At 40.1% G+C, this 576,716-nt stretch overlaps 1 protein-coding gene across 4 annotated transcripts; it reads left to right on the top strand.

Annotated features, from left to right (window-relative positions):
* Window positions 1–259,430: 259,430 nt before the first annotated feature.
* Window positions 259,431–542,243, top strand: LOC136866911 (zinc finger protein 431). 4 transcript variants are annotated; one of them, XM_068226903.1, is made up of 8 exons: window positions 261,481–261,611; window positions 271,379–271,463; window positions 298,365–298,455; window positions 328,775–328,857; window positions 473,784–473,868; window positions 504,696–504,791; window positions 523,372–523,454; window positions 540,564–542,243. In XM_068226903.1, exons 1-8 carry the CDS (start codon window positions 261,605–261,607, stop codon window positions 541,141–541,143), a joined length of 1,110 nt encoding a protein of 369 aa, XP_068083004.1. In that variant the 5' UTR covers window positions 261,481–261,604; the 3' UTR covers window positions 541,144–542,243. The 4 variants fall into 4 exon arrangements, with proteins under 4 accessions (XP_068083002.1, XP_068083003.1, XP_068083004.1 ...); XM_068226901.1 differs by lacking the exons at window positions 261,481–261,611; window positions 473,784–473,868; window positions 504,696–504,791; window positions 523,372–523,454; window positions 540,564–542,243 and adding exons at window positions 259,431–259,561; window positions 334,053–336,416 and having other exon boundaries at window positions 298,360–298,455; XM_068226902.1 differs by lacking the exons at window positions 261,481–261,611; window positions 473,784–473,868; window positions 504,696–504,791; window positions 523,372–523,454; window positions 540,564–542,243 and adding exons at window positions 260,109–260,248; window positions 334,053–336,416 and having other exon boundaries at window positions 298,360–298,455.
* Window positions 542,244–576,716: the final 34,473 nt, after the last annotated feature.

The following is a 576,716-nucleotide window of genomic DNA, read 5'->3' as shown; positions in this document are numbered from 1 at the left end:
CTAGTGAAACCTTCTCTTACTCAGGCACTCAGTTGTCATCTGCTGATAGGGAACTCCACGTTTGCTGTGGTGAACACTTTGAAGTCTGATGAAAAGTGTGAATTCCGTAATCCCGTTACAAGATATTTCTCTTCATAATGTAACTATGTGATGCACAAATTTCCATTCAAAGATGAAAATTATGCAAGTATTTCTGCTCTAAGTAAGGTTTTTAATAAACAAGTCTCCGATCTTCTTGACTAGTGAAATGAGAGCAGATATATACTCTAAACTCTCAGTTTTTTTAACTTTCAGCTGGAAGAAACATACCTTGTAAAAGAGAGATTTGATGTTCAGTGGGTAGGCCGGATGAAGTCACCTGATGGTGTACTTAAATACAACAGACACTCTAAGGTGATGCTTGCTGTTTCATCAATTCCAAATAGCAATGCAGTGTGTGTGTGACGATCAATCAATACTGATCTGCATTTAGGGCAGTCGCCCAGGTGGCAGATTCCCTATCTGTTGCTTTCCTAGCCTTTTCCGAAATGATTTCAAAGAAATTGGAAATTTATTGAACATCTCCCTTGGTAAGTTATTCCAATCCCTAACTCCCCTTCCTATAAATGAATATTTGCCCCAGTGTGTCCTCTTGAATTCCAACTTTATCTTCATATTGTGATCTTTCCTACTTTTATAGACGCCATTCAAACCTATTCGTCTACTAATGTCATTCCACGCCATCTCTCCGCTGACAGCTCGGAACATACCACTTAGTCGAGCAGCTCTTCTTCTTTCTCTCAATTCTTCCCAACCCAAACATTGCAACATTTTTTTAACGCTACTCTTTTGTCGGAAATCACCCAGAACAAATCGAGCTGCTTTTCTTTGGATTTTTTCCAGTTCTTGAATCAGGTAATCCTGGTGAGGGTCCCATACACTGGAACCATACTCTAGTTGGGGTCTTACCAGAGACTTATATGCACTCTCCTTTACATCCTTACTACAACCCCTAAACACCCTCATAACCATGTGCAGAGATCGGTACCCTTTATTTACAATCCCATTTATGTGATTACCCCAGTGAAGATCTTTCCTTATATTAACACCTAGATACTTACAATGATCCCCAAAAGGAACTTTCACCCCATCAACGCAGTAATTAAAACTGAGAGGACTTTTCCTATTTGTAAAACTCACAACCTGACTTTTAGCCCCGTTTATCTACATACCATTGCCTGCTGTCCATCTCACAATATTTTCGAGGTCACGTTGCAGTTGCTCTCAATCTTGTAACTTATTTATCACTCTATAGAGAATAACATCATCCGCAAAAAGTCTTACATTCGATTCCACTCCTTTACTCATATCATTTATATATATAAGAAAACATAAAGGTCCGATAACACTGCCCTGAGGAACTCCCCTCTCAACTATTACAGGGTCAGACAAAGCTTCACCTACTCTTAACTCTCTGAGATCTGTTTTCTAGAAATATAGCAACCCATTCAGTCACTCTTTTGTCTAGTCCAATTGCACTCATTTTTGCCAGTAGTCTCCCATGATCCACCCTATCAAATGCTTTAGACATGTCAATCGCGATACAGTCCATTTGACCTCCAGAATCCAAGATATCTGCTATACCTTGCTGGAATCCTACAAGTTGAGCTTCAGTGGAATAACCTTTCCTAAAACCGAATTGCCTTCTATCGAACCAGTTATTAATTTCACAAACATGTCTAATATAATCAGAAAGAATGCCTTCCCAAAGCTTACATACAATGCATGTCAAACTTACTGGCCTGTAATTTTCAGCTTTATGTCTATCACCCTTTCCTTTATACACAGGGGCTACTATAGCAACTCTCCATTCATCTGGTATAGCTCCTTCGGCCAAACAATAATCAAATAAATACTTCAGATATGGTACTATATCCCAACCCATTGTCTTTAGTATATCCCCAGAAATCTGATCAATTCCAGCCGCTTTTCTAGTTTTCAACTTTTGTATCTTATTGTAAATGTCATTGTTATCATACGTAAATTTTATTACTTCTTTGGCCTTAGTCTCTTCCTCTATCTCGACATTATCCTTGTAACCAACAATCTTTACATACTGCTGACCGAATACTTCTGCCTTTTGAAGATCCTCACATACACACTCCCCTTGTTCATTAATTATTCCTGGAATGTCCTTCTTGGAACCTGTTTCTGCCTTAAAATACCTGTACATACCCTTCCATTTTTCACTAAAATTTGTATGACTGCCAATTATGCTTGCCATCATGTTATCCTTAGCTGCCTTCTTTGCTAGATTCAATTTTCTAGTAAGTTCCTTCAATTTCTCCTTACTTCCACAGCCATTTCTAACTCTATTTCTTTCCAGTCTGCACCTCCTTCTTAGTCTCTTTATTTCTCTATTATAATAAGGTGGGTCTTTACCATTCCTTACCACCCTTAAGGGTACAAACCTGTTATCGCATTCCTCAACAATTTCTTTAAACCCATCCCAGAGTCTGTTTACATTTTTATTTACCGTTTTCCACCGATCATAGTTACTTTTTAGAAACTGCCTCATACCTGCTTTATCAGCCATATGGTACTGCCTAACAGTCCTACTTTTAAGACCTTCCTTTCTATCACATTTATTTTTAACTACCACAAAAACAGCTTCATGATCACTAATACCATCTATTACTTCAGTTTCCCTATAGAGCTCATCTGGTTTTATCAGCACCACATCCAAAATATTTTTCCCTCTGGTTGGTTCCATCACTTTCTGAATCAGCTGCCCTTCCCATATTAACTTATTTGCCATTTGTTGGTCATGCTTCCTGTCGTTCGCATTTCCTTCCCAATTGACATCTGGCAAATTCAGATCTCCCGCTACAATCACATTTCTTTCCATGTCGTTTCCCACATAGCTGACTATCCTATCAAATAATTCCGAATCCGCATCAGTGCTACCCTTTCCCGATCTGTACACTCCAAATATATCAAGTTGCCTATTATCTTTAGAAATGAGCCTTACACCTAGAATTTCATGTGTCTCATCTTTAACTTTTTCGTAGCTTACAAATTCTTCTTTCACCAGAATGAAAACTCCCCCTCCCACCTTTCCTGTCCTATCTCTACGATACACACTCCAGTGCCGTGAGAAAATTTCTGCATCCATTATATCATTTCTCAGCCATGATTCAACTCCTATTACAATATCTGGTAAATATATATCTATTAAATTACTTAATTCTATTCCTTTCTTTACAATACTTCTACAGTTCAACACTAACAATTTTATGTCATCCCTACTTGATTTCCAGTTCCCTGTTCCCTTATCACCGCTCCCTAGGCCATCCCGTTTCCCTGAATGTACCTCCCTATTACCCTTCCAAACAAATTTCCTAACTTATACGTATCACTGCGGTTTAAATGAAGGCCATCCGAGCGCAGATCCCTTTCTCCTACCCACCCATTAGGATCTAGAAATTTCACTCCCAGTTTCCCACATACCCACTCCATAGTCTCATTTAAATCCCCAATCACCCTCCAGTCAGTATATTTATCACTCACAAAGAAATCAGTTAAGGCCCTTGCTTCCTCAATAAACTTTGGGTAAATCTAGGCCATTGCTTTGAGCAAAGATTGAGTCCAGACTTTCTGAAGAGGTCTAAGTCAGCTTGTTATTAAATTTCGCATCTTGACCACCTTATTTCTCAAAATATTCTGAAATCGTTAGAATTTTGTGAGGATGTAGCGATTAATACACAACTGTCACAGTAAGATGACAAGAAATGCAGAGCTAACCTCTCGGAGAACGCACACAGCAGAAGGAAAATTGCAGACATTTATTGAGAGACAGCTTTCAAGACAAAGAGTGGAGAGTTACCACAAGACGATTTTAAATGTCCCGTTTTACTAGCAGGCAGCGGTGCGATAACAGACTAGTTATCATCTCCATCGTACCAGTCTACAAACTCTGATGTCGTAGTTAAGAAAATATGCTGGTTTTCAGGAACCAAGAGATATACTTTGACAATGTAACACATGTAGAAGTTTTAAAGCGAATGCAGTGGAAGAACCCTTTGCCCCGTTACCTAGAAACCAGGTGATTTTACTCTTACTGACACTGACTTATCTGCTCCACTGTATCAGAATACTGGCGAGAAGTGTGCGGTATATAGGGCAACTCGTGTACTAATTCCTTAATTATGGCTCCCATGAGATTTATGGCCCGAAGAGGAAGAGAATATAATCACTTTCATTGACAGTAATAACACTCTGCACACAGTAAGTCTCTGTAGAGAGCAGCTAACTCTCTTCCTGAAGAGGCGGACAGGTACGCGAGTCCACGAGCCTTCCCGAGGTCTAGATGAACCGCGTTGTGTTGAGGCATGAAGCTGGAGGAATGGGGGCTTGGTAGGTTGGCCAGTTCCTGATGATCAGACGCAGCGATAGCCATCTTTCTGCCGGTCTGACTTTCTTTAAAATCAGTTGTTGGAATTAAGATGCAAATTTTAAATAAATTAAGTACTGGATTATTATGTATTATGGTGCCTTCTTGACAACTGGTGTCCGTGGCTTCATGGAGCCTTCACCATACCCGAATCCTACCACCAGATCGGAACAATTGGAACAGTGACTCACCAGAGCAAACCCCATGTCGCCAGTCCTCCAGGGTCACCGCCTTGGCCAATGGTGTACTGTGCAGCTGAGTAGGCCTACTGTGCCGGAATTTGGTTAAAGAGCTCTCACTGCAACCTAATTGATATGCAACTTCGCCAGGCAATGCGTATTGTATCCGGCACGCCGTACTAAACTCGAGTGCAATGGTTGCCTCTCTTATAAGGAGACAACAAGCACTTACCAGCTCCTGGTATGAGGGCCCTTCCTATACATCAAGATATAAAGCGGCACAATACAACTAGGCTGAAATAAGAAACAGCGTGGATCTGTCATAACCTCGGCTCAATTCTAGGAATGTCTGTAGAGAAGAGTGGAGGATGTCGTCTCTCCGTGGTCTCCGACCCAAGCATAAAACTGGCTGGTTTCAGTTTTCTCCGTGGTGTCTGGTCAACCCTGAATAGGATTCGATGTTTTGTTGGTAGGACTGGCGCAGCCTTACATCTAAGGGGATGGATAGATTCTCCCTGCTATGAATGTGGTGCTCAAGTGCAGTCGATCAAGCTCATAATTCGAGAATGCTCCCTACGTGAATTTCCTTGTTCCGTGGAGGAATTCTATGAAGTAACACCGGAATTGATAACGTGGATAAAAAATTTGGACATTTAAATATAATAATGCTACACGCCCAGGTGAGACACTGTGCCTGGTGTTGCGGTGTTAACAAGGGCGCTTTGGTAGTTCTTCTGCTCCCTCATTCCACTGACGTTAAAGAACGCTGCACTGACCTGCTGGATGCACGTCTGATATCTCCTGCGATTTGAACCAGTTAAATGTAGCCAGACGCGACGCGCGACATCGTCGGTCGAGGCAGTGGCATGTTCCACGAGACGTCAGATCACATGACTTTAGCTATGTCAGTGTATATTGACAAGATTTTATGTCTGTTTTGAAGAACCGACATGAGATTTCTGGTCCAAAATTAAGAAAATCATCTCTGGACGGGAGACTACATTTACCCTTGATAAGAGAAATATCATGAAAAACCGTGTGAGAAGATGCTGAAGAGTGTTCATTCTTGTTGTTGAGGACAACACATTACCGCTACCAGTTTCATGGACTTTATGATGACATTATTTTAAACATAAGGCGTTGTGTAGTCATTTGAAGTTTACCTCTGCATTCAGAGAAAAACTGTAATTCGAAGATTAAAAGACTACGGCAATTGACAATACTACAGAATATTAAATCAAGCGGAACGTACCTCTGCTTGTACCATTCGTTGACATGTTATTGTTAAGGACGTACGAAGAACTGATCAAGTAACTCTCGTCCTGCGGGTGCTCTGGAACGCGCGCTGTATTTCTTTAGACTTATAAAGAAAATGCGTATGGCTTTGAATTTTCTTGTAGGAATCTGACTTGTAAGTCAATATGCTGGGCTTCACTTGCTGACAGGACTAACCATTCACGCATTACCTTGGTTCTTAGCGCCAGTTCAGTAAACATCTACGCCTTTTAGAAAGGTTAATCATCATTTTGTATTTGAACTGAATATTGGGGTATAATTGGACCGGTAATTTAGGCGCGATTGAGTGGCAAATCAAGATACACCAACTAATCTTACGATTTTACGTGGCATCTAAAATAATTTTACAAATGCTATATTTTGAGGTCAATATCTTCAAACAGAACATAGCAGAATATACAGCCTTTCAGTTCTATATCATTTACTGTATATTATATTTATTAAAAACTGGATTTAACCGTTGCTGCCTCTTTCTCCCTTTTCTTGTCCCTCCCTCCAACTAAATAAATCCTCCTCCATTCGCCACACATTACTCAACCGTCGATACAGTTTCATACATCGAGTTTATACCTAACTTATCTTCATTTCGGGCATTGTCTTCCCACCTGCTTTACCGAGCAAACACTTTCGTGTCTGTTACTTACTCCCGTGTCTGACAGTCACTTGTTTGCTGTACAAAAATACAAAAATGTGTACCTCTCGTGCATTTTCATTAACTTTGAGTGAGAGCGTTATACATAAGAAATGTTACTTATCTTTTTCTTATATTTTCACATAGTCCATTAGTACTACGGTTCGAATGTCAAATTCCTATTGCGATTCCAATTGGCAGACTGAATATATATATCTATATATATATATATATCGGATATATCTATATATATCTATATCTATATATATCTATATATCTATATATCTATATATATATCGGAAGTCGTTAATTGTAGTTTTATTTCTGCAGGACTTCTGAATATTGAATTTGCCCTGTTTGAAATATCAGGTCAATTAGGAAGAATAATTTACTAAGGAGTATTTCCGTTAGAGAAAACCTCTACAGTGGCAAACCACAGCCAATCAATATGTCGCCTATCACCTTCGTATCGTTATGGTGGACAAAGAAGATGGGGCTTCGGAGGATATTAAGTAGCGCATAAGGACGCCCTTGTGCAGCTGTAAGACATGATAGTGGGAGTGTAACAATGGTTTCTTCAAAGTGTACTTCACGTTGAAAGGACCAATACATTTTGAAGCCACACTGCTGTCGTTGTAGTAAGAGCAGTTTAAAATTATAGAAGTATATTTCGAATACGATGTATTGAATTTGTATGAAGGTTGTAAATGAAATAATAAAGAAATAACTTGTTGCTTGCAGTTGGCATACTAGTGGCTTATCTGCATTTTCCGAGTAACGTCTACACATCGTTAAGAAAGAAGTAATGGTATTCAAAGTGTGGTACGCGTCTCACAGGGTACACAAACTTATCGTAGCTTCTACCTGTCTTCGACGCTACTCATTTTCAATAAAATCCTGTTTTGATTTTGTCTACCACTACGTAGAGTCTCGTACTTCCCATTGACTGTACTGCTCTTTAAATCCTCTCATTCACTTCACCTTTCTCAGTGGCAGTGCAAACAACACAGTAGTAACTGTCTTGTCACGACTTGCAGTATTGCCTGAGAAGGGAGGAGAAGACGGAATGCTCGAATAATTTGGCGATAATGAAGATGCCAGCAACATTTTTCAGGCCGTAACTTTGGAAAACTTTAGTCCGAAGGAGTTACTAAGTTTCCTTTCCCCAGCGACATGCAATACGTTATTATTGGGGAACAGGGTGCAGTAGCTGCTTGCCTGTCATCTCGATGACCGTGGTTTGATTCCTGGTGTTGCTCGGGTGGGATTTTCTGTTGAAAATGCGCTGGTCTCAGGAGGAGAATCCCCGGCCTGCCTCACTCTGTGAAGAGACCTGAGCTGTCGATGATTGTAGTTAACATCAATATACTCGTACTTCGGGGGTACAAAGGTAAAAGAAATGAATTTTGGGGTACGCCAACGAATAAGTTTGAATACCATTGGTTTAGAATAATTACTGCGGCTTTAATGAACCTTACTCTCACATTCTTTAATAAATAATCGTGCCGAATTAAACCGATAAAAATTAAATTAATGAAAGAAATGCGACCACAGAACGTTTGGATATCAAATTTCCTCAGCTCGCGAGGGGCAGAGTAATCAAATTGCACCTAGATTTAAATTTATTATTTGCTGTAAACTTAAAAATTATAATTCAGATACTGCCCAATAAATCGTCTCCACAAGGTAAACTTTTCTAAAGATGGACATTATGCGCAGTTTATATGCAGGTGGCGTGTTTGTAATTCGACTCATGCTATATGGTACAATCGTAGGTCGGTTAGCGCTACACGCAAATTTCTTAGATTATCCTTGCCGTATCACCTCTCAGTTATCCGAATGTGACGCTCAGCGACCTTGGAGGTCGTCCAGTCCGAAGACTGCACTCAACACGCGGGGCTTCTCAGCTTTAAACTCACTGATTTCAACAGCCAACCAGAAAAAATAACTACTGTCGCTATCAACTCCTAAAGATGAAACTTCACACGGTGAGATTCTTGTTTATTCCTCTGTGGCTGATAGCAAGTGGCCCAGATCAGTGCTATCAATTCTGTATTACTAGAGGCATGATTTTTTCGCATTAACGATAAACGCGACAAAAATATTTTGCAGTGATTTCGAAAAATCTGATTAAGAAGTTAGTGATTTTGTTTTCGCGAATTAAAGTGACAAGGCCAGTTTAAAGCGAAATTTACTTATTTTGGGAAAAGTGCGAAACTGCAGAGAAATCCGTGGAAAATAACGATCTTGAAGTTGTATTCCAAATTCACGTGTGCGAAGACGGAATAAGGATTTCTCATTTCAACAGCAGAACTACCTCTTCGTATTAATATTTATAAAATCCCCTAACATAGGCCATAAAGGGTGAAAGTGTAATTTATTATGTAACCTTGATTAGGGCTATATTATAGATAACGTAAGTAATAATGAATGATTATCACTATTGTTTCTCTCTTTCACATAAATAATTCACAAATCTTACGAATTAAATATTTTACGAATAACTTTAGGGAAGGGTTAAAGCGATGGGGTCAGCCCTATTTCATGAAATAGCGCGAAAAGTGTTTCCTTTTCGCGAAGTCGAGCATAAATTAATGCCTCTATGCAGAACATTGGTGGCAGGGCGACACTGAACTGGAGAAAAAACTGCCTCTATAAAATAACAGGTACAGCGTGGAATTTGACTAGAATATCTTCTGAGTGGACAAAATTACTGATTGTACCTCCATGAAAAGATACAGATGGAAAATATTGGAATTTTCACGAGGAATAGGAGCATTTAGAAGCTGATTTTGTGTACACATCAAAGCAACCGACAAATATATTCACTTGCAACAAGTAGTTTCCACGTGTCTGAAGTGGCATTCCCTCAATAACAGAAATAACCACGGAGCTTCTGAGAAGACCACGAACCTGCTACGCCAGAGAGGTGATAATCCCGTCTGGCTCGTCCCAGGTGACGGATAAGGGGTTCCTAACCGGATTGCCGGTGGACTTGAGGGAAATAAAATACCTCTCGTGGACCAAACACACAACCTCCTATGGGCGGGGGACACGAACGAAGAATACACCCACAGTATCCCCTGCCTGTTGTAAGAGGCGACTAAAAGGGGCGACCAAGGGATGATCCATTTTGAACCATAAGACTACTTGTGATTAGTACCATCATGCAGGGAACACCGTGGGTCATTTTTACTTGCGCGTAGTACAAAATAGGTTTGTGATTAGTAGAGACAGTCAGGATGCATTTTGTACTAGCTGTAATTCGTACCGCTATATGAGCAGCGCCTGTGCTTACTACCCACTATGTGAGGAACACCACGGGATAGTGTGAGGAACGCCATACGTGAGCGTTGCATGCAAATGGCGCCGCAATGTGCGAAACACCATAGATCTGTGTTACATGTGCGCATTACACTACCTGTACCATACCGCAAGTCTAGGCTACTTTTGATTATTACCGCAATATGGCAAATACCATAGGGACAAGTACCATTATGAGGGGCTGAGCACAAGCATCATCGAATGCTATAGAAGCACTTTCTGGGAATGTGCGCCACTGATTGTTCATTCTTCGTCCTCACGTTTTCGAATTCTGGTCAGTGCAGGCTTATGGATTTTTAATTGTCATTTCATTTCGTCTTATTTCGTACCATTAGGGGCCGATGACCTAGATGTTAGCCCCTTCAAACAACAAGCATCATCATCATCGCTTCTGAGAACAGCAATACAGCCTAGATTCATTACTCTTTGTTTGCAGCCACACACCTCGACTAGGATGTGCGATGATCACTCCAGATCTACAGTATGTGTTTCAGTAGAGGGCATTATGGTTAGAGAGTTTTACGTTTTACGAAAATTAAGCGGGGTCATAGAGCTAATTGACAATGTGAGGGAGACCTTCATTCAGAACGTGGAAATAATGAATATTAATACATGTATGTTCTTGTTATCAGTCCATAGACTGGATTGATGCAGCTCTCCATACCACCCTAACCTGTGCTAACATTTTCATTTCTACGTAATTATTGCATGCTACATGTGCTCTAATCTGCTTGTCATATTCATACCTTGGTGTACCCCTACAGTTCTTACCGCCTACACTGCCTTCAAAAACCAACTGAAAAAGTCCTGGGTCTCTTAAGGTGTGTCCTATCATTCTATCTCTTCTTCTCCTCAAATTTTGCCAAATCGATCGTCTCTCAGCAATTCGATTCAGTATCTCTTCATTCGTGATTCGATCTATCCATCTCACCTTCAGCATTCTTCTGCAACACCACATTCCAAAGATTCTGTTCCGTTTCTTTCTGAGCTAGTTATCGTCCATGTTTCACTTCATAACCATCTTTCTAATTCCGATATCAATGTTTGACGTGAGCAAATTCCTTTCCTTAAGAAAGCTCTTCCTCGCTTGTGCTAGTCTGCATATTATGTCCTCCTTACTTCTGCCATCCTTAGTTATTTTACTGTCCATGTAACAATATTCACCGACTTCCTTTAAGACTTCATTTCCTAATCTAATATTTCCTGCATCACCTGCCTTCGTTCGATTACACTCCATTACTTTTATTTTAGACTTACTTATTTTCATATTCTAGTCCTTACTCAAGACTTCGTCCATACCATTCAGCAACTTCTCGAAATATTCTGCAGACTCAGATAAAATAATATCATCGGCAAATCTCAAGATTTTAATTTTCTCTCCTTGGATTCTGATTCCCTTTCCAAATTCCTCTTTAATTCGTGCAGACTAATTTTTATACAGATTGTAGATAATTTGTTCTCGGTATCTGGTCGCAATCACCTTCAGAATCTCAAATAGCTTTGTCCAATCAACATTATCGAATACTTTTTCTAGGTCTACGAATGCCATGTACGTGGGCTTGTCCTTCTTAATTCTATCCTCTAAAATCACACGTAAAGTTAGGATTGCTTCACGTGTTCCTACATTTGTTCTGAACCCAAATTGATCCTCTCCCAACTCAGCTTCAACTTGTCTTTCCATTCTTCTGTAAATACATACAGTTGAAACAGAGATAGGGCTGTTTGCAGATGATGTTATTTTGTACAGAGTAATAAATAAGTTACAAGACTGTGAGCGGCTGCTGGGTGACCTCGATAGTGTTGTGAGATGGACAGTAGGCAATGGTATGATGATAAACGGGGTTAAAATTCAGGTTGTGAGTTTCACAAATAGGAAAAGTCCCCTGAGTTTCAATTACTGCGTTGATGGGGTGAAAGTTCCTTTTGGGGATCATTGTAAGTACTTAGGTGTTAATATAAGAAAAGACCTTCATTGGGGTAATCACATAAATATGATTGTTAATAAAGGATACAGATCTCTGCACATGATTTTGAGAGTATTTAGGGGTTGTAGTAAGGATGTAAGGAGAGGCCATATAATTCTCTGGTAAGACCCCAACTAGAGTATGGTTCCAGTGTATGGGACCCTCACCAGGATTACTTGATTCAAGAACTGAAAAAAATCCAAAGAAAAGCAGCTCGATTTGTTCCGGGTGATTTCCGACAAAAGAATAGCGTTACAAAAATGTTGCAAAGTTTGGGCTGGGAAGACTTGGGAGAAAGGAGACGAGCTGCTCGATTAAGTGGTATGTTCCGAGCTGTCTGCAAAGAGATGGCGTGGAATGTCATCAGTAGACGAATAAGTTTGAGTGGTGTCTTTAAAAGTAGGAAAGATCAGAATATGAAGACAAAATTGGAATTCAAGAGGACAAATTGGCGCAAATATTCGTTTATAGGAAGAGGAGTTAGGGATTGGAATAACTTACGAAGGGAGATGTTGAATAAATTTCCAATTTATTTGCAATCACTTGAGAAAAGGCTAGGAAAACAATAGATTGGGAATCTGCCACCTAGGCGCCTGCCCTAAATGCAGATCGGGATTGATTGATTGATTGGTTGGTTGGTTGATTGATCGGTCGGTCGGTCGGTCGGTCGGTCGGTCGGTCGGTCGGTCGGTCGGTCGGTCGGTCGGTCGGTCGGTCGGTCGGTCGGTCGGTCGGTCGGTCGGTCGGTCGGTCGGTCGGTCGGTCGGTCGGTCGGTCGGTCGGTCGGTCGGTCGGTCGGTCGGTCGGTCGGTCGGTCGGTCGGTCGGTCGGTCGGTCGGTCGGTCGGTCGGTCGGTCGGTCGGTCGGTCGGTCGGTCGGTCGGTCGGTCGGTCGGTCGGTTGGTTGGTTGGTTGGTTGGTTGGTTGGTTGGTTGGTTGGTTGGTTGGTTGGTTGGTTGGTTGGTTGGTTGGTTGGTTGGTTGGTTGGTTGGTTGGTTGGTTGGTTGGTTGGTTGGTTGGTTGGTTGGTTGGTTGGTTGGTTGGTTGGTTGGTTGGTTGGTTGGTTGGTTGGTTGGTTGGTTGGTTGGTTGGTTGGTTGGTTGGTTGGTTGGTTGGTTGGTTGGTTGGTTGGTTGGTTGGTTGGTTGGTTGGTTGGTTGGTTGGTTGGTTGGTTGGTTGGTTGGTTGGTTGGTTGGTTGGTTGGTTGGTTGGTTGGTTGGTTGGTTGGTTGGTTGGTTGGTTGGTTGGTTGGTTGGTTGGTTGGTTGGTTGGTTGGTTGGTTGGTTGGTTGGTTGGTTGGTTGGTTGGTTGGTTGGTTGGTTGGTTGGTTGGTTGGTTGGTTGGTTGGTTGGTTGGTTGGTTGGTTGGTTGGTTGGTTGGTTGGTTGGTTGGTTGGTTGGTTGGTTGGTTGGTTGGTTGGTTGGTTGGTTGGTTGGTTGGTTGGTTGGTTGGTTGGTTGGTTGGTTGGTTGGTTGGTTGGTTGGTTGGTTGGTTGGTTGGTTGGTTGGTTGGTTGGTTGGTTGGTTGGTTGGTTGGTTGGTTGGTTGGTTGGTTGGTTGGTTGGTTGGTTGGTTGGTTGGTTGGTTGGTTGGTTGGTTGGTTGGTTGGTTGGTTGGTTGGTTGGTTGGTTGGTTGGTTGGTTGGTTGGTTGGTTGGTTGGTTGGTTGGTTGGTTGGTTGGTTGGTTGGTTGGTTGGTTGGTTGGTTGGTTGGTTGGTTGGTTGGTTGGTTGGTTGGTTGGTTGGTTGGTTGGTTGGTTGGTTGGTTGGTTGGTTGGTTGGTTGGTTGGTTGGTTGGTTGGTTGGTTGGTTGGTTGGTTGGTTGGTTGGTTGGTTGGTTGGTTGGTTGGTTGGTTGGTTGGTTGGTTGGTTGGTTGGTTGGTTGGTTGGTTGGTTGGTTGGTTGGTTGGTTGGTTGGTTGGTTGGTTGGTTGGTTGGTTGGTTGGTTGGTTGGTTGGTTGGTTGGTTGGTTGGTTGGTTGGTTGGTTGGTTGGTTGGTTGGTTGGTTGGTTGGTTGGTTGGTTGGTTGGTTGGTTGGTTGGTTGGTTGGTTGGTTGGTTGGTTGGTTGGTTGGTTGGTTGGTTGGTTGGTTGGTTGGTTGGTTGGTTGGTTGGTTGGTTGGTTGGTTGGTTGGTTGGTTGGTTGGTTGGTTGGTTGGTTGGTTGGTTGGTTGGTTGGTTGGTTGGTTGGTTGGTTGGTTGGTTGGTTGGTTGGTTGGTTGGTTGGTTGGTTGGTTGGTTGGTTGGTTGGTTGGTTGGTTGGTTGGTTGGTTGGTTGGTTGGTTGGTTGGTTGGTTGGTTGGTTGGTTGGTTGGTTGGTTGGTTGGTTGGTTGGTTGGTTGGTTGGTTGGTTGGTTGGTTGGTTGGTTGGTTGGTTGGTTGGTTGGTTGGTTGGTTGGTTGGTTGGTTGGTTGGTTGGTTGGTTGGTTGGTTGGTTGGTTGGTTGGTTGGTTGGTTGGTTGGTTGGTTGGTTGGTTGGTTGGTTGGTTGGTTGGTTGGTTGGTTGGTTGGTTGGTTGGTTGGTTGGTTGGTTGGTTGGTTGGTTGGTTGGTTGGTTGGTTGGTTGGTTGGTTGGTTGGTTGGTTGGTTGGTTGGTTGGTTGGTTGGTTGGTTGGTTGGTTGGTTGGTTGGTTGGTTGGTTGGTTGGTTGGTTGGTTGGTTGGTTGGTTGGTTGGTTGGTTGGTTGGTTGGTTGGTTGGTTGGTTGGTTGGTTGGTTGGTTGGTTGGTTGGTTGGTTGGTTGGTTGGTTGGTTGGTTGGTTGGTTGGTTGGTTGGTTGGTTGGTTGGTTGGTTGGTTGGTTGGTTGGTTGGTTGGTTGGTTGGTTGGTTGGTTGGTTGGTTGGTTGGTTGGTTGGTTGGTTGGTTGGTTGGTTGGTTGGTTGGTTGGTTGGTTGGTTGGTTGGTTGGTTGGTTGGTTGGTTGGTTGGTTGGTTGGTTGGTTGGTTGGTTGGTTGGTTGGTTGGTTGGTTAAAATTTTGCAGGCATGAGATACTAAACAAATGATTTAGTAATTTTCATACTTGTCAGCACCGGCCTTCTTGGGAATAGCTATAACAACATCCTGCCGAAAATCGGATGGCACTTCTCCTGTCTCATTCATCTTACACACTAGATGGAATAACATTTTCATGCTGGTTTCTCCTAAGGCAGTCAGTAATTCAGAGGGAATGTCATCAATTCCAGGTGCCTTGTTCTTAATTAGGTCAACCATAGCTCCGTCAAACTCTGACCTCAAAATTGGTTGTCCCACTTCATCAGCATCAACAGCCCGTTCTTGTTCCAAAACCAAATCATTTACGACTTTACCTTGATACAACTGTTCGATATGTTCCTGCCATCTTTCTGCTTTGTCTTCTTTCTATAAATGTAGCTTTCCATCTAGCTCCTTAATGTTCATATGCGTAGATTTCCTTTCTCCAAATGTTGCCTTGATTTTCCTGTATGCAGCATCAACCTTTCCTAGGACCAACAACTTTCAACATCCTTGCACTTCTCCTTCAGGCATTCTTCCTTAGCTATTTTGCACTTTCTATCCACTTTATTTTTAATCGCCTGTTTTCTTCTCTGCCCTCTTCATTTCTTGCATTCTTGTAGTTTCGTCGTTCATCAATAACGTCTAGTATCTCCTGAGTTATCTACTGATCCTTAGCTGATATTTCCTTCCTAATATTAATTCAGCAGCCCTACTGACCTCATTCTTCTTGATTGTCCATTCCTCCTCTATTGTGTTTCCTTCAGCCTTTTCATTTAGTGTTTGTGCAACATTTTGATAAACATTCCCCCACACTCTTTTTTTCAACTTGTCTAGATCCAATCTCCTTGTGTTCCTTCCTTTCTTCAATTTCTTCAACTTCAAATGGCTTTCCATGACCAGCAGCAAATTGTGGTCAGAATCCACGTGTGCTCCTTGGAAAGTTTTGCAATCCAACGTCTAGTTTCTGAATCTCTGCCTAGTCATAATGAAGTCTATTTGATACCTTCCAATGGATTCAGATCTCATCCGCGTATACAGCCATCGTTTGTGGTGTTTGAACCAAATATAAGCGAGGACTAAATTATGATCAGTGCAGAATTAAACCAGTCGACTTCTTCTTTCATTTTTTATCCCAATCCGAATTCTCCTACTGCATTACTTTCTCTTCCTTGGCCTACCACTGCATTCCAATATCCCATCACACTTAGATTCTCGTCACCTTTTACATATTGTATTAAATCTTCTATCTCTTCATATATTATTTCGACTTCCTCATCTTCCGCTGAGCTAGTAGGCATATAGACCCGCACTACTTTGGTGGGCATTGGTTTGGTGTCTATCTTGACAACAATCATTCTTTCACTATGCTGGTCGTAGTAGCTTACCTGCTGCCCTATTTTCTTTTTCATTACTAAACCAACTCCTGCATTTCCGCTATTTGATTTTGTGTATATATTTCTGTAGTCGCCTGACCAAATATCCTGCTCTTCTTGCCAACGTACTTCACTTATACCAACTACATCTAACTTTAGTCCATCCATCTCCCTTTTCAGATTATCTAACCTACCACAACGATTTAAGCTTCTAACATTCCACGCTCCGACTCGCAGAATGTCAGTAGCCATCTTCCTGGTGATCGCCCCTCTTGTACAGTCTCCACCCGGAGATCCGAATTTGGGACTATTTTACCTCCGGAATATTTTACCCGGGAGGAAGCCATCATCATTACATCATTCATACAGAGAGGTACATGTCCTCGGAGGTTAGTTACGGCAGTAGTTTCCCGTTGCTTTCAGCCGTGTAGCAGTATCATCACAGCTAAACCATGTTGAGTATTATTACAAGGCCATATTAGTCAACTCTCTAGACTGCCGCCCTTGCAACTTCCAAAAGGCTGCTACTCTCCTTTCGATGAACCATTCGTTAGTCTGGTCTCTCAACAGATAGCCAGCCGATATGGTGACACATACGACTCGGCTGTCTGCTTCATTGGGACACGCAAGCCTCCCCACCGCGGCAAGGTCACATGGTTCGCATGATGCAAATTTATAATCAGGGACGAAATTCTTTTTATAGAAAATTATCTTTCGTGTTCTTCAATTGTGAATGAGGTGTTCTGTTGTTTTCCTCCTATTTAATACAGGTAGTTTGACTGTACCTAAGAAATTGTAATTTTGTGTGTGCATTTGGAATTTTAGTCTAACGCTTCACTTTGATCACGAGGAAAATAAATAATGAGGAATTGTTGTGCTCGTGTAATGTAACTGGTGTGAATGCAGTAAGAAACTAGGTTACTGCCTGATAGGGGGATTATCCGTGAGTCGAATAAATGCGTTCGTAAGTAATACTTTATACGTTTATTATTAGGGACGAATGTTTACTTGTGGTGGAGCGGGTGAGTCCTGACTGCGACTCGATAATTCGAATATGCTTCCTTCTATTGAACAGAGGTAGTAAGAACGTGTTGGAGATCTGCGACAAGGTGTTTCAGTATTGGGTGTGCGTAATCTCGAAGACGTGGTGATAGAGTGATAATACAAATAGTTTCTAAGATATTGTTTTGGGTGTAGGAAATGCTTTTGTAAATACTTGAGGAGGAAATCGGCCTAGCCCTTTCACTCGCGACACATATACTATGAGAATACGGGTGCGTAATTGCCATTTCCTAAGTGAAGATGGTCTAAATATTACCAAAAAGTACTTTTTCCCATTTACAAGCGCCACTAGGGGTATTTCTTGACCCCTCACAATGAGCATGCTGAGATCGTGCATTTGTCATCCTAAAATGTGTTTCGTGAATGAAAAATCAATTTTTGCCATCATATCCTTAATTGAAGTAATTTTTAATAGTTTTTAACCAGAAATATAACAAATTATAACAACATAAACATTGACTACAGCGGGGTAAGTGTCACTTTAGGATTTGTCTTCATAACGGAATTTCTGCACTGCATTAGTATGTCTACTTCACTGAGTAGAACAAACGGAAACAATTATTGTATTTATATAAAAAGAGGCAAACATTGCACTTCATGCATTGTGTGTGAGATCTCCATTGGCAGCCATGAAGTGTGCAATATAGTGGCGTCTTCAAATTATCTACAACTGGATAATTTTCAAAACCATGAAGTCTTTTGTCTTTTTTCGGGCATACCTGCAGGTATTTCTTGTGGGGGAGAAAGTTTCCCATTCCGCTCATTGAAATCGTCATACCTTTTTCTCTTGGGTCCACCTAGAATGTACTCTCCAACCGGAACATTAGTAGGTCCATCATCTCTTCTGGTATCGTATCTTCCCATTCAAGTAGCAACCTGTAAATTTAACTCACCAAAACTGGATTTCCTCCTTCTATAGAAATAAATTCAGGACCAGGTTTACATTTTAATGTCTTCTTAGACCATTAGACACATGGCGAAGGAACTGGGTTCACTGGCATTTCTATTTCAGATTCTGAACTAGAACCATCTGCACAAGGTTCTGGTTGCCATGCTGACTGGTCATCACTGTCATCAAATTTCTCAATATCTGACATGTCCAATTAATCTTGAATTTCCCCTGGATCATCTAGGAGGTTTTCTAGTGCCCGCAGTTTATCTGAAAAACTACAGAGACCTTGAACTACATTTTTCTTAAAATTAGGGGCAGATAATACAGACTGTAATGTAAATTAAAACAAGTACAACTACGTGAAAATGTACTGCCAGCAAGTAAAAGTATGGTTCGAGTCTGTAATTAGCAATAGGAACAACAGAAGGTAGCTAGAGCTACTTTAATAGCAATAAATGCATGCCTGACCCGAGTGCTACACGTACACTCCCAACACTCACAAACGTGAGTGCATAATTCATAGATGAACTGAATATCCCAAATACTTATAGACTGGAAATAAACGTACATAATTTAATTCTAGAGAGTATTAAGTTAATAATTCATAACGATATAATAATTAAAAGTAAAAATTGACTAAAATAGAAACATAATTACCTCTTTGTGCCATCTTGTCACAAAGCAAGCAATGAGACTCCTTGTTTTCAACTTTGATTCTGAGGTATACCGCCAGACTGCAGTTGTTTCACATAAACCACAACCCTCACTTTCGTGTGAGAGCGGAGTGAACGAAGTCAACAAAAAAATCGTATCTAGGCAATGTTAAATCTACACTCACAGGGAGCGAAAGGGCTAGGAATTATTTCTAGTAAACTCCAGAAGAAAAGTAACTGGATACCGTACGGGAGGACCAAGGGATCTTCTTTACACCTGAAGCTTAACGCTAAGTAAAGTCATGTTTTACTGTGATTTGAAGTACGCTATTGTACTTTGTACTGATATTTTCTGTTTCCTGTACTGGTATTTGCCTTTTAAACTGCTATACACTGTTGATATTTCCTGATAACATTGGTAATGAATCGTTATTTTCATCCCTTGGGGTCTGTTCGGTTATGCGTGTTTAGAGAATATTTCTTTCAGATTTCGCACAGAGTAGATAATACACTGATATCACCTACGTTCCTAATTTTAGAGAATCAATTTTTACATGTATTCCTATACACGATCATTTTGATTGTTTTCTGCGTTAATTACTCAAATATTTTTTTATACGGCAAATATGACTTGCTGAGGTTGGTTATCTGATAGACAAGTTTAGCAGCAGACGGCAATACTACAACACCATTATTCGGTTCTCGTTAGGCCCAGTGCCTGGTTTATCATATAACAGGTTCCATCCTTTCATTAGAACCCAAGGCTATTAGATAGATCTCCACGTTATTATATTGATACTAGTATTGAGTGCTGAAGAAATGTCTTGGGATTAGTGACAAGTTAGTGTTCTTGGTAATAACCTAATATTTTGAACATACTCCTATAATCTGATAAATTATAGCATAATGGTAACTGAGTAATTTAAAACCCCACTAAAAATATGTTGCACTTTTTATCAAGAATTTCGGATTACTACGATGTGAGCAGCAGTGAGAGCGGGAATTAAATAGCTCGACTATTTAACCGTTCAGAACGCCAGGTAAGGTGTTCACAAGTGTTTTAGGGAAGATGTATCGACTATAGAGGTATTTTCTTAATCTATGATCTTCCTATTTATCCTTAACCTGTTTATAATTTTATGAAGGTATTTAACAGTTCAGGATACCAGGAAAGGTGTTCACAAGTGTTTTAAGGAAGATGTATCGACTATGGAGGTATTTTCCTAATCTATGATCTTCCTATTTATCTTATTTAACCTATTTATAATTGTATGAAGGCATTTAACCGTTCAGAATACCAGGAAAGGTGTTCACAAGTGTTTTATGAAAGAGTAAGTGGGGATTCAGAACAAATAAGAGCAGATCTTCAGTATAAATGAAGACACTGAGAAGAAAGTTATACTTTCTTATTCGATATATTGCACCTGTGTATCCCCATATGATCAATAGTTACCTCAAATTAGACAGACCGTCTGTGGATAATCAGTTAATTAGTTTTCAGCCTGAAAGCTGGCCATATCCTCCAACAACCTGACCGAAGATTAATGAAGGAACTACAACGTGGTGTTCCAAGGCTAATGAAAAGTGCACTTCGCCATTGCCCTTTTCCAGGGTCGCTCAGCCGGCTGCGCGAGAGTCCCGCGGGTGGAACGTTCGCAGGGCACTGGTTACAGGATAGCAAAATAACATACACCAACAAACAAGAATGAACATTTGTTAACAACACAGAAAATGCTGGACATCCTTTTCAAACAAAACTTAGAATTCAATTCTCTGAATGTAAAGAAAAAATATTATTTACAACTAGATGCTTCTTGAACTTTCCTCGAATTCTACATTTTAAACATACATTTTATTTATTATCTTTTGTTACTCCACTTCAGGTATCGACGGTGAATCGATATATCTGTAAAAATCAAAATTTCGACATTAGTGAAAGTTCGTAATACTCAATTAACAATATTGCACTGAAATTAAATCCATTAGCTTCCAATGACTAATAGTAGTATAATACAGGGATTCTGGCGCCACCACCCCCACCGGCTCCCAGAGGCCACCTCCACCACCACCACAGCCAGAGGCCTCCCAGATGCCTCCTCCACCACCACCACAGCCAGAGGCCTCCCAGAGGCCTCCTCCACCACCCGCGGGAAATTTGAATTTGTAAACAAAGCCACCTGCTTTTTGACAGCTGTCATCGACAACAACGCATCGCTAACCTCAGTACTGCCATCTTGACGGGCCTAAAACTCAGTAGTGCCAACTTAACCTAACTAGCGCGAGATAAACAAAGCCACGTGTTTTTTGACAGCCACGTGCTTTTTGACAGACAACAACGCATCGCTAACCTCAGTACTGCCATCTTGACGGGCCTAAACCTCAGTAGTACCAACGTAACCTAACTAGCGCGTGGTAAACAAAGCCACGTGCTTTTTGACAGCCGCGTGCTTTTTTGACAGCTGTCATCCACCATCTTTAAACTACAGAGCATTGTGCTGCCCTCTTTATCGTAGTAGATGTAAAATTCGTCACCTGTCATCGGCAGTGCTGCCATCTTGGCGGGCCTAAACCTTAGTGCTACCAACTTAACCTCACTAGCGTGAGATAAACAAATCCACGTGCTTTTTTGACAGCTGTCATCCGCCATCTTTAATCCAGAGAGCACCGTGCTGCCCTCTATAGCTACTTACCTTTGAAATGTGGTACGTCACAGCTGTCATCCGCCATCTTGCATCCGAAACCTCAGTGCTGCACTCTTTAGCTAGATACCTTTGAAATGTAGTGGTGGCAAATTCTTTATTCTCTTGTTTGGAAACAAAGCCACGTGCAGCTGACATCCGCCATCTTTAATCCATAGAGCACCGTGCTGCCCTCTTTAGCTACTTACCTTTGAAATGTGGTACGTCACAGCTGTCATCCGCCATCTTGCATCGCAAACCTCAGTGCTGCACTCTTTAGCTAGATACCTTTGAAATGTAGTGGCGGCAAATTCCACGTGCTCTTGTTTGGAAACAAAGCCACATGCAGCTGTCAACCGCCATCTTTAATCCAGAGAGCACCGTGCTGCCCTCTTTAGCTACTTACCTTTGAAATGTGGTACGTCACAGCTGTCATCCGCCATCTTGCATCGCAAACCTCAGTGCTGCACTCTTTAGCTAGATAGCTTTGAAATGTAGTGGCGGCAATTTGAAAAATTCTTTATGCTCCTGTTTGGAAACAAACCTATGCGCTTTTCTGTCAGCTATCATCCTCCATCTTTAATCTAGAGAGCACCGTGCTGCCCTCTATGTGGTGGTGGTAAATTCTAAACGCTCTTGTTTGGAAACAAACCCATGTGCTTTTCTGACAGCTGTCAACCGCCAGAGAGCACCGTGCTGCCCTCTTTATGCCGGTGGCAAATTCTACGTGCTTTTTGACAGCTGTCATCCGCCATCTTTAATCAAGAGAGCACCGTGCTGCCATCTTTAGCTAGATACCTTTGAAATGTGGTGGCGGCAAATTCCACATGCTCTTGTTTAGTAAACAAAGCCACGTGCTTTCTTGACAGCTATCATCCGCCATCTTTAATCAATAGAGCACTGTGCTGCTATCATGCGGGTAATTTCGTCAGCTGTCATCCACCATCTTTAATCTACAGAGCGCCGTGCTGCTCTCTGTAGTAGCGGGCAATTTGAAAAGTTCTGTTACTTGTCATTCGTCATCTTTAATCAACAAAGCTTCGTACTGCTATCTTTAGCTACATACATTTAACATGTGGTGGCGGATAATTTGAAAATAAAAAACCTTCCATTAGCTATCATCCGCCATCTTTATTCAACAGAGCATCGTGCTGCTATCTCTAGCTACATACATTTAACATGTGGTGACGGCAATTTGAGATTCTATCTAGATGCCATCTTTAATCAACACAGCACCGTGCTGCTATCCCTTTGAATTGTGGTGACGGATAATTTGAAATTCCGTTAGCTATCATCATTAAACATTAGTGCATTCGCTAACCTAACCTCTCATCTACTATCTTGAAGGAGATTATACGGCACCTCCTCTACCTCCTGCTCTTCCTCCTCCTCCTCCTCCCCTACCACCTCCGCCTCCTCCTCCTCCTCCTCTGTCAAGGCATAACTTTATCGAACACGCATCGCGAAGGCAAGAGTGTGCAGCGATATGCATGTTTAGACTTGCGGATTACGAAAGAAACATAACAAGACTTGAATCGAACACTGCACTCGATGTCGTTAACTTCAACATGTGATTAAAACATTGTCTGGTGTGTTCAGAACACTACATAAGTAGAATCGAACGCTGTACAACATGTTAGGGGATACCTTTGTTCTAAGAAGATCAGATTGAAACATAACAAGACTAGAATTGAACACTGCACTCGATGTCGTTAACCTTAACATGTGATCAGAACATTGATTGATGTGTTCAGATCACTAAACAAGTAGAACCGAACACTCTACAACTTGTTAGGGGATACCTTTGTTCTAAGAAGATCAGATTGAAACATAACAAGACTAGAATCGAACACTGCACTCGATGTCGTTAACCTTAACATATGATCCGATACAACATGTTAGGGGATACCTTTGTTCTAAGAAAATTAGATTGAAACCTAGCAAGACTAGAATCGAACACTGTAAGAACATTGTTTGATATGTTCAGAGCAAAAGTACAACTTCAATGATTTACCTAGTGTAAAAATCAAAAACACACACTGTGCACATATCGCATAGCTATCTCGCCTATCACTTGCCTAGTATGAAAATCAAAAACACACTGTGCACAAATCGTATAGCTAACTCGGCAACACTTCAAATGATTTGCTTAGTACGAAAATAAAAAATCTATACCGCGTAGCTAACTGGTTCATCGCACTGCTAAGACGCTTAGTAATTGCAAATACACTGATATATGTCATACGAAAATCAAGAAAGCACACTGCGTAGCCAACTCGCTCGGGTCACTCGCTTAGTAATTGCAACACGACTAGAACACTGATACACGTTAGTCTTTTTTTCTCGAAGCACACACACACACACGGATAAGAATGTTCCGAGATACTACATACTTACATGTTTTTTAAAAAAATAGGGGTATGAAAGATCATAAATTATATGTACACATGTTGTCTCCTCCAAGTTGTAAGACGAAATAGACGCAGTACTGCGAGTTTCCGTTCTAGCTGGCGAACGGAAGTAGCATGATATCTCAGCAAAAAATACGCGTGAGCTTGCATACACGCAAGTCAGACACAATGATGGATACCGCGATTCAAATCCTGGTAACTTATGTCGTCAGGAAGGGCATCCGGCTAGACCATGTTATGACGATCGCGCAGGTCTCTCGCCTAGCATTTGCTATTTTTTTACTGCTTCCGACAGTAAGAGTTCGAACCTGCTATCTCCCGAAGTAGCGGGAGTGATTGCAGGTACAAGAGTGTTGAGGGTGATTCATTTGTCGGATGCAGGCGTTAAGCTGTGTGCAGGCTTCTTCGGTAGGAGTAGGCTATGTGCCGGCACCGGGATATCTAGTTATAAAACCCGCTACAACAAATTTATCGCGTATACTGCGATTTAAAATCCTAGTCAGGAAGGGTAACCGGTCGTAAAACTATGGTGTATGATCTAAGAGGCGGGGTGTGCAAAAAAGCCAGCATTAAGTAAGGGCTGTTGATAGGGGGGCGTTAAACCTTGTGCAGACTCCTTCGAAAATGATTTTGAGTACAAGACGTTGATGGTGATTCATCTGTCGGATGGAGGCAATAAGCCTTGTGCAGGCTTCTTCGGTAGGAGTAGGCTATGTGCCGGTACCGGGATATCTAGTTATAAAACCCGCTATAACAAATTTATCGCGTATACTGCGATTTAAAATCCTAATCAGGAAGGGTAACCGGTCGTAAAACTATGGTGTATGATCTAAGAGGCGGGGTGTGCAAAAAAAGCAAGCATTAAGTAAGGGCTGTTGATGGAGACGTTAAACCTCATGCAGACTCCTTCGAAAATGATTGTGAGTACAAGAGTGTTGAGGGTGATTCATTTGTCGGATGGAGGCGTTAAGCTGTGTGCAGGATTCTTCGGTAGGAGTAGGCTATGTGCCGGCAGCGGGTTTTACCCTCTCCCTACGGTAGTATATTACATTCTTAGGTAGTTTCGAGGGTGTGCAAAAAAGCCAGCATTAAGTAAGGGCTTTTGATGGAGGGGTGTTAAACCTTGTACAGGCTCCTTCAACAGGAGTAGCCTACATGCCGGTGCCGTGCAGGCTCTTTCGATAGGAGTGGGCTATATGCTGGCACTGTGTTTTAACCTCTCCGTACAATCATGATATTTTATGTTAGGAGCTTACACGGGCTGAATGCTACTCAGCTAAGAAGACGTTCCATGAGTTACAAGAAGCTTATCACCACGCAGTGTCTTCGTTCAAGGTTACTACAGCCGGAAGATGTGTGTACAATTTCAGCCAACACATGCATTCCAGACTTCGCTCTGAATGACTGCGCCGATACAACTTCAAAGACTGTGGAACAACAAAAAAATGTAACCTATAGCCTACAGTTTGGTTTAGTGTGCATGCCTCTCACCCGGCAGTCTCGGGTTCGATTCTCTTGGGAATAAAAATATGTTTTACAGATTTTAAATCGCAAGAATTTGTTTTAAAACTAGTTGCCCTTCCTGACGCAAAACTGGCAAAACTCTTACATCATACACTATTGTTTTCGACCGGTTGCCCTTCCTGACGTCAAAGAACTCGGATTAAGAATCTGTTTTACAACTACTTGCACTTTCTAACACGAGAATCGGGGATTCACAGCTAGATGCACTTCCTAGATTTTAAATCGCTGTATCACGAACTATTGTTTTAGAGCCGGATGCCCTTCCTGACGCAAAACTAAGATTTTAAATCGCAAGAATTTGTTTTAAGACTAGTTACCCTTCCTGACACAAAACTAGCAGTATCTAGCCCCTTACATCGTATACTATTGTTTTCGACCGGTTGCCCTTCCTGACGTCAAAGAACTCGGATTAAGAATCTGTTTTACAACTAGATGCTCTTTTTAACACGAGAATCGGGGTTTTACAGCTAGATACACTTCTTAGATTTTAAATCGCCGTATCACGAACTATTGTTTTACAGCCGGATGCCCTTCCTGACTCAAAACTAAGATTTTAAATCGCAAGAATTTGTTTTAAGACTAGTTGCCCTTCCTGACGCAAAACTGGCAGTATCTAGCCTCTTACATCATACACTATTGTTTTCGACCGGTTGCCCTTCCTGACGTCAAAGAACACGGATTAAGAATCTGTTTTACAACTAAATGCTCTTTTAACACGAGAATCGGGGATTTACAGCTAGATGCTCTTCTTAGATTTTAAATCGCTGTATCACGAACTATTGTTTTACAGCCGGATGCCCTTCCTGACGCAAAACTAAGATTTTAAATCGCAAGAATTTGTTTTAAGACTAGTTGCCCTTCCTGACGCAAAACTAGCAGTATCTAGCCTCTTACATCATACACTATTGTTTTCGGCCGGTTGCCCTTCCTGACGTCAAAGAACTCGGATTAAGAATCTGTTTTACAACTAGATGCTCTTTTTAACACGAGAATCGGGGATCTACAGCTAGATGCTAGCCGGATGCCCTTCCTGACGACATAAGTTACCAGGATTTGAATCGCGGTATCCATCATTGTGTCTGACTTGCGTGTATGCAAGCTCACGCGTATTTTTTTTGCTGAGATATCATGCTACTTCCGTTCGCCAGCTAGAGCGGAAACTCGCAGTACTGCGTCTATTTCGTCTTACAACTTGGAGGAGACAACATGTGTACATATAATTTATGATCTTTCATACCCCTATTTTTTAAAAAAACATGTAAGTATGTAGTATATCGGAACATTCTTATCCGCGTGTGTGTGTGTGTGTGTGTTTCGAGAAAAAAGAGTAACGTGTATCAGTGTTCTAGTCGTGTTGCAATTACTAAGCGAGTGACCCGAGCGAGTTGGCTACGCAGTGTGCTTTCTTGATTTTCGTATGACATATATCAGTGTATTTGCAATTACTAAGCGTCTTAGCAGTGCGATGAACCAGTTAGCTACGCGGTATAGATTTTTTATTTTCGTACTAAGCAAATCATTTGAAGTGTTGCCGAGTTAGCTATACGATTTGTGCACAGTGTGTTTTTGATTTTCATACTAGGCAAGTGATAGGCGAGATAGCTATGCGATATGTGCACAGTGTGTGTTTTTGATTTTTACACTAGGTAAATCATTGAAGTTGTACTTTTGCTCTGAACATATCAAACAATGTTCTTACAGTGTTCGATTCTAGTCTTGCTAGGTTTCAATCTAATTTTCTTAGAACAAAGGTATCCCCTAACATGTTGTATCGGATCATATGTTAAGGTTAACGACATCGAGTGCAGTGTTCGATTCTAGTCTTGTTATGTTTCAATCTGATCTTCTTAGAACAAAGGTATCCCCTAACAAGTTGTACAGTGTTCGGTTCTACTTGTTTAGTGATCTGAACACATCAATCAATGTTCTGATCACATGTTAAGGTTAACGACATCGAGTGCAGTGTTCAATTCTAGTCTTGTTATGTTTCAATCTGATCTTCTTAGAACAAAGGTATCCCCTAACATGTTGTACAGCGTTCGATTCTACTTATGTAGTGTTCTGAACACACCAGACAATGTTTTAATCACATGTTGAAGTTAACGACATCGAGTGCAGTGTTCGATTCAAGTCTTGTTATGTTTCTTTCGTAATCCGCAAGTCTAAACATGCATATCGCTGCACACTCTTGCCTTCGCGATGCGTGTTCGATAAAGTTATGCCTTGACAGAGGAGGAGGAGGAGGAGGCGGAGGTGGTAGGGGAGGAGGAGGAGGAGGAAGAGCAGGAGGTAGAGGAGGTGCCGTATAATCTCCTTCAAGATAGTAGATGAGAGGTTAGGTTAGCGAATGCACTAATGTTTAATGATGATAGCTAACGGAATTTCAAATTATCCGTCACCACAATTCAAAGGGATAGCAGCACGGTGCTGTGTTGATTAAAGATGGCATCTAGATAGAATCTCAAATTGCCGTCACCACATGTTAAATGTATGTAGCTAGAGATAGCAGTACGAAGCTTTGTTGATTAAAGATGACGGATGACAAGTAACAGAACTTTTCAAATTGCCCGCTACTACAGAGAGCAGCACGGCGCTCTGTAGATTAAAGATGGTGGATGACAGCTGACGAAATTACCCGCATGATAGCAGCACAGTGCTCTATTGATTAAAGATGGCGGATGATAGCTGTCAAAAAAGCACGTGGCTTTGTTTACTAAACAATAGCACGTGGAATATGCCGCCACCACATTTCAAAGGTATCTAGCTAAAGATGGCAGCACGGTGCTCTCTTGATTAAAGATGGCGGATGACAGCTGTCAAAAAGCACGTAGAATTTGCCACCGGCATAAAGAGGGCAGCATGGTGCTCTCTGGCGGTTGACAGCTGTCAGAAAAGCACATGGGTTTGTTTCCAAACAAGAGCGTGTAGAATTTACCACCACCACATAGAGGGCAGCACGATGTTCTCTAGATTAAAGATGGCGCATGATAGCTGACAAAAAAGCGCATAGGTTTGTTTCCAAACAGGAGCATAAAGAATTTTTCAAATTGCCGCCACTACATTTCAAAGGTATCTAGCTAAAGAGTGCAGCACTGAGGTTTGCGATGCAAGATGGCGGATGACAGCTGTGACGTACCACATTTTAAAGGTAAGTAGCTAAAGAGGGCAGCACGGTGCTCTCTTTATTAAAGATGGCGGTTGACAGCTGCACGTGGCCTTGTTTCCAAACAAGAGCACGTGGAATTTGCCACCACTACATTTCAAAGGTATCTAGCTAAAGAGTGCAGCACTGAGGTTTGCGATGCAAGATGGCGAATGACAGCTGTGACGTACCACATTTCAAAGGTAAGTAGCTAAAGAGGGCAGCACGGTGCTCTCTGGATTAAAGATGGCGGATGACAGCTGTCAAAAAAGCACGTGGATTTGTTTATCTCACGCTAGTGAGGTTAAGTTGGTAGCACTAAAGTTTAGGCCCGCCAAGATGGCAGCACTGCCGATGACAGGTGACGAATTTTACATCTACTACGATAAAGAGGGCAGCGCAGTGCTCTGTAGTTTCAAGATGGCGGATGACAGCTGTCAAAAAAGCACGCGGCTGTCAAAAAGCACGTGGCTTTGTTTACCACGCGCTAGTTAGGTTACGTTGGTACTACTGAGGTTTAGGCCCGTCAAGATGGCAGTACTGAGGTTAGCGATGCGTTGTTGTCTGTCAAAAAGCACGTGGCTGTCAAAAAACACGTGGCTTTGTTTATCTCGCGCTAGTTAGGTTAAGTTGGCACTACTGAGTTTTAGGCCCGTCAAGATGGCAGTACTGAGGTTAGCGATGCGTTGTTGTCGATGACAGCTGTCAAAAAGCAGGTGGCTTTGTTTACAAATTCAAATTTCCCGCGGGTGGTGGAGGAGGCCTCTGGCTGTGGTAGTGGTGGAGGAGGCATCTGGGAGGCCTCTGGCTGTGGTGGTGGTGGCCTCTGGGAGCCGGTGGGTGTGGTGGCGCCAGGATCCCTGTATTATACTACTACTAATTACTCCTGAGAAATTGGTCACTCAACCTTCAGAGTAGTTCATTTAACCATGTAGAGTACAATATCAATCTCCTCAATATTATTCGTATTATTTAATTTATATCCTTTCAGAAATTTGAATATTATTTAATTTATGTCCTAAATCATGCCTATATTATTGTACATTACGCAAAGTCTTGATTTAAAATCTGCAATGATTGAAATGCTTTTGGCTTTATGTAAATCTCTTAATCACGTTTCTGTTAATGCCATAAGTTACCATCTCTAGACCATAACTAACTATGGGTAACGTTTACTCTTATTCTCAATTTATGTCACAATTTAACCCTACTCTTTGTATTATTTAACTTTTATTTCGAGACCTTTATCCTACTCACATTAAGAACTCAACTGGCATTGTGATTATCATATCCCTTTAGCTCAATTTCTTTACAACACTTTGCACTTGAGACATTTATCAATTATGTATCAGATTTCTGAACGGATTCTTTCTGAGATTATTACATTTCAGATTCATACCATTCTCAAATTCTTTATTTTCTGATTTCTACAAATCAATTTCCTTTCAGATTCCTAATTTTTTCTTTCGTTTTCCAGATTCTTTGGCTTATTCCCTTTTTCCTGAGATCTCGCTCTATTGTATTCAATTAATTAATCATCAATAAATTTTTACATTTACAATATTAAAACCCTTACTTGGAAATATAGTACATAACTCTCACAAAACAAAGGTCCTGAGTTCGACAATGGTTAGAATCTCTCGCTACGTGAATACGAACAGAGATCTGAAAATCCACATGAGTAAATACAAAATGAAAGTACACAGACTCAAAAATACATCACAACCACACAATCACCTCAATATTACGGAATTAATTTATTGGGGTATGGGTTTTATTAGTATTATTATTGAATGTTATTTTTCATTATTATATCACGAGCCCTCACATTTTGTACATGACCCTATGATGACGACACACGCAACTCATAGCAATGACATCAGATACAGAATGAGACGACAAATGGTCAACCACAGCCATTCGCCATCAAGGATAAATTCAGAAAACACATGCTCAAACGCATGAAACCAGATCCTAAATCATAGCAAGCACATCCTTGATTTGTTGCTGAGTTTATTTTATCATATTACTACTATCACTAATGACCAACGTGTACCCTAGTGGTCACCGCGTGGTTATAATTCACTCCATTTCAATACAATGAGCCATCATGCACCAAATTCGCCGAATGGATTAAATTCTACATCATCACAGTCTGCATTTCAACAATCACTTCCACATAATTTATATCTCAACAACATTAATTATCTCGCTCTCAACCGTTACTTTTATATCCATGATAATCATTATCGATCTCAGGAAATATTCCTAAGAATCACCTGTCACGTTACTGTTAAGGAATGAAATAAATCTTACGATCAGATTTAATTAATCAGAATACGTGTCAGTTTCTGTAAATACTCTAATTTACCATCACTTTAATGCCGACTGCTGAGAGTATTACTATTATTATTATTATTATTATTATTATTATTATTATTATTATTATTAATTTTATTATTATTAATAGAACACCTCGCCATTATTATAATATAATTTTAAATGCTATTTTTTCGGGGCGACGACATAGGAAGATCTCTCGCCTCTACTTGCAACATATGTGAGGAACCTGCGTGTATTTTGTAAATGGCGGAAGTGTAAAGTGTTGAATGTGGGGAAAGAAACGTTAAGGACAACACAAATACCCAATCTCCAGACTAGGGGTATTAATCATTTACAACTAAAACCCCTGACCCGCCGGATGACGCTTTGCCCCTACACCGCGGGGCCGGACTTGTTATATTATTATCATGGCCTCATTATACCAGCGACAATCTTTGAAGATCCACACATGCTCTACTTAACCAACACCTAAATAAAAAACATTCACATCTAACTAACAGTAGAGAAATCTATCAGTCTAGAATACAATCTTATGAAAATCTATATAAAAGAAAAAATATGGTTTAGTGTTCATGTTTTCGATGCAGACATATTTAGCTAGGATGTGTCTCCTCTCTCGATTACTTTGGGTCGTACGAGTTCATTATGCTGGCTAACGCAATTCACAGCTTAGAAGTACATGATGTCTGCACAGTCAGGCAATATGAAGTTGTGGCGAGAATTCCGTGAAATTCTTGTAGAGATCCTCCCTTGCTTATCCATAACTGATGACCTTACTCTTGTAGTTAGGCTGAAACGGATTCAAATTAGAGGTTTGATCCACTCGCATTACATCACTAAATTGTGCACTATATTACTTAACTTATATAACACTTGTCGCAAAGATGTACAACAGTTCATGCCCCATTTTCTCTAGCACCATAGAATAATGTCCAATACATCTAACTCCTCGTTGATCTCTTGATTAGGTGTCGTACAGTTGCGCACCCCGCCGTAAACTGCTTAAAATTGTCTCTCGACTCACGCCCTGTAGTAGCCTACTGTGCCTTGTACGTTTCCACAAGTTCACTGGTTAAATAATAACCTCTTCTCCGCGACTTGAAATGTTCCAAGTGTACTTCGGAACAACCTCATGAAATGAAATTCGAATTCAAAGTCAAAATACGAACCCATTAGGACATTTTACAGACCAGGTCCATAAAATTAGCCAAACGTACACGAAGTTTCCAGACGAAGTTGTACCATTAAGACTCCTTCAAAGGAAAAGTTCATCCCTTGACATCTTCTCTCTTCTTCAGAAAGTATCAGGAAAAGAATATGAGTGTTCATGACTAAACAAGAAGAAGACTGTAATAGTTCGCTCTCTTTCAGCGTACTCGCACTATTCTCAACGGCACGACCTGGCTATCCGCTGATAACTGGTCCGTGCATATGCATGAAATTTACGCAAATTAAAGCACATCTCCATTTGTTCCCATAAAGTACTATTTGGACTGGTACAATAATTACAGCAAAAAGTGTCATTGCAGCACGACTGTCCCCCTAAGTAGTACTAGTCATGTTCAGAGTGTCAGCTGCTATACTGTTAAATCCATACACAAGTCTGGTCTATACCAAGAGAAAACAGCGACGGGTGTCAAAAAGATACAAGTGATATTCCATTTTTAATAGGAGAGCCTTGGCAACCTCAAGTGAGTGCTGCTATGGCAGTAATTTTATTCTGTCTGCATATTTCGAACTTACGGTTAATCATTTTTCTTCATCACGGGTGACATGGGCAATAATCTATTCCATACGGTATTGAGTATTTCTGTTCATGCTGTCGTTTGTGATTGCATGCCAAATATATTGGCGTAACTTGTCTGTAATTTTCATGGAATTTGGTATTTTAGCACACGGCGTACCGTGCAGTAATCTAAGTTATAAAGTATTTCTACAACACACTATTTCGAAAATAAAACGCATTCTTAATGCTGTAGACCAAACGAGGCTAATGAAGATGTACTCGATGTGAGGGAGGAAAGTGACCCCTAGTGAGCTTCGACAGTGACTGGAAACATCTTTAGCATTTACTACTATTGAACAGAAGTTGCCATCTTCATGTGCTTCAATATTTTCTGATATTTTAGGGCGTAAACCTGTGAACATTTCACGAGTTTGGAGTTTTCATGAAATCTGTGTGAACTTCAAGAAGAGTGTCCGTGATGTTGTGTACTGATAAACAAAATGGTTAATAAAATGTTCGTTTAAGCAGAAGTGCTTCTATGAATAGTTACATAAAAACTGTTGTGAAAAGAACTATTTTAAAGGAATTAGCTAATGAACTCCAGAAGGGAAGTAACTATGACTTTGAAGTCAGGGTTAAGAGCAAGAGAATTTGGAGTGGTTCTCTTCAGAAGATGACGTGTCAGCTGACAGCACATATTTGAAATGTTCTTTGTTGTGATGTTTCCTCGTTCTTTTGTCTCTCGTTTTGTTTTCTTTTTAAATAAATGTTGAAAACCCTAGTCGAGTTTGATTCATGGTAGGAATTTGTCGTGCGTATTTTGTGGTGGTAGCCGTGCACAGCCAGAGATGTCACTGGATCATGAACTCCTATGCTCTGTACATCAAATTTCGGTTGAGTAGGACTCTATCCATATATCCCTTCCTTGTATTGTCCCTTCTACCACTTGCTCTTGGAATGCAAAACGAACTTGACTGTTTAGTTTCCCTTAGCAACGGCTCCCCACCAAGCTCTTGAGTGGGTGAATTTAGATACTCCAAAAACAGACTTTTACTTTTTCTAATGTTCCAAGTTCTCTATGTGACTTTGTCTATTTTTCACTGTAGACCTTTTGCCGACAACGTTGGTAATAAATCATAATTTTCTACATTACTAGTTGCAGGTTCACGTACGTTAGTCGAATATACAGTAGGCTTTTAGTTTTTAAGACGATACTGTAACAGTGGTTCGTTTTTTAAAACTAATGCTGTATACTTAACGTTCCACATGGAAATTACCGATGTCATCAGCTTTAATTGTTTAATACAGAAGCTTCACTAATTTCTCAACAGATAGCGATACCAGTAGATCATGTGTTGCAGTTGACGTTGGCGCTCGCAAGCTGAATAGTGAGGTTGTAAGTTTAAGAACTAGGAGACGTCTTCTCAGTTTTAATTTCTGTGTTGTTGGAGTGGCAGTAACTGTAAACACCTTCCCTTACACACCATTGCAAATGAAGTTTACAGATCTTTTCATATGGTTATGAAGATATTTAGGACTTGTAGTAAGGATGAAAAGCAAAGGGCATGTGAGTCCCAGGTAAGACCTATGACAGCCGGATAATTATTCAAAGAAAAGCAGCACAATTTGTTGTGGATGGTTTTGGACAAGGAAGTAGTGTTGCGAAAACGCTCCGGACTTTCCCTCCGGGCATGGATTGTTTAGTTGCTACCCTTTTAGACAAGTAGTGTAAAATAATCTTTATACGGAGATTTCTGAACACTCTATGTGTATTCTCAGCGCAGTTTTCAAAATCCAGTGCATATTTGCTTGAATATTTATAATGTACATTTTGTACTATTATCCGATACCCAACATTGAATGTAAGGCCCTGTTGTACGTATTCTGATTTGAGGCCAATTAAGGCAGTCTGCGTATCAATTTCAGCGTTCCCTTCCACTTCACTAGATGGATGGAACTGCATCTATATAGGAATTGAATTATTTTTGTCCGGTAACGCTAGATATCTTTTACGTAACAATTCAGCACAACAATATTCGAGTGGAATTCAATGGATGCAAAAGTCCAGAGTAACCTTCTACCCTTGGGCCTTTTAAAATCAATATCATCGAGTTTAGAAAATATAATTTAAGACGTGCACAAGAGGCGATTTGTTCTACTCGAAATTTGGTGACGAACTGAATGTCATTAAAATGGTTAGGAAGAAGAGATGGGCCAGTTGTTTGTGTCCAAGTGAGAAATGGTTTGGCATAAGAGTTCAACAGTGTTCACATTAGTGCTGCTGTGTTCCAGTGAGCGAACATGGAGGATTGTTACAACATACTGTATCTGGAAAAAAGTAAAGGGTCATGGACATTTAACGGAATGTGTGAATGTGGATGTGCTCAAAGGATAAGTGCAAGGGTTTTATGAATATAGCCGAAAACAGCAAGTAATGGATAGTTTTACAGACCGCAGTGAAAGTGAGTTAACTACACAGACGTTGTAGATAAGATGATTTCCTCTTAACTATTATATAACTGAATTAATTAGTACGAGCAGACGATCACGTTCCTCGATGAGGCCTACAACACTGTGTGTTCGAAATGGGAAGGTTAGTACTTCTACCTGAACAGACGGGGCAAAAGTTAAATTTAGAGTGCGGAAAGAATTTGCTGGTAAACATTTATCGGCCTCGAGGGACATATATATTATGTTCTTCTCTGGATAGAATTCACGTGAAGCGTTATACTTATGATCAGTCTCATCAAGCCCCCTTCAGAATAATGAAAGTTGCAAGGGATCAAGAACATCACGATAATTAAAATACACTTCGGACAAAGTTCCTAAAGCTCACGTCAAAATATTTAAGGTATAAGTAGGACCAATTTCTAAAGGCTCCTTCAGAGTACTTGAATTATTCTTAGGAAGAAGTTCGTACAGATCTTCTCAGACTTGGGACAAATTTCATTAAGACCCCGCCAGAATACTTGTAAGACCCTGAGTACAAAGTTCATAAAGCTCTCGTCAGAACACTTAAATTTACTTAGGAGCAAGTTCGAAAGGCCTTCGTAAGGATAATTAGAGATATTAAGAGCAAGTTCATAAGGGTCCCGTCAGAATACTTAATGACACGTATTACCAAGTTCTTAAGGACCTGTTAAGACACTGAGACAATTAGCGAGAATTATCACGCCCAGCCAAGACATGTATACACACTTAAAAGTGAGTTTATAAAGCTCTTATCATAATATTTAAATATTCTTTGGACCAATTTTATTAGGGTCCATTAAGATATCTAACCTATCTAACCTATCTAACACTTCAAATTGCTTTTATTTAATGTGTCATTAAACTTATACCATCCGAAGAGCTAATAAGGTATATACCATTAAGAGAATGGAATAGGATATGGGGTCACAAGTGGACAGTTTCAATAATTAATAAAATTAGCCCTGGTCCAGTGGTTTACTGTTGTCACGTCCTAGCTCCTGAGCCGTGGAGTACGGCTACCAGTCGCTATGGAATAAGTGTGGACATGTCGGACATATTGCGCTTGCTCAAGTGGCTAGGACTATATTGGAGGGGAAATTTTCACCGGGACTATTTCACACTGAGGTAGCATTGTTATTCACAATCATTTTATCGAACACATTCAAAACGTTTGAACCAAGTCCCGGATCTATGGAAGTCCTGGCCAGGAACTCCTAGGAAACAACTTGGCGAAAGAGATTGAGTTTGATGGGTTTCTATGAATATTAACCCAATGGACTCTCATTAAAGTCACACTGACTCAGGTTTAAATCCCAGTGGAGAAGCTGTTTGTGCAGCACAACGAAAAGATAACTATACATGATATTTGTAATCAGGTGAACGAATACCTCACGTTCCCGCGTGATAGACTTCAAAGCACGTTTTAGTTGTGGAGGCCTGGCGCTAAGGTTTTGCTCATCATTTGTCGATGAGTCACTAGTGATATATACATTTCCTGACTCATTAATACTATTTACACTCAACACTTCCTCACACAATTTATCGCCTTCCAATTCCTGAAGATCTTCACTTACACTAATGTTGGAATCACTATCTAAAACACTGTTAATTAACTTCACTAATTCTTCATGTTCCGAAAGGTGCGCGTTGCTAGTTGCCATATTGACTGCTGGCTTAAAAGGAATTTGAAATATTTCCGAGTCACCCTATACACGTGGTGTGAAGGTCAAACAAGGGAAAACTTCAACATGCCCTCGCGTCAGCCTGCAGTATACGAAAGTCTTAACGCAAGAGCCATCTCTTGCGAACTGAGTGGACTATGGAAAGATATCTAAGCACTGACAATGCGCGGGCCCAACTCATCATCTGAGTTCATTGGGTTAACGAGGCTTGCAGAGAAAAGAAAGTAGAAAGGTGGAGTTGGCAAAGAGGATGCGTCCGGATGTATTAGAAGTTAATGTCGCTTGGGTCAGGAGAGATTACCAGCAAGAGAATAAAAGGTATACTTGGCAAGTGTTGAAAGGGAAAGCGGAGATTGTAGGCTGGCATTGTTCTCCTGGGAAACCGTCGAATGCGAACATAGTTTCCGTATGCTTGTAAATCAGCGCATGATGTCGATATATTTAGTGGTGTAAGGAATTAGACGGAGAACTGTTTCAGAGTATTTACCATGTCAGAAAACAGATGAGAATGAATTGGACAAGTTTTATTGAACCTTATCGTTCATGGTGAGAGAAAATTAATGTTTAACGCATCATAAATGTGGTACCAAAGGGCCAAATTCATAAAGGCGCCAAATACATGTGAGTGCGCAAGGGAGGCAGCACGGGCGTGGCACGCTGAGAGACAGAGCAAGGAGATCGCGTGTCCAGGATAGAACGGTTCGAAGACTTAGGGGATTTACAGGTGCCACCATGATAAGAAGAGAGGCGGCAGAAAGCAGGTCTGGCAAGTTATGGAACGATGAGAATATCTTCGCTTAGGGTCGAAATCCAGGGAAACGGAAACTACAGAAAAATTGGTCATAATTTTCTGAATGCCAAGAATCGATTTGTGGTATTAGTAGTCCTTGCCTTCCATTATACAACTTGCGCGGGATAAGCGTGGAACCAAACTCTTCTCTGCACAAGGAAGTGTGTTTACCTGGCGTGCCGTCCCTGTCTGGACCGATAAATAGAGCGTGTTAAGTGGAGAGGGAATTATTCGTTCTTTCAGTCTCGGCCGTTGTGGATGTCAGCCACGTAGGAGGCTGCGTCGTGATTTTCCAAGCTACACAGAGACATAATCATTTGCTTATTTGCTAGTATCCGAACTATGAAGGGAACAGCTCATAGTTCGTGTGTGGTTGAGCACTAAGAATTTGTCATCTCATTTTTAGACTCAGTTAGGCGGCACTTTCAGCCTCAAACAATTAATAGGGATATAGGAGTGATTGGAATGCGCCAGCAGACGTTTAACTGAATGTCTAATTGCAGCCAGTGCGGTGTAGAAACTACGACAAGAGCTTCCAATAGCACGAGACCATCCCGTCAAGCAGACGGTATCACAATGAACCAAACCCAGGAGCCGAACCGAGGACCAGAGTGATGTTGGGCTAAGTCTGGCATAGAAGGGCCGTGAGGTCATCATGACAAGATAAGTTTGAACAGATAGGCACAGTTAGCTTTGCTTATATTTTGTCATTTTATTTTTGCTTGTATAGTAAATGTAGTTGTTTATTTAGGTATGAGGGAGTTAGGTTGGATTTAGGTTTGATTCAGTGTCAGTAATGTTATGTTATTTCTTGGGGTTATGTTGTGTAGTAGTATTGCGGAGCTAGGATCTTTCAAACATAAAGGACATAGATGCCTTGTAACGTCGAGTGGGAGACCCTTGATGGTACACCGGACAATCTAAAAATAGGACTTGCATGCTATAAGTTTGTGCACGAATTTCACAGGTGCATGTATCCTCAACGTTGTATTCAAGAGGGTCATACGTATGTTTCGGGCGAGTTTTCTCTTGACTGTGCACGTAGCTTTAACTGGGGACTGTTTTACAGGAGATGTAATGCACGGATGATACTCTGATTTGAATGGCCTGAAATGAGGTCCGGCATATAAGGCTAATTGAGAGCCTGAGGAAAGTGACTTTCATATATTATATTATCGGAAGGCCGAAAGAGCCTGCAGTATGCCCATGCTTTGAAGGGATGAATGTTTACCCGGCTGACAGCTCAGTGGAATGCGGCGAGAGGCCACCCAGCCACCTGACAGATGTGTGAAAGACTCGACCGTGTAGCGGGACAGTAATATTTTGTTTGTACCCGAGGGACAGGCGACCTTGCCAACCCTCTCTCACCAAGAAAAGTCAACGCTCTCACCCATATCAGACGACGGCGGGAGACCTGTTTTACCAAGTCCGCAAGATGAGTGTATTTCCGTGTAAATTTTGTTTCAGATGCGGTGACAGTTTGATTTTCACCGTGTTATTTTTGTTGTGTCTTGTTTTTTCTTTTGGTGTTTGTCATCTGATTATGATTTGTTAGAAGGGTAGCTAGGAGTCGCTAGTTGAAGACTCGTCTGTGAAGAGGAGCACAGGCTCATCTTAACTTCAGTGCTTTTGGAGGAAACTGATAGTCCTGTATTTGTATTCACGTGTATTTGTGTCCCGAATTTAAGGCAGTAATGTTAAATTTAATTTCTTTATGTGCGAAGAATTTCTGTGCCTAATCTCGTGAATCAGGATGTTTTGTTACGACGATTTCATAAGTGAATCTCTTCGAAATTATCAAGATGTAAATAAGTGTTTATATAATTTTCACGCCGCTTCGGACGAGATTATTTGATCAGGTTGCCACTTCATGGCCACTGACGTGAACTTGTATTTCAGGTTATAAATTAATGTTATTTTAACCGATTCTTATGTTTCCGATCATTAATGTTCAGTTTGTAAATCTTCCTCATTCACTCACACAATCGCGATTCCTGTCCTATTATACCTTTAAGTTTTATTTTAGTTCATTTGATCATATCATCGAACGACCGCGGGCTAGCCGCTGGCTAGCCAGTTAAGAAGAAGACAGGAATAATTTGATAAGATGTGCCTTCTCACTCTGTGACCCACCGTTTCTATTTATCAACGACCCAGTAAGGTACATTTCTGGAAAAGCATCGTATGCCGACATAGATTCTGTGCGCTCCTAAATCACCCTATGATGTCGATATATTCAGTGGTGTAAGGAATTATACGGAGAACTGTCTGAGAGTATTTACCATGTAAGAAAGCAGACGAGAATGAATTAGGCAAGTTTGATGAAGGACTGAATGATAAACTGATTGTAACAACAACGACAGATTGGAGTTAATTTGCTTTTTAATGCAATACTTGGAAACACAACCAAGTGGCATGAGAAGACAGTGGGTGAATGTGCGGAAGATGGTAGAAAATAAGGAATGTGAAGGTTTTGCTGGACGTCTGTGCTAATATTGGAGTAGCTCATTCCTCGAGCATACGGTTATATATGAGAGAATAGGAGTAATAGATCTGTTACAGGCTACATAATACTAGACATTAAATTGAGAAAGCCTGTTAGCAACGTACGGGCATTAAGGGCATTTCGATTATGCAAATCACTGTTTAATGTGCCTAGGAAAAGGAAGGTAGTGTCTGTCTGCAAACTGATAATTGTAGAAAATCTCGAGGGCGAGGAAATTAGACAGAAATACCCCAGTGCATAGTGGCTCCAGCTCGTCGGAAAAGACGACTAAAATGTTACCTCACGGTTCCTCAACTAAGCAGTGAGTGTCCGAGCTGATTCTGCTATTTCTTCCATTTACTTGCGTCAGACTCTTTACTTTTATCTTTCCCCTCCCTTCATCAGTTCTTGTTCTCTTCTGACCCCAAAGGTTTAATGATTGTGAGGCCTAGGAATCCTCCTGTTTCCACGGTCTTCTTGTCCCTTCTGTACCTTTAAACGAAACCTTCAGTATTCGAAGGTTCGAATCTCCTCCATTTGCCTTCTGATGACTGTTAATGGAGGATGGTTGCTCAGCTGTACAATAATCACCGTGATCATAGCAACAGGAGATCCAGACAGCGATCATTGTCACAGGTAGTGCAGTCATATCGTTATTATAGCCAAAGCAAATGCATCTTTGTGTGGAACTCGGAACACTCTAACATGATTTTTCATTTACAGAATTCTATATGCACTGACCAGCATTCGATCAGTGAGATGACACAACTTTTAGTAAAATGTGAATTATATCTCCTGATAATATCGACTGCTCCCCGCCGGTGTTAATACTGATGAAAGCGGAGTCGCTCGTTGACTGTTGAAGGGAGCAGACTCCGTATCAGCCAGAGGCCTCCTCCGCATTGATTGCGCTGGCTGAGACTGCATGCCTAACCTCACATCCGCCATCTTGGAGGGGCCCTAGGGACGCTTGCTCAAGGTGGCGGCTATCTAATTCTACAAGATGGGGCTATACATAGGCTCTTATGACACGCCCTAGGGACGCTCGCTCAAGATGGCGGCTATCTAATTGAAAAAGATGGCTGCTATACATAGGCTCTTATGACACGCCCTAGGGACGCTCGCTCAAGATGGCGGCTATCTAATTGAAAAAGATGGCTGCTATACATAGGCTCTTATGACACACCCTAGGGACGCTCGCCCAAGATGGCGGCTGTATAATTCTACAAGATGGCTGCAATACATAGGGTGTTATGAGACTCCCTAGGGACGCTTGCGTTAGATGGCGGCTACCTAATTGAAAAATATGGCTTCTATACATAGCCTCTTATCTCACGCCCTAGGGGCGCTCACTCAAGATGGCTGCTATATAATTCTACAAGATGGCTGCTATACATAGGCTCTTATGACACGCCCTAGGGAAGCTCGCTCAAGATGGCGGCTATCTAATTCTACAAGATGGCTGCTATACATAGGCTCTTATGACACGCCCTAAGGATGCTCGCTCAAGATGGCGGCTATCTAATTCTACAAGATTGGGTTCTATACACAGCTCTTATGACACGCCCTAGGGACGCTTGCGCTAGATGGCGGCTATCTAATTCTACAAGATGGGGCTATATACCGCTCCATATGAGACGGCTTAAGGGCTCTTGCGCAAGATGCTCACTGCTGCCATCTTCACGGCGTTAAACCTCATATGCACATCGTGGCGCGGAATTTAAAATCCAACAACAGGACATCGCTAACATCACTGCTGCCATCTTGAAAAGTTTAGTGGTACAAACACTAAAAAACTACCAAGCGGATATTGATTTCTGTTAGAAAAACGTAACTCAGTGGACCACTAACAGGTCAGGGATTTTATTCTTTATTAGTTAATTCTAATAAGACGTGACCCGTCGGTTCCATTCCCTGGTATGTGTAGCATTAATTTATTCGGTTCTGAACACAAAGTTTTAACTCGTAATCATTAGCACGGTAACCTTTTACTTTTAGGACGAGACAGTTATAAGTTTTCCGCGTACTTGTAGTAAGAATCATACAATTGTTAAGCAGTTTCGGTTGTAACTAACCATAGTTGAAGGGCTATAACAAAACCATAAGTCTTGTAGTTCATTCAGTGCAGTTTTTTATTGAAGAATAACCACAGATATACACAACACGAATAGATTACATTACTGTAAGATACATTGTCAACAGTCACTGATCATGGACAATAGAAGTTACACATCGTCACGAGTTTGAAGTTAGAAGAGATAAACCTGTTACCAATAGAGATTAATTTGCTACATCTAACAAAGTAGAAGCGTTCTTGCAGATAACAATCGATGAGCGTGTTGCTGCTGTCAAAAATGTACCAAATTTAGCTAACTCCTTCTCGGAGGAGGAGGTCGCGGTAAGGTAGAGGAAGAGGACCCCTTTAGCCCTAGGAGAAGTAGGAGGAGGGTGCGGTAAGAAGAGGAGGAGACCTTCAGCCCATTGGCCCATTAGCCCTTTAGCCCATTAGACCTTAAGACCATTAACGCTTTAACCCATTAGCCCTTTATCCCTACGAGGAAGGCGCGGTAAGGAGGAGGAAGTGTCCTTTCGAACAGCTCATGTTATGTGCATAATAATAGTGATTATTGATAAAGAGGAAGTACACCTCTATTCCTCTCCTTTGTAAACAAAGTTTCAATCCTATGATTTGTATTGTGTTAGAACAGGGTTTGAATTCATAATTTTTCTCCTTAACACAATATGGTGTATGACAAAGGTAACCCATGCTCTAGACGAAGCACAGTAGCGATAAAAGTTTTCTGCATAACAGTCAACAAACGCATGCTCATACGCAACATCTTATTTATCTCACACGAGTACGTAAGCCTATTAAGATGTTCTATAAACATGGAACCTTATCTCAGATGCCGAAACATCTGATTCAGTGTTTACCACCAGGATTTGTATCTACGTACGCTGCTCCTTTCGTAAATAATTTTCGAGACATCCTTCCTCTCCATAGTAAGATGTCAATCGATGTAGCTTTATGCAGAACCTGTCGACGTCATTACAAGCTGGGATGGACCGAATCTGAGGATTGAACACTGCACTCAGTGTATGGATGAACTTTTCCTAGTACATGATGAGGATGATTCAGAAAAGGAACAAATTTCATGAATAACAACAAGGTAAGAACTGCATTATCTTCTTTGTAAAGTATAACATACTTAGTGTAATATATTTCTAAATGTTTTGTTTAATTTCAATGTTGCAGGACGCATTACAATTTCGGAAGCATGCTACCTCTGCGCTGAAAGCTGTTAAGAAGCATACCAACCTTGTCAGCAACAAAACGAAAACTGTTGTAGTACATTGCAAATAAATATTTTATTGCATTCAAAATATTGTACTTATTCCATTCCTTTGTCTCCTTAGACCTACTCATTCTGTCTATTAAGGCCTGAGAAGACGATCAAGTCTAAACATGTACAACTATGATGACGTCATCGCTGCAGGTTAAAAACACGTGCTCACTCTTGCCTTCGCGTCGCTATAGTAACGCATGTTAAAACTTGTTTGATAGAGATGTAAAGCTATGCCTTGACAGAGGAGGAAGGGGAGGAGGAGGAAGACATAACATCCTATGTATAGCCGCCATCTTGTAAAGTAGCCTCTAAGCTGCCTTTCTTCATAAGAGCCTGTGTATAGCCACCATTTGGGCATTAGGCCTCCTCAGCTAGCTTTCTCCATGAGAGCAGTCGCCATCTGGTCTATACGAATAGAGTATAGCTGTTATCTTGCATAGTAACCCTTGCCTCATTTCTCGAGTTTCAGGCTGATCAAACGAATAGGTTATAAGTTACAAGTTGTGAGCACCTGAGGCACCCCTCTAGTTAAGGCCTATACGAATACAGTATAGCAGTCATCTTGCATAGTAGCCCTTGTCACATTTCTCGAATGTTATATTAATTAAACTAATAGGTTATAAGTTACAAGTTGTGAGCACCTGAGGCACCCCTCTAGTTAAGGCCTATACGAATACAGTATAGCAGTCATCTTGCATAGTAGCCCTTGTCACATTTCTCGAATGTTATGTTGATCAAACTAATAGGTCATAAGTTACAAGTTGTGAGCCTCTGAGACACCCCTCTAGTTAAGGCCTATACGAATACAGTATAGCTGTCATCTTGCATAGTAGCCCTTGTCACATTTCTCGAATGTTATATTAATTAAACTAATAGGTTATAAGTTACAAGTTGTGAGCCTCTGAGGCACCCCTCTAGTTAAGGCCTATACGAATACAGTATAGCTGTCATCTTGCATAGTAGCCCTTGTCACATTTCTCGAATGTTATATTAATTAAACTAATAGGTCATAAGTTACAAGTTGTGAGCCTCTGAGACACCCCTCTAGTTAAGGCCTATACGAATACAGTATAGCTGTCATCTTGCATAGTAGCCCTTGTCACATTTCTCGAATGTTATATTAATTAAACTAATAGGTCGTAAGATACAAGTTGTGAGCCTCTGAGACACCCCTCTAGTTAAGGCCTATACGAATACAGTATAGCTGTCATCTTGCATAGTAGCCCTTGTCACATTTCTCGAGATTCAGGCTGATCAAACTAATAGGTCATAAGTTACAAGTTGTGAGCACCTGAGACACCCCTCTAGTTAAGGCCTATACGAATACAGTATAGCTGTCATCTTGCATAGTAGCCCTTGTCACATTTCTCGAATGTTATATTAATTAAACTAATAGGTCATAAGTTACAAGTTGTGAGCCTCTGAGGCACCCCTCTAGTTAAGGCCTATACGAATACAGTATAGCTGTCATCTTGCATAGTAGCCCTTGTCACATTTCTCGAATGTTATATTAATTAAACTAATAGGTCGTAAGATACAAGTTGTGAGCCTCTGAGACACCCCTCTAGTTAAGGCCTATACGAATACAGTATAGCTGTCATCTTGCATAGTAGCCCTTGTCACATTTCTCGAATGTTATGTTGATCAAACTAATAGGTCATAAGTTACAAGTTGTGAGCACCTGAGACACCCCTCTAGTTAAGGCCTATACGAATACAGTATAGCTGTCATCTTGCATAGTAGCCCTTGTCACATTTCTCGAATGTTATATTAATTAAACTAATAGGTCATAAGTTACAAGTTGTGAGCCTCTGAGGCACCCCTCTAGTTAAGGCCTATACGAATACAGTATAGCTGTCATCTTGCATAGTAGCCCTTGTCACATTTCTCGAATGTTATATTAATTAAACTAATAGGTCATAAGTTACAAGTTGTGAGCCTCTGAGACACCCCTCTAGTTAAGGCCTATACGAATACAGTATAGCTGTCATCTTGCATAGTAGCCCTTGTCACATTTCTCGAATGTTATGTTGATCAAACTAATAGGTCATAAGTTACAAGTTGTGAGCCTCTGAGGCACCCCTCTAGTTAAGGCCTATACGAATACAGTATAGCTGTCAGCTTGCATAGTAGCCCTTGTCACATTTCTCGAATGTTATATTAATTAAACTAATAGGTCGTAAGTTACAAGTTGTGAGCCTCTGAGACACCCCTCTAGTTAAGGCCTATACGAATACAGTATAGCTGTCATCTTGCATAGTAGCCCTTGTCACATTTCTCGAATGTTATGTTGATCAAACTAATAGGTCATAAGTTACAAGTTGTGAGCCTCTGAGGCACCCCTCTAGTTAAGGCCTATACGAATACAGTATAGCTGTCAGCTTGCATAGTAGCCCTTGTCACATTTCTCGAATGTTATATTAATTAAACTAATAGGTCATAAGTTACAAGTTGTGAGCCTCTGAGACACCCCTCTAGTTAAGGCCTATACGAATACAGTATAGCTGTCATCTTGCATAGTAGCCCTTGTCACATTTCTCGAATGTTATGTTGATCAAACTAATAGGTCATAAGTTACAAGTTGTGAGCCTCTGAGACACCCCTCTAGTTAAGGCCTATACGAATACAGTATAGCTGTCATCTTGCATAGTAGCCCTTGTCACATTTCTCGAATGTTATGTTGATCAAACTAATAGGTCATAAGTTACAAGTTGTGAGCCCCTGAGGCACCCCTCTAGTTAAGGCCTATACGAATACAGTATAGCTGTCATCTTGCATAGTAGCCCTTGTCACATTTCTCGAATGTTATATTAATTAAACTAATAGGTCGTAAGATACAAGTTGTGAGCCTCTGAGACACCCCTCTAGTTAAGGCCTATACGAATACAGTATAGCTGTCATCTTGCATAGTAGCCCTTGTCACATTTCTCGAATGTTATGTTGATCAAACTAATAGGTCATAAGTTACAAGTTGTGAGCCCCTGAGGCACCCCTCTAGTTAAGGCCTATACGAATACAGTATAGCTGTCATCTTGCATAGTAGCCCTTGTCACATTTCTCGAATGTTATATTAATTAAACTAATAGGTCATAAGTTACAAGTTGTGAGCCTCTGAGGCACCCCTCTAGTTAAGGCCTATACGAATACAGTATAGCTGTCATCTTGCATAGTAGCCCTTGTCACATTTCTCGAATGTTATGTTGATCAAACTAATAGGTCATAAGTTACAAGTTGTGAGCCCCTGAGGCACCCCTCTAGTTAAGGCCTATACGAATACAGTATAGCTGTCAGCTTGCATAGTAGCCCTTGTCACATTTCTCGAATGTTATATTAATTAAACTAATAGGTCATAAGTTACAAGTTGTGAGCCTCTGAGACACCCCTCTAGTTAAGGCCTATACGAATACAGTATAGCTGTCATCTTGCATAGTAGCCCTTGTCACATTTCTCGAATGTTATATTAATTAAACTAATAGGTCATAAGTTACAAGTTGTGAGCCTCTGAGACACCCCTCTAGTTAAGGCCTATACGAATACAGTATAGCTGTCATCTTGCATAGTAGCCCTTGTCACATTTCTCGAATGTTATGTTGATCAAACTAATAGGTCATAAGTTACAAGTTGTGAGCCTCTGAGACACCCCTCTAGTTAAGGCCTATACGAATACAGTATAGCTGTCATCTTGCATAGTAGCCCTTGTCACATTTCTCGAATGTTATATTAATTAAACTAATAGGTCGTAAGATACAAGTTATGAGCCCCTGAGGCAGCCCTCTAGTTAAGGCCTATACGAATACAGTATAGCTGTCATCTTGCATAGTAGCCCTTGTCACATTTCTCGAATGTTATGTTGATCAAACTAATAGGTCATAAGTTACAAGTTGTGAGTCCTTGAGGCACCCCTCTAGTTAAGGCCTATACGAATACAGTATAGCTGTCATCTTGCATAGTAGCCCTTGTCACATTTCTCGAATGTTATGTTGATCAAACTAATAGGTCATAAGTTACAAGTTGTGAGCCTCTGAGACACCCCTCTAGTTAAGGCCTATACGAATACAGTATAGCTGTCATCTTGCATAGTAGCCCTTGTCACATTTCTCGAATGTTATATTAATTAAACTAATAGGTTATAAGTTACAAGTTGTGAGCCTCTGAGACACCCCTCTAGTTAAGGCCTATACGAATACAGTATAGCAGTCATCTTGCATAGTAGCCCTTGTCACATTTCTCGAATGTTATATTAATTAAACTAATAGGTCGTAAGATACAAGTTGTGAGCCTCTGAGACACCCCTCTAGTTAAGGCCTATACGAATACAGTATAGCTGTCAGCTTGCATAGTAGCCCTTGTCACATTTCTCGAATGTTATGTTGATCAAACTAATAGGTCATAAGTTACAAGTTGTGAGCCTCTGAGGCACCCCTCTAGTTAAGGCCTATACGAATACAGTATAGCTGTCATCTTGCATAGTAGCCCTTGTCACATTTCTCGAATGTTATGTTGATTAAACTAATAGGTCATAAGTTACAAGTTGTGAGCCTCTGAGGCACCCCTCTAGTTAAGGCCTATACGAATACAGTATAGCTGTCATCTTGCATAGTAGCCCTTGTCACATTTCTCGAATGTTATGTTGATCAAACTAATAGGTCATAAGTTACAAGTTGTGAGCCTCTGAGGCACCCCTCTAGTTAAGGCCTATACGAATACAGTATAGCTGTCATCTTGCATAGTAGCCCTTGTCACATTTCTCGAATGTTATGTTGATTAAACTAATAGGTCATAAGTTACAAGTTGTGAGCCTCTGAGGCACCCCTCTAGTTAAGGCCTATACGAATACAGTATAGCTGTCATCTTGCATAGTAGCCCTTGTCACATTTCTCGAATGTTATATTAATTAAACGAATAGGTTATAAGTTACAAGTTGTGAGCCTCTGAGACACCCCTCTAGTTAAGGCCTATACGAATACAGTATAGCTGTCATCTTGCATAGTAGCCCTTGTCACATTTCTCGAATGTTATGTTGATCAAACTAATAGGTCATAAGTTACAAGTTGTGAGCCTCTGAGGCACCCCTCTAGTTAAGGCCTATACGAATACAGTATAGCTGTCATCTTGCATAGTAGCCCTTGTCACATTTCTCGAATGTTATATTAATTAAACTAATAGGTCATAAGTTACAAGTTGTGAGCCTCTGAGACACCCCTCTAGTTAAGGCCTATACGAATACAGTATAGCTGTCATCTTGCATAGTAGCCCTTGTCACATTTCTCGAATGTTATATTAATTAAACTAATAGGTCATAAGTTACAAGTTGTGAGCCCCTGAGGCACCCCTCTAGTTAAGGCCTATACGAATACAGTATAGCTGTCATCTTGCATAGTAGCCCTTGTCACATTTCTCGAATGTTATATTAATTAAACTAATAGGTCATAAGTTACAAGTTGTGAGCCCCTGAGGCACCCCTCTAGTTAAGGCCTATACGAATACAGTATAGCTGTCATCTTGCATAGTAGCCCTTGTCACATTTCTCGAATGTTATGTTGATCAAACTAATAGGTTATAAGTTACAAGTTGTGAGCCCCTGAGGCACCCCTCTAGTTAAGGCCTATACGAATACAGTATAGCTGTCATCTTGCATAGTAGCCCTTGTCACATTTCTCGAATGTTATGTTGATCAAACTAATAGGTCATAAGTTACAAGTTGTGAGCCTCTGAGGCACCCCTCTAGTTAAGGCCTATACGAATACAGTATAGCTGTCAGCTTGCATAGTAGCCCTTGTCACATTTCTCGAATGTTATATTAATTAAACTAATAGGTCATAAGTTACAAGTTGTGAGCCTCTGAGGCACCCCTCTAGTTAAGGCCTATACGAATACAGTATAGCTGTCATCTTGCATAGTAGCCCTTGTCACATTTCTCGAATGTTATATTAATTAAACTAATAGGTTATAAGTTACAAGTTGTGAGCCTCTGAGACACCCCTCTAGTTAAGGCCTATACGAATACAGTATAGCTGTCATCTTGCATAGTAGCCCTTGTCACATTTCTCGAATGTTATGTTGATCAAACTAATAGGTTATAAGTTACAAGTTGTGAGCCCCTGAGGCACCCCTCTAGTTAAGGCCTATACGAATACAGTATAGCTGTCATCTTGCATAGTAGCCCTTGTCACATTTCTCGAATGTTATATTAATTAAACTAATAGGTCATAAGATACAAGTTATGAGCCCCTGAGGCACCCCTCTAGTTAAGGCCTATACGAATACAGTATAGCTGTCATCTTGCATAGTAGCCCTTGTCACATTTCTCGAATGTTATGTTGATCAAACTAATAGGTCATAAGTTACAAGTTGTGAGCCTCTGAGACACCCCTCTAGTTAAGGCCTATACGAATACAGTATAGCAGTCATCTTGCATAGTAGCCCTTGTCACATTTCTCGAATGTTATGTTGATCAAACTAATAGGTCATAAGTTACAAGTTGTGAGCCCCTGAGGCACCCCTCTAGTTAAGGCCTATACGAATACAGTATAGCTGTCATCTTGCATAGTAGCCCTTGTCACATTTCTCGAATGTTATATTAATTAAACTAATAGGTCATAAGTTACAAGTTGTGAGCCTCTGAGGCACCCCTCTAGTTAAGGCCTATACGAATACAGTATAGCTGTCATCTTGCATAGTAGCCCTTGTCACATTTCTCGAATGTTATGTTGATCAAACTAATAGGTTATAAGTTACAAGTTGTGAGCCTCTGAGGCACCCCTCTAGTTAAGGCCTATACGAATACAGTATAGCTGTCATCTTGCATAGTAGCCCTTGTCACATTTCTCGAATGTTATATTAATTAAACTAATAGGTCGTAAGATACAAGTTATGAGCCCCTGAGGCAGCCCTCTAGTTAAGGCCTATACGAATACAGTATAGCTGTCATCTTGCATAGTAGCCCTTGTCACATTTCTCGAATGTTATGTTGATCAAACTAATAGATCATAAGTTACAAGTTGTGAGTCCTTGAGGCAGCTCCGTACAGGTAGGCCTATAAGGCCCATGTATCGCTAATAGCTCCTAGTCCAAAGTTAGTCTCATATAACCAATGTACAGCGACGATCTTGCTTCGGGGCCCCTAGCACTAGGAAGTTGTACGTGGCCGCCATCTTGCGCAATCAGCTTTAGGCCGTCACCTTAATTCCTATGTCACACCTGTGCCAGGTTTCTCCGTAAGAGCCTATCTATAACTGCGATCCTCCTCTGATCCAGTTCTAGGTGTTAGCCTTATAAGAGCCTGTGTATAGCCGCCATCTTGCACAGTAGCCTCTAAGCTAGCTTTCTCCATATAAGCCTCTGTATAGCTGCCACCTTACACAAGCATCCATAGCCATCATCTTTCTCCAAAAGAGTCCATGTATAGTCGCCATCTTGTGCAATCGCCTATGGCCGTCTCATAAGAGCCTATCTATAGCCGCCATCTTGCGCAATCGCCCTTAAGCCGTCTCATTTGGGCAGCCGCCATCTTGTGTAGTAGCCTCTAAGCTAGCTTTCTCCATATAAGCTTGTCTCATAAGAGCCTGAGTATAGTCGCCATCTTGCGCAAGCGTCCCTAGAGTGTCTCATAGGAGCCTATGTATAGCAGCGATCTTGCGCAAGCACCCCTAGGCCGTCTCATAAGAAGCTATGTGTAGTTGCCATCTTGTCGAATTAGATAGCCGCCATTTTGCGCAAGCGTTCCTAGGGCGTCTCATAACAGCCTATGTATAGCAGCCATCTTGTGCAATTAGAAAGCCGCCATCTTGCTCAAGCGCCCTTAAGCCGTCTCATATGGAGCTGTGTATAGCCGCCATCTTGTGCAATTGGCGTCGGGAAGGGCATCCGGCCGTAAAACTGAGGTAGGGCCCCTCCATGAGGTTAGGCTTGCTGTCTTGCACGTAAAAAGTAAGGTTAAGCCCCTCTAAGATGGCGAATGCAGTCTTAGCCAGCGCAATCATTGCGGATGACCTGTGGAGGTGTAGGCGGCCTGAGAACCGTCCACTTACACTGCTATTTGAAGATCAAGTTTACATTAGTGAAGACTGGAAATTAAGGGTTACATTATTAAAGACAGGAAACCTTCCTATCGAACTAGCTTACTGCGCTAGAAGAAGGGTGAAACGGCCCTTCCTCCACTATTAGCACACACTCAGTACTCTGGATGATCAAGAAGACTAGGTAGCTTGAAAAATTGCCAGCTTTTATACCCGAGAGAGACATGGACAAGGGGACGACGCACCCCCAGATTTTTAATGGATAAATAAATATGTAGAAGAAAACGCTGATTGGTTGAAAATTAAATAGAGGAGTTTTTCTATTGGTCACTTTTGAAGATGGCGGAAGGAGGTCGAAGTGTTGACAAATTTAACATACCAAAAACAAAAGATAATCAACTCAGTGTAGTAAACCTAGGAATTCAAAATTACTTTATCACGGTAGTGGCGAAATCTGTTGATCAAAGTCCAAACTTCTTGCTATAGTTGTTTCAGGTTTTAAGGGTAAGATGTCATTTCACAAGACGCTTGATTTAAATGAACGGAGGGTGTACTCTCGCGTAACAATAATAATACCAATCCACGGATTCAGCTAAGTACCCCGTACTCGCCAACTGCATGCCCTTAGGGCGCTGTAGCAGGTGCGTTGAGGGCGTCAGTTTTGTGAATCCCGGGTTTGAGCAGCGGTCGCTTGGTAGATCAAGGCCCTTCAGGTAGCCTTCCTTTGTTCTTCACCTCCCAAATGTAATATTATTATTATTATTATTATTATTATTATTATTATTATTATTATTATTATTATTATTATTATTATTATTATTATTACTGTACCGGTTGGTACACCTCTACGCTGCAAATTTGAATTTTCCGCCTTAAAGTACCTCTCTACAGCAGAAACCCTGAACTGTAACAACTGAATCAACTCTACTGTTTATCAGAAGATGTCACTGGGTGTTTTTGATTTGCTTTTATTGATCAAGAAGTGTGGACATTCTCTGACAGATGTCTCTACTAAAAAACTATGATAATGCACTCTGGTGCGAAGGAATGAACTTCTTGGAGAAATTTTGTATTCATAAGTTTTGTCGTTACTAAATTTTGTTCTTTCATTTGGAGGTTGGCAATATTAAGCTTTCTTTCCGCTTGTTTTGAATTTAACCAATCCTAAATTCCTGTAATTAATTTCCCACCAATAAGGTGCTTCTTCATCGATTTGTGTGTAACTTTTGCTGTTAGCCAATAAACGTTTGTGGGCGGGTCTTTATCATTCATGAAAGGTCTCGAATTTTCGGCGAGGGTATTAAAACTGCTGATTTTCTTGTCTCCGCGCCACTTCAATAACATCTAGCTTAGCGTGTGGATATGTAGCAGGGGGCGGGAAGCGCCTCTTTCTTCGGGCAACAGATCTTCAACAAGGTAATGGCCGTTTAACATATTTTCTTGCTAGCTCAGCAGTGTAACTCGCGGGGAAGGTTCGAAAACTTTAATATGTAACCCATCACTTTAAGATGTAAATCCCTTTTCAGACTATGTAAAAACTACAAATTTCTTCAACTGTAAATCGGGGATAGAGAGTGCTTTACCCTCTCGAGCTCCCCTTCATTTTTGAATTTGAGGTGACTATGTTCTCGTAACCGTTTTTCTCTTCCTTCTTAATGTGTTAATTTATTTTGTATACTAGTCACCTCCATAGATTGGGATTAGCCCCTGTGTAATCGGCCTAGTACTCTTAGGTTTTAAAATGTGTATTTAGGAGAGTTAATTCACGTCTCCATTCCTTTTGCATTTAGGGCCATTTAAAGTAACCTATTATTTTTCATTTTAGGCCCAGTAGAGTGGATACAAGTTACCCCTGTTTATTTATAAGTGTGCCTTGAGGGCAGTTTGTAGTAAAGTCCGTTTATGGCCTCTTAATAGGCTTGAAAGATTGAGAGCGGGTCAGCTCTTTCTGGTATTTTGAAAGGTGCCTCCGGGAGGCGTGACATTTTGATTGCTGGGAGCTAGTGCTCCATGTAATTAGGGCGTTCTGCCCTTTGGTATTTTGTGGTTGTGAGCTGAGAGCTCAAGGATTGACGAATTTGGGCTCGTAGCCCAGAATTTTTAAAGACCCCTTAACTTGTGCTTTCTTTTGTAAGGTTGCATTGTACCTGATTTTCTTTGTTATTTCACCTAGTGAAAATTGTTAAATGTTGTTATCTGTTGAAAATATAACCTTTATTTAAATTTTAAATTCATCTTTAAGACTTGTAGTTAGACCCATTCCAGTCCGCACCTTCTTTCACCTCTGCCTTCCACGGATAATACCGTAAAAATTATTATTATTATTATTATTGTTATTATTATTATTATTATTATTATTATTATTGTTGTTGTACCAGGAGGTACACCCCAACGCCGCGCATTCAAACTAGCACCTAAATGAACTCCTCTATCGGTAAAACAGTGAAACTGTAACTACACCAACTTAGAACATTACTCAGAAGATATCACCAGTAAAATATTGAGTAATTTTGTTATTGTGCAGTTTCCTAAACTGAGTGAAATTCTCCTCGTTTTGTTTTGATATTCAGCAAGAAGTTCGGACATTTTTCTACAGATGACACCACTAGAAAACTATGATCACGCACCGTGGTGCAAGATGTAAGAACTTATTATTTAAAGAAGTTTTGTATTTCCGGGTTTTTGTAACTGATTGATGTTCATTTATTTTTGGGTTGGCAATATTTCCTTTTCTTTTCCACCAGTTTTGAATATAGCCAATCAATAACTTCTGCAATTAATTTTCAACCTATCACAGGCTTCTTCTTCGATTCTGAGTGTAACTTTGAAATTGACCAATTAAATTGAGAGGTTGTGGCTGGTTTAGTCTTGAATGATCTCGAACCTTCCCTGAGGGTTATTAACTGCTGCTTTTCACGTTTCTTGGCCAATTGATCGTCATCTCATTGAGTATGTGTGTCAAAGCAGGAGGCGGGCGGCCTCTTCCATAGGTCAACAGTACATCTACAAGGTAATGGGCATGTAACGTCTTTCTTCCTTGCTAACTCCGCAGTTTAACCCGAGGGAAAGATCCGACTCTTTAGTTATGTAACAAACGGTTCTAAAATGTAAATCTTCTTCCGGCTAATGTAAAGACATCATAAAATCTTTAACTGTAAACCGGGGATGGCGAGTGATGTACCCTCTCGAGCTCCCCTTCATCTTGGTTTGAGGTGACTACGTTTTCTAGCTGTTCTTCCTACTGTAATTGGTTAATGTAATTTCTATACGGGTCACCTCAGTAGTTTGGCAATAGCCCCTGTTTCATCGGCCTAGAGCCCTTTAGGTTTTTTGTGTATGGGCCAGTTATCTAACCTGTTCTTTTTCCACGGGCCAGTTATCTAACCCGTTCTTTTTCCACGAATGCCCAGTACGTTGGGTATTTAATACCCCTGTATAAATTATTTTCAAATTGTAAGTTGTGCCTTGAGAGGCCAGTAATTGTAAGTTGATGTTGCCTTAAGTAGGCTTGGAAAACTGAGAACCTCTTAGCAATTTTTCAAGTGTTGTAATAGTAGAGAGTGCCTCTGGAAGGCTAGATATTTAGATTTTGGAGATCAAGTGATCTTGAATTAGGTGATTTCTGCCCCTGAATAATTTGTGCTCTTTTGTAAATTTGAGGTAGGAGCTCAGGAAATGTAAAGCGAGGGCTTGAAGCCCAAGATTTGTTAAGACCACTAATCTGTATTTATTCATAGACATGTTTTATGATTGTTACTGTACCTGATGTTTCAGTGTTAAGTTTGAAGTTTTGAAAATATAACCTTCACTTCAAATTTTAAATTAAGTTTAATATTGTAGTTAGACCCGTTCAAGCCTGCACCTTCTTTCACCATCTCTGCGTTCCACAGATACCCCGGAACAAGTGGTAGCAGAGCGTGGTTGAATGGGTCTCAATTAAGCCCTTTTTGACGGCTAAACATAGAATCCGTATCGAGCTCTAAGAATGTTCTCAGTCACTGGAATTTTTTTCTCTCTCTTCTAAATTTGTTAATTTTCTTTCATCATGTCTGGACGTCGCGAAGTCCTCCATCCGGGCTACTTGCGCAAGGAGGAATTAATTTATGAATTACTGATTAGAAATGTTCAATCTGGAGGCACGGTTGCGGCAGATACAACCAAACTTAAAGAGTCATTAGAATTACCTATTAGTAACCCAACCTTGGGAGAGAAGGAAATTGATGAGGCTCTCTCCACTATCACTGATAAAACCACTGAGCTAGCTTCGGTAGTGAGTTTCTTGAAGTGAGTGATCCATCTCCTAATCAACTTAAAGAGAGTACAAGCTAGATTGTTCCATTTGAGGAATGCGAAAACAGGTTTGTACCATTAAGGCTGGTAAGGAATGGTAAAGACCCACCTTATTATAACAGAGAAATAAAGAGACTAAGAAGGAGGTGCAGACTGGAAAGAAATAGAGTTAGAAATGGCTGTAGAAGTAAGGAGAAATTGAAGGAACTTACTAGAAAATTGAATCTAGCAAAGAAGGCAGCTAAAGATAACATGATGGCAAGCATAATTGGCAGTCATACGAATTTTAGTGAAAAATTGAAGGGTATGTATAGATATTTTAAGGCAGAAACAGGTTCCAAGAAGGACATTCCAGGAATAATTAATGAACAAGGGCAGTGTGTATGTGAGGATCTTCAAAAGGCAGAAGTATTCAGTCAGCAGTATGTAAAGATTGTTGGTTACAAGGATAATGTCGAGATAGGGGAGGAGACTAAGGCCAAAGAAGTAATAAAATTAACATATGATAACAATGACATTTACAATAAGATACAAAAGTTAAAAACTAGAAAAGCGGCTGGAATTGATCAGATTTCTGGGGGTATACTAAAGACAATGGGTTGGGATATAGTACCATATCTGAAGTACTTATTTGATTATCGTTTGGTCGGAGGAGCTATACCAGATGAATGGAGAGTTGCTATGGTAGCCCCTGTGTATAAAGGAAAGGGTGATAGACATAAAGCTGAAAATTACAGGCCAGTAAGTTTGACATGCATTGTATGTAAGCTTTGGGAAGGCATGCTTTCTGATTATATTAGACATGTTTGTGAAATTAATAACTGGTTCGATAGAAGGCAATTCGGTTTTAGGAAAGGTTTCTACTGAAGCTCAACTTGTAGGATTCCAGCAAGATATAGCAGATATCCTGGATTCTGGAGGTCAAATGGACTGTATCGCGATTGACCTGTCTAAAGCATATGATAGGGTGGATCATGGGAGACTACTGGCAAAAATGAGTGCAATTGGACTAGACAAAAGAGTGACTGAATGGGTTGCTATATTTCTAGAAAATAGATCTCAGAGAATTAGAGTAGGTGAAGCTTTATCTGACCCTGTAATAATTAAGAGGGGAATTCCTCAAGGCAGTATTATCGGACCATTATGTTTTCTTATATATATAAATGATATGAGTAAAGGAGTGGAATCGGAGGTAAGGCTTTTTGGGGATGATGTTATTCTCTATAGAGTGATAAATAAGTTACAAGATTGTGAGCAACTGCAACGTGACCTCGATAATGTTGTGAGATGGATAGCAGGCAATGGTATGTTGATAAACGGGGTTAAAAGTCAGGTTGTGAGTTTCACAAATAGGAAAAGTCCTCCCAATTTTAATGACTGGGTTGATGGGGTGAAAGTTCCTTTTGGGGATCATTGTAAGTATCTAGGTGTTAATATAAGGAAAGATCTTCATTGGGGTAATCACATAAATATGATTGTAAATAAAGGGTACAGATCTCTGCACATGGTTATGAGGGTGTTTAGGGGTTGTAGTAAGGATGTAAAGGAGAGTGCATATAAGTGTCTGGTAAGACCCCAACTGGAGTATGGTTCCAGTGTATGGGACCCTCACCAGGATTACCTGATTCAAGAACTGGAAAAAATCCAAAGAAAAGCAGCTCGATTTGTTCTGGGTGATTTCCGACAAAAGAGTAGCGTTACAAAAATGTTGCTAAGTTTGGGTTGGGAAGAATTGAGAGAAAGAAGAAGAGCTGCTCGACTAAGTAGTATGTTCCGAGCTGTCAGCGGAGAGATGGCGTGGAATGACATTAGTAGACGAATAAGTTTGAATGGCGTTTATAAAAGTAGGAAAGATCACAATATGAAGATAAAGTTGGAATTCAAGAGGACAAACCGGGGCAAATATTCATTTATAGGAAGGGGAGTTAGGGATTGGAGTAACTTACCAAGGGAGACGTTCAATAAATTTCCAATTTCTTTGAAATCATTTCGGAAAGGGCTAGGAAAGCAACAGATAGGGAATCTGCCATCTGGGCGACTGCCCTAAATGCAGATGAGCATTGATTGATTGATTGATTGATTGATTGATTGATTGATTGATTGATTGATTGATTTTAATAATAGGGTTAGGGACCTATTGTCTCTTAAGTTAAAAGAGGACCATGCTAAGGAAGCTAGTAATCGTGTTGATCATCTTTCAAAAATGTCTAATAGAGTCGACTTCAATCAGTGAAGAGCAATTCCGTAAGTTACAAGTCAAATTTGTTGTCGGTCTGAGAGAAAGTGAAGGCTTTTTAAGCCCGAGTTGGCTGTTTCGATCCTGGCGCAGTCTGCTGGTGCGGTCCTCGGCGTCTTCAAAGTTACTGAGGCGTAAAACCAATAATAATAATAATAATAATAATAATAATAATAATAATAATAATAATAATAATAATAATAATAATAATAATAATAATAATAATGTAATTTTGCTTCTGTTCTGGACAGCGAAGCTATAAAGGGAAGTTTCCATACACATTGGATGTAATTCTATTTTGCGTGTAAAAATATTGAGACATCGTTTTTAATGTAGGCCTATTTGTTCTATAGTCTTGTCTGAGTGTCTGTGGACTGTGCTCTGATGAAATCTTCTTTTACCGATTTTTTGACACCTGTGGCGTCGCGGGTGCGACTGTGTTTTCCTGTTCCACGGCTGGATGCCCTAACTGACGCCAACCCCATGTGTAGGGCTATAATCACTATCGCATGTTTCTCTCGGGGGTTGGTAGTGTAGTGCGCTCTCATGAAATATTTTATAGATCAATTGGGAATGTAACAACACCATGTGGCTCAATGAGGAAGGCACAGGGAAACTCCCTCTCTCCTCAATTCCCTGGAAAGCCTCTTCAGTGATGCCTGCCAGCATTGGGGCTGAGTTCTCGACATACAAGTTACGAAGAGAGCGACCGAGAAATTTAACATCCCAGTATTTTGTGGAGGATGGAATGGGAATCCATGGAGTCCTTTGGTATTGCATAGTTATGACTCACGCACGCTGAACTGAGCTTTATTTTAAGAAGGTGAAGATAATTTAATAGGTTTTCAGTACACAGAGTTGAACAGGATACGTGGCTCGCGAAGCGGTTAGACTTACTTTCTGACAGCGGAAGTGGCTTCCCTGCTCGTAATGAGGAACCGGAAACAATTTACTGGCTAATTAAGGAGAGCATCTCATCGAACAGAAGTGAGAATGAGGGCCTGGGAGCTGTTACTGAGCGTGCTAATACACATTCATTTCGCTTATGGTAAGTATTATCGTCGTTAAAACTGATTCCGAAGTAGATATGCTTGTATTTGCATTTCATCATATAAGTTGCTTATTACTAACGGAAGGAAGGCCGCTTTTTATTCAGACGTTGTAGGCTTGGCAGCAGGAAACCTACTGACTGTTTGTTTCTAACCAACAAGCGACAGAGTCCTTCACGCTGATACAGAAGAAGGGGTATGGTTTAGAAATCGCTCAGTAGCTATTTTCCATACTACATGTTTCCTCATTTTCTTCTTGCAAATACGCACGGGATACAACTTCTACTTTTGATCTGTATATTTTCTTGAAGCGAGTTTACCAAGTAGTAGATGCGCTGAAATTAATTCTTCCCATGAAAAGCTCTCTTGAAAGTTCCAGGGCTCACCGTCGCAGGTCTTCATCGCAAACATTCCGGGCTTCTGTAAATCGAGAACAAACTTTATATATCAATTTCCTTTACTGACGGAGATTCTATGTACAGTTTTCGTAGTGGCGTCCCCAATAATGGTTAATGAATGCCACTTCCTAACCCCATTATTGACCCATAAATGCACAGATTTCCTGTTGTACCAAAGATCGCCAGAGTATTTCAGATTTATCTGGTGACTGCGGTATTGACGGAAATCACACTCAGGTTTTAGATTCGGATCCGTAACACCTCGTACCTGGCTATGTCGCTGCTCTTCCACTGTCACTGCTGCCATCCATGGGATGTCGACCCATCTCCGAAGAAGGGAAATAACGTAATACATACTCTAGAACAGGGATTATCAAACGTTTTTGGTCGCGACCCCTTCTGGCCCCCACCCATGTCCTTTCCTTCCTCATCACTTGGTGCAAAAGCGGATCACGAGATCTGCTTCTGTCTATGAATCAAAAGAATGCCGGTAAAGCCTAATGTCACTCTGCTTTCTGGTGTAGAGTTAATGTTGCTGGTGGGAGCAGAAGTTGAAGGAAAGCAAAGCAAAGTCATCTCCGCACAGGCCATGAGGGCCCATGGAGGGGTGGAAGGTAAAGGCTTCCACTATCCGTAACCTCGGCACTAGATGGGGTAGAGTGGATAGCTCTGGTGTAGGCTGAGTGAACCTCAGGGCCATATGCATCTGCCGAAGTGGAAATCTCATTTCTTAAATTTTACGTCTTCCTGACGGGGATTCGAACCCACGTCCTCCCGGGCGACCCGAGCACGCCTTTACCGCCTCGGCCAGGCAGCCCCTCGAAGAACAGTGTACTTTGATTAAATACGTATCTTGTTCTTTATTACGACTGAATATTCTCGAACTATGACTGCTAATGCGCCACTTATCCGTGTGTATGGAGATACTTGTACTGCCTCAGTTTATTTTAAATCGGGGTAACAACTCGCACGTGTTCACTCACTATCTTTGAACTGACTGCAAAGGGTGGGCTGACGATGACAGAAATAGAAGGATCTATTCTTGTAAGGAAGTGTCGGTCACAGTGTTTGGTAAGGTGATGCCGCTGTGTGGGAAATGTTGCTCCCATTTTTTCTCAGAATATTGCTGGCAGGATCTACTGGTCAGTTCTTATGAAATAAGACTGCAAAAAGTACGACTTTATTAGTCCTGTATGTCGGTGGAAGAACTTCCTGCCTAGGTTCATGATGTGAGACTCTGAGCATAGTAGTATTTGTTCCAAATATAAATACTTCAATCAGAGCCGGCTTCCCCCTCCCCCACCCAGAGGGGCGCACTGACCACTGCCCTCTCGAAGGAACATGGGTTAACACCACGTACAGTATATGCTAACGCGTGTAGATTTCTGGATCTTACAGTTCGAAGACAGCTACATTTTGTACATTGCTTTCTCCTCATGCTCTGTGCGAAATGTCATTGTCCTTTTCGATATGAACTTATCGATAGACCCCTTGTGAGGTTATTAATGGATACTTGAGAGATGGAGGGATAAAGTCCCGCGGTGCAGGAATGACTGTGTGAGAATGTGATTGGTGCGTGTGAATGAAGGAACGAATATATGGGTACAAAAGCTGATGGAATGACATCCTGATTGAATTAAATGATGTAAGGATAAGTTCTTGGTTTAGTATATAACAGCTCTGGTGTGGAATGCAATGAATGAAGGGATAAGTGAGTGAAAGAATAATGGGCAGAATCTGCCTCTGTGGTGTAGTGGTTAGTGAGATTATAATAAATGTTTTATTGCGCACAAATGTGCATGGACAAAATTCTTATAAGCAGTCGTCTGTTAAGGATTCTATTCTCAGTTTACACTTAAGTACATGATAGCGTTCACAGAGTTCGCCTGCAGTCCGGACTTGGCTCATGGAAACTCGCTTTAATACACAGGCGTTGGTGAAACGTGTCTCAACTCATAGCCTCCCTGAGTCCAGTTGCGCTTGATCATCGCATCACACCATATGCTGTCTCTCTTTTGTTGAAGCTCTTGTAGGAATTCCTTGTACGCTGGGGTGGCCGGGAGCAACTCTTCCACAAAGAATAATTCCCTCGACAGTTGGTATACGAGGCGTGATGGAGTGTACCTTGACAGTCAAAGTACTTTCTTTAAATAGAATGCTTTCCCCTTCTCTGTACTACGTAGCTGCCTCTTTCCAATATATATCCATATATTTTCTAATCCATAGCTGGCTACAGGACTAACCTTAAGATGAAATAACTCGAAGGCACATGAAAGTGAGAGATGGCTCAAAGATCTGATGTCGTTAATGGATCTGATGGCAGCATTTAGTCGGTCTTTTACATGTAAAGAGAACACGTTCCCCGGTGTTTGAAAACTGACTCCTAGGTAGCCTACTTAAAATTTGTGACTGACTTTAGTTGCTGGTCATTGATTAAGAATGTTCCCCGTTTCCCTCCTTTTCTGAAGGTCAGAGAGACAGTCCTATTTTCATTTAACCTCAGCTGGTTCTCTTCTGCCCATTTCGTAACTTTATTAAAAGTATTCTGCAAATCCAACTGAGAAGTTGACGTCAGAACCATGTCATCTGCATACATGAGAATATTGAAATTTTTTGAATCTACTCTTTGTACAATGTCAGCTGTGGCGGCAATGAAAAGCAATGGGCTTAGGGGTCGCATTTATCCTGGTAGGTGGGAATATCATAGTGGCTATTTGTAGGATTTGTAGGAAGACAGCGAAGTCCGTGATAGCTCTTTGACACGGTTACTTTGACAATCGGTAAGGGAGAACAGCTGGTTTCTTTTGAGAGATAGCATCATTTCCCCACGGGTATTCACGTTTGGTGAACATCTGGCACAAAGAGGTAGCAGTTTCCCACGATTTCATCAGTTGACTGGTTGAGAACTGAGCGGTGTGGTCCATTTTGAGTTATGTGCATAATAAAATATGTTATTATGTTAGTTCAGGCATAAGGAAATAATTTGTGTTGCATCAAGACAAGTGCAGAGTGAGTGTTATTGATAAGTGAAGAATGCCTCCTAACATTATGAGACGCTAAGCCGGAGGTTCCTGACTTGCTAAATGAAGCCAAGATGTCACCACATCAGTCAGGACAAGTAGAGGTCTGTCTAATTCCAATGTTATGTCTCTGTACTTAGAAATGTAAATGTTTGTGCTTTTGAATTAGTTAGTACACCATGACACCGCGCGTAGTGTGTTGCGATGATGATTATGATCCAGGAAACACTGTACGTGCCGCGCAAGACGTCTAACTTAAAATGTGAACTTAAATATTTCACTGAAAATCAGTTAAATCTGTCCGTGACGGTAGAACATATAATAATGTTAACAATGATAAGTGTAATAAAGTCATTCAGCGGTTGCGTTAGCGAGGTTTATAGTTTCATGTCAAAATCCAGTGAAGTGAGATAATTTAGTTCTGTGACACCGTGTATTGGAAACATAGAATTACGGCACGCCACTTCGCTCTTGAACTCCGGAAAATTTAAAGAAGCTACTTTGTGAAGGTGTTTGGTTATGGGATAGCTTGTACTTAACATTTGATCAAGAGAGAAGATATATGGATCGCAATGAGGAATGAAATGAGAATAATTAGGAATAAAGTCTGAGGCAGAGTAAGCCCTGTATTTTATGAGTGTGAAGTTCTAATCAGAATGCTCTGAGGAACTTTTGTGACACGGTGTATATGTTGTTGGGTAATATTTCCGTGACAGGCTGTATAAGAGAAGCGACATCCTGTGGCGATCCCGAATTATGTTAAACACGGCGATTGTAAAGTGTAAGGATTGTCAAATCCAACTGAGTGCATTGTAACGCATATTTTAAATACAAGCGATGTTCCGCCATGATTATTGTTTAACGTAATTTAAGTCAGGTTGATACCAGCGAAGTGCAGTTTGTTATAGCCGACCTCGCGAATAAAATACTTGCTTATTCGAGAAACATCGCGACTCGGGTGAGGGAAGGAGCGTTTCAGACTGACACATGTTGACATTGCCGGTTATTTGGAGCCATGCCGCGAATACCGTGGTGGTTGTGATTACTTTCTTCCATTAATATCATGTAATATCATACGAGGTTTAGTTTACTTTTATTTAGCAAACTGTGACAAGAATACTGACGTGATTGTAACGTCCTACGTCGAATTCAGCCTGTGTCTCTAACAACACCACGGGAAAGTGGATGTGTGCATTTAAATTAAACTTGGTATTCTGTTTAGAGTAAGTTTGAGCGTTATTTTAGCTATACATTTTTTAAATTTCAGCATGAGCGTGTGCTTCAGGAAGTGCCCAAAACTATAAACTCTATGTAAGACCTGTGTCGATGTGACGTAAAGAAAACTGTAAAGTAAAGGAGAGAAACATATATATATATAACGTGCTTGCTGTGATTCGAGGGTATCAGCAGGGAGATCGTTGTTCAAGTCCCTTCCCTGGAGAGGTTTATATTTTCCATTAGGGCAATCAACCCGAACGAAGCCAGGTACAGATTAAACAACACTAAAGCCCTTTTAAAGCGATCTGATTGGCTAACTACAACTATCAGTTTGACCGACGCTCTGACGGACCACCCTGTTGATACCCTCAACCTGCTTGTTTCAACTGTTGGAGTAGAATTTACTCCTCCTCATTTTCTTCCTGTAGCGAATACAACAACAAATCGCTTTCACTTATTGTGAAATGTGTCCAAACATAGCACAGTATTGACACTTCACAAGTCAGTAGCTATCTCAGCTGCAAAACAACAAGTGAGGCGAGTTTATTGACATATTTCTACTTGATAAGTAACTTGTTCTTTACCCAGAAATTTAGTTGGTGAAACTTATATGTAGATGCTCTTAAATACGGGTAGGAGCCTGTGGTGAAGTAGGTTCAATTAGAAGGACGTGGGGTCGAGACTTCCACTTCCAGAGAGGCAAGGTTCACTCAGTCTGCTATCTAGTGCCTAGATCACGAATAGTAACGTGTCCTCGCGGGTCTAAATGTGCTATTCTCATATTTCAGGATCATACGTGGACTGCGGGCCGGGTGAGCAGTGCACGAAAGTGCAGGAATGCCAGAAGGAACTCACTAAGGTCAGTCAAAACGATCCTCAAGAAATTGCTAATTTAGTGAAGAAGGAATTATGCAAGTTTACGACAGAAGGTGTACATGTCTGCTGCTCGATATGGCAACCCAATAATGAACAGGATTGTGATAAATACTTGGACAAGAAGTACAGCGGCCAACAAGTGTACCCGTGGCTAGCCAAGCTTCTCTACAAGAGTAAGTTGTTGCTTGAAGGGCAATCTCACTGAATATTTTCAGTATTTGTTTCTATATTGTTATTTGTATTGGTTCTATACAACACTGACTACGTGTATGGTTTCCGGAGGAAACGAGGTGCTGGAATTTTGTCCAATAGGAGTTTCTTTACGAGCCCGTAAATCTACAGACACGATGCTGACGTATTTGAGCACCTTACATTCGACTAATCCGGATCGAACCAACCACCTTGAGTTCGGAAGGCCAGCGCTCCACCCACTGAACTACACTATTTGTTGTGTAAATATTGTCTGACAACTGATGGTTATGCAATCGACTATCGGAAAACGACATGATTCGTGGACTTTTAAATACGAATTCATGGCCTCCTGTGTTTCAGTCTTGGTGTGATGTTTCTGTCTGTTACGCATGTTGTAACACTAAACAGCGTGGACTGTAGTTTGGTTATATACCATACGGCGGAGTCATTCAACAATATTACACGTAATAAAACTTTTATTACAATTATACATGATTAACAAATTGCACAAAAGCTATTTAAACCTTGAAGAATAAAATGAAATGCCTGGATGGCTATGGATTGATTAAGTTTGAGGCCACGTGGCGGTGAATGCATGTCTAGACGACATGTGGTCGCTGATCAAGTCTGTCCTGTAGTTGCCGGAAACCAGATGTAGTCTGGACACTCAAATGAGACGCGGACAAGACAAATCTTCAAAGAGGACGACACATCTCCCGCCTGTTGATTGCAAGACAAATACAGGACTGTACGCAGATTGATGCCTTGTTTCAACCAACCAATCAATCAATCAATCAATCAATCAATCAATGCTGATCTGCATTTAGGGCAGTCGCCCAGATGGCAGATTCTCTATCTGTTGTTTTCCTAGCCTTTTCTTAAATGATTGCAAAGAAATTGGAAATTTATTGAACGTCTCCCTTGGTAAGTTATTCCAATCCCTAACTCCTCTCCCTGTAAACGAATATTTGCCCCAGTTTGTCCTCTTGAATTCCAACTTTATCTTCATATTGTGATCTTTCCTACTTTTAAAGACACCATCCAAATGTATTCGTCTACTGATGTCCTCCCACGCCATCTCTCCTCTGACAGCTCGGAACATACTATTTAATCGAGGAGCTCGTCTCCTTACTCTCAAGTCTTCCCAGCTCAAACTTTGCAACATTTTTGTAACGCTACTCTTTTGTCCGAAATCGCCCAGAACAAATCGAGCTGCTTTTCTGTGGATTACTTCCAGTTCCTGAATCAAGTAATCCTGATGAGGGTCCCATACACTGGAACCATACTCTAGTTTGGGCCTCACCAGAGAAAAATAAGCTCTCTCCTTTACATCCTTACTACAACCACTAAATACGTTCATAACCATGTGCAGAGATATGTACCCTTTAATAACAACCATATTTATGTGATTACCCCAATCAAGATCTTTCCTTATATTAACACCTAGATACTTACAATGATCCCCAAAAGGAACTTTCACCCTATCAACGCAGTAATTAAAACTGAGAGGACTTTTCCTATTTGTGAAACAACCTGACTTTTATCCCCGTTTATCATCATACCATTGCCTACCGTCCATCTCACAACATTATCGAGGTCATTTTGAAGTTGCTCATAATCTTGTAACTTATTTATTACTCTGTACAGAATAACATCATCTGCGAAAAGCCTTATCACAGCTAAACAATGGAAGTTTTTTAATTGTCATGTTGTTAAATGACTGTACAGAATAAATACAAATTTATACACCAATCAACTCACTGACGCTGTAAGGAATCATATTGTCATTATAAAACAACACTACTCTATGGGAAGGGGACACAATTTCACTATTGGTCTCTTGAAATTTCCATAAGCAGTTTTTATGGTGACTGCTCCCACAAGTCCAACGAAACCTGGGTGAAGTTCCTCGACCACACCTAGTTTCCATTGAAGCGGGGAGAAGCCACCCGTGATAAAGCAATGGTAGAATCTGTCCACAAATGAGTTTCATTAATTTCAAGATTAAAAATTGGAACGGATTTTTGAAGTAATTGAGCCAGCAATGCAGCTGCAAGCCGAGGGAGCGCAACCCGTTTGACTGGAGCCACTCTGGATTTTGAGCACAACAACTTGACACTTATTTTCCCTTGCTGATTGACAGAGCGAAGGTAGATGCTAGCTCCGCATTCTGTTTGAGAGGAGTCTGAAAAACCACGCACTTGAATGTTACAACAAGCACCTGCTCCTAAAGCATGTCTATCCACCTGAACGTTTTCAATGTGCGTCAAATGGTTCTGAGGCATCTTCCGTTCTGCAGCTAAGTCTTCAGGTAATGATTGATCCCAATCAAGTTTATGTAACCACAATTTATGGAGAAACATTTTGTAGGTTATTACTAATAGGCTGATGAGTCCTATTGGATCAAAAATTGAAGCTGCTGTTGATGTAGTGGTACATTTAGTAATGTTACTGTTCCCTGGAATGTGTTTGATTCTGTTTGCCACTAAGAATTTGTCTGACGTAGGATGCCATGATAATCCTAAAGCTTGTATGTTGTCATCATTATCAAACTGGAAAAGTAAGTTAGTTTCTATGTCCTCAGGTGGAACAGTAGCATGTATAGCTTGATAATTTGAGCAAAATTTCCTGATGGGAAAACCACCTTTGTTGAGTAAGGCTATAAGTTCACCTTGCAATTCTAATGCTTCGGTGATGTTGGACGCACCACACAGGGCATCATCAATATAAAAATCCCTTTGTAAAACCGTTGATTCCAGTGGAAATGAAGTTGCTTCATCTTCTGCCATTTGCTTGAGGCACTGTGTTGCCAAATATGTAGCTGAAACTGTGCCGCACGTGACAGTCAATATTTTGTAAGTCTTGACAACTGTTTGTGGTGATTTCTTTGCAATCGCATGTCATTTTCATGAACCCGAACTTGTCTGTAAATTTTTGTGATGTCTCCTGTAAATGCAATGCTGTATGTCCTGAATCTCAACACAATGGAACAAAAGTATTGTTGTATAGTAAGCGACACTCCAGTAGTGGTTTTGGCTGATGCGTCAAAACTACTCTGACTGATGTAATTGTGCTTTGTTTAAATACTGCATGGTGTGGCAAGTAATAATGTTCAGAATCATTTGCTTCCAGTAGTTGAAATCGTCGTGTTGCCATATCACGAGGATTGCCCAAGGGTGAGCGAGATGGCCTCATAACAAATCTTCCTTCAGGAGTGCGTGTGGGGTTTTCCTTGGAGTGATGTAAACACTGTTGTCCTTTCTGAGTTTTAGGTTTGGTGTGCAATTCTTCTGTTTCCCAAAATTTACGAAGTTACGTGTCGAATTGATCTTCCTTTTTGACAAAGAGAGAATTGACTGTGTTGCATGCAGGATGGCTGTTTGACTGAGGGCATTTACCAGAAATTATCCAACCCAGATGAGTGTCCTGAAATACCGGGTAATCACCTGCACGTTTTTTCCCATCTGTCTTTAAAATGTTAAAAAACAGCTCTGCACCAATAATTTAATCTACCTTGCCTGGATTGTAGAATTTAGGATCTGCTAGTGAGATGTCACGAGCTGGGTTCCACGATTTGTAATCTAACTGCATTTACGGCATTTCTCCTGTGACTGCAGGAACCACTAAACAATTTATTTCAGTGTTAAATTCTGATGCTGTGGACTGGAGGTGAATATCCACACTGTGTTTCAGAGTCGATGAAGAATTGTTAATGCCTATAATAGAAATGGTGTCTTCTTTAGATTTGAAATTTAGTCTGTTGACAGAGCCTTTACTGATGAGATGAATTAGACTGCCGCTGTCCGAAAGTCCTCGAACCTCACGAAATTTACCACTGTGATCCTTGATTATGACAATAACTGTGGATAACAACACATATGGTTAGTTTCGAGTGCATGGATGTTCATTATTGGTAGTTGTGTGAACGCTAGCAAATACCATCTTGTTGTTGCTTGCTTGTTGTTTTAAAGGGCATAACATTGCAGGTCATCTGCCCCACATTGTTGTTAGAAGTTGTTTTGTTTCTTGTACTAAATCTGTGTTTTTCAAGACGTAGTAGTGTGTTGTTGGCTTGTTACATTTGCGGCAGTGACAGGATGTACACTCTAACGTGTTATGTGATGCTCTAAGAGAATTTAAACAGAGTTTGTTGTCACGAGCATATTGAATGCGATTTGACACTGTTAACTAGAGAAATGCTTCACATACAAAAAGTCCTGGTGTATGACCTGGTTTACAATAAGAGCACTGATTGTTAATGCATGCAGCATTTTTTTCTTGTGTGAGTTATCTTTACTATCGCGCACCTTGACTTGGCTGACAGATGTTTGCATCCTTGGCAGCGATATTCAATATAAGATGTTAATTGTCTGAGGGAGAAAGTTTGGTTAGAGTCTGCTTCCCTCCTCGTTTCGTGACTTCTTCGAGAGGAGTATCTAATTTCAGTGCTTTAAGTGCTTGTAAATTGCCTGAGCCCTTCAGTGCTTGCATTCTCCACTGTTGCAATGATTAAGATTTCTCTAACATGCTTTGCTGCTATAAGTCTCTTGTTTTGAAACCGATCACATGAGAGGTTCCAAGCTACCGTACAGTTTGTTTCAGTAGCTAGAAGGTTCTGAATTAATGCTTTAGGTGAACCCTCAACTGCTCGTAGTAAGTAGTGAAATTTCTGAATGGATGCTTGACTGGAATTTTCATGCACCAATAGTTTGAAATTATCTTCAAACTAGCTGATGTACCCGTGCTTCGCTACGGGATTCTCAGAAAACTCTCTTTGTGGTTTTCCTAAGTGAAGTCAACTTAAGCCATTACAAAAACGTCAGTAGAAATGTAGCGATTTAAAGCAGTCGTCATATAAAATACTCGATCAAATGCAAAACCGCAAATTTTCTCACTTTTAACGAAGAGTAATACGGTGCCTGTCTAAAATTCCGAAGTTCCAGTGCTGGAATGACCAGGCCGCAGACACTCCTCTGCCATTATTTCGTTAAATATGCACACTGCTAATACCAATCAGTGCCTCAGAGTAGGGATTGAATAGCTCGAATGTTATGATGAACCAGTGTGTTACGTACCAGTATATCAGGAAAGTTAAGAACCAGAGGAATGGCACGCTTAAGAATAATATTATCTAACTCCCCAACTACTTCTCTCCAATATTCTCACGGAACTGGAGTGTATATCGTAGACGTAGGAGGGGAATGGTGGGATGGGGAGTATTCATTCTGGTGAAAGAAGAATTTGTAAGCTACGAAAAAGTTAAAGATGACAAACCTGAAATTCTAGGTGTAAGGCTCATCTCTAAAGTTTAAATTTACGATTAGCTCTGTTATTACAGCCTGTAACGAAAAACATATGGAGAGCATGCGTCAAATAACATAAACTTAGAATAGATATTAAATGAGTTATTTTCTAGAAGTCCCTACCGCATATGTTTGGACATATATAGACAAAGATATGAAGCGTTATGTGAAGATAAATGGTAGGTAAAATGAAATATCTTACGCTCAAGAACAGCTTTCGTAGGAAGATCGATTGAGGATACAATTAATTTTAAGTTGTGATCCTCAGAGGATACGATAAGAAGATAACAGGCAACTTGATGCCTTTGGAGTGTGCAGACCGAGAAAGGGTAGCGCTGACACGGACTCACTTATTTGGTGAGATAATCAGCTATGTGGGAAACGATAAGGAAAGGAACGTGTTTGTTGCAGGTGATCTCAATTTACCAAATATCAATTGGGAAGGTAATGCGAATGACATGTGAAATATAGGAAGGTATTAAAATTATAACTATTAGGCATACCATATTGCTGATTAAGCAGCCATGAGGGAGTTCTTAAAAGGTAATTATGATCGGTTTAAAATGGTAAATAAAAATTTGAACAGACTCTGGGATGGGTTTAAAGAAATTGTTGAGAAATATGAAAATAGGTTTTGACCTTTAAAGGTGGTAAGGATTGGTAAAGGTCTACTATAGTATAACAGAGAAGTAAAGAGACTAAGTGGGAGGTGCAGGTTGGAAAGAAATAGAGTTAGAAATGGCTGTTGAAGTAGGGAGAAATTGCAGGAACTTATTGAGAAATTGAATCTAGCAAAGAAGGCAGCTAAGGAAAACATGAGGGCAAGCATAATTGCCGGTTATACAAATTTTAGTGAAAAATGGAAAAGTATATATAGGTATTTTAAGGCAGAAACAGGTTCCAAGAAGGGTATTCCAGGAATCATTAGTGATCAAAGGGAGTGTGTATGCGAGGATCTACAAAAGGCAGAAGAATTCAGTCAGCAGTATCTAAAGATTGTTGGTTACAAGGATAATGGTCTGATAGAGGAGGTGATTAATACTAAAGAAGTATTAAAATTTACCTATGACAACAATGACATTTACAGTAAGATACAAAACTTGAAAACTAGAAAGGCAGCTGTAATTTTGGGGGATATACTAAAGACAATGGGTTGGGATATAATACCATATCTAAAATACTTATTTGATTGTTTTCTGCATGAAGGTACTACACCAAATGAATGGAGAGTTGCTATATTAGCCCCTGTGTATAAAGGAAAGGATGATAAATTGAAAATAAGCTGAAAATTACAGGCCAGTAGGTTTGACATGTATTACATGTAAACTTTTGGAAAGCATTCTTTCTGATTATATTAGACATGTTTGCTGAATTAATAACCGGTTCGGTAGAAGGCAGTTTTGGTTTAGGAAAGGTTATTCCGCTGAACCTCAGCTTGTAGGATTCCAGGAAGGTATAGGAGCTATCCTGGATTGAGGAGGTCAAATGGACTGTATCACAATTGATCTATCTAAGGCATTTGATAGGGTAGATTATGGGAGACTACTGAGGAAAAAGAGTGGCTGAATGGGTGGCTCTGTTTCTAGAAAATAGAACTCAGAGAATTAGAGTAGGTGAATATTTATCTGACCCTGTATTAATTAAGAGGGAAATTCCTCAAGGCAGTATTTTTGGATCTTTATATTTTCTTATATATATCAATGATATGCGTGAAGAAGTGGAATCAGAGATAAGGCCTTTTGCAGACTATTTTATTCTGTACAGAGTAATAAATAAGTTAAAATATTGTGAGCAACTGCAACGTGACCTCGAAAATGTTGTGAGATGGACAGCAGGCAATGGTATGTTGATAAACGGGGTTAAACGTCAGGTTGTGAGTTTCACAAATAGAAAAAAGTCCTCTCAGTTTTAATTACTGCGTTGATGGGGCGAAAGTTCCTTTTCGGTATCATTGTAAGTACCTAGGTCTTAATATAAGGAAAGGTCTTCATTGGGTTAATCACATAAATATGATTGTAAATAAGGGGTTCAGATATCTGCACATGGTTATGTGGGTATTTAGGGGTTGTAGCAAGGATGTAAAGGAGACGGCATATAAGTTTCTTGTAAGACCCCATCTAGAGTATGGTTCCAGTGTATGGGACCCTCACCAGGATTACTTGTGAACTGGACAAAATCCAAGGAAAAGCAGCTCGATTTTTTCTTCGTGATTTCAGACAAAAGAGTAGCGTTACTAAAACTTTGTGAAGTTTCAGCTGGGAATACTTGGGAGAAAGGGGATGAGCTGCTCGACTAAGTGGTATGTTCCGAGCTGTCAGTGGAGAAAAAGCGTGGAATGACATCAGTAGACGAATAAGTTTGAATAGTGTCTTTTAAGGTAGGGAAGACCACAATATGAAGATAAAGGTGGAATTAAGAGCAAAACTTGGGGCAAATATATTTTGTTTTTAGGGAGGGACGTTAGGGATTGGGAAAACATACCAAGGGGATGTTCAATAAATTCCCAATTTTTTTTTGCAATCATTCAAGAAAAGGCTAGGAAAACAACAGATAGGGAATCGGTCACGTGGCGACTGCCCTAAATGCAGATCAATAGTGATTGATTGATTGATTGATTGATTGATTGATTGATTGATTGATTGATTGATTGATTGATTGATTGATTGATTGATTGATTGATTGATTGATTGATTGATTGATTGATTGATTGATTGATTGATTGATTGATTGATTGATTGATTCCACGAACCTACTACGATGGCGTAGCAGGGGGAGAGGTGATACTCCCACGTGGCGCGTCCCGGGTGGCGGATAGGGGGTCCTACCCGGATTGCCGGCGGACTTGAGGGAATAAAATACCTCTCGCGGACCAAACACACTACCCCCTGCGGGTGGGGGACGCGCATGTAGAATTCACCCGCGGTATCCCCTGCCTGTCGTAAGAGGCGACAAAAAGGGGCGACCTTGGCGCGGACATGTATTGTGGTTTGGTATAATGTTTTGGACCTCCTGTGGATGGGAGAGGCTGAATACATCCATAGGTAATCCCTGCCTGTCGTAGAAGGCGACTTAAAGGGTCATGTGGCCATGGTCCCCTCTTTATTTTTTATTATTTTTCCGAGGGTCAGATGTAGACCATACAAAATTTTGATGTGCGTGCTGCTCGGCGATGGAGCTCCTATGTGTGCGACTACGCTCAAAAGCCCGTGCCAGCAACCACCCAGGACGCAGCGGGTGGGAGTGTCATGTACCCGGGCAGTAGTATCCGCCTGACAACGCAGGTCCCCGCACAGCCGTATGCCAGAAGGACATATTATTATTAATTGTTTTTATTTATTTTTCTATATTTAGTGCTCTGTACACGCTATGGGGTACATGCTATTGCGGGTGACTGGAGGAAGGGAGCCTAGTGCTCATTGCCTCAGTCATCCCGTATTAGGCATCGTTCAACATCGGACCCCGGGCAATACCTGCTACGACCAGGTGGGTATTGCCTTGGCTGCTTGGTTCGGCTACAGAGACCCCTGATCGGAGTGGGTGGCATTCGGGGAGGATGATTTCGGGCATGGCGTCGAAACAACTTCCGCCTGTCACCTCGGGTAGTTCGCTACGCAAGTCTTTAACATTTGAATCCCTAAGGGGTGCAACCCCTTGGGAACAAGCGCAGCGAACTGGTCTGGGTTCCAGCTTCCCTAGGTTCCTGGTTGCTACCAGAACCGACGGGCAGGACTTCAAGCTGGTTAAATCGATACTTTTTAGTCGGCATATCGAAGGTGTATACGGTGAACTTGAGGACCTTAAGAAAATGCGCAATGGTGGTTTGCTCCTGACGACGAGCACTGCGCTCCAAGCCGATCAGTTGCTTAAGTGAGACCACTTTGGCGACATCCCTGTCAAAGTGGAAGAGCACAAAAGCTTGAATCTGGTTCGTGGAGTTATTTTCCGCCGTGATCTTATTCTGAACACCGACGATGAATTGATGGAAGACATGAAGCACCGTGGTGTGACACACGTCCGGCGCATTACGCGCAAAGTCATTGGTGAAGACGTTGCCACGGGTGCGTTCATAGTCTCCTTCAAATTGTCGGTGTTGCCGGAGAAGGTCAAGGTAACAACCTATCGTTGCGATGTGAGGCCGTACATCCCGCCTCCTATGCGGTGCTATCAATGCCAGGGATTCGGCCACATGGTATCTCGTTGCTCGAATCAGTCAGTGTGTGGTACATGTGGGAAAGTAGCTCACGGCGCGGAGGAGTGCACACCTCCGTACAAGTGCACGAACTGCTCTGGTCTTCATTCTCCTCAGGTTCGGAACTGTCCGACTTATCTGAGCGAGAAGAAGATCCAGGAGATCAAGACCCTGGATGGTCTTTCCTACCAGGAAGCGCGCCGCAAGTTTAATTCTCTAAATGCACCGGCCAAGACACTTGACTTCAGCTTGATAGCACAGTCCCTGCCAGGTTCCTCATTTTCAACTCGAACACCTATTCAGAAGATCGCTGCGCCCAAGACAACGCGAACAAGCTCGAAGGTTGGTCCATCCCGGCCTTCGACCACCAATATACCTGTGCCGGCTAAGAAAAAGACACCGGCACAGAAGGGGAAGAAGACAGCGTCTCCTTCCCCTACGCGGTCGGCGAATGCCGAGCCTAAGCCGGCGGAGGCGGCATCGTCGACCAGGGCTGGGAAACCACCTCCCAGCCCGTCCAAACAAGAATCGACGGTGGGGAAGAAGAACGCCCTTACCAGGCGTTCTTCCACTTCCCCTACGAATGGGGCCTCACGCCCTCCATCTGGAGGGCCTGACTTTGCGCCAGCGGGTCTTCTTTCTAGAAGACCTGCGCGCTCCCCTCTTAGGAGGAAACCCCACCCCCGGAAAAAGTCGAAGTAACTGAAGGCATGCATCACCTCGTCCAGTGACGGGGAGATGCACGTGGAGCATGAATCTCCATCTTCGGATGGGGATGTGAGTGTAGGTTAGGTTAGGTAGCATTACGCTGCTCCTATCCTAAGCCTCAGAAGTCCTCACTTACAATATGGCACTGTTACAATGGAACTGTAACGGTTATGATAGGCATCTTGCTGAGCTGCGCCAGCTCATTAGCGAGTATTCGGCGAGTATAGTTTGTATTCAGGAAACAAATTTCAGACCAGATCATCATACGGTATTGCGAAATTTTCGACTATACTCGACAGAACGACAATATGCTCACCGGGCTTCCGGTGGCGTTGGCATTTTTGTCCGTACTGATACCTACAGCGAGGAGGTTCCATTAAGAACCCCGCTGGAGGCTGTAGCTGTTCGCGTTCCGCTGCCTGTCATAACAACAGTGTGTAATGTTTATTTTCCGCCAGGGCTACCTCTTAACATTACTGATGTCACTGATCTTCTAGATCAGCTTCCACCTCCCTTCCTCTTGTTGGGCGATTTTAACGCCCATCACCCCATCAGGGGCTCTGAGACGCCTTGCCCCCGGGGAAGAGAGCTGGAAACATTGGTAACAGACCTGGATTTATGTATTTTGAACACAGGGGAACCAACACACTTCAGTGTACGTTACGGCACATATTCTCGCATAGACGTAAGTCTATGCAGCCGAACGTTGGTTCCACTGTTTCGGTGGCATACACACGATGATCTCTGTGACAGTGACCATTTTCCCATCATCCTTACTTTGTTGAAACATAAACATAATGTCGTTTCTATGTTATTCGTCTTGTGACGGTCAATCATAGAAGAATAATAATAAATATTTTTATCAATTTCAGTATGGTTTCCTACCTCACTCGAGTACCAGTAATGCTATTGAGGATATTATTATTAAACTACAACAAGCTTTAGACTCAGATATGTTAGCAGCTGGTTTATTTATAGATCTTAAAAAGGTTTTTGACACAGTTGATCATAAAATTCTATTACATAAATTAGAAGTAGCAGGCATTAGAGGTATTGCATTGGATTGGTTTGTTGATTACCTCTCGAAAAGGGAGCAGTTTGTTACATGTAATAATACTCAGAGTAATGTAAAGGTGATATCAATTGGTGTGCATCAGGGTTCTGTGCTGGGACCTTTATTGTTTCTTATCGTCATTAATGATATTGGTCACCTAAAATTAAATGGAAGCCTATCCATTTTTGCTGATGACACTAATATTTTTATACAGGCTCTAGCAATTATGAACTTGAACAAAATATGCAGCAGGATATTCGATTACTTGAAACATGGCTTAATTCCAACCGATTATCTCTAAATCTAACAAAAACAAACTACATAAATTTTCACAAACCTTTACATGTATTAAATTTGGATAAAATCTGCATTTCTTCAATCACAGAGTTATGAAAGTGCACAGTACTAAATTCTTAGGACTGATTATAGATGAAAATCTGTCATGGAGTAATCACGTGGAGACTATTTGTAATAAAATTATCCCTGTGATTGGTATCCTCAGTAGATTGCGATATAAGTTCTCTCGTGGGTTGCTGAAGGGTATTTACTATGCTCTTATTGAAAGCCACATCTCTTATATGATACATGTCTGGGCATGCTGTAATAGAGAATTATTTGGAAAGGTAGAGGTCCTTAGGAAGAGAGCACTAAAAATAATTTTCCAACTACCCATTCTGACACCGACTAAAGATCTGTAATATATTATCACTTCCAAACCTCCGCGTAAAGGCTTCTATAATTATGATCTATAAAATTCAAAACAAATTAGTCCGCTCAAACACATCAGTAATTACCAATTCACAGATTCATAATTATGAAACAAGAATTATTTATAGTATTCACTACAATCAGATTCGTTCCACTAGTTATGGTCAAAATTCTCTTTGGCATTTTTCTATAACTATGTATAACTCGCTTCCAAAAAATATATAAATGTTACCAACTTTATCTATCTTCAAGAGTAATGTAACTAAATACTTGAAGTAGTATGGTAATTATGGTTAGGAAGCCTTTTCCTATCTTATCTATTACATCATGTTAAATTGTATACTTACTGTATTTTATTTTGTAATTACATTGTGAATATAGCTGCCATTGTAATCTATTTGTATTGCACCAAGAAGAGCCTTGGCTCAGGTGCCTATATTGAAATAATAAAATAAATAAATGTTCAATAAATTTGGTGATGGAGAATTAAAGTCGTGTGTAGTTCATCCATGCAACGCCAAGCGACAACTATATTTGTCTTTCGATTATTGTCATATTATTAAAAACATCAGATCTTAGTTTCTTGAGCATGATATGGTAGATGGAGACGGCATTATCAATTCGTCTTTCTTAAAGAAGCTGTATCGTCTTCAGAAGAATCTCGTAGTGAAACCGGTCCGGAATTTAACGAGGAAGCACGTCGAACCAAGTTCTTTTGAAAACATGAATGTACTCTATGCTGTGCAAGTGTTTTCAGCACCAGTCACAGCAGCTTTGCAGTTCCTAATAGAAAACTCGTCGCGCCTGACGGCAAGAGTCGATTTTTCGGAGGCTGGACCTACCGTACGATTCATGAAATCTGTCTATAAATTCTTCAGTGTCCATGACACCAGCGATAAAACACAGCACTTGAGGCAAAATAATACGGACGTACAATATGAATATGAGCGTCTCCAGTGGCTGAAAGACGAGTTCTGTCAATATCTTGAAGAGATACAAGAAGCGTCCAAAGCTCTCAATACAAAAGGGACTTACCAAAGAAACACATCAAACTATTATTGTTACTACGTTATCTACTTCTTCGTGCATTGTCCATCCTCTACAGAATGGATTTTTAATGTGCTGAACGGGCCCTTTCATGAGATCCAGTTGAAGCCATGTTCAGTGCTATAAGAATGGGAGGAGGGTGCAATGACATGACTGACTCCCGGGCTGCTCAGACTTAATCCTGTAATTTAATGTCCACCGATGGTGCTAACCTTATCAACAAGCAAAATTCAAAATCATCTGCCTCAGTATTTTCTCCCGGACTTGACGAAACAGAACCAGTGTTGCTACCTGAGTATGTACTTGATTTACTGGAAGATGTTCGTGACCTCCTGAGTCAGTGTGTGTCACTTTGGAAACTGCATCCCAGGCAATCGTGTGTGGTTATTTAGTGCGTGTAATCGAATAGAAAACAAAATGCAGCACGCGCTTGAATAACGTTTCCACCTCAGTTAATGCATCCTCATTTATGAACTTGGATTCTTGGATTCTGGAGGTCAAATGGACTGTATCGCGATTCACCTGTCTAAAGCATTTGATAGGGTGGATCATGGGAGACTACTGCCAAAAATGAGTGTAATTGGACTGGACAAAAGAGTGACTGAATGGGTTGCTATATTTCTAGAAAATAGATCTCAGAAAATTAGAGTAGGTGAAGCTTTATCTGACCCTGTAATAATTAAGAGGGGAATTCCTCGAAGCAGTATTATCGGACCTTTATGTTTTCTTATATATATAAATGATATGAGTAAAGGAGTGGAATCGGAGGTAAGGCTTTTTGCGAATGATGTTATTCTGTATAGAGTAATAAATAATTTACAAGATTCTGAGCAACTGCAACGTGACCTCGATAATGTTGTGAGATGGACAGTAGGCAATGGTATGTTGATAAACGGTATTAAAATTCAGGTTGTGAGTTTCACAAATAGGAAAAGTCCTGTCAGTTTTATTACTGCGTAGATGGGGTGAAAGTTCCTGTTGGGGATCATTGTAAGTATCTAGGTGTTAATATAAGGAAAGACCTTCATTGGGGTAATCACATAAATGGGATTGTAAATAAAGGGTACAGATCTCTGCACATGGTTATGAGGGTGTTTAGGGGTTGTAGTAAGGATGTAAAGGAGAGGGCATATAAGTCTCTGGTAAGACCCCCAACTAGAGTATGGTTCGTGTGTATGGGACCCTCACCAGGATTACCTGATTCAAGAACTGAAAAAATTGAAAGAGAAGCAGCTCGATTTGTTCTGGGTGTTTTCCGACAAAAGAGTAGCGTTACAAAAATGTTCCAAAGGTTGGTTTGGAAGAATTGGGAGAAAGAAGAAGAGCTGCTCGACTAAGTGATATGTTCCGAGCTGTCAGCGGAGAGATGGCGTGGGAGGACATGAGTAGACGAATACATTTGGATGGTGTCTTTAAAAGTAGGAAAGATAAAGTTGGAATTCAAGAGGACAAACTTGGGCAAATATTCATTTATAGGAAGGGGAGTTAGGGATTGGAATAACTTACCAAGGGAGACGTTCAATAAATTTCCAATTTCCTTGAAATAATTTAGGAAAAGGCTAGGAAAACAACAGATAGGGAATCTGCCACCTGGGCGACTGCCCTAAGTGCAGATCAGTATTGATTGATTTTGATTTGATTTTAGTCAGACAGTCGGATAGAGGAGGCCTGCGCTATCCGCAGCAACGATTTATTGGCCTAAGTATGGGGCTACAAAAATTTGTCGAGGCGGCTCTACCGTACTGCAAGAAATCTGCACGTCTGCTTCAGACTATAAAAAATATGTTCTATCTTCTTTGTGCAAGTGAAACGTTTCAAAGTGTTTTAGTAACAATAAGCACCAGAAACTGTGTGAGAAACTGTGGTGGCCTAATTCATGAAACCCCTACTTAGTAATGTTGGAAAGTATCATACAGATAGAGTTTTCAGCTTTTATTGTTCGCCGAAACCTCTTTCTCCAAAAGTCCTGCAGCTATAACTCTCCAGGGCACCACTTTATACGTAAAATTCTTCAATTTTCTGTTACGTTCAGATTTTAAATTTTGCTTGTCTTACTGTATTCACACGATAACCGGCGCCGTCTGATGCTGCCATCTAGCGGCAGATTGTTTGGTAGTCGTGTTACACGTTTGAATATGGAATGAGCAGGGAGTATAAGCAGCCATTGCATGCAGATCGAGCAGGCAGTGAAATAGCTTATTGTAATATTTACACTTGCAATATATCCCTACTTTGCCACACGAAATAACAATAACAGTGATAACGTAGAAAGTAACAGTCGTTACTCGTGATTCTTTTATTTCAGTGAAAAATCACAGCTCGTGAAATATCGCCCATCACTAGTCACTGCGACACTTGTTGAGAACATGGAAGGGAAGCCCAATGACCGGGGGGGGGGGGGGGGTGAAGTAAAACTTGAGAGGAAACAATATGGATTACTAAAGAAACGAAGTGTGGTAAATCTTGCAAGTGGTGAACGTGTAGGATGTATGCCACGTAAAAGTTCTTCTTCCTTATTGCCTCACGCATGAAACAACATGTGTGTAAAGTGCGGCCTCACAATATCATTACACAACAGTACGTGAAAATATGTGCAACAGATCTTCGCCCTTTTACTATTGTTTTGGGAACAGGTTTTTCATGTCAAAAACGAGAAAATGTTGGCGCAAAATATGTATGAACAAACAACAATTCATTTATCGAAATATCACCCTTCTGATGACGATCCTCTTGATTAGTGGAGAAATAACAGCACAGAATGTCCAAGACTTGCTCTGCTAGCGAAGATTCCAGCAAGAGGAGCTCATTTAATCCAGATAGAATAAATGATACTCTCTTGATTCACACTCTGTGAAAACAAAGAAAACACTAATGGCGAATGTGATGTGCCGCACGTCGTACCTGATAGAGCTACTCGTCCCCTAGTCTCACGCATACGAATTGAAGATAAAATACGCCAGAGAAAGGGGCAGTTTTACCCGCTTTACTAATACTATTAATTACTTCACGAAGGAGAAAGACAAGGGCCGTATTGAAGAGGCTTTAGATCGCATGTTTACATTAGACGACACAACTCACGGACGATAAACATGAGACGCGATCCAAAGAGCTACTCGTAAAGTTAAACGCTCTTATTTTTGTTTATTTATCAACCTTCAGTTGCTTGGGATATGTCCATACACGGACCAAAGTAAAGATATAAGTAGATTACGATCATATTTAGTTTTTCTGTTAACTAATTTTATAGAAGTCTTCCTGTGTAGCCAAATTCTTTTAGCTGTTACATATATTCACTTGAAACGGACAATTAAGATTTTGTCTTTTCTGTTTTAGGTCTAAAGAATGACAGCGAGTTAGAATTCAGGTGTTCTGGAGCACTCATATCACAGGCTTATGTCCTGACAGCAAAACACTGCCTCAGTGAGAGCGAAGGGATATTGTAAGTTTTATGTATTTACAACACTACTTTAACGTACTATAATGGATTATTGCTGCTCTTTCATTTCAGTATTTCACGAAAATTCCTGATATTTGTGAAAACACAAATCTGCAAATATGAGTTTGAACCAATTAAAAAGAGTGTAGACCAGCTTTTGAAATTCATCTCTTTATAATGCATCTAATGCAGTCCACTTCAGCTTTACATACTTAAGGCAGAATTTTAAACCAATGTCTTGTACTGGTAATTTGTCATCACCTTTAGTAGTCCTGCTCCTTGTGGATCTTGGTTGCTGTCTATATTTGTGCGATTCCCGATAAATATGTAATAGATAATAATTTGACGCATTGACAAACCAACCGTTTTCAATGCTACAATCACCGCACAAGTTTTCAAACCGTAAGAGTCATAGAAGTCACGTAATCACAAAATGAACTGAGTTCAACACATGGAAACTTTGTGCTTGATAGTTGCACAGGGGACGATATCGGAGTCTATTTTCCATGGGCTAGAACATCCGAAATCTTCGAACCAATCAACGAAACATACAGTTTCAGGTTTTTATAATATATATCCACAATATAACTCTTCTCTAATACAAAAAGGCCATGTATCAAAAGAAAGCTAGGACTGATATTTAAAAATGATGTACTACTGTATTTATTTAGATAATTAAACATAATTAGGTCCACAATCATGAACTTCCATTAAATTAAACGATCATTGTATGTTGCGAGTTGGCTGCATGTAGCTGTTAGCTTGTATTCGGTTGATATTGGGTTCAGACCCCACCTTCGGTTGCCCTGAAGATGATTTTCCATGGTTTTTCCATTTTCCTCCAGGTAAATTCTGAGGCCGAAACTTAATTAAGGGTACTTTCCAGCCCTAGCCTTGTCCTATCCCGTCGTTGCCGTAAGATTTGTCCGAGTAGATGTGACTTAAAATAAATAGCATAAAAAGAACGGTTTTATTCAAATTAAAATCAGTATGTAGATGTAAATAGTCCTGCCCCTTGGCTGAATGTTCAGAGTGCCCCAACTTCGATTCCCGGCCACATCGAGGTTTTAACTCTGTTTGGTTATTTCCTCGACCTCGACGGCTGGGTTTTTGAGTTCGTTATAATGTCCATCTTCATTTACATACAACACATTACACCACAGAAAAAACATCCATCCTATAGACCATCTCTCAGGGGCGGTACGGGCATAGCCCCCCCCCCCACATTTCCGAACATAAGTGTTTAGAAATATTGCATTATTTATATTTTAGATCATTAATTTTATGAGACCAAATTAATATCTGAGTATCACTGTCCTGAAGTAATTGAGAGAATGACAGTACGACAGCCTAATTCATTCTCAGTCCTCACAGTGAGTATTTGCTACTGTTTTGAAGGCTAGCGAACTTTTGAGGGAGTGAAACTTTCAATGCATTTGGAAACTCCAAGGTTTGACATGCCCGCAATTAAAGAACAAAATAGACGAAGCTGTAGCGGCGATGTTACTGCAGTAACATGTTCTGGTGACCATTCACAGAGTGAAGCTTTCGACACGTTTAGAATTTTAGTTTACAGTTAACATTTACCAGTTGCGGAGTGGAGTTCTGCATACTTTTGTTTAACAGTGATATAGTGAGTAATACGCAGTGATATTATGAATAGGATAGATACTCTACGCATGCACCTCGACGAGTGCTCACCATCATGTTTCGGCGCCGGGCTTCACTGCTATTCACATGCATCCCTTGTTATCTCCTTCCACTGGAATCATACTCTTTTTGGGGTCTTATTAGAGACTTGTATGCCCTCTCCTTTATATCCTTACTACAACCCCAAAGTACCCTCATAACCATGTACCCTTTATTTACAGTCCCATTTATCTGCTTACCACAATGAAGTTATTTCCTTATATTAACACCTAGGTACTTACAGTGATCCCCAAAAGGAACATTTACCCCATCAACGCAGTAATTAAAACCGAGAGGACTTTTCCTATTTATTAAACTCAGAATCTGACTTTTAACCCACTTTTTCACCATAGCAGCTACTTGCCTGTTGTCCATCTCACAACATTACTGAGGACAGTTTGCATTTGCTTACAGTATTGTAATTTATTTATTACTCTGTACAGCAAATGCCTTGTCTCTGATTCCACTTCTTTACTCATATCATTTATATATTTAAGAAAACATAAGGGTCCAATAATACTGCCTTGAGGAATTCCCCTTGTATTTATTACAGGGTCAGATAAATCTTCGCCTACCCTATTTCTCTGTGACCTATTGTCTAGATATTTAGCAAACTATTCAGTCACTCTTTGTTTACTTACCAAGGTTAGCTCAATCCCCGTCTCCTACTCCTCTTACAGTTCCTCCTCCTTTTAGTTACGAAGGTTAGCTCAATCCCCTCCTCTTCCTCTTACAGTTCTGTATCTGACAGCGTAAGGTTATGGAGGACAGCACAATCCCTTCTCCTCCTCTAAAACGATAACATCAACATAGTTACGCATGTTTGTTAACAAGGTAAACACAAGGAAATGCAATACGTAGAACATGTTATTTACTATTTCTACATGTAATGTCACAATCACACAATAATACACCTACAACGGAATTCATCTTGTATTTCTTGAATCTCTCCTACATACACTGTGTATCCAGCTTCTTGATAAGCTCTTAGGAGTTGTAATCGTTCAACGAGTAAGTTAACGTCTTTACAGTATCTTACATGTGCATAGGGCAACAGAGTTTTTCTAGACAGATGATGCAGAAGAACTTGTGCTTCACGGTTTGATTTAAAAGGATCTTGAGATGTTTGCACTCCTACAGAACATGTTGCCGACTTAGAATTAACAAGCCCCAAAACGTTGAGTTCTTCTTTTTCTTCTTTATGCATCTTCTATTTATCTGGTAATGTGAGGTTAGTAGCAGTGAGCTGAGACGATGTTATATCTCTTGTCAAAGTTTTTAAGCGTTCTACTCGTAAACAAATGTGTTTAGAATTATCACGTCTGTTGAATATAGCAGTACATTGTTTGCATGCGTATATTGTAAAGTTGTGCTTTACTGCTTTATCTCTTTAAAGATTGTCAAGTCTTGAAAAACTCACACTACAAAGATCGCACATAAACATAATAGATTTTTACACTCCAACCGACAAATAACAACTGGCTATTTATCTGTAAATCTGCGTCTGTTAAGGAGGAGGAGGGAAGGGGTATCTCATAAAGAGGACCCGCGTTCCTCCTCCTCCTCATCTGCCCCAGTCCCTTCTCCTCCTCCTCCTTAACTCGCCTAGTTTTACGGACAGATTACCCTTCTCTCCTCCTCTAGCTAGGAAGCCTTTTTCAATTTACGAGCGGATGCCTGTAACCGGGTTCGACCCTAAAACCTATAGCAGTAAAATTATGAGGTAACGTGTGGTCAGCACGACGGATAGAGCAACAGCCTCCTGAAGGGGGCCTACTAAGTGACTGCTGTTTAATCTGCAAGCAGGTTCGAACCTAGCTCAGTCCAAACAGAATTCCGACACCTCAGCATCTACCGAAATACGTTAAAAAGCCAAAATAACTCGGAATATGTTACATAGTCATGTACGAAGTCCCTATCTAAATGCAAAGATAGGAATTGTGCAGTTCTAGCGACGATCGGATAGGAGAAAAAACAGGGGCAATATCCTGGAGCTTCAGACTCTGGGTGAAGAATACAACTAGGAAGAATAACTAGTACATCGCCTAGGCGGCCCTACCTGCTATGCTGAACAGGGGCTTTGTAGAGTATAGAAGAGACGGCTGATGTAGGAATCGAACCTACTTATACTCATTTGACCTCCCGAGGCTGCATAGACCCCGTTCAAATTTCGTAGCAGGGCCGAAAATCGAACCCCTGCCCCCGGGGGTAGCTAGAACTCAGAACATCTCATTTGCATGTTCGATGTACTAGTTATAGGAATCGTTCTAGCTCTGTACTAGCAACGATCGGATAGAAGATAAAAACAAACGACCGTGTTCTTAATTAACGTACAGCCCCAGCATTTGCTTAGAGAAAACTATTCTTTTGGGCTGTCGACTGTAAGTTAGGTAACGTGCAGTAATATTGCTGGCCTTGACATAACAGATCTGATCGTCAGGAGGCAACATCTTAATTAAGGTACAGCCCTCGTATTTGCGTATAGACATTACTAAAATAAGGAGAGTAATAGTTTTTCGTATTGCTTTCCTTATCGAGTTAGAAGTTGCTATTACATACATTAGACTGCTATGATGCAGGAAAGAGTGAGAAGGAAGCGGCTGTGTTTTTAATTAAGGTACAACCCCAGAATTTGTCTAGTGTTAGAACTATCTTCATCGGCTAACGACATTAGTGATTCGAACTTACTGTCTCCTCTGCCGACACGTGGCTAACGCCTAAAGTACTGGTCATTCTCATCCGTTTTGAAACGGTTGCTAGATCTTTGGGATTTAATGTTACACAGAATTTTAGTAACGTCCAAGGAGACGCTTTAGTTTCTTATTTCCCGTTAGGAAGTTCCGGAGGTGCACATAGCCTGGGAGCAAAGGCGGTTAAGTGTCCAGGTTACAGATAGTAGAAGCCTTTATCTTCTACCCCTCCAAGGGCCTCTATGTCCTGTACGGAGATTGTTTTGCTTTGCTTTGCTAAACGTAACTAGTCCTGCAGTTGCGAATAAGTTAATGTGTAGAATATTTCTCTTACAGGTAGGTCGTCCTGAAACACAATAACCCACGAGAGTTGGTGTTCCCACCTCTACCGCGTCAAGAGCACTCTCCTAGCGGAGTATGCAACTGGGGAGAATGACTAGTACATCGCCCTCACATAATATGCTCAACAGGGGCCTTATAGAAGGACAGACAGGAAGCTATAAGTTAGGTACTATCCCGATATCTGCCTTGGAAAGAAGTAAGAAAACTTTTTCGAGGATAGCTCAGGTAGGAATCGAACCTACCTCTACTCAGTTCACCTCCCGAGGCTGTGTAGACCCCGTTTAAATTATGTAGCAGAGCTGGGAATCGAACTTGGGCTCTAGAGGGTAGCAGCTAACTATTACACGACGGAGGCGGACTTTCAGTTTGAAACCCTCGTGAGATCCACAAGAGTTTTTAGGATTTAGTAATGTCCAAGGACATGCTAAAACGTAATCAGACCTGCAGTTGCCAATAAGTTCATCGTTATTGTCCTTTGTTCTTAAGGTGTAGAATATTTTATCTTACAGGTAGGTCGTTCTAAAACATCTACAAAATTTATAAAATAGAACACTCCCAGTCCGCCTCACTCCCAGAGCCACGGGTTCGTAAGAATCCTGTATTCGAGGTGCGCCTGTTCTGTACGTAGCAAGTGCGTGCTCTGTGTCAAGGTCAAAGTAAAAGCCTCGCACACATTCGGTTATGAGCTGCGAGCGGAATCAAACCTGTTCACTTCCAACGCATCAAGCAAAGAGCACGTATCAATCAATGATTTATTTCCCTCCCCTTAAGTCATCATCACCATCATTACATGATGTGGCCTCTTAGGTCTTTAGCAGAACTCTCCAGGTAGCACCAGCTATTTCTTGATGTCTTTGTCCCATCTGTCTGGCGGTCTTCCTCTAGGCCTTCGATGATCTCTTGGACTCCATTCGTCCATCTGTTATCTTCCCTTCGAGCCATATGTCCAGCCCATTGCCATTTTAAGGTGGCTATTCTCTCCAGAATGTCATTAACTTTAGTGACTGATCTGATGTCATCTGCTCTCTTCTTATCTTTCCCTTAATGCGTCGAAAAATGTATGGTCTTATATCACCTTTAATATTCATCAACTGGCCGAGATAGACGAATTCCAGACATCAGTTACTGATCTTGCCATGGAATGTGAGTCAGTCGGCTTCAAGATGAATCTTTCCAAAACAAAAGTCATGTCCAACAAGTGGGTCACAGCAGGAATTACGAACATCAACAACATATCTATCACATGTATCTCAGATAAAATGTAATTGCTACTTCTATGAATTAAGTGTGTGTGTGTGTGTGTGTGCATGTGCAGAAAATTTAAAATTCGTGTGCGCGTAAGTTCACAGCATTTGGAATTTTTGTGCGCGTATGCTGATAATTTTCCGTGGTTTTACATTTGCAAAACAATGTCAGGAATCGAACTCGGGAAGTTCTATGAATAAATACCGGCATGCAAACCGAATTCATGACTGTAGTGGTTTGTACGTCGGGAAGGGCATCTAGCCGTTAAAGTAAGGTTAGGCCATTCAAGATGGTGACTGTTAGTGTCAGGAAGCGCATCTGCCCGTAAAACTGAGGTTGGCTCCTCCAAGACAGCGGCTGTCAAATTTTTGTGCATCTTAAATGATAATGTAAGTAAGTGTCGAGTAAAAGGCAGTCAGGAAGGGAGGGCTCTCTACTTTAGTGCGTCCGGAGGGAGTTAGCGATATTCACATTAACTACTACTGCGCAGCAGTCCTACTATGAGCTAGTTCGTGAGGCTGAGGGTTCGATTCGCGCATACATCTGTCGACTATAAACATTGTTTTTTCTTTAAAGGTAAGTGTATGAATATTGTAGTAATGGTCCTGTGATCGAGCACTGTGTACTGGCAACACAAAGAGAAATAAGTGATGTAGTTTTAGAGTTTAATGTTCGGTAATCTTTTGTTCAAGCTTAGTAATTGTGTAGTCGAAAGAGATAGGTCCCTCCCGAGCATTTTCATGGCCACATCGCTAATCATTTTTTGAATGGGATTATAACTCAAACTGTAGAGTTAGCGACTACAGTGGCCTTAGCTCAGTCCACGATTTGCTACTTAAAACAATAATCATCACCACTACCGAATACCTGGATCCGTAGAGTGTTAGCCTCCAGATTGCAAGATAGACGGTTCAAACTGTAATGTTCACATTACTCAGTCGTGGTGGTGATTATTGTTTTAAGAGGGATGTGTCGTTTACTTTGATTGACCACTGAACATAGAAGAGGCAACGCAGAAGAGGTAATACTAGGGTTGAACACCTATGTCGTTAGCCATAATAATAGATTTTATGTTTGTCGGATGGGGACGTGCTAACCTCACAATACTATTCCAAAGAGTAAGTACGTGTTACTACTCTTTCCCTTTCCCGTAAAGTCTATCTATTTATTCTCTATTTTGTGATAATGCACGCACATTGCATTTTCCGATCGACCGTAACAAACATGATTTATCTTGTTTAGGAGACGTAAAGCTTTCCTTCGATTTATTCTGTATGAGGATTAAACCTAGTCAGCATGTGCTATCTTGTAGGATTCAGATAACGATAGCAGAGGGAGAAAAAAGCAAGAGGGAAAGCGATTCTGCACACCCCTATAACTGCGAGGAGGAGAAAGAGATAGTCCTAACCCCGTAACTCAGAAGAGGGATTCAGCTGTGAAAGGTCCATAGTCACGAAGGGTCAGCTCCCGAGGTCACTGACCCTGGCGAAGGTCTTCGAGAGATGATATATCGTTTGTCAAAGTTTTTAAACGTTCTACTTGTAAAGAAATGTATTTAGAATTTACATGTCGTATGAGCTATGTCCCGCGACATGGCTAAGTCCCGTCAAGATCAATTTAAATTCCGCACCATGAGGTTTCGCCCTGTTAAGATGCTAGCACGGAGTTTAAAATTCCATGCCCACGTGGTTAAAGGTGTTGCTGTCCTCTTGATAGATGCCAAGAAAGCACGTAGATTTCAAATTGCCCGCCACCACGTGCATAAGGTGGAAACCATAAAGTTTATCAAGATGCCAGCTCTGAAGTTAGTTATGCTCTGTTGTTTAAAGATGGCTGCTATCACCTTGACAGCTGTCAAAAAACAACGTGGAATTCAAATTTCGCTCGCCCACGTGCATAAGGTGGCAGCCATGAGGTATTACCCCGTCAAGATGGCAGCACTGATGTTAGCGATGCTCTGTTGTTTAAAGATGGCAGCTGTATGCTTGACAGCTATCAAACAAGAACACGTGGCTTTGTTTACAAACAGTAACACGTGGTCATGACGTCATAGGGTCAATGACCTTCGCCGGAGTCAATGACCTCGGGGGCAGACCCTCCGTGGCTGTGAGACTTTCACAGCTCTACTACTCTTGCTGGAATCCTGTATGTTGACCTTCATTGGAATAATCTTTCCTAAAACCGAACTCCTTCCGTCGAACCAGTTATTAATTTCCCGAACATCACTAAAAAGTCAGGAAAAAAATGCATTCCCAAATCTTACATGCAATTCATATCAAACTGACTGGCCTGACATTTTCATCTTTATGTCTAGCACACGTTTCCTTATACACAGGTGCTGCTATAGCAACTCTCCATTCATTTATGTAGCTAGTTCATGCAAACAATAAACAAATAAATACTTCAGATATGGTACTATTTCCCAACCCTAGAAATATTATCAGTTCCAGCTGCTTTACTAGTTTACAACTATTGGATCATATTGTAAATGTCGTTGTTATCATAGGTAAATTTTAACACTTCTTTAGTATTAGTCATCTCCTCTATCTGGACATTATCCTAGTAACCAAAAATCTTTACGTACTGCTGGCCGAACGCTTCTGCTTTTTGAAGATCTTCGCATTAATGGTTCCTGAAAAATCTTTTTTGGAAAATGTTTCTGCCTTAAAGCACTTATGAATACACATCCACTTTTATGACTGCCAATAATTCTTGCCATCAAGTAATTCTTAGCTAACTTCTCGGCTAGATTCAATTTCCTAGTAAGTTCCTCCAATTTCTTTTTACTTTCACAGCCATTTGTAACTCTATTTCTTTCCAACCTGCACCTCCTTCTCAGTCTCTTTAGTTCTCTGTTATAATTATGTGGACCGTTACCATTCCTTACCACCTTTAAAGATCAAAACCTATTTTTACATTCCTCAACAATTGATTTAAACCCATCCCAGAGTCTGTTTACATTTTTATGTTCCGTTTTCCACCGATCATAATTACTTTTCAAAAACTCCCTCATTCCTGCTTTATCAGCCATATGGTACTGCGTAAAAGTCCTAATTGTAATTCCTTCCTTTCTCTCACATTATTTTTAACTACGACAAAAAAACTTCGTGATCACTAATACCATCTATTACTTCGGTTTCTCTACAGAGCTCATATGGTTTTACTAGCACCACTCCAGAATATTCTTCCTCTAGTTGGTTCCATTACTTTATGAATCACTGTGCTTCCAATACTAACTTATTTGCCATTTGTTGGTCATGCTTCTGTCATTCGCATTACCTTCCCAATTGACATGAGGGAAATTGAGATCAGCGGCTACAGTCCCGTTATTTCCATATCGTTTCCCTCATCAACTAATTCTGAATCAGCATCTGCTCTACCCTTTCCCGGTCTGTACACTCCAAAAGCATCAAGTTGCCTATTATCTTTAGGGATGAGCCTTACGCCTAGAATTTCATATTTGTCATCTTTAACTTTTTCGTAGCTTGCAAATTCTCCTTTCACCAGAAAAATACTCCTCCTTCCATTCGTATCCTATCCCTACGATAAATTTTCCAGCTCCATGAGAAAATTTCTGCATCTATTATATAATTATTCAATTCCTATTACAATATGTGGTAATTACTTAATTCTGTTCTTTCTTTACAATATTTATAGAGATCAACACTAACATCCCTACTTGACTTCCAGACCACCCCGTTTCCCTGAATGTACCTCCCTATAGCCCTCCCTAAATATACGTAGCACAGTGGTTTAAGTGAAGGCCATCTGAGCGCAGATCCCTATCTCCTACCCACCCATTAAGATCTAGATATCTCCCTCCCAGTTTCCCACACACCCACTTCATAGTCTCATTTAAATCCCCAATCACCTTCCAGTCAGTATCCCTCCTACACAGTATTCCACTGATAACTATCTCCGCTTCCTTAAACTTCACCCGTGCTGCATTTACTACATCCCATACATTCCCTACTATGTTGTTACTTATACCTGCTTGCCTAATGTTGTTTTTACGAACGTGAAACCCAGCCACATTTTCCTTTCCCTCTTACTTCTCTTCTACTTTCTTCAACATCCGCGTCATTCTAATTCCTGGATACCCTAGTTCCCTTTCCTGCAAACACTTTCCCCATATATCCCAAGACCAGAGCCTAGAACCTACCCCACCTCATTTCATCTTCTCCCATCTTGGTCAGCCCTATCTTTCCTGACGGCTACAGAAGCTATTTTCTCCTTACTTTTCTCCCTCCCATGACCCTCTTCCACCTATCTTTTCCTATCCTCTACCCCATATATCCCTTTCCTACCTGTACCCTTTCTCCTATTTCCACACTTCCCAGCAACAGTTCCCTGTTCCTCATCTTCCCTCTGTTGTTCTACCTGCAGTAACTCGTACCGATGTCCCACCGATACCTGTCCTGAATTCTGATCTTGAAGAGCCCTTAGCCTGCGATGTCCTACCCCTAACTACATTAGACCACCTGTCTTCTACATTTCCCACCTTTGCAGCTAGTGTATCTTGTACATTGTTTGAGGGAGGCCTACTTTCCTTCCTGTCCTCTGAGAGAATCCTAACATTTTCCAACTCCTCCCTCATACTCCTTAATGCCTGACCACAACTACAACTTGCACTCCTCAGCCATTCTTTACGGAATAATGAACAGGAAAAAGAAGAAAAACTTATTCTGTGCACAAAAATGAAAGGAATGAAATATTATCTAGGTAAGTACACAAAGGTCACATGACAATAAGATAATTAATATACTACTACACCACAATACTACTTAGTCGTACCATATTTTTATCCTACAACACCCTAACAGGATGGAAACTGTCGTTAATTACTGAATACCGAAATTATTACACAAGAATTACACAATTCTATACTGCAGTTAACCCTATCCTAATTACAACAACAGTATTCTAGTACGATAGTTTCTACGAACACTTCTTACACAAATATTTCACAACAGTAGAATAAGCACGTTAATTTCTAATAAGATACTACAGTACACCACATAATAGTTTTTAAATTACGTTCATACATATCCTAATTACCAAAGGTTATTAATAAACACAAACAGAAATGAAAATTAAATTAAAATTTTAAATTCGCAACAACTACTCAAGGATTGGCCACGTGTAGACAGATTGTTATTAACAGAAAGTGTTACCGTACACAAAGATAAGATACTATCAGGACGAATGACTCCCTCTGAATCTCCGCCACCTGCAGCGCTGCCGTCGATAAAAGTCCAAGTACCTACGCGCGCTTTTTGTCGGCTTAATGTGGAAGTGTGTAAAGAGTTTGTGGTCTTTTTATGGTAGTTTTGTACGTTCTTCAGTTTTATACGTGAAAAATATCTGGTGTTAACTTTTCGTGAACTGAAAAGTGAAAAGGATTAATCATTTGAGAAGTAGGACGTATACTTTGGCATATGTATCAATTTACTAACACATGTAATTTGCCTACAACTTGCTATGTCCCGGGTTGCCAGTCGGGTTACGATAAACATTGGAATGAGAAGTGGCATTTCTTTTTTACATCCAAAAGATCCCACTATATTCTCAAAGTGATTGAAGGCTATCCCACGTCAAGATCTGCCTTTAAGTGATAGTACCCTAAACATCATTTTTCAGTCAGATTAGAGCCATGGCAAAAGCTATTGTCAATAAGAATGCCAAAATCATAAGTACCTGTCAGCAAAAAAGTACAGCAAACTTACCTTTGCTCAGCCACTATTATCAAGTTGGGAAGATGAACAAATAGTTCCTTTCACCAGTTCAAAAATGAATGCTATTCATCACTTCTGTGGGGACATTGTTAAACATGCAAGCAGATGGTCAGATTTTACTGCATGTATTGGTTATCTACAAAACAATACAGAGGAGCCAGGCTCCATGGCTAAATTGTTAGCGTGCTGGCCTTTGGTCACAGAGGTCCCGGGTTCGATTCCCAGCAGGGAATTAACCAGAATTGGTTAATTTCGCTGGCATTGGGTTGGGTGTATGCGTCGTCTTTTCATCCTCATCACGACGCGCAGGTCGCCTACGGGAGTCAAATCGAAATACCTGCATCTGCCGAACCAACTTCTCCTCGGACACTCCCGGCACTAAAAGCCATACGCCATTTTATTTAATACAGAGGAGGCAAAAGGATGTCCGTTTTCAGTCCTGGCAAGTCTACCAATATAATATAATATAATGTAATATAATATAATATAATATAATATAATATAATATAATATAATATAATATAATATAATATAATATAATATAATATAATATAATATAATATAATATAATATAATATAATATAATATAATATAATATAATATAATATAATATAATATAATAACTCACCCAATTATCCCATTTACCCATCGAATTAATTATTTATATTTTCTCATGTAGAGGAACTTGTGAGAAATTTTAGTGTACAAGAATCATTATAGGGAGAAATATTTCAAGAATGCCTGGATACTTTACCTCCATTACTGTTTCTCATGGACTTGGGTGCTGTACCAAGGCCGCACTAGATAGACAGGCCACAAGGCTCGGACCGTGACGTCACGCGAGTGGCTGGCGTTCAGCATGGTAGTATACGGCCCGCTCTCACTGTCTCCATGATATTATTAATTTATTGAACCATAACGATATAACTGAACACGCCTTCAATTGTGGTTTTATTTAGGCTTGTGCACTACACGAGTTTTATGCGGGGGAAAACTAGCGGAACAGTTTATGTACATTTATTTACGTAAAATTAAGCTGACATCTGTCATTTGTAACGAAACACGGTTTCATGCAAAAGATTAAAATCCATAATACGTATAAAAATAGTTTTAATGTTACTATGCAAATACATGATAGCAATTCACAACAATAGTCTGGAACCTTTCATAGAAATTAGGCTTCAACTGAAAACTTATCTATCAATTCTTAAGGTTTCAGTTTATCAATTTTCCTTTTCTTTGCCGATTTATGGCTATCCTTACTTGAGGATTTCTTCTTCTTAGCAACGAGTTTGTCTGCGATAACTTTTCTATAGTTATTCAATAATATATTACAAAAGATGTATATACATTTGTCAACGTAATCTCTAAAAATACTTCTACAATCACTGCATGTTTCAAACATGACCTTTTTTATTTTCCAGAACTTTGTTGACAAGCAAAATCAGAATGTTTCTTTGAGAATCACCATGTAAAAACCTCGATTCAAATTTATCTCTTATAAGTACACCAAATAATTTAAACTGTGTGATCAAAATGTTAACAATAAAATCTGATGGATATTTCAAAGCTCCCCTGTCAATTATATTGAAATAAAAATTGTCCTCCGGCTTTAACACATCTGACGTTACATTATAATTATTTAACAATAAAACATCTTGACAATTTATACATCTACAATTTTTCATAATTATTTTACAAATATATCCACCAATATAAACTAGACCTAAGAAAAAAATTTCAGATACAATAACATCATTTAACTCAACTACCACATTTTCAAAATGTGAAATGTCTGTTGGTTTGAAGCTTTTACAATATGAGCTCTTGCAATCCACATACTTACTTAATGAAATATCACTGATAGGGATGGCTGCATGTTTAGCAGAGTATGCATTTATTACCGTCAGGACTTTCAATTTTCGTTCTGACTCAAGGATTTGCTTAACTGAAATATGGTAGCAGGCACCACTTATTTCCCTGTGCTGCCCAAATCTTGCTTCCAGTTCGTCAGTTTGAAATTTCCCTAAAAATACATACTTGAATCCTAAACTTGTTTTCAAGAAATTTATTAACTCTAAAATAGTTTTTGTAGTGTGACCTTTGTGTAATCTCCCTTTGAACAGACAGATTATCCCATCTAATTAACCATGTTAAAAACTTGCACAGAAATAAAACATTGTCGTCATGAATTGAAAATATTGCGTTACAATGAGGGTCGTTAAATCTGTCGCCTTTGAAAGCATGCTTAACATTAACAATCTTCCACCACTGAAGAATTATTTCTAAGAATACAGCTGTGCTTTTAAAACCAACTCCATTTTTTATTTTATCAAAGTGTTTTAAAGCGGCGACATTTTTCTCATCGAAGAGCTTAGAACAAAGGTTTACATTTTGTCGCTCTAATGAAGTTGGGTACAACACTTTTTGGTTCAGGGCAGGAGCAAGCTTAACTACATAATTCTCTTCTCCTCTGTGGAGCTGTTTACGGTGACCTACACTAGCAAAACATTTTTTGTCTAACTCAGGGTTGTCAAAGTCAGGAAACACGAAAGTTTGTAAGTTATCGGCTTGATTAAGCCAGTTATTTCTTAAGCTTTTAAATAAATGAACAGTATCGAACATTACAAAAATCTTTTGTGTTTCTTCAAATGGATTTTGAAAAGTGGTTTGTAAATTGCTTTTGCACAGCTTTTCAAACATTTTTCTATTAACACTGTTATTATCAGAAATTATGCATACTACCTTATGCTTCTACAACCAGGTACACAACACGACGTGGGCATAATTCACAATGTTCACACAAGTTTAAGTCATTCAACACCATTGATAGCCTTACTGCTGCGAGGTTCATATCAGCCTACAAGTCACTGGCGAAAAATGAAGCGGATGGCTATTCGTGTGACGTAGCGCCGGAAGTGGAGGGGGAGCCTTATGGCCTGTATATCTAGTTGGCCTTGGCTGTACTGAACATTGCTCAGGACTTGGTACCAAAATTAATTTTCCATTACAATACGATGCCGATTTTATTTTCGAATAAAAGAAGTAAGGAAAGAAATGCAAGCTCGTACGACCCCAAAACATACCAGGAAAACGTCTGAGGTGTCCAGTTAACTGACTGATGGCAAGATTCATTAAGCTAAGCATGTTTTAAGTACCAGTGTGGGTGCCTGCACAGTTATAATATGTTTATGTTACGTAGCATATACAATAACTTAACAAATGTCATGGGATAGTCACCTAACAGCGTGTGGGGCCTCCTCTGGCCGTGCGAACTGCAGTGAGTCGACAAGTCCCTCGTAGTCCTCTGGACGCAGCTGACACCAAATCGTTTGCAGAGCGGCCGCTAATGCTGGTCCGTTCGAGGGTGCAGGATCCATGACACGGAGCCTGCGTTCCAGGACATCCCAGATATGCTCGATAAGGTTCATATCGGGGCTCCTGGGTGGCCATGGCAGTGGTTGGACCTCCGTTGCATGTTCCTGAAACCATTCCCGGGCGACGTGGGAGCGATGTGGGGGTGCGTTATCATCTTGAAACACCGCAGAACCGTCTGGGCGCTGGAAGGCCAAAAATGGGCGGAGACGGTCTCCGAGCAGCTCAACATACCGCGTACCATTCAAAGCCCCTTCCAGAACAACTAGGGGTCCATTCCATACCACGAAAATGAACCCCAGACCATAACAGAGACACCAGCGCCCTGGACCACACCTTCGAGGCAGGCGGATCCGTCGCTTCATGTGGTCTGCGCCATACACGGAGCCTCCCATCGGCAGGGTGCAGTTGAAATCGTGATTTTTCCGAACATATCACGTTACGCCAGTGACCATCCCTGGTGACTGGCGACAAATGCGCGTCGTTGAGCCCGATGACGTTGGGTTAACAGTGGCACCCGTGTGCGGCGCCGGCTCCCATACCCCATAGAACGCATGTTCCTACGGATTGTCCACTGGGAGACGTGTCTAGCAAGGCTTGTATTGAATTGAGCCATGATTTGTTGCACGGTTGCCCGTCTGTCACTATTGGCAATCCGTCTCAGATGTCGTTGGTCACGGTCATCGAGGGTGGCTGGACGGCCGGTCGTTCGTCTGTTGTGGACGGTGATACCCGCATTCAACCATTCACGATACACCCTGGACACGGTTGACCGTGTGAAGCGGAATTCCTGCACCACTTCCGAAATCGCACTTTCCATCCGTCGGGCACCGACCACCATACCCCGTGCGAACAGTGTTAGCTCACGACGGCGTTCCATGTTACACCTTTCACATGCACAGCCACTGCTCACAAGGTCTCTTATACAACTGCCGCTGGCACAGGGGGCGTGGCATCAGTGCTCCGCTATCCCATGACATTTGCTCAGTCAGTGTACACTAACAATTGAACATCGGTTTTTAAGGTTATAATTGATAACTGCAACTGAGTTTGATTTCAGGGTCAACTAATGAAGGATCACTTAGCTCTATAGACATATATTAGTTTGAGATATTCGTTAAGATACTGACGAAATAATGACATTAAATCATTACTAACTGTAACCTATTGTTTTTCCCAAAGCCTGGTAGAATGGGTATTCAATATCCCGTTAATTTCTATTTCATTCCTTTTTGTAAAGATGTTAGACAGTTGAGCATAATGCAGCCTGAGCCTTTGATATGCCTGGAAATAGATTCCTAAATGTAAATTTTATAGACCGTAGATACTCTTTCTATTCATATAGAGGTATTATTAAGGCAGGTAGAGAGTGAGTGTCTGTCATCAAAATGAAAGCTCCTCAACTTGATTGTGACAGATAGTAGGCAAGAGGCCTGCCATTACAAGGAAAAATCCCTAATCCAATCGTTACACGAGAAAAACGTATGGTTGCTTTCCCGTAACGTTTCTAGGGTAACGTTAAGAGGTATGCAATTTAAAATAATCGTACAACGTGTACACTATGTAATCTAGAATATTGTGGACAGTGAAGCACGGGTACATCAGCTAGTATCTCTTAAACTGAGCAGATATCATACGGATCAATCTTAAAGATCATTGAAGGACGTTTCTACGAGATATGTACTTGTTTGAACAGGCTGTAGAAAATTATCCACATAAACACAATTTTCCTACCGACATTCATTCTCATGACAACTTTAAGTCTCGACATCATGAAGCAATAAACATACATCAAACTGTGTACTAAGTTTGTATACCACGGGTTGAAACGAGAAAGTGACGCATAGGTCAGAACATGGTGTTTTACCGCTATGACCTCATCAAGCTCTGCTCCTCGTCATGATGATCGTTCATGCATTAATTTATGGACGTTGGGGTTTCATTTTCATCCTCATTGTAGTTTCAAACATAGAAACTTCAGGCACATCTTCGGAAACTTGTAGCAGCGAAGATCATATGAGACCTGCTTTCCGTCAACCACAAGCTTTCTTGCAGTTGCAATATGTTATTTTAAGCAGGGATTCAGGAGCCGGATCTCTTTTCATTTTTTCGGCGGAAGGAACCAAATTGCGTGGGTTTACTTACGTCCTAACCACTTCCGTATCGCATGGTAACATGTCGTGCTGCACCCACAGGTGGAGGTAAACAGATGATAGCGCAATTCATTGATGTTCCCCCGAATACTCGTAAAAGCTAAAATCTGTTGCTATGTGTTGCAGGACCGAGGTTTGGCTCGCAGGAGACGTTAAGATGCCTGGAAGTCAGACTCCCATTGAAGGAGTAATCAAGCATGACTTGTACGACATTGGTCTGGTGAAACTACGATTTCCAGTTAACACACGGCGTAAGTACATACTTTACTCTAGTTGGGAACATTTGTAGACTTAATTCTTGATGACTTTCCTCTGCCATTGTTTGGTCTGGGTGCACGTAGCAAGTGTTCTACAAACTGTCGTTTGTTGCTTTCGTTGACGAGGATCAGTTGCCATGAGGAGGGTGATTGGGTGACGAGAAATGGAGATTTATTCGTCGTTGATATCTCGAAATCTATTACAGCATGCGATTGAGTTTGATATATTTGGACAGACGAAGGCTCAAAACATTGAACTGGTCACACCCTCTCCTCCCAACCACTCCGTGGCGAGGAATATCGGGTTGAAATACCGAGCGACTTGGCTACATGGACAATTTCCGAAAGCTCGTCGTCCGAGGTGAATAGTCACTTCCGTGACTCGCAGTGTTCTCCTATCGCATAGACTGGCGGTACTCTTCCGAAGTATCTAGCCGTAACCGTGACTCGCCGACGGAGAGCAGACGAGAAAGTACTCCACACAGCCGCAGAAGCTGTTGGCATGATTCCTCACGCTTCTGCTTCTGCACATTTGTAAGAGAATGGGATACCTCCTCATTGAGCATTACCTTCAAGTCCTGATAGATAATGGTGTGTCAAGGCGCGTACTGTGTGTAGTAATTGAACGCCTACTGCGTTTGCCTTTTGAACTTCTCATCGTAGTCCCTGTTGTGTTCGAAGTATGCTAATCACGGTTTGGTGACTTTGTTACGTTTTATTACTAACCCACACACGACTGCTAACACCGTATGATGTGTAAAGCTGCCACTCCTTCCTTTGGTACTTCCTGAGTATGTTCTTCCATGTGTTATACTTCATATGACAATAATGTTTCAAGTGCTCCATTTATGAGTATATATGATTCATTGTGTTCATGTTTTTTTAATATTCTGTACACAAAGTCAGTACCTCTTTCTTGTACGTATTGTTACTTATGACACGAATAAACAATACTCCTTCCCTCCATAGAATCCACACACTCCACCGTTGCCTGCTTCTGTATTTTAGATTCATAAGATGTAAGTAGAAGCAAATAATGAGTGTTGGGTTATGCGCTCCCTGTATATGCATCCTTCATCTTAGGCTACCCATTTGTCAGGTTTTTCAGCAAACAACGGCAAGAACGTATTTTCTCACAAGAAAGATGCTGATGAATGATGGGGCTCGCTCAGCGTTTGACAATCCAACACTTGAAACATTGCCGGATGCTCTACATTACATTCTTCTGCACGTACGGAGAGAAGCCAGTGCGGAAGTACTTAGACGAGAATTTCCTGGGCCAGGAGACTGGTCGAAACGGTCCGGTTCAGTGGCCAGCCAGAATCCCTGATTTAAATCCCTTGGTTATTTTTTCTGGAGCCATATGAAGGAATCGGTGTACAGGAACGGCTGATGGTGGTCACATTGAACACATTGTGAGGTCGCGGGTGCGAACTGTCTGGATGCCCCTCCCGACGCCAACCCTATGTGGGGGATGTTTTCACTGTTGCTTCTTGCTCTGGTGGTTAGCTCTTTATTGCGTTGTGTGAATACTGAAGAGGACAATGCTGGAAAAAGCGCGAACAACCGAGCTCATGGGGAGGAGGAAAATTATGTTGGTGAAATTACGCCTGATGAACTGGAAAACGTGGTAAAAAAAAAACTTCATTATCATAAAGAAGCAGGAATAGATGAAATTAGACCTGAAAATGTGAAGTATATTAGGAAGCCAGGGATGAAATGGCTTCATAGAATAATAAGATTTGCATACAATGTTGGAAAGGAACCGTCTGATTGGACAAAAGCAGTAACTGTACCTATCTATAAGCAAGGGAACAGGAAGCATTTCAACATCTTTTGAGGTATCTCATTGATTAGTATACCAGCCAAAATCTGTATCGCTGCATGGCTCAATACGCCGCCATATTCTGATTAGGGTTACTGTCTGGAAAGCTTCGCGCAGCCCATTCTGCAGATCATCAATTCCAACATACCGCTGGTACTTCAATTGCCCCTTAATGTAACACCTCAGTGCGTTATCGGGCTCCTTGGTGGCCATGGAAGAGGAGCTGCATCATTCTCCAATCCTGGAACGATCCAGCGAGTTCAGACTTTGCCGAAAAGCCACTGCTAAGTGAGCCGACGACCTATCGTGTAGAAACCAAACAACGTCTGCATTTTTCAGCTGCGAGATGAGCCAGTCATTAATCACCTGCAGGTAACTGTTCTGATATGGGCCAAAGACATGCGTGTGTGTCAGTCCGGTCTAAACCATGACGAGAGATGGGTTTCGCTCGATTTCTTGTATTAAATGCGGATTTTCTTTTCCACAAAAGTACATATTGCGACAACGGAACTGCGATAAATCACACATTCGTCAGCGAACATGACTCCTGCCTTCTGAGCCATTGTTTGGAATTGTTGCGCCATGCCACCACAACCATCAACAGGTCTCTCCAAATCATCACCTGACAATTCATTGACACTCATTGGACGCCAACACCTCATTTTCAGATCCTCATTGATGTGTTTCCTCATGGTTGATTCCGGTAAGGCAAGCTGATATAAGTACCAACATAGTTGGAGATGTGTGGGATCTGGTAAATGCAGCACGGGTGAAGTTTAAGAAAGCGGAGATTGTTATTAGTGGAATACTGTGTAGAAGGGATACTGACTGGAGGGTGATTGGGGATTTAAATCAGACTATGGAGTGGGTATGTGGGAAACTGGGAGTGAGATTTCTAGATCCTAATGGGTGGGTAGGAGATAGGGATCTGCGCTCGGATGGCCTTCATTTAAACCGCAGTGGTACGTATAAGTTAGGAAATTTGTTTGGAAGGGTAATAGGGAGGTACATTCAGGGAAACGGGATGGCCTAGGGAGCGGTGATAAGGGAACAGGGAACTGGAAATCAAGTAGGGATGACATAAAATTGTTAGTGTTGAACTGTAGAAGTATTGTAAAGAAAGGAATAGAATTAAGTAATTTAATAGATATATATTTACCAGATATTGTAATAGGAGTTGAATCATGGCTGAGAAATGATATAATGGATGCAGAAATATTCTCACGGCACTGGAGTGTGTATCGTAGAGATAGGATAGGAAAGGTGGGAGGGGGAGTTTTCATTCTGGTGAAAGAAGAATTTGTAAGCTACGAAAAAGTTAAAGATGAGACACATGAAATTCTAGGTGTAAGGCTGATTTCTAAAGATAATAGGCAACTTGATATATTTGGAGTGTACAGGTCGGGAAAGGGTAGCACTGATGCGGATTCGGAATTATTTGATAGGATAGTCGGCTATGTGGGAAACGACATGGAAAGAAATGTGATTGTAGCGGGAGATCTGAATTTGCCAGATGTAAATTAGGAAGGAAATGCGAACGACAGGAAGCATGACCAACAAATGGCAAATAAGTTAATATGGGAAGGACAGCTGATTCAGAAAGTGATGGAACCAACCAGAGGGAAAAATATCCTGGATGTGGTGCTGACAAAACCAGATGAGCTCTATAGGGAAACTGAAGTAATAGATGGTATTAGTGATCATGAAGCTGTTTTTGTGGTAGTTAAAAATAAATGCGATAGAAAGGAAGGTCTTAAAAGTAGGACTGTTAGGCAGTACCATATGGCTGATAAAGCAGGTATGAGGCAGTTTCTAAAAAGTAACTATGATCGGTGTAAAACGGTAAATAAAAATGTAAACAGACTCTGGGATGGGTTTAAAGAAATTGTTGAGGAATGCGAAAACAGGTTTGTACCTATAAGGGTGGTAAGGAATGGTAAAGACCCACCTTATTATAAAAGAGAAATAAAGAGACTAAGAAGGAGGTGCAGACTGGAAAGAAATAGAGTTAGAAATGGCTGTGGAAGTAAGGAGAAATTGAAGGAACTTACTAGAAAATTGAATCTAGCAAAGAAGGCAGCTAAGGATAACATGATGGCAAGCATAATTGGCAGTCATACGAATTTTAGTGAAAAATGGAAGGGTATGTATAGGTACTTTAAGGCAGAAACAGGTTCCAAGAAGGACATTCCAGGAATAATTAATGAACAAGAGGAGTGTGTATGTGAGGATCTTCAAAAGGCGGAAGTATTCAGTCAGCAGTATCTAAAGATTGTTGGTTACAAGGATAATGTCGAGATAGAGGAAGAGACTAAGGCCAAAGAAGTAATAAAATTTACATATGATAACAATGACATTTACAATAAGATACAAAAGTTGAAAACTAGAAAAGCGGCTGGAATTGATCAGATTTCTGGGGATATACTAAAGACAATGAGTTGGAATATAGTACCATATCTGAAGTACTTATTTGATTATTGTTTGGTCGAAGGAGCTATACCAGATGAATGGAGAGTTGCTATAGTAGCCCCTGTGTATAAAGGAAAGGGTGATAGACATAAAGCTGAAAATTACAGGCCAGTAAGTTTGACATGCATTGTATGTAAGCTTTGGGAAGGCATTCTTTCTGATTATATTAGACATGTTTGTGAAATTAATAACTGGTTCGATAGAAGGCAATTCGGTTTTAGGAAAGGTTATTCCACTGAAGCTCAACTTGTAGGATTCCAGCAAGATATAGCAGATATCTTGGATTCTGGAGGTCAAATGGACTGTATCGCGATTGACATGTCTAAAGCATTTGATAGGGTGGATCATGGGAGACTACTGGCAAAAATGAGTGCAATTGGACTAGACAAAAGAGTGACTGAATGGGTTGCTATATTTCTAGAAAATAGATCTCAGAGAGTTAGAGTAGGTGAAGGTTTGTCTGACCCTGTAATAGTTGAGAGGGGAGTTCCTCAGGGCAGTGTTATCGGACCTTTATGTTTTCTTATATATATAAATGATATGAGTAAAGGAGTGGAATCAGAGGTAAGGCTTTTTGCGGATGATGTTATTCTCTATAGAGTGATAAATAAGTTACAAGATTGTGAGCAACTGCAACGTGACCTCGATAATGTTGTGAGATGGACAGCAGACAATGGTATGTTGATAAACGGGGCTAAAAGTCAGGTTGTGAGTTTCACAAATAGGAAAAGTCCTCTCAGTTTTAATTACTGCATTGATGGGGTGAAAGTTCCTTTTGGGGATCATTGTAAGTATCTAGGTGTTAATATAAGGAAAGATCTTCACTGGGGAAATCACATAAATGGGATTGTAAATAAAGGGTACCGATCTCTGCACATGGTTATGAGGGTGTTCAGGGGTTGTAGTAAGGATGTAAAGGAGAGTGCATATAAGTCTCTGGTAAGACCCCAACTAGAGTATGGTTCCAGTGTATGGGACCCTCACCAGGATTACCTGATTCAAGAAGTGGAAAAAATCCAAAGAAAAGCAGCTCGATTTGTTCTGGGTGATTTCCGACAAAAGAGTAGCGTTACAAAAATGTTGCAATGTTTGGGTTGGGAAGATTTGAGAGAAAGAAGAAGAGCTGCTCGACTAAGTGGTATGTTCCGAGCTGTCAGCGGAGAGATGGCGTGGAATGACATTAGTAGACGAATAGGTTTGAATGGCGTTTATAAAAGTAGGATAGATCACAATATGAAGATAAAATTGGAATTCAAGAGGACAAACTGGGGCAAATATTCATTTATAGGAAGGGGAGTTAGGGATTGGAATAACTTACCAAGGGAGATGTTCAATAAATTTCCAATTTCTTTGAAATCATTTCGGAAAGGGCTAGGAAAGCAACAGATAGGGAATCTGCCACCTGGGCGACTGCCCTAAATGCAGATCAGTATTGATTGATTGGTACCTCCAACTCTGACGATCGTTTCTGTATGGATTTGACCGGAGACTGTTCAATAGATTTTCCACGACAGCACAAAATTCAAGTCTGTTGGGTGGTGTTCCACACCTCGGCATGTCGTAAACATTTCCCGTACAGAAGACTTTCTTTCCCTCTCTAACACCGCCTTCTTTCTGGGTGCTACTTTCACAAACCACACAAAGAAATCGTCTCTCACATTTTCATTGATTTGCCACTGATTTTACACTCATGAATCCACACAGCGGCCAGATAACTTTCCTCAATCCTTTCCTTCTTTCAACATCTCGGCACCAACTACTGTCAACAATCGAAGTCCATAACAATGGGTATCTGACCATAGAAATAAATCAGTAGTGAGCAGGGGTGTACGGACTTTGTGCGCACTCTGTACAATGTAATGAGACACACCTGCTTATGGGCAATGCCCCTGGTACACTTGAGCTTAAGCAAGCAGAGACAGCGGACGTGTCGAGACATGGGCATTTCAGTGGAACAATATCGAGCAGTAATTGGAAGACAGCAGAGGAGTATGAAGAGAAAAGTAATAAGGAGAAAGGATATGGAAAGTATTAGGAAAGTGGCACTGGTGGCAGTTCTATTAATTATTGACGGCGGTGGAAATGAATCCAGGCGGTGCAATAGGTTGAGTTGAAATTGAAGTGATTAAGGAGGTGGTTAAGGAGGCTTGCCAAATGGACCAAGTTAAGGAAATGATAAGGGAACCATCGAAGGAGATCAATTATATGAATTGGTGGATACAAGAGAAAATGGTGAGACAACGTCTAAGGTGGAAGGTAATGTGGAAGATATAGTACTACTCAGGAAGGAGGTTAAAAATTTGGAAGAGGAGTTGACGAAGGTGAAAAGAGTTGAAGCCATTATTAGTCGGGAACGTACGAGGAAATTTACCTTTATTTATGGTGCCCAAGAGGGAGGGGAAGAGAATAAAGTGAATTTAGTGTATAAGGTGGTCGAGGTGATCCAAAATAAAATGAAGATTAACTTCAGTGAAGTGGACATAGACGACGTGGAAAGGGTAGGAAAAGTGAGAGGGCGTAGGCCAGGTTATTGTCCACTTTGATGGCCGATAATGTAGTGAGAAACGCAGGGAATGTAGAAGGCGAGAAAGTGTGGGTGAAAAGAGATATAGGGAGTGACGGAAGAAAGAACATTCGAATTTTAAGGAAACACTAGTGATAGCCAGGAGTCAAGGACTGAGGTCATACATCAACTGGTGCTGGGGAATGGAAGATGAACTAGAACTTGGTGAGTGGACAAATTACAGGAAAAGGACGAAAAGTGTGAACAGGAAGGATGTGTGGTGACGAAATAACGTGAAAGGAAAGTCGCAGAGCAAACGGGTGGGCATGATGAGGCGGGGGAGGACGAAAACCAGGACAGTGCAAGTGCGGATATGAGAGGTCAGCAGTTACTAGTAATGTATCGGTGAGTGTTGTCGGGAGTGTGCAGGTACATGGAAGAGAAGAGGGGGCGCGAGATGAAGGAAAAAGAAGCGAGGCAGAAGTTTGAGTTTAAAAACCCTGTGGGGAAAGAAAAATGAATACCAAGAAGAAAGACGGATGAAGAGTGTCAGAAAATGCCTTAAAAGGTGGGATGAAAGCAGAAAGGGAGAGGGCGATAATAACACGAAGTAAATCAAGCAGTGTGGAAGAGGGAGTAAAAATAAGGGAAGAAGGGGAGAGGCAGGTGAGCGAATCTTATAACTAGATCGGAAGGCAGGTTTTGTAAACAATGAAGGCTTGTTAAGTAAGATGGGGAACGAGGACATGTTAAAATGAATAGAGTTTCGATATCGAGGTCGTGTTAGAAATAGGGAAGGCGTTAGCGTGGAGGGGATTTGTAGTCAAGAATAAAAAAGGAAAGAGGCGATGAACTCGGAGTTGTAGTGGTTTTAATAAAGGACGGAATTTGTGAATTAATCGAGGACATAGAAAATGAGATGGAAGAGGTGGTTTGGATCGGGTTTAACAAATAGAGAAGAATTATACTTGGATTTCCGATATACTAATGGCATTTTTCTTGGGAATATATTATTGGAAATATGTGTCATTGTTGGTAAATATGATGAAAACGGGATGTTGTTGTTAGGTGACTGGAATGCTAGAATAGGCGACCTATGCCCAACATTTACCAAAATCGGTAGGATGATGATGGGGGAAATGAGGCGTAGTGGAGATTAAGAATGGAATAGTCATAGGTTAAAAATGCTAGAATTATTTGCGGCAGGTAATCTGTATATTTTCAACCGCTCGTGGGACGGAGATAGGGAAGGGAAACTGACGTGCATTACATTTCAGGGAGGAAGTTTTATAGATTTGATAGTTCGGAAGACATGTTGGATATAATAAAGAGCATAGAAACAGGGAAAAGATTGAATCTCATCATGCCCAGATTTACGATAAGCTGAGAAGGAAAGGGAGAGAGAAAGAGGAAGGAGATAAAAGGAGGGGCAGAGGGAAGGGTAGAGATATATTAAGTATAAGCGGTCAGAGGAAGTAAAATCGGAATTAGGCACTCTTGTAGAAAATGACTTGCAAATTTTTAAGTTAGGAGGGGAGGTAGCATTAAGTGGGATAATGTTGATATGATGGTGGAGTTATTTGAATATCCAATAAAGAGGGTAGCTGTGATAGCAAGAATTTAAAAAAGAAAGAAGGTAGGGAAACAGGTGGTATAATGAAGAATACAAGGATTTGAGGAAAATAGTCATGACGGCTTTTAAGGATTGCAGGAAGCATGGAGGGAGTGAAAAAAGAGAAGATTTTTGTAGATTAAGGAAATAATCTAAGGATAAAATTTCAGAGAGAAAGATATTATGGCTGGGGGACCAAGCAGAGATGATAAGCAGGAAGTGTAGAATGAAGCAACCTGAAAGGGTGTGGGAGAGAGTGAATAAAATTAGCAGGGGCGAGAAGAGATATGTCAAACTGAAAATTTGCTATGATTCATGAGTGGAGTACTTCCGCAAATTATTAGGAGGGAGAGATAGGTGGAGAGAAACAAGGGGGAGACGGTCATACAGAGGGGAACAGAGGTATGGATTTATGAGTTGGATAAAGATACATCAGAAGAGGATGTACTGGAGGTGATAGGAAAACTGAGGACCAGGCCAACAGGTGGAAGAAATTGAATTAATGATTTACATGGAAAGAAATAGGGAAATAATGGGGAGATGATGGACAGCACAGTAAAGTTGTTTTTTTTTGCTAGGGGCTTGACGTCGCACCGACACAGATAGGTCTTATGGCGACGATGGGATAGGAAAGGCCTAGGAGTTGGAAGGAAGCGCCCGTGGCCTTAATTAAGGTACAGCCCCAGCATTTGCCTGGTGTGAAAATGGGAAACCACGGAAAACCATCTTCAGGGCTGCCGATAGTGGGATTCGAACCTACTATCTCCCGGATCCAAGCTCACAGCTGCGCGCCTCTATGCGCACGGCCAACTCGCCCGGTGTAAAGTTGTTCAACAAGATTTTCGAGAGTGATAGGTTCCCAAAAGAGAGGAAAATTGCGATTATGTATCCACTCTACAGGAAGAAAGAAGTAAGAAATGTCCCGTGTTTTTACAGAGGAATTACTTTACTGGACTCCTTGAGCAAGATTTATACAGGTATATTATTAGCGAACAGGCCGAAGAACTGGGCTGAAGAGAGATTGATACTGTTAATTTTCCAGGGTGGTTAAAAAGGGCAGGAGGACGTCAGTTAATATCATGATATGAAAAATGGTCTTGGAGAAATATCTGAATAAGGAAATATCAATCAATCAATCAATCAATCAATACTGATCTGCATTTAGGGCAGTCGCCCAGGTGGCAGATTCCCTATCTGTTGAATTTCCTAGCCATTTGTTAAATGATTTCAATGGCATTGGAAATTTATTGAACATCTCCTTTGGTAAGTTATTCCAATCCCTAAATCCCCTTCCTATAAATGAATATTTGCCCCAATTTGTCCTCTTGTATTCCAACTTTATCTTCATATTGTGATCTTTCCTACTTTTAAAGACGCCACTCAAACTTATTCGTCTACTAATGTCATTCCACGCCATCTCTCCACTGACAGCTCGGAACATACCACTTAGTCGAGCAGCTCTTCTTCTTTCTCTCAATTCTTCCCAACCCAAACTTTGCAACATTTTTGTAACGCTACTCTTTTGTCGGAAATCGCCCAGAACAAATCGAGCTGCTTTTCTTTGGATTTTTTCCAGTTCTTGAATCCTGGTGAGGGTCCCATACACTGGAACCATACTCTAGTTGGGGTCTTACCAGAGACTTATATGCCCTCTCCTTTACATCCTTACTACAACCCCTAAACACCCTCATAACCATGTTCAGAGATCGGTACCCTTTATTTACAATCCCATTTATGTGATTACCCAATGAAGATCTTTCCTTATATTAACACCTAGGTACTTACAATGATCCCCAAAAGGAACTTTCACCCCATCAACGCAGTAATTAAAATTGAGAGGACTTTTCCTATTTGTGAAACTCACAACGTGACTTTTAACCCCGTTTATCAACATACCGTTGCTTGCTGTCCATCTCACAACATTATCGAGGTCATTTTGCACTTGCTCACAATGTTGTAACTTATTTATTACTCTACAGAGAATAACAACATCCGCAAAAAGCCTTACCTCTGTTTCCACTCCTTTACTCATATCATAAAGGTCCAAGCCTTGATGAGGTAAAGTATATATTGCTGCCACTGATTTCATAAAAGCTTTTGACACAGTGGGAGAAGCGCGTTAGTTGCAAACTTAGGAAGGGTGGGGATTTCAGGAAAGATGATCCGTACGGTGTAGGCCATATGTGAGAAAGTTTACGGTTGCATGAAATTGGAATAATGTGTTGTAAGCGACCTGATTGAATGTAAAATTGGCTTGAAGCAGGGTTGTAAACTATCAACGATTCTATTTTTGTTTCTTATAAATTATATTTTGTAAGGACATGGGGAGGGGAATAAATGGACTTGCCCGGTTTTAGGCGATCAAGTGATCCCAGGATTGATTTTTGCCGACTATGTGTTATTACTGACTCTAACAGGGTGGGGTTTACAAAGAAGTTTAAATGTGTTTTAATTTAATAAACGTCGCCAAGATCCTCTAATTGAAACTGGTGCTGTGGACTCATTTAGTCCTATACCTCTCACCTTCAAATAGTTAGAAACTGAGTCTAACCATCGTTTCCTTGGTCTCCCATTACTTCTCTTACCCTCCATAACAGAGTCAATTTTACTCCTAAATAACATATGTTCATCCATTCACCTCACATAATCCCACCACCGAAGCCGCTTTATGCGTGCAGCTTCACCCATAGATTTCATTCCTATCAGCCTAAATCTATTCATTCCAAGTACACTCCTGCCATTGTTCCCACCTATGTGTACCAACAATCGTTCTCACTTCGTTTATGTCAGTTACATCTAACTCATGGAGAAGATAACCTGAGTCAACCCAGCTTTCGCTCAAGTAAAGCAAAGTTTGTCTGAAAACAGACCAATGTAAAGAGTTTCATCCGGGAGCTGACTTCCTTCTTACAGAATGCTGCTGATCGCGACTGCGAGCGCCCTGCACCTTGATTCAGTCTCACTTTCTATATTACCTTCCTGGGAGAACTCACATCCTAAATACTTGAAATTATGTACCTGTTCCAGCTTTGTACCACCAATCTCACATTCAGTTCTCTTGGGTTTTTTGCCTACTAACATCAATTTAGTCTTCGAAAGGCTAATTTTCATACCATACTCATTGTACCAATTTTCAAGTTCCAAGATGTTAGACTGCAGGCTTCCGGCACAATCTGCCATTAAGACCAAGTCGTCAGCACATTTCCACCTGCCCGAATCCCTCCGTGCCACTTTCAGCAGATGATCCATGTAAACTACGAGGAGCAAAGGTGAAAGACTACAGCCTAACCGTGAACCAAGAACTCATTCTACCATCAGCAGCCCAATTGTCAACATAAATGACTGGTTGATTTTAATAAATTACTCTTAATTCCATAGTCCCACAGTACGCCGAACATCTTTTCCCTCGGTACCCTGTCATATGCTTTCTCTAAATATACGAAACATAAACATAACTGTCTATTCCTCTCGTATCATCTTTCAGTTACCTGGCGCATACTGAAATTCTGAGCCTCAAAGCACCTCTGTGGTCTGAAACCACACTGGTTTTCATCCAACTTAATCTCAACCACTGATCGCACCCTTCCTTCCAAGATGCTAGCGAATATTTTGCCTGGTATACTAATCAATGAGATACATCGATAGTTGTTGAAATCCTTCCTGTTCCCTTGCTTATAGATAGATACCATCGTACAATTACTGCTTTTGTCCAATCAGAAGGTTCCTTTCCAACATTGTATGCTAATCTTATTATTCTATGAAGCCATTTCATCCCTGCCATCCTAATATACTTCATATTTTCAGGTATAATTTCATCTATTCCTGCTGCTTTATGATAATGAAGTTTTTTACCACGTTTTCCAGTTCATCAGGCGTAATTTCACCAACATAATTTTCCTCCTCCCCATGAGCTCGGTTGTTCGGGACATTACCAGGGAGATTTTCTTTTACGTTGAGAAGATGTTCAAAATATTCCCTCCACCCGTCCACTGATTCCCTGCGATCTATTATGAATTCACCTGAATTACCGGAAGCGCTGTTCATTTCCTTTTCGCCTCCCTTCCTAAGATATTTTATTACTGTTCCGAAAGGTTTCCCTGCTGCTTGACGTAGACTTTGCAGGTTATTACCAAAATCTTCCCACGACTTCTTTTTGTATTCAACAACTATTTGTTTTGCTCTGTTTCCTTCATATACTTACAGTTCCTTGCCTGCATCCGTCCTTGTTTGGAGCCGTTTCTAATATACCTTCTTTTTACGTTTACAAGCTGCTCTCACTTCATAATTCCACCAAGATGTTTGCTTTTTCCATCTTTACACATAGTTGTTCCTAGGCATTCCCTTGCTGTTTCTACTACAGCATCCCTGTATGCCACCCATTCTCGTTTTATATCATGCACCTGCTTACTGTGAACCGTTCGGAACTTCTCACTAATCGTATCCATGTACTTCTGTCTAATGCCCTCGTCCTGGATATTTTCTACCCCTATTCGTTTGCAGACAGATTTCACTTTCTCCATCCTAGGCGTAATAATAATAACCGGGCTGTGAACACCGGGCGGTAGAGTAGTATCTTCTGGAGGGTTTGATCCGGGCTCAGTCATGTGGTGAATGAAGGTGCTCACAATACGTCAGCATTTCCATGAATTTTATGGCACGTAAAAGAAATTCTGTGTCAGAAAATGTCGGCACCTCTAGATTTCCTAAAAACACAAAAGTGCAGTATTTAGTGTGCCTTAAATCCAATTATTATTATTATTATTATTATTATTATTATTATTATTATTATTATTATTATTATTATTATTATTATTATTATTATGCTGTCTCCACAAAAGTTTGACCTTGGTTCCCTTTATTTACCACGTCTTCGGTCATTTAATTTCTTAACTACTCTTCTATAGACCAATAATGTCGATTCAGCCATAACTGTGGCTGCATCCTCAGCAGACAGACGTGAAGGACAGGGCACAGGCCTCCAAATACCACATCCACGTGGAGGGGATGAGGAGGAGATCCAGCTTACTGACCTATGTTTTGTGATTTAATATTTCCTTCACTAATTAAGATAGGAGTAGCATTTTTTAATATTTTGCTTAGAATACCATTTTCCAACACCAGTTTAACGGACTTAATATATTTCAATTACTCCCTGTATATGGACATGGTCTCTGGTAGTACATGATCAAGGCATTCAGGTTGTGCAATTTTCGAGAAAATGAAATACGTGCTTGATCTATCAGGATCGCGTCATCGTTCTTGGAGGCACCTTCGAGGAGCACCTCTAGAACTTGAAGGAATCATTCGAAAACGTAGAGCAGCTCAGCTGAAGTTGAGCCCTAAGAAATGTAAGGTTCAGTACCTAATCCGTACTGTATTTAAGTAAGAAGTCCCTACTGATCCGGAGTACTCTATGATGGTGTGTAGCTGGTCAGTATCCAAGGAACTCAGAGTTTCCACGTTTCCTCGGCCTCTGTGCATACTACCATCTATTTGTCAGAAGTTTTGCCTTACCGAGAAAACAACTATTCATCTGCAAGAAGCAATGCCGGCAAGTTTTCGATCTGTCTATACAGCTACAGCACCCGTGTTTGTGCTCGACACGGTTTCGTCGTCCTGTCTCAAGTCGAGGAGTGCGATGAGAGGCTGTTGGAATACTTCAGTAAGAGCCACTTTAGACCAGAAAAACATGACTGCTTCACCGGGAAAGAAATGCCGGTCGTTGTAAAGAGCATCGATCATTTCCATAGGTACCTGTATGGGCAGGGATTCCTCATCAGGGCTGACTATACATCACGCAGGTGGCTTCTAAATTTCAAGAACCGTGACAACTCTGTGATTAAACACCACAACGTATAACACTTCAACTCAGTTCAAAACATTCCTTAACATCAATTGTTATTATTAATTGAATATATTTTTTTAAAATTCAATTTCGTCATCAATTCTCGCTATTAATTATTTATCGTCCGCTCCACTTAAAATCTATATATATAAAAGCAAGTCGGGCTGGAGCGATGTATATATAAATATTTAAAAATGAAAAAAGACGTGAATTAATGAGGCACTTCCATAAATCTCAGAAATTTGAAACTTGGTACGGAAGAAACTGATGACCCCAGGATCCCTAGAAAAATCGGAAATTCTCAAAATTCCCTGAAGGGGGCACGCTGGGGGGCTCAAATTTTGGGCTCAGCATAAGAACACAGTCGTATAGTATATCCAAAACGATAACCTATAGGTTTCGTGGGCTTAAAAATTTTCGAGAATTTCCTCATTTTTATCCCCTATCCCCCCAAATCAAAATGGCGGCACAACCTGCCAGACGAAGTAGACAATTGAAATTTGGTGAAATTATACCTTTTGGTCCCTAACCGACGGGAAAATTCCAAGATGTTCAAATTTTTCACTTTTTACCCCCCAAAGATATCGAAATATGGAGGCAGTTTTAATGACTGTGCAGACATTCCTTTTGAGCTATTTTTTGGCTAAACGGTAAGTCGTATCACAAAACGGATGGCACAATGTCCCTTCAATTCGGAGTGATCTACAACTTTGGTCCTGTGACATTTTGTCGTATCTCTCTCCCTTATACGTTAAATTTGGCCGTATTTCTGGATTGTTCGTAAATTTGGTGATTTTTACAAGTATATTTCATTGTTTGACACACTTATAAGAATGATAGGATCATCACGTTGTGTGCGCACATTGGCACGATTAAGGGACATGTGTGTACCAAATTTCATGATTCTAGCTTATACATATGTAGGCAAAAAGTAATGTAAAATGTTAAAAATGCACCCAAATTTCACCCTATTCAACATTTGATCTCAATTTACCCCTTAATATGGGAGATACGAGGAAATGGTTTCGAAACAAACATGTAGAGCGATAAATGAGGCGTCTGATGGCGCAAACCGTTTCTTAATATCATAAACCGTTTAGGAGATATGAATCTCGAAGTGGAAGTCTGCACTTTTCAACGTGCTCATGCCTATCTGTCATCTATATATATAAAAGCAAGTCGGGCTGGAGCGATGTATATATAAATATTTAAAAATGAAAAAAGACGTGAATTAATGAGGCACTTCCATAAATCTCAGAAATTTGAAACTTGGTACGGAAGAAACTGATGACCCCAGGATCCCTAGAAAAATCGGAAATTCTCAAAATTCCCTGAAGGGGGCACGCTGGGGGGCTCAAATTTTGGGCTCAGCATAAGAACACAGTCGTATAGTATATCCAAAACGATAACCTATAGGTTTCGTGGGCTTAAAAATTTTCGAGAATTTCCTCATTTTTATCCCCTATCCCCCCAAATCAAAATGGCGGCACAACCTGCCAGACGAAGTAGACAATTGAAATTTGGTGAAATTATACCTTTTGGTCCCTAACCGACGGGAAAATTCCAAGATGTTCAAATTTTTCACTTTTTACCCCCCAAAGATATCGAAATATGGAGGCAGTTTTAATGACTGTGCAGACATTCCTTTTGAGCTATTTTTTGGCTAAACGGTAAGTCGTATCACAAAACGGATGGCACAATGTCCCTTCAATTCGGAGTGATCTACAACTTTGGTCCTGTGACATTTTGTCGTATCTCTCTCCCTTATACGTTAAATTTGCCCGTATTTCTGGATTGTTCGTAAATTTGGTGATTTTTACAAGTATATTTCATTGTTTGACACACTTATAAGAATGATAGGATCATCACGTTGTGTGCGCACATTGGCACGATTAAGGGACATGTGTGTACCAAATTTCATGATTCTAGCTTATACGTATGTAGGCAGAAAGTAATGTAAAATGTTAAAAATGCACCCAAATTTCACCCTATTCAACATTTGATCTCAATTTACCCCTTAATATGGGAGATACGAGGAAATGGTTTCGAAACAAACATGTAGAGCGATAAATGAGGCGTCTGATGGCGCAAACCGTTTCTTAATATCATAAACCGTTTAGGAGATATGAATCTCGAAGTGGAAGTCTGCACTTTTCAACGTGCTCATGCCTATCTGTCATCTATATATATAAAAGCAAGTCGGGCTGGAGCGATGTATATATAAATATTTAAAAATGAAAAAAGACGTGAATTAATGAGGCACTTCCATAAATCTCAGAAATTTGAAACTTGGTACGGAGGAAACTGATGACCCCAGGATCCCTAGAAAAATCGGAAATTCTCAAAATTCCCTGAAGGGGGCACGCTGGGGGGGCTCAAATTTTGGGCTCAGCATAAGAACACAGTCGTATAGTATATCCAAAACGATAACCTATAGGTTTCGTGGGCTTAAAAATTTTCGAGAATTTCCTCATTTTTATCCCCTATCCCCCCAAATCAAAATGGCGGCACAACCTGCCAGACGAAGTAGACAATTGAAATTTGGTGAAATTATAGCTTTTGGTCCCTAACCGACGGGAAAATTCCAACATGTTCAAATTTTTCACTTTTTACCCCCCAAAGATATCGAAATATGGAGGCAATTTTAATGACTGTGCAAACATTCCTTTTGAACTATTTTTTGGCTAAACGGTAAGTCGTATCACAAAACGGATGGCACAATCTCCCTTCAATTCGGAGTGATCTACAACTTTGGTCCTGTGACATTTTGTCGTATCTCTCTCCCTTATACGTTAAATTTGGCCGTATTTCTGGATTGTTCGTAAATTTGGTGATTTTTACAAGTATATTTCATTGTTTGACACACTTATAAGAATGATAGGATCATAACGTTGTGTGCGCACATTGGCACGATTAAGGGACATGTGTGTACCAAATTTCATGATTCTAGCTTATACATAAGTAGGCAAAACGTAATGTAAAATGTTAAAAATGCACCCAAATTTCACCCTATTCAACATTTGATCTCAATTTACCCCTTAATATGGGAGATACGAGGAAATGGTTTCGAAACAAACATGTAGAGCGATAAATGAGGCGTCTGATGGCGCAAACCGTTTCTTAATATCATAAACCGTTTAGGAGATATGAATCTCGAAGTGGAAGTCTGCACTTTTCAACGTGCTCATGCCTATCTGTCATCTATATATATAAAAGCAAGTCGGGCTGGAGCGATGTATATATAAATATTTAAAAATGAAAAAAGACGTGAATTAATGAGGCACTTCCATAAATCTCAGAAATTTGAAACTTGGTACGGAAGAAACTGATGACCCCAGGATCCCTAGAAAAATCGGAAATTCTCAAAATTCCCTGAAGGGGGCACGCTGGGGGGCTCAAATTTTGGGCTCAGCATAAGAACACAGTCGTATAGTATATCCAAAACGATAACCTATAGGTTTCGTGGGCTTAAAAATTTTCGAGAATTTCCTCATTTTTATCCCCTATCCCCCCAAATCAAAATGGCGGCACAACCTGCCAGACGAAGTAGACAATTGAAATTTGGTGAAATTATAGCTTTTGGTCCCTAACCGACGGGAAAATTCCAACATGTTCAAATTTTTCACTTTTTACCCCCCAAAGATATCGAAATATGGAGGCAGTTTTAATGACTGTGCAGACATTCCTTTTGAGCTATTTTTTGGCTAAACGGTAAGTCGTATCACAAAACGGATGGCACAATGTCCCTTCAATTCGGAGTGATCTACAACTTTGGTCCTGTGACATTTTGTCGTATCTCTCTCCCTTATACGTTAAATTTGCCCGTATTTCTGGATTGTTCGTAAATTTGGTGATTTTTACAAGTATATTTCATTGTTTGACACACTTATAAGAATGATAGGATCATCACGTTGTGTGCGCACATTGGCACGATTAAGGGACATGTGTGTACCAAATTTCATGATTCTAGCTTATACATATGTAGGCAGAAAGTAATGTAAAATGTTAAAAATGCACCCAAATTTCACCCTATTCAACATTTGATCTCAATTTACCCCTTAATATGGGAGATACGAGGAAATGGTTTCGAAACAAACATGTAGAGCGATAAATGAGGCGTCTGATGGCGCAAACCGTTTCTTAATATCATAAACCGTTTAGGAGATATGAATCTCGAAGTGGAAGTCTGCACTTTTCAACGTGCTCATGCCTATCTGTCATCTATATATATAAAAGCAAGTCGGGCTGGAGCGATGTATATATAAATATTTAAAAATGAAAAAAGACGTGAATTAATGAGGCACTTCCATAAATCTCAGAAATTTGAAACTTGGTACGGAGGAAACTGATGACCCCAGGATCCCTAGAAAAATCGGAAATTCTCAAAATTCCCTGAAGGGGGCACGCTGGGGGGGCTCAAATTTTGGGCTCAGCATAAGAACACAGTCGTATAGTATATCCAAAACGATAACCTATAGGTTTCGTGGGCTTAAAAATTTTCGAGAATTTCCTCATTTTTATCCCCTATCCCCCCAAATCAAAATGGCGGCACAACCTGCCAGACGAAGTAGACAATTGAAATTTGGTGAAATTATAGCTTTTGGTCCCTAACCGACGGGAAAATTCCAACATGTTCAAATTTTTCACTTTTTACCCCCCAAAGATATCGAAATATGGAGGCAATTTTAATGACTGTGCAAACATTCCTTTTGAACTATTTTTTGGCTAAACGGTAAGTCGTATCACAAAACGGATGGCACAATCTCCCTTCAATTCGGAGTGATCTACAACTTTGGTCCTGTGACATTTTGTCGTATCTCTCTCCCTTATACGTTAAATTTGGCCGTATTTCTGGATTGTTCGTAAATTTGGTGATTTTTACAAGTATATTTCATTGTTTGACACACTTATAAGAATGATAGGATCATAACGTTGTGTGCGCACATTGGCACGATTAAGGGACATGTGTGTACCAAATTTCATGATTCTAGCTTATACATAAGTAGGCAAAACGTAATGTAAAATGTTAAAAATGCACCCAAATTTCACCCTATTCAACATTTGATCTCAATTTACCCCTTAATATGGGAGATACGAGGAAATGGTTTCGAAACAAACATGTAGAGCGATAAATGAGGCGTCTGATGGCGCAAACCGTTTCTTAATATCATAAACCGTTTAGGAGATATGAATCTCGAAGTGGAAGTCTGCACTTTTCAACGTGCTCATGCCTATCTGTCATCTATATATATAAAAGCAAGTCGGGCTGGAGCGATGTATATATAAATATTTAAAAATGAAAAAAGACGTGAATTAATGAGGCACTTCCATAAATCTCAGAAATTTGAAACTTGGTACGGAAGAAACTGATGACCCCAGGATCCCTAGAAAAATCGGAAATTCTCAAAATTCCCTGAAGGGGGCACGCTGGGGGGCTCAAATTTTGGGCTCAGCATAAGAACACAGTCGTATAGTATATCCAAAACGATAACCTATAGGTTTCGTGGGCTTAAAAATTTTCGAGAATTTCCTCATTTTTATCCCCTATCCCCCCAAATCAAAATGGCGGCACAACCTGCCAGACGAAGTAGACAATTGAAATTTGGTGAAATTATAGCTTTTGGTCCCTAACCGACGGGAAAATTCCAACATGTTCAAATTTTTCACTTTTTACCCCCCAAAGATATCGAAATATGGAGGCAGTTTTAATGACTGTGCAGACATTCCTTTTGAGCTATTTTTTGGCTAAACGGTAAGTCGTATCACAAAACGGATGGCACAATGTCCCTTCAATTCGGAGTGATCTACAACTTTGGTCCTGTGACATTTTGTCGTATCTCTCTCCCTTATACGTTAAATTTGCCCGTATTTCTGGATTGTTCGTAAATTTGGTGATTTTTACAAGTATATTTCATTGTTTGACACACTTATAAGAATGATAGGATCATCACGTTGTGTGCGCACATTGGCACGATTAAGGGACATGTGTGTACCAAATTTCATGATTCTAGCTTATACATATGTAGGCAGAAAGTAATGTAAAATGTTAAAAATGCACCCAAATTTCACCCTATTCAACATTTGATCTCAATTTACCCCTTAATATGGGAGATACGAGGAAATGGTTTCGAAACAAACATGTAGAGCGATAAATGAGGCGTCTGATGGCGCAAACCGTTTCTTAATATCATAAACCGTTTAGGAGATATGAATCTCGAAGTGGAAGTCTGCACTTTTCAACGTGCTCATGCCTATCTGTCATCTATATATATAAAAGCAAGTCGGGCTGGAGCGATGTATATATAAATATTTAAAAATGAAAAAAGACGTGAATTAATGAGGCACTTCCATAAATCTCAGAAATTTGAAACTTGGTACGGAGGAAACTGATGACCCCAGGATCCCTAGAAAAATCGGAAATTCTCAAAATTCCCTGAAGGGGGCACGCTGGGGGGGCTCAAATTTTGGGCTCAGCATAAGAACACAGTCGTATAGTATATCCAAAACGATAACCTATAGGTTTCGTGGGCTTAAAAATTTTCGAGAATTTCCTCATTTTTATCCCCTATCCCCCCAAATCAAAATGGCGGCACAACCTGCCAGACGAAGTAGACAATTGAAATTTGGTGAAATTATAGCTTTTGGTCCCTAACCGACGGGAAAATTCCAACATGTTCAAATTTTTCACTTTTTACCCCCCAAAGATATCGAAATATGGAGGCAATTTTAATGATGTGCAGACATTCCTTTTGAACTATTTTTTGGCTAAACGGTAAGTCGTATCACAAAACGGATGGCACAATCTCCCTTCAATTCGGAGTGATCTACAACTTTGGTCCTGTGACATTTTGTCGTATCTCTCTCCCTTATACGTTAAATTTGGCCGTATTTCTGGATTGTTCGTAAATTTGGTGATTTTTACAAGTATATTTCATTGTTTGACACACTTATAAGAATGATAGGATCATAACGTTGTGTGCGCACATTGGCACGATTAAGGGACATGTGTGTACCAAATTTCATGATTCTAGCTTATACATAAGTAGGCAAAACGTAATGTAAAATGTTAAAAATGCACCCAAATTTCACCCTATTCAAAATTTGATCTCAAATACCCCCTTAATATGGGAGATACGAGGAAATTGTTTAGAAACAAACATGTAGAGCGATAAATGAGGCGTCTGATGGCGCAAACCGTTTCTTAATATCATAAACCGTTTAGGAGATATGAATCTCGAAGTGGAAGTCTGCACTTTTCAACGTGCTCATGCTTATCCGTCATCTATATAAATAAAATCGTAACGACCGTGTGTCTGTACATTGATTATTTTGGCGAAATTTCCGTACAGTCATCCGTTTCACCTGTAATTATGACCATCTGCATCATTTTTAGCTTTGGTGTCCGTTTGTCTGTTTGTTTGTCTGTTTGTTTGTCTGTCCTTCTATAACTTGAAAACTACTGGATATATTTCCACCAAACTTCATATTTAGAATCCACCTGTCCTTGGGTAGGTTTTAGCGCAAAAAATAAAAGCGTAACGACCGTGTGTCTGTACATTGATTTTGGCGAAATTTCCGTACAGTTATCCGTTTCAGGTGTAATAATGACCATCTGCATCATTTTTATCTTTGGTGTCTGTTTGTCTGTTTGTCTGTCCTTCTATAACTTGAAAACTACTGGATATGTTTCCACCAAACTTGATATTTAGAATCCACCTCTCCTTGGGTAGGTTTTAGCTCAAATATCGTTTCTAAATCCCTGAATTGAGTGGGGATTTTTACGAAACCGAAACCGTGATTTTGCACTCCCTCAAAGTATACACAACCGAACTTAATGGAAATCAACCTGCCTTAATGAAAATGAATTTCTAAACCTTTTTTTCTCATGTGCATCATTTCGATAACAGGATTTAGTAAGGGATATATCATTAACGGACCGTTTTTCGGTACAAATCCCAGCGGGTGCGTGTAAAGCGTACTTCTTACAACTTGAAAACTAACAAGATATTTGAACCAAATTTTATATATAGCATCCATCTGTCCAGGGGTAGGTTTCCTTGGTGTCTGTTAGTTAGTTAGTTTGTTTGTTTCTTTGTTTGTTGGTCTGTTTGTCTTTCTCTAACTTGAAAACTACTGGATATATTTCCACCAAACTTCATATTTAGAATCCACCTGTCCTTTGGGGAGGTTTTAGGGCAAATATTGTTTCTAAATCCCTGAACTAATTGGGGGTTTATACGAAACCGAAACCGTGATTTTGCACTCCCTCTAAATACACACAACCAAACTTTATGGAAATCTACCTGCCTTAATGGAAATTAATTTCTAAACCTTTTCTTCTCATGTGCATAATTTCAATCACTTACAGGAAAGATAGTATGATCAAACTCTACACGAACATTGGCCCACCCAGTACCCATATGTGAGCCAAATGCTATGTCACATAATTATCCGAAAAGTAATGAAAATGTAAGATATTCTTACACAAATTTCAACCTATTCAACGTTTTTGATTCAATCTGACCCATGAATAGATTAGATGCGAGAAAATATCATAGGACCAGCCATTTAGATCGCTAAATACTGCGCCTTACGGTACAATCCTTTGTCGATATGACGTACCGTTTAGCAGCAGTTAATCTGTAAATGAAGGTCTGCAATATTGTAAACATTCATATACTTTCGTATGTCCATCCTGTATATATATTCATTGATGTCGATTTGTAGAGATCGAGAAAGGATGTGTCTGCTATTGTAATCAGTACTCCCTACACCGACTTTGACTGCTGGCAGTAGGAATGGGGTCCTTCTCCAACTCCTGTGTAACTGGCATTAGTAAGGAGGGCCTACCATTTTAATGAATAATTCACTTTTCGATTTGTCTTGCAGAAGGCAAGGGATCATGCAGTTTTGTTCGAAAGTCCCCTACTCTATTGTGTTTGGCTCTAGGCCAGGGTGCCCGCCATTATAAACAAATGTTCCAATCTAAAATTTGACTAGCATTAGGCATAGTGGCCTGCTATTTTCATGGAAACTCACTAATTCTGTGTGACTGGCAGTAAGCTGGCTAGCAGCAGTAAAAAGGGACTGTCATTATAATGATAACTGCACAACTCAATTTTGACTGGTGGTAGGGAAGTTGCCTGGTATTATAATAAAAACTCCTCAACTGTAACCTGTCTGAAAGTAGGAAATGGGTCTGCCATTGTAACTAAAACTCCCCAAATCGATTGTGACCGCGCAGTAGGCATTGGGGCCTGCAATTATAATGTAAACTTGCCAACTCGATTGTGAATGGCAGTAGGCAAGTGAGCCTGGCGTTATCATCACAACTCCGCAACCCTCACTTTACATTGGAAACAACGTATGTGGACCTCCCCATGCTATTTCTCGGATAAGGCTAAGAGACATGCAATTTTAAAACAATCTCATTTGCTGCACGCACAGTATTTACGTCGATATCCGTATACAATGTAGAATACCGTAGCGAAGCACGGGTACATTTGCTAGTGTATTATATAATTTTAGGATTGATCATGCATGTTAGTTATAATTAAGCGTAAAACTTGTATATAGGATGAGATTTGTTTAACAACGTAATCTTTTAACTTTAACTAAGTAATTCAGAGGCTGGCATGTAGTTGTGGAAGGTAGCTAGTAATATAAGCAAGTCTGGACACACGCCGAGGAATATCCGCTTCCTGAGGGCAAGGTTACTCACAACTCAACAGTCATTTTAGCGCGTCACCACATGGAATGTAAATCGGAGATGCTATTATCTGGCTGACCAATGTTCTTCAAGAGGAGGAGAATCCACGTGATGGAGCAAGCGTTGGAAAGTTCACTTATCCTGATATTTTGAGACTCATTGTCATAACTTCTTCAGTTAAATTATAATCTAGTTCAGATTTATTCTAATTGATTCTGTCTGTCGCGATTGTTAAGAAATGACTAGGAGTTTCCCGCTGGCTCCGCCCGCAATGTGCGAAGTATGGTGTTGTTCGTTACCCTCCTCACGGATGTATTTGCAAAGTTCCGACTTAATGAAATACAGCACATGATCTGCTCCGGTAATAGAATGTAATATAATGTCAACAAAACACTTGAAAATACATCACACAAAGAAATTGAATTAAACGTTCGTTGGAACAACACTACGCGCCGAACTGTTGAAAAGTCCTTGAAAGATCTTCGTGATGGAGACAAATGTACTCATAACTGTTCTCAGAATCTACCAATTTAAGTAGTTATTACCTGAAAAGAAAGTGCTTGATCCACTGAGTGTTCTTAGCCCAAAACGAACTGCGTACCTCAATTAGAACCAAAGATATGATTGTTTCAAAGAGACAAAAATTGAAAAAATGAAATAATTTGAGGAAGGCGGAAGTTAAGTGATTTATAGTACCTTATGACCAATCTGTGCACAAATACCTTTCAGATAATAAAAAATGAAGGAAATCGACCGGATAAAATGGCCGGACTGACTGACTTGAGTTTTCATAAAAAAAATAATATATAGACAAGTACGGCTGTATCAAGTTACTAGAGAGATGAAATAATGTGCGTTATGTACACAGCTACTACTAATCAAGTGATTTCATTCCTCCCCTGAATGTTCCGGTATTCGCCTTAGTGCAGGAGAATGGGAAACCACGGAAAACCATTCTCAGGACAGCGGACTGTTGAGAGTATGCGTGGGGTCCAGCCGTGTCCCGTCTCCCGAATGCAGAGGCATAGAGCCATGGTAGAGCCGTAGCCACCCGCCCTCCGTTCGGTTCGCCGGTCGGAGTGCATGTACACAAGTCCAGTCAGGAATATTTACAACGAGCAGTATGCCTAACTGGAACCGGCGCCGTGTCTGGTTAGTAACCTAAGCTAGGAAGTGTGGTGGCACTAGGTCATGAACACGTTATAAGATGGCGGCAAGTGAGACGATACAGTAAAGTTTCTCCTGCTACATCCTGTTTAAATTGCACGTTAGTTAACTGAAAGTGCTAATCCGTGCGAACAAAGCTATATATTTAAGTGCCTTCTTCTTTAAAAAGTAATCACTATGTCTGTGAAGGAAGTACCGAAGAAGATATCGGCTTTCGAAGAGTTTCAAGCTCGCATAGACTCAACAGTCAGTGCCGCCAACCCACCGAACGTGCTCGAGGCGCTTGGCGGCGAGTTCCAGGCATTCAAGAAACAGGTCAGCGAAGACATCTCAAAGCTTATGGGGGAGCTGAAGACTCTGGAAGATCGGCTTCAGAAACAAGACGGTGTGTTGGACACAGTATAATCTCCGGAACTGCCTTTTGTTGTATGGTGTCCCGGAACAGTCGTCTGAGGATGTTTACATTAAAATACTAGACACACTGAAACATAAATTCTCGGTAGAACTTTCAGTTTTGATGTGGATCGCTGCCAGAGCTGAAGTGGTCTCACAGGGAAATCGACCGATCGTTATTAAGTTCCTCGAGTGTAGCGCGCAAAGCGAGCTTTGAAGGGTAACGAACTTATACTAACAGAGTCCCTCAAAAGTGTGAGAAAAAGTATCCTTAATCAGGCTGCTGGACTCAAGATGGACGCATTTGTGTTTTAAGAGAAGATGAAAGTAAAATTCAAATATGAACGATGGTGCAGTTAAAAAGAATTGCAGGCAGTAGGACAAACTCGCGAACTCAGAGAAAAAATTATGTGTGTTAGTTTATATCTTTGTGTGTGTAAGTACGTGCTTGTGAAAGTTAATGGATCTACTCACCAGTTTGCTCGGGTAAGCTCTTTTTACATTTTACTTAATTTGTTCTCCTACTGCATAGTTTAATATGTTTCTTGACCAGTACAACCGTAATACCATTGACCTGCATTCCTCTCCACAGCTCCCAACCTCCCCTTCTCTTTCGTCCCTACCACTTTCAACGGGACTTGTGTTGCAAGAGCAGCTTAGCAGCCATCCGTGGTCGTTACACTCTAAACGGCCAGTCATTATTAGCTCATATGGAAGACTTACGGGCTATTTTTTGAAGTGAATAACGTACATATTATTGGAATCAGTGAAAGCTGGATGCAGCTAACATGGACGCCATGACCGTATTGACAGAATAGGTGGTGGGCTTCTACTTTATTACAGAAATGACCAAAAATGTAAGATAATTTCCAGTTCTGACCCAAGACTTACACAGCGACCGGAATATATGTTTGTAGAATTAGATGCCATAAAAGATATTAATAGGGATTGTATACAAGGCGCCTAAAATAATGATGATTTTGAAGAGGCATTAGCAAATCTTATCTCGGCATATGATGACATAATCATGGGTGACTTTAACACTGACTTTTTAATGCAAACTAGTGACGCCAACAATCTACTGAACTTATTTCTCGCCACAAACATGACGATTTTACCCCTCAACGCTACTAATCACGTTCGTTACTTTAACCGCACAAGTCTTGCCTTATTTGATCTTCTTGTGAAAAATCAACCTCAAAAATGAATTAAACACGGAGAGATCCCTGCTCCTGACATATCTTCGCATGACATGTCATTCTACAGGAATACCCACGTACACGACTTACGACGTATGGACTGGAATAAACTTGCCTTGGGAGAGTATCCGTAATTTTCAGAACTTTAACTCTAAAGTAAATAAATTCAGTTCACTGGTACTGAAATATTTGACAAGCAACATCAAAGAAACAGGTAAGAACCACCTGCCGCATAGCCCAGATGATTTAGAGCAGTACAAAATTCTGAGAAACAGAACCAACAGTTAATTAGGAATTCTAAATATAAATACTTTCAGGAACTGATGAACAATAACAGCTTGCGGCAAAAATGCAGTAAATTGCGTACGTTAGGTATAGGTAAAGTCGTAGAGCAACATTTACTAAGCATATCGCTTGAGGTTTTAAATGATCATTTCGCACGGCCAAGAATAGCCTCTACTTTCTTCCCTAAGAAATCATTACCCTTGTTTCAACAGCAGTCTGTGTATGAGCAATTCTCTTTTAGAAATGTCAGCTCGAATGAAGTTAAAGGTGTGATATACACTATTACATGTAATGCCACAGGTAATGATGATATGCCTATATCTCTGTTCTACCAATACTAACCCATATATTTAACTATTGCCTGAAAAACGGAGATGTTTGAAAAGATGCGCTAATTGGACCCATCCCGAAGAGCTCCAAGTTAGATTCTACTTCAGATTATCGTCCAGTATCCATCCTACCATCGTTATCCAGGGTGCTTGAATGTCTAGTTCATACACAAGTTACTGAATACTTTACCGAGTATTCCTTCCTCAACCCCTTTCAATCCGACTTCAGGAAAGGACATAGCACTGAGACACCTTTACTACGAGTGACACATAATATCAGACCTGCACTGGACCAACGGAACGTTACTGTACAGATATATTTATGTTGTAACCAAGGTTGAAATTTACAAAACACAACTTTTATTGCTTCACTTTATGATATTTACATAAATAATTGAAATTTATTTTGAAGCAAAAAAGGAATATTGAATCTTGAGAAAAGTCTGTCTTTATACAATATGTACAGGTTTACAGTCTTTATATACACTTCTATCTTGAAAAGATAGTCTTTGTGAATTGACACGTTGATAGTCGAGAACTATCTGGCACACTAACATAAATGTCTTTGACAGTCCTTGTTTGTTGAAGTGCCTGAATTCCTAAAAAGCAAGTTCAATTGATTGAAGAAATTCCACCTAGCGAAACTAAGGGAGCTTGCATAACTTAGGGAATGAAAATGGCTTGTAAAAGAATTACGGAACATAGGCAGCGGAAACAGGTAAGGGAGCGGTGACCAGAGGTGAAACCTCGTACTGCCAGAAATTCAGTCCACCTGGTCGAAGCACATTTTCAAGAGGAGTAGCCTCCGTGCTCGACGTAGGGTGTATTCTGGAGCTGGACACCGGGGCAAGTGGGCAAGTGAGCAGGCAGGGAGCTCCTATTTATAGTACACTCGATGGTCAGGCACGCGCACTGGGGGCTGCGCGTCGAAGCTAGCAGAATGATACACAGGCGCGCGTGCAGCTGGCTGGCGGAGCGAGAAGGGAGTGCCGGACATACAACAATTTAGATCTCAGTAGTGCCTTCGACACTGTCCACCCTCAGTTACTACTGCAGAAACTTCGAGAGTTAAATTTGAATAGTGTGTCGCCTCGGTTTTAACCTCTTGCCTTGAAAATCGCTGGCAACGTGTGATAGTTGGAAATGTGAATTCAGGATGCCGAAGTAAGACCCTCGGTGTCCCTCAGGGGTCGGTTATAGGACCACTGATATTTATCATCCAAATTAATGATATATCGAAAGCTCTTAAATTCTGCAAATCGCAAGTGTACGCGGATGATGTACACATTTACTATCATTCAAAAACGAGTGATGTTGATACTGCAATTACTAAAATTAATTCCGACCTTCAACATATCAATGACTATTGAAATAAACGCAGTTTATTAATAAACCCATATAAAACTCAAGTTATTATTATTATCGGTACCTGTAAAAATCTATATTCCCTCAAGCAACAGGATATCTCTCCATTAATTTTAAGCAATAAAATCATACCCTAACCTACTTCAGTACTAGCTTAGGAATTATTATGACTGAGACTCAACAGGTGATAAGCACATGCAATAAAGTACATAAATGCGTACATCCGTTGAAATGTTTCTGTAATGTATTCTCGGTTCGAATTAAAGTACAACTAATTCGCTACATATGTTTGATTGTTGTGATACTGTGTTGACTGAAAAACCTGCGACAGAAACAAGAAAATGGACCGTAACCTGAACGGCTGCGTAATCTGCGACATGATGATCCTTTGTCTTCTTATTTTAAGGACGTGTCGTGGCTTCGCATGCACCAACGCCGTGAACTTCACATGTTATCACTTCTGCTTAATGAAATTTCCACTAATACTCCCAACTATCCGTCTTCATCTTTTTCTTACCTCTCGTCCTATCATGAACACAATACAAGATCTGGCTCGGCTCCTCTCTTGCCACTGCTCTTTACAACCGCTTCTTCATATACTCTGTGTCCAGGTCATTAGAGGCAATCCTGCTCATCGCAAGTTTAAAGTGGCTTGCCGCGAGCATTTGCTGGGTGGATCCCGCTGACTTGCTGGATAATTGTTGAGTGAATGAAGGAATGAATGGATTACTGTAGTTACGTCATTTAAGTGTACTTTATTTTGTGTATTTTAAAATTAAGGATATTATTATTATTGCTATTAATATTATTTGTTTCATTTGTATTTGTAATTATGTAAACGTATACTCATCTAGTGGTTAAGTGTAAGAGAGGGCCTTGAGCCCTAACTTCGTCACCAATAAGGGCATTATCAATCTATCTAAAAATGTCATTCTTTCCCCAAAGCCGGAGGGGGTCCTCTTAGGCGGTAACGCCGTCTCTCAGGCGGGGAGATTTGTTACGGTGAAGGAGATGCTCGGGGAAGGTGAGGGATTTGGCGGCCGTGCCGTCTTAGTGCAGGACAGCTGATGGTTTGGGCCAACCAGAACACGAAATTAGTTCGTCAGGACTGGTCAAGTACACAGGGCGAGTAAATGAACAAGTGTTGGAACTGCCGTAGTTCAGAGAAGTTCAACATCACACGCCACACAGATCGTTTGGTCTGCAGTTGAAAGCACAACGCACTCTTGAGTGTTGCAGTGGCTCACTCCAGTGGTATTTGAAGGTGCTCAAATACTGGCACGTAATATGTCTTCTACGGGACAAAATTCCGGCACCTCGGCCTCTCCTAAATCCGTAAAATAGTATTTAGTGGAATGTAAAGCCAATACCTTTATTAAAGCTACATCATCGTCCTAACCAGTAAACATGTTCTCAACACATGTATGTAACGACACCGAGTATCGTGTTCTTTCCTAGTCTTGTTATACTTTAATCACTTATTTAGTGATCTAAACGCATCAATCAGTGTTCTGAACACATGTTGTAGTTAACGGCATCGAGTACAGTGCTCGATTCTAGTCTTATTTTTTCAAGATGGCGTCAGCGAAGGATGTAAGTGAAGATAGCTCCCGGTTCTCTTGCGAAATAATCGGGAATAAGTGTGGTGTAAACAAGAAGCGAGTGAAGAATGGTATCCAGTGTGAAAAGTGTTTAATTTGGTACCATTTTGAGTGTATATGTAGTGCTGGTTTTGCTAAAAATGAAGATACTTGGACCTGTGTTAGCTGTGGCGAGAGCAATTTGAATAGCGGTAACAAACCTAGGCCTACAATGGTCAACGAATCGCTGGCGTCTCATTCCTTGGAGGATGGAGGTAATGATAATGTACTTGTAATTCTCTCTTTATAGCAACAGGATTTACATGCATTAAAAGTGGAGAACGAGATTTTAAAGGAGAAGGTACTTTTACTGGAATCGAAAGTACCGGTACCAGTAAACACTCAGAACACAGGTGGTTCCGTGAATTCTAGAGTGTGGTGTCAAGTTGCTTCAGATTCTAGGAGGAAAAGTGTACAGTTTAATAAGGACAACTTTGTAATTGACACCAAAAATATATTTTCAGCCCTGAGGGAAGTAAGCGATACGCAAGGTATCCGTATGGGAAGCAGTCAAACGTATAGCGCAAAATCCGTTACGAGAAGCGGCAAAGTTAGGCCTAAAATCCCACACAGTGCACCGGCGAAAGTGTGGTGATAGCTAGGCGAGGGGAATTGCGGAGAAAATGAACAATGAAGATATTGCAGCATCGACCGTCATCTATCCTGGGGCCCCAATGAAGAAGGTATTGGAAAACACGTAGCAGGCGGCAAGAAATCTCGGAAGTAGTGATGCAGTAGTGATCATCGGCGGGACGAACGACGTAGCTCACAACGACGCTAAGAATGTCATTTCTCAACTTAAATGTACACTAGGTAAGCTGACCACACTAACATCTTTGTAGTGAACGTACCGGACAGGCATGATTTGATTAGAGACTCGTGTGTGAACATTGAAGTGGACAAAGTTAATACAGATATGGTTAAGATTTGTAAATATTCTCGTAATACACAAGTGATAGATAGCAGCAGTTTCGAGAGACACTGTTACACAAAGCATGGCCTCCATCTAAACAATTCAGGTAAACGAAAGATAGCAAATATTGTTCTAGATTTTATTAATCTTAAGACGTGTACTGTAAAAAAGGCAACTCCCTTGAGTTATAATACTGACCAGGAAAATTAGTAGAAAGAGCCAGCTGTACTTCAAGCTGGCTCAGCCAACTAGAAAATGAAACTCAGGAAAGTAAGGAATTTCAAGTTAACCAATTGCAACAGTCAAGTTTTAGGGAGGAAGGGGGTCTGAGATTGCTCTTGGTAAACTGTCAGAGTGTAGTAAATAAACAATTAAAATTCGGTACATTGATGGAATCTTATGAGACTGATGTGGTGACAGGAGTGGAATCGTGGTTGAGAGAAGGGGTGGGTAATAGAGAAGTATTTCCAGAAGGGTACACAGTCTATCGTAGAGACCGAGGAGATAAAAAGGTAGGGGGGGTGTTTATTCTGGTGAAGGAAACATATTGTTCACATGAATGGTTTACCGATGAAAGGGATGAAATATTAGGGATAAAATTAATTTGTGATAATATGAAGGAGGTGGGAATTATAGGAACATATAGGCCTGGAAGAGAGGAAAGAGACATGGAAATATTTGAGAAAATAATATATTATACTCATAAAAACAATAATAATGGTATGGTAATAATTGGGGGAGGTCTAACTTGCCTGAAGTTGAATGGAATGGAGCTGAAAGTGAAGCCCATGAACAGAAACTGGCAAATAAGTTAATTTGGGAGGGAGGATTTACACAAGTAGTACAAGAACCGACTCGTCTCAATAACTTACTAGATGTATCTTGGTTAAACCATAGGAAATTGTTGATAAAACTGAGGTAATTGAAGGAATAGGTGACCATAAGGCTGTAATAATGGATGTAGGACTGGTACCAAAAAGGCTTAATACGAGGGTCACACAAGACAAGAAATTGTACAGAAAAACTAAAGTTGGTGAATTAGGGACTTACCTCAAATCACAATTCTGTTGTTGGATAAGTGAAGGGAGTAACGTGGATACACTTTGGGCTAAATTCAAAGGAATCGTTTGGGAAGGAGAGAAGAGATTTGTACCTGTTAAGAAGGGTAAAATGACCTCAGACCCTGTTTATTATACAAGTGAAAGAAGAAAATTAAAAAGAAAATGTAGAATAGTAAACAGGAAAATCAAAGATGGTAGGGAGAGTAGAGAAAGTAGAAAACAGCTAATGAGGGAACTGAATAGAGTGAAAAAGGAAGCAAAAGAGAATTATATGAATGGCATTCTTCAAGAGCATAATGACCACAAAGGGAAATGGAAAAAGCTGTATTCATATATCAGGAATCAAAAAGGAAAAGGAATCCAAATTCCTACAATGGTGGGAGAAAGGCGTGAACACTATTTAACATATACTGAGAAAGCAAACCTCTTTAGTAGGGAATTCAGAGATTCAGTGGAAGATTGTCAGGAGTTGCAAACCGAAACAGAAGATAGAGAGGGAGAGACACAGAGGGAAACAAGAAGCTTCTCATTCACAAATGAAGATATTTTCAGAGAAATCCAACTGCTTCAGCAAGGAAAAGCAGCAGGAAGTGATCAAATTACTGGGGAGGTGTTAAAGACAATGGGGTGGTACATAGTGCCTTATTTAAAATTTATCTTTGACTATGTCATAAATAATAGTGTAATACCAAAGGAATGGAAGGAATCTATAATAATACCAATTTATAAAGGAAAGGGTGACAAAAGAAAACCAGAAAACTACAGACCAATCAGCCTGACTAGTACAGTTTGTAAAATACTGGGGAGTTTAATATTGTAGTTATTGATGATGATTATGTACTTGAATAATAGAACAGGGATGGTGTATTAATGTGTTTAATTAACACTCCAACTATCGTGGGGAACGAAGGTAAAAGCATGAATAATAATCAGAGAGAATAAAGATAATATTAGAAGCACAGAATATCAATATATAAAAGTCTTCGAAACATAAACAAAGTTCAAGGAGTTTATAAAACACACACAGTTTATACACATATATTAATACTAGAGGCCGCCACACACTCCCTCCGCAGTGACAGCGTCCATGTATTTTCGAGGGAAGGTGACCCTTCGACCTGATCTGGTGATCCGTGGTACGGGTGTATTGAATTGAGTGCTGCGTGTCTTCATCTGAAGGTTGACAGTCTTTGGAATGGAACTCGACGGAATGTCCACAGTGGTTTCTCCAGATGTGTCTTCCTTGTTGTTCGATGATTGGTCTGTCAGAAGGAAGGCAGGTTTCAATCTGTCAATGGTAATAGTTTGTTTCCCTGTTGGCATTTCAACCTCGAAGTGTTTATCACTGCGAGACACGACTGGATATGGCCCGTCATATTGTGATTGAAGAGGTGTTCTGACAGCATCATGTCGAACGAAAACGAACTTGCCCGTCATCAGCCGTGGGTGAACAAAGATCATTTTGTGGTCGTGATGTTCTGTTGGGACTGGTCTAAGGTTCCTTAACTGTTCCTTCAATTTGAAAACGAAGGTTGGGATGTCAGTTACTAATTTCTGTTCATTGAGAAATGCTCCTGGTAACCTAGTTGTTGAGCCATAAGTCATTTCCACTGGCGAGGTATTGACTTGCGGAATTATGTAGGAACGAAGTCCTAACAAGACCAGGGGAAGCTTCGAAACCCAGTCATCAGACATCTGTGCCTTCAAAGCAGATTTTAATTGACGGTGCCAGCGTTCAATTTTTCCATTTGCTGCCGGATGATATGCTGTCGTTTTAATGTGGACGATGCCCAGTGTGCTTATAAGGCATTTGAAAAGTTGACAATCAAACTGCCTTCCGCGGTCAGTAGTTATGATATGAGGCACGCCAAAACGAGATATCCATGTTGAGACTATGGCGAATGAAACTGCTTCTGCTGTGATGTCAGCTAATGGAACTGCTTCTGGCCATCGGGAGAAACGATCAATAATTGTTAGTAAATAGCGATATCCTTGTGATGGAGGTAATGGTCCAACTATGTCCACGTTAATGTGACTGAATCTTGCTGTCGTTGGAGGATACTGTCCCACTGCACTGTTGGTGTGTCTCCAGACTTTACTTCGTTGGCAAGGATAACATGCTGATGTCCAGGTCTTTACGTCCTTTCCTAGTGATGGCCAAATGAAGTGCTTTTTTACTAAATTAATGGTTGCTTGAATACCAGGGTGAGCTAGATTGTGTAGCGAGTTGAAAATTGCCTGTCGTAGTTGTTGAGGTACATATGGGCGAATCATATCTTCAGTCATGTCACAAACGAGTTCTTTACCATTGGGCAACATTATTGTTCGAAGTGCAAGTGACGTATTCTTAATGTGTGGAAGTTCTTCGTCACATTGTTGGCTTTCTGCTACTTCTTCCATGGTAACAGTTGGAGGTATAGTGATTGAAGCAATTCGTGAACAAACATCAGCTGCGATGTTCTCCTTCCCAGTAGTGTAACGTATGTCTGTGGTGAACTGTCCGATGAAACTAATGTGTCGTATCTGACGTGGAGAAGCTTTGTCTGAACGTTGCTTAAACATGAAGTTGAGTGGCTTGTGGTCGGTGTAAATCGGAAAATAACGTCCTTCAAGCATGTACTGAAAGTGTTTCACAGCTGAGTAGGCAGCGAGGAGTTCTCTGTCGTAGGTTGAGTAATTCCTCTCTGCATTTGTCAGTTTCTTGGAGAAGAATGCTAATGGTTGCAGATTATTGTCCTTGATTTGTTGCAAGGATGCACCAATAGCATAATCTGAGGCATCTACCATTAAAATTAGTGGTAAATTTGAAGATGGGTGAGCTAGAAGTGCTGAATCGGCCAAGCTATTTTTTAGGTCATTAAAGGCTTGTCGAAGGTTTTCTGTCCAATTAATTTTTCTGTTGTCATTTTTCTCAGTCCCGTGGAGAAGGTGGATGTCCTTCTGTGACAATGGTATGATAAACAGAGGTATCTGGTATGTCAAAATGGACGTTTTCATGGAGCAAGTTGAGAAATTTCTTTAGAATGTCAGCATGTTTTTGATCTGGTGGCATTACATAAACTGTTTCTATGCCAGAGACTTTAATCAATGTGCCAGGTGTCTCTGCTGATGTCAATGGGTCAATGAGTCGCCTGTTCTTTAGATCTACGATAAGGTTGTAATGGTGAATGAAGTCGGCTCCAATAATCGGTGATTGCACATCTGCAATTACGAATTTGTATGTGAAATTGCTCCGTAAACCCAAACTGAGTACTAGTAGACGCTCTCCGTAAATGTTAATACCAGTGCCGTTTGCTGCATAAAGTTTACGATCTGTCTTTTTTGGGCGATCACTATCCGAAGGCGGAATAACAGAAATATCAGCTCCGGTATCGACCAGGAAACGACTTCCGCTACTTCTGTCTGTGAGAAATAGGTGGCGTGAAAAATGACTCCGATCACCTGCCGCCGCCAGTGTGGAGCGTTTTAGTTTGACTGCATGTTAGAATTCTGAGCGGAAGGTGGTTGATATGAGCATGGGCTCTGCCATTTCTTTGCCCTGCTGCGATATTTAAAGTGATACCAACATAGTGCTCCATTAGGATTAAAAGAATGGGCTGATCGGGATCCGTCTCGTGACCTTCTTGGTGAGGAACGAGATGATCGTGAGCTACTTCCTGAAGAACGTGACAACGTTTTCAATTAATTGATTTTCAGTGTTAATTCAGCGATCTGGATTTCTAGTCTTGAGATACGATCGTTACTGACATCATTTATTTTATCGACTGCAATGGTGGATGGTGCCTGCGCGGTTTGAGAACAAACATTTAACCTCGGTTGTGAAATTTCAACAATTTTGTCAGCCATAGTGGCTATGGTGTCCAGATTATCTTTACTCGTAGCTAATATAGAACGTGCGGTAACAGGAAGCCGCTGCATAAATATGGTTTTCAAGAAATCGTCCTTGACTTGCGTACCGGCTTAAGTTCGCATCTCACGCAAGAGTTGAGTTGGCTTCTTATCACTTAATTCTAATTCTGTTAATAATTTCGTCACTTTCCTATTCTCTGACTCTTCAAATTCCTGAATTAGTCGTGCTTTAAGCTCTGTGAACGGAGTGGTAGATAATGGTCGAGATAAAAAGTCGGAAATTAATTCTAAAATATCCGCTTCTAATGACGCAACAACATGATTAAATTTCGTGGTTTCGTTAGTGATACCCAACATAGTAAACTGTGTTTCAACTTGAAGAAACCATACCTTTATGTTTTTCTTCCAGATGGGTGGAATCTTCACTGAAATGCGAGCAATACCCGCTTCGTTCCATACTGTTGTTGGCGGTGGATTTGTTTCGTTGCTGGCATCGGTCATTTTCACACTTGACTAACCACAAAATGTGTTCCGCGCCGTATTTTAATATCACGTCGGGAGTCACCAATGTAGTTATTGATGATGATTATGTACTTGAATAATAGAACAGGGATGGTGTATTAATGCGTTTAATTAACATTCCAACTATCGTGGGGAACGAAGGTAAAAGCATGAATAATAATCAGAGAGAATAAAGATAATATTAGAAGCACAGAATATCAATATATAAAAGTCTTCGAAACATAAACAAAGTTCAAGGAGTTTATAAAACATACACAGTTTATACACATATATTAATACTAGAGGCCACCACAATATCAAAGTATATCAGAGGGATATGTGATGATGAAAATTGGTTTATGAGGAGCCAGTATGGATTTAGAAAGAAATTTTCTTGTGAGGCACAACTGGTGGGATTTCAGCAGGACATATCAGATCAATTGGATTCAGGAGGCCAGTTAGATTGCATAGCCATAGATCTTTCCAAAGCCTTTGATAGAGTGGAACATGGAATATCATTAAAGAAATCAGAGGGAATAGGATTGGACGTAAGGGTTACACGTTGGATAAAAACATTTCTAAATTCAAGGGTTCAGAAAGTCAAAGTAGGAAATAATGTATCGCAGGAAGAGAAAGTTCGGAAAGGAATTGCACAGGGTAGTATAATCGGTCCGTTACTTTTCTTAATATACGTAAATGATTTAGGGAATAATATAACATCAAAAATAAGTTTGTATCCAGATGACATAATTGTTTATAGGGAAATAAATACCATTGAGGATTGTTCAGAATTACAAAGGGACCTTGAGAGTATCCAACAATGGGTTGAAGAAAATAACATGAAGGTTAATGGAGGCAAATCAACTGTTACAACATTTACAAACAGGAGTTTTAAAACTGAATTTGAATATACTTTGAATGAGGTACTTATCCCAAAAGATGGCAAGTGCAAATACTTAGGTGTGAGATTTGAAAGTAATTTGCACTGGAAGGGTAGTGTGGATGACATCGTTGGGAAAGCATACAGATCATTACATGTCATAATGAGGCTACTTAAAGGATGCAACAAAGAATTAAAAGAGAGAAGTTACTTAAGTAAGGTTTGTCCATTACTGGAATATGCAAACAATGCTTGGGATCCTCACCAAGAATACCTAATAAAAGAAATAGATAGTGTGCAGAGGAAAGCAGCAAGATTTGTAACAGGGGATTTCAGGAGAAAGAGTAGTGTATCAGAAATGTTAAAGGAACTTGGGTGGGAAACTTTAAGTAAGAGAAGGGAGAAAACTAGACTTATAGGATTATATAGAGCCTATACAGGAGAAGAAGCATGAGGAGATATCCGTGAGAGGCTTCAGTTGGAAATTAATTATATCGGCAGGACTGACCACAAATATAAAATTAGAAGGAATTTTAGCAGAAGCGATTGGGGCAAATTTTCATTCATTGGGAAGGATGTGAAGGAGTGGAACAGTTTACAAGGGGTAGTGTTTGATCCTTTTCCAAAATCTGTACAGACATTCAAGAAGAGAATAAACAGCAACAGAGAAAGTAAATGAAATGTTAGAGGGCATTCGTCCAGTGCAGGTTAATGTAAATAAAAAAATGTGTGTGAATAAATTAATTCCATACCCGGGTCTAAGGAGTTTGGACAGCCAAAGTAGGGGACTGGCTGTAGAGGTGAAGTACAGTAGGGACTTCAAGGGCCCTAGGACCGCTACGGTAGCTGTGAAGGCCCTTCAGGAACTCTGAAAAGTGGTGGCAAAAGGGGCTCTGGTTAAGACGCAGCAGGTCGTTATGCTACTTAGGTTCCAGAATGGGTAAAAAAAAGTAAATAAATGCAATGTAAATTTTAATCTTATACCAGTTGTATAGTATTATTAGAAGTAATTCCACATACTGTATATCAGTTGACTATATTTGTAAGTAGTACAGAAGATATTATAAGTAGAATTTTGTAAACAATAGAAATTTATTAGCTGTGTGTTTAATAGAAAAAATTGTTAGCGTAAATAGTATAATATTGTATTATAGGAAAATTTTCTTCTCTTGTTAATTTAATATTTAGTGCTTGACAATAATGTATTTTAGTGTACCATTTGCCACCGAGGTAGACACCTCATTTGCAAATAAAGAAATTTTGATTTGATTTTGATTTTTGTGTTGTTATGTTTTAATCACTTATTTAGTGATCTAAACACATCAATCAGTGTTCTGAACACACGTTTTAGTTAACGACATCGAGCACATTGTTCGATTCTAGTCTTGTTATGTTATCTCTTCTTTAGTGATCTGAACACGTATTGTAGGTACTTAACATTGTAGCAATAATCTGTCAAGATAGCTGCACTAAGAATAGCGATGTTTAAAAATCATGTAAACATAAAGTTTTTTTAATTTTCTAACGCTAGAGCTTGTACGCAAGTAATGCATGTTTAAACTTGTTCTACAGAAATATAAAGCTATGCTTTGACAGAGGAGAAGGAGGTCATAACAGCCTATGTATAGCCGCCATCTTGTGCAGTAGCCTCTAAGCTAGCTTTCTTCATAAGAGCCTGTGTGTAGCCGCCATCTTGCTCAATCGCCCCTTTGAGGTCTCATAAGAACCCATGTATAGCCGCCTTCTTGTGCAATCACCCATAGCCGGCATCTCTAACAGCATCTTGGTTTAAAAACTAAGATAATAATATGTTGAGAAGGGCAGCTTTCCTTATAACTATGATCGTAGGAAGGGCAGCTTGCTTGCTTGTCTTGTTCAATTCCGCGCTATAAAATTTACTTCCGTCAAGATAGCAGTAAGCCATGTGCATGTAGTTAAAGATGGTGGCTGACAGCTGTCAAGAAAGCACGTGGAATTTTCAATTACCCCCCACCACATGTCGAAGGTAGTAGCCGTGAGCTTTAATGCCGTAAATATGGTAGCACGGTGCTCTGTTCATTAAAGATGGCCGCTGTCAGCTTGTCAGCTGTCAAAAAGCACGTGGCTTTGTTGACAAACAAGAGCACGTGGACTTTCAAATTGCCCCCCACCATGTGCCAAAGGTAGTAGCCGTGAGGTTTAGTGCCGTAAAGATGGCAGCACTGAGGTTAGTGATCGTCTGTTGTTTAAAGATGGCCACTTGACAGCTGTCAAAGAGCACGTGGCTGTCAAAAAGCACGTGGCTATGTTTACAAGCAAGAGCAGTGGTGATGACGTCACGAGGTCAATGACCTTGGCCGAGGTCAATGACTTCGGGTGCTGACGCAGCGGATTCAGTACGCACATAGCCCGTCTACTACTTTTCAATGTATAATGGATACTTCGTTGTGGCTGGGTCACTTCCAGCTGCTGTGAGGAGCTCTAAGTGAAAAAATATTTTAAAATAGCATGCAGTGATTACCTGTTGAATACCGCTGATTGCTTTGGAGTGTGTGATTGTGGTTATCATTATAGTGTAGATGTGCGTAATATTTAACTTCTTACTCATGTACATAGATCATTTTTATGGTCGTACTTATATTTCCATTTACTTTATTACGTATTGTGTTATTTGTATGCACTGCTTATATTTTTCAGTTTGTATCTTACTCTTTCATTATGACTTTGTCTCTTTCTCTTTAACATTACGCTCCGGATGTGTTTTATTCTGTTTTATTTGTTGAAATCTGCTTTCTTTCTTCGTTATGTGTAAATTACGTGCTGAAGTGTAAGAGAGGGCCACGAGCCATAACTTCGCCACTAATAAATAAATAAATAAATAAATAAATAAATAAATAAATAAATAAATAAATAATAAATACATTGTAAGTCGTACAGCTCACGATCACCAGGGATGGATTGTTGAAGTGCGTCTGGGAATGAAGTGGTGGGATAGCAAATGGTTGTCCCACGAAGTATGGTGGCTTGAAGGAAGTTCATTGTGAATCTTCGGGAGGAAAACTTTGGATCAAAAAACTCTCGAGAAAGTTCGAAAGAATTTCTACTGGGTGAGTGGACGTGAAAGTCTTCTACACGGAATGCAACGGGGCCGATGACCTAGATGGTAGGCCCCTTAAGACAACAAGCGTCGTCAGCGAAATGCAAGAGTGTATAGCGACCAAGAGACCAATCCATAACCTTAAAGGTCGAATGAAGACGTAGAACGTAGGTACCCCTTCTAGACAGTGCCAATTGACGTGACTGACCTTTCCCTATCATTAGCATTCCCTATCACTATCAGTGACTACATCACGAAATGGCCAGAGAAGTATGCGCAGTCACCTACGGTAGCGGGTACCCTCGATAATGAGTTCGCTGGAAGTTACGGTGTACTATTAGGACTAGGACGGAATTTCGCGCCACCGGTCTTTCAAATTGTACGCCGACTGCTGTGTATTCTCTACATCTCCAATCTGATGGCATGGTGCGAACATCACAAGGACTCTTCCCCTGTTCTTCTATCACACTAGCAAGAACGCTGTTTGGAAGAGAACAGCGTTTGGCTGACCTGAGGACCATCCTACCGCCTGGATCTAGCAACGAAACGCCGCTGTCCGGAAGACATTGAAGGTACGATGCGACTAATGATTAGATGCCACCGGATATCATGAAAACATCCCATCGTGGCTGTATAATCCCCTAAAGAAAAGGAACTTGTCCCTCAAACTCCATAAGGCGTGGTAAGGCCTTCACCATGTTTTGAAGAGAATAAATGACGTTGTTTATCGCATACAACGAAGTCCAAAGTGGAAGGTGAATGTGGTACAACTGGACCCATAGGTTCCTTACCGATGAACACCTGAAGATGATGACTGATCGGGATGATAAACTCTCTAATGGGTCCATGCTATGAGGTCATGTGACTGTCGGTCTCCTTGAAGACCTGTTCAGTATTTCATCGAGTGGATGACTGAGTTATGTTGGGGAGCTTCGGTCGGTCTGATGGCATGTGGCCGCACTTATTATAATGTGTTTTCTGCTTGGTGTCTCCGTGCATTTTCGGGAAGGCGGAACTAGTACGCTCGTATTCTGGCCGCATCACGAAGGTACTAGAACGCCATCGTCAAGTACATAAAAGCGGACTCTCGACCAACAGTTCGTAGTTGAGTTGTGTTTCTTTGTTATGGGGTGTTGTGTGTTGAGTAACCAGCTCAGTGTGTGCCAAGTGCAGACAGAAAGGCGAAGAACCAGTAATTAGTGAAGTGTTGTCATAATCGGGTATGTGTTCTAATTTGGCCATCCTAGATTCAACTGTATTATAGACGGGAAATGGGAGACCATCTTTGAGCTATATTCTTTCTGTTCCCTGACTCTCCTTAATGCTGCAATATACTGTACAAGTTTAGTAAGTGCTTACTCTGATGATAGTTACTGCAAACTTGAGTAGGAAGTGCTTGCACATATAGTGACTTAAAAATCTTAGTGCTTTCACAACGTGTATAAACATACTTCTACAAGTATATGATTAGTGTCACGTTTGTTTCCAGTGATTTCTCCTGTTTGCTTGTCAAGATATATAAAGGAAGATCGGATCTCAAAGCAATACAAATTCATCGCGATTGACATCCGTGGCAAAATACATGGTGAGTACTGACTTTGGTCAATTACATTGATGTGCTGTAGATATGTTTCCTTAGGAATTTTCTACCTCATAATTACAGTACAATATTCCTTTATATAAATGCAAGTGCTTTCGAACCGCACTATTGACAACCCTAAGTGTGGTCTTCCGCGGTTCCCATAATCACAGCAGCCAAATGCTGGGGTTGTGCCACTCCTTTCCTCCCCCACCTTCAGATCGGTGCGGCCTAAAAAGGAATGAAGTACGGGCTGGGAAGGTCAGTTTCAACTTGCCCCTGAAGAATTAGGAGAAATGTCGGATACACACCCGGCCGTAATCAAACCGGGGACGTCTTGGGGCATAGGTCTCTGGGAGAATGTAGTTCTAGAGAGGGTCAAAGTGTTGTTTTATTACTCTGAACAAAGCGTGACTTGTGTGAAGGACCCTAGCTACATCAGAAAGTTATCATGGTGGTCAATGAGTGATGGACTTCAAGGCATTGAACATGACGAGGCCTACCACACTCGGGCGTATGCACCGACAGTGATGAGAGGGTGGGAAAGGTCAGTAATCTGGCGATGCGACAGTAGCATAGTCAACTTGGCGGCCTGTCAGCCTGTCAATTTTCGAAGAGGTTTCAAAACATCGAGGGGCTCAGGATTGACTTCGATTTATTTGTCGGAGCTTTCTCGCTTTTGGCTGAAAAAGTTCCTCCTGCTTCAGCTCATCTACACCCAGCTCAAAGACTCATTTCTGCATTCTCGAAATGAGCACACTATTATATTACCCCTATAGGAGCGTTTTCTTTCGCTTATGAAATTGACCTAGTCCAGGCAACGTGCAGTATTAATGGGCACAACTCCACGTGGTTGACTCTTGTTCCAAATATAGAGCGCATTATTCAGACAAAACGTAAATAAACAATCACGTCCCCTCCCAGACCACAGTGTTCTCCGTTTTGGTTTGTATGCAAAGTGCTGTTATAAAATAGACTATAAGATATTAAGTTTGATTACGAATTCCTTACCGTTCTTCTTGGATTATGGGTGAAGTTTTAGCGAGTTCTGTGGCATTCTTCATGAATATAACACTAGTATACACCCTGAAAAGTATTTTCCCTCGTTTATCGTAGATAATTAAACTACATTGAACCTCACATCATTCTCGACCTGGAAGTGTTACTGTAATTCAATGGGTTAGATGTATGTGTTTTTTATATTATCGGCAACGGCACGAAATGTACCTAACACCACGAAACTCTGCTCTTGATAGAGCGGACCACCTCTGTTGTACTCGCGGAAATGGTAGGTGAACTCATGTTGCATCGTCTCTTGCGGTGTTATATAACAGGCGAAGTATCTGGCGACTCGGTATTAGTGCATATCGCTATGCAATATGTGTCAGTGGCTATTCTGTGAATGTTCGTCGTCCGCAGTTACAATATGGTAAGTTCATACAAGCAAGATGAACAAGGAAAATCTGTAAAGCAGGCAGATGTTCCAAAAATTAATTTAATATGTCTTCCGTGGCTAAGTAATGTTTCCCAGGCTCTCTAGTATAGATAATGTTCCCATTTCTTGTGATATGGCCTCAGAGTTTCAGGTAACAACTCCTTCTTTGTATTTTCAGTTGAGAGAAAATGAGTTGGGGAAGTTTGTGAATGGCGTGTATTGTTTTGGAACCTCCAAGAACTGAACAGTTGGCGGGAAAGAATATGAACAAAGAACATGTTCTTAAGGCAAGCGAATTGCGTACGGATTTCAATGTTTGTGGTTGATAACACTGGTTGTCTTCATGCCGTAAACGAGCCTGCAGAGCAAAACAACAGCACTTGAAGAAAGAAGTAATTGAGTCTCATGGAAGATGACAGAGGCCCGATCTTCGACGAGTTATGGAAAGAAGAGAAGGCGATGCCTTGTAGATGTTCATGCTGTGAAGGACAAGAAACATCAGAAGAATGATGATCCTCGAAGACCCAACAGCGTTTAGTTCCGTCTAAAAAATGGGTCAGGGAGAAGGTACGGTAGTATAGAAAAACATTTTTAAAAATGCCCTGCATATTGGCCAGTGGCCAGTGGGTAATTCGGTGAAAGAATACTAAAGTGAAGAAGGTGACATGGGTACGTCCGTGAAGAAAAGGACTAGAAAGTCAGCTGAACAGCAAAAGGGAGAGCGCAGAACACAAAATATTAGCTGCGTTCTTCGACAAGCTTCCGAAGTTGGAATCTCACTACTGCAGAGCAACTGCTTTATCTAGGACTGATATGGACATGAAAAGCCGCCCTGCAGCTAGAGTGTAAAAGGCATTTCATGAGGTTTTTGATCAATGTCTCCCGCAAAAGAGACGGGTGTGATACATGCTATAGCTTGTATATAACACACAGGCTCAGAAAGGAACCAGCGAGAGCGAAATGCCATTGATAAATTTGTTCCGGGGTATCTGTGGAACGCAGAGATGATGAAAGAAGGTGCAGGCTTCAACGGGTCTAACTACAATATCAAACTTAATTTAAAATTGTAAATGAGGGTTATATTTTCAGAACTTCAAACTTAACAATGAAATATCAGGTACAGTGATAATCATAAAACAAGTATAGGAAAAGACAAGATTTGTGGTCTTAACAAATCTTGGGCTTCAAGCCCTCGTTTTACATTTCCTGAACTCCTAGCTCAAATTTAAAAAAAGAGCACAAATTATTCAGGGGCAGAAATCACCTAAATCAAGAGCACTTGCTCTCCAAAATCTAAATATATAGCCTTCCAAAGGCACTCTTTACTATTACAACACTTCAAAAAGTGCTAACAAGTTCTCAGTTTTCCAAGACTACTCAAGGCAACATGAACTTACAATTACTGGCCTCTCAATGCACAACTTACTATTTGAAAATAATTTATACAGGGTTATTATATACCCAACCTACTGGGCATTCGTGGAAAAAGAACAGGTTAGATAATTGGCCCGTACACAAGGTGAGTGGAGGCTCACTGCGCTCCAATATAATGAACACTTAAAATCCTAAAGGGCTCTAGGCCGATGAAACAGGGGCTATTGCCAAACGACTGAGGTGACCCGTATACAAATTACATTAACCAATTACAGTAGGAAGAACAGCTAGAAAACCTAGTCACCTCAAACCAAGATGAAGGGGAGCTCGAGAGGGTACATCACTCGCCATCCCCGGTTTACAGTTAAAGATTTTATGAAGTCTTTACATTAGCCGGAAGAAGATTTACATTTTAGAACCATTTGTTACATAACTAAAGAGTCGGACCTTTCCCTCGGGTTAAACTGCGGAGTTAGCAAGGAAGAAAGATGTTATGTGGCCATTACCTTGTAGGTGTTCTGTTGACGGACGAAAGAGGCCGCCCGCCTTCTGCTTTGACACACATACTCAATGAGATGACGATCAATTGGCCAAGAAACGTGAAAAGCAGCAGTTAATAACCCTCAGGGAAGGTTCGAGATCATTCAAGACTAAACCAGCCACAACCTCTCAATTTAATTGGTCAATTTCAAAGTTACACTCAGAATCGAAGAAGAAGCCTGTGATAGGTTGAAAATTAATTTCAGAAGTTATTGATTGACTACATTCAAAACTGGCGGAAAAGAAAAGGAAATATTGCCAACCCAAAAGTAAATGAATATCAGTCAGTTACAAAAACCTAGAAATACTAAACTTCTTTAAATAATAAGTTCTTATACCTTGCACCAGGGTGCATGATCATAGTTTTTAGTGGTGTCGTCTGTAGAAAATTGTCCGAACTTCTTGCTGAATATCAAAACAAAACGAGGAGAAATTCACTCAGTTTAGGAAACTGCACAATAAGAAAATTACTCAATATTTTAGTGGTGATATCTGAGTAATGTTCTAAGTTGGTGTAGTTTCAGTTTCGCTGTTTTACCAATAGAGGAGTTGAGGTGTATCTCCCGGTACAACATTAATAATAATCAATGAACTGCATTTAGTGTCTATTGAACGTTTTCATAGGACATTGAAAGCTGTCCCTTAGTTCCCGTCCTATAGTCCGCGTGACTTTCCCTACATTTTAAAGCTCTACTCAAGCTTCTTAGTCCACGCCATACCTCCGCTAACAGCTTGTAGCATACCATTTAGCCGGGCAGCTCGTCTCCTTACACACAAGTCTTTGTAACACTACTCTTTCGTCGGTAATCTTTCTGCTTTCTTCCCCAGTTCTCGTGTCCAGTTGTAGTGCATCATTAAGGGCCACACTACACCTCAGAGCTGAGCAGCGGTCGTTAGCTTAACTTATATTATTTATATTTTAGATAATTCATTTAATGAGACGAAATTTATATCTTTCTCTGTCCTGAAATAATTAGTGATTTGAAAAAATGAAAGTACGGTTGCATTACATGTTTCGTACACAGGGCCTAATTCGCTCTCAGTCTTTACAGTGAGTATCGGCAACTGTTTCGAAGGTTACTGAACCTCTGTGGGAGTCAAGAATTCATTGCATTTGAAAATGTCAAGCTTTGAGATGTCCGCAATAAAAAAGAACAATATAGACGAAGCTGTGGCGGCGGGTGTTATGGCGATGTTATTGCAGACTCACTAACATCATGTAACATGTTCTGGTGATCGTTCACAGAGTGAAGCTTTCCACACGCTTCGAATTTTAGTTTAGTTCCCATTTAGCAGTTGTGGAGCGGAGACCAACACTTCTGGATACTTTTGTTTAACAGCCATGAAGGGATTAAATAGTGAATAGTACGTAGTGAAATTATTAATAACTTGCTTTTTATTATGAATAAGGTGGATACTCTTGTGAAATCTACATTCTCCTCATTAAATTCAGGAGAAAAATTACAAGTAAAGAGACTTGGCACACACCAACCCAGAGATGTTAAGCTGTTGCAAGGATCAGAAAATAACATTAGCATAATTCTGCTTAGAAAAGAAGAAGTGGTTGACTATAAGTGAAGAAAAGAAGTCGTTTTTCTGTTTCGTGTGCTTGTTGTTTGGTGGGGAAACTAGTTGGACTGTCACAAGCATAACTGATGTTAAACATGAAACTTCAGAAACACACAGACCTATTGAAAACAATGTAAATATTTTGACTCAATTAAATGAATGCTACCGTGTTTCTAATCAGCGTCACAACGAACTTGCAGATAAGATCAGACACATTTTAAACAGGATAAATAACTGTATTAAGTTTTGCGGAACACAAGAACTGCCTCTTCGAGGTCATAACAAAAGTAAAAATTCACACAATCGCGGGCTATTCTTGAATATGTTGTGAAAACTAGCGACATTAGACAGCATTCTACAGTATCAAAAAGTATCTCGAAAACAATTCAGAATGAATTACTGGACTGTATGTTGGCGGTCTATAGAGTACAGATGTATAGCACAATTAGTTATATTGTTGCTCGTAGTGGCCCAGTTCAGGGATTCATTTCGTTTTTCCGTATTCAAGACCGAACTGTAACGTCGGTTCTGAAGTAGAACCGTACAAGCTAGAACACATGTGCTGGACAAGTTGTTCTTCGTCGCACCGACACACGATGGGATAGGAAAAGGCTAGGAGATGGAAGGAAGAGGCCAGGGTCTAAATTAAGGTACAAAGGTGAAAACGGGAAACCACAGAAATCCATCTACAGGGCTGCCGAGAGTGGGATTCGAACCCGCTATCTCCCGAATACTGGATACTGGCCGCACGTAAGCGACTGCAGCTATCGAGCTCGCTCCCGTGTTTGCTCGGGGGATGGAGTGCAGATAAAGGTAAGATATACATTTCCTCATGAACAATGCATCTGCTGTCACGCCCATCAGCTAAACTTGGTAATAAAGGAAGCGTGCTGGACTGTGAAATCAGTGAAGTGGTTTTTCACCAATATATCGGGCTTTTTTGTCATTTTTCCTGTCTCTTCCAAGCGCACTGATTTAATAATATCTGTCTGTGGCAGAAAACTGTAGAAATGCGCTGGAATTTTTATACCAGAGTTCTTAATACTATCTCCAACAATAGAGATGCTCTTCTTGAGTATTTTTATACCATTCGAAATGGCGATGTTTGGGATGACGTTACAGTTAGAGAGGCAACAGAACTGGCTAATCTCCTGAATGATGAGGAATTTCTACATTTTCTCTCAGTTTTAATTATGTTCTGATACACGTTGACATTCTGTACAACCAACGCCCTAAGTGTTCGTACTGCAACTCAGCAATGAAGGCCATCACAAGGAATTCACCTGAGTTGGAGGGAAATTCTGAACGCCCAAGAAAACGTGCGCGGAATGAAGTGAACATAATAGTGAATGAGATGAAACGCCGTTTCCGAGATGCGCTGCTTTCCTTTAATTGATCCAGAATGTTTTGTGGGAGACAAAGCTATTTCTCGTAAGGTACTCATAACAGTGCAGTGAAATTCTACCCCATGCTTATGGAGGATACGCTAGAAAGTGAAATAACTGTGTTTCATAGAGTGTAAGGAGTGTACTTTCTCTTTAGGTCCCAATGAAGGACAGCCTTATCAGAAGTACGCAAACTGACAGAAATAGTACTTACAACCCCTATTTCAACCGCGGAATCAGAACGTTGTTTCAGTACTCTGAAACGAGTTAAAACTTATCTAAGGAACTCAATGGGACAAGAACATTTAAACGTATTCATGAGGACTTCACTGCAGAGATTTCTGTATTCAACCGAGAACTGATTAGTTTGCATCGTAGAAGAATGGACGAGCGTTGTTACTTTATAAATGAGGTAACTTTTTAAGTATTTTACTATCAGCATGATTTAGAATCAGGCATTCGTAACTGTACTGATACTGAGAATTTAAAAAAATGGCAACGTTTAATATGAGTGTACATACCACAGCAGGAACAATAACCACCTGCCATTTGAGCCACGAGCTACTGCTGAGTGGAACCATACTTTAATTAGGGTCTTACAAGAGACTAATACGTCCTCTCCTGTACATCCTTACTACCACCCCTAAATAGTCTCTAATCATGTGAAGAGGTCTGTAACCTTTCTTAACAACTTCGTTTATATCTTTACCCCAATGTAGATCATTCTTTATATTAACACCTAGGTATTTACTGTGATCTCCATGGGTTTCTATCATCTCATCAACACAGTAATGAGAGCACATTTCCTCTTGATGAAACTTGCAACGTGACTGTTCACCTCACACCTCACACCCCTGCAACTCTACACTGTGTAATGCCCAAAGCGTGCACAATAGGGTATAGGTCAGAGTTTATAGGTACTAAAATAGGTAGGCATTAAAAATAGCTGAAACAGTCACGTAAATAGACACTATGGTGTAAAATAGACACGAGAAACCCTAAAATTTAATACTACACACAATAACTTCTTTTGTTCTTCCACCGCCTGTCCCACAGCTGTGAGTTTGCAAGTGCGAACTGGCACATGTGTGGATTCACCTTGTTTTACTCCTGGATGCTCTTCCTGTGCCAATCTTATCTGGAAGGATGTAATAACTAATGCATGGTGTTGGTATTGTCGTATGTTGTATGAATTTGAAAGGAATGTTGGAAAAGTACAAACAGCCAGTCTCCGAGCTAGAATAATTTATCAGACGCGATTAAAATTCCCGATCCGGCCCGGAATCGAACCCGGGAGGCTCTGAACCGAAGACCTCAACGCTAACCATTCAAAGGAGGAGTCCGACAGTACGCTCAATGGCTACGAAAGGAAGTTACAACAGACAAATATTCAGTGTTTTCAGGTAACAATCGCATTCTATTGACATGAATAATGTTTCTGTATTGTGAGAAGTACCTCTCAACATCACATCACATGAAGTGGGACTTTTACTATCTTTTTCAACCATGGATTTCGTTGCACGACTCCTGAGGGAGGGGAACGCAGATGAAGAAAACATCCAAGGTATTCCATGCCTGTCGTAACAGGTGAAGAAAAAGGGGTGACCTTTGCAACCATGAGACAGTCTCTGATTAGTACCATCATGTGCTGATCACTTGCGATGTGCCTCTTATAGCAGTGATCACTATTACCCGAGGAACTCGTACTCCGGCTGGGTACGGCTCGGATGTTTAGGAAAAGTCATACTTTTCTTTGTCTCTATGTTCTTGCCTGATGGACTTTGGTGCAAATAAGATGATTATCGCCGCAATCAAGTTTTTTGTTTGTCGTATAAATACATCTTTTGGCTTTTTTGTCATAACGTCATATTTTTGTAGAAACGTTCATCTTCAACTTACCGCATGCGAACTAGTTTTCACAAAACTATTCTCGATATCACATCTGCAGTTAATACAAGTGTAATACCCTTTGTATAGAATGAAGGTGATAGACACAACACAATCAATACTGATCTGCATTTAACGCAGTCGCCCAGGTGGCAAATTCCCTATCTGTTGTTTTCCTAGCCTTTTCTTAAACGATTGCAAAAAAATGGAAATTTATTGAACATCTCCCTTGGTAAGTTATTCTAATCCCTAACTCCCCTCTTAAATTCCAACTTTATCTTCATATTGTGATCTTTCTTACTTTTAAAAGACACCACTCAAACTTACTCGTCTATTGATGTCCTCCCACTCCATCTCTCCACTGACTGCTCGGAACATACCACTTAGTCGAGCAGCTCGTCTCCTTTCTCCCAAGTCTTCGCACCACAAACTTTGTAACATTTTTGTAACGCTACTCTTTTGTCGGAAATCGCCCAGAACAAATCGAGCTGCTTTCCTTTGGATTTTTTCCAGTTCCTGAATCTAGTAATCCTGGTGAGGGTCCCATACACTGGAACCATACTCTAGTTGGGGCCTCACCAGAGACAAATATGCTCTCTCCTTTACATCCTTACTATAACCCCTAAATACTCTCATAACCATGTGCGGAGATCTGTACCCTCACTGCATCTTCTACCCCACCCGCTGTACTCAGCGAACCAGTCTCCCAGGTAGAGACAAAAATATACCTGAAAATTCTATCCCACTAGTGAGCCAATTACTTCTGGAAAACGCTCCATTATCTTTATTCATATATTATAACATCAACCTCCTTTCACTTACACAAGCGTCAGCTTACATGAATCTTATCCAGCAACATTGCAGTATGTCTAAGGAAAAGTCTTCTGCTAGTGTTAAGTAATGAAGCTTCGCTAAGGAATTTGTAGAAGAATATTTCTGTCCAGACATTTTAGTTCAGTTTTGCAAGTTGTGTGAAACAAGGCAGAACACAGCAGCAATGTCAAACGACAACACGTCGAAAAGAAGAGGCAGCAATTGATACTCGATATGGCTTTTATATCTTTAGCTGTCCTCCTGCAGTACCGAGGATCAAACCAGGGCCTCCGTTAACTGTTACGCTACGGAGGTGAACAATCCCCATTTCCTGGAGAAATACCCAACGAAATTTGTTCCTACAGAATTAACAATATAAAAAACTATTTATCGCGTAGCTACGAAGATACTCTAAAGTGAATACGACACAGCGTAGCAGACAATACCTATTGATGAGACGAAGGACACTGGAGTCAGTTATATGTGGAATGTAATTACTATAACAATCCGTGCTGGTCACGTGAGGGATCATGTTCAGGATGAAATTAAGCGGGAAAACGTTCTTCTCGTTATTTCTGGTGCTGTTTCGTACATTGTGAAAGCTGCTGAAGGCCTCAAGGTGCTTTTTCCAATAATGAGTCACCTCACTTGCCTTGCGCATGCTGTGCATAGGGTGGCAGGAGGAACTGGTGGAAATTTTTCTGAAGTCAATACATTAATATCCAACAGCAAAAATTTGTTTTTGAAAGCACCACTGCGGACAGCGACTTTCAAGGAGTTAGCTCCCTCCACAACCAGTTCTTACTAGGTGAGGGACGTGTATTATTGAGAAAACTACTTCACTATCAAAAGCATAGTTAACGGATTCAACAAATATATCAAGACTGCGTAAGAATTATTTTTCAAACGTTTGTCAGAAAATCCGGCGTATAACTCGAACTTTGGAATTACTGTATATCGTGTGCAATTACTCGTTTACAACCTGCCAGCCTAGAAATTCATACACGTGTTGACATTGTGAAATGTGTTGAATTTTCAGCACAACAATCACATGGAATAGTTGGCCACAGTGTAAAGCTGAAACTTCACAACCTGGCGATTTCCGCCGAGTGTGTAACATGAATGATGGTCTGGAGGAGAAAGGGCCACTACACTTCAAGATGAGTGCAGACTCGGCAGCAGTAATGTAACATTATTTAAATATGCAAGCGATATCGTCTTGTGACATCTCTTCTTATAAGATGTGTAAAGTGATAATTGGAGGTCTTTCGCGTCTGGTGATTTGAACATTAAACTTGTCACGTACTTCAGTTACATCAACTGAGAGGAATGCAAATGTTACCTCTACTACAGTGGTAACACCAAACAAGGCACAAACAGAGTTAAAAGGGGAAGGAAGAGCAAACTACACAATATTAGAAAACACTACACACTCGGAAAAACAGTAGCTGGCATTACTCGGATCTCCAACAAAACATGTACGAAATATCAGTAGGGCCAACTAGTGAACAACAAACCGGGCAGATGAAAGGGCTGGGAACCTACCAAAGGCATGGACATGGCTTGGATAGCGGATTCTGAAATGAATCACCGTGATTCTTAGTTTTTAAAAATATTATTTACAAGATAATTTTACAAATACATTCCAAGTTATGAGCTATAAGTTCAGTGATATATATAGGTTATTCGTAGCAGTGTAAATTCAAATTTCAAGTCAACTATACATCCAGTTACCAATGCAGTAGTACAATGCAATTTACAGGTTATCCAAAATCTAGCGTACCTCAAGTGATACAGAACAACCAGAGGCGACCCCGAAGGGAAATGATGTTAAACTACAATATACATATTTTAATGAAACAAGAAATGGGAATGCCTCGGAAAAGAACAGGTAAGTCCAGTGAAAAACTAAGGCGTCATAAGTAACTAATTTGGTGAATCTGGGCGAGGTTAGGGCAGACTCCTGTATGAATAGCAAATCGGAACATTACGGACATTTTAGCAGGGTGGAATTCAAGAGTGCTTACCCGAGGAGTGTGCCATCCCGGAAACCGGGGGACGTCAACCAGATAGCCTGCTCGCAGACAGATAGACCGAGGCCGACAGAATTCAGGATACAGAATTCATTCGAACACTGCCTCGCTCACTATATATAGGAATTACTGGCCTTGGAGGCAGCCAATCAGCGTGCACGAGTCCCTATCGCCACCTAGACTCACCAATCACAACCTTACTTTCGATCACGAACTTTGACTAAATTCTAGAATACTCATGATCGCGATAGTCGTATTTTTCCAGAATAGACAGAACACACTTTCTAGAACACATACCAACAAAGTAACACACCCTGTACAAAAGTTATGTAACTTTCTGGATCTTTCCAGGAACTATAGACAGAATTCTACTATTTACAAATGCCTATGTTACAACATTATACAGTACAGGTTAGGTCAATAAAAATAAAACATCATATGGTATTTTTCAAACAAGGTCTTCAAAGAAATACATTCCACTCGCATTACATAGTTCACCTGTAACATCTTCCTCCCCCCGAAAGTCGAGCCCGTTAGCCTGTGATTAGCACCAATATGCGAGCAACACCATTTGTATACATAGCCTGTGATTAGCACCAATATACGAGCAACACCATCAATATGCTTAGGCTGTGATTAGTACCAATATACGAGCAACACCATTAGTATACTTAGCTTGTGATTAGTACAATATACGGGCAACACCATGTCTATACTTAGCTCGTGATTAGTACCACTATACGAGCAACACCATTAGTATACTTAGCTTGTGATTAGTACCACTATGCGAGCAACACCATTAGTATACTTAGCTTGTGATTAGTACCACTATGCGAGCAACACAACGAGCATACTTAGCCTGTGATTAGCACCAATATGCGAGCAACACCATTTGTATACATAGCCTGTGATTAGCAGAATTTACGAGCAACACTATGAGCATACGTATCCTGTAACTACGTACCACTATGCGAGCAACACCATTAGTATACTTAGCCCGTGATGAGTACCACTATAGGAGCAACACCATGAGCATACGTATCCTGTAATTAAGTACCACTATGCGAGCAACACCATTAGTATACTAAGCCTGTGATGAGTACCACTCTACGCGCAACACCATGAGCATACGTATCCTGTAACCACGTACCACTATGCGAGCAACACCATTAGTATACTTAGCCTGTGATGAGTACCACAATACGAGCAACACCATGAGCATACGTATCCTGTAATTAAGTACCACTATGCGAGCAACACCATCAGTATACTTAGCCTGTGATCAGCACCAATATGCAAGCAACACCATTTGTATACATAGCCTGTGATTAGCACAATTTACGAGCAACACTATGAGCATACGTATCCTGTAACTACGTACCACTATGCGAGCAACACCATTAGTATACTTAGCCCGTGATGAGTACCACTATAGGAGCAACACCATGAGCATACGTATCCTGTAATTAAGTACCACTATGCGAGCAACACCATTAGTATACTAAGCCTGTGATGAGTACCACTCTACGCGCAACACCATGAGCATACGTATCCTGTAACCACGTACCACTATGCGAGCAACACCATTAGTATACTTAGCCTGTGATCAGCACCAATATGCGAGCAACACCATTAGTATATTTAGCCTGTGATGAGTACCACTATGCGAGCAACACCATTAGTATACATAGCCTGTGATGAGTACCACTATACGAGCAACACTATGTGTATACTTAGCCTGTGATTAGTACCATCATACGAGCAACACCATGAGCATACCTCGTCTGTGATTAGTACCACTATACGAGCAACACTATGTGTATACTTAGCCTGTGATTAGTACCATCATACGAGCAACACCATTAGTATACTTAGCCTGTGATTAGTACCACTATACGAGCAACACTATGTGTATACTTAGCCTGTGATTAGTACCATCATACGAGCAACACCATTAGTATACTTAGCCTGTGATTAGTACCACTATACGAGCAACACCATTAGTATACTTAGCCTGTGATGAGTACCACTATACGAGCAACACTATGTGTATACTAAGCCTGTGATGAGTACCACTATACGAGCAACACCATGAGTGTACTTCGTCTGTGATTAGTACCACTATACGAGCAACACTATGTGTATACTTAGCCTGTGATTAGTACCATCATACGAGCAACACCATGAGTGTACTTAGCCTGTGATTAGTACCATCATACGAGCAACACCATGAGTGTACTTAGCCTGTGATTAGTACCATCATACGAACAACACCATGAGTGTACTTAGCCTGTGATTAGTACCATCATACGAGTAACACCATGAGCATACGTATCCTGTAATTAAGTACCACTATGCGAGCAACGCCATTAGTATACTTAGCCTGTGATGAGTACCACTATACGAGCAACACCATTAGTATACTTAGCCTGTGATTAGTACCACTATACGAGTAACACCATTAGTATACTTAGCCTGTGATCAGCACCAATATGCGAGCAACACCATTAGTATACTTAGCCTGTGGTGAGTACCACTATACGAGTAACACCATTAGTATACTTAGCCTGTGATGAGTACCACTATACGAGCAACACCATTAGTATACTTAGCCTGTGATTAGTACCACTATACGAGTAACACCATTAGTATACTTAGCCTGTGATCAGCACCAATATGCGAGCAACACCATTAGTATACTTAGCCTGTGATGAGTACCACTATAGGAGCAACACCATGAGCATGCGTATCCTGTAATTAAGTACCACTATGCGAGCAACACCATTAGTATACATAGCCTGTGATCAGCATAATTTACGATCAACACCATGAGCATACGTATCCTGTAATTAAGTACCACTATGCGAGCAACACCATTAGTATACTTAGCCTGTGATTAGTACCACTATGCGAGCAACACCATTAGTATACTTAGCCTGTGATTAGTACCAGTATGCGAGCAACACCATTAGTATACTTAGCCTGTGATTAGTACCACTATGCGAGCAACACCATTAGTATACTTAGCCTGTGATGAGTACCACTATACGAGCAACACCATGAGCATACGTGTCCTGTAATTAAGTACCACTATACGAGCAACACCATTAGTATACTTAGCCTGTGATGAGTACCACTATACGAGCAACACCATGAGCATACGTATCCTGTAATTAAGTACCACTATACGAGCAACACCATTAGTATACTAAGCCTGTGATTAGTACCACTATGCGAGCAACACCATTAGTATACTTAGCCTGTGATTAGTACCACTATACGAGCAACACCATTAGTATACTAAGCCTGTGATTAGTACCACTATGCGAGCAACACCATTAGTATACTTAGCCTGTGATTAGTACCACTATACGAGCAACACCATTAGTATACTAAGCCTGTGATTAGTACCACTATGCGAGCAACACCATTAGTATACTTAGCCTGTGATTAGTACCACTATACGAGCAACACCATTAGTATACTAAGCCTGTGATTAGTACCACTATGCGAGCAACACCATTAGTATACTTAGGCTGTGATTAGTACCACTATACGAGCAACACCATTAGTATACTAAGCCTGTGATTAGTACCACTATGCGAGCAACACCATTAGTATACTAAGCCTGTGATTAGTACCACTATGCGAGCAACACCATTAGTATACTTAGCCTGTGATTAGTACCACTATACGAGCAACACCATTAGTATACTAAGCCTGTGATTAGTACCACTATGCGAGCAACACCATTAGTATACTTAGCCTGTGATTAGTACCACTATACGAGCAACACCATTAGTATACTAAGCCTGTGATTAGTACCACTATACGAGCAACACCATTAGTATACTTAGGCTGTGATTAGTACCACTATACGAGCAACACCATTAGTATACTTAGCCTGTGATTAGTACCACTATACGAGCAACACCATTAGTATACTAAGCCTGTGATTAGTACCACTATGCGAGCAACACCATTAGTATACTTAGCCTGTGATTAGTACCACTATACGAGCAACACCATTAGTATACTAAGCCTGTGATTAGTACCACTATACGAGCAACACCATTAGTATACTAAGCCTGTGATTAGTACCACTATGCGAGCAACACCATTAGTATACTTAGCCTGTGATTAGTACCACTATACGAGCAACACCATTAGTATACTAAGCCTGTGATTAGTACCACTATATGAGGAACATGACGGATCTAGCGGCGCCCGTGTTTAGTACCTCTCTGCGAGAACGCCATGGGTCTTCGTTGCTTGTGAGTAGTAGCCTACTATTATAAGAGGAACATCATGGTTCTATTATGGTACTACTATGAGGGCCCGATGACCCCTATGGACAAAAACATCAACCCAGAAAAGACTTCTTTTTTTTCGTATCCCCTGATTGTTTTGAATCATGACCATTTTTACATCATCTTTCGTGTTACATTCTAATGAGTGGATATTTTTAAGTTGTAATTATCGTTTCAATTCGTTACACCTCTTATCAGTAGGGGCGATGTTCCAGGTGTTATCGTTGCAGGATCGAATCAAACTTTTCCATGATAGCGTCTATCTTCCCACGACTTCCCTTACCTTCTGTCACAATTCTAATGGACTGCTCTGTGATGGCTCCGGGCAGCGTACTGAAGTTCTATACAGGAATCAAAAACGGGTCGAAGTGATAGGCAGGCTTCTCTCATCGTGCATGGCCTAAATTATGTAGCGTTTCAGGAAAACAAGTTGCCACAGTAGGCTCCCAATTGCGATGCACTGTGGAACGCAAAGGTGTAAGGAAGTCTGGGCATGAATGGGTGGATAGAGAAATAACAAATTATAATTTAAAACTCCAACAATCGGAATTGTATTTCTTTCCGTGGGCTTTTGTTGCTTTTCAGTTTTAGAATTTTGAAAGCAATAAAAAATAACGATTGGATACGTAGAGGTTAGCCCTTGATTTCGAGAAGCAATTTTAGAAAAGCCTAGAACAACGACTGAGCTTGACGCTCCCAAGTTACAAGAGCACTACTGCTTGCTCCACTCGATTACTCTCAATCAATCAATCGATCAATCGATCAATCAATCAATCAATCAATCAATCAATCAATCAATCAATCAATCAATCAATCAATCAATCAATCAATCAATCAATCAGTCAATCAATCGATCGATCAATCAATCAATCAATCAATCAATCAGTCAATCAATCAATCAATCAATCAATACTGGTCTGCATTTAGGCAATCGCCTAGGTGGCAGATTCCCTATCTGTTGTTTTCCTAGCCTTTTCTTAAACGATCGCAAAGAAATTGGAAAATTATTGAACGTCTCCCTTGGTAAGTTATTACAATTCCTAACTCCCCTTCCTATAAACGAATATTTGCCCCAACTTGTCCTCTTGAATTCCAACTTTATCTTCATATATTGATCTTTCCTACTTTTAAAGACACCACTCAAACTTATTCGTCTACTGATGTCCTCACACGCCATCCCTCCACTGACAGCTCGGAACATACCACTTAATCGAGCAGCTCGTCTCCTTTCTCCCAAGTCTTCCCAGCCCAAACTTTGCAACATTTTTGTAACGCTACCCTTTTTTCGGAAATCGCCAGAACAAATCGAGCTGCTTTTCTTTGGATTTTTTTCCAGTTCTTGAATCAGGTAATCCTGGTGAAGGTCCCATACACTGGAACCATATTCTAGTTGGGATCTTACCAGAGACTTATATGCCCTCTCCTTTACATACTTACTAAAACCCCTAAATACTCTCATAACCATGTGCAGAGATCTGTACCCATTATTAACGATCACATTTGTGTGATTATCCCAATGAAGATCTTTTCTTATATTAACACCTAGATGCTTACAACAATTCCCAAAAGGAACTTTCACCCCATCAACGCAGTAATTGAAACTGAGAGGACTTTTCCTATTTCTGAAACTTACAACCTGACTTTTAAACCTGTTTATCATCATACCTTTGCCTACTGTCCATCTCACAAGATTATCGAGGTGTGGTGACCCTAAGGATTATCAACAGGCTGAGGACTTGGGTTCGGAGTTCTGGGAGCGTATAGTCAGATCGGCAAAGTTTGAATACTAATTATATTCTAAAACCAAGATTATTCATACACAAATATATACAAGACTAGCAAATGTACCCGTGCTTCGCTACGGTATTCTACATTGTATACGGATATCGACGTAAATACTGTGCGTTCATCAAATGAGATTGTTTTAAAATTGCATGTCTCTTAGCCTTATCCGAGAAATAGCATGGGGAGGTCCACATACGTTGTTTCCAATGTAAAGTGAGGGTTGCGGAGTTGTGATGATAGCGGCAGGCTCACTTGCCTACTGCCATTCACAATCGAGTTGGCAAGTTTACATTATAATTGCAGGCCCCAATGCCTACTGCGCGGTCACAATCGTTTTGGGGAGTTTTAGTTACAATGGCAGACCCATTTCCTACTTTCAGACAGGTTACAGTTGAGGAGTTTTTATTATAATACCAGGCAACTTCCCTACCACCAGTCAAAATTGAGTTGTGCAGTTATCATTATAATGACAGTCCCTTTTTACTGCTGCTAGCCAGCTTACTGCCAGTCACACAGAATTAGTGAGTTTCCATGAAAATAGCAGGCCACTATGCCTAATGCTAGTCAAATTTTAGATTGGAACATTTGTTTATAATGGCGGGCACCCTGGCCTAGAGCCAAACACAATAGAGTAGGGGACTTTCGAACAAAACTGCATGGTCCCTTGCCTTCTGCAAGACAAATCGAAAAGTGAATTATTCATTAAAATGGTAGGCCCTCCTTACTAATGCCAGTTACACAGGAGTTGGAGAAGGACCCCATTCCTACTGCCAGCAGTCAAAGTCGTTGTAGGGAGTACTGATTACAATAGCAGACACATCCTTTCTCGATCGCTACAAATCGACATCAATGAATATATATAGATGTACATCCGAAAGTATATGAATGTTTACAATATTGCGGACCTTCATTTACAGATTAACTGCTGCTAAACGGTACGTCATATCGACAAGGATCGTACCGTAAGGACCAGTATTTAGTGATCTAAATGGCTGGTCCTATGATATTTTCTCGCATCTAATCTATTCATGGGTCAGATTGAATCAGAAACGTTGAATAGGTTGAAATTTGTGTAAGAATATCTTACATTGCATTACTTTTCGGATAATTATGTGACATAGCATTTGGCTCACATATGGGTACTGGGCGGGCCAATGTTCGTGTAGAGTTTGATCATACTATCTTTCCTGTAAGTGATTGAAATGATGCACAAGAGAAGAAAAGGTTTGGAAATTAATTTCCATTAAGGCAGGTAGATTTCCATTAAGTTTTGTTGTGTGTATTTTGAGGGAGTGCAAAATCACGGTTTCGGTTTCGTATAAACCCCCAATTAGTTCAGGGATTTAGAAACAATATTTGCCCTAAAAGCTCCCCAAAGGCCAGGTGGATTCTAAATATGAAGTTTGGTGGAAATATATCCAGTAGTTTTCAAGTTAGAGAAAGACAAACAGACCAACAAACAAACAAACTAACTAACTAACTAACAGACACCAAGGAAACCTACCCTCGGACAGATGGATGCTATATATAAAGTTTGGTTCAAATATCTTGTTAGTTTTCAAGTTGTAAGAAGTACGCTTTACACGCACCCGCTCTTGCGTAAAGTCCGCTGGGATTTGTACCGAAAAACGGTCCGTTAATGATATCTCCCTTACTAAATCCTGTAATCGAAATGATGCACATGAGAAAAAAAGGTTTAGAAATTAATTTTCATTAAGGCAGGTTGATTTCCATTAAGTTCGGTTGTGCATACTTTGAGGGAGTGCAAAATCACGGTTTCGGTTTCGTAAAAATCCCCACTCAGTTCAGGGATTTAGAAACGATATTTGCGCTAAAACCTACCCAAGGACAGGTGGATACTAAATATGAAGTTTGGTGGAAATATATATTTAGTAGTTTTCAAAATATAGAAGGACAGACAAACAGACAAACAGACAAAGAGACAAAAAGACAGACAGACACCAAAGCCAAAAATGATGCAGATGGTCATTATTACACCTGAAACGGATAACTGTACGGAAATTTCGCCAAAATAACCAATGTACAGACACACGGTCGTTACGATTTTATTTTTTGCGCTAAAACCTACTCAAGGACAGGTGGATTCTAAATATGAAGTTTGGTGGAAATATATCCAGTAGTTTTCAAGTTATAGAAGGACAGACAAACAGACAAACAAACAGACAAACAGACACCAAAGCTAAAAATGATGCAGATGGTCATTACTACACCTGAAGCGGATAACTGTACGGAAATTTCGCCAAAATAATCAATGTACAGACACACGGTCGTTACGATTTTATTTATATATATGACGGATAAGCATGGGCACGTTGAAAAGTGCAGACTTCCACTTCGAGATTCATATCCCCTAAACGGTTTATGATATTAAGAAACGGTTTGAGCCATCGGACGCCTCATTCATCGCTCTAAATGTTTGTTTCTAAACCATATCCTCGTATCTCCCATATTAAGGGGGTAAATTGAGTTCAAATGTTGAATAGGGTGAAATTTGGGTGCATTTTTAACATTTTACATTACATTTTGCCTACTTATGTATAAGCTAGAATCATGAAATTTGGAACACATATGTCCCTTAATCGTGCCAATGTGCACACCTAACGCGATCATCCTATCATTCTTATAAGTATGTCAAACATTGAAATTTACTTGTAAAAATCACCAAATTTACGAACAATCCAGAAATACGGCCAAATTTAACGTATAAGGGAGAGAGATACGACAAAATGTCACAGGACCAAAGTTGTAGATCACTCCGAATTGAAGAGACATTGTGCCATCCGTTTTGTGATACGACTTACCGTTTAGCCAAAAAATAGCTCAAAAGGAATGTCTGCACAGTCATTAAAATTGCCTCCATATTTCGATATCTTTGGGGGTAAAAAGTGAAAAATTTGAACATCTTGGAATTTTCCCGTCCGTTAGGGACCAAAAGCTATATATTCACCAAATTTCAATTGTCTACCTCGTCTGGCAGGTTGTGCCGCCATCTTGATTTGGGGGGGATAGGGGATAAAAATGAGGAAATTCCCGAAAATTTTTAAGCCCACGAAACCTATAGGTTATCGTTTTGGATATACTATACGACTGTGTTCTTATGCTGAGCCCAAAATTTGAGCCCCCCCAGCGTGCCCCCTTCAGGGAATTTTGAGAATTTCCGATTTTTCTAGGGATCCTGGGGTCATCAGTTTCCCTCGTACCAAGTTTCAAATTTATGAGATTTCTGGAAGTGCCTCATTAATTCACGTCTTTTTTCATTTTTAAATATTTATATATACATCGCTCCAGCCCGACTTGCTTTTATATATATAGATAGATGACGGATAAGCATGAGCACGTTGAAAAGTGCAGATTTCCACTTCGAGATTCATATCGCCTAAACGGTTTATGATATTAAGAAACGGTTTGCGCCATCAGACGCCTCATTTATCGCTCTAAATGTTTGTTTCTAAACCATATCCTCGTATCTCCCATATTAAGGGGGTAAATTGAGTTCAAATGTTGAATAGGGTGAAATTTGGGTGCATTTTTAACATTTTATATTACATTTTGCCTACTTATGTATAAGCTAGAATCATGAAATTTGGTACACATATGTCCCTTAATCGTGCCAATGTGCACACCTAACGCGATCATCCTATCATTCTTATAAGTGTGTCAAACATTGAAATGTACTTGTAAAAATCACCAAATTTACGAACAATCCAGAAATACGGCCAAATTTAACGTATAAGGGAGAGAGATACGACAAAATGTCACAGGACCAAAGTTGTAGATCACTCCGAATTGAAGAGACATTGTGCCATCCGTTTTGTGATACGACTTACCGTTTAGCCAAAAAATAGCTCAAAAGGAATGTCTGCACAGTCATTAAAATTGCCTCCATATTTCGATATCTTTGGGGGTAAAAAGTGAAAAATTTGAACATCTTGGAATTTTCCCGTCCGTTAGGGACCAAAAGCTATATATTCACCAAATTTCAATTGTCTACCTCGTCTGGCAGGTTGTGCCGCCATCTTGATTTGGGGGGGATAGGGGATAAAAATGAGGAAATTCCCGAAAATTTTTAAGCCCACGAAACCTATAGGTTATCGTTTTGGATATACTATACGACTGTGTTCTTATGCTGAGCCCAAAATTTGAGCCCCCCAGCGTGCCCCCTTCAGGGAATTTTGAGAATTTCCGATTTTTCTAGGGATCCTGGGGTCATCAGTTTCCCTCGTACCAAGTTTCAAATTTATGAGATTTCTGGAAGTGCCTCATTAATTCACGTCTTTTTTCATTTTTAAATATTTATATATACATCGCTCCAGCCCGACTTGCTTTTATATATATAGATAAACGTACAATTTAATCACAATATCTCTGACACCATTTAATACTTAATACCTTCTCAACTTGAGATCTCTGTGAAAGTCTTTTCCGAGTACACACAAGAATACATGTAATGCATATATTCACTGGTTGAGTACTTAACTACGAAGTATAGCTGACGTCTTCACTCTTCCCTTCTTGCTTTCTCCTCTTCTGCGTAGGTATCCCTGGAACTCGTTGCTCTTCACGGCGACGTGAATTCTCCCAATAAAAATTCAGTTGCTGGTCTATAAACTTATATTCCAACACTTACTTTGACAATCGGTGTGGAAACCCTTGTGATTGTTCACCAACAAATCACACTCAGTTTAAGAGCCTGATATCTTTCTACCTTACTATCACTTTACTGCGTACTGCGGTTCAATGCTAAGTCTACCAGCACTCCAACAGTTCTCCCTACTTAATTATTCACTTCCCTGCGCGATAGGGCCTACGGCCGACACGAGCTAACAGTCAGCTGCTGTCTTTGAGGTTTCGGAGTCAAAAGCCCTGTTGTTTACATAGCTTCTTTCTATTCTTTCTCGAATAACCCTACTGATTCATATACTACCACCACAAGTCACTAGTTCACGTCACGACTGCACTGTTCTCTATTGGTTCTTTAGCATGGAAACACCCAGTTACGTTGCATTACACACATTGTTCCAGAAGCTCTGAGAAGGTATTCCTATTTTCCTTACACTTGACTCTGTATACTTCCAACCCAAAAGAAGTGCGTATTTAACTTACACAATATTTCGCAATATTAAGACACAATGCTCTTGGCTTACGAACTCCTACGCAGCATCGAATGTTCTAAATCCTTCTTTGAAATATTCTGTCATTTCCACTATTATTATCATTACTATCATTTATGAATAATGAGTTATGAAGATACACGAACTCTGCTGTAATTTCCCTTCATATGTACATGCATTTATATTCCTGCTACTTTTCAAATCACAGGCTTTTTACCCGGGAGTTAGCGGATTCGAATTCCTTTTGAGTCCGTTCGCTCACTCTCATATGTGCGAAAGGCGCGTCGCAAATCGCCGTTCACGACAGCCACTCACCATCTTGTAACTTATTTATTACTCTGTAAAGAATAACATCATCTGCAAACAGCCTTATCTCAGATTCCACTTCGTCACTCATATCATTTATATATATAAAAACATAAAGGTCTAATAATACTGCCTTGAGGAATTCCCCTCTTAAATATTACAGGGTCAGAGAAATCTTCGCCTCCTCTAGTCTCTAGAAGACTAATCTCCAAACTTATTACAAACAAGCCTCTCCAATGCACAATCTGCACTTAACACAAACAGTTCCCACTGTGTAACCCACTCGACAGTCTAAGTTACATTTAAATAGATAAACTTCTAACAGAGGCAAAAGGTGCCTGTTCTACATGGCCTTTGTGGAAACAGTATTGTCGGCCGTAAATCAAAATGTTAGCAGGCAAACACTTGCACTCCTTCCAAGTTCCCTTGAAAATTCTAAAAACCCTATGTGGCCTTAAGGCGCGAAATTACAGAGGCGGAGCCTATACTACGGAGATGACTGAACGGAGAGAATTACAAGAGAAAAATTTTAAAGTTTACGAAATCATAGTCATCTGAATACTCGTTATTCCCTACGCTAGACTAGGGTCAGTAGACTTGGTAGATGTACATTAGGAAAGTCATCAGAAACCTTCCCCCTCGAATCATCTTTCATAAACAATTATTTGATTAAAGGATGTCTGCCATTACCTTGAGCTGAAGGTAATAGGCAAATTGATATATTTGGAGTGTGCAGATCGGGAAAGGGTATCACTGGCGCGGATTAGGAATTATTTGATAGGATAGTCAGCTATGTGGGAAACGACAGGGAAAGAAATATGATTGTAGCGAGAGATCTGAATTTGCCAGATGTCAAATGGGAAGGAAATGGGAAAGACAGGAAGCATGACCAACAAATGGCAAATAAGTTAATATGTGAAGGACAGCTGATTCAGAAAGTGATGGAACCAACCAGAGGGAAAAATATCTTGGATGTGGTGCTGATAAAACCAGATGAGCTCTATAGGGAAACTTAAGTAATAGATGGTATTAGTAATCGTGAAGCTGTTTTTGTGGTAGTTAAAAATAAATATGATAGAAAGGAAGGTCTTAAAAGTAGGACTGTTAGGCAGTACCATATGGCTGATAAAGCAGGCATGAGGCAGTTTCTAAAAAGTAACTATGATCGGTGGAAAACGGTAAATAAAAATGTAAACAGACTGTGGGATGGGTTTAAAGAAATTGTTGAGGAATGCGAAAACAGGTTTGTACCTTTAAGGGTGGTAAGGAATGGTAAAGACCCACCTTATTATAAGAGAGAAATAAAGAGACTAAGGAGGAGGTGCAGACTGGAAAGAAATAGAGTTAGAAATGGCTGTGGAAGTAAGGAGAAATTGAGGGAACTTACTAGAAAATTAAATCTAGCAAAGAAGGCAGCTAAGGATAACATGATGGCAAGCATAATTGGCAGTCATACAAATTTTAGTGAAAAATGGAAGGGTATGTATAGGTATTTTAAGGCAGAAACAGGTTCCAAGAAGGACATTCCAGGAATAATTACTGAACAAGGGCAGTGTGTATGTGAGGATCTTCAAAAGGCAGAAGTATTCAGTCAGCAGTATATAAAGATTGTTTGTTACAAGGATAATGTCCAGATAGAGGAGGAGACTAAGGCCAAAGAAGTACTAAAATTTACATATGATAAAAATGACATTTACAATAAGATACAAACATTGAAAACTAGAAAAGCGGCTGGAATTGATCAGATTCCTGGAGATATACTAAAGACAATGGGTTGGGATATAGTACCATATATGAAGTACTTCACTGATTATTGTTTGGTCGTAGGAGTTATACCAGATGAACGGAGAGTTGCTATTGTAGCCCCTGTGTATAAAGGAAAGGTTGATAGACATAAAGCTGAAAATTACAGGCCAGTAAGTTTGACATGCATTGTATGTAAGCTTTGGGAAGGCATTCTTTCTGATTATATTAGACATGTTTGTGAAATTAATAACTGGTTCAACAGAAGGCAATTCGGTTTTAGGAAGGGTTATTCCACTGAAGCTCGACTTGTAGGATTCCAGAAAGCTATAGCAGATATCATGGATTCTGGATGTCAAATGGACTGTATCGCGATTGACCTGTCTAAAGCATTTGATAGGGTGGATGGCAAAAATGAGTGCAATTGGACTAGACAAAAGAGTGACTGAATGGGTTGCTATATTTCTAGAAAATAGATCTCAGAGAATTAGAGTAGGTGAAGCGTTATCTGACCCTGTAATAATTAAGAGGGGAATTCTTCAAGGCAGTATTATCGGACCTTTATGTTTTCTTATATATATAAATGATATGAGTAAAGGAGTGGAATCGGAGGTAAGGCTTTTTGCGGATGATGTTGTTCTCTATAGATGATAAATAAGTTACAAGATTGTGAGCAACTGCAACGTGACCTCGATAATGTTGTGAGATGGACAGCAGGCAATGGTATGTTGATAAACGGGGTTAAAAGTCAGGTTGTGAGTTTCACAAATAGGAAAAGTCCTCTCAGTTTTAATTACTGCGTTGACGGGGTGAACGTTCCTTTTGGGGATCATTGTAAGTATCTAGGTGTTAATATAAGGAAAGATCTTCATTGGGGTAATCACATAAATGGAATTGTAAATAAAGGGTACAGATCTCTGCACATGGTTATGAGGGTGTTTAGGGGTTGTAGTAATGATGTAAAGGAGAGGGCATATAAGTCTCTGGTAAGACCCCCAACTAGAGTATGGTTCCAGTGTATGGGACTCTCACCAGGATTACCTGATTCAAGAACTGAAAAAAATCCAAAGAAAAGCAGCTCGATTTGTTCTGAGTGATTTCCGACAAAAGAGTAGCGTTACAAAAATGTTGCAAAGTTTGGGTTGGGAAGAATTGAGAGACAGAAGAAGAGCTGCTCGACTAAGTGGTATGTTCCGAGCTGTGAGCGGAGAGTTGGCGTGGAATGACTTTAGTAGACGAATAAGTTTGAGTGGCGTTTATAAAAGTAGGAAGATCACAATATGAAGATAAAGTTGGAATTCAAGAGGACAAACTGGGGCAAATATTCATTTATAGGAAGGGGAGTTAGGGATTGGAATAACTTACCAAGGGAGACGTTCAATAAATTTCCAATTTCTTTGAAATCATTTAGGAAAAGGCTAGGAAAGCAACAGATAGGGAATCTGCCACCTGGGCTACTGCCCTAAATGCAGATCAATATTGATTGATTGATTGATTGATTGATTGATTGATTGATTGATTGATTGATTGATTGATTGATTGATTGATTGATTGATTGATTGATTGATTGATTGATTGATTGATTGATTGATTGATTGATTGATTGATTGATTGATTGATTGATTGATTGATTGATTGATTGATTGATTGATTGATTGATTGGTGGACCTCTCGGGGATGGGCAAGGCCTCCTTTCTGAAAACACTGGACTCCTTCACTGGATCGATCGAAAGGCAATATGGCCCAAAAGTTCCCAACTTTTATACCCGACAGGAAGGATCCAGAATTCTCTGGGCCGGAACCCTGCACACACCCACAATTTCTATTGGTTGATTCAATAAACCTAAACAGTTCATTATTGGATACAATTCTCTGTAGGCGGGAAGTGATAGAAATGCTAGTATACTTAGAACACCAAGTAAAATCTACAAAAGATTCAGTTTTAAAACCTTGACACAACAAAATTACTTTACGAATGAATTGTTCATCTTCCACCAGATGGAGCACATAAGAGGATAGTAGAGGCATCTGACGATAAACGTTCAAACTCCTTCCACTGTACAATTTGAAGTACGCGATGCAGATGGCCTTCTAATAGGCGCTCACTTTAAAAGCACGAAGCGGGTGTACCTTCGGTAGAGGCCTCCACCCCCAAATTCGTTCCACGGTTGATACAGTCTTGAAATTTAGCAATTTAGGAAATTTTGAATTTGAAAAATCGAAGTCAGAGAATTTCTTCAAGGAGAATTCATTGACTAGGTATTTTTAAGAAAATAATTCTTGATGTGATTTCTAATGTTGTCGAAGTCCAGATAGTTATGCCCAAGGTGGGCGGTAAATGTGCCCTCAGATACGTCTCTTGCTCTACCTTGGGAGGGGTAGCCATGGTGATGTTCGCCACGGACCGAGTCTGGAATTCTGCCCAGCGATGGTTGTGGAAACGCTTCTGAGCCCTTGCTACAAATGCTGGTGCTCAAGTTTGTCGTAGTGAAGGAGAGATGGGCCTCACCCCGCGGCAGCATCTCTCGCCAGTTGCTATGACGCAGCCTCAGGTTTCTTGTAGTTGGTGGTGCAGCTAAGGCCGGCGGCGTCGAGCACGAGTGTGTGGAATCCATGCTCAGGCTTGGAAGCAGGGGCAAGGTAACGGCGGGCAGGGAAGTAAATTACTGACGGGAAGGTTGACGAAGTATACCTTAGATGTTTAACTGGACAGCAGACCATAAACTTGCATACGAAAATTTAAGATTCGAAGCTGTTAAGTAAAGAAATCCAGTATAATAATATTACATTCGCGATGCCATGACTTGGTGTGCTATACTGAAAACAGAGATGTCATACAGGTTTTATTTACTTTGGACAGATAAACGGTGTCTGGATTGCTCACTAAGAGGGTGACCGCCGTTAAGAAATCCAGAATTACGCACGGTCCATGAAATTTTGGGGCAAACTTGCCTGTAGGAACAACATTTTAACCATGACTTTATCTCCAATCTTCAAATTGATGGGTGTCCATCCACGATCATATCTCTCTTTAACTTTCTCATGAGAAGCCTTCAGGTTACTTTTAGCATATCTCCACAGGTACCTGATATTATCGGGATGTATTGTCTCCGGCCAAATCTCATTTTTGGACCATAGATTCGACAACAGCCTGTTGAAGAGAAAGATGCAGGTGAAAACTTGTGTGACACGTGAACAGCCGAGTTGAATGCAAAAGATACTCAATGCAGTGACGTATCCCAACTAGAATCGTCTTCATGGTGAAAAGCAAACAAGGCAGGTCGAATATTACGGTTAACACGCTCAGCTAGAAATGGTTGTAGGTAATAGGCAGATGTTGTTACATGTGAGATGGATAGGTCGAAACAGGATTTTCGGAACAAATTAGAGGTGAATGCCTTTGCATTATCATAGACTATGTATTGACAAGGGCCTTAAGAAGCAAAAATAGTATTAACAGGAGAAATGGTAGACTGAGCGGTGGCCATCTTATCGTAAGTAGCTACGAAAACCTTGTGAAACCTTCTACACACACATGAAGGAATGTGTTCCCGTTCCCCTTCGATTGAGGGAAGGGTCCGACGTAATCTATGTATTAGCGCTCCACAGGGCGAGATGCTTGATGAGATAAGAATAACAAGGTGGGCTAAATAATCAGGCAAGGTTTACAAGCTTTAACCATTTCCCTCATTTCGCCGTCCATACTCTTCCAGATAAACCTTTCTCTAATTTTCTCTCAAGATTTGAAGATGCCTAAGTATCCTTCTAATGCTGTCTCATGGTAGTACTTGAAGATCATCGGCACAAGGACAGCTGGAACTACAACTTTCATCTTCTGATCATGTCTCAAAAGGCAATACAGAACTCCATTTCTCAGAACTTAAGGGACGACATGTTCCCCAGAAGAAATGGTTTCCATGATAGGAGCCAGCATTAGACCTTCCCGTTGATATTTTTCGATGACACGGAATAACATGGTGGGATCAGTCAAAATAGCACTAACACAAGAAGGCATGGTAATAGAAGGAGAAGAGATTTCTTCTGATTTAATGCGATCAACTTCTGCGACCACATTTTCTGATTCCCGAATATGTCGCAGGTCAAATTGAAACGCCTAAATGCGGATAGCCCAACGGGCGATTCGTCCTGTACGACGGTGTCAAGTCAAAGCCTGACTGTCGGTTTCCATGTTCGAGATGCAAGCGGAATTTATCCAAGGCAGACAGGACTGCTAGTCTTTCTAACTCATAAATGGAGTACATGGCATCTTTAGCCGATAAGGTCCTAGACGCATAGGAAATATGCCGTCTTCCGAGTTCGGTTTCTTGAAGGAGGACAGCTGCAACTGCAGAAGATAAGGCGTCTGTCTGAACTATAAACTTTTTATAGAAATCTGGCATAGCGAAGACTGGGACGTTACAGCTCTTCGAACGCAGCTTGTTGCAATGATCCCCATTCGTTCTTGACACCTTTCCCACGGAGTAGGATTAGGGGCGCCACCCTATTAGCAAACCATGCCGGTTAACCTAGCAATTCCTTTAACATCTTTAGGAAGCTTAAAGTCACGAATTGCCTGCGTTCTAGAATGGTCGACTGAAACTCCATCGGGTGATAAAGTATTCCCAAAGAAGAACACAGAAGACTTAGCAAAATCTTCCTTAGATAACTTTACTGTTAACCCGGCCTTAAAAAGGCGATTTAGGACTTCCTTAAGATGATCTAAGTGCTCTTCAAAGGTTTCAGAAAAAATCACGACGTCATCAAGGTAATGGTAATGGTATTCGAACTTGATGTCACAACAGATCCTATCCAGCAGTCTGGTAAGAACAGCCGCGCCCGAGGGGAGCCCGAAAGTCATGCAGTTGTATTCGTATAAGTTCAAATCTGTAGCGAAAGCAATTCGGTGCTTTGATTTTGATCCCAGAGGTATCTGATTATATGCTTGGTTGAGATCTAGGACGGTGAAGAACTTAGCCTTACGAAACGAAGAAAAGCATGAAAGAAAATGAGGAAGGAGCATTGATTGCAATACGACCTTGCCTGTAATATACGACAGGCCTGAAACCGCCGACTCTGAAGGTCGAATAATCCCTCCCTTCAACATTAGTTCAATGATCTTCTTATGAGCCTTCATTTTAGGTGGAGATAGCCTATATGGAGGAAACCTTATAGAGATCTAATCAGTTACCTCAACCTTGTATTCAATTAGGTCAGTAACACCAACGGTTTTCGAAAATACATCGCGAAAGGACTGACACAACTTTCGAATACTATCAGCCTCGTCCTCAGATCTAACGACATCTCACTCTGAGTAGGCGAATTTGACGACGATCGAGCAGAATTGTATTTTAAAGGAGGAAAATGTAAATTACGTTCAAACTTGAATGTGCAGGACTTGCTCTGAATATCGAGCACGAGGCGAGAATGCGACATCAAATCTGCCGCTAATATCACTGGGCTTGACAACTGATTGGCAATATACAACTTAACTTTCCAGGTTAATTTAGAAATGCGAAATTTAGCATGAATAAATCCTAAAATTTCTAAGGGTGAATAATTCGCCGGAACACATTTGACAGAATAAAGATAATAATCAGGAAATTTACAGCAAGCTTCCTATTTAAAATACACTCCTCAGAAATAATAAAGCTAACACTTCCTGAGTCCAACAAGGCCGTAACTGGTTCATTATTTATCTCGATTTTGAGGAAGGGCACAAATCCTAAGGTCTCAGGAACGATTTTAAGACCTTCCCCTGGACCTTCAAAAGACAAATTAGAGAGTCTTTCCATCCCCAATAATTCGCTGCCCGACTTGACCTGGGCTGGGGCCCGTAGAGCTGGATTTTTTGACTCAGCCGGACGCCCTAGTCACTTCCTATCGTCTAAGTTAGTGGAGGCAGCACCAGAAATAGAACAGGAAGGTGTGTTTTTAGGTGACAAGATGTGAGAATGATCCACACCTAAAACATTCCGGTGATGGCCCTGCTCCATTCCTAGTTCCACTGGATTTCACGAAAGGACACTTATTTCGCAGGTGGTCCGCTGATCGACACGCATAAGACTTGCATGGGGAGAAGGTTCGGCGAGGTTGTGGCCCAGAACTACTAGATGGCGGGGGAGACTCGCTAGCTACACTAACTCCCTCCGCTGACACTGCCATAGCCTCAAATTCAGAGAATGTTTGATGTCGAGAGGCGAAACATGAATAAGACCCCAGGGTGGAGAACTCCTTCCGACAATGGTCTGTGCCATGTGACCTTCTGAGTAGTGAAGGGCGAACACCCTTTTATAAAACTTTATATCTTGAATAAGGTCAGCTAAATTGTCGTCCAGCCCTTGGACTTGGGAATAGCACTTTTGTATCAACGAGAACATAGCTCTTGCTGGGATTAAATTGGTTACGAGATGGGCAAGGAGGATTTCCATAGAACTTCTATCAGCTATTGTTTTTACAATTTTGTCAGAGAGGACGCCAACAGAGTATGGGTAAATGATTTGGAGAATTTGAGAATTTGACAGAGAAAACACAAAAGCATGTACATGAAATTGCACCTTAACCCTTTCAGACCTGAAAGAAAACTAGAGGTGTGAATTTTTGTTTGTACGTCAAGAACTGACTAAAATGCTCCTCAATACACATATTAATAGTTTATTTTACAAAATAAAAACTAACATCCGAAAAACAGGACCCACACAATTGTGCGTATCAAAATTCAAAACCTCGTTGTATCACGTACGATGGTGTAGCTTCAAAATTTACGTTCACTAACCAAAGTACACACTTCATTGAATATATTCCGGTATTCAGTAAAGCTTCTAGATTAATATAAACGCAGTAAATAAATGCTTACTTTCGGCACTACTGCTTCCTGCCATCTCGCCGATCAACTGTGCTTTTTAAACTCTTCTTCCTTCGCCCTGGCGGTCAAGCGCATACTAAAATCAATTGAAATACACGCCACGTGTCCTGCACAATCACTGCAGTCCGGTGTAGCGCCGAAAAAACATCAAATACGGTCAGGGATAACTAAAATACGAACCCGCACAATTGTGATCGCATCATCAGTAGAATTTACACAAAATGTTGAGATGCCCTTAAGCAACATGGCTCAGGAGTGAGACAAGCTACTGAAAGGTAGAGAAATAATCGGAGATGGCATAGGCGGTTGAAGGGATTAAATTCTGCATTACTGATGACGAAGGGTGGAAGTTGTTGTGGACGACTAACTGCTTGTTCAGATGGTGCAGAATTTGGTTGTTGTGGGTCAACAGTTTCAGAAGTCTCCTCAGTTTGTACATTTGCTGGAGGAAGATGGTCACCCTCAGCACTAGCGGCTCCAGACAACTTAGAAATGTGTTCCAGTAGGGTATTGTCCTTCAGTTTCAGAGTCAATAGGTCCCTAGCCCTACTGTAGAAATAGAACAATCTTATTTTGAACACGCTTAAGTTGATTTACAGAGGGTTCGCCTACTTCAAACAAGCTTAAAACAGAGGGAAGCTCAGTAGTACTTTATATGATGCTGGACACAGCCTCATCAATTTCCTTGTCCCCATACACCGGAATACTGATGGGAAACTCTAACGTTAGAGTTTAGCTGCGTCAATCGACACCGTAGCACCAGATTCGTAAATACCATGGTGCAAGGACTTCCCTAGGACCAGACGTAGTGAAAAAAAGTGACAAAATTTAGAAACTTCCAGAAACGCAAAAATTACTTAGAGTTCAATTTCAAATCCTATGATCAGCCGACAAGAGTGGCTGTGTCCAGACCCATTCAACCATCCTCTGCTACCAATTGTTCCGGGGATTCTGTGGAACTCAGAGGTGTAAGAAGGTGCTGATCTGAATGAGTGGATAGAGAAAAGACCAAAGTATCATTTAAAGCTCTAAAATTAGAAATGTTTCTTTCCTCTGTTTTTATTTCTTTCCAGATTTTAAACTTTGTTAAGCAATAACAAATAACAATTGGATAGGAAAAGATTAGCTCTTGAGAAACAATCTTAGGAAAGCCTAGAACAGTCAGACAATAACGATTTAACAGAATGAGCTTGAAGCTCCCAAGTTACAATGTTACAAGAGCACCACTGCGTCTTTGCTCCACACGGTTACTGTCTAGGAGACTAATCTCCAAACTTATTACAAACAAGCGTCGCCAATGCACAATCTACACTTAATACAAACAGTTCCTGCTGTGTAACCCGCTCGACAGTCGGCGAACACTTGCACTCGTTTGAACTTCACTTGAAAATACTTAAAAACCTACGTGGGCTTGCAGAGGCTAAGCCTATACTACGGAGGTGACTAAATGGAGATTATATTTTAAATTACAAAGAGAAGGGATAAGTTTACGAAATCCAAGTTGAAGGGGAAGGTTCACACTCTGTGGTCTTTAGACTGGTAGAAACTGAGAAAGTCTTTTGAAACCTTCCCCTGAACGGAAACTATTACTTGATGTCTGCCATTAGCTTGAGCTGGTGGACATCCCCTGTCTCCTCTATGAACACACTCTACTTCTTGACTAGAGCCATGAAAAAGACATCATGACCCAAAAGTTCCCAAGCGATGAAAAAGACATCATCGCCCAAAAGTTCCCAGCTTTTTATATCGGAGAGCAAGTTTCCAGAATTCTCTGGGCCGGAGCCCCACACACACCCACAATTTCTATTGGTTGATTCAATAAATCGATAAAATTCCTAGTTGGCTACAATTACAAGCATGTGGGAAATGATAGAAGTGCTAGTAAACTTAGAACACCAAAAACAGTCTACAAAAAATTCAGTTTTAAAACCATGACATGAAAATTATTTATTCATCTTCCCACAAGATGGGGCACATAAGTAGATATTAGACATCTGACGATAAACGTTCTAACTTCTTCCACTATACACGACACAGGCGTGCACGGAACAGGTGCACCTCCGGCACAATAATCATATGATTCCCGTTCCTTCTAATAACCTGCTGTAGATTCAGATCTGTCCACGAAGTCCATCTCATGCGTTTTCCTCTCTTTTCCTCGATCGTTCATGCCAATAAAAGCTGAAGCAATTCAAGTCTTTCATACTTAAGGACGTGACCAAGGTATGCTGTTTTATCTACTTTAATGCTCTGATTGTACTCTGGGTAGGACTTCTTTGTTGGACGTCTATGCACACAATGTAACGACATGAAAACTATATATTCTGTATTCAGTTTTCATAAGTGTATATATAGGGTGATTCACGTATATATGCTCATCATATGGATTTCATTGTATTGAACATTATGTGCGCTAAAAGACATAAGTGGACTATATATTTCGTAAGGTGGGATCTTGCGACGTGAGGTCTACCCATCTGACTTGCAATCATTTTATTATATCCGTTATCGACCCAGATTTTTCTTTTCTTCTTTTTGCTTAGAAGAGACATTTTAATTCGTCCTTGTAAAACAAAAAGTAGGATCTAAGCCCTGTTGGCCACCGAAGACGGTTCCACCTATAAAAATGATTTTTCGCGAAAACATCAATGTGTATTTAATTCACACTTCGACTTGGAGGATTGTGAGTAAAGAGAGAAAATGTCAAACCCCTGTCCTCTGCGCAAATAATGCTTCCACGTACGTGTTTTTTTAATTATGTCTGTATACTTTCAAACTCACGAACAACAAACTAGTCATTGAAAATAACTGGTACAATTAGAAAAATTTGACTTTATAAAAAAGCTTGCTGTATGTGACATTCCACCCTGATTTCAAATAAATTAAGCTCATTCAATAGAGTCACTGTTCCTTTCTTCCACTTCCTTTTCACGTTCACAGGAACATTCACTTTGTGAAACCGCACTTGCACTTGGTTAACATAAGTTTACTGGCCTATTTTCTGAGGCACTTCCTTTCCTTTGGACAAGTAAGAGCTTTTCAGATCCGAGAAAATACCTTCTTCACTTCCAGGACTTTTAGTGTGTAACATAACACGCTAGTACTGCACTGATGGCCTTAACCAGACATATGCAATGTAGTTGTTTCACAGTAGACCCAGTTCTTCTGCAGGCTAATGTCTTCTGTTACATTCCTCCATGGCGGTAGACTGAAGAACAGAGGCCAGCACAGAACGCTACGTCACAGAACCTAGTACTTTCAAAGGCAGATTCATAATTAACGTGCGCGTAGTTGAATATTGCACCTTCCACCAGCTTGAGATACTTCAAGACTCAGGAATTCTACCCTATTGGAAGGAGGCTTCCTAGAATCTGGACTCCAAAGAAGAAGAAGAGGATAGAGAGAAAAAAAGCGATTGGGCACGTGAATTTTTACCGAGTGGGAGTAACTCCATCTCATATATACGAGGAACTTATCTGTCTAACTACTACACCTCACGATTTATCTTCTACGAACATATTTTCGCTGACCCTTTAATGCTGATTATTATCTCGTGCTGTCTGCACAATTTCCTGTCAGGGACAACATGGTCTTTTGATTACGATAGGCAGATTTTTCAATGGAATTAATTCAGTTCCAGTAAATATGGAAGAATACTAAATAGGTATTCTCTACTAAAAATTTACGATGTTATACGTTGTAATTAGGGCAGATATTCAACCTCTGAGTATCAGCACAACAGATAGGCAAAAACAAATTTCAATGACTGATTTGATGCACACTTGAAGGAAGATGGAGATATCATCAAGGCGAACCCAAATAAGTCAGGTGCTACCAAGAACTGAGAAGACGGTGTATGGTGAGCCAATATTGCAAGTCACCACCAGAGTAAAATTTCAAGTTCATTTTATTATTTAAATTCAGTCTTGTTTTTAGCGTCGTACAGTTTGTTCCTATGACTACATTAATTAAGCTTGTTTCACCCCCTGAGAACAAGTATGTGTGTTTACCTCGTGATTGCTGCCCCCCCATACCACATCTCAAATGTTTTATGCTCCATACCTGTTTTAAGAGTCCACGATTTCATTTCATATAGCAGGATAGACCAAATTTAGCACTTAACAAAATTCATTCGTAGAGTTAAATTAATTTGAGAGTCACGAGAGTAACTGCTTCATTGGTATACCGTAAGCCCGCTTCTCGCTAGTTCACTCTAAGTCTTGATTTCCACACCTGCACTTTTTGTTCTCCTTGTTATCTTCTATGTTATACTTCGTTTACTAATTACCATAATTTTATTCTTACAACAGATTCCAAATTCGTCAAAATCGACGAGGGTTCATTGGTAATGTCTGGAACCAAACTGGAGAAAGGAGACAGTGGAGGAGCTCTTCTTCAAGTACATCAGCCTCAGCCGACAAGTAACCGGACGTTCTACCTCATGGGAGTCTACACTGGACGGCATGGAATAAGTAGAAGCGAGAAGTTTGTGTATATTGGTTCATTGCTCCATTGGCTAAAGATTCGGGTAAACAATCCCGCAACACAAATACTCGCCGTCTAGGATCAGTGTTATTGGTTTAGCCATGCGATTCGAAAAGAAGCAATAGACAGCAAATTTCGTAATTCCATGATGTGTTTGAACTATCTGACAGACAGTAGTGTAGTAGACAACCTAAAGACTAGCTAACACTTTACGAACCACCAGACATGGGTTCCGACTTTTACAACTGGCCAGTGTTGTCATCGTCTGTGTGCTGAACACAACTTCGACTGCGTATATTAGGTAGCATGTAACACTGATGAATCAATAAATATGTATGACTACGTTCTCGCCATGTGTAGAAATACGCCGATGACCTAGATGTTGAACCCTTTAAAATAATGATAATAATAATAATAATAATAATAATAATAATAATAAATACTACGTCGTCATCATAATCAAATCTGTTGAGATGAATGAAAGTTACATGCATTTAAGGTAGAAAATGTCAAGTGTGTGTGCAGCATCAATTTGCACTGAACATTACAGTATATAAGGAATGAGTTGTAATATTGTATCAAGCTCGAATATTTCGTGGAACCACGAGTTAGAATTTCAAGTTGATTATTTTCAGCGGTGGGAAGCACTGATAACAACTTAAATGTGCATAATTAACTCTCAAAATAATATACTGTGAATTCTGCGTATGCCATACTTGTAGAAGCCCGTTGAGTGGTGTGTGGTAACGTTGAATTGAATATCAAGACTTCAAATGTGTGTAGAATTACATACATACACTACCGGTCAAAAGTTTTCGATCACCTATGCACAAATGTACAAACACATCGTAAAAACTAAATAGACCAAAAAAATATATATTTTCTCTCTCTATAATTAAGTAGAATACAATATGGTTTATATTTTAGCCTCTTCAAAGTATCCACCCTTTGCCCTCCGAACAGCTGCACAAACTCTTGGCATTCTGGAAATAATATGTTGTAGTGTTTGTGCAGATATTGCAGTCCAACAGCTCTGTAAATTATTCAATAGCTCTTCAACATTAGCTGACCTCAGTTTTCGGACCCTCCTGTCAAGTTCATCCCATAACAGTTCAATGGGATTTAAGTCTGATGACTGACTTGGCCAAATCATATTTTTCAGTTCCCCACATTTCTATTTTCTATTGACATACGCTCTACACAATTTAGAAGAATGCTTGGAGTCATTGTCCTGCTGCAGAACAAACTCACGACCAATAAGCCTCTTGCCAGAGTTGTTGATCAGTATCCTGTGATATCCTTCCTTCTTTAATGTTCCATTAATTCGCACTAGATGACCGACTTTATCACCCGCAAAACGTCCCAACACCATAACCGACCCTCCACCATGCTTCACCGTAGGTGTCACACACTGACTCTTCACACGTTCTCCACGAAGTCGACGAACAAACATTCGACGATGGCTCCCAAATACTTCAAACTTCGATTCGTCTGTGAATAACACCTTGGACCATTGCTGCACGCTCCAGTTCTTATGTTGCTGTGCCCATTGCATTCGTTTCACCTTATTTTGTGTCCGTAATAAAGGTTTTTTGGCCGCTATGCACCCCTTTAAACCTCGTTCACAAAGGCGGCGTTGCACTGTTGAGACTGAGATTGGAGCAGCTCGCAAATTTCAGGTGCCGTACGAGTCCTCTGACGTTTACTCTTTACACATATGAACTGATCTTCCCTGTATGATGTATCCAATCGCGAAACACTTGCATTGGCACCGCTGCAATGTATACACCACTGAAGACTGGGCTACAGCAACACCCTTCGTGATGCAGAGCTACAATTACAGCACGTTTTTCAGCTCCAATCTCTTGCTTCCGTCCCATTAGGAGGTAATATGGTATGCACCTGATCAGATACACAAACACACTGCTAGCTGCACACAGTGTACTGAAAACTAATGTGAACTGCTTGCTACACAGACAGCTGAAGGAATGAGGCCTATTCGAGTGGACACGTCAGTGTTGTTGTGGTTACTCATCAGCCACCCCCCATGCGGAGAACCGTCAATTACACAGCAGAGTCGTTTCGTCTTTATATGTTGTTTTTTTTTGCTAGTTGCTTTACGTCGCACCGGCACAGATATGTCTTATGGCGACGATGGGATAGGAAAGGCCTAGGAGTTGGAAGGAAGCGGCCGTGGCCTTAATTAAGGTACAGCCCCAGCATTTGCCTGGTGTGAATATGGGAAACCACGGAAAACCATTTTCAGGGCTGCCGATAGTGGGATTCGAACCTACTATCTCCCGGATGCAAGCTCACAGCCGCGTGCCTCTACGCGCACGGCCAACTCGCCCGGTCTTTATATGTTTATGCTTGTTTTATTATCAGAACAGGGCTGTGATAGATTATTTAAAATGACATCTCTGTTTTAACCACAAATCCATAGTTGTGATAGGTGATCGAAAACTTTTGACCGGTAGTGTACATACATACATACATACATACATACATACATACATGCATGCATGCATGCATGCATACAGACATACATACATACATACATACATACATACATACATACATACATACATACATACATACATACAGTTATGCACTTCAGCGTTCGGTCTGTAAGCCTCTGAGAATGAAATATTCGCTTTCTAATACTCTATATGGAACTAGTCCTGTGACATCGTTTACTTCCACACCTCTTATTGTGATAACATTAAAACCTGAGTGTAATTGTCATCTTGTTCTCCCTCTGATTCTCTCATACTCCTTGGTCGAGTTCATCCTTCTCTTAGATAAATTATCCTCTATTCGCGTCATAACATGGAAGCCCTACAGCCATCGCGTTAGTCTTTATCCCTCTATCATCACTCGCACCTCCACGTCGGTTATTCCCAACATAAGATAACCTGACTCTGTCCAGTTTTCACTCCTGCATAGCGAACAATTCCGTCCGGGAAGTTCCTTCTGTCTTACAAAATATCGTTGATCGTAACTGCGTTCTCACCCCTTGGTTCTATTACAAATCGTTCCCACCTTGCATTCAGTCTTTCCATATCCGTCCCCATAATCGTCGGGGGTCTTCGTTTCAGAGGGTCCCACGTTCGAGACAGCGATTTTAAACTCGTATGATAAATTCTTCTGGCTCGGTGACTGAGTGCATGTGTTTGTCACAGTACTTTACCCTTCATACACTTAGGACGCACAACACTACCAATTACCTCAGAAACGCACTGCAGTGAATACATCTCACCACATGAGATTGGCGTCAGGAAGGGTATCCGGCCGCTATGATGAACTAGTTCCTAAAGATATACTTTCAATAAAGTGCCTCAGTCATGTACTAATTTATGAAATACGCGAGTGATCAACCTAAGTGTTTACATTCCAATGAAAGCTATTCAGCACTTGCTTGCATTAACATAATTTTAATTGCAAAATTTGGATGATCGAAAGCAAGAATATCAAGGAATCGAGTTTCTTTAAATTGGAGCAAACATTAGTATTTATTATTATTAGTAGTAGTAGTAGTACTAGTAGTAGTACGGTAGTAGTAGTATTAGTATTAGAATTACTAAGTTCGCTAATGAATTTTCAAATATATGATAAGCCTAATCACTTCCTGATATACGCCTAGCTTATTACATATTGTATTATATTACATTGCTGCGTTAAAGCAGGGTTCCGGACAATGGATTCCCAATCAAAGGTTACCTAAAGATAAGTTCTCTATTCTTTTACTCCAATTTTGTTTCTTACTGTATATCTACGATCTTAAAGAATAGCATGCAGAATGAGTTATTCTATTTGAACATTGAGGAAGGAAGTATTCTATCTCACGAAAAGTGGACTCAAGTATCTTACTAATAACACAGTGCATAGAACATAAAAAGTGACGATTGATATCGGAATTAATTAATTAATTGCACAGTCCAGCTCCTACAAGTTGTATCTGAGAGATGTTCCTTGAAAGTTGAAGGTACTTTGGTGTGCAACAATGTTGAAAAATTTAGCTTTCAATTTAATATTGGGCTCGATATTCAGATGTCCGCTATGTTGGTGAAAGGTAGATAAATAGGTTTGCCCGGGGTTTGGCCGAAGTAATATATAGAGTACGACCAAAATTATCTTCAGTGTTCAGTGTGGTTTCAGCACCTAGAAATTTGGGATCACATTTATCAGACAAACGTTAAAGATATACGAGGAAATCGTGTATGTAGATTATGTATGTTTAGTTTGAATAAAAGGAGGGCAGCCAGAATTGAACGTTGTGGCAGCCTATCACTTGGCTTGTACACTTTGCTTTTGACATTGCGAGTGTAGATCTGGAAAAAGTTGTTACTGAGCTCGGTACCTTAACTACGGTAAATAACGTGGTATAATACCGACTGAACTTGGTCTTTCAAAACTACCGCTAATTTTAAAAATAGAGAACGTAAAGCGTCAGAATCAAAATTATGTAAGATAATATTTCCTTAAGTGTAATGACACTCACAGTCATTAATATCATCGTTTAATAGTTTTTCGTAAATTTCATTTATATCAATCAGTCACTACTGATCTGCATTTAGGACAGTCGCCCAGGTAGCAGACTCCCTATCTGTTGTTCTCCTAGCATTTTCTTAAATGATTTCAAGGAAATTGGAAATTTATTGAACATCTCCCTTGGTAAATTATTCCAAACCCTAACTCTTCTTTCTATAAACGAATACTTGCCCAAATTTGTCCTCCAGCTTCATCTTCATATAGTGGTATATCCTACTTCTAAAGACACCACTCATCTACTGATATCATTCAACGCCATTCCTCCACTGATAGCTTGGAACATATCGCTTAGTCGAGCAGCTCGTCTCGTTTCTCCCGAGTCTTCCCAGCCCAACGTTACTCTTTTACCGGAAATCAAGCAGAGCAGATCGAGCTGCATATTTTTGTTGTTCTTGAATCAGGAAATCCTGTTGTGGGTCCCATACGCTGGAACCATAATCTACTTGGAGTCTTGTAAATGTCATGTGGATTGTTCGTAGCACATTGAGATACTCATTGTAAATGTTAATTTTATGTTTTATCCAAAATGGAAAATATGTGTCAACACATCAAAGCTTTCAGTTTCGTTGCCGAATGGAGTGGTTGGTGGGTGGGGCTACCCATTGCCGTAAGAGGCTTATAGCTTTGTATTTCCATTGGATATCAACAGTACTTAATCAGCTGATAGCGATATGATTATTTTTCCAATAAAGGATAGTTCAATGTTTGACGTTGTAATTTATTTTTCTTATACTGTGTAGGCCTATATAATATATGAGTATTTGCCATATTCAAAGTCTGACCACCTGACAAAAACTTAAACATTTATCTACATTTATACGTTGTATACAGTAAGTTAGTTATTTAAGAGGGTTAAAAATGCTGTGTTAGTCTATAGTAACATTTGTATTATAATACACGTGGCTTAAAAATGTATACTCATTGTTTTGAATAATGCATGCCGTGACTGTGATGTTATCTACCATTTCAACTAACACACTCAGCACTATCATATTCCTGGTTACAGGGTTTTCCATCTCACAATATACAACGGAATATCATCAAACTATAACTGTATATAGAAATTTATTTTTTATATATGACTTTTTTCGTATATAGACCTATATAATCTTAACATACGCAGAAAATATAAAAAATATCATTAGTTAGACAAAATATTACATTACGTAGCTCCATATTTACATTAACATTCTAGTCATGGTGCTAATGTAACTAGTAACCAAAACTTGCTACTCTTTAGTGGTAAAAGCAAACAACTGTCGTGGACCCGGGGTAGTTTTGTTAATGACGGCTACGCTTTGATCCCCGCAATGTGCAATTGAATGATGGTATCACTATGCTGTAGTGGTTGATAAAATATTACTTCCCGTTGGTGAAAACAAGTAGTTTTCCTAGTTCCGGGGTATTTGTATACAAAACTCGGTTACCGACCACCGGCGATTCGATCCCGTTGATGTATGACAAATTATGTGTCCCGGTTCCATGTAGATATCCGTAAACATCCTATTTTATACTCTCTGTTTTGCTATTACATTGCTATTAATGATATTATGGGAATGTATAGGAAAACACAACTTGATGTTAGGTGGCACTTATAACATGGTCCTTTAAGAGACGAATATCCATAAAAGCTTGAATTCGAGAATATATCCATCATGATAGCTCATACCATAAAAATGAATGAGACATAAATGGTCGGAGCAGGCCGTTCCTGTGACTTTTGTTATGTAGTACAGGTTTTGCATAGAATTTATTTTCGGGGGAATTTGGTAATTTGTGAAAAATACAACAATCGTGAAAATAATAGTTACTTTTCCTTGCGCATTAAAATCTCACGAAACATAAAAAAGTTCGGAAATTATATTCTAAACAACTTTCTTTATACAGGCATTTTCGATACGGCTAATATTAACGGAGAATTCTGAAATGTGCTGCATTGGCCACTTTAAAAAGCAGTCTAACGTGTGCTAAATCTAAATCATTCCTTCTCCATGTATCGTATTGTACCATGCCCGTTCGAGTAGGCGTTCGTATAAATTCCCGGTAGCTTCAAGGGGAAGACGTTAACCTCGTCATTAACATAATATAATATCGCAGGTTCCGCTGAAGAGTAAAGGCATGACCACTAAAATATTATTCAACCCCCAAACTCTGCCGGTGGACTTCATCATTCGTCATATATCATGAATAATTCCTGTCATTAATGGTTATATTACCTTACAGCTACATATCTTTACCTATATTTCAAAATAAAAACTCAGAAATAATACTTACACTAATTTATTAGCATGCTAATTTTGGGTAAAAGAATAAAATTGAAATACTTCTTACAAAGAAAAGAAGATGGATATTTGATAATTAATCATCTTATCTACATTGATTCTTGCTGTTAACATAGCTGAAACGGGGTCTTCTCTATTCATACATACAATATTTGCCAATAAACGCTTCATTGAATTAATTAAATCCAGTATTTGCCTTCTTAACTTGTGATGCAGTTCAAGTAACGAAAAGCTAGAGTTTAACCATGACGATAACATGAACAATAACATTCAATGTTCCAAAATGCTTAATAAAATTGATAATTGGTCCTGGGGTTATTTTTTTAAAAGGTCATTTCCGTTATTTTTATTGGGATACGGAGGATTCTTCATATTTGGGGCTTCGTATTGCACCGTTCCCGCGTCCAGGTGAGGATACATGAGATCCAGACTAGCTCTTGATAAATAATTTTATCTGATTAATGTTGCTGGGTTGTGGGTTCCGCTTGAGAAAGTACGCCGATGGCCTATGGTAAATCTCAACCTACGCAGAAGGACGTCTCCAACACGCTATCAGTCGGATACCATACTCGCATGTCGCCAAAATTAATCGCAAATTTCAGGTTACTACGATATTTCAAGTGATTCGTACGTGTTGCTAACGAAATCGCAATCAGAAAATGAGTCATTACAGTCTTACATCCAGTTCTTATACTAAGTAGGCATTAAAAGAATTATATAATTTCACTACTCAGCTTCTATTGACTATTCAGTCTAAATATCAAGTAAATGTCATCTAAGATATCGTTAAAAAATGCCTCGTACAACGTAAACAGTTTCATAATGCTATAAACATCTCCATCAGTTGCAATTACGTGGAAATAAAGAAAAATAGGTTTGGAAAAACCTGTAACAAGTAGTTGAAATCTTGGCCTTAATCATCGATTCATTAACCCTGGCCTGTTGAAATACTAAGTCATAGTTAAGTAATGTTCGCAGAATCAATTGAAAAATTAAAATATATAAATCAAATGAAACATATTAAATAGAGTTGAAAGAATTAGATGCATCCAATTGGTTAAAAATGAAAAGAAAATTATATTCCCTACTATATACATCATTTCAGATTATAGTTTTAAAATAGAATGTAGAACGCAGTGAAAATAGCCAAATAAATAATTCATTAAGATCTGGAATCTCTTCTCACTGAGCTGAATTTCTCCTCAAAGTTACTTAAAATTCTATTATTTAACCTTTAACTCTCATATGACTGGTGAAACGAATGTCACTTTGCTAAACTTAACATCTGTGTCCATACACAGTAGAAAATTGTATGGGAAAGCAATGTCTGTTTTCTGAGGACTTCAGTTAACTCGTATGTTTGGAAGTTCGCTTGTTTTTTCATGTTTCATAAGATCTGATCTCCATATAAGCAAATTCAGGTCCACTCTAAGTCGTAATTGATTTCAAATTAATTCTATCATATGGCTTATGTGGTTAATTCACTTAATTATTATCTTAATCCATGGTTAAAATTCAATTTAAGTGCGTATCTGGTTGAATGTAGCATTGCCAAGAGTATTTAACTAACTTTCTAACAAATTATACCATAAATGGAAAAATTGGCATACTAGAAGACTCTACCTTCATCTAAGAATCCATATACGAATGACTAAGTCACCAGTGATGTGTCAAACTGCTCCCATAAAATCAGGAATTAGGTTACCATGTGTGAGAGTACTTGAAAATGGTCATAAATAACTCAATGAAGGCCTAAATATTAACGTTATTAGCCTCTTGGCTCATCTGATGATCCTACATACTCAAACAACTGTATTGATGGCATTGAGATCGTATCCTAGCCTATTTTGTGTATCTGGGAATACAAACAGCAATTGAAAACAGTACGTTTCAATATATGCCTTAGCATGCGTAATTTACACATACTATCATCTCTCAGAAGACTACTATGACCAACCTCTCAAATAAAAATAAATATCACCATCACAACTTAACATCCGCTTATATTATTACTTCATTCACCATTTATCACTTCAAATATCACGTAATATCCATATCAATGCATCTCAAGCACCCATCTCATTAAATACGCTGCATATGGGCCATAACCTACACATATAAAAAACATTATCTTACCGTCATAGTATCAAAGAAAAGTGTACCACAATACTAAGCTGTACCACTATACTTCGTCGTAAACATTCCCTAAATACGATCTCCAAGCTTGCTATTCCGGTAAAGCCATCACACATGTATATTGACATTCATATTATACTCTAACACTTCACTGATAACGATTAAAAATATCTATTACTTTCTCTCACACCACATTGATAAATTTGCGAACGGCTTTCACTGGTATTTTACGCCTATATATGGGATTAACAGTAACTTCAGATGAATACCTACATCCATGTAACTACACTTCAATATTATATACGCACGCACAATGTCACAAATCATGTCACACATAGCCAAAAAATAAAGGTTTCTACTTACGAAAAACGACTCATAAGGACTTAACTTTGCTTATTGGGCCCTGTTTGCCATCTCGCTGTTGGTCATCGGGAATGGTAGGCCTCGCTCCATGGTTCTGCTTTAGGTAATCGGGTCCATCTCGTCTTCTCAGCTGATTTCCAATCCCCCTGGGTCATCAATCTCGTAAAGCGCCACCATAGTCGGAGTAGTCTCTGCCTTGGTCTTTTAGAACATCATAGTGGTCTCTGGTACGTTAGGAACAGAATAATACAATGTATTAGTTAATGTTGTCATGTTTCAATTTATCTTCGTTTCGTACTGCCTATGATATCAGAATAAATGTGCTCTGGGCCGTCTAGTTTCGCTATAACAGTTCTAACTGTGCTACTATTTGTAAATTCTCTCCCGCTTGCCGAGTGAATGCGATTTTTCCGTGCTTCTTAGAAATGCACTTGACAGCTGGTTGGATTCTGCTCTCTACGATGTGCAGTATCAGACAAATATAAAACTTCCAAGTCCAGCCGTGACGTATTAGTTGTACCAGACTTGATGATTCCTTTTTGCTGGTCTTTAAATTTCGCGCAGTTATTTCAGTCTATGCAGTTGACGTTGAGCGGGCTGCCGCGGATTTTATTCTCCGTCAATAGTTGATCTTAAAATCAGATAAGCTGGCTTATTTCTTTGCTCGACTCCGTCTTACTTGCCGTATTGCTGAATTATGTCGAATGTTCTAATTGAAGTCTCTTTTTTTTCAATAATTAGTTTAAATAATCCGCTTCTGTCATTCTTTTCTCACAGCCTTCTAAGGATGGTTCTTTCGGTGACTACCGGTTGAAAGAATTATTATTTCGGCTCGTACCGATGTTAGTTGCTTTCACATTGACCTTTTAATGGTTTGAACGCCATTTTTGTTCCTACTGATGCAAATATAGAACGGTGAAATGGCCATTTTTGTTCCTACTGATGCAAATATAGAACGGTGAAATGGCACAGTATGTAACTTACGAGATGCGAGGTATTCAACAAGTTTCCTTATTGTGGCGATTAGCTGTTACCACACTCTAAAATATCATTATAATTAGAAATATTAACTAGACATTGCTATATCAACTCGGTCACGACAGTGGAAATCATATATATAGTCAATCAGTGCTTTTCATAAAATAATCTATCAATATAAACTGAGAAATTGTGCCAATCATTTATATATGTCCTACCATAAATGATGAATAATCTCGTTTCATATACCGCTGTGCCAATAATTCAATGAAATTTAATTCCTCAATCTACTGTTTATTTGGGAGACATTTACTCTCTGTAGGACGATAATTCCTAATGTCCCTACATCTGAGTATCTAAAACTCAATAACTATACATAATCTGTTACGTTGTCACAAATCGACATCAAATCAGCTGGACTGTTGCTCTATATTCATCTCAACATGACCTAACCTTATAACCTTCATTTTATTTATCATGCATTACCAATATGTATCATATGAATCCGTAACAACAACTTCCTTCACATAACCTTACGACGAAACAAACATTACATCTCAATACTCTCATTACCACACCGAGCTCGATAGCTGCAGTCGCTTAAGTGCGGCCAGTATCCAGTAATCGGGAGATAGTGGGTTCGAGCCCTACTGTCGGCAGCCCTGAAGATGGTATTGCGTGGCTTCCCATTTTCTCACCAGGAAAATGCAGGGCTGTAACTTAATTAAGGCCACAGCCGCTTCCTTCCCCTTCCGAGGCCTTTCCTATCCCATCGTCGCCATAAGACATATCTGTGTCGGCGCGACGTAAAACAAATAGCAAAAAATCTCGTTACCACATATTTCACATCCATCTCTTCTTATTAATCCTCCTGAATATATATAATCTCATTTCGCTTCCTTTAAATATCATCTTTGTTTCGGTCCGATACTCCCTCGACGATATATTCTTCATAATAAACACACATTCCCAGTATGATCCATTTCTTCGTATTAATAAAGTAATTACGGACATGTCTGTCGATTTGTTTTCCTCAAAAACTAGACTATACTCTGCAATTCATGTATTCTTCTCAATATCTCCCAGTTCTTAGCTAACTAAACTTTCCGTGTAGATTGGTATGTTCACACACATCACAGAACCCTATCATTTCATATTTGAGTTTCGTTTAATATATATGTTACTATTACGTACTTTATGATTCAGTTATCATGAAGATTATAAAGCAGCAAGACACGCTACCTGTTACCGACATTGTACCACATCTCTTACCTAGTTCTAGTACAACTACAAGAAAACGTCATGGAACGTTGTTTCCTTTCACTGTTCGATGTATTATATCAGGTCCGTCGGGATGTGGTAAAACAAATCTTTTACTCACACTTATTACTTCTGTAAATGGTGTACGCTTCGAGAATATTTACGTTTTCGCAAAGTCACTCTATCAGCCGCTATATACTATTCTACAAACTGTAATGCACGATCTAGTTAAAGATGGAATAAGATATTTTAAATTTAATTCACATGAGCAAGTACCATCACCAGACGATGTGCTTCCTAATTCTCTTATGATCTTTGATGATGTCGCAACAGAACAGCAAAACGTTATTCGTGCATTCTTTAGTATGGGTCGACATAAATATGTTGATTGCATCTATTTGTGTCAAACCTATTCTCGTGTGCCTAAACAGTTGATACGCGACAACGCAAATGTTATTGTGCTTTTTCGGCAAGATGAGCGCAACATGCGACATGTGTATAACGATCATGTTAACACTGATATGACATTCGATGACTTTAAACGTATGTGTGCTAAATGTTGGCCATTACACCGTTACAGCTTTTTAGTTATTGATAAAGGAAGTGATGTACAGCATGGACGATATCGCATGGGTTTCGATCATTTTATATGCATTAACACAGAATTACAGTAACTACTTGATTAAAAACCATCATCATGTTAACATCTAGCAAGGAGATCACAAAACATATCATCCAAGCTCGAAACATTATTCGGCGGAAATTTAAAGAGCTTAAACGTATTGAAGCAGACACGGATTTATTTTTAAAAACACAACTAAGTACACCACTCAAAGAAATTTTTAATTCTACTTCATTACCGCAGTCTACTTCAAGTTTTGCTTCTATGCAAACATCATATCATAAAGAGAAGCATGAAGAAGAAAAGCATGAAGAAGATACGGAAGAGAAGAAGCAGGATGTAGATCAAGAAGAGGAAGATAAAGAAGGAGAAGAAGAACTTAATGATACATCACCATCTATTCGTGTTGAGTTTTTAACTACAGATGTTATTGCTGAAACACCTACTACATCGACGCAAAATCTACCATCTTTGTCTGAGGTTATGATTACACCAGAGTATCGCAATCAGTTTAAAACTTTTATTCAAGATACCTATGGATCTCTCTTTGCACCTTATATAGAAAAACTTTTTACAGGACAGACTGACACTACCTACGGTATTCGCTACGAAGATGACTGTTTCCGGATAGGAAATTCAAATGTTAAGATTAATAGCAATAAACTCATTGTAAAAGGTGTTACCTATAAACCTACGAAAGGACTCTTAGAACTTCTTTTCTCACGAATACCTGACAAGGACATAATTTTACGAGATGATCTTAAAAAATATAAAGCAATACTTTTTGCTACTGACGCAACACGACGTAATTACAAGAGAACAGAAGCTGTAAATGCGAATAAGAGTTACAAGTATCGTGAGTTTATTTCTAAGCTGTTTCCGACTGCACGTAGTCTTGATGTTATCTACAAGCCTTTGTTGCCGTATGTGGATGTAAGATACTGGAATGACCCAAACTTACTCGTTGAACGATTACAACTTTTAAGAGCATCGCAAGAGGCTGGTCACACTGGTCACGGATCAGAAATTCTAGAAATAGAAAGAGAAGTACGTTATGCCGGTATTATTTTGTAATTGCTCGTCAAGATAAGATCTCACCTGTAAAGGTAAAGAACTGCAGAAAACAAAATATCCTGATTACTCTTTAGTTGAACGTGTTATTCGACGTCGTGGCAATAAACTGTATGTTAAATGGCTTGGTTTTAATAACAGCTTTAATTCATGGATAAATAAAGAGGATGTACTTTAAATCTTATGTGTATTTTCTTTTAATCCTCTACGTTTCCTTTCTTCTAAGTCACTAGGACATGCTGTAGGATTAAACAACACCTGTAATATGTTTTGACAATTCATATTTATTTTAGAATATATATACATTTTTATCCTTTGTTTATTTTACTGTCTTTGTCACTCAGTTTTCGTTTTATTGCACCAACAACGACAAGCGCTGCTATCTTCTGAGCAGCTAAAGCACTAGGTAATAACACACACACACACACACACACACACACACACACAGCATAACAGTACGAAGCAGATTTTAACAGCTACACGACATACTCTATGCAGGCAGCATGTAACTACGTGTCAGGCGAACGTGTTCTAGGGCCGCAGGGGAGATGAAGCACGAAGAAAAGAAGATCAATCACTCTATTGATGAGTCCACGCCCAACATGCTTCCTCATCTTTCTCCCAGCACGTTTCTTCACCCTTTCCTTGTTTACTCTCTCCACAGCCATGATAAGTGTTTATAAGCGAAGACAACTCGTTAGTTTTAGGTCCGTGATACAGTTTAATTAGTTGACATGTACGGCACTGTCTCACAGAAGGTCGTCTACCTAAACTCACGTGTTCATGATGTAAACTACACGTTTGAAGCTCTGACAAAACAGGATCTTGAGTCCACTCACGAGGCACCTTATCCCAAATTATCTTTACAGCATTCGCAGCTACATTAACCAAAAATGCCTTTGGTAATGCATTTAACTCTTCTTCAGTAAAAGTGTTTAGTTTCTTTTTGCATGCATAAAACTTTACGATCGCCTTTTCAACTGCGTTACACTTAGTATCTGTTAGAAATGACATGATGTCTTTACTCTACAAATGTTTCTTTTACACTAAGGTTATTTCGACACTGCAGTTTACATATGTTGTTCACTTCCCGGCATGCACTGCGACACAACCAATCAAAGAGCATGCATACATGTTGTAAAGACTGTTTACTTGTTTCTCTACTATGCTCTTTCGGAAGAGTTTTAAATGATGGGCACCCCAATTCATGCATGTCGATAATTTCACACGATGATGGTAGAAAATCACGCAACCATTCTTTCTTTTCACAACCCTTTAAAAGAACAAGATCTGCTCTTGATAAATGTGCATTCATCATTAAAGATAGAAAACGATAAGGTATACCTTTTTCTTCCCACTTCAAACCTAAATTGTTTTCAATCCACCGAGTCTGCTTTTTATCTTCATCTGTTTGCAAACAGTAAGGGAACGGTGGGCTAAATACTAAACTAACAAGTTTTGGTGCCCACAACACACTGCAATCTAACACAGCCACCTCTTTAAACACAAATTTGTTTCCGTTTACTTTAAAGCCTTGCACATCAACTATTAATGTTTTCGTCATGTTTGCACTCCACTCTCTATCACTGTTTCTCGAAGACTAAAGCTTTTAGTCAACGAACGGGTTTAAACATGCACAATAACGTCATCACTGCAGCACATGCAAACTCTTGTTTTTATGATGCATACTTATTGCATTCCTTTACACCGACTTACTCTTAAGAAAACGGACAAGTCTAAACATGCATGATGACGTCATCACTGCAGCACGTGCTTACTCTAGCTTTCCCTGATGCGTGATTAAACTTGTTCGAATTAACCGCCACCACATTTCAACTAAAGAGTGCAGCAGCGAGGTAAGCGATGTAAGATGACGGTAGCTAAAGATGGCAGCACGGTGCTCTGTTGATTAAAGATGGCTGCTTGTCAAAAAAATTTTTTCAAATTATCTGCCACCACATTTCAACTAAAGAGTGCAGCACTGAGGTTTGCGATGCAAGATGGCGGGTGACAGCTTGTCAAATAGATTTGTTTTAAAAGGTAAGTAGCTAAAGAGGGCAGCACTAAGGGTAGCAATGCAAGATGGTGGATGACAGCTGTGACGTAAAATTTACGCGCAAGATAGCACCACGATGCTCTTTTCATTAAAGATGGCAGCTTGTTAAATAGAATTTTTCAAATTAACTGCCTCAAAGGTAAGTAGCTAAAGAGGGCAGCACTGTTCTCTCTGGATTAAAGATGGCTGCTTGTCGAAAAGAATTTTTCAAATTATCCGCCACCACAAAGAGGGCAGCACGGTGCTCTCTTGATTAAAGATGGTGGATGACAACTGAAGAGCGCGTAGAATTTGTTTCCAAACAAGAGCACGTGGAATTTGCCGCCACCACATTTCAACTAAAGAGTGCGGCACTGTTCTCTCTGGATTAAAGATGGTGGATGACAGCTGTCAGAAAAGCACATGGGTTTGTTTCCAAACAAGAGCAGGTGGAATTTGCCACCACCACATTTCAACTAAAGAGTTCAGCACTGTTCTCTCTGGATTAAAGATGGTGGATGACTGAAAAGCACATGGGTTTGTTTCCAAACAAGAGCACGTGGAATTTGCCGCCACCACATTTCAACTAAAGAGTGCAGCACTGTTCTCTCTGGATTAAAGATGGTGGATGACAGCTGTCAGAAAAGCACATGGGTTTGTTTCCAAACAAGAGCACGTAGAATTCGCCGCCACCACATTTCAAAGGTAAGTAGCTAAACAGGGCAGCGCGGTGCTCTCCGGATTAAAGATGGCGGATGATAGCTGTCAAAAAAGCGCATAGGTTTGTCTCCAAACAAGAGCATGTAGAATTTGCCGCCACCACATTCCAAAGGTATCTAGCTAAAGAGTGTAGCACTGAGGTTTGTGATGCAAGATGGCGGATGACAGCTGTCAGAAAATAGCACGTGAATTTGTTTCCAAACAAGAGCACGTAGAATTTTCCGCCACCACATTTCAACTAAAGATTGCAGCACTGTTCTCTCTGGATTAAAGATGGCGGATGACAGCTGTGACGTACCACATTTCAAAGGTAAGTAGGTAAAGAGGTCAGCACTGCGCTCTATAGATTAATGATGGCGGATGTCAGCTGCACGTGGATTTGTTTATCTCGCGCTAGTGAGGTTAAGGTGGTAGCACTAAGGTTTAGGCCCGCCAAGATGGCAGCACTGCTGATGACAGGTGACGAATTTACATCTACTACGATAAAGAGGGCAGCACGGTGCTCTCTAGATTAAAGATGGCGGATGACAGCTGTCAAAAAGCACGTGGCTGTCAAAAGCACGTAGCTTTGTTTACCACGCGCTGGTTAGGTTAAGTTGGTATTACTGAGGTTTAGGCCCGTCAAGATGGCAGTACTGAAGTTAGCGATGCGTTGTTGTCTGTCAAAAAGCACGTGGCTGTCAAAAACACGTGGATTTGTTTACCTCGCGCTAGTTAGGTTAAGTTGGTACTGCTGAGGTTTAGGCCCGTCAAGATGGCAGTACTGAGGTTAGCGATGCGTTGTTGTCTGTCAAAAAGCACGTGGCTGTCAAAAAACACGTGGCTTTGTTTACATCGCGCTAGTTAGGTTAAGTTGGTACCACTGAGGTTTAGGCCCGTCAAGTTGGCAGCAGTGAGGTTAGCGATGCGTTGTTGTCGATGACAGCTGTCAAAAAGCACATGGTTTTGTTTACAAATTCAATTCTCGCGCCAAAATTCAAATTTCCCGCCAAAATTCAAATTTCCCGCCAGAATTCAAATTTCCCGCGGGAGGAGGCGGCCGAACTCTCCTATTATACTACTAAACACAGTCCGATGTAAATATATTCGGACAATTGATAAATAAAGCTCTTCTTCAAGCCATCCTATTCTCCCTTCCAAAAGAAAAACACACTCTAAATATGGCCCGAGCCATATTCAAATGAGAATGGTTAAGAAACCTTACAACCCAGCGACTAGCTTACGAGCTAAAATAGACGCACATTTAAACAACGTTGGTTAAGCAAAATAAACAATAAAACACTGGTCACAACACCATCAGAAAAACATATGTACACACACACACACACCTGTAAACAAAAGACACATGGGAAAAAGCATATCATGGGATATCAATCTGAGCTCAGCTCCGATATGTGGGCGTAGACCAATTGCGCCTGGCCCGGCACAATACTTCCGACTTGCTCCTTCACTGAAAGGAATGCACACAGCTGTGACACACAAACCAAAACACGACGGGCTAGCAAGGGGCTGCAGGTTTCTTAGAATTGTTCTAACAGGCTGGACTCAGTGGACTCTGTTAGCTAAGGCCTTCATTCACTCACGGCTGGCGGATCCCAGCCAGCTTGGCTTGCCTGGCTTAGGTCTCCCTACCCGAGACAGGGATCTCTTCTCACAATAACAAGCTCGGCTCTTAATTAGCCCACATTACCAGCCGGCGAATTTACATATGATAATGCCTCGATCCCAGCAAAAACATAGGGCTACTGCCTATCACCTAGTATACACATATCTGGCCTCAATAGCCATTTCGAGCTACACGAGCTCTTTACGCAACGTAACATGGGTTCGACCCCCACTTAATTCAACACAGATGGGCGCTCAGGCCTCTTGGCTTCAATCCCTAGGTAAACTCTCCTAGTTTTGTCCCTTCGTTATGCATATATCAGCATCCTCTAGCCTCACAACTCGCGTCACATAAGTCCGACCCGTATCAATTCCAAAATCTGCTTTCCCTGCATATCTAAAGATCTTACTTGATTCGACGGTGTCCACAGCTCTGTCGCACGTCATAAATGGTACCTGAAATGCATGCTGCGTGCAGAGATGACAATAAGTAAAGGATAAAGAAAAATCCTTCTCTAATCCTGATAACATAACCCTTGCTCCCATGCGACATTTAAGGCTTAAGGCCTAAAAATTATGTGAGGACGCTATCCAATAAGTCTCACATAAAATAGTAGAACACACAGACAGAAACACGTCACCAGGAAATAAAAATCATACAACACTAACTATAACCTAATTATTCCCTTTAAACCCCAACTATCAATATAACACACTCACGTCCCAAGCTAATACATGCTATAGCTTATGAACACACTTACTTTACTGAAGTTAAATCAAGACATACGCCTCACTGGCTGACTTTAAATATGCACAAATATTTACATAGAAATCTAATTTGCCTCTAGTATATCTATCTGATAACTACAACATGCTAATAGACATTAGAAAGCTTAGCTTTGACGACAGGAACCAGCAACGGCGGTCACATGACCGCTGGTGTCATTCAGGCCTTAGCCTCACATCTCAGCGAACTCCAGGAATCGAAGCCTCGTCCTCTAGAGTCCAAGGACGGCCATGATTCTCCAGTAGGCTTCGGTATCCTCCAATATAGCTGTTGTGGAAGTCTTCTTCTTCGCCGTTTCTTTAAGCAACAAGCGCATGGGATCCACCCCTAATGATTAGGTTGTAATTAGGCAACAACCTGTGCAACAGAGTTACAGTTAAATAAATGCACCATTAGATTGCGGGCAGTTTTCTGTCCTTTACAACGGCAATATATAAGACGGTACACACACGGCATACGCGTATTCCGCGCCCGCGTCCCGATCATTCGTTGCTAAAAGGGAACAAAGTACATACGTGAGACGCCTAAAATATAACGAGCACTCACAGTCTGAAATTAGCAACGTATACAGTCATTCACCAGCCCGCACCCTGGCGACTACTCAATTACGAATGCTTTAGACAGAGGTAACTGTCCAGATCATTGTTTATACTATGTAAAACACCATAATAAAAACAAACTAAGCTTCTAACATAGCGCGGCTTCCCCTTTCCAAGTTCTTTTATCAACCTTCCTTCTTCCGTCCTGCCAAAGAGCTTCGCCCCGCTCGCCCTCGGCTTCCGATCCAACAACCAAACAGGTTCAAACTAGGCTATCGGTTTGAACGTACTACACATGAAACAGGCATAATTACACAGTGTTATTATTCACAGGCATAAGACAATTCAAGTCTCGTTTTCTCCATACGAATAAACTGTGGAATATGGCTCCGTGACGGATATCTTCTGACAGATTCCAATGAAATTTTATACCATGTTGGGCCAAGTTGTCTCCATTCCGCTTGCTGTTTGCCAGCTGCGGAAGCTCGGTTCTCCCCACTCCAGCACATGGTTGGTTGACAATTTTAACCAGCGGATAGAATCTCCGCGCCTACACGTCCTACAGTTTCGTTCAAACTAGAAAAATTTCCGTCTAACCATGCTTGGTACCGACTTCACTCTAACTAGGCGCAGCATAGCCATTGTCCTCCTACATGCAATAATCCGTTTTTTTAAATGAACCCCGAGGGTTACTCATAATAATATGGGGCATATGGCGATATGTTACAACACGACACCTCGTAATCTGCAGGGCTTTGGATTGAGCAGCAGTCGCTTGGTAGGCCAAGGCCCTTCGGGGCTGTGGCACCATATCGAGCGGTATCCCCTACCTGTCGTAAGAGGTGACTAAAAGGGGCCCCACGGGGCCCTTAGCTGAGTCCTGGTGTTGCTTCCACTTACTTGTAGCAGGCTCCTCACTTTCATCTATCCTATCCGACCTTCCTCGGTCAACACTTGTTCTTTTCCAACCCCGACGACGGAAAATCCTCTCGACGATAGTTAAGGTGGGAATCGATCCCCCATCTGCTCAGTTGATCTCCCGAGGCTGAGTAGAGCCGGTTCCAGCCCTCGTACCACTTTTCGAATTTCGTGGCAGAGCCGGGAATTGAACCCGAGCCTCCGAGCGTGCCAGATAATCACATTAATCACTACACCATAGAAACGGAAATAATAATAATAATAATAATAATAATAATAATAATAATAATAATAATAATAATAGAAATCGTGTAGTCTCAGCTACCATCTGCAGTTATTTAGATATGACACAATCCAGGTTGCCTGCGTGTCAATTACCACGGTTTGTTTAACTTATCATCCGCTTCTGTGGTGTAATAGTTTGTGTGATTAGCTGCAACCTCCAGAGGCCTGGGTTCGGTTCCCGGCTCTGCCACGAAATTTGAAAAGTGGTACCAGGGCTGGAACGGGTCCATTCGGTCTCAGAAGGTCATCTGAGTAGAGGTCGGTTCGATTCCCACCTCAGCCATCCGGGAAGTGGGCTTCCGTGGTTTCCCACTTCTCCTCCAGGCAAATGGCAGGATTGTACCCAACTTCAGGCCAAGGCCGCTTCCTTCTCTCTTCCTGGTCTATCCTTTCCAATCTTGCCATCCCCCGCAAGGCCCTTGTTCAGCGCAGCAGGTGAGGCCACCTGGGCGAAGTACCGGTCATCCTCCCCAGTTGTATCCCCCGACCCAGAGCCTGAAGCTCCAGGACACTGCCTAGGTGGTAGACGTGGGATCCCTCGCTGAGTGCGAGGATACAACCGAGCCTGGAGGGTAAACAGATAAAGAAGAGGAAGAAGAAGTTTTACTTTATCAGTTGGTAGAGGAACGGATATTTGGTGGGTGATTTGTAACCGAGTTATTTGAACTAATTTGTTGAATCAGCACCAATGTTATCACCAGAGATCTTCCGCATGGTAATATCGTACGACATGGAATGCCGAATGGACTTTCTCCCGCCCTTCGGGATCCGATTTCGACTGCGGGATTTGAACCTACAATCTTGGTAACTGGATGCGGACATCTTACTACTGATCCACAGCTGAACCTTAATAATAATAATATGTCGAGTGAGACATACTGGTGTAAGTTCGAATCTCATCACTGACTGCCTCGTGGATGGCTTCCCATTATTTTTTATTTCCAAATCAGGCAAATGTGAGGCTTGTGTCGTATAATCGCCACCTGCACAGCCTGAACCTGCTGTCGCATACGCACTTTACTCTGCAAATATGATCATGAATTGGAACTAGTTTCAAGACTATCGTCATTCTACAGCAAACTGCACGAATAGCGCGCTCGGAACAACGTTGTGCCGTGCGTGGAACATTACTGTTGTTCAGTCCGGCTCCGTCGCTAAGTGGTTAGCGCGCTGGCGCTTGCTCGATTTCCAGCCGGTTCGGGGATTTTAAACTTAATTTCTTAATTTCAACGGCTCGGGTGCTAGGTGTGTGTGTCTGTGTCTGTGTAGCATATTCAGCTTTAGAAATCATCCTAGGTAAGGCCCTCATGTTCACAGACATGCAGGTCGCAGGCCTCTCATTATATCATACTGTTGTTTAACTTACGCTAATTCAAACGTTAATGTAAAATAAAGGATTTACATATTTAGAGGAATGTACGGCAGTAAATACGAATTACAAGTAAACATAACAATGCATCTCACGGTGAGAAGGGAAACTGATTCTGAACTTCCAGAACTGTGTTCATTGCCTGGTAACAAATTGTTTACCACTTCCTCTTCGTCGTCGTTATCTCGTTACATTCATTAGAGATAGTGGGTTCCAGCCCCACTGTCGGCAGCTTGAAGATGGATTTCCGCGGATTCCCATTTTCACGCCAGGTAAATGCTGCGGCCACAGCCGCTTCCTTCTCACTCCCAGGCCTTTCCTATCCCATCGTCTCCATAAGACCTGTCTGTGTCGGTGCGAGAACCGGATTCTTCTTACTCCTCTAGCACATTCATTCTTCTTACGATATTGTTAAAACACATTCAATTATGATTCAAAACAAGTGCAATAATTGTTATCTGTTCAACACACAAACAGTAGCTGTAGTTGTAAGAATAAGCGGTAGTGCACGTTATCGCGTGCGGAATTCTGCTCCGTGTTTAGGCGTCCTTCAAATAAAGGAACAAATATTCCCATGCCCCTTTAGAAGAGTCGGATATGATGTGACCCCATTGAAGCAGGTGACCTGCAAGTGTTTGCCTCAGACAGGCTCTTCATCGTTTGCGAAATACGTCTAAAGACATGTAGCTTCGTTACTAGAAACGCTAACGTAACCTTACACACGAACTTTATTGATTCCCCTGAAAGGAGTTGAACATGTAAAGGTTTCTTTTAGGTGAGGTTAACTCTCCCTTTCAATAACCGACTCTTCTTAGAAGTGTTAAAATGGTGGGGTTCATGTACATGTTATTTTCTGTTCAGAACACATGCGATTGTATGCTGATTGTTCAAATATTTTCTGTTGTAATGAACATGTCTATTTGAAATTTATGAACAAGATAAGATAACGACAGACAATGTATGTTCTAAACACAAATAGTGGTTTTATGCATTCAAAATTGACAGTTGTGCCGGCATCTTGCTCACTTCCACGCACAATGCATTCCCCCATACCCGACACGCCACTCTTTTCCTGTGAACAAGGTAACATATCTTCAGGGAATGTGTCTGTTTATACACATGGAAATTTGAATACAAAGAAAGTTTCTACTTATCAAGCTTACAAAAATGAATTTTTATACCATACAAACATGTTTCGAAAGATTATGTTCCTGATTTACTGTACTGTATAAGATAAAAATATATTAAATGTATAAATGTAACATAATTCAGACAATACTATTTTATTCTCCTCCTCCGGTCCTCTCCCCTCCCTTCTCCCACACAGCTGAGCCAGAATCGAACCTGCAAAGTTTGCGACAGAAGGCGAGCGTACCAGCCGTTCTAATTACAAGATTGTGTGTGTCAGAAACGCCTTGGTTAAATTCCAATCCCCTCCGCTGTGAGCGCATATAACGCTGTCCGTCGGATGGGGACGTAAAGCCTGGAGCAGGAGAAGGCCATGTGCCACCTCCCTCCCTACTATCATATATCAAGTCACTTATTAACTCCCCTGGTGAGGCTGAGGCATCCGCTTATACAAAAATCCATCACAAACGATTCGTCTCACCACAAACATAACACCGTAGAGAAACGGGACACGTTAGGTTATAATGTCATGCAACCTTAGCCAACAGTCCGCCCATGCTGTGACATCCGCTTTCGGTTATGTAAAGATAAGCATGCATTTTTGTTACGTCGCAGCTCCGTCACTAATCCACGGAGGAGACGACAAGGAGCCTGTGTGACGATAGATTACCGTTCGTGGCCAAGGTTAGGTTAACACACACGTCGCTCCTCCATGGGTGCCCGTCCGATTCGGCTCCTCCACAGTGGTCCATGAGGTTGGAATTGCCTTAGTACGTAAGGGTATGGCGTCATAACCTCACCTAGCGGTCAAAAGCAGTCCTGGTTGGGCAGTGAGGTTAGCATTGCCCTTCTACGTATGCGTATGACGTCATGACCTCACCTAGGGGGTTGAAAAAGCACCCCAGATCATTCCCTGATCAATTAGGCCCCTAAAATTGAGTGTGTGAGGTTAGACTTGCGCTCGTACGCAAGGTTATTACGTTAATCCGCGTTCAATAGTCTAGAACCTACCCAACTATGGGCCAATGTCTTCGCGTCAGAATCGGCATAGCCGTACTTCTCAACTAGGGTCAATGACCTCGTGGAAAAATTCTGACTCAACACCCTTTGTTTTAGAACATACGTAGCTCATCTACTTAAATAAGTAGACAATTTGTTATAAATATTATTACTGTTTTAGCTTGTTATGTTCTAACAGAAATGAAGACTCCCGTCATAATGAAATAACTACACCCTAATTCTGAACTGCAATTATAACAGGTTCAGTGGAACAGTAGAACGGATTTAAAACTAAATACCCTTTTAATAGACGAGTAAGTATTATTTTTCTTCCTACGCGGTAACAGAAATTAAAATTGCCCTTAATTGCTGAAAATTCCAAAATTAATTAATGGAAATACAGTGAAAGACGTCTAAAATAGCGTTCTTGGAACTATGCCTGGGACTTGAATTGCAAACATAGAGTTATAGTAAATAGCTGATTTACTGGACTATATAGAAAAATGTATCCATTACTCCTTCGGAATTGTTTCAAATACCAACTGGAGTAATTACGCAGACCACTTGAAAGAAATAGATCAGTAAGGCGCAGGCAATTACCTGCCGTTCATCGTTCAACTGGAAGAAAGTTCATCAAGTGATCATCTGAAAGTAATAATCTTGGTAGCGACATCGATATGGAAGGAATGGAACCACTGGCGAGCGAGTGAAGATTACATGGTAAGTACATAGAACCACTGAAAGCCTAAAATATTATTATAATATTATTTTATAAATAACTAAATATAATTATATACTGACCCCCGTAATAATAGGGGCCGATGACTTTGATCATCGTAATCGTAATAATATTATTTGTGTTGCGTTCCGCTAAATACTTTTGATGGTTTTCGGAGGCGCTGAGGTGTCCGAATTTGGTCGGCAGGGGTTCTTTTACGTGCCAGTAAATCTACCGACACAAGGCTGGCGTATTTGGCCACCTTCAAATACCACCAGTTTGAACGTGCCAAGCTGAAGCCAACCGTCTGAGCCACCAATCCCGACCGTAAGAGGACGATTGTTGTTTAACATCTGGATCATGTAAGGTTACTAATCTCGAAGTTAGCCCACCCAGGACTGACTCTTACTGCAGATGATTTGTGCGAGGCATAGGCCGCGTACTGCAGGCTGTTCCAGTTTGAGTAGGCCTACGCAGCACTGTTGGACGGCGCTTCCTGATGTTGTGTTGTTTCCCATTCCCATCACTACGTAACACTATGTCAAGCCAGGGAGGTCCGTTGCCTGGGAAGTGTTGACTATTCGCTGTTTTGTTCACCAAAAGGCACTTCGTGCCGCTACAGTAGAACTTGAATTTCTAATGAAATTTGTAGTGACGTGTGTAAATTTTGTCCGGCATCCCGGTATTAATCATCGTCAGTTCAAAGGGGTTTTAAAAGGTCTCGAAGTGATATAACCTAGCACAGGACAGTTCGCTTCCTAAGGGCCGCTTCGAGCATCTGCTGGTAAAGTGGCTCGCAGCTGCGCGGGAAGTAAATTACCAGGAGCTAGACACCGATACACGAGGTTGGCTAGACTGATTTTCAGCGACTTCTCGCTGTCGAGTGTGGTGCTATCCATCATTAGATGTATGAAGGTCATTTCGTTTGTCTTATTTTCCTGTGCTTGCATCTGCTGATTTTCACCAAAAGCCTAATAAGGGGAGTTATGTACAAGGATTTATGTCAACCTTTCGCGATTTTAATCTGTGAGATTCACAATCAATGCCTAATTGGGATTAAAATGTCGAGATTACATTTTGTTATGCCAGTTATAACCCGTCATGTAAGGCAGCGGTTTGGAAAGTATTCTCATAGTAGATTGGTCAAGTCGCTCGGTACGCAGGTTCTCTTCGTCTTTCTAATTTACATTTAAAACGTATTTTCGTTCCCTGCCGTTGTTCTTAACTCTCTTTTACGCGCTTGCCTATACATACACACCTTCCTCACGGACTTATTGCCTTTGAGTATTCTATCTGCAGGCTTCTGTATCTCCACGATCTTCTATTTGCAACTAGCTCTGTGACCTCCAATGAGGATTAAGTTCAAAGATATTGTAAACGTAAAGAAGTAATCGGGGTAAATTTTCCATTCATAGGAAAAAGAATTCGGGAATGAAATATTTTCCAATTTCTTAGAAAACATTTACGAGCATACAACTGATGGGGAATCTGCTGCCTGTTACTACTATAATGATGATCGGAATTAATCATAACATCACCTTCTATAAGTAGCACACATACAAAGCATTTTCCCACTGGACATAATACAGTGGTTAAATATTTCAAGGAAATGTATTATTAACAAAAGAACGTATGAAAAGATGTATGCAGATGAATACAACATTAAAAATGAAAATAAAAAAGTATCCGTCATAATGAACACTCGAACCGGAATACGTCACATTACGAAATGACAGCTTTAGCCACTACGCTATGAAAACGCTTGTAGTAATTGAAATACGTATACAGCTTTACACCTGGTGTCTGGAAACTGAAAAATTAAACTGAGAAAATTAAAGCCCATTTGAGATGATTTGCAAATAGTTTTGGATTTCATATCCTTGTAGAGTTTCTCTGCGACGCTGTCGATGCGAGAGTTAGGTGTGACCATTACAACCCAAGGGAAACACTGGAGTTCATACAATATCGATCACTGTTACAGTATCATGCTTTTATCAATATCATCATCATCATCATCTGTTTACCCTCCAGGTTCGGTTTTTCCCTCGGACTGAGCGAGGGATCCCACCTCTACCGCCTCAAGGGCAGTGTCCTGGAGCTTCATACTCTTGGTCGGGGGATACAACTGGGGAGTATGACCAGTACCTCGCCCAGGCGGTCTCACCTGCTATGCTGAACAGGGGCCTTGTGGAGGGTTGGAAGATTAGAAGGGATAGGCAAGGAAGAGGGAAGGAAGCGGCCGTGGCCTTAAGTTAGGTACCATCCCGGCATTCGCCTGGAGGAGAAGTGGGAAACCACGGAAAACCACTTCCAGGATGGCTGAGGTGGGAATCGAACCCACGTCTACTCAGTTGACCTCCCGAGGCTGAGTGGACCCCGTTCCAGCCCTCGTACCACTTTTCAAATTTCGTGGCAGAGTCGGGAATCGAACCCGGGCCTCCGGGGGTAGCAGCTAATCACGCTAACCACTACACCACATATACTAATCTATTTAAGTTGTATGTCACTAGAAATACGGCAGGTAAAGTCCTACCTGGGAGTTACCAGCAGGTGGTAGAACCGGCCCTAAGTTCTTGACGTGTTTTTTGCCATTCGCCATTGGCCGTGCGGTTAGGGGCGCGCAGCTGTGAGCTCGCATCTGGGAGATAGTGGGTTCGAATCCCACTGCCGGCAGCCCTGAAGGCGGTTTTCCGTGGTTTCCCATTTTCACACCAGACAAATGCTGGGGATATACCTTATTTAAGGCCATGGCCGCTTCCTTCCCATTCTTAGGCCGTTCCTGTCCCATCGTCGCCATTAAACCTATCTGTGTCGGTGCGACGTAAAGCAAATAGCAAGAAATTCGCTCTTTTCCTACAAATGAAAGATCCAACATGGGCGTTTCTATCACATATAACAATACACCTAAATTACCCGAATACGTAATTGCAAGGAAGAGATCTATTCATCGTAGATATATACGGGCGTTCAGAGAAAAGCTCCGTTTATTTGCGCGGCAGACTCGAAACAGAGATTAAACGTTCTTCACTCGTCTTACCTCTTTAAAAATATCTCCTGAGACCTCTTTGGACAAAAATCTAAAGAAGGTAACGAGGCTTCTCCAGTTTTTTGAAATGAGGCTTCAGGAGCTTGGTTTCGAAAACGTAATGCGATTATTGAGCACTCAACTCCTAATGACTACCCGCCGTCAATGCAGTTGGAATCAATTTAAAATCCAAACCCCATGGCGCTACAGCTCCGAAGGCATGCAGATTATGAGGTATCGTGTGGCCAGCACGACGAATCCTCTCGCCCGATATTCTGGACTTTCTGGACCGGTTGGAAATAATAGAATTACAGAATTCTACCCTACTAAAATGCAGATGTTACAACACTCTCGATCTGTCACGATGGAATCGTTCACTGCACCAAGAAAACTTTCTCAGGCTGCACATCTCATGTGTATGTTTGTGTCCACATACTGTTGTGAGCAAACTTTCTCAGGCTGCACATCTCATGTGTATGTTTGTGTCCACATACTGTTGTGAGCAAACTTTCTCAGGCTGCACATCTCATGTGTATGTTTGTGTCACATACTGTTGTGAGCAAACTTTCTCAGGCTGCACATCTCATGTGTATGTTTGTGTCCACATACTGTTGTGAGCAAATTTTCTCGACCATGAACAGAAAAAATACAAAGACAAATCAATGCTCGTAGATCCAACATTGAGGACTGTTCTGCGCATCTTGTCAGCAAACGCACTGACTCCTGATCTATCAGCACTCGTGTCCGCAGTGAACCGTGTACCTTCTGATACTTAATAAATATATTGTATTCTGTATCTTGAATTTGCGTTAAGAATATCCCTACATTCCCACCTCCAGAATGTTGAACCCCATTCAACAGTATTCTACGTCACAGGTGTCCGCCAGTACCCCAGAGCAGAGGAGTATTGCATGTTGCAGACTTACCTCACGGAAGGCGACAAGCAGCTCGGCTGGAAAAGCCTGACGTAGAGGGTCATGCCCTCTTTCTGGCCAAGAGATGTGGGTGGTTTGGGGAGATGTGATGGAAGAAGGCGTTGGGTAAACGATGCGAAGAATGAGGAGATGACTAGGGGAGGGGGGGTTTGGTCTCTTGGCTAACGGCTCTACAACTTTATTTTTATTTTATTTGTGACATGCGAGAAGGAGATATTTTTATGATATGCAGTTTTAACGAATTATAGACTTGCAATTTCTTATTCCATCCTACGCCTGGAAGTGCACGTATGAAAATGGAAAATTGGATTTAAATACATAAAATACATTTGTTTTCCTAGCACACTGACAAACCAACCGGTATCATAATTTCAGTGGTTACAATGATGAGGGTAGAAATGTATGAATGATGGCATTTATTTGCTGGAGTGAAAGAATGGTGAGGGTTTAAAGAGGTGTGAGTTCAAGCCCGAGCGGGTAGTTTGGTTTGCCGCCGCTCGTAGAGGATTGAGTTTAACGATGTGTGGTAGGGATGAATACTCATTCATTAGGAAAATGGTTAAGGAGCGGAGGAGATCTACAACTGCAGGTGGTGTGGGCTTGTCGATGGTTCAAAAAGGGGATATGAGCTCAGGTCGGTTTTGGGGAGATGCAGGACGGCGCCTGCACCGGCGTGAACATGCTGGATGGGGTGTGACACAGGGGAGGTTGTTGGGTGTTGGGACAACTGGATGTAGGATGCAATGACCGCATAATGGATGTTTTGCTGTGCACTGAGTGGTATGGTGCTTGTTACAAGTGAGGCATCGTTCACACTTGACAGATTGTAGTGACGAGGCTGGGGACGACTCAACTTTGCTCTTGTGTCTGTAGATGGAGACTCTGCTGGCCAATTCCAGGTCCACGTCTTCAGGTATCGCCAGTAAAATCCGAACCATGTAGATGGGTCCTGTTCAGTTCCTGATCCTAAATGCCTCTTTTATCAGGGATGTCTCCTGTGTTGAGCTCGGCGAGGGTTTTGTCGCCAGTAATAGAGGGGTCTACATCTCGCATTAAGTAGCTGAGGCGTTGATAGCTTTAACAGGCGTAGGTGGGAGGAGTTGAACCGTGCAGTTGTAAGCAGGTTGTCAGCAGCATCTCCGTTGACCTGATTGATGACCGCGGACGTCTGCGATATCCTGCAGGCACATGTTGAAGCGAAGCAGAGTGTCAAATACGGCGTGGGGTGATTGGAAAGCAGGGGATATAGGAATGTGTATCTGACGGAATTGGTTGAAGAAAACTGGAGTGACTAACAGGATGTCTTGTGAAGAAGTAGTGGTTGAGGTAGCAGGTGTAAGGTCTCTCTGTGTGTTGACTTGCGTGGGTAACGGCTGTGGGTGGTGAGGTACCAGAACGAGGTGCTGTATGGTTTATTCTTGCTCTGGATTAGATCTTGGAGCCAAATTGCAGACTTCAATAATCGAAAGGCGGAGCTGATGTTGCAGAATCAGGAGCAACATAGCTGGAAAAATGAAGTGGCCTATGGATTTTAGTGTCGGGAGTGCCCAAGGACAAAGTTTGGCTCGCCAGATACAGGTCTTTTGATCTGATGCCCGTAGGTGACCTTCACATATTGACTAGGATGAAATAATGCTGAAGACGACAAATACACCCTCGTACCAGAGAAATTAACCAATTATGGTTAAAATACCCTGCCGTGAATCGAACCCGGGACCCCAGTAAGCAGAGGCCAGCACGCTAACCATTTAGCCGTGGAGCTAGACATGACAGCCGAGTGGCTGAAGTCTGAGATTGTGGTAGTCGTAGTCATCATATGGATGGTGATCGGGCTATGAAGTGGGCATGGAAACCTCTTGAAGATTGAGTGTTGGGCTCGTCCAGTCTACCTGATCAGCACACTTTCGTGCTTTGTAGCATACCCGAGAAGGAAGTGTTATGCTCTCAACATCTGTCAATCAGTGAAGCGTTATATCACAACAAATGTCCTTATTGGTTCACTTCGCGTATCTTTAATATTAGCCTATTCCGTCAGACACTATAGAATTCCTCCTTCCGTATCCTGTTTCGTCTAGCTGCTGGACTTGTGTATTGTCTTGTGAAAGCAATATACTCGAACGTATAACGTCAGGGAGAGCTAGCAACAATGTCGACAGAATGCTCCCCAGTCTTTTCTCAGCGCTGCCTGCCTGACACCCTACTGCTGCAGCAAACCTTAAAAAATTAGATAGAATCCAACGTAGCGCTGAATGACTAATTAACAACAACAGCTCCCGTCAATCGCCTCCTTGTGTAAACAGACGCCACCTTCTTGCGCAAGTGGAGTTAAGTTAACTTCTTGCGCAAGTCCCTCACGGGCGCCATTCACCTTCCACCACTCCCTCAACTCTCCTTATCACACATGGCCACGGCTCTACTCGACCTTTATCGTGTTGCATTCTCCTTACTACCTATTGTACTGAAGTAGTATTTCAAAATATACCCTCCATTTTTATCCCATTGCTACATCTGTCACTGCACCCAGTGGTATTTCTTACAATCTATTTTACGTCGCGCTGACACAGGTAGGTCTTTTGGCGGCCGTGGGATGGGAAAAGGCCGGGAGTAGGAACGAAGCGACTGTGGATATAAATTACGTTACAGCCTGGTGTGAAAATGGGAAATCAAGGAAAAATCGTATTCGGGGTTGCCGACAGTGGGGTTCGAACCCACTGTCTCCAGAATGCAAGCTCACAGATATGTGACGCAAGCCTTGTAGCCAACTCACTTACAGCTTTTGATTTAGAGTGAACCTTTGTGACTTATTCTTCAGTCGCTGCTGATGATTCAAGTTAAACATATAATTTGACCATGTTGAGACCACATTGTGAAATAGAACTGCTTCCTGGCAGATGTTTCTCACTATTCTGCGAACAAGGTTTTCCATCAGTACTGCGGGGGACATCCACCTCTCCTTCTTCTTCCTGAAATTATCCCAGTTATCTGGATTTAGCCAAGTTTAACGACCGATTGCATTCACTAACGGATGTACTCACTATTACGTGTAGGTGAAGATGGGTATTAATATGAACACAAACACCCAGTACCCGAGCTAGAAAGGTTAACAGTACTCAGTTACGCCAAACACTTACAATTATATCCGTACTATTGTGCTTCCCCGACCTCGAGTTGGGAATGGCTCCTCGTGAATTTTGTGAGCCTTTTCCCAAAATGTGTTATGGAATGTCTTTGGAGCATTCCTAATAGTTTGGGGAGTGAAGTAGTGAAGGCACTTGACGCCTTGTTTCAGTGCCGCTCAGTCAAGTATGAAAACTTCGGGACACAATTTCCCGTTCTACTTCTCCAGACTGGACTGACAAATGGGAATGCCTCTCATTTGGTGTGCTCTAACACTCGTCGATATTCAAACAAACTGATTGTATTGCGATTATTTATTTGAAACATATTAAAAATGAAGATTGTCTAGAAGTGTCTCTTTTCCTTACAAGTTTCGTTACGTCGCGCCGACACAGAGAGGTCGATGGGAGAGGAAAGACCGTGGCCTTCATTAAGGTTCAGCCTGGTGTGAAAATGGGAAAACACAATGAAGCGTTTTCAGGGCTGTCGACAACCGCACGGCCTACTCGCTCGGTGTTCCTTCTCTTCACTTTAAGCTACGTGTTTGACCGAATATCAATTAATGTTCCAATTTATTAAGACATTCCTCAGAGGCGTTGGTTACCGAGATCGATACCTGCAGCGCCCACTATCTGGTTTTGGGGAGATGGTGGGTTCGAATCCCAGTGTCGGCAGCCCTGAAGATGGTTTTGCGTGGTTTCCCATTTTCACACCAGGCAATTAATTAGGCCACGGCTGCTTCCCTTCCACTCGTAACCCTTTCATATCCCACGGCCACTTAACATACCTGTGTCGGTGTGACGTAAAGCAAATTGCAAAAAAAAAAACAAAGAGAGGCGAGTTTCCCCAAACGAATGTCTCGTCCCTCATGATCTACCAGGCAATACTACCTTTAAAAAATCTCCTAGCTGCAACCCGCGGAGGCCCAGCTTCGATTCCCGGCTCTGCCACAAAATTTGAAAAGTGGTACGAGAGCTGGATTGGAGTCCACTCAGCCTCGGGAGGTCAAATGAGTAGAGGGGGTGGGGGTGCGATTCCCATCTGAACCACCGTTAGAGTAGTTATCCGCGCTTTCCCACTTCTCTTCTAGGCATATGCCGGGATGGTACCTAACCCCAGGCCACGGCCGCTTCTTTCCTGTTTCCTTGTCTCTCCTTCCCAATCCCCCCACAAGCAGGTGAGAGTCTGGTCCTCCTCCCCAGTTGTATCCCCGACACTAAGTGTCACGCTACAAGGCGGTGGAGGTGGGATCCCTCGCTGAGTCCGAGGAGAAAACCAACCCTGGGGGATAAGAAAGCGCTGTTGCACGGTAAGTAGCAAAATGTACGTGACTTAATGTGAGTGCAGGAAGCGATTTAATTAAGAGTTCCTGTTGCTGTGGTTATGTTATTGCAACACGAATCATTACAATCCAGGAAGTTAGAATTATCGTTAGTAGCCAACGTGTTTGTCTTTTCAGAGTACAATTCTGACGAGAAAATCATAAAGCAGTAACGCTGAAAAAGTACTCCTGACATCAGTGTATTAGTAAGCGCATACTGTGTCTGTATAAATAATCACAGCCGGGCTGAGTGGCTCAGACGATAGAGGCGCTGACCTCAATTTGGCGTGTTCGATCCTGGCTCAGACCGGTGGTATTTGAATGAGTCAGCCTCGTGTCGGTAGATTTACTGGTAGATTACCTCGGAGTCCCCCAAGTGGGACGTAAAGCCATTAACATTGTTAGGCTTTGTAAGTAAAAGAACATTGTCATAATTTGCGTCATCAGTTTAATGCAGTTGTCCATGCCATCCTATCCTGTACTACATCTGCCCGTACTCCCATCACTCTATCGTTCTCCTCCCATCGGTTCGAATCAGTATCCCTTCATTTGTGATTCCACTTACCAATTTTACCTCCAGCATTCTTGTCTAACACCACATTTCTTGTCTCTTTCTGAGCTACTCACATGCACACAATGCCACCCTTCTTTTCTTATGGAGGCCCTTGCTACTCTGCATTTTATGTCCTTACTTATAACACACGAAGTAGCAGTATTTATCTACTTCCTTTAAGACTTCATTTTCTAATGCAATATTTTACCAGACGAGTTGGCCGTGCAGTTAGCTGTGAGCTTGCATCCGGGAGATAGTGGGTTCGAGCTCCAGTATCGGCGGTCCTAAAGGTGGTTTCCCATTTTCTCACCAGGCAAATGCTGGGGCTGTAAGGCTACTCCCTATCCCATCGTCGCCAAAAGACCTATGTGTAACGAAAAACAGACTGTTCATCACATGAATTCGTCCGACTGCACTCCTTGTGCAAGGCTGCAGACTCAAGTAATGGACGGGCAGAATAACACTTTCCTGAAAAGTATTTACAATAGGACGCTAATGCTTTACGTCCCTAACTACCTTTTGTCGATTTTCGGAGATGCCGAGCTTGCAGGAGATCGTTTGCGTGCCAGTAAATTTACCGACAGGAGGCTGAGGTATTTGTTTACCTTCAAATAAGTTGAGGTCAGCACATCTGACCCTTGTTAATGAATATGAAGGATATCATCTTAAGAAAAGTCCACAAGTTTTGACTCCACTTCATGAGCAGAACTCAACACGCGACGCTTTAACGCATGCACACATAAACGTCGCCGGACTCGAGCAATGTTCTTTGACATTCAAACTCTTTTCGGATGGCTGGAGCTTTTATTCGCTACAGAGCCCGTCCCAAGCCATTTGTCAGTGAGTCTTGCATTGCAGACTTTGTTTCGTACAAAACTAGCCCGAAATTACTGACGCGGGGTTGACACTTGTTGATGAACAGGAGAACAATCGCGTAATTCCCAGACGTGGGGCGAAGGTACCGAAGGAATGGGAGTATGGGATAATATGCCCAATATACAAAAAGAAAGGAAATAGAAATTTACCTAATAACTACCGAGGTATAACTCTTTTAGTTTCATTGAGCAAAATTTACACAAGGATTCTTAGCTAATAGACTAAGGTACTGGGCTGAAAATAACGGTATAATCTCTAAATACCAGGGAGGATTCAGGAGGGGGAGACGAACAGTAGATAATATCATGATTGTAAAAATGCTAGCCGAGAAATACACGGTGCGGAGAAGTGGCAGCATATTTTGGCAGCGGTCGATTTTGAGAAAGCGTTTGATAGAGTAAGCGGAAGGGCGTTAATAGAAAAAATAGGGAGGCTGGGAGTTTCTAGGAAAATGATACGTGCGATAGAGGAGCTGTATCACAGAGTATATAGTAGCGTCAAACTAGAGGACAATGTAATAAGTAAACCGATAGAATGTAAGCTAGGACTCAAACAAGGATGCAAACTATCGCCCATATTATTTATACTATATATACATGATATACTGGACGAACACGGTGGGGCTAGGTGGGCTGTACCAGCGGTGGGTAATATGGTGATCCCAGGCCTGATTTTCGCTGACAATATTTTGCTAATGACGCTGACTAGGGGTGGATTGAACAAAAGTTTGGATAAATTAGTAGATTATGCAAATAAATGATCTCTGAAAATTAACTATAATAAAACAAAGGAGATGATTGTAAGAGAAGGAGGGTAAATAGTGAAGGAATGGTGGGTACAGGGGGCAGGAATAGAGGAAGTAGATAGATTAGAATATCTAGGGATGATACTGAATAAAAAGGAGGGTGGGAAGACCACATCAAGAGATACAAACTGGGAGGGATTGCAGCCCTCGCAGCAATAAAAATTCTAGTAGCCAAGTACCCAGGAGTAAGCTATAAAATACTCAGGCTATTACTAAAATCTCTGGTCCTGAGCAGAGCTTTATATGGGGTTGAATTGTGGGGATTAGAAAAGAAAAGGGTCACCCTGAATCAAATTATATATAAATTCAGCAAGGCTGTTATGAGGCTACCGCAATGTACAGCCAATGTGGGGGCATTAATCTTATGCGGAGAGTTTATCGAGTTAACCTGTGTTAAAAGGGTATTAAATTATTGGTCCAGACTAAGACGGGGAGGCGGCAGTTTTCTGGTGCAGGAAGTATTTAGATATGAAGTGGAAGGAATGTATGATGAGAGTTGGTTAGCAAAAATCAAAAGTTATGCTGAGGAATTGAGTATGGGATGTATCTGGCGAGGGGGAAGGAGGGAGAAAAACAGCAGAATACAGAGGGCTCTGACAATGGGAATGAAGGACACCCAAATGCAGAATTGTTCTGAAGAATGTAGAGAAAGGCCCTCGCTCAGCTTATTCTATAAGGTCTACCAGATCTCCAACTTAAGTATAAGATTTGGGGATGGAAGAGTACAGGGTGGGTTATTATGGTGGCTGATGGGGATGCATAGATATAAGGGATGGATCAGAAGCAAAGAGAACTCTCAGTGTTTACTAAGCAAGGCTAAGGATTATGATTTACATTTACTTTTTGATTATATAGGAACAGAGAAACTAAGAGCAAAATTTCTAAATACTAGGAAACAAAAAGTGTGTAGACAAAAAGATGGGCAGAAAATTATTACATGGGTAGCGAAGCAGTGGAGAAACGACAGCGGCCTCTTATGTGCAGTGATGTTAGACCTTCGAATGTAAATAGGTCAGTAGGACATTGGCACTCAGCACCTTGTAGTAACAATTGCATTAGACATGCTGACAGGGTAGGATGCAGAAGTAGGTTTACATGGTTGCGACAGCTTGCTCCTTTATCATCGTTTGTCTTATCTTGATTTTTATGTAGCATCAGTAATTTACGAGCATTATAACATTATTATTTGCAGGAAGCTAGCAGCATGATACATTTGGGCATGTGCGTTTTTCTCACTATTCACGCATAGTAGGGGATGGTAAGGAGTGATGGGCAAGGGAGAACAGAACATAACCGCAAGAGAACGGGGTATGTAAAAGAAGGGAGAAATGTGAGAGGCGGGATAAAGGAGGAGAGCGGCTCCAGCTTCACGTGGCCGGCCGCAATGGAATAGCGAGAGAAACGCACTGTCGTCTGGTAAAGCTGTTGGGGTCTTCCTTAGGGCCGGACAGTAGCACTAGATTGTCCTTAATATTAGTTCTTGCTTTCATTTTCTTATCCCTTATTGTTCATTTATTTTGTTTCTTAATATTACGTGTAGACGATGGGCGTGACATGTGGGGACTCAGGATGACTGCTGGGGTGACCCTCCCTTGGGAGTGTCACGTTTCCGGGGTATCCAATGAACCTCATGGCATGCCCAGGAATTTTGTATTTCTGTTTTTCTTATTTTGTTGTCAGTTGTCCTTGTGAACATGCATGGGGGCAAATTCGCTTGCTATGTTCAATAAATACTAATACTAATACTAATACTAATACTAATACTAATACTAATACTAATACTAATACTAATACTAATACTAATACTAATACTAATACTAATACTAATACTAATACTACTTTTTCTCCGGGTCATCTTTCATTCCAGCAACACTCTCCATTCTCATTTCATAGCATCTATCAGTCATTAATAAATCACTTTGGGAGTGGCGACCCCATCGTACTAATAGCCTATATCTGCTTCATTCATTCCAACCTTGACCCGGTCAACGACTGGAAAACAGGATGTAAGTTTTCATTCACTTTCATTCATTCAAACTAAACGAAATGAAACCTCAAAGAGTAGTTTAAAAGAATTCATGTATCAACCATCTTTCACATACTAGTCTCCTTAGTCAATCATCAAACGATGATAATTAAGCCCGTATCATACCAGGGAATACAACCAATTAATCAATTAAGAACCAAATTAAGTTACCAATAATTTTATGACCTCATAAAATTCTTTCATTTGAATATTAAAGCCGAAAACTGTCTCTTTATGTCTCTCTCTAGCGAACTGAATCACGATGTGTCACCACAACAACAAGTATCGGAAAAGCAAAATCAGAAGGTACCGTAATAAAAGAAATCACCAACACCAGAACAAATTACCTTTTAACATCAACATGAACTCATTCAGCATGAACCCGCACCAAACATCAAATTTCACGAAGCATCTCATTATTCACCAAGGTCGAACGTCATTAACAGAGGAGTCACACGTCAAATGTCAAAATGAAACCGCGTTCACACCCACAAACTGCAGCCATGAAAACCAAATCACGTGATGAGAAAAATGGCTGCTCAAATCAAGCCGAGTTAGTCAAAAGAAACAACTTTTCAGCTCCTTCATTTACACACGAGCTCGGTGTTTTGTAGATTAAGCAATAATTAAAGAACAATCGGGTTAAAACACCCTCTTGACTTAATGACAGGATCGATATCCTTTATACTACACGAACGAGTTATACCGATCTTCACGACCCGGTACAATATGTGTTAACACATAATGTTTCACCAATTTCGAAATTATCATAAGATCGAGATTATTTATCAAACAATTACATCAAAACCCAAAATTAACTTGGAACAAATTTATGAGATCACTGTGACCTGAAACACAATTTCATTTTCAGCATCGCCAGAACATAATTTACACGTCCATATTCGGAAAGAACTCGTCCACAGTTGGATTTTAGTATAATTTCATGACATCTTTTCAGCTTGAGTCAAGGAAGAACTGGTTATGTACTTATAATTTAGCTGGATACACATTAAGTAATTTATAGTTCGAAGCATCTGGCATATCGCCGTTTAACCAGGATCAACCTGCATTCCCATTTCTTCTTGCTTCTTATAAATTTCCATTTTTCTGCGTTCACCAATACAGAAAGAGAGGAGCTTCCCTGTTAAACGACCAACAAATAATAACTGCCACTCAAGTAATTGTCGGACTACACCTGAGTTGAGAACTCAGGAATCTCCACCGTACAGGCGGCGTGCAGAGATCAGCGCTGACCGCATTCAACCGTACTATTAGGTAAACACAGGATGACGTTATAATCCGCAGACAGCTCACGGAGACGGAATCATGTTCTAAGTACGCTGGGTTGCCGAACACATCCAAATTTAGTAAAATACGTCATAGTCTCCTCCCCCAAGAGACCAACATAGGGTTCGGCGTTACAACTAACAAGCTACGAAACTATCTTCTTTTCCCAATTCAAACACAATATCGCATTCTTACTTCGCATTGGTAGGAGACCAAAATATTCTTTTGTTTGATGCAGACTTTCCAATAGTTACGGTAGAGGTGAGATTCCGACAGTCACAAATCGATTGGTGTCCCTTTGAGTCCGAGAATAAGAAAATCAGTACAGCTCGACCACATATCTCCTACACTAGTACTACCACTGAATACTGAAACAGTCGATTACCTTGAAGGAGTGATACAGTAACAGTTAGTGTTTTATCCACTAAATATTAGACAAGGTTTAGAGTTGACATAGAACTAACCCCAAAAACAGCTCACGACCCTAATTTTGAAACATACATAAAATTTCAGTTATCAATGTAATTTTGGGCTTCAATAATAGAGAAAGGCAGAATTGTCTTGTTTACGACAAATCTGATTGTGAGATTACACACACACACACACACACACACACACACACACACACACATATCCATCCAAACAAATGTTTAATACGAGGTAAAGTAGAAATCACCGCAAACTAATGAGTCAGTGCAGGAATATTCAGAAACAAATAAATGAAATCATATGTTACATCCTAATCACTTCATTAATAGGTATCAGACCACACCTACATCATTCACACAGAAACAGAATGATCATAAGAACCAAATGCAGATCAAATAGAATCCATCAGTATAATGTCTACCCAGAGCCAGGTACAACTTTGCAAAAGCATGCCGATAAAATCAGATTACACAATCAGAACATAAGAAACCAATATTTTAAGAATCAAAATAAATTTAGAACATCACAGTAGTGAGTTAATTCAGTCTCACCAATTCCCTAAAATACACAAACTAGTCTTGTTCACATCTCATATGCACACAATACACAACCAAGCAGAATAAGAATGAAGGTAGGAATCAATCACACCGGCAGAATGATAACAAGAAGTAGCAAGGATTAAGAAAACGCGCAATATCCATGGGCTTAAAATGATCATATCCCAAGCAAAGAAAGATCAGATGGACACAGTTGGAGCCCTCCAGCTCTATTAGATGGAGGGTACCCGTTAAGTTATCATCGACAAGAGATCCATCAAATAACACCAAGACAGAAGAGGCAATAAACTCATTACAACACAACCACAAACACCATGGGAGGTACGGGAGAGAAATGTTTAGGAATAGAGCGCGAGAGCGTAAGTAGAGGAGCAGTGGGGTTCCCACAGCCAGGGAGCGTCTGCCCTCGCGTCGGAACCTGCATTGCTACACTACTAGAGGTCATTGACCCCTAGTATAGCAGATGTGCAATGTCGATGTGTGGATTTTGCATAAGAGAGAGAGTCCAACATCACAGTCGCTATCTTGAGGGGCCTAACCTTACTTTAACGGATTGCCCTTCCCGACGCCAAAGAGAGCGAGCCTAACCTCAAATCGCTATCCTTAGAGACTATAATTAGTTTTACGGCAAGATGCCCTTCCCGTCGCCAATTGTACAAGATAGCGGCTATACACAGCTTCTTATGTCACGGCTTAGGTGCGCTTACTCAAGATGGCGGCTACACATAGCCTACTATGAGACGGCCTAAGGGCGCTCGCGCAAGATGGCGGCTGCTCTTATGAGACGGCCTAGGGACGCTTGCGCAAGATGTCGGTTATACATAGATGGCTTAGAGGCGCTTGTGCAACATGGCCGCTATACACAAGCTCTAATGGAGAAAGCTAGATGAGGGGCCTACTGCGCAAGATGGCGGCTATGCACATGCTTTTATGATACAGCCTAAGAGCGCTTGCGCAAGATGGGGGCTATACACAGGCTCTTATAGAGAAAGATGACGGATATGGACGATTGCAAAATATACAATTTGAATCTGTTGGCATGGGTTATAAGAAAGTAGCTCATCCGAAAAGTGACATTAAACAGAACGCTTGGGGCCATAAGAAATGCATTGGTTACATTTAAGCCCCTAGCAGTCGAACAAATTATCGGATAAATATGTAACTTAAAATTTCGGTTCGGAAATATACTATTTGTATTTGTTAGGCCAGTCAAAATCGACACAAAAATCACTAAATTCGGAAAACATGATGTATCTCTGATTTCTTATTATGTTGTTTGGACCCATTGGGGCTATGTTTACCTAACTTTGCAACTCTCAGAAAGTTGTGGAAAAATGTTTACACGCGAAATACCGCAAAATTTTAGGACTTGTTTCAGATTCTGCTGTATATATCCTAATCCATGCATTTTTTTGTCCAATGTTAGTCTATAAGTTTTTAAGAGTATTAAATGTGTGACAAATTAAGCCCAACTGGAGCTATTGGTTACCGAATTACGGCACTTTGAATATAGGCCAGTTTTCCGAAAATTGTAAATTTATTTTTAGATCTTCTATACTTACACCTCGGGTCAATAACCTCTAGTAGTGTAGCAATGCAGGTTCCAATGCGAAGGCAGACCATTCGTGGCTGTGGGAACCCCACTGCTCCTATACTAGCGTAAATAATCTGAAGTCACCTGTTTGACCAAATCCATAGGAATACCCAAAATATACATTCCACAATTGGCACCCAATGAAATGAAAAGGTAAAGAACTTTGCCTAAAATGAGCTGACCAACAGTGAAAACAAGGAAGCAGCAGACATCACACAACATGTTATGGCACGTAAAGGTATAGATCGATAATCAACGCTCAATAGGACTATGAAGAATGGGAAAACATAATACTACAAGACCCCATTATCAAATACCAGGTCGATGACTTCAGTACCGACTTAGAACTGCTAAAATAATCCCATAATTATCCAGCAAGGACTCAGCACGGTAAGATGGAAAAACAATTATATCACAGATATCAAAATCCCCTGAGACAATACCATAGGTAGGTAGGTAGGTTAACACCCTGGAGCATTACAGCATAATAAGGTAATTTCATGACGACGTCAGACAAATGGTTTATGCAAGTAAACACAAGGATAGAACGAAGCCTTCACATCAGGAACCAGACGATTGCATTTAATATTAAATATGCTTCTCGATGAGTTGTAGACACCTATAAATAAATGAAAACAGCCGGTACTTCAAAGACACAGAGGTAACGAACAAAGGCATGACCCGCCTCTCCAAAGTGTCTTAACCAATCAATTAACACCAACACAACAACAACATCTCTACATAACGCCACATAAATGGTTACCAGAGTACATGTGCCATCCCACGAATGTTAAAGGAAAACCTAACAATTCTCGACACATGCCATCAAATCTTTATGTAATCATAATCAACTCTACAATCAAATCCACGATGTTGTAACACACATTATTTCTACCAGCGGATAAGAGCCATATCATCAAGATTAAGAGGAGATTACTCCTCAGGTTATGAATCCTTACTCGCAAGACAAAACATATTTCCCAAAACTCATCAGATCAATCAAATACACAAATTGATCTTCAATAATACTCTTCACTCACAAAGGAATTTATACACCAAATACATTTTTAAATAGACAATAAACCCAGTCTACTTAACTCGCTCACTGGAATGTAGACTGTATGTAGATAAGCAACTTCACAATCACATGAATAACACATGATCACACCACCGTAATTCCATCAAGATAAGCTTTCACTGGTTACTCAATCCCAGATTACTCCAGTTCAGATGATCAGTACAGTTCAGCCAAATATACAATACATCCACACCTTCACTACACATGTATCAAATCGAAATTCCCTACCCAGCACCACAGGTTCAGTAATTCCACGAACAATATCGTTAGGGATATTCCAAATAAAAAATAACGATCATGTTTAATCGAACTGGGCAATTACCCTCAACATTCCAAATTTATAATTAAAACCCATACCAAACACAACAAGTATACTGAAATTCAAGCAGGTTCTACTAGAGAGAGATGGACTCCCCTTATCCTTTTGACAATGGGATCACTTACAATCATAGATACTGGACTTAAAAACTGCAAGATGGTACAAGAACCTTGGAACCTAGGAGCGAATTTAGAAGAGAATTTATTAACAGCTTCGCTAATAGGGTAACACTTAACGAAGACTTGATCTTCGACCGTCACCTTAGTGGGTTTTCGTCCCTTGTCATAATTTTTCCGTACCTTCTAACTTTGCCTTGGCTTCATCCCACACCTTACGGACATCACAAGGAGTAGATAGGTCCGGTAATAGTTCCTCAATATGAAGGAGGTTTGGCAGAGGTGAAAATGGAATAAAACAGAACATCAATTCCATAGGAGTCTTACCATGGGATTCGTGGGTTGCTGAATTGAAGGCATACGACAACTAATGCAGAGAGGAATCCCACTTGGAATGATTAGAATGGTGGTACGCTATTAGGGCGGATTTCAAATTTCTATTCATCCCTTCTGAATACGATGGGTTTGGGTAATAGGGAGTGCGAAATGCAAAAGTCAAAGAAATATTTCGTAAACAAGTGGCTTGTATATCCACTAGCATTGTCTGATACCAAGAACTTAGGCGTACCAAATGAAGCAAAACCAGAATTTAAACACTTACCAGTTGTCTGTGATCCAACCCCTCGTCCACGTCGTGGGAGGTGGTCAACGGCATGAAGTAGGGGATTGCCTGTAGGGGTGATGTACAGCGGGGACAGTGTGTGCCCCAGGACCGCTACGGTAGCTGTGAAGGCCCTTCAGGAACTCTGAAAAGTGACGGCTAACGGGGCTCTGGTGAAGTTCTCAATGGCAGATGCGGCGGAGAAGGAGACCTTTGGAACGGCAAATCTGGCAGACGAGGCAACCCTTTTCCCTCGGGGTTGAAGAAATGGGGGAAACCACTGCCTTGTGGTGAAGAGGGATCTTCAAAGGCTAAGGGAGACAACCCCTACAGAAAACGGCAGGCTTGGAGGCTCAGATGCTGTGGGCTGATAACTCGCACATCTCAAATCCACTTATTAAGGAAACTGAAGTGAAACGAAACCGGATGGAGACGAACTTTGGCCCAAAACGGAAAATGAGAATTGGTTCTTGGAATGTTAGAACTTTGACAGAAGAAGGTAAACTAAAGCAGGTTGAGAAAGAGATGCAAAATTATGGCTTGGAAATTCTTGGTTTAAGTGAAGCGAGGTGGTGCGATTTTGGAGAGATCATGACGCAATATGGGAATACATTTATTTATTCTGGACAGTTTGGGGAGAATGCTGAACGGAGAAATGGAGTGGGTATGTTGCTAAATAGGACATCCAAGAAGAGTTTAATTGAATGGAGTCCTATCTCATACAGAATGATGACAGCTAGATTTCACGGTAAAATTCGAAATGTAACGATAGTAGTTTGTTACGCACCAACAGAAGTATCTGATGCCAACATGAAGGATCAGTTTTATCATCAGTTGAATGAAACTATGAAGAATATAAATAAACGAGATATTGCTGTTATTATGGGTGATATTAATGCGAAGATTGGATCAAATAATGAGGGACTAGAGCATGTGATAGGGAAACATGGATTAGATGAAATGAATGATAATGGAGAAAAATTTGTAAATTTGTGTGCCAGCCAGGAAATGGTGATAGGAGGGACAATCGTTCCTCACAAAAGGTGTCATAAGGTTACATTGGTATCGCCAGATCACAAAATGGAAAATCAGATCGACTATGTAGCTATTAGGAACAAAATTTAGAAGGTCATTGACAGATGTGAGGAATAGAAGAGGAGCTGATATTGGTAGTGATCATCATCTAGTAGTAGCTGAGTTCAAATTGAATGGGAAAATGTTAAGAACACTTACATACAAACATGTGAAAAAGTAATTCGGTGTAGGAGCTATCAAAGAAAGACTGGATGTCTGAAGGAACATGGGATTTAATTGAAGAATGAAAAGAGGCAAAAGCTATAGTAAACCAAAGTAGAACAAGAGAGCAGAAGTCAGAAGCCCAAAGGAAATATTTGGAAATTGACAAAATGTTCAAAAGGAGTGTGAGAAGCGATAAAAGAAGATGGATTGACCACCAGGCACAAATTGCAGAGGAAGCTGAGAAGGAGGGTGATATGAAGCAACTGTATACTATTACAAGGAAGTTGTCGAGAGGAGGTTATAGCAAGAGTAAACCAGTGAGGGATAAACAAGGAAATATGCTGTTATCACAAAGAGGAACAATTGAGAAGATGGCAAGGGTATTTTTCAGAAATTTTAAACAAAGATGATGGAAATGAGCAGGGAATTCAAGAAGTAAATGAAGGCTTAGAGAGTGAAGAATCAAGTAAGGTAGATCCCCCAACAAGGCATGAAGTTAGGTTAGCATTGAGACAATTAAATAATGGTAAAGCAGCAGGTATAGATAATATAGATCCGGAAATATTAAAAGTGGATGAAGAGACCACCATTAATTTGCTGCTACCATTACTGGGGAAAACATGGAAAGAAGAGAAAATTCCAGCTGATTGGAAAGAGGGTTGATCGAAGAAAACTCCCCCAAAAAGGTGACACCACAGTATTAAGAATTGGAGAGGAATGACACTACTGAGCATACCAAGTAAAATTCTCTCTCTAGAATAATTCTTAACAGAGTACAGGACTCAATTGAGCAGTGTTTCCGTAGACAACGCAGAGTACCGGATAAGATCTTGAATCTCATGAAAGCAATGTATGAAGGGTATGGATTAAAGTAGTACATGAGGGAAAACTCTCAGATTATGCGAATGTCACAAGTGGAGTTCGCCAAGGATGCGTTCTTTCACCAACAATCTTTTTAGTGGTGCTCGATGATGTTATGAGAAATATGTTGGGTGGAAGGAAAAGAGGAATAGAATGGGGAATGGGGAAGGACTGGAAGATTTAGAATTTGCAGATGATATTTTTCTTTTGTCTTCAAGAATTAGTGATATGAAACACAAGTTAGAAGGATTACGGAAGGAGGCAGAGGCTGCAGCACTCAATATAAATGTTGTTAAGACCAAGGAAATGAGAGTAAATGCTAAAATTGATGAAAGATTGTTTGTGGCAGGAGAAGAGATTGAAGAGGTTAAAACATATAACTACTTGGGAAGTGTAGTGACGAGAGAAGGAGGGACGGAAGAGGATGTGAGAGCCAGAATAAGGAAAGCAAAAGGAAACTTCATGCAGCTGTATACAGTATGGAGGAATAACAACATTTCAAGGAAAACTAAAATAAAAATGTTCAATACAAATGTTAAATCAGTCCTTCTATATGCTTGTGAAACTTGGAAGGTTACACGAACTATCATTAATCTCTTGCAAACATTTATAAACCGTTGCTTACGGCGCATCATAAACATCAGATGGCCTCAAATCATATCCAATGACGAGCTATGAGATCAACAAACCAAGTTCCAGTAGCAGTGGAAATCAAGAGGAGGAAATGGAAATGCATAGGTCATACTTTGAGGAAGGCAGCGGGATCTATAGAACGCAGAGCATTAGAATGGAATCCGCAAGGGGCACGGAGGAGAGGACGTCCTAGGAAGACCTGGAAGAGGACTGTAGAGGAGGAGGCTCTTGAAGTAGGGAGGACTTGGAAGGAAGTTAAAGCATTGGCAAGTCGACGACCACAATGGAGAGGTTTCACGGATGCCCTATGTTCCAGTGGGAACGAGAGGAATTAAGTCAAGTAAGTCAAGTTGTCTCTGAATTAGTAGATATGGTTGGGAGGATCTAACAAAACCGGGTAAATATATCAATGCACACCAATGCATGACAATTTCTACGAGAAGAACGTGGTAGAGGACCAACATGACCGATAAACAACCGCTCCATAGGTCTAGATGTTTGGGACGATGACAAAAATCCCACTCGGTTATTCAGTCTGCCTCGTTTCGAATATACCCAAATGCCCACCAAACGGACTATTATGATAATACTGGAAGATGGTAGGAACTATAATTTTCGGGGCAAAAAATTTAACTTATTATCACGACGGATTGACAACAAAGAACACTTTTCACTCAAGAATATGGTTTTAAGAATTTCATGGGAATTAATTCTCTCAAAAATCACCTTCAGTTCAGGATCATCTTTTTGATACTGACCAATGTCTTGTTAAAACATGGGAAGATTAGATACGATAGGATTTACCTTTACCAAATTACCATGAGGAACAACTTCTTCAGAATTCTCAGGGAGGTCTTTTTCACCATCAAGCATACGACTGAGCCCATCTGCAATTACATTATCAGTACCACGAATGTGGCGAACATTGAAATTGAAAGCAGAAATCCTTAATGCCCATATAGTCAACCTTCCAGTTCGCGTAGATCAAAATATACATGTTCCACATATATACGATTTTTTTCTAAAGCGAATGGTACAGCCAAGCCTTCAAGTTCATAAATGCAATACTTCCTTTCCAGGGAAGAAAGTGCCCTGGATGCATAGGCGATAGGTCATCTTCCTATTTCCGAATTTAGTAACAGGACACTAGCGACGGCCTTGCCAGAGGCATCAGTTTGAACGATAAATCTCTTATTAAAATGAGAAATGGAAAGTACAGGAGCATTCAAGGACTCAAAGGCTATTTGTTGGGGTCGATCCCAAAAAAACTCAACAACCTTGCACTGTAAGGAGTTTAATGGAACAGCGATTTTAGCATAATTCGGCAGAATTTTTCGAAAAAGATTGGTCATGCCGATGAACCAAGCAATGCCCTTCACATGTTTAGGGGGTTTGAACTCATGGATAGCCTGGGTAGTGGCATGATCTACGGAAACACCCTACACCGATAAAATGTGACCAAGAGATGAAACTTGCGGATAGACAAAATTTGTCTTTAAGAGTTTCACAGTCAGTAAAATCTTTCAGTAACCTCTTTGATATGCTTGATATGATTCTCAAACTTAGGTGAATATAGGCCTACCACAAGGTCATCTAAATAGTTGATTACGAATTTAAATTTTACATCAGCAAACACAGAATCAAGCAAGCGAGTGAGCACTGCATCGACAGTCGATAGCACGAAGGGAATTCTTGTGTCTTCATACAGGTTCTAATCGTTAGCAAATGCAGTAAGAGGGATAGAATCTTCATCAAGAAGTACTTGATTGTACGCGTGATTCAAGTAAAAGATCGAACAAATTAGCACCATAGAACCAAGAAAAACAGGTTTGTAAATCTGGTAAGGGAACTGACTGTAGGACAATTTTACGGTTCGGTCCTCTATAATCTACGACAGGCCTGAAACCATCCGAGGGCTTAGGGACTAAGAACACTGGGGCAGAGTATGTCGAAGTAGAAGATCGTATTACTCCATCTTTGAGCAACTGATCAATTATTTATTTCAGTTCCATCATTTTAGGGGGAGCCAGTCTATAAGCGGGAGATCTTGCCGGAATGTTATCATTTATATCGATATGATACTTGAGCACATTAATCAACCCAAGGCAATCGGTAAAAACTTCGGGATATTGAGCACAAAGTTCACGAATTTTGGAAGCTTGCTCGTCTGACAGATGATCAAGGTCCAAATTGCTATTCTCACCCTCCTCACTATTCTCATCCAATACACAAGCCACCTTATCCAGGAACATCCTAAAATCATTGAAATAAAATTGTCTATTAGAACAGAATTTAAAAGAAAATATTCAATCTTGCAAATTCAGGACCGTTCTAAATTTAGCTACAAAATCGGCACCTAATATGACTTGACACGATAGCTTAGAAGTCACAAGACTTCTTAATATCTTCCACGTGAATTTATCAATTCTAATTTTAACCACAGTAGAACCAACAATTTCTAACGTATTCCCATTGGCAGTTACACAATTAAGTTTTGAGGTTCAAATTTCGGGCAATTTACAGCAACATTTCATTTTGCGATACCAGCTATCATTCACAAGAAAGACAATGCTCCCAGAATCAATCAGACCCAATACAGGTTCGTTATTAACCTCAACCATAGAAGTTTATCGAATAACTCTACCTGAAACTCTCAAACTCATCACTTACCTCGTTATCCTTAGGCAAGCTCTCATTAAATTCTTTACATTCATTTACTAGTTACCGTGAATTACTTTTGTCAAAACTAGGGCACTGCCTTTTCACATGTTGTCTAGAGCGACAAATAAAACAACAGATGTTCTGATTTTGAACCATACCACTTCTTTGTCTAGCGGAAAGACAATTGTTTCTGAGATGGTCTCTCAATCAGCACGCATAACATTTCTTACTTTGAGCTTCAGTAGAAGGATGAGTGGAATAATTTATGGAATTACTGGGAGGTTAGGGGAGGTGGATAGTTAACAAGACGCGATTAGTCACCATACTTAACGTCTGCGACGAAGGTAAACGCCTTCTCCAACTCAGCAAATTTAGTAAGAGTTCTAGTTAACGACAAAAAAGTTCTGTACTGTGGAGCAATTCCCTTAAGAATTCTAGCTATCATTTCATGTTCAGGGACAACAATTTTGAAAACTTCACAGTAAAACTTGAGGTCAAGAACCTACGCCAACAAACTCTCATCAAGAAATTGAGTCCTAAAATAATGCTTAGGAATTAAACTCTGTAAGGCAAGAGAAGGAATTAACTTAGATAAAATTAGTTCATGAAATTCAGTTATACTTAGGTTGCTACTAATGGCCTTAGAAATTTCCTTCTTTAACATCCCCTCGAGTAAGGAAATAGAACACTAAAGATACCTAGGGCGTCCATAGAGAATACGTTGGCAGATTCCGTCAATTCCACCAAAAAGCGCATAAATCTATTAGTTTTATCAATAAAATTTGCTGAAAAGATTCTTACATTTTTGAACATGTCATTGATAGAAATAGGAGTAGCATTAGGTTTAGCTAACAAGCTTCTTCAAGACAGAAGCGAGAGCGCAGCAATGAGATGTCTCATTACGTGACGCTTCAGAGGAAACGGTAGCATTATCCAATTCCTGACTGTCACCGTCGCCTTTCGTAGATCCACCACTTAAGGAAAGTTCATTGACATTTCTAACACTCGTGATACATCACGATCAACAGAAAAGTTAATTCCCAATGTTAACAAGGAGGTACACTGTGCAAGCAATTCAGTTTCGAGTGACAATGCGATTAAATCCTGAATCCTGTTAATGTAGTGACTAGTTCTGGACTTAAATCTTTTTATTTGATACGCCGAAGGTTCCATATCTCTTAATTCATTGACAACTATACTAATTTCTTACAATGCATCTTTAACAAACTGCACTGACTCACCCAATCCGCCGGCTCAAATTTCCAGGCTTTTCCGGACAATCAAGCGCATCCAAAAGTAATGCAACATCACCTGAAATAGACACAGACGACGCCACTCCGCGCACTTCCAGTTCATATAGCAGCTCACCTTTCCTTTACATGCGCGGCAGTAAGACAGACCGGGCCGACATTTTGGACATGAAACAGACAAACTTTACACTAGACTTCAAGATAATCTTGACTTTCCCCTTACACTTCAAATAACATTGCTACTAAACCATGGTTCGCAAAATGACAGCACACAGGACGTCATGTAACTGCCACTTTTTCAAAGAATATTTGCTCGTGGCGTCGACCTCGGAAGATCTTTTGCCACTACTTGCACCATATGTTATGAAACTATGTGTAGTTGTAATGGCGGAAGTGTAAAATATTGAATGGGAGGAAAGGAAAGTTAGGACGACACAAACATCCAGTCCCCAGGTCAGGGATATTAATCATTTACAGTTAAAAACCCCTGACCCGGCCGGAAATCGAACCTGGGGCCGCCGGGTGACAGGCAGGGCCGGACATGTAACTACCATATTAAGACTGTTTGAATCACCGGAATATCTATATCATTTAAAGATTAATGATAACAACTTGTGTATCGGTACTTGTGGTAATTATATATGCACTATAAATCATATATTGTTCAATATGATAAACATCATTTCATTTACAACTTAATATCAACAGGCTCTCAACTTCCTCTAAATGTTTCTATCATCTGATAGTTCTTTTATTTACAATATATTTTCGCCACACTGACACAGATAGGTCTTACAGGTCTTATGCCTAGGGGTTGGAAGGAAGCGGCTGTGGCCTTAATTAGGCTACAGCCCCAGCATTTGCCTCGTGTGAAAATGGGAAACTACTGAAAACCATCTTTAGGGCTGCCGACAGTGGGGTTAGAACCCACTACCCCCCGGATGCAAGCTCAAAGCTGCGCGCCCCTAACCGCACGGCCAACTCGCCTGGCCATTCGGTAGTTCAACTAGCGGAGTTACTTAATAATGAAGATCCTGAATCCTTAATTTGTGATCTGGTCATGTTTGTGTGTGGTAGGAAGACGTTGTGATAGATCACACTGGCGTGTGATAAATGGGATCTGACAAGTATACTTGTTGCTAAGAGTATGGTAGAAGAATTTAATATTCCTCAAGAGTATACATACCACATAAACAACTCCTCTCAATAAAATAGTTCGTACTTCCGTTTACAGTACGTTTGATTCGTAATACTTAAATGAAGCTAGTGACTGCACGTTGTGTGAAAAGCCAGCACCTCCTAGAGAACAAGGCCTGGCTACACGAATGAGAGTAGCTGATGACGTATGTGCGCGTGGGCCTATGCCAGTATCTCAGTTAGGTCTATATTACACTACCACATCTCTGTGTCACAGAAGTTTGGTAATGTTTATGTGATAAAATATTTTACAGTGTTTAGCTTGGTACCGCTTGGAGCCCTGTGTTGTAGGTGTGCAAGTTCCATTTCAAAACTCACGAGCTTGAATGGATGACCAGCATGTATGATGAGAGAAATGGGAAATTATTGACTGCACCTTTATCTAAATGGGAAATTATTGACTGCACCTTTATCTAATCCAAGTCTTGTGAAAGGTTTGTAGATACGTCTCTAATATCTTTGCCATTTATGAATGAAACACCGGTAGTAGAAATTTTTTGGGGGTGATTTATATCTTGCTGATTTAAGCACTTGCTGTATTGAATTTACCATTTATTACATTTAGGTTGGGATGTGCTGAGTATTCACATTACTTTATAGGACTACTGTTCTGTGTATAGTGATATTCTGGCAAAAGTTATACATTATGAAGGCATGTAAGGTATTGGCTTTCAAGTATTCTTAATGTGCTGGACCCTTAACTGCAAGTGAGGCAGTTCTGTTTATTATATCACATGAGGGAATATACCTCTTAGTGTGGGTTAAATTTTTAGTTTAGGCTAGACAGCAATGTTAGGGTGTTTATTGCAATTATGTTATGTTCTACATAATTAGGTACTGTAAATAACATTCACCCAATGATGTTCTCCACCACCATGTGCGCTATTCATTTTATATTAAAATCAACCAGATATATCTAAGACATGACATAATTCTGTGAAGTAAGTGGTGCCATGAATTAACAAATGAGTGCATTTATATCTAGGTGAATGCATTCTAATTTGGTCTAAACGTTTTAGGAGCTGTTCCGTCTCAGTTTCCAAACTGCTCAGAGTACTTGTCTATACCACATGTGCCCACTGAGAAGCTCCAGATGATAGGCATTGTCGAGTAGACAATAGACAATGAAAGTTTGGCCAAGACTCTTGCTCGAAGTTTAGATCATGTCAGTACCGTTTCTGTCAAGAACTACCAGGAATTTAAAGAAAAATTAAGTTCAATATCTGTAAAGGAAGACTGGAACTGCATTGAAAAGATCAGTGTGTTTACTTTATTTTAATCGAGGAAGAGCCTACCCCACATCTTCATTGCTGAGGCTTTCTCATTTTGGAGTACATTACTATTATTAATCACTGAGTTGATGAACCTCTATAAATTCCATTGAACGGGAATGTGTAAACTCTGAATTCAGGGTTAATCACTGTAAGTTCCTTCAGTAGTAAGCATTCTTGTTTGAGTAAAGGTGAATTCAATTATGAATTTTCTCTTCCAGCATTATAATCTATTCACAACCTCGTTATGAATTTTCTCTTGGAGAAAGTACTCCTTCCAGCTTTTGCTATTGCATGAAATAAATGAAACGTGTATCTGTGAAAAATTTGGGATTAATTACTTAATTGATCTCATGTGTGTCATGTCTATACAATACAGCCGGTTCATAAAGCATGAAATGGGTAGTTCAATGTGTGTCACTGCTACATTTTTGTTAATGTAATGGCACGGATGCAAGTTCTTAATGTGGTTTCTTAGGATTTTAACAATTACTCTTCATAGAGATTTCCTTTTATATTTTTATATCATGTTCACCTCATGTCCATTTCAATTTTAAGTAACCTGGTGAAGTTAAATTAAAAACAATTTCAGAAAGTGTCTGGGTGAAGGTCAGTCCAAATGTTATCAGAATTGGCATGCTGCTTTTAAAATTTAATTATATATATATATTTTAATAAGTTGCTTTATTTCCAGTTTAATTTCAATTTTCCCTGTTCTGCTTATTTTAATCAGGATCCAAAATAATATGAGTACATTTATATGCACTAGGGAATGCGAGATGACTTGTTGGCATGTACTGTAATCATTCTCTTTGCATAACAGCAAAATATTGTGAGCTCTCCATCCCCTGAGTTTATGTCAGGCTTCTATTGTAAACAAGTTGTTTACCTGTTTTCATTACAGCCTGTATGTTCCTCAACTGCTACTAATATACTGCAAGTAACGTAGTTGAGTAATGACATGAGTAAAAAAGTGGAATCAGGGGTAAGGCTTTTTGCAGATGATGTTATTCTGTATAGAGTAATAAATAAGTTACGAGATTGTGAGCAACTGCATCGTGACCTCGAAAATGTTGTGAGATAGGCAGCAGGCAATGGTACGTTGATAAACAGGGTTGAAAGTCAGGTTGTGAGGTTCACAAATAGGAAAAGTCCTCTCAGTTGTAATTACGGTACCGGTACTGCGTTGACGGGTTGGATGCTCCTTTTGGTGATCACTGTTAGAATATAGGTGTTGATATAAGGAAAGATCTTCATTGGGGTTATCACATAAATGGGATTGTACAGAACTCTCCACATGGTTATGAGGGTGTTTAGGGGTTGTAGTAAGGATGTAAAGGAGAGGACATATAAGTCTCTAGTAAGACCCCAACTAAAGTGTAGTTCCAGTGTATGGGACCCTCACCATGATTACCTTATTCTAGAACTGGAAAAAATCCAAAGAAAAGCAGTTCGATTTGTTCTGGGTGATTTCCGACAAAACAGTAGCGTTATAAAACTGTTCCAAAGTTTGGGCTGGGAAGAATTGGGAGAAGGAAGACGAGCTCCTCGACTACGTGGTATGTTCCGAGCTGTCAGTGGAGAGATGGCGTGGAATTACATTAGTAGACGAATAAGTTTGAGTGGCGTCTTTAAAAGTAGGAAAGATCAAAATATGGAGATAAAGTTGGAATTCAAGAGGACAAATTGGGGCAAATATTCATTTATAGGAAGGGGAGTTAGGGATTGGAATAACTTACCAAGGGAGATGTTCAATAAATTTCCAATTTCTTTGAAATCATTCCGGAAAAGGCTAGGAAAACAACAGATAGGGAATCTGCCACCTGGGTGACTGCCCTAAATGTAGATCAGTATTGATTGATTGATTGATTGATTGATTGATTATATGCTATTATTTTTATTTAATAGCTTTTGCTGCACTTACATGTTGGTTTTGATCTTTTATTTTTCATCAGCAAATGCAGTTTTGTAAAAGGGACTGATGATTATTGACTCTTAAATATAATAAAGTGTCATAAAGGCCTATTATTAAAGTTGTTCAGTATTAAGATTTCAAAAAACTGAATTCTATTCTTTTTTACATTTTTAATTGTTCTTCCTAATTATTACGGTACATTACTAATTTCGCTTTCGATATACGCGCCTAAGACAATGAATATTCGTAGAATGTAGTTTAACCTGTGTATTTTTCAATCATTGTAAGGTATTAGATTCATCTACTATCCACTCGCGCTGGGCCCACGCGCGTGACGTCACGAATCGCATTGCCAGGCCTTAATTCTCTAGGAGGTGCTGGCTAGAGGTGAGCTAAACTGTTATTTTTCAATGAAATCTTTCAGCATTCCAGTTCCTCTGAGATAACATGTTCCAGAAACATGTTATATTGAAACATGTTCCAAAACTTGTAAAACATAATGTTACTTAACGAAGTTGTTATTAGAAGGCACCAGATATTTTGGCGGGCGAGTGATACAGCGCTATCAGTGGAAGGGGCGGTCTCTGACCACACAGCCACGTGTAGCGTACCTAGTATACTACACCGACAGCTGTTTGAACTGGGTGTGAAAATGACCGGAAACGCCTTCACTGATAGCCGCGAAATGACGATTTCGATTAATTACAGCCGATAAAAATATGATACAGAAATAGGAGAAAACTGAATCCAAGAAGCATTTTATATGTAAGCCTACACTGGGCTCGCCCTTTTCAGTAGACCACCGGGCGAGTTGGCCGTGCGGTTAGGCGCACGCGGCTGTGAGTTTGCATCCGGGATATAGTGGGTTCGAGTCCCACTCTCGGCAGCCCTAAATATGGTTTCCGTGGTTTCCCACTTTCACACCACGCAAATGATGAGCTGTACCTTAATTAAGACCACGGCCAGTTCCTTCCCACTCCTAGCCCTTCCCTGTCCCATCGTCGCCATAAGACCTATCTGTGTCGGTGCGACGTAAAGCAACTAGAAAAAAAATCAGATCTCGAAATAGTACACAAGACAAAGTTGAAACAATTAACAGACTTACCGCACAAAATGCGTAATCAAATTCTTCACTTGACAATCGTGCATTATAAGATCACATTCAGTGATCAGTAAATCAAGAAGGATAAGGCAATACAAAATATCACACACTGGAACAAGACCACACATTTTAGGAACAAGTTTATCAGGATGAGTGTTTTAAAAACAACGGATGTCTGTTTCCCTGTGACAGGTTGTTGAGATGACTGGGGGTTTCGCCTGTGGATGCAGTGGGTATAATGCCAATGACTGTTCCAACATTTTCATTAAAAACTGACGGCAAAGCAGGCCCTAATTGATGCAGAGTCATCTTCGTTACATTGTGAGTACCGGTAGAAATTGAAGAGGCCGAGTTTGAATGGGCTCCCAGATTTAAGTTGGAAATTTTGAAATTAGTAACTGTAGACTGAAAACGAATACAATGATGTTATTAGCTTTACGTCCCAATAACTAATTTCACGGTTTTCGGAGACGCCAAGGTGCCGGCATTTAGCCCCGCAGGAGTTCTGTTACTTGCTAGTAAATCTGTCGACACGAGGCTGACGTATTTGAGCACCTTCAAATACCACCGGACTGCCAGGATCGAACCTGCCAAGTTAGGGTCAGAAGGGCAACGTCTCAATTGTCTAAGCCACTCAGCCCAGACTGTTCACGAGTATCATACGAAGTGAATTTGTTGACATTGTCATTCACTGAGCAATATGCCTTTATGTAGGCAAACCTGTGTTCGGCCTTTTATTCATTATAAACCTCTGCGGAGTTCTTTACAGAATAACGATACGCTTCAGAAATTATAACACTGTTGCTGTTACCTGGACGTAATACTCGGTTGTGGTGGAACAGTGTTCCACAGAGCTTAGGCTCTTGCCTCGACAGAATATTCACTGGGATGGAACAGTGTTCCACAGAGCTTAGGCTCTTGCCTCGACAGAATATTCACTGGGATGGAACAGTGTTCCACAGAGCTTAGGCTCTTGCCTCGACAGAATATTCACTGGGATGGAACAGTGTTTCACGGAGCTTAGGCTGTTGCCTCGATAGAATACTCACTGGGATGGAACAGTGTTCCACAGAGCTTAGGCTCTTGCCTCGACAGAATATTCACTGGGATGGAACAGTGTTCCACAGAGCTTAGGCTCTTGCCTCGACAGAATATTCACTGGGATGGAACAGTGTTCCACAGAGCTTAGGCTCTTGCCTCGACAGAATATTCACTGGGATGGAACAGTGTTCCACAGAGCTTAGGCTCTTGCCTCGACAGAATATTCACTGGGATGGAACAGTGTTCCACAGAGCTTAGGCTCTTGCCTCGACAGAATATTCACTGGATGGAACAGTGTTCCACAGAGCTTAGGCTCTTGCCTCGACAGAATATTCACTGGGATGGAACAGTGTTCCACAGAGCTTAGGCTCTTGCCTCGACAGAATATTCACTGGGATGGAACAGTGTTCCACAGAGCTTAGGCTCTTGCCTCGACAGAATATTCACTGGGATGGAACAGTGTTCCACAGAGCTTAGGCTCTTGCCTCGACAGAATATTCACTGGGATGGAACAGTGTTCCACAGAGCTTAGGCTCTTGCCTCGACAGAATATTCACTGGGATGGAACAGTGTTCCACAGAGCTTAGGCTCTTGCCTCGACAGAATATTCACTGGGATGGAACAGTGTTCCACAGAGCTTAGGCTCTTGCCTCGACAGAATATTCACTGGGATGGAACAGTGTTTCACTGAGCTTAGGCTCTTGCCTCGACAGAATATTCACTGGGATGGAACAGTGTTTCACGGAGCTTAGGCTGTTGCCTCGATAGAATACTCACTGGGATGGAACAGTGTTCCACAGAGCTTAGGCTCTTGCCTCGACAGAATATTCACTGGGATGGAACAGTGTTCCACAGAGCTTAGGCTCTTGCCTCGACAGAATATTCACTGGGATGGAACAGTGTTCCACAGAGCTTAGGCTCTTGCCTCGACAGAATATTCACTGGGATGGAACAGTGTTCCACAGAGCTTAGGCTCTTGCCTCGACAGAATATTCACTGGGATGGAACAGTGTTCCACAGAGCTTAGGCTCTTGCCCCGACAGAATATTCACTGGGATGGAACAGTGTTTCACGGAGCTTAGGCTGTTGCCTCGATAGAATACTCACTGGGATGGAACAGTGTTCCACAGAGCTTAGGCTCTTGCCTCGACAGAATATTCACTGGGATGGAACAGTGTTCTACAGAGTTCCTATTCATTTATAGGAAGGGGAGTTAGGGATTGGAATAACTTACCAAGGGAGACGTTCAATAAATTTCCAATTTCTTTGAAATCATTTAGGAAAAGGCTAGGAAAATAACAGATAGAGAATCTGCCACCTGGGCGACTGCCCTAAATGCAGATCAGTATTGATTGATTGAGCTTAAGCTGTTACCTCGAGAGAACATTCATTACAATGGGACAGTGTTACACAGCCCTTGGACTGTCATCTCGACAGAATATTCACTGCGATGGAACAGTGTTCTATAGAGCTCAGACTGTTACCTCCACAGAACTCTCGTTGCGATGGAACAATGTTCAGGTTTCCGTTCGAAATGGTTGGCTTGTCATTTCATGTTTATATTATTCTAATTTGTGTGATGCATGTAGCACAACATGCGCAGTTTTATTTCGTAGATTGTTACCACGCACTGGACCGCCCCAAAAGACCGTGTTCTCTGACAAAACTTTCTAGTGATTAAGTTTATACCCCTGCACATTGTGCGCCTTTCTGTGTAAATAAATGAATAAATGATCCATAGAATAACAACGAAACGTATTAGGACGCGCGCTTCGGTTAGTACCTCAGCAGAAAACTCGTTACTGTGAAACAGTGTGCCAAGTTCACGGGATTCAATCAAGAACCATGCTAAGTTGTAATGAACTAAAATAACTTCAGTAATTAGCTTTGTTCGTGCAGTAAAACTGTGATAGTTTGTGTTTTGTACGAGAGCGCATGCGCGAATTAGGAACAGTTGGAAACAATTCCCGATTCTTTCCTGCGCGAACGTTCACATGGTAATAAATATTACCACTAGATGTCAGCACATTTCCCAATTAATTTCTATTCGAATTTCTATTCGATTTGATTGATTGATTTATAGATTCATTCATTGATTGTGTTTTACTGATAGTTGTTTTGTCGCAAATACATTACTCATTTAGAATAAAAGGAGGGAAATTGAACGCAACATGCAAGGTACGAATAAAACAACTTATTATTAAAGTCTATATTATGTAAATTCTATGGATTTTACAGGATATTGTTATAGTGTCCAATAATAATACAATGAAAACAAAGAACGTATATTAGATTGCGATATAATACAATTTTTTTCTTTTACAGAAGAACTTCAAGAATTTTTGATTCTTCAAGGCACATCAGCAAATAGTGATGTTGAGTATAGGTCATGGTCACATAATAACACGAAACTTTTAACAGACCAATTCAAGAAATACAGGAACAAAGTAGGGTCGATGGAAATTAGAAATATGAAGGGATTATTATTATTATTATTATTATGTGCGTATGGACCCAATGGATCACGCAAAGCTCTAACGATTCTGTTTTCTGAGTTGCCAAACAGCTCTCATCCTTTCTCCGTGGATCCTTTTTCGTTCTTCTGTCCACTTTGCTCCAGTCTTCTTTTTCACTTCGTTCTCTGGTTGCACTTTCCATCCATTAATTTTTTTCCTATAAAGGTTTCTGTCCGCGGTGTCATTTGGGTTTATCTGGGCTTTTTCCAGATCCTTCTTCACTTCTAGTACCCATGGAATATTTTTTAGATGTTCTATGTAGGTGAGAATCTTGTGTGTCAGTCTACTTGCCGGCAATCTGTGGACGTGCCCATAGAATTTCAGACGTCTTTTGCGGATGTCTGCTGCAATGTTGGAATGCTCTTCTGTCTCTCTGCGTAACCTCAGTCTATATCCATCTTCTGTTTTTCGGGGACCGAGAATTTTCCTCAGGATTCTCCTTTCTTCTTTTAAAATATTTTCTAGGTCACCTTTCCCGTTTAGTGTAAGGGTCTCACTGGCATATAATACTTCGGGCTTTATTACTGTATTATAGTGTCTGATCTTTGCAAGGCGGGACAAGCACTTTTTATTGTATATGTTGTGAACCCTACCGCAGGCTTTCCGAAATTTTTGTAGGCGAATTTTCTGGGCAACCTTCTCGCCTCCCGTTGGTTCAAGTATTTCTCCCAAGTACTTGAAGTGTGGTACTCGGTTGATTTGCCCATGTGTCGTGTTCAAAGTTTGGATGTCAAGTTTTGAGCAGAAGAACTTGGTCTTTTCAAAGGAAATTTGTAGGCCAACCTTTCCAGCACATTCGCTAAGGGTTTCAATTTGTTTAACGGCTGTGAATACATCATCTGTAAGTATGGCCAGGTCATCTGCAAAAGCGAGGCATGATATCTCAATACCGTCTTTGGGTCGTCCTAGTCGTATGGGGCGCCAGTATCCCATGTCTTTCAATACCTTTTCCCACTCGCGGATGACTTTGTCTAGGACGAGGTTGAAAAGAAGCGGAGATAAGCCGTCACCTTGTCGGACGCCAGTTTTAATCGGGAATGGTTCAGAGATCTCCCCCATGAATTTAACTTTGGAGATAGTGTCAGTGAGTGTTGCCTTGATGAGGTTGAGGGTCTTGGAATCAAGCCCCAGTTCCTCAAGAATAACGAAGAGAGACTGTCGATCAACCGAGTCATACGCTTTCCTGAAGTCAACAAAAATGCAGATGACCGGTTTGTTCCTCAGTGCTTTGTATTTAAGTGTTGCCTTCAAGTTGAATATTTGTTCTGCACACGAGCGACCAGGGCGGAAGCCTGCTTGATATTCGCCAATACTTTGTTCAAGTTGTTCTTGCGTTCTCTTCAAAAGGCAAGCTGAAAGAATTTTGTAAGTCACTTGGAGAAGAGAAATGCCCCTGTAATTGTTTACGTCGGTCTTATCTCCCTTTTTGTGTAATGGGTGGATGAGGGCGCATTTCCAGTCCTGAGGTAATTCTTCCGATTGCCAGATATCTGTGATGATTTGAGTGAGCTCCTTGAGGGAGTTAGGTCCAAGATTTTTCAGAAGTTCCGCAATGATGCCATCTTCTCCGGAGGTCCTATTGTTTTTAAGTTTGAGGATGTGGCCGCGGATTTCTTCCTCTGTCGGTGGTGGAGATTCTGGGAAAGTGTGACTTGGGGGTTCTTGAGGGAATCTTGTGAGGGGCTCTGGACAGTTGAGGAGATCAGCGAAGTAAAGTGCTAATTCCTGACAATTATCTTGATTACTGAATGCAAGTTTTCCATCTGATCTTTTGAAAGCCAGGTTTTGAGGAGCATACCCACGGACTTGTCCTCCAAATTCCCTGTAGAAATCTCGTACATTGTAGTTACGAAAGTTGTCTTCAATCGAGTCCAGTTGTTGCTTCAAGTGTTTATTATTATTATTATTATTATTATTATTATTATTATTATTATTATTATTATTATTATTATTATTATTATTATTATTTATTTTCCTTAAATTGTACATGTACAGTTTAGGGGTGGTAGATGGAATACACGGAAGTGCCTCCATCTCCACATGTGTACATAAACTCCACTGAATATTTACATATAAACTTATGTAGATAATTTTAAATTTACATATTTACACTCCAAATACTGTACCCTTAGAATAATAATTATCTTGATTTATCCTGGAAATATTAGAGTAAGAACACCCAGCCATTTATACTCTCACTCAGACCCCTGTATACACACTCATTCACAACCACTCCCACACACGCACGCATACACATTCGCCCACATACACCTGTACTTGCACCCGTCCTTCTTGCAGTTCTACTTTATACAAGTTATATACATCGCACATGGGTTTCTATTTACATATACATTTTCTTTACTTCGCGGAGGAAGTGAGGAAGAGGAAGCAGCTTTACCTCAGATGGTAGAAGGTTCCAGGTACGAGCAGCCCTTGCGTAAAACGCATTTAAATATGAGGTTGTTCTAGCGAAGGGAGGGGACAAGAGTAACTCCTTGGCCTCTTTTAACAGAGCGATAATTGAGCTGCAGTTGGTGGAAAGGGGAGAGATGTGTGTTATCTGTCAGGGATTTCCTGAGGAAGGCTACATCTATTTGTGTACATAACGAGTTCACTGGTGGCAATGACCTGGCTGTGTTTAAGGGGATGTGTTTGTTAATTAACCCTGGAATCGGCAAGCGGTTTACCTTCAAACGGCAAGCATTTTGGCGAGTTTTGTAAGCAACTTTTAAAAATTTCATAAAAATGTTGTTTTTCAATTAATTTTTAGGTACAATAGGTCATTTTATTCAGAAAAGAACAAAGAATACTATGGTAGGAAATTAAACTTACCAATTTAGTATCCTGAAGCAGTATGGGCGAAGTATCCAACACACGCAAAGTATTCCAAAATAATCCGAAAGTTCTGGGCAACGTGCACGTAAAAAGCAATATTATATGACGATTTCACTATATACAAAATTTGAACAATTTTATGCTGATTAAAAATATGTAGAAAGGTTTCACTACCTTTAAGTATTGTAAAGTAAAATAGAACTTAAATAACACAAGCACATCGCACCAACACGTGAGTCTACTTAGTCAGATTCATCCTCGCTACCTTCGGGGTGGCTCCTCTTTCTTCCTACTTTCATAGGCCTCCAAAAATGTTCTAATTTATGGTAGCACTGTTGATGGACACCACAATTACATCCCGGGCACCAGAAGTGAGTGCAGTCGAACAGACGGGGCACAACCGCAGTTTCTTTCCTGGGAGGCGTACCAGCTGATGTCCAATTTCTCCCGTAGGTCCAGGTGGAATGTTTTGAAGAGCTTCTTCATCTACAAGACCTTCGACAGTACTAACCATAAATTCCTCACGTTCAAGGGGTTTGTCGGTGTTCAAACTATAGAGTATGTAGGCATCAAAAATTACCATATCCAACAGGTACCTCCTTGTTGCTCTGTCACATGTTACATGATACACTGACTTATCCTTGCAGTCTACTCCCCCCATGCTTAGGTTATACTTATGGATCAGAACTGGTTTTATATTTTCCTTTCCACTTTTGCTTCGAATGGTTTTGTCCTCCGCGTGACAGCCGGTTGTTATCAGATAAACTGGTTTTCTTGTACGTTTCTCTTTGTATCCTACCAAAAGTATATCTTTTTTTCTGAAATATACTGAGGTCTGAGGGGCAAGTTTTGTATTTAGAACTGATTTCGATAGATCTTTAGAATTTTTATTGACTGTGCCAGTAAGAAAGGTGTCATTCGCAAAAAGTCTTTTAGCTAAAGGCATTTTTGTGTAAAAGTTGTCAGTGAAAATATGATACCCCTTGTTCAAAAGATTTGAGACAGTCAACAAATGCACAACAACTTTTTCTGTAAGCGGATCAGTCCAATCTGCCAAGAATCGTTTTCCATTGTACAGTTCCGTGTGGATTATATAATTATACTTGCTGTCTACTACTTCAAATTTTTTTATTCCAAACCGAGCATGTCTCTTATTCGGCATATACATTATATGAACAAATCTATTCTTCATTCCTATCATGGATTCATCAATAGACAAATTTTGATGGGGAATAAAATACTTGTTGAATGAAGTGTTGATAGAGTCCAGGAACGTTCTTACTTTATACCATGCATCATGTCCTGGTTCACCTGGGGGAATAGAGCTAATGTGCAACATGGAAACGTTTTAGTGACATGACTTTAGAAAAATATGGAAATATTTGCGACTTTGAAGTGCACCAGTATTTTTCAATATTGTTCTTAGGGTTCAGGCCCATATTTATAACTAGAGAAATGAACTTTTTCATTTCAGATACTGTAACGTCAACCCATCTTTGAAGACGAGAATACGGACCCATATTTCCGGAATTCGTTTTATTTCGAATAATTTCCTGTGCGTATTTATTAGTTTCAGTCACTAAAAGATTCCAGATAGCACTGGAGAAAAACAAATAGAAATATGTTATAGGAAGACTGTTTCTCGGAGGGCAATTTCGTATACCTACGTTTCGAACCTTGAACATCTCTTCCACTTTTATTTCTGGCTCTGGAGGATAAACTCTTGTCCACTTCGGTTCTGTTTGGTCAACTGCATTATCGTCACTATCATTATTATCATCTGTGGCTGGTTCATGGTGTCTCACATCATCGTCATTATCACTGTCGAAATCGCTTAGCCTAGCGCCATATAACTCGCCACTACCTGACGAATTATTGTCAAAATCATCGTCATTTCCCTCTAAAAATACGTCACTATCACCTTCGCCGTCCAGATCAAATAAACAATTACGAATTTCACTACTTCCTGACAATTCACTCATTTTGCACCACGAAAGCTTATTCACATCGGACAACCACAGCATGCACAACAGAATGACCGTCTGCAAAATGTTCTCGCTTTTCCACGTGTACACTGCACACTATGTCACACTAAACTACTTCAGAATTGTGCTGTATTTATAGAGTAGAGTTTCCTCTTCAACATGATGCAAACTATATCATAAAGATGTTGAGTGTCAAGGCGCTATCTCGAAATTAGTCAGCGCTGGCGTAATGCATCTCGATAGCGACTCTGCCGGTTGAGTAACAAGGAAATGAGTCGCGATCGCGACGATTGCCGGTTCCAGGGTTAAATGTTCTGCTCGTCCCTGGATACCCTCTAGGCCATATAATTGCCTTCCTTCCTGGCATCCCATTGCGGGCGTTAATTGCAATGAAATTTAATGAAGGGTTTAGTGTTAACGTTTCCCCAGCCAACTGTGAAAATAGATGGCGTGTAATAGAGAGAAATTATAAGAAGTACATAGACAATATGAACAAAACAGGGAGGGGTCGGAAGACCTTTGAGTATCCCAACGAGATCGACGAGAGTTTTCAGAAGAAACGGAATATTTCTTCTCTTATCCACCACCACAACTGCCCATCTCCCGGTAACCACACAGTGTGAAACAGCCGAAGGAAGTCTTGCTTCTTGCAGTGAGGCAGCCTCCGTAGCAATTGATGATCCTAACCCGACCGTAGGAAATCAAATTCCTAATAACAAATTACCGCCCGAAAACAGGAGCTCAGTAAGGTCAGTCAGAAAGAAATATAGAGTTGATGTGCTAGGGAATTTTAGGCACGAGTATTTAAAGTATCAGAAGGATAGGTTAGATCTTGAGAAAGCAAAATTACAAAGAAAAATGGAATTGGACGAAAAGAAATTGCAAGAAGCGAAAAGAAGGAATGATCTGATTGAACAGAGGAATAACATCATGAAACAGTTGATAGAGAAGAATATAAATGTAGCTTCTACAAGTGATGTGTAATGTGTGTATGTACAATTTAAGATTTATATTTCTGTTACTGTACCCATTAAATGTAACATCTATTGTGACAACTGTTCAGAGTATGTTAAAGGCAATATAATTTCTCCTGGCTATCCCATCTCTGTCATCACTCTCCTCTACTCCCACGACCTCTATCTCCTCTTGTACAATAGGCACCTCATAACCTGCTTCTTCATTTTCATGATATTCAAAGTTGTCGTCAAGAGCAAGGTTATGTAAAACACAACAAGCACGAATGAAGTGCACAATATCGGGGATCTCTTCAATTTTATGTGCTATAATTGACGACATTTTTGTTTTAATAAGCCGAAACAATGTTCTATCACATATCGGTTTCTGGCTAGTTTCACGCTGTACTCTTTCTCTGCACGCCTCAGTTGACCACGGTCCCTAAAAGGTGTCAAGAAGTTGCGCAGACAAGGGTAGCCGCTATCACCCAGGATATAAAATTCACCGCATTCCTCTGGCAAGCTCTGCTGTAATGGTGATCTGTGAAATACCCTGCTGTTGTGGACTGAACCAAGGAATCATAGAAACACGTCCCTTATTCTCATTGTGTTATCGCATACAACCTATAACTGAGACAAAATTTCGGCTTCGTGATTAGGGTTATCGCATTCCTTTGATAAAGTGAAAGCGTTTTACCGATTTGTAAAGCATAAAATGAAGGGCAAAGTAATCTTTATATCTTACCTGGATGGAATAAAAAGATTTACTGTTAAGGTAGGAATCAGGATCGTTTTTTGGCTTATCAATGCGAATATGTGTACTGTGACCGTATAGTCACATGAATAATTATTTCGAAGTATATATCTAAGAAATTAGTAGGCTTGTAGCTTCCTTTGTGTGGATGCTGGCAGTAGCGTCATATTGCATAACACTTCGCGACAGAGAGGCGCCTAGAGCACCCAGTGGGTGGCTCAGAAAAACTCCCGAACTGCGCGCGTATCATGAAACAAAGGGAAGAAGAATACAATTTTGCTGACTCCATCTTGAAAACAAACGCCAACGCACAGCGATGCCAAAGCGATGGGGTGATTTCAGGGGCGTTTTCAGCTCAATAAGGGCTAAACTAACCAGAAAACATACGTCAGAGTAATAAGAGGAATATTGTATGAATGGCAAAATTGAAAAACAAGGTAGAATAATCTCACCTACGTAAATGCATATTCATAAGATTACGTAACCGCCTCGGCGTACCCACGCCTACAGTGTCGCCAAATGCTCATAGCGAGTACTACCCCCACCCCGATTTTATTGGGATTAATTACTACAAATCCACCGATCATCCTGAGTTCCGCATCACATCTTGTATTTCGGAGTAGTTGGCCACACAAGTTGCCGCATCGCTGAGATTCGTAAGCCTTGTGGATCGGGAAAACTGAAATTTGTTGGAGGGAGATGTCTCCCAAGCATTCCCCACCCTAGGGAGCCCTTATATTTGCCTGCTCATATGAGGGTGGACACCAGTCTTCGAGGAGTCTACGAGGTGACCACACGGCCGATTTTTGGTCTGATTTCCCTCTCTCTGTATGGTAAATTTTCAGTGAGCGGGAGTGTGAAAAGTCGGATTTCAGTGCGAATCTGCAGTAAGAATCTGAACTATGTAAACATGATGTGCGCATTTATAATTTGATCGCGGTGCGACACGAAGGATCGTGAGTGACATAAATTCGCACCGAGAACTGTGAAACAATGAATTGCCGTCTGTCGAACGTGGAACGTTATTTTTCAATCAGTATCCCGTAGTGGAGGCAGAGAGCCTCTTAATTATAATCTATGTTAGAAACTGTGTAAACGGCAGGCGAGTGAATAGTGATAGTACGAAGAATTAGTGGTTATCACATAAACAAAATTGTATCAGTGTTTATCGTGCATCAGAACAGCGTAATCTGAGGAGCGCGCTGAACAAAGCATACAAGACAGGATTGAGAATAAACATAAGTAGCCCACCTTAGAGTAATGCGGGAGGTTAAACTGTTCCGGTAATGAAACTGTGAGCTCGGAATTGCATATGTCAGATTAGGATAGACTAGCTGCGTCCTGTACCAGGGTATCGTATACATTCATAACTTTCATTCTGGTTAGAAGAAAGGAAAATTTGCCTGTAACGTGAGTGGAGGAAGTTTTGTGAAAACAGTGTAAACAGTGTCATTTCAGTGTTCAAACCCCAACGCTATGGATTATTCCAGGAGCATCATGCAACGTCCTGAACCAGCGATCTCCCACTTCAACATGATGGGCTAAGACCTTCAAGGGAGCCCTCCCTCTGGGCTCGAACGGCGTACGATGGACAACGGACCAGCATTGTTGAGTACAAAATTATGATCTTATGATATTGATATTCCCTGTAGATAAATCATATCAGAATATAGGAGTAGCATGGGATGATTTTATATTGAATAATTAAAGTAGTAAGATTAGAGTGGTCGGTATTTTTTTATTTTAACCTTTTAAAGTTGTTTGGGAAGGAAACAAATTAGGAATAGAGTATGAATTTCCCATCTAGTTGTCTTTATTGCATGAGCATGGTTGTATCCTTGTTTTATGAGTACTGTCAGAGGAGACGGGGGGAAAAGGCTAATTAATTTCGTTGAGGTAATAAAGGAGCCTTCGTTCTTGGAGAGATATATGAAAGAAGTCAGGTTAAGATGACGCAAGAATCTTTGCCATATATCCTGTGAACCAGATAAAGTTGGATAGGTGAAGTACTCGATTTAATGTAAAGTAGTTGTATTTTTGCATGATAACTTAATGCGTTGGTGCATCATATGTGTGTGAAGGGTCATAGCGCCGAGTTACAAATGTCCAACCCCACCAACACTAGCTAGGGCCCCTGTTAAAGAATTTTTTGTGATTGCTTAAGTACCTTTTGTTAGTTAATTTTATTTAATTTAAATTAATCAGTTTGGTCGGATAATTTTATGTTGATCTAATGAAGGTAATATAAATTCATGTCAGGTACATAGTACTTATTATTATTATTATTATTATTATTATTATTACTATTATTATTATCATTATTGTGATTATTATGACTATTGTTATTAGTAAATTCTGTGGGATTTTTAAACTCTAGTTTGCTAGCCCGTGGATTGTGATAGTTTTACTATGAGAGGCACGAGGATGGAATTCCGGACTCCTATAAGAGAGAGAGAGAGAGAGTAAAATAATGTAACGGCCCAAAAGTTGAGAGATTGGTCCGATGAAGAATACCTGAGCGGGTTAGAGCATAATTCTATGCACCTGTTTGTATTTGTAATTTTTGTTCGCGTGAATAAATTGGCCCACTGAATAGGCTTTTGTAAACGCACTAATGTTGGGTTTAGAAAAGTATGCGGCCGGTGTGCGGGCGGTTGATAAGGAAATTTATGGCATCCCACCCCGAGAGGGTCGGAGCTCGCTTGTCGCGTCAAACTAGGCCTGCTAAAAGGCAAATATATGGCCGTCTTTCTCAAGGAAGTGTTGTTCCTCGAACCCTCTTTTGCTCTGCTAGTAAATGTTTTATGTTAATCGATTACCACATTCTAATAAGGCTAAGTTGGGTGAATGCAGGAACACTTAATTCATACACATGTAGAATCGATAGATAGGGTTTGATTTTTCAGGTTCCCCGACTCGAGAGACCTGTTGGTCTCCCGTTCGTACCTCGGACATGACAAAAGGGAGTCAGTCACACAAACGACGGCTAATGGTAAACCAGATGCAGCTACCATGTATGGGAAATGTTATAATACACTGACTGACAGAGCAAATGCAACACCAAGAAGGAGTGGTCAGAACTTTATGCCAATTGCAGGGTAGACTGACGTCACTGAGGTATGCTCATGATGTGAATGCGCCGCTGTGCTGCGCACGTAGCGAGCGATAAATGAGACACGGCGTTGGCGAATGGCCCACTTCGTACCGTGATTTCTCAGCCGACAGTCATTGTAGAACGTGCTGTCGTGTGCTACAGGACACGTGTATAGCTAAGAATGCCAGGCCGCCGTCAACGGAGGCATTTCCAGCAGACAGACGACTTTACGAAGGGTATGGTGATCGGGCTGAGAAGGGCAGGTTGGTCGCTTCGTCAAATCGCAGCCGATACCCATAGGGATGTGTTCACGGTGCAGCGCCTGTAGCGAAGATGGTTGGCGCAGGGACATGTGGCACGTGCGAGGGGTCCAGGCGCTGCCCGAGTGACGTCAGCACGCGAGGATTGGCGCATTCGCCGCCAAGCGGTGGTAGCCCCGCACACCACGTCAACCGCCATTCTTCAGCATGTGCAAGACACCCTGGCTGTTCCAATATCGACCAGAACAATTTCCCGTCGATTGGTTGAAGGAGGCCTGCACTCCCGGCGCCCGCTCAGAAGACTACCATTGACTCCACAGCATAGACGTGCACGCCTGGCATAGTGCCGGGCTAGAGCGACTTGGATGAGGGAATGGCGGAACGTCGTGTTCTCCGATGAGTCACGCTTCTGTTCTGTCAGTGATAGTCACCGCAGACGAGTGTGGCGTCGGCGTGGAGAAAGGTCAAATCCGGCAGTAACTGTGGAGCGCCCTACCGCTAGACAACGCGGCATCATGGTTTGGGGCGCTATTGCGTATGATTCCACGGCACCTCTAGTGCGTATTCAAGGCACGTTAAATGCCCACCTTCAGGGGCTGCCCAATGCTCTGTTTCAGCAGGATAATGCCCGCCCACACACTGCTCGCATCTCCCAACAAGCTCTACGAGATGTACAGATGCTTCCGTAGCCAGCGTACTTTCCGGATCTCTCACCAATCGAACACGTGTGGGATCTCATTGGACGCCGTTTGCAAACTCTGCCCCAGCCCCGTACGGACGACCAACTGTGGCAAATGGTTGACAGAGAATGGAGAACCATCCCTCAGGACACCATCCGCACTCTTATTGACTCTGTACCTCGACGTGTTTCTGCGTGCATTGCCGCTCGCGGTGGTCCTACATCCTACTGAGTCGATGCCGTACGCATTGTGTAACCTGCATATCGGTTTGAAATAAACATCAATTATTCGTCCGTGCCGTCTCTGTTTTTTTCCCAACTTTCATCCCTTTCGAACCACTCCTTCTTGGTGTTGCATTTGCTCTGTCAGTCAGTGTATGTGTTTTCTCTTCCAGGTGTGATAATAGTGTAAATAGGATGTTGTTTTGATGCTAATTGATTTGTTTAATTGAGACTTCGTGAAAAATCCTTTGGTAGTTCGTTTGAGTGGAGGGTTCAGGCCCTATGATGTGTATAGTTAGTCCTCAAATGAGGTGATTAGCAGTAACTAGAATTGTGTGCATTTCATGTTTTTGCGAGAGGTTGTAACGCCGTGAAGTTGTTTATCATTTTATGATTTAAAAATTCTTTCAATATAATATTTCTCGTGTTATGTTCGATGTAGGTGGCCACTCTAATCTTAGGGTAAATTAGTGTAACTTGCTGTGTTTTAAATATGTAATTTGGGAATTAATCCCGGGAATATTGATATCCGTAAGGTCATAGTTTTCTTATAACTTTTGTAAAAAGTTAGGTTCATTATAATACTGTTTACCGTACTCAGCAGGTAAAATAATCGTGTCCGTAAATTCGAAACCAAGCTTATCAACCAAGAGTGTAGTAAACGCAACTCAAATTTCTCCGAGTTGTTTGAAGCTATATGTGAACACCCAGGTGCTTAATCCGAATAGGTGATTGTTTTGTGTTATAATATTCAACAGCGTAATGTCAATAGACCACATAAAGACTCTCATAATGATGTGGATCTAATTTTCACTTGGGTGATAGCCCGGACATGGTTGTCCGTTGCTGGTATTAAAATTCAATGGATGTAAGTTAACTTGGATGTTCAAGGTTGTAGATTGTCAATATGTTCAACGGGAGTGAATTAAATATTCAGAAATTTTATTCGTGCCTAATTTTTGCCGATAATTAGCATCCAGAACCTCTTCCGTTCATGTTATGCCTTTAAGTTAGCTGTAAGATATTTTATTTTGATCGCCGCGGACGGTCTGCGACTCTGAGTAGCCGGGGGTTCAGATCTTAGGAACGGGAGAGTTAGCAGCGACCTTGCTGCGCCGTAGGGCGTTGACCCCTCATGTGAGTGGATTACTTATTCAATCCCAATGAGAGGGAATCGTCACAGGCCGAAAAGGTCCCTTGAGCATCGCCTTCCGTGGAGCATGGTGCCATGTGTTCATGACCCGACAGGGTCACCTCTTTGTTGGCACATGGTACCATGAGCTATGGGGGATGGTGGGAAAGGTCACATATGGCGCCCTTCGTGTTGGCATTTTCGGCATTTCCAGTAGGTTTTTTCGGTAGGCATTTGAGGTTTTTATTTTCTGAAAAATGGGCGCACTGCATGGTAATGCCAGAATTAAAATTTGTAGGAATGGCCAATTATGATAAAGAACTGATTTAGTTCATATTACTGGATGCGCATGATTGGACCAATAGGTGAAAATGAATGACGAGTGACAGTAAATTTTAATACGTATGTTTACGGCGAAGATTGTCGTATGTCATGGTTATTATTATTATTATTATTATTATTATTATTATTATTATTATTATTATTATGATTATTATTATTATTACGGCAATAGCCATGACGGTCATTCATGGCAATTGACGTACCCAGAGATTAATAAAGGATTCAACTGAATCCGGGAAACAATGGAATGATTTTCCCGAATCTGAGGAAAAACGAATATTGATACCCTTCAGGTAACCATATTCATGGGTATTAGTCAGGAGGTACTACTTGCAATAGGCCTCATTGCTAATAGTGAGTGTTTATTCATGTGACGAGTTAGATTCTCCGCGGAGTAGCCAAGGTGACCTCGGGCCTTTGAGCTGATTCTGAAGATGCAGTAGATTAGGCTTCAGACGGAAAGTCTTGGGACGGTATTACCCATTGTATCAGGTGTATCTGCCTCAATGCTGGAAGGATGACCTAATTTATTGGCATATACCACCTATGTTGGTATTTTATTTTCGGATCGTTAATTTATTCAAAATTCTATCGTTAAGTGTTATGGCAACATTCTTTAATTTTGATTATGCTCTCGGTGCCACAGGGGTGTAAAAGTTAGGCAACTTCGAGTTAGCGTTTCCTTTTTGTGGCGACGTTTTGGACTTAATTCTATTAAATTGTAGAAATTTTCGAAGTTGAGTGGGGAAACAACCTTGTAGAGAACTTGGTTTCGAGTTAATTGACCCAGGTCCTAAGTTCGAGTCTAAAGGGGGGCTCATTTAATGAAAATTGTGTTCGTAATGGAATTAGAACAGATGAAAGAATGGATGCAGGAGATGATTCGCGTTAATAGCGAAAACATTTTGGCGAAAATTAATCAGAATAGCGAGGACATTCAGAAAGACATGCAGGGTATGAAGGAACTGATGCGTGAAAATAACGAAGACATGCAGGTGAAACTAAATGAGACTAGTGAGGACATTCGAGAAAGTATTACGGAAAAACTGAATCAAAAGAGTGAGGATATTCAAGGAAACATTAAAGAAATGATAGATAAGGTACAGGAGGAATGCAAGGAAGGGAGACATGAGATCAATAAACGGCTAGGTGACTTTGAGGAGCGGTTCGAGCGAATGACTGAACGTCAGAACGGACTAGTCGACCAACTTGAAATCGATCGAGAACGTTGAGAAAGGTTTCGGAGCAATTAGGAGCGCGAGTAGACGGTGTAGAGGAAAAACAGGAAAATTTCGGCAAGATGGTCAACACAGCGGTTGAGCGTGTAGGTTGTATTGAGGCCCAAACTATCAGTATGGTGGAGCAACTCGAGGAATACATTAAAGCGACAGTGGCATATCAGGAAACTACTAGTAGGGAGATGGAAGCGACTAAGGGGGAGATATGTCAGGCTCAGGGTAAACTGGGTGAGGTGCAACATCAAACCGTGGCGTTGCATAAGGAATTTACTGAATCAATAGAGAAGCAGATATCCAAAGTCAAAGAAATAACGTCCGAAGAAATCATTTTGATCCGAGAAGAGGTTCATAAGAGGGACTACAAAATATCGGATAGGATCGAGGATTGGTCCTATAAAATCCAGAAGGCGAAAATTAGGGTAGATACCCATGAAAACCTCATCCAAGAGTTGAGAGAAGAGGTAGGAAAATTGAAAGTACGGGAGGATTTTCACGGAAATGGAAAGGAGTTCAGTCCGATAAAATCGAGCCCCGTTAACCCTTTCGAAATGAAGATGGAACCGGAAGGAACAGGTCTTTTTGCTAGGATTAATACCACTCAGGATCAGTTATCTCGAACGCAAATGCACAATTCGACGTCAATTCCCATTGAAACAATACCCATTTACAATATGATGAAGATGGCGGAAGATAAGCCGAAACGTTTTAAACCTGGGGGGAACATGACTCCAAAGAATTTTTGCTCGAAATGGACGGATATATGGCGGATAATCGGATAACGCCAGAGCGAAAATTGAGGGTTGTGGAAAGGTTTTTGGAAGACCAGGCCCTCGTTTGGTTCCAAGCGTTCCGATACTGCTTTGATGGATATGAGAGCTTTAAAAGGGCATTTCTGGATAAGTATTGGGGAATGCAGACTCAACAGGGGTTGCGATTGGAGTTGTACTCTCGTCGGTACTCTATGACTGGCCCAACGCTCTTCTGTGAGTACTTCACTGGGCAGCTAGTCAAGATGAGAGAAATAGACAATCCCCCGGCAGAAATTGAGCTAATTGCAGCCATTAGTAAGCAATTTCCCGCCGACGTTCAACGCATGTTAATAGCTGCGAACGTAAAGACGGCGGTGGAAATGGAACAGGTGTTGCAGCACCTTGATCAAACGTCCAGCGGGCAGCATATATGAACTAGGCAGTCAGAGATGGTCAACGTTTTGGATTGCCAAGGGAATGCTAATTCAACCAGCCAGAAAGATCAGGGAACAAGTACACGGGAGCTGTACGTTGGGAACCGAAACCCAAGAGATGCGAGGTGGAGGTCTCGACCATAGGAAGAGTCCAGACGTAAATATGATGGACCGGCTTATAAGCAAAATGGTAATAATAGAGAACGTCGACCATATCCAAAATGGCAACCGCGCAATGACGGAAATTCCCAACAGCGTAGGGAATACTACCAGGGCGACCTTCAGGACAGAAAAAAGGAGTCACAACAGTACGTCCGGGAGCTAAATGCATCACAAAATGTTAAGGTCATATGGGAGCAGCCCATTAGGCGATTAACTCAGACGACCGAATGTAAAGGGGCTGAAAGCCTTGCATTGCAACAACACAATGAAAATCAAAGTAGATTAGATCCCCGTGCGCCAGAATATGAGACAACTGAGGCATATCGTCTAAAAAAGCCGAAGTACTAGATGAGGAGATAGCCGAATTTTCGAAGGCTATCGACCCTCAAACATTGTCATGGACAGTGATCACGATCGACACGTGGGTGGTACAATCTGATGAGTTATTGGAAGATAAGTTTCAAACCGACATCAAGGTCGTGAGGGAATTGCCAGTGATTTATATCAGAGTCCATGGGTTCCGAGTTCGTTCTCTTGAGGACACGGGAGCCAGCGTGAGCGTAGTTTCTAGAATACTATTACAAGAACTTCAATCCAAAACTGATATCCCGGTTATCCCAATATCTAATGTCAAAGTTCGTGGGGTAATTCCTGACAGGACCACGTTCTGCAATAGTCAAGCGTATTTGGATCTGGAGATTGGGAAGGATATTATTTCCCACCCGTTCATCGTTTTATCCAAAATTGAATATAATGTTATCATCGGTTCAGATTTCCTAAGGGAATATAAAGCCCATATCAATACGGAAACAAACGAAATTTGTTTAAAGTTGGATTCGGCCCAAACTGAGGTAAAGTTAAATGATTTTGAAGACTTAGAAACCGAGGAAAGGATTTGGATGACGCAGCTCTGTTCAGGAAACACGGAGGGAGAGGAAGACTGGATAGGATTGGACGGAATTTGCCACAAAGTTTTCGAGGAATCTGGAATGACAATCGCCGCATTGGAAACAGAAGAGGAACCATCATTGGATTCAACCATTCAAGGAAAAATTCATGAAGCCAAAATTGGGGAAAATGAGAAGGATCAATTACTCAAACTTTAGAGCAATGCAAAGAAGTTTTCGGTTCACGACCGGGGAAGATCCCAAATTTCCAGTATACCTTGGTAGTAAACAGTTGGGAACCATTTAGGCAACGCCCGTATCCGGTACCAGAAAAGTATCATGACAAAGTCAGTCAATTAATTAGCGAGATGGAGGCTAGTGGTTTGATTATGAATTCCCCAACGCCTTTTCTGAAATCACTCGTAATCGTGGAGAAGGCGAATGGATCTCTTCACGTTTGCCTTGACGCGAGGGCCATTAATCAGCACTTAGTCCCCGAGTATGATCAAGCCCCTTGTATCAAAGACATCCTGAAGAAATTTCGCCACATGAAGTTGTTTACCGGGGTCGATTTAACTTCCTCTTTTCATCACGTGGTGTTGGACCCGAAGACCAAAATTTTGACTGGGTTTATGATTGACCAAACGACGTTCGGCTTCCGTTTGGCATTATGAACGCGGGATCCGCTCTTATCCGAGCTCTCGATAGAAACCTTAGCGACGAGGTAAAGGCATTTACGGTAAGGTACATTGATGACATTTTGGTGGCATCTGAGGCAGTCGAGGACCATCTCGAAAAGATCAAGAAGCTCTTGCTCGATGTGGATCGAAACAACTTTAAAGTCAACCTTCCAAAGTCACAGTTCTGTCAAAGGAGTATTTTATTTTTGGGAACACGTGATTGACTCCGATGGCGTGATTCCAAACCCCGTCAAAATTCAAGCAATTCAAAACTTTCCAAGACCAACTAGGGTCAAGCACGTTCGGCAATTTTTAGGGATCTGTAATTTCTTCTCTGATCATTGTCCTGGGTATACCGAAGTCGTAGCACCCCTCCAAAATTTGCTAAAGAAAAATAACCGTTGGAAGTGGGACGAGGAATGCGAAGCTGCTTTCAATAAGACGAAGGAACTCCTCGCCAACTGCGTCAAATTAGGTTACCCAGATTATTCAAAGAAATTCATCGTGCAAACGGACGAATCGAAAATTGGGGTCGGTGCCGTATTGTACCAAGAAGACCCGGAGGCACGACCAAAAATCACATATCTGGCATTTATGAGCCGAAAATTGAGAACTCACGAGCTCAAATACACAGTGACTGAACTCGAGATGTTGGCCATCGCCACAGCCCTAGGTCATTGGCGGAAGTATATCTACGGCTTCCCCATTGTCCTACGGACGGACCATACCGCGTTAACGTTCATGCTCAAGTCGACAATGACGAGCGAAAGGGTCAATCGCTGGTGTCTTTTCGTCCAGCAGTATGACTTAACAGTAGAGCATTGTGCTGGGAAGAACAACATTATCGCAGATGCATTGAGTCGAAACCCGGACCCCAGCGAAACTTCCATTTTCCACATCCAACTAGAAGATGAAGACCAGGCCACGCTAGAGAAGTTAAGGACTATAGGGGAGGAGCAAGAAAGAGATCCGGAAACACGGAAATTGATCAAGTTCTTCAAGTGGAAAATCCAACCAGGTACCGCCGAGCACTCAGAAATAGAGAAGAAGGCAGAACGATACAATTACTTCAATGGGATTCTACACAAATTTGCCGATGATAAATACACTCGATACAGGATTGTCGTGCCACCCGCCTTACATGAAGACTTAATTTGGTTGGTCCACCGAGCCATTGGTCACGCCGGGATCGACAAGGTTGTATCTACGTTAAAGGAAACCTTTATTTGGCCAAATTTGAGGAAGATTGTCCGCCGTGAATTGATGACGTGCGATATCTGCCAGCGGGTGAAACACAACACCTTTTTGCTTAAACAACTGCCACGACCTTTGTTGCCGAAGGAGCCAAAAGAGCTCTTCGCGCTAGATTTTTACGGTCCTTTGCCCAAGGCACGACGTGGAATGCAGAATATTTTGGTGTGCGTCGATGTTTTTTCAAACTTCATCCAACTTTGCCCTGTACAAAAAGCGAATACCAGAGCTGTCATCAATCACATAAAGAATAAAATCATTCCGAGGATGGGTAAACCGGAATGTATTTTAACAGACCACGGTTCCCAATTTACTTCCGGAACTTTTAAAAGGGATATTGAAGGGCTAGGGGTGAAGCATCATTTGAGTTCGATTCGCCACCCCGAATCCAATCCACCTGAGCGGATCATGCGGGAAATAGGCAAATTCTGCCGAATCTACTGTTCCCGTCAACATTGGCGATGGGTGGACGTCCTTCCTATTATTGAGGAGTGTGTTAACGGGACAGTCCACGAATCAACTGGGATGATCCCAAGCGTCGTTCATTTCGATGAAGTTCCCAAGAGACCCTGGGTGAACGTGATCCAATGTCCCCAAGACCCCCGCTTATCCGCGGAACTCTGCATCCAAACGACGGCGGAATACTTGAAGGAACAGGCGGAAAAGAGATTACGACGTCTGCGTGGGAAAAGGTACCATCGTCCGCTACGATTTGGTGAACTCGTTCTTGTTAAACGACCAGCGATCTCCGATCCCGCAAATGAAATCTATCACAAGTTTGCGGAGCTATACATTGGCCCGTATAGGGTCATCGAAAATCTGGACAATAATTCGTACAAGGTCCAGAGCATGGACGACACAACTGAGACAGTGTACAACGCCGCAAATTTGAAAGTATACCATCCTCCAGGAAGCAGCAGAATCGACGCCAGTCAGGTGGATGAGAACGTCGAAGAAGAGGGAGATGTCCTGGAGAGAGATGAAGATGAGGATCCATTGGACGAGGAAGAGGACGTTCAAGAGGATGCAATGGTCCACGTGATGTCAACGGTCGAGCAGGAGAACCAAGATGGCCAGTGTTGTGAAGAATGCCTAGGATTGTATCAGAAGCGTGAAGCCTTGGGACGGATATGTTTTCTTCTCGAAAGAGAAAATGCCTGGTTGAATTTAGAGTACACACAGAGGAGACGTTCCTTAAAGCAAAATTTTAAACCAAGAAATTCCGTTCCAAATTTTTTGAAACCAATGGAGGGGCAGATGTGACCGTATAGCCACATGAATAATTATTTCGAAGTATATATCTAAGAAATTAGTAGGCTTGTAGCTTCCTTTGTGTGGATGCTGGCAGTAGCGTCATATTGCATAACACTTCGCGACAGAGAGGCGCCTAGAGCACCCAGTGGGTGGCTCAGAAAAACTCCCGAACTGCGCGCGTATCATGAAAATAGGGGAAGGAGAATACAATATTGCTGACTCCATCTTGAAAACAAACGCCAACGCACAGCGATGCCAAAGCGATGGGGTGATTTCAGGGGTGTTTTCAGCTCAATAAAGGCTAAACTAACCAGAAAACATACGTCAGAGTAATAAGAGGAATATTGTATGAATGGCAAAATTGAAAAACAAGGTAGAATAATCTCACCTACGTAAATGCATATTCATAAGATTACGTAACCGCCTCGGCGTACCCACGCCTACAGTGTCGCCAAATGCTCATAGCGAGTACTACCCCCACCCCGATTTTATTGGGATTAATTACTACAAATCCACCGATCATCCTGAGTTCCGCATCACATCTTGTATTTCGGAGTAGTTGGCCACACAAGTTGCCGCATCGCTGAGATTCGTAAGCCTTGTGGATCGGGAAAACTGAAATTTGTTGGAGGGAGATGTCTCCCAAGCATTCCCCACCCTAGGGAGCCCTTATATTTGCCTGCACATATGAAAGTGGACACCAGTCTTCGAGGAGTCTACGAGGTGACCACACGGCCGATTTTTGGTCTGATTTCCCTCTCTCTGTATGGTAAATTTTCAGTGAGCGGGAGTGTGAAAAGTCGGATTTCAGTGCGAATCTGCAGTAAGAATCTGAACTATGTAAACATGATGTGCGCATTTATAATTTGATCGCGGTGCGACACGAAGGATCGTGAGTGACATAAATTCGCACCGAGAACTGTGAAACAATGAATTGCCGTCTGTCGAACGTGGAACGTTATTTTTCAATCAGTATCCCGTAGTGGAGGCAGAGAGCCTCTTAATTATAATCTATGTTAGAAACTGTGTAAACGGCAGGCGAGTGAATAGTGATAGTACGAAGAATTAGTGGTTATCACATAAACAAAATTGTATCAGTGTTTATCGTGCATCAGAACAGCGTAATCTGAGGAGCGCGCTGAACAAAGCATACAAGACAGGATTGAGAATAAACATAAGTAGCCCACCTTAGAGTAATGCGGGAGGTTAAACTGTTCCGGTAATGAAACTGTGAGCTCGGAATTGCATATGTCAGATTAGGATAGACTAGCTGCGTCCTGTACCAGGGTATCGTATACATTCATAACTTTCATTCTGGTTAGAAGAAAGGAAAATTTGCCTGTAACGTGAGTGGAGGAAGTTTTGTGAAAACAGTGTAAACAGTGTCATTTCAGTGTTCAAACCCCAACGCTATGGATTATTCCAGGAGCATCATGCAACGTCCAGAACCAGCGATCTCCCACTTCAACATGATGGGCTAGGACCTTCAAAGGAGCCCTCCCTCTGGGCTCGAACGGCGTACGATGGACAACGGACCAGCATTGTTGAGTACAAAATTATGATCTTATGATATTGATATTCCCTGTAGATAAATCATATCAGAATATAGGAATAGCATGGGATGATTTTATATTGAATAATTAAAGTAGTAAGATTAGAGTGGTCGGTATTTTTTTATTTTAACCTTTTAAAGTTGTTTGGGAAGGAAACAAATTAGGAATAGAGTATGAATTTCCCATCTAGTTGTCTTTATTGCATGAGCATGGTTGTATCCTTGTTTTATGAGTACTGTCAGAGGAGACGGGGGGGAAAAGGCTAATTAATTTCGTTGAGGTAATAAAGGAGCCTTCGTTCTTGGAGAGATATATGAAAGAAGTCAGGTTAAGATGACGCAAGAATCTTTGCCATATATCCTGTGAACCAGATAAAGTTGGATAGGTGAAGTACTCGATTTAATGTAAAGTAGTTGTATTTTTTGCATGATAACTTAAGGCGTTGGTGCATCATATGTGTGTGAAGGGTCATGGCGCCGAGGTACAAATGTCCAATCCCACCAACACTAGCTAGGGCCCCTGTTAAAGAATTTTTTTGTGATTGCTTAAGTACCTTTTGTTAGTTAATTTTATTTAATTTAAATTAATCAGTTTGGTCGGATAATTTTATGTTGATCTAATGAAGGTAATATAAATTCATGTCAGGTACATAGTCCTTATTATTATTATTATTATTATTATTATTATTATTATTACTATTATTATTATTATCATTATTGTGATTATTATGACTATTGTTATTAGTAAATTCTGTGAGATTATTAAACTCTAGTTTGCTAGCCCGTGGATTGTGGTAGTTTTACTATGAGAGGCACGAGGATGGAACTCCGGACTCCTATAAGAGAGAGAGAGAGAGAGAGAGTAAAATAATGTAACGGCCCAAAAGTTGAGAGATTGGTCCGATGAAGAATACCTGAGCGGGTTAGAGCATAATTCTATGCACCTGTTTTTTTTTGTTATTTTTGTTCGCGTGAATAAATTGGCCCACTGAATAGGCTTTTGTAAACGCACTAATTTTGGGTTTTAAAAAAGTATGTGGCCGGTGTGCGGGCGGTTGATAAGGAAATTTATGGCATCCCACCCCGAGAGGGTCGGAGCTCGCTTGTCGCTTCAAACTAGGCCTGCTAAAAGGCAAATATATGGCCGTCTTTCTCAAGGAAGTGTTGTTCCTCGAACCCTCTTTTGCTCTGCTAGTAAATGTTTTATGTTAATCGATTACCACACTCTAATAAGGCTAAGTTGGGTGAATGCAGGAACACTTAATTCATACACATGTAGAATCGATAGATAGGGTCTTGATTTTTCAGGCTTCCCGACTCGAGAGACCTGTTGGTCTCCCGTTCGTACCCCGGACATGACAAAAGGGAGTCAGTCACACAAACGACGGCTAATGGTAAACCAGATGCAGCTACCATGTATGGGAAATGTTATAATATGTGTTTTCTCTTCCAGGTGTGATAATAGTGTAAATAGGATGTTGTTTTGATGCTAATTGATTTGTTTAATTGAGACTTCGTGAAAAATCCTTTTGGTAGTTCGTTTGAGTGGAGGGTTCAGGCCCTATGATGTGTATAGTTAGTCCTCAAATGAGGTGATTAGCAGTAACTAGAATTGTGTGCATTTCATGTTTTTGCGAGAGGTTGTAACGCCGTGAAGTTGTTTATCATTTTAAGATTTTTAAAATCCTTTAAATATTATATTTCTCGTGTTATGTTCGATGTAGGTGGCCACTCTAATCTTAGGGTAAATTAGTGTAACCTGCTGTGTTTTAAATTTGTAATTTGGGAATTAATCCCGGGAATATTGATATCCGTAAGGTCATAGTTTTCTTATAACTTTTTGTAAAATGTTAGGTTCATTATAATACTGTTTACCGTACTCAGCAGGTAAAATAATCGTGTCCGTAAATTCGAAACCAAGCTTATCAACCAAGAGTGTAGTAAACGCAACTCAAATTTCTCCGAGTTGTTTGAAGCTATATGTGAACACCCAGGTGCTTAATCCGAATAGGTGATTGTTTTGCGTTATAATATTCAACAGCGTAATGTCAATAGACCACATAAAGACTCTCATAATGATGTGGATCTAATTTTCACTTGGGTGATAGCCCGGACATGGCTGTCCGTTGCTGGTATTAAAATTCAATGGATGTAAGTTAACTTTGATGTTCAAGGTTGTAGATTGTCAATATGTTCAACGGGAGTGAATTAAATATTCAGAAATTTTATTCGTGCCTAATTTTTGCCGATAATTAGCATCCAGAACCTCTTCCGTTCATGTTATGCCTTTAAGTTAGTTGTAAGATATTTTATTTTGATCGCCGCAGACGGTCTGCGACTCTGAGTAGCCGGGGGTTCAGATCTTAGGAACGGGAGAGTTAGCAGCGACCTTGCTCCGCCGTAGGGCGTTGACCCCTCATGTGAGTGGATTACTTATTCAATCCCAATGAGAGGGAATCGTCACAGGCCGAAAAGGTCCCTTGAGCATCGCCTTCCGTGGAGCATGGTGCCATGTGTTCATGACCCGACAGGGTCACCTCTTTGTTGGCACATGGTACCATGAGCTATGGGGGATGGTGGGATAGGTCCCGGTACCATCTATCTCTCCCATTACTCCGGGAAAATGATTATGCCCTAAGTGTCTTCCAATAGTAGTGATTTCATCTCCTGTGGGCCACTTTATTATTTGATCAGATAAAAGTACACCATACGTTGTATGACTTTGTGCAGTGTACTTAAGGTGATATTGAATCTATCACTTACATCACAATATGAAGCTGTCTGATGACCAGCAAACCACAAAAATATGAGCGTTCATCAGAAGCTCCTTAATTTCCCATTTCCCCGTGCTTGATAATTAAAATACTGGCTGTTGGAAAAACGTTCAGCCAAACTTTCTGCCACGTATCGACTGACTCTAAAATGTTCCATGAACTCTTGATCATCGTATCTTGGCACAATAACCTCAAAATAATTTTCATTCTTCGACCGTGCTCTATTCAGATTACCGGCAATATCATCAAATAAACCCAGATTGTCATCATCAGTTGCAGATTAACTGGAGTCACTCGTAAAACTAATGTCTGAGATCTGAAAATATACAAGATTTTATATCGTCAAAAGTCTGTGATATTCGCGATCAGTCGCTACCTACAAGTAAGCATAGAGTAACAGATTATTAAAATGCACTAGTTTATCCACAGTATAACTAGACTTACTTACAATGACAGTTCACATGTATTTTATCGTGATATTGGTTTTAATTAACGATATCTCCTGGATGAAAAGTAACCGCTAATATACGCCCATTAAACGGAATATGCAACTGCTACATTTAATTAAGAATTTATTTCAAACTACCGCCGTCAAGGAATGTCATTTTCAAGAAAGACACGGATAAAATATATTTATAAGGATATGTGCTTTGTGAACCATGTGTGACAAGGGTTAATGTGCATGCCTCATATAGAAATCCGAAAAAAACCCCGAGCTCGATAGCTGCAGTCGCTTAAGTGCGGCCAGTATCCAGTATTCGGGAGATAGTAGGTTCGAACCCCACTGTCGGCAGCCCTGAAAATGGTTTTCCGTGGTTTCCCATTTTCACACGAGGCAAATGCTGGGGCTGTACCTTAATTAAGGCCACGGCCGCTTCCTTCCCACTCCTAGCCCTTCCCTGTCCCACCGTCGCCATAAGACCTATCTGAGTCGGTGCGACGTAAAGCTACTAGCAAAAAGAAATCCGAAAACAAGCCACAAATTCTGCTAACTGTTCTCAGACTGCACGAAACTGGAATTCACGACTGCACGAACAGCAGACTATAAGTCAGAATACCAAATTCTCGCTGCGCGTGCAAAGGTATTATCAAGTAATGTAGAATGACGGAATGACTAATGAGATAATGAAGGATTGAGAATGAACAGCTATCTCTTACAAATATAACAGGGTTAGTTGAGTGACATGTAACCAGGCTGGAATACTATTATCTTAGCTCTAGTGCTGGCAAAGCCAAGTCCAAATAAAAACGAAGGGGAAGAAGAATGTGTATTAGTACGTGTGTTCAGTAGGCTACTCAGTTGACCGAAGAAATTGTAGCGTATCGTAATTTTGAACATTTGCGCTCAGTTGAATTTTGCGATCCAATTTAATTTTAATCATTCATTAATTTTAAAAACAGTAAATGAATTATTTGTTTTCTGTTATACGGACAATTGAATCGTAAAATGCAGCTGACCTGACCTCACTTTTCTCAGATGACTATTAGGACTTCTCTCTGAAATATATAATTTATCTGGACATAAGTCAATTATCCCGGGTATTCTTACAGACGAGGAACACCGTGCTGGTCAATACATGAGGTTAAGTGCTATTTACTCTTTCAGGCTTCCGTTCGAAGTGGTTGGCTTGTCATTTTATGTTTAATTTGTGTGATGCATGTAGCACAACATGCGCAGTTTTATTTCGTACATTGTTCTATTTCTCTAAGATTTTGTTCTAGCAATTGTCATTCGTTTCATATGACACTGTGTCCACAGCCTTTAACATACTGCTGATAAAGTTGGAGTCTGCTGTTGCCAGTCTTTTAGATCTGAACAAAGAACATAATATCTTACGGTGCCTGATACGAAATCAGGTCAGCGTTATTGCCCAGTGCATATCTTGTTACAAAAAACAACGTTAAATATATCAACCCTAATGAATATACCTAGTAGGCATTTGACAGTGCCTGCAAGTGAACTAGTGATGGCCAGCTATCTAAGGCATTTGATAGGGTAGATCAAGGGAGGCTGTTGGCAAAAATTAGTGTAGTTGGGCTAGACAAAAGGGTGACTGAGTGAGTGACTATGGGCCGATTGGAGGAACGGTGTTTAGACCATGTCTACGGTTAAACGATGCCTAAGTATGCCTGAATCATTGCAGAGACGTTATTTATCACTTAATGTCTCAAATCAATGTTCAACCGGCCAGGTGTAAACACTGCCGAGAACACTGTTTAACCTCAAAGGAGAGGAGTGAATTACAATCAGAGGTTATGTATCATGAAACACGTAATTTGTATTATCATAGTGACACGATTCTGGGAAGAAAGGTCAGTCCGGCGGCCTGTCTGTGGGTCGCCCGCTGCAAAATCACACCAATTCACTTGAAATGTGCGAGAAGTCAGAGCTTAAAATAAGATTTCGCTTTTCAAGAGACTTGTTTCTAGAGACTGACAAAGGGACAGTCCGATAACTGTCAACTTGAACAGAATCCTTTGCAACCAATGTATTTTATTATACATGGGGTAATTTCCATGGAATTATAGGTGACTTTGTGTACATGCATGTCAGAATTACTTGTCCCAATTGTCAGAGGGCTGTCATGTACATCAGCCGGGAGGGATTCACTTATATTTACTACCAAGTAAACTCATTTAATATTGGGAACTAAAAAGTAGGTTGTATATGTTTTTTGTATATATAATCGTCGCGCTAATTCAGGTAAGTTTTCGGCAACTATGAGACAGGAAAAGGCAAGTGGTGGTGATAGTGGTGATTACTGTTTAAAGAGCAGGACTGGGGAAGAAGAGACTTGGCCATATTAACAGCCCTAATATTTCCCTGGTGTAAAAATAAGGGAAACTACAGAAAACAATCTTCAGGGCTGTCAATGATGCGTTACAAACCTACGATCTCCAGAATGCAAGCTACATCTATATGGCCCATACAACACATTCGGTTTCATCGTCCCTTCATGGAAGCTATTTATGAGTAGATTACACTTACCATAACAACTGTATAATCAAATCTACACTTCCCTGAACGGTGGCGTCACTTTAGTGTCGATATTATTATGAGATTTAATTTCCACTGAAAGTGACATTCTTATCTGTGGGCAATTCGTGCTAATGATTAGCCATATTTAAGTAGTGTGTGGGGAGATAAACACCTGACTGGCATTTGGCGCGCGCACCAACAAATTTCATTGGTTGTGACAAGCAAAGAGTTGCATGAAAGGTACTTCTATTTCCATTTTCAAACCAATATTGAAACTTTAAATGATGTATAGTTAAACATCGGCTGAACATTGTCTATGCAATGGAAGATTGTGCTCGATTTAGATGTTGTTTAGGTAACAGTTGTCTATGGCTTAAAACTAGTCATCTTTTCTGCAATCAGCGCGATAATTTTAGAAAATAGAACTTGGAGGATTAGAGTAGGCAAAGCTTTATCTGATCCTGTAATCATTAAGAGGGTAACTCTTCAAGGAAGTATTATTGGACCATTATGTTTTCTTACATATATAAAAATGATATGAGTAAATGACTGGAATGAGAGATAAGGCTTCTTGCAGATGATGCTATCCTGTGCAGGGTAACAGATAGCCTATATTACAACATCAATGGTTGACACCCTGCTACCCAGTACTCACGACATTCAGCTGCATGCCGAATGACTGTCAGTTGTTTATTTTTCATGGTCTTCTCGCTGAGGACGTGAGAACATGCTTGGGTGGTCTAACAATGCTGCCAACCTGTTTGGTTGGGAACTAAGACTAGTGACATTGGACTGTGATTGAGCAAAGAGGGACTGGGGGCGTTAGTCCTCAGGTTAGGGCCATGATGCGACTTTTAGGTCTCTGGCGTTCTGTAGGGCGATAGCTAGCCTTCTGTAGAGAAATAGCTAGCATTCTGTGAAGTAGCTCTTAGGTCTCTGGTGTTCTGTAGGGCGATGGCTAGAATTCTTTGAGGCGTCTTTTAGATCTCTGGCGTTCTGTAGGATGATATTTAGTATTCTTTGAAGCAGCTCTTAGTTCTCTGGCATTCTGTAGAGCAATAGCTAGCGTTCTGTGAAGTGGCTGTTAGGTCTCTGGCATTCTGTAGGGCAATAGCTAACATTCTGTGAAGCAGTTCTTAGGTCTCTGGCATTCTGTAGGGCGATAGCTAGCATTCTGTGATGCAGCTTTTAGGTCTCTGGCGTTCTGTAGGGCGATAGCTAGCATTCTGTGAAGTGGCTGTTAGGTCTCTGGCATTCTGTAGGGCAATAGCTAACTTCTGTGAAGCAGTTCTTAGGTCTCTGGCATTCTGTAGGGCGATAGCTAGCATTCTGTGATGCAGCTTTTAGGTCTCTGGTGTTCTGTAGGGCGATAGCTAGCATTCTGTGAAGCAGTTCTTAGGTGTCTGGCGTTCTGTAGGGCAATAGCTAGCATTCTGTGAAGCAGCTCTTAGGTCTCTGGCGTTCTGTAGGGCGATAGCTAGCATTCTGTGATGCAGCTTTTAGGTCTCTGGTGTTCTGTAGGTCAATAGCTAGGATTCTGTCAAGCAGTTCTTAGGTCTCTGGCGTTCTGTAGGGCGATAGCTAGCTTTCTGTGATGCAGCTTTTAGGACTCTGGCGTTCTGTAGGGCAATAGCTAGCATTCTGTGAAGCAGTTCTTAGGTCTCTGGCGTTCTGTAGGGCGATAGCTAGCATTGTGTGATGCAGCTTTTAGGTCTTTGGCCTTCTGTAAGGTGATAGCTAGCTTTCTGTGATGCAGCTTTTAGGTCTCTGGCATTCTGTAGGGCGATAGCTAGCATTCTGTGATGCAGCTTTTAGGTCTCTGGCATTCTGTAGGGCGATAGCTAGCTTTCTGTGATGCAGCTTTTAGGTCTCTGGCATTCTGTAGGGTGATAGCTAGCATTCTGTGAAGCAGTTCTTAGGTCTGTGGCATTCTGTAGGGCGATAGCTAGCATTCTGTGAAGCGGCTTTTAGATCTTTGGCATTCTGTAGAGCGACAGCTAGCTTTCTATAGAGCAATAGCTAGCATTCTGTGAAGCAGCTCTTAGGTCTCTGGCATTCTGAAGGGCGATAGCTAGCATTCTGTGAAGGGGCTATAAGGTCAGGCATTCTGTAGGGTGACGGCTAGCTTTCTGTGAAGCGGCTTTTAGGTCTCTGGCATTCTGCAGGGCATAGCTAGCTTTCTGTAGATCAATAGCTAGGATTCTGTGATGCGAATTTGAGGTCAGGCGTTCTGTAGGGCGATAGCTAGCTTTCTGTAGATCAATCGCTAGCATTCTGTGATGCGACTTTTAGGTCAGGCGTTCTGTAGGGCGATAGCTAGCTTTCTGTAGATCAATAGCTAGCATTCTATGATGCGGCTTTTAGGTCTCTGGCATTCTGTAGGGCGATAGCTAACATTCTGTGAAGCGGCTCTTAGGTCAGGCATTCTGTACGGTGATAGCTAGCTTTCTGTGAAGCGGCTTTTAGGTCTCCGGCATTCTGTAAGGCGATAGCTAGCTTTCTGTGAAGAGGCTTTTAGGTCTCTGGCATTCTGTAGGGCATAGCTAGCTTTCTGTAGATCAATAGCTAGCATTCTGTGATGCGACTTTTTGGTCAGGCATTCTGTAGGGCGATAGCTAGCTTTCTGTAGATCAATAGCTAGCATTCTATGATGCGGCTTTTAGATCTCTGGCATTCTGTAGGGCGATAGCTAGCATTTTGTGAAGCAGCTCTTAGGTCAGGCATTCTGTAGGGTGATAGCTAACTTTCTGTGAAGCAGCTTTTAGGTCTCTGGCATTCTGTCTCTTGGTCAACTCTTGTTCTTTTCCGACCCCGACGCTATTAGGTTTGCGAGGGCTAGAGAGTCTTTAATTTTCACGCCCTTCATGGTCCTTGTCTTCCTATGGCTGATACCTTCATTTTTCGAAGTGTCGTACCCCTTCCATTTTGTCTTTCTGATTAGTGTTATATAGAGGGTGGTTGCCAAGTTGTACTTCCTCTTAAAAGAATAATCACCACCACCACTATCTGGCATTGTGTAGGGTGGTAGCTAGCTTTCTCTAGAGCAATAGCTAGCATTCTGTGAAGCGGCTCTTAGGTCTCTGGCATTCTGTAGAGCAATAGCTAGCATTCTCTGAAGCGGCCAGATTTGAGAGAGAGTTAACTAATCTTACGGACCTCCCAGCAGTACATAAAGTTACTGGAATTGTAAAATAAGCTTCAGTTTTTTTCTCAAGAATGGAATTGAGAAGCTTAAGAGGGTACTTTTCTGAGTCAAACACTGTACTATGGACGCTTCTCATGTCCATTATTTCTTTGTATAAGCTTTCTGCGTCTGCTAAGTCTTAAGGGGTGTGGAAACAATATAATTGGTTCTTCAAGTTGACCATTATCCATGTACATGTAAGTCAAAACGGATCACATCAGAACCAGCAGGTATAGTCTAAAAACTGCCAGAACAAAATCAGAAACGGGAACAATTACAGAAAACTTGAATTCAATTGTTGCTTGTAGTTTAAGTTCATCTTCAAGTGTGTTTTCTTCCACATTTTCATCCTAGTAACAAAGTGAGAGGACATACCAACTGATTTGACAACTGCTTTTGATTAGTGCAAAATAATTTTGTATGAATCATGTTTGTTCTGCATCTTGAGTTGGGTCTCAATATTGGATGAAATCTCTTTGCTCTGAATGATGATATTCTTCCGGTCAATAGCAGACAGAACATCATGCCAAAATGATGACATTGAAAGAGTCTTGGTAAATATAATGTACTTCATGAGGCCTCAAACTTTGAGAACCGAAGGATAGTGCTTTGCTATAGATGCACAGCTCATAACCTTCCATTGCTATGGATCTCAGAAAGGCTTTGCAGCGGTAATGTGATGAGTTGTTTCAACAATTCCCAGTGACCAGTGCTGCTACAAAACAAAGGCAACAAACTTTCCATGTTTCTAAACAATGTCATTAGTTCATGGATCACTGTAGCAGTGTTGACATCAACTCTTTTCAAGGAGTGTGCACTGCAGGGGGGTGAGGTGGGGGAGGGGGGATATCAGTACTTCATTTTTCACTGTAGCAGCGTTGACATGAACTCTTTTCAAGGATTGTGCTCCACAGGGGGGGGGGCGGATATCGGTACTTCATGGTTCACTGTAGCAGCATTGACACTAACTCTTTTCAAGGATTTTACTCCACAGGGAGAAAAATTGGCAGTTTAGTTTTTCAACTGTTCTTCATTGAACTCCATTAATGTGTGTCTGCATGTTCAAGCCCTTGTCGTAACGCAGTGCATGACAGCCTGCAAGTGGCACTTGAAGAGTTTTCAGGCTGCACAGTATTTCAACAGTTCTTGCCTCCCCTGTTTTCCTACTTAAGTTCTTAAATGCAATATATCTCTCATAATTTCAAGTACATTTGTTTCTTTGTTTTTAAAACCTAACACTGAACAAGTGCATTCTTCTTTTCTTGGTGGCAGATGTCTGGTGTCGCATGAATACCTTATCCACCAGAAAATGTGTCTGCTCTTTGTTTCAGAAAGGTTTTCAAACGTGTTTCACATTATAGGAAAATACATTAATTTTGTGCATACCATAATAAATAGTCTGCTTGCCTCTCATTCTTTTGTCTTTCAGTTGGTTTTCTTCTTCGTCGACCAAATGTTCACCAGTTATGTTATTGTATTTGCGAATCACTTCCATTATACTTAAAAAATTGTCATTGTGAATATCAACAATCTGAGTAGTTTCCCACTGAAAACTGAGAACAACTACAAACTAAAATAGCTTTTAAAAATTCCGAACTGACCAGCAGGCCCCTACATGGTCCAGGCAACTTCCTCCCCCCCGCTTTTAGAGCCCATGTGTATTCCTCAATGAATTACGTTTTGCTTTTAGTTTGGAGTTTACAGAGATAGCTAACGTGCCTTATTACTTCCAATTAAAGAATAACATCTAATAAATACAGTTTCCAAAACAGGATTTGTGTGGCAGGACCACAGGTTGAGAGAAATCAGTCCTTTGCTGTCTGCAAATCGAAATGAAAATTTTTCTTCATATTGCGATGCCAATCATTGATTTATTTACACAGAATACAGTCTAGTGCTAGCTTCTGGAGTGGTTAATAACAATGTTATTGGCCAGTGATGCATCCGAAAACTGAGTACCGGTATACAAACTCTTATTAACTATGACACCGTATTATCCGAGCTAAAACTGTAGATGTAAAACACACTATTACTCTTTTAATGCAGCAATTCTTAGAAGTATTGTCATTATTTTACCTAGCATGTATATTATTTTAGCAAATGAACAGGGTACCACAATAAAACAAACTAACTTTCTTAAGATGATTTTAAAGTGTAAATGCAACAAAGTGATTACTTTTTTTGTTATATTTTATTATACCTTCAATGTAAGTAGGCTACTGGGAACGAAATGATTCATATAGTATTAAAATATAACAATAAAAATACACAGTACAATCTTGTTAATCCGACGTATATTGGACCGGGCAACTGCCGCATTATCGGGAGTAAAAGAAAGCAATTTTACAGATAAGTACAGTACATTCCTATTTCTGGAAAAAATAATACCTACACAGGTTTTGGCTATGAAAAATAATCATTGTATGTTTTTTTGTTTCTTTGATTTATACATTTTATCTAAAACGTACTGTTGTAACCGTTTAAGCACCAGGACAACATCACTTGCGATGCCATTTTCTTCTGCCCATTGAATGCAGACATTGAGAGCATTCAATGCATCGCTTTTAGTCACAGTTCGCTGAGTCGAAACCTCCAAGTCATTAGATTCGTCATCCGGAGATCGAATTTGGCTAAGTATTTCTTCGTCAGACAGGGACCGAAAATTTTCCTGGCTTGTCCCTTGAAGCTAGTCGGTTTGTCTGGGTAACATCCACTTTACATTTGTTAGAAAACTCTTGCAAAAATTGGGAAGTCAATTGTAAAGAAGAGTTATCATCTTCAGAATGGTCAATCTCGTCTTCAGAATTGAAAGCAGGGTATGTTGGCCAATCCTCTTTCCACGAACACTGGATAGTGTCACTTTTAACTTTGTTCCAGCTGTGAGCTAGATTGAAAACGACATCTCTAATGTTTGTACATACGTACATACATACATACACAGATACGTACATACATACATACATTATCATTATAGACTGTTATGCCTTTCAACATTCAGTATGCAAGCCTCTGAGAATTTACTAAACGTTGCCACAATCCTCGATTTGCAACTAGTCCTATGGCCTCATTCAGTTCTATACCTCTTATCTTCAAATCGTTAGAAACCGAGTCTAACCATCGTCGTCTTGGTCTACCTCTATTTCTCTTACCCTTCATAGCAGAGTCCATTTTTCTCCTAGGTAACCTATCATCCTCCATTCGCATCACATGACCCCACCATCGAAGCCAGTTTATGCGTACAGCATCATCCATCGAGTTCATTCCTAAATTAGCCTTTATCTCCTCATTCTGAGTACCCTCCTGCAATTGTTCTCACCTGTTTGTACCAGCAATCATTCTTGCTACTTTCATGTCTGTTACTTCTAACTTATGAATAAGATATCCTGAGTCCACCCAGCTTTCACTCCCGTAAAGCAAAGTTGGTCTGAAAACAGACCGATGTAAAGATAGTTTCGTCTGGGAACTGACTACCTTCTTACAGAATACTGTTGATCGCAACTGCGATCTCACTGCATTAGCTGTACTACACCTCAATTCAATCTCACTTACTATATTACCATCCTGAGAGAACACACAGCCTAAATACTTGAAATTATCGACCTGTTCTAGCTTTGTATCACCAATCTGACATTCAATTCTATTGAATTTCTTACCTACTGACATCAATTTAGTGTTCGAGAGGCTAATTTTCATACCGTACTCATTGCACCTATTTTCATGTTCCAAGATATTAGACTGCAGGCTTTCGGCACAGTCTGCCATAAAGACCAAGTCATCAGCATAGGCCAAACTGCTTACTACATTTCCACCTAAGTGAATTTCTCCCTGCCATGTTATACCTTTCAGCAGATGATCCATGTAAACTGCAAACAGCAAAGGTGAAAGATTACAGCCTTGTTTACCCCCTGTAAGTACCCCAAACCAAGAACTCATTCTACCATCAATTCTGACTGAAACCCAATTGTCAACATAAATGCCTTTGATTGATTTTAATAATCTACCTTTAATTCCATAGTCCTCCAGTATAGTGAACATCTTTTCCCTCGGTACCCTGTCATATGCTTTCTCTAGATCTACGAAACATAAACACAACTACCTGTTCCTCTCGCAGCATTTTTCAATTACCTGGCACATACTGAAAATCTGATCCTGACAGCCTCTCTGTGGTCTGAAACCACACTGGTTTTCATCCAACTTCCTCTCAACGACTGATCGCACCCTTCCTTCCAAGATGCCAATGAATACTTTGCCTGGTTTACTAATCAATGAGATACCTCGATAGTTGTTGCAATCCTTCCTGTTCCCTTGCTTATAGATAGGTGCAGTTACTGCTTTTGTCCAATCTGAAGGTACCTTACCAACACTCCATGCTAATTTTACTCCTCTATGAAGTCATTTCATCCCTGCCTTCCCACTATACTTAACCATTTCAGGTCTAATTTCATCTATTCCTGCTGCCTTATGACAATGGAGTTTTTTATACCATCCTTTCCACTTCCTCAAGCATAATTTCACCAACATCATTTTCCTCATCCCCATGAGCTTGGCTGTTTATAACACCGCCAGGATGATTTCCTTTTACATTGAGAAGATGTACATCAAAGAAAGGACAATAAGTTCCACCTTTTCAATACTATATATTGTGTGAAAGTTTTACATGACTCTATGACTCTTAGAATAGAATTTTATTCAGTCATTAAAAGTATGTTCCATACAATAGACATTCTCAAAAAATAATCGTAATATACAGTACACAGACAAACTAATAACAAATTGTAATTTCAGTATATCAGATTCATTAATTTCTTGGTATTTGTGCCCTGAGTAAAAGGTATGGATGAGTGACCACTTTTTAAGTTTATTTTTGAATATCTTAGATGGTAGTTCTTATAGATCTGAAGGCAGTTTATTAAACATCTTCAAATGAGCAACGAAATGGCTTAATGCCGTCTTTTGTAACCTGTGGCGAGCTAAATCAACTTGTTTATCTGACCTGGTATTATGTTAATGAACATCACTTCTGAGCTTAAGTTTGTCTGTTTCTGCATATACGTTAAGAAGTGCATTATATATGTGTGTGTGTGTGTTCACTCCAGTCATAATGGAAAGCTTAATAAATATAGGTCTACAATGTTTAATCATAGAAGATTTTGTTACAATATGTAATGTCCTTTTCTGGATGACTAAGTCCATTATTCTCTCAGGTAACCTAGCTTCCTGCATTTGTCTGACATATCCTCACTACTGAAGGCAGTTTACGTGAACAGCTTCATTATCAAGTTCATTCCTCATTTAGCCTGTGTTTCTTCATTGCGAGTACCATCATGCCATTGTTCCCACTTGTTTTAACAGCGATCATTGTCACTAATTTAATGTCTCGTACTTCTTACTTATAAATCGTATATCGAGAGTCCAGATAGTTTTGTTGGGATCTGACTTCTTTCTTACGGAATACTGTTGATTGCAACTTTGTGGTCACTGCATTTCTTCTTCTGCACCTTCATTTAATCTCGCTTACTATACTACCATCATGGGAGAATACACATCCTAAATACTTGAAATATTCTACATGTTTCAGCTTTCTTTTCACAACCTGACTTTAAATTCTCTTAGGTTTCTTACATACTGACATCAATTTAGTCTCAGAAAGGCTAATTTTCATAACATACTCATTGTACCTATTTTCAAGTTCCGAGATATTAGACTGTAGGCATTCAGCATAATCTGCCATGAAGACCAAGTCGTCAGCATAGGCCAAACTGCTTACTGCATTTCCATCTAAATGAATCCGTCCCTTCAACTTTATAACTTTCAGTAGATGTTCCATGTAAACTGTGAACAACAAAGGTGAAATATTACAGCCTTGTCTATAAGTACCTTGAACCAATGTCGTCGTACCACAGCCCAATTGCTCATAGTCCCATTGTATGGCTAACATTTTTCCGTGGCACTTAGTCACAACCGTTCTCTAAATCTATGAAGCATGAACGTAACTCTCTATTTCTCTCATAATTTTGTTAATTACCTGACACATATTGAAAATCTGATCATGACAGCCCCTCTGTGGACTGGAACCTCAGTTGTTTTCATCCAGCTTACTCTCTAACAGTGTTCATACTCTCTGTTGCAAAATGCAATATGTCGAGAATAGATTCCATATTAACTGGTATTTTGACTTTTATGACCATTTACTGGGCCACTCAGCCATTGCCCATGGTTCATGAACTAGCACGTGACTACAGTAAACCACGCCACAAACCATAAGAATATTTCTAGGGGCAGGTTAGTGGATCCCTGGCAAGGGAGGATATCTCCTGTCGTTACTTTAGCTATCACTTCACATAATTTTTGTATGATTTTCCCATTCCCACACATGCTCCCATGTTAGTAAATTACTGCCTGTATCTCTACATCTTGAAATGATTGGGGCCGAGTTTGGAGTAAGTGGGTGTACTTCACAGAGAAAGATATATACAGGCCCGCTTTTGTCTTTAGGCACATTAGAAGGTATGGAGTAAGTGGGTGTACTTCACAGAGAAAGATATATACAGGCCCGCTTTTGTCTTCCATATTCCTTCTTTTGTCTTTAGGCACATTAGAAGGTTTGGAACACATTTCATTGATTTCCTGACTTCATGAAATAGTAGAAGGTTGTCCAGGTTTACTGCCCTTTAAATCGATAATTACTACCAGTGATATGATTAAACATTTCTATTGGGCTAATATTTGAATGACCAATATTTAAAACAGTAGTCATAAGATGATTCTTAATTTATGTACCGCATTGTGGACTTGTAAAAGCTCTATTGCTTGTATTTTTCAGGTTTGTCAAAGGAATGGAGGAAGCTGTGTTTGTCAAATGTGAGCCAGCATGGCCTCTGGATACAGAAGAAGAACCCTCTAACTTTGTAAGTGCATTGTCATAAAATATATCCCTCTAATGATTAGAGGGTATGGTGAATTTTATATTACAACATTCTACTTATAAGAAATTGATGGGCTCCCAGCTTTTCAATTTCAGTTTCCTTATATCCATGATTTGTTAGCTGCTTTGTGTTTCCCACCTTTATCAAAGGAAAACGCTGACAAATTTTAACAGTGAACCAAAACTGTTATAGTGAGTGCACAGTGATTTAGTGTTAACTAAAGCCTGATGCTTATTAGTAAATACTATTTAGAATAAGCTTTTATTTGAATTCAGTGTAATAAGATCTACTTTTAACTGAGTAGTAAATACCAGGAAAGTATTTACTTGAATTTGTAACAAAATTTTTAACCTACAAAAAATGTTGGCTACAGGACTCTGCATACTTGGATAAGTCTTACACTCTACAGGAGACTGGATTCTGGTGTAAACATAGCCAATAGCTGCGAGCATGTCTTTGAATGAAGTAGTTCAAAATTATTCTGAATACTATCAAAGCAGTGACAAAAAAGCAACCAGAATCAAAAGTTATTAAGTTGTGTTAGTAGAAAAAAATGCTTTTAACTTCTAGATTTTTCTAGAGTTTTGAGGATAATTCTAGGACCTTATGTCATTGATTCTGGATCACTAGAAGAACTGGGTAGGAGGAAAATCAGAAGATGGAACAATCTCAAAACTTTCTCCAAATGTAAGCACTAAGCAGAAAATCAAATGACTGTTAAGGAAGAAATTCAAACTGGAAAGAGAAGAAGCTAAAAATTTATAAACTCAAGAACTGATGTTTTTTGTTCTCCTGGAATATTACATCTCACTAAATTGCAGGTGAAAAGGGAATAACTTATGGTATGAAGACTTAATACTCCATCACAACCTTCAGATCCATTACCAGTTTATTTTGAGACTTCCCTGCATTCTGACATCCTAAAAGAACAAGAATTCATAACCTGTAACATTTATGTTAACAATAGTAACTGTATGACCATTATCTGTTCTGTAGTGAACTAAGTATCTTTAGGCCTGGCATAGAGAAAGTGAAATCTGTCTGCAAAGAGTAAGAGTAGGAAATCTCCAGGACGAGGAAATTAGGCAGATGTACGTGGATACGATTAGTGAGAATTTCTGAACAGTGCACAGTAAGCAGGTTCAGGATATAGAAAGAGAATGGGATGCTGTAGCAGAAACAGGAAGGGAACAACTGAGTGTAAAGATGGGAAGAAGCGAACATCTTGGTGAATGATGAAGTGAGAGCAGCTTATCAAAAATAGCTCAAAACAGGGGCTGATGCAGAGAGGGAATTGCACGTAGAATAAACAAGCAGAGTGAATCAAATAGTCATTGAATCCAAAAAAAAGTGGAAATATTTTGGTAATGACCTGGAAAGGCTAGGTCAAGCAGCAGTGAAACCTTTGTGGACAGTAACAAATAATCTAACGAAGGGAGGCAAAATAGAAAATGAACAGTGTTTTAGGTCATTAAGGTGAACTAATAATAGATTCCAGTGAATCACTGGACAGGTGGAGGGAATATTTTGAAGTTCTTCTCAATGTAAAAGGAAATATTCCTGGTGTTGTCATAAACAGCCAAGCTCATGGGGAGCAGAAAAATTATGATGGTGAAATCACTCCTTGGGAAGTGGAAAAGGTGGTATAAACTCCATTGTCATAAAGCAGCAGGAATAGATGATATGGGACCTGAAATGGTGAAGTATAGTGGGAAGGCAAGGATGAAATGGCATCGTAGGATAGTAAGATGAGCTGGAGAGTTGGTAAGGTACCTTCAGATTGGACGAAAGCAGTAATTGCACCTATCTATAAGCAAGGGAACAGGAAGGATTGCAACAACTATCAAGGTATCTCATTGATTAGTATACCAGGCAAAGTATTCGCTGGCATCTTGGAAGGGAGGGTGCAATCAGTCGCTGAGAGGAAGTTGGATAAAAACCAGTGTGGTTTCAGGCCACAGAGAGGCTGTCATTATCAGATTTTCAGTATGCACCAGGTAATTGAAAAATGCTACAAAAGGAATAGGCAGTTGTGTTTATGTTTCATAGTCCTGGAGAAAGCATACGACAGGGTACGAATGGGAATTTTTTTTTTGTCATACTGGGGACTATGGGATTAAGGGTAGATTATTAAAATCAATTGAATGCATTTATGTTGACGATTGGGCTGCAGTGAGAATTGATGGTAGAATGAGTTCTTTGTTCAGGGTACTTACAAGAATAAGAGAAGGCTGCAATCTTTCACCGTTGCTGTTCATAGTTTACGTGGATCATCTGCTGAAAGGTATAAAATGGCAGGGAGGGATTCAGTTAGGTGAAAATGTAGTAAGCAGTCCAGCCTATGCTGACAACTTGGTTTTAATGGCAGATTGTGCCAAAAGCCTGGAGTCTATTATCTTTGAACTTGAAAATAGGTGCAATGTGTATGGTATGAAAATTAGCCTTTCGAAGACTAAGTTGATGTCAGTGGATAAGAAATTCGAGAGAAATAAATGCCAAATTGGTGATGCAAAGCTGGAACAGGTCGATAATTTCAAGTATTTAGGATGTGTGTTCTTCCAGGATGATAATATAGTAAGTGAGATTGAATCAGGGTGCTGTAAAGCTAATACGGTGAGCTCCCAATTGCCATCAACTTTGTTCTGTAAGAAGGAAGTCAGCTCTCAGATGAAACTATCTTTACATCGGTCTGTGTTCAGACCAACTCTGCAATATGGGATCGAAAGCAAAAGCTGGGTAGACTCAGGATATCTTTATCGTAAGCTAGAAATAACAGGCATGAAAGTAGCGAGATTGATTGCTCGTACAAACAGGTGGGAACAATAGCAGGAGGTTACTCGGAATGAGGAGACAAAGGCTAAGTTAGGAATAAACTTTATGGATGAAGCTGTATGCATGAACTAGCTCTGATGGTGGCGTCATGTGAGATGAATGGAGGAGGATATGTTACCCAGGAGAATAATGGACTCTTTTATGGAGCGTAAGAGGAATAGAGAGAGATCAAGTTGACGATGGTTTGACACAGTTTCTAAGGATATAAACATGAGAGGTATAGAACAAGAATGAGGACACAGCACAGGTTGCAAATAGAGGATTGTGTCAACCTTTAGTAAATTCACAGTCTTGTAGACTGAGTGCTGAAAGGCATAAGGGTCTAAAATTTTGTTTGTATGAGGGCAAGCTAATAGGTATCTCCGATAAATTTTTATAATTTATTACAAGGAGTGTACACACATTTTATTGATGTCATTTCTCAACATTGCCCCTGCTTTTCAACACACATGGTCCACCATTTCACAATCTTTCTGCTACCGTCTGATAAAGTGTTTTGATTGTGCAGCAAGCCACATATGCACCGCTTCCTTCACCTGTTGATTGGAGCTGAGTACGGCTTCATAGAGCATTTGTAAGTGGATCAAACAGATGGTAACCCAATGGAGCGAGATTGGGACTGTACACAGGATGCTCCAATACCTTGAAATGCAACATTCGAAGAGTTTGAGCGGTGTGGGTGGTGGTATGTGGACGCCCATTGTCATGCAACAATAGATCTCCTTCTAACTATCGACCTCTGTGTTTGTTACAAATTACAGGTTTCAGATTGTTTACCAGCATATCACTGTTCACTGTTTACAGTTTCTCCCTTTTCTTGGTAATTTTCCTGGATTGGCCCTTGAGAGTCCCAAAACAATGTGAGCATTTCCTGCAGAAGGTTGACTCTTGTATTTCTTTCTTGATGTAGGATCCTGGATGCTTCGATTCCATGCTCTGACACTTGCTCTCTGGATGAAGTGGTGAACCCATATTTCATCTCCAGTGATGCTGTGTTTCATTAGCATGATGGTCCAGTACGTGCTGACAGATTCTCACATGAATGCTCTTCATTCAATTCTTTTGGAACCCATCTCAAGCAAACTTTGTGAAATTTTAGCCTGTTATGCATGATTTCATACGCAGAACCATGGCTATGGTACATATGGTTTGCCACGTCTTCAACAGTAACTCTTCTGTTATTCAGGCTCATATCACGCACTTGTTCAATATCTGCATCAGTTAGGGCTGCACGTAAATGCCCGGATCTTTCCCCATCCTTCACGCTTGTGCGGCCCCTTTGGAACTGTTCAGTCTGCTAGTGAACACTTCGCTGTGGCACAACATTGTCCCTGTAAGTCTTCTATTAATTTCCACTTTTGGAACACCCTCAGACCACCAAAAACGGATTATGCAATGATGTTCTTCCTTGGTGCAAACATAGAGTGTTGCGGCCATTTTACGTCACAACAGCACAGGCTGTACTGATCTGATAACACTGAAACCTGCCACACATATAGACAACAGCGGCTGGTGAGCACACATTGCCATAGGGCCAACCTAAAAACAATTGGAGCAAAATTGCAAATACTTATTGACTTGCCTACACATGTATGTATGTAGTAAATGTATCTTTTGTTTAAACTAATCTACTCTTACCGATTGGTTTATTTGATTTAATGTTATGTGATTCTTTGTTTGGTAATTTAGTAGAAATTTCCTAATGTAAGTACAATTAAGCATTTTCCTTCATATATCATACAAAATAATGTACCAGCGCTGTGTATGTAAATAAAAAAGTGTTTGGTACCTTAACAGAAAATACAATAATGAACAAATACAATTAAAAATTAGGAAAACAAGCATATACGGTCATGTGTGTGTGAGGGAGGAATTTTGTGTGTAGGGTTCCAGCCTAATATTTCACACACATACATACTTGCACTCACGTACTTAGGTAACATAACTAATTTTTAATTTTATTTTTGTTTTATACCTTTTATTTTTGTGCATGTACTTTGTTAAGTTCTACATCTTACAGAGTATTTTTGAGGTGCAGAGTACTTTGTTTTATTAGATGCCGACAGTTTAGCATTGCTTTAATTTATAGCACACAACCTACAGTCATTATGAAGGCATTGCATTAATGTATAACTTAAATTATGTGCGTGCGGTATAATTTCAAGTTCATTACACTGACATTCTGTATTTTAAGTGTGGTGAGAACAAAGCATTTCCATTATTTGATTATTGCTCCAGATTCCTCTTTAGCAGACGTCACCAGTTTTCATTTTACCTGGATATTCTTTGGAGCTTTGCTCTGTAAGCTCAGGTCCATCTCATAAAGATTTACTGATGTCGAGTAAAATGGTTATATTTGGGACCTTCTCTAAATGTACTTGCACTTTGCTGCCCTAACTGTGTAACCTGTGTTTGAGTTCAAAGTTTCTTTCAATTTTATGTCTCTCCCATGAGTGCTTTATGTTGAGTAATTCTACCTTTCTGTCCTAGGGGATTTTTAAATGGGGTAAATAACCATGGAGTGATTTCATACCCACTATCTTCAAGTAAGCAGTAATTGTCCTAAAATCTAGCAGGTGTCTGACTTACTGAACACTGTTCCCAGATACTCGATCATGTGCACTTCCATGCCACTGGGATTCTATGCTTATGATCAGTGTACTTGAGTCACAAGTAACTTGCTTATGTATGCTTGGGAATCCTTTCTGTTTTACATAACCATCCCCAACACTGTGTGTTTTATAATATGTAGTTAGTGCAGTCTAACACACTGATTGCTGAAGGTAATTGAAGTTTGATTGTTAATTTAGATTACTGCGGATTTAAATATAATCAACATGATATTGAGGTCGCACCCTAGTCATTAAAAAAAAAAGGGAGGAAAAGCTGAAGGCATGAAGTCGTCTGATCTTTACATTAGTCATGGTGACACTCAGGGGTCAGTATTATGTCTGTTTCTGTTTTTGGTGTTAATTATCTAGTTTACAGTGTGAACTCTACAGCCAGTACAACTTGCATACGAAATGCTAATACCATAAAGGCAGTTAGGCAGATAACAACGTATAACCTATATTTAGAGTCCTGCATGGATGCGGATATCCACAAAGTTAGTGTCTTGGCGGATACAAACTGTTTGGCAGTGCAGAAAATTTTGCTGATAATTTCTAAATAATGATGTTTATCTATTTCCACTCAGGTATACTCTTATTTTTGCTTGTGGTAATGCAACCCTTGACATTGGTATGGGAGGATGGTGATATATGGAGAGCCTTGAAACCATAAAGCCGTAAATCTGACCTAAGTCTAACTGGGTTCTGCCCGCAATTAATGGAAGAAAGGAACAAAGGTTAATGCCTTGGTAGTTGTCGCAAGAGAAAATCGCTCATAAACCTGTGACTGTAGGGGTTCTGGTGCCAGGTGTCAGGCCTGTTGTACTATATAAACACATCTATCCGTTTCAATACCTTGTGTATTATATACTTAGTTAAATATTTAAATTATCTGCAGATAACCATTTTGCGGATGCGGATAACCACTCAAGGATGTGGGTGTGGATGAAGGAAGTGTGGATGCAGAGCGGAAGCGGATATTATATTGTATGAAGTGTCAAGCTGTTAGGATTGTATTTGGATGCTAAATTGACAGAGGAGTCATCCTATTCAATTATGAAGCTTCAGTGGAAATCCGGGTACCCTAATCTAATATTGTTAACCAACATCAGATTAGTTTTTGTAAAAGCTCCATCACATGGTTCAGTTAGGCAGTACTATATGGCTGATAAAACAGGCATGAGGGAGTTTTTAACAAATGACTATGATCGGTGAAAAACGGTAAATAAAAATGTAAACAGACTCTGGGATGGGTTTGAAGCAATTGATGAGGAATGTGAAAACAGGTTTGTACCATTAAAGGTGGTAAGGAATGGTAAAGACCCACTTATTATAACAGAGAAATAAGGAGCCTAAGAAGGAGGTGCGGAGTGGAAAGAAATAGAGATAGAGTTGCCTGTGGAAATAAGGAGAAATTGAGGGAACCTACCAGGAAATTGAATCGAGCAAAGAAGTCAGCTAAGGATGACATGATGGCAAGCATAATTGGCAGTCATACAAATTTTAGTAAAAAATGGAAGGGTATGTATTGGTACTTTAAGGCAGAAGCAGGTTCAAAGAAGGACATTCCAGGAATCATTAACATGCGAGAGGTCGCACCCGTGTCAATTTGCCGCACTTTTAAATATTTGTTAATAATTTCGTTGCTAGCCGCTGTAGGGCTTAGGGCTCTCATTTCATCCCTCCTCTCCCTCTCTCTCACCTGACGTTGATTATCAGCAGTGAATTGCCTGCTGCATTCCGGAGTAGTTTAAGTTTTCTTTCACTCTCGCATCTGCCGCCTTCATGCGACCCCTTGAGTAGTGCATTCTTATATGACTGCATTTCCAAGAAAGTTCTTAAGTAAAGTTCATGAGGTTTATGGTGGCTTTCAGTGAAGTATGGTGCTGTAGTTTTATCTTGAATTGTGACCAAATCATTCATTGAAATGTACAAATGGAAACGTTGTGGCAATTTGCTCTCGTGCTCTTTAAAAACTCTCATAACTTTACCAGATTTTGTAACAAAATTCATTAATTTTTTACATTGGGAAAATATTTTTACTGGGTAATTATGTTAGTACTAGTCGAAAGGCAGTTACACAGGGTACATATTAATATTTTTATCAGAGCATTCACCACCAAAGGAAAATAGCAGCTCATTAAAATATGAAGCATGAGCAATTTGCCTTCGCATGATCTTGCATTCTAATAACGTGTGCGACCTCTCATGTGTTAGTGAACAAGAGGAGTGTGCAGATGAGGATCTTTAAAAGGGAGAAGTATTCAGTCAGCAGTATGTAAAGATTGTTGGTTACAGGGATAATAGCCAGTTGGAGGAGGTCACGAATACTTACGGAGTATTAAAATTGACTTATGATAACAATGGCACGTACAATAAGATACAGAATTTGAAATATAGTAAAGACCATGGGTTGGGACATAGTATCATATGTGAAGTACTTATTTGATTATTGTTTGTTTGAAGGAGTTATACCAAATGAATGGAGAGTTGCTGTAGTAGCCTCTGTGTATAAAGGAAAGGGTGATAGACAAAGCTGATAGTTACAGGCCAGTCAGTTTGACATGCATTGCATGTAAACATTGGGAAAGCATTCTTTCTGATTATATTAGACATTTTAAAAAAAATGAATAACTGGGTTCGAATGAAGGCAGTTTAGTTTAAGGAAAGGTTATTCTACCGAAGCTCAACTTTTAGGATTCCAGCAAGATATAGCAGATATCTTGGATTCAGGAGGTCAAATGGATTGTTTCAAAATTGACCTTCTAAGGCATTTGATAGGGTGGATCATGGAAAACTACTGGTAAAAATGAGTGCAGTAGGACTTGACAAAAGAGTGACTAAATGGGTGGTCATATTTCCAGAAAATAGATTTCAGTGAATAAGAGTAGGTGAAGCTTCATCTGACCCTGTAATAATTAAGAGGGAATTCCTCAAGGCATTGATATTGCACCTTTATATTTTCTTATGTATATAAATGATATGAGTAAAGAAGTGGAACCAGAAATAAGGATTTTTGCAGATGATGTTATTCTCTATAGAGTAATAAATAAATAATGAGATTGTGAGCAACTGCAAAATGACCTTGATAATGTTGTGAGATGGACAGTAGGCAATGGTATATTGATAAACAGGGTGAAAAGTCAGGTTATGAGTTTGACAAGTAGGAAAAGTCCTCTCAATTTTAATTACTGTGTTGATGGGGTGAAAGTTTCTTACGGAAATAATTGTAAGTACCTACGTGTTAATATAAGGAAAGATCTTCATTGGAGTAATCACATAAATATCATAGTAAATAAATGGAACAGATCTCTGCGCATGGTTATGAGGGTGATTTGTAGTAAGGATGTAAAGGAGAGGGCATATAAGTCTCTGGTGAGACCCCAACTAGAGTATGGTTCCAGTGTTTGGGACCCTTCCAGGATTACTTGATTCGAGAACTGGAAAAAAATCCAAAGAAAAGCAGTTTGATTTGTTCTGGGTGATTTCCAACAAAAGAGTAGCATTAAGAAATGTCGCACCGGGCGAGTTGGCCGTGCGCGTAGAGGCGCGCGGCTGTGAGCTTGCATCCTGGAGATAGTAGGTTCGAATCCCACTATCGACAGCCCTGAAGATGGTTTTCCGTGGTTTTCCATTTTCACACTAGGCAAATGCTGGGGCTGTACCTGAATTAAGGCCACGGCCACTTCCTTCCAACTCCTAGGCCTTTCCTATCCCATCGTCGCCATAAGACCTATCTGTGTCGGTGCGACGTAAAGCCCCTAGCAAAAAAAAAGTTGCAAAGTTTGGGCTGGGAAGACTTGGGAGAAAGAATACGAGCTGCTTGACTAAGTGGTATGTTCTGAGCTGATTTAGATGTTGATTCTCATAGGGAACTTAAAATATTTGTCCTGATATGTTCCCAGCTATCGGTGGGGAGATGGGGTGGAATGACATTAGTAGGCAAAGAAGTTTGAGTAGTGTCTTTAAAAGGAGGAAAGATCACAATATGAAGATAAAGTTGGAATTTAGGAGGACAAATGTGGGAAAATATTTGTTTATAGGAAGGGGAGTTAGGGACTGGAATAACGTACCAAAGGAAATGTTCAGTAAATTTACAATTTCTCTGCAATCATTGAAGGAAAGGCTAGGAAAACAACAGATAGGGAATCTGCCACCTGGGTGACTGTCTTAAATGCAGATCATTAGTGATTGATTGAGTGATTGATTGATTGATTGATTGATTGATTGATTGATTGATTGATTGATTGATTGATTGATTGATCGATTGATCTCCAATAATTCTTTTCTCTCACCAAACCTTGCAATGGGGCAACGGAGAAAAACTGTCATTCACAAATTTTGGATGAGTAGGTTTCGGAACGTTTTGAATTGTTTTAATCTTAATAGGATTTGGTCATGTTCTGGTATCACTTTTTCATTAATTTCATGTGCATCTAAGCAGAACCTCTATGAAACATTTGGGCTTATTGACCATACCAAAGGCTTTACATATGGTGTGAAAATTTTAGAGATTACTTCATTTAATTCAATTTCCTCAATCTTTTGAATCTGTGGATAATGCCATTCAGGTATCGGATATTGCATCTTTCAGTATGGTGAGCAATTATTAACTAACATTGTGTAGGCAATGTTCAGGAATTTTCCTGTTTGGAATCGAACATGTCTAAATTATGCTACAGGAGACTTAGTATTTTCCTCTCAACTTTCAAGCTGGATATGTTTGCAATTTGCTCTTAAATAAAAGATCAGTATGGATTGTAATCATCTTCCACATGGCTCATGATAGTTTCAATTAAGAAAAACATTTCTTCTGTATGCTCCATGGTTGCCTGTATTCTCTCATCCCTCGATGATTCGTGAGAAGGCAGTTCGGATTTAGGAAAGATTATTCCACTGAAGCTCAACTTGTAGGATTCCAGCAAGATATAGCAGATATCTTGGATTCTGGAGGTCAAATGAACTGTATCATGATTGACCTGTCTATGTTATTCTCTATAGAGTGATAAATAAGTTACAAGATTGTGAGCAACTGCAGCGTGACCTTGAAAATGTTGTGAGATGGACAGTAGGCAATGGTATGATGATAAACAGGGCTAAAAGTCAGGTTATGAGTTTGACAAGTAGGAAAAGTCCTCTCAGTTTTAATTACTGTGTTGATGGGGTGAAAGTTCCTTTTGGGGATCATTGTAAGTATCTAGGTGTTAATATAAGGAAAGATCTTCATTGGGGTAATCACATAAATGGGATTGTAAATAAAGGGTACAGATGTCTGCACATGGTTTTGAGGGTGTTTATGGGTTGTAGTAAGGATGTAAAGGAGAGGGCATATAAGTCTCTGGTAAGACCCCAACTAGAGTATGGTTCCAGTGTATGGGACCCTCACCAGGATTACTTGATTCGAGAACTGGAAAAAATCCAAAGAAAAGCAGCTCGATTTGTTCTGGGTGATTTCCAACAAAAGAGTAGCATTACAAAAATGTTGCAAAGTTTGGGTTGGGAAGAACTGAGAGAAAGAACAAGGGCTGCTCGACTAAGTGGTATGTCCAATAACGGACCATTTATATTGGTATTATAAGTGGTATGTTCCGAGCTGTCAGCGGAGAGATGGCATGGAATGACATTAGTAGACGAATAATTTTGAGTGGCATTTATAAAAGTATTAAAGATCACAATGTAAACATAAAGTTAGAATTCAAGAGGACAAACTGGGACAAGTATTAATTTATAGGAAGTGGAGTTAGGGATTGGAATAACTTGCCAAGGGAGACGTTCAATAAATTTCCAATTTCTCTGAAATCATTTAGGAAAAGGCTAGGAAAGCAACAGATTAGGAATCTGCCACCTGGGTGACTGCCCTAAATGTAGATCAGTATTGATTGATTGATTGATTGATTGATTGATTGATTGATTGATTGATTGATTGAGTTTCGTAAGTGTCGTCATCTGCTTCATGGCATTTGCATATTCCCTTATTTTGCAGAGCTTTCTCTGTCCATTCTGTAACATTATTTATCCGGAAATGGACTTGACTGTTATGAATATTGATAACTGTGTAATGTTTGATCCTATAGTCTTATTGAAATTTATCCTGGGCATTACCAGGAATAGGTAAGAAAATACAGTAAGTCCCATCTGAAGATCTAGAACATACTGTAGCTCTATTCTAAATTATAAGCTTAACTTTAGTGTTCAAAACGAATAGTGGGAACATAAATCTCTGCTTTATGTTGTCAAAAATATTTTAATTTCTTTATAAATAAGATTGATAGAGATTGTGTGTGTGTTAGCTAAATTATGAGGTACATCTGCAGAGATGTATTGTAAGTGTGGATAAGGTAAGAGAGGGCCACTTCACCACTTGAAAGAAGACAAATGATAAATAAACAAATAAAGTGAGTGTACGTGGGCAGGAAGAGCAGGGTTTTTGATCAGGTGACTACAGAATTATCAACAAAAAATTAAAGAGAGGAATTGAGGAGTTGGTTTAATAATGAATAAGAAAATAGGGCAGCAGGTAAGTGAAGAGATTACTTTTGTCAAGATAGACAGCAAACCAATCCTCTCCACATTAGTGCAGGTCTGTGTGTCTACTAGTTTAGCAGATGATGAGGAAGAGAAGGTAATGTAGTAGGAGAATATTGATTGGGATAAAGGAAGTTGGCTGGTTGATCTTTGCACCATGAGCAGATGTGGACTCTGACCATAACTTGTTTTTCATGAAATGCCATCTGAAGTTCAAGAAACCAAAGAAAGGACACAGGAGATATTAGAATTGATTGATGAACAGCAAAAGTACAGGAATTAAAAAATGGGGATTGCGGAAAAGAATGCAGGTGATTAAAGAATGAAGTAGAAAGTGCAGGTCAGCTAAGGAAGAATGGCTGGAAGAGAAGTGCAAGGATGTTGAAAGGTATATGTTTGTAGGAAAGGTTGGTACTGCATTAAGGAAAATAAGGAAACCCATTGGATAAGGGGAATCTGTGTGTATGAATATGAAGAGTTCAGAGGGAAAACCACTTCTAGAGAAAGGGGACAAGGCAGAAAGATGGCAGGAACATATCCACTAGTTGTCTCAAAATACAGACATAGATGGTATGGTTCTGGAGCAAGAAGAGGCTGTTGATGCTGAAGAAATGCGAGACTCAGTTTTGAGGTCGAATTTGGCAGAGCATTGAGAGACCTAAATAGCAACAAAACACCTGTAATTGATGGCATTCCCTCTAATTTATGCACTTAAATAGGTGAAACCAGCATGGGGACGTTATCCCATTTAGTGTTTAAGATGTAAGATACAAGAGAAGAGTCATCAGATTTTCTAGAATGTTGTTATACATATTCCCAAGAAAACAGTGTTGACAAATATGAAAACTACTGCACCATTAGTTTAGTCTCTAATGCTTGCAAAATATTGACAAGTATTACTTACAGAAGAATAGAGGGACAAGTTGAAACTGAGTTGGAAGATCAGTTTGGCTTCAGAAGAAAAGGAGGAACTTGTGAAGTAATCCTAACTTCACAGGTAGTAAAGGAAATCAAAGAAGAATTTGGGAAGGGATTCACAATCCAATGAGAGGCAACCAAAACTCCAAGATTTGCCAGTGATATTGATATTTTATCTGAGACTGCAGAAGATCTGGAGAAACTGCTGAATGGTATAGAGTGAGTCTTTGGTAATGAGTACAAGAAGAAAATAAGTAGATTGAAAACAAGAGTAGTGGAGTGCAATTGAACGAAGACAGGTGATGCAGATAATATTAGATTATGAAATGAAGTCTAAAAGGCAGTAGATGAATACAGTTACTTGGGTAGTAAAATAAATAATGGTGGCAAAAGTAAGGAGGACATCAAATGCAGACTAGCACAAGCAGGGAATAATCTTCTTAAGAAAAGACTTTGATCATTGATATAAGAGTTGGGAAGCTGTTTCTGAGGACTTTCATCTGGAGCATAGCATTGTATGGAAGTGAAACGTGGACAGTAACTAGCTCAGAAAGAAAGAGAATAGAAGCTTGTGAACTGTGGTGTAATAGTAGAATGCTGAAGGTGAGATGAATAGATCGACCACAAATGAAGTGTTACTGAATTGAATTGGTGAGAGGAGATTGATTTGGCTACATTTGATGAGAAGAAGAGATAGAATGATAGGACAAATCTTAAAGACACCCAAGATTTGCTCAGTTGCTTTTGACAGAAGTGTAAGTGGCAAGAAATTTAGGGGAGACCAAGGTATGACAAGCAGATTATAGCAGATGTAGGATGAATTAGTTACATAGAAATGAAAAGCTTAGCACAGGATAGGGTGGCATGGAGAGCTGCATAAGACTAGTCGATGGACTGATGACTCGCAAACAACAACAGGATGGGGTTAGTTGATAGCATGGTTCACATCCTATAATAGTATTCTTGAACATTTTTAGTGAATTAAATATATCGTGTAATTAAGAAATAAGTGAAAAAATAAATCAAATGAGTAAAAGTAAGGTAAATAACGAATAAATAAATGATTGAAAGGATTAAACATGACAGCAAGAAAATTTATATTATCGATCCCAGGGTCAGAATGGAGCATCATGTTGGTCAGCCTTAGGAGGTTGATGCTGAAAAGAGGAACATTTACATGCTTACAGTGGAAAGTACCATTTAGATGAAGTGGAATTATTGGATTTAATGATAGGGGCACTTGGCACTCTAAGTGGGTTTTTATGAATTTCTGGAACAGGTTCGGCGTACTTTAAGAGGAACTTTGGCAATTTTAAAATCACTTCTGTATTCACGGTAGTTCCCTAATAACCATTGCATTGTTCTTTGCATTTCCTCATGTTTAAGGCTACAGATTGTGTTGTTAATTATTCAAATTTAATTTGTTATTTTTTGATGTAGTTGAACTTTGTCCTTGTGGCACTCCAGAATGACTGGAAAGTTGTTGACTTTCTCAATAATTATATAAATTATTTTTGAAAACCTGTCTAAAGACTCATCTAACAATTTGCCTATCTGGGAAATTTCAGATCTCTGCATGCTGTAGATTTGGCTGACATCAGACACACACACATTGACGAGAACTTTCTTGTATTATGGACTAAATATGGCACTTTGTATCTGGGACTGAAAATGGCTTCCTACACCATGACATAAAATGGCTCTTTCAATTATATTACTTATGCTTTGTACGTTGCCTAGCGACAGTGAATCTACACATTTAATCCTGGTGACAGCACATTGGATTTTAATATACGAGCACACTTTTTCCGACTTTTTCTTTCCTAACTCATCAACAAAAGTAAAAATTAAAAACACTATTTTGAGGTGCATTTGGACCTCTTCCAAACTGCCTGTTAAAAATTTCAAATTATTGTGCGCTGTAGATTTGGCTGGGCATCATGCACAGACATACAGGAACTTTGTTTTATTATTTCTTTGAAAGGAATAATATGTTATGTGCCCCACATGGATTACCATTGTCATTGTATCCACTCATTACTGTCCATCACCTCATCAAGTCAAGCAGATCAGCTGCCAAAACCTAACACACTCTTACCAATAGTATGTTTCTGTCAAATTTTGGGAATGGTAAGACCAATCGCATGCCAGTTATATGTGCCCATCGATTTCAGGACCACCCAGAGCTCTTTCATCCACAAGCGGTAGACCATATGAGAGATTGTGTGTGGATATACAAGGACTGACGACTTCTCTCAGTGCACAAGTTTATTTCGCTCAACATAACTATCTACAATATTGGAAAATGATCTCAGTATGCTCTTGATAAATGGGTGATGATTACTCTTAATAAAAGAAACATTATACTCATTCTGTCAGAAAGTGTGTTTGAAAATTATATAAATTTAAATTATTGAAATGCTTTTCATCCTTCAAAATTAAATTCACTCAAATTAAGAAAAGATTTTAATAAGTTTTCTAAAATTGAATTAGATTCGATTTGATTCAGCTAGTTTCAGAATACTCGCAATTGGCAGAACTGATATAGCGGATATCTCAATATTTATCCTTAAAGTAAATTTATCATTGATTGTACACTTTTACAGTAATAAAGTTATGTCTACAAAAATGTTATTACACTACAAATTAAAGTATTCCTTCCAGTTCTCTACTTTTAACCTGAACAACAATGTGGTAGAACAAAATAGGGTCCTACCAACAGACACTGCAAAACTGATCGACACACAAATGACAAAGTTGCAAAAATATCATGTCAGAAACAAAAATATAATCCCGCACTAATCAAATACTACTAAGGAAGTACATTTGTAGAAAGGACACACCAAGCAGAAATAAACACAAGTAACAGAATTATTATTATTATTCAGTTATCATAATGTCGTCTGCATCAGTAATGAGGGGTACTGTTTGAACTTGTGGAATCATCACGAAAAAACTCCTGATATTAAGAAGTAAAACAGTGGGAAACAAATATAGAAGTTCTCTGAAATGACATTAAAGTGCAGAAACTCATAGCTTAACAAGGAGATTCCGTACGTGAGGCTAAATGCAGTTCACATAGTGGTTCGCAAATACAAATTGCACAAAGTGCTTACGAGTGTGGCTATCTATTCACCACCAAATGAACTGTACAAACATAAGTTGACTCGAGGGTCAATTCACTTTTACTGTAACACTGTACACCTTCCAAATGCATGGTAAGCACTAGGACCACACAGTCCTTTATCCTCCTACAGGTATATCATTCTCGTTTCTCATGTCGCCGTTATCACAGTTAAAATGATCTTCTGATTAACAGATCACAAGTTACACTTCCCATGTATAGTTGCAAGGACATCTGGGGAAATTGTAATATTAGTAGCGTTCATGATTATATTATTTCTCAAATTCCCATTACATGTGATGAAAATACTACCTCCATCGCAGCAAAGAAATTAAAAGAATACCCAGAAATTACCCAAAGACCATAAAGAATCTACCAGGAAAGGTGGACATTATTAAATTATACTTTTGTAATCTCAGCAGGTGGCTTTTTGTTAGTTTGCAGTATTCTAGAGGAAAGGTGTCAAATTATTACAATCATCAAAACAAAATGTACATAATTAAATCAACGTAATTTTCTTATCCCATATGACTGGAACTCATCCTGGGGTGGACGATTGCATGTTGTAGGTCACTTCATATCATGGTTTCATCAATTGTAGCTCAGCACTTCACACAATATACTGTGTTTAAATTCCCTCATTGAATCCATGCTGAATTCCTTCGCTCTGATGTAGGAAATAAGCATTATCTCCACAATCCCATGTCCAGACCGATATTTAGTAGAATGATGACATCTAAAACTAGAAAACTGCAATCTGAATAAAACAGCGTTCACCATGCGTTAAGTCTTTACCTTTCCGCGTTATGCGAGTTACTGTAGCATCAAGATGAGTAGCACTGAGAGGGACTCCTGCATGAATGAGAGCAAAGAAACTTCAAATATGCCACATGTGTCTGGTAGTTCAAATTGCTCCCTAAAATATTGTTGTGTCAGACAGTCATTAAATAATTAATTCACAGCTGACAGTACTTACTTTACTTACTTATCCAGCGTTACAGTCCTTGAAGGACCTGGGCCTTGTCGATCACTTGTCTCCTCCAGTTGTTTCTCAAAGCGGCCAGCATTCTCCAGTTCTGTATTCCTAGTCTTCTCAAAAGTCTGCCTCTCCATCGCCCAGCCACCAGTAATCTTGGTTGTCCCACTGAACAACTTCCCTTGGGCTTGGTGACTATCACCTTCCTTGGCACTCACTGTTCCTTCATTCACTGCATTGTCCCAACCACTGTTATCTTCTCATCTTTATTTCTGCAGTTATTGACGGATTCTTATAGAGTTCATACAGCTCCTTGTTGGTCCTAATTCTCCAGCCACGTTTCTTGTGTACTGCACCATATATCTTCAACACTTTTCGTTCCCATGCATCCAAAGTATTTTTAATTTGTTGTGTAATTGTCCATGTTTCCAATCCATACATAACTACAGGTTTTATAATCATTCTATACACTGTCAACTTCAACTGCCTTGAAATGTTTGACGATCGCAACAAGTTATGGAAACTATAATAGCATCTGTTGCTTGCCGCTATTCTTGTCTTTATCCCTACTGGTACTGTATTATCTTTCATGACTATTCCTCCCAAATACTTGAACATTTACTCTTTCAAACCCTTCAAACTGCTCTATCCCTCTCCGTCTTGTTTTATTTCTGGTGTTGATCATATGTTTTGTTTCCTTCTAACTTATGACAAAGCCCAATGTAGCCGCTTCTCTTTCTAAAACTGTGTAGTTCTTGAGCAGCTAATTCCTATTCTTCCCAAGCATGACTATATTGTCTGCAAAGGCCATACTCTGGGCCATTCTGTTGAATATAGTGCCATCTAATTTGCTTGGCAGTTTGCGCATGATCCCCTCCAGTGCCAGATTAAAACGTGTTGGTGATACAGAATCTCCTTGTTTTAGTCCTTGATTGATTGGAACATTATTGGCATATCTGCCATTTGCTTTTATTTTGCAGCTATTGTTGGTCAGAGTCATTTTCACGAGTCTCACTAACTTTGGTGGTATTCCCAAATCTTGTAACACCTTAACAAGCCCCTTTCTATTAACACTGTCATCTGGTCTGTTGCTCTTTCCTCCCTGAACCCACACTGGTATTCTATAGTGGCCTCTGCATATGGTCGTAATCACTTGTTCAATAAATGAATGAATGAATGAATGAAAACCTACAACCTGTTTTCCAGTCTTTGACTGGGTCAGGGATGTAATGAATGAACCATATATAGGCTATTAGTACGATTGGGTTGCCACTCCCAAAGTGTCTCTTGTTCATTATCCTAGCAAATACTTTGTATGCTGCATTAAGCAACGCTATTCCTCTATGGTTATTACACTTTGTCTTATCCCTCTTTTTATATATTGGTACAATAATGGCTGTGTTCCAGTTTTTTGGCATTACCTTGCTTCTCCAAATATTCTTTATCAATCTATGCATTTCCTTTATTAACTCTAGACTACCATACTTAAATATTTCACCTGGTATCTTATCTTCCCCCACAGCTCTATTATTTCACATCTCCTTTGCAGCTTCAATTACCTCTTCCAATGTTGGTTCTTCTTCTTCTTCTTCTTCTTCTTCTTCTTCTTCTTCTTCTTCTTTGTAGCTGCCCTGTTGTTCCCCGTGTTCCTCATCTTGCCATTCCCAGGTTTCATCTGATTGCAGCAATTCTTTGAAATATTCTTCCCATCTTCCAATAATTCTTATTTTATCACCGATCATCTTTCCTTCTTTGTCCCTGCATATTGATGTACGGGGCTGCCATCTCTGTTTTATCTCCTTTATACCTCTGAATATTCTTCTAATGTCCTTTTTGTTTCTACATTCTTCAATGTCTTTCATTCTGTTTTTCTCAAATTCTCTCTTCTTCCTTCTACATAGAGTTTTTACTTTCCTGCTCTTTCTTTGATAGTTCTGTCTGGCAGCCTGCGTATACTTCTGAAGCATCTTATTCCTTGTACTATTTCTTTCTTCTATTGCTTTCTCACATTCCTTATCATACCATTCTTTTTGCTTGTCTCTGTTTTCCTGAACCAGCTTGGAGTCCATTGTTTGCCGTATTGCTTTTTCCATTTTTTTCCCAATGTATTCCTGGGCTTTCCTCCTCAACAGTTATCGCTCATATTACTTCATTCGTTCCTCTTTGAAATTCCTCTCTTTCCTGTTCATTGATGCTGATTCTAGTTATGTTAACCACCACCATATAGTGGTCTGAATCGGCATCTGCCCCCCTCATCATCATAACATCCCTTATGTCTGTGCCATGCCTTCTTTGAATAAGCACATGATCTATCTGATTGACTGCGGTTCCATCCGGTGACGTCCAAGTTCCTTTATGTATATCCTTATATGAGAAAAGAGTACTTCTTATGGTGAGATTTTTGCTTACCGCAAAATCAACCAGCCTCGTTCCATTGTCATTGCACTCTTTGTGTAAACTATACTTTCCCACATTTGGCCGATACATGGTTTCCCTTCCAACCTTGGCATTCGTATCTCCTAGAATCACTTTCTCAGCATTTTCAGCAGTTGTATCATATGTGCATTCCAGCTGTTCATAAAAGGAATCTTTAACTTCATCAGTTGTTTGTTCTCTTAGAGCATGAGCACTTATCAATGTCATATTGAAGAATTTCATTTTAACTCTCAATATGCACATCCTACCATTAACTTGTTCAAAGTTCAATATCACTGCCTTATATGCTCTGTGTACAAGGAAGCCTGTTCCAAAATTAGCTGTCCCACTACTACTACAAAACATTCTGTAGTCCCCTGAGTCAATCGTGCATGTTTCCTTCCACCTAATCTTCTGCAAAGCGGCTATTTCTATCTGGTGCTTCCTCAGTTGCTCTTCCACATTTCCGAAAGCTCGTACTCTATTTAAACTCGGTACATTCCATATAGCCATTGTTTCATTAGTCCTTGTCCATTGCTTGGTTGTCACCATTGAGACCGTCTGGTTTTTACATGTGTTCGACATTTTCGTGACTACTTATTTTTTACATGGCTGCCTTTTCTGTTGGGGATGTTCCCTTAGTCTTTGAGGATCCCTCCTCTTCCTACAAGGCAGTAGGTTGCTACTGTTAACCTCATTTGCCAGGTGCCCTTTCCGCCAGTTCCACCATACTAATAAATTTTATTTCCGCCTCCACTGCCATTGAGGTCTTTACCATAACCCTGGTTAAGGCCCCTTACAACGTACTATCGCCCGGGGCAGGCAACCCAAGGTTTTTTAAAGATATGTTACTTCTCTATCACTCGCCATTGGTCCTGACTTGTGATAGGCAGAGCCTGGCTTCCTCAACAGAGGTCCAGGTTGGTTGGGTTACAGCTGACAATATGTATTTATAAACTACAATGTATTTTTTTGAGCTCTCTTGATAATTAATGTTGTGATATATGTGTATATGGCACTGTTCTATACGAGTAAATACACTTTCTGAATTTGCAGGACGACACACAGATTCTGGGTATGCCTTCTTATTTGCAATGCTATAATCCTCTTCAAAACAGCTGGCCAGTGTTTCGCTGCTCATCAAGGCCACCGGATGACATTAAGAAACTTGCTACCCTGACCTCTTGACTTCCTTTTGTTCAGACTAAGCTGACAGTTACCTGATGTTTTGCAAATGTCACATTTCAATAGAACATGATATTGTAAACAAATCACAGATTATGGACACAATATGTAATTAAGTAAGAAAGGATGTTATAAAATATGGAAGTTGATGTAAAATTGCTTATGTTTATACATAAACAGCAAAACAATAATGTTGTGTGATGGAGGAAAATATTTCAAAACTTCAGTTACAAAAGTAGACGGCTTAATCGCTCCTCGTGCCTTGTGGGTGACACCTAGCTATATGGCATCTGTTGAGGATCCTCCCTGCCTTCAGGCTGAGCACTAGATATGGAAAAGTTTTATTTTCTGTTTAGATGTACTTACCGATATTGCATGTAAAAAATAACCGTAAAAAGTTAATAGTTCCTAATTTTAAAATTGGTATGTTTAGGATTAGCAGAATAATTTTCAGTCTGTCTGAACTATTTCCTGATGTTTCAGTGTTATTTTAGGAGGTTTTATGTTATGTAATGGCTTCACACTCCAAACGTACCCTAAGCATTCAAGCAGGGGACACGTTTCCCCTCCTGAAAGACTGTCAGCAGATATGTTGTTGAAGATCCTCCATTTGTATATGATGATGGTGGATTTAGGAAAGTTAATCTAGTAGAATTTCTTGTAACACTTTCTTTCCATGGAATTGCTTGTTGTGCTTTTGCTGTTGTAGTAGTAGTAGTAGTAGTAGTAGTAGTAGTAGTAGTAGTAGTAGTAGATTTTTTTGTTATGGTAGGGGAAAATCTTTCAAAGACACCACTCTGTGTGGGAGTTGGATTTCCACCAACTAAAAACCCCTGCCCTCTTCACTTAGACCATTCTGGAACTGCTTGTCGGCATGACATCAGAATGGAGTGATGTATATTATTAAGTTCTTCCTTTCTCTTCTTTCTCCTTCATCCCCATAATGCTTGTCACCATTGCTGTTACTGTGTTCCAGGCAGACGGGCTCTCTAACATAATCTGAACCAGATTCCCTGGCGTGAGTTGTTGGCCAAGTTGTTGGCAGGCTTTCCTTCGTTCTTCTTCCTATTGAACACAGTAGAACAAAGTGTGTTCTACTGTATCCCTTTCAGAACAGTACCGACAACCATCTCCCTGCGTCTTTCCAATCTTCATGGCGTATACGCCGAATCTTCCATGTCCTGTCAGGATCTGCGACAGATAGTAATCTATCTGTCAATGTCTACATTTAAGCCAGTCTCCTATGTTGGGTATTAGCTTTTTTATCCGTTGGCCAACATCGGTTGTGCCATCCCATCGGTCTTGCCAGTCTAGTAAGAGTTGGTTCCTCGAGGCTTTCTTTTCTACAGCAGATATAGTTGCACCCCTTTCATGCCAAAGTTTTCTCTCTACAACAAGGAGGTCAATGGGAATACTGGCAGCTACAACTTGTAAAGCTGCTGTCGAAACAGTTCGATATGCACAGGTAACTCTGAGCAGCATTTTCCTCTGTACTCTTTCCATAGCTCTTCGGTGAACCTTCCTCCTGAGTGCATTGTGCCAGATAGGTGCAGCATAAAGTAAAATGGAATATATTGCAGAGCACATAATCTGTAATAGTAATCTGTAGTAGTAGTAGTAGTAGTAGTAGTAGTAGTAGTAGTGTACTTATGTTTTAACATTACTTTATTGTAACATGTAATGTTAAACTAGAAGTAAGCTCAACCTATAGTATTGTAAGCTGTAGTGTTAAGCACTGGAAAAACTTAAGTTTTGTGTGAATTTGTATATGATGATACTTGATTTAGAATGTTTAACTAGTAGTTTTTCCTGTTATATATTCTTTCCCTGGAATTGCTTGTTGTATTCTTATTGTTTGTTTGTTTGTTTGTTGTTGGGTAATTATGTTAACAATATTGTTACAGTTCATGGTTTCTCCTGTAGAGAGGTACTTAAAGGCAGAAAATTCAAATTTTCAGCGTAGAGGTGTACCAACTGGTACAGAATTTCCCCCCCCCCCCTCCAAAAGTCCTTCCAAGGGGTGACCCAGGAGAAGTTCTTTAACAAGGTTAAAAAAAATCCATATTTGAGAATTTAAAAATGAATTGGATTCCAGTTTCCTTGCAATTAGATGGGTGAGAAAATATTGACGGAACATTAATAGATGAAAAAGTACTTTTTGCTGAATAGCCGACGAATCTTGAAGAAAGAAAAAAATGTCAAGGTCTTTTTGTGGTTATTAATTTAAATTCCAATTTAGAGATAGGTGAAACCACTACACGCTGCTAATGCTTGACGGCCAGACCTGCCGCCGCAGCCGATGTTCATACGAGTCGCCCGGACTCCTCCCGTACCCTGAGATACCGCTCTCCCGCACTATGAGAGGGGTAGTCGTGGTGAAGCACGCCGCAGATGCGAAGTTTGTTTACAGTCCTCGAGTAGCTTGCGGTTGGTGTGCCGCACATCAGCCTTTGCCAGGAGCTGAACTCCGGCTCGCCGTTCTTAGAGAGTCTTCACAGGAACGAAGGGGGCCCAGTTTCCGTTCAAGTTGCTGCGCGGCGGTTGATGGTTGAGGGGGCACTGAAACAGTGAGATCTCCGCGACAGACTTTTTGTTGGAAATTTTGCTTTAGGGTACTATCATATTGGTGAGGCAGAGGGGGCCAGCGGCGTGGAAATTTTATTTGCCATTGGTGCGGTTTAGCAAGAGGCGGGAGCTTGGTAATGGCCATTGGGCAAGGACAGCAGAGTAACCATGGGGAAGGTATTACATAGTTGTACAAGGTAGATGGACAAACACAGGGCAGAAGGCCTTAAGAATAAAACCCAAAAATATAACCTTTGGGGTTCTTACAAGGAGTTAACGATCCAATGAGCAAGTAATTTTCACAGGTTTAACCTGAGACAGGTGAGCCCTAAAGATCCTCTCGGTGGCGGGGTTACTCACTAAGAATGTAACAAGTGTCAAAAAACTAAAATGACACACGGCCCATGAAATCTGGGGGCAAGCTTGCCCGCGGGAACACACCTTTTAAACATGAATTGATTTCCGACATTTAAATGGGTGGACATCCATCCAAGCTCATATCTAGTTCTTTACCAGGGTACCAAAAAGAAGAAAGAGCAACTCACTTTAAGATACTAAAACACCGAATCCAAAAATAGGGGGACACGGAAATTCAGTAACATTCTATCAGGGAAGACTGTTATGATACACTCCCAAAAGAATTTAACGGAAGAAAATGACATCTACTTCCCAGGAGGAATTCTTGGGATGGTAAAATAAAAAACAAAAAAATATAGAGAACTTCACAGGGATGAACCTCAAATTAACGATGCAGATGGTTTACTACCGTATAAGAGCCTGCCCCAAAGAAAAAAACCAACTCCCAGGAGTAATTAATGTGTAGAACCACATCGATAAATCCAAAGGCCGAAACACGCCTCATACTGATATAAACGTCCTATCAGTGATAATCACTCTGGGGTGACTTCGTTACACCCATGTTAAAAGACAAATTACCCTATACAAATTACACATGAAAAGAGGTAACACCATGACCTCACAATACAGACAAGAAATACCACGAGAAGATGCATCAATACCCAAAAAGGGCAACATACTCCCAATACATCCTCCCATTCTCTTACATCATAAATACCCTAATTCACAAAAGAGAAAAATGTATATCAAAAGGAGCCTATAACTCCCATACAAGATCGCCTATTACACAAAAAATATAACCCTACAAAGCATCAAAATACAAAAGACATCATGGGTGAACTTGAGCGGGAGGACCGGATAGCGGGTCGAAAGAGTAGAAACACATCTCAAATGAAAGCAAAATTCCTCAACTGAGTAGGCACTGTCAGAAATAGAGAAGCGAGACCAGGAAATGTGTATGTCGTGAGGACGAAAACAGGGAAGATCAATAAACATGACGGAGACCACTTTAAGTATGTTGTAAGCTTTACCCCATCTGACACATCACCAACGGGAGGGATATATAAAGTGAAGACACAACAGAATGTTGGGCGAAAGGAACACATACTTCGTTAGCACCTCTTGCAATCCAGCAAATTTTATCAACCCCTACGTGCCGCAAAATTAGAGTACCCTGCGATCAAGCCTAGGGAATAGACGATATACAGATCCTGCCTAGCAAAGGCTACAGGTCGTAAGGAACTTAGATTCCACACAACATCGAAGGCTTCCATTACAGAGAATTAGGACGTAAGTGACACCTGAATGCCACAAGCTCATTAGATACATGGGAAGAATTGGGCAGAGAAATGCCCGACCTTAAGTTTCACAATCCCTTGAACAAGCATGCCACTAGATTTGACCTTCGTAATGGGGAGTTTATAGAAAAATTCCTCCTTGCGCAATTAGCCGGGATGGAGGACATCGCGAGGGCCGGACATGATGACAGAACTTTACAAATTTAGAAAAATCGAAAAATTCCAGCTACTGAGAAAATGGTTATAGTTCAAAGCAAAGCAATGTTTAGCCGTCAAAAGGTGCTAAATGAGACCCATTCAACCACGCTCTGCTACCACTTGTTATGGAGTTATCCGTGGAAGGCAGAGGTGAAAGAAGGTGCGGGCTGGAATGGGTGTAACTACAAGTCCAAAAGGCAAATTAAAATTTCAGTAAAGGTTATATTTTCAAAAATGCCAAAACTTAACAAGATTTAACAAAGCTTTAGACTTCAACAAATAACAGCAAGTCAACCAATAACCAACAATAAGATGCAAGACCAGGAAAGTCAAAAGTTAGAGGCCATTAAACATATTTTCACTAGATGAAATTACCATCAAGCAAAATCCAGGGGAAAGTATGATTTCCCCAATGAAAGAACAAGTCCAATGTTCGTTACAAGTCCTGGGCTTCAAGCCCCACCTTACTTCTTTGAGCTGTAAGCCTAACTTACCGAGGTACCTTTTGAACTAAGGGGCAGAAAAACCCCATCATACCAAGGAGCACTTGCTCCTGATTACAATGTTAAGCCTCCTAGAGGCACACAGAGATCAAATTTAGGAAAGAGCAGACCCTCTCTCAATAGTTCAAGCCTATCAGAAGGCCCTAAACAGACTTTACACTTAACTGCCCTTAAGGCATACTTATAAATAAACAGGGGTAACTTGTACCCATTCTACTGGGCCTAAAACGAAGAATAATAAGTTAATTTAAATGGCCCTAAATGCAAAAGAAATGGAGGCTTGAGTTAGCACTCCTAAATACACATTTTAAAACCTAAGAGGCACTAGGCTGATTACACAGGGGCTAAACCCAATCTATGGAGGTAACTAGTATACGAAATAAATTTAACACATTAAGAAGGAAGAGAAAAATTGTAACGAGAACATAGTCACCTCAAATTCAAAAATGAAGGGGAGCTCGAGAGGGTAAAGCACTCTCTATCCCCGATTTACAGTTGAAGAAATTTGTAGTTTTTACATAGACTGAAGAGGGATTTACATTTTAAAGAGATGGGTTACATATTAAAGGTTTCGAACCTTCCCCGCAAGTTAAACTGCTGAGCTAGCAAGAAAAGATATTAAACAGCCATTACCTTGTTGAAGATCTGTTGTCCGAAGAAAGAGGCACTTCCCACCCCCTGCTACATATCCAGACGCTAAGCTAGATGTTATTGAAGTGGCCCGAAGACAAAAAAATCAGCAGTTTTTATACCCTCGCGGAAAATTCGAGACCTTTCATGAATGATTAAGACCCGCCCACAAACGTTTATTGGCTAACAGTAAAAGTTACACACAAATAGATGAAGAAACACCTTATTGGTGGAAAATTAATTACAGAAATTTAGGATTGGTTAAATTCAAAACAGGCGGAAAGAAAGCTTAATGTTGCCAACCCACAAATGAAAGAACAAAATTTAGTAAAGACAAAACTTATGAATATTAAATTTCTCTGAGAAAGTTCATTCCTTCACAGTAGAGTGCATTATCATAGTTTTTTAGTAGAGACATCTGTTAGAGAATGTCCACACTTCTTGATCAACAAAAGCAAATTAAAAACACCCTGTGACATCTTCTGATAAACAGTAGAGTTGATTCAGTTGTTACAGTTCAGGGTTTCTCCTGTAGAGAGGTACTTTAAGGCGGAAAATTCAAATTTGCAGCATAGAGGTGTACCAACCGGTACAATAATAATATGTAAAAATTTTCTGATAATATAAGAAAGTTTTCAATCTAACTTATTTGCTAGCAAATTATGAATTGTCATGCTTATTTGTTGGTGACTAAATTGCCAGATATGTGGAAGAATGGCTCTAATATATTCACTTTTTTGTAGGACAGTAATGAACTTTTATCAGAGAAGATACACTTGAAAGAAGAAATCAAATCAGAGTTGGCAGAGCCAGGACAAGTGCAGGTGAACACATTTGAGGTAATGTAATAATTGACAATGTCTTTTCTGTAATGAAAATTATAAGAAATATTCTGAACACATTGCAATAAACAGCCGATCATTTTAAACCACACAGTTTGAAGGTTGTTGGAGAGATGGTATTTTTTATGAGACTGCTAATTTTTTAAAACCTAATTTTCATGTAGTTTTTTCAAAAATCTTATGGTAGATAATGTGTAGAAGTGTATGTTCTGAGCGCCTGCACAGTGTGGCAGCATGTGGTGCTGAATTCATCACTTCTATTGCTGTCTTATCCTATCTGGATTTTAGTTCAAGCATAGCTAACTTCCTTTTTGCCCCGTGCAGTGTGGAATTGCTTGAGATAGACATAACAACCCATGTCTTCATATTGTCAAGCCAAAATATTAATTTCTGCCTTAAATTCTACCTTGAAGTATTAATTATAACAGATGGTACTTTTGATGATTCCTCATAATGTAATGCATATATTCCAGTCTCCTTAGTTTTTCTTCTTTTTCTTCTGGAGAACTTCCTCATTTCTAACATGGTCCATTCACAAGATTTTCAACATTCATTGGTCTATCCACATCTTGAAAGCTGGGATTCTGTTTTCTATGGCTGCTGCAATGTTTTCTAACATGGTGCCAAAACTGTGTGGATATAGAATATTTACAACATCTCCTGTCATAAGGTACAAGCTTATTTTTATAATTTTCGTCGCCATAAGACCTATCTATGTCTGTGCGACGTAAAGCCCCTAGCAAAAAAAAACATTTTAATTGTTACTAGCTGACATACCCGTGCTTTGCTATGGAATTTTCAGAAAGACTTTCTTTGTGGTTTTCCCTACTGAAGTCAACATAGGTCATCAGAAGTAATGTCACAATTAAAAGCAATGTGCTCGTATAAAATACTCGTTCAAATGAAAAGTTGCACATTTTCTAACTTTTAACGAACAGTCCAAAGTTCCAGAGCTGGAATGATGAGGTTGCAGACACCCTTCTGCTCTTATTCTGGTAAGTCTGCACACTGCCCATTCAAATCAGTTCCTTAAAGTAGGGATTGAATAGCTCAAATGCTATGATGAACCAGTGTGTTTATGTACTGGTAGTATAAGTAAATTTTTTGAATCAGAGGAATGGCATGCTACTTGTTATACTCGGTACACAGCAGTAATCCCATCTGTAGGAGGTGATTGGCAGCAGAAGACACAATGCACATCACAACAAACAATGGTCCATGTAATGTTAATTTTGATCAATTTTATGAGGTTTCTGTATTATAGGCCTTCTTATTTAGTTTTCTGTTGACTCTGCGATAGTACAGCATCTATTGTAAAGTGAATCCTCCTTTCTTTCAAGACTCCCTCCTCTTATTATTCAAGCGATCGTTCCTTTACAGTATTTTCTCTCATTTTTATAAACATCTTCACAAATTTCCTTGTCCAGGAGCCTGGAATTCCTTCCACTTAGTTTTGCCAGGGTTTTCACTTTCATCTCTCCTATCTGACCTCCGTTAGTCAACTCTTGTCCTTTTCTGATCTCAACAGTATTATATATGGAGGCCTAGGGTGTCCATTTTCACTCCCTTCTTGGCTCATGTCTTTCTTATATCAATACCTTCATTCTTCGAACTGTCAGAGCCCTTCCATTTTTCTCCATTAGTGTTATATAGAGGATCAGAAACTGTATTCTCTATAACTTTTGTTATGTAGTACTTTTCGATAGGACCAATAACACAGGTATTTAAAAATTAAATTTTAGGTTCTGCCCCTAAACTATCATTCCAACTAGGGCGAAATATAAACTGTAGTTCTTAATTGCCTGACTTGAGATACTGATTTTCATTAACTTCTGTTTTCCGGCTCCATGGTTAAATAGTTAGCATACTGGTCTTTGGTCACAGGGGTCTCAGGTTCGATTCCCGGCAGGATCAGGAATTTTAACCATAATTGTTTAATTTTGCTGGCACATGGACTGGGTGTATGTGTCGTCTTCATCATCATTTCATCCTCATCATGATGCGCAGGCTGCCCACGGGAGTCAAGTACAAAGGCCTGCACCAGGCCTCTCCGGAGGCTATACGGCATTTCATTAACTTCTGTTTTCTCAAGGCTCAGCATTGATATGGACCTAGCGTCAAAACTTCATAGCCCATACAATAAAAATGTATAAGACATACATGATAGAAACCTTAATACTATATAGTTTTAGTTACAGAAAATAGTATCTACAGAGAGAACCAGTAATAACATAAATATATGAGAATTAAATTTTAGGCCTTTCCCTAAACTATCATTTCATTCAGTGTGAAAAAAATCATTTACAACCTAGATTGTAATGACTTATTTTCCGACTTTACATACCAATTTTCATTAAATTCTCTTCAGTTGTTTTCCCATGGTGAGAGTATGTACGTATGTACATACAAACAGAAATTACAGAAAATTAAAAAGTGCATTTCCTTGTTACTGTGGACACAACTGAAGCAGAAATATCATTCTTTTCCTACTCTGAGCAATGTACAAACAAAACTGTTATTTTATACAATGCTCACAAAAGAAGTATGAACTAGCGTACACACATGCCGTTTCACATACGTGGTGTTTTGGTTATCCCTTGGTGACATTAATGTGGAGGAATATTGAAGCCTCCAGTCATAGTCACTGCACCCCAAACATGAGTGGTTTGTGACGTACGGCATTGTCTGTCACTGCTGTTTGAGTTGTCGTATTAGGAAACAGCACAGGCAGGATAGATCACAAGACATGGGAAAGCATTTACCATCAGAAATGTCATGCGTGCAGTAACCCTCTTGTAGGAAGGACGCACACAGCGTTACGTGGCAGAGCAGCTCTGAGTCATCTGCAGGTTGTGGCAGCAATACCAAGAGCTACACAACGTCAAAGAGTGACCTGATTCAAGGGGAAAAAAACGAAGAAAAAGAGAAAAGAAAAAAAGAAGCCAGCTTAGGACCGATTTCTTCATTTGCAGGCCCTCCGAAATCGTGCAGTACAGCCAGGAACCTATGAGGTGAGCTAATTAATGCACATGGGACTGTTGTCAGTACACAGACAGTCTGCAGTAGACTAGGGGAAGGTTAGCTCAATTCCTAAAGCCCGCTTAAAGTGGCCTGGTTGACCCCTCATCACCGAAGATGCTGTCTGCAGTTTGCACAACAGAATGTCAACTGGCATCTCCGACACTATACTCCCTTATTCTTTGCCGATGAATCCAGATTCCAGCTTTCTGGGTCCGATGGTCGTATTCAAGTCTGGCGATGTCAAGGAGAATGAAATTTGCATTGAAATGTGCAGGAGACAGTTGCTTACAGTGGCATATCAGTAATGGTTTGGGGAGGAATTTCTTTGAACCATGAAAGTGACTTTGTAGTCATTCAAGGGTGATTGACAGCTGTACACTAGATTGAGGAAGTTCTGGAGAACCATGTACTACCGATCACAGACAATATTGGACAACATTTCACATTAGTGCATGTAGGAGCCACTGCAGATTCTGCTAGGGCCACCAGAGACTTCTTTGCAGCTGCTGTAATTCAAGTAATCGACGCGCCCGCTTGTAGCCTCATCCTCAATTGTATCGAGTATCCAAAATCTCCCTCAGGCAACTCTGCATACTCCAGGAGCTGACAGCAACATTATTCGAAGTTGGACATATAGGGGTACGAATCACAGGTACTGTATAGGCTGGCAACATACTCTATTGCTACTAATCGCAAACCTATTTGGTACCCAACATAGTGGTATTATGCGCAAGTAAAAGCGACCCATGGTGTTCCCCGAGTGGTGGTAAATATCACAAGTAGTTTCATGGTTCTAATAAAATGATCCCTTGATCGCCCCTTTTAATTGCCTCTTACGACAGGCAGAGGATACCGTGGGTGTATTCTTCGTCTGCATCTCCCACCCAAGGGGGATTGTGTGTTTGGTTCGCGAGAGGTGTTTTATTTCGCTCAAGTCCGCCGGCAAGCCAGTTAGGATCCCCCTAAAAATTAGATGTATGGCTTTTCAGGCGTTTGCTCTATTAACCAGCGTTTCGTCTTAGGTCGGACACTAGACTCTTCAGAGTGGGATGTGTCAGACCCTACCCACTGACGCTGGGGTGTATGCAGGTGAACTTATCAGAAGCCTATTTATGAGGCACAGTCTGATAACTGCATACGGGAGATAAAACTCCACAATGGAATTAATGCCTGCCTAGCAATTCTGAATGGAAATTCTAAGTTCCCATGGAGGGAATTAGATATTTTCCACCTATAGAGCATATAAAAAATCAGATGTATGGCTTTTCAGGCGTTTGCTCTATTAACCAGCGTTTCATCTTAGGTCTGTCCCAATAATGCACCAAGGCGACGTTGCCAGTCACACTTTACCCACTTTACCCTGTATATCCAGCCGGAGTTCTGAAATCTAACGATAACACCAGCGGGTAGATTTTTAGAAACTGTCTTTCGCTTGACAACAATGTACGGTGGCAATTTTGTTCCATTGGCGAGAATATACAACATTACTGCACACCTTTGTTTTTCATTACCACCTGTTCTAATGTATCGCATACTTTGAAGGAGGTATATCACGATAGTATTTGCACGACCATGGGTAGTATAAACACGGAAATACCCAATAGAAGTTCGTAGCAACACGTGGAAGATACTTGGGCCCACCAAGGTCAGGTGGATAAAGAATAAATAATTTACTACTAAGTAAAAGAAGTTAATACTGACTAAAATAAAACAACAGACTTAAGTTAAACAGGAACTTTAATAATAGGAAAGAAAAGGTTGACACAAATCAAATAATAAGTCCTGCATATAAGACACAGGGAAGATTAAATTAAATTAGGAAGCCTTGGACATCAAGTTAGATTCAAATTAAAATCAAAAGAAACTGCTTTCACTATTCAAATCCTAGGATAAATCTGGAATATATTTCAGGGTAAATTAGGAAACGTAGTACTTAAAGAAAGTTCCAACCCTAAAATCTTGGTTTGATTACACTATGGTAGTAGAGTAGAAAAATGCTTTTCTATGACTACTTCAGAAGTTCAACAACATAAATCAGAAAAGCCAATTTACAGATCCCCAAAAGCAACAAGAGCAGATCAGGCGCACGTAATTAAAATAAAACATAGACGAGAAATTAGAAATAAAAGCCACCAAGTAAACTAATTATTTAGTTTAAAATGTTAATACTTTAGAACACCAAGAACCGCAGAAATGTGAAGCACAAACTCCGATTCACATACCCAACCAGAACAAAAAACACTCAACTCACGTCATATGTCCACCAGCAACAGTCGTATCAGACATCAAATATCAAAATATAATAATTACATTCACCAACCAAGGGTTGTGAATGTAACCAAGCTAACCGGTCACATGACCAAGAAAATGGCTACCCTTACAAGATAATGAACCAAAGCTTGAACCAGTCATTTGAAAACAATTTTTCTACTCGTACATTCTCCCATTTTCACACAATGCTTCGTATAGTAAGATATTAAAGATTTTCCAGACAAGATTAATGCATAATACCCCTTTTAAAATTAAGACGTACTCTCGAAGGTATAGTAGAAGTATGGAGACGAACTTGTCACAAAATCATTGAATACATTAATTTTCATATTAAAAGAACATCTCTAGAGTGGTTAACAACCCAAAATCATTCTATGAATAATTACATTAAAGCCCCACGAAAGTTAATAACCTATTCACAATAAAGATAACCAGAAATTCAGTCTCTTTGCTTAATCGAATTTTTCACTAACAGTGATAATTGAATTTTACTTAGTACAATTTAGGTGTAGATATACCCGATGACACGGAACAGTTCGCTGATAATTACTGTTATCACATCCATATACTTCCAGGACCAAAACGAAGATTGTAGTTACTTACAGTTTCCCAAGTTGACAAATAAAATACATCAAAACCGACTGGTGACTATCACCACACGGCGATAGAATTACCCCGGATCAAAAGGGTACATTTTCCTCCTTTTTTCCTCTGCTAATACGTAATTTAAAGATCCAACAGCAGGAGCAAGATTTTTCTTCTTCTATCCTCCATTCAGGAAAAAAAACAGATGACGACCGAAAATATTGTCATTGTGTACAGGAACAATGCAGTACAAGTTAAGTTGGGTACATGCTACAAGAGGGCAGCATAATACATGTCTTGAAGTTCACTGGAGGCTGCTGCCTGCAGGAGGCACCAGTACTACTAGCACTTTGCAGAATGATAATGTGGCTTATTTTAAATGCCCTTAAACTGTCCAATTTCCGTCAGAAATGGTAACACTTTTCGCACCCTTAACATTCACAGTCCTGTCCACTGGTATTTCAAAGTAGACTGGCATCTGATCTGCATTGCTTTGCCAAATATGAATTTTCTTTCTGCAACCGAATTATGTGACGCTGAAACGACAATAACAATCGTAGGCACCAGGAAGGCGCTGTGAAATTGAGGTACACCTTTGTACGCTCAACCCATTTCTTTTATAAAAATTACAAACTCATCCTCGGCTCGCCTTAAACCCTTCCGATGAAAGTTCCTTTGCGATCTCTAATGCATTTTGCTGACACATTTCGGTTGACACACCATATCCCAATTCCTGCCTTTCTGTCACATATTTATAAAGTTTTTTTTTTTCAATTTCTGGAAACTGTACACTCAGTCCAGGAAACACTCTACGATCACCACTACATGTTAATAGCACATTTTTCTTCTTTCTCCAATCGCGAATACATGACTTGTCAATAACGTATTTCCTACTGGCTGCCCGATTTTCAATAATTTTCGCTACCCGATCTACTTTCAGTTTCTCACTTGCAGTAAAAGATCGCAAACGCTTTGTGGAATTCATGTTGATACTATGAGAACGTGCAAGAGACTGACACCAAGTGCGGAAGTAGCGTATACTGAGAGCAGAGAGAGCATGGTTGCCAAGCCGCACAGGCAGTGATGCCTTATATACGCGCATTCGGAAAGATAAATTTCCCAAAATTTTAATTAAGTCCCACACCCAATTTTGGAAGCGATATTTTCAATAAAAAAGTGCGGGTGGTATTGGAGATTATACAGTATTTGAGAACTTCAGTTACTAAGCAAGTGTTGTAGTTGTGCTATCAGACATGTGTCAGAACATCTTCACTAGGAGGTCTTCATGGCAAGTGCTACATGACATCTGTGGAATAGTAAATGGTTTACAGCACAACAATATGGCTGAGGGGCCGATGACCTTCGATGTCAGGTCCCTTAAAACAATAAGCTTCATCATCATAAAAATAGGGCTGTGGCTAGATTTCCATTCATGCATTTTGCAGCATTGGGAGTTGTTAACGGAACTACCTGAAAGTTGCTCGGGGAAATAGAACAGCAGAAATTATAAAAATATTTCAAGGATCTTTTTGTAAACAAACTCAATGCTGAGAAGAAAATACTAATATTTTTTGATATATGGCAGAGCTTTGGCACTTAATAGTGGTTCAGACAACTTGTTCATGGTGGTTCAGGGCTTGAAGATTTATTTTCTAATTTCATATGAGGTGACCGTTTTCAAATCAATATCTTGTAAGATGTGATTCTCGTGTGATCTAGAAAAAAGTTGTCACTTGTATTATGTAACTCATTCTTATGCTTGGCTCTGATAATATGAACAATAATAAGAAGATAAGAAGAATGGCCTCCAGAGAGGTCCTGTGTAGATGGCCCATGTCAGTGAGGATGGTCCCCTACCTAAGATGATTTCTAATGATGAAGACAACACACAACGATCCAATTAATGTTAAAATGACAGGTGAGGCCAAGAATGGAACCTGGGACCCTTGGAGCAGGTTCAGTACTGTTACAGGACAGGTGCCGCTCATATTGTTACTTCAGTGGTGTGTAAGAGCATTATCAGTGTGTCCGTACATTTTCCTGATGTTTCATTGTTGGTTCAGAAGGTTTTATTTTATATAATTACTCCAGAATTCAAAAAATTCCCTAAGCATTCAAATGGGACAATTTTCCCCTCCTGAGGGCTCTGTGCTGACATGTTTTAAAGATGCTCCACATGTAGAAACAATCTCAAAGTGATAATGAAGTTCTGAAACTGGCTGATTTACTGGGAAATTATGAATGATTGTGCTCTTTATAATAATTGTGGTCTTGCGTGAAACTGGATGGATGTATCGGATTGCTGTACATGTTGGGCACAGTGCATTCGTGTTATGTTGCTGCTTTCAGCAATGGTCTGTGGAACATTCCCACACTCGTAGACCAGACTCCGTATGTATAAACACACATCAAGATCGATGCCTTGTGCAGCGGTGGCCGAACAAACATCATCCAGAAACAAAATCCGGTCACATGTCGCCCCTGCATAGCATGGCTATTCAACTGGAGAAGGGAATGGTGCCCTGTATGCAAGTGATGGACATATGCGTGTACGGCATAGACCTGGTGAGCGGCCTATTCCAGAGTGCATTCGCCTACGACACCTTCTTTGCACCCCAGCAAGGTGAAGGGGGGATCACAGCATAAATCTAATGTAATCAGGTGTTTTTCTTTCAAGAAAAAGATTTAAAAGTCAGTATTACGTAGAACTGGTAGTACCGCCCCCACCAACAGGCAGACGATACTGTGGGTGTTATTCTACCATGGACTACAAGTCGCCATTCATCTCACAAAGTATTAAAAATATTCCATATCCCCAGGTCAGTGGCTATGAGCTTGCATCCGGGAGATAGTGGGTTCGAATCCCACTGTCGGCAGCCCTGAAGATGGTTTTCCATGGTTTCTGATTTTCACAGCAGTCAAATGCAGGGGCTGTTCCTTTTAGGCCACGGCTGCTTCCTTCCAACTCCTAGGCCTTTCCAATCCCATCATCCCCATAAGACCTATGTGTGTCGGTGCAACGTATAAAGCCACTAGCAAAAAAAAAAAAAAAAAACAAAGAAAAAAAACCTCATACCGGCACCCATGCACCCCAGGCTTCATGGGCCATCAGTTAAAACTCGTGGTCACATTGCAGAGGTTGTGGTCTCCGTGCTACTGCCATTTCTTCAGCAGGAAAGTGATGTGCTTTGTCAGCTAGACCGTCGACATATAGCTGATGCGACAGAACATGCTCTATGCGGTGTACAGTTACTGCTCCGGCTGACAAGATCATCAGATCTCTCGCCAGTTGAACACGTATGGGAAATGATCAAGCTGGAACTTAAGTATTCTCCAGAATCTACAAGAACCATTGCCAAATTGCATCAAAAGGTGCAAGATACTTGGGACAATCTATCGCAGGATGCCACGCAGCACCTTTATGGTCGTTTGCTTGAACAAATACATACCTGCATTGCTGGTAGTGGGTTGTTTGATGCGACTGCTGGGCACCCTTTACTGTGACGTGTGTTTCATTTGGTCTGAGTTTGTAAACTTATTCTCCTGCAGTGATGAACTACCTGTCATATCAGTTGTAAATAAAATGAGGATGTTGTATGCAGTATATTTTAAACCTGGACCACCCAGTAGATTTGGTGGTAAATCCACATTTCAAAAGCTGGCTACAGCATTTTCTAGTCCTTCACTCTATTTAGTAGCACAAAGAGGACACAACACTTTACTATTCCTTTTTTGAGCTTTAGCCTTTATTCTCATGAAGCTGGACTTACCTTTCTCTATCCAGCATTTAATGTCCACAGAAGGGTGCTGTGTTAATACCAGTAGGTTGTTTACCATAAGGATTTATGGTTGTGAAGGTTTCTATGTTATGGCGACGTACATTGTTTTCTTGATGTTGTACTTGTTGCATACTTTGTAGACGCTAATAACTAGTCTTGAAATCTCTGAATGCAGTGGCACTGTATGTTGTTCACCATTGAACATGATACCTTTTAGGACCTGCGAAGCACTTTGGGGAGTATTTGCTCTGAGTAGTTGTTTAAGATCATCCCTGTCTCACTCCTTCCATTATATTTAACATGGCTTTGTGTCTGATTGTCCACTTTCATGACCGCCTTCTGGCCCCAGTACAGTTTGCTTATAATCCAGATGTCTTTCTCACCTATTCCAGTTTTTATCATGCTGGCTACATTGCAAAGCTTCTCCTTAGTCCACAACGCAAGAATACGCATTATTCTTGACGTCTCTGTAATGCTGATAGAGCACTTGAATTGGAGACAATGCTTCACAGGTCCCAAGACCGTAGCGGAAACCAAACTGTGTTTCGCTCATTTTAGCTTCACGTGATTTTGTGCACACAGTTGTCTGATAACAACCAGCAGACAGCAGACAATCTCGCATTAAGGAATGAATCACAGATGGTGAAGGTAATGGATGATAGCAGCCAAGAATAGAACAATTTAAATATGTTACTATTTAGGACTAGTAAATTCATTATTTGTTCATATTTGTGCATAACTATCTTGACTAGTTTACACAATGTAAACAACATTATACATATATTAATTTAAAGGGATTTGATAGAATCTGAGGATGTTCTTGTACCATGAAACTTCTAATACTTTGTTTATATTTATAGGTGTGCTTTGGAATTATCTATGTTTCTGTGTTTATGATGGACTTAAAAGCTATTTAGTTGCATCAGTTCAATTGTATGAGAGTTGCTAGAAGGCTGTGATGAAGTAAACACGCAAATACAGCTTTTATTATTTTTTTTAAATGTTACTTTATATTCAGCTGATTTTATCACATCCCAACAACAGGAATTAGTGACACTTCACATAATTGTATAATTCTACAATGTTTATTATATTTGGTCAAGTTATTTAACGTTAGTTGTTTACCTGAGTGACTACAGTTGCTTCATAGTTTATTGAGTTTCAGTGGACATATTTAATATTCTTTTAAACATGAAACGAACAATATTGTGATAATAATTCTGTGGTGTTTACTTTGCTTGGTCAAGGTATTTAACGAAATGAATGTTCATATTTGTTGTTTTTCAAAATGGTTAATGTTGCTGTATGCTTTAGTATATTATGTATGAAATGAAAAACACTCTAGTTATTCTGCAGATGTCAACATATTCTAGTGTAGGTATGTTCACTCATAACTTTGAAGTATTTTGTAATCTCATACTTGAACCAGTGAAGATAGCCCTTACTAACTTGTTATTTGAAAAGAGCTTGAATTAAAGTTCTCAAGATGCTTCCTAGGCAAAAATAGCTAGGACTTAGTACAGGAGGATAAGTTCTGTCTACAATAAGTGAAGATGTACTTTGAACTGTTGATTTATTCAACATTTTGGCAAGTTTGAAATTCATATCACATTGGTACTGCCTCCTTTTTCCCGAGGTAGCCCAGCCAGTGAGTGAGAGAGATCCCTAGGGGGACCATTAGTTCACAGGCTGACCTTTTGTTAGAGGCATTGAAATGGAATGGGATTGACGACCATACAAAGGAACAAATTCAAACAACATTTCTGTCATTTATTCCATAAGCACTCATCAGAAAATAAATCACAAAATATTCTTGCTGTTTTCCACAATAACATTTTCATGGTGTTGATTTTTCTTTGATCAGACTGTACAACAAAACTAAATTAATCTTCAACTGCGTAGGTAAAATTTTACGCTCTGAAAGGACAACAGACCAAAAATTAGGTCTTCAGTAGCTTTAAAATTTGAAAATTAAATGAGGATGAGTCTTTCCTAACTTATTCTGACAATTACAATATAGTTCACACATAACCTTCTCCTACTTTCTCTATCAAAAAAATAAATTCAAATTTTCACTTAACCACATGGTAAATAGCTTATTGACACCTCACTTAAGAATTAATTACATTATTTCAAGATAGGTAATGTTAACTTCTCCAATTAATGAGAGTATTTCTTACAATCATATGTCCTAGTTTAATTGCTCAATTAATTATTTTTTACACTGGGGTTATTAACTTACAAATTATATCATCACGTGACGTAAAGATCAATGTGGTATGGTAAACAATATCCCTTTTTAACTACCATTGACTTCCCTCATTGTATGTTATTTCAGTGATCACACAATCATGTTATCAAATTAACATGAATTAATGTCTTCCAATTATTTATTTATTAATTACTTAGTCATGGCTTATTGTATCATTGTATTAATTTAATTATTAATCATTGTCTACTTTATTTACTCATTAAGTATTTAATCTAACCATTGATTGTTTTAAGTCATTCATTGTTTTTAAATTTTTGCCTTTGCCTTTAAACTAAATGATCTTATTCATCTGAATTAAATCCATAAAAAACCTAAGATAATATACATTCAATAAACACATCATTAAATACTTCCACAGAAACAAGAAATCGACAAAAAACAAGGCTGAAATAATCTGGATCATCGTGATGAACACATGACCAGATTAAAGCACAATGATCACAGTTAATATCAGAATAATATCACTAACTACCACATTCACACAGATCATTCACACAGATCATTCACACATGGTTACACGAAAATTTATATACATTATTTACAGTCAAATCCTGGGCATATTTTTATTATTGCATGATTTTCACTCATGGTCAAGTCAATGGAATCAAATGGATGAACTTAGGTTCGTTAAACATACTCGACTTAACATGTAGTACGTGATTGAATTAGAGTTATCACTTTCACAGAATGAGTTATTTACATACAACGACAATCAATTGTAATTAAAGAGTATTATCCAAAGATCTGACAGAAAAATACAATCACAACCATTAGGTGGGTCATCTCAAATCACAAACACATGGTCAGTAAGTCAGTTAATTTACTATTATCCTTACACATAAGAAATGTGACCAAAACGTGCTCCAAATTACAATAGCACGCTGTGTTTCCAAGAAACAACTTTAAAATCACTAAAATTCTATCCCACAGGATTACCAATATTCCAGGCAAATTAATAAGCAGAGCACTCTAAATATCATATCCAAGAATAATCCATTACTATTTATTGCTTATTACCATTAAATTAATGTTTAACCCGATCTCGTAATTTGTAGTTATTATTATTAATAATGATTACTAAGTCTGTCAACAATCTTGAGATTAATCTGAAAACCAGATGACACAATCCCAACTAAATATCAGGCAATGCATAGATGAAACTCAATTCAACTCTAATAAAATGGAACCACATCCAATTCCATCTCACATTATCTCAAAGTGTGTCAATCTTAAATTAAATGAAGTATTAAATGTGAGGTCAATTATATTTAAATATGACTTTAAATATAGGGATAAAATTGAAAAATCATTCAGAAGATGAACCACATTAAACTACTCTAATAGAGTTAAAAATCTCGTTCACACATGTAACTAGTCTACCTTGCCCCCACCAAGAGTGGAAGTGTGAAATACAACTCAATACTGCAAAATTAATAGAACTACTGGCTAAAGAAGATAGATCATATAGTTCCTACACAGATGGACAGATGCACAGGGAGAATAATTTAAGAGTTCAGACTTCTGCTCGCATGCCGTGGGAATTCCCGAGTAAGCGCCACATGGCTTGTGTCAACACTGGCGAGATAAGAAGTGTTCACTGCCAGCGCTCAGCTGTTTAGCACTCTGTCCCTCAGTTCGCTAGAAACTATTGGACTTTTAAGGTGTATTGTAAGGTTATTATCACGATGGTTAAATACACTATAGAGCAAAGAATATGTTTGGTCAAGTGTTATTTGCACAAGAAGAAGAAACTAGTTAAAGGTGCCTTTGAAATTTCCGTAGACAATTTCGCGGTGCGACAATACCATCAAAACGTTACATGCATCAGCTCGTTTGCAAGTGGCGTATTACTGGTTCCGTAAGCAATAAGAAAAAGAAGCGAAGGAGAACAGCTCTTACACGGGAGAGTTTAGAAGATATACAGGCAAGATTCCAGGTCAGTCCACATAAGTTGCTTCAGAGTGTAGCTCAGGAAAGTGGTATTTCACCTTCTTCAGCATGTAATGCAACAAAATTGTTACATTTACGATCTTATCAGACTCATTCAGTCCATAACATACTGCCTACAGATTTCAATGCAAGAATACGATTTTGCAATTGACTAATGAATAGTGTCCACGACGGTATTGTGGATCCGAACTTTCTTTTTATGAGCGACGAAGCCTTTTTTCATTTGAGTGGATATGTCAGTTCACAGAACAATAGAATCTGGGATACAGACAACTCGCACATTTTACAGCCGAGACCTCTGCACGATGTGAAGGTGGGTGTGTTGTGCGCTATCAGTGCCCGATGAATTATCGGTCCGATATTTTTTCAGGACACATTCACAACATTCTGGAACCATTTTATGCTGAACTAACTGGAGAAGAGAAAAAGTACGGCTTTTTCCAGCAGCAGCGCGTAGCTCTATGCGACGGTTACGGGAAGTACTCGATGATGATCAGATCATCAGTAAATGCTTATGGCCACCTCGTTCACCTGATTTAAGCATGTGTTCTTATCTCTGGGGAAATCTTAAAGGAAAAGTTTACAGGTATAATCCTCAAACTGGAGAAGAATTAAAAATTGAAATTCGGAACATTGTGCTTTCTATTCGTGTCCTTGAACTACAAAGTGTGTCTCAAAATCTCATTACAAGATGTGAAGCTTGCATTGCAGCTGAAGGAGATCACTTTCAGCATCGTCTGTAAATACTGGTGAGTTCATTAATGAATGTAGGTTTTCGTGGCTCATTGTATTAACATAAAGAAATAAATGAACTGGATTAAAGCCACTATATATATATTTATTTAATAATAAAGCCAGGCTTTCAGCCAAATTGCATTGGCCTTCATCTGGGCATGTGAAGTTTTGCTTCCGACAGTGAGCAAAGAAATTCTCTGAAGGAACGTGGAAGTCATGTCCATACTATCCACGGCCTACCCCACTAACTGGACTCAAGGATCGTGGCACTGTACTGTGGTGGTTGGGAGGGAAGTTACTGATTCATATGTTGGCATGACAAAAAGGCTTGTTAGCACCAGGGTGAAAGAGCACATCAGGTCGGTAAGGAATGTCGCTCTTTCATCCTCCACGGAAAATGCTATATACCAGTCTGCCATAGCAGAACATTTCTACAGTACAGACCATGAAATCCTATTTGAGCAGGCGAAGGTCATCGCACCTGTAAAAGACTTCTATGCTCGTCCTGTGAGGGAAGCCATAGAGATAGAGCTGCGGCCAAGTAACATCAACAGGGAAGATGGCTTCAGGTTATCAAATACATGGAGACCTGTACTGCAGAAATACATGCATAACACCACTATGACACAGCGGGGTGCACTCAAACTGTCGACAGAGGGCGGTGAATCAGTAACTTCCCTCCCAACCACCACAGTACAGCGCCATGATCCTTGAGTCCAGTTAGTGGGGTAGGCTGTGGATAGTACAGGCATGACTTCCACGTTCGTTTGGAGAATTTCTTAGCTCACTGTTGGAGGCAAAACTTCACATGCTCTGATGAAGGCCAATGCAATTTGGCTGAAGGCTTGGCATGATTAATAAATAAATATATATATATATATATATAGTGGCTTTAATCCAGTTCATTTATTTCCATACTGGTCAGTTCAGTTTAATTTCCTAGTTTGTTTATTTATTTATTTATTTATTTATTTATTTATTTATTTATTTATTTATTTATTTATTTATTTATTTTGTTTATTTATTTATTACTGGTGAGTTCAGTTTAATTTCCTAGTTGATTTATTTATTTGTTTATTATTTACTTATTTGTCCAGAACATCTATGTAGCCAGTGAGTTCAGTTTTGTTTAGTATCTATAGGCATAATCATGTCACTTCTTTGAGCTGACTATGCCTGCTTGTCATGGTGGGCACTGCGCTCGCTGTCTCCGCTTCCCAGCACTCCTAATCCTCGGCACTCCGCTCTGAACTTTTAAATTAATCACCCTGTATTACAAAAAATGGCACTTAAATTTTAAGCTGGGGTTCGATTCCTGGCCGACATCTTCAACATTCCAGCACATCCATTACGATCACCTTCTCAATTCTAGAATCACCTTATATACCCTACAGGGCACATTAATACTGCAGGATGATACCTACCTGCTCTTCTGTTCTTGCATACGGGCACCAGCTCAGCTACAGTCAGCAGAAATGGTCGATAATTGGGTTCTTATGACGAGAGGATCATGGGGAACTCATAAACTACATTAAACTACGAAATGAGGAACACTTTCGCTGTGATCAGAATTTTGAGCATAAGTTTGTATTCACAACACAAGTTAATTACAAGGATTGCACCTGTAGTGCCAAAATAAGTGTGCCAAAGGCTCACATCTACAAATTAGAAGAAAACAAAGAAAATACAATCTGGATGATGACGTTATGCTGAAGTTTGTCGATCTGTGAACCAAGAAAAAAAACGGATGTGTTCTCCCACATGGAAACTGCATCCCTATGTCTGCGACATAAAATGATATAATGGTAGAATCAAGGATACCTGCAGAGATTATCGCTATTATGAAAGTTTCCTCCCATACCGGGATATTTATATACACAAAAATAGCAGTACAATAAGTAATAAAAATAATCTCAGATAACCTACTCTAGCGCCCTCAATTCATATTTACACGGACGTGAACCCACGTCCACCAGGCAGATCTTTGTCAACAGGGCAATCATAACAGTAGCATTGTGCCAAAATCACATTAGTAAAATACACAACCCCAAGAATGCGAATCAAACAAGAAAAGAAAAAGAGGTACGATGATTAGAATGAATAACACACTGTGCTTGCAAAAAGTTTCTCTGCCAAAGGAGAATGACCGACCTCCAGAGCGATTTAAAAATGGCCAAGCTCACCCCAATACAGAGCAGGCGAACATTGACCTGCAGTCAGGTCTGGAGCCCCCTCCCACATCAAAAAAAACTTGTAAACAAACTACCGCTAGACGTCTTACCCTACATTCTTTCACAAAGGGACCTTCAAGCTTCTACACATAGCAGCAAATGGCCACAAAATAAGTGAGGAAAGACACATCTCACATACGCACCTGACTTCATTTAATCACCCACACGGGTCGCAGTTAAATCAACAACGTGTTCTACCATACTATCACATCAAACCATCACCGTCAATATGCGGCGTGTCAACAGTAACCTTGGGGGCCAGAGGTTCAAATCCAAGGTTTGGCAGAGTAGCACAGAGTCGAATAGCGTTAAAACCTGCGCCTCCGCTATAGTTTACGCCCGTCTAAGGCACGTAAATAGAGCCCCTTAACTGAATAAATACCATCAGCATGCATACCTTACATTGCGCAGGTATGTCTGCCCTTCCCCTGGAATATAATGGGAATTACACATAGTGATCCTGATCCTACAAGTAAAATGTATTTCACGACCGACCCAAAAGAAAATATCCGGTCTATCGTACCCAAACAAATATGTATCACTAGGCACACTACCTCTTGCCGCGATAACAAATATTACCTCATTGTCTGCTTTACATAAAGATACAAAAAAAAAACAAATCTAACTACTCTTACCCTAGATATATCAAAACAATCTTAATACGCAACCTGATGGGCCACAATCAAATCCTATATTAATATTTACACGTTTAATTCTGCTATCTCTGCGTGATACCTTAACTCTACCCTATGTCTAGTAATTCATGGTCCACTTATCTCATTTGATCTCCTCCTCTCTCCCTCCGGGTAGGCTAGCATGATTTAGCCCATCACGGTAGAGGTCTCAGCCAGGGTCGTTTCTTAGAGTCCGGTCTTCCTGCCCTGCTGGCCCATGGTGCTGTCTTCTTCTTGAGGGATGCCTCGTTCAAGGTAGCGTCTTCGAAGCCACGTTCTGAAGTTCTTGCACCTTACTCCCCTCGGAATATCTCGACTTCTTACTACAATGAAATATTCACTTTAAACACTACGCCACATTCTGGACATTAATTAGGTTGAGCTAGCACACAGCGCTAACACTTTGCAATACACACTCCTCGTCCTCCCTTCTCGTATAACTGCATACTCGCTAACTTGTGCACTGTGCCACAAACTATTTTCTGCTCTAGAGACTATCCACTCGGTTATTGTGTTTTTATGCCCGCTTAACTTGGATTCAACAGTCTATCAGAGGATAAATATAGACCTCCTTAGCCTATTGTCCACACTTCCTCGGCACCTCGGGAGCTTCGCCCCTACCGCTATTTATCCGAGTCTACAAGCACGGCGTTCTTTTGTTACTGATACCATTAAGCACACGCAATCTCATTGATAAGTATCTGAACATCGCGCCACTTACAAATCCACCACCTGTAACTCTGTAAGTCACCTATCCACTGGATCAAAGTTATCGCACTGTAATAATTACACACTGTCTTTGTTCTGAACAAAAGGTTTCTGGCGCAATCTAGGCAGACGTGCGACGCGTGCTGGCAGCAATATGATAGTCAACTGGATGATCTCCCCCCATATCACTCAGCTTTTATATGAGGCAACACACCAAAGGACGCCAGGGAAAGTCCCGAGAAACAACTTGAGTCTGGAATGTGGCCACTACAGAGCTTCCCACGGTGGTTCTGCTTGGTACATATTTATTGATCTAATCATATGTTAATAAACCTAGAGGTATCTACAGCTTCGTAAAATTCTATCAATCATTTCCATCTTTTTATTTTCCTGAGAAACCTTCAATTACGGGAATTACGACACAATTTCCGTAATGTGGTGGGCCTGTCTGCTCCCGCTAAAAATCTCTGTTAAGATGGCAGGTCTCTCCCCAAGACAAAATCCCATCTCTCTTTCTCTCTTCCTCACATATTCCTTCTTCGTCACACATGACCACGCCTTGCCTCGGGAAATCACCTCGCTTCCCGTTCTCTATATAGCATCACGCCCTCACAAGCGGCGTTCTACTGCTAAATTTTTACTGTGTTAAATATCCATTCTCGCAGCTCAATATAATGGTACATTTACATGTTTATCAATTCATTACGGCACGGAAGTTGATCTCCCACTATGAAAATGATGTACCTCATGATATTGCAGGGTGTGTCTTGAAGTTGGCGATGATATTCAGTGAATTGTAGCCTTCTCCACGTGCAAGGTTGAAATTAGCTGTAACTGACACAGTTAATACTACAGAGTGCACAAACCAGACAAAACTGTACGGAAGCGTTGAATGTCACACTTAACTAAGGTTCGTTGCTTGAATTAAACCACACAGCAATATTCGGTCATCATAAGTTAATAATCCAAATAGCAGAGTGGGCTGATGCCCATAAAATGAGCATTGCAAAATAAGACTTAGTCCAGGTAGTAAATGAGCTATCAGGAAGAAAGCAGAGCATAGGGAGCATAGAGAGTGACGTAATGCGAGGTCAAAGTCTCATAGCCTTCGGCTTGGAGGTGTGTGTCTATTGTAGTAGGTTATTGGTTCACATGGGGCTACATTTATTTGCTGGGACTATTCTGTAACTTTGTAGAGAGCGATCGCGCATGCACAGGCACCGAGCATACCTTGAGAAACCCAGTTGATCCCGTGACTCTCACGCCACTTTGATCAAACGTATGCTGGCCGATCAATACTTGGCCTTACTAAAACTTGTCAAGCCAGTTATTACATGCAAGTCTAGCTTGCAGATAACAAAAATCTAGCCCTTGACTTTCAATAAAATAGTCGAAGCTGGCTTGTAAATTTATGCTTATTATTCACCAAATCTAAGGGGGACAGTACAGTGAACCATCATCTCCCAGATCATCTTCCTGAATGATTCTCCAGGCAACTCATACTCCAGGGTCCTCTCATCACCATGGAATTGGACTTGTGCTCCCAAGTCCACTCGGCACCATGGAAATATCAGATCAAAAATTAGATGTTGGCTTTTCAGGCGTTTGCTCTATTAACCAGCATTTCGTCTTAGGTCTGACACTAGACTCGTCAGAGTGGGATGTGTCAGACCCTACCCACTGATGCTGGGGTGTATGCAGGTGAACTTATCAGAAGCCTCTTATGTGGCACAGTCTGATAACTGCATACGGGAGATAAAACTCCACAATGGAATTAATGCCCGCCTAGACTCTGACGAGTCTAGTGTCAGACCTAAGACGAAATGCTGGTTAATAGAGCAAACGCCTGAAAAGCCAACATCTAATTTTTGATCTGATTTTTGATATGCTCTATTGGTGGAAAAATATCTAATTCCCTCCATGGGAATTTAGAATTACCACCATGGAAATAACCCATACATCGTACCTGAAGGTCTCGAATCTCTTGGTAGTGTGTGGCGATCTTGATGCAGGGTAATCACTTATGGTTTAGCTTCATATGAGTGTCCACTGTTGCACAGTCCCCCGACACGCTCACAATCGCTTGTCACCAAAATTTGCACACTACATTTAATTTATATAGGTAGACAACACATTGGAATATGCCAGTAAACTTCACTTGACACTCGCAGATAGAAGTTAACCCAATTGCATCATTTTACGACCCTAGCTCGCAAAAGTTAATCCTGGCATATGAATCCAATGACAAGCTCAGCTCGTGGCGATGCACTGCTGTATATCAATACATGTAGTTCAGTTACTAACTCACAGATGCCACTTGTATGTATTCTGAGCTGAAGTTTAGACATGTGGCTTCGGTTATTTCCTGTGCTCCAGGTTATCACACACTTCTAGAACAAGAGATAAAAGGATCTTTGTTAATATTATTTCGCACACGTCAATTGCAATCATGGCATCGAGCAGATATGTTGGTGTTGATGATGATGGAATATGAAAGCTAATGGATAGTGTTTTGGAGAGTGATTATGAAAACAGTGATGTTTGGGATGACAAAATAGACCCTGAAGGTCTTAGTTCAAGGTCGAGTGATGCGTGTAATAGTGCTGATGAAACGGAAAGTCTTTCGAAACGAGTTCGTATCTCAGCGCAGACTAACTTGAATGACTGGAACTGGACATTGGTAAACTTATTTCTTTGTTATTACGCATGCAAATTTTCAGAAAGGAATCTTTACTGGTTACTTTTGTATGATTTTGTAAATAATACTGTGCAGACGACTGGCGTAGAGTGGGATTGAAATGTGCTTTCTCATTGAACTGCTACGGTATTTAAATAGGATGGGAATGGATTAATGAATGTTAAAGTTGAAAATGCGAATTACATTAATTTAAGAAACAAAAATGTTACCCAAAATAACGAAATAAGGATGGAACCCAGTTTATGCTTATTTACTACTGAAAATGATGAAACTAAATGCAGTACACTGTCTCTGGTTACTTGCCACACTGTAAAAATAATACTGTCACACTAGACACATGAATAAAGGCTTTATATGTACGACACTGCTAATAACAACTAGTCAATCACTCTTAGCACAGTGAGTTTCATAAAATAACAAAGTCACTGAAGAATTTTCAGAAGCAATTGTATACAATTATGTACAGAATCCAGTTAAGATTAACTCCATAGTCTCTCGTATTTAATAGTATGGTTTGCACAGTTCATCGTACATTAGTTAAAGAGCACATGTGTGAAATATGCAAACACTTTCAAATATCACAGTTAGTGCTAACACTCGCACAGCAACAAAATAAGTTCGACACATTAAGTTCCACAGTTCGAGAATTACACTAAGTCCAATTCTCAGCATGAGAATTTACAAGTAACGTCTTTACCAAGCAAGTGGCCATGCGGTTAGGGTCGCGCAACTGTGAGCTTGCATTTGGGAGGTAGTGGGTTCGAACCCTACTGTCGGCAGCCCTGAAGATGGTTTTCTGAGCTTACCCATTTTCACACCAGGCAAATGCTGGGGCCACGGCCGCTACCTTCCCAATCTGCCACCCTTCCACCACCAGAAAGCTTCAATGTGTTATAGTGACGTTAAACAAATTAGCAAAAACAAGTCGCATCTTACAATCATGATTTAAAAGTTGTGTAAATTTCTGAATCAAAAATTCTCGAGTGCATGACTCATGGATTCCAGATGCATCCAGTTCTTGCCACGAGGTTGGTTGACTCGTTGTATGAGCTAGTCAGCCTTGCTCCTGCATCTACGTCATGCACAGCTGTTCGCTCGCTGGCTGCCTCGTCCCGACAGATGTTAACACAGCGAGCTTGGAGTTCTTGGTGCGCGTTATAATTATATGACATGGCTCTTAATAAATACGGCATGTACCGTGCATTACATGTAATAAATATCATTTTGGTCCGTATTGATGATACTTGATCGAAATAATAACATTAAGTTATTTATTAGACCACCTAATCAATACAAAATCGTCTTGGATGACTTACATAAATTTGTTAGCTAATAGTGGTACATGTTTCGCCTTCCCTGAAGGCATCATCAGCCATAGTCTTAACCTTAAATTAAAAATAAGCGTCTAAATAACATGTAGTAATGAAATGAATATTAAAATCTTGAAGAGATTTGAAGTAAAATAACATTAAAAATAACAATGATGGTTTGAAAATACAATGTGATGAGATACAATAGTAGAAGTATTAACAAAATTAACATTAGAAGGCTGCTAAAATAAGTACAATGGATAAAACAACAGATTGTTATACAACAAGTAGTAAGATTGCATAAAAGTAAAGTTGATAGTCTGGCGGTTATAATTAGACGATGGCGAAAAATTTTATATAATCAAAGTAAAGAAGAGAGAATAAAAGTCAAAGTTGGTCGAGAGATCCGAAGTTAATCATGATCTTGAAGATAAAAAACGAAAGTCAGGTGCATATGGTGAAGTTGTAGAACACGTTGAGGATATGAAGTTGGTGAATAGAAGTTGAAGAACAGTTTCAAATAGGATCACTATGGACCATCTCAAAATTTGAAGTGATGTTCAAATGTTGTAAATTGTGAGTTTGTAGATATTCCAGTTGAAAAAGCATATAAAAGTGGAATCTGTAAATGGAAGCAAGAAACGTAGAGTTAATAGTGTGAAAAGATATTTGAAAAATATTGAAGTAGAATCGTATGCACTTACCATTTGACGGTGACAAAGATAGCTTGTAATATTATGAGTTAGAAGTATTTGCAACAGTAGACTTCTTGCTACGTGTGTTATAACGTTGATGCCTTTCTACAGTGTGTTAAGGAAGAAATGGGGGATACATGCGTTATATTTCCAGATATGCAGAAGGCATTTAATTCTGTGGGTTGCAAAAGTCTAAAGAACACCTTAGGCATTCCTGGAGTTCCTGAAAGGCTCAGGCACCTAAAAATAGCCCAACAGCACGTCAGCATTTTGTGAAATCAGAAAATGAAGCCTGTTAAAATTAACTGTGGCATATTCCAAGGATTTCCTCTATCTCCCGTGCTATTTAATGTTGCTACAACCTTATTGTACACAAACTGTCTGAACATTGTCTAGGAGAAAATTATGGCTATGGGCTTGGATTAAATCAGCCTAACCTCACCATAATATATTTTGATGATGACTCTGTTATAATTGGGATGAATGCCAAGTACTATGTAGGATTGCTATCAATAGCTTTAAGGAAAATGGTCTGGCTGTTAATACCCCTAAATCAGTTAGTTTGTCTATTGGAGAAGGTAAGCTTTCAGACAAGAAAATCATAATAGACTATAACATTGAAATAAAATATCAGTGTAATGTATGAGCAGTTCACTACATTGGAGTGAATGTTTTTAATAACAAATTGAAGTTTGACACACCGACCGTTCAATAAGAAATAAGATCAAGACTCTTATTAGATCACCGTTGTTGCTCAGCCATCAGAAATTTTCAGTCTTCAGTAGTTCTGTATCACATACTCTCATTTATTCACTCAAAGTCATGCCTCGGAACAAAATGTCTCAAACCTCCCTGACTGGTGCTCAAAAAATGTTAAAGACCAGTGCTAAGGAGATATTACATCTTTCAGTGGGTGTTCCGGTTCACATGATTTATGATGTAGATGTTGATTCCCAAAGGGAATCAGAAATATTTGTTCCGAATGAGTAAATTTATAATACCAATATACAGTAAATGGTCCGTTATTGGACATTATAAATTTTCCAGTAACTCATTCCTGGTTGCCAGCATTTCGACCTACCAGCATCTTGGTAGGTGTGCTAGGTAGCAACTGATGAGCCCAGCCCAGTACACGGGGGCGAAACGCTGGCAGCCAGGAATGAGTTATCTGGAAAATTTATAATGTCCAATAACGGACCATTTATATTGGTATTATAAATTTACTCATTCAGAACAAATATTTCAGGTTCCCTATGGGAATGAACATCTATATCATCTGATGGCCAAGCACGCATCAATTTTTGGTAATGAGACAAGGTCTCTCATAGTGCATTGGCACTGCCGGTGGCTGCAGTTGGCCTACGCAGTTGCCTCCACGGTATGCACTAACCAGTGTCTTGGTAGGTGTGCTAGGTACAAACCGATGAGCCCAGCCTAGCACACAGCGGCGAAACGCTGGCAACCACGAATGAGTTATCTGGAAAATTTATAATGTCCAATAACGGACCATTTATATTGATATCACATGATTTATACTGATTTGAAATATACAGGTCTTTGCATGTTACAGGCTGTATACAGGAAACAAACTTGAATAATTGAGCTTATGCAGTAAGTTGACAACTAGCAACTTTGATAAAGAATCACTTCCAAGAATGGCAATAAGTCCAGTTATGGTGAGACTAATGCATAAAGGAAAGAGCATTGCGCTCTTTCTCAAGCATACATGGCCAAGGATTGGATGAGTTATCTGAGAGGTTTATCCTGTATGAAATCGATGGATGCCATCACGATGAGAGCTCTGTACTGGGTAGGTCCCAGGACAAGCCCTCTCTCGGCATTGCAAAGAGAACATAAAACTCTTCCACATATTCTGCGTGCCTGTCCTCCTACAGTCATCACGCCTGCTGCCTTAGAAAGAATGGTTCCGCAGTCTCTGTGGAAGTTTCTGGTCTGGCCACCATTGGTAGTTCCTGGCTTAGAGAGATACGTGCAGTACACCAGCAAGCCAGGGAGATATTTTGTCTGAGGACATAGCTCAGTGGTCTATGAATGACAAGGAGGGAATTTAAAGTTAAACCACCCCAGTTGAATAGTGAAAAGAAAGTGTCTCATTAGGTCAGCTTGGTTTTATGCAAACTTGCTAGGGAGTTGACAGACATTTAAAGAATGGGCGACCACAGCAGTCACTAGGAAACATTGGAGTTACAGCAGCCTGAGGAATGACTCTCCAGTCAGTCTGCTTGCTGTGGAGGAGCAACCCCTTTGTTCAAGGCTCTTGTATAGCGTTTCACTTGCCACGTGTTGTTATTCCATGCTATTTTGTTGTTTCTTCTTTGTGGTTGTTTATTGGTGAGTGGGCCAGATGTTCTGAAGGTCGTGGCTTCTCCCCATCTTTGTCGTCAGCATGGTTTTGCAGTAAATTCAGTGCTTTTGGCGGCATTTTGTCTGTTCTCATTCCCATGTTTTGTATAATTTTTGGAACCCATATAATTCGGGAGGGTTAAATAATGCAAAAATATTTTCTCCTACTTAAAGTGTCACAGATGTACGTGGTCCAGGGACTAAATAAGTGTTAGGACTGATTTGATCAGTGCGCTCCTTTGAATGATGTACCCCTTATAATCAGTCATAAACATTTCAGAGGGCGGTGAGACACCACTGAGTTTTCCTTTTACATGTGAAATCTTGTCTATTTATGTGTTAATATTTCTTTAGTTTTTCCATACTTTGCTTTAGCGTAATAAATTGTGTTTTACCTGATAAGCAACATTTCTCATTCATGTTTTATGTACCATTCATTCTTGTTCATTGCTTACATTTCGAGGCGGTCTTTAAAGCCAAGAATAACGGCCGAGAGGAATCGTGCTGACCACACGAGACCTTGCAATCTGCAGGCCTTCGGGCTGAGCAGCGGTCGCTGTAGTGCCAAGGGGTTTGGTTTGGTTTACATTTCGAGGACCTGTTTGGACTGTTCACCACTGAAATAACCTCCCAGGTGCGTTAAGGGTGGGTGGTAGATTGCAATAGATGTACATTTAATTTGCTTGACGACAGTTAACTAACGTAAACTTTCACCTTTGGGAGGGAACTGTAGGTAAACTTCGGAGGAAGCAAAATATATAGATTTTCTCCTTTATAAACCCAAGATATACCAAACATTATGTATAATGTCAAGTTTACGTGTCTTGTAGTCTATTCAGGCCTTGTCTTAGGAAACATATTGGGTAGTTTTAAAGTATCTGAAGGGCCAATGACCTTCGATGTTAGGCCCCTTAAAACAACAAGCAAAGTATCTGAACAAAGTCCTTTAACTCGTTCCCTGCACCATTTTTAAACAGAACACTACAGAAAAATGTAATTTTTTATGATTTTCCAAATGAACTGAAACTTTTTTTTTTTTTTAAGGTTAGTGACATTCAACACCATTGCACCATTTTTAACTCAGCATTGACAAACTAGCAATGTCATTTGACCTTGAAACACACATTACTGTGATATATCTCAAAACATGGAACTGGACACATTGCAGCCTCTCCTGGGCAATTCTTACAAAAAAATATTGTTTGTTTTTTCTTGCACAGTCCCTTTCCTTTCTTTGAACATTTTGCTGGTAATATGGAACAAACAACACAATTAGGTTTGTGACTCTTGTCCTGCTGCTCCCCAAGAAAGTACCTCTCCGTCACGCACACTTGAGGCATGTAATCAGAAGGTCTTCATCATTTCGCTGGCAGACTGCCTTGTATGGGCATTCAGAATTCAAAATTTTGCTTTTCACTGTTATATCAAAATTAGCCCCATCGCATAATTTCATTTTTGTAATTCTTATTCTTGTTGGTTCATAGTGTGGGTTACTGTAGTCATGTCCTAGTTCGTGAACCATGTGCAATGTCTGAGTGGCCTAGAAAGTGGTCCTGAGAGTCGGGATAGAATAGTGCTAATGGGCGATTTCAATCTGAGAGTTGTGAATAGAACTGAAGGATATGAAAGGGTGATAGGTAAATGTGGGGCAGATATGGAAGCTAAAAGGAATGAGAAGCGTTTGCTGGACTTCTGTGCTAGTATGGGTTTAGCAGTTATGAATACATTCTTCAGCATAAGGCTATTTACTGCTACACATGGGAGGCTAGGGGTACCAGATCCATAATAGACTATATTTTAACTGACTTAGAATTCAGGAAATGTATGAGTTTTCTGGGGATTTTCGATGATACAGACCACTATCTGATCTGTAGTGAACTAAGTATCTCTAGGCCTAGGGTAGAGATAGTGAAACCTGTCTGCAAACAAATAAGGGTAGAAAATCCCCAGGACAATTAATTAGACAGAAGTACATGGATATGATTAGTGAAAAGTTTTGAACAGTAGAGAGTAAGCAGGTTCAGGATATAAAAAGAGAAAGGGTGGCATACAGGGATGCTGTAGTAGAAACAGCAAGGGAATGCCTAAGAACAACTGTGTGTAAAGATGGGAAAAGGCGAACATCTTGGTGGAATGATGAAGTGAGAGCAGCTTGTAATTGTAAAAGGAAGGCTTATCAGAAATGGTTCCAAACAAGGGCCGAGGCAGACAGGAATTTGTATGTAGATGAAAGAAACAGAGTGAAATAAATAGTTGTTGAATCCAAAAAGAAGTCTTGGGAAGATTTTGGTGATAACCTGGAAAGGCTAGGTCAAGCAGCAGGGAAACCTTTCTGGACAGTAATAAAGAATCTTAGGAAGGGAGGGAAAAAGGAAATGAACAGTGTTTTAAGTAATTCAGGTGAACTCATAATAGATCCCATGGAATCACTGGAGAGGTGCAGGGAATATTTTGAACATCTTCTCAATATAAAAGGAAATCATCCTGTTGGTATTACGAACAGCCAAGCTCATGGGGAGGAGGAAAATGATGTTGGTTAAATTACGCTTGAGGAAGTGGAAAGGATGATAAATAAACTCAATTGTCATAAAGCAGCAGGAATAGATGAAATTACACCTGAAATGGTGAAGTATAGTGGGAAGGCAGGGTTGAAATGGCTTCATAGAGTAGTAAAATTAGCATGGAGTATTGGTAAGGTACCTTCAGATTGGACAAAAGCAGTAACTGCACCTATCTATAAGCAAGGGAACAGGAAAGATTGCACCAACTATCGAGACCACAGAGAGGCTGTCAGGATCAGATTTTCAGTATGCGCCAGGTAATTGAAAAATGCTACGAGAGGAATAGGCAGTTGTGTTTATGTTTCGTAGATCTAGAGAAAGCATATGACAGGGTACCGAGGGAAAAGATGTTCACTATACTGGGGGACTAAGGAATTAAAGGTAGATTATTAATCAAGCAAAGGCATTTATGTTGACAATTGGGCTTGAGTGGGAATTGATGGTAAGAATGAGTTCTTGGTTCAGGGTACTTACAGGGGTTAGACAAGGCTGTAATCTTTCACCTTTGTTGTTCATAGTTTACATGGATCATCTGCTGAAAGGTATAAAATGGCAGGGAGGGATTCAGTTAGGTGGAAATGTAGTAAGCAGTTTGGTCTATGCTGACGACTTGGTCTTTATGGCAGATTGTGCCGAAAGCCTGCAGTCTAATATCTTGGAACTTGAATGTAGGTGCAATGAGTATGGTATGAAAATTAGCCTCTGGAAGACTAAATTGATGTCAGTCGGTAAGGAATTCAACAGAATTGAATGTCAGATTGGTGATACTAAGCTAGAACAGGTCGATAATTTCAAGTATTTAGGTTGTGTGTTCTCCCAGGATGGTAATATAGTATAGTAAGTGAGATTGAATCAAGGTGTCATAAAGCTAATGCAGTGAGCTCGCAGTTGCGATCAACATTATTCTGCAAAAAGGAAGTCAGCTCCAAGACAAAACTATCTTTATATCGGTCTGTTTTCAGACCAACTTTGCTTTACGGGAGCGAAAGCTGGGTGTACTCAGGATATCTTATTCATAAGTTAGAAGTAACAGACATGAAAGTAGCAAGAATGATTGCTGGTACAAACAGGTGGGAACAATGGCAGGATGGTACTCAGAATGAGGAGATGAAGGCTAATTTATGAATGAACTCGATGGATGAAGCTGTACGCATAAACCAGCTTCGGTGGTGGGGTCATGTGAGGCGAATGGAGGAGGATAGGTTACTCAGGAGAATAATGGAGTCTGTTATGGAGGGTAAGAGAAGTAGAGGTAGACCAAGATGACAATGGTTAGACTCGGTTTGTAACGATTTAATGATAAGAGGTATAGATCTAAATGAGGCCACAACACTAGTTGCAAATCGAGGATTGTGCGACGTTTAGTAAATTCACAGAGGCAGCAGACCGAACGCTGAAAGGCATAACAGTCTTTAATGATGATGTATGTATGTAATTCTTATGTCATCACTAATATCCCGCCAGTCTGATAGAAAATAAAGATCTTCCTCGTTAGCACTTTCTCCCGAACCATCACTATGCAAATCATCACTTGTTTCATTGTCCAAATTTACTTAACGGTCTGAATTAGAATCAGCCACCAGAAGATTGAAGATTTCTTCACTGTCATTACTAATGTTGTTCTGCGTGCTCCTAGCTGCTGAGTGCAGCCTGCTATTGGCCAGACAGCTGACAGGAATGTTGGCAGGCAGGCGGGTGAAAGATAACAAATGAACATTGGCGGCAATGTTTCCAAACAATGCTTAGTACATAGTCAATACACAACTACACATCTTTGTATTATTAAATGCGCCTTTATTGAAGAAGCAGTTGGAAACTATAGCAGGAAAGTTCCAAGTCGACAAAAGTCGATTACCGCTACAAATGCTATAGGGAAGTAAGTCGACAAAAGTCGTCTTCCGCAGCGAAAGAGTTAAAAAACAATCCCCGTGGCATTAGAGCCCTGTCAGGTTTTGCTGCACCAAGCAACTCCTGCCCAGTCTGAATGCCTGCAGCTTAAGACATGTTGTCAGGACCACAATTCCTGCTGGTCATTCTTCTTGGCCTTTTAGACTAGAAATGCTATCTCTCCATCAGTATGCTTCGTAATGTAGCCTGAGTGGACCACTAACTAGTACCCCTGACTTGTATGGGAATTGAACCCAGGGCTTCTGGCTGTGGGGTGTACTCACTACCCCTAGACCTCAGAGCTAGCACAGAGTTCTTAGCATCTGAACAAAAGTTTTCTCGGTCACTGTTGATAAAGCCTTCAGATTCTTTGGTCAAAGGAAATTCGAACAACTTCTCTGTCTCATATAACTATGTCATGACACTTGTTGAATCATTCCCAATATTTTGTATTTTTATGTTTGAAGAATAAATTAATTTTCCTGTGTGCAAGTATGACATTTATTTTTTATTTTGCTTAATTCTATTTACCTCTTCACCCTGCATTTTATATGTACTTTTGATATATCTTACAGCCTTTTGCTGATGTTAAGGATGAAATCTCCGTGGAAGACCACACAGATGGTCAGCTGGAGCCGTGTTTCAAAGAAGACAACAAGTGAGTACAGTTTATGCCCTCCACTAGATCCCTCAGTAGACAAGTGGTTGAGTAACATTGTGGGTTAAAATCTTGCTCAAGTTCATCTGCATCATTCTTGAATTCAGTCACCTTCCTCTGAATCTCAAACAAGCTACTTGGTTAATACCATTTCATTGTTTCCAATATCTGTAATTATTTGTGAATTTAATGGGACTCCTCTGCTTGCTGGGCTGAGTGGCTCAGATGGATGAGGTGCAGGCCTCTGACCCCAACTTGGCAGGTTTGATCCTGGATCAGTCCGATGGTATTTGAAGGTGCTCAATTACATCAGCCTTGTGTAGGTAGGTTTACTGGCACATAAAAGAACTCCTGCGGAATAAAATTCCGGCACTTTGGCGTCTCTGAAAACCATAAAAGGACTTTGTGGGATGTAGAGCCAATAACATCATTTATTATTAGAGTTGTCTGGGTCCTGAATTTTCCTTGGAATGCATCTTTTAACGTCCCTTTGTCATCCGTAGTGTATTTCATGTCCTTTAGCAGAGTTTCTGCTGAGCATAGGAACTGCAATCTGACTACTGTTCTGCAGTGATGGATCATGGCATTATTTGAAATGCTCTTCGTGGCAGTTTATGGGCTACTGTACATCTTTCTATGAGGGAGTTGCGTTCCCTAACATAGGGTGAACTGTCAGCTTCTGTTATGCACTCCATACCTTTCCACTCCGGCTGAAAGTGCTCATAGTGAACTAGTGTACATTTTCTCCACTACTCACCTCTCTGCACTACTAGGATGCCGGTCGGTCAGCACCGCTAGCAGACACATGCAGGATTTTCCTACTTGGCTGCTTTGCATTTAGAACTTGAACATGATCAAAAACCATTCAGGTACTTGTGAAGCTTGGTTTTTCAGAAAGACGAGTACAGTATATCATTTTTATGGGTAAGTTCAACCTTTCTGCATGCCTTTTGTCCGAAGAGATGAGGCATTTGAGAGCAGGTCACAATGCAACTTCACTCTGTTACAGTTTCACATGTGCTAGCAAATTTGAGCTTTGTAACGTCAACAATTATGTTTAGTACCCACTTTAATACGTACTTCAGTTGGATTGTGCAGCTTATCAGAAATGTCCCTCTTGTAAATTATGTCCATCAAAGGGGAGCTAATTTTTTTTTTTTTTTCCGGCCAACTGTCAGGGGAACTTGCAGTTGATTTCCTCCTGTACTTGCAGCATAACAGAAACTCCGATATGTTATTGTTGCCAGTTCTGTTGTTATATATCCAAGAAATAGAAATGCTTACTGGGAGATTGACGAAGTTGTTTAGGTTACACTTGATATTTTCTGCAATTGAACATTTGACCCCCTGAGCCTATATCTTTTCATAAGGAGCTATTCATAATGCTATACCTACTGAATATCACAGCTCTGCAATTCAACATGTCATTGCTTCCAGATATGCTTCTCAGCTTGCTGACGAAATGCTCTACGGGGTCACTATTAAATGATCTTGTAAACATGAAATAGAATCCTGATGAGAGAAGGTACATAATACACCAATCTCTCATTGCTTATGTTGAATACGTGCATCTTTTCTGGCTTTAATCGCTGTAAAATAGTGCTACTTACATCATGGATTTCAAACCATTTCTTTATCATTTTTAGCACCACTGCTTTGGAAAGCACATCCTTGAAACTGGATGTTGTTGTCCTTCAGATATTGAAGAGCAGTATGAAAGTATATCCTTGACCTGTTTCACATTCATTTCCCTGAAATTGATGTGTGCCACATGCTTTCTAGTTAAGAAAGGAACTGGTTTAATCACTTCTTTGGGCTACATGATGTGTACATTTTTGATTAGGGCTCCCACTAATTTATTCTTTCTCAGTGTACATGCTTTTTCGTAAAAGTTACGTCCAGACATTTTTAAGAATGTGACACTGGTCGAAGTCTAGGAGTAGAGGTCGGTCTTGATTGGTAGGGTGAAGAATCTGAGACTTCAGTATTCCTCCATTTTGTAGTTGTTTCATCATATTCACATTTGTCTTGAGGTTATCTGTAACCAATCTTAGAATTACACAACCAATAATTTAAACCTGTTTGAATACTGACAGTAACAGATTGTACAGTTCAATTAGGCAACCTCTACATAAGGGAATAGTTGATGGGTAGTTTATAAGAGGTTGACTTACCGGTCGAAAGAAGGCATCAGTAATGACAGAACACACATTTTTGGCCTCATTCATTCCTTCAATTTCTAAAAGAAGTCTCTTGGACGAGATTTGTCGCTGCTGCTGGAATGATGTGTTTCCTAGGTAACGACTCAATATTCCCCTTGAAGGCGAGTTGGATAAATAATGTTGTGCATACGCATAGCCTTTAAGAGAAATAAATTGCAATTTAATGCACTATTTTATGCAGTTTTTCTCACCAACAATGTGACAGCTTGTTGTAATTTAAAATTTTGGTCAAGTATTAATAAGATCTTAGAGTGTTCATGATCGCGCTCATTGGCTTCTGTTATTGTTTTTCAATTGTTGAACTCACCCATCTCTGCTTTCTTTACTTCCAAATCCAGTATTCGGGAGATAGTAGGTCTGAACCCCACTGTCGGCAGCCCTGAAAATAGTTTTCTGTGGTTTCCCATTTTCACACCAGGCAAATGCTGGGGCTGTACCTTAATTAAGGCCATGGTGGCTTCCTTCCCACTCCTAGCCCTTTCCTGTCCCATCATCACTGTAAGACCTATCTGTGTCAGTGTGATGTAAAACAACTAGCAAAAAAGAAAAAAGGACAATAGGTCTTCTCTCCAACAAGTGAGTAACCTGGATTTTGTAACAGCGCTAATTGAACTAGCATTTTTCCTCGACTCCACATTTCTGAAGACACAGTTATCAGTAACTGCAAATGGAGAACATTTCGCGTGCAACTTAAGTCAAATACTAACGCCTACAACAGGATTAAGTTTTCTGCTACACTTCAACGTAACGCCAACGCCATTAGTCGCGTGATGAGAGATGTTCTCACTCAGCGTGCACGGACACATACGAACCTTTGTCCCAACTTGGCGGGGGGATGTTTGCCCTTTAAATGTGAGTCGCTTTACTCACGACAATTATAAACTCAGCTAGAAGGGAGAGCACGTCACCACCGTTTCATCACTGTGAATTAATATCACAATAAATATAATTTCAGAGAAAACCTCATAGAGCGACCACTCGTGGTTACACCAATGATTACAACTGTAATGGGCATAACATGATATTGTACAATCTCGTTAGTATACCACAGAGCATTAAGTCAGTCTCTGATTATGTGAAGTTCCGTTTGGCCATCAATTGTGATGCCACCCCACACCATGACTGAGCCGCAGCCAGTTCTGTCCATTTCCTTGACTTCATTATAACATTCAAATAGATTACAGTATACACATATACGTCCGTCGCATCCTGCTGGACAAAATCGGAACTCGTCTTTAAACAATACGTTTTGCCACTGATGCAGTTGCCAGTCTTAATCGAGGGATCTGATGAGGACTTCCTGATCGTAAACCTGCCTTTCCGAGACTGTTGCATATTGTTTGGTCACTGACACTGCAACCACCTGCTACTCTTAGATCATTTTGTAGGTCGAGGGCAGTCATTGACTGCCAGCAGAGAGAACAACTCACAGGGTGTGAGTCCTCACTGGCAGATGTTTTTAGTTTTCTCCTTTGTCCTGCCCTTTGGGTGTATGTACCTATTTCAGGAAACTCTTTCCGAACACCCCAACAACTGGCGAAGCCACATGAAGCTCTGTGGACACAGCATGAATGGCGAACTTTCCTGCAGTACACTTTGTGTCTCATTCAGATATCCCATTTTGTCTGATGAAACTTACACTAATAGTATAGTGTGTGTTTGCCATACGATAAATAAGTAGTACGGAGACATATTTTTATGACAGAGTCAGACATTGCTCGTCAGGTTTTACTCTGAGGTATAGTACGATACATTTGACTACAGCCATTTAGACATAGCTCGGGAATGAAATGCTGAGAATTTCTCTAATTGGTAATAATATCAGAGCAATAAAAGCAACAGTGTATAATATAATCCTGACCTATTCACATGGTACATGCAATCAAATTCATGTCCCTCTAATTTTATAGCAGTGTATTATTGAACAACGCTTGCTTTTTCCAGAATTTTTCCGATATCAGCGTTAAATTTTCCACTAGGTTTCTTCGGCAGAACCGCTCACTCACTGTGGAGAAATATGTAGATTTATACCTTGTCCGAGAGTATGCTTGCACGACGAGCTCACTTCATTGTTCGTTTGGATACCCATTCTTTGGTTATCTGCCTGTCACAAAGTTATCTTGTAATATGACATGATACAATTCGGTACCTATATTGAGTTTGCTTATGTAGTTGATATTTTATTTTTGTACTCAAATATATACTATGTATTCTTGTGTGGAGTACGCTGGAGTATTGACCAGAGGTGTAGTCGATACATGTGATAGCAGATGCAAGATATTGTAAACAGCCGGTGAGGTGGTTTGCAGTTTGCCACCTCACAATATATGCAATCACCGCCGTTTGTCTAATTCTCAGGAACGGCCGATGGATCGTAAAGAATACAGTACTACTGTTTCTGTTATGTCTTTCAATATTAGACAAATATCTGGTAACAGAGATAGGCCGCACCTAAGCTGTACATGTGGAAAATCTTTTAGAATGAAGAAAATTCTAAAAAGACACATGTTAGCACACAATAGACCCCTCTCCACTGTTGTGATGAATGTGGCCGGAAGTTATCAAAAAAAAATGTGATCTTCTGGAAAAAGCAAGCGTTGTTCAATAATACACTGCTATAAAATTAGAGGGACATGAATTTGATTGTGTGTACCATGTGAATAGGTAAGGATTATATTATACACTGTTGCTTTTATTGCTCTGATATTATTACCAAGTAGAGAAATTCTCTGCATTTCATACCCAAGCTACGTCTAAATGGCTGTAGTCAAATGTATCGTACTATGTCTCAGAGTGGAAACTGACGAGCAATGTCTCACTCTGTCATAAAAATATGTCTCCGTACTATTTATTTAGCGTATGGCAAACACACACTATACTATTAGTGTAAGTTTCATCAGACAAAATGGGATACTTGACTCATGCCAGGGTTCCCCCAAACTTTTGTAACATATGGTGGAAACTATTTCACAGGAAGCAGACACTTCATAGACACAACGCCACCCACACGGAAGATGGCCCACTTTCCGCTGAGGTACGTGATGAAGAAACCTCCGGTGAAAATATGATCATTCCACCCGGAGAATATCCGCATTGTTGCGACCAATGTGGAAAATCTTTTCGCAGAAGGCGTGATTTTGATACACATAAGCTCATACATACGGGAGAATGTCCGTATTGTTGTGACGTATGTGGAAAAACGTTTTGTTGGAAGGGGAAACTTAAAAGACACATGTTCACTCACACAGATGATGGACCGCATCGGTGTGAGGCTTGTGGTGAAAGGTTTCGTGATAAATATGATCTTGGTGTACATATGAATATTCATACCGGTGAAAACCCGCACTCCTGTGCTGAGTGTGGAAGAACGTTTCGTGAAAAGTGTTTCCTGAATAGACACATGCTCATCCACACCGGTGAACGCCCCTACCGCTGTGACATATGTCCGAAAACGTTTGGTAGAAAAAGCAATCTTAGTAGACATATGGTTACACACGCAGACGCAGATGATCGCCCATATTGTTGTGACGTATGTGGTAAAAAGTTTTGTCGTAACCATGATCTTCGTGCACATATACATATTCACACCGGAGAATTCCCGCACCAATGTAAAGAATGTAGTAAAAACTTTAGGGAAAAAAGTGGTCTTAATAGACATATGCGTTCTCATACCCAAGAACGACAGAACTGTTGTAAAATATGTGGGAAAATATTTCGTAGGAAAAGCGATCTTGCTAGACACATGCTTATTCATGGAGATGTTCGCCCGCATTCCTGTAGGGTATGTGGTAAAAGGTTTCGCGTGAAGTATAATCTTAGTGCTCACATGCTTATTCACAGTGCAGAAAGTCCTACACTCTTGTAACTAACATGCTACAAAGATTCGTGAAAAAAATGTGTTCTTAATACCCATATGTACACTCACATTTGAGAGCACTACACTCTTGTAACTAACATGCTACAAAGATTCGTGAAAAATGGTGTTCTTAATACCCATATGTACACTCACATTTGAGAGCACTACACTCTTGTAACTAACATGCTACAAAGATTCGTGAAAAAAGGTGTTCTTAATACCCATATGTACACTCACATTTGAGAACGCTGGCCTGGTGACATATAAGTTAAGAGGTTTGTGGTAAGACCTTTTCTACTTCACTTGTGCTCATTCACACCGGAGTATACCTGTGCTGTTGTAATGAATGTGGTGAAAACTTTCGTCGTTAGTCTGTTCTTAATAGACATTTGCTCGTTACACACACCGGACAGCACCAGTAGTGTTCCAACGTTAGCGGCATAAGGCTTCGTTGAAGGGCTGTTATGTTCGGCACGTACTCACAGATACTGATAATGTTCTATCGAATGCATTGAATGGTTTCGTTAAATCAGAAAGTATAGTAAACACCTGCTCACTCACTCTCGTGAGCCATGTAATGAGTGTTGTGGTGAGTTATCTTTGAATTCTTATCTCAACAAGGACATAATCGCTCACCCGGCAGAAATGTTACACAATTTAAATAAATAAGTAAAGTAAATTCGTGTCCTCATCCCGAGGTGATGCAGCTCTTTTCAGGCACACCCCCATTGGAGGTGAGCTGCATGTACCATTTCAACCACATACCAGCCCTCCTGCCAATTTTAAATTCCTGGCAGTACCGGGAATCGAATCCGGGCCCCCGAGGACGGCAGCTAATAACACAAACCGTTACGCTACGGAGGCGGACATTTAAATAAATGAAAAATATTTATACATTTATTTGAGCCTGTTTCATAATGGGAAATGTTTTTAGCTACGGCCTCCATCGTAACATTCTGTTAATGTAACAGGGTGGCTTCACTGTATTAAATCCTGCAATTCAGATGTGACTAGACATAATTTCATATACATATTAGTCGTGTGCTCGATGGTTTGTGAAGATTACCAATGTCCTTATTTGAAAACTGGTAAAAAGGGAAATTATTTGAACTTAACTTCCATGGCACTTGGTCTACAAGCCTTTTCGACAGCATAGCGTGTGTGTACCTTTCTACAACCAAAATTGCGTTAACATGAACTATCGTTGATCGGGGAGAAAATTCACGAACTAGTATTTAACATATGAAGAAAGTCTCTATTCCAAAAAATTTAATAAATTCTGTGATTAATGAATGTACGCTGTACTCTAATTTGCTATGAACCTAGTTCCTTAAATATTTTGTTTCCCATTCAGTAATTGGTAAATTATCCATCATTAACTTACCAGTTAAATTTTATATTTTGTATCTGACACTGTAAAATTACGTTCTATCCAGTTTTCATACCATTCAGTTATTACCTGCTCGCACTTATATTAAATATTTTCCTTTGGTCTCTGATGTTTTATTAATTTATCGCCCATGTTGATTTAACCCATTCCTTTCTTCTTGTTCTTCTTTGTCGTTTGGGCCTAGTGAAGACCACGGGGCTCATATCTACTATTCGGTGAAGTTGTTGCTTTTTCTTTTTCCAATATTCCTTCATTTGCTGACTATGAACCAGCTTTCTGTCCACTTAGTTCCTGTAGTCTTCTTCCTTGGGAAAACTCCCTGTTGGATGGCTTGATGGAACAGTAGTCGGTGGTGAGTTTGTCCCAGTGAGATACCTAGTTGTTCCATATCCGATTTAACTGACGTGATCCTTTTGTTCTTAGAAGCCCTGCCGCTTCCTCTTACTGTGAATATGTTCGTGAAGCTTTCAGAATCCAGATGGCCAGGTGTGCATGAAAGTTCGGGCGCCTTTTCCTTCTGGACGTGACGATGTTCTGGTGTTCATACAGTTCATCGTTATGGTTGATTCTATAAATGCTTCCTCCCACTCTGTTTGGTCCTAATATCATTCTCAGGAATTTCCTCCCTTTTAACCTCAGCTTTCTGAGCGGGCCCTTCCTGGCCATTGCAAGGCGCTCAGAAGCATACAGAACAGATGGTTTGACGACCGAGCTGTGTCTGCGTTTGAGGTTCTTAGAGAGGCACGTACATGAATAGATACTACGACAGGAGTGATAAGTCCTTTCAAACCTTGTACATCTGGCATCTATGACTAGGTTCTCGCTCTGATTCGCAGAGATCCATTCACCCCAGTACTTAACTGCAGATACTATTCGTATGGTATTGTCTGTGGGAGGAATTGTAGAAGGGCTTCCTTTGATAGTGGTCATAAATTCAGCCTTCTAGATGCTGATATTCAAACCATTCTTAACCGATACACGATAAAGACTCTGTAAGTTTTAAGTAGCCTCCTCTGTATTCTTCGCCAGTAGAATGAGGTCATCGGCAAAGGCTGGGCATGCGACAATGAGGTCTCTTGTACCCTAGTTTCAGTCCAGCTCCCGGCCGTTCTCCATTTCCTAATGTTATTTTCCAGGACACAGTTGAAGAGAATTCAGAAGTGACCATCACCCCTTCTAACTCCTGTTCTGTTTGGAAAACTTTCAGATATTTCACCTCTGAACCTGACCTTGGATGCCGTGTTCCTCAGAGTGGCTTGAGCTAATCGTAGGGTCTTCCCATTCCAGACCAAGTTCCCCTTGTATGGAGAAAAGAGTGTTTTTGTCCACAGAGTCATAAGCTTTCTGAAAATCTACTAAGACTACCACCCAGGGATGTCCACCTCGGCTTTTGTAGTCTTAAGATTGTGTATCTGTTCTGCACAAGATTTAGTCTTGCGGAAAGCAGTTTCGTGTTCACCTAATTGTGAGTCTAGCTGTGTGGTGACCCTATTGAGCAGGGCTACAGAGAGGATCTTGTAGGTAATTTGTAACAAGGAAATACCTCTATAATTGTTGAGGTCTGTCTTACTTCCCTTCTTGCCGAGGGGATGAGTCCCAGCAGACGTCCATCCTTTGGATAGGAACTCTGTTGTCCATATGTCCTCGATGATTTGAGAGATGCTGATCATCTGCTTGTTTCCAGATCTCGGCAAGTATGCCGTCTTAACCTGAAGCCTTGTTCTTGAGACCACCGATTATGTCGATTATTTCTTCCCTCGTAGGTGGTTGAGAATCAGGGTTCCTGTAGGAAGGCTCATGGGAAATAAGCCTTTCTATAGGTTCCTCTGCGTTTAGTAGGTTCTTGAAATAATCTGTAAGCGTTTTGGTGCAGTCTTTATTGTTCAGCTGCAGTTTTCCATCTGGCCCGTGGAGGATGGGTGTAGGAGCTGTTTGCTGGTTCGTTTCCTTCTTAAGACCTTTGTACGGGTTTCATGAGTTGTTTCTTTCAAAATTATTTTCAACCTGATGAATTAGGCTCCTGAAGTAATTTCTCGTGGTTCTGCGGATGGTGTTAGGTGTAGCTTTTCTTTGCATGAGGAAGGCTTCATAATTTGCTTAAGTTTTATATTGGTTCCAACTAGTCCGCCATGGGTTCTTGCCTTTGGTTGATGAGGCAGGGTAGTTTCCTGCATGGCATCCAGCATGGCCTTTTGTAAGGCAGGCCACCATTCATTCTCTGTATTCTTCTTGAGGGTATCCTGAAAAACACAATCCCCATCACGCAGTCGCAGAATGTTGAACCTGGGTATATTAAGACTGCTTTGGATATTTGGCGTGTTCCTAAAGGGTTGCGTATTAATCTTCACAAGTGAAAGGTAGTGATCAGAGTCTATGTTGGCTCCTCGTTATACCTTGATGTTCTGTATGTACATATGATGTTTTCGTGCTATAGTAACATAGTCTAACTGAAATTCACCAAGCATAGGGTTTGGACTGTTAGAGGTTTTGGCCTTTCTAGGTAGACGTGTGAGGGCTGTTGTTTTTAGGACCAAGTCATACTTGTCACAGAGTTCAGTGAGACGTTCTCCATTTCTATTTGTTCTCTTATGGGCTGGATAATGGCCTACTATATTTCGGCATTTCCACTCCTTACCGACTTGTGCATTAAAGTTTCTTGAGTATGATGGAATGGTGGGGAGGGATCTTATCCAAAGTTTCTTCTAAGATGCCCCAGCATTGTTCTACGAATTCCAGGTTTGTCCGGTTTGTGTCATTTGTGGGTGCGTGGCCATTAACGGTTGTGTATGATGTATCACGAGGCCTGAAGGATAACGAGGAGCTCCTTCTGTTAGGTGAAGTGAACTGTAAAATATTGTCAACCACCTTGATGTGTACCGTAAACCCAGTACGAAATTGTGGGACTGTCTTGATAACTCTCTCACCAAGTTTGCCCTTGGAGATTCTGTACACTCCGGAATCTATTGTATCCTCGTCGGTAAACCGAGTTTCTTGTAATGCTGCTACCTAAACATTGTGCTTTCCAGCACGTCAAGCATTTGTTTGAGCTTACCTACATTCAGTAGGGAATTGATATTTATTGTAGCAAAGTAGTCAATATTTCACTTTGGTTGGAGTTTAACAGAATTACATAGAACTGGGAAGAATGAAGGTGCAGGTTCCCAGAATTCGCTGACCTGCTTGCCCCAGACTGTGTGGGGATGAATGTTTACCACCGGGGTACATTTCTGAATATTCGTTATCTCCATGTTTCGAGTATTACGAGAGTCGTAATGGTGGTTACTTGAAAGGTAACGGGTTTTAACTGTCAATGTTGTAAGCCTTGAAGCCACCAGCACTGATGGGCTCACCGACACAGTTTCCCATTTCATTATTTTTATTTTATTATCTTCAATTTATCCCTCAGAGCATTTTAATTCAACTGAAGTGTGTGTTGAAGCGAGGCTTAAGTGCATTTTTAGGTTATGTGAATATTTTACTCTGGCATGTGTATGGTGTAAGTTTCTTCTTGGCCCTTTTTTATTGTGGTCTTGGCACCATTGTTGGTGTAACGGCTTCTTGTTTCTGGGTGCTGTACTTACTTGGAGTGCCTATTCTGTGCCCTATTACTTATTTCCTGTCCGTGTCGATTGCGGATTAGAATTCCCTCACGTTGAAGACGAATAAAAGGGAAGCCGCATCGCCCCCTGGATAAGGAATCCCCCTACACTTGCCAACGACTGTAGGAGGGCGGATATGCAGGTGAATGTGCAAGGCAATATTTTGTCCTTGGGGTGGGAAACCGTTCATAAACGTGGAATAACCTCTTGGTCATCATCATGAGGACGTACAAAGCAAGAAGATATTACTATCTTAAGGATTTCCCATATATGGTAGCAGTGCAGAGTCCTGCTCATGGAATTTAGAAGGGAGTGGGAACAACAGCGAGTTCATCTCGCAAAATACTCTCTATTGGCACATGGAATGTTAAATTGAGAAGATTGAAGGAACTATAGTATTCATTGATGGAGAATATATTACATATCGTAGGTGTACGTGAGACTAGACAGGCCGGCAGTCGTGACTTCAGATCTGAGGACTTTAGAAATATTCGTAGTGGCAACAATAAAACCTGTAATATTGGAGTGGCAATCGTATATACAGGTAAGTGGCTCCACAATATTGAGAACACTTGATCATATTAATGGCATAAGTAAAAGGCAGAACAGTAGCCTATTTGCCCACTACCAACAGTAGGGATGATGTAGAAGTGGTGTTCCCTTTACCTGGTCTTGGGTTCCATCCTCACTACCCACTCCTATGCAAAGGCGATGAGCGCGCTCAGTTCTTTATAATTGTAGTAATTAAACGAGGAGGTGTAGTGGAGGGCTGCATAAGATCTCTGAAATTCGTTTAAAACCAAACACTTTTGAATTTATAAACTAAAACATGGTACAAAAACAAACATTTTAGAGTCGAAACAGTGACAACAAAATTTAACGGGGTCAAAGCTCATGTCAGAACAACTAGGCCATGTGCGACTGATAAATATTATCATCTAGGTCTAATTGCCCGTTAATTCCTGATGCAAAGACACAAAATTTGAAAATCATAAAAATTATCTTCAAATCGCTGAAATTACTGTAAATGCCTCTCTCAATTACGTGTTACCAACGACTTCATAACTGTCCTTTCATTACCCCTAACCAATATGATGTTCGAATTTATACCTACAGGTCTATCAGATGTTATGTATTAAAATGTTTGACGGCTTGCGTATGGTTTTTGGAGGGCCGGATCTTGATATCGCTCTGAGTAGCATGAATAATTCCGGGTAGATTTGAGGCATAAGGACGCATTAATGGTAATACAATTCATTAAGGCTGAGTGGGATTCCGCTACTGATGAAAAAACTCTCCTAAAACATATGTACTACAGTGACTCCAAAAATCGGACCGTCGCAAGAAGTACGCTATAGTCATCAATCAAACCAAGAACAGTTCAGTCGAATGAGTCCACAACGAAACAGAGCAGCACACGTACTTAAGTGCCACGTGAATATAAATCAATCATTATTCCTGGAAATAAAATACAAAATAATACTGTGGATTTTGCCGCTTTCGGAATACAGCGGCTCTGGCTTGGAATGACGACCATCCGGTTCGGAATTGATTATCTAGAGACCATTGTGATCTAAATAAATTAGGCAATTTGTTGGGGAAGAATCTATCAGCTGAATTAGCGAGCTCCTGTTCACAGCTGTGATGATGTAATTTAACACATAAATGTCACTTGGGACCGAGCAGCCAAGATCTGGGACCCTAGAACACATTTCTCCTTCTTGTTTCCTTTGGTCTACTCAGCACTTCAGTCAGCCATGTCAAGGGCAAAGGGGGAAAAAACAATAAACATTCTGAAGGGGGAGACATTCCGTCTTCCAATGTCCAGCCATCTCCGGCAAGCCTCGTTTTCTACTTGGCTTCTATGCAAACACAATTCCTTCTAAATCGGACCCCAGGCCCACCCCCAGCAATTAGCGAGGGTCATCACTACAGCGCTCTATGTCTGGGTTTGAATTTCCCGAAGTTCCTCCATGTGGTTTTTATCTGCTTCTGCCTTGATAGATCGTTACTTCCAGGATTACACACCGACACTCTGAATTGCTCGGCCCACAGGAGTCTCGAACCATGGTTCAGGTAGATCATCTTCACTTTCTATACGTTTCACCTGCCTGCTTCCTCCCCCCTGTACTTTATTACTGGTACTCATTATTGCATGCAGCCATTCGCTTCCCGAGGGCGAGTTACGTAATACTGCGCAGAAGATTGGTCCGATTCTCGCGTTGCTTTACGACATTCAGCACTTTAATTCACCAGTTCCGCGTTCCTATGCCCGCGGTACTGTACAGTTACAAAGTTCCCTCAGCGTATGTTATGAATCAGTCACCACTGATCCGCATTTAGGGCAGTCGCCCAAGCGTCGGAGTACCTGGTCTTATTCAGGCTTGACTGAGCAAGCAGAGAGCACGGATATGAGGAATGGGGAGCAACTTGCAACAACATAGGGTTGCGATAGGGAGTAGGCAGAGCAGATGGATGAGTAATGAGCTAAAGATGAAGAATGTGAAAGAGGGTGTATTGGCAGCGGTGCTGGTGGCAGTGTTGCTAACATTACGGGGAGTGGAGATGAATCCAGTCCAGGCCCTGTGGGCTCACTTGAGTGGGAAGAAATTGAGGCAATGAAGGAGATGGTGACAAACAGAGCACGTAAGGGAGTTGATAAAGGAGCAGTCTAAGGATATAAAGCAGTGTATCTAAGAGCTAAAGGTGAAGGTTGTCATTAATAAAGAAGAGGAAGAATATCAAAAACCTGGAAGAAGAGCTGGTAAAGGTGAAGAGGGAAGGAGCTAATGGTGATCAGAAAGAAGAAAGAAGAATATTTTTAATTATGGAGTGTAAGAAGGTGCAGGAGAAAATAAAACACAGATCTAGTATACAAGTTGGTGGATGTGGTGCAAAATGATTACCTTTAGTGAGGTGGATATAGGCGATGTGTATAGAATAGAGAGAAGGGCAATAGGCCCATTGAAGTGTCGTTATTATCCACACTGATGGCGGGTATTGTACTAAGGAACGCTGGAAACTTAAAAGGAATGAAGTATGGTTTAACAGCTATATGGATAGTGAAGCAGGTAAATAATTTAAAATTTTAAGGAAACGTTGATGGGCAGCTAGGCAGTAAGGCCTTAGGGCATGTATTAGAGGTCAGCAGCTTGTAGTTAGGAACGGAAGATGGTCACGTGTGTGGTCGGTGAACAAGCCACGGGAAATGGATTGCAAACATCAGCAGGTTGGCGACCAGTCGGCAAGTGTAAAATGAAAGGAAGGTCCAGACAAGCGCAGATTGTGATCACGGAGCAGTGACGAAGTGAGAGAAATCTAGTGCACAGAGCAGGAATGGGGGGGGGACGCACGCAAGCGGAGCAGTGCAAGGAGAAGACGAGAGGCACTGGGTAGGGGAAGAAGCCTAAGAACTGCGGAGTAAGAAAAATAAAGGGAAGGACGCTAAAGAGAGTTGTAAGATAGCCAGAAAAGCGGATACGGGAGCCGAAAGAGAAGGAGCGAGGGTAACAAGAAGTAAATCGACCAATGTAACAGAAGGAAGCAAGCATACGGGAGGGGACGAATAGGGGAATAAAGAACTATTTTGGAAGATAGGTTTTGTAAATATTGAAGGGGTGATAAGCAAATTGGGTAACAGGGAGATGGTAAAATTACTGGAGAGTTTTGATATTGTGGCCCTTTAGCAGGCATGGTTGTTAGTAGTAGGGACGAGTCTATTGTGGAAGGGGTTTGGGGAAAGGAACATGATGAAAAGAAAACAGGGGTGGAGGGGAAGAAATCCTGGTTGAATAACATTATTAATAAGGGAAGAAATGTGCGATTTGATAGAAGTAATAGAAAATGAGATGAGGAGGTGATTTGGATTAGGTTGAAGTTGGCTTGGAGAGGCAAGAGAGGTATGCCTGGCTGTTTGATACAACCCCCCTAGAGGCTCGGCATATGCGAATGAGAGTTTTTCGATGACCTGATAGATGAAATTATCGGGAGCATTGAGAAGTTTGAAGGAGATGAGATGATGATGATGGGAGACTGGAATGCAAGAAGAGAGGAACAATTTTTGTGAGCTAAGGAGGGAGTACAAGGGATAAATAATAGATAAGTTATGGAAGAAGGAACAAACAGAAGCAATTAACAGAGAGTGTAAAAACAAGCAAGGAGGAGAGGTATGGGAGAGAATAAACAAAGTTAACAGGGGGAGAAGAGTTGTGTAAAACCCAACATTCACTATGAAGTGTGGGTAGAATATTTTAGCAAACTTTTAGGACGGAAGGAAGATAGAGGCGCTAAGGTGATCGGAAGTGAGATAGTAGGGAGTTATGACCTGGACAAAGAAATATCAGGGGAAGAGGTGTTGGAACTGTTAGGCAAAGCAAGAAATATGACAGCAGGTGTGGAAATGGAATAACAAAGGTATTTTGAAAAGAAGCAGCAAAAAAATAGCCTGATAAGGGAGAGTATAGTGAAGTTATTTAACAATGTGTTCGAAGGTGCCAAATGTCCGAAGGAGTGGCAAAAAGGTATCATATGCACTAGTTATAAAACGAAAGGTGTAAGGAATAATCCTAGTAACTATGGGGCATAACTTTATTAGACGCATCGAGTAAGGCATATTAGCGAACATGTTGAGGAACTGGGCGGAAGGGTTTTCCATACTACGGTTTACCAGAGTGGTTTCGGGATCGGGCGGAGGGCGAGGGATAATATAATGAAAATTAAGACAATAATTGATAAATATATGAGGAAGGAAGGAAGGAAGGAAGGAAAAATGTATATATAGCAGCGGTGGAATTTGAAAAGGCATTTGATACTGTGAATAAGAGGGCCCTGCTTGAGAGATTTCGTAGAGTGGGAATTCCAAAAACGTGAGACGCGCGATTGAGGCTATATATGAGGAAGTGTATTTTAGTATTAGAATGCAGGAAGGGGTTGTAAGTGGTTTAATTGAAACAAATGTAGGTTTAAAACAATTAAATTATCTCCAATTCTATTTTGAATACTCTTAAATGACATATTATATGGGCGTAGGGAAGAAAACTGGGCTTGTCCTGTTTTAGAACAAGAAATCCCTGGCTTGATATTTGCAGATGACGTCTTATTGTTGACACTGACACGAGGGGGTTTACAAAAAGTATAAATGAAGTGTCGAATTATGCCAGTAAATGGTCGCTGAGAATAAATAGTAATAAGACAAAGAAAAAGTAGGAAGAGGAAGATAAAGAAGAAATGGGCGATAAATGGAGAGGTAATAGAGGAGACTGATAAACTACAGTATTTGGGTGTTTGTATAAGCAGGAATGATGAATGGTCCTATCAAATAAAAAACAAATTGGAGGAGGTTAACAGCCCTTTCAGGTATAACATCATGGATAATAAATTACCAGGTATCGATTCTAATATACGGAGAATGTTTAAAGCAGTGGTATTAAGTAAGGTGTTCTATGGTGTAGAAGTATGTGCAGTTGAAAAGGAACTTAATACACTAAATTAGATAGTCAGCAGATTTAGTAAAATTGTGATGGGTCTTCCAAATTGCACGGCCAATGTAGCAGCTAGAATTATGTGTAATAAGTACATTGAGGTGGATATTACGGAGGGAGTGTCGAGTTATTGGAGAAGATTAAACACGGGTAGGAGTGGCCTACTCCTGCAGACGGCTTACCAGCACGAAATACGAGCATGTATGAGGATTAGTGGATAGATAAGGTTAAAAGCATTATTGATAGGTTGGGTTTAGGAAACTATTGGGAATGAGAAAGGAGGAATGAAGTGTGTTGGAGGAATACTATTAACGATGTTCAAGCGCATCAGTGGAAGCTGACTGCAGGAGAAGAGCGGCCCTAACCATGTTTAATAGAAATAATCGAGTAGTTAATATACGATTAAGAAATGTGAATCCATTAGAGAGGAGAGGACTCATTTGGTGGATGACGGGTATATTTATATGAAAAGGGATGGACAAGGATGAAAGACAATTCGATATGCAGTATATTGTGCGGTGAAAGAAAGGAAGATTTTCAATTTTTAATAGTATGCACGGGAATTCGATTGGAGAAAGTGAAGTACATGAGTGAGGAAAATTAAAAGTCATGAACCAGCCGGGTAATAACAGAAGATCATAGAATGGGTAGTGAAAGAGGCGATAAAACCAGGTACTACAAGTAAATTTCTAGATACCGTCAGAAAAGGTTGTATATAGATGTTAAAGGAAGTGGAGGATGTAGAAATAAGGACGATGTATGACGTACATTCTGGTTGTTGTAAGTAGAAAGTAAAGATGGTGAGCTATGCAGATCAGCAGCAGAGGCAAGAGAGTATGTCAGATTGGGTGTCCTAGGCCAGTGCTCAGCTGCCTGACTCAACGTATTAGGCGTTCGGTCAGGTGGTGAGCAGTTGGTAATCTGTGGGAGGGATTGAAAGAAGAGTGGGGCCTGAGTAAGCTCAAGACGGTCACGTACGGAAGAATGACTGCAAGGATTGAATAACAGCAGATGGCCGAGGTGGCAGGAGGGAACAGCCAAGCTGACACACGCCTACAGTGATTAGACATTGTAGTTAACCTTTCATTTGATCTTTTATCACATTTCTTATCTGCATATTCTCGAAACAGAACAATTTGGTTGTCAAACTGTACAGATGTGGAGAAAATAAAGGTTTATGTATGTATCTACCTAGTTTTTGTTAAATAATTGCAAAGAATTCAGAAATTTATTGAACTTATCAATTGTAAAATTATTCCAATCCATAATCGTTCTCTTGATTCCCAACTTTATCGTCATCTCCCCCACTTTTGAAAATACCACTCAACTAATGTCATTCCACGCCGTCTCTCCAATGACAGCTCGGAACATACCACTTTGTCGAGAAGCTCGTCTCCTTTCTCCGTAGACTTCCCAGCCTACACTTTGCAACACTCTCGTTTGTCAGAGATCTTCCACAATAAATCGAACTGCTTTTCCTTGGATTCATCCAGTTTGCAAATCACGTAATCGTGGTGAGGGTCCCATAAATTGGAACAATACTCTAGTTTGAATCTTATCAAATAAGTTATGCCCTTATCTCTGATTCCACTTCTTGAATCATATAATTTACCTATAAGAAAACCTAAGCGTCTAATAATACTGCCTTGACGAATTCCCCTCTTTATGATTACAGGTTGAGATAAAGCTTCACCTACTCCAATTCTCTGAGTTCAATTTTCTAGAAATATAGCCACCCATTCAGTCAGTCTTTTATCTAGTCCAATTGCAGTCAATTTTGCCAGTAGTCTACCCTGTCGAATGGGTTGGATAAGTCAATCGCGACGCAGAATCTACGATACCTGCTATACCTTGCTGAAATTCTGCAAGAAGAGCTTCAGTGGAATAACATTTCCTATACCCAAACTGAATTCTGTCGAACCAGTCATTAATTTAACAAACAACTTTAATGTCAGAAATTGTTTTCACAAAGCTTACGTGTATCACATGTCAATTGGACTGGCCTGTAATTTTCACCTTTATGTCTACCCCCGTTTCCTTTATAGACAGGGGCTACTACAGCAACTGACCATTCATTTGGTATAGCTCCTTCATGCAAACAATAATCAAATAAGTACTTCAGATATGGTACTATATCCCTACCTATTGTCTTTCGTATATTCCCGGAAATCTTATCAATCCCCGGTGCTTTTCTAGTTTTCAGCTTTTCTATCTTTTTGTAAATGTCTTTGTTATCATAGGTAAAATTCATTACTTCGTTAGTACTAGTCACCTCTTTTATCTGGTTACAGTGAAAATAGTCCTCCACAGCTGTACTTCAAGTAAATCGAATAGTTAGATAAACTAGTATTGCAGATAGTTAGCTGTGCAAAATCATCTTGCCTATGAACATAAACTCTAACTTGTTATCATGAAATATAGTTTCACTATTATTCCTTAAACGCAAGATACAAACACCCATTAGTTACGTCACTGTGACGTAATTGGCATTACCGTTTATGTCCTATATTAATTGCATTCTCCTCTGTTTACACTTAGAGATTGACCTTACCTAACAACCATGTGCTGTTGTGACAGATTTCAGCAAACGTGGTCAAGCAACTTTAGAGCATTTTGTTACATTCAGATAATTTATCAAGGTCATTTCAATCGTATGACGTAGTTTCCTAGTTATATTTTTTCGGTGTAGTGAATTACTTGAGATCTTTCATTAGATAGAGAAGAATGTAGCAATTTTTAACGACGGCCACAGTGCTATACGCCCTAATTACTAAATTAAACACAGTCTTGCCTAAGCCACGGACGAGTGAGGTCGCATTGAGTGGAGGGTCCCGGGAGTGGGAGGTGTGGGTGAAAGTGCCGAGTGCAGGAAGGTTGTGGAGAAGTGTGCCGACAATGATTAGTGTAGAGCAGTACAGGGCGGCAGTAGGAACATGGCAGGGGGGGTCGAGCTGAACCCAGGCCCGACCTCTTGTAGAAATGAGGAAAGAGAAAATATGGACGCATTCAAAAGAGCCCTAAAAGAGGTGGTGGAAGAAGTTGGCCCTTTTGAGCAAATTAAAAATATGATTAAAGAACAAACCAGGGAGTTTGGAAAAATGGAGGTATGGTTAAAGAAAAAACGGAAGATATAACAGCACAAGTGGGACATAACACCGAAGAAGTTGTAACATTAAGGGAAAAAATAGGACGATTAGAAGAGGAGAACTTGAAGCTGAAAGTAGAAGTGGAAGCCAATACTCTATATCAAAGAAAGAAGTGCTTATTTATATATGGTGTACCTGAGGAGTTGAGAGAAGACAAAGTACTTACAACTTATAAAGTAGTGGACTTAATACAGGGGAAATTGAAACTTAATTTTAGTGAATTAGATATAGACGATGTGCAGAGGGTGGGAAAAATTAGGGGCAACAGGCCTATCAAACTAGAACTGTTTTCTACGTTGATGGCTGATACTGTGATAAGAAATGCGAGTAATGTGCAGAGAGAGAAAATATGGATCAAGAGAGACGTGTGATGGGAGGCTATTGGGAACGAGAAAATACTTAGAACACACAAGATTCGTGCAATAAATCAAGGGTTGAGAGCGACTGTTAAAGGGCAAGAACGAGTAGTAGCAGGCAGAAATTGGAAGAGAATCTGGACTGTAAATAGATTGATTGACTTAGATAGGAGGATAAAAGAAGAAGAAGAAGAAAAAGTGGGTAGTGCAACGAAAGGTGGGGAAGTGAGGAGAGATATCAGTAACAGTGTGCAGTGTGTGCCAAGTGAAAATGTGATCATAAACAGTGAAGAAGCCCAAGTTCAGGAAGAGATGACAAGTGAAAAGGTGACCATAAGAAGCGAAGAAGAAAGGCAGGGGAGTGAAAGCAGTGAAGTAAGGGCAGGGCAGAGTAAAAAGGTGACGTCTGAGGCAACCGTGGGGTGTCTCAATCTGAGTTGGGAAAGAGGCAAGGGCAGAAAATTTACGGAGATGATGAGAGCTGGAGTTGGAGGCAAAGGTACACAACAGAGTGAAGATAGTGAGGAGTTGACGGCTAAGAGAGGTGGTAGAGAAGCAGGAAGGTATAGAAATCTGACTGGCATGTGGGGTACAGGTAGAAATGAGAGGGGTGTAGTCACTAGAGGTAAAAAACAATACTTTAGTAAGTAGTGAAGATAGAGATTGTTAGATGTAAGAATGTAGTGTAGAGTAGAGGTGTTATTAGGTAAATATGTGGAGGCAATAGTATTTGTGTGTGGTATGAGATTGAGAGGTGGTATATGAAGCGAGGTGTTGGTATAGAATGGTAGTTGCAATAGTTTTTGGTATGATGTTTATTTAATGCTAAATAAGTGAGTGTTGAGAGGGAGCAGAGTTTTGGATGGTGGAGGTTGAAGTGTGGTGTTGATGAAAAGATGGTATATGAGTGTTTGGTATTTTGAGTGTTATATGTATTGAATGGTAGTTGGTATAAACAATAATAAAGTGAGTAAGTAATTAAGGGCATGATTGTCGAAGAAGTAAGAGATGGAGGTGGTGTTTGTGGAGTTGGAAGTTATGATGGTATTTATTTGTGAACGCTGAAATGCGGTGATGGAAAACTGGTATGTAAGTTATGATGTGTTGTAGAGTTGAAATGTGGTGTTGGAGAAGTGGTGGTGTAAGATGGTGGATGGCAGAAGGTGAGTGTAATGGTCGAAGAAGTAGAGGTGGTATATGGGGTGGAGTTGGTCTTATATTGCTGAAATGTGATGTTGGAAGTTATTGAGGGCTTGGTATTTTTGATTATGTGTTATGATTAAGTTAGGAGGTGTTATATTGTTGAAATGTGGTATTGAAGAAGTGGTGATATAATATGGTGGATGGCAGAAGGTGAGTGTTATTGTCGAAGAAGTAGAGGTGATTTATGTTGAAATGTGGATTTGGTGAAGTATGGAGAAGTGGTGGTGTATTCATGAGTAAATTGTAAGTGAAGACGGTTTGGTATTTAATCTGATTATTATATATTCCTGGATTTTTTTATGGAGAGGTGGTATATGAGGTGGGCTGGTGCTATATTGCTGAAATGTGGTCTTGGAAAGGGCGGAGATGTATAAGTTATTGAGGCTTATTGCTGAAATGTGGTATTGGAGAAGTGGTGGTATAAGATAGTTGAAATGTGGTGATGGAGAACTGATATGTAGAGATATTGAGGGCTTGGTATTTATGATTAAGTTATGATGTGTCATATTACTGAAATGAGCTGATGGAGAGGTGGTGATGAATGTTTGGAGTTGTAGAGGTGATTTTATTATCTATTGAAATGAAATGTGGTGTTGGTGTATGAGTGTTGGGTTTTTGTAAATGAAGATGGTTTGGTATTGAGATGGTTTTATTAATTGCTGAAATTTTTGGAGTTGGGAGGTGGTATTATTGCCTTTGTGTTTGGTATGAGTGCTGAAATTTTTGGAGTTGGAGGGGGGATTGTATTAAGTGGTGTCATTTTGTAAATTTTGGTTTGGTGGCGTGTGTTGTATTATTTCTCTATACCTTTTCGGTATAGTAGGTGGATTTTGTAAGAGTGAATGCGGGTGGGTAAATGTAGTGTATGGTGGATTGGAATGCAATTGCGGAATGTTGGTTATTATGGTTTGGACAGTGAGTAAGCTAGAGAACAATGAAGATGACGTATGTGCTGAATGCACAAGGACACGTAATGAGTGATGGTTGCGATAGCAAATTTAATGCTGAGCGTGGCTTGGGTTTTAAATGAGATCAAGCATGAGTAAATAAGGATATGGGACCAGCAATGAGGAATTGGGTCAAGAAAAGTGGTATTTTATATTTTTATGTGAAAAGGCTAACGGTTCCTCGAGGGAATCAATCGTAGGCCAGTTGGTTTTTAAGTTATTATTTTCTTTTGTGTTACGATTATTTTATTTATTGTTGTGAACGTGGGGCTTAGGTTGGATTATTTTATTGTGAACATGTATTTGGGGCTGAACGCCTGTTATGTTCATAAATAAATAAATAGATAGATTTGCATTTCCTATCCTATACTAAATTAAAGGATTCAATCTCCATTCCAACAATTTACAAATATTCAGTTGAACTGTCACCGAAGTGTCACATGAAAACACAAATTATCGCACTCTATTTACAGTTTGAGATTCACGCACCTTCCTACTAACATAGTATCAATTGGTCCTTCTCACTAAATGTACATAGGCTCATGTCTCAGTCGTATTTTTCATTATTATTAATGTCATATTAAATCTCAATCTACTTATCATCAACAATACGTTTACCAATTATACACGTCAAATAAAAGCACAATTTTAATCTCGAATCCTCCAATGGTAATTACACATACCATTCACATATCAGTTTACCTTTTACACATACCATTCACATATCAGTTTACCTTTAACGACGTTTCTACTGTCGGAAATCAAACTGTACATTATTTAATTCACCAAATAATATTCCTCTCACAGTTGAATCAGTGTTCAAACTTGCCTTATTTCAAATCATCATTGCTATTCTCCTTGCAACTACAACATTTATCTTGTGGTCCCCTTCTCATTTGACGAGCACATTATCCACTGGACAGTAATGACTTTCACCTGTAATTCTCTCCTTTATCGTTATCCCGGCTCAACACTTCAAGCCGCTATTTCATTATATTCTCATAGGATTTTAACTCCGATTCAGCGGCATAATTATAAGAATTATTCATGTCGCTTCCTATTTATTCCTCAAAGGCGATTATCATCGTATGTGATTCGCGTTGCGGCTTTCTCTGCCTCTTATTAACAAATTCGCTTATTAATTATACCTGCGAAATCATATTTACTTCATACGCCTGCTGCCAGTCTTTCAAATCTGACCCTTCGATAAGTTTAACTATTCTGTCTCCCATTTATCGCATACAATTTAGCAACTGGATATATTATTTACCACTATCGTATATCATTTATATTCAATTAACATACTGACTGCCTTCACAGTAGACTATAAATGCTATCTTCCTAACTCGCGGATTACCTTCTAGTCTGGAAGTATACTATTATTATATCACATTTCCCAATGTTACGGTATTACATTCAGAAAGATTTATTCCCATATCTGGAACATTAGTTGACTCTGCGAAAATTATATTACTAAACCAATATTTATTATTATTATTGAAATCGGAATCGATTATTATTTCTGACATGATTGTAACATCAATAAATTGCTAATGATAACATACCGTACTCATAACTATATTATCCTGAGCGTTCTTTGTAAATCCCAATATACTATTGTTATTATTACTATTAAGTACGTGAATTCAACTCCTCCCTCTTCTGAGCCATGACTTAATCTTCCTCGTGGGAATTCAACCGAAATTCGCGCACACGGGCGTCGCAGCGCGACTCCTCACATGCCAGCAATAAAAAATGTCTCTCACAAAAGTTCTTCCTGCGAGTATATCCGGCAGAAAAAGGACGTTGAAGAGTGGCAATCTGGCAACACTGTAACAACATGTAGGGTAACTAGCTCTGTCAGCACATATTAGTCGTACTGTACAGTTGGTGCAGTGGATAGAGTTTTGGGTTAGCATGCAGGAGGTCGAGGGGTCGATCCTTGGTTGAGGCGTATGTTTCTGATTTCGTAAATGTAGTCCAGGTAGAATGGTATCTGCCTTCCCAATCCTCAACAGCGATTGCAGCGGGTCCTCTAGAAACCATTTTCACTTACATACTACGATCCTAGAAATGGACGAACGATCGTTTTCATTGGTCAGTTTTCAAAGACGCCCTTTCCGCCTCGTGGGCGTGAATTTATTCGCTGTTGACGATTAAGATGCCAGATACCATACAACCTGGACTACATTTACGAAATAAAAACCATACGCCTCAACCCAGGATCGACACAACTCGATCCACTGCACCAACTGTATAGCACGACTAATATGTGCTGACGGAGGTAGTTACCCTACATGTGGTTACAGTGTTGCCAGATTGCCACTCTTCAACGTCCTCTTTCTGCCGGATATACTCGCAGGACAAAGTTTTGCGAGAGACATTTTTATTGCTGTCACGTGAAGAGTCGCGCTGCGACGCCCGAGTGCGCGAATTTCGGTTCACCCTGTATTGTTTTAACGTACACCGGATCACGATGTGCTCATCGTGTAAGATTAATTACAACAAATATAAATTCAACATGATTCCTTACCTTTTGATGATTATTCCTCTGGTCCCCGTACCGATGTCAATTTAAGCCATAACTAAGGCTTTAATCATGGTGTTGGACAAGTAGTATACTCCCATAGGACACATTTTGTTAACACTAACCCCACGCCCCCATTTTCACACGTTTGTCTTGATGCTTAACCAAGTTTGTCTCTGGATTACCCGTCTGCTATCGCACTCCAGACACCTGCGCTTTCCTTACTCAAACTGTCTCTCTGTCAATGTCCTTCTCACTGTCTTGTTTGGAATTCCGTACAGCGTACAGCAGTAACATGTCCTCATTCCTTTCAGTTCTAGCAGGAGTTTGATAACAACTTCCCTGTTACTGGACTGCATTCATAATTCATTAATGAGGTTTATGAATAAATTTCTGTCGATTCTGTTGAAGGTCTCAGAGATTGAAGTAACCTCTGTTCGTAATATTAGTGACGTAAAACAGCACTGCTCCGCGGTATGAATAACATCCTACCAATCTTCTTCACTCACAAAGGCGATTGTCATCTGCGGCGCGGTCGGTACTGACCGTGACTGCCGGTTCCTCAGCGTCCTCTCATTATTTCTATAGTTTCTTTGTCTACGCCCCGGAACTATCTTTGGACGCTAGGGCGGCGGATTAACACAACTAGTATTTCCCTTGTGCGAGACTAATTAATAATTAAATGTTGCCATGATTCCTAAAATTGGTGCCACTTCACTGATACAAGGTATTATTAGAATCGTTAGTGCACATTTGAATGAAATGATATGCGTCGGTGGTGTAACTTCTCCCCATTCCTACCGTAAGTTAAAGTCGATGTGGGAAGTACTGATTAAAATAGCTACGCCCTCCGTCTGACAGTCACTATTGATTTGTAAATTATTAATTACAATGTCAGAAAACCCCTTCTAGGTCGCTACAAATCGACTTCAATGAATAAACGTAGATCGACATTCGGAAGTATATGCGTGTTCACCTTCATTTACAGAATTACTGCTGCTAAACGGTGCATTGTGTCGAAAAACGGACTGTACGATCAGACGCCTCTGGCCTCATTTAGCGATCTAAATGGCTGGCCTTATGATATTTCCTCTTATCTTATCTATTTTAAAGGTAAGATTGTTTTAGAAACGTTGGTGAAATTTGTGTAAGGTTTTCACACAGTGAATAACGTTTCAGAAACTTATGCTACAGCTTCAAACATAGAATCTGGCTCACATATGGCTACTGGGTGGGCCGATATTCGTGTAGATTTTTATGATCGTATCTTTCCTATAAGTGATTCAAACCATCAATTACACGTGTACAATGTGCAAAATTTAGGTAAATCCAGAAATAGAGCCACATTTAACGTATAAGGGGTAGAGATATGACAAAAGTCTTAGGACCAAAGTGGTAGATCACTCCAAACTGAACTCAGATTGTGCCATCCGTTTTGTGATACGACTTGCCGTCTAGCCACCAAATACCTCGAAAGGAAGGTCTGCGCCATTATTAAAATTGCCTCCATATTTCCATATTATTCAGGTGTAAAAAATAAAATTTGTAAACATCTTGTAAATTTTCCGTCGGTTACAGGCTAAAAGCTATAATTTTGCCAAAGATCAATTTTCTAACTCGTCAGACAGATTGTGCCTTCATCTTGATATGGGGAGGGGGTTAACAATTAGTACCTTCAGGAAACTATTAAGCCCATGAAACCTACAGGTTATCGTTCTGGATTAATATCACCGACTGCGTTCTTATGTAGATTTGAAACTCCCAGCGAGTCCCCCTCAGAGAAGTTTGAGAAAGTTCGATTTTTCTTTGGATCCTGAAATCATCAGCTTGTCTGGTACCAAGTTTTAAGTTTCTAAGATGCCTGGAATTGTCTCATTAATTCACGTCTGTTTTCACTTTTATGCCCTAATTTATATGTAGTACAGCATATACAGATCGCACCAAACTGACTTCCATTTGTTAATTTGGATTATATTTCACCAGCTTCCCTAGTGGTTCTAGGGCGTCATACTCCCACCGTATATTTTCCAGGTAGTAAGTCATACTGGAACATACATACGTCCCTTATCTCGGTCATTTTGGATAATTTATTTTTTCACCCTTTCTCACCCCCTATGCCAAAGGGGGCCGAAATTTGGACTTAAAAAGCATGAATGTTACTATTCATCTCAGTGACACGGAAAGCCATGGTTTCGACAATATTTTCCATTATTTTTACATCTTACTCCCCCTCCTCCACCCTGAAGGGGGATGAACTTTGACATATTGAAACAGGAACGCCCGTACTTCAGTTTTGCGGAGAGCATGGATAACGCCAAGGCGTGTACGGTTCATGCTTTACAGAGTATGAGAGAAGGGTAGTGAAATAAGTTCATATTTAAAGTGGAACTCTCAGTTTATTCAAAAAATGCATAGAAATCATATCACATTTTACAGACGAATAGTTAGAATGCCCTTGAAGATGTGGAGGAGGCGTCGTTCTGCGGCGTCGGTGTTTTCCCGCGTCGTCGAAGTCGCCCCACGTTGTCGGTGTTGACCCGCAGCTGTTGTCATCCCATTGATGTTGACGGAGACTCTAACCTGGGGCGGTCGTCTGATGATAGTGCAGCGTGGAATAGTTTTTAAGTTTTGTATTCCACAAAATCCTATGAAAGGAGCAGAGAAATGTAGAACTTCCGCACAGAATGTCAATGGAATCTGATGCGACACTTCTCTACCGCACTGCACTGCGGATTAATGCGAAACACTATTATTGGTCGAATAGGTTCCACTGTAAATGATGTTGGACGCACTTTGGAGAGAAAGATGAATTAAAGTCACAGTTCTATGAGAATAATGCAATAGGCACTATCGAACTTGAAATAAAAAGCAAATGAAAATAATCTGGAACTTTCTGAGATGCGATAGATTAGCATTTCACTCAATCTCAAAAGAAAATAAATTAAGTTCTTTGGACACAGTCTCTGCACTGTTTGCAATGAGTACATTCAATGTCCTAGCACACACTCGTAGAAATAAATTAAAGCTTCTGCGAAAATATAAAGAGACATGTTTATGACAGTACTGTGAAAGAGAACCAAAGTTCTGTTACAACTTAGTCTTAACAAAATCACGTAACTTCTCAGAGAGATTTGTATAGTCCCTCGAAAAGAAATAAAAGTACCGTATTCCACGAATCAGCACTGTCCTTGAAAGGAAATATCGGCACAGTTTGATGAAAGTAAATGGATTGACACAGTCTTTGAATGAAATGAAGATTGGCACAGTTTTATGCAAGGAAAAACTGTTTTCACGCGGAGTGATTGACACAGCCTTTGAAAGAAAAGTAGGCACTGTTCTTTACGAAATAAAGTGACACTGTCCATAGAAGAGTTGTTCCGTCACTAGGGCACAATTTTACGAGATAGCCTAACACAGTCTCTTGTAGAGGAAACAGCTAAGGCACAGTTTCAAAATGTACAGTCTCATCCATTACACAGTTCACAAACGAAATGAAGTTACACAGCTCGACAGACGGATATTAACGAGAATAAGCGTTCGCTTACACGCGAAGTTAGAAGACTTTCAACACTAGTATTACGTACTTTCGAACCCCGGTCCTCAGCCGGACCGTATCACATAGCGAGGCGATGTGCTTGCTCGCACACACACTAACACATCCAGCGACACACTGATTCACTCAAGGCTGGCGACTTCCTTTCATTGCCGAAGGTCGGACGGCGTAACTGTAAATGTGAGCATCTCGGCCATCCTTCCGCCGATTTTAATGAAATTTTGGTTAGCAGCATTTATTGTCCAGGCCTACAAGGTGACGTTCTCGAAATTGTGATTTAACCTTCAGTTCCTGATGAAATGCCATAGAACAGGAAAGAACCTTCGGTGTGACGTCACTTGGCCTTGGCTGGCAGTCTGGAGCAGTGCTTGTTTGCCCGCTGTCTCCCACAATGCCTGCGCACTCGGCGCCCGTTTTGAATGCATACAGCCAGGTGTTAGCGAGGTCCTCTCAAGAAATACATGAATGTGAATGCTCGTTTCAATTTAAAATATCCGGATACTCAATACCCGACAACTATGGTTTCGCCACTATTTTCGACTATTTTTATATAACAGCCTGCCATCGCCCCTCACACCGAAGGGGGCTGAACTCGGACTTCAAAAAATTTCGGAGTGTCACTATTCATCTCAGCGACCCCGAAAAGTACGGATTCGACACTACTTATATCTCACCACCTCGCCCCCACCCCTCCCGCCACGTGGTTTGTCTCCTGATACTAAAAGTACGAAGTGTGCAATTCACCTCGGTGACCCCGAAAATTATGTATTTGACACTATTTTCGATTATTTTTATACCTAACCCCCTGACCCTCTTTAAGGGCGCTAGGGATGGCTTACCCCCACAGTACTCGACTCCCGATAGTAAGTAATATGTGTTGACATTGCTCCAGTGTTTTGGAAGAGATGTGTCATTTACACACACACCCACATACATACATTTTTATATATAGTAAGATAAGATTATCCAGGTTATAACTTCGCACTTGAATTATAACAAAAGTTATTCCTAATTACATGAAGACAGGAGCATTGTACTTCGTGTTTAATTTACCTCCGAGTCACGAAGTGAACTGTCTTTTCCCTCTCCATTAGGTTGTCGAAATATCCAATATTTAGGTTGGTTTAATATTGCCGTTTGACGTAGCGCTAGTGACGAGGGGTGTACGCTTTCTCTGTGTCTTCACTCTCGTGGTTCGTTCCTATCGCTGTTTCCCGTGCGTCGTGAAAATAATCTGTGAAAATTGTCACAAGGCGGCACATTAATTTTATTGGAGGCTTTTGTGACTTGAGTACAATAAAAACGTGCGGATAACCGAGTATGACGGATACTGTACTGTACTTCGCCAACTTCCAGCGAAATGCATGTTTAGAATTCATTATATATTGTGTTAACATATCCAAATCCATAAAAATGATTCAATTACCATGAGCCCAATAGCCATATCCGTGCAATAACTACTAAATTACTTAGTTCTATTCCTTTCTTTACAACACACCTCCAGTTCAGCACTAATATTGTTATGTCACCTATACTTGACGATCAGACTCTGTACCCTTATAACCGCTCTCTATTCCACCCCGTTACCTTGAATGTACCTCCGTACATCTCTTCTAAACAAACTTCCCAACTTATACGTAGCACTGCGAATCAAGTGAAGGCATCTGAGCGTAGAACCCTATCGCCTACGCACCCATTAGGATTTACAGATCTCACATCCAATTTCCCACATACCCATTCCATAGCCTCATTCAAACCCCCAAGGGCCATCCAGTCAGTATCCGACTGATGAAAATCTCTGGTTCCGTAAATCCTTCCGTGCTGCTGTAACCAATCCCACACATCCCCATCTCTGCTAGTACATATTCCTACTTGGCTTACGTTATTGGTAGCAACATGGAAGTTTACTACCTTCTCCTTACCCTCGTCACTCCCCTCTATTTTTCTCAACATCTGCCTTAACCTGATACACGGATAACACTACTCTGGATCCATATCCTTCACACACGTTTGCCGCATGCCTAACCATTGAGTCACCCATGAGCAGAGCTCAAACCCAACCACCTCGTTTGATCCTCTCTTCCCCTGGTCTCCGTTAACATCTCCGATCCCTACAGAACCCACTCCCCCTCACTATCGTGTTCCACCTCCCTCTTCCTATCCTATGCTCAACATTTCCCTTTCCTCTTGCCTCGTCCTCTGTAACACTTCCTTGAACTCCATCTTCCCCCTGCTCCCACACCCGCAGTGACTCATACCGATTCCTCACCAACACACCTCCTGGGCCCACTGCATGAGGAAAAATAGTCCTTGTTTCCCTTGAACTTAAATTAGCCCACCTATCCTCCACTGGAGGTCTCATTATCTCACTCACTATCTCTTCCCTCACCCTCCTCAGCTCCCACTCAGAGTCGTTACATCCAGCTCTCTCAGCCTTTAAAGAAACGTGAAATAATATGGAAATATTATCGGAAATAAATAGCGTATTCAATAAATACAAGTTTGTATATCGATATTATCACTGCATTCGCTGTATTTATTGCAGTTGATGGTTCACTGGTGCCGCAGCTCGGGATACCCGAGCAAACACTACCATTGTTTTCTGGCTGGAGCCCGTGGCGATCGTAGCTCTGTCCTCGAGTTCAAGAAAGCGTCTCCCTCTGCTCTGGTTCGAGACAGTGGTCATATTAACTGACCAATTTGTCACGTGGTCCAGACGAGGGTCAGAAATCGAGCTCCGCACCCTAGAAAAGCCATATATGTTTATAATTCTAGTTGCTTTCTCTCGATTTCATTGATGTCTATTTTCTTTCAAACCAATTGTAGGTTTCCGTACAATAAGTTATGAAACGTCTGCGCCCTCCTTGGTGCCTCGCTCTCACATCTGGTATCAGAAGCGCCCGAGATCTCATTCAACAAGTTATTATGTTTATTTGACCTAAGTTACTGGTAATTTCGTCAGGAATATTTACTAGTGCCGTCTCTGATACTTAGACACTCGAATGATTGAATAAATATTCATTTATCTCGAAACCCTACTTTAGGCACAGCCGATCTGGGTTTACGCACGTCTTCATTTCGTTACCTAGGCCAGTCCTCTAGTTGGCACGGCTCCCTACCTCTCACAAGCAATCATAACTCTTTCACCCGTTCGCGCACGGTAGAAGAGGAATCTCACATCATGACCCGTTGTTCTATTGCGGCGTTATTCTGCCTTTAATTATTATTTAAATACTGCCTAAGGATGCAAGTGTGCATCGAGCGCGTTTTCGACCATACAAACTATTGCAAATTTGGAGCTCCTCCAACGGAATCCTGTGAAACCTCTCCTTCCCTGAAGGAAAATTTGGTTTCGAATAATCTGGTTCTGCGGTGTTAACTGGTGACATATTTTCGTCTAAACGTCCCTTAGCTCTTACAAGTTCTCGCACCCAGGATGAGGATTTTTCACGGCGACTTGTCCACTGGATTGGTCTTCCCCTGGTAGATCGTTTTGATGACCTCTCACTTTTCATTTCTTCACCGCCATTAGCTCAGAAAACTTCATCTTCTTCTCTTCTACCGATGAAGCCTCATCCTCACTGACACCATGAGATGCTGCATCATATTCTCTTGGGTTCTCAACGGGTTTGCCATGTAATGTATAATAGAACTTCAGGTTAGCTGCATTGTTCTTATTTGTCGTCTGTCCATCCATAGTTTGTACGAGTTGTTGTCGTAGGAATGGATGATTCTATACGTTCGACGCACAATTCCACCAATATATGATGAAACCGAGCTGGTGGATCTGAATTTAGGGGTCTTTTCACTAGGTGTTTTCGCTTACACTCAAGGATAGGTGAAATATTTCCTTGCGCAGGCGCCTCAATCTGCGATCTGCCCGCGTTTCGAGGAGTTCTGCCGTTGCCTGGGGCAAAATATTCTACAAAATTTTGCAATTTCACGCATTAATCTTTCCGCTGGATTACTTTGAGGGTGAGGAGCTGAACGCAAGACGTGCCCGCCTTTCTCCAAATGCTGGGGATGTAGATGGGCTACCATGATCCGTTAGCACACATTCTGGCTGTCCCTTCTTCGGAATAATATTAGTTTTGATCTGGTTGATTACTGCCATTGAATGAGTCACGCGGTATCAAATTCGGAAAAGACATGGACACATGCCAAAAATGAATTTTAGCTCTCTTCGAACTTGGGGCATAGGGCGCTAAGAAGTCCAAAGCGAACCGTTATCTTTGCCAACCTGGTAATACTGGTCTTGGAATTTGTCTTAAGGAAATGCATTCGGCTTAATGCGTTTGCAAATATCGCAAGTCTTCAACGTCCTTTGATCCATCTTCCGCAAACGCGGCCAGACGAAGCTTTCCTGTAAGACTGAAGTCACCTGATCAATGACCAATGCCGTGGTGGGCTAGCCAGATTAATTTAATTTGGATGATTGGAGGTAACACAATTCTAAACTTGGTGTGATCCTCATCAATGAATTCATGTACCATTCCATTAAACTAATTTAATTCCATGATTTCTTGTCAGCTTCCAAATATTCCGGTGTCCAGGATTGGAAAACGATTTTTATTCGAGTTGGAGGATGGTTTCGTTGTTCTTTCCTTCAATTTCATGAAGATGTCCAGATGTTCTTCTACCAGTTCTAAATGGTTGACGACAGCAGTATCCGGGTTCGTATTCCTGCTAAGAGCATCCGCATTAAGAAGCGCAGTGCTCGAGTGTTAAATCAAACTGCTGCAGGAACTCTCTCGCTGGGCTCAGTTGTTCTTAAATTAAAAACTAACTCCTTGTGATCAGTACGGAAGGTATTGGGAAACCCACACACGTACCCTTTCCAGTGATTGAGTGCCACGTCCGGAGAAAGTTCCGTCGTGGATTCAATCAATCAATCAATCAATCAATCAATCAATCAATCAATCAATCAATCAATCAATTAATCAGTCAATACTGATCTGCATTTAGGGCAGTGACCCAGGTGGCAGATTCCCTATATTTTGTTTTCCTAGCCTTTTCTTAAATGTTTTCAAAGAAATTGGAAATTTATTGAACGTCTCCCCTGGTAAGTTATTCCAATCCCTAAATCCCCTTCCACCTGAATTCTAACTTTATCTTCATATTGTGATCTTTCCTATTTTTAAAGACGCCACTCAAACGTACTCGTCTACTAATATCATTCTACGCCATCTCTGCGCTGACAGCTCGGAACACACCACTCAGTCGAGCAGCTCGTCTTCTTTCTCCCAATTCTTCCTAGCCCAAACTTTGCAACATTTTTGTAACGCTACTCTTTTTTCGGAAATCACCCAGTTTTCGGAAATCACCCAGAACAAATCGAGCTGCTTTTCTTTGGATTGTTTCCAGTTCTTGAATCAGGTAATCCTGGTGAAGGTCCCATACACTGGAACCATACTCTAGTTGGGGTCTTACCAGAGACTTATATGCCCTCTCTTTTACATCCTTACTACAACCCCTAAACACCCTCATAACCATGTGCAGAGATCTGTGCCCTTTATTTACAATCCCATTTATGTGATTACCCCAATGAAGATCTTTCATTATATTAACTCCTTGATACTAGCTGCCTCTATGGATCCGGGGTAGAGTGTCGGCCTCCGACTCCCAAGATAGCGGGTTCAAATCCGGCAGAGGTAGTCGGATTTTTGAAGGGCGGAAAAAATTCCATTCGACGCTCCATGCCGTACGATGTCGGCATGTAAAAGATCTCTGGTGATACATTTGGTATTTACCCGACAAAATTATTAAAATCCCAGCCATAGACGCCCAAGAGAGATCCGGTATACTCTGTCTGCCATCTAGCGGACCTAGAGTAAAACGGAACGTCGAAATTGACGAGCAGACAGCCAGATGGCGTCAAATCGAAATGTCTGCACTCGGTAGCGAGGCCATATGATTGTTATTATTATTTACCTAGATACTTACAATGATCCTCAAAAGGAACGTTCACCCCATTAACACAGTAATTAAAACTCAGAGGATTTTTCCTATTTCACCTCGTGCGAACGTAGCTTGCGACTCATAAAAGCAAGAAAAGTGACTTTGTTCTTTAGTTCAGGTGTTTCGTGGAATAACACTGTTCCAATTCCAGTATACGATGCATATGTCTGTATTATGAACTTTCTATCAAACAATCAATAGCTCGATTTCACACTGTGGGCAAGCAAATATTTAGTCTTCCGAGACGCCTCTTCACACTTCTATCGATTGTTCTTCTCAAGTAATTCTAGTAACGAAGTTACAGTTTCGGTATACGATGGACAACGGTATGCGAATAACTGGCTTAATAAAAGAAATGCACGGATTGGGCTTCAGATTGTATTATATAGCCGTGATTATGGCGGAGCTTGGGTTCACACCCTCACCGTCGATAAATTGTCCTAGGAACAGGATACGTTGTTGGCAAAATAGCGAATTTTCTAGGTTAACTTTGAAATGTTTGCGATTAAGTTCCGTTAACAACAGGTCCACATGTTCGAAATAATCCACGAGTATCTCAGTGGCGATTAATGTATCGTCGTATAGCGGAATGTAAAATTTTCACGGTTTTACTTCAGTTTGATCAAGGATTCTTATCAGAGCAGACCCGGCATACTTTAAGCCAAGTGGCAGCCTAATGGATACATAGGCCTGCTGGTCGAAAAGGAACTCTGTGATAACCTTAGATCTCGGAACCAGCTTGATATGGTGGAATGACGATGTTAGGCCTAACGAAGGAAAATACCTATCCTTAAGGAACCTGCGAACAATATCTTTGATGGGTGTAGCCCTACCATACTCTGGTATAATCCGAGCATTAACGACTCGTGCGCCCCGGCATACACGCAACGTCTCGTTAGTCTTTTCGACAATTACCAAAAGATGAAATATGGCTTTTGCATTTTGGAAATCAATCCACTTTCCTCCATCCGTCGAGTGACGTCCCTGACATAATATTTATTATAGCAGGTATGGTATATGGTTTCTGTTCGAAAGACTCCCAACTGTTAATTACAATATCATATTTAAAGTCAGGAATCTTCGAACCAAATACGGTGTGGTAGTGGCTGATGATCCCCCGAAGCTTCCTCTTGTCATCGGCTTATCCGTAGCTGTTTCATCCAACTATCGCTCTTCGCTCTCATTCTCTGGGGCAGTGACCATAGCCTGATTGGCTTGTCCATCCCCTTGATTATGAATTTCCATCTCCTCGTTGTCTGTCTGTGTTCTGGAGACCCAAACACTTTCTACTGCATGATCCACTCTTGGTTCATTTAATATAAGATATTCTTGATCCTTCTGATTCCTAAACCACGCAACGTTACTACCTAAATAAATGTGCTTCTTACTCGCGTATAAATCAGCTCCCAAAATTAGGTTGTATTCCATCTTCTTGTGGATGATACTACAATGGGACATCGTTGTTGTTGTTGGAGAAGTTATGTGTTCTAATATTTCACCCAGTCACAACACTTTTAATCGCGAAATTACAGAATAGGACAACCACTACATCCAAAAATGCTTGACTTCAGAATGTTGTGGTCTTGTCAGGGATGATACCTTTAACCTTTAACTGGAAATGCGGATGATAGGTATGTGGACACATGACTGCATTCAGCTATCAGCGTCCGAGAAAGAACGCACACACTAGCACATGTGTGCAGTAAACACCTCGCAAGCAAACCGCTTATTCGTATATAAATTACTAGTAGTCGTTTGATAGTTTTACACTTAATTTTGTGTTGGTTTCCAGGAGATTGTTCGGTTGTGCTCCCCATGTGTCAATTTCTACAACCGTCCGATTCTGGTCAAATGATCTCCTCTCCCTAGAACTGACGTCATATTAGACACGCCGCCGTTCGCCTCAAAATGGGGTGCGTTCAAATTAAATTTTCTGCCACGGCTTCCATTTTTGTGATTCTGGAGCTCTAAACTCTCCATACCTTCACTTTCTCCTGTCATTGCTTGGGAATTGGGTCTTTCCACTTGTCGTGAGATCGATTCCTTTCTAAATCCTAGATATAGCGCCGCGATTCTGATGATTGTTCTCCCAACGTGGATATGGTCGTCGTTGGTTCCCGAACGGTCACACTCGCCTTGCTACTTTTACTCATTCTCATGCTTCTTCCATTTGAATATCCAGTTTGCCTGTGGTCTCCAGTTCGCATTCCTCATTTGTCGCGAATATCCCTCATCGGTATTCCAACCGTGCTCTATCTGTTTCGTGTTCTTACCTTTGTTCCGATGAGTAGCTGAATTTGACCTGATGTTCAATCAACAGTATTGACTGCCTCATTCCGTTGACACCTCGGATACCCCCAGCTAGACGGACTGTCAAGTTGCCTGAGGCTCAACTCTCCTTCGACAGTTTTCTTGAAGTTACTCGCAATCATCATGTACTGCACCTCCATAGAAAGCTCCTATCGATGGCGGTCATAGTTTCTGCCTCTGATGGAGGGCTACCAAATCCCTTAATATGAGGAGCTGTGATTTAATGTGGGTGTTGTGTCCGCATATCTTATGCTGTAGAACTCGAAACAAAGATATTGCTGTGTCTCGAGTCTCAAGTAGTTTTGAACGAATGCTTTGGTAGATTCCACATATGAGTCAAAGCAATACTTGAAGGCTCGGAACCAAATAAAAAATAGGGCCGTTCATGAACTTTTCCACTGTCTACAACTGTCGGTCAGGATGTATTCGATTATCCTCAATGTATTCCCATATCTCTCGGTGAAACCACATTGATGTCATATTTAGACCGCCCGAATACTTCTTTGGCTCTTCATCGGACAAGAGTACAATGTTGTATGTAGGTGCTGCACTTATGACTTGCGGTGTAGATGTCATCCCTTCGTTTCCCAGTTGATGTATTGTCTCATCCCTGACGGCTCTCCAACCGGACTCAAGCCAGCATTCCCTCCATTGTCAGTGGGCTCGTCCACTTGCTTATTTACCGTCGAATATCATAGTATTTCATCTCGACGTCCTGCAGTTTTATTAAATCCACCTCGACCTTCATAGTTTTTACGATGATACTGTTGTCTCAACCCGTACGCTTAGTTTCTGTCTCTTCAGCTTTAGATCGTATATTTGCTTCAAAGCCTCTGGGTCATTGCTGACATCGATATTGCAATCCCGCTCCATGGTTTCATTTAATTCCTTGTTCGTATTTTCCTATTATGTATTCGTTCCTTTCGTCAGATCCTGCTGGATGCCTTCAGTTCCCCCACGGACTTCCTGTCTGGCCTCACTTGCACCGGTTTTCATCACTTCCCTCATTATCTTAAATTTTCCTCATTTTTGGTTCTGGTTTTGAGCCATGCGGTTACATTTTTCTCTTTATGTTCGGCCCATCTGTACCTCTGGAATGGCTCCTTATTGGACTTTATTCCTAGCCCTGCGTCCGCAATCCATAGGTTCACACCCTCAAAATCCCCTTTCGTCTGGCTAGCGTGAATCACCAACTGTTTTTCAAGCTACACGACCTGGGAAACCTTTTATGCGACCTTCATAAATTTGACATCTAATCTAAAGACCTGCTCCTGGACTCCCTGAAACACTAACTTCTCACCTTTGAGGGTTCCAATCGCAGCATTCTTTCACATATGCTATTTGTTTCGTATCCTCGTATGTTTGTCTAATGTGATCTGCTCTGTCTGATTTCTTCATGACGTTCCTGCGTTTCACGCACTGAGTTACTAAGTTCCCGCATTAATTGTTCAAACATGGTCTTCAACGCGGCAATACGTGATCATCACAATTGTACTGGGAGATCTGAAGCCTGCATGGGATCGTACGCAATTCTAAACATATGCAAGACATAGCGTTTCATCTAATTAAAGTCACTTAACTCAAATTTAAGTTATCCTCAGGCGATTTATTTTCCTCATCAGTCAAATATGGCCTACAATTATGACCTCCTGTTGGAGCTACCTCTCCAAGAATTTCGGCTCCATTATTTAGTTTCTGATAAGCATCATGCGTTGAGAATAATTTTGGAATATATTAGCATAATTAGCCCTTGGAGCAGATTAATAATTATAACCGATCTTAACGATACTGTTGTGGGCTGGCGTTATAACTGATACCAGACACATGATATCCACCACAGTAAAGAACTTTCTTAAGTTGCTCGAACAGGTTAGCCATCTATCTCCAACTGCCAATATCAACTTAGTGCGGTCGCTCACAAACGAGAACAAGGGAATCCAAGGCACTCTCGACTTATGCCTGAAATTATGAATTTTTGAAGGACATTCCTAATTGCCATCTCATTTTACTGCGAAGTAATTTCCACTTATTCCCTGGGATTAAATAACCCTCTCTACATTATGGCATGTGGTTTATTACAGTGTGTTCCACTTAAATTGGATCTGTTATTTTCCTCATTTATGATGTGAATTTACAACACAGCGTGGACCGAGTACATGAGCGTCGCGCCGCTTATCAGCTGCTGAGTTTAGCCAATCAGATCGCTTCGCGAGGGGGTGTTGCACGCCAATGTGGGCCGCCGTCAAAGAGAAAATCAGTTATGCTGTAAACATGCTAACGGCCGGGCTCAGTGGCTCAGACGGAGGAGGCACTGGCTTTCAGATCCCAACTTGCAGGTTCGATCCTGGCTCAGTCCGGTGGTTTTTGAAAGTGCTCAAATACGTCAGCCCCGTATCGGTAGATTTACTGGCACGTAAAAGAACCCTCGCGAGACTAAATTCCGGCAATTCGGCATCTCCGAAAACCGTAAGAGTGGTTAGGGGGACGTAAAGCCAATAACATTATTATTAATATTAACATGTTAACGTTTATTGGTTGGTGCTAGCGCAAAACACCTGCGTGGAGACATCAAAATTGTTCGTTACCCGGATCACAGCATAATGCGAACCTAAGTGGGCAATGTTCAACATATAATTTCTCAAATAATTTCAGTCAGAATAATATGCAAGAACCGATTCATTATCATTAATATAAGCAAACCATTCAATTAGAAGAATGTCGGGCACCCATGCCCTCATGCTTGATCCGCAATGTTGATTCGCTAGCCGCTGTCATATCGCCCGTTCGTGAAGGCTCGATGGGAACTTTACCTCCATTGAGTTTCTGAGGAGCGTGGTAAACGCGTACGTTTCACGTAATAATAAAACTCGTAGAGGTCAGAATATTTACAAGACGGTGGTGAGTGTAACAGTTGTAATGTGGCGTGCCTTTTATCACGTGGTGACGGAGGAGCTGAGATTCTGGGAATCGGATGGTCTGTGCGATATGACTGTCGATCGCCTTGGCATTAATCCGAATGATACGAGCAATAGTGAAAAGGTGGAGAGAGATTATGACTTGAAAGGCGTTCGTCCTTTGGGAGATTCTAATTAGGTAAAGTGCATTTAAAAATTGTCTTTCGTATTGCCTTCTCAAAACTGCATTTTCCTTCTAGAATGTATTTAAATGAAAACATGAAAGTGTGAATTTTCCTTATATGTGCTGCTGCGAATTACGTATTTACATTTTGTGTATAATATCAAATCCATCAACCCTCCCTAAATTATTTCCTTTCTGAGGTGTTGAATATCCAAATGTGATGTCATTCTCTTGCAGTTTATTCCTCACGAACTGTGACTATAATTTGCCTCGTATCCATAATATCATCATTGCATTTCATATAGGCCTACATATTGGCATCAGTGGCATCCAACAAGTCTAATCAGGCGAGGTAATGACAATTCCTAAACAACAACACGTGGTTCTTGACACGTGCTCGGAAGTAGCCAAACAACTTCAAGACCCCGGATATTCTTCGTTTACATTCGTTTATGGTTCCCCCAATGATGGAAGAGCAGCAGAGATTCTCCCGTGAGAAGTTTATTTCTCCAATTGGCGCTCCCAAACCGATCATAAGCCACGTGCAGATTCAGCAGCACCGCGCTGCAAATCCCACCTGAATTCACCCGCGTAGCGACCTGATGTCAGCCGGTCATAAACTAACAACGGACAAGATATCGACGTAGATTTTCGTATAACATATCCGTGTGCCCAAGGCTCTAACGCTTATGTCTCCCCCGTTCACGCCAGTTTCGACCATCCTGTATCTCGTTCAAGTTGTATCTAGATGAGATTCTCGGACCAGCAGCAAGATAATAGGCGACTTTATGTCTCCGGAGTGTACAGACTGAGAAAGGGTAGCACTAAATCTGATTCAGAATTACTTGATGAGATGATGAGCTATGTGGGAAACGGCGTGGTAATGAATGTGATTATAGAGGGGGATCTGAATTTACCAAATGTCAGTTGGGTAAGTAATACGAACGACAGGAAGCATGACAAACAAATGTCAAATAAGTAAGTATGTGAAGAACAGCTGATTCATAAAGTGATGGAATCAACTAGATTGAAGAATATCCTGGACGTGATGCTGGTAAAACCAGGTGAGATCTATTGAGAAACCGAAGTAATAGATGGTATTAGTGATCATGAAGCTGTTTCCTTGTTCCTTAAGAAAATTGTGATAGAAGAAAGGTCTTAAAAAAGAACTATTGGGCAGTACCAAATGGCTGATAAAGCAGGCATGTGGGAGTTTTCAAAATGTAACTATGATCGGTGGGGAACAGTAAATAAAAGTGTCAACAGACTCGGGGATAAGTTTAAAGCAATTGTTCAGGAATGTGAAAACAGGTTTGTTCCTTTAAAAACAGTAGGGAATGATAAAGACCCACCTTATTATAATAATGAAATAAGAAGACTAACAAGGAGATGAGGATTGGAGAGGTGGAAGTAAGGTGAAATTGAAGGAACTTACTAGGAAATTGAATCTAGCAAAGAAGTCAGCTAAGGATAACATGATGGCAAGCATAATTGGCAGTCATACAAGTTTAATTGAAATATGTACGTACAGGTATTTTAATGCATAAACAGGTTCCAAGAAGGACATTCTAGGAATCATTAATGAACAAGGGGAGTGTGTATGTGAGGATCTTCAAAAGGCAGAAGTTTTCAGTCAGCAGTATGTAAAGATTGTTGGTGACAACGATAGTGTCCAGATAGAGGAGGTGACTAGTGCTAAAGAAGTATTAAAATTTACATGTGTTAACTATGACATTGACAATAAGGTACAAAATCTGAAAACCAGAAAAGTGGAGGGAATTGATAAGATTTCTGTAGATATGCTAAAGACAATGGGTTGGGATACAGTACCATATCTGAAGTACTTATTTGATTACTGTTTGCATGAAGGTACTATACTACTACATGAATGCAGAGTTGCTATAGTAGCCCCTCTGTATAAAGGTGTGACTAATGCTCACTGGTTTAAAAATATAAAAATGAATTAAAAAGAAAAATATTAAGATATTCATGAAATAAAATACTCAATCGTCGGACTATGTACTCACACTTAGTTCTTACCTGATTACTTACACATACAATTGTTGATGGGCGCCAGATTCAAATAGATGTAGCGATAATAGAATGAGAGTCTTGAATATCTCCAGGGTATGAGTTAATAAGCTTAGTTTAGATAACATACCATATAGGTTCTGGGAAAAGGAGATTGGCGTCCGGTTTGTCCATTAAAATTTGAGGTTATATGAGCTATTATAGAGATGAAACAATCAATTATATTTGGTAGCGAACAAAATATATTGTTTACAATTTGACTTTAACGAGTAGGATTTACTGCGATAATACCAAAGAAAATATAAAACTCGGACATTGTGATTGAAGGAAACTGTAGGCATTAAATTTGAAATCTTCTTGACCGGACATTTAAAAGTTTTACAAGGTGTTTATCCCTCAATGGTTCACGTAACAGTATCTTGAACACTTTGAGTGTTATTACGAGCTGGTGTTAGGTGTAGGTGTCTCAAGCTTAATTTGGTGTTTCACTGACGAGATATAGCATGGCTTGAAATTAAATTCACCGATGACTGTCAGTCTGAATAACGACGACTCAATATTCGGCTGTCAGCGCACTGACACAAAAACTCGACCGAACAGATACACGAAACGCACTCCGAACATTTAATCCATATGGTGACTGACATGTGACTGCTGCTTCTCCCTTTCACTGATTGACCAGCTGTGCCCTTACTCTCCAACGACTATCCATTGACCAAGGCTCCATCCGTCTGACTCTACAAGATACGATCAGCTTATATAGCCATTAGTTGTCACACCTACGTAATTTACAAAAATAACAATGATGTCATTCCCACTAAACTCAATGTGTTTCAGGTTGTGTTGCAACAGCCGGAGGCAAAATAGAGACTCCCTAAATATGAGCTCATCGCTAAATGCATACAATGACAGAGCGATGACTCGACAGTTAAGGTAGCAGTATTGCAACATGTGTTGCAGTGTTTTAAAAGGTAGGATCACAAATAATATATACATATCCGATATTAGGCTGTAATTCTTACTTTACATTTTCTTGATGCTAACATACACACATATACACATAATAAATTACATAACATAAGGCAAGCGATAATTAATTAATACATACCGAAATCAGATTTTAGAATTGAATCAGACAACAATAATTTAATGAACCCTTTAGGTCCATATAGAGGGATACCTACCTTTCTTACCTATCAGCAAAGTTCATGAGATCTGTCTCTTGGGTCGTATCGGGTTCTTCGTCACTTGCTGAGGTAAAGGTAGGGTTCAGTAATTCTAATCTATCTACTGGAATGAAAGGTCTGTTTAAAAGATTCCTATTTATTCAGGAAAATTCTGAAGCAGTCTGATACGTCATCGGTATCATAGAAGTCAATTGTGTCCACTGGACACCACAATCATTTTTACATAAACGTCAGAACACTGGTGTGAGACTTTAACGTAACTGCCTGACGGGCATTCATACTAAAAACCATTGTCTCAAATATTAATCATTTAAGAAAGAAAGTCTGGAAATCCTTAAATTCGGCTTCCATGTGAGACCACATGTACCATCATAGTGATTCGTTATGGTCCAGCCCTCGTAACACGAACTCTGGACTCTGGGTATAATTAAGGCCGTCCAATCGGTGTGTGCCACACAGTGGTTCTACGGCATGGACCCTTAATTGAATCGATGTGACCTGCGTCTATGTCATGGACCGACATCTAATCTTCTAAGTTACTTTAAATTCATTGTGGATGATGACCGCAAGGAAATGATGCTACAATGGCACGTGGCCCTAATCCAAGTCACTGAGGTTGATGACCCCCTGACCATCCAAGTTTCTAGGCTGAAGGCTAAACACAATTAAGTTATATCGGTTGATGACCAAAGTTTCCACTTTACTATCCCCAGCACATTCACTGCTCAATCAATCAAAGTTCAATAATTACAACAATAGCAATGCTCACAAACTTTGTGGCAGTAAAATCCATTTTTTTTGGATATGTCCCTTTAATCGTTACATTATATTTAAATATTCCCCCAGAAAAAAAACAAACAAAAATTTCCTGAATGCATCTCCAAGTTATTCGCTTGATTAAAGTTCTTTCAAAATGCGGTTTCACGGGATTTAATAATTTAATAAATTTAAATGATTTGACGAAATGTTAACGAACAACAAATTTTATCTCCGCGGACTCTGGTTTCTTCACAAATTCCTACGCAGCTGTGACGTGAATTCAATCTTGGGATGTTTATCTGGCTGGAAAAGAATTGTTACATAATTCATGTCCAGTTATATATCTTGTCTCCTGATCTCACACTTTTAAAATCTAATCTAGCCGTAACCGTTATTAACACTTGGATATCCTAATAATCTACGTACAAACGAAACAACTCGCCATATAATTACGATGTCATATATCGTCATACCATTTATGAATTTTGCACACCCCTCACAGACAAACCGATCATCACAACCATCGCCCTATATTTTGGACAACCCTGAATTTGGTTACTCTGTTCCTTATACTCAAAGTTCGTGATTTCAAATGTTCATTACGTCCCAAATTAAACAAATTTTACAGTATTTCACAATACTCAGATCATTACCGGCTATGAATTTCAACTAAATCCAGCATTTTAACGTTTTCCCCGGCCGAGAATACAGTACAATCTCAATTGCACGCCTGTTCCATTATCACAACTGAGGCCTCTCGTCCCCAAGTTCGCTTGGCAGTAACATGAAACACTTGGTTTATTCCAGTTGACTGGCTTCTCAAAATGCTCACCTTTTAAACTCTGCCGACATAATTAAACAAATACGATATTCTAACCAACAAAATGCACAGATTAAGCTTCAAGATGCCCACACTAATTATACGCGTCGCCAATTAATACCGCTATGGATTTCTATGTATTTCTTTCCATTCGCAACATTATAAAATATACCTCGGGCTATCGTGTCCCGGCTTCAATGACAGGACTCTAACCTGATTCGCACATCTCATCTCAACTCATATAAAACATTCCTCGGGCTTCCATGTCCCGGCTTCAATGACAGGTCCAACCTGATTCACAAATCTCATATCAACAAAACTAACCTCTGTTTCCCAGCTCCACAATTATCATCGACAAAGAACTGGAATAAAATCCTCACTAGAAATCTCGACGTCTAATATCGCACAATGCATTAATCATGAATAACTTCGCATAAAGGATATCGTATTTAATAACTTGATTTTTACGAGAAAATGACTGAAACATTCTACTAGATCTTTTATTGTCAGTCAGACACAGTTTAAAATGGGCCTAGAAAAACGTTTCTCTCCGTGACCAAATTCATCACCCTAGGTTCTCACCCGACAGCGCGCTTCCACTCGATTGAAAATGAGTAACCATGGATTCCTACCTTATTAAGTCAAATTGCAGACAGGAAAAATTTACGTCGAATGAACATCTTAATTTGACATCACAAAATATAGGCAGTACACTCACACGGATGACGATCTACATTGGACGTGATATCACTTCGAAACCCTATTCAATAACTTTTTACAACATTATATGGCACTCGCAAGACTTCAAAAATTTATCCAAGTGGAAAATGAAACAAATGACTCTTTGAGTCGTATTCTCACATTTACAAAACTTAGTAGGGGTGACCACTGCGTCGTATATCCCCATTCAAATACACTTTTAGAGATCATGAGACAAGATATAAGAGGTAGTAAGATGGAAAGTCACCTACCTCATGTAGTCACACCATTGTTCGTTAAAGGGCTCACCTGCGACCCTGGCATTTTATTTAGCCATTTTTACATTCATGGCTGTACAGATCATTATGTTTCTTCAGGTTTCCTGGAATAAAGCATAAAAAAAGAAAATACCCTTCACTTGTTTGCTGAGCGCACACGATGGACTATAATTATTTCCGCACACGAATTACTTAATCACATTAGAATTTATTTAGTACTTTGACCGTCCTATCTGGTACAATTATTTCACTCAAGAAAACTATCTCCTCATGGAGACAAGACCTAGCCACAATGGCTAAAATCTGCAGTTGAACTCAGTCTACTTTCGTTGTTTGATTTCGCAGAGCAGCTCAACAATTTTTCGTCCGCTTTGTATCACAAATGCCGGAGAAGGAGACTTCGTCATGGCATCCCTTCATATTTATAGCAGTTACCCCCTCTCTTCGGATATCTCCCTTTGCCGCCAAGAAAATTTCCATAAATTTTCTGACTTAACTAAACTGTAATTTCAAGAGTTTTGAAAGTGACTACATGCTTGCTACATTTCTGGCGGTAGTGTTCATGGACATTTAAATTTTTTACGGGTTCGATTTGTGAGATGATTGACCCCCTTTGATAGGCACTATATTTTTTTGACTTGGCTTGAGTCACGCCATGTACACGCGCTTTGAAATAGTTCACAAAAATGACTTGAGATTCTTCCGCCGTCGACACGTGTGGCTGACGTCACGTACCCCAGAGCGTGTGACCGAAGGTAATCACCCCCTCGTCACGTGTCAAATCCATGCTATCAAGAATCCAACTTTTAGTTTAATTGTTAATTTATGCATAATGTTCTTAGGACACAAAGGGCATGGGTTCAATATAGAACAATAGTAATAATACCGGTAATATAATACAATAATAGAAATAATAATATAGACAAAATAATATTAATAATAACACAAATAAAATAGTGAAATACAAATAACTATAAATGTAATACTAATACAATAATAATAGTAATACAGATGACTGCTTGTAACGGGATTTGAACCGTTACAAAGGAAAGGGAGGTAGACATAAAGCTGAAAATTACAGGCCAGTACAGTAAGTTTAACATGCGTTGCATGTAAGCTTTGGGAAGGGATTTTTTGTGATTATATTAGACATGTTTGCGAAATTAATAACTGGTTCGATAGAAAGCAGTTAGGGTTTAGGAAAGGTTACTCCACCGAAGCTCAACTTGTAGTTTTCCAGCAAGGTATAGCAGATATCTAGGATTCAGCAAGTCAGATGGACTGTGTCGCGATTGACCTGTCTAAAGCATTTCATAGGATGGATCGTGGGAGACTACCAGCGAAAATGAGTGCAATAGAACTAGACAAAAGAGTGACTGAATGGTTTGCTATATTTCTAGGAAATAGAACTCAGAGAATTAGAGTAGCGAAGCTTTATCTGACGCTGTAATAATTAAGAGGGGAATTCCTCTAGGCATTATTGTTGAACTTTTATGTGTTCTTGTTATATAAATGGTATCAGTAAAGAAGTGGAATCAGAGGTGAGGTATTTTTCAAATGATGCTATTGTGTATAGAGTAATAAATAATTTACAAGATTGTGAGAAACTGCAAACTGACTTCGATAATGTTATGAAATGGTCAGCAGGCAATGGTATGATTATAAACGTAGTTATAAATCAGTTTGTGAGTTTCACAAATAGGAAAAGTCGTCTCTTTTTTAAGTACTGCGTTGATATGTGAAGGTTCGTTATAGAGATCGCTGCAAGCACGTAGGTGTTAATACAAGGATATGTCTTCATTGCGGTAATCACATAAATAGGGTTATATACAAAGGGTACAGATCTCTGCACATAGTTATGAGGGTGTTTAGGCGTTGTAATAAGGATGTAAGGAAGGGGGCATATAAATCTCTGGTAAGACCCCAACTAGAGTATGGTTCCAGTGTAAGAGACATTCACCAGGATTACTTGATTAAAGAACTGGAAAGAATCCAAAGAAAAGCAGCTCGATTTGTTCTGAGTCATTTTCGACAAAAATGTAGCGTAAAACGAATTGTTGCAAAATTTGTTCTGGGAAGACTTGGGAGAAAGAAGACGAGCTGCTCGACTAAGAGGTATGTTTCGAGCTGTCAGCGGAGAGATGGCGTGGAATAAAATTATTAGAAGGATACGCTTGAGTGGTATCTTTAAAAGTAGGGTAGATCACCATATGGAAATCAAGTTGGAATTCAAGAGGACAAATTGGTGCAAATATTCGTTTGTAGGAAGGGGAGTTAAGGATTGGAATAACTTACCAAGGGAGATGTTCAATAAATTTCCAGTTTCTCTGAAATAATTTAAGAAAATTCTAGAAAATGGGAGAAAGGGAATCTGCCACCTGGGCGACTGCCTTAAATTCAGATCAGTATTGATTGATTGATTGATTGATTGATTGATTGATTGATTGATTGATTGATTGATTGATTGATTGATTGATTGATTGATTGATTGATTGATTGATCTAACAAAGAATTGCAAAATTTCCAAGAGCATACACAATAAATTGCAACGGATACAATAAAATAATTATATCAGAAAAGTATAACAAAGTAGTAAAATAGAAGCACTTGATGCATATGAAACTATTATACTGTGTGGCAAATCTCCAACAAAGGTGATATAAAAACGAAATGGAAAATACTCAGGAAAATCTTAGGACCAAGTTGCACAAATATAATTTGGATGAAAAAACAACATGAAATCTATCAAGTTGCAGCAAGTATCACACACAGGATCAGGAAACGGCGATTACAATTTAATGGCCACTTCTATAGAAAGGATAATAACGGGCTTATGGAGAAAGTAGAATGGATAATAAGGGGCTTGTGAAGAAAGTTTTAAGGTTAGCTTTATCAATGAAAAATCACAATAATTAGCTTAAAGAATTCAATGAAGACCTCAATGAAATTGGCATTCACAAAAAAAACGTTCATGATAGAATAAAATTCAGAACTTTAATTCACAAACATAAATTTCGTGCAAAGCCCACCCGACTAAACACGGGATTGACTCACAATTTAGAAGGGAACACAGCGAGAGAATGAGGCGATATTGGTAAGAGAAAATGAAAAGGCAATATTGATATTTTTCCAGAATTCTTTACAGAGTTTCCTCTAATTAATAGACCCTATTATATCTGGAATATATTTTGTGCAAGTGCCTGCATGGGTACATATGGCAAATCCACCTCCAGTTACGGATAACCACCAACAAAGGGGCACGGATTTCCGGCAGGTGAGGAGAACACGCTATCACCTCATAACTGCTATATAAGCTAAGGGCGCCCATGCACACACCGTATCCTACTCCCCCAGCTACGGATTACCACCAGCTATTTCTATAAGTACACCTTTCTGTAACTTTCGTATACATATATTTCTAACTACAGCTAAGTACTTGCTCACATGACTAGGGTTATTCCATTCATTCTTCATCCATCTTATTATTTTAAGACCATTTTATTTCTGACTTAATACTAATAGTTCACTATTACTCAAAAATGTTCTTCCAATCACTATAGTTCCTTCACTTTCCTTCAGGAAATACAATTCTTGTCTCATTTTCCCACACAAGACACAGCTTGCACTGTCCTTTTTCCGTGTCCATCTCTTATTTTTGTGAATTTCCATCATCCACCATATAAGTCCTCTTCTTTCTCCTCATATTAATTTCCTGGTTTATTATATTAAATACCGGTACCGAGGGGGTCACCTTGCTCCTGCACTCAGACTCCAACAACTCTCTTTGAATATCCTTGACCCTTCGTACGATTCTCTTTCGTTATGTAGCCTCTCCCCTAACCCTGTCTATCTGCTAATAATTACCCAAACTCTCTAAGATGCTTGTAATCTTACCTTAACCAATAACTCGTAATTCTCTTTAAAATGTCCACTTGCTCCACAATTGGCTGTACAGTATGGGAGTCCCAGTTTTACTCAATTTAGTATTTGGTTCAGCATTTCACTCACCCCATATTTCAGTACCACATAACATTCTGCTCGTTACTACAGTTTGAAAACCAATTTTTGGATCCGTTATTATTATTATTATTATTATTATTATTATTTGTTTATTCGTGTCAGAGGTACCAATATATACAAGAAAGAGATACTGAATAAAAACTATACATGAACAGATTAATCGTATGCAGTTATAAATGAAGCACTTGAAAAATGTGCATATGAACTAAAAGAAAAGGAGAAAGCAGGTATTTACACAAGTTGTGAGCTACACTGATGGCATTGTTTCCAGCCAGTGCCAGTTCCAGCCCTGGACATGAATCTGGGCATAGACAGTGCAAGAGATGCCTAGAATTCTGTTCCTCTCCACATTCGCACAATGAATCCCCACCATGCACGATGCCCCATTTCATAAGATTGTCCTTACGCCGGTCCGCAGTCTGTACACCATCCCTCTTCGTGACCAGGTGGCAAATCTTCTTCAATTTCAACACGTTCCGGATGATCTGAGTACCTTTGTTTCCATAGCTCAACCCTGGCCTTTTTTGGGTCAGTCTTCCTGGACCTCAGTCGAGCTGGTGGTGGCTGATGTTCATGAAGGGGATGGGCTGATATGCTGCAAACCTTTTGTCTCTCGATATTAGCTGAAACCTCACGTCTAATATCAGGCGGGGCTATACCTGCAAGTGAATACAACTTCTGTTTGGGTGTTGGTTTTAAACAGGCTGTAATTAGCCTGCAGGTTTCATTCAAGGCAATGTCGGCTTTCTTTGCGTGAGCTGATTTGTATCACACGCGACTAGCATATTCAGCAGCAGAGTGCTAGGGCAGGTGTTCTTACTGTGTGGGGATGAGCACCCCATCCAGAACCACTTACCTGACGCAGTAGGCAGTTTCGTGGTGAAACATTTGCCTTGAGTTTGGTGCGTATGTGGTGAAGGTCAGTGAACGATCCAGGGTTACACCAAGGAAAACTGGAGTATTGCTATGTTCCAGCTCCATTCCTTTCCAACTCAGGGCCGATGACCTTCGATGTTAGGCCCCCTTTAAACAACAAGCATCATCATCATCATCTTTCCAATTCACACGGAGCTTCCGCGGGGCTTCTTTGTTCCTTAAATGAAAGGTGCACACATTACTTTTCGATGGGCTTGGCTTAAGGAGATTTTCCTCATAATAATCTGAGAGCATCTTCAAAGCACCAGTAAGGTTTTGTTCCACTGGCTCGATGTTTTTACTCTGAATTGCCAAGGCCAGGTCACCTGCGTACAGGAAGCTCCTTGTGTGAGGTGCAAGAGGTTGGTCGTTGGCATATGTGTTAAATAACATTGGTGCTAGGACACTGCCTTGTGGGAGACCGTTCTTCAGTATCCTCCGTCTACACTGCTGTCTCTGGAATTCTACTAAGAAACGTCGCTTCTGCAACAGCGTGGCTATAATCGTTGTGAGCCTGAAATCTATAGTAAGATCGTAAAACTTCCTTAGAACTATCAGGTGTTGTACAGTGTCATATGCTGAAGAGAGATCAACAAAAGCCACTCCAGTAATATCACCACGCTGAAATCCGTTTTTATGTGCTGTGTAAGATTAAGGATCTGTCTACAGCAGTTCCTTCCTGTCTAAATCTAGCCTGCTCTGGGATTAGAAGAGGTTCGACCACTGGTGTTATACGCTTCAGAAGCTTTCTTTCAAAAAATTTATATAGATGGCACAGGAGCGATATTGGTCTGAAATTCTTTGGATCCATAGACTGCTTACCATGTTTCAGGATTCCAACCACCTTAGTCTTCCTCCAGATTTTAGGGATTTGACATCGTTCGAGACAGTTATTGAAAAGCTGCAGGATCCATTGTTTGGTAGCATTCGCAAAGTGTTGAATCTGCTCCATACACATGCCATCTAGACCGGAAGCCTTGCCAGTTTTGCTCATTTTTATGACGTTTTCCAGCTCGTTCATAGCGAAGGGATTGGACAGACTGGATGTTTCTTGCTCGATATTTGTTTGAAGTTTTGGTGGTCTTTTTCGTTTCTCATATTAGGAGTTGATGAGCAGTCTGGTTGGGAGTAGAGGACTATTCGTGGGGTCATTGTTCAGACGTCTGGGTAGCCTCAAAGCTTCTCTGATGTTTCTTGCCAAATCTGGTACTTCCATCAACTTAACCCAATGTTCTCTATTTATTTCTCCCATGAACTGGATTATTTGTTGACCAGCCTGAATAGTGTCTTCATAGAGCAGTGGGTATTCATTTTATTTATCTACTGTGCTGGCGTTTAGACCCTGTACAGGCTCTTGGGATTGACGTGCGAGAGCATTCTTACACGGCATCGATTAACACATCATATACCTCTGGAACAGGTTCCATGTCTGCTACCATTTCATCTAAACTTCAAACAGTCAGCCTTCTTAAAGTTGTACCGCCTTCTGAATGGCACAGATTTTGTATGAACTGCTGAAGAAACTTGGCACAGAATGGGTCTGTGTTGTGTGTTGCGTATAGGTTCGCAGACAGACTTCACACACTGCTGTGATATAGCATCGCTGACAAAAATGAGATCTGGGTTGTATCCACGACTCCATCGACGACTCTTAAAAGAAGCGGGAAGTTTACTGTCGTGTATTAAGGACAATTTTCTAGATTCTGACCAGGTAGTCACAGCTTCAACGTCTTCATTGTCTTCTATATAGCCCCATAGGCAGCTATGGCTGTTGAAATTGCTCACGATGACACGATGCTTCTCCTCTTGCCCTACAGCTGAATCAGTAAAGTGGAATGGAACGTGCGGTGGTTTACAGTTCGATAGCTCCACTGTTAAGGGGATACGGAATGGGTATTTTGCCAAAAATTTGTCATTTTTATATTATTGTTATTTCTTAATATGTCAAATGTCCTCTTTAAAATGGTGTATGAATTATATATGATAACTACAAGTGTGCTTTTTAAAATAATTTATATGATGTTGCACGCTAGATTTCTGTTGTGAGTAGACATGACGGTCTCTTGCAAGTCACTTGACCAACGTTCTATTCAGTGATACTTAGAGGATGGTGAATCTAATGCTTACAGAGTGGTTCAGGATTCTAAACCCTATGGAAATGATGTAAATATAACCAAATCGGAATGTGTTGGTCACGTTCAGAAACGTATAGGGACAAGATTGAGACGACTAAAATCAAGCATGAAGGGAAAGAAATGTAGTGACGGTAGAAAATAGAGGGTAAGAACAGATTGACTGATTCAGTTATTGATACTCTCCAGAATTACTATGGTTTGGCAATCTGGCAAAATAGCCTACTGATAATGTGGAAGCAATGAGGAAAGCTGTTTTGGCATCATACCTAGGTATTTCCACATTTATTCCAGTAATGAAAATCCTGTACATGGCTTGTGCCCTTCAGGGACAGACAGCTGGTGCAAATGTAACAGGAGCAAAGTAACAGGGGAGAAATATAACCATCCTCCTAGTTTGCCACCAGCCATTATGGATGAGATCAAACCAATTTTCAGGGATCTTTATGATAAAAGTCTCCTGAGAAAATGCCTGCACGGTAGGACACAAAACCCAAACTAATATGTCAAAAGTGTCATCTGGAACCGCCTATCCAAAACAGTGTTTGTGGGTTTCAGCACACTTCATTTTAGTGTATACGATGCTGTTTCAATTTTTAACCAGGGAAACATCACAAAGTGCAAAGTTATGCAAGTGTTAGGGTTGAATGTTGTGTGTCGAACTGTTGATCCAATGTTGCGTAGTGACCTGCTAAGACTAAGGCCTGCTGAAAATGCCATTAAAAATAGCCCTTCAAGCCAGAAAAGACAGAAGAGGTGCCCAGAAGAGACTACAAGAGGAATTTGAAGAAGATCCAGATAATCCGAGCTATGGACTGGCATGCATGGTTGTGTAAACTTTGAAGCCCGTGTCCCGTAAGTTTACTTGTTTAATGCATAAGGTGCATTTTCTCAGCCAGTTTTCAATATATGAAATTGAAATTTGTAGGCCATACTGATAAATACCTCTTTCAACTACTGAAACAACAGTTTTTAATTTGTCTGTATATTACAAATTTTATTAGCAAAAATACATTATAAAAATACTAAAAATATCTGGTTTCAAAATAAAAAATAATATCTTTCTTAATTATGTCCTTATAAAAATTAGGTTCATTTCAGTAGAAGACCAAGATATTTGACTATATACTGCAACATTTTGAAGTGTCTACCTTCAGTGGTTTCAGAGAAAAAGTACAATATAAACAGCCGATTTTATCATTGGCAGCATAGGGCATTCCGTACCCCCTTAAGATGTCTATACTATAGTTGTCTGTAGATGAGGTAGATATTACGTTCAGCTCTGGCTTTATGAATATAGCACTACCATAGCATTCATGCGGTCTCTCGCCTACCAATCGCATTCCTAATACTCTTTCGTCTTTGGTCGCTACGTCTGTGAGGTTCATGAACACAGCGAACGTCACAATTGTGTAATTGGCAAAGTTGTTGTAATAGGGTTTCCTTCTATGTTAACAGATACAACTGTAAGCTTTGGTCCTGAAAAGAACCATTTTTGGGTTTTTATAATCTATGTTAGGTACCTTATCCTAACTTATACCCTAAAATCATCACTACTGAAAGTTCTGCCAATCTTTTCTATTTCGGTTATCTGATTTGGTGAGTCCATTTCCTATTGCTGCTCATATATATTCCTAAATCCTCTAGTTTGTTAGTAATCTCCATTTTTCTTCCTTTATCATCCACTGTTCATTTCTGCTCTGTTTCCACCTTCCTTATATATCAGCACCTTCGTCTTCCCAATGTTAATTTTCAATGACCATTCTTCAGAGAATTCTGTCACCTCATTTATACTAACCTATCTGTATCAAACTACTTCTCATATATTTATTCTCACTGATATTAATTAAGATAGCACTTCAAACTAAAATTCCATTAAAATTATCGACTTATGGACGTATCTCCGCTCTGAATCCCACGCTGACATCTCATATCCGGGAACTTGGACATGCGAGCTCGGCTCCTGTCATCTGGTTGGGGACATCTAGGCTTGTCTTGGCGGGTCACTGGGCCTCATAGTCGGGAATAGTCAACTCGTGTCGCTTCCTCTGGGTAGCCTTGCCTCCACCTTCTTAATGCATCATGTGGCTGGTCTCCTGAGCAATTGAAACAGGTTATTCCACTGAAGCTCAACTTGTAGGATTCCAGCAAGATATAGCAGATATCTTGGATTCTGGAGGTCAAATGGACTGTATCGCGATTGACATGTCTAAAGCATTTGATAGGGTGGATCATGGGAGACTACTGGCAAAAATGAGTGCAATTGGACTAGACAAAAGAGTGACTGAATGGGTTGCTATATTTCTAGAAAATAGATCTCAGAGAGTTAGAGTAGGTGAAGCTTTGTCTGACCCTGTAATAGTTGAGAGGGGAGTTCCTCAGGGCAGTGTTATCGGACCTTTATGTTTTCTTATATACGGTATATAAATGATATGAGTAAAGGAGTGGAATCGGAGGTAAGGCTTTTTGCGGATGATGTTATTCTCTATAGAGTGATAAATAAGTTACAAGATTGTGAGCAACTGCAACGTGACCTCGAAAATATTGTGATATGGACAGCAGGCAATGGTATGTTGATAAACGGGGCTAAAAGTCAGGTTGTGAGTTTCACAAATAGGAAAAGTCCTCTCAGTTTTAATTACTGCATTGATGGGGTGAAAGTCCCTTTTGGGGATCATTGTAAGTATCTAGGTGTTAATATAAGGAAAGATCTTCACTGGGGTAATCACATAAATGGGATTGTAAATAAGGGGTACCGATCTCTGCACATGGTCATGAGGGTGTTTAGGGGTTGTAGTAAGGATGTAAAGGAGAGTGCATATAAGTCTCTGGTAAGACCCCAACTAGAGTATGGTTCCAGTGTATGGGACCCTCACCAGGATTACCTGATTCAAGAAGTGGAAAAAATCCAAAGAAAAGCAGCTCGATTTGTTCTGGGTGATTTCCGACAAAAGAGTAGCGTTACAAAAATGTTGCAATGTTTGGGTTGGGAAGAATTGAGAGAAAGAAGAAGAGCTGCTCGACTAAGTGGTATGTTCCGAGCTGTCAGCGGAGAGATGGCGTGGAATGACATTAGTAGACGAATAGGTTTGAATGGCGTCTATAAAAGTAGGAAAGATCACAATATGAAGATAAAGTTGGAATTCAAGAGGACAAACTGGGACAAATATTCATTTATAGGAAGGGGAGTTAGGGATTGGAATAACTTACCAAGGGAGATGTTCAATAAATTTCCAATTTCTTTGAAATCATTTCGGAAAAGGCTAGGAAAGCAACATATATGGAATCTGCCACCTGGGCGACTGCCCTAAATGCAGATCAGTATTGATTGATTGATTGACAACAAGATGTCAGCTTAATTAGTGTTGTCATCTTATCTATGTCAATCTGCATGAAATATAATATTATTCTCTAGGAATTTGCTCTTGGAAATATTCCAAAGACTTGTAACACGTCTTCAAATATTTCAATCGAATTATATTAATATATTTATATATTTTTTCTTCTTTGCTGTTCTGTCAATCTTCTTGGTAGATAGCCTCTTATAGTTAGTTATATCTGCTAAAAACGTCGTCTTTAGTGAGAACTGTGGCGTAACGGTACGGAAGATCTTATATTTTACGAGCGCAATTAAAATTTACAGAATACAGTGTTCTTAAGCGCTGGTATTTCGCAGAATATTTCGTAGATCAGCTATGATCTACTTAAGGTGCAATATTTTACTAAAACGTTGCCTTCTTTCCTTTATGTACTTCCGTAACGTTCTCCTGTAGTACGGATCGAATATCATTTCTTTTTCAATAATAATTCCTAACAATCTTCTTACTCCTTTCTTTAGCACCGCCTTCTACGCTCCTTTCTTTTCAAGCGCTTGACGAAAACATTACGCCTTTGGTTTATAGCACTACTCTGACGTTTCCTTATTGACATTTTTGATGACTTATCCTCCATTTTCGTTCCACTACGATCACGTTAGGACAGTGAAATGGTACAATAATAATAATAATAATAATAATAATAATAATAATAATAATAATAATACAGTATTATGCTGGAACTAATTGTGGGCTGATTACTACTACTGCTCTGAATATGGAAGCAAAGACTAAAGTCTGGCTGGATGGAATATCCGAAGAACAAGCTTTGGACTCGGAGGAAGGTGGAGACTGATGGTGAGGACCATGTCCAGTATTCTGGTAAGCAAAAACATTGGTCAACACACACAACCTATTATGTTTGGAATTCCTATACATAGTGCCTTATAGGTTCATGTTATCTTTTATTGGCAGGTCAAGAAGTCTAGAAGATGGTGATTCAAGATTTTTTATTACTTCGTGGACAGTACGATTGTCAATGTATACATACTGTACAAATCGGAAATGAAAGAGAAGAAAACAAATGATCCGTCACACCTGAAGTTTAGGTTACAACTAGTAAATGAACTGATACGGGCAATTTCGAGAAAGAAACGCCCTAGTTTTCCCCAGCGAACGGGTGTGGAAGTTGGACAAACAGGTCTGATGGACAAGCAACGATCGAAAATACGGTGAGAAAATCAGATATCGGCAGCCTGAGCTAATAAGAACATATTGTCACTGTGCACAATGTAGTACCGAGCAGAAGGAGAAACGCAGTAACATGAAATGTAATGTTGCGTTATATAAATCATGCTTTGAACCATTTCACAAATCACAGACAGTGTTTTCAAAGTTTTCTACATCCAAACTAAATTTAAGTAGAGAGATTTCATTATCATTTTTTATTCCACAGGCATTGTAGTATGTTATGTTATTGTATTATGTTAATGTCAATAAAGTAATTAATACGTAATGTACGCATTACCATAAAAATAAGGGGAAATAAGTATCCCACTGCCCACACACAAACATTAGCTATCAGGAACGGTCAGTGGGATAATAATTTCCCACCCCATATTTTATGAAATAAAGTGTAAATACATAAACTGGTTGTACATCCCTAGTCATACATATATTTCATGTACAAATTAACCAAAATATATATCTTTAATACCCCCAGTCTTTTGCCCTATAAAAGGTTAAAACGTCTCAATCTTCAGAGTACCAGGTACAGAGGCAAATAGCTCGTGTAACGCATCACACGAATCGCCTCCAGGATCTGTTCACTTTGAAAATGGGTCGATCCACTCTAAACCAATGTACTGTGTTGCTAACTAAAGCTGTTTCAGTATCTGCTGATTTAAATGTCATCGTGCAAACTCTTAAATTGAGGAATATTAAGATAATGATCCCAGTGTTGCTGCTAATCACGATCTTAACCAAACCATTTCTAGCACTGCTTTGGGTAATCAGTCGTTAGCTGCTTTAGAGGGCCAACCAGTTTTTTGGTTGATAATCCTGGCATGCTAAGGTGTGATATTGTGAACCCTGTTAGTGAGTTGCTTAAAAGTATGAACAAGTTGTCCATTGATTCGATTGACAAAACTGTGTCCCTTTTAAGATTACTGGTCGAAGTAAAGGAGACCGCAAATTGTTTTAACCTTAGCTCTTCCAGTGTATTCCGAACCTTTTTTCTCATTGTGTTGGTATCCATAAATCTGAAATTTTGGAAGCTTGTTCGAGTGATACTACCTTGGACCAATTTCATGATGGACTTTTAAGGAAGTTTATCCCTTTCAGAACGCTCAAGGATTTGATAGCAAAACATTGTTTTCGGGCGCAGTTGTATTCTGAAAGCCTATTTAACTATGTCAATAACCTAAAGTTCAGGCTATCTATTGATGAAGCTAATATGGTAGATAGTATAATGAGTGGAGTATCGCCTGGGTACCGTTCATACCTGTCCTTTAGGAAATTTCCTGAAACCTTTAGTGAGTTTAAAGTTGCTTGTATTAAGGCTGAAGAAGCCAAACATGGTGATAGTTGTAGACATGTTAATGTACCCCCTCCAACTGGTCCTTCTCCTTTTCTTCTGATCTGAACACCAGTAGTTTAGGTGCTATTTCAAAAAAAATGTTTTGCTTGCGGTTCTAAAGATCATTTGAGAAACAAATGCCCATTGGTAAAGAAAAAGAGTTTGCCTATTAATAATTTTCCTAGCCCCCAATTTCAAAGTGTTGCTTATCCTGTTCCTAATTATCCTTCTCCATCTGCTAATTACAATTTGGATAATACTAATCAGCGCATCTGACTAGATGAATGTACTGATGATGCAAGCCCCTCTATCAATAATTTGGATAACCGTAAATACCTATGTCAATGATAATGATGTTGTTTGTCCTGGTGACTGTAAAAAGTATTTCAGGGAGTGTACATTCTAAAATTCCGATTATTCCTGTAGAAATCAATAAAGGGCCTACGTATGCACTGGTGGATTCTGGCAGTGTGAATTCTGCTATTAACTGGTCTTGGTTTTCTAAAAATAAATCTATGTGTAAATTTCCAGATATTGTACCCATTTCCACCGCATTTCATGCCTCCAACGGCTCCGTCTTAAATGTTAAAAGTCAAAATTCGTATTAATATTTTCACCTGGAAATTTAATTTCATTGTAGTTGAAGGGTTATCGCATGATGTAATTCTTGGTTTCGACTTTGCTGTTCACGTAGGATTAATCCTAGATACTCATAATCGTTGTCTGTCTTTCAAATTTTGTACCCATTATACTCTGCCATTGGTCCATTATCTCCCTTGTTCTGGTAAACATCTCTGTTCTGCTGATGCGCACGAGCAAGTTACTGAGGAAACGTGTGACCTAAGTCATTTGACTAGTGAACAAGCCCAACTGATACATGAATTGTGTGATGAATTTCCTGAGGTACTCACGGCTAAGCTAGGGGTAACTAATGTGCTTGTGTATAAAATTGATGTGAGTGATACCATTTCTGTTCGTTCTCTTCCCTATCGATTGTCTCCCCCACGCATGAAGGTTCTAAAAGAAATTATCGATAAGGTGCTTGAAGAAGGTGTTATCAGGCCTTCAGCTGCTGCTTGTGCGTCCCCATCTTCCTAGTCCCTAAGCCTCAAGGTAACTTGAAATTTCGGTTCAGAAATATACAATTTGAATCTGTTGGCATGGGTTATAAGAAAGTAGCTCATGCGAAAAGTGACATTAAACAGAACGCTTGGGGCCATAAGAAATACATTGGTTACATTTAAGCCCCTAGCAGTCGAACAAATTATCGGATAAATATGTAACTTGTAATTTCGGTTCGCAAATATACTATATGTACTTGTTAGGCCAGTCAAAATCGACACAAAAAATCGCGAAATTCGAAAACATGATGTATCTCTGATTTTTTATTATGTTGTTTGGACCCATTGTGGCTATGTATACCTAACTTTGCAACTCGCAGAAAGTTGTGGAAAAAATTTTACACGCGAAATACCGCGAAATTTTAGGACTTGTTTCAGTTTCTGCTGTATATATCCTAATCCATGCATTTTTGTCCAATGTTAGTCTATAAGTTTTTAAGAGTATTAAATGTGTGACAAATTAAGTCCAACCGGAGCTATTGGTTACCGAATTACGGCACATTGAATATAGGCCAGTTTTCCGAAAATTGTAAATTTATTTTTAGATCTTCTGTACTTAGACCTCGGGTCAATAACCTCTAGTAGTGTAGCAATGCAGGTTCCAATGCGAAGGCAGACCATTCGTGGCTGTGGGAACCCCACTGCTCCTCTACTGCCGTAAACAATCTGAAGTCACCTGTTTGACCAAATCCATAGGAATACCCAAAATGTACATTCCACAATATTGGCACCCTATTAAATGAAAAGGTAAAGAACTTTGCCTAAAATGAGCTGACCAACAGTGAAAACAAGGAAACAGGAGACATCATACAACATGTTATGGCACGTAAAGGTATAGATCGATAATCAACGCTCAATAGGACTATGAAGAATGGGAAAACATAACACTACAAGACCCCATAATCAAATACCAGGTCGATGACTTCAGTACCGACTTAGAACTGCTAAAATAATCCCATAATTATCCAGCAAGGACTCAGCACGGTAAGATGGAAAAACAGTTATATCAGAGATATCAAAATCCCCTGAGACAATACCATAGGTAGGTAGGTTAACAACCTGGAGCATTACAGCATAATAAGGTAATTTCATGATGACGTCAGACAAATGGTTTATGCAAGTAAACACAAGGATATAACGAAACAATCACACCAGGAACCAGACGGTTGCATTTAATATTAAATATGCTTCTCGATGAGTTGTAGACACCTATAAAAAAATGAAAACAGCCCGTAATTCAAAGACACAGAAGTAACGAACAAAGGCATGACCCGCCTCTCCAAAGTGTCTTAACCAATCAATTAACACCAACCCAACAACAAAATCTCTACATAACGCCATATAAATGGTTACCAGAGTACATGTGCCATCCCAGGAATGTTACAGGAAAACCTTACAATTCTCGACACACGCCACCAATTCTTTATGTAATCATAATCAACTCTACAATAAAATCCACGATGTTGTAACACACATTATTTCTACCAGCGGATAAGAGCCATATCATCAAGATTAAGAGGAGATTACTCCTCAGGTTATGAATCCTTACTCGCAAGACAAACAATGCACGTCACATATTTCCCAAAACTCATCAGATCAATCAAATACACAAATTGATCTTCAATAATACTCTTCACTCACAAAGGAATTTATACACCAAATAAATATCTTAAACAGACAATAAACCCAGACTACTTAATTCGCTCACTGAAATGTAGACTGTATGTAGATAAGCAACTTCACAATCACATGAATAACACCTGGTCACACCACCGTAATTCCATCAAGATAAGGTTTCACTGATTACTCAATCCCAGATTACTGCAGTTCAGATGATCAGTACAGTTCAGCCAAATATACAATATATCCACAACTTCACTACACATGTATCAAATCGAAATTCCCTACCCGGCACCACAGGTTCAGTAATTCCACGAACAATATCGTTAGGGATATTCCAAATAAAAAATAACGATCATGTTTAATCGAAGTGATAACTGGGCAATTACCCTCAACATTCCAAATTTATAATTAAAACCCATACCAAACACAACAAGTTTACTGAAATTCAATATCCTTTTGACAATGGGATCACTAACAAGCATAGATACTGGACTTAAAACTGCAAGATGGTACAAGAGCCTTGGAACCTAGGAGCGAATTTAGAAGAGAATTTATTAACAGCTTCGCTAATAGGGTAACAATTAACGAAGACTTGATCTTCGACCGTCAGCTTTGTGGGTTTGCGTCCCTTGTCATCGTTTTTCTGTACCTGCTAACTTTGCCTTGGCTTCATCCCACACCTTACGGACATCACAAGGAGTAGATAGGTCCAGTAACAGTTCCTCAATATGAAGGAGGTTTGACAGAGGTGAAAATGGAATAAAACAGAACATCAGTTCCATAGGAGCATTACCATGGGATTCGTTGGTTGCTGAATTTAAGGCATACGACAACTAATGCAAAGAGGAATCCCACTTGGAATGATTAGAATGGTGGTATGCTATTAGGGCGGATTTCAAATTTCTATTCATCCCTTCTGAATACGATGGGTTTGGGTAATAGGGAGTGCGAAATGCAAAAGTCAAATTAATATTTCGTAAACAAGTGGCTGGTAAATCCACTAGCATTGTCTGATATCAAGAACTTAGGCGTACCAAATGAAGCAAAAACAAAATTTAAACACTTACCAGTTGTCTGTGATCCAACCCCTCGTCCACGTCGTGGGAGGTGGGCAACGGCATGAAGTAGGGGATTGCCTGTAGGGCTGATGTACAGCGGGGACAGTGTGTGCCCCAGGACCGCTACGGTAGCTGTGAAGGCCACTAAAGAACCCTGAAAAGTGACGGCTAACGGGGCTCTGGTGAAGTCCTCAATGGCAGATGCGGCGGAGAAGGAGACCTTTGTAACGGCAAATCTGGCAGACGAGGCAACCCTTTTCCCTCGGGGTTGAAGAAATGGGGGAAACCACTGCCTTGTGGTGAAGAGGGATCTTCAAAGGCTAAGGGAGACAACCCCTACAGAAAACGGCAGGCTTGGAGGCTCAGATGCTGTGGGCTGATAACTCGCATATCTCAAATCCACTTATTAAGGAAACTGAAGTGAAACGAAACCGAATGGATACCTCGATGACGAACTTTGGCCCAAAACGGAAAATGACAATTGGTTCTTGGAATGTTAGAACTTTGACAGAACAAGATAAACTAAAGCAGGTTGAGAAAGAGATGCAAAATTATGGCTTGGAAATTCTTGGTTTAAGTGAAGTGAGGTGGTGCGATTTTGGAGAGATCATGACGCAAAATGGGAATACATTTATTTATTCTGGTCAGTCTGGGGAGAAAGCTGAACGGAGAAATGGAGTGGGTATGTTGCTAAATAGGACATCCAAGAAGAGTTTAATTGAATGGAGTCCTATCTCATACAGAATGACAGCTAGATTTCTCGGTAAAATTCGAAATGTAACGATAGTAGTTTGTTACGCACCAACAGAAGTATCTGATGCCAACATGAAGGATCAGTTTTATCATCAGTTGAATGAAACCATGAAGAATATAAATAAACGAGATATTGCTATTGTTATGGGTGATATGAATGCGAAGATTAGATCAAATAGTAAGGGACTAAAGCATGTGATAGGGAAACATGGAATAGATGAAATGAATGATAATGGAGAAAGATTTGTAACTTTGTGTGCCAGCCAAGAAATGGTGATTGGAGGGACAATCGTTCCTCACAAAAGGTGTCATAAGGTTACATGGGTATCGCCAGATCACAAAATGGAAAATCAGATCGACCATGTAGCTATTAGCAAGAAATTTAGAAGATCATTGACAGATGTGAGGAATAGAAGAGGAGCTGATATTGGTAGTGATCATCATCTAGTAGTAGCTGAGTTCAAATTGAAAATAAAGGCTGCATCGAGGAAGTTTGCAACAAGAAAAAAGAGGCTCAACAGGTTAAACAGTGAAAAGAGGAGGAAAGAATTTAGTCTGGAGTTCAAAAATCGGCTTGAAATCCTCTCAAAACTATAAAAAGAGGAAGAGTTGAGTGTGGAAAGAACATGGGAAAATGTTAAGAACAGTTACATACAAATATGTGAAAAAGTAATTGGGTATAGGAGCTATCAACAGAAAGACTGGATGTGTGAAGAAACATGGGATTTAATTGAAGAATGAAAAGAGGCAAAAGCTATAGTAAACCAAAGTAGAACAAGGCAGCAGAAGTCAGAAGCCCAAAGGAAATATTCGGAAATTGACAAAATCGTTAAAAGGAGTGTGAGAAGCGATATAAGAAGATGGATTGACCACCAGGCACAAATTGCAGAGGAAGCTGAGAAGAAGGGTGATATGAAGCAACTGTATACTATTACAAGGAAGTTGTCAAGAGGAGGTTATAGGAAGAGTAAGCCAGTGAGCGATAAACAAGGAAATAAGCTGTTATCACAAGAAGAACAATTGAGAAGATGGCAAGAGAATTTTTCAGAAATTTTAAACAAAGATGATGCAAATGAGCAGGGAATTCAAGAAGTAAATGATGCCTTAGATAGTGAAGAATCAAGTAAGGTAGATCCCCCAACAAGGCATGAAGTTAGGTTAGCATTGAGAAAATTATAGAATGGTAAAGCAGCAGGTATAGATAATATAGCTCCAGAAATACTAAAAGTGGATGAAGAGACCACCATTAATTTGCTGCTACCATTACTGGGGAAAACATGGAAAGAAGAGAAAATTCCAGCTGATTGGAAAGAGGGTTGATCGAAGAAAACTCCCCCAAAAAGGTGACACCACAGTATTAAGAATTGGAGAGGAATGACACTACTGAGCATACCAAGTAAAATTCTCTCTCTAGAATAATTCTTAACAGAGTACAGGACTCAATTGAGCAGTGTTTCCGTAGACAACGCAGAGTACCGGATAAGATCTTGAATCTCATGAAAGCAATGTATGAAGGGTATGGATTATAGTAGTACATGAGAGAAAACTCTCAGATTATGCGAATGTCACAAGTGGAGTTCGCCAAGGATGCGTTCTTTCACCAACAACCTTTTTAGTGGTGCTCGATGATGTTATGAGAAATATGTTGGGTGGAAGGAAAAGAGGAATAGAATGGGGAATGGGGAAGGACTGGAAGATTTAGAATTTGCAGATGATATTTTTCTTTTGTCTTCAAGAATTAGTGATATGAAACACAAGTTAGAAGGATTACGGAAGGAGGCAGAGGCTGCAGCACTCAATATAAATGTTGTTAAGACCAAGGAAATGAGAGTAAATGCTAAAATTGATGAAAGATTGTTTGTGGTAGGAGAAGAGATTGAAGAGGGTAAAACATTTACCTACTTGGGAAGTGTAGTGACAAGAGAAGAGGATGTGAGAGCCAGAATAAGGAAAGCAAAAAGAGCCTTCATGCAGCTGTATACAGTATGGAGGAATAACAACATTTCAAGGAAAACTAAAATAAAAATTTTCAATACAAATGTTAAATCAGTCCTTCTATATGCTTGTGAAACTTGGAAGGTTACACGAACTATCATTAATCTCTAGCAAACATTTATAAACCGTTGCTTACGGCGCATCATAAACATCAGATGGCCTCAAATCATATCCAATGACGAGCTATGAGATCAGCTAGCCAAGTTCCAGTAGCAGTGGAAATAAAGAGGAGGAAATGGAAATGCATGGGTCATACTTTGAGGAAGGCAGCGGGATCTATAGAACGCAGAGCATTAGAATGGAATCCGCAAGGGGCACGGAGGAGAGGACGTCCTAGGAAGACCTGGAAGAGGACTGTAGAGGAGGAGGCTCTTGAAGTAGGGAGGACTTGGAAGGAAGTTAAAGCATTGGCAAGTCGACGACCACAATGGAGAGGTTTCACGGATGCCCTATGTTCCAGTGGGAACGAGAGGAATTAAATCAAGTAAGTCAAGTTGTCTGTGAATTAGAAGATATGGTTGGGAAGATCTAACAAAACCGGGTAAATGTATCAATGCACACCAATGCATGACAATTTCTACGAGAAGAACGTGGTAGAGGACCAACATGACCGATAAACAACCGCTCCATAGGTCTAGATGTTTGGGACGATGACAAAAATCCCACTCGGTTATTCAGGTTAGGTTTACTAACCGCAAAAAGTTCTACAAGATTTAACCATAGATCTTATGTCACGATCCATCTTCTTCCATATGAAGAACTGCCGGATCTTGTGCCTCGTTTCGAATATACCCAAATGCCCACCAAACGGACTATCATGATAATACTGGAAGATGGTAGGAACTATAATTTTCGGGGCAAAAATATTTAAATTATTATCATGATGGATTGACAACAAAAAACACTTTTCATTCAAGAATATGGTTTTAAGAATTTCATGGGAATTAATTCTCTCAAAAATCACCTTCAGTTCAGGATCATCTTTTTGATACTGATCAATGTCTTGTTACAACATGGAAAGATTAGATTCGATAGGATTTACCTTTACCAAATTACCATGAGGAACAACTTCTTCAGAATTTTCAGGGAGGTCTTTTTCACCATCAAGCATACGACTGAGACCATCTGCAATTACATTATCAGTACCACGAATGTGCCGAACATTGAAATTGAAAGCAGAAATTCTTAATGCCCATATAGTCAACCTTCCAGTTCGCGTAGGTCTTTTAAGCACCCAAGAATGAGCCGCATTATCAGTTTCCAAATCAAAATTTACATGTTCTACATATATACGAAATTTTTCTAACGAGAATGGTACAGCCAAGCCTTCAATTTCATAAATGGAATACTTCCTTTCCAGGGAAGAAAGTGCCCTGGATGCATTGGCGATAGGTTTTCTTCCTACTTCCGAATTTAGTAACAGGACACTAGCGGCGGCCTTGCCAGAGGCATCAGTTTGAACGATAAATCTCTTATTAAAATGAGGAATGGCAAGTACAGGAGCGTTCAAGGACTCAAAGGCTATATGTTGGGGTCGATCCCACAAAAACTTAACAACCTTGCACTGTAAAGAGTTTAATTGAACAGCGATTTTAGCATAATTCGACACAATGTTTCGAAAAAGATTGGTCATGCCGATGAACCGAGCAATGCCCTTCACATCTTTAGGGGGTTTGAACTCATGGATAGCCTGGGTATTGGCATGATCTATGGAAACACCCTACACCAATAAAATTTGACCAAGAGAGGAAACTTACAGCTCGACAAAATTTAAGAGTTTCACAGTCAGCCTAGCTTTCTTTAATCATTCAGTAACCTCTTTGATATGCTTGATATGATTCTCAAAATTAGCTGAATATAGGCCTACCACAAGGTCATCTAAATAGTTGATTACGAATTTCAATTTTACATCAGCAAACACAGAATCAAGCAAGCGAGTGAGCACTGCATCGCCATTTCTTGTGTCTTCATACAGGTTCCAATCGTTAGCAAATGCAGTAAGAGGGATAGAATCTTCATCAAGAAGTACTTGATTGTACGCTTGATTCAAGTAAAAGGTCGAACAAATTAGCACCATAGAACCAAGAAAAACAGGTATGTAAATCTGGTAAGGGAACTGACTGTAGGACAATTTTACGGTTCGGTCCTCTATAATCTACGACAGGCCTGAAACCATCCGAGGGCTTAGGGACTAAGAACACTGGGGCAGAGTATGTCGAAGTAGAAGATCGTATTACTCCATCTTTGAGCAACTGATCAATTATTTATTTCAGTTCCATCACTCTAGAGGGAGCCAGTCTATAAGTGGGAGATCTTACCGGAATGTTATCATTTATATCGATATGATACTTGAGCACATTAATCAACCCAAGGCTATCGGTAAAATGTTCGGGATAATGAGCACAAAGTTCACGAATTTTGGAAGCTTGCTCGTCCGAGAGATGATCAAGGTCCAAATTGCTATTCTCACCCTCCTCACTATTCTCATCCAGAAACTTCCTAAAATCATTGAAATAAAATTTTCTATTAGAGCAGAATTTAAAAGAAAATATTCAATCTTGCAAATTCAGAACCATTCCAAATTTAGCTATAAAATCGGCACCTAATATGGATTGACACGATAACTTAGAAGTCACAAGACATCTTAATATCTTGCACATGAATTCACCAATTCTAATTTTGACCATAGTAGAGCCAACAATTTCCAACTTACTCCCATTGACAGTTACACAATTAAGTTTTGAGATTCAAATTTCGGACAATTTACAGCAACATTTCATTTTGCGATACCAGCTATCATTCACAAGAAGAATAATGCTCCCAGAATCAATCGGACCCAATACAGGTTCGTTATTAACCTCAACCATAGAAGTTTATGGAATAACCCTACCTCAAACTCTCCAATATTGAGGAACACGAAACTCATCACTTACCTCGTTATCCTTTGGCAAGCTTTCATTAAAGTCTTTACATTCATTTACTAGCTACCGTGAATTACTTTTGTCGAAACTAGGGCACTGCCTTTTCACATGTTGTCTAGAGCGACAAATAAAACAACAGATGTTCTGATTTTGAACCATACCACTTCTTTGTCTAGCGGAAAGACAATTGTTTCTGAGATGGTCTCTCAATCAGCACGCATAACATTTCTTACTTTGAGCTTCAGTGGAAGGATGAGTGGAATAATTTATGGAATAACTAGGAGGTTTGGGGAAGTGGATAGTTAACAAGACGCGATAAGTCAGCATACTTAACGTCTTCGACGAAGGTAAACGCCTTCTCCAACTCAGCAAAATTAGTGAGAGTTCTAGTTAACGACAAAAAAGATCTGTACTGTGGAACAATTCCCTTAAGAATTCTAGCCACCATTTCATGTTTAGGGACAACAATTTTGAAAACTTCACAGTAAAACTTGAGGTCAAGAACCTACGCCAACAAACTCTCATGAAGATATTGAGTCCCAAAACAATGCTTAGGAATTAAACTCTGTAAGGCAAGAGAAGGAATTAACTTAGATAAAATTAGTTCATGAAATTCAGTTATACTTAGGTTGCTACTAATGGCCTTAGAAATTTCCTTCTTTAACATCCCCTCGAGTAAGGAAATAGAACTCTAAAGATACCTAGGGCGTCCATAGAGAATACGTTGGCAGATTCCGTCAATTCCACCAAAAAGCGCATAAATCTATTAGTTTTATCAATAAAATTTGCTGAAAAGATTCTTACATTTTTGAACATGTCATTGATAGAAATAGGAGTAGCATTAGGTTTAGCTAACAAGCTTCTTCAAGACAGAAGCGAGAGCGCAGCAATGAGATGTCTCATTACGTGACGCTTCAGAGGAAACGGTAGCATTATCCAATTCCTGACTGTCACCGTCGCCTTTCGTAGATCCACCACTTAAGGAAAGTTCATTGACATTTCTAACACTCGTGATACATCACGATCAACAGAAAAGTTAATTCCCAATGTTAACAAGGAGGTACACTGTGCAAGCAATTCAGTTTCGAGTGACAATGCGATTAAATCCTGAATCCTGTTAATGTAGTGACTAGTTCTGGACTTAAATCTTTTTATTTGATACGCCGAAGGTTCCATATCTCTTAATTCATTGACAACTGTACTAATTTCTGATAATGCATCTTTAACAAGCTGCACTGACTCACCCAATGCGCGGCTCAAATTTCCAGGCTTTTCCGGACAATCAAGCGCATCCAAAAGTAATGCAACATCACCTGAAATAGACACAGACGACGCCACTCCGCGCACTTCCAGTTCATATAGCAGCTCACCTTTCCTTTACATGCGCGGCAGTAAGACAGACCGGGCCGACATTTTGGACATGAAACAGACAAACTTTACACTAGACTTCAAGATAATCTTGACTTTCCCCTTACACTTCAAATAACATTGCTACTAAACCATGGTTCGCAAAATGACAGCACACAGGACGTCATGTAACTGCCACTTTTTCAAAGAATATTTGCTCGTGGCGTCGACCTCGGAAGATCTTTTGCCACTACTTGCACCATATGTTATGAAACTATGTGTAGTTGTAATGGCGGAAGTGTAAAATATTGAATGGGAGGAAAGGAAAGTTAGGACGACACAAACATCCAGTCCCCAGGTCAGGGATATTAATCATTTACAGTTAAAAACCCCTGACCCGGCCGGAAATCGAACCCGGGTCCGCCGGACATGTAAATACCGTATTAAAACTTTGTTTGAATCACCGGAATATCTATATCATTTAAAGATTAAGGACAACTCGTGTACCGGTACTTGTGGTAATTATATAGGCACTATAAATCATATGTTGTTCAATATGATAAACATCATTTCATTTACAACTTAATATCAATAGCCTTTCAACTTCCTCTAAATGTTTCTATCATCTGATAGTTCTTTTATTTACAATATATTTTCGCCACACTGACACAGATAGGTCTTACAGGTCTTATGCCTAGGGGTTGGAAGGAAGCGGCTGTGGCCTTAATTAAGCTACAGCCCCAGTATTTGCCTCGTGTGAAAATGGGAAACTACGGAAAACCATCTTCAGGGCTGCCGACAGTGGGCTTAGAACCCACTACCTCCCGGATGCAAAGCTCAAAGCTGTGCGCCCCTATCCGCACGGCCAACTCGCCTGGCCGTTCGGTAGTTCAACTAGCGGAGTTACTTAATATTGAAGATCCTGAATCCTTAATTTGTGATCTGGTCATGTTCGTGTGTGGTAGGAAGACGTCGTGATAGATCACACTGGCGTGTGATATATAAATGGAATCTGACAAGTTACTAAGAGTACGGTAGAAGAATTTAATATTCCTAAAGATTATATATAGCACATAAACAACTCCTCCCAATAAAATAGTTCACACTTCCGTTTACAGTAAGTTTGATTGGTAATACTTAAATGAAGCTAGTGACTGGGCATAGTGCGCAATGACAGCACCTGGCAGACACCGTATCATCGAGTTGGTGGAGTTGTGTGTTGGCGAGTGGACGTGTGACTATCGGTGCTGGCATATTACTCAGTGCGGTGTGCGAGTAGGATTCTCACAGAAGACAGGAAGGAAGATAGAACTCCCTCAAACAATGTACAGGTTACAGTAGGTGTACAAGAGGAAGGGGAAGGAAAGGGAGGAGTTGTAGAAGACAGGTGGTCTAATGTTCTAAGGGGAAGGAGATTGCAGGCTAAGGGCTCCATTCAGGATCAAAATTCAGGACAGGTGTCTGTGCGAAATCGGTACGAGTCATTCCAGGTAGAACAACAGAGGGAAGATGAGGGACAGGGAACTGTTGCTGAGATGTGTGGAAGTAGGAGGAAGGGCAAAGGTAGGAAAGGAAAATGTAGTTTAGAGGATAGGAAACGACAGTTGGAACAGGGTCATGGGAAGGAGAAAAGGGAGGAGGAAGTAGCTTCTGCAGCTATCAAGAAAGATAGGGCTGACCAGGAGGGGAGGGGGTCAAATGAGGAGGGTAGGGTTGAGGCTCTGGTCATGGGGGATTCCATCGTTAGACACGTGGGGAAAGTGTGTGGAGGAAAGGGTACCAGGGTAGAGTGTTATCCAGGAATTAGATTGAGGCAGATGTTGAGGAAAGTAGAAGAGAGGGAGGAGGGGAAGGAGAAGGTGGTAGTGTTTCACGTTGGTACCAGCAACGTAAGGCAAGCTGATATAAGTACCAACATAGTTGGAGATGTGTGGGATCTGGTAAATGCAGCACGGGTGGAGTTTAAGAAAGCGGAGATTGTTATTAGTGGAATACTGAGTAGAAGGGATACTGACTGGAGGGTGATTGGGGATTTAAATGAGACTATGGAGTGGGTTATCGCAAACTGGGAGTGAAATTTCTAGTTCCTAATGGGTGGGTAGGAGATAGGGATCTGCGCTCAGATGGCCTTCATTTAACCCGCAGTGGTATGTATAAGTTAGGAAATTTGTTTGGAAGGGTAATAGGGAGGTATATTCAGGGAAACGGGATGGCCTAGGGAGCGGTGATAAGGGAACAGGGAACTGGAATTCAAGTAGGCATGACATAAAATTGTTAGTGTTGAACTGTAGAAGTATTGTAAGGAAAGGAATAGAATTAAGTAATTTAATAGATATATATTTACCAGATATTGTAATAGGAGTTGAACCATGGCTAAGAAATGATATAATGGATGCAGAAATTTTCTCACGGCACTGGAGTGTGTATCGTAGAGATAGGATTGGAAGGGTGAGAGGAGGAGTGTTCATTCTGGTGAAAGAAGAATTTGTAAGCTACGAAAAAGTTAAAGATGAGACACATGAAATTCTAGGTGTAAGGCTCATTTCTAAAGATAATAGGCAACTTGATATATTTGGAGTGTACAGATCGTGAAAGGGTAGCACTGACGCGGATTCGGAATTATTTGATAGGATAGTGAGCTATGTGGGAAACGACATGGAAAGAAATGTGATTGTAGCGGGAAATCTGAATTTGCCAGATGTTAATTGGGAAGGAAATGCGAACGACAGGAAGCATGCCCAACAAGTGGCAAATAAGTTAATATGGGAAGGACAGCTGATTCAGAAAGTGATGGAACCAACCAGAGGGAAAAATATCCTGGATGTCGTGCTGATAAAACCAGACGAGCTCTATAGGGAAACTGAAGTAATAGATGGTATTAGTGATCATGAAGCTGTTTTTGTGGTAGTTAAAAATAAATGTGATAGAAAGGAAGGTCTTAAAAGTAGGACTGTTAGGCAGTACCATATGGCTGATAAAGCAGGTATGAGGCAGTTTCTAAAAAGTTAATATGATCGGTGGAAAACGGTAAATAAACATGTAAACAGACTCTGGGATGGGTTTAAAGAAATTGTTGAGGAATGCGAAAACAGGTTTGTACCATTAAGGGTGGTAAAGAATGGTAAAGACCCACCTTATTATAATAGAGAAATAAAGAGTCTAAGAAGGAGGTGCAGACTGGAAAGAAATAGAGTTAGAAATGGCTGTGGAAGTAAGGAGAAATTGAAGGAACTTACTAGAAAATTGAATCTAGCAAAGAAGGCAGCTTAGGATAACATGATGGCAAGCATAATTGGCAGTCATACGAAGTTTAGTGAAAAATGGAAGGGTATGTATAGGTATTTTAAGGCAGAAACAGGTTCCAAGAAGGACATTCCATGAATAATTAATGAACAAGGGGAGTGTGTATGTGAGGATCTTCAAAAGGCAGAAGTATTCAGTCAGCAGTATGTAAAGATTGTTGGTTACAAGGATAATGTCAAGATAGCGGAGAAGACTAAGGCCAAAGAAGTAATCAAATTTACATATGATAACAATGACATTTACAATAAGATACAAAAGTTGGAAACTAGAAAAGCGGCTGGAATTGATCAGATTTCTGGGGATATACTAAAGACAATGAGTTGGGATATAGTACCATATCTGAAGTACTGAACTCCCTCCGATAATTGTTTTATATCTACCTCCTATCTTATGCATTCACAATTTCGCGGTACCCAATGTATAGACGTGTTAGATACTCGCTTTCTAGCCGTAGTTACCTTATTCATTTCTTTTCTGTCACCCACCCAGTCCAGTAGTTTAGATACCTTTATTTCTACCCTCGGTGTTGACCCGGTCTGTTTGTGATTGGTAGAAAGTCGTCAAGTATCGGTCGCTTTGGCGTGAAGATTAGTCCCCTTGTGTCCTTGTGTTTTTCCTGTGTAGTCGTTTTGTCGTTTCATTGCTTAATTTCCCACCTTTTTTACACTTTTGACTTTATTTGTCCGCCTCCTCCATACTTTGGTTTTTATATAGGTTACTTGGCTGGGTATACCGCTCTCAAGCGAAGCCCATTAAATTATCAGGACAAGACAAGACAAAGCCAGCACCTCCTAGAGAACAAGGCCTGTCTACACGAATGAGAGTAGCTGATGACGTTATGTGCGCGTGGGCCTATGCCAGTACCTCAGTTAGGTCTATATTACACTACCACATCTCTGTGTCACATAAGTTTGATAATGTTTATGTAATAAAATAGTTTACAGTGTTTAGCTTGGTGCCGCTTGGAGCCCAGTGTTGTAGGTATGCAAGTTCCATTTGAAAACTGACGAGCTTGAATGGATGACCAGCATGTATGATGAGAGACTGCACCTTTATCTAATTTATCTAATTCAAGTCTTGTGAAAGGTTTGTAGATAGGTCTGTAATATCTTTGCTATTTATGAATGAAATACCGGTAGTAGAAATTTTTTGGGGGGTGATTTATATCTTACTGATTTAAGCACTTGCTCTATTGAATTTACCAGTTACCGTATTACATTTAGGTTGGGATGTGCTGAGTATTCACATTACTTTATAGGACTATTGTTGTGTGTATAGTTATATTCTGGCAAAAGTTATACATTATGAAGGCATGTAAGGTATTGGCTTTCAAGTATTCTTACTGTGCTGGACCCTTAACTGCAAGTGAGGCAGTTCTATTTATTATATCACATGAGGGAATATACCTCTTAGTGTGGGTAATATTTTTAGTTCAGGCTAGACAACAATGTTAGTGTGTTTATTGCAATTATGTTATGTTCTACATAATTAGGTACTGTAAATAACATTCACTCAATGATTTTCTCTAGCACCTTGTGCGCTATTCATTTTATATTAAAATCAACCAGATTTAGTCTATCTAAGACATGACATAATTCTATGAAGTCTGTGGTGCCATGAATTAACAAATGAGTGCATTTATATCTAGGTGAATGCATTCTAATTTGGTCTAAACGTTTTAGGAGCTGTTCCGTCTCAGTTTCCAAACTGCTCAGAGTACTTGTCTGATACCACATGTGCCCACTGAGAAGCTCCAGATGATAGGCATTGTCGAGTAGACAATAGACAATGAAAGTTTGGCCAAGGCTCTTGCTCAAAGTTTAGAGACCTATTAAGATCATGTCAGTACCGTTTCTGTCAAGAACTACCAGGAATTTAAAGAAAAATTATGTTCAATATCTGTAAAAGAAGACTGGAACTGCATTGAAAAGGTCAGTGCATTTACTTTATTTTAATCAAGGAAGAGCATACCCCACATCTTCATTGCTGTCTTAAGGTCAGCGGAGGGGCTGAGGCTTTCTCATTTTTTGAGTACATTACTCTTATTAATTACTGAGTTGATGAACCTCTATAAATTCCATTGAACGGGAATGTGTAAACTCTGAATTCAGGGTTAATCACTGTAAGTTCCTTCAGTAGTAAGCATTCTTGTTTGAGTAAAGGTGAATTCAATTATGAATTTCCTCTTTCAGCATTATAATCTATTCACACCCACGTTATGAATATTCTCTTGGAGAAAGTACTCCTTCCAGCTTTTGCTATTGCATGAAATGAATGAAACACGTATCTGTAAAAAATTGGGGATTAATTACTTAATTGATCTCATGTGTGTCATGTCTATACAATACAGCCGGTTCATAAAGCATGAAATGTGTAGTTCAATGTGTGTCACTGCTACATTTTTGTTAATGTAATGGCACGGATGCAAGTTCTTAATATGGTTTTGTTAGGATTTTAACAATTACTCTTCATAGAGATTTCCTTTTATATTTTTATATCATGTTCACCTCATGTCCATTTCAATTTTAAGTAACCTGGTGAAGTTAAATTAAAAACAATTTCAGAAAGTGTCTGGGTGAAGGTCAGTCCAAATGTTATCAGAATTGGCATGCTGCTTTTAAAATTTAATTATATATATATATTTTAATAAGTTGCTTTATTTCCAGTTTAATTTCAATTTTCCCTGTTCTGCTTATTTTAATCAGGATCCAAAATAATATGAGTACATTTATATGCACTAGGGAATGCGAGATGACTTGTTGGCATGTACTGTAATCATTCTCTTTGCATAACAGCAAAATATTGTGAGCTCTCCATCCCCTGAGTTTATGTTAGGCTTCTATTGTAAACAAGTTGTTTACCTGTTTTCATTACAGCCTGTATGTTCCTCAACTGCTACTAATATACTGCAAGTAACGTAGTTGAGTAATGACATGAGTAAAAAAGTGGAATCAGGGGTAAGGCTTTTTGCAGATGATGTTATTCTGTATAGAGTAATAAATAAGTTACGAGATTGTGAGCAACTGCATCGTGACCTCGAAAATGTTGTGAGATAGGCAGCAGGCAATGGTACGTTGATAAACAGGGTTGAAAGTCAGGTTGTGAGGTTCACAAATAGGAAAAGTCCTCTCAGTTTTAATTACGGTACCGGTACTGCGTTGACGGGTTGGATGCTCCTTTTGGTGATCACTGTTAGAATATAGGTGTTGATATAAGGAAAGATCTTCATTGGGATTATCACATAAATGGGATTGTAAATAAAAGGTTGTAACCAACCTTACATTCTTTACCCGATACCTCCATTTCAAACTCGTAATTGGGCTGCCTAATCAGACGAAATGATTTTCGCTCAGCGGATACCTCAGGGTGTTCAGATGCCAAGTAAGACATGAAATCTTACTTCAAGTTACGCTTTACGTGAGTATGAAAAGATTAACAACGCACGGGAGACCCCTATAGAATCTCATGACATAATAGTAATAACCGTCAACCAATTTCTTAAATCAAAGTACTCGACGACGTGAGAACTGGTCATGACGAAATGGAATACTTAATTAATCAACAATTCACTTAGCTAAGCAACTATCTTACCAACTAGGCTATAATGAAAGAATTCATGACACACTTAATTGTAGAAAAATAAACAAGATATTTATTGACTAAATACTGGACTATTAAATTGGAATTTAATCCAAGGCGTTACTTGTCATAGCGTATTTACAAGTGTGGATTGTGAGTCAGCGCTGGCTCGTAGAAAGAGAAATAATATCTAGTATTAAATTATGTAGATCAGGTCCATCATGAAATCAAAATTGAGTATGTACATATTTACAATCGATCACTTGACGTCTAAGGTCCATTCTGAAGTTAAGTCACAGATACAACACCAACATAACTACGTTGTTACGAGAGCTCATTTGCTTTAAGACTAATTAAACAAGTCTGAATAAAACACACGGTTAAGCTGAAGTGTATATAAAGTCCACTAATAAGCTCAAACTTGAAATTAAACCAAATTATAACTTTGAATTGTAGGACTGAACTGTATATCGCAGTTATATTTAATTCATTGCGGACCGCGGACGGCGTAAGACGTTTAATGTTCCGCACGAAGCTATGCTGTTTATATTCGTCATCTGTGGATTCTTACACCTTAGTCAGCGTTACTGGCTGTAGCAGGAAGTTGGTTGACCTTGTTGAGATAACCCTCGCGTTGAGTGGGCTCATGTTTATCTTACCTGTTTTAGCGGGAATATCTCAGCACTTCCTCGCGCGTCAAGTCGGTACTTGAGATTCCAATGCAGTGCGTGTCGTTCTTACCGAGTGTAGTATATTGGCTTATAATCTTACGGAAGATTAATTATTAGATATTTTTCACAATGATTATTCTGGTGATGAAATATTCCTGAAATAGACTCAGATAGTGAAAGTGAGAGTGACGAGGGAATTCCGATTACCGAATCCGATAGGCCTATAGAGAAAAGTGAAGTGCCTGATACCTATCATCCTAGTTATTGTCCACCCGTTCCACCATTTATAGAGAATTCAGGTATAAACGTTCAAATAGAAAATAAGCAGGATATTTTGAATTACGTGAGTATTTTCATGAATGACGAATTTTATCAGTACCGGTATGTGTGTGAGCTGACCAATCTATACGCGAGTCAAGTGCGGCGCCCCGGCCTTTCACAAATAATTCGATCATGCAATCGTGGAAACCGATTAGTCCAAAATCCTGATATAAAAATGTACTGGACCGAAGACCATGTTTTTCATACTCCGATATTTTCTAATACAATGTTCCGAATACGCTTCCTTTATTCTTTCATTTCTTCACTTCGGTAACAGTAATCATTATGCCGAAAATACAGATAGGCTGTGTAAAGTTAGACGTATTTTGAAACCTGTGACACCAGATATCACACCCTAAATATTTACTAGAGGTAAGCACAAAGTAACATTTTTCTACCATTTATAGTTTAGGAGTAATTGTAAATTTTATAAATGATGCACGTCAAGAGGGCCGGGCATGAAAATGGCCGGTCCAGACATTCAGGTGTCCCGCTCAGAAGCAGGTACTGAACGTGTTAATCATCAATCATATTAGAATTGAGCGTTGAGAATATTAAATAGTAAATCGTAGCTGATACTCGGTAAATGACGAGTCACTAATAAGTAAATCCACATAAGTAAATTCGAATAGGTAAATATGGATGCGTAAATTTGAATGCATAAATCCCTATGAGTAAATCCGAACTCATGCTTTATTACTTCTTTCACGTTGTGCATGGACAACTACTTACGGACTAAGGCATTTGTTCCTAGTGCCTGTTAAATTTTGCTCTACTCTGAACGTAGTTAAATTTTGCTCTACTCTAACATTTCCCTAGATATTGTTCGTTGAGGAAATGCAAGTTCAAACAGAGTATATGTTAGTCTATTCAGCTATCTAGCTAACTTCAACATAACCTTTGGCTGTCATACACATGTCTTTTATGCTCAATGTCCCTTTCCTTCGTTATATTCCATAACATTCTACTTCAATGCAAGCTATTTTATTCATACGTGCAGTTACAATGCAAGTGCTATGTCGTTGTATTCAGAAACATAATATCATCTTTATCGGTGTCGTGAATGTATTTGGTCAAAACACAGCTATAAAACGTATAGTAGTATTCCGATATTCATTAAAGCACATCTAAAGTTGACATACGATCCCACCACAAGCATAATTCTACAATAGTAAATTCTATTCATACATTAGCTTAGGTCAATCCTGCGGTGTGGGCAATCTCACGTATACGAATCTAAAGAATGTAGCGTGGCATATCTTAAACTGCGGGCACTCAGTGGCCCCTACGCAGTGCGTATAAATCTCCTCATATCACTATATAACTCATACTTTTCCTCAAGTTAGCACAATTGTAACCTTATTTCAACATTCATATAATATCTTAACATCGTAGCCTCAATATTAACTCGTCGCGTTTCCATGTACATGACCATGTCAAAACTACCACACTATGTTTCTTAAAACAACATTTTAAAGTTGCTATATATCATAACCTATGGTTGAGTTCAATGCCCTTATTGCGAAACAAAATAATGCGTGATTCCATATGTTTATTTTACACCGCGCGCAACCAAACGTGACGTCGACTTGTAGCATTACCAATACGAAATCTCTGTAATCTGCCAGTATGTCATTACTATCAGCTGTTTCCAAAACTCTTTTTCAAACCTTTCGCTACATACGTGTATTTTGACCGATATACGATGACGTATATATCCAACACATTAGAATCTTATGCTATATTGCTAGATCATGTAACTACGGACTTAAGTATCTCACACTTCACTGGTAACACTCACCTGCATTTCTCATATATCGGTATTATATTCAACCTATCGGCACATGCCTAAGGCACACGTGTAGGCAAACCAAAAATTATGCGATTAAGTATTGTAAATGACTTAGCTCGTTCATGGTTGGTCCTGGTCCAGCTGTTCTGTTTCCCAAATGGATGTAGTTGGGTCTGCGGTCAGGTCATGGGTTGGACATCTGGTACATCATCTGGATCCTCATCACGGAATTGCTGTCTGGTTTCTCATTCCCTTCCTCATCATGAGTTGGTCGAATGGTTTCCCGTCGCCTTCCTCATCATGGGTTGATCGAATGGTTTCCCGTCGCCTTCCTCATCATGGCTCGGTCGTATGGCAAGATGTACTGGTCCCCAGCTTGGTCCATCATGTATATTTAGCACATCATCTTCTTGGTATTCTTGTCAGCAACTAAAATATGGATTACAGCGCAGTGAACAGCCATTATATAATCCTTTTTGAAGTTTGTAATTCTTGAATTATTATTTCTTTTGTTGGTCTCCGACGTATATCTTCGGTCTCGTGAATCTATCTTTGTCGGCTGCTTCTGGTGGATCTTGGAAACTTATTTTTATTCTGTTTCAATAAATCGAGATGTATCTCTTCTTGTATGAGATCCTCTTCTTTTAGATGCTGACTTGGTCTTCCTTTGCAGGGTATATATCAAGAGCGCTCTGTATTCGCCCACGCGTATTTCGTGGTACTAGCTGATTTCTTTTTTAATACCTCTAATCAACTCTGCTTATTTTCCGGTGAATTAACTTGTTTTCTTCTCTTTAACGACGCTTTTTCCTTTAGTATAGCCTCAGATCGCTTCTTCTTCCTTTAAATTTATAGCGCGGTCGGCAGTTCCGTCTTCACCCTCCATTGAAAAAATTAAGATGGAGTTTTCTTAACAATCCGTAGTTTTCTACTTTTTCGTAAAACAATACAGTAGTCAGTCCACTGTCCGTTTCACTCTCAATACTCGACCGTTCCATGACGTGTATGGCCTTCTATGTCACCGCAACTGGTGTCTATTCTTTGCTTCCTATAGATCAAATGGGCCATACCTTCACTCGGCGCCATTCTGAAAGCTGTCGCGGAGGTGTGAACGGGCACATTTATTGTTCCCCGTCACGGACAAAATATATTGGTCACAATATATTTTCCTTTCTCAAACTTGAATTATAAATGTGCCTTTGCTATTATTATTTATTATACAATCTTCCTGCAACAGCTGCAGGTTGCCCAAAGACAAAGAGTACCTTCGCAACAATAATGGATGTGGATACAATAGATAATGTGTTCGTATGATGTTAAATGTAGGCAGTCGAGTGAGGCATGTCAAACATTTATTTGAGGTCCGCAAGCATGGTTCTTGAAGATCATGATGGACTTCTTGAGTGTGGTAATGGCGATGTTATAGATAAAATCTCTATTTAGCCCAAAGGTATTGCAGGTTCTTTGTCTTATATAGACTGGCTAATCGATTTCCAAAATATCAACTGGTTGTTATCGATCCTGATTTTATAGATGCCCTTTGCTTTGCTTGACCGTGCACATAATCAGCTGATTCTTTTCTCGTATATACATACTAAATGAAAGTTTCAAATGACTTCTAAATGCAAATTTCATAATGGTATGTGGTTTATTCATTCTTGGCCCCTTTGTTCTTCTCGTTCCGTTCCTTTAGTCTAATTCTCTTGGTAATAAAGTTTGATGTTAGAAGCATTGTGTACATTACGGTACTTTCCATTCATGCTTGTTAATTCGTATGCATTGTTTCCTAGCACACGCTCGATTTTATATGGGCCATTGTACAATTGTAGGAACTTCGCACACACTCTATTTGGTGCACTAGACATCGGTACAGTTTAAATTAATACAAGATCACCTCGTTCGTATGGTGCATGGAATTTCTTGTTTTGCACTCTCTTTAATCGTTTTCGTGCCTGTTCATGTAGTCTTTCCCTATCATTGATTCTATTTGTTGTGGATCTGGCTTCCTTTCCAAGGGCATAGTGAATATTCTGTCCCAACTCCTTTCCGGCTGTATATTCTTATGAGCTATGCTAGGAATCTGTCCGATGGATTGATTGATGGTATTATTCAAGCTCCTTTCAATAATACTTAATATATCCACCCATTTCCAATGCTGTTGGTTGCAATATATCCTGCCGAACTTGGCGATTTCCCTCAGGTATCTTTCTACAGGGTTCGCTTCTGGATGACGTACGGAACACAACGTGTGTCTGATACCTTCATTTTTCATACGCTCGCGGAGTATCTCAGATGTAAACTCTGTCCCTCTATCTGTGAGTATTTTTTCTGGTTTTCCCATCTCAGGGAAAACTTTTCCACTAGAGCCCGTATGACTTGTTTGGCATTGGCTCTCTGTATAGCTTGCAGTGAAATGTACTTGGAGAATATGTCAACAACCACCAGTATGTATCTTTTTCCTCTCCTTGCGGTCGGTAATTTCCCAAAGATATCTACTGCATATACCTCGTGTGCTCTTGATGGAATGATTGGTACTGGTTTATGCCCGCATACATAGTTGTTGTGTTTGACTCGCTGGCATATGTCGCAAGTTTTGACTAGGTTTCTGACAGATTTTCGCTATCCCTTCCAAGTGAATTTTTCTTTTAACGTACTGATCACCTTGTCTATGCCTGCATGTCCCGTAATGTTATGGGTGTGCCAGATCAACTCCTTTTGCAATACTTGTGGTATCATAATCCTTTTCTTTCGGTCAGTTCTGTCCATTACATTGAGCGGTATTCCATCTACAATCTCATAGTTGTTCTCCCACTCAGATTCCGGTTCCTTGTCTGTTAACCTGTCGATGATAAGTTTTAATTCCTTGTCAGACTCTTGGAATCCTTTAGATTTTCAAGTTTTCTCATTAGTTTTTGGTCTCGAATATCCAACTCAATCTCTAAGATGTGTTCTTCTTGTTCTGGAGGGTTTCTACTCAATGCGTCAGCTAGGATGTTTTGTTTTCCACTGCAATGCTCTATCTTCAAGTCAAATTGCTGCGTGTATAGCATCCAGCGTGTTATCCTTTCGCTTACCATAACTGCCTTCAACCCAAAAGTCAACGCTTTATGGTCAGTTCTGATGGTAACTGGGTATCCATAAATGATCCGTCTCCACTGTTGTAGCGCGTGGATTATTGCTAGAAGTTCGAGTTCGGTGGTAGTGTAGTGCATCTCATGTTTCCTTAACTTCCTGCTGGTAAATGCCAGATATGTTCTTTTTTGGTCTTCTTCGTCTTCCTGATACAAGCATACCCCTACACCAACACCCGATGCATCTGCCTGAAATATAAATCTCTTTTCATAGTCTGGATATCCCAGTTTTATGCTCTGTTTCATCATTTCCTTCATCTTGTTGAAAGCCTGTTCAGCCTCGTCACTCCCATTTGTTATTGACTCTTAATAAATCGTGTAGTGGTGCGGCTGTCTCAGTATACCCTTCATAGTGGTCTGAGAAAAATCCCGTCATTCCTAGGAATTGTCTGACGTGCTTGACCTTTGTCGGCCGTGGAAACTCGCAAATAGCTTTAATTTTGACAGGGTTAGGTCTTAATCCCTCGCCATCGATTACGTGTCCGACAAAATCTTGATTTTGACATATTTATTTTGAAGCCAGTTTTCTGGAGGTTGTTTAGCAATTTCTCTAGGTTAACGCAATGTTCTTCAAAGGTGGAACTCCCGAAGACTATGTCGTCGACATAACAGTTAACAAATTCCTTCACTTCACTGGTAAGGCTTCTGTCCAATGCTCTTACCAAAACAGCAGAACTATTTTTCAATCCAAATGGGAGACGACGGTAGGCATAAGTCTGGTTGTTGAACATAAACCCGGTTAATAACCGTGACTTTTCCTCGAGGACAATGTGATGGAATGAGGCCGTGCAGTCCATGCTCGAAAAGTACCTTTGACCTCGAAATTTCTTTACTATCTCCTTGATCTTAGGAGCCCTATTATACTCAGGAATTAGCTTTCCGTTGAGTCGGCGCGCGTCAAGGCACAATCTCAGTTTCCCGTTTTTTTCCTTACTATCACGACCGGATTTACGTTGGGTGTGATGGTCTTCATGATTATACCATCGGCTAACATTTGCTGGATAATCGTCTTCACTTCACTGAAGTACTTCTCTGGTACGTCATATACTTTGCCCTTGTATGGGGTCCAGTCATTTACTATTAGCTTGTACTTGAAGTTCGGTATTTGCCCCGGTTTGTCATCAAAAACGTCGATACACTTATTGAAAATCCCGTACAGTACTCGCTTTCCTTCTGGAGGTACGTCGGCTTGAGCAAGAGCCTCCCAGATCTCTGTTTTTTCGTCACTTTCTTCCTCAATGGTTATGATTTCCTCAATTCTTTTAGTCATTTCGGTGTCTATTTCTTGCTCAACATCTTTCTCTACCGAAGCTAGGTCCTCTCTACTTAATAAGTTAACTTCCTTTCCCACAATCTTCAAGTATTCCTCAGCCTGCAACGTGTCTTTAAGTTGGATCGTTTCTACTATTTTATTCCCATCATTCTCTATGATAGGGAATCGAATTTCACAAATTTTCCATATCTATAGTCATTTGAGAAATCATCATGAAGTCTATTTCGAATATTATACTGTACTTTATCCTCTTCATTACCAGAAATGGGTGTTCGAATTCGTGTCTGCCTATTCTTATGGTTTGATATGCTTGGATCTTGCACTCCACCGATTTATCTGGTATGACACCCCTGATCTTAACACCAGATACGGGTATTACTGGTATTTTTATTCTTTTTGACAATTCTTGGAACAACGTATTTGACATGACACTGATGCTGGCCCCAGAATCAACCAAACAATATATCCTAATATAAGCCAATCTGACTAGTAATACTGGCAGTTTAAATACTTTTTCCTTGGTGTCGCATGTATCATCTCGAACCAAGTCTTCTGGTCGGATGTCCCAGTGATCAAATTGTGTTATTATCCAACTGCTAATTTTGATGAAGTTTTTACTTTCTTGACTATTTACACTTTCTTGCTGAGCTAATGTTCCATCGGCGTTTTTTTCTTTCCGATGACTCGGAGTCGGTCGTACCCCTCTGCGTGTTGTTCTCTCTCCATCTCTCCTCTTCTCTTCTCCTCTTGTAATTCTGGACCTCGAGACTCTCTGCTCCTTCGAGGTCACCATTGATATCTTTATCTCTAATGGCTTCCTCCCACCGGGTTTTATTTTGCCTCTGCTCCCTGAGCTCTTGTATATATCTTCTATTTTCTTCGTTTCTGTTATACTCGTTAGGCCGTCGTTTTTCATTATACCATCTACTGTTTCTAGGATACGGTTGGCTCCTATTTCTATTATGACGGATGTTATTTCTGTACTGTGGGTTACTCCTGTTAACTCTTTGTTTCCATCTCGCAGGTTGCTCCCCGCTGCATCGACAACAATATCTTTTTCGTTCTGAATTCTATTCTTTTTTACATTTTTAATTGTTCTTCCTATTTATTACGGTAGGTACATTACTAATTTCACTTTCGATATACGCGCCTACGAGAAAGAATGTAGTTTAACCTGCGTATTTTTCAATCATTGTAAGGTATTAGATTCATCTACTATCCACTCGCGCTGGGCCCACGCGCGTGACGTCACGAATCGCATTGCCAGGCCTTAATTCTCTAGGAGGTGCTGGCTAGAGGTGAGCTAAACTGTTATTTTTCAATGAAATGTTCCAACATTCCAGTTCCTCTGACATAACATGTTCCAGAAACATGTTATGTTGAAACATGTTCCAAAACTTGCAAAACTTAATGTTACTTAACGAAGTTGTTATTAGAAGGCGCCAGATATCTTGGCGGGCGAGTGATACAGCGCTATCAGTGGAAGGGGCGGTCTCTGACCACACAGCCACGTGTAGCGTATCTAGTATACTACACCGACACTGTTTGAACTGGGTGTGAAAATGACCGGAAACGCCTTCACTGATAGCCGCGAAGTGACGATTTCGATTAATTACAGCCGATAAAAATATGATACAGAAATAGGAGAAAACTGAATCCAAGAAGCATTTTATATGTAAGCCTACACTGGGCTCGCCCTTTTCAGTAGACCACCGGGCGAGTTGGCCGTGCGGTTAGGCGCACGCGGCTGTGAGTTTGCATCCGGGATATAGTGGGTTCGAGTCCCACTCTCGGCAGCCCTAAATATGGTTTCCGTGGTTTCCCACTTTCACACCACGCAAATGCTTGAGCTGTACCTTAATTAAGACCACGGCCAGTTCCTTCCCACTCCTAGCCCTTCCCTGTCCCATCGTCGCCATAAGACCTATCTGTGTCGGTGCGACGTAAAGCAACTAGAAAAAAAATCAGATCTCGAAATAGTACACAAGACAAAGTTGAAACAATTAACAGACTTACCGCACAAAATGCGTAATCAAATTCTTCACTTGACAATCGTGCATTATAAGATCACATTCAGTGATCAGTAAATCAAGAAGGATAAGGCAATACAAAATATCACACACTGGAACAAGACCACACATTTTAGGAACAAGTTTATCAGGATGAGTGTTTTAAAAACAACGGATGTCTGTTTCCCTGTGACAGGTTGTTGAGATGACTGGGGGTTTCGCCTGTGGATGCAGTGGGTATAATGCCAATGACTGTTCCAACATTTTCATTAAAAACTGACGGCAAAGCAGGCCCTAATTGATGCAGAGTCATCTTCGTTACATTGTGAGTACCGGTAGAAATTGAAGAGGCCGAGTTTGAATGGGCTCCCAGATTTAAGTTGGAAATTTTGAAATTAGTAACTGTAGACTGAAAACGAATACAATGATGTTATTAGCTTTACGTCCCAATAACTAATTTCACGGTTTTCGGAGACGCCAAGGTGCCGGCATTTAGCCCCGCAGGAGTTCTGTTACTTGCTAGTAAATCTGTCGACACGAGGCTGACGTATTTGAGCACCTTCAAATACCACCGGACTGCCAGGATCGAACCTGCCAAGTTAGGGTCAGAAGGGTAACGCCTCAATTGTCTAAGCCACTCAGCGCGACAGACTGTTCACGAATATCATTTGTTGACATTGTCATTCACTGAGAAATATGCCTTTAAGTAGGCTAACCTGTGTTCGGCTTTTTATTCATTATAAACCGCTTCGCAGTTCTTTACAGAGTAACGATACGCTTCAGAAATGATAACACTGTTGCTGTTACCTGAACGTAATACTCGGTTGTGGTGGAACAGTATTTCACAGAGCTTAGGCTGTTGCCTCGACAGAATGTTCACTGGGATGGAACAGTGTTCCACAGAGCTTAGGCTCTTGCCTCGACAGAATATTCACTGGGATGGAACAGTGTTCCACAGAGCTTAGGCTCTTGCCTCGACAGAATGTTCACTGGGATGGAACAGTGTTCCACAGAGCTTAGGCTGTTGCCTCGACAGAATGTTCACTGGGATGGAACAGTGTTCCACAGAGCTTAGGCTCTTGCCTCGACAGAATGTTCACTGGGATGGAACAGTGTTCCACAGAGCTTAGGCTCTTGCCTCGACAGAATGTTCACTGGGATGGAACAGTGTTCCACAGAGCTTAGGCTCTTGCCTCGACAGAATATTCACTGGGATGGAACAGTGTTTCACAGAGCTTAGGCTCTTGCCTCGACAGAATATTCACTGGGATGGAACAGTGTTCCACAGAGCTTAGGCTCTTGCCTCGACAGAATGTTCACTGGGATGGAACAGTGTTCCACAGAGCTTAGGCTCTTGCCTCGACAGAATATTCACTGGGATGGAACAGTGTTCCACAGAGCTTAGGCTGTTGCCTCGACAGAATGTTCACTGGGATGGAACAGTGTTCCACAGAGCTTAGGCTCTTGCCTCGACAGAATATTCACTGGGATGAAACAGTGTTCAACAGAGCTTAGGCTCTTGCCTCGACAGAATATTCACTGGGATGGAACAGTGTTCAACAGAGCTTAGGCTCTTGCCTCGACAGAATATTCACTGGGATGGAACAGTGTTCCACAGAGCTTAGGCTCTTGCCTCGACAGAATATTCACTGGGATGGAACAGTGTTCCACAGAGCTTAGGCTCTTGCCTCGACAGAATACTCACTGGGATGGAACAGTGTTCCACAGAGCTTAGGCTCTTGCCTCGACAGAATATTCACTGGGATGGAACAGTGTTCCACAGAGCTTAGGCTCTTGCCTCGACAGAATATTCACTGGGATGGAACAGTGTTCCACAGAGCTTAGGCTCTTGCCTCGACAGAATATTCACTGGGATGGAACAGTGTTCCACAGAGCTTAGGCTCTTGCCTCGATAGAATACTCACTGGGATGGAACAGTGTTCCACAGAGCTTAGGCTCTTGCCTCGACAGAATATTCACTGGGATGGAACAGTGTTTCACGGAGCTTAGGCTCTTGCCTCGACAGAATATTCACTGGGATGGAACAGTGTTCCACAGAGCTTAGGCTCTTGCCTCGATAGAATACTCACTGGGATGGAACAGTGTTCCACAGAGCTTAGGCTCTTGCCTCGACAGAATATTCACTGGGATGGAACAGTGTTCCACAGAGCTTAGGCTCTTGCCTCGACAGAATATTCACTGGGATGGAACAGTGTTCCACAGAGCTTAGGCTCTTGCCTCGACAGAATATTCACTGGGATGGAACAGTGTTCCACAGAGCTTAGGCTCTTGCCCCGACAGAATATTCACTGGGATGGAACAGTGTTCCACAGAGCTTAGGCTCTTGCCTCGACAGAATATTCACTGGGATGGAACAGTGTTCCACAGAGCTTAGGCTCTTGCCTCGACAGAATATTCACTGGGATGGAACAGTGTTCCACAGAGCTTAGGCTCTTGCCTCGACAGAATATTCACTGGGATGGAACAGTGTTCCACAGAGCTTAGGCTCTTGCCTCGACAGAATATTCACTGGGATGGAACAGTGTTCCACAGAGCTTAGGCTCTTGCCTCGACAGAATATTCACTGGGATGGAACAGTGTTCCACTGAGCTTAGGCTCTTGCCTCGACAGAATATTCACTGGGATGGAACAGTGTTCTACAGAGTTCCTATTCATTTATAGGAAGGGGAGTTAGGGATTGGAATAACCAAGGGACACGTTCAATAAATTTCCAATTTATTTGAAATCATTTAGGAAAAGGCTAGGAAAACAACACATAGAGAATCTGCCACCTGGGCGACTGCCCTAAATGCAGATCAGTATTGACTGATTGAGCTTAAGCTGTTACCTCGAGAGAACATTCATTACAATGGAACAGTGTTCCACAGTCCTTGGGCTGTTACCTCGACAGAATATTCACTGCGAAGGAACAGTGTTCCATAGAGCTCAGACTGTTACCTCCAGGGAACCAGGGTAGAATGTTATCCAGGAATTAGATTGAGGCAGATGTTGAGGAAAGTAGAAGAGAGGGAGGAGGTGAAGGAGAAGGTGGTAGTGTTTCACGTTGGTACCAACAACGTAAGGCAAGCTGATATAAGTACCAACATAGTTGGAGATGTGTGGGATCTGGTAAATGCAGCACGGGTGAAGTTTAAGAAAGCTGAGATTGTTATTAGTGGAATACTGTGTAGGAGGGATAATGACTGGAGGGTGATTGGGGATTTAAATGAGACTATGGAGTGGGTATGTGGGAAAATGGGAGTGAAATTTCTAGATCCTAATGGGTGGGTAGGAGATAGGGATCTGCGCTCGGATGGCCTTCATTTAAACAGCAGTGGTACGTATAAGTTAGGAAATTTGTTTGGAAGGGTAATAGGGAGGTACATTCAGGGAAACGGGAAGGCCTAGGGAGCGGTGATAAGGGAACAGGGAACTGGAAATCAAGTAGGGATGACATAAAATTGTTAGTGTTGAACTGTAGAAGTATTGTAAAGAAAGGAATAGAATTAAGTAATTTAATAGATATATATTTACCAGATATTGTAATAGGAGTTGAATCATGGCTGAGAAATGATATAATGGATGCAGAAATTTTCTCACGGCACTGGAGTGTGTATCGTAGAGATAGGATAGGAAAGGTGGGAGGGGGAGTTTTCATTCTGGTGAAAGAAGAATTTGTAAGCTACGAAAAAGTTAAAGATGAGACACATGAAATTCTAGGTGTAAGGCTCATTTCTAAAGATAATAGGCAACTTGATATATTTGGAGTGTACAGATCGGGAAAGGGTAGCACTGCTGCGGATTCGGAATTATTTGATAGGATAGTCAGCTATGTGGGAAATGACATGGAAAAAAATGTGATTGTAGCGGGAGATCTGAATTTGCCAGATGTAAATTGGGAAGGAAATGCGAACGACAGGAAGCATGACCAACAAATGGCAAATAAGTTAATATGGGAAGGACAGCTGATTCAGAAAGTGATGGAACCAACCAGAGGGAAAAATATTTTGGATGTGGTGCTGATAAAACCAAATGAGCTCTATAGGGAAACTGAAGTAATAGATGGTATTAGTGATCATGAAGCTGTTTTTGTGGTAGTTAAAAATAAATGTGATAGAAAGGAAGGTCTTAAAAGTAGGACTGTTAGGCAGTACCATATGGCTGATAAAGCAGGTATGAGGCAGTTTCTAAAAAGTAACTATGATCGGTGGAAAATGGTAAATAAAAATGTAAACAGACTCTGGGATGGGTTTAAATAAATTGTTGAGGAATGCGAAAACAGGTTTGTACCTTTAAGGGTGGTAAGGAATGGTAAAGACCCACCTTATTATAATAGAGAAATAAAGAGACTAAGAAGGAGGTGCAGACTGGAAAGAAATAGAGTTAGAAATGGCTGTGGAAGTAAGGAGAAATTGAAGGAACTTACTAGAAAATTGAATCTAGCAAAGAAGGCAGCTAAGGATAACATGATGGCAAGCATAATTGGCAGTCATACAAATTTTAGTGAAAAATGGAAGGGTATGTATAGGTATTTTAAGGCAGAAACAGGTTCCAAGAAGGACATTCCAGGAATAATTAATGAACAAGGGGAGTGTGTATGTGAGGATCTTCAAAAGGCAGAAGTATTCAGTCAGCAGTATGTTAAGATTGTTGGTTACAAGGATAATGTCGAGATAGAGGAAGAGACTAAGGCCAAAGAAGTAATAAAATTTACATATGATAACAATGACATTTACAATAAGATACAAAAGTTGAAAACTAGAAAAGCGGCTGGAATTGATCAGATTTCTGGGGATATACTAAAGACAATGGGTTGGGATATAGTACCATATCTGAAGTACTTATTTGATTATTGTTTGACCGAAGGAGCTATACCAGATGAATGGAGAGTTGCTATAGTAGCTCCTGTGTATAAAGGAAAGGGTGATAGACATAAAATTACAGGCCAGTAAGTTTGACATGCATTGTATGTAAGCTTTTGGAAGGCATTCTTTCTGATTATATTAGACATGTTTGTGAAATTAATAACTGGTTCGATAGAAGGCAATTCGGTTTTAGGAAAGGTTATTCCACTGAAGCTCAACTTGTAGGATTCCAGCAAGATATAGCAGATATCTTGGATTCTGGAGGTCAAATGGACTGTATCGCGATTGACATGTCTAAAGCATTTGATAGGGTGGATCATGGGAGACTACTGGCAAAAATGAGTGCAATTGGACTAGACAAAAGAGTGACTGAATGGGTTGCTATATTTCTAGAAAATAGATCTCAGAGAGTTAGAGTAGGTGAAGCTTTGTCTGACCCTGTAATAGTTGAGAGGGGAGTTCCTCAGGGCAGTGTTATCGGACCTTTATGTTTTCTTATATACGGTATATAAATGATATGAGTAAAGGAGTGGAATCGGAGATAAGGCTTTTTGCGGATGATGTTATTCTCTATAGAGTGAAAAATGAGTTACAAGATTGTCAGCAACTGCAACTTGTCCTCGAAAATATTGTGAGATGGACAGCAGGCAATGGTATGTTGATAAACGGGGCTAAAAGTCAGGTTGTGAGTTTCACAAATAGGAAAAGTCCTCTCACTTTTAATTACTGCGTTGATGGGGTGAAAGTTCCTTTTGGGGATCATTGTAAGTATCTAGGTGTTAATATAAGGAAAGACCTTCATTGGGGTAATCACATAAATGGGATTGTAAATAAGGGGTACCGATCTCTGCACATGGTCATGAGGGTGTTTAGGGGTTGTAGTAAGGATGTAAAGGAGAGTGCATATAAGTCTCTGGTAAGACCCCAACTAGAGTATGGTTCCAGTGTATGGGACCCTCACCAGGATTACCTGATTCAAGAACTGGAAAAAATCCAAAGAAAAGCAGCTCGATTTGTTCCGGGTGATTTCCGACAAAAGAGTAGCGTTACAAAAATGTTGCAATGTTTGGGTTGGGAAGAATTGAGAGAAAGAAGAAGAGCTGCTAGACTAAGTGGTATGTTCCGAGCTGTCAGCGGAGAGATGGCGTGGAATGACATTAGTAGACGAATAGGTTTGAATGGCGTCTATAAAAGTAGGAAAGATCACAATATGAAGATAAAGTTGGAATTCAAGAGGACAAACTGGGGCAAATATTCATTTATAGGAAGGGGAGTTAGGGATTGGAATAACTTACCAAGGGAGATGTTCAATAAATTTCCGATTTCTTTGAAATCATTTCGGATAAGGCTAGGAAAGCAACATATAGGGAATCTGCCACCTGGGCGACTGCCCTAAATGCAGATCAGTATTGATTGATTGATACACAGAACTCTCGTTTCGATGGAACAATGTTCAGGTTCCCGTTCGAAGTGGTTGACTTGTCATTTCATGTTTATATTATTCTAATTTGTGTGATGCATGTAGCACAACATGCGCAGTTTTATTTCGTAGATTGTTACCACGCACTGGAGTGCCCCAAGAGCCCGTTTTCTCTGACAAAACTTTGTAGCGATTAAGTTTATACCCCTGCACATTGTGCGCCTTTCTGCGTAAATAAATATTATCCGCACACTTTATCTTGGTGCATTTACACCCTAGTGCTGAATCGGTCGACCTCGGCGATCTTCGAGATTCGTACTGGCAACCTTTGAAACACAAACTATGAATCGCTTAAGCATCATTGTGCGACGTCTGGCGTACACTTTACGTACTAGTACTGTTGTTGTTTACACAACAAAGCCAAAGTATAGAATTGATGCTAGGAACAAGATTCGCATCGAGAAATGTTTTATAATGTTATATAATGTGTATGTGACATAGTTGGTGGCTTAAGATGATAACGGTTTAGGAATTTCATATCGATCGATCATATTCTCGATTCAATTCAGATTTGATTTTCATTCTGTTGGCAGCACCAGGCAGCACTCTCGATACCGGGACAGCTCCCTCCTTACTCCTCAAACCCCGTACACAAATGCGCCAAGATAAAGTGTGCGGATAATAAATGTTCCATAGAATAACAACGAAACGTATTAGGACGCGCGCTTCGGTTGTTACCTCAGCAGAAAACTCGTTACTGTGGAACAGTGTTCCAAGTTCACGGGATTCAATCAAGAACCATGCTAAGTTGTAATGAACTAAAATAACTTCAGTAATTAGCTTTGTTCGTGCTGTAAATCTGTGATAGTTTGTGTTTTGTACGAGAGGCATGCGCGAATTAGGAACAGTTGGAAGCAATTTCCGATTCTTTCCTGCGCGAACGTTGGAATAGGTGAAGCTTTATCTGACCCTGTAATAATAAAGAGGGGAATTCCTCAAGGCAGTATTATAGGACGTTTATGTTTTCTTATATATATAAATGATATGAGTAAATGAGTGGAATCGGAGGTAACACTTTTTGCGGATGATGTTATTCTCTATAGAGTGATAAATAAGTTACAAGATTGTGAGCAACTGCAACGTGACCTCGAAAATGTTGTGAGATGGACAGCAGGCAATGGTATGTTGATAAACGGGGTTAAAAGTCAGGGTGTGATTCATAAATAGGAAAAGTCCTCTCAGTTTTAATTACTGCGTTGATGGGGTGAAAGTTCCTTTTGGGGATCATTGTAAGTATCCAGGTGTTAATATAAGGAAAGATCTTCATTGGGGTAATCACATAAATGGGATTGTAAATAAAGGGTACAGATCTCTGCACATGGTTATGAGGGTGTTTAGGGGTTGTAGTAAGGATGTAAAGGAGAGAGCATGTAAGTCTCTGGCAAGACCCCAAATGGAGTATGGTTCCAGTGTATGGGACCCTCACCCGGATTACCTGATTCAATAACTGCAAAAAATCCAAAGAAAAGCAGCTCGATTTGTTCTGGGTGATTTCCGACAAAAGAGTAGTATTACAAAAATGTTGCAAAGTTTGGGGTTGGGAAGAATTGAGAGAAAGAAGAAGAGCTGCTAGACTAAGTGGTATGTTCCAAGCTGTCAGCGGAGAGATGGCGTGGAATGACATTAGTAGACGAATAAGTTTGAATGGCGTTTATAAACGTAGGAAAGATCACAATATGAAGATAAAGTTGGAATTCAAGAGGATAAACTGGCTCAAATATTCATTTATAGGAATGGGATTTAGGGATTGGAATAACTTACCAAGGGAGACGTTCAACAAATTTCCAATTTCTCTGAAATCATTTAGGAAATGGCTAGGAAAGCAACAGATATGGAATCTGCCAGTTGGGCGACTGCCCTAAATGCAGATCAGCATTGTTTGATTTGATATTATTTGATTCACATAGTAATAAATATTACCACTAGATGTCAGCACATTTCCCAATTAATTTCTATTCGATTTGATTGATTGATTTATAGATTCATTCATTGATTGTGTTTTACTGATAGTTGTTTTGTCGTAAATGCATTATTCATTTAGAATAAAAGGAGGAAAATTAAACGCAACATGCAAGGTAAGAATAAAACAACGTATTATTAAAGTCTATATTACGTAAATTCTATGGATTTTACAGGATATTGTTATAGTGTCCATTAATAATACAATGAAAATAAAGAACGTATATTAGATTGCAATATAATACAATTATTTCTCTTTTACAGAAGAACTTCAAGAATTTTTGATTCGTCAAGGTATATCAGCAAATAGTGATGTTGAGTATAGGTCATGGTCACATAATAACACGAAACTTTTAATAGACCAATTCAAGAAATACAGGAGCAAAGTAGGGTCGATGGAAATTAGGAATATGAAGGGATTATTATTATTATTATTATTATTATTATTATTATTATTATTATTATTATTATTATTATTATTATTATTTTCCTTAAATTGTACATGTACAATTTAGGGGTGGTAGATGGAATACACGGAAGTGCCTCCATCTCCACATGTGTACATAAACTCCACTGAATATTTACATATAAACTTATGTAGATAATTTTAAAATTACATATTTACACTCCAAACACTGTACCCTTAGAATAACAATTATCTTGATTTATCCTGGAAATATTAGAGTAAGAACACCCGGCCGTTTATACTCTCACTCAGACCCCTGTATACACACTCATTCACAACCACTTCCACATGCGCACGCATACACATTCGCCCACCTACACCTATACTTGCACCCATCCTTCTTGCAATTCTACTTTATACAAGTTATATACATCGCATATGGGTTTCTATTTACATATACATTTCCTTTACTTCGCGGAGGAAGTGAGGAAGAGGAAGCAGCTTTACCTCAGATGGTAGAAGGTTCCAGGTACGAGCAGCCCTTGCGTAAAACCCATTTAAATATGAGGTTGTTCTATCGAAGGGAGGGACAAGAGTAACTCCTTGGCCTCTTTTAACAGAGCGGTAATTGAGCTGCAGGCGTTGGAAAGGGGAGAGGTGTGTGTTATCTGTCAGGGATATCCTAAGGAAGGCTACATCTATTTGCGTACATAACGAGTTCACTGGTGGCAATGACCTGGCTGTGTTTAAGGGGATGTGTTTGTTAATTAAACGTTCTGCTCGTCGTTGGATACCCTCTAGTTTCCTCATATTTTCCGTTGTCGTTGGATGCCAGGAACGAAGGCCATATAATAGCCTTCCTTCCTGGCATCCCATTGTGGGAGTTAATTGCAATGAAATTGAATGAAGAATTTAGTGTGAAAGTTTCCCCAGCCAACTGTGAAAATAGATGGCGTGTAATAGAGAGAAATTATAAGAAGTACATAGACAATATGAACAAAACAGGGAGGGGTCGGAAGACCTTTGAGTATCCCAACGAGATCGACGAGAGTTTTCAGAAGAAACGGAATATTTCTTCTCTTATCCACCACCACAACTACCCATCACCCGGTAACCACACAGTGTGAAACAGCCGAAGGAAATCTTGCTTCTTGCAGTGAGGCAGCCTCCGTAGCAATTGATGATCCTAACCCGACCGTAGGAAATCAAATTCCTAATAACAAATTATCGCCCGAAAACAGGAGCTTAGTAAGGTCAGTCAGAAAGAAATATAGAGTTGATGTGCTAGGGAATTTTAGGCACGAGTATTTAAAGTATCAGAAGGATAGGTTAGATCTTGAGAAAGCAAAATTACAAAGAAAAATGGAATTGGACGAAAAGAAATTGCAAGAAACGAAAAGAAGGAATGATCTGATTGAACAGAGGAATAATATCATGAAACAGTTGATAGAGAAGAATATAAATGTAGCTTCTACAAGTGATGTGTGTATGTACAATTTAAGATTTATATCTCTGTTACCGTACCCATTAAATGTAACATCTATTGTGACAACTGTTCAGAGTATGTTAAATGCAACATAATTTCTCCTGGCTATCCCATCTCTGTCATCTTTATCCTCTACTCCCACGACCTCTATCTCCTCTTGTACAATCGGCACCTCATAACCTGCTTCTTCATTTTCATGATATTCAAATTTGTCGTCAAGAGCAAGGTTATGTAAAACACAACAAGTACGAATGAAGTGCACAATATCGGGGATCTCTTCAATTTTATGTGCTATAATGGACGAAACTTTTGTTTTAATAAGCCGAAACAATGTTCTATCACATATCGGTTTCTGGCTAGTTTCACGTTGTACTCTTTCTCTGCATGCCTCAGTTGACCACGGTCCCTAAAAGGTGTCAAGTTGCGCAGACAAGGGTAGCCGCTATCACCCAGGATATAAAATTCAGCGCATTTCTCTGGCAAGCTCTGCTGTAATGGTGATCTGTGAAATGCCCTGCTGTCGTGGACTGAACCAAGGAATCCAAGAAACACGTCCCTTATTCTCCTTGTGTTATCGCACACAACCTATAACTGAGACAAAATTTCGGCTTCGTGATTAGGGTTATCGTATTCCTTTGATAAAATGAAACCGTTTTACCGATTTGTAAAGCATAAAATGAAGGGCAAAGTAATCTTTGTATTTTACCTAGATGGAGTAAACAGATTTACTGTTAAAGTAGGAATCAGGATCATTTTTTGGCTTATCAATGCGAATATGTGTACCATCTATCTCTGCTATTACTCCGGGAAAATGATTATGCCCTAAGTGTCTTCCAATAGTAGTGATTTCATCTCCTGTAGGCCACTTTATTATTTGATCAGATAAAAGTACACCATACGTTGTATGACTTTGTGCAGTGTACTTAAGGTGATATTGAATCTATCACTTACATCACAATATGAAGCTGTCTGATGACCAGCAAACCACAAAAATATGAGCGTTCATCAGAAGCTCCTTAATTTCCCATTTCCCCGTGCTTGATAATTAAAATACTGGCTGTTGGAAAAAAGTTCAGCCAAACTTTCTGCCACGTATCGACTGACTCTAAAATGTTCCATGAACTCTTGATCATCGTATCTTGGCACAATAACCTCAAAATAATTTTCATTCTTCGGCCGTGCTCTATTCAGATTACCGGCAATATCATCAAATAAACCTAGATTGTCATCATCAGTTGAAGATTCACTGGAGTCACTCGTAAAACTAATGTCTGAGATCTGAAAATATACAAGATTTTATATCGTCAACAGTCTGTGATATTCGCGATCAGTCGCTACCTACAAGTAAGCATAGACTAACAGATTATTAAAATGCACTAGTTTATCCACAGTATAACTAGACTTACTTACATTGACAGTTCACATGTATTTTATCGTGATATTGGTTTTAATTAACGATATCTACTGGATGAAAAGTAACCGCTCATGTACGCCCATTAAACGGAATATGCAACTGCTACATTTAATTAAGAATTTATTTCAAACTACCGCCGTCAAGGAATGTCATTTTCAAGAAAGACACGGATAAAATATATTTATAAGGATATGTGCTTTGTGAACCATGTGTGACAAGGGCTAATGTGCATGCCTCATATAGAAATCCGAAAAAAACCCCGAGCTCGATAGCTGCAGTCGCTTAAGTGCGGCCAGTATCCAGTATTCGGGAGATAGTAGGTTCGAACCCCACTGTCGGCAGCCCTGAAAATGGTTTTCCGTGGTTTCCCATTTTCACACGAGGCAAATGCTGGGGCTGTACCTTAATTAAGGCCACGGCCGCTTCCTTCCCACTCCTAGCCCTTCCCTGTCCCACCGTCGCCATAAGACCTATCTGAGTCGGTGCGACGTAAAGCTACTAGCAAAAAGAAATCCGAAAACAAGCCACAAATTCTGCTAACTGTTCTCAGACTGCACGAAACTGGAATTCACGACTGCACGAACAGCAGACTATAAGTCAGAATACCAAATTCTCGCTGCGCGTGCAAAGGTATTATCAAGTAATGTAGAATGACGGAATGACTAATGAGATAATGAAGGGTTGAGAATGAACAGCTATCTCTTACAAATATAACAGGGTTAGTTGAGTGACATGTAACCAGGCTGGAATACTATTATCTTAGCTCTAGTGCTGGCAAAGCCAAGTCCAAATAAAAACGAAGGGGAAGAAGCAGGATACCGGTAAAAGTGGAAGAAGAATGTTTAATATTAGTGATGTGCTTGAGCTCGGCTCGAGCTGCTCGAACAGATGACGTCAGAGCTCGAGCCTGTTCGAGCTTTGCTCGAGCTTTTGCGCGCGCCGCAACCTATCACCTTGCTGTTACTAACACCCAGCAAACTTGAGAAGGATATGTAAGAGTATTTATGCTGGACAGTACCGGTTCGTCCTCTCTACTGTTACTTCCGTGTATTTTGTACATAATATAATTTCGACCCATACCTATATATTGGAGACAGTCAAAATTTGTGTTTGTGCGATGATTCGTTACACATGCCTCCATCCGAATAAACCAATTCTCTACTAAAATGTGTTGTTTGGGCCGTATAAAGACAGAAAAAGGAAACCATTTACGTGTCGTAATAGTTACATATTTAAATGGTTACAAGACTAAAAATATATTTTACCTGCAGTTGTTGTTGACACGTTTCTCGCTCGGGTGCATGACTCAATGGTAAGCGTGTTGGCCTTTGGTTACAGGGGTCCCGGGTTCGATACCCGGTAGGATTAGGATTTTTAAAACCATAAGATGATGTCTTGTTTTATTTGTTCCAGATGGGCTTGAAAACTACTGAACCGATTGACCTGAATTATTGTAAATGATACAGCTTGAAATCGCGAGTCACGTTTGAGTTTCATATAGCCTATATTTCACGCAATCAGGCAGTAACATTGCTGCATCATAATATTTATACATGTATTTGTGTATACGATTGATGAGATGTCAATCCTTTCTTACTCAAAGTCTTCTATACGAGCAACAAGGGTAATACTCTCCCAAGGAGTGGATTCAAACCCCCCAACATTGAGGACAGAAGGAGAACCTCGCCTGAGGCGCTGCCAGCTGTCTTAGCCGCCCAAAGCATCGCATTGTAAGAATAATATTACCGTATTCATAATTTTGCACGGTCTAGAAAGCCAAGATTAACAGACGAGAGGACCTGTCGTGCTGACCACACGACACCTCGTAATCTGCAGACCTTCGGGCTGAGCAGCGGTTGCTTGGTAGGCCATGGCCCGTCGGGGCTGTTGCGCCATGAGGTCTGGTTTGTTTTCTTATTCATAATGTTGCGTCCAACGTGCAGTTGTTACACGGCACACAAGTACTGCCTTGGGAGAAAATACTTCTGTTAATACGCGGGGAATATTACGGGTACATCCTTCGTCATTTTCATTGCATATTATCATAATCTAAGCCTTCTAATTTTATGGCCAACCTTTATTCCTCATAAGATATACGTCAATGACTGAATGTAGTAATATGTGAAAGCACGCACCTTCGTTATAAATATTATACACACACATGTGTGAAAGGTGCTTCACTTCATATGCTGTTTGCTAATCTGCACGTTCTATCTCGAGCAGTCACGTGACCGAAGGCGGGTTCTGACTCGGGCTACAGCTAGTGATGGACAAACAATACCTGTGTTCTAGCGGGATCTAGCCGACCCGATACGCGCCGAGGTTCGAGCCTGTTCGAAGCAAGCTAGAGCAGTCACATGACCGAAGGCGGATTCTGACTCGGGGTACAGCTAGTGATGGACAAACGATACCTGTGTTCTAGCGGGATCGAGCCGACCCGATACGCGCCGAGGTTCGAGCCTGTTCGAAGCAAGCTCGAGCAGTCACATGACCGAAGGCGGATTCTGACTCGGGGTACAGCTAGTGATGGACAAACGATACCTGTGTTCTAGCGGGATCGAGCCGACCGGATACGCGCCGAGGTTCGAGCCTGTTCGAAGCAAGTTCGAGCAGTCACATGACCGAAGGCGGATTCTGACTCGGGCTACAACTAGTGATGGACAAACGATACCTGTGTAAAAGCGGGATCGAGCCGACCCGATACGAGCCGAGGTTCGAGCCTGTTCGAAGCAACCTCGAGCTGTCACAAGACCGAAGGCGGATTCTGACTCGGGCTACAACTAGTGATGGACAAACGATACCTGTGTTCTAGCGGGATCGAACCGACCCGATACGCGCCGAGGTTCGAGCCTGTTCGAAACAAGCTCGAGCTGTCACAAGACCGAAGGCGGATTCTGACTCGGGCTACAGCTAGTGATAGGCAAACGATACCTGTGTTCTAGGGGGATCGAGCCGACCCGATACGGGCCGAGGTTCGAGCCTGTTGGAAGCAAGCTCGAGCCGTCACATGACCGAAGGCGGATTCTGACTCGGGGTACAGCTAGTGATGGACAAACGATACCTGTGTAAAAGCGGGATCGAGCCGACCCGATACGAGCCGAGGTTCGAGCCTGTTCGAAGCAAGCTCGAGCTGTCACATGACCGAAGGGTGAGTCTGACTCGGGCTACAGCTAGTGATAGGCAAACGATACCCGTGTTGTAGCGGGATCGAGCCGACCCGATACGAGCCGAGGTTCGAGCCTGTTCGAAGCAAGCTCGAGCTGTCACATGACCGAAGGGTGAGTCTGACTCGGGCTACAGCTAGTGATAGGCAAACGATACCTACGTTCTAGGGGGATCGAGCCGACCCGATACGGGCCGAGGTTCGAGTCTGTTCGAAGTAAGCTCGAGCAGTCATCACGTGACCGAAGGAGCAGTTGACTCGGGCTACAGCTAGTGATGGGCGAACGATGCCCGTGTTGTAGCGGGATCGAGCCGACCCGATACGAGCCGAGGTTCGAGCCTGTTCGAAGCAAGCTCGAGCTGTCACATGACCGAAGGGTGAGTCTGACTCGGGCTACAGCTAGTGATAGGCAAACGATACCTGTGTTCTAGGGGGATCGAGCCGACCCGATACGGGCCGAGGTTCGAGTCTGTTCGACGTAAGCTCGAGCAGTCATCACGTGACCGAAGGCGCAGTTGACTCGGGCTACAGCTAGTGATGGGCGAACGATACCCGTGTTCGAGCAGGATCGAGCCGACCCGATACGCGGCGAGGTTCAAGCCTGTTCGAAGCAAGTTCGAGCAGTCACGTGACCGAAGGCGGAGTCTAACTCGGGCTACAACTAGTGATGGGCAAACGATACCCGTGTTCGAGCGGGATCGAGCCGACCCGATACGCGCCGAGGTTCGAGCTCAAATACGTCAACCTCTTGTCGGTAGATTTAATGGCACGCAAAGAACTCCTGCGGAAATAACTTCCGGTACCTTGGCGTGTCCGAAAACGGTAAAAGTTGTTAGTGGGACGTAAAGCCAATAAAATTATTATTCTTTCTTGGCCCTTATCTTTTTCTAGCCCGATTTCCCCAGCGCTTTAAAGCGAGGATGTAAGGGGTATTTATTTCCTGTTTGGGGCCATAACCATAGAAGTAAAGAACCCCATTGTTCGTTATTGGCTTTACGACCCACTAGCTACTTTTTCGGTTTTCGGCATCGTTTTCTTTAATTGCCCATCTTCTTCTTCGTCTTAATCTGCTTACCCTCCAGGGTCGGTTTTTCCCTCGGACTCAGCGAGGGATCCTACCTCCACCGCCTCAAGGGCAGTATCCTGGAGCTTCAGGCTCTGGGTCGGGGATACAACTGGGGAGGATGACCAGTACCTTGCCCACGCGGCCTTTCCTGTTATGCTGAACAGGGGCCCTGCGGGAGGATGGGAAGATTGGAAGGGATAGACAAGGAAGAGGGAAGGAAGCGGCCGTGCCCATAAGTTAGGTACCATCACGGCAATAGCGTGGAGGAGAAGTGGGCAACCACGGAAAAGCACTTCGAGGATGACTGAGGTGGGAATCCAACCCACCTCTACTCAGTTGACATCCAGAGGCTGCGTGGACCCCGTTTCAGCCCTCGCACCACTTTTCAAATTTCATGGCAGAGCCGGGAATCGAACTCGGACCTCCGGGGGTGGCAGCTAATCACGCTAACCACTCCACAACAGAGGCGGACTAATTGCCAATCAATTAATAAATTGATGGTTTCATAACGTAATGCTTACGCACGTATAATCGGTATAAACTGTATACCTCAACAGTAAACTATGTAGACCCTGTCTAGGCGGACATTCTGAGCCTTTCGCCAGTCAAATGCGAGCGGCCGTCCACCGTGCTATTCATGAAAAACAAAACGGAACCTATTAAGAAATTTTACCTGCATATGTCGACGTCGGTTACGTGGAGGTGTCTCCCCCTCATTTGGAATCGTGTCATTCGACGAAGGACGAATATTATGAATTTTTAAGTATCTTATCATCGTCGATGTGTTTTTACTATCGTTTTAATATTTTATCACATCGAGTGCATTTTACTCGTTTGTCTGGAAGCTCTTCAAAGTAGTCCCAAGTCCATGACCTTTTTCTACCGGCCATTGTCTGCTCTGTCTGAAGTAATAACAAATTCGTCTATTATAATATAGTATTTTCTTTCTTTCTTTCTTTGCATACCCTCCAGGGTCGGCTTTTCCCTCGAACTCAGCTAGGGATCCCACCTCAGTATGGACCAGCGGCAGCCACTGCGCATGCCCGTGCGCTTCCTCTCCCCCTGAAGGGGCCTCTCACTTGCCAAGGCACGTGCGGGGGGCGCCTCTCGCTGTCAAGGCTACACACAAGTGTGGAATGCCGCTCCTTGCGGTAGCTTTCTACTGCTATGCGTGGGCGTGATAGGTAGCATCACTTGTTTTGGTGCGTAATTGAGTATCTTTTTACTGAAAGGTATTGTAAGAGCAAAACACGTTCACTATTAACCTTACTCTTCTAGTAGAGATTTAAAAAGAACCTCTATTGAGTGTAATTAACTGCTTAGCGCAATTATCAAAAAAAATATTCTACCCTACTTGCCTATGTGATTACCTCTTGAATTGTTTATGTTGGTGACAGGAAAGACATTTAGACATAAATCATCATGTTAGATATAGTACTAATTTTTTTTATTTTTGCTGAGTTCTTTTACTTGTTAGGGTGCATGTAGGAAATGTTAACTACACTTACCCAGAGGTCTTTATGTAAGAGGTAAATATTTCTTGAAAGGTGTTGGGGCAAGGTTCTGTGAGTAGATTTGCTTCTAAAAGTTACTTGCTGGAGTTCCTCTCACTGCTCAAGGTGAGACAGCTACATGTTAAATAATTGCAGCAACTGGATTTGCTTCACAAGGTTACTTGCTGCCCAAAAGGTGAACAGGATATGAGATTTTTTTTTGTAAAAAAGAATCGCTCCTCTCCTCCAGCTTTGGTCTGTTGAAGGTTAGCGAGTAACAACTCTAGCCAACTGGTTGGTGATGAGTGAAGGACAACACAAAAGTGCTTAGTTTAATTAATTAATAAAAATATTTTTCTCGACTACTTACCTGTAATTATTTTTCGACAGGATGCACATCTAGCTGTAATTCTTGACGATCGATACACGCATTGTTTACTAACCTTACATCAATAAATGTCATCTATGAAATATCACTGTACTAGGTAAAAAGAAATAAAAAAAACTCGGATAAAGTCTGAAATCAGAGGTTGATTAAGAAATTCCGTCGTTACGAACGCGATAGTATGAATTTTTACATACGGAATAAAACAAAAACATCTCGCCATTTTTGTTGGATACGTCGGCAACTGTTTGTACTCATCGAGGTCAAACAGCCCATACATGAGAGTGTCATGTCTGTGATTTCTTATTATCTTTGTCCAAGATGGGTAACAAAAAAAAAATGCATTATGATCTCTGAACGAATAAATTAGTTAGGCTAACACATGATGTGCTATCTCATCAAAAATTATATCGAATATATATGTTTAGCACGGAAGATGAAATAATGAATCGTCTAATGAATCAGTTAGGGGCGCGTGAATTCACCGCAAAGAACAACAGCAAAGAACTTCAGTGAACAAATACATCAAACACGACAGTGTTTAACAAAACAAAAGAACGTGCTGCCACGTAGCCTAAATATTGGTTGAAAAACTGTAAAGCATGGTTTCTTTTAAAATAAAATATTACGAATTATTTCTTAATCAACCTCTGAATTGAGACAGTGTGTGAGTGAAAGCTATAATTTGTCACACCTACACAGGTTGGTGATTTGATGATAGAAAAAATAAAATCTGGTAAAGGATTCAAGGTTATAGCATTTGGTTGGTGTAAAAACAAAAAAAATGAAATCAAAATATGTGTATGCATATATAGGTTAGGATGAATTATTCAAGCAACTCGAATAATAAGTGGAACATCACACTGTTTTATTTACCTGTTAGTTCAAAATACATGATTAAATTCTTTCTTACATGCTTCACAGTCTTTAATCATTGGATTCGGTCCGTCAAAACCATCAACTTCGTCCTGTCCTCTGTAGCAATAATGTTTGACACATGGGCTGCAGACTGCTATTTCCAGTTATGCTTTTACATAGTAGGGTAGTTTCTCCCATGCTTCATCTAAATCTTTAGCGGCATATGTTGAGAGAAACCCAGATGGTAAATAGCGAATTAGATGTTGTGGCATTCGAAGTAAACTGCCATGTGTATAGTATGATGTAATAGCCTCACTTACTAGTGAGAAATATATTGTACGTAAAGGATCAGGTTTAATATTTGGTGTAGAAAGTACACATTTACACTGGATGTTACGGTTTCTCTTCTCACCAAACTCATTCTTTACTTGTCGCTCCGTGACTGATGACACGCACACACTGTTGCCAACAAGGACAATACCTTAATATTTATTCACACACTTTTTTAAATAGTGTGCTACAGTTTACGTTACGTCACACTGACATGGCGTATACTCCAGTTAGCCTTAAGGTATACTTCTCTTAGCAGTTGCCTAGTGTGAAATTAGCGAACTAGAGAGAATAATTTTATGATTGCCAACGAGGAGGATCGAACTTGTACTCATCTAGATGTGAGCGAATTCACTTGCTTTATATAAAAATTTTAATGCTAGGTGTAAGATAATCTCACATTATATTACTAGACGCGACTTTATTGTGTGTAAAATTATTATTTTGTAGACATTTGTTTGAAGCAGAACATTCCTTTGTAGTGTATATCTATCCCGGATGTTTCCTGCAAGCAGCTTTCGCATAAACCGGTTAACGCCTTACTTCTTTCGCGGTCATTGCTGGTCATGGCCGTGCTTTGACCACGGTTTCGTCAAGGCTACAAAAAGGGATGCGTAAACTTAAGTCCGTTTCGCCACGCAGCTTACTAGCAGATGTTGTATCCAGGCAGGTTTTTTGAAACTAGTTTTGTTTTTTCAAATTATATATCGCCGTTAGAACGGGTATATATACTGTTGTAACCAAGGTTGAAATTTACAGAACACAACTTTTATTTGCTTCACTTTATGATATTTACATAAATAACTGAAATTTATTTTGAAGCAAAAATGAATATTGAATCTTGAGAAAAGTCTGTCTTTATACAATATGTACAGGTTTACAGTCTTTATATACACTTCTATCTTGAAAAGATAGTCTTTGTGAATTGACACGTTGATAGTCGAGAACTATCTGGCACATTGACATAAATGTCTTTGAGAGTCCTTGTTTGTGGAAGTGCCTGAATTCCTAAAAAGCAAGTTCAATTGATTGAAGAAATTCCACCTAGCGAAACTAAGGGAGCTTGCATAGATTAGGGAATGAAAATGGCTTGTAAAAGAATTACGGAACATAGGCAGCGGAAACAGGTAAGGGAGCGGTGACCAGAGGTGAAACCTCGTACTGCCAGAAATTCAGTCCACCTGGTCGAAGCACATTTTCAAGAGGAGTAGCCTCCGTGCTCGACGTAGGGTGTATTCTGGAGCTGGACACCGGGGCAAGTGGGCAATTGAGCAGGCAGGGAGCTCCTATTTATAGTACACTCGATGGTCAGGCACGCGCACTGAGGGCTGCGCGTCGAAGCTAGCAGAATGATACACAGGCGCGCGTGCAGCTGGCTGACGGAGCGAGAAAGGGAGCGCCGGACATACAACACCCTCCCCTCCTAAATACGCCGGTACGGCGTGAAACGGCGGCGGCGCTGGCGGCGACTGCGATGCTGGGGCGGAGCTGCTGGTGTCTCTGTTGTATTGTCCGGAGCTGGAACTGGGCGGAGTGGCGCTGTCTCGTCCTGAAAGGAACCCATTGTTATTAAATGATCTAAAGCTCGTTCAGCAATAGATTTATCAGGTTTAGCAATAGCATCAATAGCTGGACAGGGGCGGTAGCGCAGACGTATCTGATCTTGATGGCGGCAGATACGTTTCTCCGTAGTCTGTATCTCGTATAGACGATGACCCAAAGATCTGCAGATGACTCCAGGTATCCAGAGTGGGTTGGATTTGAATGTCCTGGTGTAGACCTTGTCGTTGAGGGAGAACTTCGTTGGTGAGGTCTTATGCTGGGCCGGGAGAGGCTGTAACAGAGAAAGTAAAGTTCTGTGAGGTCGTCCATGGAGCTTCTGTGCAGGAGTGATATTATCAGCGCCGGGTAGAGTTCTGTAGGTGTTTAAGAGTTGGAGCAAGGCTTGGTCTTTAGTTAAGCCTGAAGAGACAGCTTTCTTCATACTTCTTTTAAATGTCTGTACGAAGCGTTCAGCTTCACCATTAGATTGAGGGTGAAAAGGTGGTGCTAGGATATGACGAATGCCATTATGTGTACAAAAGTTCTGAAAAGCAGTAGCTGTAAATTGAGGTCCGTTGTCTGAAATGAGTACTTGCGGTAAACCTTCTGTAGTAAAGATTTTCTGGAGAGCACGAATGGTAGCTTCGGTTGTAGTAGTCGAATGCATATCCACTACATATGGAAAGTTTGACAGTGAATCGATGACTATTAACCACATGGAATTTAGGAAAGGACCTGCGAAATCGATGTGAACTCGTTCCCATGGAGTAGTAGCAGGAGGCCATGAAGCAAGATCAGAAGACGGGGCGTTCTGATTCGTTTGACATTGCTCACAATGACGTATTAGCTTTTCGATGGCGGCATCAATACCGGGCCAGTAGCAGTGTTGACGGGCGAGTTGCTTTGTTCTGGAGATACCCCAATGGCTTTGGTGTAATAATTCGAGAACTTGTTTCTGTAGGCTAAGTGGGATAACCACTCGGAAGATGGTGCCTGCTTCTAGTAATACAACTCCGGCACGAGTCGTGAGACGATGCTGCATACGATGATAAGGTGCCAGGTGGGCAGGAAGTGTGCTCTGAAGAGGCCAACCGTTGCGGATGTAAGTACGTACAGTAGCAAGTGTACTGTCCTTATCCGTAGCTTTAGCTATGCAGGTAGCATCAATAGGAAAACTGGATACAGTATCTTCAAGTTCTATGTCCAACTGAAGACATTCAGATTCTTGAGAATCGAAGGCAGTATCAGGACCAACGGGTAAGCGGGAGAGGGCATCAGCATTACAATGCTGGGATGTGGCTCGATAGACAATCTGATAGGAATAATCAGAAAGGAACATGGACCATCTTTGAAGCTTTCTGAGGGAATTCTCTGGGATCTTATTACCAGGATGGAATAAGTGTACGAGAGGCTTATGATCGGTAATGATCAGGAAATGGTTGCCATAGAGATATTCATTGAAACGGCGAATACCAAAGATGATGGCTAAAGCTTCTTTCTCTATCTGTGAGTATCGACGTTGATGGTCATTAAGTGTTTTCGAAGCGAAGGCAATGGGGCGTTCTTGTCCATGACGATCCTTCTGGGAGAGAACGGCACCGACACCGTAGTCTGAAGCGTCAGTAGCTAGCGTGATGATCTTGTCGGGCTGAAAATGAGTGAGTTGTATAGCTTGAATTAAGGCGTTGTTGATTGTTTTCCATGCCTGTTGGCATTGCGGAGTCCACTGAAACTTAACACCTTTTTTACGTAGAGCGTTTAATGGAGCTGCCACTGTAGCGAAGCGTGGAATGAACTTATTATAATAGTTCGCTTTGCCTATGAAGGACTGAAGCTGCTTGAGGTTCTGAGGTGCTGGCATGTTTACTATCGCTGAGACATTCTGTGTACTAGGACGAATTCCATTCTTATCAAGTATATGTCCTAGGTAGTGAACTTGAGGCTGAAAGAAGGTACATTTAGCGAGATTCGCTCGTAGGCCATTGTCTTTCAATTTCTGGAGAAGAAGGCGGAGATTGGTGAGATGTTCCTGATGATCTTTTCCAGTAACAATAATATCATCCAGGTAGTTAGCACAACCGGGAATGGAGGCGGTGAGTTGAGCCAAATAGCGCTGAAAAATAGCCGCTGAGGATGAAACACCGAATGGGAGCCGCTGGAGCTGGAGCAGTCCGAGAGGAGTGTTGAGTGTGAGAAATTTCTTAGATTCTTCGTCTAAAAGTAGCTGAAGATATGCTTCTTTAAGATCAACTCGAGAGAAGAATTGTCCACCAGAGAGACGACGGAATAAGTCTTCTGGACGTGGAATAGGAAAGATATCTGTGTCGAGTTGTGCGTTGACTGTAGATCGAAAATCGCCACAAAGTCGAACATTACCATCAGGTTTCTTGATTACCACGAGTGGAGTAGCCCATTGACTAGAAGTAACTGGTACAACAATTCCAGTTTGTATCCATCTTTCTAATTCTTTCGTGACCTGGTCTTGAAGTGCGAGGGGTACTGGACGAGCTTTGAGGAAGCGAGGCTTAGCTCCGGATTTCAGCTGTATGTGAGCTGTATAGTCTTTGGCTGTTCCGAGCTGAGAGTCGAAGACTTCAGGAAACTGCGCTAGGAGAGCGGTAACGTCAGAAGTAGGATGCAATGTAGATACGACGTTAATGTTGTCATGTATCTGGAAACCAAATAAGTTAAATAGATCCATGCCCATAATGTTTGATGCAGTGTAGTTGTTAACTACGAGAAGAGGAATGGCCTTCTGAATTCCTTTATAACTAGCCTGAAGCTTGATTTGACCTTTGATGTCAATTTTCTTCTTGTTAAATGTCACTAGCTGGATGTCAGCTGGAGAGCATGAAGGTGAACCTAAGTTGTGGTAGGTAGTCAGGTTAATAATAGAGACAGGTGATCCAGTATCTAATTGAAAATCGACAGATCGATCAGAGAATGAGAGAGGAACGATGATTTTGTGAGAATCCTTTGTGGGAAGAATAAGATTGATCTGATCAACTTCCATGTCTTGGCGGGGCTGTATATGCTTCCGGCGTGCTGCAGTAGTCTTAGCAGGGCGGAGCGAACTTTGACAGACAGTCTTAATGTGTCCAAGTTTATTACATCGTTCACAAGTAGCTTTGAAAAAACGACAGTCACGACGTTCATGATGCTTGAAACAACCTCGGCAGGAAGGCAGGAGTTTCGAGGTGCTTTTAGAATTGGGCTTCCGTGTAGCATTACGAGAGGGAACCTGGCGAGAATGCTTGTTGGAGAGCGCCTTATCCGTACGGTTCACTGTAGCAGAAGACTTGCGGGCCTGAGGCGAGACTTGTGCAACTTCGTGTGGAGAAGCTATGGCTGCGGCAGTCTTGGTAGTAAGCTCATAAACCGTAGCAATACGCTGGACGTCTTCTAAAGAAGGGTTACTCTGCTTGACAGCGTCAAAACGTATTTTGTCTTCAGGAGTATGTAAAATTATCATGTCCCGAATGAGAGAATCAGTGTAGGATGAACCACAACCGTCCTTGGAGCAGATGAACTGGCAGGGTTTAGCTAGACCACGCAATTCAGTAATCCATTCAGTATGTGTCTGATGGGGTTGCTTTCTGCACTGAAAAAATTTATAGCGAGCAGCCACTATGTGAGGAGCTTTGGCATAGTGTTCCGTGAGACGGGCCAAGAGCTGCGTGAAGGGTACTTCAGATAAGTGTTCTTCCGGACTTAATTTACGTAGTAATTCACACGTAGCATTGCCAACCGAACTAAGAAATAGTGCGCGGCGGCGTTGATCATCTGTGACAGAATGGCAGATGAAATGCTGTTGTAAACGGGCTAAATAAACTGACCATTCTTCCTTAGCCGGATCAAAAGCAGAGAACGGAGGAATAGCTGATGGCTGTGTGGAGACAGAAATAGCTTGAATAGCCTGAATTAATGCTGCCTGTTGTTGTTGCATAAACTGTTGTTGTTGCTGTTGTAAGGCTTGGAAGACCGTAGCGAGTTGTTCCGCAGTAGCCATTGCGAGATGCGTGCAAGAAAGAGTAAGGTAAGCTGTGTGTCAGAACTGGTTGGAGTGTCGTTGTTGTTTAGCACGTCGCCGTAGAGTGGACAACTGGGCCTGTTGAATTGGAGTGTCGTGTTGTTCTTCGTTGCTATAGAGTTGGCGATTGGGGCTGATGACGTGTAGTTTGTTGCTTGTTACCTCGTCGCTATAGAGTTGGCAACTGGGGTCGAAGAATTGTAGGTTGTTGCGTTTTTACCTCGTCGCCATAGAGTTGGCAACTGGGGTCGAAGAATTGTAGGTTGTTGCGTGTTTACCTCGTCGCCATAGAGTTGTGTTGTAACCAAGGTTGAAATTTACAGAACACAACTTTTATTTGCTTCACTTTATGATATTTACACAAATAACTGAAATTTATTTTGAAGCAAAAATGAATATTGAATCTTGAGAAAAGTCTGTCTTTATACAATATGTACAGGTTTACAGTCTTTATATACACTTCTATCTTGAAAAGATAGTCTTTGTGAATTGACACGTTGATAGTCGAGAACTATCTGGCACATTGACATAAATGTCTTTGAGAGTCCTTGTTTGTGGAAGTGCCTGAATTCCTAAAAAGCAAGTTCAATTGATTGAAGAAATTCCACCTAGCGAAACTAAGGGAGCTTGCATAGATTAGGGAATGAAAATGGCTTGTAAAAGAATTACGGAACATAGGCAGCGGAAACAGGTAAGGGAGCGGTGACCAGAGGTGAAACCTCGTACTGCCAGAAATTCAGTCCACCTGGTCGAAGCACATTTTCAAGAGGAGTAGCCTCCGTGCTCGACGTAGGGTGTATTCTGGAGCTGGACACCGGGGCAAGTGGGCAATTGAGCAGGCAGGGAGCTCCTATTTATAGTACACTCGATGGTCAGGCACGCGCACTGAGGGCTGCGCGTCGAAGCTAGCAGAATGATACACAGGCGCGCGTGCAGCTGGCTGACGGAGCGAGAAAGGGAGCGCCGGACATACAACATATACTGCGAATCGCTTGCTGTAGCTACGTTAAAGTTTCGAAATGTCAGCAGTACAACGTAGCCTTTTAGAAAAAATAGTAGCGCTGCGGGATGTAATTAGACTAAAAGAAGAATGTGAATCAAATAATATTGTAGAAGTAGAGGGAGCGTTTGAACGCGCTATTGTGAATAGAATGAGGGAGTTCACTAACGAAGAGTTTCTGCTCTTTATTAGTGTGTACTCCGACATTATATCACGGCGCAATAGCCCTTATTTCCACCTATTTTTAATTCACAAATTTAATTACTTTCTCTGCTGCGCGTTATTAGCAGAGCTACGAGCGATGATAGAAGAAAGTAACGAAGATGTTACTGGTGAGTTTCAACTTTTTTTAATTTTAAGAAATTCGTTTTCTGTAGGATTGCGAAAGATTTTAATTTTACATTATCTTTTTCTTTAATATAGTAGATGAACAACAAGTAGAAGAGCCTGTAAGACAAGAAGAATTAAATTTATTTGAACCGATATAGGTGAGTGTAAAAAAATATTTTTCTTGCTTTCTTTTTTTTTCTGCTCTTAAGAAGATAAACTAATTAAAGAGATTTATTTTACGTCACACTAACACAGATACGTAAAGGAGTAGGAAAAAGGATGGAGTTTAATTTTTTATTTAAAAAATTATAAGAGGTTATCTTTAGTTAAATTTTGTTTATTATAATTTATTAAGATACATGTTACACAAATGTTTCGAATTAATTATGCAGAGTTGAGGTGAAAATATCTTCTTGCTTGAGGTAATGTCCAACGTTGGCATCAACAAAACAAACAGCACAGTTTCTTGAGCAAGGGAAGTCTGCAACAGTAGAGAGAGGACACTATAAGATGGTAAATCTATCAGACATTAGAGTAAAAAATTAAAAATATATTATACTAGCGTACTTACTATTGATTTTTTGTTTTATAGAATACATATTCCTTCGGAATCCATGAATTACGGTATGCGTGGCGTCGAATCCTAGCCACGATACGAAAACTTTGTCGTTCTTACTTTTTAAAATTTTATCAATGAGGTATATTTTAGGATGTATTGTCTTCTGCAGTTCTTGTTCATAGAACGCACCAAATATTGGTTTATTTTGATAGTCGTGAAGCAAGTAAGTTCTCGGTGATGTTTCTTTTACTTTTCTTACAGTAAATAATTCATTACTCCAATTAGGAGTATAGCCCTTTGTAAAATATCGCTTAATTTTACTTATTCGTACTGTGTCACCTACTTTAAATTTTGGTGGATAAGGTGACTTCTTTTTCTTCATTTCTCGTAATTTGTACACAGTAGCAAGTTGTTGTAGATTATTTGTGACGTCTATAGGTTTCATACCAATCGTACGATGTTTTCGATTATTATATTCATCTAATAGTTTTGGTAGCATGCGAAGCCAGTGGTATGATCCACACGCCGAGAATTTCCTCCACATCCACTGCTTCAGTGTTCGATTGAAGCGTTCAACTACGCTTGCCTTCAAGCTGCTCCCTGTCGAATAGTGCTTAATTTTTCTTATTGTAATCCACTGTTGAAAAATCTTATTATAAAATTCTTTTCCCCTGTCAGTTTGCAGATGTTTTGGATAGCGTTTACATTTTGAATAGATGCGTTCCATATTCTCCACTACTTCGTTTCCTGTTTTTGTTTTAAGTGGAACTGCCCAGGCATACTTTGAATAAACATCAATAACAGTTAACATGTATTTATATCCACTATTAACTTTCGAAAACAGAGACATCTCAACAAGATCCGCTTGATGTAAATCATCTCTTCCGAGGCTAATAACGCTCCGTCTTTCAAAATTCTTTCGCACTGGAGCGTGGAGTTCTTTCGCTATTTCTTCTCTGATATTGTTCATAAACTATAGGTAAAAGAATTCGTTCTGTGTCGTCTATTCGTTTCTTGAATCGCAGTCGATCTATAGCCAGTTGTTGCCAGTTGTTTCTTCTGTCTTCACATCCAATTTCATAGATTACTGAAATATCCTTTGAGAATCTAACCACTTTAAATATATTTGCGAACGGAAGTTCGTCCCACCGCGCAGTGTTCATTTATTCGATGTACCTCGACTTTCGAAGTTCTTCTTCGATTGACAAGATTTCGTTTTCGTGTGACGAATGACCAGCACTTCTAGATGCTATTAACTTTTTCAGTCTCTCCACTAGACTGTTTGGATCATTCCAATGAACTAATTCGATCTTCTTTCTTTGTTCATTTTTCCACTTGGCTACTTCTGATCCTCTTCCTGTACGTTTGTATTTGTGTACACTTACAAATTTTGGTGTGCTCCTTCCTTTTTTCACTTTTGCATCTTCTACTAATGCCTTGATAATTTTTTGAAATTTGAGCGATTTCGTGCCTCTCATTGGCTTGCATGCGTCATACTGTTTCCTGTGCACGTTAGTGTAATTTAATATATGACTGTAAGCTGACAGATCCTTATCATCATACAACTGGGCGTCCGGATCTTTCTGAAATATTAATTCAAGGAGACCTTCAGTTAAAGGATAGTTAAAATTGTCAATTATAAGATTGTTATCGCGAAAGAGTACTTTTTTACTCCCTAAATAGTGTTCTCCATGAACTACTCGAACCCCGAATATTCTATCAACGTTGTGTCTCAATTGTGGGTTAAGATAATTTTGCAGGAGAGTTGTAACCTTTCTGTCCAGAGTTTCTTCTTCTTCTTCTGATTCTTCTTCTTCTTCATCACTTATATAACTATTTAATTTTCGATTTTTCTTTGCATTTAATCAATTCGAGTTAACTGTAAGCTGCTGTAGTTTATTTAATGGTGCAGTTATTGGTTTAAATGTTTCTTCTAACTTTAGTTGGTTTAAAGCCATATCTGCTTTAAGAGAGTTATATTTTTTTACATCTTTTCTTAATTTTGCTAGTTTATCCTTTACACGACTTTTTTCTACTATGTTCGCCTGCATTTTTTAAACTGAAGTGTAACGTCTATTGTTTTACTCATATATAGTATATTCAAAGAGTATATGGAGCGGAAGATCGTTAGTATTCCATTGTTCTGGATCTTTTAGGCGGAATTGAATTTCATCACCTTCCTTTACAGCAATTGGTGTACCTACTTCTAATTCGATTGGATTGTTCACGTGATTAATCATCGCATATACCAGAGAACCACGTGAAACTGTTAACGGTGTAAGTGTACCCGTGTAGGGAAGCTTATACATAAGGCGACAGTTTTGTAGCATATATATTGGTGACTGATTTGACGGTAGACTGTTAATTTGAAAAGAGCTTTTCTTGGTTTTTTGTGCAGTTCCTCTTTCATCACTTCAAACTCTTCTTTTGCAGTAGCAAACGTTTCTAAATACTGTTTGTTAACAACATCTTGCTCGTGGATAGGTGAATCAACATTTGTAATTCGTTTGTTCTTCATATTTAATTCTCCGTTAGATTCTACTGGTAGAGAATTTTTCTGAAGTTTAGATATGACAAGTTTTAACTCGTCAACTTCTCTCCGCGCAGCTACATACTGTTCTACAAAGACTTTATTTGCAACATCTTTCTCATTTAACGGATTATGTACGTTAGTAATTCGCTTATTTTCCATACTCAAAGTACCACCCCCATCAACGTTTAGTTTCTGTTGATTGCTTATTTCAGTCTTCAGTTTTTCGAGTTCTTCACGCGCTGCTGAATGTTTTCCAGGTATGCTTTATTAATCGCATCCGTCGAATGAATAGGTTTGCCGATGTATGTTACTCGTTTATTTTGCATATCTATCGATCCATCGTCATTCAGTTGTAGTAGTCTACCTTTTGTATGCTTTTCTAAAAATAAAAGCGAAATTGCATCTTGTTCCTCTTCAGGATCTGCCACACCCGATACTCTCTCGTTGTTCATGTTGAGGTTATTGTCAGTTACAGGAAGGTGATCATCCACAATATCACGTAAAAGAGAATCAACATATTCTATGCGTGCAGAAACGTCGTTAACTCGTTTCTCTAAATTTCTCTGCACATGATTAGTGTGCGTACGCATTGTGTCAAGCGAAACTGCTTCGTTTCCATTTATCGCTGGAGCTATTCCTTTCAGCCTTTTGTTCTTAAAATCAACTGCATCCTCTTCTAGTTCACATATGTCATGTATTTCATTTTTAAGATCTAAAATGTCACGTTGTATTTCTTCTTTATTAATACTGTCCTTAACGGTTTTTAACACATAATTTTTATTACAAGCATCCTCCATGTTTATAGGATTGCCGACGTTCTTTAAACGTTTACCATGAATACTTAAGTTTCCGTCAGATGTTGATGTTACGTAATTTGTATTAACCAACATTTTTTCATCTACATATGATTTAGTAGCAATATCATGACGTGATGATGGTCGCGTTACATACACGTAACTGGTTCTGTTGTTTGATGCCATCGTGATGTTCTTTCTCTACTCAACAATTCGAAAATGAGTTCGTTAATGTATACACTGTCGTATTTATAACACATATAATATATCGAATCCATTTCGATATCGACCTTTGCTTATTTCGCTATCCTTATCGATAACGAGAAAGCTGAATTTCGACTGCGACCAACAACGATAACATAAATCAGTGAACTGGTTGTAACTCATATCGGTGTTCACGTGATCGTCGTAGACATGACGAAGATTTCTTGCATCTTGTTTAAACAGAATAATGAAATTAGCGTTGTCTCTAATAAGTTGTTTGGGAATGCAGGAATAGGTCTGACATAAGTAAAAAACATCCACGATATGGTGTCGACCTCTACTAAAGTAGTCTTTCATGTGCTGCTGTTTGTCGCTTGCTACATCGTCAAAAATAAAAACGGAATTTCTTTCAGCTTTTTCTGGCGGTATTACTTGCTCACGATCAGAGTAAAACTCACATTTTATTTCTTTAATAGATTTTAAAAGCTTCTCTAGCTCAATATATTTCTTCTGCGACAATGATTTTGAGTAAACATACACATTCTCAAAACGTAACCCGTTCGGTTGCAATAACAAATTAATCATTACATTAGTCTTCCCTGCATTCGATGGTCCGCGTATTGTGTCCGGCAACAGTTTACTATGTTTATTTTTCTTTCTTACTGAACGGTTTGTGTCGTTCAGATTTGCAACAGGTAAAGATATCGATGGTTTTATTGTCTTTACCATCACTTTCTTTTGATGATAATAATTTTCAACGATCGAGTGCACAGTGGACTTCTTTTTTCTCAAAGTTATTGTTGATTACTAAATAAACACGAACTTTTTTTACCTTCTGTTTTACTTAGCTAGTTCCAAAATGGTTCGTGCATCACACTACACGTAGTATTAAGAAGTGCTGGAAGAGCTGTCCTGTTATAGTGATCTAATAATATGTTGCCAACTTCACAACCCCTCATATACCGACAAGAAGGTGACCATTTTCTATGTTCTGTTAACGGATCATCATCTTTATCCCACGAAAATAATTCGATTCCGCAAAAACTACATTTAACTGCGTCTAGGTATCCCGTGAAGTAAAATGCAGCTTTAGCTAAACTTACGGGGTCTATCCACGGTACACGCCATCTAGCGAAAGTCCTTATCCGATCTACCTCAGATTTTAAATTTAACGCACGAGGAATGTATGCCATGTCGCTGTAAAATGAGGAGAGCAGAAAAATATCTCTCTTATATATATCTTTCTACCTTTCAAAGAAAACGTACATACATTTTTAGTACTCAACAGTTGCACATCGTGTAAAAATGTAATTCGTATATAATAACACACTTGATAGCAGGAGCTCTTATTTGAGTATGCTGCGTCGAAGACGCAACGTTGTAGCAGCTCCATGTAAACGAGTAGGGAAAGGAGGAATAATAGGCAAAGTTCTTAATAAAGCTATAGATAATTTACCAGTAGAATTGCACATACCAGGTTATGAATTCTGTGGACCTGGGACAAAGTTAGAAAAACGACTCAAGCGTGGTGATCAAGGAATAAATCTATTAGATAAGGCATGTAAAGAACACGATATCGCTTACGCTACATACAAAGACCAGAACAGAAGGAAAGAAGTAGATGAAATCTTAGCCTCTAAGGCTTGGTCTCGTGTAAACTCTCAGGACGCATCATTAGGAGAAAGAGCAGCTGCACTAGCAGTTACGGGTATTATGAAAGCGAAAACTAAAGTAGGTGGCGGTACACGAAGAAGAAAATCAAAACATCGAAGAGAACGAGTAAAACCGAAGAAAAGACAACATGCTGTAAAAAAAAGAAAGGTGGTTTTCTTCCACTCCTTCCGATATTTGCAGCCTTGTCGGGCTTGGGCGGTCTAGCAAGTGGAGCTGCGGGCATAGCATCGGCTGTAAACAAGGCGAAAGCCGCACAGGAAGAATTAAAAGAAATGAAGCGCCACAATTGAATGCTAGAAGCGATGCGTGGGAAAGGGCTTTCTACTCGAAACAAAGGAAAGGGCATTTACTTAAATCCTGCAGCATACAAAAGATAATGGAAGGTCTCCCGAATAGAGCATTAACTAACATAGATCTATATCGTTACGCATATCGTTTAAAAATTCCCTACTTCAGAGGTGTGTTTATGCGAGATACGTTACCGAAAATTTCTCGTAAAAATGAGAGTTGTATTTTGAATTTAGATCCGATAAGTAAATCTGGTTCGCACTGGGTTGCGTTCAGTAAACGAGGTGCGTATGTCTACTACTTCGATAGTTTTGGTAATTTACGTCCCCCTAAAGAGGTATTAAAATATTTAAGAAACTGTTACATTCGATATAATTTTCATTCTTATCAAACTTTTAATTCATCAATTTGTGGTCATCTGTGTTTACTATTTTTATACTGTATAAATAAAGCAAGACCTTAGTATTTGTGTTCAGTGTGCACGATGCCGTATGAAAGACGGATTACACTCGGGGGTAGAGGCTCGAAGGTTGATGTAGTATTAGAAACTCCGATTTATTTCAATAGAGCTTCTTTCTCTGAAATAGGTCTTGCCGCACTATTTACATCTAATAGTATTCGAAATGTCACTAGTAAAAATAATAAGTTTGCTATATATTTGAATGGTAAAAAATTCTTTTGAGTGTAGCAGAAGGCATTTATGAATTCGAAGATCTTGTTGCAAAAATAGAAAGTTTGCTAACTATTAAAAATTTGAAACTATTTCTGCGGGAGTACACTCCAAAACTTAGTTTTTTATCTCGACTATTAATAACAAACCTACTATGCATTCTCCGTTTGACATTGATTTCAATGTACCGAACAGTGTTGGTACTAGCTTAGGTTATCTGTTAAATGTATATGAGAAATATGCTAACCATGAATCACAGCTGAATGAAATAGGTAACGTAATCGTTAATAGCACAAATAACCAGATTGGTATTAAAATGAAGGGAGACAAAACAACTGTACTGATATTACCGGAAGGTAGTTACACTTTTTCGGAAATAGGAGCTCTAGTTCAAGAAGCAATAATTAACAACTTTCCTATTCTCGAAGAGGAGAATGACCCTCTAGATGGAGATAGTAAACTTATTACTATTACTTACGAAAAGACCTATCTTCGCTGTAAAATGTCCTCCAACCTAGACGTAGACTTTGATGTTTCCGATTCAATTGCTGATTTGTTAGGATTTTCACGTCGAAAATATGATGCTAATAAATTACATATTTCAGGGGAGATTATTAAAATTAATAACGTGAACTCGATTCGTGTATGTTGTAATCTCGTGTTAGGTTCCGGTTCCTACCTCAACGGTAAACAAACACATTCGTTATACAATTTTAAACCGCTTGTTCCAGCAGGCTATCCTATCGTAGTTCAACCGTCAACTATAAGCTTCTTACCGGTAAACACTAGTGTTATTCAACATATATCCGTCGTACTCGAAGATCAGTTCGAAAACCCAATCGACTTACAAAATGAGGATGTAACAGTAGAGTTAATTATTCGTCCAGTAAAAATACAGTACTCATATATAACATAAAGCGTACACTTATGTACTATCATTCGAGTAAGGAACAGTTGAACAACAACATCATGGTAGTAATTTACAACAACCAGTCAAAAAACCGAGGATTAATAGAGGAAGCAGCTAGAGTAGTAAAATATAGAGTAAAGCTAAAAAAACAATCTAATCGTGTACGCGACAAGAAAAAATTAACCACAAACAATAAAGACTTTTTACAATCGCTAGGCTACCGACTATTATAAGTTCTATTTCTCCTACAGAAACTACTTTACTCTCTTTTCGTGTGCGTAATCAAGGTAACATTACTCTCTTTTCGTGTGAAATCACTTTACAATGCTACCGACTGCCCCCCCCCAGGATAAAGCATATAAATTCTAATTCTCTACCAAAAACTACTTTAGTCTCTTTTTGTGTACAATCACGCTAACATCAAGGAAAAATATGTTCAACGTAACGGACAAAGTTATATTTGACAACAGAGTTGCCAGGCGGGAAGTAAGGAGCTATCAATCCATATGCTGGCACGAAATATGAAAACAACGATGAAATTCGAGTTCCTGTACACAACCAAGAACATATCTTTTTACCATCTGAAGCTGATGTTCACATCGAAGGTGAAATAGTTAGATCAAGCGCAGATAATACACCTTCAGCTACAGCCGCTCCCGATCAAAACTTTGCAGCAAATCTCTTCGATGAAATGCGTATTGAATTGAATGGGAAAGAGATTGAAAGAACTCGACGTGTAGGTGCGACTAGTGCTATAAAAACTTTCGCCTCTTATTCTAAAAATGAAATGTTAGCGCTGCAAAATGCTGGCTATTTTCCATCAATTTCTACACCACCAAACGAAGCTAATATTGCCCACGCAACTACAAAGCTGTTCCATGCAATTATCCCACTGAGTCTTCTTTGCGGATTATTTGAAGACTACAGGAAACCATTCATAAACTGTAAACTTGAATTTATCTTTATTCGTTCTAGAGATGACAAATGTGCACTGTTTTCAGCCAACGCGGAAGATACAGCTAAGGTCAAAGTACGAAAAATGTATATAAAGCTACCAACTCTAATACTGTCCGACGAGGAAGAAGTTAAACGCATAAAGTTAATCCAAAAAAATCCTTCTATTCCTGTAGCATTTCGATCGTGGAGTTATCACGAGTTACCTACTATTCCAAATTCAACGAAAATTAATTGGACTGTTATGACTACGTCACAAATAGAAAAACCGAGAGTTTTTATGCTTGCTTTCCAAACCGATCGTAAGAAAATTAATGTTTCTTCTTCTCTGTTCGATCACTGTAATATTCGATCCGTTGGCGTATTCTTAAATTCAAACTTTTATCCCTATGAAAAGGCTGTAGCTAATTTTAACAATGGCGACTACAGTGAATTGTATGATATGTTCATCAAGTTTCGTAATGCGTACTATCAGCTTGATGATAATCGTTCCGAACCGAACATATCACGAAGTGAATTTCACTCGCATTGTCCTATTGTTGTTGTTAATTGCATGGAACAGGTTGAATCGATAAAATCTTCCTCTGTAGATGTTCGCGTTGAAATTGAAACAAACGAACCTATTCCAGCCAACACTACTCTGCATTGCATTATTATTCATGATCGCATAATAAATTACAAACCACTAACGAATGAAGTATTTTTCTTCCAATAATCTTGCGCGAGTTTTTCTTCCTTTTTTTCTTTCTAATAGTGTATATAAACGAGAGAGTGAAGATTCTCTGCTTCAGTTCTTCGATATCAAGCACACCATGAGTGCAAAACCCAGAGGAGTGATAGTTGACATTCAGAGGTTACCTACTGGAGGTTACGAGATAGCCTGTTGTAATATAGATTCGTCTACAAATGTGTTATTTACTGCTCTATTAGGTATGAGTGTACCTAATTTAGATTTCACGCTTACGTCGTTTTTCAATCTTCTCAGTGAACAACAATACCAATATCTGGTTGTGTGCAACTGTGTTAATGAGTTACGTCTATTAGCACTGCAAGAGTATCCTCGTACATGCATAATTGACTTGAACACTATAGAAGGTGTACCTGATTTAAGAACAATGCGTAACGAGTGTTTCCCTGTTGACTGTCCGCGCCATTTACCACATGTTGCAAGACATTCAGGCAGCTGTGCTATGTTCAACGTTCACGCAGTTCATAGTTGGCTAAAATCGACAGATGGTGTGATGAGAATAGTGTGTTCAGTGATAAACAAATTTAAGAAAGAAGGTGTGAGCAGATTCAATAAATTTGAGTGGGCTTTCTTCCCTGAAAACATATTATCTATTTACGAACGACATCAGTTAAGTTCGCTCTGGCAGTATCTACCAGATCATCTGAAGGCGAACTTACACCAGGCTTGTCAGGATTCAGGAGCTAACAACAACGACATCGTCCGAGCTTGATATCAGCTACTAATACATCAATTATTAAGGTGAAAAAAATAGATATAATACCATCCTTTTTTCCTTGCTTGTTTTTTCGGTTTTATTCAGCTTCTAACTAATTTATTTATTTTTTCTCCTCTGCAGGTCTCTCCTCATAGTGCCAACAACAACGTCCGAGCTTGATATTAAGTGCCAACAACAACGTCCGAGCTTGATATTAGTTACTATTTCATCAATTATTAAGGTAAAGAAAAAAAATAGTTTCCTTTTTTTTCTTGCTTGCTTTTTCTGTTTTATGCTGCTATCAACTAATTTTTCTTTCTTTTTTTCCCCTCTGCAGGACTCTCCTCTGGTGGCGGTCGAAGATTCAGTCTCTGCAGATCTCTCCTCGTGGTTGCAGTTACAAATTCAGTCAAAAGTTTATATTTTGAAAAACCTCTGTAGTTTCCTATTCAATAAACATGATTGTAAAAGGAAATATGTTCTCTCTTTTTTCATTCTCCTACTCCTACTTTAGTTAAGAGTACAAGGAATAAAAGGAGAGGCTGCGCAGGATAGTTTGAAAGAAAATCAAACTTTTTGATCATCTAGTGTAGAGTTTTTATTTTTTTCGAAAAAGAAAAAAGATTAAATAAAGGTTTACAATGCACTTTAATATATAAATGATAGAAAATTAACTTACAGTACAATACTAGTTAGTACAAACAGCGAGTGAAATTCTATAAGATTCCTTTATTTATAATTAAATAAATATAATAGTATGCAATGTACTTTAAAAGTATAAATACAGTACAATACATTGAATAAAAGAAACAGCGAGTGAAATGTTTATCTAGTTTGAAATTCTATAAGATTACATTTTTTTCATTAATTAATTACAGAATGAAACAAAAGTTTCTAAAGTAATCACAGGAGCTTCTCCTCTTATTACTTAATATTCACCTTCAGAGAAAATTACATTATTTTACATACAGAGGGGTAAACTGATGACAAAGTGGAGGAGGTGTTCACAAAAAAAGCAAACCTACTTTGCAAGATAGCTATACATTAGTTATACTTCTTTTCTCTGCAAGACTGTAATGTCCAAATGGTAATGTATTAATTTTGTTATCTGTGATGTGCCTTTTGTCATCATTAGCTGTGAGTGCTAGTTTGTATTGACGAACCGTGAACACAGAATGAGAATTGCAAGTAATGCACACTTGTAGTTTGGTCACTTGTTCACCTTCATACAGACAACGTCTATACTGATCAATTGTAAGGTGACCGACAACATTTTTTTTGACACCCTTAGCTTTACATGTAGGTTTCTCTTTTTCACACAACTTAATAGCATACATCTTTGGTCGCAAACCTACAAATTCTTCAACAATACTTCCACCGTTTTCATCCTTCATCAAACCTATTTCACCTGAATTTTTTCTTTCAATTTGGAAAGGATTATTTTCATCATAATTTCCTGTGTCAAACAAAACTGAATTTTCCTTCACAAACTCGTATATATCAAATGAAAACTTATATATCAAACTGTCGGTGTCAGTGTATAATAGTTGTGAGTTTGATTCTGTGTTTCTCAAAATAACGTTGTAGTGAAAATCGTTCATTTTCATTTTTGACAAATCTAAAATTGTAGCACCGAGGTTAACCGGTTGATTGTGATGAATTTGAAGTTTCTTCATTTCGATAACCATACACTGTTCGTCTACTATAATACGACGTTTGAAGTTTGCTCTTGAGATCAACGTACCTGCACCAGAACGACCCTTCCACTGTGTGACCCATCTGACGTCGCGCAGCTTCCTTACGTTCATTAATGAACAACCAAAAATTGCGTTATTCATTAATTTATAGAAACTTTTCTCAAACTCATTTTTTGCTAACTTTCGTTTCTCTGTGTTCAAATCAATGTAGCATTTTAACCATGCGCTCTGATTAAACTGAATCGCTCTGTAAATGTGAGCTACTTTCATACCTAATTCTACACACTGTTTTAATAGCCTATAATGAAGAACATACCGTTCCTTGTTGTAAAGAGTGCTCATTAGTTTCGTAGATTTTTCAGGACACAATGGATAATCGGCATGTTTATCATGAAGTTCTTGCGGGAAGATTAAATCAACTTCTACCATAAACCCAACATCTGCTTCATCTCCTACATTCATAATGTCTAAATTCTCAACGTTTTCGACCCATTGAAAGCCGCCCGTTGGAAGAAACTGTTGCATAGCGAATCCATACAAATTGTTCACGTCAAAGTACATTATGTATGATTCCGGTTTGGACTCATCGTATGTTAACATGTACTTGTTATTTGCTACTGCATGCCGCGTAACGCATTGCACATTACCACCGCGTATGGAGCGTTCGAAAAACTGCAGCATGTCGATATCTTGAAGTAATTCTAGCTGGACAGCTGTTATTTTCTTCATAGCACTCGATGCCATAGACGGTACCGTGTAGAAATGAGCGGCATCAATACCATATGTCTCTTTTCCACTCAATCTAACGTTTTCAAATACATCGGCCAAGAGTAAAGTATCGATTTTCAAGTAAAGATCAGAATATTCACCCAACGATTTACAGTTAAACTTATTCCAAATAAGCTGAGCAAACGCGTAGTTTTCTTCCGAAACAGTTTCACCCTTTAAAGAGCTAAAGAATGAACTCCTTGACGGTAAACTAGTGTCGTCTAACACCTCCATACAAGTAACATATTCGTATGGAAATATCCCTTTCCGAGAAGCGAGTTTAAACTGTAAATCATCGGTGAAATACCGTCTCGTTACAAGCTTTGACTCGTCACTAAGTAATAGGGACATTTTGTCCAGCGAAAAAGGAATAAAGTTGTAGGTGTCTATAAATCTTAGTTCAACACACTGTCTTTGGTTATAACGTATAAAGTTTGAAAATCCTTTGTATCGTTCCATGTTCACTGCTAATAGTTTAATGTTCGTTCTGAGATTTGTCACAACATCCCCTCCCTTCCTATGCAGTTCTCTAATTATGAAATGTCCATCATAGGCTGTCAAATTATGGAATGCTACCGGCAAGATAGAAATTTTACGATACTGTAAGTTACACAATTGATGTGCTGATCCCCTGTAAACACCCGTTAAATGACAATGATCGCGAACTTTAATTTCATTATCTGCTATTTCCTTCTCACATATGTGACATAATGTAGACGAAAGAAATTCATTTTCTTGCTCAACAGTTAATGCTAACATTGGTTTCGTATCAAAATAATAGGGCGCAAGCGTGTCCACCAAGTTATACATCTCATCTACGAACCATTTTACACAATCACTACCTCGATAGAGTTTGAAAGAGCACAAATCTCTGTCAAAACTACAGTGTAAATAATATGCTACGCTGTATGGCACATGTTCGTGAATTGGAGTTGAATGTGAGGTGTCATCACTTGGAAAACAAGTAGACACAGGTTTCAGTATGCATTCTGTGTCAGCATACACAATAAAAGGCACTGGCTCTTTAACCTTATACTCTGCAAAGTACACTAGCCGTTCGCTATCCGAAGGCATTATACTTTTGCCCACCGGAAATTGTATACAGTTATTAGTATGCAAAGCTAATTTTTCCTTATTAGAAAAGTAAGACAAACACCGTCTGCAAATATAAATTCTATTATGGTTCTTCGTAAGAGATGAGCGCACAAGACGTGGAAGATTCTTAATCAAACAAAAGTGATGCTTCTCACTGTCGCCAATCTGAAGCATTAGAAGATCTACGATCTTTTCACACGTTTTATGTGAAATGTACAAAGGTACAAGAGTAAACTCTTTTTTGTCATCATTCCGTCCTATGCACACCCAGTTGTTCTCGTCATACTGCGCTCCGAATACATTCACGGAGATTTCGTTTTGATCTTCAAATTTTCTCATGTATCTCATTTCCATCGGGATTGGTATGTCTTTTAAATTTAAAATTGCATTATAATGTGGATAAGAAGAAATGCGATCTACATGATGTTTAGCTGGAACTAAGCCAGCAACTACACTCCACGCAAGCAAGCATCTCGTGTGTTCCGCAGATTAATAACTGCTTTCTTGTTTCGAATTGCTGTAGGCAACGTTAGACTAGTTGGCGAGTTGCCCACGTGAAAACCTACATTTTTATTAATGTTTATCCGCAATTCGCGAATTCGTAGCAGGGACCATCCCGAATCACGAGCCTCGAACTCTGATAATTTTTTCAGAATCGGTTTCGTTACATGTTCGTTGTACCATTCTCTTAAGTTAATACCTTCAGTAATTTCAGCGTTCCTTGAATGAAAATAATTGTTATCGATTTTATCGTGAAGGACATGTTGTGTGCAGAGAACGGTATTTACTTTTAATGCTTGTGTCTTGAGTGCTTCCTTCACGTATTTATTAAACCACACGTAAGATTTATCTAGGAACTCTTCGGGGAGTAAGAAATCATTGTTAACATTTACCACCGCTAGTGTGTACACTGTGCGCCGAAAAGCTTCCTCGATTTGTTTACACTGGAAAGCAGACAAATCTTCTATCTGAAAAGTTAGTCCATTAACAGCGCGAGCGTGAAAATAAATTTCTAACATCTGATTACGCATTTCCTCTAGCTCGTTAAGATTTTCAATCAGCTTGAACTGAGCTTCTTCTCGCTCGTCGCTAGGTTCGAACCGATATGAAATTAGTATTGATCCATTTACCTCCCTCATAAACTCGCGAATGCGTTCAAACGCTCTATCAAAATGAGTTTGCATTCTTCCCGCATCTTCATCTGTCTGTAAATTAATGTCTAGTTTTCTACGTTTGCTCGAAGGAAACTCCATGACTACAAAAAAAAATTACGATTTGGTGCTAAATTTTTCAGCAATCTCAAGACAAGTCCAGCAGTTGCTGTAGCAACGACTTATCAAGAATGTACAATCCGTCATTACACAGTATAACCATCGAGCTAGGTCACTACCTTCTGCATCGCGTGAACAGTGTACAGCTTCGCTAGGAAAGTCGTCCTGAAGCTTCCCTAACAATGTATTACGGTAATAGGAAATGTTATTGCAATCTTGGGAAGAAAAGGAAAATTCAATTTTATAAATTTCTTCGAATGTATTATACCCAAGAAATAGTAAAAAATGTTCATTACTTGAAAATTCACTCAAAAGAAATCGCACTACAGCAGCTGTCACCACCTGCTGGCTTTCATATGCTTTACTCAGGTTCGTCACATATACCTTCTGTTCCATAGTTCAATACAATTAGCACTCACTTCTTGTTGTTGTTGTGCGCTCAGTTGTCCCGCTTCATCTTCAACAGGCTGTGAAGTAGCGACCACATCCTCCTCTCGATGTACTTGCAGACGACGACTCTGTATGCTTGGATATGCTTGATGTTCAGTTCCTGTTTTAATCTCAACTTTCTTCCACTTCATCATATTACCACCTCAGACCTGAAAAGAAACACCACATACTATTTTCAATTAACAAAACAATTATGCGAATACGGCAAAAAAAAAGTTACATTAAGAACGAAAATACTCTCTGCATACTTACTTAGTTAAAATAGATGTCGTAACTGTTGACATTCTACTGTAGGAAGCACACTTGATGGTAGCCCCTCTCCATGCCTCTGTACATCATTTTCAAGTTGTTTTTTAAAGAATTTATTTCTTCTATTTCTTCTGCTGTAAGTTTTGAGAATTGCGCCGGCAGGAAAACACTCACAGTCTCCTCATCTTCCCCTTCTATATCAACGATTATTTTCCTCCCAAATCTTGTTTCTACCGCTCTCAGCGCTTTAACCTTAAATGGATGGTTAAGTTGCAACTCACTTAACTTTCTATTATGAAATTGTGGTGCCTTTGCAATTTTGTTTAATTTCATTAACATATCCATTCTGTTGAAGCTGCTATATCTTTTTAAAATTAACAAACTAAATAAACTTACACTTACTGAAGAGGAAAGAAAAGTAGTAGTAGTAGTAGACTCTTCCAACTAGATGATAGTTTTCATGTCGTGCTCTGCTCCTTAAATACTCCCTGCCACCACCTTCACTCCTCACCAGTGGGCTGGACTTGTCTCTAGTTCACCTTCACTCAAAATTACAACCTACAATAAACATCCTGTTCGTGACAGAGATAACCCTCAACAAGTTAGAAAGCGGATCTTGCCTAGTAACAGCTGCACTGTAGCACTCCTTAGTGTTTCCCCCTCACCCACAGTAAGAGAGGAGTGAGGAATCATTTTTTTTTACATAAACTAACATCCTGTTCAGCTTTCACCAGCAAGTGACCTATTAAAGCAAATCCAGTTGCCACATAGTTACTGTACCTTAGCCACAAGAGTAACCTTTCAAGAAAATTAATTACCTCTTACATAAAGACCTCTGAGTGTGTTGTCCTCATTCTACATGTGGTTGACCCCCTTAGCCAGTGAAAGCTACTCCAGCAAATCCAGTCACAGCACCTTGCCCCCCCCCCCCCACACCTTTCAAGAATTAATTACCTCTCACATAAAGACCTTGCAGTATGTGTAGTTAACATTCCACACACGCCTTGGCAAGTGAGAGGCCCCTTCAGGGGGAGGGGAAGCGCACGGGCATGCGCAGTGGCTTTCGCTGGTCCAGAATTATCCTCTCGCAGCGCTGGTCCAGAATTCTTCTTTTATATCTACTCACCTCTACGGCCTCAAGGACAGTGTCCGGGAGCTTCAGACTCTGGGTCGGGGGATACAACTGGGGAGGATGAGCAGTACCTCGCCCAGGCGGCCTCACCTGCGTAGCCTTAGGTTAGGTACCATCCCGGCATTTGCCTGGAGAAGAAGTGGGAAACCACGGAAAACCACTTCCAGGATGGCTGAGGTGGGAATTGAACCCACCTCTACTCAGTTGACCTCCCGAGACTGAGTGGACCCTGTTCCAGCCCTCGTGCCACTTTTCAAATTTCGTGGCAGAGCCGGGAATCGAACCCGGGCCTTCGGGGGTGGCAGCTAATCACACTAACCACTACACCACAGAGGCGGACACAATAATGTATTACTGGGAGATAGAGGGTTCGAACCCCACCGTCGGCAGCCCTGAAGATGGTTTTTCCGTGGTTTCCCATTTTCACAACAGGCAAATGCTGGGGCTGTACCTTAATTAATGCTACGGCCGCTTCCTTCCCAGTCCTAGCCCTTTCCTGTCCCATCGTCGCCATAAGACCTATCTGTGTCGGTGCGACGTAAAGCCAATAGCAAATAAAATAATAATGTATTACTAATTATTAATGAGAAAATAATAGGCTAGCTCGTAGCATACGAAAAACATGTTAACTATCGGCACTTGAAAGTAATGATTAACAACATTACGCCTGCAAAACACGACAAAGTTATACAGAAACGTATTTCTGAAGAGCGGACAAAATGTAAAATGCAAAGGTACATATTAACGAAATAAATATTACCAATCTGTTGTTCGTACTGCCAGAAAGACTTAAACAAATGCTCTTTCCGTTCACTGAGAACGTTGTGTTCACCCCCCCCCCCCCCACACACATAAATATACTGAATGTATTATCCGCGCACTTTTTAGTGATAGATTTACACCCTAGTGCTGAAGCGGTCGACTTTGGTTATCTTCGAGATTCGTATTGGCAACCTTTGAAACACAAACTAAGAATCGCTTATCATCGCTGTGCGCCATCTGGCGTACACTTTAAGTACTCGTACTGTTGTTGTTTACACAGCAAAGCCAAACCATAGAGTTCATGCTAGGAACAAGTTTCGCAACGGGAAATGTTATATAGTATTAAATATTGTGTGTGTGACACAGTTGTTTGCTTAAAATAATAAAGGTTTATAAAATTCATATCGATCGATCATATTATCGATTCAATTCAGATTTCATTTCCATTCAGTTGGCAGTATTGACGGAACCCTTCTTACTTCTCCAACGAGTACAAAAATCTATCACTAAAAAGTGCGCGGATAATACCTAGTAGTAATCTAATAGGACGAATTTTCCGTCCGCGCTCCGCTTAGTCGATGTGTGGTGTCGCCTGACAGTTCGAACAGGTTCGATACGGCAACGAGCCTACGTAGCGTATCGGGCCGACTCGAGCCTGCTCGAACTTCCGTATCATTCGCCCATCACTAATTAATATACGTGTGTTCAGTACTCAGTTGTCCGAAGAAATTGTAGCGTATCGTAATTTTGAACATTTGCGCTCAGTTGAACTTTGGGATCCAATTTAATTTTAATCATTCATTAATTTTAAAAACAGTAAATGATTTGTTTGTTTTCTGTTATACGGACAGTTGAATCGTAAAATGCAGCTGACCTGACCTCACTTTTCTCAGATGACTATTAGGACTTCTCTCTGAAATATATAATTTATCTGGACATAAGTCAATTATCCCGGGTGTACTCTTACAGACGAGGAACACCGTGCTGGTCAATACATGAGGGTGAAGTGCTATTTACTCTTTCAGGCTTCCGTTCGAAGTGGTTGGCTTGTCATTTTATGTTTAATTTGTGTGATGCATGTAGCACAACATGCGCAGTTTTATTTCGTACATTGTTCTATTTCTCTAAGATTTTGTTCTAGTAATCGTCATTCCTTTCATATGACACTGTGTCCACAGCCTTTAACATACTGCTGATAAAGTTGGAGTCTGCTGTTGCAAGTCTTTTAGATCTCAACAAAGAACATAATATCTTACGGTGCCTGATACGAAATCAGGTAAGCGTTATTGCCCAGTGCATATCTTGTTACAAAAAAACAACGTTAAATATATCAACCCTAATGAATATACCTAGTAGGTATTTGACGGTGCCTGTATGTGAACTGGTGATGGTCAGCTATCTAAGGCATTTGATAGGGTAGATCAAGGGAGGCTGCTGGCAAAAATTAAGTGTAGTTGGGCTAGACAAAAGGGTGACTGAGTGAGTGACTATGGGCCGATTGGAGGAACGGTGTTTAGACCATGTCTACGGTTAAACGATGCCTAAGTATGCCTGAATCATTGCAGAGACGTTATTTATCACTTAATGTCTCAAACCAATGTTCAACCGGCCAGGTGTAAACACTGCCAAGAACACTGTTTAACCTCAAAGGAGAGGAGTGAATTACAATCAGAGGTTATGTATCATGAAACACGTAATTTGTATTATCATAGTGACACGATTCTGGGAAGAAAGGTCAGTCCGGCGGCCTGTCTGTGGGTCGCCCGCTGCAAAATCACATCAATTCACTTGAAATGTGCGAGAAGTTAGAGCTTAAAATAAGATTTCGCTTTTCAAGATCTTGAGACTGACAAAGGGACAGTCCGATAACTGTCAACTTGAACAGAATCCTTTGCAACCAATGTATTTTATTATACGTGGGGTAATTTCCATGGAATTATAGGTGACTTTGTGTACATGCATGTCAGAATTACTTGTCCCAATTGTCAGAGGGCTGTCATGTACATCAGCCAGGAGGGATTCACTTATATTTACTACCAAGTAAACTCATTTAATATTGGGAACTAAAAAGTAGGTTGTATATGTTTTTTGTATATATAATCGACGCGCTAATTCAGGTAAGTTTTCGGCAACTATGAGACAGGAAAAGGCAAGTGGTGGTGATAGTAGTGATTACTGTTTAAAGAGCAGGACTGGGGAAGAAGAGACTTGGCCATATTAACAGCCCTAATATTTCCCTGGTGTAAAAATAAGGGAAACTAAAGAAAACAATCTTCAGGGCTGTCAATGATGCGTTACAAACCTACGATCTCCAGAATGCAAGCTACATCTATATGGCCCATACAACACATTCGGTTTCATCGTCCCTTCATGGAAGCTGTTTATGAGTAGATTAGACTTACCATAACAAATGTATAATCAAATCTACACTTCCCTGAATGGTGGCGTCACTTTAGTGTCGATATTATTATGAGATTTAATTTCCACTGTAAGCGACATTCTTATCTGTGGGCAATTCATGCTAATGATTAGCCATATTTGAGTAGTGTGTGGGGAGATATACAGCTGACTGGCATTTGGCGCGTGCACCAACAAATTTCATTGGTTGTGACAAGCGAAGAGTTGCATGAAAGGTACTTCTATTTCCATTTTCAAACCAATATTGAAACTTTAAATGATGTATAGTTAAACATCGGCTGAACATTGTCTATGCAATGGAAGATTGTGCTCGATTTAGATGTTGTTTAGGTAACAGTTGTCTATGGCTTAAAACTAGTCATCTTTTCTGCAATCGGCCGTATATTTCTAGAAAATAGAACTTGGAGGATTAGAGTAGGCAAAGCTTTATCTGATCCTGTAATCATTAAGAGGGTAACTCTTCGAGGAAGTATTATTGGACCATTATGTTTTCTTACATATATAAAAATGATATGAGTAAATGACCGGAATGAGAGATAAGGCTTCTTGCAGATGATGCTATCCTGTGCAGGGTAACAGATAGCTTATATTACAACATCAATGGTTGACACCCTGCTACCCAGTACTCACGACATTCAGCTGCATGCCGAATGACTGTCAGTTGTTTATTTTTCATGGTCTTCTCGCTGAGGACGTGAGAACATGCTTGGGTGGTCTAACAATGCTGCCAACCTGTTTGGTTGGGAACTAAGACTAGTGACATTGGACTGTGACTGAGCAAAGTGGGACTGGGGGCGATAGCCCTCAGGTTAGGGCCATGATGCGGCTTTTAGGTCTCTGGCGTTCTGTAGGGCGATAGCTAGCCTTCTGTAGAGCAATAGCTACCATTCTGTGAAGCAGCCCTTAGGTCTCTGGTGTCTGTAGGGCAATAGCTAGCATTCTGTGAAGCGCCTTTTAGATCTCTGGTATTCTGTAAGGCAATAGGTAGCATTCTGTGAAGCGGCTCTTAGGTCTCTGGCATTCTGTAGAGCAATAGCTATCATTCTCTGAAGTGGCTCTTAGGTCTCTGGTGTTCTGTAGGGCGATGGCTAGCATTCTGTGAGGCGTCTTTTAGATCTCTGGCGTTCTGTAGGATGATATTTAGTATTCTTTGAAGCAGCTCTTATTTCTCTGGCGTTCTGTAGAGCAATAGCTGGCATTCTGTGAAGTGGCTCTTAGGTCTCTGGCGTTCTGTAGGGCGATAGCTAGCATTCTGTGATGCAGCTTTTAGGTCTCTGGCATTCTGTAGCGTGAGAGGTAGCATTCTGTAAAGCGGCATTTAGGTCTCAATCAATCAATCAATCAATCAATCAATACTGATCTGCATTTAGGGCAGTCGCCCAGGTGGCAGATTCCCTATCTGTTGCTTTCCTAGCCTTTTCCGAAATGATTTCAAAGAAATTGGAAATTTATTGAACATCTCCCTTGGTAAGTTATTCCAATCCCTAACTCCCCTTCCTATAAATGAATATTTGCCCCAGTTTGTCCTCTTGAATTCCAACTTTATCTGCATATTGTGATCTTTCCTACTTTTATAGACGCCATTCAAACCTATTCGTCTACTAATGTCATTCCACGCCATCTCTCCGCTGACAGCTCGGAACATACCACTTAGTCGAGCAGCTCTTCTTCTTTCTCTCAATTCTTCCCAACCCAAACATTGCAACATTTTTGTAGCGCTACTCTTTTGTCGGAAATCACCCAGAACAAATCGAGCTGCTTTTCTTTGGATTTTTTCCAGTTCTTGAATCAGGTAATCCTGGTGAGGGTCCCATACACTGGAACCATACTCTAGTTGGGGTCTTACCAGAGACTTATATGCACTCTCCTTTACATCCTTACTACAACCCCTAAACACCCTCATAACCATATGCAGAGATCGGTACCCTTTATTTACAATCCCATTTATGTGATTATCCCAGTGAAGATCTTTCCTTATATTAACACCTAGGTGAGGCATTCTGTAGGGTGATAGTTAGCTTTCTGTGAAGCGGCTTTTAAGTCTCTGGCATTCTGTCTCTTGATCAACTCTTGTTCTTTTCCGACCCCGATGATGTTAGGTTTGCAAGGGCTAGGGAGTCTTTCATTTTCACCCCCTTCGTGGCCCTTGTCTTCCTATGGCCGATACCTTCATTTTTTGAAGTGTCATACCCCTTCCATTTTTTCTTTCTGATTAGTGTTATATAGAGGATGGTTGCCAAGTTGTACTACCTCTTAAAAGAATAATCACCACCACCACCATCTGGCATTGTGTAGGGCAGTAGCTAGCTTTCTGTAGGGCAATAGCTATCTTTCTGTGAAGCGGCTTTTAGGTCTCTGGCATTCTGGAGGGCGATAGCTAGCATTCTGTGAAGGGGCTTTTAGGTCAGGCATTCTGTAGGGTGATAGCTAGCTTTCTGTGAAGGGGCTTTTAGGTCAGGCATTCTGTAGGTTGATAGCTAGCTTTCTGTGAAGGGGCTTTTAGGTGAGGCATTCTGTAGGGTGATAGTTAGCTTTCTGTGAAGCGGCTTTTAGGTCTCTGGCATTCTGTATGGCATAGCTAGCTTTCTGTAGATCAAAAGGGCCTTTTCTATTTCACCTAAGGTGATGGGAGAGCATTCTATGTGAAGCGGCTCTTAGGTCAGGCATTCTGTAGGGTGATAGCTAGCTTTCTGTGAAGGGGCTTTTAGGTCAGGCATTCTGTAGGGTGATAGCTAGCTTTCTGTGCAGGGGCTTTTAGGTCAGGCATTCTGTAGGGTGATAGCTAGCTTTCTGTGAAGGGGCTTTTAGGTCAGGCATTCTGTAGGGTGATAGCTAGCTTTCTGTGAAGGGGCTTTGAGGTCAGGCATTCTGTAGGGCGATAGCTAGCTTTCTGTGAAGGGGCTTTTAGGTCTCCAGCATTCTGTAGGGTGATAGCTAGCTTTCTGTGAAGGGGCTTTTAGGTCAGGCATTCTGTAGGGCGATAGCTAGCTTTCTGTGAAGGGGCTCTTAGGTCAGGCATTCTGTAGGGCGATAGCTAGCTTTCTGTGAAGGGGCTTTTAGGTCAGGCATTCTGTAGGGCAAAAAGGGCCTTTTCTATTTCACCTAAGGTGATGGGAGAGCATTCTATGTGAGCGAGTGCAGTGCATTCGATTTGACACGTCCCTGCAAATATCACTTCCTTGTCTATTGTTGTTGATTAATTATTAATGAAATTTTATTGTATGTGGGCAAGCGCAATGCATTTGATTTGAGACATCCCTCTTACAAAATTGTACAATTCTACCTTAATCCTCCTAGTCAATACTATACATTTTACATCCAGTGAAGACAAATCTTTACATATAAATAGACATGTTTTGACCTGGCATTGGGTCATCCTCAGTAAGACATATAAATTGAATTAAAGGACATAGGTGACACATAAAATGAAATGTTAATTAATAAGTTTTTAAAAACATGATGAAAATTAAAAACTGAAATGATGATCGTTAAGACAGTCTTGAGCTGGATGTCTTTCTGTTTCAAACAGCTGAGTGCACTAACGTAAATGCAGGCCGAATAAGACGGGAGATGTCAACGGACTTATGTAAAATTCGATGAAGTTACCACTTGCTTATCATCAAAACTTGACCGTCACCATTTGACTGAGTCCTTGTTAACATCTGTAGAATTGCCCTACACTGGTAAAGTCTACAAGCAGTTTGTGAATTTGAAAAATTGGACGTTAAATATTTAAAGTACGACAAATTTATAACCTGTAATCAACAGTGTGCTTCAGTTTATCATTTTATGGACGAAATGAATATTAGTCACGCCTAAACTCAGCTGTTTAGAGAGTGCACTAAGATTTCATTTCCATCAAGTACAACGTGTGGAAAAGCCCACGCCAATAGTAACAAAGTGATTTTAATGTGTATTCCAACAAATAATTTTAAGACATTCAACAATTTTAACAGATTGTAAATGTCACTAACTAGTGACATTGTATTTCAAATATTAGAACAAGGTTTTAAAGTTTCAAACTCAACAAATTGTTATATTGTTTTAACTATGACTTAATATATAAAGCTTTATATTTAAGAGAATTTTAATAGTTTATTATGGTAAAGTTTGTTAACAGTAGACAATAAGTGTAAGTTTCTAGAATAATGTTACCGGTTTTAACCTTGTTAAGAATGTTTATAGCTGAAGATGTTCAAAATTTGAAAGGATGAGATCCTAATTTTAACATTGCTTTTAATGTATTGAATAGGTGGAAATCAAAGTTTTATTGTTCTCCTTTAACAGACTTTCAATACGGAAAAATGAGGATAGTCTCTTGCAATGAGTGGTATGTTCCGAGCTATCAGTGGAGAAATGGCGTGGAATGATGTTAGTAGATGAATAAGTTTGAGTGGTGTTTTTAAAAGTAGGAAAGATCACAATATGAAGATAAAGTTGGAATTCAAGAGGACAAACTGGGGCAAATATTCATTTACTGGGAGGGGAGTCAGGGATTGGAATAACTTACCAAGGGAGATGTTCAATAAATTTTCAATTTCTTTGCAATCATTTAAGAAAAGGCTAGGGAAACAACAGATAGGAAATCTGCCACCTGGTCAACTGCTATATATACAGATCAGTATTGATTAATTGAATTGGATCTGACTTTTTATCCATTAACCGGTTTGTACGGGCTATTTAACACAAGGTAGGTATATCTTTTAGGATTATTTTACACATGGAAGAAGTGTAAAAAGACAAATAAGCACAGGCATTTTTAAATTGTTATTTTGGCTTGTTAAAATAACTTTAAATAAAGCACTAGTAATGTAGAACTGGAATTAGAAGTAACATTTGCTAAAGGTTAAACAGTGACTCACATACTTGTACAAAATTCAACTGAACTTAGTGACATGTTTTAAATAGGACACTGAACTAAACTTCACACTTTCCTGGCCTTTTCTTTGGCTTAAATGGTTAACAACTTTAGAAAATTAGACTTTTATGCCAATTCATTTCCTATGGCTGAAATTGCCAAAGGTTTCAGAGAATTTTCAACAGTTGTGCCTCCCTGCCAGATTTGAGAGAGAGTTAACTAATCTCAAAGCAGTACACACAATTACTGCAATTGTAAAATAAGCTTCAGTTTTTTTCTCAAGAATGGAACTGAGAAGCTTAAGAGGGTACTTTTCTGAGTCAAACACTGTACTCTGGACGCTTCTCATGTCCATTATTTCTTTGTATAAGCTTTCTGCGTCTGCTAAGTCTTAAGGGGTATGGAAACAATATAATTGGTTCTTCAAGTTGATCATTATCCATGTACATGTAAGTCAAAACGGATCAAATCAGAACCAGCAGGTATAGTCTAAAAACTGCCAGAACAAAATCAGAAACGGGAACAATTACAGAAAACTTGAATTCAATTGTTGCTTGTAGTTTTTCATCTTCAAGTGTGTTTTCTTCCACATTTTCATCCTAGTAACAAAGTGAGAGGACATACCAACTGATTTGACAACTGCTTTTGATTAGTGCAAAATAATTTTGTATGAATCACGTTTGTTCTGCATCTTGAGTTGGGTCTCAATATTGGATGAAATCTCTTTGCTCTGAATGATGATATTCTTCCGGTCAATAGCAGACAGTACATCATGCCAAAATGATGACATTGAAAGAGTCTTGGTAAATATAATGTACTTCATGAGGCCTCAAACTTTGAGAACCGAAGGATAGTGCTTTGCTATAGATGCACAGCTCATAACCTTCCATTGCTATGGATCTCAGAAAGGCTTTGCAGCGGTAATGTGATGAGTTGTTTCAACAATTCCCAGTGACCAGTGCTGCTACAAAACAAAGGCAACAAACTTTCCATGTTTCTAAACAATGTCATTAGTTCATGGATCACTGTAGCAGTGTTGACATCAACTCTTTTCATGGAGTATGCTCTGCAGGGATGAGGGGGAATATCAGTACTTCGTTTTTCACTGTAGCAGCGTTGACACCAATTCTGTTCAAGGAGTGTGCTCTGCAGGGGGGAAAAATATCGGTACTTCATGGTTCACTGTAGCAGCATTGACACTTAACTCTTTTCAAGGATTTTACTCCACAGGGAGAAAAATTGGCAGTTTAGTTTTTTCAACTGTTCTTCATTGAACTCCATTAATGTGTGTCCACATGTTCGAGCCCTTGTCGTAACGCAGTGCACGACAGCCTGCAAGTGGCACTTGAAGAGTTTTCAGGCTGCACAGTATTTCAACAGTTCTTGCCTCCCCTGTTTTCCTACTTAAGTTCTTAAATGCAATATATCTCTCAAAATTTCAAGTACATTTGTTTCTTTGTTTTTAAAACCTAACACTGAACAAGTGCATTCTTCTTTTCTTGGTGGCAGATGTCTGGTGTCGCATGAACAATTTATCCACCAGAAAATGTGTCTGCTCTTTGTTTCAGAATGGTTTTCAAACGTGTTTCACCTTATAGGAAAATACATTAATTTTGTGCATACCATAATAAATAGTGTGCTTGGCCGCTCATTCTTTTGTCTTTCAGTTGGTTTTCTTCTTCGTTGACCAAATGTTCACCAGTTATGTTATTGTATTTGTGAATCACTTCCATTATACTTAAAAAATTGTCATTGTGAATATCAACAATCTGAGTAGTTTCCCACTGATAACTGAGAACAACTACAAACTAAAATAGCTTTTAAAAATTCCGAACTGACCAGCAGGCTCCTACATGGTCCAGGCAACTCCCCCCCCCCCCCCCCCCCCCTCCCGCTTTTAGAGCCCATGTGTATTCCTCAATGAATTAGGTTTTGCTTTTAGTTTGGAGTTTATAGAGATAGCTAACGTGCCTTATTACTTCAAATTAAAGAATAACATCTAATAAATACTCACAGTTTCCAAAACAGGACTTGTGTGGCAGGATCACAGGTTGAGAGAAATCAGTCCTTTGCTGTCTGCAAATCGAACTGAAATTTTTTTTCACATTGCGATGCAAATCATTGATTTATTTACACAGAATGCAGTCTAGTGCTAGCTTCTGGAGTGGTTAATAACAATATTATTAGCCAGTGATGCATCTGAAAACTGAGTACTGGTATACAAACTCTTATTAACCATGACACCGTATTATCCGAGCCAAAACTGTAGATGTAAAACACTCTGTTACTCTTTTAATGCAGCAACTCTTAGAAGTATTGTCATTATTTTACCTAGCATGTATATTATTTTAGCAAATGAACAGGGTACCATGATAAAACAAAATAACTTTCTTATGATGATTTTAAAGTGTAAATGCAACAAAGTGATTATTTTTTTTGGTTATATTTTATTTTACCTTCAATGTAAGTAGGCTACTGTGAAAGAAATGATTTATACAGTATTAAAATATAACAATAAAAATATACAGTACAATCTTGATAATCCGACGTATATTGGACCGGGTAACTGCCGCATTATCGGGAGTAAAAGAAAGCAGTTTTACAGATAAGTACAGTACATTTCTATTTCTGGAAAAAATAATACCTACACAGGTTTTGGCTATGAAAAGTAATCATTGAATGTTTTTTGTTTCTTTGATTTATACATTCTATCAAAAACGTACTGTTGTAACCGTTTAAGCACCAGGACATCATCACTCGCGATGCCATTTTCTTCTGCCCATTGAATGCAGACATTGGGAGCATTCAATGCATCGCTTTTGGTCACAGTTCGCTGAGTCAAAACCTCCGAGTCATTAGATTCGTCATCCGGGGATCGAATTTGGCTGAGGATTTCTTCGTCAGACAGGGACCAAAAATTTTCCTGGCTTGTCCCTTGAAGCTAGTCGGTTTGTCTGGGTATCATCCACTTTACATTTGTTAGAAAACTCTTGCAAAAATTGGGAAGTCAATTGTAAAGAAGAGTTATCATCTTCAGAATGGTCAACCATGTCTTCAAAAATGAAAGCAGGGTATGTTGGCCAATCCTCTTTCCACAAACACTGGATAGTGTCACTTTTAACTTTGTTCCAGCTGTGAGCTAGATTGAAAACGACATCTCTAATGTTTGTACATACATACATACATACATACATACATACATACATTATCATTATAGACTGTTATGCGTTTCAGCATTCAGTCTGCAAGCCTCTGAGAATTTACTAAACGTTGCCACAATCCTCGATTTGCAACTAGTGCAGTGGCCTCATTCAGTTCTATACCTCTTATCTTTAAATAGTTAGAAACCGAGTCTAACCATCGCTATCTTGGTCTACCTCTACTTCTCTTACCCTCCATAGCAGAGTCCATTTTTCTCCTAGGTAACCTATCATCCTCCATTCGCATCACATGACCCCACCACTGAAGCTGGTTTATGCGTACAGCTTCATCCATCGAGTTCATTCCTAAATTAGCCTTTATCTCCTAATTCTGAGTACCCTCCTGTCATTGTTCCCACCTGTTTGTACCAGCAATCATTCTTGCTACTTTCATGTCTGTTACTTCTAACTTATGAATAAGATATCCTGAGTCCACCCAGCTTTCGCTCCCATAAAGCAAAGTTGGTCTGAAAACAGACCGATGTAAAGATAGTTTTGTATGGGAGCTGACTTCCTTCTTACAGAATATTGCTGATCGCAACTGCAAGCTCACTGCATTAACTTTACTACACGTTGATTCAATCTCACTATATTACAATCGTGGGAGAACACACAACCTAAATACTTGAAATTATCGACCTGTTCTAGCTTTGTATCACCAATCTGACATTCAATTCTATTGACTTTCTCACCTACTTCGAGAGGCTAATTTTCATACCATACTCATTCCACCTATTTTCAAGTTCAAAGATATTAGACTGCAGGCTTTCGACACAGTCTGCCATTAAGACCAAGTTGTCAGCTTAGGCCAAACTGCTTACTACATTTCCACCTAAGAGAATTCCTCCCTGCCATGTTATACCTTTCAGCAGATGATCCATGTAAACTACAGACAGCAAAGGTGAAAGATTACAGCCTTGTCTAACCCCTGTAAGTACCCTGAACCAAGAACTCAATTCTACCATCAGTTCTCATTGAAGCCCAATTGTCAACATAAATGCCTTTGATTTTATAATCTACCTTTAATTCCATAGTCCTCCAGTATAGTGAACATCTTTTCCCTCGGTACCCTGTCATATGTTTTCTCTAGATCTACGAAACATAAACACAACTTCCTATTCCTCTCGCAGCATTTTTCAATTACCTGGCGCATACTGAAAATCTGATCCTGACAGCCTCTCCGTGGTCTGAAACCACACTGGTTTTCATCCAACTTCCTCTCAACGACTGATCGCACCCTTCCTTCCAAGATGCCAGTGAATACTTTGCCTGGTATACTAATCAATGACTTAGATGCAATTACTGCTTTTGTCCAATCTGAAGGTACCTTACCAACACTCCACGCTAATTTTACTACACTATGAAGCCATTTCATCCCTGCCTTCCCACTATACTTCACCATTTCAGGTGTAATTTCATCTATTCCTGCTGCCTTATGACAATGGAGTTTTTTTTACCATCCTTTCCACTTCCTCAAGCATAATTTCACCATTATTTTCCTCCTCCCCATGAGCTTGGCTGTTTATAACACCACCATGATGATTTCCTTTTACATTGAGAAGATGTTCAAAATATTCCCTCCACCTCTCCAGTGATTCCGTGGGATCTATTATGAGTTCATCTGAATTACTGAAAACACTGTTCATTTCCCTTTTCACTCCCTTCCTAAGATTCTTTATTACTGTCCAGAAAGGTTTCCCTGCTGCTTGACCTGGCCTTTCCAGGTTATTACCAAAATCTTCCCACGACTTCTTTTTGGATTCAACAACTATTTGTTTTGCTCTGTTTCTTTCATCGACGTAAAAATCTCAGTCTACCTTGGCCCTTGTTTGGAGCCATTTCTGATAAGCCTTCTTTTTATGTTTACAGGCTGCTCTCAATTCATCATTCCACCAAGACGTTCGCCTTTTCCAATCCTTATACACAGTTGTTCCTAGGCATTCCCTTGCTGTTTCTACTACAGCATCCCTGAATGCCACCCATTCACTTTCTATGTCCTGAACCTGCTTACTGTCTACTGCTCGAAACTTCTGACTAATCATATCCATATACTTCTGTCTAATTTCCTCGTCCTGGAGATTTTCTACCCTTATTCGTTTGCAGACAGATTTCACTTTCTCTACCCTAGGCCTAGAGATACTTAGCTCACTACAGATCAGATAGTGGTCTGTATCATCGAAAAATCTGCGAAAAACTCGTACATTCCTAACAGATTTCCTGAATTCAAAGTCTGTTAAGATATAGTCTATTATGGATCTGGTACCCCTAACCTCCCATGTGTAGCGGTGAACAGCGTTAGGCTTGAAGAATGTATTCGTAACAGCTAAACCCATACTAGCACAGAAGTCCAGCAAACGCTTCCCATTCCCATTAGCTTCTATATTTTTCCCACATTTACAAATCACCCTTTCGTATCCTTCAGTTCTATTCCCAACTCTCGCATTGAAATCGCCCATTAGCACTATGCTATCCTTGCTGTTGACCCTGACCACGATGTCACTCAATGCTTCATTAAACTTGTCAACTTCATCCTCATCTGCACCCTCACATGGTGAATACACGGACACAATTCTTGTCCTAATTCCTCCAACTGACAAGTCTACCCAGATCATTCGCTCATTTACATGCCTAACAGAAACTATGTTGCGTGCAATGGTATTCCTGATAAAGAGCCCTACCCCAGACTCTGCCCTTCCCTTTCTAACACCCGTCAAGTACACTTTACAATATCCTATCTCTTCCTCATTATCTCCTCTTACCCGAATATCACTTGCTCCTAGCACATCCAGATGCATCCTCTTTGCTGACTCAGCCAGTTCTACCTTCTTTCTTCAATAAGCCCCATTAATATTGATAGCTCCCCATCGAATTCCATTTCGTTCGCCAAGTTGTTTCCAAGGAGTCCCTTGCCTGTCAAATGGGAATGGGACTCCATTACTCCCATAGGTGCGAGGCTTGCTTAAAACGTTCTGAGCTCGGTAAATTCGTGAAGCAGGATGCTAGCCTACTTGCACATAGTCCAAGTGAGGATCTCTCCTCTAACGGGTTATGGACCACCGGTGAATTATATAGTCCTAGCCGCCTGAGCACAAGGAGGGCCACGACTCAGAATATGTCCAAGATGCCACTCCCATTCCATAGCAACTGGTATCCCGACTCTCAGGACCACTTACTAGGCCACTCAGCCATTGCCCATGGTTCATGAACTAGGGCGTGACCACAGTAACCCACAAACATGAACCATTCTAATGTTTGTTTTTTTCTAGAAATGTATTTCTTCATCAGTTTGTTTTATTGTATCAGAAAGGAGCAATTTTTTGTAATTAGCTTTTATTTGCTTAATAACATTTTGGTCCAGAATGAGTAGATATTGAAGAGAGGAGGGAGGGAATACAGTATGATACGTGTTTCCTGAGAGCGCTGGATTACCCGACGTGGTGGACTAAGCAACCGCCGGATTATCGAGATTGTACTGTTCAAACATACATTTTCACTATAGACTGTTACGCCTTTCAGTTTTCAGTCTGCAAGCCTCTGTAATTTTACTAAACTTTGAAACAATCCTCCTTTAGTATCTCACCCCGTAGCCTTGTTTAGTTCTATACTTATACCTGAGGCTAACCATTGTCCTCTTTGTCAGCCTCTATGACTCTTAGAATAGAATAGAATTTTATTCAGTCATTAAAAGTATGTTACATACAATAGACATTCTCAAAAAATAAAATCATAATATACAGTACACAGACAAACTAACAACAAATTGTAATTTCAGTATATCAGATTCATTAATTTCTTGGTATTTGTGCCCTGAGTAAAAGGTATGGATGAGTGACCACTTTTTAAGTTTATTTTTGAATATCTTAGATGGTAGTTCTTATAGATCTGAAGGCAGTTTATTAAACATCTTCAAGTGAGCAACGAAATGGCTTAATGCCGTCTTTTGTAACCTGTGGCGAGCTAAATCAACTTGTTTATCTGACCTGGTATTATGTTAATGAACATCACTTCTGAGCTTAAGTTTGTCTGTTTCTGCATATACGTTAAGAAGTGCATTATATATGTGTGTGTGTGTGTTCACTCCAGTCATAATGGAAAGCTTAATAAATATAGGTCTACAATGTTTAATCATAGAAGATTTTGTTACAATATGTAATGTCCTTTTCTGGATGACTAAGTCCATTATTCTCTCAGGTAACCTAGCTTCCTGCATTTGTCTGACATATCCTCACCACTGAAGGCAGTTTACGTGAACAGCTTCATTATCAAGTTCATTCCTCATTTAGCCTGTGTTTCTTCATTGCGAGTACCATCATGCCATTGTTCCCACTTGTTTTAACAGCGATCATTGTCACTAATTTCATGTCTTGTACTTCTTACTTATGAATCATATATCGAGAGTCCAGCCACCTTTCACTCTCGTAAAGCAAAGTTGGTCTGAAAACAGGTTGGTGTAAAGATAGTTTTGTTGGGATCTGACTTCTTTCTTACGGAATACTGTTGATTGCAGTCACTGCATTTCTTCTTCTGCACCTTCATTTAATCTCGCTTACTATACTACCATCATGGGAGAATACACATCCTAAATACTTGAAATATTCTACATGTTCCAGCTTTCTTTTAACAACCTGACTTTAAATTCTCTTAGGTTTCTTACATACTGACATCAATTTAGTCTCAGAAAGGCTAGTTTTCATAACATACTCCTTGAACCTATTTTCAAGTTCCGAGATATTAGACTGTAGGCATTCAGCATAATGTGCCATGAAGACCAAACTGCTGACTGCATTTCCCTCCCTTCAACTTTATAACTTTCAGTAGATGTTCCATGTAAACTGTGAACAACAAAGGTGAAATATTACAGCCTTGTCTATAAGTACCTTGAACCAATGTCGTTGTACCACAGCCCAATTGCTCATAGTCCCATTGTATGGCTAACATTTTTCCGTGGCACTTAGTCACAACCGTTCTCTAAATCTATGAAGCATGAATGTAACTCTCATAGGTTTGTTAATTACCTTACATATGACAGCCCCTCTGTGGACTGGAACCTCAGTTGTTTTCATCCAGCTAACTCTCTAACAGTGTTCATACTCTCTGTTGCAAAATGCCTGTGAACATGTCTCCTGGTATACTGATCAATGAAATAGTTCAATAGTATTTGCACTCCTTCCAGTTTCCTTGCTTGTGGATATATTACACGTAGTCTCAGGAAGAATCTCTCGTCTAACTTGTTAGGGACCAGTGATGGTGCCGCCTGGACAAAAGCAATATGTCCAGAATAGATTCCATATTAACTGGTATTTTGACTTTTAGGATCAGTTTCTGGGCCACTCAGCCATTGCCCATGGTTCATGAACTAGCACGTGACTACAGTAAACCACACCACAAACCATAAAAATATTTCTAGGGGCAGGTTAGTGGATCCCTGGCAAGGGAGGATATCTCCTGTCATTACTTTAGGTATCACTTCACATCATTTTTGTATGATTTTCCCATTCCCACACATGCTTCCATGTTAGTAAATTATTCCCTGTATCTCTACATCTTGAAATGATTGGGGCCAAGTTTGGAGTAAGTGGGTGTACTTTACAGAGAAAGATGTATACAGGCCTGCTTTTGTCTTTAGGCACATTAGAAGGTTTGGAGTAAGTGGGTGTACTTTACAGAGAAAGATATATACAGGCCCGCTTTTGTCTTTAGGCACATTAGAAGGTTTGGAACACATTTCATTGATTTTCTGACTTCATGAAATAGTAGAAGGTTGTCCAGGTTTACTGCCCTTTAAATCAATAATTACTACCAGTGATATGATTAAACATTTCTATTGGGATCATATTTGAATGACCAATATTTAAAACAGTAGTCATAAGATGATTCTTAATTTATGTAGCGCATTGTGGACTTGTAAGAGCTCTATTGCTTGTATTTTGCAGGTTTGTCAAAGGAATGGAGGAAGCTGTGTTTGTCAAATGTGAGCCAGCATGGCCTCTGGATACAGAAGAAGAACCCTCTAACTTTGTAAGTGCATTGTCATAAAATATATCCCTCTAATGATTAGAGGGTATGGTGAATTTTATATTACAACATTCTACTTATAAGAAATTGATGGGCTCCCAGCTTTTCAATTTCAGTTTCCTTATATCCATGATTTGATAGTTGCTTTGTGTTTCCCAACTTTATCAAAGGAAAACACTGACAAATTTTAACAGTGCACCTAATCTGTTATAGTGAGTGCACAGTGATTTAGTGTTAACCAAAGCCTGATGCTTATTAGAAAATACTATTTAGAATAAGCTCTTATTTGAATTCAGTGTAATAAGATCTACTTTTAACTGAGTAGTAAATAACAGGAAAGTATTTACTTGAATTTGTAACTAAATTTTTAACCTACAAAAAATGTTGGCTACAGGACTCTGCATACTTGGATAAGTCTTACACTCTACAGGAGACTGGATACTGGTGTAAACATATCCAATAGCTGCGAGCATGTCTTTGAATGAAGAAGTTCAAAATTATTCTGAATACTATCAAAGCAGTGACAAAAAAGTAACCAGAATATAAAATTATTAAGTTGTGTTAGTAGAAAAAATGCTTTTAACTTCTAGATATTCCTAGAGTTTTGAGGATAATTCTAGGACCTTATGTCATTGATTCTGGATCACTAGAAGAACTGGGTACAGGAGGAAAATCAGAAGATGGGACAATCTCAAAACTTTATCCAAATGAAAGCACTAAGCAGAAAATCAAATGACTGTTAATGAAAAAATTCAAACTGGAAAGAGAAGAAGCTAAAAAATTTATAAACTCAAGTATTTTGTTCTACTGGAATATTACATCTCACTAGATTGCAGGTGAAAAGGGAATAACTTATGATATGAAGACTTAATGCTCCATCACAACCTTCAGATCCATTACCAATTTATTGTGAGACTTCCCTGGATTCTGACATCCTAAAAGAACAAGAATTCATAACTTGTAACATTTATGTTAACAGTAGTAACTGTATGACCATTATCTGCTCTGTAGTGAAGTAAGTACCGTAACGTGGGGTAATTCCGATATAATGGGGCATTATCGATCATTCGGTCTTCCTTCTGAAAACTGAGCCTTCCCGCGAAACCACGACGACAATGGATCCAATACGTGGCGTATAAACAAAGGGAACATTATTGGCTATCTGATTGCGCACTAAGAATATGTGCATTCTTGTCTACAATTCACCGGGAGAGGTTGTTAAGAAGTGAGAAATTTATTAAATTATCGCTGTCATTGGAAACTTCTGTTTCAGAAGGTCACATACCATACACTGGCGGTAAGTTAATACTGCAATCCTATCTTCTGTTATTTGGTATCATATAAAGCTTTTGCGCGAGTTTCTACATTACACTGTTTTAAAGTTACGGCTTTTTATATACGAAGTTGTCTTGGTATAGGGTAATACCGATCATGGTGAGGACATATGTGAAGAAACTGGGACCTGTCGGAAGGTGTAGATATAACCCTATCCACTTAGAGAATGCAGTAAAAGCTGTCCGTCAAGGGAAAATGAGTATCCGGAAAGCATCTGAACAGTTTGCTGTGCCATATACCACACTAAACGACAAATTGAAGAACAGATATTCACACAAGGAGGAGGAAAAAACTCTCGTTGAAGGGCTGCTGTTATGTGCCAGGTGGGGTTTCCCGCTCAGAAATACTGATATACGTAACATCGTCCAGGGTTACTTGAACCACGCTGGGAAGGTCGAGAAAAGGTTCGCAGATAACCGTCCCGGGTTAGAATGGATTCGAGGTTTTCTCAGGAGGAATCAGGAACTCACAGTGAGGATTGGGGAGAACACCAAACGATCCAGGGCAACAGTTACGAGAGATATTATCATGGACTATTTCCATAACCTGCAAAACACACTAGAGGGAGTCCCTATGTCAAATATTATAAATTATGATGAGACAATTTCTGTGATGATCCGGGAAATGTGAAGGTTGTTGTGAAACGTGGGGTCAAACATCCTGAGAGAATTTTAGACTCGTCGAAAACGAGTATCAGTGTTATGGTGGCTGCGGCTGCAGACGGTACAGTGTTACCACCATTCACCGTCTACAAAAGTAAGCATCTGTATGACACGTGGACAGAAGGAGGGATCAGCGGTGCTGGTTATAGCCGAAATATGAGTGGCTGGTTTGATCTTACGATGTTCGAGGCATGGTTTAAGAAAATTATGTTGCCTTATATAAAGACATTACAGGGGCCCAAAGTCATGATAGGCGATAACTTGTCGAGCCATCTCTCAATTAACGTAATCAAGCTATGTGAAAAGCATGACGTCAAATTTGTTCTATTGCCTCCGAATGCTACCCACCTTTGCCAGCCTCTCGATGTTGCCTTCTTTCGTCCCCTAAAGATGGCTTGGCGAAGTGTGCTGGATGAATGGAAGAAAACGAATAGGGGAGTGGTGCACAAATCAGAGTTCCCTAAACTTCTAAAAGAGACATTTAATAAGATAGGTGTAAATTGTGCAACGAATATTATTTCTGGGTTCAGAAAAACGGGTATTGTTCCTTTCTGTCCAGAAAACGTGCTACGCCAGATTCCACATGATGACAGTGCTGATGACATCAGTCGAGAACGATCGTGGACTGCATCGTTCGTTCAACATCTCGAGCGAGCCCGGGTTGGAGAGGCAAGTACAAATGCACCGGTTCGCCGTGCGAAGCGCTTGACTGTTCCTCCCGGCAAAGGGATCGTGGTGAGAGATTTGGCCACCAATGCAGCTGACAAGGATAATGATGATGATGATCAAAGTATAGAGACTGTTGGTTCGAATAGTTTTACTAAATAGCTTGAAAATAGAATGTGTTTAGAGACTTCAATTTTCTTATTTCTAGTGATTTAATGATTGTTTATTTGCTTTGTTTTAGGTTTATATGTTAAGAAATATTTAAAAAAAGTAAAAATGTGATCGGTATTACCCATAAGACGGTCAAATACCGATAATCAAGAAAAATAAATGACTGATCGGAATTACCCCACTCCATGGGGTAACACCGATCACCGATTTTTATTAATTTTTTTCAATATTATCAACTACTTACGATTCTTTGTTACGTCAAATAAAAGCTAATGAATCATTAATCTTATATATTTAATTTGGTAAGTACTACGTAAATAACGCGGAACGTATCCGAAAAAAACCTTAAAAAATGATCGGAATTACCCCATTTGACGGTATCTCTAGGCCTGGGATAGAGAAAGTGAAATCTGTCTGCAAAGAGTAAGAGTAGTAAATCTCCAGGACAAGGAAATTAGGCAGATGTATGTGGATACGATTAGTGAGAATTTCTGAACAGTGCACAGTAAGCAGGTTCAGGATATAGAAAGAGAATGGAAAGCTGTAGCAGAAACAGAAAGGGAACAACTGAGTGTAAAGATGGGAAGAAGCGAATATGTTGGTGAATGATAAAGTGAGAGCAGCTTATCAAAAATAGCTCAAAACAGGGGCTGATGCAGAGAGGGAATTGCATGTAGAATAAACAAACAGAGTGAAACAAATAGTCATTGAATCCAAAAAAAAAAAAAAAAAAAAAAAAAAAAAAAAAAATTTAAATATTTTGATAATGACCTGGAAAGGCTAGGTCAAGCAGCAGTGAAACCTTTGTGGGCAGTAACAAATAATCTAATGAAGGGAGGCAAAATAGAAAATGAACAGTGTTTTAGGTCATTAAGGTGAACTAATAATAGATTCCAGTGAATCATTGGACAGGTGGAGGGAATATTTTGAAGTTCTTCTCAGTGTAAAAGGAAATATTCCTGGTGTTGTCATAAACAACCAAGCTCATGGGAAGCAGAAAAATTATGATGGTGAAATCACTCCTCGGGAAGTGGAAAAGGTGGTATAAACTCCATTGTCATAAAGCAGCAGGAATAGATGAAATTACACCTGAAATGGTGAAGTATAGTGGGAAGGCAAGGATGAAATGGCATCGTAGGGTAGTAAGATGAGCTGGAGAGTTTGGTAAGGTACCTTCAGATTGGACGAAAGCAGAAATTGCACCTATCTATAAGCAAGGGAACAGGAAGGATTGCAACAACTATCAAGGTATCTCATTGATTAGTATACCAGGCGCCGGGCTGAGTGGCTCAGGCGATTGACACGCTGGCCTTCTGACCCCAACTTGGCAGGTTCGATCCTTAAGGGTTATAAATTTCATGTTGTAGGTCCGTATTGAACTGAGAATAACATATGAGTAACAACACAGTAAAGGTTTCCACCTATTCAATACAAAATATATATTCACAATATTTTAAAATTACATGGAACTAGTTTCGACCCATCTAGGGGTCATCATCAGCCACATCAAAGCAAAGATCACTCTTGACGAAATCCTAAGAACTTGTTAATTTTAACAGTAAGATTATTATGGAATAACAAGTGAATGTGGTAAATGAAAAGATATGTTAGTATGCAACAGTTATCATGGATAAAAAAGTATATATTGAAAAAACAAAAAAAACTTTTTCACAGACAGCTCATTTTCCATAATCAAAAAAGACCCCACCCAAAAAATTCAAATACTACTTAAACAAACTCTTAAAAACACTTCATTTTTATTTACCGAACCGGAAAAATCCAAACTCATACAAATGAACCCAGGACTCCCCACTGCTAAAGCTCTTCCCAAAATACACAAAGCCGGAGTTCCCATCCGGCCAATTATCAACTATAGACCGAGCCCCTTATACAAAATATCACAATTCATCCAATGTTTCTTAAGAAAAAATTATCAATTTTTATCCAAAGAGTCTATTAAAAACACATCAGAGCTAGTAAAAAACTTAACAAGTTCAATTTGCAACCTGATCACTCTATCCACTCTTTCGATATTGTAAACATGTACCCAAGCATACAACTATCAAAATTAATTCTGATAATTATAAACAATTTAAACAAAAACAGCCACTTAAGCAAACTAGATATACAAGACTTTATCACAGTATTAAAACTAATCCTCAATAATAACTTTTCACTTTCGACAATGTCATATATCAACAAGATTGTTTGGCAATGGGGTAGCAGAAATATACCTGGATTTCCTCGAATACACCAAAATTGACAGTGAATTTGAAAACATTCTCTTTTGGGCCAGATATGTTGACAATGTCTTTGTAATCATGAATGAGAAATCAATTAACGCATCCACCACTTACCACCCTCTTAAGACTCAACAATATTGATCCTCATATCAAATTCATACTAGAATCCGAATCAAATCTAAAAATCAACTTTCTAGATTTAACCATCACTAGAAACTCAGGTTCTTTCAGTTATAAAATATTCAGAAAACCCACTCAAACAGCCTCCACCATTCACCAAGATTCAGTGCACCCGCAGTCCCACAAATGAGCCACATACAACAGCCTAGTTCACCGAGCCTTCAGCATACCTACGTCCAAGAAAGATCTAAAGAACAAATTCAACACAATCCGCGGAATCACAAAATTCAATGGCTTCAGCAACCATTTTATAGAAAGGATAATCAATAAACATAAATATCGCCCAAAAACTATCCTCAAAAAAGAAACAACTAAACCTCTAACATTTTCTACCTTCACGTTCAACAATGATATCTACAAGTTAACCAATATCTTTAAGAAACAAGGCGTTAAAATAGCCTTCAAAACCAACTATAAGAACATGAACGTTTTACACAATACTTCACACATCAACAGGACCAGCAGTTTTTTTTAATCAGGAGTTTATAAGATGAAATGTAACACCTGTGGAAAAACCTACATCGGGCAAACCGGTAGAAACTTCAATATCAGATATCACGAGCACACTAACGCAATAAAATACAACAAGTTTTCAGCCATCGGCCAACACATGCAAGATTATAACCATAATTTCACCAATATCGAACAAGACATGGACATCCTCGTATTAGCAAACAAGGGCCCTTTACTCGACATAATGGAAAATTACTACATACACCTAGACCAATACTTTAATGCCAGTCACAATCTCAATGAAATCTCAGAGAAACCCAACATACTCTTCGATCTATTTATCACTTTCCTCAGAAACAATAATGCAGCCAACCAAAACTCAATCCTAAATTTAATCAAAGGTACTTTTCCGAGACAATTACCCTTTCTCCCGTACCCTTCAACCCCATCTTAAGCCCTCTTCCCCTCCTAAACCACCTCCACTCTTCCTAAGCCATATATAATTTTATATATGTCATTTAACATTGCATTCTTCATTAAAAGGACTTACTGTTTTCTATGATTATATAATTTTTACAACACTAAGCCCCCTTTTATACTTTGTTCCAAACCTCTTATGTATATTCCTTGTATATTTATTAGCTATTACTCACCTGTCCCTTACTAACATCTCTTTTCATTTACCACATTCACTTGTTATTCCATAATAATCTTACTGTTAAAATTAACGTATTCTTAGGATTTCGTCAAGAGTGATCTTTGCTTTGATGTGGCTGATGATGACCCCTAGATGGGTCGAAACTAGTTCCATGTAATTTTAAAATACGTATTGTAAATATATTTTGTATTGAATAGGTGGAAACCTTTACTGTGTTGTTACTCATAGGTTCGATCCTGGCTCAGTCCGGTGGTATTTGAAGGTGCTCAAATACGTCAGCCTCGTGTCGGTAGATTTATTGGCACGTAAAAGAACTATGGGACAAAATTCCGGCACCTTGGCATCTCCGAAAACCTTGAAAGAGTAGTTAGTGGGACGTAAAACAAATAACATTATTATTAGTATACCAGGCAAAGTATTCACTGGCATCTTGGAAGGGAGGGTGCGATCAGTCGTTGAGAGGAAGTTGGATGAAAACCAGTGTGATTTCAGGCCACAGAGAGGCTGTCATTATCAGATTTTCAGTATGCACCAGGTAATTGAAAAATGCTACAAAAGGAATAGGCAGTTGTGTTTATGTTTCATAGTCCTAGAGAAAGCATACGACAGGGTACCAATGGGAATTTTTTTTGCCATACTGGGTGTACCGGGTGGTACACCCCCACGCCGCTAAGTCAAACTTTGTGCCAGTTGAAACTCCTCTACTGGAGGAAGCCGGAACTTTATCTACTGTGTTAATTTTCAAGTTTCTCAGAAGATGTCACTACTTGGAAATTTTGAAGTTTCTGAACTGGGTCGTTTTCGATGTATTTTTGTTTTACCTGTAGTAAGAAGTGTGGACATTCTCTTCCAGATGGCACTACTGAAGAAATACAATTATGCACCCTGGTGCGAAGTGAAAGAACTATGTTTGTGAAGAAATTTGGTGTTCATAAGTTTGTTCTTTGTTAAATTTCTTTCAGTCATTGTTTAAGTTGGCAATATTAACCCTTTCTTTCCCCTTGTTTTGAATTTACCAATCCCGAATTTGTCGAATTAATTTTCCACCAATAATGTGTTTCTTCTTCATCTTGTGTAGGGGTTTTCTTCGTTAGCCAATAAAATTCTTGTGGGAGGGTGTTCTCATTCTTGAAACGCCTCGAACTTTCCGCGAGAGTATATAAACTGCTGATTTTCGGGTCTCCGCGCCACTTCAGTAACATCTTTCAGTGTGTAAAGTACGTAGCAGGGGGCGGGAAGCGCCTCTTTCTTCGGGCAGCTGTTCAACCACAAGGTAATGGCCTTTTAATAACTTCTTTCCTTGCTAGCTCAGCAGTTTAACTCTCGGGGCAGGTCCGAAGCCTTTTCCATGTAACTTTCCTTTAAAATGTAAAGACACTCGGTATCAATTCTTTCTGTTTTAACTACAAATTGGGATAGAGAGTGCTTAACCCTCTCGAGCTCTCACTCATATTGCTTCGAGGTGAACTTATTTTCTCAACCGTTTCTTCCTGTCTAGCCTAATGTAAATTGTCTTCTCATATAAGTCACCTCCTTAGTATGGGATTAGCCCTTGCATTAACGGCCTAGTGCCAAGTAGGTTTTAAACAAAATGTATTAGGAGTGCAGCTTCGCCTCCTCTCAAATTGGTATTGTCGAGGCCATGTAATATTTCTGTTTCTTCACTTAATAGGCCTCAGTAGGTTGGGTATCTTTTTACCCCTGTGTCTATGTCCTTGGAGGACAGCTTGAAAGTTAAGTTTGGTGTGGCCTTTGATAGGCTTAAACTTTCAGAGCGGATCGCTCTTTTGAAATTGATTTTGGGTGCCTCGAGGAGGCTTTACCTTGTAATTGGGAGCAACTGCTTCTGAACATGATTGGGGTCTTCTGCCCCTTTGTCGAATCTTGTTTTTTTTTGGGTAAAGTTGGGCTAATTGCTCAAGAATTGTGAGTCCGGGGCTTGAAGCCCAAATCCTGTGAATACTGTAATTGTACATTTGTTACTTTGCTAGTCTGTACCTGCCATTCTTGTTATTTCTGGATTTTGCTAAGAAAATATAACCTTGTTAAATTTTATCTTAACTTTAATTTCGTATTCTGAGACCTGTTCACCCCCGCACCTTCTTTCACCTCTGCTGTTCCACAGATACCTCGGAACACTGGGGACTATGGAATTAAGGATACATTATTAAAATCAATCAAATGCATTTATGTTGACGCTTGGGCTGCAGTGAGAATTGATGGTAGAATGAGTTCTTTGTTCAGGGTACTTACAAGAATAAGAGAAGGCTGCAATCTTTCACCTTTGCTGTTTGTAGTTTAGATGGATCATCTGCTGAAAGGTATAAAATGGCAGGGAGGGATTCAGTTAGGTGAAAATTGAGTAAGCAGTCCAGCCTATGCTGACAACTTGGTTTTAATGGCAGATTGTGCCGAAAGCCTGGAGTCGATTATCTTTGAACTTGAAAATAGGTGCAATGGGTATGGTATGAAAATTAGCCTTTCGAAGACTAAATTGATGTCAGTGGATAAGAAATTCGAGAGAAATAAATGCCAGATTGGTGATGCAAAGCTGGAACAGGTAGATAATTTCAAGTATTTAGGATGTGTGTTCTCCCAGGATGGTAATATAGTAAGTGAGATTGAATCAAGGTGCTGTAAAGCTAATACAGTGAGCTCCCAGTTGCCATCAACTCTGCAATATGGGAGCGAAAGCAAAAGCTGGGTAGACTCACGATATCATTTTCATAAGCTAGAAATAACAAGCATGAAAGTAGCGAGATTGATTGCTTGTACAAACAGGTGGGAACAATAGCAGGAGGTTACTCGGAACGAGGAGACAAAGGCTAAGTTAGGAATGAACTTCATGGATGAAGCTGTATGCATGAACTAGCTCTGATGGTGGCGTCATGTGAGATGAATGGAGGAGGATATGTTACCCAGGAGAATAATGGACTCTTTTATGGAGCATAAGAGGAATAGAGAGAGATCAAGTTGACGATGGTTTGACACAGTTTCTAAGGATATAAACATGAGAGGTATAGAACAAAAATGAGGACACTGCACAGGTTGCAAATAGAGGATTGTGTCAACCTTTAGTAAATTCACAGAGTCTTGTAGACTGAGTGCTGAAAGGCCTAAGGGTCTAAAATTTTGTTTGTATGAAGGCAAGCTAATAGGTATCTCCGATAAATTTTTATAATTTATTACAAGGAGTGTACACACATTTTATTGATGTCATTTCTCAACATTGCCCCTGCTTTTCAACACACATGGTCCACCATTTCACAATCTTTCTGCTACCGTCTGATAAAGTGTTTTGATTGTGCAGCAAGCCACATATGCACCGTTTCCTTCACCTGTTGATTGGAGCTGAGTACGGCTTCATAGAGCATTTGTAAGTGGATCAAACAGATGGTAACCCAATGGAGCGAGATTGGGACTGTACACAGGATGCTCCAATACCTTGAAATGCAACATTCGAAGAGTTTGAGCGGTGTGGGTGGTGGTATGTGGACGCCCATTGTCATGCAACAATAGATCTCCTTCTAACTATCGACCTCTTTGTTTGTTACAAATTACAGGTTTCAGATTGTTTACCAGCATATCACTGTTCACTGTTTACAGTTTCTCCCTTTTCTTGGTAATTTTCCTGGATTGGCCCTTGAGAGTCCCAAAACAATGTGAGCATTTCCTGCAGAAGGTTGACTCTTGTATTTCTTTCTTGATGTAGGATCCAGGATGCTCTGACACTTGCTCTCTGGACGAAGTGGTGAACCCATGTTTCATCTCCAGTGATGCTGTGTTTCATTAGCATGATGGTCCAGTACGTGCTGACAGATTCTCACATGAATGCTCTTCATTCAGTTCTTTTGGAACCCATCTCAAGCAAACTTTGTGAAATTTTAGCCTGTTATGCATGATTTCATACGCAGAACCATGGCTATGGTGCATATGGTTTGCCACATCTTCAACAGTCTCTCTTCAGTTATTCAGGCTCATATTGCACACTTGTTCAATATCTGCATCAGTTAGGGCTGCAGGTAAATGCCCGGATCTTTCCCCATCCTTCACGCTTGTGTGGCCCCTTTGGAACTGTTCAGTCTGCTAGTGAACACTTCGCTGTGGCACAACATTGTCCCTGTAGTGTGCTGTAAGTCTTCTATTAATTTCCACTTTTGGAACACCCTCAGACCACCAAAAACGGATTACGCAATGCTGTTCTCCCTTGGTGCAAACTCAGAGTGTTGCGGCCATTTTACGTCACAACAGCACAGGCTGTACTGATCTGATAACACTGAAACCTGCCACACATATAGACAACAGCGGCTGGTGAGCACACATTGCCATAGGGCCAACCTAAAAACAATTGGAGCAAAATTGCAAATACTTATTGACTTGCCTACACATGTATGTATGTAGTAAATGTATCTTTTGTTTAAACTAATCTACTCTTACCGATTGGTTTATTTGATTTAATGTTATGTGATTCTTTGTTTGGTAATTTAGTAGAAATTTCCTAATGTAAGTGCAGTTAAGCATTTTCCTTCATATATCATACAAAATAATGTACCAGTGCTGTGTATGTAAATAAAAAAATGTTTGGTACCTTAACAGAAAATACATTTATGAACAAATACAATTAAAAATTAGGAAAACAGGCATACACGATCATGTGTGTGTGAGGGAGGAATTTTGTGTGTAGGGTTCCAGCCTAATATTTCACACACATACATGCTTGCACTCACATACTTAGGTAACATAACTAATTTTTAATTTTATTGTTGTTTTATACCTTTTACTTTTGTGCATGTATTTTGTTAAGTTCTACATCTTACAGAGTATTTTTGAGGTGCAGAGTACTTTGTTTTATTAGATGCCGACAGTGTAGCATTGCTTTAATTTATAGTACACAACCTACAGTCATTACGAAGGCATTGCATTGAAAAATGAAATGAAATGCCGTATGGCTTTTAGTGCCGGGATATCCCACGACGGGTTCAGCTCGCCAGGTGCAGGTCTTTCTATTTAACACCCGTAGGCAACCTGCGCGTCGTGATGAGGATGAAATGATGATGAAAACAACACATACACCCAGCCCCCATGCCATTGGAATTAACCCCTTAAGCGGGGAGCTCGGTTCACACTAGCTCACTCTCATGTGGGGAGCGATTTCCCTGATTGAAGAAAACATTTAATTACTTGATTAAAAACAATCTTAGACTAAAATGAACTATTGCAGGGCCAAAAGAGAAATATTTACTTGAATATAATATATTTAATTTGTGAAAAATTCTATTATTTTAATTTTTCAATACTTTATGCAAAAACGTACTAAGTGCTATCACACTGTGAAATCGAGATTTCTTCTTCCTAACAGCAAAGCTCTGATTTTTGTTTATACAGCAACTTTCACCTGAATATTTTAGGCAGTTTACTATCAATCTCTGCCTGCAAATAAATGTTTCTGTGTATGTAAATTGTAGATTTACAAAGTTTACATATACTTAAAAGATGTACAATGGAATAAATTATAATACTCACGAAATTTTCTGTTATGTTGGTTAGCGCTTGCGAGGGATCAAGTTTATATAACCTCCCTACAGTTACCAAGTGACACACACGGACTACATTACACTACAATACAGGTAAAATTTACAGTCTTCACAGTGTTACGTCTCACACAGCTGTTCATTATGATACACACGGAAGCAGGTCATGTTATATAACCTGTCTCGCCTTCGCATAATTTATATAGTTCCATTCCGAAACGCGATCGTTTTCTTATTATGTAAACTTTCCACCCTAGCCACCCTTTCCATAGCAAGAGGTTGTCATCAATTGAAATTTTGCCACCAGGGATATAAGCTTCCGAAAATGTTGCTAACAGGTGGTCAAATACTGGATTTATCTCGTATATTTTGGGAGGAAGTTGTGCATTATTCAATTCATTGTTAGAGATATGTAAAAAGCTGTGGAGGAAAATCTAATAGTAATAATAATAATAATAATAATAATAATGTTATTGGCTTCACGTTCCACTAACTACTTTTACGGTTTTCGGAGACACTGAGGTGCCGGAATTTAGTCCCACAGAAGTTCATTTGCATGCTAAGAAATCTACTGACAAGAGGCCGACGTATTTGAGCACCTTCAAATACCACCGGTCTGACCCAGAATAGAACCTGCCAAGTTGGGGTCAGGAGGCTGGCCAGGCCACTCAATCTGGCGAGAAAAAATCTCTTTTGTGTCATCACCTCATAGAAAGTAGGTGTAGTGAACAAGCGATTGAGAGAAATAGTGTCCTAATTTAGGTTTTTCTACAATCCCCTGCGGCAACAGTATGGCCATAAGAAGCTTTATTTCATCCTTATTTGTCCGGACACGGTCTTGATCTCGATTCCTTCCTTTTGTCTTACTAAACTGGGATTTATGTGCGATTTCCTGCTCGGCATCTTTTGTCTGTTCAGCTATGTTCTGGCATATCTCGTCATAAAAAAGTAATTGAAATATTTCGCTCAGTTTTGTTTTCCCTAAAAACACTCTTTTTACATCACGATGGAAATTTGGATAAAAGCGGGAATTTCTTTGTCCATTTTCAGTTTAAGTTGATGAAGAACTTGCAATGGTTGGATGGTAATTAGTATTATCGTCACAACTGTCACTGTCATGATCGCTACTTGAACTGGAATCGAACACGTGTCATCTCTTCTGCGACTGCTGAACATTCGCATCAGCTACGCCCAAACCCTGTATATTCGACCTTGCAGTACATTTTCCATGTAAATTCCTGTCACTTACGAATTCCCCTTTGGCAGAAATTACTTCACTAATATCACAATTCTCCCCACTAAATTCCAACATTTTGTTTATCATGACTCGTAAATCGTCTTCCTCTGACAGTGGGAGGCGGTAATTCGTTATAGATATTTTAGCGGAAAAAATGTAGGAAAAAGGATCGAATAGAACCCTGGTCTCAGCAGTTTGGCCAGAAATCATGAAATAGGACTGTATTACGGATGCGTACGATAATAAAATGTGTAACTCGCGATAAACACATGCCCCAGTCGTGAAGGATGAACTCAAGACTGGGGATAATAAATCAGGTCACAGTTCTAAAATGTCATCAGAGAAGTCTGTTCAGTGTCATAATCTCTAGAAATCCCTTCTACAGCAATATTATTATATCCAAGGGACGATTAGGCGATGAGCTAAAGCTTCAGCGCGGAGCTATTAGGCCTTAGGTCGTTCTTGCCCGGATTCAGCTTCGTTCTTTATGTTGCAACTCGTGGATGACACATTTGTATTGGGAGAATATAGTTGAAAAAATTCACATCAGAGGGAAGACTCATCCAGAATACACTGCTAAAAAGGAAATAAACCTCTGCAGGCAGGCAACTGAGAAAGAACATATAATCCGAATCGGCGGATATATCCGCGTTCCCCACCGAGCAAGCGACTTGTAGCCGTGGATAACCATGGAGTGATTTCATACCCACTATCTTCAGTTAGCAGTAATTGTCCTAAAATCTTGCTGGTGTCTGACTTACTGAACACTGTTCCCAGATACTCGAATCATGCGCACTTCCATGCCACTGGGATTCTATGCTTATGATCAGTGTACTTGAGTCACAAGTAACTTGCTTATTTATGCTTGGGAATCCTTTCTGGTTTACATAACCATCCCCAACATTGTGTGTGTTTTATAATATGTAGTTAGTGCTGCCTAACACACTGATTGCTGAATGTAGTTGAAGTTTGATTGTTAAATTAGATTACTGTGGATTTAAATATAATCAGCATGATAACCTGATGTCATACCCAAGTCATTAAAAGAAAAGGAGTAAAAGCTGAAGGCATGAAGTCATCTGATCTTTACATTAGTCATGGTGTCACTCAGGGCTCAGCATTATGTCTGTTTCTGTTTTTGGTGTTAATTATCTAGTTTACAGTGTGAACTCTACAGCCAGTACAACTTGCATACGAAATGCTAATACCGTAGAGGCAGTTAGGCAGATAACAACGTATAACCTATATTTAGAGCCCTGCATGGATGCGGATATCCACAAAGTTAGTGTCTTGGCGGATACAAACTGTTTGGCAGTGCAGAAAATTTTGCTGATAATTTCTAAATAATGATGTTTATCTATTTCCACTCAGGTATACTCTTATTTTTGCTTATGGTAATGCAACCTTGACATTGGTATGGGAGGATGGTGATATATGGAGAGCCTTGAAACCATAAAACTGTAAATCTGACCTAAGTCTAACTGGGTTCTGCCCACAATTAATGGAAGGAAGGAACAAAGTTCAATACCTTGGTAGTTGTCGCAGGAGAAAATCGCTCGTAAACCTGTGACTGTAGGGGTTCTGGTGCCAGGTATCAGGCCTGTTGTACTATATAAACACATCTATCCATTTCAATACCTTGTGTATAATATACTGTAGTTAAATATTTAAATTATCTACAGATAACCATTTTGTGGATGCAGATAACCACTCAAGGATGTGGGTGTGGATGAAGGAAGTGTGGATGCAGAGGGGAAGCGGATATTATATTGTATGACGTGTCAAGCTGTTAGGATTGTATTTGGATGCTAAATTGACAGAGGGGTCATCCTATTCCATTATGAAGCTTCAGTGGAAATCTGGGTACCCTAATCTAATATTGTTAAGCAACATCAGCTTAGTTTTAGTAAAAGCTCCATCACATGGTTCAGTTAGGCAGTACTATATGGCTGATAAAACAGGCATGAGGGAGTTTTTAACAAATGACTATGATCGGTGAAAAACGGTAAATAAAAATGTAAACAGACTCTGGGATGGGTTTAAAGCAATTGTTGAGGAATGTGAAAACAGGTTTGTACCATTAAAGGTGGTAAGGAATGGTAAAGACCCACTTATTATAACAGAGAAATAAGGAGCCTAAGAAGGAGGTGCGGAGTGGAAAGAAATAGAGATAGAGTTGCCTGTGGAAATAAGGAGAAATTGAGGGAACCTACCAGGAAATTGAATCGAGCAAAGAAGTCAGCTAAGGATGACATGATGGCAAGCATAATTGGCAGTCATACAAATTTTAGTAAAAAATGGAAGGGTATGTATTGGTACTTTAAGGCAGAAGCAGGTTCAAAGAAGGACATTCCAGGAATCATTAACATGCGAGAGGTCGCACCCGTGTCAATTTGCCGCACTTTTAAATATTTGTTAATAATTTCGTTGCTAGCCGCTGTAGGGCTTAGGGCTCTCATTTCATCCCTCCTCTCCCTCTCTCTCACCTGACGTTGATTATCAGCAGTGAATTGCCTGCTGCATTCCGGAGTAGTTTAAGTTTTCTTTCACTCTCACATCTGCCGCCTTCATGCGACCCCTCGCGTAGTGCATTCTTACATGACTGCATTTCCAAGAAAGTTTCTTAAGTAAAGTTCATGAGGTTTATGGTGGCTTTCAGTGAAGTGTGCTGCTGTACTTTTATCTTGAATTGTGACCAAATCATTCATTGTAATGTACAAATGGAAACGTTGCGGCAATTTGCTCACGCGGGACCTCTCGTGCTCTTAAAAGCTCTCGTAACTTTACCAGATTTTGCGACAAAATTCATTAATTTTTTTACATTGAGAAAATATTGTTACTGGGTAATTATGTTAGTACTAGTCGAAAGGCAGTTACACAGGGTACATATTAATATTTTTATCAGAGCATTCACCGCCAAAGGAAAATAGCAGCTCATTAAAATATGAAGCATGAGCAATTTGCCTTCGCGCGACCTCTCGCATTCTAAAACAGGTGTGACCTCTCGCGTGTTAATGAACAAGAGGAGTGTGCAGGCGAGGATCTTTAAAGGGGAGAAGTATTCAGTCAGCGGTATGTAAAGATTGTTGGTTACAGGGATAATAGCCAGTTAGAGGAGGTCACAAATACTTAAGGAGTATTAAAATTGACTTATGATAACAGTGGCATTTACAATAAGATGCTGAATTTGAAATATACTAAAGACAATGGATTGGGACATAGTATCATATGTGAAGTACTTATTTGATTATTGTTTGTTTGAAGGAGTTATACCAAATGAATGGAGAGTTGCTATAGTAGCCTCTGTGTATAAAGGAAAGGGTGATAGACAAAGCTGATAGTTACAGGCCAGTCTGTTTGACATGCATTGCATGTAAACATTGGGGCAGTTTAGTTTAAGGAAAGGTTATTCTACCGAAGTTCAAATTTTGGGATTCCAGCAAGATATAGCAGATATCTTGGATTCAGGAGGTCAAATGAATTGTTTCAAAATTGACCTTCTAAGGCATTTGATAGGGTGGATCATGGAAAACTACTGGCAAAAATGAGTGCAGTAGGACTTCACAAAAGAGTGACTAAATGGGTGGTCATATTTCCAGAAAATAGATTTCAGTGAATAAGAGTAGGTGAAGCTTCATCTGACCCTGTAAGAATTAAGAGGGGAATTCCTCAAGGCATTGATATTGCACCTTTATATTTTCTTATGCATATAAATGATATGAGTGAAGAAGTGGAATCAGAGATAAGGATTTTTGCAGTTGATGTTATTCTGTACAGAGTAATAAATAAGTAATGAGATTGTGAGCAACTGCAAATTGACCTTGATAATGTTGTGAGATGGACAGTAGGCAATGGTATGATCATAAACGGGGTGAAAAGTCAGGTTATGAGTTTGACAAATAGGAAAAGTCCTCTCAGTTTTAATTACTGTGTTGATGGGGTGAAAGTTTCTTACGGGAATAATTGTAAGCACCTAGGTGTTAATATAAGGAAAGATCTTCATTGGAATAATCACATAAATATCATAGTAAATAAATGGAACAGATCTCTGCGCATGGTTATGAGGGTGATTTGTAGTAAGGATGTAAAGGAGAGGGCATATAAGTCTCTGGTGAGACCCCAACTAGAGTATGGTTCCAGTGTTTGGGACCCTTCCAGGATTACTTGATTCAAGAACTGGAAAAAATCCAAAGAAAAGCAGTTTGATTTGTTCTGGGTGATTTCCAACAAAAGAGTAGCATTAAAAAATGTTGCAAAGTTTAGGCTTGGAAAACTTGGGAGAAAGAAGATGAGCTGCTTGACTAAGTGGTATGTTCTGAGCTGATTTAGATGTTGATTCTCATAGGGAACTTAAAATATTTGTCCCGATATGTTCCCAGCTGTTGGTGGGGAGATGGGGTGGAATGACATTAGTAGGCAAATAAGTTTGAGTAGTGTCTATAAAAGTAGGAAAGATCACAATATGAAGATGAAGTTGGAATTGAAGAGGACAAATGTGGGAAAATATTTATTTATAGGAAGGGGAGTTAGGGATTGGAGTAACTTACCAAGGGAGATGTTCAATAAATTTCCAATTTCTTTGAAATCATTTCGGAAAGGGCTAGGAAAGCAACAGATAGGGAATCTGCCATCTGGGCGACTGCCCTAAATGCAGATCATTAGTGATTGATTGAGTGATTGATTGATTGATTGATTGATTGATTGATTGATTGATTGATTGATTGATTGATTGATTGATTGATTGATCGATCGATCGATCGATCTCCAATAATTCTTTTCTCTCACCAAACCTTGCAATGGGGCAACTGAGAAAAACTGTCATTCACAAATTTTACATGAGTAGGTTTCGGAACGTTTTGAATTGTTTTCATCTTAATAGGATTTGGTCGTGTTCTGGTATCACTTTTTCATTACTTTCATGTGCATCTAACCAGAACCTCTATGAAGCATTTGGGCTTATTGACCATAGTAAAGGTTTTACATATGGTGTGAAAATTTTAGAGATTACTTCATTTAATTCAATTTCCTCAATCTTTTGAATCTGTGGATAATGCCATTCAGGTATCGGATATGGCATCTTTCAGTATGGTGAGCAATCATTAACTAACATTGTGTAGGCAATGTTCAGGAATTTTCCTGTTTGGAATCGAACACGTCTAAATTATGCTACAGGAGACTTATTATTTTCCTCTCATCTTTCAAGCTGGATATGTTTGCAATTTGCTCTTAAATAAAAGATCAGCATGGATTGTAATCATCTTCCACATGGCTCATGATAGTTTCAATTAGGAAAAACATTTCTTCTGTATGCTCCATGGTTGTCTGTATTCTCTCATCCCTCGATGATTCGTGAGTTTCGTAAGTGTCGTCATCTGCTTCATGTCATTTGCATATTCCCTTATTTTGCAGAGCTTTCTCTGTCCATTCTGTAACATTATTTATCCAAAAATGGACTTGACTGTTGTGAATATTGATAACTGTGTATGTTTGATCCTATAGTCACATTGAAATTTATCCGGGGCATTACCAGGAATGGGTAAGAAAATACAGTAGTCCCATCTGAAGATCTAGAACATACTGTAGCTCTATTCTAAATTATAAGCTTAACTTTAGTGTTCGAAACGAATAGTGGGAACATAAATCTCTGCTTTATGTTGTCAAAAATATTTTAATTTCTTTATAAATAAGATTGATAGAGATTGTGTGTGTGTTAGCTAAATTATGAGGTACATCTGCAGAGATGTATTGTAAGTGTGGATAAGGTAAGAGAGGGCCACTTCAACACTTGAAAGAAGACAAATGATAAATAAACAAATAAAGTGAGTGTACATGGGCAGGAAGAGCAGGGTTTTTGATCAGGTGACTACAGAATTATCAACAAAAAATTAAAGAGAGGAATTGAGGAGTTGGTTTAATAATGAATAAGAAAATAGGGCAGCAGGTAAGTGAAGAGATTACTTTTGTCAAGATAGACAGCAAACCAATCCTCTCCACATTAGTGCAGGTCTGTGTGTCTACTAGTTTAGCAGATGATGAGGAAGAGAAGGTAATGCAGTAGGAGAATATTGATTGGGATAAAGGAAGTTGGCTGGTTGATCTTTGCACCATGAGCAGATGTGGACTCTGACCATAACTTGTTTTTCATGAAATGCCATCTGAAGTGCAAGAAACCAAAGGACACAGGAGATATTAGAATTGATTGATGGACAGCAAAAGTACAGGAATTAAAAAATGGGGATTGCGGAAAAGAATGCAGGTGATTAAAGAATGAAGTAGAAAGTGCAGGTCAGCTAAGGAAGAATGGCTGGAAGAGAAGTGCAAGGATGTTGAAAGGTATATGTTTGTAGGAAAGGTTCGTACTGCATACAGGAAAATAAGGGAAACCATTGGATAAGAGGAATCTATGTGTATGAATATCAAGAGTTCAGAGGGAAAACCACTTCTAGAGAAAGGGGACAAGGCAGAAAGATGGCAGGAACATATCCATCAGTTGTCTCAAAATACAGACATAGATGGTATGATTCTGGAGCAAGAAGAGGCTGTTGATGCTGAAGAAATGCGAGACTCAGTTTTGAGGTCGAATTTGGCAGAGCATTGAGAGACCTAAATAGCAACAAAACACCTGTAATTGATGGCATTCCCTCTAATTTATGCACTTAATCAGGTGAAACCAGCATGGGGATGTTATTCCATTTAGTGTCTAAGATGTATGATACAAGAGAAGTGTCATCAGATTTTTCTAGAATGTTGTTATACATATTCCCAAGAAAACAGTGCTGACAAATATGAAGACTACTGCACCATTAGTTTAGTCTCTAATGCTTGCAAAATATTGACAAGTATTATTTACAGAAGAATAGGGGGACAAGTTGAAACTGAGTTGGAAGATCGATTGGCTTCAGAAGAAAAGGAGGAACTCGTGAAGTAATCCTGACTTCACTGGTAGTAAAGGAAATCAAAGAAGAATTTGGGAAGGGATTCTCAATCCAATGAGAGGCAACCAAACCTCTGAGATTTGCCAGTGATATTGATATTTTATCTGAGACTGCAGAAGATCTGGAGAAACTGCTGAATGGTATGGAGTGAGTCTTCGGTAATGAGTACAAGAAGAAAATAAGTAGGTTCAAAACAAAACTAGTGGAGTGCAATCAAACAAAGACAGGTGATGCAGATAATATTAGATTACGAAATGAAGTCTAAAAGGCAGTAGATGAATACAGTTACTTGGGTAGTAAAATAAATAATGGTGGCAAAAGTAAGGAGGACATCAAATGCAGATTAACACAAGTAGGGAAGAATTTTCTTAAGAAAATACTTTGATCATTGATATAAGAGTTGGGAAGATGCTTCTGAGGACTTTCATCTGGAGCATAGCATTGTATGGAAGTGAAACATGGACAGTAACTAGCTCAGAAAGAAAGAGAGTAGAAGCTTTTGAACTGTGGTGTAATAGTAGAATGCTGAAGGTGAGATGAATAGATCGACCACAAATGAAGTGTTACTGAATTGAATTAGTGAGAGGAGATTGATGAATGATAGGACAAATCTTAAAGACACCCAAGATTTGCTCAGTTGCTTTTGACAGAAGTGTAAGTGGCAAGAAATTTAGGGGAGACCAAGGTATGACAAGCAGATTATAGCAGATGTAGGATGAATTAGTTACATAGAAATGAAAAGCTTAGCACAGGATAGGGTGGCATGGAGAGCTGCATAAGACTAGTCGATGGACTGATGACTCGCAAACAACAACAGGATGGGGTTAGTTGATAGCATGGTTCACATCCTATAATAGTATTCTTGAACATTTTTAGTGAATTAAATATATCGTGTAATTAAGAAATAAGTGAAAAAATAAATCAAATGAGTAAAAGTAAGGTAAATAACGAATAAATAAATGATTGAAAGGATTAAACATGACAGCAAGAAAATTTATATTATCGATCCCAGGGTCAGAATGGAGCATCATGTTGGTCAGCCTTAGGAGGTTGATGCTGAAAAGAGGAACATTTACATGCTTACAGTGGAAAGTACCATTTAGATGAAGTGGAATTATTGGATTTAATGATAGGGGCACTTGGCACTCTAAGTGGGTTTTTATGAATTTCTGGAACAGGTTCGGCGTACTTTAAGAGGAACTTTGGCAATTTTAAAATCACTTCTGTATTCACGGTAGTTCCCTAATAACCATTGCATTGTTCTTTGCATTTCCTCATGTTTAAGGCTACAGATTGTGTTGTTAATTATTCAAATTTAATTTGTTATTTTTTGATGTAGTTGAACTTTGTCCTTGTGGCACTCCAGAATGACTGGAAAGTTGTTGACTTTCTCAATAATTATATAAATTATTTTTGAAAACCTGTCTAAAGACTCATCTAACAATTTGCCTATCTGGGAAATTTCAGATCTCTGCATGCTGTAGATTTGGCTGACATCAGACACACACACATTGACGAGAACTTTCTTGTATTATGGACTAAATATGGCACTTTGTATCTGGGACTGAAAATGGCTTCCTACACCATGACATAAAATGGCTCTTTCAATTATATTACTTATGCTTTGTACGTTGCCTAGCGACAGTGAATCTACACATTTAATCCTGGTGACAGCACATTGGATTTTAATATACGAGCACACTTTTTCCGACTTTTTCTTTCCTAACTCATCAACAAAAGTAAAAATTAAAAACACGATTTTGAGGTGTTTTTAGACCTCTTCCAAACTGCCTGTTAAAAATTTCAAATTATTGTGTGCTGTAGATTTGGCTGGGCATCACGCACAGACGGACAGGAACTTTGTTTTATTATTTCTTTGTAAGGAATAATATGTTATGTGCCCCACATGGATTACCATTGTCATTGTATCCACTCATTACTGTCCATCACCTCATCAAGTCAAGCAGATCAGCTGCCAAAACCTAACACACTCTTACCAATAGTATGTTTCTGTCAAATTTTGGAAATGGTAAGACCAATCGCATGCCAGTTATATGTGCCCATCGATTTCAGGACCACCCAGAGCTCTTTCATCCACAAGCGGTAGACCATATGAGAGATTGTGTGTGGATATACAAGGACTGATGACTTCTCTCAGTGCACAGGTTTATTTCGCTCAACATAACTATCTACGATATTGGAAAATGATCTCAGTACGCTCTTAATAAATGGGTGATGATTACTCTTAATAAAAGAAACATTATACTCATTCTGTCAGAAAGTGTGTTTGAAAATTATATAAATTTTAATTATTGAAATGCTTTTCATCGTTCAGAATTAAATTCACTCAAATAAGATTTTAATAAGTTTTCTAAAATTGAATTAGATTGGAGTTGATTCAGCTAGTTTCAGAATACTCACAATTGGCAGAACTGATATAGCGGATATCTCAATATTTATCCTTAAAGTAAATTTATCATTGATTGTACACTTTTACAGTAATAAAGTTATGTCTACAAAAATGTTATTACACTACAAATTAAAGTATTCCTTCCAGTTCTCTACTTTTAACCTGAACAACAATGTGGTAGAACAAAATAGGGTCCTACCAACAGACACTGCAAAACTGATCGACACACAAATGACAAAGTTGCAAAAATATCATGTCAGAAACAAAAATATAATCCCACACTAATCAAATACTACTAAGGAAGTACATTTGTAGAAGGGACACACCAAGCAGAAATAAACCAAGTAACAGAATTATTATTATTATTATTCAGTTATCATAATGTCGTCTGCATCAGTAATGAGGGGTACTGTTTGAACTCGTGGAATCATCACGAAAACACTCCTGATATTAAGAAGCAAAACAATGGGAAACAAATATAGAAGTTCTCTGAAATGACATTAAAGTGCAGAAACTTGTAGCTTAACAAGGAGATTCCGTACGTGAGGCTAAATGCAGTTCACATAGTGGTTCACAAATACAAATTGCACAAAGTGCTTACGAGTGTGGCTATCTACTCACCACCAAATCTGCAAATGAACTGTACAAACATAAGTTGACTCGAGGGTCAATTCACTTTTACTGTAACACTGTACACCTTCCAAATGCATGGTAAACTCTAGGACCACACACTCCTTTATCCTCCTACAGGTATATCATTCTTGTTTCTCATGTCGCCGTTATCACAGTTAAAATGATCTTCTGATTAACAGATCACAAGTTACACTTCCCATGTATAGTTGCAAGGACATCTGGGGAAATTGTAATATTAGTAGCGTTCATGATTATATTATTTCTCAAATTCCCATTACATGTGATGAAAATACTACCTCCATCGCAGCAAAGAAATTAAAAGAATACCCAGAAATTACCCAAAGACCATAAAGAATCTACCAGGAAAGGTGGACATTATTAAATTATACTTTTGTAATCTCAGCAGGTGGCTTTTTGTTAGTTTGCAGTATTCTAGAGGAAAGGTGTCAAATTATTACAATCATCAAAACAAAATGTACATAATTAAATCAACGTAATTTTCTTATCCCATATGACTGGAACTCATCCTGGGGTGGACGATTGCATGTTGTAGGTCACTTCATATCATGGTTTCATCAATTGTAGCTCAGCACTTCACACAATATACTGTGTTTAAATTCCCTCATTGAATCCATGCTGAATTCCTTCGCTCTGATGTAGGAAATAAGCATTATCTCCACAATCCCATGTCCAGACCGATATTTAGTAGAATGATGACATCTAAAACTAGAAAACTGCAATCTGAATAAAACAGCGTTCACCATGCGTTAAGTCTTTACCTTTCCGCGTTATGCGAGTTACTGTAGCATCAAGATGAGTAGCACTGAGAGGGACTCCTGCATGAATGAGAGCAAAGAAACTTCAAATATGCCACATGTGTCTGGTAGTTCAAATTGCTCCCTAAAATATTGTTGTGTCAGACAGTCATTAAATAATTAATTCACAGCTGACAGTACTTACTTTACTTACTTATCCAGCGTTACAGTCCTTGAAGGACCTGGGCCTTGTCGATCACTTGTCTCCTCCAGTTGTTTCTCAAAGCGGCCAGCATTCTCCAGTTCTGTATTCCTAGTCTTCTCAAAAGTCTGCCTCTCCATCGCCCAGCCACCAGTAATCTTGGTTGTCCCACTGAACAACTTCCCTTGGGCTTGGTGACTATCACCTTCCTTGGCACTCACTGTTCCTTCATTCACTGCATTGTCCCAACCACTGTTATCTTCTCATCTTTATTTCTGCAGTTATTGACGGATTCTTATAGAGTTCATACAGCTCCTTGTTGGTCTTAATTCTCCAGCCACGTTTCTTGTGTACTGCACCATATATCTTCCTCAACACTTTTCGTTCCCATGCATCCAAAGTATTTTTAATTTGTTGTGTAATTGTCCATGTTTCCAATCCATACATAACTACAGGTTTTATAATCATTCTATACACTGTCAACTTCAACTGCCTTGAAATGTTTGACGATCGCAACAAGTTATGGAAACTATAATAGCATCTGTTGCTTGTCGCTATTCTTGTCTTTATCCCTACTGGTACTGTATTATCTTTCATGACTATTCCTCCCAAATACTTGAACATTTTCTCTTTCAAACCCTTCAAACTGCTCTATCCCTCTCCATCTTGTTTTATTTCTGGTGTTGATCATATGTTTTGTTTCCTCCTAACTTATGACAAAGCCCAATGTAGCCGCTTCTCTTTCTAAAACTGTGTAGTTCTTGAGCAGCTAATTCCTATTCTTCCCAAGCATGACTATATTGTCTGCAAAGGCCATACTCTGGGCCATTCTGTTGAATATAGTACCATCTGATTTGCTTGGCAGTTTTGCGCATGATCCCCTTCAGTGCCAGATTAAAACGTGTTGGTGATACAGAATCTCCTTGTTTTAGTCCTTGATTGATTGGATCATTATTGGTATATCTGCCATTTGCTTTTATTTTGCAGCTATTGTTGGTCAAAGTCATTTTCACGAGTCTCACTAACTTTGGTGGTATTCCCAAATCTTGTAACACCTTAACAAGCCCCCTTCCATTAACACTGTCGTAGGCTGCCTTCAAGTCCACATGAAGTTGGTGAACCATAATGTTGTACTCGTAACACTTCTCCATTATTAACCTGAGGGTGAACATCTGGTCTGTTGTTGCTCTTTCCTCCCTGAACCCACACTGGTATTCTATAGTGGCTTCTGCATATGGTCGTAGTCTATTGCTCAATAAATGAATGAATGAATGAATGAAAACCTACAACCTGTTTTCCAGTCTTTGACTGGATCAAGGATGTAATGAATGAACCATATATAGGCTATTAGTACGATTGGGTTGCCACTGCCAAAGTGTCTCTTGTTCATTATCCTAGCAAATACTTTTTATGCTGCATTAAGCAACGCTATTCCTCTATGGTTATTACACTTTGTCTTATCCCCCTTTTTATATATTGGTACAATAAGGGCTGTGTTCCAGTTTGTTGGCATTACCTCGCTTCTCCAAATATTCTTTGTAAATCTACACATTTCCTATATTAATTCTAGACTACCATACTTAAATATTTCACCTGGTATCTTATCTTCTCCCACAGCTCTATTATTTCTCATCTCCTTCTCAGCTTCAGTTAACTCTTCCAATGTTGTTTCTTCTTCTTTTTCATAGCTACCCTGTTGTTCCTCATCTTGCCATTCTCGAGTTTCATCTGATTGCAGCAATTCTTTGAAATATTCTCAAATCAAATCAAAATCTCTTTATTTGTAAGTGAGGTGTCTACCTTGGTGGCAAATGGTACACTAAAATACATTATTGTCAAGCACTAAATATTAAATTAACAAGAGAAGAAAATTTTTTCCTATAATACAATATTATACAATTTACGCTAACAATGTTTTCTATTAAACACACAGCTCATCCTTAATAAATTTATATTGTTTACAAAATTCTACTTATAATACACTGATGGACAGAGCAAATGCAACACCAAGAACGAGTGGTAAGAACTTTATGCCAATTGCAGCGTAGACTGACGTCAATGAGGTATGCTCATGATGTGAAATGCGCCGCTGTGCTGCGCACGTAGCGAACGATAAATGGGACATGGCGTTGGCGAATGGCCCACTTCGTACCGTGATTCTCAGCCGACAGTCATTGTAGAACGTGTTGTCGTGTGCCACAGGACATGTGTATAGCTAAGAATGACAGGCCGCCGTCAACGGAGGCATTTCCAGCAGACAGACGACTTAACGAGGGGTATGGGGATCGGGCTGAGAAGGGCAGGTTGGTTGCTTCGTCAAATCGCAGCCGATACCCATAGGAATGTGTCCACGGTGCAGCGCCTGTGGCGAAGATGGTTGGCGCAGGGACATGTGGCACGTGCGAGGGGTCCAGGCGCAGCCCGAGTGACGTCAGCACGCGAGGATCGGCGCATCCGCCGCCAAGCGGTGGCAGCCCCGCACGCCATGTCAACCACCATTCTTCAGCATGTGCAAGACACCCTGGCTGTTCCAATATCGACCAGAACAATTTCCCGTCGATTGGTTGAAGGAGGCCTGCACTCCTGGCGTCCGCTCAGAAGACTACCATTGACTCCACAGCATAGACGTGCACGCCTGGCATGGTGCCGGGCTAGAGCGACTTGGATGAGGGAATGGCAGAACGTCGTGTTCTCCGATGAGTCACGCTTCTGTTCTGTCAGTGATAGTCACCGCAGACGAGTGTGGCGTCGGCGTGGAGAAAGGTCAAATCCGGCAGTACGGCAGTAAGTGTGGAGCGCCCTACCGCTAGACAACGCGGCATCATGGTTTGGGGCGCTATTGCGTATGATTCCACGTCACCTCTAGTGCGTATTCAAGGCACGTTAAATGCCCACCGCTACGTGCAGCATGTGCTGCGGCCGGTGGCACTCCCGTACCTTCAGGGGCTGCCCAATGCTATGTTTCAGCAGGATAATGCCCGCCCACACACTGCTCGCATCTCCCAACAGGCTCTACGAGGTGTACAGATGCTTCCGTGGCCAGCGTACTCTCCGGATCTCTCACCAATCGAACACGTGTGGGATCTCATTGGACACAGTTTGCAAACTCTGCCCCAACCTCGTACGGACGACTAACTGTGGCAAATGGTTGACAGAGAATGGAGAACCATCCCTCAGGACACCATCCGCACTCTTATTGACTCTGTACCTCGACGTGTTTGTGCGTGCATCGCCGCTCGCGGTGGTCCTACATCCTACTGAGTCGATGCCGTGCGCATTGTGTAACCTGCATATCGGTTTGAAATAAACATCAATTATTCGTCTGTGCCGTCTCTGTTTTTTCCCCAACTTTCATCCCTTTCGAACCACTCCTTCTTGGTGTTGCATTTGCTCTGTCAGTCAGTGTATCTCCTGTACTACTTACAAATATAGTCAACTGATATACAGTATGTGGAATTACTTCAAATGATACTATACAACTGGTATAACATTAATATTTACATTGCATTTATTTATTTACTTTTTTTTTTTTTTTTTTACCCGTTCTGGATCCTAAGTAGCATAATGACCTGCTGCATCAACCATCTTCCAATAATTCTTATTTCATCACCGATCATCTTTCCTTCTTTGTCCCTGCATATTGATGTACGGGGCTGCCATCTCTGTTTTATCTTCTTTATACCTCTGAATATTCTTCTAATGTCCTTTTCATTTCTACATTCTTCAATGTCTTTCATTCTGTTTTCTCAAATTCTCTCTTCTTCCTTCTACATATAGTTTTTACTTTCCTGCTCTTTCTTTGATAGTTCTGTCTGGCAGCCTGTGTATCCTTCTGAAGCATCTTCTTTCTTCTATTGCTTTCTCACATTCCTTATCATACCATTCTTTTTGCTTGTCTCTGTTTTCCTGAACCAGCTTGGAGTCCATTGTTTGCCGTATTGCTTTCTCCATTTTTTTCCCAATGTATCTCTGGGCTTTCCTCCTCAACAGTTATCGCTCATATTACTTCATTCGTTCCTCTTTGAAATTCCTCTCTTTCCTGTTCATTGGTGCTGATTCTAGTTACGTTAACCACCACCATATAGTGGTCTGAATCGGCATCTGCCCCCCTCATCATCATAACATCCCTTATGTCTGTGCCATGCCTTCTTTGAATAAGCACATGATCTATCTGATTGACTGCGGTTCCATCCGGTGACGTCCAAGTTCCTTTATGTATATCCTTATATGGGAAAAGAGTACTGCTTATGGTGAGATTTTTGCTTACCGCAAAATCAACCAGCCTTGTTCCATTGTCATTGCACTCTTTGTCTAAACTATACTTTCCCACATTTGGCCGATACACGGTTTCCCTTCCAACCTTGGCATTCGTATCTCCTAGAATCACTTTCTCAGCAGTTTCAGCAGTTGTATCATATGTGCGTTCCAGCTGTTCATAAAAGGAATCATTTAACTTCATCAGTTGTTTGTTCTCTTGGAGCATGAGCACTTATCAATGTCATATTGAAGAATTTCATTTTAACTCTCAATATGCACATCCTACCATTAACTTGTTCAAAGTTCAATATCACTGCCTTATATGCTCTGTGTACAAGGAAGCCTGTTCCAAAATTAGCTGTCCCACTACTACTACAAAACATTCTGTAGTCCCCTGAGTCAATCGTGCATGTTTCTTTCCACCTAATCTTCTGCAAAGCGGCTATTTCTATCTGGTGCTTCCTCAGTTGATCTTCCACATTTTTGAAAGCTCGTACTCTATTTAAACTCGGTACATTCCATATAGCCATTGTTTCATTAGTCCGTGTCCATTTCTTGGTTGTCACCATTGAGACCGTCTGGTTTTTACATGTGTTCGACATTTTCGTGACTACTTATTTTTTACATGGCTGCCTTTTCTGTTGGGGATGTTCCCTTAGTCTTTGAGCATTTCTCCTCTTCCTACAAGGCAGTAGGTTGCTACTGTTAACCTCATTTGTCAGGTGCCCTTTCCACAAGTTCCACCGTACCAATAAATTTTATTTCTGCCTTCACTGCCATTGAGGTCTTTACCATAACCCTGGTTATGGCCACTTACAACGTACTATTGCCCGGGGCAGGCGACCCAAGGTATTTTAAAGATATGTTACTTCTCTATCACTCGCCATTGGTCCTGACTTGTGATAGGCAGAGCCTGGCTTCCTCAACGGAGGTCCAGGTTGGTTGGGTTACAGCTGACAATATGTATTTATAAACTACAATGTATTTTTTTGAGCTCTCTTGATAATTAATGTTGTGATATATTTAATTACAATCACATGCACACATATGTGTATATGGCACTGTTCTATACGAGTAAATACACTTTCTGAATTTGCAGGACGACACACAGATTCTGGGTATGCCTTCTTATTTGCAATGCTATAATCCTCTTCAAAACAGCTGGCCAGTGTTTCGCTGCTCATCAAGGCCACCGGATGACATTAAGAAACTTGCTACCCTGACCTCTTGACTTCCTTTTGTTCAGACTAAGCTGACAGTTACCTGATGTTTTGCAAATGTCACATTTCAATAGAACATGATATTGTAAACAAATCACAGATTATGGACACAATATGTAATTAAGTAAGAAAGGATGTTATAAAATATGGAAGTTGATGTAAAATTGCTTATGTTTATACATAAACAGCAAAACAATAATGTTGTGTGATGGAGGAAAATATTTCAAAACTTCAGTTACAAAAGTAGACGGCTTAATTGCTCCTCGTGCCTTGTGGGTGACACCTAGCTATATGGCATCTGTTGAGGATCCTCCCTGCCTTCAGGCTGAGCACTAGATATGGAAAAGTTTTATTTTCTATTCAGATGTACTTACCGATATTGCATGTAAAAAATAACCGTAAAAAGTTATTAGTTCCTAATTTTGAAATTGGTTTGTTTAGGATTAGCAGAATAATTTTCAGTCTGTCTGAACTATTTCCTGATGTTTCAGTGTTATTTTAGGAGGTTTTATGTTATGTAATGGCTTCACACTCCAAACGTACCCTAAGCATTCAAGCAGGGGACACGTTTCCCCTTCTGAGAGACTCTCAGCAGATATGTTGTTGAAGATCCTCCCTTTGTATATGATGATGCTGGATTTAGGAAAGTTAATCTAGTAGAATTTCATGTAACACATTCTTTCCATGGAATTGCTCGTTGTACTTTTGCTGTAGTAGTAGTAGTAGTAGTAGTAGTAGTAGTAGTTGGGTACTTATGTTTTAACATTACTTTATTGTAACATGTAATGTTAAGCTAGAAGTAAGCTCAACCTATAGTATTGTAAGCAGTAGTGTTAAGCACTGAAAAAACTTAAGTTTTGCATGAATTTGTATATGATAATAATGGATTTAGAATGTTAAAACTTTTTTTTTTTTGCTACTTGCTTTACGTCGCAAGAATGTTAAACTAGTCGTTTTTCCCATTACATATTCTTTCCCGGGAATTGCTTGTTGTAGTCTTACTGTTTGTTTGTTTGTTTGTTTGTTTGTTTATTTGTTGTTGGGTAATTATGTTAACAATATTATTATACTACTGTAAGTGACCATTGCCACTGGGATATTTTCCGTTTGCGATGTGTTTGTTAATAATAATTATAATAATATGTAAAAATTTTCTGAAAATATAAGAAAGTTTTCAATCCGACTCATTTGCTAGCAAATTATGAATTGTCATGTTTATTTGTTGGTGACTAAATTGCCAGATATGTGGAAGAATGGCCCTAATGTATTCACTTTTTTGTAGGACAGTGATGAACTTTTATCACAGAAGATACACTTGAAAGAAGAAATCAAATCAGAGTTAGCAGAGCCAGGACAAGTACAGGTGAACACACTTGAGGTAATGTAATAATTGACAATGTGTTTTTTGTAATGAAAATTATAAGAAATATTCTGAACACATTGCATTAAACAGCCGATCATTTTAAACCACACAGTTTGAAGGCTGTTGGAGAGATGGTATTTGTTATGAGACTGCTAATTTTTTAAAACCTAATTTTCATGTTTTTTTCAAGTAGTTCAAAAATCTTATGGTCGATAATGTGTAGAAGCTTGTGTTCTGAGCGCCTTTACAGCATGGCAGCATGTGGTGCTGGTTTCATCACTTCTATTGCTGTCTTATCCTATCTGGATTTTAGTTCAAGCATAGCTAACTTCCTTTTTGCCTCGTGCAGTGTGGAATTGCTTAAGATGGACATAACAACCATGTCTTCAAATTGTCAAGCCAAAATATTAATTTCTGCCTTAAATTCTACCTTGAAGTATTAATTACAACAGATGATACTTTTGATGATTCCTCATAATGTAATGCATATATTCCAGTCTCCTTAGTTTTTCTTCTTTTTCTCCTGGAGAACTTCCTCATTTCTAACATGGTCCATTCACAAGATTTTCAACATTCATTGGGGTATCCATATCTTGAAAGCTGGGATTCTGTTTTCTTTGGCTGCTGCAATGTTTTCTAACACGGTGCCAAAACTGTGTGGATATATAATATTTACAACATCTCCTGTCATAAGGTACAAGCTTATTTTTATAATTTTCGTCGCCATAAGACCTATCTGTGTCTGTGTGACGTAAAGCCCCTAGCAAAAAAAAAAAAATTTAATTTTAATTGTTACTAGCTGACATACCTGTGCTTTGCTATGGAATTTTCAGAAAGACTTTCTTTGAGGATTTCCCTGCTGAAGTCAACATAGGTCATTGCAATGAAATCAGAAGTAATGTCACTATTAAAAGCAATGTGCTCATATGAAATACTCGATCAAATGAAAAGTTGCACATTTTCTAACTTTTAATGAACAGTCCAAAGTTCCAGAGCTGGAATAATGAGGTTGCAGACACCCTTCTGCTCTTATTTTGGTAAGTCTGCACACTGCCCATTCAACTCAGTGCCTTAAGGTAGGGATTGAATAGCTCAAATGCTATGATGAACCAGTGTGTTTATGTACTGGTAGTATAAGTAAATTTTTTGAATCAGAGAAATGGCATGCTACTTGTTATACTCGGTACACAGCAGTAATCCCATCTGTAGGAGGTGATTGGCAGCAGAAGACACAACACACATCACAACAAACAATGCTCCATGTAATGTTATTGTTAATCAATTTTATGACGTTTCTGTATTATAAGCCTTCTTATTTAGTTTTCTGTTGATTCTGTGATAGTACAGCATCTACTGTAAAGTGAATCCTCCTTTCTTTCAAGACTCCCTCCTCTTATTATTCAAGCGATCCTTCCTTTACAGTATTTTCTCTCATTTTTATAAACATCTTCACAAATTTCCTTGTCCAAGAGCCTGGCATTCCTTCCACTTAGTTTTGCCAGGTTCTTCACTTTCATCTCTCCTATCTGGCCTCCGTTAGTCAACTCTTGTCCTTTTCTGATCTCAACAGTATTATATATGGAGGCGTAGGGTGTCCATTTTCACACCCTTCTTGGCTCTTGTCTTTCTTCGATCGATACCTTCATTCTTCGAACTGTCAGAGCCCTTACATTTTTCTCCATTAGTGTTATATAGAGGATCGGAAATTGTATTCTATATAACTTTTGTTATGTAGTACTTTTCGATAGGACGAATAACACAGGTATTTAAAAATTAAATTTTAGGTTCTGCCCCTAAACTATCATTCCAACTAGGGCAAAATGTAAACTGTAGTTCCTAATTGCCTGACTTGATTTACCAATTCTGTTTTCTGTTTTCCGGCTCCATGGTTAAATAGTTAGCATACTGGTCGTTGGTCACAGGGGTCTCGGGTTCGATTCCCTGCAGGATCGGGAATTTTAACCATAATTGTTTAATTTTGCTGGCACAGGGACTGGGTGTATGTGTCGTCTTCATCATCATTTCATCTTCATCACGATGCGCAGGTTGCCCACGGGAGTCAAGTCCAAAGGCCTGCACCAGGTCTCTCCGAAGGCCACATGGCATTTCATTAACTTCTGTTTACCCATTTTCTCAAGGCTCGGCATTGATATGGACTTAGCGTCAAAAATTCAAATTCATGAATTACACTGTTTTCATAGCCCATACAATAAAAATGTATAAGACATACATGATAGAAACTTTAATACTATATAAATTTTAGTTACAGTAAATAGTCTACGGAGAGAATCAATAATAACATAAATGTTTGAGAATTAAATTTTAGGCCTTCCCCTAAACTATCATTTCATTCAGTGTGAAAAATAATTATTTACAACCTAGATTGTAATGACTTATTTTCCGACTTTACATACCAATTTTCATTAAATTCTCTTCAGTTGTTTTCCCATGGTGAGAGTATGTACGTATGTACATACAAACAGAAATTACAGAAAATTAAAAAGTGCATTTCCTTGTTACTGCGGACACAACTGAAGCAGAAATATAATTCTCTTCCTACTCTGAGCAATGTACAAACAAAACTGTTATTTTATACAATGCTCACAAAAGAAGTATGAACTAGCGTACACACACATGCCGTTTCACATACGTGGTGTTTTGGTTATCCCTTGGTGACATTAATGTGGAGGAATATTGAAGCCTCCAGTCATAGTCACTGCACCCCAAACATGAGTGGTTTGTGACGTACGGCATTGTCTGTCACTGCTGTTTGAGTTGTCGTATTAGGAGACAGCACAGGCAGGATAGATCACAAGACATGGGAAAGCATTTACCATCAGAAATGTCATGCGTGCAGTAACCCTCTTGCAGGAAGGACGCACGCAGCGTTACGTGGCAGAGCAGCTCTGAGTCATCTGCAGGTTGTGGCAGCAATACCAAGAGCTACACAACGTCAAAGAGTGACCTGATTCAAGGGAAAAAAAAGAAAAGAAAAAAAGAAGCCAGCTTAGGACCGATTTCTTCATTTGCAGGCCCTCTGAAATCGTGCAGTTCAGCCAGGAACCTATGAGATGAGCTAAATACACGTGGGACTGTTGTCAGTACACAGACAGTCTGCAGTAGACTAGGGGAAGGTTAGCTCAATTCCTAAAGCCCGCTTAAAGTGGCCTGGTTGACCCCTCATCACCGAAGATGCTGTCTGCAGTTTGCACAACAGAATGTCAACTGGCATCTCCGACACTATACTCCCTTATTCTTTGCCGATGAATCCAGATTCCAGCTTTCTGGGTCCGATGGTCGTATTCAAGTCTGGCGATGTCAAGGAGAACGAAATTTGCATTGAAATGTGCAGGAGACAGTTGCTTACAGTGGCAGATCAGTAATGGTTTGGGGAGGAATTTCTTTGAACCATGAAAGTGACCTTGTAGTCATTCAAGGGTGATTGACAGCTGTACACTAGATTAAGGAGGTTCTGGAGAACCATGTACTACCGATCACAGACAATATTGGACAACATTTCACATTAGTGCATCTAGGAGCCACTGCAGATTCTGCTAGGGCCACCAGGGACTTCTTTGCAGCTGCTAGAATTCAAGTAATCGACGCGCATGTAGCCTCATCCTCAATTGTATCGAGTATCCAAAATCTCCCTCAGGCAACTCCACATGCTCCAGGAGCTGACAGCAACATTATTCGAAGATGGGGAGCCATCCCCCAGGATGCAATCCGGAGGCTTATCAGAAGCATACCACGCCGGTATGCTGCTGTGCTACAAGCCAGAGGTGGGAACACAGAGTACTGGAAAGTATTAACTGTAAGTTTCAGTTTGTTTTTAGTTGTATTCAAGTACAGTGACTTTCGGTTTTGGACCACTGTGTCTGTTTGAGATAATCAATTGTAAATGTGTGTATTTTTGGTTCTGTACGAATAAATGAACATGTTTTGGTTCTGTATAATCTACGTCTGAAAAATAAAGGCACACAAAATATTACAGCCAACCAAAAGTTTGATACTTTTTTTAGTGAGCAGTATATATACAGATGCCATGCACGGGCGACGGGAGTTATAGGTTGATGGCAGGCAGACGGATGAGAGAAACTCCTCTCTCAGCTCTATTCTAAACCTTGCTGCATTATTTGTTCTTCCTATTGTTGTTTGCTGCAGCACTCCATTCTACCCTATTCTGTGCTAAATCTACTCTAATTTGCTTGTCATATTCATACCTTGGTCTACCACTATCGTTCTTACCACTTGCGCTTCGTACACAACACCACTGAACAAGTTGTGGATTGTTGTATGTCCGGCGCTCCCTTTCTCGCTCCGTCAGCCAGCTGCACGCGCGCCTGTGTATCATTCTGCTAGCTTCGACGCGCAGCCCTCAGTGCGCGTGCCTGACCATCGAGTGTACTATAAATAGGAGCTCCCTGCCTGCTCAATTGCCCACTTGCCCCGGTGTCCAGCTCCAGAATACACCCTACGTCGAGCACGGAGGCTACTCCTCTTGAAAATGTGCTTCGACCAGGTGGACTGAATTTCTGGCAGTACGAGGTTTCACCTCTGGTCACCGCTCCCTTACCTGTTTCCGCTGCCTATGTTCCGTAATTCTTTTACAAGCCATTTTCATTCCCTAATCTATGCAAGCTCCCTTAGTTTCGCTAGGTGGAATTTCTTCAATCAATTGAACTTGCTTTTTAGGAATTCAGGCACTTCCACAAACAAGGACTCTCAAAGACATTTATGTCAATGTGCCAGATAGTTCTCGACTATCAACGTGTCAATTCACAAAGACTATCTTTTCAAGATAGAAGTGTATATAAAGACTGTAAACCTGTACATATTGTATAAAGACAGACTTTTCTCAAGATTCAATATTCATTTTTGCTTCAAAATAAATTTCAGTTATTTGTGTAAATATCATAAAGTGAAGCAAATAAAAGTTGTGTTCTGTAAATTTCAACCTTGGTTACAACATGGATCTTTAGATGTGTCTTATCATTCTATCTATTCTTTTAATCAAATTTCTAAAAATTGTTCTCCTCCCACCCATTCGATTCATTATCCCTTCATTCATGATAGGATCTACCGATCTCACATTCAGCATTCTTCTATAAAACCTCATTTCAGCATCTTCTATTATCTTTCTTTCTGAGCTAGTTATGGTCAGTGTTTCTTTGGACATAGGCCACCTTGGTCCTTTGAGTGCAGGGTGAACATTGGTAAAGTAAACTACGGGGATGTGACTTCCTCCTACCTGGCATGTTAGAGTAGATCTGCTGTTCCAGCATCTCTTTCACGATATCTTAGGATTCTTTTCTATATCTCACTTGGTTTCACCAAACCTGGTTGGCGGGCCAAAAGCTAGTAAATTTAATATTTTCGTAAGTGCAGAACTCTACACAACATTCTACCATTCCTCCTGACTTAAGCGTAATCATTTCCAATGTTGTTGGCGGCATTCATAGAAAGCAGTGAGAACGGGTGATTAGTCAGTGATGATGGAGATGATGCTTGTAGTTTAAAGGGACCTAACATCGAGGGCCCCTAATGGTACGAAATGAGATGAAATGTTATGACCATTTAAAATCTAGAATCCTCCACTGACCAGATTCGAAAACACGAGGGCGAAGAACAAATGGATGGATATGAAGTTAAAACTATCAGTGGATCGGACCCACAATGCCCCACATTTCCAGAAACTAGTGTTAAATAATAGTATTACTGATGAAGGGTTTGCGTCTAAAGCATAATACTGAATCAATGATGCTTGTAGTCGAAACGGGTCCAAAATCCAGGTCATCATCCCCTCAAAATGGTACTTATCGGTAGGGAAATAGAACCATGCTATTTGTCATTTTGCGGTACTAATAAAAAATAGCATAGACTTGCAGTATTCCACACATTATGCTACTACTTACAAGTAATGAAATTCGCACATGTAACAGACCTATGGTGTTTTGCACACTGTGACGTTATTTACAGGCAACGCAAACCTATGGCGTTCCTCAGATAAGTGGACTAACCACAGGGACCCTAACTATCCCATGGTGTTCCTCACATAGTAGGTACTGAGCATAGGCAAGGCAGAAGCATGGTCTCGCTAATCCCATGGTGTTAGACATATAGGGGTACGAATCACAGGTACTGTATAGGCTGGCAACGTACTCTATTGCTACTAATTGCAAACCTATTTGGTACCCAACATAGTAGTATTATGCGCAAGTAAAAGCGACCCATGTTGTTCCCCTAGTGGTGGTAAATATCACAAGTAGCTTCATGGTTCTAATAAAATCATCCCTTGATTGCCCCTTTTAATTGCCTCTTCCGAAAGGCAGGGGATACCATGGATGTATTCTTCGTCTGCATCTCCCACCCAAGGGGGATTGTGTGTTTGGTTCGCAAGAGATATTTTATATCGCTCAAGTCCGCCGGCAAGCCGGTTAGGATCCCCCTGTCCGCCACCTGGGACGTGCCACGTGAAAGGATCACCTCTCCCCCTGCAACATCAGCATAGTGGGTTCGTGGTGATTAGTCAGTCTTACCGTTGCATAGAGAACAAATACTCACACCAGACTCTTGCAGGAGAATGCTGGAAAAAAGGACTGCACTGTTGGCTGTTGTCATTTGTCTGAGGAAGTCTTGATCGAAATGATACAAAGAAATATGTTGGAACAACTGGTTGCCGATAAGTCCATTGCCGCAGAGATGGGGCAATTAGGCATTTCATTTTACCTTAAAAGTAGAGGCCAGAGGCTGAAAAAAGTACTGTCCTGCTTAGTAATTTAAAGATAAAAATTTCATTTTTCCGTATTGAAATTATTAACATTAAAAATTAAATAATTGAAGTTCAACCAATTCAATACATAAAAGAAAGAAATGTATTAATTACATTCTTATTTAAATGGGACCGGTTTCGACCTTAGTCCAGGTCATCGTCAGCCGTAAAAACAAGTAGGCGAAATCACACAATGTTTATGAATATTGGAGAAATGGGTTAGTTTCACACTCTGTCAGGCACAAAGTCACAACACTATCAAATAATATATGAAGGTTATAAATAAACTTGAAGTCGCAGACGAATATTTTGTAGAAGCAAACAGCCAGTTCCCGGTGATCAGCGCGGCACATTCAAGGTCATGCGCTGCGGTCTCGAATGCCAAAGTAGAGTGGAGAATGTCTTGAAGGTCCAATATTTGTCTCAGGTTGTGGGAAGTTAAGTACGTATATAAAAAATATACGACGCAAATCAGTATAATTGAATGAGAACTTAGCAGGAGCACAAGTTCTCATTCAATTATACTGATTTGCGTCGTATATTTTTTATATACGTACTTAACTTCCCGCAACCTGAGACAAATATTGGACCTTCAAGACATTCTCCACTCTACTTTGGCGTTCGAGACCGCAGGGCATGACCTTGAATGTAGGATGCTAAAAGGTTAGTTTTTTCCACCTATTCAATACATATAAATTTTATAAATTAGGAATTTATTGTTGATTCCACTTGAGACATGTTTCGCCCTTCATTGAGGGCATCATCAGTCAAAATATCACCTCAAGGTAAAAAATCAGGTAATTGGTTAGTAGTTGACGGTACAAATTAATACATATTATTAATACAATTACAAAAATTAAGTATGGGAAATAGTTGTACAAAAGTGATGGTTGAACGTATAGGTTTATAGATGAAAAGTCAGCACCAATGCCTAAAATTAACATAGTAGAGTTCGGCAGTGGTGCTCTGGAGAAACAGTTGACGCAATCATAGGGAAATAAAAAGTTAAAAAATATTTACATTAAAACAATTAAGGGAGAAAAGGTGTAGTGTTCTGCGTCAATGTTTGTATCCAAAAATTAATGTCAAAGGTTGGTAACTATACAGTATTTACAATGTTCAGTTGAACAGTTGAGATAAAGTTTTAAAAATATTTACATTATAACTAGGGGCCGTATTTTTTGGTAATAGCGATAAGCACGAAATTTTTCATATCTTCTTTCTAGCCTTTATATGACCTTGTAGGTACCGTACCATAACGTATTTTAGCGAAATGGACTCGCGAAGTATCGCGAAATCTGTTTATTACGCGAATCGCGCAAATAATCACGAAATATACCCCACTTGGTAAGAAAAATGCGAAATCGTATCGGAAAAGATCTCCAATAAACGTTTAAATGCTCTTGAGAACTTGACTATAGTAGTTTCCTTCTCAGTTGATTGATAGCGCTGTATATTCTCTACACAAATGCACACAACGCGATGAGCCCTGTGTATCGGAAATATGTGTATTCAGTTCCGCGATCTCTAAGGCAATCATTAAAAATCGATATCTGTTATCGATTACAGCAAATGGCGTTGTGGTCGTAGCAAGATCGGTTGTAGATACAGCAGTGCGCATTATACTCTTTCGCATTGAAAGTTGGCCACTTATGAACATTTATCAGCAAATGTCCAGCATTTAAGTACAAAAATGCTGAAAACTAAAGTCACAACAGTTTTTCCGAGGGCCGAGGAATACAACAGTGAGGCGTTCTATGTATTTGATGCTGCAAGAAAGATTCTAATGTGTAAGTACTGTAATGTTCGCATTACGTGAAAACGAAGAGATGCGTGCGATAAATACTGTAGAGAATCAGAAACACACAAAAGGAATGAAGCAAATGAACATAATTTTAAGCGGCAAATAGCAATCGGCGATACTTTACACATTGCAAAGGAGTTGAAAAGTGATAGAGAGCAATTTGTAATAGACACAACAAAAGCATTCATGCAAGCCAGCATTTCTATAGAAAAATTGGATAATCCTGGCATGAGGACATGGATGAATATAAAAGGGAAGATAAATAATACCGACTTTATTATAAAATATGACGATATTAGTAGGCCTATTCTAAATAAATTGCACCGAGCTCGATAGCTGCAGTCGCTTAAGTGGAGGCAGTATCCAGTAATCGAGAGATAGTGGGTTCGAGCCCCACTATCGGCAGCCCTGAAGATGGTTTCCCGTGGTTTCCCATTTTCACACCAGGCAAATGCCGGAGTTTTAAGGCCACGGCCGCTTCCTTCCAATTCCTAGGCCTTTTCTATCCCATCGTCGCCGTAAGACCTATCTGTCGGTGTGACCTTAAAGCAAAGAGCAAATAAATAAATAAATAAATAAATAAATAAATAAATCGCCTGGTCGAGTTGTAATAATGTTATTGTTTTTACGTCCCACTAACTACTTTTACGGTTTTCGGAGATGCCGAGATCTCGGAATGTTGTCCCACAGGAGGTTTTTATGCGCCAATAAAACTAGTAACACGGGGCTGACGTATTTAAGCACCGGACTGAGCCAGGATTGTACCTACCAACCGTCTGAGTTACTCATCCCCGGCCGGGCGGCACCAGCATATCCATGAATATCTTCTAGGGATATATGGCTTTGCAAAATCCAGTGAAAGCACGTCTGATAGAAGAGAAGCAAGAAGACATTGTTAGTGAAGTTTTAGGAGGATTTGCACCAAGTGTTCGCAAGTATTATGGTTTCCGACGTCTAATGTGGTCAGCGAAATGGGCTGCTTTGTTTACAAAAAATACTTGCTGACTGTCGCACAACTCTGAATCCTGATAATGTTGAAACCATGCGTAGTTTTTTACTTAGGAGACAAGTCATTCAAAATGTTAAAACATGTAGAACCAAACCAAACCCCACGGCACTTAACGCCCTGAAAGGGCCTTGGCCTGCCCTGTGACCGCTGCTCAGCCTGAAGGCCTGCAGATTACGAGGGGTCGTGTGGTCAGCACGACGCATCCTCTCGGCCATTATTCTGGGCTTTCGAGACCGGGGCCGATATCTCACCGTCAATAGCTCCTCAGTTCTAATCAGGTAGGCTGAGTGGACCTCGAACCAGCCCTCAAGTCGAGAAAAATCCATGACCTGGCCGGGAATCGAACCTGGGGCCTCCTGGCGAGAGGCAGGCACGCTACCCCTACACCACGGGACCGGACCGGTATTTATTTCTACAACATTTTGTATATTTGGTTGTTCTAAGGTTTAATAACAATTTAATACATTACAAGTGTTCACTTTAAAACCCCTAATCACAAAATTAATTAGATTTATCCCATACCATAAGGAATATTTCACAAGAAACATCGATCAGTATGACAATTTATTTCATGAAATACCTACCGAAATAGTGTTAGTTTTAACACCGAAATCAACAGTTTTATTTCACCAAAAAATAAGGCCCTTAATTATAACATTCAGCGTAAATGTTTGTAATAAAAACTAATGTCAATAGTTGGTAACTATATAGTAATTACATTATCTAATTGAATAGTTGAGAATTTACAAATATATACATAATTACAAAAGAGCAGCTGGTGTGCAAGGATAAAAAAATTTTTTAGTACCAAGTGCGTCCTGAATGTTTTAGAGGTTGGAAGAAGGAATTAGTATTGACTTTTCAGAAATATGTAGAGCAGTTTAATTTAGTTAAAATCACCGGGGGTTGGGAAATATTTCATAGTCAAATGAGGTTTTTTAGGCATCAAGCTGGAAGTTTTTCAGTTGCAGTGCCGAGATCGGTACGGAGACTGGTCAGTGTGGATGGAGATTCATGGGTATTCCGTGCGTTTGAACGGCAACAATGGTGACAGTTATTAGTGGGTAATTGCTAGTTATATGGGTAATTGCTAATTATACCCATATAACTAGCAATTACCCACTAATAACTGTCACCATTGTTGCCGTTCAAACGCACGGAATACCCATGAATCTCCATCCACACTGACCAGTCTCCGTACCGATCTCGGCACTGCAACTGAAAAACTTCCAGCTTGATGCCTAAAAAACCTCATTTGACTATGAAATATTTCCCTACCCCCAGTGATTTTAACTAAATTAAACTGCTCTACATATTTCTGAAAAGTCAATACTAATTCCTTCTTCCAACCTCTAAAACATCAGGACGCACTTGGTACTAAAAAAAATTTTTATCCTTGCACACCAGCTGCTCTTTTGTAATTATGTATATATTTGTAAATTCTCAACTATTCAATTAGATAATGTAATTACTATATAGTTACCAACTATTGACATTAGTTTTTATTACAAACATTTACGCTGAATGTTATAATGTAAATATTTTTAAAACTTTATCTCAACTGTTCAATTGAACATTGTAAATACTGTATAGTTACCAACCTTTGACATTAATTTTTGGATACAAACATTGACGCAGAACACTACACCTTTTCTCCCTTAATTGTTTTAATGTAAATATTTTTTAACTTTTTATTTCCCTATGATTGCGTCAACTGTTTCTCCAGAGCACCACTGCCGAACTCTACTATGTTAATTTTAGGCATTGGTGCTGACTTTTCATCTATAAACCTATACGTTCAACCATCACTTTTGTACAACTATTTCCCATACTTAATTTTTGTAATTGTATTAATAATATGTATTAATTTGTACCGTCAACTACTAACCAGTTACCTGATTTTTTACCTTGAGGTGATATTTTGACTGATGATGCCCTCAATGAAGGGCGAAACATGTCTCAAGTGGAATCAACAATAAATTCCTAATTTATAAAATTTATATGTATTGAATAGGTGGAAAAAACTAACCTTTTAGCATCCTACATTCAGTATCTTCAATACGGATAGCAATGATTTTTATCACTTGCAATGACCTTGAATGTGCCGCGCTGATCACCGGGAACTGGCTGTTTGCTTCTACAAAATATTCGTCTGCGACTTCAAGTTTATTTATAACCTTCGGTCCCATTTAAATAAGAATGTAATTAATACATTTCTTTCTTTTATGTATTGAATTGGTTGAACTTCAATTATTTAATTTTTAATGTTACTGCTTAGTAATGCGACACCTACCTACAAGATGTGTCTAGAAAGTTTGGCTACAACAACTTTTGGCAATGTGTGTACAGCTGCTGGAAAGTGGCAACCAAGGCCCTGATGTCACACATCAGCATGTGTGCCTTTCGAGATTACCTTGGGGCAGGGAAATAAAAGAGAAGTCTGCAGATGCCAGTTCCACGCAGTACGGTGGACTTTGGAGAAGAGTTACAAGAAGTTGCGGACATGCATCGCAGTGCATGGGCGAGCAATGTCCTCCACTTCCCAGTCCTGTACAACTCTGGGGGAACACACTGGGTGCATAGCAGTAGCCATTACAGAAGGTTCTTTTAGAATGCGGTGTTGACAGTTGTCTTGCCTGGCTCGTCCATCGAATGTGTCTTGATCCTGAACTTCTGTAAGAGACTCTTTATGGGACATGGGGAATCCAGTTAACAGGATGCCATTGATTGTTGCTTGGTCTTCAGATCGAACTGGCAGCACTAACTCTCATTGCGTGTAATGATCTTTTATGTTCCTACGAAATCTCCCGGAATGTCCATTCATGTTGCCTGTTGCTCGTCAGTGAAAGTGCGTGGCACAAACACAGAATGATGGCCTTCACACTGTCCTTCCTCTGAAATTTTTCTGAGAGAAAGCTCCTGATATAGTGTTACCATCTGTCGCATTTGTTCAATGTTTACTGCGTGTTGACGCTCGATGAGGATGTGATGCAACATTAAGACCTTCCTGTCCATCCTGAACCTGTCATAAACACATTTTCTGCTTATGGCTTTTGTTCTGTACACTTGCACTAATATCTCGTCTCCGTCACTGCACACGCTTCATCTCTGTGTTTTCAACGCTACGTCTGTTTCTGACAGGTGCCAACCACATGTTTCATTCAGCGTACTTCTACTGTAGACACATTTTATGATATTAAACGTGGGGAAAACTCTCATCAAACTGAATTAACCACTTATAGGGAAGCTATATTTCCCATTATAGATGTGTGTGGAATTCGGCAAGTAGGAAAGCAGGAATCCTTAGGCACTCAGGCGAAGAATAACGAATGTCTCAAACCTTCCATACAGCGCATCTCAACCATCATAAGAAGAAAGGGATGCATTTCACCTGGATGCAATCTATGAAGACTTCGCTTGTGGATGGTGAATTCTAGGACCCCTCTGTGATGAAACTGCATTGCATGACCATAGATATTGACAAACAATGAAATCTATAACCATTTTTACGTTAAAACAAGTATAAATACCCTCTGTGACAAAGAACTGACAGAATTTCCTGCTACTCTGACAGTAATTACATCATTAGAAGCTTTGTACTGACCATCTGATACATACTGGAAACTTTGTCACTGACAGCTGATAGAAGCTTTCAGAGTGGCCTCTTTATACCTTTTAGAGAAAATGGCATATCAATGGAAAAATACTCCATCCTATTTTTAGTAGTGTCCAGTGAACAGTCATTTTATTGATTGTTATAAGCAGGTTGAATACCTGCTTTGATTGACTTTGCAGCGTTAGGAAGTGTAATGCAGCTGAAATCCTCTATTACTCTTCTTTGTATGTAGGGCTGTTGATAATAACAGCAATGTGAAGATGAGTGTCAGGCTTCAAGTTTCAGGGGTAGGGAATGACACATTAGTCCCTAGAAATGAGATGTCATGACAGATGTATTTTCTGTTGTAAGGTATAATTTAAAAAATATATTTTCCTGTTTCCATCTGGAATGAATATTTCCTTCATATGTAATTCTGTGTGTGATTCAACCTTCCTGCATCACTGGTTTTGACAGCTGTGGGAGATTGTTTCAATACTAAGAAAGGTTTTTATGGCAACACACAAAATCGAGCTCTTGTAATCTGACGGGTCCGTGAGAAGGAAAACTGATGTGATTTCTACTTTAAAGTAGATGTATTAATTTTAAAAATGAACGGGCCTGGGAAATAAGAAAAATAAAATCCCTGTTGCACAACAGACCTGGTGGGCGTTGGACGGTAACGCATGGTCAGTGTGGCAAATCCTAGGCTGAGGTCAACATTTCACCGTCTAATAGCTCCTGGTTTGTAATCATGTAGGCTAAATAGACCTCAGACCATCCCTCAGATGGAGGTAAATTTCTCTGAACTGGCCAGTTCCGAACTCGGGGCCTCCGGGTGGAATGCAGGCAAGTTGCCTCTATACTGTGGAGCTGGAAAATAAGACAAATATAGAACTGAAATCATCTGATGATGATGAAATAAACACATACTGACATTTTTCTACAGTGGTGTTATTTGTCATCAGTTGTTGTATGATGAAGGTAAGTACCATATAATCTCGTATAGCACCCGCCACCGAATAAGACTCGCACCCTTATTTTGAAAGAGCAAAATTTTAAAAAATGTGTAGTCAAAATTATTTTCAATCTTTACTAACACATATCAAAGCCCGCCTGGTGGCCATGATCGTTAAGGCGCTGAAGTCTAAAACTGTCTGGCACCGAGGTTTGCCGGTTTGAGTCCCGTTGGTCAAAAAAAATATTTCACCATCAGAATATTGGCTGGCAGGGTAGGGGAGGTGGTGGTATACAATTTCTAATCACTAGATTGCGTGCCAAAGTCCTGGATCAAATTCCAAACCTCTCCGCAGTCTTCATATGGAGTGCGGGCATATGACGCTGTTGATGGTGATTCGTCCATCAGATGGGGATGTTAAGCCTTGAGCAGACCCCTTGGTGCTGATCGACAGGAGTAGGCTGTGTGACGGCACCGGATTTCACCCTCTCCCTATTATCAAATGTCACTTCATTCATTTCGTCTCAACTCCTCTGATGAGGTTGACGTCAGGAAGAGCATCCGGTCATAAAAACCCGCTACGACAGATCCATCTCACCTCTTGCCCGACCCCGTAGGGAAACGGGACAAGGGTTGGACAAACAAACAAACACACATCAAATGATTAGAAAATACAAATAAAAGTATACAAACATTTCCAGAACGACATCCGAGTTCATTCATTCATCATCATCATGATCATCATCAGTATCAACTTCGGAACTTTCATCACCATCACCTTCCCACAAAATTTTGTCATTGCTGCCATCCATAGCACTAGAAATGCTATATTTCCTGAAACTTTTCCATATGAGGTCTCCAGGGATACGATTCCATGCCATCAAAATCCACGAACACAGCAGCTGAACTTCCGGGTGCTGAATGCGACCAGTTGGCGTCAGTGTGTGATTATCAGCCGCCATCCATTCTGTATAGAGCTGTTTCAAGGCTGCTTTAAATGGACGGTTCAAGCAGACATCCAGCGACTGTAGCATAGACGTCATCCCGCCCGGAATGACTGCTAGGTTGGTTTTCCCATCCTTGATATGTTTCTTCACAGGGTCTGTTGTGTGGCCGCGGTAACTGTCGAGAACAAGCAAGCTCTTTTGTCCCAATAATGCACCAGGGCAACATTGCCAGTCACACTTTACCCACTTTACCCTGTACATCCAGCTGGAGTTCTGAAATCTAACGATAACACCAGCGGGTAGATTTTTAGGAAGTGTCTTTTGCTTGAGAACAATGTACGGCGGCAATTTGGTTCCATCGGCGAGAATATACAACATTACTGCACACCTTTGTTTTTCATTACCACCTGTTCTAACGGTAACACTTTTCACACCCTTAACATTCACAGTCCTGTCCACTGGCATTTCAAAGTAGACTGGCATCTGATCTGCATTGCTTTGCCAAATATGAATTTTCTTTCTGCAACCGAATTATGTGACGCTGAAATGACAATAACAATCGTAGGCACCAGGAATGCGCTGTGAAATTGAGGTACGCCTTTGTATGCTCAACCCATTTCTTTTATAAAAATTACAAACTCATCCTCGGCTCGCCTTAAACCCTTCCAATGAAAGTTCCTTTGCGATCTCTAATGCATTTTGCTGACACATTTCGGTTGACACACCATATCCCAATTCCTGCCTTTCTGTCACATATTTATAAAGTTTTTTTTTCAATTTCTGGAAACTGTACACTCAGTCCACGAAACACTCTACGATCACCACTACATGTTAATAGCACATTTTTCTTCTTTCTCCAGTCCCGAATACATGACTTGTCAATAACGTATTTCCTACTGGCTGCCCGATTTCCAATAATTTTGGCTACCCGATCTACTTTCAGTTTCTCACTTGCAGTAAAAGATCGCAAACGCTTTGTGGAATTCATGTTGATACTATGAGAAGGTGCAAGAGACTGACGCCAAGTGCGGAAGTAGCGTATACTGAGAGCAGAGAGAGCATGGTTGCCAAGCTGCACAGGCAGTGATGCCTGATATACGCGCATTCGGAAAGATAAATTTCCCAAAATTTTAATTAAGTCCCACACCCAATTTTGGAAGCGATTTTTTTCGATAAAAAAAGTGCGGGTGGTATTGGAGATTATACAGTATTTGAGAACTTCAGTTACTAAGCAAGTGTTGACATGTGTCAGAACAGTATCTCTAATCATCTTCACTAGGAGGTCTTCATGGCAAGTGCTACATGACATCTGTGGAATAGTAAACAGTTTACAGCACAACAATATGGCTGAGGGGCCGATGACAATCAATCAATTTTCCAGATATAACCATTATTAGAAATACATCTGGCCTGTCTTACAAAATATACAGGAAACCTACACAAACTTCTAACACTATACACAAAGATTCCATACATCCCATAATGCACAAACGTGCAGCATACAATAGCATGGTAAATCGAGCCTTCGCCATACCCATGGCAAAGAAAGATCTTAATAACGAACTTAATACCATAAGGGCAATTGCCAAGTTCAATGGGTACAACAGACATTTTATAGAACAAATAATAAATAAATATAGGTACCGCCCTAAAACCAAACTCATAAATGAAAAAGAAAAAAACTCCTATCTCAACCACCTTCACTTATAATAATGACGTCAACAAAATCACCAACATTTTCCGAAAAAACAATATAAGAATTTTATTCAAAACTAACAATAGAACCTCCGAAATTTTACACAACTCTGCATCAATCAATACCCCCAGTATCTATTCCAAATCTGGAATATATAGACTAAAATGCAATGAATGCAGCAGCTCCTACATAGGTCAAACAGGACGTAACTTTATGATTATATATTCGGAACATGTCAACGCGATGAGACACAATAAGTTCTCCGCCATGGGTATACATGTACACGAGACAAATCACAAGTTTACCGACATTGAACAAGATATGGAAGTTCTTCAAACAGTAAACAAGGGACCCATAATGAATATCATTGAAAGTTGTTACATCAACTGCGACCAGTATTTTAACCCCAATTACAATTTAAATGAGATTTACGAGAAACCCAATATCCTTTTCGATCTTTTAATCGATTGGCTTAAAAATACCAAACCATCGAAAAACAGTTCGATTTTCCAAGTAATCCGGAATACACACTCCCGTCAATTACCCCCACTACCCCATCCTTCCGCCCCGCCTTAGTTCCATTCCCCCGCAAGTGCTCCGCCTCCTTCCTTCCCCTCGCCTCCTTTACCGTTGCCCACACACTTCGTCCGGCTCCGTCTGTGTAACAACACATTAACATACTGCTCAAGGTGAGTCAATCATCATTCAACGATTCTAATGTTTCTAGTAACTTCCATACATTGCTTCCAACGTCTAACTTGGCTATTTTCTCCTTCAGGTTCAAATTGAAGGGGGAATTCATCGCTAATTACATCACGATCTTATATGATCAAAGTAAACTTCCCTGGAGCCACCTGATATCAAAAAGAACAAATGTCATTCACATAGACAGCATACAGCTGCAAAAATTCACTTCTCCCAGATGCACACAGACTGAATTATGTAACAAACAGCCGGAATTGTAAGAATTTTATATCACACCAATTGTATCATAATTTTATCGAATTTCATGTATCACCGCATTAATTGTACGTTATTTTACAATGAGTTAAAATGTGTTTTAGATGTTTTAGGAATATATATCTTGTTTTAATTTGTACTTAAGGCTGATGATGGCACATAGATGCCAAAACTAGTACCATTTGACATGTGATTAAATCACAATAAAACGTCATTGTATTGAATAGGTGGACCTTGAAAGAATTTAATTTTACTGTATAGGAAGTAAGTCGACAAAAGTTGACTTCCGCAGCAAAAGAGTTAAAAAACAATCCCCATGGCATAGAGCCCTGTCAGGTATTGCTGTTTCAAGCAACTCCTGCCCAGTCTGAATGCCTGCAGCTTATGACATGACATGTTGTCAGGACCACAATTCCTGTTGGTCATTCTTCTTGGCCTTTTAGACCAGAAATGCTATCTCTCCATCAGTATGTTCCTTAATGTAGCCTGAGTGGACCACTAACTAGTACCCCTGACTTGTTTGGGAATTGAACCCAGGACTTCTGGGTGTGGGGTGGACTCACTACCCCTAGACCTCAGAACTAGCACAGAGTTCTTAGCATCTGAACAAAAGTTTTCTCGGTCACTGTTGATAAAGCCTTCAGATCCTTTGGTCAAAGGAAATTCGAACAACTTCTCTGTCTCATATAACTATGTCATGACACTTGTTGAATCATTCCCAATATTTTGTATTTTTATGTTTGAAGAATAAATTAATTTTCCTGTGTGCAAGTATGACATTTATTTTTTATTTTGCTTAATTCTCTTTACCTCTTCACCCTGCATTTTATATGTACTTTCGATATATCTTACAGCCTTTTGCTGATGTTAAGGATGAAATCTCTGTGGAAGACCACACAGATGGTCAGCTGGAGCCGTGTTTCAAAGAAGACAACAAGTGAGTACAGTTTATGCCCTCCACTAGATCCCTCAGTAGACAAGTGGTTGAGTAACATTGTGGGTTAAAATCTTGCTCAAGTTCATCTGCATCATTCTTGAATTCAGTCACCTTCCTCTGAATCTCAAACAAACTACTTGGTTAATACCATTTCATTGTTTTCAATATCTGTAATTATTTGTGAATTTCATGGGACTCCTCCGCTTGCTGGGCTGAGTGGCTCAGATGGATGAGGTGCAGGCCTCTGACCCCAACTTGGCAGGTTTGATCCTGGATCAGTCCGATGGTATTTGAAGGTGCTCACTTACATCAGCCTTGTGTAGGTAGGTTTACTGGCACGTAAAGGAACTCCTGCGGAATAAAATTCCGGCACTTTGGCGTCTCTGAAAACCATAAAAGGACTTTGTGGGATGTAGAGCCAATAACATCATTTATTATTAGAGTTGTCTGGGTCCCGAATTTTCCTTGGAATGCATCTTTTAACATTTCTTTGTCATCCGTAGTGTATTTCATGTCCTTTAGCAGAGTCTCTGCTGAGCATAGGAACTGCGATCTGACTACTGTTCTGTAGTGATGGATCATGGCATTATTTGAAATGCTCTTCGTGGCAGTTTATCGGCTACTGTACATCTTTCTATGAGGGACGTGCGTTCTCTAACATTGGGTGAACTGTCAGCTTCTGTTATGCACTCCATACCTTTCCACTCCGGCTGAAAGCGCTTATAGTGAACTAGTGTACAATTTCTCCACTACTCACCTCTCTGCACTACTAGGATGCTGGTCGGTCAGCACGCTAGCAGACACATGCAAGATTTTCCTACTTGGCTGCTTTGCATTTAGAACTTGAACATGCTCAAACCATTCAGTTACTTGTGAAGTTTGGTTTTTCAGAAAGACGAGTACAGTATATCATTTTTATGGGTAAGTTCAACCTTTCTGCATGCCTTTTGTCCGAAGAGATGAGGCATTTGAGAGCTGGTCACAATGCAACTTCACTGTGTTAGAGTTTCACATGTGCTAGCAAACTTGAGCTTTGTAACATCAACAAGTATGTTTAGTACCCAGTTTAATACGTACTTCAGTTGGATTGTGCAGCTTATCAGAAATATCCCTCTTGTAAATTATGTCCATCAAAGGGGAGCTATTTTTTTTTTCCGGCCAGCTGTCAGCGGAACTTGCAGTTGATTTCCTTCTGTACTTGCAGCGTAACAGAAACTCCGATATGTTATTGTTGCCAGTTCTGTTGTTATATATCCAAGAAATGGAAATGCTTACTGGGAGATTGATGAAGTTGTTTAGGTTACACTTGATGTTGTCTGCAATTGAACATTTGAACCCCTGAGCCTATATCTTTTCATAAGGAGCTATTCATATTGCTATTCCTACTGAATATCACAGCTCTGCAATTCAACATGTCATTGCTTCCAGATATGCTTCTCAGCTTGCTGATGAAATGCTCTACAGGGTCGCTATTAAATGATCTTGTAAACATGAAATAGAATCCTGATGAGAGAAGGTACTTAATACACCAATCTCTCATTGCTTATGTTGAATACGTGCATCTTTTCTGGCTTTAATCGCTGCAAAATAGTGCTACTTACATCATGGATTTCAAACCATTTCTTTATCATTTTTAGCACCACTGCTTTGGAAAGCACATCCTTGAAACTGGATGTTGTTGTCCTTCAGATATTGAAGAGCAGTATGAAAGTATATACTTGACCTGTTTCACATTCATTTCCCTGAAATTGATGTGTGCCACATGCTTTCTAGTTAAGAAAGGAACTGGTTTATCACTTCTTTGGGCTACATGATGTGTACATTTTTGATTAGGGCTCCCACCAATTTCTTCTTTCTCAGTGTACATGCTTTTTTGTAAAAGTTACGTCCTGACATTTTTAAGAATGTGACATTGGTCGAAGTCTAGGAGTAGAGGTCGGTCTTGATTGGTAGGGTGAAGAATCTGAGACTTCAGTATTCCTCCATTTTGTAGTTGTTTCATCATATTCACATTTGTCTTGAGGTTATCTGTAACCAATCTTAGAATTACACAACCAATACTTTAAACCTGTTTGATGACTGACAGTGTCAGATTGTACAGTTCAATTAGGCAACCTCTACATAAGGGAATAGTTGATGGGTAGTTTATAAGAGGTTGACTTACCGGTTGAAAGAAGGCATCAGTAATGACAGAGCACACATTTTTGGCCTCATTCATTCCTTCAATTTCTACAAGAAGTCTCTTGGACGAGATTTGTCACTGCTGCTGGAATGATGTGTTTCCTAGGTAACGACTCAATGTGCCCCTTGAAGGCGAGTTGGATAAATAATTTTGTGCATACGCGTAGCCTTTCAGAGAAATAAATTGCCATTTAATGCACTATTTTATGCAGTTTTCTCACCAACAATGTGACAGCTTGTTGTAATTTAAAATTTTGGTCAAGTATAAATAAGATCTTAGAGTGTTCATGATCGTGCTCATTGGCTTCTGTTATTGTTTTTCAATTAGTATGAAAGTGATTGTTGAACTCACCCATCTCTGCTTTCTTTACTTCCAAATCAGCTTCCAATTTCTTTATTTTGTTATTGGTGCACCACAATTTCAGTTTCAAGTGGTCTTTCCTTTTTTTGGCTTCAAAACACACCCATTTCAGACTTTGGTCTGCATCACATGGAAATTTGTGAATTGAAATGCCTCTACTTAGCAGTGAACCATTGTGTAAATATCGTGCCAATACCAGTACCTACCATTGAAAGAGTAATACTTCAATTAGACAATTGCCAGCTTTCATTTTATACGTAGGCCGTACCTTGTATACACTGAACACAACGTGGCCTGGTTATTTTGCTGTGTCTTAATTTGATTAAAGTAAAATTCAAGTGAAATAATCACAAACTGAAGCAAGGATGCAGTTAATTTAGATCATGTAGCGGCTCCTTTCACTATTTCTGGAATTGTGTTACCACTCTGAAGACAACTAGCAACTCACACAAAACAACATGCAATATGTACTATTACACCAGCTAATTACAACTTAAAATCACATTCTCAGCATAAAGCAATAGGTTCCCTGGATCCTACACATGCAGTGAGATTACATCCTACTAGCGCTCCTGCAGGAAAGAGGTAACCATCACGTGTTCGCTCAAAAGCATAGGAAATGTGGAGAGTGGAGACCTTAGCATAACAAAAGGAAAATATCAACTCTCCCAATTGATTGAATGATCGAAGTGCTTTCTCTGGTGTGCCATTACTCTTGTCATGATATATCCTCACCGGTAGACTGGCAACAGTGGGAGAATCTTCACGGCTGTTCGCTAAAGTCTTGATGTCATCTGCAAAGGTCAGACATCTGATATCTTTCTTTGTAGTCGTGGCTCCAATAGTGACCTGTTTGATTATTAGATTTCTCATTGTATTTTCCTCAGTTTTTGAGCACTAGGTAGAACGAAATGGGAGATAGGCCAGCTCCTTATTGTATCACAGTTTTGGTCTTCAAACTCCTTTATAGTTCTCTTCTGAAATTCACCATGGCTGTGTGTTGAATAGGGTTGTGCATGTGATAGGTGCCGTATGGCTTGTTCTTTAAATAGTTTTGACTTATTTCTCTCTTTTCTCGTAGATTGATGGTAACAGAAATGCCTTTTCCATGGTTTCCAGTTTTCACACCTTTCAGTTGCTGGGGCTATGGCCACATCCTTCCTACTCCCACCCCTTTCCTAAACATCACCACCATAAGACCAGTCTGTGTCAGTATGAGGTAAAACAAATTGTAAAGTTGTCATAGCTCAGCAAGAGTTGGAAAGTTGCGTAGATATGTAGCAGCACTTCTCTTCACCTAACATCAATGTTAACTGTTACCATTGATCACAGAGGAGTAGGAAGTGCCTGAGTCAAATCGCTAGACATGCAATATTCAAAGTAAAAGTTAAACTAACAAAATTCAAGACATTTTATATCTTTCTTCTTTAAAAGACTTTTGTGTCATCACAATAAGTTAACAGTACTTAGAAGAGCAACGTTGCTCATAAACCCTTACGACTTTGAAACAGTACTGGAGCTCGTCATCTCGAGAAAACAACATAAGAGCTAAACAAATATGGCACTGTATAACATGAGCTGATTGGCTCCTAACAGGTACAATTAAATTATCAAGGGATTGAGCTCCCATTTAGATGAACGTGACCATGATAGAGTTGATTCATTCTCAATTGAAATTGAGGCTAGCCTTAAAATTTGAGCAGGAGACTACATCTCCATTATTGCACGTCCGAGAATGGGTCACAAACCATTTTACAATTCTTTTACAACCCTCGGGGGAGCCTGTTAACCTCTTGAGTGAGCGTGCCCAGGTGGTGGATAGGGGGACCCTACAACTCAGTAGGGCAGATTGAAATATCCAATACAACCCACAGACCAATAGGCAGCCCAGGTCCTGGCGCTTTAAAATCTGGGACACCCTCTCCCTAGGGGTCACAAACATCGAGGGCCCAAGCCCAGGGTATGGGTGAAGACCCCAACGGCATCACTTGCGGAGAAGGTGGACTTCGGTATGGCATCCGTGACAGAAGAGGGAAACTTGTAGCATCTGTACTCCAGTGAAGCGGCGTAGAATAACACCTGGCAGTAGGTATAAAATGCTTTATGAAGTGGCAAGCCCATCATAATGATAGCCTATATATGGTATGGTACTAGTAATTCAACCTCAGAAAAGGTTAGGATGTCCCCTGCTGAATGCAACATGCAGTTTTCAGGGTACTGGGGGAACTGTGAGAAATGGGCAACCAGTAACCAACATTAATATAGCAATAGTAAATCTTATGACCCTGACAGAAAAGGCAGAGGAAGTACCAGATTTCATGGAGAAGGAGAAGGTGGAAATGATGGGGCTCAGTGAAGTGAAATGGAAATATAAGGGAAGGAAGAAACTGAGGAGAGGATACACTGGAGTGGTGGCCAAGATGCAATAAATAGAGTGGGACTAATCATTTCGAAGCCATTGGAGGAGTATGTTGAAGTGGTAGAATGTGTGACAGAATAATGAAGATTAGGCTAAAGATGAAGGTTGAAGTGATGGACTTTATATAAGTGTATGCACCACAGGCAGGAAAGAGGAAAGAAGATATTGAAGGATTCTTGGAGAAAGTAGAAACAAATATTTCAGGTGTGGAAGTGGTTATTACAGGAGTTCTGAATGCACAAGTGAGAAACGAGAGACAAGGAAAGGAAGAAGTCATTGGACCATATGGATATGGGAAAGAGAATCAAGAAGGAGAGAAACTAGTGGACTTCTGTAAAAGGAATGGAGTTATAATGGGGAATACATGGTTTAATAGAAAAACAACAGGAAAATTACGAGATACAGGTGGGGTGATAGAAGAAAAAAGTCAGTAATTGACTACATTTTTGTGGAAAGGAAAAATTGCATCAAGTTGATGGATGTGACGGCTTTACCAGAAGAAGCATTTGGAGGGGACCATAGAGTTGTGGTGGTAAAATTACAGTTTAAAAAAATGGAAAACCTAAAAGAGATAAGAGAAAGCAAAATAAAAGTATGGAAATTGAAAGACAATATTGTACGGGAAGATTTTTCATGAGAGATTGAAGCAACAAATCCCAGTTGCTGAAGTGGTGAATGTAGAAGACGAGTGGCCTTATTTAAAATGGCATTGTTAGTGCAGCAGAGAGTCCTTGTGGCAGGACATATACAAGAGTGAAAGAAGACACCATGGGGGAATGAGGAAGCGAGGAAAGTGGTGAAAGAAGAGATCAAACAGAAGAAAGCAAAAGGAAGTATCTCAACAGTAGAGGAAGATGTAAGAGGGTGGTCAGAGGAAAAAGAGTTGGGAGTAATTTACACAAAAAATGGAGGTGGATCTAAGTGGCAGTAAAAGGATGCTATATAGACTTACGTAGGTGGTTCGAAAAGTTCTCGGAATGTACTAGAATTAAGTATCTTACCTCGGTGGAACTGCTTTCATTTTTCAACATAGTCTCCCTGTAGACATGCATTTGGTCCAGCGATGTTCAATGCCTTGATCCCATCTCAAAAATGAGATTCCTCCAGGCCTGCAAAATACCTCTCCAATTCGGCTGTCAGTTCTTCCCTTGTAGGAACTCTCCGTCCACTGAGGAAAATTTTCAGCTTGGGGAATAGATGAAAGTCTGATGGTGCCAAATCAGGTGAATAAGGTGGATGTGGCAACAATTCGTACCTCATTTCATGAAGTTTTGCCATGGCAATAACACTTGTGTGCGGCGGAGCATTGTCCTGATGAAAGATGACCTTTTTCCTTGCCAAAACAGGCCTTGTTTTGCATATCTTTTCCTGTAGTTGGTCTAGGAGGTTTGCATAGTATTGCCCCGTAATTGTTTGGCCAGTAGGAAGATAATCTATCAGCAGAATGCCTTTTGCATCCCAGAAAACTGAGGCCATGACCTTTCTGTCCAAACGCACTGCCTTTGCTTTCTTTGGTGGTGAATCAGCATGTTTCCACTGCTTTGAGTGCTGTTTTGTCTCTGGGGTATAGTAGTGGACCCAAGTTTTATCTGTAGTCACAAATCGGTGCAAAAAAATCTTGTTGGTTGCACTGAAAACCGGCCAGACTTTGTTCGGACATTTCCAATCTGGTGTGTTTATTGTCCAATGTCAAGAGCCGCGGCACCCATCTTGAGGATAATTTTTTCATAACTAATTCTTTGGCTAAAATATAATATACCCGTTCAGAAGACATCCCTACAGCTTCAGCAATCTCCCGCACTTTCAGTCGACGATCCTCCATGACTATTTTATGCACTTTTGTGATAAATTCTTGGTGTTGTAACACTTTTTGGCCGTCCACTACGCGGATCATCATCCAAGCTCTCTCGACCAAATTTAAACTCGCTGATCCACTTGGCAACAGTTGAAAATGAAGGAGCAGAGTCCCCCAGTGTGTTCTGAAAGTCGGCATGAATTTCCTTGGCTTTCATACCTTTCTTTAAAAAGTATTTAATCACTGCTCGAATCTCAGTTTTTTCCATTGTCGCAAATCACTACACAGGAACAACAACAAAGAGTCGTCACTACCACACTCCTGCAACTAGAGCACTGATGCGCCACGTGTTCCCTCACAAAGGATGTGTGATTATTGTGCAGGAACCTCGTTGCTCCATCACTGACATCTAGCGGTGATTCCGAGAACTTTTCAAACCGTCCTCGTACAAAAAATAAGAAGACAGAAAGCTAGTGAATAAGGAAGGTGGGGAACTGTTAACACACCCAGAAGAGATAAAGAGAAGATGGAAGGATTATTGTGATAAGCTAATGAATGTGAACAGCTGCACAGTAGTCAACAACAGAGGGTGATATAACAATGTGGGAGGTGCAGTTATTGGTACAAAATATGAAGATGGGAAAAGCAACAGGGATGGATGAAATCAATGTGGAAATGTTAAAGGCTGCTGGACCTGTTGGTATGCAATGGTTGCACCAACTACTAAAGTCTATGTAGAAACACAAATGTGTACCAGAAGACTGGGAAAAAGGGATAATAATACCAGTGTTTAAGAAATGGGACAAGAAAATTTGTGGTAACTATAGCGGAATCACACTTATATTGCAGGTAGTTGAGATACTGGAAAGGATATTATACAGAAGAATGAGAAAAAGTTGAAAGGAGAATTACAAGAGGAACAATATGGCTTCAGGAGTGGAAGATGTACAGTGGACCCGATCTTTAGCATGAGACAGCTGATGGAAAAGAACTGGGAATATGGAAAGGATCTGGTCATGACTTTCATAGATACAGAAAAGGCATTTGATAGTGTTCCCAGAGTTAAGGTTTGGGAAACCATGGTTAAAATGTGGTTTGAAAGATACATGTTAGAAATGGTGCAATTAATGTACAACAATTGTGTTAGCAGAGTACTGACCCCAGATGGAAAGACAGAAGGAATAAGACTGGACTAAGACAGGAGAGTGTGCTGTCACCTCTTTTGTTTATTATGGCCATGGACAAATTTGTAAAGGTAACAAAGGAAGCCTATGGTGATAAAGATGAAGATACTGCTATTTGCAGATGATGATGTGATCTGGGGAAAGGACGGCAAAGAAGTGCAACAACAACTAGATGTACTGAATGAAAAATTTTGAAGTATGACATGAAAATCAGTACAGAGAAAAGCAAGACTATGGTGATGTCGAGAGGGGAAAGGCATGGAAATGGCACTGTGAAAATTGGAAGTCAGAGTCTGAAAATTGTGGACAGCTTTAAATACCTAGGAAGTGGATTAACGCAAAATGCTAGGTGGTCATAGAGATAAGCAGGGGTACTGCAGAGTAATGCATTCTGCCAAAGTGTTTGCAGCAAAGTAATACCAAGGAAAAGTAAAGAGATAATGTACAAAATGTACTGACTTATGCAGCTGAGACGAGCAGGCAAGAGAGCAGAATTCAAGCCAGTGAGATGAAGTTTTTAAGAAGTACAATAGGAAAGATGGAGTGAGAGATGAAGATGGTCAGAAGGAAGTTGAGATAGGAAAACTAAATGAGAGAGTTGAAAAGAATAAACTAAGGCAGTTGGGACATCGAAAGAGGATAAAGGAGAATAGAATTCCAAGACAGATACTGGAGGCAAAGTGCGAGGGCAGGAGGAAGACCTAGAGCAAGATGGATTGAATCAGTAGACAGCGGCATAAGAAGACGAAATTTAGGTTGGGACAAGATTGTACAAGAGGAATGGTGGAAGAAAAGAGGAAAATGGAGAAGTGGCATAAATACCCCGATCCAGCAGGAGCTGGCAAGTGTGGCATGAAAATCAATACAGAGAAAAGCAAGACTATGGTGATACCGAGAGGGGAAGGGCATGGAGGCGGACATCAAGCACTCCAAAATGAAAAGATTCGAACCCTAAGCATTCTAATGGCCCGACGAAGCAGAGGCTAATCCTATACTACGGGGTGACTATGTGGGAAATACCTTTAAAGCTGAAAAATGTAAGTTCACTTGTAGAGTTAAAAATGTAGTCACTCAATTCAATTTGAATGGGATAATTACAGGGGTAACCAATTATGCTGCCTTACAGTCAACCAATTTCCCATAAGCGAAATGATTATTTAAGTCCCGGGAGCAGCCTATGTTACAAGGAAAGTAAGCCCTAAAGGTTATAATTAATGAAAACTGAGAAGATCTTCCCTACACTTTACACGGAGTTAAGTGCACTTAGATAAGTGTATTCTGCCATACATTAGTAATTCGGACTTCCTTCAGGCCCAAACCCTCACCTCCATTGATCCCCTCCGAAATGAGGCGTGCACAATCCTAACAGCAATGCAAGACACTGGGTGTAAAGAATGCCTCAGCTTATATAGAGAGATCCCAGGATGTTTACAATACAAGGATCGGATTGGATGACTTCCATTAACTAAGGGAGATCCAGACTGGCCATAAATATTATATTCTAGCTTAAGATGGGCTGATAGACGTAGAGGATTTCATAGAGGGAATATGTGCCACTTTGGAACTAAAAACATCAACAATATACTCTCACGTTTACAAACATGAGTTAGAAAGTTCGGTTTCAGGATTAATTAGGGTTTTGCCCTTAAGAGGTCTCTTATATATCACTGGCAGAGCCATCTAAACATTGAAGAAAAAACTATTGCACTATCTCCAAGTTCAGAGCCTTTAGCAGAGATGGACATAGTAGAGAGCAGGGAGACACTGTACCCTCAGTACATTGACAATGAACTAATTTGTGTCACAAATACGAGAGCAAGTAATATTCTAAAGGATGGAGTGTGCCCTCATATTTAGACCACTAGTTCAATATTTTGTGCCTTACCAACTAATATTGAATTTGGAAACCGGAGGTAAATGGAAGCTAATTATGAAAATGGTATAAATTACGTGTTGGAATCAGAGAAGTTGAAAAATATCACTTAACAACTTCTAATTGATCAGTAATTCTGTCTGTTCAGTTACTTTTTCATTAACAATTTCATCTGGGTCCCAACTGTTCTCAGAACATTTCTTACATGACTTAACTTCAGCATGAAATGGGACAGTCTTTTGTTTAGATAACTCACACCCAATAATTGATCAAGAAATCATTAAACATAAGTTCACCCTTAGCTGTCTTTATAGTGACTTAGTTATTTGTAAATGTATGGCCAGCACTTGCTGAAGATTCATCCTGCATCAACATTTTATCTTCATTTTTCTTTCTGCTTTTTGACGCTCCTTCAGATCTCTTTGGAACTAGTTGATGCGAAGCAGTGAATGTGCTGGAATCTAAGGATGTCCTGACCTTTTACTCCCAATGAAATGAACACTAAAATTTCTTAATAAGGTCATGGGCTGTCGAGATGAGAGTAGCGTCACTTTTCTAAAGATAACCAACCATCTCAATATTCCCATTTTGTAACCCTTCTACTCAAGATATACTTCAGGGACACCAATTTATCGTTTATATTTGCTATTATATAGCATGCTTGTTTTTATAGTCGCTGATATAATTTGCCTGTATTAAATATCTGTTTGGTATGTTATTTATATCAGTAATGTACTTTCATCTGCATATTGCTTCAGTCCATAGTTTGCACCATTCCTCTAGCATCCAACAGCGCTAAAATTCACATTGCCTTTACGCAGTTTATAGCCATCCATATTAGTAATCATTTTCGCAAATTGTGCTTTCAGCTTTAATCATATGCTTAAAGTTGTGCCCGCCGCACTGTCCTGTGTTATATAGCACAGCCGTCACCGGAGGAGCATCCTTCCTGACATTCACTAATTGTCTGGTAGTATCCTGGTCTACTGCAGCACTGATATAACTCAGTTGCCTTTCTTACATAATGAGTATATAAGAAATGTTTTCCAGTCTTCAGATGTCACACCGATCTTCCAGCAATGAATCAGGATCTGGTATATGGTCTCAATTTTTTACCTCTGCCAATTTTCAGAGCTTCCACAATGATGTCATGTTCGCGGGGCATCTTGGATTTCTTTTTGCAGAATTGGTGGTTCAGAAGGCATGCGGATCTCTATTGGTTGCCTTTCCTCAGGCTTTTAGCAGCTGAGGGATTTGTTCCTGTCTTCAAGCTTCAACGAGAAGATTTGTGTTTTGCTTAACTGCTGTTATGGATAGTATTTTCATTCACATCTGGATTGCACTCAGACTCATTTGCTAGGATGACACCCATTCCAAAATGCTTCATCCATGTTTCTCTTGGATGCTGGTTTGCCTTTAAATATTTTTTAACCTTCTGACTAAATACGGACCTAGTCAGTAAATCGGGTTTCTCGAACTGCTAGAAATGAAATTGCATTTATGCTGGATGTTATTCAGTTGCATGAACATACCAGTCGTGAAGTCTAAACGGACTTTGTGATGTGTTTAGGTTTAAATAATGTGTTGATAACATTTGAGTACTCCTCCTTTCTCTGCTCGACGATTTGAGACTTTCTAGAATTTGAAGGTTTGAATACACCATCATATGTAACAGGAGATTGGACACTCACTTACGAAGTGATGTTTGTGCCATTGTTCACCATTGTAATTGAATTTTTAAATTTATTTACTAGAAGTAAAGGCCAGGACACTTCAAGATCTGGCATTTCAAACATACTGCTCAAAAAATTAGAGAAAAAGCTGCATTGTTTTTTCAGGAATGGTTGGAGTGAGACAGATATTTTATCTGAAAAAGAAAACCTTTATTTAACTGTAATGTACATATATTCAGTGGTGGCAATAAAGACCCCACAGACCCCATGGGTTAGGGGGCCCATGGCTTGTGAGGGGCCCATGACTTTGGATTTGAAAACTAAGTGGTGTAATTTATTATTATTGTCGTTCCTGTTCATTCTTTGATGAATTGAACTTGTATCTTTCCTTTTTAGTTATTGCCGTGGGTGGGGGTGGGGCACCACTACTGTATATGCTGTTCACTTCTTATCACATATGTTGGCTCTATGACTGGAAATTCAATACAATGTCATAAACCAAAGTGGAAAGTCCTTCAATTAATTCTCATAGAGCCCAAAAAGAACCGTTTCAATATCTAGTTGGCCCTCCGTATTCCTGCTTCTTACAAATCTGCAAACAGTTTCTTGTGGAATTCTGTCCTAGAAGTCTGTGTCTGAGGTGCTACAAGATGGGCCCAAAGTTGTCCCGCGTGGTTAATGGTGTGCAGCTGTGTTCGAACCCCGCGGTCGACGGCCCTGAAGGTGGTTTTCCGTGGTTTCTCATTTTCTCACCAGGCAGATGCTGGGGCTGTACCACAGTGAAGACCACACCCACACCTAGGCCCTTCCTATCCCATCGTCGCTGTAAGACATAAAGCAAACTGTACTCCAGCATGTGACTCAGAGGTGGCCTGTAGCGAGTGGTCGTGCGTGAGGCTTTTTCTCACAAGAAAATAAAAATGATATCGTTCACAATTTTGTGAGGCATAAGACTGCATAAGTCTGCATTATAACTTTTAGATAAAAATTAAGTAAGCCGTTTATGGAAAACACAATTTACTACTAAAATAACAGCTGCAATGTTCATAAAGATAATTTGCATCCTACAGTTATAAGAAATAATACGTCACACATGCAACACAACATTTCTAAAACAAGTGCTCAAAATACAGGGTCTCGTTTCCTATGACACCTTTAGATTTACTCTTGAGCACTTTCCATGCATTCAGGACAATTCTACACAGAATGATCAGGACAGATCCGTTTTTCACAAGGATTACACATTTTATTTGCTTTCCTGTTCTTTCTACGAGGGCAAAACGCACAGCAGTCAGGTCAGATGTCTTCAAGGTCCCTTTTCTTCGTTTGTTGAGCTCCTGCAAATCTCCGTGTAGCATTAGGTGAAGTCTGCGGCAGGTTTGTGGTGGAGGAACGGCTTATGAGGTGTGGCTTCATGAGACCAAGGGACAGTATCTTCAAAAATACCCGCCTTGCTACTAACTCGTTTGTATTTTCCCTGTAGATTATCTGCCTGTTGATTTCACGTACATTCAGAATATCGTTAGAGGCTATATGCAACTTACTCTGGGCACTGAATATGGACCTTTCAACTCATCCACATCTACGCCTCCTTTTGTCAATTAGTTAAAAATGAAGGCATGTTTTCCAGTGTTGACTTAGTTAAATGTGACAAAGGCTTTTCAATCTGTCAAACACGCAGCAAATACAATGTAAATTAACACACTATAAACATATCTGTAAAACACACACTAACATACACTATCTGTAAAGTGATTTGATAGAATCTGAGGATGTTCTTGTAGAACGAAACATGTCATTCTACATGTCATGTTAGTGTGTGTTTTACAGATATGTTTATAGTGTTTTAATTTACATTGTATTTGCTGTGTGTTTGACAGACTGAAAAGCCTTTGTCACATTTATCCTTTTGTCAAGTTATAAAAAGTCATTATCTCCAGTTTTTTGTTCACCTCAGGCCTCATCGTGGACAAATGTAACACACTCTCGCCCTTGCTATAAACGACGCCTGTTTTTTTGAAGATCCGAACATACTGCTGTTCTGTATCCTCTGTTTCACATTGAGAAGCGAAGGGGGATTTGCTTTCCGCTCTGTTCCTATAGTTGGAATAGTTTTCCATTGTGATGTTCTTTCCTGTGTTCAGTGTGGAAGCAACAATATGCTTTACAACGCCACTTGCACTATTGTCAACCTTGTAAGAGTCTTCAGGCTGCCGACCTGCATATATTTCTAAGTTGGCGGTATAGAACATACTTGCATCTACCAGCGCATAAATATTTATGCCATATTTAGGTGGCTTATTTGCTATGTATTTTCGGAACTTATACCGACCACGGAAAGCTTTCAACATTTCATCCACAGTTGTATATTCCCCAAATTAATAATTTGCTTTACATCGATCGACGAAATCTTCAAAAACTTCGTATACAGTAGGTGCTAAAATATCATTCGTCTTTCTCAGATTTCTGTCATTTACGTTGTCAAACCTGAGTGCTCGGAACATCAAATAAAACCTTCTCATGGTCATCCGGCGCAGTCCCATGATCTCTCCATAATTCTTCCATATTCACGTGCTAAGCTATTTTTACTCCAGCTAGATAAACAAGACCGAATAAGGCAGTAATCTGTTTAAAGTTTGTGTCTTTACAATCTCCTTCACGGCTACAATTTTCGCGAAGTTTTCTGAGATGTATAATGGTGTTGTTTGTCCAACCCTTGTCCCGTTTCCCTACGGGGTCGGGTATGAGGTGAGATGAATCTGTTGTGGCGGTTTGGATGACTGGATGCCCTTTCTAACGTCAACCTCATCAGAGGAGTTAATGAGATGAAATGAATGACGTGATATATGATAGTAGGGAGAGGGTGAAGCCTGGTGCCGGCACATAGCCTACTCCTGCCGAGTAGCATCAAGGGGTCTGCTCAAGGCTTAACGTCCCCATACGACAGACGAATCACCATCAACAGCGTCATATGCCCTCACTGCATATGAGCACTGCGGAGAGGTTTGGAATTTAATCCAGGCTTTTGGCACGCAATCAAGTTATTAAAAATTGTATACCACCACCTCCCCTACCCTGCCGGCCAACATTCTGATAGTAAAATTATTTTCGACCAAAGGGACTGAACCGGCTAACCTCGGTGTCAGCGCCTTAACGATCATGGCCATCAGGCGGGCTGTGAGATATATATTGGTATTCTGAACTATGAAAATGGTTTTCCGTGGTTTCCTATTTTCACACCAGGCAAATGCTGGGGCTGTACCTTAATTAAAGCCACGGCCGCTTCCTTCCCACTCCTAGCCCTTTACTGTCCCATCCTCGCTGTAAGACCTATCTGTGTCAGTGCGACGTAAAACAACTAGCAAAAAAAAAGTACAATAGGTCTTCCCTCCAACAAGTGAGTAACCTGGATTTTGTAACAGCGCTAATTGAACTAGCATTTTTCCTCGACTTGACATTTCTGAAGACACAGTCATCAGTAACTGCAAATGGAGAATATTTCGCGTGCAACTTAAGTCAAATACTAACGCCTACAACAGGATTAAGTTTTCCGCTACACTTCAACGTAACGCCAACGCCATTAGTCGCGTGATGAGAGATGTTCTCACGCAGCGTGCACGGACACATACGAACCTTTGTCCCAACTTGGCGAGGGGATGTTTGCCCTTTAAATGTGAGTCGCTTTACTCACGACATTTATAAACTCAGCTAGAAGGGAGAGCTCGTCACCACCGTTCCATCACTGTGAATTAATATCACAATAAATGTAATTTCAGAGAAAACCTCATACAGCGACCACTCGTGGTTACACCACCGATTACAACTTTAATGGGCATAACATGATATTGTACAATCTCGTTAGTATACCACAGAGCATTAAGTCAGTCTCTGATTATGTGAAGTTCCGTTTGGCCATCAATTGTGATGCCACCCCACACCATGACTGAGCCGCAGCCAGTTCTGTCCATTTCCTTGACTTCATTATAACATTCAAATAGATGACAGTATACACATAAACGTCCGTCGCATCCTGCTGGACAAAATCGGGACTCGTCTTTAAACAATACGTTTTGCCACTGATGCAGTTGCCAGTCTTAATTGAGGGATCTGATGAGGACTTCCTGATCGTAAACCTGCCTTTCCGAGACTGTTGCATATTGTTTGGTCACTGACACTGCAACCACCTGCTACTCTTAGATCATTTTGTAGGTCGAGGGCAGTCATTGAGTGCCAGCAGAGAGAACAACTCACAGGGTGTGAGTCCTCACTGGCAGATGTTTTTAGTTTTCTCCTTTGTCCTGCCCTTTGGGTGTATGTACCAGTTTCAGGAAATTCTTTCCGAACACCCCAACAACTGGGGAAGCCACATTATGCTCTGTGGCTACAGCATGAATGGTCCAACTTTCCTGCAGTACACGTTGTGTCTCATTCAGATATCCCGTTTTGTCTGATGAAACTTACACTAATAGTATAGTGTGTGTTTGCCATACGCTAAATAAGTAGTACGGAGACATATTTTTATGACAGAGTCAGACATTGCTCGTCAGTTTTCACTCTGAGGTATAGTACGATACATTTGACTACAGCCGTTTAGACATAGCTTGGGAATGAAATGCAGAGGATTTCTCTAATTCGTAATAATAACAGAGCAATAAAAGCAACAGTGTATAACATAATCCTGACCTATTCACATGGTACACGCAATCAAATTCATGTCCCTCTAATTGTATAGCAGTGTATTATTGAACAACGCTTGCTTTTTCCAGAATTTTTCAGATATCAGCGTTAAATTTTCCATTATGTTTCTTCGGCAGAACCCCTCACTCACTGTGGAGAAATATGTAGAATTATACCTTGTCCGAGAGTATGCTTGTACGACGAGCTCACTTCATTGTTCGTTTGGATACCCACTCTTTGATTATCTGCCTGTCATAAAGTTACCTTGTAATATGACATGATACTATTCGGTACCTATATTGAATTTGCTTATGTAGTTGATATTTGATTTTATTTTTGTACTCAAATATATACTATGTTTTCTAGTGTGGAGTACGTTGGAGTATTGACCAGAGGTATTTGATTTTGATTTTGTTTTTGTACTCAAATATATACTATGTTTTCTAGTGTGGAGTACGTTGGAGAATTGACCAGAGGTATTTGATTTTGTTTTTGTACTCAAATATATACTATGTATTCTTGTGTGGAGTACGTTGTAGTATTGACCAGAGGTGTAGTCGATACATGTGATAGCAGATGCAAGATATTGAAAACAGCAGGTGAGGTGGTTTGCAGTTTGCCACCCCACAATATATGCAATCACCGCCTTTTGTCTAATTCTCGGGAACGGCCGATGGATCGTAAAGAATACGGTACTACTGTTTCTGTTAAGTTAGACAAATATCTGGTAACAGAAATGGGCCGCACCAATGCTGTACATGTGGAAAATCTTTTAGAATGAAGAAAATTCTAAAAAGACACATGTTAGCACACAAGAGACCCCTCTCCACTGTTGTGATGAATGTGGCCGGAAGTTATCTAAAAAATCTGATCTTCTAGGCCACATTCTAACTCATGACAGGGTTCCCCCATACTGTTGTAACATATGTGGGAAACTATTTCACAGGAAGCAGACTCTTCATGGACACAACGCCACCCGCACGGAAGATGGCCCACTTTCCTCTGAGGTACCTGATGAAGAGGCTTGTGGTGAAAGGTCTCGTGATAAATATGATAGACAAATGCTCATCCACACTGGAGAACGCCCCTATCGTTGTGACATATGTCCGAAAACGTTTGGTAGAAAAAGCAATCTTCGTAGACATATGGTTACTCACGCGGACGCAGATAATCGCCCATATTGTTGTGACGTGTGTGGTAAAAAGTTTTGTCGTAACAATGATCTTCGTGCACATATACATATTCACGCCGGAGAATACCCGCACCAATGTAAAGAATGCTGTAAAAACTTTAGGGAAATGAGCGATCTTAATTTTCATATGCATACTCACACCCAAGAACGGCTGAACTGTTGTAAAATATGTGGGAAAATATTTCGTAGGAAAAGCAATCTTGGTAGACACATGCTTATTCATGAAGATGTTCGCCCACATTCCTGTAGGGTATGTGGTAAACGGTTTCGCGTGAAGTATAATCTTAGTGCTCACATGCTTATTCACAGTGCTGAAAGCACTACACTCTTGTAACTAACATGGTACAAAGTTTCATGAAGAAAATGTGTTCTTAATACCCATATGTACACTCACATTGGAGAACGCTGGCCTGGTGACATACATGTTAAGAGGTTTATGGTAAGACCTTTTCTAGTTCACTTGTGCTTATTCACACTGGAGTATACCTGTGCTCCTGTAATGAATGTGGTAAAAACTTTCGTCGTAAGTCTGTTCTTAATAGACATTTGCTCGTTACACATACCGGACAGCACCAGTAGTGTTCCAACGTTAGCGGCAGAAGGCTTCGTTGAAGGGCTGTTATGTTCGGCACGTACTCACACATACTGACACTGTTCTATCGAATGCATTGAATAGTTTCGTTAAATCAAAATATAGTAAACACCTGCTCACTCACTCTCGTGAGCCATGTAATGAGTGTCGTGGTGAGTTATCTTTGAATTCCTATCTCAACAAGGACATAATTGCTCAGCCTGCAGAAATATTACACAATTTAAATAAATGAAACATATTTATACATTTATTTGAGCCTGTTTCATAATGGGAAATGTTTTTAGCTACGGCCTCCGTCGTAACATTCTGTTAATGTAACAGGGTGGCTTCACTGTATTAAATCCTGCAATTCAGATGTGACTAGACATGATTTAATATACATATTAGTCGTGTGCTCGATGCTTGGAACTGGTTTGTGAAGATTACCAATGTCCTTATTTGAAAACTGGTTAAAAGGGAAATTATTTGAACTTAACTTCCATGGCACCTGTCTACAAGCCTTTTCGACAGCATAGCGTGTGTGTACCTTTCTACAACCAAAATTGCGTTAACATGAACTATCGTTGATCGGGGAGGAAATTCACGGACTAGTATTTAACATATGAAGAAAGTCTCTATTCCAAAAAATGTAATAAATTCTTTAGTAATGAATTTACGATGTACTCTAATTTGCTATGAACCTAGTTCCTTAAATATTTTGTTTCCCATTCAGTAATTGGTACATTATCCATCATTAACTTACCAGTTAAATTTTATATTGTGTATCTGACACTGTAAAATTACATTCTATCCAGTTTTCATACCATTCAGTTGTTAGCTGCTTGCACTTATATTAAATATTTTCCTTTGGTCTCTGATGTTTTATTAATTTATTGCCCATGTTGATGTAACCCATTCCTTTCTTCTGGTTCTTCTTTGTCGTTTGGGCCTACTGAAGACCACAGGGCTCATATCTACTATTTGGTGTTGTTGCTTTTTCTTTTTCCAATATTCCTTCATTTGCTGACTGAACCAGCTCTCTCTCCTCTGTCCACTTAGTTCCTGTAGCCTTCTTCCCTGTAAGGGACGTTGGGAAAACTCCCTGTTGGATGGCTTGACAGAACAGTAGTCGGTGATGAGTTTGTGCCAGTGGGATACCTAGTTATTTTATATCCGATTTAACTGACGTGATCCTTTTGTTCTTAGAACCCTGCCTCTTCCTGTTACTGAGAATATGTTCGTGAAGCTTTCAGAATCCAGATGGCCAGGTGTGCATGAAAGTTCGGGTGCCTTTTCCTTCTGGATGTGACGATGTTCTGGTGTTCATACAGTTCATCGTTATGGTGGATTCTATAAATGCTTCCTTCCACTCTGTTTGGTCCTAATATTACCCCTGGTAAACTGTTCCGCTCCTTCACACCCTTCCCTATGAAAGAAAATTTACCCATATCGCTTCTGCTAAAATTCCTTCTAATTTTGTACTTGTGGTCAGTTCTACCAATATAATTATTTTCCAACTGAAGCCTCTCACGGATATCTCTCCATGCTTCTTCTCCTGTATAGGCTCTATATAATCCTATAAGTCTAGTTTTCTCCCTTCTCTTACTTAAAGTTTCCCACCCAAGTTCATCTAACATTTCTGATACACTACTCTTTCTCCTGAAATCCCCTGTTACAAACCTTGCTGCTTTTCTCTGCACACCATCTAGTTCTTTTATTAGGTATTCTTGGTGAGGATCCCAAACACTGTTTGCATATTCCAATAATGGACGAACCACACTTAAGTAACTATTTTCTTTTAATTCTTTGTTGCATCCTTTAAGTAGCCTCATTATGACATATAACGATCTGTATGCTTTCCCAACAATGTCATCAACATGACCCTTCCAGTGCAAATTACTTTCAAATCTCACACCTAAGTATTTGCACTTGCCATGTTTTGGGATAAGTACCTCATCCAAAGTATATTCAAATTCAGTTTTAAAACTCCTGTTTGTAAATGTTGTAACAGTTGATTTGCCTCCATTAATCTTCATATCATTTTCTTCAACCCATTCTTGGATACTGTCAAGGTCCCTTTGTAATTCTGAACAATCCTCAATGGTATTTATTTCCCTATAAACAATTATGTCATCTGCATACAATCTTATTTTCGATGTTATATTGTTTCCTAAATCATTTGCGTATATTAAGAAAAGTAATGGACCGATTATACTACCCTGTGCAGTTCCCTTCCAAACTTTCTCTTCCTGCGATATATTATTTCCTACTTTGACTTTCTGAACCCTTGAATTTAGAAATGTTCTTATCCAACGTATAACCCTTACGTCCAATCCTATTCCCTCCAATTTCTTTAATAATATTCCATGTTCCACTCTATCTAAGGCATTGGAAAGAACTATGGCTATGCAATCTAACTGGCCTCCTGAATCTAACTGATCTGATATGTCCTGCTGAAATCCCACCAGTTGTGCCTCGCAAGAAAATTTCTTTCTAAATCCGTACTGGCTCCTCATGAACCAATTTTTATCATCACATATCCCTCTGATGTATTTTGCTATTAAACTCTCCAGTATTTTACAAATTATACTGGTCAGGCTGATTGGTCTGTATTCTCTGGTTTCCTTTTATCACCCTTTCCTTTATAAATTGGTATTATTATAGATTCCTTCCATTCCTTCGGTATTACACTATTATTTATGACATAGTCAAAGAGAAATTTTAAATAAGGCACTATATACCACCCCATTGTCTTTAATAGATCCTCAGTAATTTGATCACTTCCTGCTGCTTTTCCTTGCTGAAGCAGTTGGATTTCTCTGAAAATATCTTCATTTGTGAATGAGAAGCTTCTTTTATCCCCGTGTGTCTCTCCCTCTCTATCTTCTGTTACGGTTTCCAAGTCCTGACAATCTTCTACTGAATCTCTGAATTCCCTACTAAAGAGGTTTGCTTTCTCAGTATCTGTTAAATAGTGTTCACTCCCTTCTCTCACCATTGTAGGAATTTGGATTCCTTTTCCTTTTTGATTCCTAATATATGAATACAGATTTTTCCATTTACCTTTGTGGTCATTACCCTCTTGAAGAATGCCATTCATATAATTCTCCTTTGCTTCCTTTTTCACTCTATTCAGTTCCCTCATTAGCTGTTTTCTAGTTTCTCTATTCTCCCTACCTTCTTTTATTTTCCTGTTTACTATTCTACATTTTCTTTTTAATTCTCTTATTTCCCTTGTGTAATAAACGGGGTCTGAGGTCATTTTACCCTTCTTAACAGGTACAAATCTCTTCTCTCCTTCCCAAATGATTTCTTTAAATTTAGCCCAAAGTGTATCCACATTATTCCCTTCACGTATCCAACAACTGAATTGTGATTTAAGGTAAGTCCCAAATTCATCAACTTTAGTTTTTCTGTATAATTTCTTGTCTTTTGTGACCCTCTTATTAAGCATTTTTGGTACGAGTCCTACATCCATTATTACAGCCTTATGGTCTCCTATTCCTTCAATTACCTCGGTTTTATCAACAATTTCCCGTGGTTTAACCAAGAATACATCTAGCAAGTCCATTTGCTGCTCATATATAGTCGTCTAGTTTGTTAGTAATCTCCATGTTTCATCCATTGTTCATTTCTGCTCTATTTCCACCTTATATATCAGCACCTTCGTCTTCCCAATGTTAATTTTCAATGATCATTCTTCAGAGAATTCTGTCACCTCATTTATACTTTTTCATGCCACTGGCCGTTAGTGTCATCAGTCCGGTATTTCTAGATTTCCTCTTAATGGACAAGCCCTCTTCTCTCCACCACGAGCCTGTAGTACATCATTTATAAATAAAAATAGAATCGGCGATAATTACACCCCTTATTTTTCTCTATCAATCCACGTGCTACCCCATAATCTACTCAATCCCACTTCTCATTTTGTTATAAGCGGCCCAACTCTTCGAACAATGCCCCCCTGCAGACTGTTTCGAAGGCCTCCTCGAAGTCAACTGCTGCAATATATCATTTACCTGCTTTCGTTTTTAAATATTTATCTATTATTGTTTTGAAAATCATGATATCTGTGACGTGAAAATGGCAGCTAATACTTATTTGGCATAATGGAATTGCAACATGAAAACATGTACGAGTATTTATTTATCTGGCATGTCTACTTGTCAATCGAGACGTTATCTGTCGTTTATTGTTTGGAACTGTCGTCTAGTTGTGGAATTTACCATGCAAATTTAATTCAAAAGTATATCTCCTATTGTTACGTATTTGCTGGATTTATCTGATTCGCTCGATTTTGATCGAGGGCCATGCGGCCATGCGCAGTGAGCACTTGGAATGCTGGGAGCTGCGGACTTCCGCCTTCTCTGTGTGAGAGCGGAGCAGTCTGTCTGTTGTGTTGGAGCGTTCAACATGGCTGGTCTTAAACGCGCTCGTAAAAAGACATCTTGGTGCAGTCGGATAGTGCTAATAATGTCGAATTACTCGCCAGGATAAGTTGAAGATGTCAGGGCTTCGCCGTTGATCCTTTGAATATGTACTGTATCAGTGTGCTCCAATCCGTATTTATTGTACTAGTGTAAGAAGAAACCCTTGTCTGTTAACCGTTACCAAAATGGCCATCTCTAAATGTGTTGTAAGTCTTAGTATTGGATAACTCTACTCAAGTAAGTACTGGAAATTCTATATTATGCAAGTGATCTCGTACTGCCAAAGAGCACATACTTCGAAACTTCGGTTCGTTAATTGAAAACTGTAAAAATCTGGAAGCAAATTCATTGTATCGGTTATGCAGTAAATTCGTAAAAGTCTGTAACTAAATTATGTGGGAATTTGATATCGCTAGTTATGCGTCTATGAGGTTGTATTTTGTGCGAGTTTTTAATCTTACTGTGTTGTGTTCGTACCTTGTTCGCCTACCCATTCTTGCGATGTTTATTATTATTATTCTGTTATTTAATTTTGGTGTTGATTTTCCTCCCAAATTTTTTTCTTCGTCGTTTGTATTTACCTTCTAACTGTTGCTATTGCCTTGCCAGGCTAATTAATTGGACGCGATCGTTATTTGCATTGTTCGGTCTTTAATTAGTGACGCCTCGTATACGTATACTAGCGTAATCCAAAGCCCCCTTTATTCTAAATTATCTAAGCTGTAGGCTAACTGCTTAACAAAAGAAAATGAAATTTCTAACTATCACCTCTTACATAAATAATAATAATAATGATAATAATAATAATAATAACCAATAATAATAATAACCAATTATTATTATTATTATTATTATTATTATTATTATTAGTAACGTCAAGACAGTGAAAAATTGAAATTTGCTGGTCGATATTTAACTTAAAGTATGCCATTCTCCTTACGTTTTCTTGTCACATTCTACTCATTGTTTGAGTTCCTTGCCTTTGTTATTATTACGTAATGGTCATCCCCCTCTTATCTTATCTGATGGACACGTTATTAATTTTGGTGGCTTTGATGATTATAATGAGATGATGGCTTGGCGTCGGTAAATGATCACTACTGTGGTGTGCTTCCATGTTCTGTTATTATGTGGGAACGTATATAGTATTTTTCCATTGATATCATTTATTTTGTTCCACCTTTGTTTTATTATAATTTAATCTGCTTTGGGTTATTTATCTAAATTCCATTCGCGGTTGGAGCCACTGATTTATTGTATGTGTGTTCTTGTGTGTGCCTTTGCGTGTGACTTATTATTTGTTAGTAGTGTAGCAAATTTCAATTTTAAACAGTATTAGTAACCACGGACCAGCATACTGATTATCCATTGACTATTTTATATTTTTAAATGAATTCCCATGTAATAATTACCTAGAGTTTATCGTTCCAAAATTTCTGGTTGCTACCAGTTTTTCCTTTAAAAAATGAATCTTTCCGTACGTTAAGGTAACATAATTGGCAATTTTATTTAATGGTATTAGTTATGAGTTTTCCAACTTTAATTTTTTGAGGAAGCCTATGTTAATATCAGCTTCATTTCATCTTAATTTAAATTTCATTATAAAATACTGTTTCTCCCTTTAGTTTTAATTGCGTTTTGGTTTTTCAAAAAAAAGAATATATATATTTGTCGTGACCCTAAGGGATGTACAACAGGCTGAGGACTTGGGTTCGGAGTTCTGGGAGCGTATAATCAGATTGGCAAGTTGATTAATAATTATATTCTAAAAGCCCAGAATATTCACACAATGATATATACAATAATACATACAACACGAAATCTCTGACACCAATTACCCTTCTTGACTTCAGGTCTCTGTGAAAGTCTTTAAGTCTTGTTCCTAGTACACACAAGAATACTTGTAATACATATGTTTAATGTTGAGTACTTAACTACGGAGTATAGCTGATTCTTGTACAGCTGACGTCTTCACTCTTCTCTTCTTGTCTTCTCCTCTTCTGCGTAGGTATCCCTGGAACTCGTTACTCTTCACGGCGACGTGAATTCTCCCAAGTACAATTGAGCTGCTAGTCTATAAGCTGATATTCCAACACCTACTTTGACAATCGGTGTGGAGAATCTGTGTGATTGTTCAGCAACAAATCACACTCAGAACAAGTGCCTGATACCCCTCTATCTTACTATCACTATACTGCGTACTGCGACTGAATACTAAGTCTACCAGCACTCCAACAGTTCTCCCTAATTAACTATTCACTCTCCTGCGTGATACTGCCTGCCGTCGAAAAGCCTCCTTTGAGGTCTGCTAGTCCAAAAGTCTTCTTCGAGGGATCATAGTCAAAAAGCCCTGTTGTTTACAAGTTACCAAGTCTTATAGTTTCTTCTATTCTTTCTCGAATAATCCCACTGGTTCATATACCACCACCACAAGTCACTAGTTCACGTCACGACTGCCCTGTTCTCCGATTGGTTCTCTGGCATAGAACCACCTATTCACGTTCCATTATACACATTGTTCCAGAACACTTTGGAAACTGTTTCTACGACTCTTACACGTGACTCTGTATATTTCCAACCCAAAAGAAGTGCGCATTTTACTTACACAATGTTTCACAATATTGAGACACAAAGCTCTTGCCTTATGAGGTTCTACGCAACATCGAATATTCTAAATCCTTCTTTGAAATATTCTGTTATTTCTATTATTATTATTATTATTATTATTATTATTATTATTATTATTACTGTCCTTTATGAGTTATGAATATACACAAACTCTCCTATCATTTCCCTTCATATATACATGCGTTCATATGCCTGCTACTTTTAAATCATAGGCTTTTTACCCTGGAGTTCGCGGATTCGAATCCCGTTCGAACCCGTTCGCTCTCTCGTTAATACGCGGAAGGCGCGTCGTGAGCCGCCGTTCACGAAACCTCCCCCGCCTGGGAAGAAGTGCTTTGCGTCCTCTTGACGCAAACACTTCTGTCAGACACTAGTGTTTGCTTACACTTTCCCTGGATGTGGAATGTCTCCCCTGTGTGGCATTATTATCTTTAAACTCTACCTTTCTCTTTATATCTCAAGCTACTGGGTGTTTGTACTGTTGCTGTGTCTTCAATTGCAACTGCATTGACTTCTGAATCATGTATACTGGCGCGACTACTCGCTAACCTTGGTCTCTCAAAATGGACCACTAAGTCATCATCTGATGACCTTCCTTTAACCCTATTCTCATTAATGATTTTCTGCTTAAAGCAAATTCGAGTACAGCAAGCAGTAGCATGATCCCAGTGCTTTTTCTTAAAAACTCCCGAAAAGCAAGGACAACACTTGCAACATGTTAACAAAAGTACTAGAGCCACAATAGCCATTATCGTCCACACTACGATTTTATACACATTGATATCAGCATGTAATTGCTTTGTATACAACTCTTTTTCCTTTTCCAATATTAAATTTTCCACATCCTCAATTTTTACTCCTGAATTTTTGACATCGTCTATATGTGTTAGGAGACTGTGTAGTGGTACCTCTTTTAACTCAGGTAAGTCATTTAGTTTTATATCACTATTAAGATATTCACAACATTCATATTCTAATAAAATGTCAGGAATTATATCCTTCGTATAAGTTGTGTTAACACTACCTTTGGTCCGTAAATTGTACAAGGTTGACACATTGTAATTATACCAACATTTATTAAATTTACATTATGTGTTTCCTCACAAACTAATGTTATCCTTGTAAGTGATGGAGTCAAATATAAATATTTATTGTCACTTACAGGTAACCATACAAGCTGACTAACTTTGATTATGTTTTTATTACACTCACTTGGCATTATTATTGTCCCTTTCAATAAAGTTAAAATGCAGTCTTTTTGTCCATGTACCAATTTTAACATAATACTAGATGTACACACTCTGTGAATTTCATCTACTTGTTTGCAGTCTTTCACTTGTTCTTTTCTTAAATATGCATATAACTGCTGCTCTGAATCAATAATAAAAAAGTCTTTTTCTATCCTGATATGAACATATTCTTTTACAATATTTACATTATTATCGTGATTTGCATTATCATCACTGTCTTTCATTAGCGTAGTGAAAGGAATTATTTTATATAACTGAAAGTTTTTCTTGTCACTTAGAGGCATTTGATTTACATACACCAACATATTCATATTTATGAATGCATTTACAGTTGCAATCCTGTAAATTAAATAATCTCGAGCCATATCCAACTCCAAAGGGAGGGTCATCCCTTGTGGAAACTGATCTTGGGATTTCCTATAAGCTTTTAAAATTTCAGAAGGGCTCAAAATTTGCATATTAATAATCCCTAATTGTGCATACATTATCCCATCTGATATCACCTTATATTGATCATACACTTGTGAAATGAGAACCTCTATCTCTATCAAATGTCGGTTAATGGCAATCTCAATATCTAATTGAGTGAACTCGCGTTTTAATTGATTTGTTTCATTTCCCACAAACTCTTTTATCTGTTCTAAATTCTGCTTAATTTTAGCTCATTAGCTGTTACATCGTATAAAGTTTTGTTCAATGACTGTAGTGTAGACCGTGTGACAGTAAGTTGTTCCTTCGCGAGTTTAAGTGTTGAAAGTTGTTCTTTCCCTAATTCCGAAAATTTATTTTGGTACATCTCAGCATCATCGCATCGAGCGTTCCAAACAATGTTTTCGATAATGTGCCTATAAAATTAAATAAACCTCTCTTTTCGCGTTTCACAGTATTCTTAGTAAATTGTTTCAAAGTGTCCCTTAATTCCTGTACTCTCTGTAAGCGATTAATTTCCATCTGCACTTCGTGTTGGCAGGTAAAATTCAACTCACTCTGTAACTGATAACATAACACCTGTGTTTTCTGTATGTTCTTCCTAATTACTGTGTATGCCTCTGCTAATTTACTTAAATTGACATAAGTGATCAATCTCCATTCTGTATTAGACAATTGTACGTTTCCCTCATCTTTAAAATATATCCCTGGGGTTTTCTCATACGGAGTTATCTGAAAATCTATCCCATTTCCAATTACTTTTCCCTGAAAGTATACTACAAGCATTACATAAATTATCCAATACATCTTGAATGTAGTGTGTGTCTTCTTGTTTCCTTACGGGTGACCTGCAAAGAAAGGTCTCTGTTGTACCGTACTGTAGGAGTAGTACATTTATGCAAAAATTTGCTATTACACATGTTTCAAACACTGTTATAATAATTCATAGTAACTCATTTCTAATGCAAGTTATGTTCATCATGTCATGTGGCATGCACATGGTATCACCCTAATGAATGTTTCCCCTGTTGGGGTTTGTATCCCGTATGTGGTTTTGTTAAGTGTAGCCACCACCATATTTCCTATAGCTCTCCCAATTTGTGTACCCCTGTTTAGGTATTAGATCATTTTTACTTCCGTATATGCAACTACTGAAGGACACTTTCGCTCAAGGTTCATAAGACTCACTTTCCTGTTATCCGTAGCGGCGTGGCTGCCGTGTTCTAACATTGTCCCTTGCTAAGTGCTTTGTTATCTGATGAGTGCCGTGAAGTAAGCTTGAGCTGGTCAAGTCCAAACATCCCTTCGCTCTACTCAACACTGTATTCTATTATTATTATTATTATTATTATTATTATTATTATTATTATTATTATTATTATTATTGTACTTTTCACTTTTACTTAAACTGAATCTTTCTGTTCACCTTATCGCATGTACATATTATATCAATATATCTCCCCGTTTATCTCTAACGTCATTCTATAAAATCGGACTCTCAGTTCGAATCCCGATGTGTGAGATGACAACTAGGTTAGGCTCTCACGGACCATACCTTATGAAGGGTTTCACGATAACACACAATGTGTTCGGCTCCACCAATTATATCTTAGCCCCTGGGTAATCTAGGTTTGAATCTCTAAAAACTTCTCATGAAATTTAGGACGTGATTTGGCGGGATATTTCAAACGAATCCTACCAGCAATCATCGATTCTTCCAAAAAGCCGTCGGGGTAAGGAGAAATGCCATCTTACCACGGTCTAAAATCGGGGCGATCCTCCATCCTGTGGTCTGTGCTTCTACCCTCTACACGTAGTTTTAGGCGGTTTATGTGTACTTTGATCAGCTTACCTTTCTTGTTGATTTTCAACAAGTAGTTTACACCATCAGTAGTATAATAGGACAGTTCGGGCGCCACCACCACCACCGGGCTCCCAGAGGCCTCCTCCACCGCCACCACAGCCAGAGGCCTCCCAAAGGCCTCCTCCACCACCACCACCACAGCCAGAGGCCTCCTAGAGGTCTCCTCCACCTCCCGCGGGAAATTTGAATTGGTAAACAAAGCCACGTGCTTTTTGACAGCTGTCATCGACAAAAACGCATCGCTAACCTCAGTACTGCCATCTTGACGGGCCTAAATCTCAGTGGTACCAACTTAACCTCACAAGCGCGAGATTTGAATCGGTAAACAAAGCCACGTGTTTTTTGACAGCCACGTGCTTTTTTGACAGCTGTCATCCGCCATCTTTAAACTACAGAGCACCGTGCTGCCCTCTCTATCGCAGTAGCTGTAAATTCGTCACCTGTCATCGGCAGTGCTGCCATCTTGGCGGGCCTAAACATTAGTGCTACCAACTTAACCTCACTAGCGCGAGATAAACAAATCCACGTGATTTTCTGACAGCTGTCATCCGCCATCTTCAATCTATAGAGCACAGTGCTGCCCTCTTTAGCTACTTACCTTTGAAATGTGGTGGCGGATAATTTGAAAAATGCTTTTTGACAGCAGCCATCTTTGAGCACCGAGCTGCCCTCTTTAGCTAGATACCTTTGAAATGTGGTGGCAGGCAATTCCACGTGACAGCAACCATCTTTAATCAAGAGAGCACCGTACTGCCCTCTTTGTGGTGGCGGGAAATTCCACGTGCTCTTGTTTGGAAACAAACTCACGTGCTTTTTTCCGACAGCTGTCATCCGCCATCTTGCATCACAAACCTCAGTGCTATACTCTTTAGCTAGATACCTTTGAAATGTGGTGGCGGCAAATTCTACATTCTCTTGTTTGGAAAAAAACCTATGCGCTTTTTTTGACAGCTATCATCCGCCATCTTTAATCCAGAGAGCACCGTCGTGCCCTCTTTAGCTACTTACCTTTGAAATGTGGTGGCGGCAAATTCTACGCGCTCTTGTTTGGAAACAAACCCATGTGCATTTCTGACAGCTGTCATCCACCATCTTTAATCCAGAGAGAACAGTGCTGCACTCTTTAGTTGAAATGTGGTGGCGGCAAATTCCACGTGCTCTTGTTTGGAAACAAATTCTACGTGCTCTTCAGCTGTCATCCACCATCTTTAATCAAGAGAGCACCGTGCTGCCCTCTTTATGGTGGCGGATAATTTGAAAAATTCTATTTGAGAAGCTGCCATCTTTAATGAAAAGAGCATCGTGCTTCTATCTTGCGGGTAATTTTTACGTCACAGCTGTCACCCGCCATCTTGCATCGCAAACCTCAGTGCTGCACTCTTTAGTTGAAATGTGGTGGCGGATAATTTGAAAAAATCTTTTTGACAAGCAGCCATCTTTAATCAACAGAGCACCGTGCTGCTATCTTTATCGAAGTAGCCAGCAATTTAAAATCTAGATGCTTTTTTCTAACAGCTGTCATCCGCCATCTTTAATCTACAGAGCACCGTGCTGCCCTCTTTGTAGTGGTAGTAAATTCCACGTGCTTTACAAACCCACGTGCTTTTTTTGACAGCTGTCATCCGCCATCTTTAATCAAGAGAGCGCAGTGCCGCACTCTATGTGGTGGCGGATAATTTGAAAAATTCTTTTTTGACAAACAGCCATCTTTATTCAACACAGTTACCGCTATCTTACATCGCTTACCTCGGTGCTGCACTCTTTAGTTGAAATGTGGTGGCGGTAAATTCGAACAAGTTTAATCATACATCGGGGGAGCTAGAGTAAGCACGTGCTGCAGTGATGACGTCATCATGCATGTTTAGACTTGTCCGTTTTCTTAAGAGTAAGTCAGTGTAAAGGAATGTGGTGGCGGTAAATTCGAACAAGTTTAAACATGCATCGGGAAAGCTAGAGTAAGCACGTGCTGCAGTGATGACGTCATTATGCATGTTTAGACCTGATCGTTTTACTTAAGAGTAAGTGGTGTAAAGCAATGCAATAAGTACGACATTTTTGAATGCGATCAAATATTTATTTACAAATGTACTACAACAGTGTTCGTTTTTGCTGCTGACAAGGTTGGTGTGCTTCTTAACAACGTATGCTTCTGAAATGCCTACTGCAACATTCAAATTAAACAAAACATTTAGAAATATATTATACTAAGTATGTTATGCTTTACAGAGAAGATCATATACTTCTTACCTTGTTGTTATTCCTTTTCGGAATCATAATCATCATGAGGTACTAGAGAAAGTTCATTCATACACTGTGTACAGTGTTCAATCCTCGGATTTGGTCCATCCCAATCATCATCACCATATTCTCCTCGATGCTTGTAATGTCGTTGACAAGTTCTGCATAAAGCTACTTCGATCGACATCTTACTGTGTAGAGGAAGGATGTCCCAAAAATTATGTACGTAAGAGGCAGCGTACGTAGATAAAAATCCTGGTGGTAAGCATTGAATAAGATGTTTCGGTATCGACGATCTATGTTTATAGAACATCTTAATAGCCTCACTCACTCGTGTAAGATAAATAAGATGTTGCGTATGAGCATGCAAACAGCATGCACATTTGCAGTTTTGTTCCATAGCGTACAATGTCGAAGCACACACTAATGAAAATGATAAAGAGCTATTTTTATTTATAGTCCCGTAACAATATTCGTTAGCGGATGGTAGGTAACGTCACTCATATGAATAATAAGACAATAGGCTGCTGTGTTAGCAGGAATGTTTTCAGATGTTTCAAATTCTAAACGAATATCAACTGGAGATTCTTTTATAGATTCTTTATGATAAGAGCAGTCTATAACTACAATCGGTGCTTTATTTTTAAATTCTTGAGGTGTAAATAGCGGACGATCTTCTTTCTGATAATACGATGATTGAAATTTACAAAACATGTCATAGAGCATCCCAAACTTATTTTTCTCAAAGTTAATGTCTATGTTTTCGTAGGGATACGTAATTCCGTTGAGATATATTCTAACGTGTCTTAATTTACAGTGATCAAACAGTGAGCTATCTTTTTCGTGATTGAATTTACGATTAGTTTGATATCCAAAAATAATGTACAATGGCTTTCTCAGTAAAACGTGATGTTTTAACAGCCCAGCTATGCTTGTTTGTAGGTGGTAACACAGGATATTCATGCAGCTCCCAAGTTCTAAAACGTATAGGTAATGGTGTATCATTTTCTACAATCTTGAGCAATCGAAGTTTTTCACGATCAGATAAGGTTACATGTGGAATCCTCCACAATATACGATGCAGTGTTATTTTCGATTCTACTGGTGTTTCTACTCCTTTAAGAGAATTGTAATCACTTCGATCACGGATTAGAATAAGCTCTTGTTTTGCGTTGATTATAATACGTGTAAAGACTTCTGCGAATCTAAAAATATGTTTCAGTGATAACATACCCGTAAAAGTACCATCCTCATTAATCATCCAGTTGTTAGTAGCTTTTGGACACCATCCAGCCATCCGAAAAAGATTACTTTCTTCATCACAGAAAGAAGGGTAGAGTTTCGTTGCACTTGTAATACCAACATTCTTCGTTCGATCTATTTCAACATTATTTACTTCATATCGCGCTTCAGAAAAGAGAAAAGCTAGAGCATGGTTGTTTAGTTGTGAAGTGCTTGGTCCACTTCCATCCGACTTTTCTAGTCGTCCTTCAATATAGAGGTAGCTTTCGTGTGGTAAGGTGTATACATCTTGCTGATTAATATTAAAATGAATTTCATCATTGTTATTTAATCCAAACGTAAAAGGTTGATAGGAATGAAGCTCACTTCGTACTACACCTTCACGACTTTCTACTGTATTCGTAATGTCTAGCATTTCTTCCATTCTGTTGTAGTAGTGTATATCCTAAATCTTGGAGTATCTGCTTATGGGTATCTGTTAACTCGATGAGTCTCTGCACACATGTAGTATGTCTTCGGAATGTACACCGTGTTTTATAGATGGTTTTCATACTGGTTTAAGATGTAGTTTGTAAGCTACGTACGCATGCTGATCTAAATGAATAAGCTGATTATGTTTATTTACAAGTCTAAGAGTAATGTTGCTAATGTGTTTTACAGACACAGGATGATAAAGAACTACTGCTGGTTTCGCACAAATAGTATATCCACGTTCCTCTGTAATAATAAAGTCGTGCAGGACGTGCGAAGGTTGTAGATTACAATTCAAGTCTGTAATAATATTACAAGTAATGTTCACATTATAATCATCGAAGAGTTTTATAGGTTGATCAGACTCGTAACGTACGTTCGGCAGGAGCTCCCTCGATGAAAATCCAAGCAGTGGTCCAATCGAATCAGGTTGTGATTTGAAGTCAATCTTAAATGATGATTCAATAACACATTTATGTGTAATGTTGCTTATAGTGATTGAGAACTTGTAATTATGATTACTAAAACTATCTTCCCCAAACTGATCAATTAACGTACTTTCAATATAGTCGTGAATATCATCTACTGTATAACTACCTGAGGGTAGTGTTAGCACATACTCATCGTAATAGAACTTGTTTACACCATCACGCACATTATAGATTTTATTGTAGCTTTCAAACGATACTAGTCCAAGACTATGCGGCTGATAACCAAGTTCAATTGGTGGATTAAAATAGACGGTTTTTTCAGGTCCTTCTCCACGTACAACAAACGTTCTTTCACTGTTCGTCGTCACGTAGACACTAATGCACTTTCTCTACCGTCTGGGTTTGATATAAGAACATAAGACATAATCGTCCGCACATGCGTGTATTAAAGTTTTGCACACGGTTTTTATTGTAAACAATGTCTGCACTGCTTCCGAAATAACGTATGAGCTCAAAAGGAGGAGGTAAGTCTCCATAGCTATCAAAATACCATACTTTAGATTTACGTTTTACATAAGCAACGTAATGAGTTCCAGGCCCACGACTGTCGTCCAAGTTAATTACGGCACTTTCACGTTCACGTGGGCGTACTGGTAGTTGATCACGCATATACACTCCTCGAAAATAATGAATCCCTGGTTGTTTAGCAAACGTAAAAATTTCATCATGCGTTAGAGCTCGATGTGGCAGTGCATTCCGTAGACGTTTTTTGTAGAAATGTAGATACCAAGCCCTTTCTTGTATGGCGCTAGCTTCATGTTCACACCTTTGCCTCGTAGCGCAATTGTCTCCATCGTCTTTTTATGACGTTCACTCTCTTTCAACTGTTGTTTCGCTTCTTCTACAGCTTTGACAGTTCTCGCTACTGCACTAGCACCACCTCGCAATGACCCTAAAGCTGCTAAGCCAGCAAACAGCGCAGGAAGAAATCCTCCTCGTTTTGGTACAGGAATAATTCGTGCACGTTTACTAAATATTGCTCTGCACTTTGGAGAAATTCTCGCTCTTGCTGCGCGTAACGCTTTAGTAATAGCTACAGTAGGATTGTATTCCCCTCGAATAGCTTTTTGCGCAGCCTTTATAACATCTTTCTATCCAACAGTTTTTACTTTCTTCTTCTTCATGTCGTTTGGATATCGTTGTTTCACCATGCTGTACACGACTTTACTAGTCAAGAGCAAATCATAAACTAACCGTTACCTCTTGTTTTGTTTAATATATATATTACTATTACGTACTTTATGATTCAGTAAACATGAAGATTATAAAGCAGCAAGACACAGTACCTCTTACCGACATTGTACCACATCTCTTATCTAGTTCTAGTACAACTACTAGAAAACGTCATGGAACCTTGTTTCCTTTTACTGTTCGATGTATTATATCAGGTCCGTCGGGATGCGGTAAAACAAATCTTTTACTCACACTTATTACTTCTGTAAATGGTGTACGCTTCGAGAATATTTACGTTTTCGCAAAGTCACTCTATCAGCCGCTATATACTATTCTACAAACTGTAATGCACGATCTAGTTAAAGATGGAATAAGATATTTTAAATTTAATTCGCATGAGCAAGTACCATCACCAGACGATGTGCTTCCTAATTCTCTTATGATCTTTGATGATGTCGCAACAGAACAGCAAAACGTTATTCGTGCATTCTTTAGTATGTGTTGGCATAAATATGTTGATTGCATCTATTTGTGCCAAACCTATTCTCGTGTGCCTAAGCAGTTGATACGCGACAACGCAAATGTTATTGTACTTTTTCGGCAAGATGAGCGCAACATGCGACATGTGTATAACGATCATGTTAACACTGATATGACATTCGATGACTTTAAACGTATGTGTGCTAAATGTTGGTCATTACACCGTTACAGCTTTTTAGTTATTGATAAAGAAAGTGATGTACAGCATGGACGATATCGCATGGGTTTCGATCATTGTATATGCATTAACACAGAATTACAGTAACTACTTGATTAAAAACCATCATCATGTTAACATCTAGCAAGGAGATCACAAAACAGATCATCCAAGCTCGAAACAATATTCGACGGAAGTTTAAAGAGCTTAAACGTATTCAAGCAGACACGGATTTATTTTTAAAAACACAACTAAGTACACCACTCAAAGAAATTTTTAATTCTGCTTCATTACCGCAGTCTACTTCAAGTTTTGCTTCTATGCAAACATCATATCATAAAGAGAAGCATGAAGAAGAAGAAGAAGAAAAGCATGAACAAGATAAGGAAGAGAAGAAGCAGGATGTAGATCAAGAAGAGGAAGAGGAAGATAAGGAAGAAGAAGAAGAACTTAATGATACATCACCATCTAAGCGTGTTGAGTTTTTTACTACAGATGTTATTGCTGAAACACCTACTACATCGACGCAAAATCTACCATCTTTTTATGAGGTTATGATTACACCAGAGTATCGCAATCAGTTTAGAACTTTTATTCAAGATACCTATGGATCTCTGTTTGCACCTTATATAGAAAAACTTTTTACAGGACAAACTGACACTACCTACGGTATTCGCTACGAAGATGACTCTTTCCGGATAGGAAATTCAAATGTTAAGATTAATAACAACAAACTCATTGTAAAAGGTGTTACCTATAAACCTACGAAAGGACTCTTAGAACTTCTTTTCTCACGAATACCTGACAAGGATATAATTTTACAAGATGATCTTAAAATTATAAAGCAATACTTTTTGCTACTGACGCAACACGACGTAATTACAAGAGAACAGAAGCTGCAAATGCGAATAAGAGTTACAAGTATCGTGAGTTTATTTCTAAGCTGTTTCCGACTGCACGTAGTCTTGATGTTATCTACAAGCCTTTGTTGCCGTATGTGGATGTAAGATACTGGAATGACCCAAACTTACTCGTTGAACGATTACAGCTTTTAAGAGCATCGCAAGAGGCTGGTCACACTGGTCACGGATCAGAAATTCTAGAAATAGAAAGAGAACTACGTTATGCCGGTACTATTTTGTAATGGCTCGTCAAGAGAAGATTTCACCTGTAAAGGTAAACATCGCACATGAGTTACATAAACCAGCACGTCGCACCTACTGTCGCAGACGCGTTATTACACGAGGAAAAGATGATCTCGGGCAAGCAGACTTAGTAGAAATGATTCCATATGCCTCTAGTAATAAGGGGTATAAATATCTACTTACTGTTATCGATGTGTACTCGAAGTTTGCTTTTGCACAACCCGTGCGTTCTAAAACAGCAGCTCAAGTTAAAGAAACATTTAAACATATTTTTGAAGAATCGAAACGCTGCCCAAGGCTTCTTCAAACTTGTCAAGGTAAGGAGTTTTACAAGGATTTTTCTTCTTACCTCAAGTTACTTGATATTCAACACTACTCTACGTTCAGCAATCTCAAGGCAAGTGTTGTAGAACGCTTTAATCGTACACTCAAAACAATGATGTGGCGAGAATTTACAGCGCAAGGTTCATATCGTTGGATTGATCTGCTACCTAGACTCTTATCTACCTACAACGATACACCTCATCGCACTGTCGGAACAAAGCCACGTCTTGTTACAAAGAATACACCTCGTATAAATGCTATTCATCTTGTAATTAAAACAGATGATCCGCGTCGCCATCGCTTTAAAGAAGGTGATTTTGTTCGCATCAGCAAACACAAGCCTATCTTTGCAAAAGGATACACACCTAACTGGAGCACTGAAATTTTTCAAATCAGAAGTGTTAAGCTTACTAATCCAGTTACGTATTTACTTCGCGATCTCAGAGGACAGCCTATTGAAGGAGGATTCTACATCGAAGAACTGCAGAAAACAAAATATCCTGATTACTCTTTAGTTGAACGTGTTATTCGACGTCGTGGCAATAAACTGTATGTTAAATGGCTTGGTTTTAATAACAGCTTTAATTCATGGATAAATAAAGAGGATGTACTTTAAATCTTATGTGTGTTTTCTTTTAATCATCTACGTTTCCTTTCTTCTAAGTCACTAGGACATGCTGTAGGATTAAACAACACCTGTAATATGTTTTGACAATTCATATTTATTTTAGAATATATATATATATACATTTTTATCCTTTGTTTATTTTACGGTCTTTGTCACTCAGTTTTCTCTTTTATTGCACCAACAACAAGTGCTGCTATCTTCTGAGCAGCTAAAGCACTAGGTAATAACACACACACAAGCAGCATAACTGTACGAAGCAGATTTTAACAGCTACACGACATAATCTATGCAGGCAGCATGTAACTACGTGTCAGGCGAACGTGTTCTAGGACCGCAGGGGAGATGATGCACGAAGAAAAGATCAATCACTCTATTGATGAGTCCACGCCCAACATGCTTCCTCATCTTTTTCCCAGCACGTTTCTTCACCTTTTCCTTGTTTACTCTCTCCACAGCCATGATAAGTGTTTATAATTGAATGAATTTATTGAACTGAACATAACAGGCTTTCGCCCAGTTACAATGTTCCAATAAAATAAACACTCACAGACTATAGCTAGACACTAACTACTTACTACTTAACTACTTCTAAATCTACTTTGTAGCATCTTGCACATGGGCGGATCGCCAGCTCCACATGCAACACACCACCTAACTAAACTAACTACTTTACTACATAAATATACTACTTAACTACTTCTAAATCTACTTTGTAGCATCCTGCACATGGGCGGATCGCCAGCTCCACATGCAACACACCACCTAACTAAACTCACTACTTTACTACATGAATATATACTAAATCTATCCTAAATCTGTCTGGCCGCGACATCACCCCTGGTGAGGAACTGCTACCACCCTTCCCTGGGATGTCACGACCAGACATGTCTCATGAGGCTCGGAAACCGATACCTCATAGACCCTTTAAGCTGTCAATGTTATTTCCTCACCACTCCTTCCTGTAACAACCCACATGTGTGCGGATTGCCTAGCTCTACATGTAGGCTGTCACACCTATATTTCACTGCCGAGACGGATTCCATAACTCGGCTCATCTTTCACTGTCTCATTGACAACTTAATTCCTCTAACCTAACACTATTCACTACTTTACTCTACTTTACATGTGCAGACGTACCGAATCAACACTTTAGCTTGAGATAGGTCAGGCCTATCCCCGCCTCTTCCAACTCTACTGTACGTCAGCAGCCAAAACAAACAAACAAAACCAAACTGAAATAAAACCACAATAAAATAAAATAAAACGGGCAGACAAACAACCAACAATCTCATTAGAAGTAATACGGTACGGCTTACATATCAATGAACAATATACAATATACAATACCTAAGGAACAAGGGAACAAAACTGAACAGATATAAAAAACGAAAATAATACTAAACTTATAATTATTGTCGCCCTTAGTTATTAGTGAGTTAAACTCTATAATGTTCCATATCTGTGAATCAAAGTTGTTTTGTGTACATACATGATTACAAAACTTCGTTGTTATTAACCCATACAGAGATGATACTTCAGAGATAAGTACTTTCCGTATGTTTTCTTCTACTGACTATAATGATTTTAAACTTCTTATTCATTGTACTGGTAACTGGTCGATTTGGAGTCTCCCTCTTCCAACTTCGGTCGTCCGAAGTAGGAGAGCCGAAACTTGGTTCATCCTGAAATACTAGCATGCATTCCTGTATGTGTAGCTTAAGTGTCCCATAATATCCTTCAACCATGTGTACTCGTGCTAATTTCGCAGTTTCATTTTTTTTCTTTCAGCAGCATGTGCCCCTTCCCTCATGCACTAATTTCATTTTTCTCCCACAAGCTTTTTATAATTGTGAATAGTTTTGATAGCTTCCCTGGCCTTCTCCATTCCCTGTTTATTAATTTGACAAGAGTATAGTACTCAGATTCTCTTTCCATTTTATTTAACTCTTCCGCTTCCAAGTATTTAACCCGTAATGCTCTTGTACTTTCACACTGTCTCAAGAAATGTGCATTTCCTAACTCCTTTTCACACAATAAACATGTATTTGCAACTTCTGTAAATGCCTTATTTTTATAAACTCCCATCAACCACCATATCATTCCCCTGTATTCTCTTTTGGTTAATTTATCATGTATTATTTTCATACCTGGGTATATATTCATGAATTCCTCCAGAGTTCTCCTATTATTACCCTCAGCTCTTAGCCTTTGTATTTCTATATCTGCTACCCTCTGTGCCACTCTCCCACAGACTTTTCTTTCTTCTAAATCGTTGTCCCAATAGTTCCCCATCCCAATTCCTTCTAGTATTTTCTTTAAGTTGCCCGCCCAGTACCCATCCTGATACCTCATTTGGTGTCGGTAAGCTATATCTAGAATTTCTCCCCCTCCTCCCCTTTTTGACCTATACCAATATTTTATTAATCTCTTGATTATATCCACTTTTATATTAATGTCAGTACACATTAATCTTGCTCCACTATTCGCTGTACATATTGGTAAGCCTGTAATTATTTTAATAAATCTACTAGTGACTGAATCGAGCATTACTATTTCCTTTTCTGTGCCCCATACTTCTGAACCATATATCATTTTAGATTTAATCACAGCGTTGTATACATTTCTTTGTACCCTAAAATCAATATTAGGCATCCTGTTATCTAATATTCTTATACTAGCTAGGGCTGCTGTACCAATCAGTTTTGCTCTCTTGACGTGTTCAGACCAATTTCCATTTCCTGATATGATATTTCCTAAATATTCTAACTTATTAACTACTTCCAGATTTACTCCTTCAAGATACCATTTTTCCTTTTTTGCTAATTTGTTCCCGTTTTTGCACACCATTACTCTAGTTTTCTGTGCGTTAATTTTCATATTCCACTCTTTACAGTACTTCTCGATACCATCAATACTTTTTTGCATTGCAACTGGCGTTAGTGTGAACAGGAGTATGTCGTCAGCAAAGACAAGACCGGGAATATCCTGATTTTCTAAACACGGCAATGCTAATCTTTCCTCAACTTCAAATTCTAGTATATCGTTAATGAACAATAAAAATAAAATCGGTGACAATTTACATCCCTGTTTCAAACCCATTTTAGAAATAATATCTCCTACTACTACTCCTTCTTTGACTCTCACAGTACACTTTACTTCAGCATATATCTTTTCTATAGCCCTTATCATTTTACATGACACTCCTACTTGTCTCAATCTAGTAACGACTGCCCCCCTGTTCACAGTATCGAATGCTTTTTCTAAATCTATTGATGTAATATAGAGCTTTCCACGTTTTTTCTTTACATATTTGTCAATAAGAGTTCTCACAATAAAAACATTATCTGGTGTTGTTCTCCCTCTTCTGAAGCCACTTCGAAATTTCGAGAGGATTGAATGTCTCTCTGCCCAGTTCCTTAGTCTATTTGCTAGTATACCCGTATATACTTTCCCCAATGTATCTAATAAGGTTATTCCCCTATAGTTTCCTGGATTTAATCTATCCCCTTTATTTTTGTATATAGGGCATATAATCCCCTCTTTCCAAGCTTTTGGAAATATCCCTTTCTCGAATATCTTATTGAATATCTTTGTCAAAATTTCCAACATGCCGCTTCGTTCTCCCACCTCTTTCCAAAATTCATATGTGATACCTGAAATAGCTCCTGATTTTCCCTTTTTGGCTCCTTGTAACAGGTTCCTTATTTCATGAGTCGAAATAGTCTCATCTAATTCAGGCAGAGTGACACTCAAACCCCTAGAAACAGTAATCCCCTCATGCTGAGCTCTCCATTTGTCTTCTTTATTCAATAATTTCTCGAAATACTGGACCCATGTACTATAACTTATATTGGTCCCCCCAGAGCCCGACTTCTTCTTGGTTATTTGATTTATTTTATCCCATACTTTCCTACTGTCATTGTCCTTACACTTTTTATTTATGTTTGCAGCCATCTTTTGTTGCCATTCCAACTTCGTCTTTCTTAACAATTCTCTGTATTCTTTCCTTTTTTTACAAAATTCATTTCTAGCTACTTGACCACCATCCACCCTGTATCTCCTAAGTGCCTTCATAACTTGTGACTTTTTCTTTACACATTCTGTATTATACCATCCACCTCTTATCGGCGTTTTACTTAGATTTTGCCTCATACCTTTTCCTGCCATTCCTATTAAATTTTCTATCCTGGTTAGGGCTTCCTCCACTCTATTCTCTTCTATCAATTTTACAATACCTATTTTCCAAATCTCAAAATTTTCTCCATTGAAGTACTCTCTGAATTCATTTCCTAATTCTTCTCTCCAACGATACCTAGCTATTTTCCTCTCCTGTACGCTACCGTAAACGATCTCTTGCGCTCCTATCTCTTGAATAATTAATTTTATAGATACTGGCATATGATTTGCCTCTGCCCAATCCTTAATGCTTATCTCTTTGATAATTTGCAAACTGTCCCTACAGCATACAACTATGTCAATTGTACTGCCCCCATTTTCTACTATATAGGTTAGTTTTCCCCTCTCATCTCCAAACCACCACCCATTCAATATATAAAGCTCCTCTACCGCGCATAACTCTAGTAGTTTTTCTCCATTTCTGTTACATTCTTTATCCTGGCTATTTCTATTAACTAGTAATACCCCGTCCTCAAGTTGACTATAAACTGGTTTCTTGTCCCCTATCCTCGCGTTAAGATCGCCCATAATAATAATGCTTGCCTGATCATACGTACTTCTCATTCGTCTAATTTCTGTCGCTAAATTCTCAAAAAAAATCATTCTGCGCAAATGGGGAGCTCAAAGGTGGATTATATATAAAAGCTATACATATTTCATTCCTACAATTGACCCTATCTAATATTCTTATCCAGATTAATTCCTTAAACTCAGATTCTAACAGCTGTATTCTATCTTTTAAGTTGTTTTTGATAACCACTGAAATTCCGCCCGATATCCTTCCTCTATTGGATCTCCTTGATCCATATTGACTCCATACGATACACCCTTCTATCTTTAAGTTTTTCTTGCAATCAGCCCAAGTTTCTACAAGCCCAAGGATGTCCATTTCTTCCAGTAGCTCTTTAAAGTCTTCGTTACCTATTTTGCTCCATACTCCTTCAATGTTAACACATGATACCTTTAAATCTAGTTATTTTTTACTTCTATGTTCTAAACTTCCTGACTTACTTCTAGTTATTCTAGATCTTTCCACTTCCATTATACTTCCCTCCGGAGGGCAAATAACGTCCTTCTCAGATAGTTCTTCTGTGAGTTTTAATCTACTACCTGAACCCATCCCCTTCTTCTGAAAAAAGTCTTTTAGACTCACTGACCTACGCCTGGAAGTATCCTCAGCTCCTCCACGCGGCGCCGCTGTTGACATCCGGCTCGCCTCGTCGTTCCTCCCACTGTTATGTAACTCCGCTGGGAGATCTGACGTAGGCTGTTGAATCACCTGCCCGGGGTTATCAACCCGAGCATCGCACGTATACTCTGGAATCTCTTGTGTCATCACTCCTTCACCATGCACTTCCGCTGATGACCCAAACTGCTTACTTCGTTCCTTAAACATATCACCCAGATCACTGACCGTCCACGTTCTCGCCCAGGTATCTCCCATCACATGCAAGCGGTTTCCTCTTATAAATGCTCGTAGACTCGATTTTCTTGCTTGTCGTAAATGGAATTGAAGAACTCTTTGCTCTTGGAGGCTGTTTCTGTCCATATCCCTTTTTATCCAAATTTTGCTGCCCTTCAAGTTCCTCGCACTATTCAAAATTCGGCTTGCCATTAATGAGGAAACAAACTTAATTCTAACGGGTCTTCTTCCTCTATTCTTTCCCATCCTATACACATCATCTGTCTCCCTTTCGGTACACACAATGCCTAATTTCTCTCTCATTAGCTTAAGGACTGAGCTCATCAATTCCATCTTAGATTCTCCTTCCGTTTCATCCAGCCCGTAAATAATAATATATCTTCTCTTCTCCTCCTCCGTTCTTCTGCTATCTCGCCATTGAAGTACCTGTACTTGTTCTTCTAGCTCCTGTATCCTCTGATTTAGTATAGCTCTTTCTTCCTTGTCTTCTCTTATCTTCGCCTTTATTTCTGTTAGATCTCTGGTTATGCTTTCCTTCATCTCGTTGATTTGTTGGAACTGTGCTTCGAACATTTCTTTGGTCTGGTCAGCCTGAGAAGCATCGCGGACAACTTCCTTGATTTTCTCAATGTCCTCCCATGTCAATGGGCCTGGGTTCATCTCGACGCCTCCGATGACTAATAGAGTAGCCACTATAGCTGCCGCCATCAACAGTTCTGTCAGTCCTATTTCTTTATTAAATCCTGATTTACAGTCCGTCTTGATCCACTTGACCCGGTTGTGCCATCGCCCTATCACACTCCTATACTGCTGCACTGTTACGCCCATATTGCTTTTCCTGCACTTCCTTACCGTTACCACGCACGTCTGCTCCCTAGCTCAGCTCAGCAAAGACTGATAAGTGTTTATAAGCGAAGACAACTCGTTAGTTTTAGGTCCGTGATACAGTTTAATTAGTTGACATGTACGGCACTGTCTCACAGAAGGTCTTCTACCTAAACTCACGTGTTCATGATGTAAACTACACGTTTGAAGCTCTGACAAAACAGGATCTTGAGTCCACTCACGAAGCACCTTTTCCCAAATCATCTTTACAGCATTCGCAGCTACATTAACCAAAAATGCCTTTGGTAATGCATTTAACTCTTCTTCAGTAAAAGTGTTTAGTTTCTTTTTGCATGCATAAAACTTTACGATCGCCTTTTCAACTGCGTTACACTTAGTATCTGTTAGAAATGACATGATGTCTTCACTCTACGAATGTTTCTTTTACACTAAGGTTATTTCGACACTGCAGTTTACATATGTTGTTCACTTCCCGGCATGCACTGCAACACAACCAATCAAAGAGCATGCATACATGTTGTAAAGACTGTTTACTTGATTCCCTACTATGCTCTTTCGGAAGAGTTTTAAATGCATGTCGATAATTTCACACGATGATGGTAGATAATCACGCAACCATTCTTTCTTTTCACAACCCTTTAAAAGAACAAGATTTGCTCTTGACAAATGTGCATTCATCATGAAAGGTAAAAAACGATAAGGTATTCCTTTTTCTTCCCACTTCAAACCTAAATTGTTTTCAATCCACTGAGTCTGCTCTTTATCTTCATCTGTTTGCAAACAGTAAGGGAACGGTGGGCTAAATACTAAACTAACAAGTTTTGGTGCCCACAACACACTGCAATCTAACACAACCACCTCTTTAAACACAAATTTGTTTTCGTTTACTTTAAGGCCTTGCACATCAACTATTAATGTTTTCGTCATGTTTGCACTCCACTGTCTATCACTGATTCTCGAAGACTAAAGCGTTTAGTCAACGAACGGGTATAAACATGTGCACCTACAATAACGTCATCACTGCAGCACGTGCTTACTCTAGCTTTCCCGATGCATGTTTAAACTTGTTCGAATTTACCGCCACCACATTCCTTTACACCGACTTACTCTTAAGAAAACGGACAAGTCTAAACATGTATGATGACGTCATCACTGCAGCACGTGCTTACTCTAGCTCCCCCGATGTATGATTAAACTTGTTCGAATTTACCGCCACCACATTTCAACTAAAGAGTGCAGCACCGAGGTAAGCGATGTAAGATAGCGGTAACTGTGTTGAATAAAGATGGCTGTTTGTCAAAAAGAATTTTTCAAATTATCCGCCACCACATAGAGTGCGGCACTGCGCTCTCTTGATTAAAGATGGCGGATGACAGCTGTCAAAAAAAGCACGTGGGTTTGTAAAGCATGTGGAATTTACTACCACTACAAAGAGGGCAGCACGGTGCTCTGTAAATTAAAGATGGCGGATGACAGCTGTTAGAAAAAAGCATCTAGATATTAAATTTCTCGCTACTACGATAAAGATAGCAGAACGGTGCTCTGTTGATTAAAGATGGCTGCTTGTCAAAAAGATTTTTTCAAATTATCCGCCACCACATTTCAACTAAAGAGTGCAGCACCGAGGTTTGCGATGCAAGATGGCGGGTGACAGCTGTGACGTAAAAATTACCCGCAAGATAGAAGAACGATGCTCTTTTCATTAAAGATGGCAGCTTGTCAAATAGAATTTTTCAAATTAACCGCCTCAAAGGTAAGTAGCTAAAGAGGGCAGCACTGTTCTCTCTGGATTAAAGATGGCTGCTTGTCAAAAAAGAATTTTTCAAATTATCCGCCACCATAAAGAGGGCAGCACGGTGCTCTCTTGATTAAGGATGGTGGATGACAGCTGAAGAGCACGTAGAATTTGTTTCCAAACAAGAGCACGTGGAATTTGCCGCCACCATATTTCAACTAAAGAGTGCAGCACTGTTCTCTCTGCTTAAAGATGGTGGATGACAGCTGTCAGAAAAGCACATGGGTTTGTTTCCAAACAAGAGCGCGTAGAATTTGCCGCCACCACATTTCAAAGGTAAGTAGCTAAAGAGGGCAGCACGGTGCTCTCTGGATTAAAGATGGCGGATGATAGCTGTCAAAAAAGCGCATAGGTTTGTTTCCAAACAAGAGAATGTAGAATTTGCCGCCACCACATTTCAAAGGTATCTAGCTAAAGAGTACAGCACTGAGGTTTGTGATGCAAGATGGCAGATGACAGCTGTCAGAAAAAAGCACGTGAGTTTGTTTCCAAACAAGAGCACTTGGAATTTCCCGCCACCACAAAGAGGGCAGCACGGTGCTCTCTTGATTAAAGTTGGCTGCTGTCACGTGGAATTGCCTGCCACCACATTTCAAAGGTATCTAGCTAAAGAGGGCAGCTCGGTGCTCAAAGATGGTTGCTGTCAAAAAGCATTTTTCAAATTATCCGCCACCACATTTCAAAGGTAAGTAGCTAAAGAGGGCAGCACTGTGCTCTATAGATTGAAGATGGCGGATGACAGCTGTCAGAAAATCACGTGGATTTGTTTATCTCGCGCTAGTGGGGTTAAGTTGGTAGCACTAAGGTTTAGGTCTGCCAAGATGGCAGCACTGCCGATGACAGGTGACGAATTTACAGCTACTGCGATAAAGAGGGCAGCACGGTGCTCTGTAGTTTAAAGATGGCGGATGACAGCTGTCAAATAGCACGTGGCTGTCAAAAAACACGTGAATTTGTTTATCTCGCGCTAGTTAGGTTAAGTTGGTACTACTGAGGTTTAGGCCCGTCAAGATGGCAGTACTGAGGTTAGCGATGTGTTGTTGTCTGTCAAAAAGCACCTGGCTGTCAAAAACACGTGGCTTTGTTTACCGATTCAAATCTCGCGCTTGTGAGGTTAAGTTGTACCACTGAGGTTTAGGCCCGTCAAGATGGCAGTACTGAGGTTAGCGATGCGTTTTTGTCGATGACAGCTGTCAAAAAGCACGTGGCTTTGTTTACCAATTCAAATTTCCCGCGGGAGGTGGAGGAGACCTCTGGGAGGCCTCTGGCTGTGGTGGTGGTGGAGAAGGCCTCTGGCTGTGGTGGTGGTGGAGGAGGCCTCTGGGAGCCCGGTGGTGGTGGTGGCGCCCGAACTGTCCTATTATACTACTACCATCAATTCGCTCTATTTCGGAAGGTCCTCTGTATGGTGGTTCGAATTTTGATGACCTCCCTCGTCTCAAGGTTTCATCTCTTAATAATACCTTATCGCCTACCTGAAAATCTATTTCCCGTTGTTTTCTGTCATAATTTTGTTTCTCCCGCTCCTTGCTCTGAATCAGAGTTTTGCGTGCTATCTCATGGTTTTCCTTAATCTACGGGTTAGGGCTTCGATTATATTCTGATACTCATTATAAGTAGGCTCCGGTTTTCTCCGCAAAATTCCCGGTATATTAGCCTTTCGCCCAAATATCAGTTCGTATGGTGTGAACCCTGTGTTACTGTGTTTGGAAGTGTTATACACAAAGGTAGCTGTTGGTAGGTATACGTCCCAGTCATTTTGTTCTTTGCACTCGTAATGACATAAATATTCTATGATTACGTGGTGTGATCGCTCGATACTCCCGTTTGATTGCGACCTGAATGCCGTTGTATGGATCTTTTCGATTCTCAAAATTCTGCATATTCTCTTAAAAGTTTGACTCATGAAATTACTTCCCATATCTGATAGAATTTTACTTGGAATCCCGAATATGGCAATTACATTCATTACTAGTGTTTTTGCTACCGTCTCAGCTTCCTGATTGACCATTGGGCTGGCAATTAAATATTCTGACAGCTGGTCTTGACAGGTAAGTATATATTTGTGTTGTCTCCCTGTAACCGGCAGGTGTCCTACGACGTCGATTGCTACTTTTTCAAATACTTAGCTCGGTGTGTCTGTGATAATTAGAGGCGCTCTGACCTCTGGTGCCGTAATTTTATTTTTCTGGCATGAAGGTTAAGAGCGTACAAATGTTTCTACATCTTTCTTCATATTTGACCACCGTATAACTTCTTTAATACGTGCTAGTGTTCTTGTGATCCCTTGGTGTCCGCCTACAAGGGACGTATGGGCATCACGCAATATTGCTAACTTTTCCTTCTCAGTTAAGTCTTTTCGCTCTTTAACAGATGTTTCGCCTTCATCTTCGGACTCACTAGTAGTATAATACAGGGACTCGGGCGCCTCCTCCCGCGGGAAAGTTGAATTTTGGCGGGAAATTTGAATTATGGCGGGAGATTTGAATTTTGGCGCGAGATTTGCATTTGTAAACAAAGCTACGTGCCGTTTGACAGCTGTCATCGACAACAACGCATCGCTAACCTCACTGCTGCCATCTTGACGGGCCTAAACCTCAGTAATGCCAACTTAACCAACTAGCGCGAGGTAAAAAAAGCCACGTGTTTTTTGACAGCCACGTGCTTTTTGACAGACAACAACACATCGCTAACCTCACTGCTGCCATCTTGACTGGCCTAAACCTCAGTAGTGCCAACTTAACCTAACTAGCGCGAGGTAAACAAAGCCACGTGTTCTTGACAGCCACATGCTTTTTGACAGACAACAACGCATCGCTAACCTCAGTACTGCCATCTTGACGGGCCTAAACCTCAGTACTACCAACTTAACCTCATAAGCGCGAGATAAACAAAGCCACGTGCTTTTTGACTGCCACGTGCTTTTTTGACAGCTGTCATCCGCCATCTTTAAACTACAGAGCACCGTGCTGCCCTCTTTATCGCAGTAGCCGCAAATTCGTCACCTGTCATCGGCAGTGCTGCCATCTGGGCGGGCCTAAACCTTAGTGCTACCAACTTAACCTCACTAGCGTGAGATAAACAAAGCCACGTGAATTTTTTGACAGCTGTCACCAGCCATCTTTAATCTATAGAGCGCAGTGCTGCCCTCTTTAGCTACATACCTTTGAAATGTGGTGGCGGATAATTTGAAAAATGCTTTTTTGACAGCAGCCATCTTTAACCACCATGCTGCCTCTTTAGCTACTTACCTTCGAAATGTGGTGGCGGTAAATTCCACGTGCTTTACGAACCTATATGCTTTTCTGACAGCTGTCATCCGCCATCTTTAATCCAGAGAGAACAGTGCTGCAATCTTTAGTTGAAATGTGGTGGCGGCAAATTCCACGTGCTCTTGTTTGGAAAAGGTCAACATGATTTTTTGACAGCTGTCATCCGCCATCTTTAATCACTGTGCTTTCCTCTTTAGCTACTTACCTTTGAAATGTGGTGGTGGTAAATTCTACGCGCTCTTGTTTGGAAACAAACCCATGTGCTTTTCTGACAGCTGTCAACCGCCAGAGAGCACCGTGCTGCCCTCTTTGTGCCGGTGGCAAATTCCACGTGCTTTACAAACTCACGTGCTTTTTGACAGCTGTCATCCGCCATCTTGCATCACAAACCTCAGTGCTGTACTCTTTAGCTAGATACCTTTGAAATGTGGTGGCGGCAAATTCCACGTGCTCTTGTTTGGAAACAAAGCCGCGTGCTTTTTTGACAGCTGTCATCCGCCATCTTTAATCAATAGATCACTGTGCTGCTATCATGCGGGTAATTTCGTCAGCTGTCATCCGCCATCTTTAATCCACAGAGCACCGTGCTGCTCTCTGTAGTAGCGGGCAATTTGGAAAGTTCTGTTAGCTGTCATCCGCCATCTTTAATCAAGAGAGCACCGTGCTCCCATCTTTAGCTAGATACCCTTGAACTGTGGTGGCGGCAAATTCCACGTGCTCTTGTTTAGTTAACAAACTCACGCGCTTTTTGTCAGCAGTCATCCGCCATCTTACATCGCAAACATCAGTGCTTCTCTCTATAGTTGAAATATGGTGGCGGATAATTTAAAAAGACAAATTCTATAACAGCCATCTCTCGACGCCAATTGCACAAGATGGTGGCTATACATGACTCCTTACAGGTGCTTATGCAAGATGATCGCTATACATAGGTTCTTATGAGACGCCCTTGGGATGCTTGCGCAAGATGGCGGTTATACAAGGCTCCTTATGAGACACCCTAGGGATGCTTGCGCAAGATGGTGGTTGCTCTTATGAGGCGGCTTAAGGATCCTTGCACAAGATGGCTAGAGACGCCCCCTAAGGATGCTTGCGCAAGATGGCGGCTATACATAGCTCCTTTTTAGACAGCCTAGGGGGTGCTCGCACAAGATGGCGGCTACTCTTATGAAGAAAGCTAGCTTAGAGGCTACTGCGCAAGATAACGGTTGCTGTTATGCATGCGGTGGAGAGCAAATTGAAATTCTATGTGCTTAATCAACAGAGCACCCTGCTACCCTCTTTAGCTGAAATGTGGTGGTGGATAATTTGAAAAATTCTTTTGACAGGTTTCATCTTTAAACAATGACGACTATACATAGGCTGTTAAGACCTTATCATTCTCCTCCTCCTCCTCCTCCTCCTCCTCCTCCTCCGCCTCTTATGTCAAGGCATAGCTTTATATCGAACAAGTTTAAACGTGCATCGCGAAGGCAAGCGTGTGCAGCGATAACATTATTGTGCATGTTTAGACTTGCGAAACATAAGAAGAGTAGAATCAAACGCTGTACTCGATACAACATGTGATCAGAACATTGATTGATGTGTTCAGAACACAAAATAAGTGATCAAGACTAGAATCGAACACTGTACTCGATACAACATGTCAGGGGATACCCTTGTTCTAAGAAGATCAGATTGAAACATAACAAGACTTGAATCGAACACTGTACTCGATGTCGTTAACTTCAACATGTGATTAAAACATTGTTTGGTGTGTTCAGAACACTACATAAGTAGAATCGAACGCTGTACTTAATACAACATGTTAGGGGATACCTTTGTTCTAAGAAAATCAGATTGAAACATAACGAGACTAGAATTGAAAACTGCACTCGATGTCGTTAACCTTAACATGTGATCAGAACATTGATTGATGTGTTCAGATCACTAAACAAGTAGAACCGAACACTGTACTCAACACAACATGTTAGGGGATACCTTTGTTCTAAGAAAATTAGATTGAAACATAAAAAACTAGAATCGAACACTGCACTCGATAAAACATGTGATCAGAACATTGATTGATGTGTTCAGATCACTAAACAAGTAGAACCGAACACTGTACAACATGTTAGGGGATACCCTTGTTCTAAGAAAATTAGATTGAAACATAACAAGACTAGAATCGAACACTACACTCGATGTCGTTAACCTTAACATGTGATCCGATACAACATGTTAGGGGATACCTTTCTTCTAAGAAAATTAGATTGAAACATAGCAAGACTAGAATCGAACACTGTACTCGATACAGCATGTGATTAGAACATTGTTTGATGTGTTCAGAGCAAAAGTACAACTTCAATGATTTACCTAGTGTAAAAATCAAAAACACACACTGTGCACATATCGCATAGCTATCTCGCCTATCACTTGCCTAGTATGAAAATCAAAAGCACGCTGTGCACATATCGCATAGCTAACTCGGCAACACTTCAAATGATTTGCTTAGTGCGAAAATAAAAGATCTATACCGCGTAGCTAACTCGTTCATCGCACTGCTAAGACGATTAGTAATTGCAAATGCACTGATATATGTCATGCGAAAATCAAGAAAGCACACTGCGTAGCCAACTCGCTCGGTCACTCGCTTAGTAATTGCAACACGACTAGAACACTGATACACGTTACTCTTTTTTTCTCGAAACACACACACACAGGATAAGAATGTTGCGAGATAATACATACTTACATGTTTTTTAAAAAAAAATAGGGGGATGAAAGATCATAAATTATATGTACATATGTTGTCTCCTCCAAGTTGTAAGACGAAATAGACGCAGTACTGCGAGTTTCCGCTATAGCTGGCGAACGGAAGTAGCATGATATCTCAGCAAAAAAAAAAAAAAATACGCGTGAGCTTGCATACACGCAAGTCAGACACAATGATGGATACCGCGATTCAAATCCTGGCAACTTATGCCGTCAGGAAGGACATCCGGCTAGATCATGTAATTACACGTTATGACGATCGCGCAGGTCCCTCGCCTAGCATTTGCTATTTTTTTACGGTTTTCGACAGTAGGAGTTCGAACTCGCTATCTCCCGAAGTAGCGAGAATGATTGCGGGTACAAGAGTGTTGAGGGTGATTCATTTGTCGGATGGAGGTGATAAACCTTGTGCAGGCTTCTTCGGTAGGAGTAGGCTATGTGCCGGTACCGGGACATCTAGTTATAAAACCCGCTACAACAGATTTGTCGCGTATACTGCGATTTAAAATCCTAGTCCTTTAACGTCAGGAAGGGTAACCGGTCGTAAAACTATGGTGTATGATCTAAGAGGCGGGGTGTGCAGAAAGCCAGCATTAAGTAAGGGCTGTTGATGGGGAATTTAAACCTTGCGCAGACTCCTTCGAAAAATGATTGGGAGTATCAGATGTTGATGGTGATTCATCTGTCGGATGGAGGCGTTAAGCCTTGTGCAGGCTTCTTCGGTAGGAGTGGGCTATGTGCCGGCGCCGGGTTTTACCCTCTCCCTACTGTAGTATATTACGTTCTTAATCAGTTTCGAGGGTGTGCAAAAAGCCAGCATTAATTAAGGTCTGTTGATGGGGGCGTTAAACCTTGTGCAGGCTCCTTCAACAGGAGTAGCCTATATGCCGGCGCCGTACAGGCTCTTTCGATAGGAGTGGGCTATGTGTTGGTACTGGGTTTTAACCTCTCCGTACAATCATAATATTTTATGTTAGGAACTTACACGAGCTAAATGCTACACAGCTAAGAAAACGCTGTTTGAGTTACAAGTGGCTTATCAGCACGCAGTGTCCTCGTTCAAGGTTACTACAGCCGGAAGATGAGTGTACAATTTCTGTCAACGCATGCATTCCCTACTTCGCTCTGACTGACTGCGCCGTTACAACTTCAAAGTCTGTGGAACAAAAAAATGTAACCCATAGCCTACAGTTTGGTTTAGTGTGCTTGCCTCTCACCCGGCAGTCTCGGGTTCGATTCTCTTGGGATTAAAATATGTTTTACAACCGATTGCCCTTCCTGACGCGAGATTTTAAATCACAAGAATCTGTTTTACAACTGGATGCCCTTCTAGGTTTTTAAAAAGCAGTATCTAGCCTCTTAAATCATACACTGTTGTTTTACGGTCCGTTGCCCTTCCTGACGCGAGATTTTAAATCACATGAATCTGTTTTACGACTGGTTGCCCTTCCTGACACAAAACCAGCAGTATCTAGCCTCTTACATCATACACTATTGTTTACGGTCGGTTGCCCTTCCTGACGTCAAAGAACTGGGTATAAGAATCTGTTTTACAACTAGTTGCTCTTTTTAACACGAGAATCGGGGTTTTACAGCTAGATGCTCTTCTTAGTGCAGGAACTAAGATTTTAAATCGCTGTATCACGAACTATTGTTTTACGGCCGGATGCCCTTCCTGACGCAAAACTAAGATTTTAACTCGCGATAATCTGTTTTACTGCTAGATACCCTTCCTAACGCGAGAACTAAGATTTTAAATCACAACAATTCATTTTTCAGCCAGGTTTTTTTATGAGAGAAACAAGATTTTAAATTGTGTCCCACACCACAAACTATTGTTTAATAGCTACATGCCCTTCTTGACTCATAAACTATTAGTATCTAGCCTCTTACATCATACACTATTGTTTTACGGACGGTTGCCCTTCCTGACGTCAAAGAACCGGGAATAAGAATCTGTTTTACAACTAGTTGCCCCTTCTAACACAAAAATCGGGTTTTTACAGCTAGATGCTCTTCTTGGTGCAGGAACTAAGATTCTAAATCGCTGTATCACGAAC

The sequence above is a fragment of the Anabrus simplex genome, chromosome 3 (genome assembly GCF_040414725.1).
Source record: "Anabrus simplex isolate iqAnaSimp1 chromosome 3, ASM4041472v1, whole genome shotgun sequence".
NCBI classification, from domain to species: domain Eukaryota; kingdom Metazoa; phylum Arthropoda; class Insecta; order Orthoptera; family Tettigoniidae; genus Anabrus; species Anabrus simplex.
Note: the sequence above shows the minus strand (reverse complement) of the source record. Positions and strands in the feature narration are given on the sequence as shown.

What these genes read in the sequence shown, in the direction of transcription:
- LOC136866911 (XM_068226900.1), top strand. An exon ending in TGCAGGTGAACACATTTGAG is followed by an intron (nt 298,456 to 328,774) that starts GTAATGTAATAA and finishes TATATCTTACAG; the next exon opens with CCTTTTGCTGATGTTAAGGA. An exon ending in TGTTTCAAAGAAGACAACAA is followed by an intron (nt 328,858 to 334,052) that starts GTGAGTACAGTT and finishes ACTATTTCACAG; the next exon opens with GAAGCAGACACTTCATAGAC.